This window comes from Aotus nancymaae, unplaced genomic scaffold (assembly GCF_030222135.1).
Source record: "Aotus nancymaae isolate 86718 unplaced genomic scaffold, 86718_ANA_hifiasm-v0.15.2.pri h1tg000032l_0, whole genome shotgun sequence".
NCBI lineage: Eukaryota > Metazoa > Chordata > Mammalia > Primates > Aotidae > Aotus > Aotus nancymaae.
Window position 1 is genome coordinate 11,974,210 of NW_026988445.1, and position 569,072 is coordinate 12,543,281.

The 569,072-nt window shown below is 42.5% G+C and overlaps 6 protein-coding genes and 4 pseudogenes across 17 annotated transcripts; 6 read left to right on the top strand and 4 right to left on the bottom strand.

The window, feature by feature from the left end:
• Window positions 1-10,009: 10,009 nt before the first annotated feature.
• Window positions 10,010-39,386, top strand: CNIH4 (cornichon family member 4). 3 transcript variants are annotated; one of them, XM_012459759.2, is made up of 5 exons: window positions 10,010-10,125; window positions 15,987-16,055; window positions 22,342-22,454; window positions 30,666-30,806; window positions 39,187-39,386. In XM_012459759.2, exons 1-5 carry the CDS (start codon window positions 10,057-10,059, stop codon window positions 39,212-39,214), a joined length of 420 nt encoding a protein of 139 aa, XP_012315182.1. In that variant the 5' UTR covers window positions 10,010-10,056; the 3' UTR covers window positions 39,215-39,386. The 3 variants fall into 3 exon arrangements, with proteins under 3 accessions (XP_012315182.1, XP_012315184.1, XP_021533002.1); XM_012459761.2 differs by lacking the exon at window positions 39,187-39,386 and having other exon boundaries at window positions 10,011-10,125; window positions 30,713-30,806; XM_021677327.2 differs by lacking the exons at window positions 10,010-10,125; window positions 15,987-16,055 and adding an exon at window positions 17,654-17,773.
• On the bottom strand, window positions 25,332-25,711 carry LOC105722308 (high mobility group protein HMG-I/HMG-Y-like; annotated as a pseudogene).
• Window positions 39,387-48,278: 8,892 nt separating the features above from the next.
• WDR26 (WD repeat domain 26) lies at window positions 48,279-95,597 on the bottom strand. Of its 2 annotated transcripts, none has more exons than XM_012459764.3 (14): window positions 95,161-95,597; window positions 93,152-93,251; window positions 92,995-93,051; window positions 86,725-86,861; window positions 81,664-81,761; window positions 80,417-80,573; window positions 73,791-73,929; window positions 67,102-67,242; window positions 63,666-63,785; window positions 61,574-61,719; window positions 61,194-61,272; window positions 60,780-60,909; window positions 56,708-56,893; window positions 48,279-53,041 (listed from the first exon to the last, which is right to left on the bottom strand). In XM_012459764.3, exons 1-14 carry the CDS (start codon window positions 95,580-95,582, stop codon window positions 53,016-53,018), a joined length of 1,938 nt encoding a protein of 645 aa, XP_012315187.1. In that variant the 5' UTR covers window positions 95,583-95,597; the 3' UTR covers window positions 48,279-53,015. The 2 variants fall into 2 exon arrangements, with proteins under 2 accessions (XP_012315187.1, XP_012315186.1); XM_012459763.3 differs by having other exon boundaries at window positions 92,947-93,051.
• CNIH3 (cornichon family AMPA receptor auxiliary protein 3) lies at window positions 95,099-391,750 on the top strand. Of its 9 annotated transcripts, XM_021677321.2 has the most exons (11): window positions 114,989-115,961; window positions 118,248-118,316; window positions 151,636-151,751; window positions 180,032-180,100; window positions 181,705-181,820; window positions 242,194-242,296; window positions 332,825-332,893; window positions 336,669-336,716; window positions 381,755-381,867; window positions 385,841-385,984; window positions 390,656-391,750. In XM_021677321.2, the coding sequence occupies exons 3-11, from the start codon at window positions 151,719-151,721 to the stop codon at window positions 390,681-390,683; spliced, it is 723 nt and encodes a 240-aa protein (XP_021532996.1). In that variant the 5' UTR covers window positions 114,989-115,961; window positions 118,248-118,316; window positions 151,636-151,718; the 3' UTR covers window positions 390,684-391,750. The 9 variants fall into 9 exon arrangements, with proteins under 9 accessions (XP_021533001.1, XP_012315189.1, XP_021532999.1 ...); XM_064383549.1 differs by lacking the exons at window positions 114,989-115,961; window positions 118,248-118,316; window positions 151,636-151,751 and adding an exon at window positions 96,639-96,653; XM_012459766.3 differs by lacking the exons at window positions 114,989-115,961; window positions 118,248-118,316; window positions 151,636-151,751; window positions 180,032-180,100; window positions 181,705-181,820 and adding exons at window positions 96,236-96,325; window positions 239,224-239,283.
• Window positions 182,891-183,326, bottom strand: LOC105722311 (small ribosomal subunit protein uS8-like). The gene has a single exon (XM_064383465.1). It carries the CDS (start codon window positions 183,324-183,326, stop codon window positions 182,934-182,936), a length of 393 nt encoding a protein of 130 aa, XP_064239535.1. The 3' UTR covers window positions 182,891-182,933.
• On the top strand, window positions 203,289-203,830 carry LOC135277428 (peptidyl-prolyl cis-trans isomerase NIMA-interacting 4-like; annotated as a pseudogene).
• On the top strand, window positions 233,866-234,383 carry LOC105721959 (aldo-keto reductase family 1 member B1-like; annotated as a pseudogene).
• LOC105721901 (dnaJ homolog subfamily B member 6-like) lies at window positions 314,968-315,702 on the bottom strand (annotated as a pseudogene).
• An 88,725-nt stretch (window positions 391,751-480,475) lies between the features above and the next one.
• LOC105722312 (L-lactate dehydrogenase A chain-like) lies at window positions 480,476-481,540 on the top strand. The gene has a single exon (XM_064383466.1). It carries the CDS (start codon window positions 480,516-480,518, stop codon window positions 481,512-481,514), a length of 999 nt encoding a protein of 332 aa, XP_064239536.1. The 5' UTR covers window positions 480,476-480,515; the 3' UTR covers window positions 481,515-481,540.
• Window positions 481,541-504,453: 22,913 nt separating this feature from the next.
• On the top strand, window positions 504,454-505,123 carry LOC105722313 (large ribosomal subunit protein eL8-like). The gene is made up of 2 exons (XM_064383467.1): window positions 504,454-504,471; window positions 504,647-505,123. Exons 1-2 carry the CDS (start codon window positions 504,454-504,456, stop codon window positions 505,061-505,063), a joined length of 435 nt encoding a protein of 144 aa, XP_064239537.1. The 3' UTR covers window positions 505,064-505,123.
• Window positions 505,124-569,072: the final 63,949 nt, after the last annotated feature.

Consider the following 569,072-nt stretch of genomic DNA (forward strand, 5'->3'; position numbering starts at 1 on the left):
TCTTCCATTCATGTTACTGGTTATGTCCTTTGATGCACAGAAAGTTTTAAGTCTGATGTAGTCCCATTTGTCTATTTTTTTGTTGTCGTTGCTTATGTTTTTGGTGTTTTATGTAAGAAATTATTGTGAAATCCAATGTCATAAAGCTTTTCCCCTATGTTTTTCACCTAGGAGTTTTAGTTTTAGGTCTTGTGTTTTCCTTTCACTTTTAATTTTATTTTTTGAGATGGAGTTTCACTCTTGTTGCCCAGGCTGGAGTGCAATGGTGCGATCTTGGCTTACTGTAACCTCTGCCTCCTGGGTTCAAGCGATTCTCCTGCCTCAGCCTCCCGAGTAGCTGGGATTACTCCCACTACCACACCCAACTAATTTTTTGTATTTTTAGTAGAGACAGGGTTTCACCATGTTGGCCAGTCTGGTCTCAACCTCCTGACCTCAGGTGATCCACTTGCCTTGGCCTCCCAAAGTGCTGGGATTACAGGCATGAGACATAGCAACCAGCCCTGCTTTCATTTTTTAAGAATCATTTTGCTGGACATAAAATTCTTGGTTTAGAGATTTTTTTTTTTCCTTCTTTCTACACTTTATGTTATTCTAGTGCCACCTGGCCTCCATGTTTCTGATGAGAAATCAGCTGCTAATCTTATTGAGCATCAGTGGTATATGATTAATTGCTTCTCTTTTGCTACCTTCTGAATTCCTTCTTCAGCTTTTCATAGTTTATGTCCTGGCGTGATGGCTTATGCTTGTAATCCCAGCCCTTTGAGAGGCCAAGGCCGGAGGATTGCTTGAACCTGGGATTTTGAGGTTACAGTGAGCTATGTTCATGCCACCACACTCCAGTGTGGGTGACAGAATGAGACCTTGTCTCAAAAAAAAGTTTGATTATGATTTGTCTCAGTAGGAATCTCTTTGACCTTATCCTACTTGGGATTTGTTGAGGTTCTTGGTTGTGTAGAAACTTTCTTGTTTCTTTGCATACCTATTTTTCTGTTGTTGAAAACTGGACATTTTGGAGTTTCATTTTGTTTTTGAGATGGAATCTTGCTCTGTCATGCAGGCTGAAGTGCAATGGTGTGATCACAGCTCACTGCAGTCTCGACCTGACAGACTCAGGTAATTCTACCTCAGCCTTCCAAGTAGCTGGGACTACAGATGTGCACTACCATGCCTGGCTAGTTTTAATTTTTCTTTCTTTCTTTCTTTTTTTTTTTTTGAGATGGGGTTTCGCCTTGCCCAGGCTGATTTTGAACGCCTGGGTCAAGTGATCTGCCCACTTCAGGCTCCCAAGGTGCTGGGATTATGGGCTTGAGCCACTGCCTTGGTCTGTTTTTTGGGGGAATTGGGGGATGGTGCAGTGCACAATCTCGACTCTCTGAAACCTCTGCCTCCCAGGTTCAAGAGATTCTCCTGCCTCAGATTCCCAAGTAGCTGGATTACAGGTGCCTGCCACCCACGTCCAGCTAATTTTTGTATTTTTAGTTGAAACAAGGTTTCACCATGTTGGCCAGGCTGCTCTCAAACTGCTGACCTCAACTGATCTGCCCATCTTGGCCTCCCAAAGTGCTAGAATTATGGCAGGATCCTAAGCCCCCAGTCTATTTTTAACTTCTGTTGCTCAATATATTATCTTTGAGATATCCATGTTTTGTGTGTATCAATAGTTCATTCTTTTTATTACTGGGTATTATTCTATTTTATGGTTATGCCACAGTTTGTTTATCTATTTGCCTGTTCATAATTGTTGAGTAATTTCCAGGTTTTTTCCCCTATATTTTCTTTTTTTTTTAAGAGTTGGAGGTCTCACTATGTTGCCCAGGTTAGAGTATAGTGGCTATTAACAGACACAATTATAGTGTACTACAGCCTCAAATTCCTGGGCTCAAGTGATTCTCCTGTCTCAATTTCCCAAGTAGCTGGGACTACAGGTACGCACCACTGCACCCAACTCTCTAGTATTTTTCAGTGCATATTTATTCATATTACATTATTACCTTAGATATCTGAATCATTTTTCTTTATGCACAATTGGCAATTTGCAATCAGTGATGTTTCTGTTGTTCAAGAATGTTTTTGTTGTTAATTTTATACTTTAGACACCAATCCCATGTGTGTAGTGTAAATGTGAATTCAAATCACATATGTAACCATGGTCCTGAACTGGAACTCTGATTTCTTTTGAGAAATTTCTTTTTTTTTTTGTTTTGTTTTGTTTTGGAGATGGAATCTTGATCTTGTTGCCCAGGCTGGAGTGCAGTGGCATGATCTTGACTCACTGCAACTTCTACCTCCCAGGTTCAAGCGATTCTCCTGTCTCAACCTCCCAAGTAGGTGGGATTACAGGCACCCACCACACTGGCTAATTTTTCTTTTTATGTATTTTTAGCAGAGAGGGGCTTTCAGCCTGTTGACCAGGCTGGTATCGAACTCCTGATCTCAGATGATCCACCTGCTTCAGCCTCCCAAAGTGCTGGGATTACAGGGGTGAGCCATTGCGCCTGGCCTCTTTTAGGGAATTGCTTTTTGTACCCAAAGTGAAGCTTTTCCAAGATGTCCATTTGCTTTTTATCTCTCTCTCTCTCTTTTTTTGAGATGGTGTCTCGCTCTTGTTGCCCAGGCTGGAGTGCAATGCTGCGATCTTGGCTCACCACAACCTCTGCCTCCCAGGTTCAAGTGATTCTCCTGCCTCAGCCTCCTGAGTAGCTGGGATTACAGGTGTGCGCGCCACATTCGGCCAATTTTTGTATTTTTAGTAGAGATGGGGTTTCTCCATGTTGGTCAGGTTGGTCTCAAACTCTTGATCTCAGGTGATCTGCCTGCCTCGGCCTACCAAAGTACTAGGATTACAGGCGTGAGCCACCACGCCCGGCCTATATCTTTTTATTAGTTATAAACCCTGTTTATAAATGGGACTGATCCATAGGATTTCCGTAGTCAATGCCATATTTTCCTTGCTTATGAGGTTTCGGTCTTTGACTCTGTTCCCTACTTGGACAATAAGGTCCCAGTGGGCAACTGTTCAATCCATAAGTATCACAATTCCCTCAAGGGTTTTTCAACTCTGCTTCACTGATTGCTCTGATTTGGGTTTATGAAACTAGGGTAATCCCACCTTTTAATGAATAAGTTTAGTATTCATTTTAAAAATTATTTTTATTTTTGTTTTTGAGTTGGGATCTTGCTCATGTCACTCAGGCTGGTGTAGCTTGGTGGGATCACAGCTCACTGTAACCTCAAACTGCTGGGCTCAAGTGATCCTCCTGACTCAGCCTCCCAAGGCTCTGGGAATACAGTCATGTACCATCACACTCAGCTAAGTTTTTTTAAAATTTTATTTTCATAGAGAGAACTCTTGGCCTCAAGTGAGTTCAAGATCTTCCTGCCTTGGCCTCTCAAAGTACTGGGATAACATGTGTGAGCCACCATGCCTAGCTTAATGTTTGTTTTTTAATATTGCATTTTATGTGGCATTTATTTGTGTTTGGCACTGGATGGAGGGAAGATAAATTCTGTGTCCATTAGGTTTATTGACACAGATATTCAATCAACATTGACTGAATTTCTATGTAAGAAGATTGAAGATATTGCTTTCCTGCTTTACTGCATATAGGGTTGCCAAGATTGTGCCACAATCACAATTTTTTTCCTTTATACTGTGATTTTATTTTTTATTCTGTGAATAAGGTGAGAGATATGAGCCAAAGTTTTTGTTCTTGTGTTGTATATGACTGTTTAGTAGTTCCAGAACAGTTTGTTCTGGAAAATAATCTATTCTCCATGAAATTGTCTTTGCACGTTTATCAAAAAAATTAATTGACCATATATTTGTGGGTCTATTTCTACATTCTTAATTTTGTTTCATTTATCTATGCATTTATCTCTCCTTTCATGAATATCACAGTTTTTTGATTATAGTAGCTTTTAGTTTCATCTTGAAGTCAGGTAGTGTGAACCCTTCAACTTTGCTCTTTTTCAAAATTGTCTTGGCTATTAGAATTCCTTTGTCTTTCCACATAAATTTTAGAATATGATTAAGATTTCTACAAAAAATGCTAATATTGTTTTAATTGGATTGTATTGAACCTATAGATCTGTTTTGGAATAATCGACATTTTAACAATATTGAGCCTTTTTTTTTTTTTTTTTTTGAGACGGAGTTTCACTCTTGTTACCCAGGCTGGAGTATATTGAGCCTTTTAATTCATGAACATCGTTTATCTCTCTGTTTATTTAGGTTTTCTCTTTTCTTTTCATTTTCTTTTCTCTTCTTTTCTTTTCTTGCTTTCTCTCTTTTATTCTTTTGAGACTGGATCTTGCTCTGTCACCCAGGCTGGAGTGCAGCGATGTGATCATTGCTCACTGTAGCTCAACCTGTCAGGCTCAAGTAATCTACCCAACTCAGCCTCCCAAGTAGCTGAGACTACAGACATACCAGACGGCTGGCTAATTTTTGCATTTTTTATAGAGATAGGGTTTCAACATGTTGCCCAGGCTGGTCTCAAACCTCTGGGCTCAAGTAATCTACCCACCTTGGCCTCCCAAAATGCTGAGATTACAGGTGTGAGCCACCGCACCTGACCTATGTAGGTTTTCTTTTATTTCATCAGTGTCTTGTATTTATCACATACAGATCCTAGAGATATCTTATTAGATTTATAACTAAGTATCTCATGATTTTTATGATATTATAAGTGGTACTGTTTTGATTTTTTTTTTTTTTTTTTGAGATAGGGCCTCACTCTGTCACCAGTGGCACAGTCTGGAGTCCAGTGGCACAATCTGGTCTCACTGCAACCTTCATCTCCCAGGTTCAAGCGATTCTTTTGCCTCAGCTTCCCTAGTAGCTGGAATGACAGGCACCCCACACTGTGCCTGACTAGTTTCTGTATTTTTAGTAGAGATGGGATTTCACTATGTTGGCCAGGCTGGTCTCGAACTCCTGACCTCATGATCTGCCCACCTTGGCCTCACCAAAGTGCTGGGATTATATGCATGAGCCACTGCACCCGGCTCAAAAATTAGCTTTGTCTTTACATATAAAATTTGGAATATGATTAAGATTTCTATAAAAAATGCTACCATTGTTGTGTGGTGGCACATGCCTGTAGTCCCAGCCACTCTGGAGGCTGAGGCATGAGAATCACTTGAATTCAGGAGGTGGAGGTTGCAGTGACCCGAGATGACACTACTGCACTCCAGCCTGGGCAACAGAGTGGGACTCTGTCTAAAAAAAAAAGCGAAATAGCCTATGTTTCCTATTCCATCTCAGGGGGGGAATGTGTGTGAGATGAGGTTTATGTTTTTAGTAAAATCTGGACTAATTTAAATAAAATCTGTCATGATACTATCGATCATTCATTCAGCAACCATTTATTAACCACCAGCTATTTATAGAATAGAAAGTATCGGGATATAAAAATTAATAAAATCTGTTACTTTTATCATAATCTAAAGCAGGAGTGTCCAATCTTTTGGTTTCCCTGGGCCACATTGGAAGAAGAATTGTCATGGGCCACACATAAAACACACTAATACTAATGATAACTGATGAGCTGAAAATTTTAAAAATGCAAAAAAATCTCATAATGTTTTAAGAAAGTTTATGAATTTGTGTTAGACTGCACTCAATGCCATCCTGGACCGCATGTGGCCTATGGGCCATGGGTTGGACAAGCTTGATCTAAGGTGTGACTGGCTAAGCACATAAGGAAGACAGTTGAGTATTTTTTTTCCACCTCAAGATAATTGAGTATATAACAAATATTCTGATAGAGATATGTACAAGGTACAATGGGAGTTTGCTAATAGCTGGTTTAATTGTTATTATTTTAGAGATGGATCTCGCTATGTTGCCTAGGCTGGAGTGCAGTGGCTATTCACAGGCACTATCCCACTATTGATCAGCACAGGAGTGTGGAGGTTGATGCACAGAAAGTTTAAGTCTGCTCCGTTTCCAACCTCAGCCTGTTCACCCTTCCTTAGGCAACCTGGTGGTTCCCTGCTCCCAGGAGGTCACCATATTGATGCAGAACTTAGTGCAGACACCTGATCAGCATAGTGCACTATAGCCCAGAACTCCTGGACTCAAGCAATCCTCCAGCCTCAGCCTTCTGAGTAACTCGGACTACAGGTATGCGCCGCTGTGCCCGGCGGTTTAATTATCTCTAATTACATAATCTGTTAATCGTATATCTAGCTTTAACCTATGAACCCTTTATGAATCTATGAACCTATACTGCATCAGGCAAATCCAGTTGGTTTTGCCTTCATGCTAATTCTCCTGTTTTAGTCTCCATGTGATCTCTCTGCTGACAAACTTGTTTCCCTTTCATACGTTCAATGCACTAAGTAGCCAGAATGAGATTTAAAAAATGTAAATCAGATTAAGGTACTTTCTTGCTTAGAACTCTCCAGTGGTTTCTGATCATATTAGGGTAAAAATCTTTGCCCAGTTCTACAAGGCTCATATGACCTTACCCTGCCTCCTTCTCTTCTCTCAGCGCTCTCTCACGCTCATCCCGTGTGCGTTAGCCACAAGAGCACAGTAGATAGTCTTTTTTCTATTCTTTAAACACAGCAAGCCTCTGTGTACAACTAGGCCTTTGCAATTATTGTTCCTGCTTTCTGAAACATTCTGCCTGCAGACCTTCACATAGCTATTCAAATTTCTACTTAAGTGGCAATTCCTCAGCTTGGCTTTGTTTGATGACTCAGTCTCCAATTGTTTCCCCATACCCTTCCAAGTACTTATGACTGCCTGTCATTAGTATATTTATTTTGTCATCTGTCTTCCTCACTATAATGTAAACCATAGGCCTGTGGGGACTTTTCCCTTCTTGTTCACTTTGTATCTCCAAGGTTTGGAACAGTACCTCACATATTCTGGCTGCTCCGAACATATTGGTTGAATGAATAAATAATTTGACACAACTGCTTATAGAGCTTATCACTGCTCGAAGTTATGATTTTCCTGTACTTTGTTATACTTTATTGCCTGTTCCTCCCACTCGCCCTACTAGAGCAGCAACTTGTTTGCCTTGTTTATTTCTGTATCTCTGGAGTCTAGAGCAGTTCTTGGCCTATACCAGGGGTGCTGTCAGTAAATACAGCAGCCTCAATCACAGTTTTGCTTTCACTGGTTTCATTTATTTGAGGTCAATCACAGTCCTAAAATGTTAAATAAAAAATTTCAGAAATAAACAATTCATAAGTTTTAATAGTGCCACTCTTGGTAGTGTAATGAAATCTCCTGCTGTCCACTTCATCCTGCCTGAGGCATGAATTACCTATCCCCTTGCCAGCGGCATATCCACTCTGTCTATGCCACCTGCCTGTTAGTCACTTAGTAGCTATCTTATCAGTTATCAGATTGACTGTAGCAGTATTGCAGGGCTTGTGTTCAGGTACCCATTATTTTACTTAATAATGGCCCCAAAGTTCAAGAGCAGTGATGCTGGCAATTCCAATATGCCAAAGAGAAGCCATAAAGTGCTTCCTTTAAGTGAAATGGTCAAAGTTCTTGACTTAAGGAAAGAAAAGAAACCATGTGAGACTGCTAAGATCTATGGTAAAAACCAGTATTTTATCCGTGAAATTGTGAAACAGGAAAAAGGAATTTGGCCGGGTGCAGTGGCTCACGCCTGTAATCCTAGCACTTTGGGAGGCCGAGGTGGGTGGATCACCTGAGGTCAGGAATTCAAGACCAGCTTGGCCATCATGGTGAAACCCCATCTTAAAAAAAAAAGGAAAAAGGAATTTGTGCTAGTTTTGCTGTTGCAACTCAGACTACAAAAGTTATGGCCAAAGTGCCTGATAAGTGCTTAATTAAGAGGAAAAATGTGGCAGGGCACAGTGGCTCACACCTGTAATCCCAGCACTTCGGGAGGCCAAGGTGGACAGATCACTTGAGGCCAGGAGTTTGAGACTAGCCTGGCTAACATGGCGAAAACCCGTCTCTACTAAAAATACAAAAAATTAGCTGGGCATGGTGGCGTGCACCTGTAATCTCAGCTATTCGGGAGGCTGATGCAGGAGAATCACTTGAATTTGGGAGGTGGAGGTTGCAGTGAGCTGAGATGGCGCCACTGCACTCCAGCTTGGGTAACAGAGTGAAACTCCGTCTCAGAAAAACAAAAACAAAAACAAACAACAACCACAAAAAAGATGGAAAAGCATTACATTTATGGGTGGAAGACATTAACAGAAAAGGTGTCCCAACTGATGGTAACATGTTGAGCCAGAAAGTATTGAGCCTATACGAAGACTATGGCGAGGGATTCCCTAAAACGAGTGATAGGAAGCCACTTCCTGCAAGTAATGGATACTTACACAAATGCAAGAATAGATTTGGACTGAAAAATATAAAAATCACTGGAGAGGCTGTATCTGTCTCTTCATCTCATCGTGTAGGCATTTTATCATTATGCATCGTCTCAAGAAGAAGGGTGAATACAGTACAATAAGATATTTTGAGGCCGGGCGCGGTGGCTCACGCCTGTAACCCCAGCACTTTAGGAGGCCGAGGCGGGAAAATCACGAGGTCAGGAGTTCAAGACCAGCCTGGCCAACATGGTGAAACCCCGTTTCTACTAAAAATACAAAACTGAACCAGGCATGGTGGCGGGCATCTGTAATCCCAGATACTCAGGAGCCTGAGGCAGAAACTGCTTGAACCTGGGAGGCGGAGGTTGGAGTGAGCCAAGATCACGTCACTGCACTCCAGCCTGGGCAACAGAGCAAGACTGTCTCAAAAAAAAAAAAAGATGTTTTGAGACAGAAAGACCACATTTACATAACTTTTATTACAGTATAATTGTTCTATTTTATTACTTGTTAATCTCCTACTATGCCTGATTTATAAATTAAGCTTTATCACAGGTATGTATGTATAGGAGAAAACATAGTACATGTAGAGTTTGGTACTATCTACCGTGTCAGGCATCAACTTGGGGGTCTTGGAAAGTAGCCCCTGCAAATAAGGTATACTACTGTATTTGTTAAATGAAGGAATCGATGAGTAAGACATCATATTCACTTTTTAAAGATCTTAAAATCTAGAGAGGAGAGAAACATTGCTGTAGGAGAGGATAAACAAAGGACTGTGAAATCTCTGGAGAAAGTGACATCAGGAAGGGAAGGGCAAATCGCAGCTGTCAAGCAGGAGCATTAGATTAGATTTGTGCTTTGAGATGAAAACTCCTTCCAAATCCCAAGTCAGGGAATGCAGTGGTTCTAGAGCCGACGCTAAAGAAAATTATACACATGGCAAATACATTCTACTGGATATCCAGATTAAAAGCGTTCAGTAGAGCCTGGTACAGTGGCTCAGGCTTGTAATCCCAGCACTGTGGAAGGCTGAGGCGGGCAGATCGCTTGAGCCTAGGAGTTTGAGACCAGCCTGGGCAACATGGCAAAAACCCCATCTCTATTAAAAATACAAAAAATTAGCCAGACCTGGTGGTGTGCGCCTATAATCCCAGGTACTCAGGAGGCTGAGGTGGGAGGATCACCTGAGCCCAGAAGGTAAAGGCTGCAGTGAGCTGTGACCATGCCACTGCACTCCAGCCTGAGCGACAGAGTGAGACCCTGTCTCAAAAAATAAAATAAGAAATAATAAAATAAAATAAAATTAGCTGGGCATGTCGGGAAGCAGAGGTGGGAGGATTGCTTAAGCCCAGGAATTTGATGTTCCCACGTGAACTCTATATCACACCACTGTACTCCAGCCTGGGCGACAAAGCAGGACCCCAGTTCTTTAAAAGAAAAGTGTGAGTAAATACTTGTTGACAAATTGCTTGTCACCATTTCTGGAAATAATCGTATTTATGGCAGAGGCCCTGCCCACCTCTTTGATACGTACTTGTACTAATGAACTACAATTTCCAGCATGCGTCAGAATTAGGGCCTTGGAGTTTTTAAACATGGACTACAACTCCCAGCATGCCGCTCCGGGTTCGAGGACCACACGCTCTCGCCAGCCGGGTAAGGGCCTATCAGGGGCGGGTCGGGGCATCCGAGCGGGTTTGACGGAAGGAGCGGCTGCGACGGAGGAGGAGGATGGAGGCGGTGGTGTTTGTCTTTTCTCTCCTTGATTGTTGCGCGCTCATCTTCCTCTCGGTCTACTTCGTATCCTTGCCTGAGGCGGGCAGGGGCCTTGTCGGGAGACAGGGCTGAGGGTGGTCCAGTTGGGAACCCGGGCAGGTGTGTGGGACGAGGAGGCGCCCGGCGGCGGGCGTGCGCTCCTTGGGAGCTGGCTCGGCCAGGGCAGTGGCGCGGGGAGGAGAGGCCGGCTGCCCTACCCGGTGGGCCCTGCTGCCCTGCTCCCGCCTGCCCTGCCTGGGTCGCCGGCCGCCCCTCACCCGGGTCCGAGTGGGCCTTTCTGGGCGCGCCCCGGCTCGGCCTGCTCGCCTGCGCTCCGCCGGTCCCCGCGGCGTGTGGACCAGCCCTGCCGGAGGCACGACCGCCCTCGGGGGAGAAGGGTCGCCGTTTTCCTGGGACAGTCCCCGCGCCGTGCTCTTCGTCGGATACTGGGGGTCCCCAGGGCGGTCGTGTGCGACACTCGGGTGCCGGGACGAGTGCGGGCGATTTGCCTCCTCTTGTTCCTCGGGCAACGCCCCCGGCACCCGCCCTTTTGTTCTGGCGGGTGTTGGTACTTGCAGGGACCTTTCTCATCTAGGAGTTGACTCATTCGCCAGAGGAGCAAAGTTGCTTCCTTTACTGTGTCATTTCGTAGTGAGTGTTGGAAAGGAGTTATTTTAACAACTATCTACAAAGTGATTATTTTGGTTGTCCCCAGCGATTGCAGATCTGTAAATTCAATAACTACACGTGCTGTAATTCCCAGTTCTCATCTTTAACATTTTTTCTATCAATCCATGTTAAGACTTAAGTATTTTCTGTAGCTGTACACGTTACATTATTCAAGCTGTATTTTCCAGAGCAATAAATGGTTGTTGAATGTAGCACTGCAGTAGCCATGTGGGCTACAACTCTTCCCAGCTCTTGACGAAGCATCTAGTCTTAGTTGTTACCCAATGTTGTATTGCACAATCCAGTTTTAAGTAATTAAATATAAGATAGAAAAAAACTTATGAGGAGCTCAGCATTTCATCTTCGTTTCTTGGAAATCACATGTACCTGTTTCTGATCGGATTAAACCATTTGTTTGCTAGAGCATTCGGGCTTTGGGATAGTTGTACGGAGTGTATGTTCAGTGCAGCTTCATACTTTATTGTGGACTGACAACCTGTTGTAGTGGAAAGGGACAACATTTGGAATCAGGTTTCCCTGCTCAGCTAGTTCTTTGCTATGCACATTATTTCCCTTAGCCTCAATTTTCTGATCTTTAAAATGGGAAATGTTTATTTCCTAGATATGTATAATGAGAATGTTGCTGAGCGCCCTAGCACAATGCCTGCCCCATAGCTAATGTTCAGTAAATATTGCTCTGCCTGCCGGGCGCGGTGGCTCACGCCTGTAATCCCAGCACTTTGGGAGGCCGAGGCGGGCAGATCACGATGTCAGGAGTTCGAGACCAGCATGACCAACATGGTGAAACCCTTTCTCTACTAAAAATACAAAAATTAGCTGGGTGTGGTGGCACGTGCCTGTAATCCCAGCTACTCAGGAGACTGAGACAGGAGAATCGCTTGAACCCAGTAGGTGGAGGTTACAGTGAGCCAAGATCTTGCCACTGTACTCCAGCCTGGGCATCAGAGCAGACTCTGTCTCAAAAAAAAAAAAAAAAAAAATTGCTCTGCCTTCGTGTTCCCCTCCCCAATTGAGCAGCAGTTTGTACTTTGATGATTTCTAACAACAAGATTTCTGAGTTTTATTAGGTTTAGGGAGCTGATTGAAAGGGCAGCATCACTTGCTTAAGTTTTGATGACCTATGCCCCTCTTGTGATCTAAGGAACTAGAGCAAGTTTGTTTAACCCATGGCCCCCGGGCCGCATGTGGCCCAGGACAGCTTTGAATGTGGCCCAACACAAATTTGTAAACTTTCCTACAACATTATGATGTTTTTTGGTGATTTTTTTTTTTTTTAAAGCTCATCAGCTGTCATTAGTGTTAGTGTGTTTTATGCATGGCCCAAGACAATTCTTCTAGTGTGACCCAGGGAACCCAAAAGATTGGACACCCCTGAACTAGAGCTTACACTCAGAAATGAAACTGGGTTTTTGTTTTTTTTTGCAGTTTGGAAAGCCAGGCTTGATAATTTGAAATAGCCCTGGTTTACACCAATTTATGCATATAGAGAAATGGTAGGTGGAATGTTTGACTTAGACCTTACATTAAAGTATATTCGGGGGTATTTTGATGAAATTCAGCATATTCTGTATTTTAGGATAGTTGCACTAACTTAGTATTAGGGATAGGAAGTAGAAAATGATCAGGGTAGATTTCATATAGGGTATAAGAGTTTTCTTGGACTTTGAACTGTGGACAAAATCTACAGAAAGGGAAAGAGGTGAATATTCAAAATCAGACACTGGCAAGAGCAAAGGTGCAGAGACAGGTATGTTTGTGCGTTTCTGCGTGACAGTTAATAAAAAGACCATCTGGAGCACATGGTTGATTTTGGTGGCAGTAAAAGGCTAGGTTGGAAAGACAGAATTACATCAGATTTTGAAGGGCTTGAATGTTAAGGGTTAGAGGGAAGTCTTTCACTTTTATCCAGCAGGCAATAGAGAGCCATTGAAAAATTTTATTTTCAGTAGTTTATTAGGAAGATGAATCAGCAGAGTGGGTTGGAAACAAGAAAGATTGGAAGATAAAACAACAGGAGATAGGGTCATCTGGATTTCAGCTAGAGTGCTAGTTGTGGGCAGGTGAAAGGAGGGAATATGTGAGTAGTATTCAGAAGAAATGATTGCTAGGACCTACTAACGATTGATTATGATGTGTGAAACAGAAGGCAGAGATAGCTTTCCATATTTTGATCCTGGGCAAATGATACTTGTGTCAGTAACAGAAGTGAAAAAAAATTGGAGGAAGATCAATTTGTGGAGAAAGTGATGAGTTTGACTTTATTTTATTTATTTATATTTTTTGAGACAGAGTCTTGCTGTGTCGCCCAGGCTAGAGTAAAGTAGCACAATCTTGGTTCACTGCAACTTTGGCCTCCCAGGTTTAAGCGATTCTCCGGCCTCAGCCTCCCAAGCAGCTGGGACTACAGGCTTGCACCACCACACCCGGCCAATTTTTGTATTTTTAGTAGAGACAGGGTTTCCCTATGTTGGCCAGGCTGGTCTTGAACTCCTGACCTCGTAATCCACCCACCTTGGCCTCCCAAAATGCTGGGATTGCAGGTGTGAGCCACCACACCAGGCCTATTTTTTTATTTTTTATTTTTATTTTTGGAGACAAATTCTCGCTCATCGCCCAGGCTGAAGTACAGTGGTGTGATTTTTGCTCACTGCAACCTCTGCCTCCTGTTCAAGGGATCCTCCTGTCTCAGCCTCCCAAGTAGCTGGGATTACAGGTGCCTCTCACCACGTCTGGCTAATTTTTATATTTGTAGTAGAGATGGGGTTTTGCCATGTTGGCCAGGCTGGCTTTTTTTTTTGAAATGGAGTCTTGCTCTGTCACCCAGGCTGGAGTGCAGTGGTGTGATCTCAGCTCACTGCCACCTCCATCTCCCAAGCTCAAGCAATTTTCCTGCCTCAGCCTCCCGAGATGCTGGGATTACAGGCTTGCACCACCATGCCTGTACTAATATTAATTTTTTGTATTTTTAGTAGAGACGGGGTTTCTCCAAGTTGATCAGGCTGGTCTCAAACTCCCAACCTCAGGTGATCCTCCTGCCTCACCCTCCCAAAGTGCTGGGATTACAGGCAATAGCCACTGCCCCTGGCCTATTCACATCTTCTTAAGTTTTCAGAGACGTTTTATGGATATATCATGAACATCATTTTTCTCCTATTTGAAATTCATGGGGTTTTTTTCTTTTGAGATGGAGTTTTGCTCTGTCGCCCAGGCTGGAGTGCATGGAGCAATCTCGGCTCACTGCACCCTCCGCCTCCTGGATTCAAGTGTGATTCTCCTGCCTCAGCCTCCTGAGTAGCTGGGACTCAGGCACCCACCACCATGCCCAGCTAAATTTTGTATTTTAGAGGAGACAGTTTTGCCATGTTGGCCAGGCTGGTCTCGAACTCCTGAGTTCAGGTGATCCACCTGCTTCAGCCTCCCCAAAGTGTTGGGATTACAGGCGTGAGCCACAACACCTGGCAGAAATCCAGGTTTTAAGAATATTTTATTTATTTATTTGAGATAGGGTCTTGCTCTGTCATCTGGGCTGGAGTGCTGTGGTGTGGTCATAGCTCGCTTCAGCCTATTCCTCCTGGGTTCAAGTGATCTTCCCACCTGAGCCTTCCAAGTAGCTGGGACTACAGGCATGTGCCATCACACCCAGCTAATTTTTGTATTTTTCGTAAAGATGGGGTCTTGCCATGAAGCCCAGGTTGGATTTGAATTCTTGGGCTCAAGTGATGTGCCCTCTTTGGCCTCTCAACGTGCTGGGACTATAGTTGTGAGCCACTATCTCTGGCCTAAAATATTTTCATAGGTCTTTTTTTTTTTTTTTTTTTTTAATTTTAAGAGACAGGGTCAGGCCGGGCGCGGTGGCTCAAGCCTGTAATCCCAGCACTTTGGGAGGCCGAGGCGGGTGGATCATGAGGTCAAGAGATCGAGACCATCCTGGTCAACATGGTGAAACCCCGTCTCTACTAAAAATACAAAAAATTAGCTGGGCATGGTGGTGCGTGCCTGTAATCCCAGCTACTCAGGAGGCTGAGGCAGGAGAATTGCCTGAACCCAGGAGGCGGAGGTTGCGGTGAGCCGAGATCGCGCCATTGCACTTCAGCCTGGGTAACGAGCGAAACTCCGTCTCAAAAAAAAAAAAAAAAAAAAAAAAAAAAGAGACAGGGTCTCACTCTGCTGCTCAGACTGGAGCGTACTGGTATGATTATAGCTCAGTGTAATACGAATCCTGGGCTCTAGGCATCTTGCTGCTTAAGCCTAGCACTACTGCTACTAATAGCACTACAGGTACTCATGCTCAGCTAATTAAAAAAAAAAAAACTGGCCAGGTATGGTAGCTCACACCTGTAATCCCAGCACTTTGGGATACCAAGTTGGGTAGGTAACTGAGGTCGGGAGCTCGAGACCAGCCTGACCAACATGGAGAAACCCCGTCTCTACCAAAAATACAAAAAAAATTAGCTGGGCGTGGTGCTGCATGCCTGTTATCCCAGTTACTTGGGAGACTGAGGCAGGAGAATCGCTCGAACCTGAGAGGCAGAGGTTGCAGTGAGCCAAGATCACACCGTTGCACTCTAGCCTGGTCAACAAGAGCGAAACTCCGTCTCAAAAAAACAAAAAAATTGTAGAGATGGGGGTGAGGTGAGTGAATCACTTGAAGCCAGGAGTTTGAGACCAGCCTGGCTAACATAGTGAAACCCTGTCTCTATTACAAATACAAAAAATTAGCTGGGTGTGGTGGTGCATGCCTATAATTCCAGCTACTTGGAGGCTGAGGCACAAGAATTGCTTGAACCCAGGAGGAGGAGGTTGCAGTGCATTGAAATTGCACCACTGCACTCCAGCCTGGGCAACAGAGATGGAGGCTTGCTGTGTTGCCTAGGCTGATCTTGAACTCCTGGCTTCAGGTGACCCTCCTGCCTCAGCTTCCCAAAGTGCTGGGATATGTTCCATTTTTTTATAGCCATTGTTCTATGTTTGAGGAACTCAAACTAAATGTTCTGGTTGGGTCAGATTAGATTTGAGCAAAATAGGATTATCTTGTAAAAATAATTTGTTGAATGAACATAAATGGGAAAATTGAGTTGTCTAATGAGCAAACTTAAGAGAACTCATTTTTTTTCCAAGTCAAATCTAATTCTGCCTTGTAACTGGGATTGCTTTCTGAAACTTAAATACTTAGTTATTATAAAAGAAATGTAATAATTCCTTATCTTAATCATCAGATAATTACATTGTCTGATTTAGAATGTGATTACATTAACGCTAGATCATGTTGCTCGAAATTAAACAAGGTAAGACATTTCTTTGCTCATTTTCTGGCATTGACGCCAGTTCATTTTCCGTGTTTAAGATCATTATAGATAATATAAAGATTTTTTATTTTAGAGTACAGATTGTCTCTTATTCATTGGAAATCTGATAGAACTGCTGTGTTTTATAATATTTTAGATCATGAAATTCGACTAGAAGATCTGCATTGAAATTTCATTTCTTTACATGTTGCTTGGCCCTTGTTTACAGCGGACAGTATCTTTCCTCAGAGTAGGGAAAGGTTCATACGAGGGTAATTGTTTTTGTCATCTGTGTTGGAACTTCCTCCTCCCACTCTTGGAAAAAAGCTCAGTCTGGTGGCTCACGCCTGTAATCCCAGCACTTTGGGAGGCCGAGGCGGGTGGATCACGAGGTCAAGAGTTCGAGACCATCCTGGTCAACATGGTGAAACCCCGTCTCTACTAAAAATACAAAAAATTAGCTGGGCACGGTGGCACGTGCCTGTAATCCCAGCTACTCAGGAGGCTGAGGCAGGAGAATTGCCTGAACCCAGGAGGCAGAGGTTGCGGTGAGCCGAGATTGCGCCATTGCACTCCAACCTGGGTAACAAGAGCGAAATCTGTCTCAAAAAAAAAAAAAAAAAAAGCTCAGTCTGTTTTTGGTTGAAGGAAGGAAGACCTTTCTTGGGTGGTTTACTGAGAAATTGATTTTTTTTTTTGTAATGTGTGACTCAATTCATTTATTTTTTGAGAGAGAGGGTCTTCCAGTGATGCTCAGGCTATTCTTGAATTCCTAGGTTCAGGTGATCTGCCTCAGCCTTCTAAATAGCTGGGACTACAGGCACATACCACCATGCCTAATTAATGTTTTTTGTTTTTGTTTTTGTTTTGAGAGGGAGTCTCACTGTGTCACCAGACTGGAGTGTAATGGCACGATCTCGGCTCACTGCAACCTCTGCCTCCCAGGTTCAAGCGATTCTCCTGCCTCAGCCTCCCAAGTAGCTGGGATTACAGGCTCCTGGCACCACGCCCAGCTAATTTTTTTGTATTTTTAGTAGAGATGGGGTTTCACCGTGTTGGCCAGGCTGGTTTTCTTTCTTTCTTTTCTTTTCTTTTTTTTCTTTTTTTTTTCTTTTTTAATGCCCTGAATCAGCACAGGCTGGTTTTCAAACTCCTGACCTCAAGTGATCCACCCGCCTCAGCCTTCCGAAGTGCTAGGATTATAGGTGTGAGCCACCATGCCCGGCCACCTGGCTAATTTTTAAATTCTTTTGTAGAGACAGGATCTTGGTATGTGGCCTAGACTGGTTTCGAACTCCTGGCCTTGAGCAATCCTGCTGTCTTGGCCTCCGAAAGTGCTGGGATTACAGGTGTCAGCCACCATGCCTGACCTTAGCTCCGTATTTTAAAACTTTTCATAAATTTTCTTTGATTGTTTGAGGCAGAGTCTCACTCTGTTGCCGAGGCTGGAGTGCAGTGATGTGATCATGGCTCATTGCAGCCTTGACCTCCCAGGCTCAAACAATCCTTCCACCTCAGCCTCCCACATAGCTGGGACTACAGGTGTGTGCCACTATACCTGGTTAATTTTTAAAATTTTTTGTAGTGACCAGATCTGTGTGGCCCAGGCTGGTCTGAAATTCCTGGTCTCAAGCAATCTGCCCGCCTTGGCCTCCCAAGGTGTTAGGATTACAGGCATGAGCCACTGCGCCCAGCCTCATGGAGCTTCTTGAGATAAGGTAAATTGCAATTAAATTTACATCCCTTGGTGGTCTTCTGACTTCTAGTGTTGTTCAAGTTGGGAAGTGTCATGCCATTTTTATTTCTTATGTTTTTAATATGGTTTTCTCTCTCTTTCTTTTCCTGTCCTCTATGGGGAAGTTTTAGAATCTTTTCTTTATTCTTGGTATTTTGAAATTTTACAGTGCTATGTCTCTGCGTACTTTTTAAAAGGCCTTTCTCATTTGTTTTGGACATCTGATAGGCTCTTTCAATACAGGACACTTTCTTGTATTCTTTCTTTGATGTCTCTTCCCCATCTTTTTTCCCTCCTTCTCTTTCTACAACTTCCACTGACTAGACGATTGATCTGCTGGATTGATTGCCAGTTTTTCTTTTTTCTTAGTTTTATTCCTTTGATTTTTTTTTCTGCCGTTTTTATTATTTCCCTTGCTTTTTCTTCTGGATTTTCTTTTTCTTTCTCTCTCCTTTTTTTTTTTTGTTTCTGAGACGGAATTTTGCTCTTGTTGCCCAGGCTGGAGTGCAATGGCGCCATCTCAGCTCACTGCAACCTCTGCCTCCCAGATTCAGGTGATTCTCCTGTCTCATCCTCCTGAGTAGCTGGGATTACAGGCCCCTGCCACTATGCCTAGCTAATTTTCATTTTTAGTGGAGACAGGATTTCACCATACTATCGAGGCTGGTCTCAAACTCCTGACCTCAGGTGATCTGCCTGCCTCGGTCTCCCAAAGTGCTAGGATTACAGGTGTGAGCCACCATGCTCAGCCTTTTTCTTTTTCTTTTGTTTTTTTGAGACGGAGTCTCGCTCTTGTTACCCAGGCTGGAGTGCAATGGCGCGATCTCGGCTCACCGCAACCTCCACCTCCTGGGTTCAGGCAATTCTCCTGCCTCAGCCTCCTGAGTAGCTGGGATTACAGGCACGCACCACCATGCCCAGCTAATTTTTTGTATTTTTTTAGTAGAGACGGAGTTTCACCATGTTGACCAGGATGGTCTCGATCTCTTGACCTCGTGATCCACCCGCCTCAGCCTCCCAAAGTGCTGGGATTACAGGCGTGAGCCACCTCACCTGGCCCCTTTTTCTTTTTTTTTTGAGATGGAGTTTCGATCTTGTTGCCCAGACTGGAGTACAGTGGCACAATCTCAGCTCACTGCCACCTCTACCTCCCAGGTTTAAGTGATTCTCATACCTCAGCCTCCTGAGTAGCTGGAATTACATGTGCCTGCCACCATGCCTGGCTAATTTTTGTATTTTTAGTAGAAACGGGGTCTTGCCATGTTGGCCAGGCTGGTCTTGAACTCCTGACCTCAGGTGATCTGCCTGCCTCAGTCTCCCAAAGTGCTGGGATTACAGGCATGAGCCATCGTACCCAGTCTTCTGAATTTTCTTTTTTTTTTTTTTTTTTGAGACGGAGTTTTTCGCTCTTGTTACCCAGGCTGGAGTGCAATGGCCCGATCCCGGCTCACCGCAACCTCTGCCTCCTGGGTTCAGGCAATTAATTCTCCTGCCTCAGCCTCCTGAGTAGCTGGGACTACAGGCGTGCGCCACCATGCCCAGCTAATTTTTCGTATTAGTAGAGACGGGGTTTCACCATGTTGACCAGGATGGTCTCGATCTCTTGACCTCGTGATCCACCCGCCTCAGCCTCCCAAAGTGCTGGGATTACAGACTTGAGCCACCGCGCCCGGCCATCTTCTGAATTTTCTAATAAATGTAACATTTACGTTAAAATGTTAATTTTTAAGAGCTTTATATTTTCTTGGTTTATGTGTGACTCCTAGTTCTCTGAGAATACTGATTATAGTATTTTTCTATTTTTTATTAGAGATAGGGTCTTCTTCTCTCATCCAGGTTGAAGTATAATGGCATAATCATACCTAATTGCAGCCTTGAATTTCTAGACTTAAGTGATCCTCCCACCTTAGCCTCCCAAGTAGCTGGAACTGCAGGTGTGCGCCACCATGCCTGGCTGATTACAGTATTTTTGAAATTTTCTTTTGCTTCCTGTATTATATCTGTTTCCATCAAGTTCTTTTCCTTTTTTTTCCCCCTCTGTCTTTCATTTTGGAGGCTTTCTTCAAGTTTCTGATATATGACTGCCTATTCATATTTAAGGGGAAATCACTAAAATGCTCATTGAAAGCTCATTGGCTGGTCTAGATTTGTTGACTGGTAGATTTCCCTGTAGGGTGATTGGTATCTACCTGGACTTTTGTTGGGGTACCTGAATGGCGGTTTTTTGGTAGGTGTTATTTTTGAGTCATTTACTTTAGAGAAGAATTCTCCAAACTCCTACATGGAGGATATGAGTCTAGTGCCAATGTGCTGAGAACAAATTTGGCGAAGGGCATATCATTAAGGAGGAAAGAGACGAAAAACAGAGGACTTGGTTGAAAGTTAGTAAACCAAGCATAATAAGGTTAAGTCTCACTTCCTGAAACGTATTTCAGGCTGGGTATAGTGGCTGAAGCTTTAATCCCAGTACTGTGGGAGACCGAGGAGGGAGAATCACTTGAGCTCAGGAGTTCGAGACCAACCCTGGTAACATAGGGAGACTTCTTCTCTACAAAATTAAAACAAGAGAGAGAGAAAAAAAGGAAAGAAACATGTTTCAGGTCTGTGTCTGTGTGAAACAAAGATGATTGCAGCCTACAGCAAGAAATCCAAAGATTGAAGGCTACAGCTTTAGGAATATGATATGGCTTGGAGAATATTAGTAGTATTCAACAGCTGACATTTTATTGAGTGCCTGCTTTGCATTTGGCTTACATGTTATTTCATCTAATTCTTTACAACAACTTTGTGAGATAGATAGTATGTGTATTTTATAGATGAAAACATTGTGGCTTACAGAGGGTAACTTTTCCCAAGATTACACAGCTAATAAATAGGACATAGCATTCCAGGTTTGACTTTGTAGCTCATACTTGTAAGAAGTATGCAATCAACTAGAACTTTCCAATATGTAATATGCATTTTAAAAAGTATAACCAAGTTGATTGCAAATTAGGTTTATGGCCCAGAAAAATCTCTACTTCTTTATTTTACCAAAATAGTATCCAAAATCTACATGCAAGAGGTCTGAGGTCATTGTGCCTGGGTTTATATTGTGTGTGTGTGTGTGTGTGTTTGTGTGTTTGTGTGTTTGTGTGTGTGTTTTCTTTGAGACAGAGTCTCGCTCTGTAGCCCAGGCTGGAGTGCTGGTATGATCTCAGTTCACTGCAACCTCCGCCTTCCAGGTCCTAGTTCAAGCAATTCTCCTGCCTTGGCCTCCCGAGTAGCTGCGATTACAGGCACGTGCCACCATGCCCAGCACATTTTTTTGTATTTTTAGTAGAGATGGGGTTTCACCATGTTGGCCAGGTTGGTCTTGACTTCCTGACCTCGTGATCCACCTGTGTCAGCCTTCCAAGGTACTGGGATTGCAGGCGTGAGCCACCGCGCCCAGCTGGCTTACACTATAGTGTTCTGCTACTATTTAGCTGTGTAGCCTTGGGCAATTTACCTAACCACTCTGAGTTTTGTTTTCCTCATTTCTGAAAGTGAGGCATGCCAGTTTCTTTCATTAAATGTTAACTTCCACTAAAAGAAGTTAACTTTAATTAAAAATCTGTACTCACAGGAAAGGAAAGCTGTTGGTGAATTGAGAACCCTGCCACAAAAGCTGCTGATGCATGGAACTAGAATATTACACAGTCAACAGAGAGCATAGGGAAGGGCATGGAGCTCTGTAAAGCCAATGGCCAGGATTCTGGCGTTCTGATTCATTATCATATTTGGTCAACTTTGAGCTATTATTGTAAGCTTTTACATTTTTTTTTCTCTGAATACGAAATGGTTTCCTAAGGATTCTGGAGATTGGAAAATGTTTAAGGTTGCTATTCTGACTTGAAAGGCAACATGTGTACGGCTATCAACCATCCCAAATTAGAGCTAGAGGCTTTGGCATAGATACCAGAATAGGAAGTAAACAATACTCTATTTTTTTTCTCTAGATGAACCTAAGCCTTTGCTTAAGATAAAAAGTAATTAAAATTTAAGTGCTTTATTTATTTTTTTTTTTTTTTTTTTTTTTGAGACGAAGTTTCGCTCTTGTTACCCAGGCTGGAGTGCAATGGCGCGATCTTGGCTCACCGCAACCTCCGCCTCCTGGGTTCAGGCAATTCTCCTGCCTCAGCCTCCTGAGTAGCTGGGATTACAGGCACGCACCACCATGCCCAGCTAATTTTTTTTTGTATTGGTAGAGACAGGGTTTCACCATGTTGACCAGGATGGTCTTGATCTCTTGACCTCGTGATCCACCCGCCTCGGCCTCCCAAAGTGCTGGGATTACAGGCTTGAGCCACCGCGCCCGGCCTAAGTGCTTTATTTTTAAGCTTTGCCCTGATGTATTTGCATGGGATACAAAGTTATAGCAGTATGCAAATCTGGGACATATGAGTCTAAAAAGAATCCTGAAACAGTAGCTTGTAAATTCTCTGTACATTCATTGATTTAGTTTCAAATAACATGTACAGTCAGGAAGGACATAGCAGTGAGATGTAATACTGTGTTCTTCCATTGCAGTGGGTAATTCCAGAATTGATTGGCCATACCATTGTCACTGTATTAATGCTCATTTCATTGCACTGGTTCATCTTCCTTCTCAACTTACCTGTTGCCACTTGGAATATATATCGGTGAGTATAGTTTGTTTCATTTGGTATCAAGGGAGTTTAAAAAATTTTTTAAATAGTGGTTTTTGCAAGACAGGATCTCGCTCTAGCACCCAGGCTGGAGTGTAGTGGTGCGATCTATCTTGGCACACTGCAATTTCTACTGCAGTTCAAGTGATTCTCCCATCTCGGCCTCCTGAGTAGCTGGGATTACAGGTGTGCACCACCATGACTGGCTAATTCTTGTGTTTTTAGTAGAGACAGGGTTTAACCATGTTGGCCAGGCTGGTCTTGAACTCCTGACCTCAAGTTATCCGTCTGCCTTAGCCTCCCCAAGTGCTGAGATTATTTACAGGTGCGAGCCACTGTGCGTGGCCAAAAAAAGGTTTTTAATAGATTTTTTTTTTAGAGACGGAATCTCACCCTGTCACCCAGGCCAGAGTGCAGTTGCTCAATCTTGGCTCGGTGCAAACTCCGCCTCCCAGGTTCAAGCCATTCTCCTGCCTCAGCCTCTCTAGTAGTTAGGATTCAGGTGGCTGCCACAATGCCTGGCTAATTTTTGTATTTTTAGTAGACGGGGTTTCACCATTTTGGCCAGGCTGGTCTCAAACTTCTGACGTCAAGCAATCTGCCCACCTCAGCCTCCCAAACTGCTGGGATTATAGGCGTGAGCCACATCATCAGGCTAGAATTACTTGTAAAAGCTGCAAATTACGTAATTTATTAAAATTTTTGACTTAATAAATTTAGGAAGTTTGTTCAAAGTGAACTCAATGGAAACCATGACTGTATATAATTTTATAGTTGGGCTATTATACATAGCATACTTTCTTGTGAAGACCTCTGGAATAATCTTGACAAACCTGCAATTGTTATATTAATGGATTGCTGCTCTACTATAGCTCCACCCACATTGGCCTTCCAAAGTGCTGGGATTACAGGCGTGAGCCACTGTGCCTGGCCTTTTTTTTTCTTGAGATGGAATTTTGCTCTTGTTGCCCAGGCTGGAGTGCAATGGTGCGATCTTGGCTCACCAAAACCTCTGCCTCCTGGGTTCAAGCGATTCTTCTGCCTCAACCTCCCAAATAAATGAGATTACAGGCATGCGCCACCATGCCCAGCTAATTTTGTGTTTTTAGTACAGATGGGGTTTTCCATGTTGATCTTGAACTCCAGACCTCAGGTGATCCACCTGCCGTGGCCTCCCAAAATGCTGGGATTACAGGCGTGAGTCACCACACCCAGTTGATTTTTTTTTTTTTAAGATGGAGACTCGTTCTGTCACCAAGGCTGGAATACGGTGGTGTGATCTCAGCTTACTGCAACCTCCGCTTCCTGAGTTCAAGCGGTTCTCCTGCCTCAGCCTTCCGAGTAGCTGGGATTGCAAGCGCATGCCAGCATGCACAGCTAATTTTTGTATTTTTAGTAGAGACGGGGTTTTTATCATATTGGCCAGGCTGGTCTCGAACTCCTGACCTTGTGATCCTCCTGCCTTGGCCTCCCAAAGTGCTGGGATTACAGGCTTGAGCCACTGAAACTGGCCTTTTTTTTTTTTTTTTTTTTTTTTTTTTTTTTCAGAAAAGGTTATTTTTTATTCAAGTAACTGCAAATAGGAAACCAGAGGGGGACATGGCTACCCCTCCCTGACAGAACCGGGGGAGGAGGTGGCCCCTACACCCTTTGTGGTCGATTCGGGTCCCCTTGCTCACTCTGCTGCAGCATCCAAGGGGCAGGGCCCCACCTTCCCTGGGACTAGGGTAGTCAGTCACCCAGCCTGCCATGCCCCAGCCCCTCTTCCCCATGAAGAGTACCATCTTGGGGTAGGATATCGTGGGCAGAATAGGAGACATTGAGGATGAACATTTGGTGTTGATAGCAGCAGCAATGATGGATGTCAAAGAATGAAACATTGAACAAAAAACAACACAACTGTCCAGAGGTAGTTTGTGAACAGAAGAAAAATGGAACCAGAACCTTAGGGCACAGGGAGGAGCAGGAGGGTTGGGAGTGGGCAGGGTGAGCTCCTTGTTATTGGTGCCCCATCTGAGGAGTGGGAAATGGCCGAGTGACAGAAGCAAAGTAGGGTGGGGGGAACTGTTCCAGCCCATCTCAGGTGGTAGCCACAGGGCTCACCGGCCTCACCTAGACAATAAGTGACTGCATCTCCATCACCACAATATATACTCAGATTCCAAGCGGAGGGCCAGGGGGCTGGGACCACAGTGAAGAGGGTATAGGGGTCTCATACCCCTCCTGCCTTCCTGTAGCCAAAGGGGGCTGTCCAACCTAGTGGAGGGACATGGGAAGGTGGAGAAGGATGAAAGGTGTGAGCCCTATGTGGTGACAAAGACAGTTTGGCTGGGGGAATTCTGGGGGCCAGCACCCCGCTCCATTGGCCACACCTGCTGCTGCCAGGGCAGTGGAGTAGGGCGTGCCAGGATGAGATGGGGCTTGGGCCCCTTTTAAGGCCAGGGGAACCCTCCCAGGCCCCACTATGGGAAACCAGAGGGAACAGTAGAGGAGCAGAGAGGGTGCCCCCAAACCAAAAGCCCAGAGAGCAATGTCCCCATCACCAAGGGAGTGGGGACACAGCAGGTGCAGGGTGCGGCTATGTGGGATGTTAGCCTTGTCCAGGAGGGCATATGTGTATGCATGGGTGGGCGGGAGAGCTGGGAACTGAGGCCAGGGGAAAACTGCTCACCACTCAGCCCATGGGGGCCCTGCAGCGGCTGGTGTGCTGTGTAGTGTGGTGGTGAGGGCTCAGGTGGAAGATGGGGGTGGCGGCCGGAGTCAGTGGTGATGGTGGGCCTGGGGAAGGGGCGGGGGCGGTGGGAGCGGAGCAAAGCTGTCCAGTCCCAGAAGGAAGCTGCTCCTCCAGTGAGAAGCAGGTGGCACACACGGTCACTGCTTCTCCTCCGAGGACTCCTGCGAGATGCCCTCCTCTTCCTCCTTCTCCAGTTTTTTGGTCTGCCCCTTGGTTTCCTTCCTGGAGTTGTGGTGGTTTTCCAGGTCTTGGCAGCACCCTTGTTTTTGCTTCCCTTTGGTCATCTCCGAGGTCTCTTAGGTGTTGGCACTTCGCTGGGCTCCTTCTGACTCCCTACCAGCGCTGTCCCGGGACTCACCGGAGGCTGCTTGCTTGCCCCGCTTCTCAGTGCCGTCTTTTTCCTGCTTGGAGGCCAAGGGCTGGCTGGACTTTGAGCTCGATTCGCTCATCTTCCCTTCTCTAAGGAGCAGGTGGAAGAGTGATGGCTGGGATGGCCTTCTTGGAGCCGCACCAGTGGCAGAAATAGCCCCGGCTCGGAGTCCCAATTAGAGGGCTTTTTTTTTTTTTAAGAGATGAAGTCTGTCTGTATTGCTCAGGCTGGAATGCAATGGCTATTCACAGGCATGATGTAGCGTACTACAGCCTTGAACTCCTGGGCTCGAGTGATCCTCCCACCTTAGCCTCCTGAGTAGTTGGGACTATAGGTGCACACCGCTGCGCCTGGCATCTTTCAAGTTTCTTAGTATTCTCCCATGATTAGTTGCATAGACCAACACCCTAACGTGAGCTCTGAGCTGGGAACACAGATTACTTGCACTTCTGCTGAGGACTAGTCCCAGGTCGACTTTTAGCACAGCTAGGTCTCCCTCTAGTTTCACTGAGTGAAACACAACTTTGGGAGTAAGAATGGGGACTTGAACCTTTGAGACTGTGGATCTTAATGTTATACCAGACTGTACTGTCAGTCATCTCTACTAGAAATGAAAACATGCTAGAAGAGCCAGCTTTGGCATGGCTTCTTTGCACATAGTGGTAGAAGGCTCTATGAAGTCAAGTCCAAAGATTCTGTTTTTAGGCTGGGCATGGTGGCCCACACCTGTAATCTCAGCACTTTGGAAAGCTGAGGTGAGTGGATCACCTGAGGTCAGGAGCTCGAGACCAGCCTGGCCAACATGGCAAAACCCCATCTCTACTTAAAATACAAAAATTAGCCAGGTGTGGTGGCATGTACTTGTAGTTCCAGCTACTTGGGAGGCTGATGGAGGAGAATCACTTGAACCTGGGAGGCGGAAGTTGCAGTGAGCTGAGATTGCACCACTGCACTCCAGCCTGGGCAACAGAATGAGACTCAGTCTCAAAAACAAAACAAAATTAAAAAAACCCAGGGCCGGGCATGGTGGCTCACGCCTGTAATCCCAGCAGTTTGGGAGGCCGAGGCGGGTGGATCACGAGGTCAAGAGATTGAAACCATCCTGGTCAATACGGTGAAACCCCGTCTCTACTAAAAATACAAAAAATTAGCTGGGCATGGTGGCGCGTGCCCGTAATCCCAGCTACTCAGGAGGCTGAGGCAGGAGAATCGCCTGAACCCAGGAGGCGGAGGTTGCAGTGAGCCGAGATCGCGCCATTGCACTCCAGCCTGGGTAACAAGAGCGAAACTCCATCTCAAAAAAAAAAAAAAAAAAAAAAGATTCTTTTTTTATTTAATTATAAAGACAAAGGTTATGTGTATTTATTGTCCTGGTAACTGCAGAGGCAGGTTGGCTGTCTGCTGCTTACAAGTTTACCTCCTGTTTAAAAAGGTTTAAAAAATCAACAGATAATTTTCTATTTTCAGACTACTGTACTTTATGCTGTTAAGTATCCTTTAATATGTTTATTAGTCATTCATATATCTTCTTTGCTGTTAGACATAAATTACAGTAGTCTACAGGACAAAGAGGCAAATACCTAGGAGTGGAATCACTTAGTCATATGGTGACTCTATATTTAACCTTTTGAGGAACTGCCTGAATGTTTTTGGAAGCAGCTGCACTATTTTTTTTTTTTTTGAGACAGGGTCTCCCTCTCTTGCCCAGGCTGCAGTGCAGTGGCATGATCTTGGCTTATTATAGCCTCGACCTCCTGGGCTCAAGCAGTCCTCCCACGTCAGCCACCCAAAGTGCTGGGATTACAGGTGTGAACCATTGTGCCCAGCCACATCTGCACAATTTGACATTCCCACCAACTGTTTATTGGGGGTTCCAGTTTCTCTGCATCCTTGCCAACACTTTTGATTGTGTGTGTCTTTTATTCTTTTTTTTTTTTTGATGAAGTCTTGCTCTCTGTCACCAAGGCTGGAATATAATGGCGCAATCCCGGCTCACTGCAACCTCCCCCTCCCAGGTTCAAGTGATTCTCCTTCAGGATTACAGGCACCTGCCACCACACCCGACTGATTTTGGTATCTTTAGTAGAGATGGGGTTTCACCATGTTGACCAGGCTGGTCTCGAACTCCTGACCTCAGGTGATCTGCCCACCTTGGCCTCCCAGAATTACAGGTGGGAGCCACTGCACTCAGTCTATGTGTGTATTTTTAAATTTTAGCCTTACTATTGGGTGTGAAGTGTTACCTCATTGTGGTTTCCATTTACATTTCCTTAATGACTAATGATATTAAGTATCCTTTAATGTGTTTATTAGTCACTCATATATCTTCTTTGCTTTATATGTTTTTGAGCAGCTAAGTTGAGGTGAAATAAATTATGCTTTGGGAAGATTTTCCTGGAAGCAATTTGTAGTATTGATTGGATGGAGAAGTAGGTAGGGAACCCAGTTTAGAGACTGTGGTGAGATAATATATGCTGGAACAGGGTTATGACACCAGGAATGAGAAAGAGACAGCTGAGAATGAGATCCTGTCACGTGTAACAGTAAGGATGGAACTGGAGATCATTACATTAAGTGAAATTAGCCAGGCACAGCTCATTTGTGGGAGCTGAATTTTAAAACAGTTGAACTCTTGGAGATAGAGAGTAGAAGAAAGGTTTACCAGAGAGGTTGGGAAGGGTAGCAGGGGTTGAGCGGGGAAGTGCGGAGGGTTAATGGGCACAAAAAAATAGAAAGAATGAATAAGACCTAGTATTTGCTAGCACAACAGGGTGACTATAGCAAAAATAATTTAATTGTACATTTTTAAATAACTGAAAGAAGGCTGGGCACAGTGGCTCACGCCTGTAATCCCAGCACTTTGGGAGGCTGAGGTGGCGGATCACCTGAGGTCAGGAGTTGAGGACCACCCTGACCAACATGGCGAAACCGTCTCTACTAGAAATACAAAAGTTATACCAGATATGGTGGCAGGTGCCTGTAATCCCAGCTACGGGAGGCTGAGGCAGGAGAATTGCTTAAACCCAGGAGGAAGAGGTTGTGGTGAGCTGAGATTGTGCCACTGCACTCCAGCCTGGGTGACAGAGATTCCGTCTGAAAAAAAAAATTGAAGGAAAAAAAACCTGAAAGAGTACAATTGGATTGTTCGTAACACAAAGGATAAATGCTTGGCCGGGCGTGGTGGCTCAAGCCTATAATCCCAGCACTTTGGGAGGCCGAGGTGGGCGGATCATGAGGTCAAGAGATCGAGACCATCCTGGCCAACATGGTAAAACCCCCGTCTCTACTAAAAATACAAAAATTAGCTGGGTGTGGTGGCATGTGCCTGTAGTCCCAGCTACTCGGGAGGCTGAGGCAGGAGAATTGCTTGAACCCGGGAGGCAGAGATTGCAGTGAGCCGAGATTGTGCCACTGCACTCCAGCTTGGCGCCTGGTGACAGAGTGAGACTCTGTCTCAAAAAAAAAAGGATGAATGCTTGTGGTGATGGATACCCCATTTACCCTGATGTGATTATTACACATTGCATGCCTATATCAAAATATCTCATGTAACCCATACCCATAACTATATATCTACTATGTGTCCACAAAGATAAAAAATCTAAAAAGAAAAAAAATGGAGACAGCTAAATAACTGGTGGTAGGAAGAAAGACTGGACAAGGGTTTGATGGACTGACTATGAAAAATGAGGAAGAGAGAAGTCCGAGTTTGGTAAGAAGAAGTTTTTAAGGATCACTAAGAAAATGGTGACACTTACTAGATAACCTAGAAGTTAGACAAAGATGAGATGTTATCTGGATCTTCCAATGAAACTACCCTCTATTCAGCTATAGTTGGGTTTCTGGAATTTTAAGGAGGATTTCAGATTTGTGGAACTCAGAGAGTCCTTTGCATTTCAAAGAAATGATAATTGAGAAGCTCTGTGACAAGTGAGAAATCTAAGGTTGTACTGGAAGAAGCTTAGATGTGAGAGCAGGAAGAATTCATGGACATTCTAGGTTAGGACATATATGTTGCACAAATGACACAGTCTAGATTTTGAGACCCAGACACTTAAACTCATTGATCCTTTCAACCCAGCGTCCTTAATTTCCCTGTTACCATAATGAAGTTTCTAAGAACTTAATAAATTTGGTTTGGGTTTGGAGCCTCCTTTAACCTTTGTCTAATAAAAAAGGGCTGTAGAAATGACTGGTATGGTAGTTTTCTACAGGTAAGTAAAAGGATTTTAGTGCATAAAATACCCCTTTCTGAAATGTTACTGTATTCATTTCAGAGGGCAGAAAATTAATAGTATTGTAACTTGCCAAGCATGGTGGCTCACGCCTGTAATCCCAGCACTTTGGGAGGCCGAGGCAGGTGGATCACGAGGTCAAGAGATCGAGACCATCCTGGTCAACATAGTGAAACCCTGTCTCTACTAAAAATACAAAAAATTAGCTGGGCACCGTGGCATGTGCCTATAATCCCAGCTACTCAGGAGGCTGAGGCAGGAGAATTGCCTGAACCCAGGAGGTGGAGGTTGCGGTGAGCCAAGATTGCGCCATTGAACTCCAGCCTGGGTAACGAGCGAAACTCCGTCTCAAAAAAAAAAAATAGTATTGTAACTTTAAAAAGGAAACTAAGTGGCAGCCTGTGACATTATCATACTACTCTGTCCATATGTGGAATGAATTTTAAGGCTGGTATGATTGGTTCACTTTTTTTTTTTTTTTAGATGGAGTCTTGCTCTGTCACCGAGGCTGGGGCTCAATGGCACAGTCTTGGCTCACTGCAACCTCTGCCTCCTGGGTTCAGGTGATTCTCTTGCCTCAGCCTCCCGAGTAGCTGGGATTTCGGGTGCCTGCCACCATGCCTGACTAATTTTTGTATTTTTGGTAGAGATGGAGTTTCACCATGTTGGCCAGGCTGGTCTTGAACTCTGACTTCAAGTGATCTGCCTGCCTCGGCCTCCCAAAGTGCTGGGATTACAGGCGTGAGCCACTGCACCTGGCCTGATTGGTCCACTTTTAAAAGTTGGTATTATTGGCTACTTATATTTGAATACATATGCCTATGATTTGATTTTGCTTCTAATGTGTGTATCCTTTTATTTGTCAGATACATTATGGTGCCAAGTGGTAACATGGGAGTGTTTGATCCAACAGAAATACACAATCGAGGGCAGCTGAAGTCACACATGAAAGAAGCCATGATCAAGCTTGGTTTCCACTTGCTCTGTTTCTTCATGTATCTTTATAGGTGAGTTTAGAGTCCTGGTATTTTCTTAGATGCCATATTTGTTTTTGAAGGGTGAGATTGTTGGAGTTACTACTTGTGAGAGTCTGTCCTGCAGACATTGACTAAACGATGGATAAATAAAGTACACTGACACAGAGACATTATGCTTTGCTAGTTTGGCTGAACGTGACTGGTCAGCTTACAAGTGCTTTGGAGAGCGTTGTAAACAGTTCAGCTGCCAGCCTTTTTACCTAGTGAGACTTGCATTTATTTAGTAAAGTTTACTTGACAAAGGTTTGAGTTAAGACTACTAGAGTGAAGATTAAAGCACAGGTTTTGATGCTTAAAGCAAATACTATTAGTGGATAATATTTTTGGTTAACTTTTTTTTGAGAGGGCTATTTGGCTTAAAGGTTAGTTTTAAGACTACATGAGTAGACAGTTAGGTAAACTCTTCTACATACTTTAGTTACTTGTTTTACTTATTAACTAAATGCAAGGGGGATTTAGACTGCTTTTAGCTGAAACTTTTTTTTTTTTTTTTTTATTAAAGGTGGGGTTTCACCATGTTGGTCAGGCTGGTCTTGAACTCCCGACCTCAGGTGATACGCCCACCTTGGCCTCCAAAGTGCTTGGATTACAGGTGTGAGCCACCGCGCCTGGCCTTAGCTGAAACTTTTACTGAAACTATGAAAAAACATTTAGGCCTTTTGAAAGGGTTTGAAACTGTATTTCATAACTTTCTCTACTATTTGTCTTTTAATATTTTTGCTACTACCTTGAGTGAATTCTTACATCTCCCCCTGTTTTGTTTTTAATATTAGGTTTTGTTGACTGAAGAGATGTTGCAGCAACTGGTCTGTTAGGCAAGGTGGTTATTGCTTTTATTCTGGTTTTGCATTTTAGAATTAACAAATAACATAGAACAGTTATGAGTACAGTCAGCAACATTTTTATTAGTTAAAGAGTGATTTCTAGGAGGGGGCTTTAACTAGGAGAGATGATTTTGCACACTTTTCTATATGGCTCTTTGTTGGGTGTGTAGATTTATAGTGTGAAGGGATTTAAAAATTTTAGTTTTAAGTTGCTTTACATTTGCTGTTAAATTGTTATGAAAGGTTTTTTAGAGGTGTTTCACTTTATCTTAACTATGTATTGATTGATTTTATGGTAGAGAAGTGACACATATGTTTATGTTCTTAGTTGCAGCTTAATTGCTGTTGGAATGCTAGTGCATCTTGTATCTTCTCCACATATTCTATAGCAGCCTTGAGGACTTGAAGACGTGCAGGAATTTTTTGATTTATACTTTGCTGTAAAAGAAGTTAATTAGACACATTTTTGTCTAGATTATTTATAAAAGCAGCTATTTTTATTGACTAAGTAATAGATGCTACTGCAAGTCTGGCAGTTGCTAGGACAACTATGGCTGAGACTATAAGGGCCATGAGTGTAACTAAGAATCTTTTGTGTTTGACTTGGGACAGGGCATGTTTTAAGGTGGAAAGGGCAGAGGAACTTTGCTAATTGCCTATTAAATTGACTGGTAGGAATGCCTCAGATTTTTTTAATACTATGACACTAGTAATTTTTAAATTAGATATGTTGTGATTAGTGATACCTGAAGCAAACTAAGCTTGTTTTTGCATTTGGGTTACAAACGTGGAGTTTTGGGGTATAATGGAAATGTTAGTTCTTGTAAGGAAAACATAGGATGGCTAATGCAAATTAGGCACTGATTAGTGTGATTATGAATAAAGGTTATAGTATAGTTGCGACTGGAATTATGATGTGTTTTATGCTAGGTGTTAAGGGAGGTGCTGAGGTGTCCTAGGTACCGTAAGGTGCTTTGGGGTGGCATGGATTTTACTTGGGTTATGTTAATTTTTTTGGCCAAGTAGTTACATTATTATAGGCTGGGAAGTGGGTGTCTAAGTAACAGGACAGAAAAAAGGCAGAAGATGGGCTTATAGAGTGTAGCAGATACAGGTTGCAGGCAGAGTGAGAGAATAAAAACAAAACAAATTATTTGGAGTGAATGATGCCTGTGTTTGGAGTAGGATTCGCTTAGCCTCTTCCATTCTTTTTTAGCATTATTCAGGTGACGTTTGGGGCATGTGTCTGTAGGATTTTTCTTAGGCTGGCTTGAGGTTTTTTTGTTGTTTTTTTTTAAATGAGGATGTAGTTTTTAGGCTGGTGCTGGTATACTGGCAATTTTAGAGGTTGTGCCTGTGCTAAGAGACATAACTTTTACAAGAGAGCAGGTTAGTGCTTTAAGAAAAACTTGTGCTTTATTTTAGTGTTTAGTTTACAGAAAATCTGGATACTTTTAAAATTTTAGCTAATAAGTTTACATAGAATTTTTTTCACAATTAACATTTTGAAACTTGCTAAGACTTTTAAAACAAAAATTATACATTTTCTGCATAAATTTTTTTTACCACTCCTCTGCCACTCCATAAATTTTTATAACATTTATGACTTTTACAATTTTTAACATGCCTTAATTTTGTCTTTTTCTCCTCCTCTTTTTGTTTTACTTCTCTTTGCTTCCTTGTCTCTTTCCCTCTCTCATTTTTACACTATTTTTTTTAGTTTTACTTTTTTTCTCTTTTCTTTAGTTTTACTTTTTGTGTTTATTTTTTATTTTTATTTTACTTTTTTCTTTTATTTCTCTTTCTAATCTCTCTGTTGCTGTCTTGAGAGGTTTTAGCAAAGTACTTTTTTACAGCTGATTGAAATTTGTTATTTAAATTTAGAAAATTAAGGGTAAATAAGGCTTGTGCTAGTAGTGTTGCCGTTTACTATAGAAAACAGGTTTTGCAACTTATTAGTTAGGAATTTTTTTTATTGGGGACAAAGCTATATGGCTGACTTTTAACTGCTCTTTAATTTATGGGCTAGCTGTAACTTCTCTTTTAGACGTAACTGTTTACTTAAATAGGATTTTAAAAGAACTATGTTAAGGGTAAGGAATAACAACAGTGGCTATTATTAGAACAAGGTCTTACAAATTCTTAAATTTTACTTAAATTTTAGCAGAGCTTGTAAACAAGGAACATATGAAGTTTTGCTGTGGGCTGCCTGCGGAGCTAGAGAGCAGCAGTGTGGGTTCCGGTCGGCGGCCACGTTCCACTTGCCCTGCTCCTTCCTCTTAGCCACTGGGCAGTTGCTGCTGGCTGGGAAGAACATCCTATGTGCGCCTCCTTAGCAGGCTAACTTTGGTGCGCTGAGCCTGGCTCTTCGTGGCTGTTACTACGTGCAGGCTGTTTTTGGGAGCATTTGCTGGCTTTGGGTTTTCGGGCTTTTTTACTGCTCGCTTGGCCACACAGCTTTGGTCTTTAATGTTTTTCTTTATCTTTTTATGTATTTGATTGCCTTGTTGATCTTGCATTACTAGGCAGGCTAAGAGCTCCTCTTCGAATGCTTTTTTTCTTATTTATTGGAGTAGGGGGCTTACACAAAACTTTGTGTGTGTGTGTTATTTTGGCTTGGTGATTAAGTTACTGGGACTTGTTGCCTTTGTGCATGATGCTGTTTAAGATTTTTCCTCACTTGTTCTTAGAGAAGTCTAGTGTTCTTTTTTTCTGGGAACTGCGGACTTTGGGAAACAAGTTTGCATTAGGTCTTTTAAATGAGCCTGTGAAACTGTTGTTTTACTGGCTTTAAGCAACTATTTTAATATTTTTATATACTGTTTTTGTTGAACTGATGAAACTTTAGCCTGAACAATCTTTTCTTGAACTTGGTAGTCTTTTGTGGGTACTAATGACTTACTGACTTACTCTTTTACTGACTCGACTTTGTGGTCTTCTGCACTTTTGTTTTTGGTGGGGTTGTTGCGTTCTTTTCACAGCAATGATTATGTCAGGGTTCTCTTAACAGTTTTCCTCACTTGGCTGCACTACTGTTGGGGTTGCTCCATGTTGGGTGCTTCTATTGGGGTTACCACTTGCGGGGGTCTGTCCTGCAGACTTTGACTTAACAACGGATGAATAAAGTACACTGACACACAGATATTATGCTTTGCCAGTTTGGCTGAGTGTGACTGGGTGGCTTACAGGCACTTTGGAGAGCGCTGTAAACAGTTGCAACTGCCAGCCGCCTTTAGCTAGTGAGACTCGCATTTATCTAGTAAAGTTTAATTGACAAAGGCTTGAGTTAACACTACTAGAGTGAAAATTAAAGCACAGGTTTTGATGCTTAAAGCAAACACTATTAGTGGATAGTATTTTTGATTAACTTTTTTTTGAGAGGATTATTTGGCTTAAATGTTAGTTTTAAGACTATATGAGTAAACAAGTTAGGTAAACTCCTCTGCATACTTTAGCTGTTTGTTTTACTTATTAACTAAATGTAAAGAGGATTTAGGCTGCTTTTAGCTGAAACTTTCACTGAAACTATGAAAAAACTTTTAGGCCTTTTAAAAGGGTTTGAGACTATATTTTATAACTTTACTGTTTTTCTTTTAGTATTTTTGCTACTACCTTGAGTGAATTCTTACATGAGATATTACTATACTATAGGATTTTTGCATTGATATTGTGGAACTTTCGGGGATTATGTAAGTTCCTTGTGGCTGTGTAAATTATTTATGTATGTCATTGAATCAGCTTTCTGTCTCACCTACAGTAGATCTACCCTGTGGCATCTTAGTTATGCCTTAGCTGTTCAGGCTATCGTCATGCTTAAAACTGTCTTTGCTGTTTTTTTTCCTGCCCTAATAGTATACAACTTGGAGTTCCACTGCCTGTTATAAGCATTAATATATGTGCCTCAGTGACCATCCCACTCATGGTCTCTGGGGGATCATACCACTGGCAGCAGCTCTCAGCAACTTTTATCCAAATTGTGCTGGTCTTTCTTGGCAATAAGTAATTTAGGTGTGATGCTGATTCTCTAGCATGCTAAATGGTCTGTTGTGGTAAAGTTGTATCAGTCCTCCAGTTATAACACACTGGAAATAAGAATTAATATGAAAGATTGGCTATCAGACACTGGAAACCTATATAGTCCTGTTTTGAACTATTCCTGTGTGTTTTAGAGGGGGACATTCCACCTTTCCCTTTATCCATCATAGATGGATAGAAGAGAGCCAAGGAGAAGAAAAATTCCTGTGTATATGATTTAAGTAAACCTTTGAGAAGTTAGAATCAGGTTTAACCTTTGTATCAAAGCTTTAATTGGATCATTTTTATTTTTTCCCTTAGGTAGAGTTTAATTTTTCACATAGACGTAAGAACCATTAGGAAAAACTTATACTGAAGTAAACTTCTGCCACTCAGAAAATTTTTGATTAGAAACTATATAGATACAGCAGTTTTTTTACAATTGCTGTTTTGTCTGAAATAGTTTAGAAGTCAGAACCATTTTAGCCTCTGCCTGACAAAGAAAGTTTCATAAAATCCTTTCACTGTGCTAAATCCACCCATTAGTGGATTAAATTAAAATTAGAGTTTAGATTGTGGCTGGGCGTGGTGGCTCACACCTGTAATCCCAGCACTTTCAGAGGCTAAGGCAGGCAGATCATGAGGTCAAGAGATCGAGACCATCCTGGCCAACATGGAGAAACCCTGTCTCTACTAAAAATACAAAAAGTAGCTGGGCGTGGTAGCACGGGCCTGTATTCCCAGCTACTCGGGAGGCTGAGGCAAGAGAATTGCTTGAACCAGGCAGGCAGAAGTTGCAGTGAGCTGAGATTGTGCCACTACACTCAAGTCTGGCAACAGTGTGGCAAGATTGTGCCACTATACTCAAGCCTATATTTTAAAAACTAGGACAGAAAAAGCACACTGGTCTCAGTTTCTGGTTCTCATACCCTACGTTATTACTAATGTGCTTAGTTTTTAATCCAAGTATCAAAGATAATGAATAAAGAGCAAAAAAAGGTTAATGATGAGAACATAATGATGCACCTGTTCTTGTTTCTATTATTTTTGTATCTTTATCATCATATATGTTCCCTTATATTTGTTTCTGAAGAGACAAAAAACAAGCTAGAATTGGCTTGGCCAAGGTTATCCTTTCTTCATCCCCCAACCCTTTCATGCTGTTGGAAAGTAAACTAGAGCAGGCATCCCCTGGGGGCGGTGCTGTAGGTACAGCCCATGTAGTCATACTTTGGGGAGTAAATGTAGGCTTGGAGAGCAGTATCTTGCTTAGTAGACCCAAAGTCTTAGGATTTAAAAATGTACATGAGTTTCTGAACTCTTAGTTGTTGAATTTAAAGTAGTGAGGAGTTGGACTGGAGGAAGGAGTTGGACTGGAGGAATTAAGATTTAATTTTGGGGCAAGTTTAAAGTATTGTTCTTTAAAACTAAATATAAGGCCAGTTAGGTAACTGGTTTGCCTGGGCAGCTGTGTCCTTCAGTGGCTGTACTGTTGTCTCTCTTCCCTTCCTTTCCCCTTCCCTATTAGTCTGTCATTTTCAGCCACATTGCTGTTACCTTACCCTTTGGTGTTACATATAGTTCAAGGGGTCGGAAGATGTCCTTGCAGCACTTTTCTCTTTTGGTTGCTGTTTTTAAACAGTGGATTTGCTATTAATACCAAGTCATTAGCTTTTTTGATTGCAGAGATTTTATGCTACTTGTCTTTGTATCTAACACCTGCCACACCTTGCCCGGTACCTTGCACCTCGTTGACATTTCAGGGCTTGTTGAATGGAATTCAAGTTTTGAAAAAATGCTCATCTTCTTTTTTTTGTGTTTTGAGATGGAGTCTCGCTCTGTCATCCAGGCTGGAGTGCAGTGGCACGATCTCGGCTCACTGCAACCTCTATCTCCTAGGCTCAAGCGATTCTCCTACCTCAGCCTTCCAAGTAGCTGGGATTACAGGCATGCATCACCACACCTGGCTAATTTTTTGTATTTTTAGTAGAGACAGGGTTTCTCCATGTTGGTCAGGCTGGTCTCAAACTCCCGACCTCAGGTGATCCTCCCGCCTCGGCCTTCCAAAGTGCTGGGATTATAGACCACTGTGCCCGGCCCTCATCTTCTTTAGAGGATGGGGAGAATTCATGGTTTTGGTTTTTGGATTGGGTGCTAGCCTAGTGGAATGTGGGCTCTACCACTTACATTGAGGTCTGGGGCAAGTTTCTTTTCCTTCTTTCTTTTTTTTTTCTTTTGAGACAGAGTCTCGCTCTGTTACCCAGGCCGGGGTGCAGTGGTATGATCTCGGCTCACCCACCTCAGCCTCCCAAAGTGCTGGGATTACAGGCATGAGTCACCACACCCGACCTGGGGCAAGTTTCTTAACCTCTCTGAGCCTCAGTTTCTCATCTGAAAAGGGAATATTAATGATATTAATAGTACTTACCACATTTTAATGTGGACTAAGTGAGATAATACATGTAAGACACTTAGGTTTATGCTGACCCATAGTAAAAATCAAAAATCTTAAAAAAATATTAGCAACTATCATTAATTTTTACTGTGCTCAAATTGAGTACATTTAGTATGGTTAAATTTGGACAATTATTTATACCACTAGTGATGTAAGGATATTTCTGTGTATTTTAGCATTTGATTTCAGCAGAGCAAGGCTGATCCCAGTATTTCAAAGGAAAGAATGGTTTTGTTATTGTTAACTGTGGCTGTTTTAGTGGCATAGTGTTTATTGAGTGACTGCCATGTGTCAGACATTCTGTAGAGCATTGCAAGTGACACAAAGGAGCAGCACAGAATCCCTACAGTAAAAGCTTGGAGCTTGGTAATTGCAGGCTGGGGTGCTAGTAGAACATGAAAGTGGTGATGCTTGGGCCCTGCTTTCATCTCAGAGTTGCTCATAGTCCAGTGGTAGAGACAACAGGTAAGCCACAGCAGCAGGAAGAAGAGCTGAGGAAGGAGGCTGTGCAACTGCCTTGGGCTGAGGCCAGCTTCCCGAAGAAGGTGCCCTAGAGCCAATCACAATACCTGAGTAGGAAGTTACTGCTTTGATGGGGTGTTGGGATGAGAAGAAGAGGTTCCAGGCATAGAACAGTATCTGGCTAGAGAATTTAGAGGTTTTTTTCTGGACATAGGTGTTTTTTTTTTGTTTTGCTTTGTTTTTGTTTTTTTAACTGACCGAGCTCATTTTTGTGTATTTGTTTTTGTTTTGTTTTTTAACTATAGCCTAACATAGGTTTTTTGTTTTTTTTTTTAATATTTTACCAATTTCTGTGAAGGAAAACGTAGGTTTTAAGTTATACTTTCCCTACCTCCCCACCCCCAATAACTCTTTTTTAGTGAAAAAGTTTGGACACGAAAGACCCTAATATATTCTTGCCTTTGGGCATGAATGATTGTCTTTTACTCAAATGATTGTTCCTTCATAAACCTTAGGGACGCAAGTCTGGACAGACCAGTCTCTGTAGGAACATTCCTGAGAAAACATTAGTAACGTTGATTTCTTCTTTCCACAGTATGATCTTAGCTTTGATAAATGACTGAAGCTGGAGAAGCCATGGTTGAAGTCAGCGTACACTACAGTGCACAGATGAGGAGCCAGAGACTTCTTAAATCATCCTTAGAACCGTGACCATAGCAGTATATATTTTTCCTCTTTGAACAATAAACTATTTTTGCTGTATTTTTACCATATAAAGTATTTTAAAAACATGAATTGAGTTTCTGTAGATTTCTAGTTCTCAACTTTAGCCTGAACGCCAACACTTGAAGGTGTTTTTCATCATCTGTCTGCTGAAGGTGGTTATTTGTATGTAGGAACAGGACTGCCATCCCAGCTTTGCATGCCAAAGAAATAAAGAACACACTTTAAAGGGCAAACTGAAGAGATAGCAAAGGTGCCCTTCAGGTCACTGAAAAGTTAAGAGTACAAAACAACACTGTTGATCTGGACAACAGAAGAAAAATTTAATGACCCTTTTTGCCTATGTTGCGGCAACTTCATTTAGTATGGTTTAAAATTTATGAGACTGTCAGCTAAAAGTCTTTTCACAAGAATGTCAACAGAAAATGGCATTTCAGAATATATTTATATATTTCTTTGCACAATTTGTGAAACCTTGTAAGCCATTTTTCCCAGGTACAATGTAGTTCCTGCTGATGGAAAGGAAACATTTAAAAACCAATATAATATTTTGTCAAGAGCTTTCATTTAAAAGCCACTACCTCCACAATCGCCCCCAAAACCAGACAATCCCCAGTGGCTCTTGCCAGTCGGGTTTTCATATTGCAATTATTCCAGTTGTATTTGATCTCCCTGATAAATATTTTAATGGGTTTGGAGAAGTGATTTGGTAGAAGATGCTAATCAGATTAGAAGCAGGAATAGTCATTCACCGTCAGTGAAATTGAGCCTTTTGGTGCTCTGCGTGGTGCCAGATTAACGCTTCTAACCTTCTGCACTGACCATGTTGTGAATTGGGAGACCCAGTACAAGCCATTTCATGGACATAGCAATATACAACCAAACTCTGTTCCTTGGAGCTGTATTTGTAAACTCTTGCAGTTGGTGAGAGCAGTTCACTTCCTCAGCTCTGTTTGCCAGCTCTTACAGGGTAAAATAAACCTGGCAATTGATCCTCAGTCCTAGTTTGTGTTTTAATGTTGCTATCTTAAGCACTGGCATTGGGCAAAACATGACTGTGTCCTATGGCAGAGTCCAAAGGGATTATTCACTCTAGTTGAGATAGAATTGGGTAGCTAAACAGGGTGTTTGGTTCTCAAAAGATTAAATGTTGCATGTCCTTTTGGTCCTGGACTAGGTCTAGCCTTGGCAGAAGCAAGGGAGCCACTAAGCCAAACTCCCTGTACAGACAGACCATGTTTGAAGGATGGAAGTAGTGCCCTGGCAGCACACAAAAGGAACGGTGAAATGGTAGGCAGAATGAACTTGACTCTGTTGGCCTCTTTGGGGTCACAGAAATTGCACCTTGTGGTAATGTTATATTTCTGTCAGGCACAGGGCCAAGAAGCTGTGTAACACAGACATTACTTTGCTTGCCTCTCTTTTTCATACCTTTTCCGTCGGAGGCACCTTTTGCTTAAAACACAATCCCTTCACTCTGCCTTTCCTCCTAACTTCCCCTGCCTCTTCATGTTCTGCTCAAGATTTTTAAAGCAGTGAAGCTGTTGGAGAACTTAAATCCTTGCAACTGAGAGACAAGCTACTTAAACTCAAAGGTGGTAAGGCTTTTTTTTTTTTTTTTTTTTGAGATGGGTTCTCACTCTGTCACCCAGGCTGGGGTGTAGTGGTGTGATCTCGGCCCACTGCAACCTCTGTTTCCTGGATTCAAGTGATTCTCCTGCCTCAGCCTTCCGAGTAGCTGGGATTACAGCTAGCTACAACCGGCTAATTTTTGTATTTTTAGTAGAGACAGGGTTTTACCATGTTGGCCAGGCTGATCTTGAGCTCCTGACCTCAAATGATCTGCCTGCCTGAGCCTCCAAAGTGTTGGGATTACAGGCACGAACCACTGTGCCCAGCCATGTAGAGAACTTTTGACCAAAATGTTTTAACTTCTCATTCAGATATTCTTAGTAACTAAAATAGTGACCCATGCAATTGAGAGAGCCTTTGGGCTGTCAGTTTACAGTACGTCAGGCATAAGTTGCTGAGGCTGAGCAAATCAGAAAGGTGCCATGTTTATAACAAAGGACAAGAGCTCCTTACTTCTGAAACATTAACTGTGGTTAAAAACAGAAACTCTTCCTTCTTATATTAGTCGTCCATCAAAGTCAGGAAACTGGAGGATCACTGTAGTTAGTTAAGAAAATTTTTAAAAAAATTAAAGACAGGGTATTGCCCTCTTGCCCAGGCGGGGGTGCACTGGCACAATCACGGCTCATTGCAGCCTCGAACTCCTGGACTCAAGCAATACTCTTGCCTCAGCCTCTCAAATAGCTGGGACTAGGTGCATACCAACATGCCCAGCTAATTTTAAAAATGTTTTTGTAGAGACAGGTTTTGCTGTGTTGCCTAGGCTGGTATCAAATTCCTGGCCTCAAGTGATCCTCCTGCCTCAGCCTCCCAAAGTGTTGAGATTACAGGTGTGAGCCACCATGCCCAGCTAAAAAAAAATTTTCGGGGCGCTTCCGCAAATAATGAAAAGGGAGGCAAAAGCACTGACTTTAAAAAGCTGTGGTTAAAATGCTATCAATTTTCTCTGCTTTCCATTGATTGGAGAGTTGTAGAGGAACTTAGAGATCCTTTTGCCTAACTCCCTTATCCCAAAGATAGAGACTGAGGCCTAGAGATTGCTCAAGGTGTCGTAACTCTGAGCATCTGGAATCCTAATGTTCAGTCCAGTGTTCTTTCTCCCTTACCACTCCTCTTCCCTGTCCCTCTACAATGGCAGTATTCGGGGCACAGTCAATAGACTATTATGGAGTGCTCCTATGTGCATATTTTTAGTACATATCATTTTCCCTTGCCTTTTTCCTTCTATCCTTTCAGTGGTAGCAGCTGCCCTTTGTTAATCCCTGTAACCTCAGCTGAGAGAGCAGAGGAAGCAAGATCCAAGATGCAGCTCAGTTCATCAAAGCCTAGCAGGTCCCCTCAGCTGCCTTTTCATGCCTGACACACAGACGACAGTAGAACAAAACCTGACCTGGTCTTTTGAAGAGCTAAGAAAGCTTCCCATAGTACTTTATCTCCCGTAGCTTACCACATTATATCTGGTATTATAGTTATTTGTATGCAATTAAGCACTCTTAGATTGTATGTTCCTGGAGGGCAGAGTACGCTCAGTCATATTTGTATCTTCTTCCTTCTGCTCTTGGCACCTAACACAGTGCCATGCACACAGAAACAATAAATGATTGTTGAGTGAATAAGTAAATCTGATTGTGGTGTTCTATTGCTTTTTCAGCAAGAAGTCAAACTGATGACCTTTAAGTCAGAGAAGCGGCAATGGAGCAGCATAATCAAAGTTCACCATCTTTGTTTTCAAGGTAGTCACATTTTGAAATACTCTGACATGCTAGGCTAGGAAATGGCTATAATTGGTCTCCATTTGAGACTGGAGAAATCAGCTTTGCTCACAGGTAATACTTTGCCAAGTACTTGTGAAAAATATACTAGGTGTAATTAGTTGTCCTCAAAATCTAAATACACTTGTTGTAAAATATGGAAATAGGCAACAAGATAGAGAAGGTAAGTTTGAAATTCTACACATATCTGGATCTTTGTCATCTGAGTTTATGTACTTTAAACCAAATACACTATTTTACTATGTAATATAGCAAAAATTGAAATTTCTTGGTTTAATGAAGCCTTTTGGATCTAATCCATATTTTTCATGAATGTTTGAAAAGGTAGAAACCTTTTTTTTTTGCTTCAGTTAAATACAGTCTAATGACTGAAGGTTATCCAAAGCTTTCAGGTTATTCTACACTACGGTAATCACAATCATCAGTCTGGACACGTTAAAGGGACTGTTCACTGAGCTAACTTGTTTCTGAGCTCTGGTTGCTCTTTAATAAGAAGTTCTTGGGTAAAGGCTGCTTTTATTTTCAGTTGCTTCCCTCTGAAGCTGGGTGGAGAAGAGTGGGTGGGTGGGTGGGTAGGTGGTGGAATCAGCAGGCTGAGAGAATTCAGTGGTTTGCCTGTGGCTTCCTCTGCTGTATATTTGGTTTGCTACATCCGTTATGGAGCAATCTTGGTTTCTATATCAGTTCCCATTACACATTAGCACCTAGTCAGAATGGGAGTCAGTTGAACATACACTTTAATTCCTGTTTTCTAGATCCTGTTTCACAGGTTGGATGCAACCAGGGTGAGAGTTGAACCTCTCGTGTTGCTCAATTAAAAGTAACACATTTGACTGGCACTGTTATCTATCAGAAAGAGACCTGTGGGAATGTGAATCCTCTGGGGTAGCTTAATATAAATTTGCCAACTTTCTGGGAGAGAGTAATAGGACTTACCCAGGTTGGTAATTTTCTATTTTACCAGCTGCAATAATCAACTTATGATCATACTTGCTGATTCAAACAGCAGAGAAGAAAAATAAACTTGCAGTAATTCTTTATCCATTACCTACCACCTTCCTTGACCTTCACCACCCTCCATTTTGAAGCAAATCCTAGACCTCATTACATCTGTAATATTTTAGTATGTTTCTCTGTAAGATAAAGGTTCTTAAAATACACATGATGGCCGGGCATGGTGGCTCACACCTGTAATCTCAGCACTCTGGGAGGCTGAGGTGAGTGGATCACAAAGTCAGGAGATTAAGACCATCCTGGCTAACATGGTGAAACCCTATCTCTACTAAAAATACAAAAAATTAGCCAGGCGTGATGGCACGCACCTGTTGTCCCAGCTACTTGGGAGGCTGAGGCAGGAGAATTACTTGAACCTGGGAGGCGGAGGTTGCAGTGAGCCGAGATCGCGCCACTGCACTCTAGCCTGGGTGACAGAGCAAGACTGTCTCAAAAACAGAAAACACCAAGAAACCCACAGGTGACTACAGTACCAGTGTCACACAAACTGGCAATTTCTTTAAAAAAATTTTTTTTTTCTTATGGACTGTGATTACAGAATAAACTGGCAATTTCTTAATATTAAGTATCTAGGCCAAGCACAGTGGCTCATGCCTGTAATCCCAGCACTTTGGAAAGCCAAGGTAGAAGTATCACTTGAGGCCAGGAGTTTGAGAAACCCTGGGACACACCATGAGACTCCATCTCTTAAAAAAAAAAATTAGCCAATATAGGCATCTATACAGTCCTAGCTACTTGGGAAGCTGAGGTGGAGGTTAACTTGAGCCCAGGAGTTCAAGGTTACAGTGAAATATGATCACATCTCTGCACTGTGGCCTGGGCAATAGAGCAAGACTCTGTCTCTTAAAAAAAGATAAAAATTTGTTGTGGAGGTTTCCCTCTATAAAACTTGAGTCTGTTTTACAATTTAAGTTATCAGGCTGGGTATGGTGGCTCATGCCTGTAATCCTGGCACTTTGGGAGGCCCAGGTGGGCAGATCACTTGAGGGCAGGTGTTCAAGACCAGCCTGGCCAACAGGGTGAAACTTCATCCCTACTAAAAATACAAAAATTAGCTGGGCCTGGTGGTGCATGTCTAGTCCCAGCTACTTGGAGGCTGAGACAAGATAAATGCATCAACCTGGGAGGCAGCGGTTGCAGTGAGCTGAGATCCACCACTGCACTCCAGCCTGGGTGACAGAGTAAGACTGTTTAAAAACAAAACAAAACAAAACAAAACAAAAACAGGCGGATCATGAGGTTAAGAGATCGAGGGCCAACATGGTGAAACCCCGTCTCTATTAAAAACACATACACAAAAAATTAGCCTGCTGTGGTGATGCGTGCCTGTAGTCCCAGCTACTTGGGAGGCTAAGGCAGGAGAATTGCTTGACACCAGAAAACGGAAGTTGCAGTGAGCCAGGATCGCACCACTGCACTCCAGCCTGGCGATAGAGACTCCATCTCAAAAACCAAAACCAAACCAAAACAAAAACAAAAAACAAAACCACCCCAGAAGCAATCGATACGAAGGAGTCTCCAGAATTTCAAGTGTCATTTCCTTCTATGAATTAAGCAGTTCACTAGAATCATAGTGAGGCCTTAAACTTTTCATCTATCTTTGACAACTTTTAACAGTCAGTTTTTCCAAGGTAAGTGGCCATCTATAGACACTAAAAAAATATTTTATGGTGTAGTGACTAAAAACATGAGCTCAAAGGCACATGAGTTTGAGTACCAGCTCCTTCATACATTACCTTTGAAAGCCTATTTCCCTTATTTGTAAAATGAGAATTAGCATAACTGCCCCACAAAGCTACCTTGATATTTAAATGAGAATGCGTATAAATGGCTCACACTCCTAGTGACTGGCCTACGGTAAGTACCCAAATGAATACTACTTATTCAATAACCAAATAGGTGTAGTATGTGTATAATTAATGTTGTGGTTAGTTCCTCTGAATGCCCTCCTTGCTCCTGCTTTTCATTCTTTTCACTCATGTAACATAGCATGGTCTTTCTTGTGGTTTTCAAACACCAAGTGGATTGGTGCCAGGCTGACAGCATAAAATTACCTTGTCTTGAGCAGTGGCTCACACCTATAATCCCAGCACTTTGGGAGGCCAAGGTGGGAGGACTGCTTAAGGCCAGGAGATTGAGACCAGCCTGGGCAACAAAGTGAGACCCCTGTCTCTACATTAAAAAAATTAAAAAATAAAATTACCTGGAGTGTTCACACACACACACACACACACACACACACACACACATTCCAGATCTCCCTTTGACTCGAGATCTGAAAGTTGGCTCAGAAATATCAAACTCAGAAAAGCCTCCAATTGAGTCTCACATGCATTTGGAAAAATTTGGCTTTGGAATCAAATAGGTTATATCTTTAAGCTTGAGTTTATCACCTGGAAAATAGTGGGCAGTAATTAATACTTGTTTACAGTAGACAGTTAAATAATATATATGAAATGCTTAGCTTAGTGCCTGGCATCTAATAGGCACTCCGACTGTATTTTTACTAAGAGGAAGTACAGAAAGAAACAGGAAAACCAAGTCAGTTGTTTAGTTTTTTTGTATGTAAGTTAACCAAAACTTACTGACTGAAAAGGTCCCTTCATGCAAATCCATTAATGGAGCAAAAAAGCCCACTTAAACATACGTACCTGGGAAAGGTTCAGGTATATTTATCTAAAGTTTATTTTCCTTTTCAAAACATAGCATATAGATCCAAAATATATTTTGTTTTCTATTAGAAGTGTGTCTCTCTGTTCTTTAAAAAGGATTTTTAGAAAGTTTTGTTGATGTTAATACAATCAGGGGTCCCTTTCCTGAATGCTTAGGACACAAATTGGTATTTTTCAGCTATGGGGGATGAGGGAAGATTATTCAACATTTGGAAACTATTTGGAATACAATTTCCAATCCAATGTGTCGCTCTATTTCTTAATTATATTCAAAACAGTAGGGAGAAAAGCCACACAGCCTTTTTTCTAAATAAATATGCTAATCGAACATTTAGCATATTCATTCATTTTATTCTATTTTAAAAAATAAGTTAAACTTGCAGTGAATCATTTTTACTCTAGATATGTTCTATCACTGTGGCCAATTGTCTTAAATGTCATAGAAGGGACTAATGTACATAAAGTTGCGCCAACTTTAATATTGTGACCAAGGAAGCTCCTACTCCTCACATCAAAAAACTTGTCTCATCTGAGGATAAAAAACGAAACACAACAAAATAAACTTGACAGAAAATTTGCTATTTGTCCATTTGTTTCCCACATTAGCTATAACAACATGCTGATATAACTTTACATGACTAGAATGTTTCATATATAGCAAGCTCATTTAAGTGGGCTAATCAAGTTTGAAGGAGAAGAGCCCACTGCCACAAAACCAACAACCAAGATTCTTCAAAGATGTGATAGGATGAGGGGAATACTTCTGTTTGTTGAATCTTCCTTAAGACTTTTTGGAAAAGAAGTCATTAAATGATGTAATAAAATACCAGTTTTTCTTTTGCTTAAGTGGAAGAGAATTAGATTGTATTTTATTATTTTTTCAGAGGGAGTCTTGCACTGTTGTTCAGGCTGGAGTGCAATGGCACGATCTTGGCTCACTGCAACCTCTGCCTCCCAGGTTCAAGCGATTCTCCTGTCTCAGCCTCCTGAGTAGCTGAGACTCCAGGCATGTGCCACCACACCTGGCTAATTTTTGTATTTTTAGTGGAGATGGGGTTTTGCCACATTGGCCAGGCTGGTCTTGAACTCCTGACCTTAGGTGATCTGCCTGCCTCAGCCTCCCAAAGTGTTGGGATTACAAGCGTAAGCCAATGTACCTGGCCAGATTGTATTTTAAAATGAAAATCTGTACTCTTAGATTTGTTAAGGCTGAGAAAATTTCTATACCTGTTCCTGGGAACTGGCATGAAACTAAATGTAGATGAATAATCTGACAACTTGGCTAAATCTGGTGTTAAAATATAGCTGTATTTAAAGAAGACAAGTAGAAAATTTTCTCCTTTCTCTTTCCTGTTAATCAGGGAAAGCTGCAAACCATGATTTTCTAAGCAGTGAGCAGTATTATGGAAGCATTACCTCTCACAGCTACACTCATTAGTTGGCTGCCAAATACTTATTTTTCACATTTGAACTTTATTTTTGAACAAAATAGGGCATACAATTACTTTAAAATGCAAATGCTCCTACAATTTTTCTACATTTATCCATGATTGCACAATGGCCCTTAAAAAGATGATCCCAACAGCCTAAACACTGCTTCTTCAGCTATCACTCACAAACTCTAGGTACATATATCAAAGACAAATTCAGCAAATCAGAGCCAGCCATGGTGGTCTGCGTCTGTTATCTCAGCACTTTGAGAGGCTGAGGCAGGAGGATAGCTTGAGCCCAGGAGTTCAAGTCCAGTCTGAGCAACACAGTGAGACTCTCTCTCTAAAATACATAAAAGTTCAGCAAATCAATTGTTGTTAGGCAAAAAAGTAGTATTTAAACATTCAGATTAGTGGATATTAGGAGATGTAACACACCAAGGATTATTTAGGTATTCATTCTGTTTATTGGATTGAAAGAAAGGGAATACAAATGACTGGTTAAGTGCTGCGCACTGACATGGAAAAGGTGTATTTAAAAAAATCCCAGTAAAGCAAATCAAAGTTAATGTAGTTTCAGTTGAACAAAAATTTAAACACGTTTAATATACTACACATTTATAAAATAAAAGTCAAAGAGTGTTTTGTAAATAATTAGTAAACAAGTGAAAATAAATATCAGAGACCTGAAGTTTTTATACTTTAATGAATAAAGAAATTTAAACTAACTAAATATAATCTGAGAGGCAGTTAAGAAAACAAAAATCAAAACCCACCAAAATTTAAGAACACAATCTTTTGAAACATTTAATCAGTCCATAGCAAATAGTTATTACATACCAAAAGCTCTAAGTGTTAACTAGTTCCACCACAATGCCATGTAAATCTTGACAATTTAGAAATCTTGAGATCAACACTGTTAAGTTCTTTTCTTGATCTCTACAGCTTGGTTTGTACATACATACATGCTTTTGTGGATCCATTCCCCTCGCCACACACACACATTTTCAAGGCGCCAATAACATTTTTTCCATCTGTGCCTAAAAATGTTACAGTTCAGTTCTAGCACATTGACCCTGATAATGCAAATGTTTAAGTTAAAGATGGGGACACAATTTCAATCTTATAAAAATATACCAGTATTAACCAAACCTTAAACTCAGAGGGCACTTTACATGTGCACGAGACTTTTAGTAAAAATGACAAGATCCTAGAACAGCTGTTTCCAGGACTTTTTATGAATCAAGTACTCTCTCTCTTACATACACACAGAACACACACACACACACACACACACACACACACACACACACATTTTTATACTATTAGTTTTGTTAAATCCAGGCTATCTGCATTAAGTAGATAGGGGATGGGTTTTTATAGTCTTTATTTTTGTAACTATAGGGCAGCTACTATAACAATAGCTTAACAACACTGAAAAATTTCAATTAAGTTCACCCTGTTTTTAGAAAGTGTCTAAGTGTAAATGCAAATTCACCTCTTCTTTTTAAGTTAGCAGTTTATATGAAATCAGATATGGTTTCTGAAATCGAAGTAATGTGTTGGAGAGCAACCCAAAAGGAGAGTTGCTAAATTGTGAATGAGAAATTAAAAGTAAAAATAAATCAAAATATTTATACATTTTAGAGATGGGACAAAAAGGATATTAAGAAAAATGTCTTCTTTCCTCCCCATTCAAAAGCAGCCATTCTTCTGCTGTGAAAGAAACTGACATGGATATTTTCCCTTTCAAGAGATGTACGATATATTTACCCACTGTGAGGCAGAGGTGATAGGGTCAGTTCTTGTTTGCAGGAACCAACATCCTAAAAAAGAAAATTTCAAGATGGGGAAGGGTGGGAAAGAAGGATTTTCTATTAATGTCATGGAATGCCACTCTAGAGGCAGAACACTCCTAATAATAAAATTCACCATATTATTATTTCTGTTTTTTTCAGGCTAAGAAAAGAAAATATTGACAAAAAATTGGATTTTTTTTTCTCCTTTCAACTGCAGGATATTCTAATTATTTAAGTTAGGGAATTCCCCCCTGTTTTTTTTCCCACCCAATAAAATGGGCCAATTTGTAGGGATCTATGCAAATAAACTATTCTCTGTTTAAAATACTTACCTGGTTTAATAGAACACATTTATCTGGCCAATAAGAGCAACAGAAATATAGCTGTCATGAAGACTAATAAAATACAAAAACCAAAGCTAAAGCTTTGTCATCCCCCCCAACTAACTCCCACTCCAATTCTATTACCACCCACACACTAATCTCAGTAATCCCCAAGTCCAACATTTTACCATTAATAACCAATTATCTGGAGGAAAAAGACATTTAATTTTATATTTGCTCTAGCCCTTAATCAATGAATAAAAACAACAAAAACATTTTTAAGCACATGGAAATGAGCCTACTAACCTGATTTTTGGAGCCCAAATTCTCCACTCTATTTTGATCTATGTGCAAAAAGTATTGGTACTTTTCAATTTATACATTTATTAGTATCTTGTGGCTGGCTTCATAGTATTCTCACTCTTAAGCCTACTATAGAGCCTATAGCACTATCAGAAGTTTTCAATTAATAACTATGGATTGGAAAATCCTGTGATCAGTTTCTTATACCATAAAATCCTAGGCTTCTTTACCATTTATTTCACCTTTCTAGCACAGTCACTGCATGGCAAATGTATGGAACAGACGTTTACAGCAAATTGGCACATCAAAGTACCAGTATATACAGGAAGCTGCCAGTTAAGACAGACCCGGAAAACAAACTCACCTAGCTGCTATAGAAACCTTTGCATAGTTGTTACTCCATTTTAATAGGAGTTATGTTCTTGTAAAATGTGCCTCACTTTTACTCCACTTTTTAAAAAGTGTTTTTTAACTGTACTTCAGAAGCACTCTGAAAACTCAGATCTAGGGGTGGTTAGGTGTAGAGAATAGAATCTGAGTGCCAAATTGCCACTGAATGGGCACAAATCTCAGTGTTACACATGTACCATAGCACACTATAACCAAATTTGTAAACAGCTGTGGAGTTTCTATGCCCACATTTAGTGATGTTACTGTAGAGACTGGGGTGTATTAATGGCTTCAGGGTACACATGAATCACTTAAAATATGAATGGTTTTTAACTATACTGAGGTAAAGAGAAGTTGCCACTTAATTACATACAGTTACCAATGAAGATTTTTATTCAAGCTTAAAGTAAAAAGTAATTTTAGTTAAGAAAAATGAAGTACCAGATAAACTGTAACATATATTTTAACTTAGAAGTATCAAAACAGGAATTCTTTGATTCTCTAAGTGGTGGTCTCTGCAAAATGGAGCTTGAAGAAATCTTTTACATACCAATTTGATAAGAGTCTGTTGACCACGATCTGTCATTTTCTCTTACTACGGGCTTCTGGGAGAACGCATGCTATTTTAAGGCCAAATGTGTTTTTCTTTCTTCTCCCCTTCCCTGACTTTCCCTTTCTCCCATCCCCAACCACCCACCCCACAATGGGAGAATTTTTGACATCCAAGCCCTCTCTCTTCTTTGTGTATCCTGGAGGAGTCTATTCATGATCATAATTATATTACAGACTTGGCTACGCCTAAAGGGGAACTTAGTACAAGACTTTTTCTTCACCAAAATCTTATTTTGGGGGTATCCCCCTTCTCTTCCCAACAGCTGGGGTCACCCTATTTATCCTCTACTGAAAAACGGAGGGAATTTCAAGGGAGACTATATTATGTTGTATTCAGCCGTTATGGAGTTTAAAAGCACAATGTGAACATCAGGCTTTTGGCTTATTTTAAACGTGAAATTCCCAAAATTAAAAGTGCTTTTCCACGAGGGAAACCTTTCCTTAAACTAAAAAAGGAGGGGCGAGGGAAAGACTATTCACAGCACCAGTTTAGAATGAGGTTCAGTATGGCAATATCTGAAAAAACTGAGAAGAAATATTCTTTAAATTTTTGTATCCCTATATGTCAAAATATTAAGGACAATTAAGAGAAATGACTATGAGGTTTTAATCCCGTTTAAGTATGTTTGTAACCTGCTGAATTCTTCTGACAATTTCAGTTATACTATAAACTTCCAAAGTGGTTATATCTGCTGATTTCTACTCTTTTGTTAGATCACACCAAAATTACTTCCCAAGTTGAGAAAAACTTGGAACAAGCTTTATTGAAAACCAACTGACTACTGATCTTTCATCTTGGTGTATTTAAAATTCTTTTTGAATCTTGAATTTCTTCAAGATCGGGTACTGATGTTCCTTCAGGAATAAAACAAAAGGGGGGAAACCTTCAAAACATTACTCTGAATTTCCTGTGCAATGTTCTTCCAAGCACTGTTTCTGACCATGTCTCATGTGGTATTCCAGAAGAGCATCAGTTATACTGTGTATTTAAGTCATTGAGGAAACTGTTTTTAAGCTGGTTTAGATTCCAAATGTATACAAATGAAGTCACTTTAATCCTATAAATACTTCTTAATTTATTTTTAAAAAATTGTGCTGTTAACCCTTTTACGGGGCAACAAGCTATGTGAAAAGTACAAAACTTTTTGTCAAATGTAATATTGAGAGTGCTTTTGACATAGTTCACTGGTTTATCATCTGGATCAGTATATACTGCGCAACGGGCAAGGCTAGAATCCATGAACCAAGCTGCAAAGATCTCAAGCTAAATAAGGCGGAAAGATTTGGAAAAACAAAAGGAGGAAATTCTTTCCTATCCAATGTATACTCTTCAGACTAATGCACTCTTTCTATCAAGCCTTCTAAACTGTTAAATAAAGTTTTCCAAACAAGCATTTAAACTTCATTACACAGAAGAGCAACAAGAATGGTATCCTGCCAGACAAAAGACAGGAAGGAAAAAAATATATATACTGAGTTCAATGGGTAAGCCTGAATGTAGCACAGTTCTTCACAACCGATGGGGGATAATTCAACATGGTGTCCAACAACGTTCTAACGACGTGCTTCATCTCAACTGGTTACTATGAAGCAAGGTGTAAATGTTTGGCCCCAATCGGGCTTCAGAAATGGTTCTTTTTTCATGACGAGCATGTCTGTCCAGCTATCAATCATGTTTGTTTGCACCAAATCCCAAGCCATTAAAATACGACTAATTTTAAGTTAAACAGAAGTCGTCTGCTCCAAATTTGCCATCAACTATCCATGCTACTGCATTCCTCTGAATGAAGACGAGATGAAATGTATGGGGGGGAAGAGGGGAGGAAAAAGAGGGGAGGGAGAAAAAAAAGTTACCAGTTAGAAAGTTTCAAAATTAACATTATGACATTACAAAATTATACTAACATTAAAAAATCAAAACAAATTCTTGATACTTTAATTAGTATACTCATTAAATATACTCATTAAAACGATGTGTCTCTATCATGTCTTAGACCATATATACAATCTAAAATCATGATTATTTTGAAGACTGAAGAAACCCAAGTGAACAATCATGTTAGAATCTCATGCTTTTATTTTTTTGAGACAGGGTCCCACTCTGACTCAGGCTGGTGATGCAATCTGGGCTCACTGCAACCTCTGCCTCCTGGGCTCAAGCGATCCTTTCACCTCTGCCTCCTGAGTAGCCGGGATTACAGGCGCATGCCAGCACGCCTGGCTACTTTTTGTATTTTTTTGTAGAGACAGGGTTTCGCCATGTTGCTGGGCTGGTCTTGAACTCCTGAGCTCAAACAATCTGCCTGCCTTGGCCTCCCAAAGTGTTAGGATTAGAGGGACAAGCTGCTGTGCCTGGCCTCAAAATCTCTTACTTTTAAAATTAACCTTGAAACAGCAGAATAGAAAAATCTTTGTTACAATAGTAAAGAGGAGAAAAGAAAAATCTGGCAGTCTAAGGTAGAATAACATTATAACTATGTAGTTGTTAATTCTCCTTTCAGTTGCTCAGTCTGAAATTCTACAGTATCGCCCTACTCCTTTTTTTTTTTTTGTATGTGTGTGTGTGTATAACAGCTTTAAGATATAATTCATATATTATACAATGCAACCATTTAAAGTGTATACTTTGAACCCAGGAGGTGGAGGTTGCAGTGAGCTGAGATCATGCGACTGTGCTTCAGTCTGGGCGACAGAGTGAGACTCTGTCTCAAAACAGAAACAAAAAACAACAAACAAAAAAATAAAGTATGCAATTCAGTGTATCCACAGAATTATACAATCATTAACAATCAATTTTAGAACATTTTCAACATTCATTAGCAAACACCTCCCCAAGCCCCTAAGTAACCATTATATCTATATTGTCTACAGATTTGTCTATTTTGGACCATTCCATTTAAACAGAATCACAATATGTGGTCTCGTGTGTCCTGCTTCTTTTACTTAGCATATTGTTTTCAAGGTCCATTCACACTGTAGCACGCATCAGTACTTTGTCCTATTCCATTTTATGCATCCTTCAAAAAAATACGTAATTCTACTGTTAAAATAAAACTTTATTTACAGTCCATAATGCTACTGTTAAAATTTCTCTCTTTTGAAATGGAGCTGTTGAGTGAAATATTTTTATTTCACTGTAAATGACTTAAGAGTATTTTACTGTGTTATATTTTTCCTTTTTTGTTTTTCCTTCAGAGACAGGGTCTCATTCTGTCACCTAGGCTGGAGTGCAATGGCATGATCCTAGTTCACTGAAGCCTCAAACTCCTGGACTCAAGAAATCCTCCTCCTTCAGCCTCCCGAGTAGCTAGGATTACAGGCACAAGCCACCATGCTTGGTTGTATTTTGATTTCTGAATAGTGATTTCTTTAGCCTCATCTATATTTTTCAGAAATTCTATTCTTAATAGTTATTACTTTAATTAGAAAAAGTATTTTAGGGGTAGAGGGGGAATACTCCAGAAAATAACTTGTGAAAAGGACATATAGCCAAATGTCTGGTTATACAGGTACTTTTATTATTTCAGGTGAAAATGAAAATCATTTTAGGGCTACATCCATGTTGCCAAAGCACAATGGAGAGTTGCTGAACTGGACCCAGATCCTACAAATAAGCCAAAATTTGGCTCTCTCACCAAAGTGAGGATCTACATTAGTCAGTCACCAAATAGCAGCACACTTTTATTCCCTCACTGTGGAGGCACAAAGCATATCCTTTTCTGAGGTAAATCTGTTACTACATACCTAATATTTTCCTACCTCTTTAAACCAAGTATGTTTATTTGAAGAAATAACTTCCAAATAACTAATGAGAAAATCACAGATTGAATTACAGTTGCAGATCTATAAAGACTTTGGGTTTGTAAGCCTTTGACTGAAACCCAAACAGGACAACACAAGAAGATAAGGATTTCTGGTCTTAGTTATTTCCTAGAGGAATGTTAGAATGTCAGGTAGTGATCTACAAATATAAAAAGGCCCTTCAAGGTTCTGGGCAAATGAACAGTAGTTCTCAAACTTTTTGACCCATGTGCTCTTCATGCTTTGTATTCTCATCTCTGATTACATATCCTTACCAGCCAGTAAGGTGTGGCCAAGCTTTCTACAATCTGTATCACAAAGACAAAAATGTAGGGAATATACTTTTCTTTTCTTTTTTTTTTTTTGAGACGGAGTTTCGCTCTTGTTACCCAGGCTGGAGTGCAATGGCACGATCTCGGCTCACCGCAACCTCCACCTCCTGGGTTCAGGCAATTCTCCTACCTCAGCCTCCCGAGTAGCTGGGATTACAGGCACGCACCACTATGCCCAGCTAATTTTTTGTATTTTTAGTAGAGACGGGGTTTCACCATGTTGACCAGGACGGTCTCGATCTCTTGACCTCATGATCCACCCGCCTCGGCCTCCCAAAGTGCTGGGATTACAGGCTTGAGCCACTGCGCCCAGCCCCGGGAATATACTTTTCAAACCATGCATACTACTCTGATAACCCTCCTCCACAGAGAATCACTTAACTGAGAGAAATTAGTCATCCATCTTTCTCACTAAAAAAAAATTTAGGTGGGACATGCTTAACAAAAAATCTGTTTATAGATAAACTGTTTTCTTCTAAGCAAACTAAACATTTTAGGTGCTCTATTTAAGAGAGTCATTTACAAGAAGTTTCTCAATACCTCTTTGCTGTAGTACTGATAGGTTCAATTAAGCTTTTGCCCTTAACTGTTAGCCTTATACTCTGGCCTTTCTTCATCCCCAATTATCTCAAAGTGGTGAAAAAAACCTTTCAGACTTAGACTTGAAGACCTGATGGCACTTAACAAGTGAATTAATTTTGCCATGCTGCAGTTTCCTTACCTCTAAAAATAATGATAAAAATACTTCCCTTATAGGACTATGAAGACTTCATGCAAGATAGTATATGTAAAGGGATTAGTATGCTGCTTGGCACACAGGTACATGATCAATTTTAATTCTTTCTTCTCTTTATCCATTAAACACAACTCATGTTAGTATGATGCATGGTGTAAACAGACTTTTTTTTTAACAGTAAACTCCATAATAAAGATATTTAATATCTAAAGTTATTCACATTTTGTATGGTTAGTTTCACGTGTATGCTTCCTACAATATTACATTTAGGTAGCATGATGAAGCAAGATTTTCAGTAAAACTTTTAAAGTGAAACTACTAAATAGCTAACTGGATTCAATGATGTATCATATTCCAGCTTATTCTCTTCACTGTCCCCTGCCAAGCAACCACTACACTATTGGCTCTTAGATTACTTAAACTCATTCTGTGACCTGAGATAGCACACAATGTATAAAAGAGAAAAATCATATACCACGCTTCAAATAAGCTGCTGCTAAAAACTGCTTTAACTTCATATTAAGCCGAGCAACATTTCATTTGGACAAAACATAGGAACACTGTAAAATGGTATTACCTTCAATATTCTGGTGGTCTATAAAAGGTGCTGGTCCCCATATTCTAACAGTGCCATCATCTGAGGCGCTGGCCATCATGGATGGAATCTGTGGGTTCCAGCTCACACAGTTTACTGTACGTGTGTGCCCTGTCAGCTCCGCAATTGGCAGTTCACTACGTTTGTGCCAGATGTAAACCTTGTGATCTGAACATATAGTAATTCAGAGAAAAGTTTTACATTAACAAAACCAACTAACTGATCTTAAATTTATCATTCAGTACACACAGAACAGGACTCTTTACTACAACTTAAAGGGAAAATATACCATGAATAGCTTAACATATTACCTTATGAAAAAATATTTAAATAAATTCTTTTTTTTCTGTTAAAGATGATTAGCTCTCACATCAAGTCACACACAAAAACTATCTGCAATATTCTGTCAATACATGAGTAATGAAGAATTACAAATCAAGACCTTTGAACATAAACAAATCCATGATAGAGACAATGATAAATTCTACGGAAATGGGAAGTGACAGAAAAGCAATGTATCCAAATTGAATAATGAGGCAAAAATGAAGATGACAGCTAAACCTTTAGTGGGTGCTTAGGAAGTACTAGGTATCAAGTACTTAATGCATATTATTTAATCTTCATCACTACCCCATAAGGTGGGTATTCTGCTTATCCTTTTTCTTTTTTTTTTTCACTCTGTCACCCAGGATGGAGTGCAGTGGTGTTATCTGGGCTGACTGCAACCTCTGCCTCCTAGGTTCAAGCGATTCTCCTGCCTCAGCCTCCCGAGTAGCTGGGATTACAGGTGCTTGTCACCACGCCTGGCTAATTTTTTGTATTTGTAGTAGAGACAGGGTTTCACTGTGTTAGCCAGGATGGTCTCGATCTCCTGACCTGATCCATAAGAGGATTGCCTGGCCGGCTTATCCTCTTATGAATGGTGATTGAAACATGGGTTACGGTTAAATGGTCTGCTCTTGGTTAACAGCTAGTAAATGGTAAAGATGGGATTCAAATCCAGGCAGCCCTGCTCAAGAGCTTACTAGTGAGTCTAGACAATGGTCCCTTACCTGCATCATATGGCTTTGTAGAGTATAATCTCATGAAGTGACCACAACAATCAAAATCCCCAACAGCTTTCTTTCTTTGTAATTAACTAATCGTAAAAAAACTGGCCACAGTATAAAGAGTATCAGTTGAGAGTATGGGCTCTGGAATCAGACTACCCAAGATCATGTCCTTCCTCCAACAGACTAGCTGTGCAACTTCAGGCAATACAACCCTTCACCTGTAAATGGGGATACTTACCTCATATCATGTTGTTATGAGGATTAAATATATTTGTATGTGGAAAGGTGTTTGGAATAAACACCATTTATTAATGTGAAGAGATTAAGTACAGGTGATGGTTCTTGAACAGAGGGGAGAATCCCAGAGCAAATTAGAAAGGTGTTTAACCTGATGATATGTTAAGTATGTGGCCAATGTGCAAACTGTCAGTGGCTGTACTGCCATTGAGGAAACCTTAGAAAATGTACCTTAGCTTCAAAATTTCTGACATGAAGATAAAAAGCTGGAACTGTAACTGAACCTTTTGTGTGTGTATGTGTGAAGCAAAAGCTAAAAGGCACTAATTAAAAGACTGAATTTATCTTTTTAGAAGTATCTGCTGCTCAAAAATTTTTGAAAATAATTTTTTTCTTACATGAAAAGAAATTGGAAAAAAAAAAAAAAGGAAAGAAAAAGAGAAAAGACAGATTAGCTGTATGTCCTTCCTAAACTGAAGAGGTCCACAAGGAGAAGGATCACAGGGTCAAAGTTTAAATGCAATTGAAATATTTCTCTATTTGGAGGAAAATGTTTTTGTGAACATATATGCAAAGAGCATATTTACTGAAAGGTAGGAAAAACAGGATTTGAAGTAATTAGGGTCAAAATGAGGCTTATCATCAAGCTCTGCTTGCTGTATCAATCTGGGAAATCTACTGTTCATGGAAAGGTAAAAAGTAAGTCCAGTTTTTCTACATATTGCCAGCACAATGAAAAGACTTGAGTAGTGGTATAATTTTTTGGGAAAAGGTTTCTTAATTATTAATTATATATTCACTATATCTGATTGATGTTCAAAACATTTTCAAAACCATTCTAAATCACTTGAGTCATGAGAAGACTAATCTCTGTACCTGACAGTCATCTAATTTTTAGCCCTAAATCAGAAGATAATGTGGTTTAATTATAGTATCCATCAGGGTTGGTTCTAAGTTAAGTTTGGGCTTAAAAAAAGGTTTGGCTTTATTAGGGATAATGGCAGCCAAATATAATTTTAAGTACCTCTATGGCACATATTTTTAGAAAGAGCTGTAAGGGATTCTGAGGCATAATCAGGAGAAAGAAAATCTACCAGAAGCAGGATTGAATACAGCATGAAAGAAGACATCTTTTGAGGGAAATTAAAAAGCAAGAAGGCTTAACATATTTAGACCACAGGAAAATTTAATTAGAAACTAATGGATGTCTATTATCTCCTTCTATATATTAAAAACAAAAAGACAAAACAAAACAAAAAAACAATGGATAATCTAGTAGTAGTAGAAAAAAGTAAATTTCCTGACTGGAAAAAAGTAAATTCCCAATTGCTACCTAACAAACTACTCTTCTTTCCTCCCAATCCCATCTGACACTGAGTTTTGGTGGAAAGAAAGAAGTGATGAATTCAGGCTGGGCATGGTGGTCACGTCTGTAATCCCAGCACTTTGGGAGGCCAAGGTAGGTGGATGGCTTGAGCTCATGAGTTTGAGATCTGCCTGGGCAACACAGTGAAACCCCATCTCTACAAAATTTACAAAAATTAGTTGGGGCTACTTGAGGGGCTGAGGAAGGAGGGACTGCCTGAGCCCATGAGGCAGAGGTTGCAGAGTCAAGATCGCGCCATTGCTGGGATTATAGGCGTGAGCCACTGTACCTGGCAGCCTTATTCCTAAAGGAAAAACTCATGTTTCACTTTATGATCCTATTATCTATTGAGATCAGTTTTTTTGTCAAGATAGGGATAGTAAACATCTTATACAAAAATGGAACATAACATAATCTAATTCCTTGGCCTATCTTATAAAACCAGATTCAGTATATATGTTTTACTTTTTGTAGTGACAATGTCTAGCCACGTTGCCCAGGTTGGTCTGGATCTCCTGGCCTCAAGCAATCCTCCCACCTAGGCCTTCCAAAGTGTTGGGATTACAGGTGTAAGCCAACATGCCTGGCCAAAAAAAGTGACTTAAATAATTTGCTTTTATAGTACCTAAAAATGTATAGTGGGTATTCAAGAAAATATGTTGAATGAAGATTTGCAATAATTTGCTACTAGTTAAGTTCCTATCACCTTAAAAAATATACTAAATTTCATTACTGCCTCACTTATTTGTGCTTGCATCTTCTAAACAATTCACATTTTAAATCAGAGTGACTTTAGGCATATTCCTGGTCTGGAATACTGATACTTTTAGAGAACAAGTTTATTCAAAAGGGCAGTAGTAGGAAGAATTTGGTTAATTTCAGCTTTCCTAAAATCTTAAGAATTATCAAACTCAATTATACTCTGGTGACCACTGAAGAAATACTGAAGATCTAAGTAATCAAATCTGTCCAAGTTCAGGTAAAGTATTATAATTAACCTTGATTTTTCAACTACTACCAACCCTTAGAAACCATCGTTATCATGAAAAAACAAGTCAACATATGAAAGTATAATAATTTAACTAAATCTTGATACGATACATGCACCAAACACACTGCTATGTGGTCAGAATAAGTACTGCTGATTATGATTGCGTATTATGACAATAGAAAGGGCTTAGGTCATTACAGAAAAGGAGAAAGTAATACATGGAGGAAGGGGCAATGTGTGACAATATGGGGTCTTAGGTCATTACAGAGGGAAATTAACAGTGTATTGGATAAATAAAAGAATTTTAACTTACTACCTTGAATTTTCTTGGAGATATGACTGCCTTCACAAATTGAGAATTACAGACTTTAATATTAATATATGTAAACTGATAGGGACACAATTTACCTTCACTGCCACTAGCGATGAAGTCTTCATTATGGCCTCCAAAACATGAATGAATTGTATAAAACCCTTGTGTAACACCTTGATACTTTCTTACTAAAACTCTGTCTTGCAAGTCCCATAAATGAACTCCCTGCAGGCAAAGGAGAATACAGATATTTACTCTACCTCAACTCAAACAAATTTTAAAAAGTATCTGTAAATATACCTTTGCCTGATGAAATATCTTCATTTTCTATCATGCAAAACACCAATATCCTGACAACTTTATAGTTGATTATATACATTTAAGTATCAAACACATGCAATAAAATTTAAGGGTAAGCAGACAATTTTGTTAATACAAATGCACTGAAAATAACAGAATAAAAACTGTGCTAAGCCAAAATTTTCAGAAAATTATATTAATAAACATACCTGAGTTGCTACATTTAACAAAGCTAATCGGCCATTTTTTGAAATAGTAAAAGACATAATAGGATGATCTTCTTGTACTCTGTAACCAGAAAATAATTTGTCAAAAGCAATATATTAAGAGTCAAGACATTCAAATTATCAATATAGAAGACGTGCTGGCTTAAGTATGACAATTTTGCCTGTAATGTCTATTACATACTATGTTTCAATTGAAAAGAATCTGAGTTAATGAATACTAAGTACCATGTGACCACCAATCCAAATTGCCAAGCAAACCAAAACAAAAAACATAATAAAAACTGTTCTTCCAATAAAGCAAGTTCTACTACACATTTTAATATAAATCAGATAATTGTTTAATGGAAACAAAAAATAGTTACATGTTCCTATCTGTAAGGTCCTCGAAGTTATAGCCCCGAATTCGCTGGTGTGTATCTGATGCCAGAACAGTCTTCCCGTCACTCAAGCACCAAAGGCATTGCACTCTCACCCCTTCCCAGGAGTCAAGGAGATTACCATCTAAATCCTGAGTAAGAAAAAACTACTATTATCTTAATTACTCAATAGCACTCAGAAAGCAAATAAAAGAACCAAAAAACTCCCTTCACAATATCTTTTAGTAATAGGTTTATTTTTCCTGAGACTGATCTCAACCTAATTGTTCTAGAAGTATTTTTAACATGAAAATTTGAATATAGGTCAAGTTTAATTACAACAATACTTAAGGGAAAGTGGAAAGACACTCTGTAGCTCTATCTTCCCTTCAATAACTCACCATGCATACATAATAGAAAGAAAGGAACAGTCCCTAAGTTCCAAGTAAGGACTTACTTTTCTTAGAAAATAATTTAAATGTTCCTTTAAAATTCACTATACTGGAATTTGTCCTATAATATTTAGGAGGTGTGAAATGGAAAAAGATTTCTAAAACATTTTACAGCTTCAAACAGACTGGAGAAATCTATTAACCACATTTTTCAAAAATTTACCAAATTTGTAATGTGCTCTTACAGATGAAAGCTCTTACAGTAATCATTTTATTGAATAACCAAAGTTCTGAGAAGAATCACCCTTCCCATTTTATAAGTTAGATAATCTTGTATTTTGATGGTTTAAACACTGTATAGGACAGCAAACTCAGCAGAAACATACATGATCATCTTGCACCCGGAGAATTAAGAACTATTTATAACCATATTGAGATAATACAACACCAAAATCCATGTGTTCCAAACCAGCTTAATAAAAGAACCTGATAACCTGTTTTAGCTAAATTATTTATCTTGTTTAATTTAAATTTAAAAAATTGATCTGGGGAAGGGGATGGTAGCTCATGCCTGTAATCCCAGCACGCTGGGAGGCCAAGGCGGGAGGATCATTTGAGCCCAGAAGTTTGAGCTGCAGTGAGCCATCATCATACCAATGTACTTGAGCATGGGTGACAGAGAGCACGACCTTGTCTCTTAAAAAAAAAAAAAAAAAGGAAAAAGGAAAAGAAAAAAAATCATGCCTATTGGAACTATATGAGTCTGTAATGAGACATAGAACCTATGTAGACACCACATTGCAAGTAAACTATGATTTATGATATAAATAATACTTATGATATAAAGTTTACCTTGCCATAAAACTTTTTATCTGTTACTTATCTTTATCATTCCAACAATCCAAAATAATTAGGGCAGCTACTTATTAGAAGATAACTCAAAGACTGAAAAGTTCTATGGTAGCACTTGTCACCACTTTTATTATTCAACTATTAAAGGGAGTCTACTTATGGAATTCAGAATTTTTTTTTTTTTTGGTTACAAAAATTCAAAGGGTTAAAAATCTCAAAAGACATTTAAAAAATCTTTTCAATTCTTATAAATTAGAAACTTGCTTTCGAGAACAAAAATGTTTAGCAAAACACATTTTTTGTTCTACTAAACCCGAAGTCTATACTTTGTACAAACATTTGAAGTGTTTAAAAGAAAGGAAAAAATAACCCAGAAAATTCTATTGGAGAGTGCTTGTCTAGGATGATGGCAAAGTAGGTCTTCATAGAGTATATTTTAATTAATTAATTAATTAATTATATATTTTTGAGACAGAGTTCTGCTCTTGTTGCCCAGGCTGGAGTGCAGTGGTGCGACCTCAGCTCACCGTAACCTCTGCCTCCTGGGTTCAAGTGATATTCCTGCCTCAGCCTCTGAGCAGCTAGGATTACAGGCGCCCACCACCATGCCCAGCTAATTTTTGTATTTTTAGTAAAGACAGGGTTTCACGATGTAGGCCAGACTGGTGTTGAACTCCTGATCTCAGGTGATCCACCCGCCTTGGCCTCCGTAAGTGCTGGAATTACAGGCGTGAGTCACCGTGTCTGGCCCATAGAGTATACTTTATAAGATTCTGAGTCAAGGAAATTGTTTAAACAAAACTAAATTTGCTTTTAAATCAAGAGACATTGGGAAGGGGGCACTGAATACTTACACACTGATAGAATTGCCCACGTTGACCTCCAGTCACAAAGCGTTTCCCATCTGGATTCCAAGCCACACTCGTCAAACTGTCTTCATGAGACTGGCTCATTTTTGTCCTTAGTTCTCCTGTCTATAAGGAAATAAAACTGTAAATGAGACCTTCAAGACACCCCTCTAAAGGAAATATGTGAAAAAATATATATAGTAATGGATGTCTGGCTGGTTTCCCAGTTCACTAGAGAAATGAATTGTTTTAAGTGCCCCTACAAAAAAGAGACTACAGGACTCAGAAGAGAAATTAAGGACTTGCCAAAAAACCCAGGAGTTAAACAACGTCTAGCATAGGTAACCCAAAGAGCAGATGAGATAAACTTCAATAAATCTCTCATCTTAAATCAATTATATTCATAAACTAAAAATGTAATTTTTCTCAAGCAAGATAATGAAAAGCCTAAGACTAGACACCTATTCCTTCTGAGCTTCTACTTCTCAGTCCAAAGTTCTTTAGAAATTTTATTCTAAAACTGCAGTTAATGCAATTAGCAATTCCTCAAGAACATAATTAATGAGTAAAAAACTGTGCCCATATGTGGTGGTGCACACCTGTAACCCCAGCTACTCGAGAGGATGAGGCACGAGAATCACTTGAATCCAGGAGGTGGAGGTTACAGTGAGCTGAGACTGTGCCACTGCACTCCAGCCTGGGTGACAGAGTGAGGCTCTGTCTCACAAAAAAAAAAGAAAAAAAAACTATACCCATAAAGTAGGCCAAGGGCAGTCTAAATAATGTTACATTTCATATTCAAATATTCACAATATAGTAGGGAAGGCAGGAAGAGAGCAAAAAACATTTTTCTGACACACAACCTTACTTCAATGAAGAGTAATAGAGAAACCTTTGTACTGTTTAACACAGCCATTCCATGGCATTTCTAACTAAGAATATTTAGTGGTTACAACCCTCAGGTATCCTCTTGTTACATTTTCTGAGTTACTCAACTTAGAAGGTATACACCACATACCATTTAATCTAGTCTTGATTCCATTTTGTTCACGGATTAGAAACAGGATCTGAGAGATAATAGCTGCCCTTGGTATAATAAAAAGTACATGGGCATAGTTTTCCTGTGAGAAACGGGTAATCAAAAGTAGAAATAAAAGAGTGAAAACAAAGGGTATGATTAGGAAATGGGGCCAAGTACTAAAAGCAAAGAGGGCACAAAACCAGAAAACCAGGTCTCCTTTACACTGGGGAAAAAAGTGTTCAATGTAAATCCTTCCCCCAAACTGTTAACTACTCTCCTCTATTTACTCTTTTGGGTTGACTGATACAGTTAAAAGTTTAGAGCACAAATACACAGCAATAGCTAAATTCCTGGCATTTTCCATTGACAAATATATTAACACACTAAGTTCTGAAGGCAGAATGGTTTGTCTTCTCTCATTACGCTATGAATAGTGAGTACAGGAGGTTAGTAGATTAGTAAGAATTTTCCAATTTAGGAAATGATTAAAGAAATCTGAAAACTGATTAAAAGATCACCCTTTTAGAACAAGTTTAAGTATATAAAGTCCTACACAATGAAAATTACATTAGAACATAGTTTAATTGTTCAGAAATTCAAAATTGGTCAAAGGAAGACTACAAAGGCACTCTACATTAAATCTCTATTACAGGATTAAGACTACATACTTTCTCCTTTGGAAGGTGAAAAGAAAGCGTTAATGGAAAAAAGTTTTCTTTGATCTTTTAGGTCAGACTTACTTCAAGTTCTGTTTTACTGAGACAAAGCCATTTAAATATTCTACTCTATGTTTAGCCACCTCCCTGAACCCAATCACAAATACAACATTGATTAATATACTGATCTTGCAAAAATGGTATAAAACACATTTTGGGAACAACTGTAAATTTTGATCGTGAACACTAGATATTAGAGAATTATAGCTAATGTTCTTAGCTATCATGGTGTTTGAATATGTAGAATGTTATTTTTTAAAAGATACATGCTTAAGTATTTAGGGCAAAATATCTAATTTACTTTCAAATGTTTTAGATATGTATATAAATGTAAGTACAAATGCATGTTTCCTTTATTTATTTTGTTTTTCAGATGGAGTCTTACTCTGTTGCCCAGTCTAGAGTACAGTGGTGCAATCCTGGCTCACAGCAACCTCTCTCGCCTGGGTTTAAGAGATTCTCCTGCCTCAGCCTCCCAAGTAGCTGGGATTACAGGCACCTGCCACCATGCCTGGAAAATTTTTGTGGTTTTAGTAGAGACGGGTTTCACCATCTTGGCCAGGCTGGTCTTGAACTCCTAACCTCACGATGCACCTGCCTTGGCCTCCCAAAGTGTTGGGATTTACAGGCGTGAGCTACCATGCCCGGCCACAAATGCATGTTTCTACGTTATCTGTGCATGTATGTATAAACAAAATATCACAAAATGTTAACAGTTATTGAATCTATGGTGGTGGGCATACAGATCATTGTCCTCTTTCAACTTTTATTAATATTTGAAAATTTTCTTAATAAAAAGCTGGAGTTGAAAACAAGGAATATGTCTGACCAGTAAGGCAGTCTTACTATTGTAACTACAGAGTTTCTAAAACATAGAATGTAAATAACAAACTGAACCTAATGTTGATTTTTCCTAAAATGAGATCCTGCATAAAATTCAAATTTTCATATATAAACAGCAACGGGCCGGGAGCGGAGGCTCATGCCAGTAATCTCAACACATTGGGAGGTCAAGGCAGGTGGATCACTTGAGGCCAGGAGTTCGAGACTGGCCTGGCCAACATGGTGTAACCCTGTCTCTACTAAAAGTACAAAAATTAGCCATGCATGGTGGGCACCTGTAATCCCAGCTAGGAGAATCGCTTGAACCTAGGAGTTGGAGGCTGCAGTGAGCTGAGATCATGCCACTTCACTCTAGCCTGGGCAACAGAATGAGACTGTCTCAAAAAAAAAAAATCTAGCAATAAAGCCCTTAGTTGTAAGTACTGAAAACATCATTTAGCTTCACTAAACTAGGTTAGTAAATTAAATATAGGTAAGGAGATGGTGTAACTGCCATTAGAATGGAAAATTTGGTTTAATGTTCACCTTCTGCATTTCAAAGGTAGGTCTAATGTACAATTGTGAAACTATGAAACCACTATAAAATCTTTTCTGAGGAACCACAGTAAATAGTATAAATTCCCACAGAATAAAGCAAAACATCCTGAAAATATTTACTGATCATTCTTTCAAAACTATATTACTCAGCATAATATTTAAATTGATAAATCTGGAAACTTGGGCTCTGCTTGAATAACTAAGATAGATTATAGTAATTTAGGTTGAATGGTTCTGTTATATAAATCAATAAAGTTATAATGACTATGTATACATTATGGCTATGCTGTACTTAAACGCTAAACCAAAGTTGGAACTCGCTCACTTGTACATTCCAAAGCCAAAGCTCAGAGCAGTCATCTGGGCCACAAGCAACAAGATAGTTGTCATCTGGACTCCATGCAATATAAGAAACGCCATAAGCATGTCCTTCTAATGTTTTAAGCAGTTTTAGCAGGTGTGTATCCTAGGAGGGAAAACAGACAACTCAGTTAACTCCTGTCACTAAAGTCATTTTTTGGTGCAAGAACTTAAGTAACTACAAAGAAGTACTTTGATAATTTAACTGAGGAAATTTTCAGACCAATTTTCCCTTTAATAGCTTGCTTCATAAAGATTCATTCACATTGCAACATCTATTAATTATCTACTATACTATACTATTAAGCATTTACTATACAAGTCATTGTATTGCTACATGAAAACATAGAGATATATTTGTATTTTTAATATATGTAAAAAGATATACTGAATTTGCCCTTAGAAAGCTTTCAAGGCAACTGAAAACAGATGGGTATAATAAGAGCTATCTCTTACGTATTTTTAAACAACTTCATTGAGATATAACTTACCATAAAATTCATCCTTTTAAAGTATACAACTCAGTATATTTTAGCATATTCAGAGTTGTGCAACCATCTCACCATCTAATTTTAGAACACTCTCATAATTTTCCAAAGAAACCTCCTACCCATCAGCAGTCGTCACACCCCTCCCTGCAGCCCCTGGCAACCACTACTTTCTGTCTCTGTCTCTATTGCCTATTCTGGATGTTTCACATAAATAGACTTATACATGATACGGTCTTTTAATTGGCTTTTCACTTAGCATGTTTTCAAGGTTCATCCATGTTACAGAATGTATTAGTATTTCATTTCTTTTTATTGCTGAATAATAGTTAATAGTATAATTATTTTGTTTATTCATTCATGAATTGATGAACATTTGGGCTATTTCTCTACTTTTTGGCTATTATGAATAATGCTGCTATGAATATGTATGAGTTTTTGTGTAGACATATGTTTCCATTTCTCTTGGGTATATACATAGGAGTGGAATTTCTGGGTCGTATGCTAACTGTTTAACATTTTGAGAAACTGCCAAACTCTTTTCCAAGTGGTTATACCATTTTACAATGCTACCAGCAAAGCTACCACTTATTAATGATAACCAATATTAGCACCATTCACAAACAATACTTCATTTAATCTTCACAAATCTAGGATATTATTCCCTCTCTCACATTACAGGGAAAGAAATGAAGGTTTAGAAAGGTTAGAAACGTGCCTGTTAGTAGTGCAACGGGGATTTGAATCTGGGCTGCCTCACTTAAAAGCCCATATTGTAAGCTATGCGGGCTGAAATGTGAAGTGCAAATGTAGATGTGGCAAGTGACAAGGTAACAAGAGTTGACATGTTTGTTTTAGGCTAAGGGGTTATATTTTTCGTGTGTGTGAAAAGCCACTTACAATTTGTAAGCCAGTGAACATATAGTATGATATTTGGCTTTAGGAAGAGAACTAGGGTAACAATGTGGAAGATGAATCAGAAAGAAGAGACACAGGATAAGGAAACCATAATGGGACAATGGAACCATAATGAGCCATAGTTCACAGTTCCCAAAAAATGAGGCCCTAATGTAAGATGGTAAGGACTAAAAGATATTTTGGGCCAGGCACTATGGCTCATGCCTGTACTTTCAGAGGCAGAGACTGGAGGACTGCTTGAGTCCTGGAGTTCAAGACCAACCTCGACATAGTGAGACACGCTTATTGATTTAAAAAAAGATATTGTGGAGATAAAAATGACAGGACAGAATGTAACAATAAATGTTCAAAGACAACCTCCAGATTTCTGGTTTAGGGGACAGGGATGGATGTTACCAAGAAAGAGATGAAGTAAGAATTTGGCTAAAGGTGGGAAGAAACAATAAGTTTTAGACTTCAGTCTTAAGATTTGTTGAGTTTAGCTTTGAGCCTGGGTGGGGGAAAATTCCAATGAATGACCCACAAGCAGTTGAAAAAAGTTGGGAACTAGTCTGATAAAATTAGGTTGGAGATTCCTCCTCTCCTGAGAAATGTCACTGCAAAATGGATTATGTTTACGCTCTTGTTTCTTCACTGAGCTCTACGTTTCTCATTCGTACAGTTATCTAGTCCAAATCATCATTGTTCTGACAAAATTAAATAGTTAACAATGTGACTACTTTTGATTCTTCTTTTGGAAGGGGGTAAGAGGCATGAGGTATTTGTATTAGATCAGTAGTATCATTAGGTCAAAGTGGTTTAAATAATTTGCTAAGCAAGTTAAGTCTTCTTGACTAGCTCAAGATCTTCCAGGAACAAATTTTCATTCACAGTACTGCTCCAGATAAACACAAAGATTTGCTTTCAACTGAAGACAAACTCCTTTAGAAATATTTAACTTAGCCAGGCATGGTGGCTCATCCCTGTAACCCCAGCACTTTGGGAGGACGAGGTTGGTGAATTTCTTGAGGCCAAGAGTTTTGACCAGCCTGGCCAATATGGTGAAACCCTGTCTCTACTAAAAATACGAAAATTAGCCCGACATGGTGGCGTGTGCCTGTAATTCCAGCTACACAGGAGGCTGAAGCAGAAGAGTCGCTTGAACTCGGGAGGTGGAGGTTGCAGTGAGCTGAGATCCCACCACTGCACTCCAGCCTGGGCGACAGAGCAAGACCCTGTCTCAATTAAAAAAGAAAAAGAAATATTTAACTCAAAAACTGTTTTATGTACTTGAATGAAAAGAAAATAATCCTATAAGAGATAAAGTTGAAAAGAAAAACATTAATACTGTATCTTCACAAGTATAAAGTACCTTTATACTAATATATTCAAAGTGGAAATAACATGTTTGTGAAGCCTACATGACTTTGCTTGGATTTTGGGGGGAATGGGTAAAATTCATTTTTTTTTTAAGGCAAAGAAAAACTGTTAAAGCAAAGTAGGCACTGGAATCACATCAACTCAATTTTTCAGGCTCTCTTATTCTTTTTCTCCTCTCCATTAAAAAAGTGCAGACACACACACATTCAAAAGGGCATATATATGCATTTTGTTTGAGATGAAGTCTTGCTCTGTCGCCCAGGCTGGAGTGCAGTGGCGTGATCTGAGCTCACTGCAACCTCTGCCTCCTGGGTTCAAGCAATTCTCCAGCCTCAGCCTCCCACGTAGCTGGGACTACAGGCATGCACCACTACGCCAGACTAATTTTTTTGTATTTTTAGTAGAGATGGGGGTTTCACCCCTGTTGACCACGCTGGTCTTGAACTCCTGACCTCAGGTAGACTCACCCACTTCGGCCTCCCAAAGTGCTGGGCTTACAGGTGTGACCCACCGCACCCAGCCAAAAGAACGTATATTTTCTTATAATTTCTTCAGACAGTATTTGACGTAACAAAAATATCATCATACCAAAAGAATTAAACAGTCCCAGAAGACTCACTGTAATACAGCTATTTAAAAAGTATGGTCTCTAAAAGCCTCTATGTTTCATTTTGGAAGGTAAGCATTAACTCTGCATTTCCCAAGCTAATCTGGCAACAGAGGCCCTTTACATGTAACACTTATTTCATTCTGTATATCCATTATTTTGACAAAAACATGCTGGGAAACACTGGCATAAGAGTCTAAACTTTTCAACAAAGAATACAAAAGCTCCTCCTTGATCTGGATGCTACTTAACCTCAACTCCTACTCTACCCAAAACTCTTCCCCCAAACCACCCAAGTGCCATGCTATGTTTTCTTTTGCCCAAGGGCCTATCCTAACTAGTTTTGCCTAAATAGTTCTTTACCTCTTCTTCATCTAACATTTACTTTTCTTACTTTCCCTAGCTTTCCAGTTCCAGGAGGCTTTCTTTTATGAGCACCCACTATAGAACAAATACAGTGTTGTTACCATGTGCTTAGTCTGTCTATAGCAGAAGACCTGGCACACGGCAGGTGTTTAATAAATGCTGGCTAAATGAAAGGGGACTCTTACACACTGCTACTAGGAAAAACTTAATAAAGCACAGCTTTGGTATTACTGCCTTCTTTTTCAGGTATCATGCAAATAAATGACCACTGAATGAAAACAGAACTTAGAGTAGTATGCAAAGGCTATGATTTGATCCCAAACTCTTTTTCTAGTCTAATTTCCCACTCTGCCATTACTCATCCCATTTTCTTTCTTTTTTTTTTTTGGAGAAGGAGAGGAGGGCAAGAGGTTTTCCTCTCTTCCTAGAATGCCCCTTTCCTGTTGCCTACTGTGTGATGCACAGTAAAGCTCCCTTGTGGTTTCATAATACTTTATGTATTATCTATTATGTATCATCCTTATTTTAATGAGTTTTATTTTCATTTAAACTGTACATTCATAGGCCAGGCGTGGTGGCTTACGCCTGTAATCCAAGCACTTTGGAGGCCAAGGCGGGCGGATCACCTGAGGTCGGGAGTTCAAGACCAGCCTGACCAACATGGTGAAACCCGATCTTTAAAATAAAAAATAATAATAAATAAATAAATAAATAATAAACTGTACATTCTTTTCACAGAGATTTTTAACTTGAGATCTACAAGAATGGAATAGAATCAGGGTTCTATGAATTTAAATGGGAAAAAAACACATCTCTATTTTCATTAAACACAGTGTGAAATTTGGTATTTCCTTCATTCTTATATGCAGGCAATTAACAAGGTAGTATTAGCAGTATTGGGTATATCAGTAATTATATTAGGTAATATATTAGGTAGTGGTAGGTAGTCTACCAGGTAGTATAGTCAATTAGGTGGTATTAGGTAACTCCATTAACAACAGAAATCTTAAATCTTTTCATATCATACTATAGTTGTTGCAGATATCTTATTTATGCTTATTAATTCAAAATTCTGATACTTATATCTGCTGCTAGACTTTATTCTGTAATACACTAATAAAGCATTCAAAAATGTTTTTTGTATTATGTTAATAACTATATATCAATATATTTGGCTTTCCTTAGTAATGAATACACAACATATATTTGGCCTTGCTATGTGCTTTGGTTTATGCATTTAAACACATTCTGAGAAAGAGATCATAAGGTCTGCCAAACTGCCAAAGACACAAGTGGTACCAAAAAAAGGTAAAGAATCACTGCTTTATGGTAAAGAATGTATCTTATTTACCTTTCTTCATTGCTTGTAGGATATAGGTATGCAAGAATTGCTGTGTGCCCTCAACTTCAATTCTCTTCTAAAAAGAATTGTTAGGCTGGGAATGGTGACTCACACCTGTAATCCCAGCACTTTGGAAGGCCAAGGTGGGCGATCAGCAGAGGTCAGGAGTATGAGACTAGTCTGGCTAACACGGTGAAACCCCGTCTCTACTTTAAAAATACAAAAATTAGCCAGGCACGGTAGTGCACGCCTATAGTCCCAGCTACTTGGGAGGCTGAGCCATGAGAATCTCTTGAACCTAGGAGGTGGAGGTTGCAGTGAGCTCAGATCGTACCACTGCACTCCAGCCTGGGCAACAGAGTGAGACACTGTCTAAGAAAAAAAAAAATTACTTCCATCTATGGTTTCCTTTTTCTATTTTTCTCAACAGGGAAGCCCAAAACTTTTATCTTGGGCTAGTATCATATTTTAATTCTAAACTTGAAAATAAGTTTATTTTATGTGAATGACTCCTAAACCAAATATAGCTCCTTAACCTATCTGGAGTCATGTGCTTCTTTGATCACTTGATAAATGTTCAACTAGTTGAAATAAATGAAAATACTTATTACCCACAAGAATACCATAGGTCATTTGGTTATAAACACACATTTATCTGATTTTAGAGGGAACTCAGAATTTTAAATCTAAAATAAAATACTTTATATATCAATGGGAAAACAAGGTGAGGAGGGCATACACAACAAGGTCCACCAATTACACAAGATAATAATGGGCTTTAGAAAGCAAAAGAGTAATGAGTCTTTTTCTAACTTGTGCTTGGGACAGAATGGACATTGTATTACTCTTTCTTTCTTTTCTTTTTTTTTTCTGAGACAGTGTCTCACTCTGTTGCCCAGACTCCAGTGTGCAATGTCAAAATCATAACTTACTGTAGTCTCTACCTCCTGGGCTCAAGTGATCCTCCCACTTCATTCTCTCAAGTAGCTGGGACTATAGGTGTATACAACCATGCCTAATTTTTTGTTTTGACAGACTCGCCCTATATTGCCCAGGCTGGTCTTGAACTCCTGAGCTCAAGTGATCCTCCTGCCTCAGTCTCTCAAAGTGCTGGGATTACAGGTATGAGCCACTGTGCCTGGTCTAATCGTTCAACCAAATATTAAAGATATAAACTGGCAGAGATGTTAACAGCAGTGGATTTGGAGTTAAGATATTCCTGGATTTGAGTCAAACTTTACCATTTACTAGCTGTGAGAGTCAAAGTATTTAATTTCTACCTCAGTTTCCTCATATGAATACAGGAGATGTTAGCACCTCAGAGTTTTTCCAGAATATTAAATTAGATAATGCATACACAGATTTAGGATTATCACTGGTACATGAATAATGCTGATAATATTAACATATATATTATCTATACAACACATGAAGATGTAAGAAATAAAGATGACAAAAAAATGCTGTTGGAAAATACTACTACTGATATATGTATACTTAAAAGTATGAAATCAATGAATTAGATTCAAAATTACCCCCTTTTGCAATATAAACACTCATATAGGGGTACATACCGGATCAACTTGCCATATGATAACTGTCGTATCTTTTGATCCTGTTGCTAGTTTAGTGCCATCATTAGAGAATTTACAGAACCACACTTCATTACAATGCTCCGTAAGTATCTGCTGCGTATAACATGGGAACTGCCTCCTAAAACAAAGAGGTCTACAAATTATTATTCTTTCAAAACAGATTAGAGTAATAATAATACAAAAGATTAAATAACTGATAAAACCTCTTTGAAGATCACATCACTATTTAAAAATGAGAAAGAAATGCATTTGTAAATTTTTTATTATTTTTACTTTTTCTGAGACAGAGTCTCTCTCTGTTACCCAGGCTGGAGTGCAGTAGCACAATCACAGCTCACTGTAGCCTTGACTGCCTGCTCAAGAGATCCTCCCACCTCAGCCTCCTGAGTAGCTAGGACCACAGGACTGTGACAACACACCCAGCTAAATATTTTTGACCTGCTACTGGGGAGGCTGAGATGGGAGTATTGCTTGAGCCTGGGAGTTAAGAGGCTGCAGTGAGGTGTGATTGCACCACTGCACTCCAGCCTGAGTGACGGAGTGAGACCGTTTCAAAAAACAAACAAACCAAAACCAAAATTAGAATAGGCATTACAGCTCCAGATAATGAGTTTAAATCCCTTCTCACTTATAAGCTTTAATGTCTTTGGCAAGTTATTTAGCTACTCTCAGCTTGAGTTCCCACATCTACAAAAGGAGATAGTATCTACCTAACGAGGTTCTTAGAATTCTTCTAAGAATTAGAAATGCATTTAAAATTTTTGTAATGTAATACTCAAATGTGATTAATAATATTTTTGGGGAAGCACAGGAGAAATGCAATATATGGCAAGGAGTGCAATAGTTAAGAGCAAAGCCTTAAGAATGGGAGTAGTAGAGTCTCGCAGACTTAGATTCAAATTTTGGCTCAGCCACTTAGCTATGATTCTGAGAGATTAAATTAACCTCAATTTTTCCAACCATCAAAGATTAAGGTATCTGCCTTATAGAATTCCTTATACAAGGATGAAATAAGAGGAAGAGAAAATGACTATAAACCATTTAGACTGAATCTGACACTTAGCTAGTATCTCTTAAATGGCAACCAATATTATATATCAAAGGCAAATAATTTTGTGATTTATGATCCAGTTTACCAATTTAAATGACTATTTTCATTAAGTACTCATTTAAAAAAATCATTCTTTTCCAACCTCTACATCAGCACTGTCCAACAGAACTTTCTGTGACAATGGAAATGCTATATACTCGTGGTAGCCCTCACTACAATGGGTATTGAACTAATATGGTAGCCGTCACTACAAATGGCTATTGAACACTTGAAATGTGGCCAGTAAGCTGGAGGAACTTGAATTTAAATGGACACAGGTAGTTAGTGGCTACTGTTTAGACATTCTCTGTACTATAAATTATATAATATTATAAATTCTCTGTATTATAAAAAATGTTATTTAAGTAGGCTGGCATGGTGGCTCACGCCTGTAATCCCAGCACTTTGGGAGGCTGAGGCGGGCAGATCACCTGAGGTCAGGAGTTCAAGATTAGGCAGGCCAACATGGCGAAACCTCATCTCTACTAACAATACAAAAATTAGCTGGGCATGGTGGCGCATGCCTGCAGTCCCAGCTACTCGGAAGTCTGAGGCAGGAGAACCGCTTGAACCTGGAAGGTGAAGGTTGCAGTGAGCTGACTGCACCACTCCACTCCAGCCTGGGTGACAGAGCGAGACTCAGTTTCAAACAACAGCAGCAACACCCCCCACCCCCACCTCCCCGTCCCCTGCCAAAAATACCCCAATGTTATTTAAACATTAAGGATACACTTTTAAGTCTATCCTGAAACACGTTCTTCCTTCTTTTCCCCATCAATAATTAAAAATTTTATTTTGTCAATTCATCAGCCTGAAACATAATATATATTTAAAAATAAATTAAGGTTCTTTATTTGGTACACATGGCAATCTACCTTAGCAGATGGCTATTTGGAGGCTATTTTAAGCTTTCAGATTTTTAAATTAAATTGCTTTAATATTATTACTCTATATGTGTGATTTTGAGATAAAATAATCAATACTAGATGATTTATTAAGTACTTAGTAGGCGCCAAATGCTGCTTTACACACTTTACAAATAATATTGCTTATATAAGTACTATTAATCGCCATTTTCATGGGGCTCAAAGAGGACAAATAGCTTACTAGATGTCATAAAACTATAAGTAATTATACTAGGATTTGGACGTATGGTTGACTCCAAGGCCAGTTTTCTTTTCAAATTCCATTTTTAAATCATATTTTTCAAGGCGCTGTTGGATAAATTCCAATGAAATAAACAATTTCAGTATCAGAAATAGTTTTTTTCCTCCTCTAATGTTTATCTTTGTTTGGTTTTTTTTTGAGACTGAGTCTCATTCTGTTGCACAGGATGGAGTGCAGTGGCACGATCTTGGCTTATTGAAACCTCCGCCTGCTGCTGGGTTCAAGTGGTTCTCCCGCCTCAGCCTCCCCAGTAGCTGGGATTACAGGTAAGAGCCACCATGCCTGGCTAATTTTTTTGTATTTTTGATAGAGACGGAGTTTCATCATGTCGGCCAGGCTGGTCTAGAACTCCTGACTTCAGGTGATCCACCCACCTTGGTCTCCCAAAGGGTTGGGATTACAGGTGTGAGCCAATGTACCTGGACTGTTTTTTTTTTTTTTTTTTTGAGATGGAGTTTTGCTCTTGTTGCCCAGGCTGGAGTGCAGTGGCGCAATCTCAGCTCACTGCAACCTCCACCTCCTAGGTTCAAGCAATTCAATTCTCCTACCTCAGCCTCCTGAGCAGCTGGGATTAAAGGTGCCCACGACCACACCTGGCTAATTTTTACATTTTTACTAGAGACAGGGTCTCACCTTGTTGCCCAGGCTGGTCTCAAACTCCTGGGCTCAAGTGAGCTCCCTTCCCTGGCCTTCCAAAGTGCTGGGATCACAGGCGTGAGCCACCGTGCCCTGCCTAGAAATTGTATACAATCTAATAAATCTTTTCAGTGTACATCAGGATTTTTAAAAAGTCATAATTCATTTATTCATAATTCTTTATTCTCCAGAAAAAAAGTTGGTATTTAATTTCAAAGCTAAGATTTAATTTCTGAAAATAGTTTTCTAGTTTCAATACTGAAATCTAGTCTCTAAAAGTAAAGCAGGTAACAAAAATTAGCGACTTTTCTTTTGAAGACTTTTAGATAAATAATAGAAATTAAATTCAGCTTCAGATCCAGTGTGGTGGCTCATGCCTGTAATCCTAGCACTTTGGAAGGACAAGCTGAGAGGATCACCTGAGGCCAGGAGTTTGAGATTGGCCTGGGTAACACAGTAAGCAACCCCATCACCAAAAAAAAAAAAGACACAAAACAACAACAACAAAAACACACCCAAAAAGAATTTTTTTTTTTTTTTTTTTTGAGATAGAGTCTCGCTCTGTCATCATGCTGGAGTACAGTGGCACGATCTCAGCTCACTGCAATCTCTGCTTCCTGGGTTCAAGCGATTCTTCTGCCTCAGCCTCCCGAGAAGCTGGGACTACAGGTGCGCGCCACCACACCTAGCTAATTTTTTTATTTTTAGTAGAGATGGGGTTTCACCATGTTGGTCAGGATGGTCTCAATCTCTTAACCTTGTGATCCACCCGCCTTGGCCTCCCAAAGTTCTGGGATTACAGGCGTGAGCCACCACGCCTGGCCAAAAAAAATTTTTTTTAAATTAGCAGTGTGTGGTGGTCCATGCCTGAAGGCCCAGCTACTCAGGAGGCTGAGATGGGAGTTCAAGGCTACCGTGAACTGTAATTGCACCACTGCACTCCAACTTGGGCTACAGAGCAAAAACTTGTGTTCAATAAAATTTTTTTTTTAATTAAAAAATAAATAAATTCTGGTTCTATTTTTCCAGCTTAGCAATAAAGGGCAGAACTCACTCTCAAGACTGTGTATGTAACGTAATGTCTGACATTATTCTCTTAGTGTCTTTAAAATCTCTAGAGTGAAAAGCTAAGGCTGACTCCTAGTTTTCTGGGTTGGGAAAACTGGGTAGATGGTTGCTTTTCACTGACGTAGGGTATTTAAGAAAAAGCAGATTTTGCAAAAATAGGTGAGAGGAAAAGGAATTTGTATTTTGGACATGCTGTGTTTAATGTACTTGAGCAACCCAAATTGTGGTATTAAGGTCTAAGGCTCAGGAGATAAATTTGGTGAAGATATAGGCTAGAAAATATCCACTGAATGTAACAGAGGTGTTCTCACCAACATCAACAATTCTGGTGTTGTGTTAGCTACACAAGCCTTAATACTAAAGAAATCTGTGAAGAGTGAAGGAAAAGTAAGGCCACAAACATTGTGAATGTTTAGTAGGTAATGATTTTAAGAAGTTAGTTCTAAAGTGGAGGGGGAGAGAGAAAGAGGTAACTAGGAGCATAGTGTGAAAGTTTTTTGTTTAAGACTACAGAGAAGACCTTCTAATAACCATTGATTAATGGTTATTTCAGAAGAACAAGGATGATTTCATTCCTATGTAAAACTCTGGACTGCTTTTCTACAGAGGCTTATGAGACCTGGTCCCTGATCTGAGGGTTGGAAAATGTTAGATTAAATATTTTTCATCTTTTAGTTTCATAGGTATTGATGTAGATGTTAAAACACTTTGGTCATGTTCCCATAGATGTCAGTTTCCAAACAGGAAGACAAGCTCTTAACCTAGATGCCTCTTGAACCATTATGTCTAGCCATCACCTTTCAAAATATTTAAATTTATGAAGCAAAAAAAAATTTGGGTTCAAAAGTGTCTTAATTTTAACACTGTTCTCAAATCCGTTCATGGAGCTATGAAACATGAAACTATATAGCCTTTTAATCTATTAGCTCTTCCTACCTCTATTCAATGTATACAAAAAGATTTTAAAATCCTCAGAAACAAGTCATAGAACAGTATTAAAGAGTTTAAAAAGGATAAGGGAAAAAATTTCTAATCACCTCCTGTAGAACACTTAAGATGTGCACCAAGTAATAATCTAATACTTTAAGATAACATGACCATTTTAAGTAACTTAAGGCCAATATCTCAAACAATTATTATTTTTTACTTCAAGTGGGGTGAGGTAAAAACTCAATACATATAAAAGTAGTTTATACACATCTAAAACATTATTTTAAATCACAGTAGAGATATACATATATAGATAATTTTTATGGTTATTCAGAAGTTCCTCATTATTCCAAAGCCCTCACACTTAATATGTGTTTGTCCTTATTTATGTTACTTTCATTACTTATTTGATGATCACTGGTAAAAGCAACTGAGCACATGCATTACAGCTATTCTTCTTTGTGTGTGGTTCACCAGACCCAAATCATTTCTTTTTTGAAGTCTGAAATATTTCACAATTTGTTTTTCGATATCTTAAAATTAAAGCTATGCTATAGGTCTAGCACGGAGGCACATGCCTATAATCCCAATGCTTTGGGAGGCCAAGGCAGAAGTATCAATTGCCTGAGGCCAGAAGTTTGAGACCAGCTGGGGTGAGAAACCCTATCTCTACATAAAAATTTAAGAATTAGCCGGGCGTGGTGGCTCATGCCTGTAATCCCAGCACTTTGGGAGGCCAAGGTGGGTGGATCACGAGGTCAAGAGATCGAGACCATCCTGGTCAACATGGTGAAACCCTGTCTCTACTAAAAATACAAAAAATTAGCTGGGCATGGTGGCGCATGCCTGTAATCCCAGCTACTCAGGAGGCTGAGGAAGGAGAATTGCCTGAACCCAGGAGGCAGAGGTTGCGGTGAGCCAAGATTGTGCCATTGCACTCCAGCCTGGGTAATGAGCGAAACTCTGTCTCCAAAAAAAAAAAAAAAAAAAAAAAACCACAAAAAAAATTTAAGAATTAGCCAGGCATGGTAGTGCATGCCTATATAGTCTTAGTTACTCAGAAGGCTGAGGTGAGTGGTCTGCTTGAGCCTAAGAATGCAAGGCTATAGTGGCCTATGATGGTGCCAATCCTAACCGGGGCAACAGAGACAGACTGTGTCTAAAAAAGAAATAAAAAACCAAGAACAAAATAAAGCTATGCTTTAATTTTAGAGACTATTAAAATAGCAGGTATATTTTTACTCAAAGCACTCCTAATGTCAAAAGAGAAGCCTGAACTCTTACAAGTTAAATTATGTACATGGGTAGACACAGTTAAAAAAATCCAGTATCTGTTGTTCTAACCATTTTTAGAGTCCATCTTCTACTAAAATGCAGAACTTTCATTAAGAAAAAAGTATTACCATGATCTTTATTGGCAATAAATAATTTGGGACATAGCTAAATTGTCAGACACAGAAAACGACTAACCAAGCCTATGGATAAGGAAAAACTGGCTTCCCAGCTTCAGTTCTCAAGATATGGTTACTATGTAAACATAGAAATTTCTCATAATTTTCAAGTTTAGTTGTTCTACTTTTACTTGTGAACAAATGCTAAATCAGACAAGAATTGTTATACAGGATAAAACTCTAAAAAAAAAAAACCAAAATAAATGCATCACTGAGTTTGTAAATGTTAGCCTATTTCAGAATATGAAAAGTTTTCCTCTTACCTACTACAAACATGATCTATAAGCAGAGACACAGAATCTAGATTATTATCAAGTTTGGTATTATGATATAGGCACCGATCCCTTTGTAGTTCCACCGCCTGCCGCAGGAGAGTCTGTAAACGCCGTGGGGGAAGCATCACTGATGGTGGTAAATAGGCTTTAATAGAAGATATTTCAAAAAAGAGAAATAATAAGCTGTAAACTTTTATTTAAGACATTTGTTCATCTTCTGCTGTATTTGTTCCTACCCCAATAGTATCTATTCCTTAAGCAGAGAAGTTCTGGGTGATGTGGTATGTGAGCTTTATCAATGTCTGTCAGCAGTAATAACTATGTTGCTCCTAGAATTGGATATACTTGGGCGGGAGGGGTTTACTTCGTATGTGGATTTTCTAGAGGCAGGAATGATAAGTGGGGAATAACAACAACAAAATGAAGAAAAAGAAGACAACAATGAAAAGAATATCAGATAATGATTGTGTACCAGAAGGAGACCAGGTATAAGTAAAGTCTCCACTTAACAAAGAGCAGAATTTTGGCAAATGCTGCAGCAGGTCAAGTTTTAGTTCCCATTAAACTGCTCTAAAAATCACTTCTTGGCCTTTTGGCTAGAATCAAGTGCAAACTGCTCCAAATGTCAAAGATACTGTGTGAATTCAGGGAGTAACTGATGTTTTGATATTAACATCAACCTATTGCAATCCCTGAATGCCTTTATACCTCCCCAGCTGCATGGCTTTGTGATTCTTAGGATCTTCACTGTCATCTCAACATCAAAACTATAGAATCATAATTTTCAGAGAGAACATCTTTTACATAAAAATATGGCAAAAATGAAACCCGTATTACAATCTAGAAGTAACATAACACGGTTGGGGAAGAAAAAAACAATTTACCTAAAGAAACTTGGGCCTTACTATTGAAATCAACAAATATTTAAAGCACTTGTGACTTAAAACTGTGGTTTACGTATTTTTTTCTCTAAATATGGCACTTTTCCCGCAAACAAAATAAGGGAGAGCATCACTACATAATACAAATGAAAAAAGGGGTGCTCCGGAACCAGTGCCCTTTCACTGACTCCTGAGGTTACTTTCCTAGACTCCATGACAGAGTCTGCAAAAATGGATTCTCCCTCTTCTAACCACTCAATAAAAGTATGTCTAGATATGTCTTTCTAATTGATCCATTGTATCCATTTATAATCTAAGGGAAAACACAGAAACATAAAAAATTAAGACTCTTACTCTGAAGTTTGTCCAAGAGTTTAGATCGGGAAGCTGTCCCTTTGCCTTCCCATTCTGCTTTTGCACGTAGGTCTTCTGCATGGCTACACATCAGATACCTAAAAATACAACAGAGAAAGCAACCAATATCAAGCCCATTTCTTTGAAATATATAGAATTGAAAAGTATTGACGATCTAGCTATCTGCTTCTTACTAATACATATCAAGAAATTCCTACAGTGGACTCAATTAATTAATCTGGTACCTGCATAAAATGACTGAAATGTAAAGCAACAATAGCTAAATATATATTATCTATAAACAGAACATATTTTAACGTTATTGTTATATAAATATGGCTCTTACTGTGCAGGTTCTGTTATAGCAATCAACATATATCACTTCCTTTAATATTTATAACAACCCTGTAAGCACTATTATTATTCTGTTTTTATAAATGAAAAAACCAAGGCACAGAAAGCTTAAGTAACTGGTCTAGTGTTAAGAGGCAAAGGAGGAATATAAACTTAGCTATTCTAGCTGTAGAACTTGCTCTTAACCACTAGGCTAACTTAACTACTTCTGATAGTAGAATAAAACTCAAAAGAACATACTTTTAAAACTTTATAATAAACATCATTCTAGAAATAGTATAACTGGATAATCATCTTTGTGTCATCTTGTGAAAGATATTGAGATCCCAAAGCACAAAAATGGGTAACTGTTTTATTGCTCACTATATGTACAGAAAGTGGAATAAATGCTAAAGTTCACAGATTTTGGAGAAAAAACAAGGGTCCCCTGCTGGGAGTGTGACCCTGACCTGGTTTTGGCTCTACTCAGGAGAATGGGCTTTGAAAGTTAAAGAAGTGAAGGTATTATTCAAACATGGAGATTAGATGTGGCAAGTAACTCTCCTGCTGTTTTGTCTCATACTCTGCCAGACAAATCTGTTTTCACTTGTAAAAAGAATGTTAAATAGGGTAATGAGAATTCTTGATGATGAAGCATATTAAGTACTTAGTCTACTACCTGCTATACAGGTAGAGCTCAATATCAGAAATCTCTCAGTTAACATGAGTATCACTCTCTCCCTTTCTTAACTGCATAAAGCATATTTCATTTAGAATCTAAATGATTTAATAGTCTCTTCCTAAACAGAACTACTTGTTCTCTTGTTGTTTAGTACATAGTGCTTTAGCCAAAAAAACAAAACAAAACAAAAACTACTTTAAAAAAATAATGTAAGTAATTATACTCAAAATACTCTATAGGAAGCTGGATATTGTGAATATTTTGTTTCTAAAATAATTTTTTGGGGGAAAGTTTATTATCAATAATTATATGAAAGAAATGTTCACTTTTAAAATTTTACAAAAATGACTTATGATTGCTTCTATGTCCTTGTGAAAATACACATTAAATCTTAAAGTTTCAAATGAATTTCTGTTTTACAGAAAGTCACATAGTATAACTAAACGGAAACTGGACTGAGAAGAAGAAACCCTGGGTTCTGATCCCAGTTCCACATCTTGCCACCTTTGGGCCATTTCCTTAGGCAAAAAACTCAGGGTTTGCTTCAGAATAAAACCCATATGATTAAATTATATGTTGTGACACAAGAGCAGGAAAAACGATCATCCTGTAAATGATATTCAGATGACAAAGAAATCAGATACTGCATTAAAAAGGTAATCAGCATGCCTGTAATCCCAACACTTTGGGAGGCCGAAGTGGGTGGATCACCTGAGGAGTTTGAGATCAGCCTGGTCAACGTGGCAAAACTCCATCTTTGCTAAAAATAAAAAAAATAAAAAAAAAAATAGCTGGGTGTGGTAGCATGCGCTTGTAATCCCAGCTACTTGGGAGGCTGAGGCAGGAGAATTGCTTGAACCCAGGAGGTGGAGGTTGCAGTGAGCCGAGACTATGCCACTGCATTTCAGCTTGGGTGATGGAGACTCTGTCTCCAAAAAAAAAAAAAAAAAAGGTAAACAGAACAAGATGATTTTTCAGCTACCATATTAAAACATCTAGCAGGCCAGTATGGTAGCTCATGCCTGTAAACCTAGCATTTTGGGAAGCCAAGGTGGGAGGACTGCTTGAGCACAAGAGTTCAAGACCAGTCTAGGCAACACAGTGAGACTTCATCTCAAAAAACTTGAAGAATTTACTGTTTCAAGATGTGGTAGTGGGTAAAACCAATGACTTTGGAATCAGTCAAACCAAGTTTTGAGTCTTGGCTTTCTGATTTATTAGCTTTAAACTGTGCTGGTTACTTAATTTCTTTGAGGCTCAGTTTCCTTATATGCCAGGAATGCCCCCTTATCTTGGGTCTATTCTTTTGTCCATCATTTTGTATTTACAAACTCGTTATGTGTCACATATTTGTTCTCGATGCTGGAGCCATATCATATAGTGAAAAATGCTATAAAGAAAAAAAATTAAAAACAGAGTGATGTAACAGAGAATACCTATGGGTAATCTTGGGAGAAGATCATGCTCGGGCTAGGAATTGAGCAAGGAGTACCCAGCTATGCAAAGACTAGGGGGACATGCATTTCAGATGGAGGGGACAAGCAGTGCAAATGCCTTAAGGGGTGGCAAGTTAACGAACAGAAAGATCATGAGTGTCACTATAGAGTAACGAATAAAGAAAAAGATGGCAGAAAAAGATCAGGGATTTTGTGGCCTTGCATTAACATTTTGGGCTTTACTTTAAGACTGCTGGAAAGCCAGTGGCAATGGAGTGAAAAGACTTCATTTACGGTTTTTGCTTATTTATTTGTCTGGCTGCTGTGTGAAACATGCATTGTTAAGAAATTAAGAGTGAAGTTGGGTGCAGTGGCTCATGTGTATAATCCCCACACTTTAGAAGGCTGAGGCAGGTGGATCACCTAAGATCAGGAGTTTGAGACCAGTCTGGCCAATGTGGTAGGACCCTGTCTCTACTAAAAATACAAAATTAGCCAGGTGTGGTGGCACATGCCTGTAATCCTAGCTACTCAGGAGGCAAGGCTGAACAAACGCTTGAACCTGGGAGTAGGAGGTTGCAGTGAGCTAAGATTGCACCATTGCACTCTAGCCTGGGTGACAATAGTGAAACTCTATGTCTCAAAAAAAAAAAAAAAGAAATTAAGAGTGAAGACGAGGTGGGAAGCTACTATAATATTCTAAGAGAGATGTGCATGGCTTAACGAGGCTAGAAACTATGGAGATTCAGAGAAATAAAAATTTGAGATGTTTTAGAATTAGGCCATACATGTCAAAGTTAAAAGATAAAGAAAAAGCAGTATGAGGCTTGTCTCCTGGGTTCAAGTGATTCTCCTGCCTCAGCCTCCTGAGTAGCTGGGATTACAGGCGTGTGCCACCACACTCGGCTAATTTTTTGTATTTTTAGTAGAGACGGGGTTTCACTATGTTGGCCAGACTGGTCTCAAACTCCTGACCTTGTGATCTGCCCGCCTTGGCCTCCCAAAGTGTTGGGATTACAGGTGAGAGCCACCACTCCTGGCATTTATTCTTTTTTATGCTAGTATAAATGAAACTGTTTTCTTAACTCCATTTTTTAAAATTATTCATTGAGAAATACCGTTATTGTGTATTGATCTTGTAAACTACAACCTTGCTGAACTTGCCTATTAGTTCTAAGAGTTTTTTAGTGGATTCTTTAAATTTTCTTTATATAAAATCATGACATCGTTGAACAGAGATAGTTTTACTTTTTCCTTTTCAACCTGTATGCCTTTTATTCCTTTTTCTTGCTCAATTTCCTTGGCCAGAACCTCCAGTACAATGTTGAATGGAAGTAGCAAGAGTAGACATCACTGTCCTATTCTTGATCACAGGAAGAGAGCTTTCAGTCTTTCACTGCCAGCCCCATGAGTTTGCATTAATACCTTTATTCGGGCAAGGAAGTTCCTTTCTATTCCTAGTTTGTTGAGTTATTTATCATGAAGAGGTAAATCAAGAATTTTGTTTTGAGGCTGGGTGCAGTGGTTCATGCCTATAATCCCACCTTGGGAGGCTGAGGTGGGTGGATTGCTTAAGGCTAGGAGGAGTTCAAGATCAGCCTGGGCAACATAGCTAGACCTGTCTCTACAAAAAAATGAAAAAATTAGCCACACATGGTGGTACACGCCTGAAGTCCTACCTACTTAGGTGGGTAAGGCAGGAGGATAACTTGAGCCCAGAAACTGGAGGCTGCAGTGAACTATGATCATGCCACTGCACTCCAGCCCCATATAACTGAGACATCTATGAAACATCCAAGTGGAGAATGTCAAGTATGCCACTAGAAATACACATTGATAGTTCAGATGAAAGCGTAAATTTAAGAGCCACTGGTATACAGATAGTATGTGAGTGCATGGTATAGAATGACATTGCCTAAGAAGAGTATGTAGACAAGTATAGAATGACATTGCCTAAGAAGAGTATGTAGACAGAGAATAGAAAGGAGGCCCAGGACCAAACCTTTGGGTACTCTAACATTTTAATGATTAATGTGGCCAGGTACAGTGACTCATGCCCGTAATCCCAGCACTGTGGGAAGATCACTTGAGGCCAGGAGTTTGAGACCACACTGGACAACATAGTGAGACCCTGTCTCTACCCCTTCTCCCCTGAACAAGGACTGATGTTGATGTGAGGCTGAAATGAGGCTATTTACATGAAAAGCTCAGCAAGGGCCTGGTACATGACAAGTATTCACTTAAAAAGTTAGTATGCATCAATACTGGAAACATCATTGCTTACTGTGATCCATATCATATGATTTTTGTTTTGTTTTTAACTACAAAAGCTGTCCTTGGAATGTAAAAGGGTTTTTATAGAAGATTTCAAAATAGCATTTCACAGGCAATACATATTTTCTTCTCCCTTTCACCCACTTAAATATATCTCTATCCTAATATGAATAGTTTCCTAGGATGACAAAAATAGTTCATACATATAGGAGTGAGTTTACCTAGACAAACATCTAAGAATTAAGCAATAATCAAGTATTTATATTTTGGAAAAATGTTAAAGAAATATAACTTTGGCTCTCCATTAACCTAAGTTCAAGAACTCAGTTTCCTTACCCACTAAGAACATGAATGCGCTCTGTATTGTATTTCAGCGGCGTCAATTCACAGCGTAGAACTTGAAGTGCCTCCAGGACCTTGCCATCCTCCAGGTATTCTAGGTACTTCTGCTGCAGCAGCAAAAACTTCATCCTCTGACATGACAGAAAGCAGCAGTCAGGGGAAAAAAGTTGATGGAAGTTTCAGAAAATGTTTGTGCCTAAACAGAACAGTAGAAACCATTCTACTATGTCCTTTGAAATAACTTTTTATAAAGCTTCAAGATGACTCTAAATAGTTTAGTTGAGCCACAGCAGATTAAATGTGACTTTGCTCAATTCCACATCTTAATAAAACTCTGCTTTGAACAAATAATCTCAAATCAGATTAGATCATTAGTGACCAACAGATCAGCCTTGGAAAAAATAAATCCTCCTCTCAAAGCAATCTCCTAGAATTTTATTTCTTGTATAAAAATTTAGAACTATCCCAAGTATTCAAAATTTGCTTTTTAAGAAGTATGACTTTATAACTGGGGCACTGGGGGCTTCTGCGCAATAAGTTTTGAAAAGATTAGAGAAAAAAACAGTTAGCAAATAACTATTTAGGTCTCAATGTAAAAGAGGGACTAAGTAGACCTTTCAGAAAGCAGAACTAGACACACTCAGGAGAAGTTGAAAAGTGTTGTATTTTGGCTTATCAAAAGTTAAGAGCTGTCCAACAAATGGACTGCAAGTTGGCGTGCAAAGTATTGAGTTTCCCATGACTGAAGTGGACAAGCGTAAGTTTGACGGACTCACTCTTTTCTAGGCGGCTATTAAGGGACGCCTACATTAGATGATTGAATTTAAAGGTTTCTTAAAAAAATTCAGTATTTGTACTTGAATATACAGTGGTAAAACTCTCACGTCCACTTAAAATTAAAACTTAAAGTACAATTTTTCTTCTTCATAAGATGCTTCCCTTTTTTTTTTTTTTTTTGAGACAGAGTCTCACTCTGTGGCCCAGGCTGGAGTGCAGTGGCATGATCTTGGCTTACTGCAACCTCCGCCTCGAGTTCATGCGATTCTCCTGCCTCAGCTTCCCAAGAAGCTGGGATTACAGGTGCGCTCCACCACACCCAGCTAATGTTTGTATTTTTAGTAGAGATGGGGTTTCACCATGTTGGCCAGGCTGATCTCAAACTCCTGACTTCAAGTCATCTGCCCGCCTTGGCCTCCCAAAATGCTGGGATTACAGGCATGAGCCACCATGCCCAGACCAAGACGCTTACTTTAAAACCATAAAAAAATACACTGCTGTCATGAAATGTCGTGGAGAAATTACCATTTATTTGCAGAATTAACAGTATAATAAACTTCTCTACAAGATTTTCTATCAAGGAGTATTTAGAAGAGAGATGTGAACTTCAAGCTTACAAAAATGGTTTCTAGAGAAACTAAGCAATAATAAACCCTCTTATATAAGTTAGGCAAGTATTAAATACATCCTTTATAAGATACATTGGTTATGCTTGATACAAATCTCATCTTAAATATATGGCTAAGGAACAGAAAAAAATTCAAACTGAGACACTCCTGTAACTCTAGGAAAATTACACTTACCAAATTTTACACATAAATTTAGAATAACTAATGAATGTTTCAGAAATATGTTAAGTGCCAAGACGCCCTGAAAAGTACATTGCTGTACATGTAGCCTACGGTTAACCTTCCTATGTTAAATGAAAAAAACTTTTGACATTGATCAGATCACAGAAACCAAAACCTAAACAAGGAAAAAAAAATCTAAAAATGAAAGCGTTCTATATTTGAAGTTATTCTGGATATCTGCACCATTTTAGCTTCTGAAAAAAAAATGCAACTATGAAATGAAGACCTCATATATTTTCATTTTTCAAAATACTATTAAAAGCTTAATTCTATTTTGTGGTATTTTTAAAATTCAAATTTGAAAATCATACACAGTTGCAGAACTTTTTCATTTAAATGCCACATGGAACTGGCCAGAGCATGTGATGTAATTTCTTCACTAAATTCTCTTAGTAATTGGGAATTGAGGGACTTAAAAAAAAAAATTTCAGGGCAAGTTTTCTTATTTACTTAATATTTATGTATTTTTTAGTATCAATTATTGGGCCCTATGTCCACCCCTATCCGATTCCACTGTGTGTAGGGACAGTGCCCATAGTGCTATTTCCCCCTTATTTTCCCACCAAGATCTTGATAGAACATGTTACTCTCTTTCTATGGGGCAGAGGTGGGGCAGGAGAGCAGAGAAAGGCAGACTAAAATTTTGAGAGAAGCCAATATAAACACATATTTCTGTATATACAGGGAGTGCTATAAAAGTAGCAAAAGAGCATTTCTCTATGAGTCATTTTATCCAGATTAAGACCAAGAATATCCTCCAACAGATATCAAATCCTGATACTGTGCATGACAATTAACATGCTGCTGGCCAAGCACAACTAGAGATTCGGTTGAGAAAATGTTTATTCTCCAAAATAATCAGTTGATGTATTTGACACATATGATAAGGGTGGGAGAAATATTGCATTTTACCACCCAAAATTTAAAGCACAAAAATGTAAATATAACCTCCAGAAAGCAAAGACCTTTAAATTAGTTAACAAATAATGTTAAATATTTACTGAAAACATTGTAAAAATCAGACAAAAATTAAAGCTTGCTGAGATGGGGACAGGGCTCTACTAATGTTTATGTTTTAAAAAAAAATCTTGAAGAAATAAAGAAAAAAAAGGTTAGGAAAATAAACTCTCCTTTATGTCTTTCTCCAACTCCCAACTAGATCTCTTAAGATTATTTTGGGTTTCTAATGATTTTTCCGCCATCTCTGGGCCCAGCAGGATTTCCTTCTCCATTTTAATACTTAATAAAAATTTGAAATTGTTAAGTGACTAGGATAGCTTGAATGATAGTTTCACATTGTAAATTCACTGTTGCTCCCCTAGTCCACCCAATACTAAATTGCTTTATCCCTTCCTTTGCTCCCATATTATTAAATTGAACTCAACATGAAAGAAAAACCCAGAAATTATGATACTCAGAAAGTCTGGTTCTCAAGGGCAGCCTTCTAGATAATTCAGTAGTGGTTCTAACTCTGGAGTAAGGTTATAACCAAATCTTACCAATTAAATCATGATTCAGAGAAAAGGGGAAATAAATTATATCTAAATTTGGCTCTTAAAATTCCTCATTTGACTTTAAAATATACTAGTTAATTATAGATGCCAATTTTTGTTAAGCATATTTCGATTACATTAAAAAATAAAGAACCAAATATTTCTAGACATATAAAAGTTTTCTATTACTGGTCTCGTATACTCATCCAAATCGCCCAGAAATGGCTAAGTATATTTGAACCCAAACTAAAAAATGCTGATTTGGCCAGGCGTGGTGGCTCATACCTGTAATCCCAGCACTCTGGAAGGCCAAGGTAGGTGGATCACCTGAGGTCAGGAGTTTGAGACCAGCCTGGCCAACATGGTGAAACCCATCTCTACAAAAAAAAAAAAAAAATTAGCCGGGCATGGTGGTGGACACCTATAATTCCAGCTACTCGGTGGGCTGAGGCAGGAGAATCTCTTGAACCCAAGGTGGAGGTTGTAGTGACCAAGATAGCACCATTGCACTCCAGCCTGGACAACAACAATAAAACTCTGTCTTAAAAAAAAATGCTGATTCATGAGAGCAACTTCTGCTATTCCTAGTACCATTTGACTGGAAACCATTTAAAAATGAAAGTAGGTTGGCCAGGGGTGGTGGCTCATGCCTGTAATCCCAGCACTCAGGGAGTCTGAGGCGGGTGGATCACGAGGTCAGGAGATCGAGACCAGTCTGGCCAATACGGTGAAACCCCATCTCTACTAAAAATACAAAAATTAGCTGCGCATGGTGGCATGCGCCTGTAGTCCCAACTACTCGGGAGGCTGAGGCAGAAGAATTGCTTGAACCCAGGAGGCGGAGGTTGCAGTGAGCCAAGATCGTGCTACTGAACTCCAGCCTGGGTGACAGAGTAAGACTGTGTCTCAAAAAAGAAAACAAAAATAAAAACAGGAGTAGACTGTAGGGGGAGTGGACTGGGTCAATGAAAACATTCAGGCTTAAAAAATAAAGTACAATTTTAGTCTAGACTAAGCCATCAAATATGTTCGGGTGTACAATTAAAATAATTATGTTTAAAGAAACCCTAATAGTTATCTTCTAAGATATTATTACAAATTTAAGCTTATATTAGATTCTCTTCTTCTGGAGATGGAATGGACAAGAAGAGTAAACTTAAACACAATTTGAGAAGTGAAGAGCAACTTCAAAAAATGCTGAAATGGATCTTTAAAAGCAATTGATTCATCAGTGCTTCAAAGTGAGATAAAAGTTGGAACCCCTTTCTTTTTATAAATACCTAAACAGTTTGATGGTGTGAGGCTCAGCCAGAGATTTAATCTTCATCTTTTATTAGATACTAGAATGTTCTATAGACTGAACAGGCTGTAAAAAGAAAGGATTCCTTATTATCTATAACTACCTTTCTTCAGTTTATATGTTGCTTCTAATGAAGGTTTCTAATGAGAAAGTCATAATCAAAATCCAATACAGAACCCTAAAATTACTATAAACAAATAAGAAAAAAATAGGAAGTGTATTAAATTTTTTACTACTAAATTACAGATATAATTTGGGTGAAGTTTATAAAAGAAAAACAACCTCCAAGAAATCACACACATTTTAAAACAGTCCATAGGCAAGTTTTTTATTGTCAACACACAAGTAGTGCTAACTTGCCCAATGGGAAAGCAACCATAAATCTTATTTTGGCCATCTAACTGTTTTTATTTTAGCTCATTCAATCAGAAGTAAAAATTTATTAAGGAACTGCTCAATAAAATATACTTGGGTGTTTTTTTTTAAATCCCGAAGACACTGATTGAGGAAACTTTAGTTAATGCAAAATTTCCAATCCCTTTGAGTATAGATGTTTAACTATTTTAACTTCTGTTTTTATTTTTAAATGTTACTATAGAATTGATTATTTTATAAGTTAATTTATCATCAATCTCCTTATTCAACAGTTTAAAATTTTTAATATTTTAAGTATTTAACGAATAAAAATAATATACCGCATCACCAATTTAAACGAATCTGGGTTTGTTCTTGCTTGTTTGCACCTTTAATTCACCAGAAGCCCATTTCTCTAGAAATATATTATTGTGTAGAATTATATTTTTTGAAAATTCTTTTGTAGTAAGATTTCAAGAGAAATAAACATAAGACACTATTAAGTTTATAGAAAGAGGCAGAAAAGATTAATGTTTGACCCAATTAAAAAAAAATCAAAACTAATATTGAACAAACAGCTGGTTTCTCTACTTCACTTCCTTTTTGCCTTCTTTCTCTCCCCACCCCCAGACAGGAAACTGCTTTTGACAACAAATGAATCAGCTAGAAGTTAAATAGCCAGCAGTTAGCAGCTGATTCTTCATGGTTTCCAAACTCCAGCCCCTAGAAAAAACTTATTTCCTCTCTCCCTCACCAACATCTACCGAAGAATTAAAGCCCATAAGTCTAAAAGATTCATCAACATTTATAAAAGAGGCTAACAGGTTAAACTACTAAATTGATCTTGTCAGGGAAATAAGGCCAGTAAGCAGGGCCCAATGGTCAAATCTGCATACAAACCCTCCACCAGAGTGATATGTATTATACAAACTTTGACACTGTCAATTCACACAACTGGAATGCAAGAATGGAAAATGGCCAGCACACCAACGGAGTTGGTTTGAATTAACTATAATTCCCAAAGATTAAAAAAAAATGATAATTAATGTATCACCTTCTTAAGGCTGTATGGATATCCACACACCCAAACACATTTTTTCCTTCAACCAGCACGTTCAGTATTACGAGTAACAAAAGTATAATTTATCTTTAACTCTATAAATATAAAACTCCTATTAGCAGCACTGAAAGCACAAAGATCTTTCAATATATTTTTTTTTGTAGAGCTCAATTTATAAAGTCGGTTCAAGTGACACATTTACTAAGTATGATTTTAAAAATTTAAAACTCATACTTTAAAACATTATATTCATCCTAGTTTACAAATTATATGAAATTTACTTTTAGGCCTCATTTTTTAAATAAGAGGCAGAAGCCTAGAGTTATCAATAACCTATTAAAATAAGCATAAATGTGAAACTAAGAACAAAAGTGTATTTACCACAATTATTCCCAACAACGTTTGAGAGATTTCAAGTGCGCCTCTTACCACAATAGCATGAGGAGAATGCACTAAAGGCTTTAGTTCATTCAGGTCATTTTCTGCCTGTAAAAATTGGTATAAAAGAAAAACAGAAATGTCACAAAATGTACATCAAATATGTAATTTTAGCAGCAGTCACACAGCTCTATATGCCCTACTTTACCTTATCCCAGTCTCCTTCCATGACATGATTTCGGAATTTGGTAGCAGAAGGATGTTCTAAACGACATCCTGACTCTTGCATGAGGAGATCAACAGTCTGGCTGCAGGAGAGATACAGTGTAAAACAGACCTGACCAACTTTAAGATTTTAATCTTCCAAATAAACTCATGTCCATGAAAACAGTTGCAAAGTTTTTAAGCTAGCCTCATGATGAAGAAAAAAATAGCTTTCATGTGCTTGGTTAAACAAACTTGATTTAAAACTGACACTTACATTTTTTCCTAGTCAAGTTAAAAAACTTTCTTGAAATCAGAATCAATGTAAGTTCTTCCTAGTTTGCCATTTAATGCCTCAATTTAATGTATAAAGTATAAAATTTCTAAAAATGTGCTGTAACCAACTAGTCAAATAAATGACAAACAAGGATCTACATACTACTTATGTTACATTTTGAAATATAAAAATTATTAGCTCCACACAGGGTGACAGAGACTACCCATGTTGGGTAAGAGCTTACATCCAGATACTATATTTGCATAGAAATTCTACTAGGTCAATCTTTAAAATTAAAATAAATCCAGCATCAAAAATCATTTCCTTTCTCTCTATACTAAAAATAGCAAATTTACTATGGTGTAGGTTCCAAACAGTCACGAGTTATTTCCTCCTGCTGCTGTCAGCTTGCTACTTGTCTCAGTAATATGTTCTGTTAGCATTTATAAAATCTGTTTTCATATTAATCCTTTTCCCTAGGGAATAAAGTGAATTCTTCCTACCACATATTTGTCTTTGAGAGCTTAAAAGATTCATCGACTGTATTTTCTTCCCTCATGTATTCTGGTATCTAAGAACCTTCATTTATCAGTCTTATATTTTTTGTGCTTATGTTTCAATGCTTTCTTATTCAGCTCTACTTAATTGTTAGCTAAACAGTGCAATTATCTATCTGAAAACCAAAATACTTATGTCACTTTTAAAAAGTTCTGTTCTCCTCCCCACTTCCCCAGAAATCCATAAATGCAAAAGTACTCATCGGCTAGCCTGAGAGAGCTTATTTCAATCTACACTTTGAATGCAGGAAACTGACTACTGCTGCATCTTCCCCTCTTCATTTCATTCTGATTGTGCCTCTTGCACCTCCTTCGTCAGGCACTCCCACCAATCCTACATTCCACCCACTTAGTTTTTCTTTGTGTATACAAAGCGGTGGTTTTTGTCCAAGGTCGCTGTCTACCTTCACCCTGTGTTAGGTATACAAGGCCACCTAAATTGTATTTGAAAACAAATGATTCACCAGATCAGATGTCCCCTTTCAGAGGCGATCATATTCTTGGTATTAAACTGAGATTTCAGACTAGTTAGGGTTAGGCCTCTTGTACACACACAAGGGCCTTTAAACGACATCAACACTGTATCTTCATTATTCCCATCAGATTTATTCAACAACCTCTTTCCAAATCATCCCAGCCCCTCCGTTCCCATAAACACTTGTAGGTGATTGTCTTTCCTGATTGGTAGTTTGCTTGGGTTGTTGTCTGCCACGGTTGGGGGTGGGGAGGTGTCCCACAAAGATGCCTCTAAGATACACTTGAAAAACAAATCCTCCAAGGTTCATTATTTCCACCAGCTCTAATCCACCCCTCCCCCAACACATACAGAGACACACTCCCGCATCTGTCTTTATTGACAGACAATTAAGCTCTGAAGGTGCGCGGGGAGGAGTCATTCTTTGGGTTTCCCCTAACCCTTCCCATCCCCTCAACCGCCTGTCTCGTCTCACAATTTGTCAGACTGATTGATTTTTCCCCTATTTCCTTTCAGGTCCGCTCCTCCTCCCCGGTCGGCCTGTCTGAGCCGCGTCCTCCTGTGTACAGGGCCCTGCGTGCCCAGCAGTCATTCTCTTTGACCGAGCTCTTTCCAGCCCCCTCCCCCCTCCGCCCCTTCCCCTTTCCCCCGGAGCCTCCGTCCCTCAGTCTGTCCATCACCAGCTGCCGGTAAGGGATACTTACTTGAGCCCTAAGCCATTCAAGTGTTGTCCTATTAGCCTAATGACATCCTCATCGGACTGGGAGAGCCGCTTCTTCTTCTTGAGGCTGCTGCCCAGTTCTGGGGTGGCCAAGGAAGAGGAGGCGGCGGTGGTGGCGGAGGCAGCTGCGACGGTGGCTGAGGCTGCGGCGGCCGCCCCGCCGGGAACCCCGTTATTGACATTCAGGCTGTTGCTATTGTTGCTGGCGGCGGAGGGGGCGGAAGGCAGCAGCCCATTGGCGTGGGCCAGGTCCCCCGCGGACGACGACGACGAGGGGGACGACTCCCCGTTCTGGGCCGACAAGCAGCCGAGTTCCTGGGTCTGTCCCTGGCCCCCGCCGCCCCCTCCTCCTCCACCGCCGCCGCCGCCACCTCCTCCTCCTCCTCCTGCCCCGTTGGCCTGCATGATGCTGCCGCTGACCAGGCTGTGGCCGCTACTTCGGTGGGGGACAGCAGCGGTGGCGGGAGGGGCAGCAGCCGGGGGGAGTCCCACCACTACCACCACGGAGGAGGAGGAGGAGGAGGAGGACGAGGACGACGAGGACGGAGGGGAGAGGCCTGCTCTGCCTGCTGAAGCCCCGGGCTCTCCTGCTCCCTCCGCCGCCGAGGCTCGGGGTTTCTTCCGCGGGGGCGGGGAGGCTCCGCCGGTGTCCGAGTCGGAGGAGGAGGAAGCGGAGGCCAGAGTTTCCTCGCCGAGAGAGGCCGTGGTGGGAAGCCGGTGGGGCGAGGCGGGGGAGGGGAGGCGGGGGCCGGGGAGAGGGTCGGGGTGAGGGGGGCCGGGGAGGCGGGGAGGGGGTCAGGGTAGGAGGGTGGGGGTGAGAGGAGGGGGAGGAGGAGGAGGGGGAGAAGGAGGATCCGGGCCCTTTTCCCCCCCCCCTCCCGGAGGCAGCTCGAGGTGCGCGGCCCGGGGGTCGCGCCGGGGGGCGCCGCGGGGCGGCTGCGGGGGCGCCGGGCCCGCCGCTGGGCTGAGCCCCGGCAGTGGCGGCGGCGGCGGGCGGCAGCGGAGGCAGCTGCCGCCTCTGTCCTCGGGTCCGCTCCGCTCTGCTCCCTGGTGTGTTGATTCTTCCCCCAGCTGCTGCCTAATGGAGTCCAGGCGCTCGCGTCACAGGAAATGCCTATACTGCCCTCCTCACTCACTTCCGGTGGCAGGTATGGAACCTATAGGGGGCCTGTCACCCAGCACGTGCGCCGAGGCTGGCCCGGGGGTCAGGGGAGGGAGGCCGGCGGGCAGGCGAGGTTCGTCCCGACCCCGACCCCGACCCCGACTCCTATCTGATCCGATCCTATCCCCGGCCCAGCTCGGGCCTCTCCCCTTGCGCCCTGGCTCGGCTGGCTCAGCGAGCAGTAAGTTCTAGCCGCCCTCCGAGGCCGGGCGTGCACGGGATGGTAGAGTTGGCGTGCGTGCGTGTGTCCATCAGTGTGGCCTGGGCAAGTAAGGTGTGCGGAGAGACTGCACCTTCTCCATTAGGTGCTGAAGGTGAGGGTGGAGCAGGGAGCAAGGTTTAGTGGCAAGAACTTCCAGGCACAGGGCTGTGGTAGTCTCCTCGTTTAATGGTAACCGGGACCGAAATCGGGTTTCACAACCTCCTGTTTTAGGGTAGAAAAACTTGAATTTCCACAGCCATGTGCCACACAGTTGCTGTACCCGGGGCCATCCCGGGAGCTTTGAGATAATGAGCCGGTGAGACTCTGCTCCACCCTGGGAAGGTGAGCTAGTCTATCGGAGAATATCTGATGGGGACAAGAAGTCACAAAAAGGCTGTGTGGTGTGTAGAGGAGGGAGGGGAGGGACACTTGCCCAACACCTCCTTCTCTCTTCCAGCTGCCTCTTGAGTCACTGCCCAGTTTAGGGAGCAGTAACATAAACCAAACAGTTGCCTCCAAAATATGCATTCTGAGGAGGATTCAGGCACCGATTCAGATCCAGGCTTGAAATTTTTTTGTGGCATGTGAGGCTTCCGTGTCATCATGACTTACCAATTTATGTGAATGCAGAAATGTGACGACCAGGAACTGGGCTGAATCTTAATCTTTGGCAAATGGTCTGCATTATCCCCAAACAATTATTTTCCATGTATGTGGTTGATAGCGTATATACTCGATATGTACAAACATTTTCTCAGAAATTTAAAGTCTTTCTCTGAAGTAGTTTTCCTGTGGGGAGGGGAAAAAAACACCATAGGTTCTAATGAATAAATCATACATATCTGATATACTAATTCAGTTAAACTAATAACAAAGTAATTTTGAGGCCTTTGGAGACAGTCCTTTTTAAATTTGGAAATACTATAAGAAATGATGCTGATGAGAAATTAGTAAAGAATCCTGAGCTTTATGGATCCTCAGACAGGAAGAAGGAAGAAGGACATGCAGGATCTTACAAGGCTTTGGTTTTGTAGTTCTTACTGCTTAAATATGCTTCCAGGTGGCAGCTGTAATTGCAAGGTGACTCACATACAGCGTTTATATTCACCTGAGGCAGACCTGAGTTCTAGTTGAGGTTCGTAGGGCTCAGTCATTGTATCCAGCAGAGCCTGAATTACTAGATAGTTAACACCTTCAGAGAGCCCAGTTCGTATGTTAACTTTAGACAACCTTATTATTAAAAGTGTTGTTTAGGCAAAATTTAATTTTTGCAAAATGGTTTATAATAATTTATTAGGCCCATGGCATCATTGAAGAGTTGCTTCTGAATAGAGTCTGTAGGTTTTATAAAGGAAATCAGTCACATAGTGGCAGCTACAGACAAAGCTTACACTTTATTAACAAAAGTAAAATGATGAAAAAGAAATTGGACTCCATTGTTATCTAAACTCAATATGTATATACCAGTTTTTCTACTTTTTTAAGTAACCAAGACTGCTCATGTTAGAATTCTGAATTTATGATGTCCATTACAGAACATTTTTCTCTGTACTAAAACACAGCTCGAGAACTGCTATCTGAACTCTTGGTTTTTAGGTCTTTCTAGAACCAAGTTTCAGGTCTATGTGCAGATGAATAATTCTGAAATACCACTCTACACACTGAGGAACCTTCAGTAACACCACATTACCTATGGAATAAAATCCAAATTTTGTCTTTCTCACCACAGGTTGGTTTCAGTCTTTCTTTTTGGCTTCATTTATTATTGCTCCTCTTCAGGGACCCATCTGCTATCCCCCAAATATTCTGGCTCATTTCTTCTTCAGAGTCTTTGACTACACTCTCCCATCTTTTATTCACCTGTCTGATTCCAGTCAGTCTTTCAAGACTCAGCTCATTTCAAACCTCTTCAGGGGAGCCTTTCCTGACTTCCACCCTTCCAGCCATCATCGTGAGTGTCATTTATTAGGCTCCTCAATTACAAAGGCTGCTTGTGATGTAACTTGCTAAGACCCCTTCTTCAGGTCATCAGAGAGAAGCCTTTCTAGACCTCTATCCCTCTGATTTACCTTCCCCTTTTCACCCTCCTCCTAAAAAAGACTAAGATGGGTTTAGGAAAAAGAAATCAAGTGTATATTTTGATACTTGATTCATTTGTATTTGTTTCTGTACTGTTTTAACAGGTCTCTATTTGACCAATCCTCTGCTAGGTTCCAAATAAGAGGTAACTTCTTGTCTTGAAATAGCAAGCAAGACTTTTTCACATGTCTCACCTTTTGTCAGGGATGCTGTAGCATCAAGTATAGAGTAGGTAGTTGAATAATTGACCTCTAGGCCTTTTCAACTATAAGAGGTCCATGAATTGTATGAGATTCCCAACTAATGTATAAATTCCTTGAGGCATGATCTGTGTATTGTACATCTAAGCCAGCATTTTTCAGCTTTTGGGTTGTGACCCATTTGTAAGTCATGAAATCCATTTAGTGGGCCATAATTTGTATTTAAAAAAATAAGGTGGCAAAGTATAAAAGCATAGAAGATATCCAAGTGAATCACTCAAAAGAGGAGTGATTCTTTTGTGAAATTTTTGTTTTAATGACAGACATATATCTATGCTTTACAAAGTAAAATATATTTCTTCTGTAGGCCATTATCAAAAAAGTTTGAAAAACATTCATGTAAGCCAGTCCAGACTAGACTAGAAGGCAACTCAAGAAATAGGTGTTGGGTGTATAAATGATAAATTTAGTACTGCCCATGGCAGCGGTTTTTTATTTTTATTTTTATTTTTTAATACAGATGCAGTCTCTCTGTTGCCTAGGCTGGTCTCAAACTCCTGAGCTCAAGCGATCCTCCAGCCTTGGCCTCCCAAAGGGTTAGGATTACAGGTGTGAGCCACCACACCTGACCCCAAAACAACATCTTAATGTAAAAATTAAACTCCACCATATTTTAAAAAGCTGAGATAGTATAAATGTTTATAATAAAACATAAAAGCAACATTTCTCACAAGTCTTTGTAACTAGTAGAGATTTTAGTTCTGTCAAGATTCAAGTTTGGTATATCAATTTTGTGCTTAGCAACGTTGGTATTTGATTTGTTAAATTTTTGTTAGGAAGAGGTAGTTTTCAGATCTCAGGTGTCTTTGGGAAGGAATATTTTTATATTTATGTCTCCAGCTTCATTCCTAGCTTTTCTTTGGGATGCTAAAGTTGTACAGCTGGACTTGTTGGGCCTGTGTGGGATTGGAGAATTCAGGAGAGCACTGTTCTTCAGTCAGAACAGTTGGTCAGCTGATTGACTTGAGGCAAGTCATTTAACTTTCTTCTTCTTTTTTTTAATTTTATAAAGACGGGGTTTCACCATGTTGGTCAGGCTGGTCTTGAACTCCCAACCTCAGGTGGTCCACCCGCCTTGGCCTCCAAAGTGCTTGAATTACAGGTGTGAGCCACCGTGCCTGGCCAAGTCATTTAACTTTCACAGACCCTCAGGTATGTCACGTTTAAGTGAGGATAATGACATTGGCCTGCCTCCCTGCTTGAGTTGATGTGTGGGTCATGCGATAACGAATATAACAAATATTTGGAAAAGTACTGTGTTGAAATATTTTAAAATAAAATTTAAATCCCTCATCATTTAGAAAGGATTTGAGGCAGCTAAATGCAGAAGTATAAGATATTTTTTTGGTTATTATTATTTCTGAACTGTGACTCTGTAGTCACTTTCTTACTCAGCCCTGCCACTTAGCTGCATTCCTCTGTAGCTCTGGGCAGACGACTCTGAAAACTGCTTCATATTGGTCTTCCGTGAGCAGGTGAAGGGCACAGTCATCTGGCAGTTTTACCTGCTGTTCTATGCATGTCTCTCCAGAGCTTGCTTATTTTCCCCTTCTGCAAACATTCCGTTCATGCCATGAGCATTCAGTACACTCCTGTAAGCAAGGGTAGGGGTGGCACACCAGGTGGATTTAAGTGCAAAGACAGGACTATTGCTTTGCCACAGGTGCCTTTACAGCCAGCAGTGAACAGTTAGACATAGTCACCTTCCTCTCAGCGGAAAACAGTCCTCTTCTCAGTAGCCATCTTATGTTCTTGAGACCCTTTTGGTATAAATAACAATGTCGCAGGAAATTTCCTGAAGCAACTGAAATGAACCATAGAAATGAGATTGTTCTTTCCGTATCACACAGCTGGGATAGACTGCTTAGAGTAGTTTGTACTTGCAGCACTGACTTTGCAGTAGGATCGTATTTAAAAAAAAATTTAACACTCAGCTATGGGTACAAAGATAGTCACTGGAGCATTATTTTATTTTATTTTATTTATTTGAGATGAAGTCTTGCTTTGTTGCCAGGCTGGAGTGCAGTGGCACGATCTCAGCTCACTGCAACCTCTGCCTTCTGGGTTTAAGTGATTCTCCTGCCTCAGCCTCCTGAGTAGCTGAAACTACAGGCGCATGCCACCACACCCAGCTAATTTTTGCACTTTTATAAGAGACAGGGTTTCATCATGTTGGCCAGGATGGTTTCCATCTCTTGACCTCATGATCCACCTGCCTTGGCCTCCCAAAGTGTTGGGATTACAGGCGTGAGCTTCTGCACCTGGCTGCATTATTATTATTATTATTTTATTTTGAGTCAGGGTCTTGCTCCATTGTCCAGGCTGGAGTACAGTGATGCAGTCATGGCTCACTGCAGCCTCAACCTCCAAAGTTCAAGTGATCCTTCCACCCCAGCCTCCAGAGTAGCTGGAACTGCAGGTGCACACCACTAACCTGGCTAATTTTTTATTTTTTGTAGAGACAGGATCACCCTATGTTGCCAAGGCTGATCTTGAACTTCTGGGTCCAAGCAGTCCTCCTACCTTTGCCTCCCAAAGTGCTGGAATTAAAGACATGAGCAGCCGCTTCTGGCCTGAAGCATTAAGAGCAAAAAGAAAGTGGTAATCATCATTTGCTGATATGGACGTAGTACCAAGATATCAAGTGAATAATGCATGTTACAAAATAGTGTGCATAATATGATTCATTTTGGTAAATAAATGTATGTATATATGCACATATTGTTTTCTCTGGTAGAAAAGAAAAGCATAAACAGTGATTTCTCTTTGGTGGATGGAGTGGGGTAGTGAGAGAAGTTCTTATTTTTTCCATTTAATACTACTCCTTAGTGTTTGAATTTTACAGCTGTATACAGCATTAAGTATTTCTAAAAAGTGCCAAGGGGTTATTTGGGTTGTGAGATTGTATATAATTTTTCTTTCTTTCTTTTTATATTAATTTTATGCTTCTAAAGCACTCATGTTTTTAAAAGAACAGTCAAAAAACATCAAAATGCTCATAATAAAAACATGCCAGGTAAACATGCCATAATAAAAACATGCCAGATAAAGCAATGCTATTAAGTATATTTGACAGTAAGTATTTGTTTTTCTAAAATCTCCTTCTCATTACCCATACCTCTTATATTCTCAGACTGCCATCTTTGCACACACACACCCCATTTCTCATTTGGTTAAATTCATCTGGGGAATAAAGGGCAAAAAGACATTCCTATTTATTAACTTTGAAAAGTAGATAAATAATTAATAGCCCAGGAGTCCCTGCATAGACTCTAAACAACAGGCCCTTTGGGCAGTCTTCCTTCTTCTCGGTTTCAAATGTGTTGTTCATCCCTCTGGCCTTATGATAATCATAATAATCAATGGTAAAACACAATTATGACTGTTAACAAATTCTAATTATCATAAGAAAATGTTTCTGAATATGTATGTGCATCCTTTATAGAGATAATGGACCAATAACTAGGCATTTAAAACTGAAAAATTTTAGACTGTAGATTATTCATAAAATTTAAAAAATTATTGAAGGGATCTTGAGACTTCTAAAGTTTATTATTATTTTTAAAAGTTGTGCTCTTTACTAAATAATACTAAATGTATAGGCAAACATGAAATATTATAATAGCCTAAATTAAAAAAAATTTGTGGAATGAAAGACCATGAATGCCAGTCATTAACAACAAAAGAACAAAACAGTAACTCTTAGCTTCTTTTTTTTTTTTTTGAGACAGAGTTTTGCTCTTGTTACCCAGGCTGGAGTGCAATGGCGCGATCTCGGCTCACCACAACCTCCGCCTCCTGGGTTCAAGCAATTCTCCTGCCTCAGCCTCCCGAGTAGCTGGGATTACAGGCATGCGCCACCATGCCCAGCTAATTTTTGTATTTTTAGTAGAGACGGGGTTTCACCATGTTGACCAGGATGGTCTCGATCTCTTGACCTCGTGATCCACCCACCTTGGCCTCCCAAAGTGCTGGGATTAAAGGCGTGAGCCACCGCGCCCGGCCTAACTCTTAGCTTCTTGTGGCTAGTGGAGGGGTGCTGGCAAACTTAGGACTAACAGTTTGAGAGATCAGTTGATTCCCTTAATTTTTTTTTTTTTTTTTTTTTTGTGAGACAGGGTCTTCCTTTGTCACTCAGGCTGGAGGGTGGTGGCATGATCATGGCTCACTGCACCCTCGATTGTCTGAGCTCAAGCAGTCCTCCCACCTCAACCTTCTGAGTAGCTGGGACCAGAGGCATACAGTACCACACCTGGCTAAGTTTTTATAAAGACAGTGTCTCCCCATGTTTCCCAGGCTGGTCTTGAACTCCTGGGCTCAAATGATTCTCCCGCTTCAGCCTCCCAAAGTGCTGGGATTACAGGCAAGAGCCCGGCCTCTTTTATTGGGGTTTGTATCATCACACATAAGAGTAGCCTGTCTCCGTACATTCCTGAAAAATGAGGATGTACATTTTCTGCTACACTTCCGACCCCTTATTTCAGAATGTCTTTTTCTCTGTTCCCCAGATTATTGACAAATACTATGGCATAGAAGTAGATGTGTTTAAGGCTTAAGCAGAGTGTCAGCAACACTGTTCTTTTCATTTCATTTCCTAGTGCCCACTTGTTCCATTCTTATCCTTTTTTTTTCCTGTGATGGTGCATGTCCACAGCAGGGCTTCTGTAATAATGAAATAATGGAGCTAACATTGTGGGAAAACAATGGTTCTAAGTGCTTTACATATATTGTACTATCGTAATCTGCCCATCAACCTTATGCAGCCTGTGTTTTCATTAGCCCATTTTACAGGTGATAAACTGAAGCATGGAAAACTTGAGGTCATATAGCTGGTGTGTGGCTCCAGAGCCATATTCTCAACCCCTTCATTACATGACTTTTCAGAGATGGCTTGTGTTAGTCCACAAAGTAGCCATTTTTGAACTTTTCCCTTTTTGGATCTATGAAACCTTGGCTCCTCATTTTTGAAGCCTGTATCATATCATTAACCAAATTAGTAGTAGGTAAGTGAGCCCATTAGGGACACTAAAAGATTTTCTTTCCTCTAGAAGCTATCACGGGGGTACCTGAATGCTTTGTACCAAAGATATAGTTCATTTCTCCAAGAAGTCCTTGTTGAAACAGACATTATGTCCAGTAAGGACAGCACACTAAGCTAGGCATTAACTTGGAGATTTATCAATTTAGGACACTTCACCTTGAAGTAGTAAAGGAAGGCGAGAAGGAAGAAATGAATTTTCTTTGCAATTCTGTATGGCAATAAAAAATTTAAAAATTAAAACATGTATTTTCTTTCCATGTGAACTGAGAAGCTCTTCCAAACCTGGAGGGCTTCCTGGGAGACACATTAAGTCAGAAGGTCCTAGCCAGGTTTATATTTTCAACCACTTGCATCTATCTAATGAGGGTTTCTAAACTGTGTAGGCCTGTAGTAGTCTTGAATCCTGGAATAAGAGCCAGACTTGATTTATACAGGAATTCATACTTGATTACTCCATTAGCAGCTCCAGCTAGATCAGCTGGCAAAGGAAGCCACAGATACCTAACTGAGATGAGGCTCGATAGCATAAGCTTAATATTGAGGGACAAGACAGGAAAGGTCAGCTCAGGGAGAATACAGGAGCTTCTTTTAAGAGTCTTCTGTTTTAGACAGAGCAGCCAGGCTACTTAGAGACCATATCTTGGCATAGACCCCAAAGAATATAGGTAAATGATTGCTCTGCCCTATCTAGGTTCTTAATAATATATGTATATTTAGGCTGATTCTCTGAGAGTAGACACACTGTCGCCTGTGCTGGTCAGTGTGCAGATGTGGTTTGGGATGTCCTCCGTTTCAGAACTGCTTGATAGTGAGGGGGTGGCCAAGATGATTTCTTGAGGTCCTTATAGCCTAGGGATTCAGTGTTTGTGGAATGTGCATTGCTACTATATAATCTTATTTGATTAGGCCAGGTAGAGGCAGAAGAGAAGAGTCATAAATAGGCAAACAGTATAAAACCTTGGATTTGCTCTAGATTTAAAAAAATTTTTATTATGCTGTATTTTAAACATACATAAAGGTAAAGAGATGGTATAGCAATTCCCATGTCCCCACCCATCCAGCTATGATAGCTATCAACTCCTCTATTCTTGTTTTATCTATCCTCTCTCCTGATTATTTTGAAGTAAAAATCCAGGATATTATTTATTTATAATATATTTACTTATACTTTGATATATAGCTCTAAAAAATAAAATCTTCTTTTGAAAATATTACCATAATACCATCATCACACCTAAAAAATTAATATAGTCATCAGATATGCCATTAATCTTCAAATTTTTCCAACTGTCTCTCAATTTCTTTTAACAGTTGGCTTGTATGAAGCAGGAGTCAAAAAAGGTCCACAAGTTGCATTGGGTTTTTTTTTTTTTTTTTCTGAGATGGAGTCTTGCTTTGTCGCTCAGGCTGGAGTGCAGTGGCACAATCTTGGCTCACTGCAACCTCCGCCTCCCAGGTTCAGGTAATTCTCCTGCCTCAGCCTTTTGAGTAGCTGGGATTACAGGCGCACGCCACCATGGCTAATTTTTGTATTTTTAGTAGAGACGAGGTTTCACCATATTGGTCAGGCTCGTCTCAAACTCTTGATCTTGTGATCTGCCTGTCTCAGCCTCCCAAAGTACTGGGATTACAGAGGTGAGCCACCACACCTGGCCCTGGTTTTTTTTAGTAAACATTTTTATTAAAGTATAGTATGTAGAGAAAAGTATATAAATCCTTAATTGTACAACTCAGTTTTTTCAAGTGAACATACCTGTGAAACCATCACCTAGGTCATGAAATAGACCATTACCAGAACTCCTATAGTATCTTATTGTAGTTTTGATTTGCATTTCTTTGATGACTAATGGTGTGTGTGTATATAAATACATAAGTGTATGTATAAACATACACATTTGTATGTCTATATATGTATCTTTTTTGCTAATTGGATGTTTTGTGAAGTGCCTTTTCAAGTCTTTTGCTGGTTCCTCCTCTTTTAAGATTGTGTTGCCTTTTGGCTGGGCATGGTGGCTCACACCTGTAATCCCAGCACTTTGGGAGGCCAAGGTGGGCGGGTCACCTGAGTCAGGAGTTTGAGATCAGCCTGGCCTGTATGATGAAACCTTGTCTCAACTAGAAATATGAAGATTAGCTGGGCATGGTGGTGCATGCCTGTAATCTCAGCTACCTGGGAGTCTGAGGCAGGAGAATCGCTTGAACTTGGGAGGTGGAGGTTGCAGTGAGCCGAGATCGTGCCATTGCACTCCAGCCTGAGCTACAGAGTGAGACTCTGTGTCAAAAAAAACAAAAACAAAAAGATTGTGATGTCTTCTTCTTATTGATTTGTGGAATTCTGTGTACATTCTGGATATGAGTCCTTTGTTGGATGTATGTACTGCAAATTTCTTTTCCCTCTGTGTGGTTTGTTTTCGTTCTCTTAATGTTGTCTTGATGAACAGAAGTTCTTAATGAAATCCAGTTCATCAGTTGTTCTCTTTATGGTTTGTGCTTTTCATGTTTCACTTTAGAAGTCATTTCTTGTCTGCAAGGGCATGAAGATACTCTCCTGTGTTATATCCTCTGGAAGTTTCAGTGTTTTGCCTGTCATGTTTATGTCTACAACCATTCTGGAATTTAGTTTTCTGAGTGGTGTGAGGTAGGGGCCACGGTTCATTGTTTTTCCATGTGGATGTTCAGTTGACCCACACCACAGGGTAAACAAAATCCTTTCCCCTCTGTCTTGCAGTGATGTCATTATAAATTAGAGCACTGTGCATGTGTGGGTGTGTTTCTAAACTCTCTGCTCAATTGCTTTATTCACATATCTTTATGCTTTAACTGGCAAAAGTTTGGGCTAATACCATACTGACTTAATTGGTGCTGTAATTTTATAAGTTTGCCATCTGGTAGTATAATTATTTCAACTTTTTTTTTTTTGTCAGTATTGTCTTAGCTATTCTTGGCCCTTTGCATTTTATATAAAATGTAGACTTGTCTTGTCAATTTCCACAAAAAATTTTGTGAAGTTTTGATGGGAGCTGCATTCAATCTTTGAGTCAATTTGGGGAGAACAGACATCTTTATAATATCAAATCGTTGTGTCTAGGAATATAGCATATTTCTCTACTTATCTAGTTTTTAAGTCTTTAATTTTTCTTAGTAATGTTTCATGGTTTTCTGTGTAGAAGTCTTGCACATCTTTTATTAGATCTATTCCTAGGTATTGGATGTTTTTTGATGCTAATGTAAATGATATGTTTAAAATTTCATTTTTCTCTTCCTGTCCTAATGTTAATTAAGACTATCAACAGGGACTTCATCATCAAAGATGAATGCCCACATCAGTAGTATTCTTTAGTCTTGAATTAAGGAGCTTCATTTAAGAGTCTACTGTTAAAAGACTCAAATTAAGTCTAAATTCCACATAGAAATAATTTAATGATACAGCTGGTGTTTCATTATTTTTAAAAGATCAGATTTAAATTCCCCCTTTGGAAGCACTGGGAAGGGGGGGACTCAAAGAAGTCTATCTAGGTAAGGAAGGAGTCTCCTGGGCAGAATTCATCCTAAGGGAGCTGGAGCCAGACTGGACCCAGCTGAGCCTGTAACAGAGCCCTTTTGCGGGGGCAGCAGGGGGTAAGTAGTGTTGGTCATTCACTTGCCTTCTAGCTTGGGTGCCCATGGACTTACAGCTCATCTCAGTCCCTTGGAGGATAATGTAAGAAGGACAGGATGCAAGTAAAAATGTAAAGAACTTTTAAGAATTGTGTTAGTCAGGGTTCTCTCAAGAGACAGAACCAAAAGGATAGATTTAGATCTCTAGATGTATGAGAGGGAGCTTATTAGGAATTGGTTCACTTGATTCTGGAGGCTAAGTCCCTCAATAGGGCATCTGCAAGTGGGAGCCCCTGGAATGCTGGTAGTGTGGCTCAGTCCAAGTCTGAAAGCCTCAGAACCAGGGAAGCTGATGGTGTACTTCTCAATCTGAGGTGGAAAGCCCAAGAACATAGAGGGCTGCTGGTTAAGTCCTGGAGTCTCAAGGCCAGAGAGCCTGGAGTTCTAATGTCTGAGGGCAGGAGGAGGAGAGTGTCCCAGCTCCAGGAGAGAAGAAATCCTTTTCTCTCCTTTTTTTGTTCGATCTGGGCCCCCAGCCAGTTGGATGGTGCCTGCCCACATTGAGGGTGGGTCTTCCCCACTCAGTCCACTGACTCACACACCAGTCTCCTTTGGAAACCCTGGCAGACACACCCAGAAACAGGGCTTCACTATTTTTCTATTCTTTAATGCAGTCAAGTTGGCACCTAAATTTAACCATCACAGTGGTAATTTCAGGAAACACTGGACATAAGCTGTATCTGCCTTTGATGTCATATTACAAAGAGAGGGCATTCTCCCTTACCTTATAATGAACCCCTGTGGCTTTGGCAACCTATGGCAGGACCACCAGAGGCATCCCCATGGCCAGTAAGAGTGGTGGTAGTAAAAATAATAGCTGGCATTTATTCAGTGCCTGCTATGCTTTAGGCACTATTCTAAGCACTTTATAAATATTAACCCATTTAATCATCACAAGCACCTCCCATGAGGTAGGCTAGAGATTAATGATGGTAATAATATTATTATTGTTCCACTTAGGGTGGAAACTAAGGCACAGATGGGCTAAATAATTTGCCCAGGGTCACACAGCTCATCAAGGGCAAAGCCAGGATTCCAACCCAAGCTGGCGGTCACTAGAGCCCATGCTCTTAACATCATATAGTATTTCAAGTGGCAGCAGCAGATGGGGGCTGGAGGAGGAGAAAATGAATAAACTCAGTCAGGGATGGTGGCAATGCCTGTAGTCCCAGCTACTTGGGAGACTGAGGTGGGAGGATTACTTGAGCCTAGGAGGTTGAGGCCACAATGAGCTATGATTGTGCCACTGTACTCCAGCCTGGATGATAGATTAAGATCTTGTCTCTCAAAAAATACAAAAACACACAAAAAACCCATCAGAAATAAACTGGAGATCCCCACAGAGTGTCTTGCTAGATAGCTGATTGTACTTGCTTTTGAGCACCTGTGAGATGTCCTTTGAGGACTGTCAGAATTATCTTGGAATGGAAATGGGATTACCTTAGAAGAGGCTGGGGTTAAATTAGCAATTAAAGTCAAGAAAAATGAAACATAGGGGAGGTAATTATAATTTGATCTTTAGATCAGATTCAGACTTAAGAAACATTACATTCATTGATTTTTTTTCAAGTTTGTCACCTTAAAGTTTCCTTGGAGTAAGTGGAATCATGACTTCTGGTCTGTTCTTTCTCTGAGGTGACAGGCACATCTATATTTAGACCAATAGTCATGCGTCCTGGTGATGGATCAGTGTGTGCCTCCCAAAATGGCCGTGCAGTACAATCCCATGTGTATCGTTATAAACAGATAAATCAACAGCACTGTAGATTTGATGTACGCACACCAGAGGGACTTTTATACGCACTTACTTATTCAGCATTTAAACTCACATATATGCTAGGACCATAGATATCCCCTTGGGCAAGTGTCCGTGAGCTCATGCAAGCAAGTGGACTCAGATTCAGCCACCTCACAGGCAGAGTGAATTTAGAGCTCCAGAGGCCTCACGCCTGCCTGAGAGCCATTCATTTCCATGAAGAACGTCACAATTTCTCCCACTGACATGAATCAGAAAGTGGGATTCTCTTTAACCCCATCCTTTCACGTCCCGCATCTCCTGTGTCACTAAGCTCTATTGATCCTACCCTTTTAATAGCTTTTAATCTGTCTCCTCTCTTCCATCTCCATTGCCACTAATAGTTTGGGTTTACATTTTTTTATTCCACCTGGATTAGGCAATAACCTCCTGAATGTTTTACTCTTTTCTCTAATTTGTTGCTGTCACTGGTACCAAAATTATCTTTTTTTTTTTTTGATATGGAGTTTCGCTCTTATTGCCTAGGCTGGAGTGCAATGGTGTGATCTTGGCTCACCACAACTTCTGCCTCCTGGGTTCAAGCAACACTCCTGCCTCAGCCTCCCAAGTAGCTGGGATCACAGGCATGCACCACCATGCCTGGCAAATTTTTCATTTTTAGTAGAGATGGGGTTTCTCCATGTTGGTCAGGCTGGTCTTGAACTCCCGACCTCAGGTGATCTGCCCTTCTCGGCTTCCCAAAGTGCTGGGATTATAGGCATGGGCTACCATGCCTGGCCTTTTATTTTATTTTTTTTCAAGAGAGGGGGTCTTGCCTTGTCACCCAGGCTGGAGTGCAGTGCAGCGATCATAGCTCACTGCTGACTTGAATTCCCAGGCTCAAGTGATCCTCCCATCTCAGCCTCCTGAGCTAGGACTACAGGCACGCACCACCACCCCCAGCTACAAAATTATCTTATAAGGCATGAAACCATTATGTCACTTCCCCACTTAAAACTTTGTAAAACGATTTCAGTGCCCCTTACTGCTTAGATGATAAAATCTAATGCCCAGGTACTGGTCTGCATGGCTCCCTAAGAACTGGCCCATGCCTGTCTTTCAAGGCCTGGTCTTCCTCAAGTTCCTCACCTGTGGCTCCAGTCACACCAGACCTCTTAGGGTTCCTGGAACCCATGGCCTGCTTTCAGACTTGTTGCGATGCTTCTCAGATGCCTTACCTGCTACCCCCTTCTCAATCTTGTCCTTTTGACCAGCTGGTAACTTTCCTTGGCAATTACCCTCATACCCATACCAAGACAGTATGTGGGTAATCTCTAAGGAAAGTTAAGAGCTTGAAATGCTTCTTCAAGCATTTCTCCCACCACATGGTATTCTATAATGTCTGGCTTCCCTGGTAAGGACCTGGTAGGGTCCATGAAGGAAGATCTTACTCTTCATTGTATTTCTAGTATACCACAGGCACTTTGTGGATATTTGCTGAATGGATTCTTCCATCCATCCAACCGTCCATTCATTCTTTCAACACATACACACATATATGTGTACACACACACACACACACACACACACACATACACACACAGATATTATTGGGAAGCCCCATGAGCCAGAATAGCTTCAGAGACTGCCACAGTAAATACTTCTTGAGCACTTGCTATATGCAAGACACTTTGATGTGCTAGAAATATGCAGTGAACAAGACACAAAATCTTTATTTCCATGGAGCTTATATTCTTTTAAGCTTACGGAAACTTGTATTCTAATCTTATATTGTATCTTCTAGGGAAGACCACCAAAAAGAAAGAAAGAAACAGGAAGTGTATCAAAAAGAAAGAAATAAACTGGAAATGTATCAGGTGGTGTGAAGTGCTAGGCAGAGAATTAAATTAGGGTCACATGACACAGTGCTTGGGATGACCCTGTCTGCTGAATGGCCAGGGAGGGCCTCTCTCAGGGGTACCCTTGAGGCTGAGATCTGAATGAACTACTCTTGTGAAGATCAGGGTAAAGAGCATTCCAGGCAGAGGGAACAGATAATACAAAGGCCTTAGGGTAAGAATGAACTGACTTTTAGAATAAACACCCTGGTTAACTAAAGCCAGGGCATTGAAAGGACACAGTGACGAAAATGCCTCTAAGGGAGATAGAACTGAAGAAAGCTCATAGCTGGTTCTAGAGCCAAAAGTAAATTATTCTTTAAGACATACTAGATACTTATTGGCAGCTGCTAATAGCAAAATAAAAAAGGTCCTGTTGTTCACAACTGATGCACAAAAGCACTTAGGAATGTAGGGGCAGACACCCCCTCTGCATTTCACTTGGTGCCAAGTGATCTGTGTCAGGATGGCCTGTGTGAAGAAGCCACCAGTTACAGTTCACGTGGGTTTCCATTATTTGGGCTTTCACTTTGCCCAAGGCACACAGTGGATATAACCACAAGAATGTGAACATTTTTGTTCTGCAATGTGTTTATTTTAATCTTTACAGTGGGAAAGACCCTTAATTTATCTATCCTCATTATTTTCCAATCTCATGTTTTCTGTTTCCTTCCTGTGCTCCCTGAAAAACAAGATGCCATATCTAAAATCCTGTGTGCTTTTGTGCAGGGCAAAGCCATGTCCTCGTGCACAGTCGTGGGCATGGCTGAGGGTTATGTAACAAGAGCTGTTCCTAGTACAGTTGGCTCCTGCAGGAGACCATGATGTGGCAACTACAAAGCTCATCGCAGGTAGGCTGAGCGTGAACTTGCCAAGCAAGAGCTGTGGCTCGGGGCAGCCTGTTGGTCAGCTTTGTTCTGACTCAGAATTATTCCCTTGAAACCCTGGGTTTGGGTTCAGAAGACCCAAGAGTTCTATTTCATAGAAGGGTGCTTCTGCCAGAGTCATGATGTACTTGAGATCTATACTTTTTTTTTTTGTCCCCATGGGTGGGTAGATATTGGAAAGGAGATCTGCTCTGATAAACGTGTTCCCATTCTTGTGGTTATATTAATCGAATAGCTTGGTCACACCAAGGCCATGTCTAAACAATGTAATAGTGCCTGCTATGGCACATTGATCTAGTTTTGTTTTTCATTTAATTATGTCCCTGGTTATTCTTGTGAGCACTGACTGTCTAGAAAATGTATTCATCCATGCGCTGTACTTTAGGATTGAAAGGAATTTTGGAGCCGTGCATGGTGGCTCACGCCTGTAATCCCAGCACTTTGGGAGCCCAAGGTGGGTGGATCACAAGGTCAGGAGATTGAGACCATCCTGGCCAACATGGTGAAACCCTTTCTCTACTAAAAATATGAAAATTAGCTGAGTGTGGTGGCGCCTGCCGGTAAGCCCATCTACTTGGGAGGCTAAGGCAGGAGGATCGCTTGTATCCAGGAGGCAGAGGGTGCAGTGAGCTGGAATCGTGCCATTGCATTCCAGCCTGGTGACAGAACAAGACTCCATCTCAAACAAACAAAAAAAAGAATAAGAAAGGAATTTTGGACTTCTAAACTTTTCAGACGCGGCAACTGAGGTCCTGGATGATTAGGTCTTTGGCCCAGGGGAAGAAAGTGGGTTGGTGTCAGAGCTGGGTTTAACAGTCTTGGCTCCCTGACTTCTAGAACAGTTCTCTTCCCAGTCAGATTGCCTCTAGTTAGTAAAGGGAGGTAACAAAGTGGTAACCACATGACTTTTCCTTTTTCTTTTAAGCTAATAGTCCATATTTAAAAATAGAGAGATTACACATAGGAATCTGGACTTCTGGTTTCTCTTCAAAGACTTGGATCCACACTTTTGCAAAACAGATGGTTGGCATTAACAATGGCTTCTGCTTTTATGCAGGTTATGTGCTTTTGAATTTACCAGAGTCGCCACTATTCCCTATTGCCTCCCAGCTATTGAGGTTGACTATCAACTGCCACTTGCAGTACTGTTGTATTTATTGTGACTTTTGAAATTCATCCTTGTTGCACTATTGTATTTCTGATAGTAGAATTAAGAGGAAGGTGAACTATTTCTTACAACCATGTCTCTCTCTTTTTTTTAGACAGAGTCTCACTCTATTGCCCAGGCTGGTGTGCAGTGGCACGATCTCGACTCACTGCAACCTCTGCCTTCTGTGTTCAAGTGATTCTGCTGCCTCAGCCTCCTGAGTAGCTGGGATTACAGGCGCAGGCCACCACAGCTGACTAATTTTTGTGTGTGTGTGTGTTTTTTTCCGCCTAACCAGTGTACTATTTTTTTATTTTCTTTTCTTTTTCTTTTTAATTTTTGTATTTTTACTAGAGACAGGGTTTCACCATGTTGGCTAGGCTGGTCTTGAACTGACCTCAAGTGATCCACCTGCCTTGGCCTCCCAAAGTGCTGGGATTACAGGCCTAAGCCATTGCACCTGGCCCCATGTCTCTTAAAAGTGGGCTGGGCTGTGCTGGCCGTGATGGCTCACACCTGTAATTCCAGCACTTTGGAAGGCTGAGGTAGGTGGGTCACTTTAGCTCACAAGTTTGAGACCAGCCTGGGTAACAAACTGAGACCCTATCTCTACAAAAAATACAAAAATTAGTTGGTGTGTTAGTGTGCACCTGTTGTCCTAGCTACTCAGGAGGCTGAGGTGGGAGGATGGCTTGAGCCTGGAAGGTGGAATTTGGAGTGAGCCCAGATTGCACCACTGCACTCCAGCCTGGGCAATAGAGCCAGACCTTGTCTAAAAAGTAAAAATAAAAGTGGGCTCTGTTTCTTTTTCTTTTTCTTTTGAGACAGAGTTTTGCTCTTGTCACCTAGGCTGGAGTGCAATAGTGTGATCTCAGTTCACTGTGACCTCTGCCTCCTGGGTTCAATCGATTCTCCTGCCTCAGCCTCCCGAGTAGCTGGGATTATAGGCGCCTGCCACCATGCCCAGCTAATTTTTGTATTTTTAGTAGAGATGGGGTTTCACTATGTTTGGCAGGCTGGTCTTGAGCTCCTGACCTCAAGTGATCCACTTGCCTCCGCCTTACAAAGTGCTGGGATTACAGGTGTGAACCACCGCACCTGGCAAAGGGGGCTGTATTTCAAGAAGAAATGGATTTTTAAAAAAATTAAAGTATTTCAGGTATTATATATTATATATAATATAATATATATTATATAATATATATAAATTACATGTATATATAATATACACAATCTTGAGCAAAAAATTAGCTCAAGATTATATATATTATATATACATATACACACACACATATACATATAAATGTGTGTGTATATATATATTTTTAATTTAGAGAGACATGGTCTGTCTGTCACCCAGGCTGGAGTGCAGTGGTGTGATCATGGCTTACTGCAGCTTTGACTTCCTGGGCTCAACCCATCTTCCAACCCTTCCACTTTAGCCCTTCTGAGTAGCTGTGTCCACAGACATGAGCCACCATACCTGGCTTTTTTTTTTTTTTTTTTTTTTGTAGAAACAGGTTCTCACAATGTTGCCCAAGCTTGTCTTGAACTCCTAGGCTCAAGGGATCCTCCTGCTTTGGCCTCCCAAAGTGTTGGGGTTATAGGCGTGAGCCACTCTACCTGGCCTGAAGATATTATGAAACAAATCTATTTGGCATCTGTAGTCACTGGAGGTTGCAACTGTTACGCTAAGTTCTAACACTATAATCAGAAGAACTTTGGATATTTCACTGTGAGGTTGTTGTATACCTTTGACAAGGCTTTAAAAAAATTATTTTAATTTTTAGAGGTGGGTTCTTGCTATGTTGCCCAGACTGGAGTGTAGGGTACAGGCTATTCACAGGCATGATCAAAGTGTACCACAGCCTCAAAATTGTGGGGTCAAGCCATCCTTCTGCCTCAGCTGCCTTAGTGGCTGGGACTCCAGGTGCCTGCCACTGTGCCCTGCTACCTTTGACAAGTTTTGAAAGGAGATTTTCATAGCATTGAGGGGAGAAGAAAAGTGAAACGAAGAGAAGAAATGGGGCCCTTCTTTATCCTCCCTCCCCTCAACAGAACTATTAAAACCCAAGATCAGCTTGTTTAGATACTGAGTCACATTGTCCAAAAGACTGTATATGAAGAATCTCTGTCTTAACTTTAGGCAGAATTATCTCGAACTGTTCTAGTATGATGGTAATCATGGCAGCACAGTAACTGGGGAAATTAGAACTGAGGGTTTCTCTTCCATTTGCTGAAATAATAGCAAGATTGCTTGAAGAAAATACACTATATTATTCTAAGAAATAAATTACAAATAAGCAACACCCAAAATGTCCCTCACTCATGGTTCCTTGAGTAAAAGGTGCTATGCTTTATCTACCCAATATTGTGGTGGTATCATTTATGGGCTCATTTCTACTTGTGAGTTTTGTTTTTCAGATCTCTGCTTCTAGCTATCCTTCCACTCTATCAACTAATATTTCTTTTGCAAAGCTAGGAAGCTTGGTAAGGTTAAAGATAATTCAGCTATATTATGTCGAACATAATTGAAATGTCATAAACCAGCCAGAGAGCAGGAGAACCAGTTCTCTCTTGTTTCTTTGGTGTAGTCTGTTTACTTTTCTGGTCCCGTCACTGAAGCCTGGACTGAGAGACCTGGTGAGGAATGTTTCCTCAGGAGTTTCGACAGGCACAGCTATTTGTCACTGCCTCAGAAGCTGCGTGGCTGTAGGTGAGGAAGGCTGCCCTTGTGGAAGGGATAATTATAGTCAGTGACCTGTCTGAGCTTTTAGCTTGGCCTCACTCTGCACCCAAGCTCGTGACTGGCTCAGGAAGTCTTCAGCTTCTGTGTTCACATCAATGATTTCCTTCCTTGCTTTCTAGAAGGGAATTGGCCTCTGGTACTGGTGAAGAGATGGGAGATTCTCAGTCAGGCATTTTACCTGACTGAGTGCGGGGCTTGGAGGTGGAGTCACTTGTGGAAGGATTAACTAGAGGGAGCAGTCACTGTCATTAGAATACCATACACATGGCAAAACCAAATATAACCACCCACCTCCTCTGACTCACCTACTTAAAGCATGAATAACCTGGAGGAGGTGGTGGCAAGCAGGTACAGAGATGCTCCTTGACTTTCAGTGGGGTTGTATCTCAATAAACCCATCGTAAGTAGAAAATATTGTAAGTCGAAAATGCGTCTAATCCACCTAACCCACAGAACTTCATAGCTTAGCCTAGCCTACCTTAAACGCGCTCAGAACACTACAGTAGCCTACAGTTGGGCAAAATCATCTAACATAAAGCCTATTATATAATAATGATGAATAGCATGTAGTTTATTGAATAATGTACAGAAAGTGAAAAACAGCATGGTTGTATGGGTACTCGAAGTATGGTTTTTACTGAATATGTATTGCTTTCACACCATCGTAAAGTTGAAAAATTATAAGCTGAACCATTGTAGGTCAGAGACCATCTGTATTTGCATCAGTGAGGTGGGGGCCTGAATCCACCCTCCTTTCACCCTCACCACCCCATCCTCAAGGTACACATTGACCAGTGAAGTCTGTCTTGGCCTTGTGAAACCCTTATCGTTTGAATGGCACAATGAAGTAGAACTTGTGACTGATAGGAAGACTTTGCAGAAGTTTGGAATGTTCTTTGGCTTACCAGGAATCTAGTAGACCTAGGATCATCCAAATGTCACCAAAGAGTGAGTTTGGTGCCCAGAGAGGAGGCCCATTATTAACCCTTCCTTGAGGTAGACACATCCAGGGCAGATGAGGGTGATGCTGGACGGTCTTTGCCCATGGCTCAGTCTGACCCTACTCAGGAAGAGGATATAATAGGAATAGCATTATGAGAGATTCTTTCTGTTCTGTACCCCTTATAAGTTATAGGATAATGGAGAAAAATTTCAATTGCCATACCTGTGTTGGCCACATTAAAGCAACAGTTATTATATCAGTCACGGTAAATGAATGGACATCCAGATATAAACATTATTTTACCCTTTTTATTTTTATATGAAGCATTTGGCTTGAACCTTCTGTTTGAAACATCAAACATACTGTATTGTCATATTGAATATGAATACTACCAGTGTTTTAATAATAGCTGGCATTTTATTATATGCATGGCACCACAGGTGCATAATTTTAAATTTTATGTATATAGCATTTAAAATGTTTGGTGACTAAAATAATTACTTGCTTCATGTGGTCGATAAGGGATGTGCCAGTTTAGCAGATGTGGTTATTGAACTCGCATAAAAAGGTCACCTTAATCTGTCAGAAATGACGGAAGTCACATCTCAAGTAGGATTGAAACCTATAACATGGTCCATGGAGAGTGGAACTCTTTTCTTCCCCCTCCCCTCTCTTCACACCATCTCCTGCCCCTTTCCACAAGCTCTGCATCGTTCTGCATAGCAAAGTTCCATCCACAGAAAGTTCCGGTGTGTAGGGGGTCTGAATCCTATCTGATCCCTTCCCTAGCCTCATAGCTCAGATATGAGATGTGGTCCAAGGAGCAGCCTAGACAAGTGTCAATGGGACATGTAAAGAGTCCCCTTTTATTTATTTATTTATTTATTTTTTGTTTTGGAGACAGGGCCTCTCTTTATTGCCTTGGCTGGAGTGCGGTGGTGCAGTCATGGCTTACAGTAGCCTGGACCTCCTGGGCTTAAGCCATCCTTCCACCTCAGCTTCTCAAGCATTTGGGACTACAAGTGCATGCCACCACGCCCAGCTAATTTTTGTATTTTTGTAGAGAGAGGATTGCGCCATGTTGCTCAGGCTGGTTCTGAACCCCTGGCCTCAAGAGATCCTCCCACCTCAACCTCCGAAAGTGCTGGGATTACAGGCATGAGCCACTGTGCCCGGCCAGATTACCCTTTCTTTTTGACACTCTTCGGCTGTGCCCTCCCAGGGAAGACATTAGCTCACTCTGGACTTGTGCTATTCTGTGCCCTCTTTACACAAGGCCTTGTGACTGCTTCCCTATTCTGGTCTGCCAGTACAGATATCAGTGATCCAAGAAGATACAGGAAGAGGCTTGCTGTGGGAGTCGCCTGGAGCCGTCCATGGTATGTTGGCTGCACAAGAGCTGGGTGTGTGGTGCCAGGTAGTAGGAGCAGCAAGGCCACCTCGCTCAGGCCTCTGCCCTGGAGGAAGGGTGGTGTAACCACCCCTGGATGACAGCCTGGATATGCTGAGGGGAGACTGTTCACACCCTGCTCTCAAGCATGAAGGTGGAATATTTCTAGATGAGCAGCTCAGGACAGCAGGCGGGTCAGGCCTGCTAGAGGAAGTGCATGCAAGGAGTCAATGGGAAATGAGTAAGAGATGGTGGCGGTAAACTAGGAGGTGCTCCTACAAACACAATTGGATTTTCCCTTTTAAAACAAGGATAGCCATAGCCGAGTCCTCGCCTGCGCATGCGTGTGTGTGTGTGTGTGTGTGTGTGTGTGTGTGTGTGTGTGTGTATGTGTCCTTTTCTGTTCTCCACCCCTACTGAGGTAAGGAGATAGCTCTGACTTCCAAAAGTAGCCTTGCAGCTGTAGGAGGACCGACTCTGCCTAGTCTTTACATTTCCCCTGTAAAATTTAACAGTGCCTTCACAGAGCCTCTCTAAAGATCAAAAGGTACCCAACTGAAAGGAATCTGTGGTCTGAGGATTTTTTTTTTCTGTAGCTTCTCTTCCTCCCTCCCTGCAACCTTAAGTAGATGAAATATTGGGCCAAAGGGCCAAGGAATCCTGTTGAGGGGGGAATCTCGCCGTCTCATTCCCAGCCAGGCGCTTTTCTGTTCTTGTAACTTTCCAGTCGTAATTTGGGGATTACTATTGATAACTCTGACACCTGGTGGTCATTTCAAAAACTGCACTCTGGAAGAATTAAACATTCACTTTTACCACTTTTAGTTGTTTTTCCACCTCCAATGTCAGTGTCAATATGCATTTTATAAATTAGTGATTACTGTTAATTGAATTATCTATAAGTAAAATTCTTGCACATGCATTCAACAGAATACACTTGGATAGAGAACTTCTGAAAGGTATACCAGAAGCTATACATGGTGGTCCCTAGGGAGTGCAGCTAGGTGTGGGGAGAAAGGAGACTTATTTTACTTTATACCAGTTAGTGCCCTCTGAAATGATCTTAAACAGAAATAATGCATTACTGTAATAATTATAGTTAAGTACTGCACTTGGGTAGGATATTCCCTTCCAGGGCTCCTACCCTCTCCTGATTTTGTGTTCAGGAACCTCCTCTGTGCTTTTGAATGTATTTAGGAGTGGTGTACAGCTGGATTAACTCTGATCTCATTTACTGACAGTGGTGGGAGAACGCAGGGCTGAACAGAAACTGGTTCTGGGGCATCGTGTGGCCAGAGCATCAAAACTGAGAAAGGAGCCGTACACTCCGTGTGGTCAGCAGCAAAGGCAGCAGTGCTCTGTCAGTATTGATTCTTCAAGGGTGGGCTGCCCACTTCCTGAAGTTATGCTTAGCAGAGGGGCTCTGGCTCACTCCCAGTCCCTCAGCCTACCAAGTATGAGGCTGCCAGGAGCTGATCGCATAAGGCTTGGCAAGACAGATGCTCCCCAGCTCCTGATGTCAGAGAGAAGGTCTGGGATGGTGGCCTGCGGTTGGTGGGCAGGAGAGCCTGGTCTGATGACAGCAACCGCCCTTTAACTACCTTCTCTGTGCCTCTTACTGTCTGATTCCAACCTTTCCTTCCACTGTTGAACAGACCTCCCACCACTTTCCCACTAATGATAACATACTGAACTCACTTTTATGAATTTGTTGAGAACTTACCACTTTTCAAGTGTGTGTTCAGGAACAGCAAACATTTGTCTTGCTCAGATCCACCCATGCACCCAACTCACCACAGGTATCCCAGACACACTGGGTAGCTGAGTGCTCAGGGGAAGATGCAGGGTATTCAGGGGCAGTGTCAATGGGGTCTCCCAGTGCCTGTTTGGTCCACAGTCAGGAGAGTCCCTGCTTGCACTTGTAATACAGTCTCTGAAGGATGGGACCAGAACTTAGGAGGGGAGCTCTTTGCAGCAGTTTTTCAAGAAAAGGAAAATGTTAGCACCATACTCAATTGTGTGGCCCTTATACCCAGAGGTCCTGTTTCAGCTCCAGCGATCAGCTCTCTTAGGGCACACCCTCCAAGTTACCTGAGTGCTATTCCAGGATTGGTTCCAGTGTCTATTATCTCTTTTGCCTCCAAATGGCCAGACACCTGACTTTCTCTCTGGTAGTCTGGCTTTTATCTTCTGGGACAATCAGATCCTCTCTCTTTGCCTTCCCTGCTTCCTTCCTCCTACTGCTTAGATCAGGTCTTCAGCAGACATCATGTGACCTTGAGGATGGATGTCACATGCTGGAGGAAACAGAAGGCCGAAACCCTGATGACTTCACAGAGCTGCCAAAACAGTTCCTGACTGTTTACTCCTGGTCTTTAATAAATGAAAATGAATCCTTACATGAAAACAAGTTTTCTATTCTACAGTGCCAAACCTAATTATAACAGATAACGTGACCCTCAGCGATATCCGAGTATTTTCCTGTTCTCATCTATACTATGGCAAAGGGGCAAATACCTATCAGTAAAGAAGAGAAATAACAACTTCTATCTTGGGTGAGGCATTTCTTCTGGTAGAGCTCTGTACGCAGAATAAAATAGATCTGCTTATGCTTATCTTTCTCCTTAGAATTATTGAATTTGAAGTCTTTCCCAGGGTGGGATTGGAGGGAAGCTGGAGTTTCATAAGCACATAGTAGTATCTCTTAGCTTCAGTTTAAATATGGGGGTAGAGATGTGGAGGGGCCATAAAGATCAGAGAGGAGAGACAGGCTGCTCTGATTGCCTTTGTAAAATGCACATTTGAGTTTGTGCAAAGCTCTGGGCTTGAGCTCAGAAAAAGCAAGGACAGGAGTGAGGCCCTTGGTTCAGTTCCCCTGCACACCCTGGGAAGAGGGGTTGTTAGAGCCCTCTAACCTCTATCTTTTTTTTTGGTCAGGGTCTCACTTGGTCACCAGGCTGGAGTGCTAGAGTGCAGAGGTATGAACACAGCTCACTGCAGCCTCAACTTCTAGGCTAAAACGATCTTCCTGCCTCAGCCCACAGAGTAGCTGGGACTACAGGCCCATGCCACTACACCCGGCTAACTTTTATACTTTTTATAGAGATGGGGTTTTGCCATATTGTCCAGGCTGGTCTTGAACTCCTGAGCTTGAGTTTAAGACCAGGTTGCTCAAGTTATCCACCCACTTGGTCTCCCAGGGTGCTAGGATTACAGGCATGAACCACTGCTCCTGGCTTATCTTTCTTAAGCTTGGAGTCATCTTTTTAAAACGGCCACAGTGAGGTATAATTGATTTGCAATACACTGCTTATATTTAAAGTGGATAATTTAAGTTTTGCCATCTGTTTATATCTGTGAAACTGTCACCACAAGCAACAGGGGGATCATACCCATCACCCACAAAAGTTTTCTCAGGCTTCTTGTAATCCACCACCCTTCCTCTGGCAGCCATTGAACTTCTTTCTGTCCTTAGGTTTGTTTGCATTTTCTTAAGTTTTCTATAAATGGAATCATAGAGTATGTGCTCTCCTTTTGTCTGTTTTCTTTCACTCAGCATAATTATTTTTTAGATTCATCTGTCTTGTTGCATGTGTCAATTCTTTCCTTTTTGTTGCTGAATAACATTCCATTGTATGGATGTACCACATCTGTACAATTTGTTTCCATTTACCTGTTGATGGACATTTAGATCACTTCTAATTTTTGGCTATAAAATAAAGCTACTATGAACAATTGTGTATGGGCCTTCATATTATTCTTGGGTAAAGATCCAGGAGTAGAATGCTGGATCGTGTGGTAGGTTTTTTTTTTAGATGCATGGTCTTGTTCCGTCGCCCAGGCTGGGGTGCAGTTGTATGACTTTGGCTCACTATGGCCTTAAACTTCTGGGCACAAGCAATTCTCCTACCTCAGCCTCCCGAGTAGCTGGGATTACAGGTGACAGTCACTGTGTCCAGCTAGTTATTTTTATTATGACTTTACCCTTGATTCATTGAATATTTTATTTTATTTTGTTTTATGTTTGTTTTTTGAGCTAGAGTCTCTCCCTGTTGCCCAGACTGGAGTGCAGTGGGGTGATCTCAGCTCACTGCAACCTTTGCCTCCGGGTTCAAGTGATTCTTGTGCCTCAACCTCCAGAGTAGCTGGAACTACAGGTATGTACCACCATGCCTTGTTAATTTTTCTATTTTTAGTAGAGATGGGTTTTTGCCATGTTGACCAGGCTGGTCTCAAACACTAACCTCAAGTGATCTGCTCTCCTTGGCCTCCCAAAGTGCTTGAATTACAGACATGAGCCATTGTATCTGGCCTCCATTGTATATTTTAAACAAAAGATGTTTAATACAGACTTATTTTGATTCATTATATATTTTAAACAATATGATTTTATAGCTAGTATGACTTTTACTCTTCTTTCTTTAAGGGAAGATAATCACACCAGTATTCTATAGAATAGTATCGGCACACAAGGTACACTTGCTTCCCTTTTCTTACCTCTGATTTAAGATCATAACTAAAAGGCATTTATTGAATCTATGGACATACGTATTTACTTCTGAATATATACCTCTTCCTTACATGCGTATACCTTACATAAATGATTTCTGTTTTCAGTTACCATAGTGATTTTAAAAATTTTAAAACATTTCTTTATTAAGATTTTATCATACTATAAAATTCACCCATTTAAAGTGTACACAATTCATTGGTTTTTAGTATATATTTTTATTTATTTGTTTTTTTTTGAGACGGAGTTTCGCTCTTGTTACCCAGGATGGAGTGCAATGGCACGATCTCGGCTCACCACAACCTCCACCTCCTGAGTTCAGGCAATTCTCCTGCCTCAGCCTCCTGAGTAGCTGGGATTACAGGCACGCGCCACCGTGCCCAGCTAATTTTTTTGTATTTTTAGTAGAGACGGGGTTTCACCATGTTGACCAGGATGGTCTCGATCTCTTGACCTCATGATCCACCCACCTCGGCCTCCCAAAGTGCTGGGATTACAGGGGTGAGCCACCACACCCGGACGGTTTTTAGTATATTGACAAAGTTGTGCAACCACCACCACAATCTAAGTTTAGAGGATTTCATCCCAAAAGAAACCCCATGTCAATTAGCAGTTGTTTCCCATTCTCTCCTCCATATGCTTCAGTTGTAGGCCACTAATCATGCACTTTCTTTTTCTATATATTTACTTATTCTGGACATATATAAATGGAGTCATACAATATATGTTTTTTTGTGACTGGCTTCTTTCACTTAGCACAGTGTTTTCAATGTTCATCCATGTTGTAGCATTTACCAGTACTTCTTTTAAAATAATAGACTTTATTTTTTAGAACTGTTGTAGGTTCACAGCAAAATTGAGTTGAAAGTAGAGTGTTCTCATATACACCCTGCCCCCCTCCATGTAAGACCTCCCCCATTGTCACCATCCCGCACCATTGGTGCATTTGTTACCGTCAGTGGACCTACATTGACACATCACTCAGTCCATAGTTTACAGTAGGGTTCACTCTAATGTAATCCTTCTGCCTCAGCCTCCCAAGTAGCTGGGATTACAGGCATACACCAACATGCCCAGCTAATTTTGTATTTTTGGTAGAGATGGGGTTTTTCCATGTTGGTCAGGCGGATCTCGAACCTTAGGTGATCCGCCCGCCTCAGCCTCCCAAAGTGCTGAGATTACAGGCGTGAGCCACCGCACCACAATGTGGTGGATTGTGTGTAATTGCCACCATAATCAAGATACAGACCCATTTCATCACCATAAGCCTCCCTGATGCCATTATAGTCAGATCTACCTTCTTTCTCTCCAATCCCTAACCCCAGCAGCCACTAATCTGTTCTCCATCTTTTAATATTGTTATTCAAGCATACTACATAAATGGAATCACTTATGTTGTGTCATACATACAGTGTGTAGCTTTTTAAAAAAATCGATAAGGATGATTCCCTTGAGGCCCAGCCAAGGCCTATTTTTTTTTTTTTTTTTGAGATGGAGTGTTGCCCTGTTGCCCAGGCTGGAATGAAATGCCATGATCTTGGCTCACTGCAACCTCTGCCTCCCGGGTTCAAACTATTCTCCTGCCTCAGCCTCCTGAGTAGCTGGAATTACAGGTGCCTGCCACCATGCCCAGCTAATTTTTGTATTTTTAGTAGAGATGGCATTTCACTGTGTTGGCCAGGCTGATCTCAAACTCCTGACCTCGTGATCTGCCTGCCTCAGCCTCCCAAAGTGCTGGGATTACAGACTTGAGCCACCATGCCTGGCCGGGCTAATTCTATCAATAGTTTTTTCCTTTATGTTTCAGAGTAGTATCTGCAGTATGGATGTACTACAGTTCAACCATTTACACATGGAAGGATGTTTGGGTGGTATCTAGTTCTTGGTTATGACAAATAGAGTTGTTATCAACATTCACGTATAGATTTCAGAGTGCAAATAGGTTTTCATTTGCCTGGGATAAATGCCCAAGGGTCCAATTGCTGAGTTGTATGGTAAGTGCACTTTTAGTTCTGAAAGACAATGCCAAAATATTTTCCAGAGTGGCTATCCCATTTTACAGTCCTGTTAGCCATGTATGAGTGATCCAGTTTTACCCATATTCTTGCCAGAATTTGGCGTTTTTTATTTATCACTCTGATAGGCATGTAGTGATACTGCATTATGGTTTTAATTTAGATTTCCTTAATCATCGAGATTTAACATCTTTTCATTAACTTGTCACCTGTATCTACTCTTCAGTGAAATGTTTTTAGTACACTTTCTAATTGTATTGTTTGCTTTTCTACTGTTGAGTTTTGAGAATTCTTTATATTCTAGATACTAAATCCTTTGTTGGATATTTGGCCTGCAAATATTTTCTCCTAGTCTGTAATTTATCTTGTCATTCTGTTGAGACAGGGTCTCACTCTGTTACCAATGCTGGAGTGCAGTGATGTGATTATGGCTTATTGCAGCCTTGACCTCCTGGGCTCAAGTGATCCTTCCGCCTCAACCTCTCAAGTGGCTGGGACTACAAGCATGTGCCACCATACCCAGCTAATTTTTTGTAGATACAGATGGACCAGCAGTTCAAGACCAGCCTGGGCAACATTTATTGAACCACTGGAAATGTTGCCTAGGCTGATCCTGAACTGCTAGACTCAAGCCATCTACCCACCTCCACCTCCCAAAGTGCTGTGATTATAGGCGTGAGCCACTATGTCTGGCCCTTTTCATTCTCTTAAGTTTTTTTTTTTTTTTTCCTCTTGTTGCCCAGGCTGGAGTGCAATGGCATGATCTGGGCTCACTGCAACTTCTGCCTCCTGGGTTCAAGGAATTATCCGGGCTCAGCCTCCCAAGTAGCTGGGATTACAGGCACCTGCCACCATACCCAGCTAATTTTTGTATTTTTAGTAGGGACAGGGTTTCACCATACTGGCCAGGCTGGTCTCGAACTCCTGACCTCAACTGATCCACCTGCCTCAGCCTCCCATATTGCTGGGATTACAGGCATGAGCCACTGTGCCCAGTTGGGATCGTAGTTTGGACATCAAGTTGAAGTACTGTTCTCCCAGCTGTAGGTCATGAAGATTTACCCCTGTTTTGTTTTTTTTCCCCCAAAAGTTTCATAGTTTTACATGTATATTTAAATCAATAATTCATTTTAAGTTAATTTTTGTATAAAGTATGAGCCTTAGGTTGAGGGTTTTCTTTGTTTTTCTTGGCCTACAGACATCGCCTCCCTTTTTTTTCCCCCAACAAGTTTTGAAAAGGCTGTCCTTACTCCATTTAATTGCATTTGTAAATTTTTATGAAAAAAAACAACCAAACAGTTTTTGGCCAGTCGCGGTGGCTCACACCTGTAATCCCAGCACTTTGGGAGGCTGAAGTGGGTGGATCCCCTGAGATCAGGAGTTTGAGAACAAACAGCCTGGGCAACATGGTGAAACCCTGTCCCTACTGAAAATACAAAAATCAGCAGGGCATGGTGGCAGGTGCTTGTAATCCCACCTACTCGGGAGGCTGAGGCAGGAGAATTGCTTGAACCCGGGAAGTGGAGGTTGTAGTGAGCTGAGATCACGCCACTGTACTCCAGCCTGGGCGACAAGAGCAAGACACCATCTCAAAAAAAAAAAATTAGTTGTACATATTTTTGTGGTTCTATTCTGCTTTCTCTATTCTGTTTTGTTGATCTACATATTTATTATTCCACTAGTACCCTATTGTCTTGATTACTGAAGTTATTTTGTAAGGCTTAACATTGGGTAGAATGATTCTTCTTACCGTATTCTTCTTTTTCAAAATCGTTTTAACTATTTTGGGTCCTTTACCCTTCCATATATATTTTAGAATTAAGTTATTTATATCTACAGAAAGCCATGCTGGGATTTGGATAGGAATTATGCAAATCAATTTGGGAAGAATTGATGTTTTTAGTGTTGAGTTTTCTAAGTCATAAATAGTATTTCTCGGCCGGGCGTGGTGGCTCACACCTGTAATCCTAGCACTTTGGGAGGCCAAGGTGGGTGGATCATGAGGTCAAGAGATCGAGACCATCCTGGCCAACATGGTGAAACCCCGTCTCTACTAAAAATACAAAAAAATTAGCTGGGTGTGATGGCACGCACCTGTGGTCCCAGCTACTCAGGAGGCTGAGGCAGAAGAATCGCTTGAACCCAGGAGGCGGAGGTTACAGTGAGCCGAGATTGTGCCACTGCACTCCAGCCTGGTGACAGAGCAAGACTCCGTCTCAAAAAAAAAAAAAAAAAAAAAAGTTATTTCTCTCTATTTGATTAGGTCTTCTGTGATTTCTTTCATTAGCATTTTGTAATTTTCAGCATACAGATCTTATACATGTTTTGTTAGATTTATACCTGAATATTTCATTTGCTTTGTAGCAATTGTAAATAGTACTACGTTTTCAGTTTTGTTTTCTACGTCTGTTTTGTGTGTTGATTTTGTGTCCAGTGACCTTCCTTATTAATTTTTAAAATCACAGTTAAAATAGATTTATTAGGATTTTCTGTCAGGATACTTGTCACCTGCAAATAGGGACAATTTTATTTCTTTCTTTCCAATCTGTCTGCATTTATTGTTTTTCTTGCTTTATTGCATAGGCTATTGCACAGTACTTTTAGTACTGAATAAGAATGATGAGAATTCATCTGTGGGAGGAGAAGGTGGGAGCATCACTTGAGCCCAAGAGTTAGAGGCTGCAGTGAACTATGATCGTGTCACTGCCACTGTACTCTAGCTTGGGTGACAGAGTAAGACTCTGTCTCAAAAAAAACCAAAAAAAAACAAAAAAAAACGTGATGCCATGTTCCTGACATTAGGGGAAAAGCATTCAGTCTTTCAGTCTTTCACCACTAATTATGCTGTTAGCTGTGGTTTTTAGTAAATACTCTTTATCAAGTTGAGTCAGTTTCTCTCTAATCTTAGTTTGTGAAACTTTTTTGTGTGTGTGTGTGTGAATGAGGATTGGATTTTGTAAAATGCTTTTTAAAATATATGAATTAATATGATCATATGACTTTTCTTCTTTTTTATTTCTTAGACAGGGTCTTGCTCTGTCGTCCAGGCTGGAGTGCAGTGGTGCAATCATAGCTCACTGCATCTTTTACTTTCTGGGCTTCTTGAGAAGCTGGAGCTTCAGGTGCATGCCACCAGGCCCAGCTAATTAAAAATTTATTTTTTATAGAGACAGGGTTTTGCTATGTTGCCCAGGCTGGTCTTGAACTCCTGGACTCAAATGATCCTTCCACCTTGGCCTCCCAAACTGCTGGGATTATAAGTATAAGCCACTCTGCCCAGCCTGATTTTTCTTCTTTAGCCTGTTGATATGATGGGTTATATTGATTGATTTTCAAATATTGAACTGGTTTTGCATACCTGTGGTAAGTCCAACTTGGTTATGATGCATAATTTTTAAGAATTTTTAAAATTTTTAAGAATTTTAAAAAATTATTTATTTATTTTATAGCAACAGAGTCTTGTTCTGTCACTCAGGCTGGAGTGCAGTGGTGCAAATCATAGCTAATTGTAACCTCAAACTTTGGGCTCAATTGATCCCTCTGCCTCAGCCTCCTAAGTAGCTGGGACCACAGGCATGTACCATCATGCCTGGCTAATTCTTTTTTTATATTGCTGAATTTAATTTATTAATATTTTGTTGAGGACCAATTATCTCTTAAAGAAACATAAGTAATAGAAAAAACATCTTCTGTATTTTACCTGTGTGGTAATCATTTCTGACACTCTTCATTCCTTTGGTTAGATCAATATTTCTATGTGGTATCATTTTTCTTCTGCTTTCAGGTCTTCCTTTAATATTTCTTAAAGTCTGGTAGTGATGAATTCTGCCAGACTTTTAAAAAATCTGAAAACATCTTTATTTTCATTTTTGAAATATGGTTTTTAAAAAACTGGGTGTATAATTTAAACTTGGCAGTTCTTTCTTTCAGTTCTTCTTCTTTTTTTTTTTTCTAAGAGGTAGTGTCTCACTCTGTCACAAAGGGCGGAGTGCAGTGGCACAATCATAGCTCACTGCAGCCTTTTTGGACTCAAGCGATTCTCCTGCCTCAGCCTCTCAAGTACCTAGGACTACAAGTATGTGCCACCAGGCCCAGATAATTTTGTAAAAATTTTTTTTGTAGAGACAGGGTCTCCTTGTCTGGCCCAGGGCGGTCTTCAACTCCTGGCCTCAAGTGATCCTTCTGCCTTGGCTTTTCAAAATGTTGGGGTAACAGGTGTGAGCCCACACCCAGCCCTCTTTCAGTTGTTGTTGTTGTTTTCTGTTTGTTTGTAAAAACAGGATCTGCCTGTGTTGCTCAGGCTGCTGTTGAATTCATAGGCTCAAGCGATGCTTCCACTTCAGTCTCCAAAAGTCCTGGGATTACAGGCACAAACCACCATGCCTGGCCATCTCTTTCAGTTTCTTTAAAGGTCTGTATATCTGTGGGGTACATGAGCTATTTTGATACAGGCATACAATGTGTAATAACCACATCAGGACAAATGAGATATCCATAACCTCAAGCATTTATCCTTTGTGTTAAAAACAATCCAGTTGTATTCTTTTAGTTATTAAAAAATATACAATTAAATTATTTTTTACTATAGTCACCTTGTTGTGCTAGCAAATACTAGGTCTTGTGTTTTTTGTTTGTTTGTTTTTTCTTTTGAGATGGAGTTTCATTCTGTTTCCCAGGCTAGAGTGCAGTGGCACAATAATCTCTGCTCACTACAACCTCCACCTCCTGGGTTCAAGTGATTCTCCTGCCTCAGCCTCCTAGTAGCTGGGACTACAGGCATGCGCCACCATGCCCAGCTCATTTTTTGTATTTTTGGTAGAGACAGTGTTTTACCATGTTGGCCAGGCTGGTCTCAAACTCCTGACCTCAAGTGATCTGCCTGTCTTGTCCTCCCAAGGTACTGGGATTCCAGGTGTGAGACACTGTGCCTGGTGGAAATACTAGGTCTTATTCATTCATTCTATTTTTTGTACCCATTAACCATCTTGTCTTCCTCTCCACTCCCCCACTACCCTTCCCAGCATCTTGTAACCATCATTCTACGCTCTGTCTCCATGAGTTCAGTTGCTTAGTTTTTAGCTCCTACAAATGAGTGAGAATATGCAAAGTTTGTCTTTCTGTGCCTAGTTTATTTCCTTACATGATGACCTCCAGTTCCATTCATGTTGTTGCAAATGACAGAATCTCATTCTTTTTTATGGTTGGATAGTACTCCATTGTGTATATGCACCACATTTTCTTTATCCATTCATTTGCTTATAGAACTTAGGTTGCTTCCAAATCTTGGCTATTGTGAATAGCGCTGCAGTAAACATGGGAGTGTAGATACCTCTTCGATACACTGATTTCCTTTTTGGGGGGTATTTCCCTAGCAATGGGATGTCTGGATTATATGATAGCTCTATTTTTTTTTTTTTTTGAGGAACCTCCAAATTGTTCTTCGTAGTGGTTGTACTAATTTATATTCCCACTAGCAGTGTACAAGGGTTCCCTTTTCTCCACGTCCTCACCGTCATTTGTTATTGCCTATCTTTTGCAGAAAAACCATTTTAAATGGAGTGTTATCACATTTTCTATATGACGATAGAAGTCATTATATGAAAAAGGTCCTTGCATATGCATGTTTATAGCAGCACAATTTGCAATTGCAAAAATACGGAACCAGTCCAAATGCCCATCAATCAATGAGTGGATAAAGAAAATGTGGCATATATACCATGGAATACTACTCAGCCATAAAATGGAGTGAAATAATGGCATCCACAGCAACCTGGATGGAATTGGAGATTACTATTCTAAGTGAAGTAACTCAGGAATGGAAAACCAAACATCGTATGTTCTTACCAATATGTGGGAGCTAAGCTATGAGGACAAAATGTATAAGAATGATATGTTGGACTTTGGGGACTTGGGGAAAAGGATCGAGAGTGGTGAGGCATAAAAGACTACACATTGGTCACAGTATACACTGCTAGGGTGATGAGTGCACCAAAATCTCAGAAATCACCACCTAAAGAACTTATTCATGTAACCAGACACCAAAAATCTATTGAAATAAAAAAATTAAAAATAAAAAACCACAAAATTCAGAATTACAGGAGCTTTCCTCTCCCACAACCACCTAAGATTCTGGACACCTATATTTGTAATGGCTATCTCAGATGATTCTCATGAATAAATCATCCTGATAAATTTTAGGGCCAATTTTTCATGATAATTCAAGGTAACTATCTTTGCTGGGCTATGTGAAATTGCCCAGAGCTGTTAATCTCTCATTGGCAGGAGGGTTCGGCTTCAGTTATAGGTGTCTTATTTCCTTTTACTCTTGATGATAGAGATGCCTAAAGAATTTTTCAAATAAAAAAAAATGGGCTTGCAAGGTATTATTTAATATATTATTTGCAAGCCTCATGGTAACCTCAAATTTAAAAACATACAATGGATACACAAAAAATAAAAAGCAAGAAGTTAAAACATACCACAAGAAAATCATCACTTTCACTAAAAGGAAGACAGGAAGGAAGGAAATAAGGAAGAGAAGACCACAAAACAACCAGGAAACAACAAAATGGCAGAAATAAGTTCTTATCAATAATAATAAATAATTGGTAATGGACTAAACACAACAATCAGAAGACATAGAGTGGCTAAATGAATTAAAAAAAAAAAAAACAAGACCCAATTATCTGATGCTACAAGAAACACCCTTCACCACTTCACCTATAAAGGCACACATAGACTGAAAATAAAGGGATGAGAAAAGGTATTCTATGCAAATGGGAACCTAAAAAGAACAAGAGTAGCTGTACTTATGTGACACAAAATAGGTTTCAATACAAAAACTATAAAAAGAGACAAAGAAGGTCATTATATAATGATAAAGGAGTCAGTTCAGCAAGAGGATGTAACAATTATAAATATATATGTACCCAACATGAGAGCACACAGGTATATAAAGGAAATATTAATTAGTGCTAAGGAGAGAGATAGACAATAATAGCTGGAGACTTTAACACACCACTTTTAGCATTGGACACATCTCCTAGACAGAAAATCAGTAGTGAAACATTGGATTTGATCTGCACTATAGACCAAATGGACTGAATAGATATTTACAGAACATTTCATCCAATAGTTGCAGAACACACATTTTTTCCCTTAATACATGGATTGTTCTCAAGGAGAGACCATATGTTGGGGCACAAAACAAGTCTTAAAACATTCAAAAAATTAAAATAGTATCAAGTATCTTCTCTGACCACAATAAAATAAAACTAAAAACCAGTAACAGGAGGAATTCTGGAAATTACAAAAACACAGGGAAATTATACAATATGCTCCTGAATGACCAGTGGGTCAAGGAAGAGATTTGAAAAATTGCAAGTTTCCTTGAAACAAATGACAGTGGAAACACAACATATCAAAACCTATGGCATACATCAAAAGCAGTATTACAGGGAAGTTTGTGGGTATCAGTGCCTACATTAAAAAAGAAGAAAAACTTCAAATAAACAATATAATGATGTAGTATCTTAAATAACTAGAAAAGCAAGAGCAAACCAAACCCAAAATAAGTAGAAGAAAAGAAATAATAAAGATCAGAGCAGAAATAAATTAGATTGAAATGAAGAAAACAATACAAAGGATCAATGAAACAAAAAGTTGGTTTTCTGAAAAGATAAAATTGACAAACTTTTATACAGACTAAGAGAAAAAGAAAGAATGCCCAAATAATGAAAATTAGAGATGACAAGGGAGACATTACAGCTGATACTGCAGAAATTGAAAGGATCATTAGTGGCTATATGCTAATAAATTAGAAAGTCTAGAAGAAACAAATAAATTCCTAGATATATACAGCCTACCAAGATTGAACCATGAAAAAATCCAAAACCTGAACAGGCAAATAACAAGTGATAAGATTGAAGTCATAATAAAAATTTTGTCAGCAAAGAAAAGCCTGGAACCTGATGGGTTTGCTGCTGAATTTTAGCAAAAAATTTAAAACTGATAACACCAATCTTACCCAAGTGATTAAAAAAAAATAGAGGAGGAGGGAGTATTTGTAAACCTAAAACTTGTACACTATGCACTATGAGGCCAATATTACCAATAAACCAGACAAAACCTCATCAGTAAAAGAAAACTACAGGACAATGTCCCTCATGAACATTGATGTAAAAATCCTCAACAAAATACTAGAAACCCAAGTTCAACAATACCTTAAAAAAATTATTCATCATTACCAAGTGGGATTTATCCCAGGGATGCAAGGATATTTCAACATGTGCAAATCAATCAGTGTGATACATCATATCAACAGAATGAAGGACAAAAACTATTTGATAATTTAAGATGATGCTGAAAGAGCATTTGATAAAATTCAACATCCTTCATGATAAAAATCCTCCAAAAAACTGGGTATTAAAAGAACACACCTCAACACAATAAAAGCCACATAGGACAGATCCACAGCTAATATCATACTGAAGGGAGAAAATGGAAAGCCTTTTCTCAAATATCTGGAACAAGACAAGGATGCCGTCTTTCACCACTGTTATTCAACATAGTACTACAAGTCCTAACTGGAGCAAACAGACAAGAGAAGGAAATAAAGTACATCAGAATTGAACAAAGAAGTCAAATTATCCTTGTTTGCAGATGATATGGTCTTACATTCAGAAAAACCTAAAGACTCCACTAAGAAAACTGTCAGAACTGGCGAGGTGCAGTGGCTCACGCCTGTTATCCTAGCACTTTGGGAGGCTGAGGCTGGTGGATCACGAGGTCAGGCATTCAAGACCAGCCTGGCCAACATGGTGAAACCCCATCTCTACTAAAAATACAAAAATTAGCTGGGCATAGTGGTGGGTGCCTGTAATCCCAGCTACTCAGGAGGCTGAGGTAGAGTAATTGCTTGAAACCAGAAAGTGGAGGTTGAAGTGACCTGAGATTGTGCCACTGCATTCCAGCCTGGGCAACAAGAGCAAAGCTCCGTCTCAAAAAAAAAAAAAAAAAAGAAAACTATCAGAACTAGTAAACAAATTCCGTAAAGTTTCAGGATACAAAATCATCATACAAAAATCAGTAGCATTTCTATATGTCAACAGTGAACAGTCTGAAAAAGAAATCAAGAAAGTAGTACCATTTACAATAGCTACAAAAAAATTTAATCCATTTCCCATTTTCCCTGAGAAATGAGCACTGACAGCAAGCTGAATTTTTTTTGTTTAAATAGGAAATGGGTTAAAATACCTAGGATTTAACCAAAGTAGTGAAAGATTTATAGATTTATGAAAACTATAAAACACTGATGCAAGAAACTGAAGAAGACACCAAAAACTGGTAAGATAGTCCATGTTCATGGATTGGAAGAATCAATATTATTAAAATGTCCATACCACCCAAAGCAATCTACAGAGTCAATGCAATCCCTATCAAAATACCAATGATATACTTCATAGAAATAGAAAAAAAAGTCCTAAAATTTATATGAAACCACAAAAGACCCAGAGTAGCCAAAGCTATCCTAAGCAAAAAGAAGAAAACAACTTTTGCTGTATCCCAGAGGTTTTGATAGGTTGTGTCACTATTGTTGTTCAGTTCAAAGAATTTTAAAATTTCCATCTTGATTTTATTGTTGACCCAACAGTCATTCAGGAGCAGGTTATTTAATTTCCATGTATTTGCTTGGTTCTGATGGTTCCTTTTGGAATTGATTTCCAATTTTATTTCACTGTGTTCTAAGAGAGTACTTGATATAATTTCAGTTTTCTTAAATTTACTGAGACTTGTTTTGTGACCACCATATGGTCTATCTTGGAAAATGTTCCATGTGCTGATGAATGGAATGTATATTCTGCATTTGTTGGGTAGAATGTTCTGTAAATATCTGTTACATCCATTTATTGTAGGGCATAGTTTTAAGTCCATTGTTTCTTCATTGACTTTCTGTCTTGATGACCTGTTTAGTGCTGTCAGTGGAGTATTAAAGTCCCCCACTACTATTGTGTTGCTGTCTATCTAATTTCTTAGGTCTAGTAGTAATTGTTTTGTAAATTGAGGAGCTCCAGTGTTAGGTTCATATATATTTATAATTGTAACATTTTCCTATTGGAATAGTTCTTTTATCATTACATAATCATTATATAATGTACCTCTTTGTCTCTTTTAACTGCTGTTGCTTCAAAGTTTGTTTTGTCTAATATAAGAATAGCTACTCCTGCTTGCTTTTGCTGTTCCCTTGCATGGAATATCTTTTTCCACCCCTTTACCTTAAGTTTATGCGAGTCCTTATCTGTTAGGTGAGTCTCCTGAAGATGGCAAAACTCTCCTGAAGATGGCAAAACTTGGTTGATGAATTCTTATCCATTCTGCCATTCTGTGTCTTTTAAGTGGAGCATTTAGGATATTTATATTCAATGTTGATATTGAGATGTGAGGTACTATTCTATTCATCAAGCTATTTGTTACCTGAATACCTTGTTTTTTTTTTTTTCATTGTGTTATTTTTATATAGGTCCTGTGAGCTTTATTCTTTAAGGAGGTTCTATTTTGGTGTATTTCAAGGATTTGTTTTGAAATTTAGAGTTCCTTTTAGCAGTTCTGGTAGTGCTGGCTTGGTAGTGGGGAATTCTCTCGGCAGTTATTTGTCTGGAAAAGACTGTATCTTCCCTTCATTTATGAAGTTTAATTTCACTGGATACAAAATTCTTGGTTGATAATTATTTTGTTTAGGGAGACTAAAAATAGGACCCCAGTCCCTTCTAGCTTGTAGGGTTTCTGCTGAGAAATCTGCTATTAATCTGACAGATTTTGCTTTATAGGTACCCGAGGCTCAAGGGCTGTTCAGTCAGCTTGTGTTGAATGCTGTCAGGTGTGGGATTCACCCTTCAGGGCAGTGGGCTCCCCTCTGGCCCAGGGTAGGACTAGAGATGCTGTTCAAGAACTGAAGCTTGGAATCAGGGACCCCAAGAAGCCTGGTTGGTGCTCTTCCCCACCTTGGCCAAGCTGGTACCTAAGCTCCAGACAAAGTCCTCTTTATTCTATCCTCTGCATTTCTCAAGCAGAAAGGGTCTCTCCTTGTAGCCAGCACAGCTGTGAATGTGCTGGATCACAACTGAAGCCAGCATGTCTGAGTCTAGCCCAAGGCCCACAGTATATACTATCTGATTACCACTGCTGATTATTTAGAGCTCAAGGGTTCTTTAGTCAGCAGGTGATGAATCCTATCAGGACTGCGTTCTTTCCTTAAGGTAGCAGGTTCCCTTCTGGCCTACGGTGTGTCTAGAAGTGTTGTTTAGAAGCTAGGCCCTAGAATGGGGACCTCATGATTCTCCCCAGTGCCCTATCTTTCTGTAGCTGTGCTTATATCCAGGTTGCAAAACAAAGCCTTCTTTACTCTTTCCTCTCCTTAAGCAGAAGGAAGGGGTCAATTCTGGAGCTGTGATCTGTACTGCCTGGTGTTGGGGGAGGGATGATGCAAGCACTCCCTTAGCCACTTCAGCTGGTGTCTCAGTAGGTCATGTGCTCCTCAAGTCCATTGGCTCCGAGCCCAGCACAGCACTAGAACTCACCTAGGAGTTGCACTCTGTGGCCTAGATGGTCTTTCAAGTTTTTAGGGCTCAGAGTACATTAGCCTGTGTTGGTGAGTTTGTCAAAATTCATGTTCTGACCTATAGAGTGGGCAATTCCCTTTTGGCTAGGGTTGGTCTAAATCATCCCTCCTTGGGCTCCAGCTGAGTTCTGCTCAGTGTTGGCAGCACTGTATTCCAATGCAAAATCTCATAGTCAACGGACTCTCCCTTCATTAAGCACACAGATTCTCTCTCTGTGCCACACAGCTGGCCACTGGCAGGGGGATGGAGAAGGGTGGTGTTGGCAATTCAAAACTGTCTTTCCTACCCTCTCCAGTGCCTCTTTGAGTGATATGAAGTTAAAACCAGGTACTGTGAAATTATCCGGGCATAATGGGTGCGTGCCTGTAATCCTAGCTACTCAGGAGGTTGAGGCATAAGAATCACTTGAACTTGGGAGGCAGAGGTTGCAGTGAGTGGAGATCATACCACTGCACTCCAGCCTGGGTGACAGAACGAGACTCTGACTGAAAAAAACAAAACAACAACAACAACAACAACAAAAAACCAGGTACTGTGATCACTCATCTCATTTTTGGTTCTTTTTTTTTCTTTTCTTTTCTTTTTGAGATGGAGTCTTGCTCCGTTGCCCAGGCTAGAATACAGTGGCTTGATCTTGGCTCAATGCAACCTCTGCCTCCCTGGTTGAAGTGATTCTCATGCCTCAGCCTCCCGAGTAGCTGGAATTATAGGCACATGACACCATACCCGGCTAATTTTTGTGTTTTTTTTTCAGTAGAGATGAGGTCTCACTATGTTGGCCAGGCTGGTCTCAAACTCTTGACCTCAAGTGATCTGCCTGCCTTGACCTCCCAAAGTTCTGGATTACAGGCATGAGCCAGCACACCTGGCCGATTTTTTATTCTTCTGAAGGTGCGTTTTTGTATAAATAGTTGTTAAATTTGGTGTTCCTGTGGGGATGACAATCAGTAAAGGCTTCTATTTGGCAATCTTGCTCTGCCTCCTTCCCTGCTCGCATTGTTTCCGATGAGAAATTTGCATGTATCTAGTTTTTTCTAGCTACTTTTAAGATTTTTCTCTTCACTGGGTGTGGTGGCTCACACCTGTAATCCCAGAACTTTAAGGGGCCAAGACAGGCAGATCACCTGAGGTCAGGGGTTTGAGACCAGCCTGACCAACATGGTGAAACCCCATCTCTACTAAAAATACAAAAATTAGCCGGGAGTGGTGGTGCGTGCCTGTAATTCCAGCTACTCTGGAGGCCGAGGCAGGATGATTGCTTGAACCTGGGAGGTGGAGGTTGCAGTGAGATGAGATTGCACCACTGCACTCCAGCCTGGTCAACAAGAGCAAAACGTCGTCTCAGAAAAAAAATTAAAAAAAATAAATAAATAAAAAGATAGATTTTTCTCTTTATCACTAGTTTTGAGCACATTGACTATGATGTGTGTTGGTGTCATTTTCTTCATGTTGGGATTTGTGAAGCTTGTATCTGTGACTTTGTAGTTTTATCAAATTGTAAATTTTATAAAATTTACACAAATTTAAGCCATTATTTCTTCAAATATTTTTATGTCCCTGTTTCTCCACCTTTTGGGGACTCCAGTTGCTTGTATATTAGGCTGTTTACAATTCATGAATGCTCTTCTCTGTGTTTCATTTTGGATAGCTTCTGTTGATAGGTCTTCAAGTTCACTAATCTTTTCTTCTGTAGTATCTACTTTGCCGTTAATCCCAGCCATGTTTTTTATATCTCAGATTTTATAGTTTTAGTCTCTAGAAGTTTGATGAGTCTTCAAAAAACATACTTCATGTATTTACTTAACTTTTGAACATATATAATATAGTTGTAATGATTATTTTTTATGTCATTGACTTCATGAATTCTAACAGATGGATCAGTTCTGGGTCAGTTTATCTTAACTGATCCTTCTTCTCACAAAGGGTCAGTTTTCTTGTTTCTTTGTATCTATCTTTGATTGGATGCCGGACATTGACAATTTCAGCATATTGAGTGCTGGACATTTTTATATTCCTACTGATATTTTTAAGCTTCATTCTGGGATGTAGTTGAGTTTATTGGAAACAATCCTCTGTTACATACCTGCCCTTATAGTCACTCTCTGCTTCTCTATATTGGGCCACTGGGTGCACTTCCAAGATGGTAGCTTTTCTTGGTTATTCAGAATCCCTTACAGGTAAGAACTGAGGTTTTAACAGGAAGATCTTTCCTTTTCTTCACTGAGCTTTCTCCTCCTAAAACGCTATAACTACTGACTAATAGGAGAAGAGAAGCTCCTTTGTAGGTCATTTATTCTTTCAGAATTTCTCTTTGTTTCTAGGCATCAGCCTTCTTCTATCCCAGGTAGACTGCTATGTTTCTTTCTCTTTTCCCCGACCTTCTTTCCTTCCCCTCGCCCCCTCCCCACCCTTTGTTTTAGAGACAGGGTCTCACTCTGTCACCCAGGCTGGAGTGCAGTGGCGTGATCATGATTCACTGCAGCCTTGAACTCCTGGGCTCAAGCGTTGCCTCAGCCTCCTGAGTAGCTGGGACCACAGACGGTGCCACAATGCCTGGCTACTTTAAAACAAATTTTGTAGAGATAGAGTCTCACTATGTTGTGCAGGCTTGTCCTGTCTCCAGCTCCCAAAGTGCTCCGGGATTACAGGCATGAGCCACGACGCCCAGCCCTGTTCTTTCTTTTAAAACTTTATGGAAAATTTTAAGCATGCAAAGAAAGATAGACTGGTATAATGAATTCCCATGTACCCATCCACAATCACCAACATGTGAAACTGCAGTTTTTTAATGCTTCTGATTTGGGAACATTGGGAACTTGTTTTCAAGTTACATTAGAAATCATGCAGTAGGGAATGCATGGCTCTTTTTATCTTGTCAGGTGTGTGTAAGGGACTCTTTCCCTTTGAGGTGGTTTATTATCTAGGTGAGGATGTACACAATATGAAAACTATCTGTCTCCAGTGATTTCCATGGGTTACCACAGGCATCTCAAATATTCTCTTACTTTGTATTTTTTGTTTGTTTTTTTTTGAGACAGTCTGGCTCTGTTGCTCAGGCTGGAATACAGTGGTATGATCATGGCTCACTATAGCCTCTAACTCCTTGGCTCAAGCGATCCTCCCACCTCAGCCTCCCCAGAAGCTGGGACTACAGGCACATGCCACCATGCCTGGCTAATTTTTGTGTTTTATGTAGAGATGGGGCCTTGCCATGTTGCCCAGGCTGGTCTCAAACTCCTGGGCTTAAGCTATCCTGCCTCTGCTTCCCAAAGTGCTGGGATTACAGGCATGAGCCTGTAACACATTGTGTTTTATGTGTAGTCCTTAAGTGCAGCCTGTAGCTTTCACTGTGTTTTGTTTACACTCTCTAGATGATTTGGGCCATATTTCATCTTTCGTGTAGGTCTGTACTTCTTGAATGTAATCACCTAAGTTTCTTTTCTTTCTGTACACACACATACACTCACATGCATATATATGTGTGTATGTGTGTGTATACATATACATACCTAGAATGCTCTTTCTGTATTGACTATGCCAAGTGAATAAAAGCAAACTAGCATCATGTGGTTAAGAGGCACCTGATAAAATTCTGGCATCACCACTCACTAGTCGGTGTGGCTTTTTAAAGGTTGCTAAAACTCTCTGAGATTCAGTATTGTCATCTGCAAATTGAATAACACCTACCTTCAAGATGATTGTTAGGATTAAAAATAATGCAAGTAGAGTGCTTATCATATTGCCTGATGCACAGCACTAACGCAATAAATGATAGCTATGATGATTATGACAGATGCAGCACTGCTGTGAAAAAGATGGCAAAGAGTATTATCCCCAGGTCGGCTGACTAAACAGGCTCCGGAGAGACTAAAGCACTGACGAGAGTCACATAAACAGCCAGTGACAGATCTGTAACCAAACTCATAAATGCCACTTCCTAGACTCAGAGTCTCCTGTAAACATACCAAAATCTAATTTCTGCTTATATCTTTATGGGTAAATTCTATTTTCTAACAGAAATAGGACATTCTCAGCAGCTAATTTAGAGGGGATTTACTAAATTTGTGATTCCAGGCATATAGTTTCAGGCTTTGTGCCTGAAACCATATCCTTACATTTATAATCATACTTGAGGTGAGCCTATCAGACCAGTAGAACCAAAACATCAGTTGTGGTATATTTACTGAGTTTCTTTGTAGACAGGTTGGTTCTCAGGATCATAGACAATTAGTGGACAGTTTGTAAACAGATTCAGGGAAGTGCTTCAGTAATTCACACAGAGAAAGGAATGTTAGGAGCCCTTCCTTCCTCCTTCTGTCTTTCTGTCCCTCTCCCTTCTCACTCTCACACATATTCCTTCTTTTTTTTTTTTTTTGAGGCAGAGTCTTTCTCTGTTGCCCAGGCTGGAATGCAATGGCGTGATCTCGGCTCACTGCAACCTCAACTTCCTGGGAGCTGGGATTACAGGCGCCCACCACTATGCCCAGCTAATTTTGCATTTTTAGCAGAGACAGGGTTTCATCATGTTGATCAGACTGGTCTCAAATTCCTGACCTTATGATCCACCTACCTCAGCCTCCCAAAGTGCTGAGATTACAGGTATGAGTCACCACACCTGGCCTCCTCTTGATGTTATACCCTGTAGATTCTGGAGAGCTATATACACCTCTGTATTTTCTCCCCAAAGTGGAGAAATGGTCTTTCTCAGCTGTTTTCCCCCATATTTTACTGACTGATAAAAATATGTCATAGTGGCCGGGCACGGTGGCTCATGCCTATAATCCCAGCACTTTGGGAGGCTGAGGCGGGCGGATCACGAGGTTAAGAGATCAAGACCATCCTGGCCAACATGGTGAAACCCCGTCTCTACTAAAAATACAAAAGTTAACTGGGCATGGTGGCGTATGCCTGTAGTCCCAGCTACTGGGGAGACTGAGGCAGGAGAATTGCTTGAACCCGGGAGGTGGAGGTTGCACTGAGCCAAGATCGCACCACTGTACTCCAGCCTGGCGACAGAGCAAGACTGTCTCAAAAAAAAAAAAAAAAAAAAAAAAAAAACTCATAGTTACAGCTATCATCTGCAGCTATTTAAAGAATATAAGTTCTGCCTAAAAGGTAAAGGCAACTTCAAACAAAAACAGTGAAAACTGTATAGAAGAAGCTTCCCTTGCTGTTCTAATCAGTTAGGTGACAAGAGCACTATTTGAAGGGGTTCTGGAAGGATGTACCTGTAACCATGGCCAGCTGATAGGGCATCCCTTCTCACTGTGGATCACAATGTTACATTCTCCTTTTAGCAGATATCACCATAAGAAAGTTAGAGCAAATGATGATGAATTACCTAGGAAAGAGTAAAAAGCAGAGGCCACTGGAAACCCTTTCCTTCTTTAAAAAGAAACAATAAAAGCTTCTCTCTCTTACCCATTTTCAAAACCCTATTCCTTCATTAAGCACAGGGCATGTTTGTGTCTCTACACTATTCCTGGTGCTTTACACACAGCAGGCACTCAATAAATAATTATTTTTGATGCTGAATGTATAAATTGATATTAGTTGAGAATCCAGTATGTGGCCTAACTTTGTTAGGTGTGATGTGGGCTGCTGAAGAGGTGTAAGTCAAAAATCCTGGCTTTTATCAAGCTTGTACTCTAAATGGGGCCATAGCAATTTTGAGATGTGTTTGGCTATTACTTCCTTGAATGTTTTGGCTAACCTATTCTATTTCACTCCTTTTGGTATGCTGATTGTACTTATGTTAAATCTTTTGATAATGGTCCACAGGTTCCTGAAGCTCTGTCAATTTTTTTCCATTTTTTTCTCTCTGATCTTTGAATTAGATAATTTATCTGTCTTTTAATCAATCTTCAAGTTCATTGACACTTTCTTCTGTATCTTCATTCTGCTATTAAGCCATTAGGTAATTTTTTTTGGGAGAGGGCCAGAGTCTTGCTTTGTTGTGCAGGCTGGAGTGCAGTGGCACAATCATAGCTCATTATAGCCTCAAGCTCCTGGGCTTAAGCAATTCTACTGCCTCAGCCTCCTGAGTAGGACTGCAAGAACTACAGGTGCCACTATGCCTGGCTAATTTTTCAAAATTTGTTGTGGAGGCTAGGTCTCACTATGTCACCCAGACTGGTCTCAAACTCCTGGCCTCAAGCGATCCTCCTGCCCCAGCCTCTTAAAATGGCAGGATTATAGGCATGAGCTATCATGCCTGGCCCCCTATCTAGTAATTTTAAAATTTTAGACATGTGTTTTTCAGTTCTATAATTTCTATTTAGTTCTTTTTTATGTTTTCTATTTACCTGCTGACAATTCCTATTTTTCCATTTATTAATGAGCATATTTTCCAAGCATATTTTCCTTTATGTCCTGGAGCTTAGTGGTAATAATTGCTTTATAACCCTGTCTACTAATTCCAATGTATGAATCATTTCAGGGTTGATTTTTATTGATTTTATTTTTTTTCTTGATATGAGTAGTCTTCTTGTTTCTTTGAATATTGAGTAATTTTTGAATTGTATCTTGAACACTGTGAATATGTTGTAGAGATTCTGAGTTCTGCTATGTTTCTCTGAAGAGTATTTTTCTTTTTTTTTTTTTAATGGTAGGCAGTTGACTTGGCTGAATTCGAAAGCTAAACTTTGTCTTCCCTGCAGTGAATGACAGCTCACATTTCTGCTCAGATCTTTTAGTCTTGGCTGGGCTGCTTCAAGTCTGACTCACACACATGTGGTTCCAACATTAGCCGGACATTTGGTCAGAATTTATACACACAATTTGGGGCTCCTCCTTTCTAGCTCTCTCCCTTTCAGGATTTCCTCCTCCCACTGCTTTCCAGCAGCTATATTTCCCTCAAACTCCATCCTTTGGTTGAAGCTAGTAAGACTTTGGTTTTCTTTCTGACTTTTAGCTACCCTGCATAGTGCCATTTGGGGGCTTTCCCTCAGGATAAAATCCACAAAAAATGGGATGCTCCCTTAGTGCCTTTCCCCTCTTTCAAATTTCCACTCCCCTCCAGCATCTGCCTGCTTTTGGTTGCTCTTTTGTGGCTTTAGAAAGATGGTTTTTATTTTCTGTCCAGAGCTCACTGTTGTGATCTGTGAGAAGATTGGTCTGATAGAAGCTGTTAATACATGGCCATGACTGGGAGCAGAACCTAGACAGTCGTCTTAGTCCTTGGGCTGCTGTACCAAAACACCATAGACTAGGTGGCTTGTAAATAACAAACATTGATTTTTTTCAGTTCTGGAGGTTGGGAAGTCTAACGTCAACAGACCCTTATTAGTATATTTACTGAGCTGAGGAACAAAAGCCATCCAGTTTGCCTCTATGAGGTTTGGTTTGTGTGAGACTCCCCAAATTAGTCATTTTCCTAACCTGCTAGGAAATTCTTTATTATCTGTAAAGCTGATATTCCATAAGCCGTAGAATAGGTTCCAGGACAGTTTTCTGGGAATGGTATACTGGAACTGGTGCATACTGGCTTGCAAGAACTGATTGTTAAATTTGTAGGAATTTTGTAAGCTACTTGTTAAACATGGCCATTATTAGAAACTAAACATTATGATTTACAGTTAAATAAATTATGTTTAAAACAATGGCAATAAATACTCAAAACTTATCTCTTACTAATTGCATGACATTTTCTTTTTATTGATGCTCTTGAGTTTTTCTGCATCTATTAAATAAATTCATTTATTTGCTTTATTTTTTTGAGACAGAGTCTTGCTCTGTCACCCAGGCTGGAGTGCAGTGGCATGATCTTGGCTCACTACAACCTCTGCCTCCCAGGTTCAAGCAATTCTCCTGCCTCAGCCTCCCAACTAGCTGGGGAGTGCAGGTGTCCGCCACCCTGCCCAGCTAATTTTTGTATTTTTTGGTGGAGACAGAGTTTCACCATGTTGCCCAGGCTGGTGTTGAACTCCTGACCTCAAGTGATCTACCCACTTCGACCTCCTAGAGTGCTGGGATTACAGGCACTAATCCCTGCACCTGGCCCATTTATTTACTTCATTTTTATTTTTGTAGAGACAAGATCTCACTATATTGCCTAGAGACTGGTCTTGAACTCCTGGCCTCAAACAATCCTCCCATCTTGGCCTCTCAGAGTGCTGGGACTAGGGGTGTGAGCCACTGTGCTTGGCCTATCTGCCTATCTGCATCTATTGCATCTGTTCATTTATTTATTTTATGATTCTTCATCATTCAACTTGAATATTGCATCTTTATGGAGGAAATACTTTATAATGGTGTGCTATTTCATATGTCTTCTCAACTCCACATTCAATGATGTCATGTTAAATCTGGCCATGACAGGAATATTTATACCACATAAATTGGCAAATGCTATAACTCAGTGCTTGTTTTTCCTTTGCAGAGCTGGTTGTTCAACACTTACCAACACATTACTGTGTGTAGTCATTTCCCACTGCCGAACTGTAAAGCATAGTCCTTGTTCCTCAAAAATGGCTTATCATGTCTAATTGAGATTTGGGTCTTGGTTATTGTTGAAAATTTGATTTATTCAGTTTAATCTTACAGGAAAGAGGATGGATTTTTACTGAGCCTAAGCAAATAACTACATGATCATAAAGGTAAAGGAACTGAATAAAAGCACTTTGAATAATACTTAACCATTGTTGCCATGGTTTTGGGTAGTTTACAGATAAAATCTATTAATATATTTTACAGAATCATTATTTTTTTGAAGTGTTTTCTTTGAATTTTCTAGTTTAACATATATACATATATACTTAAAGAATGTTTCATTTCTGTTTGTACATGTATGTCCTGTTAAATAGATGGTTAGAGATAAAGAAGAAAGAAAAGCGTTTTCCTCAAATACTTACTAAAAATAGAAAACTAACTGCAATTAAATCAGTTTATTTAATCCCAGGAAATTAACTTTTATTTTGCTGATCTTGGGGTAGGCAGTCTGCTTTCTTGAAGTCATCTCTTTCTGTGCTAGGCATCCTGAAAGTCCTGAGTCGCCAGTACAGAGTCACAGGTGTCTGTGATAATGACATCAGTTCCTTCTCAAAAGCCTGTGCTCTGAGTCTTTTTGCTGTAATATCCATAGCTGAGTACCTGCTACAGTTTTTATTGTCTTTTTTTGACATTGCTTCAAAAAGTTCCCGTTTTATTTCTGAGTTTGTAACAGAGGCCTTTAGGCAAGTTTGAGAGAAAAGCAGGCACCATCTGTTGATGGTAAGACTAAATGAATGACTTTGGCTGTTTTATTATAATCACCAACAATATCAGAATGAAAGACAGTGAGCCATCTAATTCATTTATAAGGATTTAGTCAACATTTCCCTGGAGAATGAGGGCATTGACCCCAGGGCCTTTAATCATCCCTTGAAATCTTGTTTTGTCACCAGTTGACAAAGGTATTTTAAGCCTGGAAACAAAATTTTCCTTCTTTTTATTTTATTTTATTTTAAAGAAATCTAGTTGTTGGAAGTTATTTGGCTAGTCTTTGTATATAAACTTAATATGGTGGGTAATGAAGAGATTGTAGGATTTGTGTAATAGACATGTAGAAATTTTTTTTTTAAATAAAGAAAGAGAAAGGGGGAGAGAGAACAGGAGTCTTGCTCTATTGCCCAGGCTGGAATGCAATCTAAAAATAGGTATTAAAAACCTCTTTTATGCCGATAATTGTGCTTAACAGCAGAGACAAGAAGGAATAAGGGAAGAAAATAACAAACAAACAGCCAACCAATATTTCATTTAAGTCTGTGAAATGCTATGCAAATGCTGAAGAGTGATTTACTTCCAATTATGTGGTCACTTTCAAAATAGGTGTAATGTGATACTGAGAAAAATGTATGTTCTGTGGACCTGGGGTGAAGAATTCTATAAATATTCACTGAGTTTACTTGTTCCAGGTCTGAGTTCAAATCATAGATGTCCCTGTTAATTTTCTATCTCGTTGATCCGTTGAATATTAACAATGTGGTGTCAGAGTCTCCTGCTATTATTGTGCAGGAGTCCAAGTCTCTTTATAAGTCATTAAGAACTTGTCTTATGTATCTGGGTGTTCCTATATTGGGTGCATATATATTTATGATCATTGACTCCTGTTGTTGCATTGATCCTTTTACCATTAGGTAATGTCCTTCTTTGTTTCTTTTAGTCTTTGTTACTATTAAAGTCTATTTTGTCAGAGACGAAAGTTACAACTCCTGTTTTTTTTTTGCTCTCCATTTAATTGGTAAGTCTTCCACCAACCCTTTGTTTTGAGTCTTTGTGTATCCTTGCTTATGAGATGAATCTGGATACAGCGTACCAATGGATTTTGACTTTTTATTCAATTTGCCTGTCCGTGTCTTTGATTGGGGCATTTAATCCATTTAAATTTAGGATTAATATTGATATTTGTGAGTTTAATATTGTCATTTAATGCTAGCTGGCTATTTTGCCCATTAGTTGATATAAATTCTTCATTATGGAGATACTCTTTACCTTTTGGTAAAGTTTTTGGGATGACTGATATTGGTTGTTCCTTTCTGTGTATAGTGCTTCTTTCAGAAGCTCTTGTAAAGCAGACCTGGTGGTGATGAAATCTCTGAGTGCTTGCTTGTTCATGAAAAATTTTATTTTTCCTTCATTTATGAAGCTTAGTTTGGCTGGATATGAAATTCTGGGTTGAACATTCTTTTCTTTGAGGATATTGAATATTGACCCCCACTCTCTTCTAGTTTGTAGGGTTTCTGCTGAGAGATCTGCTGTGAGTCTGATAGGCTTCCCTTTGTGGGTAACCTGACCTTTCTCTCCAGCTGCCCTTAGAATTTTCTCCTTTATTTCAACCCTGGTGAATCTAAGGATTATGTGTCTTGGGGTTGCTCTACTTGAAGAATATCTTTGTGGTGTTCTCTGTATTACCTGGAGTTGAGTATTGTCCTGCCTTGCTAGGTTAGGAAAGTTTTCCTGAATAATATCCTGAAGAATATTTTCCAGCTTGGATTCATTCTCTTCATGACATTCAGGTACACCTATCAAATGTAAATTAGGTTTCACATAGTCCCATATTTCTTGGAGACTTTGCTCATTCCTTTTTACTCTTTCTTCTCTAAACTTGTCTTCTCATTTCATTTCATTAAGTTGGTCTTCGACCTCTGATATCCTTTCTTCTGCTTGATCAATTCGACTGTTAAAACCTGTGCATACTTCACGGAGTTCTCGTATTGTATTCTTCAGTTTCATTAATTCACTTATATTCCTCTCTAAATTGTCTATGCTCGTTAGGATTTCGTCAAACCTTTTTTCTAGGTTCTTAGTTTCTTTACATTGGGCTAGAACATGTTCTTTTAACTCACAGAAGTTTCTTATTATCCACCTTCTGAAGCCTAATTCTGTTAATGGAACACACTCATTCTCCATGAGGCCTTGTTCCCTTGTTGATGAGGAACTGTGATTCCCCTGTAGAGGGAGAGGCACTCTGATCTTGAGTATTCTCAGCTCTCCTACACTGGTTTCTTCCCATCATTGTAAATCCATCCACCTGTTGTCTTTGTAATTACCGACCTTCAAATTAGGTCTCTGAGTGGACTCCAACTTGTTGATTCCCAGCGCCGGAATCTGAGCAACCACTGCGCCGGCTAAAACAGCAGCGTTAAGATTGATGGTGCTTTTCTGCCTGGGAATCTCCGGTCTGGCTTCCTTCTTGAGTCCCTTTTTCAATCAGCTGAATAGGCGACTCTGCCTTCCCAGAGCTCCAAATGTCGTCCAAAAGGGGACCCAGTCCCGTTTACTCTGCACCAAGAACTGCTGCGCCGGCCACAAGAGTTGTGCTGGTGACCCGTGGGGCTCCTCCACTGGGAATCTCCTGGTCCGTGAGCAACAAATATTCATCTGAAAGTGTGGCGTCCTCTCATTCTCTGCGCTTTCACTGGGAGCCACAATCCTGAGCTGCTAGTAATCGGCCATCTTGGATCTCTCTCCAGAAATTTTTAATTTGCAGAACATAAAGGAAGTTTGCAAGTCATTTTCTGGCTTTTAAAGTTGTCAGGGAAACCTACCTGGTGCTCTGAACATGTGTGTGTGTGTGCTTATGTGTTTATATGTGTGTTTATGTACATATTCTAGGAGTGGGATAGGGAGAACTAGTGTGCTTCTTTAAATGTAGTTTCAGTCTAACCCGAGGGCTCAAGGAAGGTGGGTGATTGCTATTAGCAAAAATAATGAAAAGTAAACACCTGGGAGTGGCAGAGAGGGGAACAGATGGTTTCCAGTACAGAACAAAGCACAAAGTTGAGACATCCCAATGCATTGCAAGGTTTATCAAAGTTTCAGTTATAGTAAAAAATATTGGAATTTGGGGATGCTTTGCTTTTACCATATCTTGTAGATAATTCAGGTCACGCTTGTTCATTGGTACTCCAGTGTGCTTTTAGGAGCCCAGAACAAAGGCAGGAATCAAGCTGTTCGTGTAGGTTGGAGGTAAGGAGAATGGCAGGGGGAGAGTGCAATTCCCGTCTCCTCTCGTGCACCTGGAGGAGACTCAATAATTTCCTCTTGAGTCTGGGAAGGACAGACCAGAGTCCCTTCATTAACACCACTTTGTGCTTATCACTGCCACAGAACCAATTGAGTATGTAAATTTGCTGCAGTACTGCAGCATTTTAACAGACAGTAAACTTGAAGGTATTGATCTGATGAGAAAGGACAATGTAAGATCAGATGTGATTCTTCAAATTAACTGCAAAATCAGTAATAATGTCTTTCAGTCTTTTAGCCTTAAAAGCCACACAGGGTCGATTTTTAAATAAGTCTTATCACAGATGTCAGGTCAAAAGCTGTAATATAATTTCTGAATATTTTATCAGCAGTGTTGATATTTCACATTCTTTATTGATAAATTTGACTTAAGGGACCTTGAAACATTATATCTCATATCATTTTCCTATAGGATTTCAGAAATCACAGAGCCTTTCAATGTGCTATCTAGTCCAAGGGAATAGAATTAACTAATTCTGCTCTCATCTTTCTCAGCATGCCAGGTCCTCTCGTTTTATCCCTGTGTCCTTCTAATGCTCTCAAGCTAGTATGCCCAGAGAATGTATGTCAGGCCACATACTTGGATTCCCCTTCAGCCTACATCTTGGAAGCAGGAAGAGGAAGATGATAGAGGAGACCGGAAGTAGTAACTGACTTATCAAGGCTGCTGCCCAACAGTCCTGATTTTTGAATTCACATTCCTGCCAAACCTTTGCTTGTGGCTAAAGCCCTGTGATAACTAGCTTGATGGTACTAAATACTGGTTTCTGTAGTTGAACTCCTTTAGTTCTTTTGGGATTTTTTTTTTTAGCTTAAAGCCACTTTATCAGCCACTTTATCTTAAAGACCACTTCAGGATTCTGCCCTAATCAAAACTGAATTCCAGCTTCCACAACTCCAGTAACAGGTGGCCCAGGTCAGGTCCTGGTAAAGAGAGTATTTTTGAGCCCTGAGGTGCCCACCAGATTGATTCTGAACTGGACTCATGCCCAATAGCCTCTGTATCTTTGCCTCACAAAATCAGATTATTACACTAAACTCAGATTTGGAGGGATGTTTTGAAAGTGGCTTGATTTCTTCTGCCCTCTCTGACTACCTCCACTTTTCCCTAGTCAGGCGCTGCACCTGAGCCCCCCAAACTGCTCCTTACCTGCATCTGGAGTACAGGACAAACACACACACATGTACACACACACACATGCACACCTGCACACACAAACACCCTCTACCAGTTCATGCCTTAGAGGCCTGTTAGACCTGCCCCATGGTGACAGTAGTTCCTGTGGTGGGCAAGGGAGACCTTCCTGAAATCTCTACCTGAGACTCATCAATTTTTTAGCTGATCAAGGAGTCTCCTCAAGTAAGGACTTGAGACTACCTCACACAATGAGCCCAGTCCTCATCCCAACCCCCTTCTCTCCCATGCCAAGGTATTGTCCTTCCTATGGCAGAAGGAGAGGGTCCCAGGACATGCCTTGTACATGCCTTGAGTTTTGTCACTCCATTCTGATTTTTACGATGAAGATCAATGTGAAGGTCCTGTGTCCTTAACTACTTAAAAATTGGACATGTTTCCTTCTCCTTGAGAAGAAAAGGAATTCATTTGTTCATCACATATTCATTGCCCTGCTAGGTGTCAGGCTAGGTGCTGGGGATACAAAGCTGAGCCAAAATAGTCTCTACCTTAATGGAGTGTTAGTGTAGCTGGTGTCAATAAGAATGAAGTAATCACTCTATAGATGCAGTCTTACAGCAGTGGTATCACAAAGACGCTGATGCAGCTGTGAGGCCTTGAAGGAGAGGCTTTTACTGCTCCAAGTGGTCCTCACTGAGATCCCAGGAGGAATGTGCATTCGCCAGGGGAAGAGCATTTGCTATTGGTGAGGAGTGGCTCGAGGAGGGGATCAGGGGAGCAGTAGTCCATGTGCAAACTCTCTGGGCAAGAGGAGCAGGCTGGGTGTGGGCACCGTGGCTCACTCCTGTAATCTAATCCCATTATTTTGGGAGACCGAGGCAGGAGGAAACCTTGAGGCCAGGAGTTTGAGACCAGCCTGGGCAATACAGTGAGACCCCATCTCTACAAAACAGCAACAATGAAAAAGACATCTATGAGAAATCCATGGGCAGAGAGAACGTAATAAGCAGTAAGATGTGTTCTTTTCATGTGGAGTGGAACATAATCTGGGAAGTGAAAAATTATTCAGGATCTCATGTAGTGGCAGAGACTCAGCCCCTTGTCCTCCCAGCTGCACAAGTTTGTTGTCTCTGAGCCTCTCTGCCAGCCCAGCAGTTACTGAACAATACCTATCCTTCTCAATACCCCAGAACTCCTGCTTCCTCAGGGCTGCTGCTTACTGCCTCCTTTCTTGTGTCTATTGGCTTCTACCAACCACCCTCCACTTGAGAAGGAGGGTCTGATTGATCCATTCCTGACTAAGGAGACTGTGGGGAGAACTTCCATGCCTGAGCACTTTCTCCACTGCTGGTTGTTCTGTGGGAAGATGCTCAACCCCAGTCATTCAGCTCTGGCCCAGCTGCCTAGTGTTGCTGATGATACCCCTCCTGCTACCACCATCACTGCTGCTGCTACTGGGGCCTCCATGTTAGCCTAATACTAGGAGAGCAAGAAACCGAAGCCGTCATCCTGATTTTCTCTTCCAGATGGTGTAGCAGTATAAGCACAGGCCAAGCAAGGCTGGCCTTGAGATGAGGCCACATGGGGCCTGAATCAGGGTGGTTTCAGCATGCCCAGGAAGGTGCTGCTGCTTCACAGACAGGTAATGACTTATACTTAAGAAATTGTTTACAGTGAACATGATGGGTCCCTTCCCTCAAAGAGCGCTCCATGCAGTTGTGGAAACAGACTCAGTGTGACAGGTGCAGTAGTACAGGTGGTATAGGATATAGTGGTGGGAATACAGCAAATCCTTATTGAAAACAGACATATTATAAATACCTTGTAATAAATGCAATACCATAGCCGATACCCATTTCTTTTAGACTTTCCTGTGTGTCAGATATATAAAAAAACTCTAGGAGTTAATTGAAAACAAGATGGCTGATCACTAGCAGCTCGGGCACGTAGCTCCCAGTGAAAGCGCAGAGAACGAGAGGACGCCACACTTTCAGACGAATATTTGTAGCTCATGGACCAGGAGATTCCCAGCGGAGGAGCTCCACGGGTTGCCAGAGCGACTCTTGTGGCCAGCGCGGCGGTTTTGCTGGCGCCTTAAAGCGGCAGTTCTTGGTGCAGAGTCCAGAGATTCCTGGGCAGAAAGGCACCATCAACCTTAACACTGCTGTCTTGGCCGGCGCAGTGGATTGCTCAGATTTCGGTGCTGGGAATCAAAAAGTTGGACGTCCTCTCAGAGACCTAGTTAGAAAGTCGGTAATTACAAAGACGACAGATGGATAAATATATAATCAAGAGAGGAAAGCAGCCTAAAAAGGCAGAGAATACTCAAAATCAGAATGCCTCTCCCTCTACAGGGGATCGCAATTCCTCATCAGTAACGGAACAAGGCTTAATGGAGAACGAGTGTGTTCCAATAACAGAAGCAGGTTTCAAAATGTGGGTGATGAGAAACTTCTGTGAATTAAAAGAACTTGTTCTAACCCAATGCAAAGAAACTAAGAACCTTAAAAAAAGGTTTGACGAAAATGCTAACGAGAATGGACAATTTAGAGAGGAATATAAGTGAATTGATGGAGCTGAAAAGCACAACACAAGAACTTCGCGAAGCATGCACAAGCTTAAACAGTCGAATTGATCAAGCAGAAGAAAGGATATCAGAAGTCAAGGATCAGCTCAGTGAAATGAAACAAGAAAACAAGATTGGAGACAAAAGGATAAAAAGGAATGAGCAAAGTCTCCAGGATATAAAGACCTAATCTACGTTTGATAGGTGTACCTGAATGTGATGAAGAGAATGAATCCAAGTTGGAAAATACTCTTCAGGATATCATTCAGGAAAACTTTCCCAACCCAGCAAGGCAAGGTAATATTCAACTCCAGGTAATACAGAGAACACCACAAAGATATTCTTCAAGAAGACCAACCCCAAGGCACATAATTGCCAGATTTATTAGGGTTGAAATGAAGGAGAAAATACTAAGGGCAGCCAGAGAGAAAGGTCAGGTTACCCACAAAGGGAAATCTATCAGACTCACAGCAGATCTCTCAGCAGAAACCCTACAAGCCAGAAGAGAGTGGGGACCAATATTTAACATTCTTAAAGAAAAGAACTTTCAACCCAGAATTTCCTATCCAGCCAAACTAAGCTTTATGAGCGAAGGAAAAATTAAATCTTTTGCGAACAAACAAGTACTTAGAGACTTCACCACCACCAGGCCTGCTTTACAAGAGCTACTGAAAGAAGCACTATACATATAAAGGAACAACCAATATCAGCCTTTCCAAAAATATATCAAAAAGCAAAGAACATTAATACAATGAAAAATTTACATCAACTAATGGGCAAAACAGCCAGCTAGCATCAAACGCCAGTATTAAACTTATATATATTTCAATTGGATAAAAAGCCAAAACCCATCGGTATGCTGCATCCAGACCCATCTTACATGCAACAATACACAAAGACTCAAAGAGAAGGAGGAAGATTTACCAACCAGAGAGTAAAAATAAACAAATAAACAAAAAGCAGGAGATGCAATTCTCGCCTCTGATAAAGTAGACTTCAAAGCAACAAAGATCAAAAGAGGCAAAGAAGGACATTACATAATGGTAAAAGGATCAATGTAACAAGAATAGCTAAAGATTCTATAGATCAACGAGATAGAAAATTAACAAGGATATTCAGGACTTGAACTCAGACCCGGAACAAGTAAACTTAATAAACATTTATAGAACTCTCCACTTCAAATACACAAAACATACATTACCACCTCACACCTATTCCAAAAGTGACTATATAATTGGAAGTAAATCACTCCTCAGTAATCGCATAGCATTTCATAGGTTTAAATGAAATATTGGTTGGCTGTTTGTTTGTTATCTTCTTCCCTTATTCCTTCCTGACTACATCATTAAGTATAATTATCAGTATACAAGAGGTTTTCAATACCCATTACTAAATTGCATTCTAGCCTGGGCAAGAAAGTAATACTCCCATTCTCTCTCCCTCTTTTTTTTCCTTTTTCCTCCTCCCCATTCTCTCTCTCTCTTTCTCTTCCTTTTTCCTCCTCCCCATTCTCTCTCTCTCTTTCTCTTTAAAAAAAAAAAAAGAAAAGAAAAGAAAACATATGTCCACACAAAAACTTGTACAGTAATATCCATAGCAATGTTATTCACAATAGCTGAGAGGTGAAAGCAACTTAAGTGTTCTTTGATGGATGAATGGATAAAGAAAACATGGTATATTCATACAATGGAATATTATTCAGCCATAAAAAGGAATGAAGCACTATTATATGCTACAACATGGATGACTCTTGAAAACATTCAGTGAAAGAAGCCAGTCACAAAAAAAACCTACATTTTGTGATTCCATTACTATGAAATGTTCAAATAGGCAAATCTACAGAGACAGAAAGTAGATTAGTGGTTGTTGGGGGTGGGGCATAGGGAGGAATTGGGAGTGACGCTAACAGGTACAAGATTTCTTTCTGGGGTGATGAAAATGTTCTAGAATTAGATAGTGGTGATGTTTGCACAACATAGTGAATATACTAAAAACCACTGAACTGTATACTTTAACAAATGATAGATTTTATGTTTACTTTAAAAAATGATACATTTTATGTTATGTGAATGATATGTTGATTTTTAAAGTCTTGGAATTAGTTGTACTGTGATGGAATATGATATTTTAAGTCAGAAGTTTACTTGTGGTATCATCTTCACTGTTCATCTCTAGAATCAGGAGAAGTGATGTTTCCTAGGTTGCTATGAAGATTAGATAAGATAATGCATATGCACACTTAGCTGCAAGAAGACATGGTTGGGAACCCTTTGTTGTTATATATGCATTTCTAAAGCAACTTTTTAAATGTGTTGCTGTTTGTTGGAGCCCTCCAAGAGGATCTTGGCACTGGGAGAAATCCCTAAACTAGAGTCATGGCTGAGGAACGCTGAACACTTCCCACACTGCTGGCTGTCCTGTGATCAGGTGCCCCTGACCATGACTGTGCTGTAAAGCCTGGATCTGGGCAAAACTGAGAAATAGTTGACACTTGTGTCTCTTTCCTGCCTCTCTTTTCTGGCCTGGTAGTCTTTTGGGTTATAATTTCAGCATTTCTTCCATCTGCTTCCTTCAAGTGGTTAGTATTTTCCAAAGTGAGCTCATCACATTAATCATATGAGTGTATGAGCAGCCCTTTTAAGCTGTATTTGTATCTAACAGGAAGACCAGAAAAGTTCAAAGGGAGGAAGAATCTTCAGGCACTGTGCAAAGGGAGGGTGGGGAGAGGGGGAAGTTATTCTGCGGCAGCAGTGCCTTCCTGGGCATCCTGAAACCACCCTGATTCAGGGCCCATCTGGCCTCCTCATCTCAAGGCCAGTCTTGCTTGGCCTGTGCTCACTGCTGCCACTGCAAGCCATCTAGAAGAGAAAATCAGGACAATGGCTTCAGTTTCTTGCTCTCTTAGGATTAGGCTAACATGGAGGCCTCAGCAGTCCCAGCAGAAGCAGAGTGATGGTGGTGGCAACAGGGGTGTCATTAGCAACACTAATGAATCACTGCTGGGCCGGGTTCTCTTCTCTGACTCAGCTTGAAACTTCTTTCGGTTAACAGGAAGCCAGTAACCAGTGAAGTCAAAAGCTTATATGCAACTCTCTGGATTGGAAACCACTGGGTGTTTTTTAAGCTTCTGTTTCTAAAATAAGAAGGGAGCCCAATGGACAGAAGCTTCCCTGTCTTCTTTGATGCAGATAAACTATGTTGGTGGAAGGTGACTGTGAGCTGGGGCCCTCGTTTCTTATAAAACCAAAAAACTGTACAGGAGTTAACAAAAACAGGAAGCTGGCAGTGAAAGCTATTGGAATTATGTAAATGAAACAGTCAGTTTGGAATGCAGGTGGGAGTGTGCCCGTGGGAAAGACGGGCATCAGAACTGGGGGCAGCCAGGTTACCATGCATTGCTTCAGCACCTGGGAATATGTGAGGGCCAAGAAACCTTCACTGCCCTGGCATCATCAGCCCAGTGCTGGAACAGTGCAGCAGCAAGGGCAGCAGAGAAAGGCCACAGGAGAAGGAATCGAGACACTTACATTGCTCCAGGAGAGATCTGCATTTTCTCGTGGATCTGAGGATGGGAGCTCTGGGAGCTCTGGAGCCTCTTCCTGTCCACAGGCACTGCAAGGCTTTAGCACACCAGTAGCTCCCCAGGGGGCTGGGAACCCATGCCAGGACTGGCTCCCCCTCCAGGAAGGGGTGCTGGGAGCTCCATGATTTAGATCAGTGATTTACAAACTTTGGTTACAGCTTATTGTTTTGGGGTTGTATCCTACTCCCCATCTTTTAAAAATGTTAGTTAAAAATTTAAATTAAAATGGCCTTTGTTTTAAAATTTAAAATTTCCTGTTGTTTGAAGCTTCTAAGACAACTGGGTAGCTTCTGTGGTATTGTAATACAGTATTAGATTTGGACTCTGCTGTATACACTAAGCTCTTAAGGGCAAAGGAAAGGCCCTTGGTACTGATAAGAAGATCGGTTGCCATGGGTCTCTCTGCTTGCTTACTCTTCCTACTCCAGGCCATGTGGACATCTGGAGATAGTTGATAAAATGTTCTTTTACCAGCCCAGACTCATGACTAATCAATCGGTGGTGGTGTTGTTTTGCTTCTAATCCCTCTCCCTTCCAGTCTATCATTCATCCTGCCTTCAGAGTTAATTTCCTAAAACAGATTTTATCATGCCACCTCCCTCCTCAACAGTTTTCAGTGGGATTTCCCACTGCCTACGTAAAGTCTAATGACTTAGAATGGGGCAAGGAAAGCCTTTCATGATTTAACCCTCTAATACCTTTCTAGTTTGAATATTTTTTACAACTCTCTATTTTGGGTCATTTTTTGAACATCAGGAAACTGAAAAGCATAACTCAAACTGGCTTATACAATACAAGGCCTTATTTGCTTCTGGAACAAAATAAGTCTAGAGTCCGTTGACTGGGCACTGTGGCTCATGCCTGTAATCCCAACATTTTGAGAGGCTGAGGCAGAAGGATTGCTTGAGGCCAGGAGTTCAAGACTAGTCTGGGCAGCATAGCAACATCCTATCTCTACAGAAAAAAAAAAAAAAAAAAAAAAAAGAAGAAGAAGAAATAAATCTAGTGTCAGAGTGGGCTTCTGGTAAGGCTCAACAATTCCCCAAGGATCTAATTACTTTATTTTTTTTTCTTTTTGAGACAGGGTCTTACCGTGTCTCCTAGGCTGGAGTGGAGTGGCACAATCATGGCTCACTGTGACCTTGACCTCCTGGGCTCAAGTGATTTTCCTACCTCACCCTCCCTAGTAGCTGGGACTACAGGCATGCACCATCACACCTGGCTAATTAAATTTTTTTCTTTCTTTTTGTAGAGATGGTGTCTTCCTATATTGCCCAGACTGGTCTTGAACTCCTGGGCTTAAGTGATCCTCCCACCTCAGCCTCCCAAAGTGCTGCGATTACAAACTGAGCCACTGCACCTGGCCACAATTTCTTTCTGATTCTAATGGTCCCAAAATGGTTGCCAGCAGCCCTTCATCTCACATCTGTAAAGAAAGAATGACTTAGCTGGGCATGGTGGCTCATGCCTGTAATCCCAGCACTTTGGGAGACCAAGGCAGGCGGATCACTTGAGCTCAGGAGTTGGAGACCAGCCTGGCCAACATGGTGAGACACCATCTTTACCAAAAATACAAAATCTTAGCCAGGATTGGTGGCATGCATCCATGGTCCCAGCCGCTTGGGAGGCCGAGGAGGGAGGATCACGTGAGCTCAGGGGGCAGAGGTTGCAGTGAGCCAAGATTGTGCCAGTGCACTCCAGCCTCCTGGGTGACAGAGTGAGACCCCATCTCAAAAAAGAAAAAAAAAAGAATGACTTTTCCCCAGCATTCCTGACTGATCTTTAATCTGAGTATACTGGTTTGGACATACATCTGCCCATGCACCAACCCCAGTTGCCAGTGGGCTGGGATGAGCTGAGTGGCTACCTGCTGCAAGGTTTCCCTTGACCTCAAGACTTTCCCCACAATGGGGTGGATGCCTAAGTGGACGGTGGGGCTGCTGGGATGGAAGAAGGAGGGCTGGAACCCTAGGAAGCAGCCGGCACTGTTCATTCCACACACCCCGCACTGTCACATCTCCATGCCTCACCTCCTGCCACTTCTTGCCATCTGCTTCCACTGATCGGAGCCTTGCTTATACTTCGAAGCCTTGCTCATGGGCCATCTCTACTGCTGTGCCTCTTCTGTTCTGGAAAGATTAATCTTTTTTTCATCTCTCTACTCTCTAAAGCATATCATGTTTCTATCTCATGTGCATTTACTAATTCTGCTTTGCTTTATGTCCACTTGTTTATGTATTTGACTCCTCTATTGAACAGAAAGACCCTTGAGGTAGGCGGGTTCATACTTTGTTCTTCGTAGGGATTGAAGAGTGTTGAATAAATGGTCACGAGCAATAACGATATCATTATTGAGAGCTGACTGGGTGAAGGGCACTTTGTTAAGAACTCTTCTCATAATTTTATTTAATCTCATTTAATCTTGACAACAGCACTATGAGGCAGATGGTATTATTATTGTATCTGGTTTACAGATGAGGGTCCTCGTGTTTAGAGTAATATAAGGAAATTGTTTAAGGTCACATGATCAGCAGACAGCAGCATAGACTTGAACCTATATATATATATGTATTTTTTTTAAACCCCAAAGTTCATGTTCTTAATCATGATGTTTTATATAGAAATTTGTTTGTAACCAGCTACTTTCCTGGAAGAGGGAAGTGATTCTCTGGAGAGGAGGTTGGAGGAAGGTAGGGTGGAGGGGCAGAGGACCTGGAGGCTTCATGAGTAACTGGAGGGATGTGCTGAAGAACCTGGGGAGGACAGGTGAGCAGAGGAGCCTGCCAAAAGGGGTCTTCCCTGAGGATACCACTTGTGAGCAGAACCCAGGAGTACTGCAGATATGGCACCCAGAGAGTGAAGCCCTTGTTTTCTTGGGGTCTTCAGAAATAGAGGGAATCAAGCTATTTATTGGCCCGAGGGAATGGAAATTAGAGGCCGAAACAAACATCTGCTGGGATAAAATAAGTGGTGTGAGATTGCAGCCAGAAATGATCTCTGCGAACGTAGCTGGTCAGCGGCAAGTATCTTGTGGTAGAGACTCCAAGTGGACAGCAAGGAGGAAAGAGGAGAAGGGCAGCCTTTGGAGCGGAAAGCCCAGCTCTCCTGAAAGGCACAGCCGTGGAGCAAGAGCTGAAAGCCTTTCATTTGGAGGCTGTCCTGTTTCTTCATCGCTAAACCCACTTCGCCTGCTTCCAGAGCCTCCTGGCTTGCATGAGCAGAAGGAACAGCCTTCCTCCTGGTCTAGGCACCCTTGCACCAGCCTAACCTGCAGCGTGTGGGGAGGGGGACTGCTATTCCACCTCTAGAATTAGGGAGGGCGGGGCGTGAGCCAGGGGAATGGAGTCCAGCAATTACTGAGCAACCCCCCTGCTTACATTCCCTGCATAAACAATCAGCTGAAAAGACTGTCCCCTTTTCATAGTTTTCACCACTGGGTGTTTTCAGAAGCAATTTAAACACTGGCAAACATAAAGGAAAGCTTTTATCCCTTCTCTAACCACTGAAAGGAAGCCGTGGATTTAAATACCATATGAATGGTGGGGAACAGAGCCCCGAGACATAAAAGGTGGAGGGAAGGGTGAGATGTTGAAAGCCTATGAGTTGACAGGGGGTAGAACACAGGCTAAGGTGATGGGATTGGAGCTTTGGAGGGTGAGGGAGGAGGAGGAGGGAAGAAACAGCTGGGTGCCAACCCCAGAAGGGCAGGAGAAAGGCAAACAGCTTCCCCCGGGAGGGAGGGAGAGAGGGAGAGAGGGAGAGAGGTGGGGGCAGGGGCAGAGGAAACCTGGGGGACTTCTGCAAGGATGAAGTCACCACCCTTTTGGGAGGAGGATGTGAAAGAAGGTGGCCTTTATTTTGTATTCAAATCCAAGACACTATTTAGAACACAATGTACTAAATGTATAAAATTTAATTTTGCGTAATTAAAATTCGTATCAGTTAAGGAGAGCCTGAGGCATGGGTGCCGCACGGGCTTGAAAGCCAGGACCGCAGACTGTTCCACCTCTCCTTCCCACATTGGTCTTTTGGCCCTAATTCCTCTCTGTCGTTTCCTCCCTTGCTTCTTTCTTCGTTCCCCTTGTCTATGTCGCCCTCCTCCCTCTTATTTCCTTCTTCCTCCTTCTTTGACCCCACAGGCAGCGCGGACTCCCACGCTGAAACAGCCAGGTGGCTCCCCGGCAGCAGGAGGTCTGTCGCTGCTGCTGCAACCCCACTGGGTCTCCCAGAGCCGAGGTGACAGCCTGGGCCTCTGGGAAGCCCGTGTCGCTCGGGCGGTTGTCCAGCTGCTCAGGCCTGCGCAGGGGCGGGTCCCCCTCCTAATCTTATCCTCACACAACCCTGGCAACCGCACAGGGCTGCCTGGTGTTTAGCAAGGGGAGCTGGAGTGCGGGCCTCCCCCAGGAGAGGCGGCAGGCGACTTCCCTATTGAAAACACAGCTGTGGCAGGGGAGATAGACAGGAAACCCGACCCAGCCCTCTGGCAGGGACTGCTGTGGGAGTGCCAACTACTGTGGAATAACAGGCCCAGCCCTGCAGGCTCGGGCACGCTGTGCTGTGGGCCACAGCAACCACAGGCTCTGAGGCCTCTGGCCGCTCCAGGAGGGCGGGGTGCAGGGAGCCTGGAGACGCCCTCAGGCCTGGAAAGGCAAACTTGGAGGTGGGGGGAGAGGACTTAAGGACTGGGTGACACAAAACCTGGTTTAGTTGTTAGTGGAGTAAAGTTACTCATTTCCTTGCTCTTTTTAAGGCTCAGTTTCTTCATCTGAAAAATGGAAACAATACTTGCCCTGCTTACTTAAATAGGTTGTTTTGAAGACTGTATGGATGAGTGATGCCTTCCCTAGTCAGATCCGGGTTCAAACCTGAAACCCCACTGTTTCCACCTGTTAGCTGACCTTGGCCTCTGTTTTCTCACCTGGGAGGGACAAGACTACACCCTACTTCATAGGACCCTGTTAAGGCTGGAATGAGCTGGTGTAGTGCCTGGTTTATTATAATTCTCAATAAATGTTACCCAGTCATCATCAAATGGGACAGTTTTGTGTAAGCGTTTTTTAAACTATGATGTATTCTTTAAAAATGCAGGACGCTATTCTTACGCATTTGGTAAAGGGATTCCTCTTCCAATTTCCTCTCCCTCAAGAAATTTCCCCTTTCCTCCTGGGGTGCTCTGGAGGCATGACTGCCTCCCCTCCCCTCCCCTTCCCTCCCCTCCCCTCCCCTCCCCTTTCCTCCCCTCCCTCTCCTCCTTTCCTCTCCCCTCTGCCTTCCATGTTTCCTGTAGAGCCCAGCTCGATTCCTCCAGGGAGTCCTGTGTTGCTAGTCCAACCCCACCTTAATCTTTCTCTGGGTTCTCCTGTGACTTAGTTGTAACTGGTCCTTGCATGCCACTGTTTATAGATTCAGACTGCTTGAGTTCAAAGCCCACATATTAGCCCTGTGACCTTGGGGTAAGTAATTTAACCTTGCTAGGCCTCAGTTTCCTCATCTGGGAAATAGGAAATTGTAGTAACTATCTCATCAGGCTGTTTAGAGGATCAGATGAGACTCTATTCCTGAGGTGGTCAGCAGGATGCCTGGCACATTGTGAGTGCTCAATGAAGGGCAAGTGTGGCTTTAATGCCACCGAGTGTTTAATGTGAACATTTTTATTCCCTGACTTGAGTGTAAGCTCTTATTTTCTTTCTTCTCTCCCTCCCTCCCTCCCTCCCTTCCTTCCTTCTCTTTTTTTTTTCTTTCTTTCTGAGAGAGAGGTCAAGTGTAAGCTTTTGAAAAGTGGATTATAGGCCAGGTACGATGGTTCATGCCTGTAAACCCAGCACTTTTGGAGGCTGAGGCGGGTGGATCACGAGGTCAGGAGTTCAAGACCAGCCTGGCCAATATGGTGAAACCCCGTCTCTACTAAAAAATACAAAAATTAGCTGGGTGTGGTTGCACCCGCCTTGAGTCCCAGCTACTTGGGAGGCCAAGGCAGAAGAATTGCTTAAACATAGGATGCAGAGGTTGCAGTGAGCTGAGTTCACGCTGTTCCACTCCAGCCTGGGCAACAGAGCAAGACTCCATCTCAAAAAAAGAAAAAAAAAAGTGAATTATAAGCCTAGGCAACATGGCCAAACTCTGTCTCTACAAAAAAATACAAATATTAGCCAGGTGTGGTAGTGTGCACCTGTAGTCCAGGAGGCTGATGTAGGAGGATTGTTTGAGCTGGGGAAGTCGAGGCTTCAGTGAGCTGTGTTCATGCCACAGCACTGCAGTCTGGGTGACAAAGCAAGACCCTGTCACAAAAAGAAAAACAAAAGTAGGTTTTGTCTTCTCTTTTTCGCCACGTCATGAATTGTGGTATACGTGTAGTGGGTACTCAGTAGCTACCCTGAATACATTTTCCCTCCCATTTTGGTTGAGTTGTCTGTAAATTTGCAGAGTGACGTTACTTCATAATGATGACATATTGTTTTTTAAAAATTTTACAGGGAAGAGAACGAATAATTATTAACACTTATTTTTGCATTGTGCTGGGAACTTTTACATATTATCTCCTTTAACTTTCACAGGAAAATCAAACCCCTAGGGTAAGTGTAATTATCCCCATTTTACCCACAAGAAAACTAGGGCTCAAAGAGATTGAGTAACTTGACCAGGATTACATAGCTGCCAGAAATGGAATTCAAACTCAGGTCTGTTTGACTCTAAGATCTTGTTTTTCTAAGATTTTATTTATATTGTTTGTGCCTTTCAGTAACACTGTCTTTGTAGAACAGATTCTAAACTTTAATTTTATTTACTGTTCATTCCAACTCCATATGAACCCATGGTGTTCAGTGAAATTGGTAAACTGCCAGCTGATTACCAAAAAAATCTGGAGGTGCAAAGTCCTTTGAACAAGCCAAAGCTCTAACCGAAAGTAGTGCTTTGATCCCTGTGACCTATTGCACTAAAAGTTCGGTTATTTCTCTTGAAATGATTGGCTTAAAGGCTTCATTTTGTTTGCCACTTTGGAAGTATACTCCCTCCCCTGCTCCCATCTGGAAAGATTGCTCCCAAGATCCAAGCCTTCTTATTTTAAGGAAACTTGGTTTATAGAATATTGAACAAGAATGATCTTTTGAGAATGAGTCTTTTGAAAACAGTGGATCTCTTAGGAATGAAATTCCTTTGTAACAAAGGCAACTACGTATCAAATAAACCAAAAAATCAGCAGCGAAGTGCTGTTGGTGTGTCACCAAGCCTGGGAGCAATTCCCATTCCTTGCACGCATATGCATGCGTGCGTGCATACACACACACACACAGAGTCACTCCTCTTAGTCCCAGAACCATAGGATGTAAAAGACTTGAGGCACAGGGATGAAGCTAGCACATTCTGTTTTTACCATCTTCCCTCCTTCTTCCTTAAACCTTGGCTTCTGCTTTGCCAGGCCCCAGGGCCCTGCTTAGTGTCACCCTCCTGGCCCAGTGGCAGAGGATCTGCTGGCAGTCCCCACTGCTTAGTGGAGTTTTCGTCTGCGTGTTACTCTGTAGGGCATGTGCAAGTAGGGAAGATGAGTGAGAACTGAGATTGCATCGTCCCTGTTCCAAGGACTTCCCTGAAGTTAGACCTGATGTAGCCCTTTTAGGGTAATAATGTGAGATCAGAAGGGGAGCCAGCAAGCCACATGTCTAGCAGCCACCCTTGGGAAATGGATTTGCTCACTTTTCCGTTACACCCTTCTCCATATTAGAATTTCACATAGTAAGCAATTAGACCATGCCCAGAATTGGACTAGAGAGAAAGTGATCACATTTTAATTATCAACAAGCTCAGTATCTACATGTTGATGAGAAGTATTCATACTCATGAAAAAAGGGAAGCATCAATTCGTTTTTTTCTTTTTTTGTGACAGGGCCTCACTCTGTCTCCCAGGTTGGATTGTAGTGGTGTGATCATGGCTCATTGCAACCTTAGCGTCTCGGGGCTCAGGTGAGCCTCCTATCTCAGCCTTCTGAGTAGCTGGGGCCACAGGTGTGAGCCACCACACTTGGCTAATTTTTGTATTTTTTTGTAGAGACGGGTTTCACCATGTTGCCCAGGCTGGTCTCAAATTCCTGGGCTTGAGCCATCTGCTGGCCTCAGCCTCCTGCAGTATGGGATTACAGGCATGAGCCACTGTGCCCAGCCACCAATTTTTATAAACATATCAACATGTATATATCCCTCCAGACCCAATAAACCAAATAGAGAATTGTAGCCACCCAGAAAAGAGCTGTGCATGAGGCCAGGTGTTGTTAAGACACAGACTTGGAGCCAGGCAGTTCGGGTTCCAGTCTTGACTCTGCCACTTAATAGCAATGTGACCCTGGGCAGTTAACTGTCCTGTGCCTCAGTTTTCTCATTTGTCAATGAGGATAATAATAGTGCCTATGTTCTGGGGTTTGTTCTGAGAATTACATTAATATTTTTGTAATATTTTGGGTTAATATTTTTAAGGTGATTAAAATAGTGCCTAGCACATCATATATTCTATTTAATGTGTGCCAAATATGTATGCGTATGTGATCTTTCTCTGGTGTATATGTATATCCCATGATGTTAGATGCTACAGCCTGAGGGCCCATAGTTGAAACCAAAATACTTTTGAATATAACACAGTCTAAGCCCCAAAACTCACCCTCATCTTGACTCTGTTTTCAAGCGTGTCTGCAAGCAAGGGGCACCTGGTGTCTTGGGTAGTTGGATACTTGCTGAACTGCAGAAACCCCGTAGACTTACCAGTACGGGAGACCAATTTATCTTTATACCTCAAGAGTTGAGACTTCTTATTAAACTGGTTAGATGTATGCTCACATTTAGAGATATTTACCATGCGTGATGCACTGTGGTGATATGAAGATGAATAAGCCTTAGTTCCTGCTCAGGAATGCTGTTTGTATTACATATACAGGTGTGATGCCTGCGGGCAAGGGGATAAGCATTTCTGCATACACTGGACAACTCCTCATTGTTTTATAGCCTTTTCTTTCTGAAAGCAAAGTCCATTTCCCTGAATATCAGAAGGCCATCTGCTATGCCAGAGTAGTGAATGAGAGGTATTTCCATTTTGGACTGCTATTTTCTGGTATATGAATGTTTTGTGAGAATCCAGTCCTGAAATGTATTTGGCAATAGATAAATTTATAAAATAGAAGCTAGATGGCTTCAGATAAAGCATGTCCTTCTCCTCTTTTCCCCCCAAACACAAAAGTTTTCCTTTCTCTCCAATTCTTCTGATATGTTTCTTTTTAGACAGTGATCATTAAAGCCAGATGTGGGCCTTTTCAAACTCACAACATGGCACAGGCTCAGACCTGGGAGAGTTGGAAATGCTTCTGGCATTTGAAGGGGCAAGCTTTCCTAGTAAAGACAGAAATATTCGAACTAGCACATTTGGATTTTATACTGTATTTGTCTGTGTCTTAATTGGAATTCCTAAGATGTGATTTTTTAACTTAATGGTCAATGACCTAGGTTGCAGACTGTAGAATGGGGCCATGGACCATTCCTAATACTCTGTGCAGGAACTCTTTATGATAAAATATTGCTATAACTTTCTGTTAATCTTACTTCCATTTCCTTCCTACTTTATTCCATTAAACTTATCTTGGCCAGTTTAGTTTCCTAAGCATAGCTCTAGTCAAATTACTCTTCTTCTCATGAAACTTCAATGATACCCCATTACTTAGAGTATCAAATATATCTTTAATTCAACTTTCTTCAAAATATTGTACAACTCTAACTTCCAGCTTATCCCACTAATCATATATAGTTTGTCATAATCATATAGATATAAATGTATGTATATATGTATTCCTGTATTCTAGCCAATGAGACCTTGTTTATTAAACACCTGTTATATATGAGGAACAGTATTAGACCCTGGGGGTTCACAGATAACGATTTTTATTGTAAAGTAGCTTAAAGTTTAGTAGTGGAACTAGGCATTTGAATAAAAGCTAGAGGTAGATTGTGTTATTAGATACTAAAACAGAGAAGTTGCCTATACTGTCTACTCATGGGCAAACCTCATGGTAAAGAAAAGCGCCAGCTGGGCGCGGTGGCTCACTCCTGCAATCCCAGCACTTTGGGAGGCCTAGGTAGGTGGATCATGAGGTCAGGAGTTCAAGACCAGCCTGGCCAACATGGTGAAACCTGTCTATACTAAAAATACAAAAATTAGCCAAGTGTGGTAGTGCATGTCTGTAGTCTCAGCTACTCTGGAGGCTGAGGCACAAGAATTCTTGAACCTGGGAGGCGGAAGTTTGCAGTGAGCCGAGATCATGCCACTGCATTCCAGCCTGGGTAACACAGTGAAACCCTGTCAAAAGAAAGAAAGAGAGAGAGAGAGAAAGAGAAAGAGAGAGAAAGAGAGAGAGAAAGGGAGGGAGGAGGGAGGGAGTGAGGAAGGAAAGAAGGAAGGAGGGAGGAGAGAGGGAGGGAAGGAGGGAGGAAGGAAGGAGGGAAGGAAGGAAGGAGAAACGAAGGAAGGAAGGAGGGAAGGAGGGAAGGAGGGAAGGAAGGAAGGAAGGAAGGAAGGAAGGAAGGAAGCAAGCCAGCCAGCCAGGAAGCCCAGATTGTGATTTGTTTATTGGCTATGAGTCTTCCTTTCAGCTTCTGTCTGTTCTGGCTCCATGCTTTCCCCAGTGCAGATATCGTCTACCCTCACCAGAGACCTAGTGCCCAATCCATGCAGCCCCCTCTCCCTGGCCCACCCTCCTTGCCACAGGTCAGGCTCTTGCTGTCCTGTCCTCTAGACTCTTGTCATCATCTCCCAAATACCCTCCCTGGCCCAAACAGTGCCAGAGTGTTTTTTCTGCAAAGTCTGATGGTGTCTCTCCCCAGGTGAGATCCTCTATAGCTCCCTCTTGGCTACAAGATTAATCCAAACAAACAGAAGTGTGAGGTGTCAGGCCTGTGACAATGAGGCCCATGCTCAGTCTCTGGCACTTCCATGCCTCCCTCACCCGAAATCCAAGTGTATGAGTCATTGAGGTGCCTCAGCCTGGCCTGCTGGGGTGGTGTCCAGGCCTGAGGAGCAGTCCTGCAACCTCCTTCCCTCCTCAAGAGCTTCAGGGGACAGTCTCAGTGTCTCCCAGGGGCGAGCCCCAGCCACACCTCCTGGGAAAGGGGATTGAGAAAGTGGGGCTGTCTCCTTCTCAATGCTTTCTAGCCCTTGATGCAGGAATCATAGAGGAAGCTCCTTTGGCTGCTGGTTTCTGGGCGTCAGGCCTTTCTTTTTTTAGTCCGCTTCCTGTGGGCTCCTAGCAGCTTGGAACTCATGGCTCTGCCGCTGGCCTGCACGTCTCATCCTGCCTTTTTAAATTTTATTTTATTTTATTTTATTTTATTTTTTCTCTTTTCTTTTATTGCGTTTTAGGTTTTGGGGTACATGTGAAGAACATGCAAGGTTGTTGCATAGGTACACACATGGCAGCGTGATTTGCTGCCTTCCTCCCCTTCACCTATATCTGGCATTTCTCCCCATGCTGTCTCTCCCCAACTCCCCACCCTCCACTGTTCCTCCCCTATTTCCCCGCAGCAGACCCCATTGTGTGATGCTCCCCTCCCTGTGTCCATGTGTTCTCATTGTTCAACACCTGCCTATGAGTGAGAACATGTGGTGTTTGATTTTCCGTTTTTGTGTCAGTTTGCTGAGAATGATGGTTTCCAGGTTCATCCATGTCCCTACAAAGGACACGAACTCATCGTTTTTGATGGCTGCATAATATTCCATAGTGTATATGTGCCACATTTTCCCTGTCCAGTCTATCATCGATGGGCATTTGGGTTGGTTCCAGGTCTTTGCTATTGTAAACAGTGCTGCAGTGAACATTCATGTGCATGTGTCCTTATAGTAGAACGATTTATAATCCTTTGGATATATACCCAGTAATGGGATTGCTGGGTCAAATGGAATTTCTATTTCTAGGTCCTTGAGGAATCGCCACACTGTCTTCCACAATGGTTGAACTAATTTACACTCCCACCAACAGTGTAAAAGTGTTCCTATTTCTCCACATCCTCTCCAGCATCTATTGTCTCCAGATTTTTTTAATGATCGCCATTCTAACTGGCGTGAGATGGTACCTCAATGTAGTTTTGATTTGCATTTCTCTTGATGAGCATTTTTTCATACGTTTGTTGGCCTCATGTATGTCTTCTTTTGTAAAGTGTCTGTTCATATCCTTGGCCCACTTTTGAATGGGTTTGTTTGTTTTTTTCTTGTAAATCTGTTTTAGTTCTTTGTCTGGATATCAGCCCTTTGTCAGATGGGTAGACTGCAAAAATTTTTTCCCATTCTGTTGGTTGCCGATTCACTCTAATGATGGTTTCTTTTGCTGTGCAGAAGCTGTGGAGTTTGATTAGGTCCTGTATGTCTATTTTGGCTTTTGTTGCCAATGCTTTTGGTGTTTTGGTCATGAAGTCCTTGCCTACACCTATGTCCTGAATGGTTTTGCCTAGATTTTCTTCTAGGGTTTCTGTGGTGTTAGGTCTTATGTTTAAGTCTTTAATCCATCTGGAGTTAATTTTAGTGTAAGGTGTCAGGAAGGGGTCTAGTTTCTGCTTTCTGGACATGGCTAGCCAGTTTTCCCAACAGCATTTATTAAACAGGGAATCCTTTCCCCACTGCTTGTTTTTATCAGGTTTGTCAAAGATCAGATGGTTGTAGATATGTTGTGTTGCCTCCGAGGCCTCTGTTCTGCTCCATTGGTCTATATCTCTGTTTTGGTACCAGTACCATGCTGTTTTGATTACTGTAGCCTTGTAGTATAGTTTGAAGTCCGGTAGTATGATGCCTCCCGCTTTGTTCTTTTTGCTTAGAATTGACTTGGCTATGTGGGCTCTCTTTTGGTTCCATATGAAGTTTAAGGTGTTTTTTTCCAGTTCTGTGAAGGAGGTCATTGGTAGTTTGATGGGGATAGCATTGAATCTGTAGATTACTTTGGGCAGTATGGCCATTTTCACAATATTGATTCTTCCTAACCATGAACATGGAATGTTTCTCCATCTGTTTGTGTCCTCTCTTATTTTGTTGAGTAGTGGCTTGTAGTTCTCCTTGAAGAGATCCTTTACGTTCCTTGTTAGTTGTATTCCTAGGTATTTTATTCTCTTTGTAGCAATTGTGAATGGCAGTTCGTTCTTGATTTGGCTCTCTTTAAGTCTGTTATTGGTGCATAGGAATGCTTGTGATCTTTGCACATTGATTTTGTATCCTGAGACTTTGCTGAAGTTGCTTATCAGTTTCAGGAGATTTTGGGCTGAGATGATGGGGTCTTCTAGGTATACAATCATGTCATCTGCAAATAGAGACAATTTGACTTCCTCCTTTCCTATTTGAATACTCTTTATTTCTTTTTCTTGCCTGATTGCTCTGGCTCATCCTGCCTTTTTTAAACTTGGTAACTGAACTCTGGACTCCTCCCTCTTGACTCACTGAGGGAAGTCTATGGATGTTCCCCTTGGAACTTCTGCCGTGAGAGGCTGTGTTTCTGGGAAGGGGGAGCAGAGGTAGAAGAGGCTGGAGGGGTCCGTGGGAGCCAGTTTGCCTCATTCCCCATGCAAAGGAGCTTAAACTTCATCCTCAGCTGATGGGCAGGCATAGAGTGTAAGTAGGGACATCACAAGGTCAGATTTGTGTTTAGAACAATCACTGTCAGCGGTCGGGAGCCACGGAGGCCAGTTGGGAGACTAAGAATTGAGGTGGGCAATAGCAAGAACCAGAAACAAGACTGGACACATGGCTTATGCCTTAGTCCCAGCACTTTCGGAAACTGAGGCAGGAGGCTCTTTTGACGCCAGGACACATGGCTAATGCCTTAGTCCCAGCACTTTCGGAAACTGAGGCAGGAGGCTCATTTGAGGCCAGGCTGCGGTGAGCCATGATCCTGCCACCATACTCTAGCCTGGGCAGCAGAGCAAGACCCTGTCTCAAAAAAAAAAAGAACTAGAACCATATTAGTGTCCTGGCCAGTCACTGACCTTGATGCCGTGGGGCTCAGGCAGGCAGGTAAAAGGAACCATACCGGAGCCGGGTTCCAGGATGGCACAACCAGAGTTTACTGACTGATACTCCAAAGGGGGTTCTGGAGCACATGCTCTCTGTCCTGGCTCAGCACACACAGGCCTCCCCTGGCACTGAGGTCTGAAGATTGCCCTCTTTCTCCCTGGCTTTGTCCTCTGGGAGAAGGGGCAAGGGGAGAAGGAGGAGAGTTGCTTTATTCCACCACAGGCTGGCACTGAGCACAGCCTGGCTGGAGATGCAGAATGAAAGCCAGAGGATGTGGTTTGGGTTGTCCCTGAAAAAGATCTCTGTTTATGTGTGGTAGGATATTTTCAGATGAGGCTTAATGTGAGGAAAGGGAGGCTGACCTCGCTGAAAGGCCTGCTTCTTAAAGGCACAGTGCATTACAATATATCATGAAAAGAGTGGGAGCGGCAGATGCTGTAGGTTCCTTCTTTATCAGTGATGCCGGCACAGTTGTGGTTAGGCCAGAGGACTGCTTGTTGTTTCCAAGGCCCTATTCCCAATTCAGTCTGTAACTCATGGTGTGATGTTAGATAAGACACTTCATTTTCCCCAGACCCTATTTAATGATCTGTAAAATACTCCTCCATCTTTTAGGAGGTGACAAGAAGTGGAATTAATTTGTGTTTGTGAAGTGCTTTGAGGTCCCCAGACAAAAACCACTGTGTAAATAGCTGAGTATTCTCCACTCGAATTGAACCTGTGCTTTCATAGTCAGATTGTCATGTGATTATAAAGTGGATAGACTGGTTTTCGTGATTTTTTTTTCTTTTTTGTTTTTCGAGACAGAATTTCACTCTTGTTGCCCAGGCTGGAGTGCAGTGGTGCAATTTCGGCTCACCGCAACCTCCACCTCCCAGGTTCAAGTGTTCTCCTGCCTCAGCCTCCCAAGTAGCTGGAATTACAGGCATGTGCCACCACACCCAGCTAATTTTGTATTTTTAGTAGATACAGGGTTTCTCCATGTTGGTCAGGCTGGTTTTGAACTCCTGACCTCAGGCGATCTGCCCTTCTTGGCCTCCCAAAGTGCTGGGATTACAGGCGTGAGCCACCATGCCTGGCTGGTTTTCATGATTTCGTATTCAGATCCTTGGAGGATATTTATTTCTTTCCTTCTTTCCTCCTAAATAAAAATATTATTTAGTAGTCCATGCATGGTGGCTCATGCCTGTAATCCTAGGATGTTGGGAGGCTGAGGTGGGAAGATCATTTGAGGCTGGGAGTTTGTGACCAGACTGGGCAACATAGCGAGACTCCTTGTCCACAAAAAATTAAGAAATTATCTGGGTGTGGTGGCATGCCCTTGTAGTCCCAGTTATTTGGGAGGCTGAAGGAGGAGGATCCTTTGAGTTCAGGAGGGGAAGGCTACAGTAAGCCATGATCACACCATTGTACTCCAACCTGGGTGACAGAACAAGACCCTGTCTTGAAGAAACAAGCAAAACAAATTTAAGAAATTTTTTTTTTTTTTTGGAGACGGAGTTTCACTCTTGTTACCCAGGTTGGAGTGCAATGGCGCGATCTCAGCTCACCACAACCTCCACCTCCTGGGTTCAGGCAATTCTCCTGCCTCAGCCTCCTGAGTAGCTGGGATTACAGGCACGCACCACCATGCCCAGTTAATTTTTTGTATTTTTAGTAGAGACAGCGTTTCATCATGTTGACCAGGATGGTCTCGATCTCTTGACCTCGTGATCCACCTGCCTCTGCCTCCCAAAGTGCTGGGATTACAGGCGTGAGCCACCGTGCCTGGCCCAAGAAAAATTTTAAAAGTTTGGAGCTAAGGATGGGCATGGTGGCTCATGCCTGTAATCCTTGCACTTTGAGAGGCCAAGGTGGGAGGATCACTTGAGGTCAGGAATTTGAGACTAGTTAGGCACCACAGTGAGATCCCAACTCTACAAAAAATTAAAAAATTGGTGAGGCGTGGAGGTGCACACCTGTAGTTGCAGCTACTTGGGAGGGTGAGGCGGGAAATAGCTTGAGCCCAGGTATTTGAGGTTACAGTGAACTGTGATGGCACCACTGCACTTCAGCTGAGGCAACAGAGTGAGACCTTGTTTCAAAAAGAAAAAAAGAAAAAATGGAGCTATACAGAGAATAAAATAATGAATAGCCACATATCCATAAACCAAAATGAACAAATGTTGACTTTTTACATTTAACAATTTTTATTTACATTTGAAAGTATTTTTGTCTAACAGCATACCATGAGGTATATGTGGGCTTTAAACCTTGTTTATTTTTAAAATAAAAGAAATAATACATTTATATTTCCTTCATCCCACACATCCTTCCACCCTTCCAGCCCATTTACCTCCCACTAGCCCCTGAGGTGGCTACTGTCATGGGTACATGCCCTCCCTGTTCGTGTGTGTGCCCATGTATGGGTGGGTGTAGTTTATCTTCCCACGTGTATAGGGGGACCAAGCTATAAATGATGCGAGTAAACAGAGAATGGAGTTCAGAGTCAAGCTGACCAGGGTTGGAGACCTGCCTCTCCCGGTTTTGGCCTGTGTCCTTTGGCCTCATTGAACCTGTTTACCCAAATGCAACATGGCAATGATTAGCTTACAGCATTGTTGTTAGCGTTGGAGATAATGGTAAAGTGGCTAGCTTCATAAATGGTAACTGACATTACTAACCATTTCTGTTTTTAGCTCTTTTTCTAGATGGAAAGCCCTTTGAGAGCAGAGACCCTGCCCACAGCCTGTATTCCATTGTATAATTTACAATGTGTCCCAGCTTTTTCTTTCTTTTAAATACTGGATCTTGCTCTGTCACCCAGGCTGGAGTGCAGTGGTGTGATCGCAGCTCACTGCAGCCTAAACCTTGCAGGCTCAAGCAATCCTACCACCTCAGCCTGCTGAGTAGCTGGGACTATGGCACGTGCCACTACACCTGGCTATTTTTTTTAATTTTAATTTTTGTAGAGTTGGAGTGGGTCTCTCTAGGTTGCCCAGGCTTGTCTTGAACTCCTGGACTCAAGTGATCCTCCCACCTCAGCTTCCCAAAGTACTGGGATTACAGGTGTGAGCCACTGTGCCTGGCCAGCTTGTTTCTTGAGGAAATGATTGCAAACCCCGAGCCCTACTTCCCAGACTCAGTTCTGGTACATGTAAGGGCTGGTGCAAAAGCTAATTGTGTTCTCAGTGCACCGGAAGAACACTGGGAACCATCTGGCTGAGGACGGAAGCAGTGATGAGAAGAGGCCTTTTGAGTTTTCCCCTGGGTTCTGCTGTCATCTGTTCAAGTCACATATTAATTCAGTGTAGTGGCCTGGAGGAGACACAGAGCTACTACATGGGATCTGTTTCTTAACAATTGTGCATTAAGCATTGTTGTTGTTTCAGGTGCATTTTTGCCAGACTGCGCCCTCACACCACCATTGAGAGGCTCATTTTGCCATGGGCTCCCTGGCCCTCTCTGGTTGGGTGTCAGTCTCTGTCAGGAAAAGGGCCAGCAGGGGGCACCAAACCCGCATATTTCTGCCGGGAGAGGGCGTCTGGGTGAGTGGCAGGGCCTGAGACTCACGTGCACTTCCCTCTGTTTGCTGGTATTTGGACATTGGACATTTCTTTTTACAGTAGTTTTAGACTCCCACATTGGCAAAGCAGAGAGCTTTCTTTATTAAAGCAACAAACGAACACCCCTCTCCTTCAGACCTCATCTGCAACAGCAGCAGGCGCCGTCACCACAAAAAGCCACTTCATCTTTTGATTTGCATTTGTTTATCTTAAATCAGGGGCCAGAGACCAAGAGGGATAAAATGATCTACCTGAACTGAACTGGAACATACTTGTCTAAGTCCCTTAAGGGCCTTATGATATTTTAGTTTATATGCGTACAGGTTAAGAATAATCAGAGTTTCACACCTGGGTACTCGATAAATATCATCTAGCCAGGGTTTCTGAGTCCAAGTTAAACTCCAGCCCCCAGTTTTTGACATCTAAATCTGCACACTAGCTATGTTATTTGCTTCGTATTTTCATATCTACTTTTGTTAAACTTATATAAGTTGACTTTAAAAAGACTACCATCATAAATGGAAAATTACTATTTTTCTTTTTTTTTTTTTGAGATGGAGTCTCACTCTGTTGCCCAGGCTGGAGTGTAGTGGCGTGATATTGGCTCACTGCAATCTCTGCCTCCTGGGCTCAAATGATTCTCCTGCTTCAGCCTTCTGAATACCTGGGATTACAGGTGCGTGCCACCACGCTCAGCTAATTTTTGTATTTTTGGTAGAGACATGTTGGTCATGCTGGTCTCGAACTCCTGACTTCATGATCTGCCTGCCACGGCCTCCCAAAGTGTTGGGATCACAGGCCTGAGCCGAGCCTGGCTAAAAATTACTATTTTTCAAATACATATAAAACATTTAAATAAGCTGGGCATAATGGCTCATGCCTGTAATTCCAGCACTGAGGTGGGTGGGTCACTTGAGCCCAGGAGTTCAAGAACAGTCTGGGTAATATGACAAAATCCGTGTCTACAAAAAATACGAAAATTAACTGGGTGTGGTAGTGTGAGCCTGTAGTCCTAGCCACTTGGGAGGCTGTGGTGGGAGGATCACCTGAGCCCAGGGAGGTTGAGGTTGCAGTGAGCCGTGATCATGTCACTGCATTCCAGTGAGACCCTGTCTCAAAAACATTAAAAAAAAAAAAACCATTAAAATAGAAGCCCCTTCCCCACCTCCCACACTGTCTCACACAACGCCTTTATTTTGCATATGTGGAGGCTAGGCCAGAGAACTGACTTGAATTGCCCTCCATCTTGGTGAGTTGCAGAGCTGAGATTTAGCTGGTACATGTTCCTCTCTGGCACTTGGCCATGGCTAGGAAGAAAGAGTTTGGTTAAATCAGCAGGTCTTACTCTTTGGAATGATCTTTGACAAGGTTTTAGTAGACAGTGCCCACTTTTAACGTTTTTAGTGTTTTCCCTACTGCTCCTGGAAGGTGAAAGCCAATATTGGGAAGAACAGGAGGGTCTGGGCTATTTACAGTTGCATCGATTTGATTACCACTGTTTAAAGTGAAAAGTGTTGAATGTGCACTCCCAGCAGATGTATGCTCATTTATTTGTAGTTTCATACGTGTATTACTGTACCAATATATTATGCTCATTGTAAAGTGTACACAAATATTAATTCAAAAAACATGGTAAAGAAAATGAAAATGAAAGCAGTATTTTAAAACGTCTTGTTAACTGCAATGGTTTCATCAGTGTTGTCAGCTAATATCTGAGCACAATGACACTTAGGGTTAGATTCCTCATTAGCAACAGCATGTGCCATGCCATATTTCAAATAGTCTTTTGGTAATTTGAAAACTTTTTGGCTAGCTTTTGAGATCTGATTATATTGTCTTGTTTGCCCTTGAAATGTGACTAACAACTTGTCAGATCCACCTCTTTCTTACTGTTCATCTTGTTTTGCATTATTCAATCCACCGTTTCTTTTTAGAAAAATATTTCAGCCTCTCGCCCACTTTGGGGATAGTTAAACGTTGGATCCTCTCTGTAGTTCCACTTACCCAGGCTTGTCTATAATAGCGCATATTGTGCTGAACGAGAACCAAGAAGTAGAATCACCACTGTCAACGCTTCCACGTTGTAGGATGCCCACTCTTTCCCCAGGATCACTCAAGTCTCTTGTGACTTGTGGTCACTGATGAGTGGACCAAGTAAAGGTATGAAGGTCATTCCTTATCATGAATATTAATAAAGCTTATCTTATTATGTGTTTAATTGTATAAAAATAAAAATATAAACATTTTAGTATTTTCTTCTTGTACCCTCTTGATCATGTTTTATGACTCACAAATGTAGAGAAAAGAAATCCATGCACTTTGGCTTGGTACATAAAGCCCTTCACAGCCTCAACTTACCTTTCTGACTTCATATTCAACTTTAGGTGCCACCATTTGGCTACATTTATGGGCTTCCCACAAGACTGTGACCCTTAGAGGGCAGCCATGACATCTTATTCATCCTTGTGTTTTCAAAGCCTAGCTCAATGCTAGAGATGAAAAGTTCCTAGATCTCAAAGCAAAAGGGCTGCCATGAAGAGTCATGGGCTTTCTGCCTTTGGGGTTGGGCCTCTGCAAACCCTCTGTATGTACTAGACAGTGGTGCTGGCCCTCCAAGTCTCTGCAGGCTTCCCCAGGAAGCCTGGCCCCTGCATGGGTCTGCACGGCAAGAACCAGTGAGCCATTTCGCGCCTGCCATGGACAGAACAGCACTGAACAGATGGGGCAGATTGTAAACTTTGCAGCACATTTTCCTACCCTCTGCCATCATCGCATCATCCCCGCCAGAAAATCTGTCTCTAGGCTTGCTACAGTGACACACTCTTTCCCTGGTCCCCCTCTGTTTTTTTTTTTAGGAGATATAGGTATAAAGCCAGATGGCTCCACCCACTTCTCCAACTCTGCTTCTGTTTCAGTGATGGGGAAATTAAGAGCTATTTTTAGGGGGTAGGGGAGAGTTTCACCTGGATCCTGGAGATGAGGCATCTTGCATATTGTGATGGCCAGGTATGACTGTTCTGGGATATGTGGTGTTTTTTTTCGTGTGTGTGTGTGTGTGTGTGTGTGTGTGTGTGTGTATGTGTGTGTGTGTTTATCTCAGTCTCTTGCATTTTCCCCTATCTCTCCGCTCTCTTGACCTGATGGAGGTTGGCGGCAGTGGTGAGATGATCCCCTTGCCCCTATGGGGCAGCGCTGAGCACACTTTGGGGCTGTTCTGCACACCCCACAGTGTGTACAGAAATGCCAGCTAGGAGCCTATTTACTGGAGCCATTTCATAAACCAAGATGCTGAAACTCAGATTACGCACAGCATTTTTGTAGGCTGCAGTTGGGCTGATCTCAACCCCAGAGAGTTTACTCACCCCCGTGGAGTGGTGTTTGATGCCTCACCTTCCAGGACGTTTCTCTCTGAGGGGAAATATATTCCTTTTTTTTTTTTGTAGTTTATTATTATGACTATTTCAGTAGTTTTTGGGGAACAGGTGGTGTTTGTTACATGGATAAGTTCTTTAGTGGTGATTTCTGAGATTTTTGGTGCACCCATCACCTAAACAGTGTACACAGGACCAATGTGTAGTCTTTTATCCCTCACTCCCTCCACCCTTCTCCCTAAGTCCCCGCAGTCTATGTGATCATTCTTATGCCTTTATGTTCTTATAGCTTAACTCCCACTTATGAGTGAGAACATACGATGTTTGGTTTTCCATTCCTGAGATACTTCACTTAGAAGAACGGTCTTGAACCAGGTTGCTGCATTTGCCATTAGGGAAATACATTCTTGTCTTTTTTATTTCTGAGCCAGTTTTTGCTGAGGAGAAATACTAGGATGTTACTACTGACAACACAGCAGAGGTGTTAATGCTGTGTGCTGGGCCTGGGGAATGATGGGGGCACCTTGAGGAGGGTAAGGAATGCAGAATAGATGCTTTCATCATAAAGCTTGATAAACTGAGCCATCCTTTATAAAGCGGCAGGTCAGCATGCTTATGGTTCACTACTGAAATTTGTAGACTGGATAATGGAGTGGTGTTCATTTCTAGTGCTTGGAGGTCTGAGGTTTATGCACCTTAGCGATGAATTCTCGAGATAGCTTGGTGAGACTGCAGCAGCAGAGCCAGCCCTCACCCAAGGTGGCCACAGACTGCAGTGATTCATGAACCTTATACTTTATGATATGATGCTCTGTAGCTTTCAAAGTACTTTCAGATGCATTATTACTTCAGTAAACATTGAGTGCAAAATACTGGGGATGCCAGGCAGACGTGGTACCTCCCCTCAGACCTTTTCTTATGTTTTATTTTTATTTATTTCATTTTTTAGAGACAAGGTCTCTTTCACCCAGTCTGGAGTGCAGTGGTGTAATCATAGCTCACTGTAGCCTCAGACTCCTGGATTCAAGGGATCCTCCTGCTTCAGCCTTCCTGGGACTACAGGCGTGCACCAACACACCTGGCTAATTTTTAAAACATTTTTTTTCACAGAGATAGGGTCTTGCTATGCCGCCCAGGCTGGTCTTGAACTCTTGGCCTCAAGCGATCCTCCCACCTCAGCCTCCCAAATCACTGGGATTACTGGTGTGAGCCATGGCATCCAGGCTTTTTTGTTTGCTTTTCAGCCCCTTGAGGTCTCATCTAGACCCCCTCTTATTCATTCATTCACTGTGACAACCTTGTGACGTAGGCAGGGCAGAGGACTAGCCTCATTTTATGCTGAGAAAACTGAGATTCAGAGATACGCAACAACCCGCAGAGCTTCAGAGGACAAGAAGAAGAAAGAGAATTAGAAGCCAGCCTTTGGATTCCAAGTTTAGTTTTCCTTTTGCTTCATATGGAGGAACAGTGGTTAGGAACAGGTTTCTCAAGATCCAGCTTTGGCGCAATGGGTTGAATCTCTTAGTGGCACCAATTACAACACATGTGATCTTGGTAAGTTACTTTACCTTTTTAGTCTCAGTTTCATCATCTATAAAAGGAAGTAATAATAATACCTACCCGATTGGGTTGTTCTGAAGATGAAATAAGATAAAGTTTGTAGCACTGTTAGCATAGCACTTGGCATTTAGAAAGCACTTAATAAATGGCAGTTACTACTATGGTTCTCATGCTGCTAATAAACACATACCTGAGACTGGGCAATTTATAAAGGAAAGAGATTTAATTGACTCATAGTGCCACATGGCTGGGGAGGCCTCATAGTTGTGGCAGAAGGTGAATGAGGAGCAAATGCGTGTCCTACATGGTGGTAGGCAAGAGAGAGGCTGTGCAGGGGAACTCCCCTTTATGAAACCATCAAATCTTGTGAGACTTATTCACTACCATGAAAACAGCACAGGAAAGACCTGCCCCCATGATTCAATTACCTCCCATGACACGTGGGAATTTTGGGAGCTACAATTCAAGATGAGATTTGGGTGGGGACACAGCCAAACCATATCTGTTATGATTGTAAGACCTACCTGACTCCAGATTTGGAGGTGCCAGTGAGAAGCCCAGGAGACTGTGTCTACAATGTGTATCATTTACAATTAAACATTCTGCTGTTCATTAAACAACATCCCATTTCACTGAAACTCTTCAAAACTTGGAGGAGGTACCCCTTTGCCAAAACTGATTACTTGCTTTGTTGGCTGTGGCTTATGTGAAGAAAACAAAAAAAACCTTGCTATTAATATTAGTATTGCTATGATTATTTTTTATGATGAAAACTTCTATTGCTACTACTACTAATTATTATTATTATTACTATTTAACTTTACCTAGATATTACCTATATGTCTCAGGGTAGGAGAATCCTGCTGATATATTTCTTGCAAGTAAGAAGGGCCTGGTGAGGTTTATGTGATTTGTTTTTGGAGACAGGGTCTTGCTCTGTCACCCAGGCTGGAATGCAGTGGTGTGATTTCAGCTTACTGCAACCTTTGCCTCCTGGGTTCAAGTGATTCTCCAACCTGAGCTTTCTGAGTAGCTGGGACTACAAGCATGCACCACCATGCCTGGCTAATTTTTTGTATTTTTAGTAGAGACGGGATTTTGCTATGTTGGCCAGGGTGGTCTCAAACTCCCTGGCCTCAAATGATCTGCCTACCTTGGGCTCCCAAAGTGCTGGGACTACAGGCATGAACCACCATGCCCTGCCTATGTGATGTTTTTATTCAGGGCCTATGATTTTGATTTTATGTTACCAATGAGGCATCTTTATTCTCTGGTAGGGAATGGGCCTCTCTTTACCCCTGTCCTGCAAAGAGAACACCATGAAGCAGACCACAAACCCCAGGAAGGTAAGATTTACAATAACAAGAAATTGAGACAACCTAGTGCAGGAATTTAAGATGGGAAAACAGGTGCTTAATAACCAAGGATTCTCACTTAGAAGCAAACGTATCAGGTAAGACCCCAGTGACAAGTGTTCTTCACTGTGTATACTCAGTTTGAGGCAGGTACAGCAGAAAGATCAGGGTGTGAAATACTAACATCTTTATAGAGGCTGGTCAAGTGAGTAACCACTGCTCTGCCTGGGGAAAGAGAGCTCCTCACCAGGGGGTGCAGGAAGGAATTGGCTCTTTTTTGTGCAGCCCTACACAATTCTTCCTAAGATAACTGTCTCACCCTTTTTTTTTTTTGGCACATCAGCTATGGGCCCTCACTGCAGGAACAGTGATTTCAAACAGCCTAATCCTCAGGGCTAATCCTGGCTGGCAAATTCTATTTTTGTAAAGGTACATAATATAAAATAGAAAGATGAACATGCTGGGTTGCATGCAAATCCCCCCTCCCTCCTGCCCTTCCTCCCTTCCTTCCTTCCTTTCTCCCTCCTTCTGTCGCTCTCTACCTCCCTCCCTTCCTTCCTTTTTCTCCCTCCCTTCCCTTCTTCCCCTCTGTCCCCCTTTTCCTCCCTTCTCTCTTCCTTCCTTCATCCCTTCCTCCCTTCCTTCGGAGTCTTATTCTGTCACCCAGGCTGGAATGCAATGGTGCAATCTCAGCTCACTGCAACCTCTGCCTCCCGGGTTCAAGTGATTCTCCTGCCTCGCCCTCCCAAATAGCTGGGATTATAGGTGTGTACCACCACCACACCCAGCTAATATTTGTATTTTCAGTAGAGACGGGTTTTAACCATGTTGGCCAGGCTGGTCTCAAACTTCTGGCCTCAAATGATCCACAAACTCCAGGCCTCAAGTGATCTGCCCATCTCAGCCTTCCAAAGTACTGGGATTACAGGCATGAGCCACCACACCCGGCCCCTCCCTCCCTCCCACCGTCCCCTCTTTCCTTTTCTCCCCTTCCTTCCTTCCTTCCTTCCTTCCTTCTTTCTCTCTTTCTTTCTTTCTTTCTTTCTTTCTTTCTCTTTCTTTCTCTCTCTTTCTTTCTTTCTTTCTTCTTTTCTTTCTTCCTCTCTCTCTCTCTCTCTCTCTCCCCCTAGTATATTTAATGTTGTTCTCTTCATTCCTTCCTGACTTTCCCTTCTTTCAAATGCTAGGTGTTTTGTTTGGTTGCTTTTGAGTCTAATTTCTCTCACTGAGGAACAAGAGACATGCCCTCCTCTGGTTTGAGCTCTCCCTGGAGTGTGTTTGGATAAGTCGGGGCTTCTGTTTATTTCCCTGGTTTTGTGCTGTCCTGATTTAAGGCTTAGATTAGGGTTAAGTTTAAAGCACATTTAATCAGTGATACATTTCTCCAAATGAAAGAATTCACATTTTTCTGGAGCCATTTAATTTCTGCCGTATTTTTTCTCCACTTAAATTATCCCTTGCTGATTTGTTCTGTGCATTGGTCTTGCTAATGTGTCTTCTGCTGTACTCGTTTACTGCAGTGAATATGAACTACGGTTTTCTTTGTTTTGTTTTAATTCTGTATTGGTGCCATGCTAACCTGAGAATGTCAACAGTCAGGGAGGTGCCACTTGCATGTCACCTTTGCTGGAAGAATAGTGGATTGCAACCCTGGCTGCACGTTAGAGTCACCTGGGAGCCTTCAGCAACTGCCCGCACCCCACCTTCAAAGGTAAAGGGCCTCACTTTCAAAAGTTCTCATTTAATCGGTCTGGAAAGGTCTCAGGCTTTAGCCAATTCCCAGGGGATTCTGAGGTGCGGTGAAAGTTGAGAACCATGGCAAACCAGCCACTTTTAGATCATTCTACAAGACTCAGCTCAGGTTGGTTTTCCCTGAGAAGCTTTCTCTGATCGTCCTCCCACCCCACAGCCCTGGCTCAGGGCCTTTTCTCTATGCTCATAGAGGGACCCAGGCTCTATCTTCTTTCTAGTGCTTATTTGTCTGTATTGTAATTTATTCTATCTTCTTTTTAAATTTTAACATTTTTTTATTTCAACAGCTTTTGGAGTACACATGGTTTTTGGTTACACGGGTGAATTGTATAGTGGCAAAGTCTGAGATTTTAGTGCCTCCATCACCTGAGTATTCTGTCTTCTTTAAAAGCTTCTTGAGGTCAGGTGCCATATATTTTTAAATCTTTGCTCCCTCTGCACTTAGTACAGTTCTGGCCACATATGCACCAAGTGAGTGAGTGAATCCATGAAACGATGCACAAATTGACCAATAAGTCACTGCAGTCAATTTACAAGTCAGGTTGTCCCACCCTTGTACCTTTTCACCTACACTGATCATATCTTTTGTAGGACTCTTTTCTCAGGATAAGCCTGCTGGCTTAGGTGTGTCAGAGAGTTGTCTAGTCCTGGAGTGTTTGGAGCAGTGTTCAAAAGTATGAGCTTGTTTAATACTCTAGAGAGAGCAGAGGCCAATGCTGGTGGCCTGAACTGCTTCTACTGCAGAGCCTTTGAGAGGTTCGTCCACCTCCCCGGATGTTCTGGTGACTGGCACCTGAGGAGTCAAGCAGTTGCTAGGTCCTTACTGGGGACTTGTGTTAAGGCAGTCGTCATCTTTTCAGCCATGATACATGCAGCATAACACATCTCGAGATATCCCTGAAACTCCAGAATAGAAGCCTGGTCAGATACCCCAGGACTGATTCTGGCGTTGAAAAGGCTGCAAATGAGTAGGGCATATGCCAAATTCCTTAGGATACCAAGCTCTCTTCTAAAGAAGGCCAATTTTTTTTTTCCATGAGGCATTTTATTTGTAAATATATGTATTACATCCCTAGAAAAAGAATCCCAGGATTTTCCCTCCTGTGTGTTTTCGTCTAGCTTCTTCATGGTCCATGATGCCAGCTGAGGTTGTCAATACAATGAAACCAAACTGGCGGGACGGAAGCAGATTATTCTGCCATTTTTCTAGATCTTTGAGTTGCATATCGAATCTGGGGCTGATCACACCACACTTGTTCAGCCTGCCCGTGAGGTTCACAACAATTTTCCCAGCTCTGTGATCGTCAATGATTTCAAATTCGCCAATGTAACCATGCTTCATCATCACAGTGAGAAACCGGACGATGACTTTGGAGCACGGCCTAATAAGCACCTGGCGTTTGCCTCTCTTTTCGGCATTGTTGATGCTCCTGAGAGCAGCAGCCAGGACATTCATGCGCACCATTGTGGCGGCACGGAAAGATGGCGGAAAGAGGCAAGAAGGCCAATTTTTAATAGGAGGTTACCATGATGCCTTGTTTGAGAATCCATGTTGACTTTGCAGGATCATTCCAGGCATTACTTTCAAAGAGCCTTCTTATGAGCTGCTTGAAATAAACTCCATGCATACAGGAACTTTGTTTTGCTCATCTCTGTATCTCTAGGGCATGCAACAGTGCTTGACACACAGGAGACAGTCAGTATATTAAATTAATAGGTGGATGGCTGAATATAAAGTTCTCTTAGCTCCCTCTTAGAACTCTGCTGCAATAAGCAGAGCTCTGTGCTGGAGAAGAGGACCACACATATTCATAGACACTGCCATGTCTGGCAGTGGACATGCTTTTACCCTAATAGGGGTTGAGAAATTTGTGGACAACTTTTGAATTTGAACCGTCACCACCATTCCTTATTACCCTTAAACAAATACCTGAACTGAAGAGATGGTGTTAGTACCTAATTTTCTTTAAAGTCTGTCTTTGGGGAGCCTCTAACTCTTGCTGATTTTCAGTCCTCATAAATTACTCTCTGATCAGCTGTGGGTATCAGTCCTGTTGGGTGACCAGGGCAGCAGTGTCACACATGCCTTGGCTTTCTCCATCCAGATTAAGCTAAGGGTTTAGGTTGGTATAGCTTTCTCTGCACTTGGCTATTCAGGTCATATTTACTGTAAGAGTTAGCTTATACCAGAAATGATGGAGCAAGACCAAGGTCAGTTTCTGCAAGTGAAATGAGGTCATGAGAACAGTCATTAAAAGCCTAGAACTGCACTGTCCAGAATGGTTGCTGTTATGGTTGATTTTATGTGTCAACTTGTCTGGATCAGGGATGCCCCTCTGTTTGGCTAACTTGTTTCTGGGTATGCCTGTGATGGTATTTCCAGATGAGAGTGGCATTTAAATTGGTGGACTCAGTAAAGCAGATTGCCCTTCTGAATGTGAATACGCACCATCCAGTCTGTCAAAGGCCTGAGCAGAACAAAAGGCAGAAGAAGGGAGAACTTGCCTCTTTTTCTGCCTGACTGCTTGAGCTGAGGCATCGATCTATTCCTGCTCTTGGACTGAGACTTACACTATTGGCTCCCTGGTTCTCAGGCCTTCAGACTAGGATGGAGCTATACCACCAGCCTTCCTGGGTCTCCAGTTTGCAGACGGCAGATCATGGGACCTCTTAGCCTCTATGATTGTGTGAACCAGTTCTCAAAATTTATCTTTCTCTGTATGCATGTATGTGTATGCTTGTGTGTGTGAAATATACATATCACATATTATATATATTTTTGTGTACATATATACATGTTATATATGTAATTATATTATATTAAATAATATATAATATATATGTCACACATTATATATTTTATGTATGTGTACTCTCTTCATGCAGAAGTGGCAGACAATATGTATATATATATACTATATATGTACACGCACATAAAATACGTAATATGTGATATGTCTAGTTTAGATACATTATTTAATATGTATCTCCTGTTGGTTCTGTGTCTAGGGAGAACTTTGACTAACACAGTAGCTACTAGCCACATATGGCTATTGAAATTGAAATGAATTGAAGTTAAATATAATTAAAATAGATTTTTGCAGTCACAGTAGGCCACCTTTGAAGTGCCTACTAGCCAGTGTGGATAGTGACTACTCTGTTGGACAGTGCAGAATAGAATATCTCCATCCTTGTACAAAGTTCTATTGAATAGTGCTAGTTTAGAGCACCCAGAGGCCAAGGCTGTGTACCCAGTTGATAAACAGCAAGCCTTCCTCTCAGGGTGACTCAACAACAGCTGCACCTTTGCCACATCTCTCCTAGCACGATTTATATTATTATTTTGTTCCGTGTTGTTCAAGGATTCACCATGGCTTGGAAATGAAGGAAATAATTTCTCTGCTTCTACACTTGTAAAAGTAAATAAAATTTAGGACACTCTAAATTTATTATGCAGCACAACACCTCTCAAGACTTACTTAGCAAGGCTTGAGCACAACACATTAAGCCTTATATAGAAAGATGTTGAATTCTATTTAGCTTCCCTAAGCTTTGTCGATGTAAGCGATCCCACACCTCTACACTTTGGAACACCAACTTCCATTCTTTAGAATTTGTGCGTCCCAAGCAGGCTCATCCTCAACCTTTGCTCTTGAATAAACTCTGTTTAAAATAGATTCTGATCTTTTTATTATTTTAGGTGGACAACTAGTTCAAATAGAGATATGTAAGCATTAGATTGAACCACATGGAACTGCCTTTTTTGTAGGTCAGAAAAGGCATTGATTGAATATTGTCAGTTTCATAAGGTTCAGGCTACTACTAGTAAAGTGAGAAGAGTGCTAGAGATTCTGGGACAGGAAGAGCATGTGTAGCTCGTGCTCCTTTTTCAGTCCCGGATTTGTGTCCTATGAGATAGGGATAATCCAGGTGGTTTCACCTTAAGGAAGGATGGTTTACTGAATGCCTGCTTATTCCTTGCCTGCCACGGCTGCATGAAGAGAGGCTCCTGTGTGTTTATGGAGAATCGTTATGGGAGAGGTAGAATATATACAGCTGTAAGAAACACAAAACCTGAAAACCAATGGCTTTATACATACTGCATTCTGAACAAGCAGCCTGGTCGTGGTATTTCTGGAGCTGGGTCAGTAATTCCATGTCGTCAGGGCACTAACTTGGCATCTCTGCTGTTCTCTCAGCCTTCCCCCTACAGTCCACAAGATGGCTGCTGTGGCTCCAGGCTTCACATCCACATACAACTACGTCCAGAGGCAGGAACTGGGAATAGGCTTGTAGGTGGCTAGGACAGCAAGTCGGCTTTCTGCGTAAACCTAGAGGAAGGAAAATCACCTCCCAAGTCAATTTTCCCTCCATCTAATTCATCAGAGAGTATTATAAATCCACCCATTAAATAATCTGGACAGGGGGAGTGTGCTTATTATTCTTGGTTTAGACTGGTTATGATTTATGCCCTGAAACTGGGCATATTGCCCAGCAAGCAAAATTGAGAGTCCATCAGCCAGGAAGAGGGGTAAGGAAGATGGATATTAGGTAGGCAAGTGATAGGGCTCATCACAAGTTTTTAAGACATTTTCAATTAGTAAATAACTGTCAAGAATACGTTTTGTTTTCACCTGCCCAGTCTCCATTGTGCCTCTTTCAGAAATGCACACTGAGCTCTCTTTGGGTGTGAAGGGGACTCTGTGTCCATCATTCCAGTGTGAGTACATGATCTGAGCCAGGTCACTAAGGCTTAATTTCAGGTCTTCTGTGTGAACTCTTGGGAAAGACAAGTTCTCCCTGTCCTGGGGTGTTTGAAAGCCTGGAACTGCTGGGGGCTATTTCACCTGCCTACCTACCTGAATGAATGAATGGGTGGATGAATTAAGCTGATACAAAGGGATGGTAGAGGGATAAGTAGAATAGAACACAGGGATAATGAGAAACTTGGTCCGAATGAAATTGCTTGAGACCTGGATGCAGCTGCGACAGATGATTCAGTTCCATGACATAATAAATGTTTCCCTCATCCCACACCTTATTATTATTTTATTTTATGTAAGTTTGCTTGAGTTGCAAAAGATTACTGATAGGAGTCGGTAGCTAGCAGTGGAATGTTAAAAGTAATAGACCCTAAAATGTGGATTGGCAAATTGAAGGTAGAATGGAAGGCAATAGAGGTTGTCTATCCCTGGCTAAGAAGTTGGCAGTCTTTGTTATGCTCCAATAAAGCATATTGAATTATTACCGGTTCTCCCTTAGGACTCACAGCATGTACCATTAGAGATGGGATCATTAAAGCACTTGATAGAACTTTTCAGGCTGTGGAGTGTGTAGGCCACTTCCTGAAGTTCTTAGTGAGTTCCTATGAGAAAAAGACAAGCGTCTGTCATCTGAAAGTTAAAAAAGAAGAAAAATGTGTCTTTGATAAAAGAAGTCCTTTTTCTTTTGGTAGCTGAGTGCCAGACAACACCATACTTTGCAAGGTTGGAAAAGGTGAGTTCTCTGTTACATGATGAAGTTCATTCCAGCAAAGACAGAGACACTGGAAACAGAACAGAAGAACCACTAAAATTGGGAAGGAGCTGGAGCCCGATTTTGACTTGTCCAAGACAGAATTGCTCCTATCTGGATTATACAAACAACTCTAGCAAATAAATCAGTAAATAAGGAAAGGACAGTCAGTCCAATAGAACAATGAGAGGAAGAGACTGACAGAGCATTTCACAAAAGAGGAGATCCAGATGACAATCAACAGGAAAAGTGCTCAGTGTCACTTGTCATCAGGGACATGCCTGGAAACAATGGGGATATCCCACTACGCATTCTAGGAGAACAGCTAAAATCTAAAACAACAACTGACCGTATCAGTGTTAATGAATATGTGGACCTACTGGAACCCTCATACTCTGCTGGTGGGAGTATAAAGAGGCCCACATACTTTGGAAAACAATGTGGTGTTATCTATTAAAGGCGAATGTATGCATATCTTACTACCAAGCCATTCCACTCCTAGGTCTATGTGTGCATATATGTATGAAAAAACACAAAAAACGTGCTGGCTGGGCACGATGGCTCAAACCCTTAATCCCAGTGTTTTGGGGAACCTGAGGCAGGAGTATTGTTTGAGGCCAGGAGTTCGAGACCAGCCTGGGCAACATAGGAAGACCCCATCTCTACAAAAAATAAAATAAAATAAAAATTAGCTGAGCATGGTAATGTGTACTTGTAGTCCTAGTTACTTGGGAGGCTGAGGCAGGAGGATCACTTGAGTGCAGGAGTTCAAGGTTATAGTGGTCTATGATTGGGCCACTGCACTCCAGCCTGGGTGACAGAGAGGGACCCTGTCTCAAAAAAAAAAAAATGTTCTTAGCAAACTTGTTTGTGATAGTCCCAAATTGAAAAAACCTAAATACCCATTAACAGCAGAGTGGGTAAATACATTGTGGTATAGTTTTGCAATGAAAACTATATGTAAATACACAGAACAAACTACTGCTACATGCAACAACATGAAAGAATCTTGCAGAGAATAGTTTCGAGTGAAGAAGCTTGATATGATGGAATACTTACCATAGAGTCTCGTTTATGTAAGCTTCAAGACCAGGCAAAATGAATATATGGTGTTAGAAGTCAAGTGAATGGAGACCTTTGAGGACAGGAGAAAGGGATAGTGATAGGAAAAGGAAAAGGGGCCTTCTGAGGTCCATGTTTTGTTCTATTTCTTGACCTGGTGGTGGTTACACAGAGGTGCTTACTTTGTGATAATTTGGGCTGTAAGATGTGTGATTTCTGCACTTCTCTGTATGTGTGTTATATGTCAATAAAAATGTTAAAAAGTCTTCTAATCATAGACTATGGAGGAAGAGATGGCTGTGAGAGTACAGATCAATGATTCATTAAAATAATAATTATCCCTGAGCTGGAGGGCAAGAGGCAGATGAGCAGGGCCTCCCCATTCCAGGCTGTAGTTTGAATTTCACTGATGCAGAGAATAAAGTGGAGGCCATTAAGCTGAGAAGTAGGGTAGAGCCCTGAGGCTGCTGCTAAGAAACAGAATTCCCAGGCTAGAGTCTAGATGAGTATGCTGTCTCTTGCTTTGCTTAATATCCCATGAAATGACCAGATGCAAATGGACTGAGAGAATACTAAGTTCTAAACTTCTTGAGGAATTGCTTTACCAGAAAAATCCCAGCATGGCTAAAAAGGGCCTCTGACTGGTCAGCCCCAAGGTAAACCCCTGCTCCCAAACCTGCAACATCTAGAAATGGGTCACTAAAGAATCCTCTCAGGGTCCCACCTCAGATGTGGAAATGGAGGATGACTGGCAAAGGGGACCCTCTCGGAGAGCGGAACCAGGGTTGTCGGATCGGCTGGTAAAGGACCTCAGTCCCCTGCTAGTGCAAGTCTTTGCTGTTCTTGTCCAGTAGACCATGCTATACGTAAAGGACTGGTGATCACAATAGGTTGTTTCCCCTTCTCATTTCCAAGTGGAAGATTCTATTATCATATTTTCTGTCTTATATACTGAGTGTGTTGGAGTTGTTTACATTGATCATTTAGCCTACAGGGTGTCAAACTGTGAATTGCTACATCCAGATGACATTGAAAGAAATTTATATGACCTTGAGATCTTGGTCTTCTAGCTGGGTGCAAAATGGGGCACAATTTTGGGTTGTCTATGACTGGGGAGGGAATGACTTAATTTTTGGAAGTATGTAGTATAGTTGCATTATGTTAGGTAGAGATATTACTGAAATTGAACAAATGGAAAGAAGGATGTGTATAGAAAATGAGAAGCGAAGGGGTGGGTTGTTGGGAATATTCGTTATTTTTGCCTTCAAGTAATAATTTCTTCTTCTGATAATAGCTCCCTGATTTTCTTTTGGAGAAACAGTGTTTTCCCAGTTTTCAGATTGTGTGGTTTATCTCTTTCCCTTGATCACAGTGGTTGATTCAGAGATAGGAAAGTGACTAAGGCCAGGAGCCCAAGCAGTGAGATTTGATTCCAGAACGTTTGAGAATCTCCTGGGAGAGAAGAGTTCCCTTTGCACTGGTGCTGTTAGATTGTAGGATATAAATCTGGAGCCATTGGGAGTTCTTTTGCCATTATATAGCAAGTACCTGCCTAAATGTAGCCATTTAAAATGAAAACAAGGCAAGATAAAAAGAGAGACCAAGTTTGATGTTCTAATCTAAGCTCTTAATGTAATGGCAATTACACTCCTGTATGTTTTAGTTGCATGGACCCCACGAATCTCATGTTTTGCTTGAGATCACGTAAGTTGGGTTTCTGAAACCTTCAACTGGGAATCTTGTAATTGCAATCAGCTATGGGAAATGCATAAACTCTTCCATGTGTTTTGCATATATTTGGTGTCATGCAACTTTTAACTAAATGAAAGGAGAGTGGCTTTTACTGAAATGCCTAAGTTGCATGCATTAACCCAGTACGGGAGGATCTAGTTGAGTGTATTCTTTTGTTTCCTTGCTTTGGCATCGAAGGCTTGGGAGCACTCATATCAGGAATTCATTGCTTAGGTCCACATAGCCCATTTTCCCCTCCTCCCAAGTGAAGAGCATCAGACCTTCCACAGTCAGGGTGTGTCCTTGTGAATTTCCAACTGAGCCAGCTCACTGATGCATACATGCCACAATGATGGCAGTCTGCTCTACACACACATGTGACAGCAGCATGTTCTACCCAGGAAATGGGGTGTGGAGGCAGTAGCTTTGTGGGCCAGCACCCTTGGACCTAGGATGGCATGGAATATAGCAAGACCTGTGGTGTTCAAGGGTCAAGAATGTGTATTAGATTCAGTCTGAGTCACAAGGCGGTGAAACAGTGAGATTAGGGAAAGTTGGAATCCTGTGAATATGAATGGAAGGAGCCCAAAGCTGAGGAGATGGGGATATCAGAATAGGATCCAGAAAATACAGAATAAGAATTAGAAACTGGCCAGGCAGAGGAGCCAGGAGATGCTCTAAGGAGGTGCTGGGCAGATCCGCCATACCCTGGAGAATGGAGTTTGTGCTGCTTGAGGCTATGTTGAAGGGTTTGCCTGAGCTATGTGCCACCACTAAGATATCACCATGCCTGGAGAGCTCTGCAGGCTTCTCTCTCATTCTCTGCTTCAGCTGGGCACTGTGTCACATGGTGCTCTAGGTCAGAGACCAGACTGGGAGCACAGCAGATTCACTTAACCACAGTTACATTTGCTGTTTCTTTCTATTACAAATGTATGTATTTTATCCTCCTACAAAACTTCAAGTAAAAACTCCTCCTCAGCATCTGGCTAAGTAGGCCAAAAGTAGGTGCTTTCTAGGGTCTGAATGTTGGTGTCCCCCCAAATTCATATTTGAAACTGAATCCCCAATGTGATCGTATTAAGAAGTAGGGCCATTTGGGAAGTGATTAAGCCATGAGGGCAGACTAGTGCTCCATGAATGGGATTAGTGCCCTCGTAAAAAACTGAAGGGAGCCTTTTCCCCCCTTGTGCCATGTAAGGACATAGCAACAAATTCCCATCTGTGAAGCAGATCGCTCCCACCAGACACCAGAGCTGCTCGTGTCTCATCTTGGACTTCATGCCTCCAGGACGGTGAGAAATAGATTTCTTTTCTTGGGGTGAGAGAGCAGGTTCACTTTATTTATTTATTTTTTTGTTGCAATGCAGCATTTATTTGGAGGACTTTAGATCTCAGTGTTACAAATTATCTCCATTGAGAAATAAATTTCTGTTGTTTACAGGCTACCTAGTCTAAGGCATTTTGTTATAGCAGCCTGTATTCAGTAGTTCTTGCATTGCTACAAAGAAACACCTGAGACTGGGTAATTTATAAGAGGTTTAACTGGCCCATGGTTCTGCAAGCTGTACTGGAAGCATAGCGATGGCTTCTGCTTCTGGAAGCTTCCAATCATGGTGGAAGGCAAAGTGTGAGCCTACACATGACATGGTGAAAGCAGGAGCAAGAGAGAGGTGGGGAGGGGCCACACACTCCTAAACAACCAGGTCTCATGAGAACTCACTCACTATCATGAGGAAGCACTAAGCCATTCATGAGGGATCCAGCCCCATGACCCAGTCACTTCCCACCAGGCCCCACCTCCAACACTGGGGATTACATTATGAGGGATCTAGCCCCATGACCCAGTCACTTCCCACCAGGCCTCACCTCCAACATTGGGGATTACGTTATGAGGGATCCAGCCCCATGACCCAGTCACTTCCCACTAGGCCCCACCTCCAACATTGGGGATTACGTTATGAGGGATCCAGACCCATGACCCAATCACTTCCCACCAGGCCTCACCTCCAACATTGGGGATTACATTTCAAAGTGAAATTTGGGCAGGTACAAATATCTGACAATATCACAGCTTGAATAGACTAAGACAGGGCTCACAAAAGCTTGATGAGCGTGAGTGCTCACTATGTGTAAATGCAGAGTGTGTGGGGGACATGTGCTTGGGGGGACATGAAGATGAACCCTGCACAGGTCTTGTCCACCAGGGGCCTGTACTGCTGAGGGAGGCATCACAGAGGCTCTAGCCTGCTGTCAATCCTGTGCCCTACTGACGTTGTAAATAACCAAATTTATCACCCGTCTGTTCAAGGAATTGTGTGAGCCACTAAGATAATTTTTTAATTCCAGAAAGAAAGAAAGTACTATTTCTTACTGCAGGAGACTTTATTTTCTTCACTTCACAAAAGCACCAGTGAAATGGCTGTTGAATAAAATTGTGAACTTTGCCTGATGGGTGTCACTAAGGCAGCAGATCCTAAAATGGGGGCTGGTGTGTGCTCATATCAGGCTGTTTGATGAACACTTTGTTACTAGTTACTCCACTCTGTATTTATAGCACGACATGATTTTACTAAAACCTATGATGGAATCTTATGCAGAGTTTTTTGCAAAGTGGTTTCTAAAAAGACTTTTAAAATCATGGAAAATTGGCCTGGATACAATGTTAGGCAATAAAAACAGGACACAATATATAGAGTTTGTAAAAAAGAAAAAATAAGTGTTTGTGATGATGGATATGCTAATTACCCTGATCTGATCACTATATACATTAAATATATCAAAACAGTACTATGTACCCAATAAATATAAAATTATGTGTCAATTATAAATATAAAGGTATCAAAATTATATATGTATATACATACACATATATCTACATAATAATAATTCTTGTAAAGTATATCTGAATAGCTTGATCTATATCTATATATATACACACACATAAGACTTAAAGGAAAATCTTGAGCTGGGCACGCTGGCTCATGCCTGTAATTCCAGCACTTTGGGAGGCTGAGGTAAGAGGATTGCTTGAGGCCAGGAGTTCAATACCAGACTGGGCAACATGGCAGGACCCCCATCTCTATTAAAAATACAAAAAAATCAGCCAGGTCTGGTGGCACACACCTATAGTTTCACCTACTTGGGAAGCTGAGCTGTGAAGATTGATTGAGCCTTGGAGGTCAAGGCTGCAGTGTGCTATGATCATGTCACTGCACTCCAGCATGGGTGACAGTGCAAAACTCTGTCTTTAAAACAATAAAATAGAATAAATAAAATGCCTATTTTTTGAAATTGTATTTACTTCTTTATTTATTTATATATTTTTAAGAGACAGGGTCTTATTCTGTTGCCCAGGCTGGAATGCAGTGGTGTGATCATGGCTCACTGTACCCTCAACCACCTGGGCTTAAATGATCCTCCTGCTTTAGCCATCTGAGTAGCTGGTACCATGGTGGGCATCACCACACCTGGCTAATTAAAAAAAAATTTTTTTTTAGAGAATTGGGGTTCTTGCTTTGTTGCCCATGCTGGTCTTGTACTCCTGGCTTCAAGTGATCCTCCCACCTCAGCCTCCTGAAGTGCTGGGATTAAAGGCATGAACCACGGCACCTCAATGCCTGGTGCTACTTGTAGTTACGTTTAGGTCGTAGAGTTACAGGCAATTTGGGTTTTCTTCCTCTGTATTTTCAAATCTTCTATAATGATTATGTGTTGTTTTTCTACATGATTATATTTTATGGTCAGAATATAAAGACAAATTCATTTTTTAAAAGAATTACCTGAAACCTATGAGCAATAATAATGTATTTGACAATGTCCCATGTGGAGCATATCACAAATATCCTACATTTTAGAGGCTACCCAACTTGTTCTTGGCCATTTAGGAAGCTAATGGTGGAATTAAGAATTGAACTTGGAGAATGTTGAAATTCTTTGCTGTCTTCCTGAGAGCCCTTGCCCATGTGTCTGTGGTAGGCAGACTGCTGGTGTCACTTATTTCATGGTTTGTGTGCCATTTGGGGGAAGAGGAGATGGAAACTGCAGGGGCAAGTTGGCCAGGGAAGCCTCCTCCAGGCATCTCTCCCTGCTCCTACTCGAAATGGGGAAAGCAGAGTGAGTCATAGGTCAGATGGACTCCTGAATCTTGGTTTCCAGCTTGTTTAAGTTTGTAAGTTCAGAGCAACTCTTCAGCTTTTCTTACTTTGTTTGTGTTACACTGGGATCCAGTCATCCATTGGCATAGAGAAACAGTGTTTCCACTTCGATACAATCTGTGTCAGCCTGGCAGTCTATTTATTTATCAGCATCTAAATTTTTTTTTTTGCATAAAATCCAGCCCCTGCAGGATATTTATCAGCATCTTTGCAAGAGAGGATGAATTCAAAAGAAAATATAGGAGAAGAAACATTCAGGTATAAGCAGTGGAGGGAGGCATAATTATATTATTCCATCTTACCAGGCTGGGGGTTTTGATATGAGGCAAGGATGCTATCAAAGTAGTCAATATTAGCAAAAAGAGAGGGCTGTTTTGGAGATGTGCTGCTCCAAATGCCCAGAAGTACTTACAGCCTTCTCTAGATTCACGCAGAACCCTAGTGAACGTATGCTGCCCCTTCCAGGTGAAACTCAAATGCTAATTGGGGCAATTGATAGGCTAGGACAGACAAGGTGGGGAGATCTAGAGGGAAGGTTATTCCAGTGCTCATCTGGGTGGGAACTGATAAGGGACTCCATGGGGAAAATGAAGAAATGCTTTCATATTCCTCTGAACTCTGTAGTTAGGTTTAACCTGCTAAAAGTCTGACTTTCTTTCTGATAACGGGCTGTGCCTTCATGCCCTTGTAGGTGTAATGGATATAATAAGGGGTTAGAGACTTAGTCCTGAATTTTTACATGCTGGTGTAGGCATGGGAACCAAGACTGTTTTTGCCAACATGGACTGGAAGATCCATGGAGGGGAGCCAGCTTGGTATTGCTGAGCGCCTGCTATGTACTGGCATTGCTGAGGGCCTGCTGTTTGCTGGCCTTACATAGTGCTGTGGAGGCATGGAAAACAGTCTGCCTTCTGGGTCAGCAGAGGGCTGCACTTCTGGAAAGTCTGGAACCTGGGCAAAGCTTCACCAAATGCATCCTCTGCAGTTCCCTGGATTTCAGGGTAAAGTTGTTTCCAGGAGAGATGCTGGAGGGGTCTAGAGAATATGCTGTAAAATCTTGTTTCTATAAATCATTACGTAGTATTATATTTTGTTTATGCAGTTTCCATGTGCCTCCATTCAGGAGTTATTTCTCAATTATTTATTATGTATAGAGTAAATTAAATCCCATTAGTTAAGTCTCAGATTGCATTTGGCTGTTCCTTTGTAATCACTCCTACGTTATCATTATCAATATTAACTAACGTTTGTGTATTATAGGCTTTAGAGCTTATGAACCATTATCATGCACAGTATTACATTTAATACAGCAAGCCTGTGAAGTGGAGATTAGTATCCACACTTGCAGATGAAAGGAGTGAGGCTGAGACACATCCAAAACTACACAGCTCTCAAGATGCTGAGCTGAAATTGTAAACCCTGCATTTCTTCCTGTAAACCCAGAATTCTTTCCATTCTATCATTCCATGATGCTGAATCTGGCAGACTCTGTCTGAGTGACGGATCACAGAAGTACGCAGACACAGATGTTTTGCCTGTGTGAGTGCGGCCAGGGGACTCCCTGGCTCACAGATCCCGAAGAGGGAGTCCAGACATGAAGTCCCCATATACTAGAGAGGCTCGTATTTATTTCAGTACAGATTTAATGACAAAAGTCTTGAGTCAACACCGTTAGTGGCTAATTAACATTGCTGACCCTCCCAGTAGAGAACAGTTCTGTGTGGATGATCAAAGGTTGTCTTAGGACAACATGAGTAAACAAGCTATTTAGATAAACTCCTCTACATTCCGTTGTTATCTGCTCTTTACTATTAACTCAAAGTAAGAGGATTAGGCTGCCTTCAGCTACAACCCTTTACTGAAACTTTTGCAAAACCTACCGGCCTTCCAGGAAGGTTTGCATCTTTCTTATAATTTTTCCCACCACCCTGACCAATTTCCTACACTATGACTCTCCTCTTTTGCCCCCTGGGATAAAATAAACTTTTCCTGGGCTAGCTGAATAGGGCAGACTTCCTAGGCATTGAATTAGGGGTTCAGATCTTAGGACCTCTTTTCATCTTCCAATTCCCTCTTCCTACCATGTTGATTTGGAGACATCAAGGAGAAAGATGGGGAATGTGGGAGTGGAGAATGAGAGAATAGTGTACTCCAGTTGTAGTCACATCAGTTTCTTCATTTATTTAATAAGCATTTACTAAATACCTGCTCTGTGCCAAGCACTGATGTAGGAACTGGGGGTACAGTGGGGAAGATGACAGGCATGAACCCTGCCCTCATGAAGCCTGTAACTCCATGGGGAAAACAGGGACTCAGTGAGTCATTAGTCACTCTACTGAATGTTATGAAGAGGTGCACTGTGTACCTTTATACAACATGGGAGTCTAAGACAGGAAGACCCCATCTAGGGTGTCTAGAAAGGCTTTCTAGAGAGAGCAGTGTTAAAACTGAGTGTGGAATTAGCAAAGTGAAGCTCTAGGTCATATGGAATGTGGTACTTTTGAAGAATTAAAGGCCAGGCCAACTGAAATGAATCAAAGGAGGATTGTAGATCAATAGAGATGTGTTGGAACCAGGTTATTCAGATAATGAAAGAATTTTAGTCTTTATCCTAAGAGTAATGGGAAGCAATAGAAGGATTTTTAGCAGGGGTTTGACATGATTGGATTTGAATTTCAAAGTATGAATTTAACTGCCCTGTGAAGAATATGTGTGTGAGTTCTGGACCCAACTGTGAGACATCCAAGTGACTGAGGTGGGCAACTGGAGCTCAGGAGAGAGTCTGTAGCATAGAGGCAGATGAGAGGCAATTGGCATAAGTGAAACAAACAAAGTGGAGGAAGTCTATTTAGGGAGATGGTAGAAAGGGGAGGGAAGGCATTCATTCATTCTATAAACATTTATTGCTTCTGATTGCTGGTGTTCTAGGTACTTGGGCTGAAGAATAAAAAAGACAAAGATTCCTCCATTGTGGAGCCTGTATTCTAGTAACGAAAGGTAGAAGGTGGGGTGGGAGGGGAAGTCAGAAAATAAATAACAAATCTATAGTAATAAAGATATACTTATAAGGTATGGTGCAGAAAGACAAAGTAGAGGAGGGTAAGGGGATTGGGAACTCAGGGGAGGATTGCAGTTTTAAATAGAGCGATTAGGGTAGGTTTCCTGAAGAAGGTGAAGGAGTGAGCTGCAAACAAGAGCATTTCCCATGCAGAGGCTCTAGGGAGTGTGAGGAACAGCACAGGGACCAAGTGTCTGGAGTCAGGAGATGAGGTTAGATAGAAAACAGGAGGTCTGAGCACAGAGGGCTTTGTGGGCTTTGGGTTTTACTCTGAGATGGGGGAGCCTGTGGAAGGTCTGAAGAAGAAGGGTGGCATGATGTGACAAGTAAGAGAACCACTCTCATAACTGTGTTAGGAACAGATCTTGTTGAGGTCAAGGTGGGCAGCACCAGAAGAGGCTCTTGCAGTCATCCAGATGAGAGATGATGGTGGCTCCCATCTGGGTGGTGGTAAGGGAAATGGGCAGAAGTGATTGGATTCTGGGCCTGAGATCTAGCTTAGAGCCCATAGGACAACCAACAGCTATTAAAATTTGCTAAATTGAGTGGAATAGAATCTGTCTAACATAGTCACAATGTCAGATAATAGAAATATTTTTGTTTTTAAGACCTTTTAAATGATACGGTAGATAAAACTAAAACACCTGAGTCAATAATAACAAGAGCAGGAATAACACCATCACCAAATTGTATCTACTAAATGCTATAATAAAGACTTTAGATATATCAGGTTGACCGTTTCGCAGCTTTATGTGGTTCAACTTAATATTATCTAAGTTAACCATTGCAACTACCTTGTGAGTTTAGATTATTCTTATTGTACAGATGAGGACATTGAGGTTCAGAAAAATTCAGTAGAGAAGTGATGGCAAACACAATAAAACAAGGGGTATAAGGAAGGACTAAATGATACCATTTATATAAGAAATATAATGTTAGTCTATTCAGGAGAAATATATGTGGGCTGGCATCATTCTGGAAGCTTCAAGGAACAGAGACACCTGAGTTAGGCTGTGAGAAAAGGTTAGACTTTGTTGATTTCCAGAGGTAGAGAGGAGAATTTCAAATAGAGGAAAATGCTCTGGCAAAGTCATAGAGTTGGGATACAGATTAAAGTATCAGAGACACCAGCCTAGGCAACACAGCAAGACCCTGTCTCTACAAAAAAAATACAATTAGCTGAGAGTGGTGATGCATGCCTTTATTCCTAGCTATTTGGGAGGCTGATGTGGGAGGATTGCTTGAGCCTAGGAGTTGATTATAGTGAGACCCTGTCTCAAAAACGAACAAACAAACAAAAAATAGTCTGGCTGAACCTAGTGTCTATTTACTGTATCAGTTTTCTAGGACTTTTGTAACAAATTACTACAAATTGGGTGGCTTAAAACAGCAGAAAAGTATTCTCTCACAGTTCTGGGGCTGGAAGTCAGCCATCAAGATGTCAGCAGGGCCATACTCTCTCTGAAGCCTCGAGGGGACAATCTGTTGCGTGCCCTTCTCTTAGCTTCAGGTGCTGCTAGCAATCTGTGGCCTTTCTTGCCTCATCCAGTTTCTGCCTTGTTAACACGTGGTGTTCTCCCTGCCTATCTGTCCCTGTGTTCCTCTCCTCTTCTTAAAATGACACCCGTAATATTGCATCTGGGTTGCCCCAATTCAGTCTAACCACATCTCAACTTGATTACGTTGGCAAGTTCCTATTTCCAAATAAGGTCACTTTCATAGGTACTGAGGGTTAAAACTTGAACATAGGCTGGGAGCGATGGCTCACGCCTATAATCCCAGCACTTTGGGAGGCTGAGGCAGGTGGCTTACTTGAGCCCAGGAGTTTGAGACTAGCCTGGACAGTGTGGTGAAACCCTGACTTTACATAAACTACAAAAATTAAGTGGCCATGGTGGCACATACCTGTGGTCCCAGCTACTCCAGAGGCTGAGGTGGGATGATTGCTTAAGGCTGAGAGGTTGAGGCTTCAGTGAACCATGATCATTTCACCATACCCCAGCCTGGGTGACAGAGCGAGACCCTGTCTCAAATAAAACAAAACAACAAAAAATCCTTGAACATATCTTCTTGGGGAACATAATTCAACCATAATATCTGCTAAGCAAATTACTATTTGTCGAACGAATCCATGAAATGGATGACTTGCGATTGGATATGAAGAGTGTACACGGTTGAGACGACTGAGAGTCTTAAATATCTGGTGGAGTTTGGAAAATACTTTACCCAGAGTGGTAAAACTTGTTCATGAAAATGCTAGGAGTTGATTTTATAGGGTGAGGCACTGGAGGATTATAGATTGTAATTTGGGATTTGAGACTTCTAGATCTTCAATCTGTCTATAGATGTCCCCAGATTTTTATCTCTTGATTCTATAAAAAATGACTGTTAAAAATACCGGTTGCCAGCTTGGAACACCCAAGCAGCAAGTCTGTGGTCTCAGAACAGAGATTATTTTTCTTGAGTTAAAGTTTTTGGAAGCAGCAGTAATGGACTCAGCAGAGAAAACATGGAAAAAATCAGTGGTGAGACCAGCGTGAACATGGAGTCTTTTTCTATAACAGGAGAGTCTAAATATAGCTGCTATGATCACATATCACCACAGACAGTATCTTCCACCTGCACCCGCTCAAGGTTTTTACAAATTTGACACATTGCTTTCCTCACCTTTTCACAGCCACATTACAGGGGCTGAGCTGCAATGAACAAGTCCTGGAGGTTGGTCTCTTTTTCCTAAGTACCCCTTGCCAGTCCCCCAGTGGCAGTGCAGGTGCCACCCCGGCAGGTACTCATCAGCTCTAGGCAGCGTGCCTTGCAGATTCAGCCTCTTCAGAAACATGAGGCACTCATAGACGCCTACCAGCCTGTACTTCTATACCTGTCTGTTCTGAGCTGAATTGTTTTCTTCCCCTAAAAAAGCTATGTTGAAGTCCTAACCCCCAGGAACTCAGAATGGGATGTTATTTGGAAATAGGGACTTTGCAGATGAAGTCAAGTTGAGATGAAGTCATTAGGGCAGGCCGTAATCTGAAAGGACCGTGTCCTCATAAGAAGAGGAGAATCTGGATGTAGACGCAGTGAGGAGAGCAGAGAAAACAAAGGTATGCAAGGAGAATGCCAACCCATGACAGAGGAGGGCTTTTTCTAGGGCATTCTTTCTAAGCCAAGGATGCCAGCAAACACCAGGAGCTAGAAGAAGCAAGGAGCGCCTCCCTTACAAGTTTTAGAGGAAGCATGACCCTGCTGTCACCTTGACTTCAGACTTCAGACTGCAAGAGAATAAGCTTGTGTTGTTTCCAGCCACCTAATATATAGTACTTTGTTACAGCATCCCTGGGAAACAAATGCACTGTCTCTTTCATCAAGGTTTACCTGTCTGAAGTTTCATTTTCTTATGTTACTGTACTCTACTGAATTGACTTAGCAAATTAATTATTGTGAAGGCATTTACAGATGCTGATGGCATAACAGGGGCATGGGGGACTGCATGCTCCATAGCAGGGACCTTATCTGGCAGGTCACCCTCGAATGTAGTAACTGAGGAGAGTGGAATGAAGGGACACTACAAAGATGTGGACAGGGTAAGGGAAGCACCAAGGAGGCAAGGGAGGGCTGCTGCCACCGGGGCTGGTAACAGGGGGTGCTGTTATCATTTCTAGGCGTGAAGGAAGGGCCCATTCCCAGAGCTGGGGACAGCGGCAGTGTGGCTGCAGGAGATGGCTGCCTAGTGGGATCTGTGGCGTTCTGTAGAGGCATGGGACCACTGTCACCTGCAGCAAGGCAGGGAGGGAGCTAGAGGACATGCTCTTTCTCTCCTCTCACCCTTTGGCTGTTTTGTTAACATCCCTTAAGCAGAAGCTGGAGGGTAAAGGAACCTGTGGATGCAGTTGTGAGAGTTGGGCTCCCTGGGGTACAAAGAAGAATGGACAAAAGTAGGGTCCCTGGCAGTGGTGGGGATGAGAAATATGTCCTGACAGTGCCAGATGGGGCAAGGATCCATCTGTCCGCAACCTACCCCTCCCCACCTTGATTTGACTTTCCAAGGCTGTGCCTTGCAGAAAAAGTCTCCCTTTCAAGCCTATTTGCATTTTGGTGGCACCCATTTTTTTTTTTATTGTGGGAACTAGTTGTCATAGTTATTTTAATTGTGGGAAAGGCTAAGTCACAATGTAGATCCCTTTAATGCTCCAAGGTGGCGGGGCAGAGATGGGACAGATGAAACAAAATGGGATAGACAATAGTGGTCTTGTTAGCTCAGAGGTAATGATTGTCAGAAGAAAGACTGACTAGGGACAAAGTTAGAAAGAAAGAATTGTATTAAGGGAAAAGAGGTGAGACGGATTCCAGTTAGTAGAAAGAAAGTGCTAGGGAAAGACATGGAAAGGTGACTGGACTCAACCCTGAGGGAAGAGATTAGTGTAAGGAATTTCTGAATGTGAGATGTGGAGCGAGCAAAACAGCATCTTCCTTACAGGACTGTGGTGAGGAACAAATGAATCAATGCATGGGCAAAGGATTTTCACATCTGTGAAAAGAAATTCAATCTTGGGACTCCAAAATCCTACGCCAAAGAGAAAAGTCAAGCTGGGAACTGCAGTCAGGCAAACCTGCCTCCGATTTTATTGCTGAATAAGATAGCTACAAAGACAAAAACAAATAAACAAACAAGCAAACTACATACCTCCATCACAATTTGCCCACAAGGAAATTCCTTGTGGGCCTAAGATCTTTACCCTAAGACGGTTCTGCTGAATTTCACCTTGGTGATGTAAGTTGATAGCTGATCACAGCTACGAGGCAAAGGACAGAACTCAAAGCCGTCCCTCTGCTCACCTGAGACAAATGTGTATCTAATTGCTTTCTCTGCCTTGTTGTTTATGCAAAACTGCAGATTCACTAAGGCTAAGTGACTATTTCTCTACCCACCTCTCACATGTAAATTGCATATTCAGTGAAAGGCTGATCAAAGACTGTAAAGAATGCAACCGTTTGTCTCTTATCTACCTATGACCTGGAAGCCCCCCAACCCCAACCCCGCTTTGAGTTGTCCTGCCTTTCCAGACCAAACCAATGTACCTCGGATACATATCGATTGATGTCTCATGTGTCCCTAGATGCATAAAATCAAGGTGTGCCCCAACCACCAGGGCACATGTTGTCAGGACCTCCTGAGGCTATGTCACGGGTGTGTCCTTAACCTTGGCAAAATAAACTTTCTAAATTGATCGAGACCTGTCTCAGATATTTTTGGTTCATACCTATAAAGGACTGTATGCATATATAATGTATAACAGCAGCGACAGCAGCAGCAGCAGCATTTACAAGAACAATAACAGCTGTCTAGTTTGGGGTACAGGGAGATGCTGGATTAATTTCAGCTTAACTGATAGATAGTGCATGACTATTCATTGTCAGTACCATCCATAACAAACAAAAGGAACTTGATTTCCTCAGCTAAAGGAAGAGGACACAGGATCGAAGTGGAGTAGAGTAGAAATCAGACACATTAATTTTTTTTTTGAGACAAAGTCTTTCTCTGTCACCCAGGCTGGAGTGCAGTGGCATGATCTCAGCTCACTGCAACCTCTGCCTCCCAGGTTCAAGCAATTCTTCTGCCTTAGCCTCCCCAGTATTTGGGATTACAGGTGCTCACCACCATGCCTGGCTAATTTTTATGTATTTTTAATAGAGATGAGGTTTCACCATGTTGCCCAGGCTGGTTTTGAATGCCTGACCTCAAGTAATCCATCCGCCTCAGCCTCCCAAAGTGCTAGGATTACAGGCGTGAGCCACCATGCCTGACCCAGACACATTAATTAAAGGGGGAAGTTTGTAACTTCAGCCTTACCAAGCTTCTAGATTTATTCTCTGCTTAATTCATCCCATAACAGTCTCAGGGAGAGTTCAACAGCAAGTTTCCAAGATGCCGCCCAAAGGAAAAAGTGATTCTGGAAAAACAGGGAAATGGGGAGCAGTCTCTGGGAGTGACAGTCTGACAAGAAGGCTCAAGGTCCCAAAGGTGGTGGCAATGCAGTAAAGGTCAGACACATTCCATGTGAAAAACAGCAAAATCATGGAAGCCATGGAAAAGTTAAAGTCTGGAATGAGATTCAATGAAGTGGCTGCACAATATAGTCAAGATTAAGCCAGGCAAGGGAGCAACTTGGGTTGGATGACCACAGGGTCCATGGTGGGATCATTTCAAAAAGTCTGTAAGTGGGATGGATAGCCTGTGTTTATAGATCCACCAGTTAAGACAAAATTTGGATATTATATTATTATGGTTGAAGGAAGAAAATAAAGTCATATGAAAGACTGAAAAAAAAAGAGCCTCAGGAATGTGGTAGTTTTCTTCACCATAACTGACTGACCAAGATGAGATGCTTCTGAGTCTCTTATGAGTATGGAGGAGAGCTTAGGGACAGAATTCTGTTCCTAAGGAGAGAGACCGTGTTTAAGTCTTTTGAGATAGCCATAGCACTGAATTGCTACAGGTAGCAAATCTTGAAGAGCTTTTAATTGGAGGAGTTTTCAAACTCCATGCCTCTCTGTACCCCATCCTTTAGCTGTGAGGAAGAACAACTGTCTCTTTACTACATCTTGGACAATTTCTCTATGATTCTTCCTTCTCTCTCTCTTTCTCTGTTTTTTTTTTTTTTTTTTAAGAGACAGGGTCTTGCTGTGTTGCCCAGACTGGAGTGTATTGGTGCAATCAGAGCTCACTGTAACCTCTAACTCCTGGGCTTATGTGATCCTCCCACCTCAGCCTCCTGAGTAGCTGGGACTACAGGCATGGCCACCTAGACCAGCTAATCAAATTTTTTTTTTTTTTTTTTTTTGTAGAGATGGCGTTTCATGCTGGTTCGAGACCCCAGGCTGGTCTTGAACTCCTGGTCTCAAGTTATCCTCCTGCTTCAGCCTTCCAAAGTGCTGGGATTACAGGTGTAAGCCCACCACGCCCAGCCTCTACTTACTGTTTAAATGTACCTTTCTTCAAAGTTTTGTCTTCCCATCTTTTCCTGCTCATATTCTCTTTCTGAGGGGGCTCCCCTGTATTCACCTCTAAATTTCTGTGGGTAACACAGATTTCCAGTGGTCTCATAGATATCTTCACATGCATTTCTCTTCAGTAACTAAAACTCAGCACATTTAATTTAACATTCCATCCTGCATATTGTTCCTCTTGCTGTATTTACTTATCATGGCTATTGGGACTTCTACCCTTGCTTTCACTTGGGCCAGAAGCCTCAGTCATCTTCCATTGCTTGTTCTCCATTCTCTCTAAACTCCAGGGTCTCTTGACATCCAAATCATCAGTTGCCAAGTTCTGCCCTTTCTTCCTTTGGCCATTCTTCCCAGTCCAATACCTTGATTCTGCTATAATTTAAGTGCTTTTTGACTCTTCTGGATTATTTCAATAGCTTCATGACATATCAAATTTCCAACTTCAACATTTTCTTCATTGTTGCATGAGTTATGTTTCTATTTGATATAGGTCAGATAGTTTTATCCCCTCAGAATCATCAGTGGCTCCTTGTTGCCCAAGATACCTGGTTCAGTTCCTGGCTGGGACCTTACAACCCTCTAGGATTTAGTCTCAACCTACCTTATGCCTTCCTTATATACCATGCTAGTCACTGCTCCATGCTGGCCACACTGCACTACTCGCCCTTCACTGAATATGCCATTCATACCGCCATGTTTTTGCTTATGCTATCCATGGATTCACTTCCATTAGCACTCACCTGTCTACTTTTCCCTGTGCCACCTAGTTAGAACTAATCATTCCCTACTTTGTCTTCTGTATTTTGAACTTTGTCTTTCTGTATTTTCTGTATTCTACATTTCTATATTTTGCTTACTTTTCTGTTCTAGTATACTTCTTCTCAGAAGTACTACATGCTTTATATTACAGTTAATTGCCTTCCCTCCAGATTGTAAGCTCCTTGAGGGTGCACTGAATTTTATTCCTTTCTGTGTTCCTGTAACATTGACCACACAGAGTTTTACACATGTAAGCTTCCAATAAATGTCAATGAGTGAATGGATACTATTCACATCACACAATGTGGGTAATCGGGAAGCTGTCTCATAGCTTTTTGAAGTATATCTCATAGCTTCAAAATTTCTGATCTTTCTTCACCATAGCTAAAAGTTCAAAAGAAAATCACCTAGTTACTGGGGAAGTATCCTACAGGCCATCTTTGATGGAAATGCAGCTGCATTCTTGTTCCATTTTGCTCCTGTGGTTTTGTCTCATGGCTCTGACTTGAAATTTCAGTTGGAAACTTGAAACGAAACTAAAATAGTTTCTTCTGTGTCACCCAATAATAAGGCTTTCTAAACCCTTCATTTTCGCTCAAACAGTACTCTTGAGAATCAACTCTGCTACAAAGTGGGGCTAATTCAACTGCCACCCATGCAGATGTAGTTGTGAGGATGAATTTAAATGAGACATTTTAGACTCTCCAATATGTCAACAAGTTAAGAGTTTCATTCATTTAAAAAATGTAGATAAACGCAGCTGCATCTGGCTATAGGGACAATAAAAGTGAGATCGTGGTGCTAAACAAAGTGAGAAGATGCTCCAAACTGAGGGAGATACCCAGCTTTGAAGATAATTTAAGAAGCATTAATAAATATATTTAGAAAACTCATGCAGCCAAACCCCTACCTCCAGCTCATCTTTTTTTACTCTGTAAGCTGGCAGAATTCATAATGACAGATTAAGAACAACAAATGAAGAACTGGCTGCTTGCCAAAAACAAATAAGTGGTGAGAAAAGGAAGTCACATGCATTAAACTTGCATGTTGGAATTCTCCATTATTGTACTTAAAATAATTATACAATTTCATACTGAAAATGATTATACAATTTCATACTTAAAATAATTATACAATTTCATATTTCTCATTAGAATAGTTTTGTTGAATTAAACAGTCTTCAACTTTCCAAAACTAGGTTTCCAGAAATCAGCTTGCAAGTTTGTTTGCTTGAAGATAGAATGCATTTTCTCATAAAAATGGTATTATAAATGCAGGTGGGTACCCAGGCTAGTCCACTAAAGTTATTCATACTCATTTATATTGATGCCATATCAGGTATTTACAAGAAAAAAATTTAGCAAAAATTTCCATTGCCATTATTAGCATTTATGTAAGTAATTTAATCTCCCATCTCTGAAATTTATTAAGGTTTTCATTTTTACTAAATGGTGAATGAAAAGCACAGTGGAAAGCAGATTTAATTAAGGGCTGAAAATGAGTACCGTGGTGGAGATTCCAAAGGGAAATTTGGGCCATTTCCAGGACCTTCTAATTTGATGCTACTGGCTCTTTATGACATTAAATCTCACTTTCAAATTTATGGCTTTCCTTTTTCCTCATATGGATGTATCACTGGCACTACTTTAGGCTGATCATTCATGATTAGGGTCATTTTTCTTTGGCTTACAAATGGAAGAAAAAGGGGACAAAACAGTACATTTTCTTCTGAGATAATTGAGCAAAAGTTAGATAAAAGGTAAGAGGGAGAAAAGGCCCTTAAAAAGGATGTACGTGCATATGAAAAATGAATTTCCCATAGTGGTTACTCTGAACTGAGTCAGCAAAAATGCATGATTTCCTTAAAGAAGAAAAAAGCTATTCATTAGATTTGAGAACCCTTTGCTGTTCCAGGCCATGCTATTGCTTCTCAATGGGTAGAGGCTACCAGAGGAACAAGCACAGAAAGAGCTCTATATGCAACTGGCTACTCTTTTTCAGAAGAGAATCACAAATTGGGTGTTTATAAGCTTTGCAATTCATGGTACTTTCTCATTAACTAATTTTATGAGCACAATTATGATTTATTTCTCTTTTATTTTCCATACACAGCAAATGACTATCTTATCTTATTTTAAAAAAAATCTTAATGTCTCTCTCTTTGTACCATCACCTCCAATGTACTTAAAAACTCGTGACCCCTCCAATTCAACTTGCTACTGCTGTTTAGATAAAACCTTTCAGAATCTTCCCCAGCCAAGACAAGTTCAGTGGTTTCCAATTTTCTTCACACTTGAAACTTTTCTGCCAGATGTTCAGGGCCTCCATAGAATGGCTTCACACTTCCCAGTCAAGCCCACACCTCCTCCACTTCCTGTCAGATGCCTCTGCTCTGGTTTGGCCAGAATCTTTCCTATTGTTTGAAAATGCCTCAACCATTCCAGCTTCTATGCATCATCAACTCATGTTTTCCTTCTTAAAATTCACTCTTTTTCCATCTATTTGTAGGAAGCAACGTTTGGGGTGTCTGTTCTTCTGAACAATAATTTTGGGCACATGAAGCCCTAGCAACCATTTTGTGCTACGTGACCCTGCTTTCTTAGCCATACTTGATTGGACTAACAGAATACCTATGACCTAAAATGGAGTGATCAAATTCTCTTCCCTAAGAATTTGGAAATGGAACTGAAAACCCACGTGGGTGTCTGGAGATGAACATGTGACTTAGGAACTGTCGGTCAGCCACATTCTATTTTGTGGAAGAGAAACTATGGCAGCCTAATGGTAGAAGGGGAAAGAGAGAGTATGTAACAGTTAGGGTTTTGGGTAGAAAACAGCAGAAACCACTTCTAGTTAACTTAGTAGAAAATATTTACTCTAAGGATGTTATGTAGCTCATAGGATCAATGAGAAAGCTAGGGAACCAGATTTGGAAAATGGACCGAGAGAGACTAGGCAGTGCAAAGACAGCCAAGGTGTCTTCCTAGGAACAGTCCAGTTAGAATGCCACTGCAAGCACTACTCTTGCCTCTTCTTGTCCACTCCTCCATATAGTAGCTCCGGTGATCTTTCTAAGATTTAACTCAGATTATGATACTCTCCTGCTATTATATAATAATTTGTCTGGTCTTTGTCCTAGTTCCTGGCATGGAGCCTCTAATATCATTGGAATTTCCCAAGTGATAAGAGTGTCTTTGTTATCTGTGCTGGGTCGTGATCATTTATGCTAATGAGGTGACTCATGCTAGGCCCCTAGACAGCTTCTGCGAATGGGATGATTCAGGATGGCGGTAGACTGAGCCAGAAAGACCAACCATGAGATTAGAGTGTTGGAGCTTTGAGCCATGTGATATCAGCCTGATCTCCAGAGAAGGGAGGGAGGCTGGAGATTGAGTTTAATCATGTGGGCCAATGATTCATTCAAACATGCCTGGGTAATGAAATCCTAATAGAAACTCGACACGAAGTTTACTGGGGCTTCCTGGTTGGTGCTGGGAGGATGATATGCCCTGATTCTATGGAGAAAGAGGGCACAGCTCTATGTGTGGGACCCTTCCAGATCTCTTTGTTTAATTGGTTCTGAATTTGTATCCTTTATCATAAAACTGTAATTACGAGTCCTCTCCTGTGTACTTTAGTTCATGGGAGTTCTGTGAGTCATTCGAACAATAACAAACCTGAGAGAGCCATGAAAATCTTAGAAGTTGTAGCTAGTTGATCAGAAGTGTGGGTGGTCTGAAGACCCTCAGACTTGCAGCTGGTGTCTAAACAGGGACAGTGTTGTTGGAGACTGTGCCCTTTGGCTTGTGGAGTCAGTGCTGACTCTGGGTGGTTAGTGTCAGAATTATATTGCATTACACCACCTGCTTAGCACTTCCAAGTAGTTTTTATTAGACCAGAATAAAACAACTGTTCACAATAGCCTGCAGTGACCTTGCTAGACCAGCTTCCTGCCTGTCTCCCTGGCCTTGTCTCCCTCTACTGTCCTCCATATTCACTGCCTTCCAGGATGACCTTTCTTCTGTCCCTCGTACACACCAAGCTGACTCCATTTCAGTGCCTTGCACTTGCTCTTCCCTCTGCTTGGAATACCTTTCTTCCAGATGTTGGTGTGGACTTCTTTGCCGGTAGCAGCACTGTTGGCCTTGTTTACCTTTATAACCAAGACCTACAGCAGTAACTTGATTGGTTGATTGATTATACACTCATAGGTCACATAAGAGATCTGGTGAGTCTGTTATTATAATTCTTCAACTTACAGGATCAAATTATAGGTCTGTCTTTTTAGCTAAATTGGCTCTTCGGCGTTTAAGAGATAAGAGGCTCTTTTGGTGCTATCAGAGCTTTTTGGTTCTTGGACCGTGGCATTAGCCGGGATATTTAAGCCCCAAGGTTGTAGTTTTCTTTCTGTGAACTCACCAGTGCATTCAGAAACAGCCAGTTCATTCAGAGTCTTTATATTTATTGCTCCCTCCAAAATAGTCAGTTGCAGCCACCACTTGGTCTCCATAGGGAGAAGGAAGCCTTGCCTTCCGTATGCACTTCATCTCAGGCAGCCAGCAGTGTTCATTTAACTAACCATTTGCTACAGCATCCCATGGACTACCAGTATCTTATTTTCCACTTGCACTGAGGTCATCATCTCATGCAAGCCAACTCAGATAACCAATCCCAGATCCTAACTTCGAGTCAGTTTCCTGGAGCTATTTTTGGAATATTTTGTTTATTCAGGGAAGCAAAACTACTCTATGTTTTTAAAATAGGGAGTTCAATTCAGGAAATTGGTAACAGAGGTCTTGGAAAGGTGGGAGAACAAAGAGGGAGGCAAAATGACTCAAAGGTTGGTAATCCTAAAATTACCTAGAGCTCAACTCTAGGGCTGAGTGCACAGTAGTGAACACAGTGTTACCCAGAGCCCATGACTGCTGTGCTGCTGAGGCTGCTGCTGGAACTTGACTGCTCAAGCAGGAACTCAAGAGCTCTCAGTTCCTCTCGGCACTTCTGCCACCACCACCGTTATTGCTTTTGTCAGTGCTATCACCGCTGCTGCTACTATTGCTGCTGTCACTGCTAGAATCAAGAAAAAACATGGCTTTTCCCTGCCTCCTACTTTCCAGTATCCTGCCAATGCCTCCCATGAGCATAATCAGCTGGCAGGGGAGTCTGGAAAATGTAGTCTTTAGGCTTCTGGCCCTGTTGGTGGGGAGGAAGTAGAGTGGGGCGAGTGTTAGCTGAGAGACCATGGATTCCATGTGACACAGACTCAGAGGCCCTCCTCAGGCAAGCCTTCTTTGCCACCCAGACCAGAGCAGATCACACTGAGCTCACTCTCAAAGTTACTGGCACTTTCTCCTCATAGAACTTCCTACAGTTTGTGATCGCATATTGCAATGTGTATGTACAAGTGTATGTGTGCATCTCCTGTGTGTGCAGAAGCTCCCTGAAGGCAGTGACTGTGTAGGTTTTGTTCTCCACCATATCTGTAGCCCCTGCACATGGTGGGCACTCAAATGTGTGTGGAACCAATGAACAGCTTCAAACAGCTCTGCCTTTCTGCCCATCCTTCACTCTTGTCTCTTCTCTCATCTTAATTCAGTCCCTTTCTATTATAACATTCAGATTCTACAATGAACTGTGACACTTAGAGTGAGAAACAAGCTTTTAGATGAGTTCTCATTACCTTTAAAAAATACATATTTCACAACAGTATCAATTAGGCTACCCAAATTCCAGAGCATTCTAGTCCTTTCAGACTTCCTGCCCTTCAGGGTGAATGTGCAAGTCTGTGTGTCCGTCCTCTTTCCAGGTCACATTAAGCTTAGGTGTCAGGTTGGAAAACCAGGTGGCGTAGGAAGGATATGAATGCAGTGGCTGTAAGAACAAACATCATGAAGATCCTGGCCGGGGAGGAAGGGGCACGGAGGAGGGGATTTAGGTGAATAAAGAGGCTGGGTCAGGGCCTTGAGGCTTTGGACAAAGTGTGATGCAGAGGGTGATTTCCCCTGAATCAGCTGGAACATCAGGCCTCTAGTCACTATTTGGCTTTTGCAACATTAAAAATGACTACACTGGGGTTGCTGTAACAAAATACCACAGACTGGGTATAGTGTCCCAGGGTGTAGACACAGGGTGTACACCCCCTGTGAAATTAGGAGAAGTATCTCCCTTGGATACTAGGAATAATGCCAGGGCATACACATAGAGTGTATGTGTATATTAGGAGTAGTATCTCCCCTGGACGCTACAAATAATGTCCCAGAGTGAATACACAGGGTGTACACCCACTGTGATATTAGGTGCACTATCTCCCTTAGATACCGTGAATAATGTACCATGGTGTACACAAAGGGTATAAACAAAGAATGTATACCCATTGTGTATTAGTTGTAGTATCTCCCTTGAGTACCACGAATAATGTTCCAGGGTACACACACAGGGGGTACACAAATCATGCTATTAGGAGTAATATATTTCCCTTAGATGTATCTATAATATCCAGGTTGTTTTCTGCCATCCTTGCTTGGTGATGCTACTTAGCTTGAAAGATGCAGATGGGGTTTCTTCCCAGGCAAGAATTCCTCAATGCTTACTCTCACAACCCAACCTCACTGGGAGACTGCTGGTGCAATGTTGCCATATTGTGAGTTTAGTTCAAGGTTCAGGGACCCCGCTGGTTCACAAAATTTCATTCCCTTTAGATCGTGGGCGTTCCTTCAGGCTGTTAGTGCCCTCTGCTTCCTATTGTGCTCCTGCTATAGCCTGCTGTGGAAAATCTGCTCTGCTCCCCAGTAAGAATTAACACTGCAAACAGTTTGTCATGCACTCTTCCAGTCTTCTGTGAGTTTACACATGTGGTATAAACAAAAATGGAATTTGGGTGTTTCTTTTTTTTATACAAGTGAGTTTATACTACAAATTCTTTGGCTTTATTTTTCCCTCTCCCCTCCCCTCCCCTCCCCTCCCCTCCCCTCCCTCCCTCCCTCCCTCTCTCCTTCCCTCCCTCCCTCCCTCTCTCCTTCCCTCCTTCCCTCCCTCTCTCCTTCCCTCCCTCTGTCACCCCCTACTCTCAGCCAAACAGATGTTTATAGACAGTTATCTTGATCCTCTATGGATCTATAAAACAGCAAATTTGCATTCAAATACTTTGTACCTCTGTAGAACAAATCCATTTGCTGCAGATCAACCACTCAGTTTGTTGAAGATCCATTCTTCATTCACTACATAGCTTTGTACAAATTCTCTTTTCATCACCATAGGCATAAATAATCGGCCACCGGGGTGCTGGAAAATGATTTTTAGCACCAACATGGAGTAAGGGGCACCATTCTAAACATATGCCTGTGCCCTAGATTTCTATTAATAGCTCAACTCCTCAACTCAAGTCCTGTCTGGCCCCTGACCCTGAACTCCTGCTTGGCTTCTGCCAAGCATGCCCTGACCTTGTGCAGGAGGAAACCTGAAGAAGCATCTCTACTTTTGCACACACTTACCTTGGAAAGACATAAAAATGATTAAACAGTAAGGCTGTGGGGTGATATTCTCTTGGCAGATCCAAGTTTCTGTGAACAACTAACATTTATTCAACATTTACTGTGTGCCAGAAACAGTTATAAGTGCTTTACATGTACAGTCACCCCTCTGTATCCATGGATTTCATATCTACGGATTCAACCCACTGAGGACTGAAGATAAATGTATTTTTAAATGGATGGTTGCATCTGTACTGAACATATACAGACATTTTTTTCTTGTCATTATTCCCTAAACAATACAGTATAATAACAACTATTTTTATTGTTTTGAGTCAGGGTCTCGTTCTGTCACCCAGACTGAAGTGCAGTGGCATGAGCATGACTTAGTGAAGCCTTGACTTCCAGGTTTAAGTAATCCTCCCAGCTCAGCCTCCTGAGTAGGTGGAGCTACAGTTGCATGCCGCCATGCCCAGATGATTAATTAATTTTTTTTTTTTTTAGAGATGGGGTCTCACTATGTTGCCCAAGCAGGTCTTGAACTCCTGGACCTCCCAAAGTGCTGGGATTACTGGCATGAGTCACTGTGCTTGGTCCAATGTAACAACTATTTACATAGCATGTACATTGTATTAGGGATTATAAATAATCTAGAGATGATTTAAAGTATACGGGAGGATGTGAATAGGGTATACGTAAATATATAGCACAATTTTATTTGTATCAGGGACTTGAGCATCCATGGGTTTTGGTATTTGCAGGGGATGATAGGGGAGGTGGTAGTGTCCTGGAATCAATCCCCCATGGATACTGTGGGGTGATTGTATTAGCTCAGTTAGTTCTCCCAACCTTTTGAAGTGGGTTCATTAATCTCCATCCTTCACACATAAGGAAAATGAGGCTCAAAAAGGTCGAGCCACTTGTGCCAGGACACACAGCTAAGTATGGAGTGAGGATTTGAACTGGGGCAGTCAGACTTCAGCTCCTGTGCTGTCACAGAAAGTGTTGCCTGTAAATGCAATGAAGATTCAGTGAGGACCATCCACATCTCAGGCATTGTGTGAAAAACTTGGATTCACTGATGGCTGTTATGGCCCTTCTTCCCTTGTTCAGGATGACACTGTTTAAAGATTATAGGAACTCATCCATTTAGAGGCCCCCACCCTGCACAATTTAAAGAAAATGCTGTTATTAAATGTAGCTTTTTCTTCTATAAGTATTTTGGAAGACTTTTCACAATAATGATTTTGCCTTTGAAATGATCAGGCTGTGAACAACTTCTTTAATTTTCAATTCCTGCGGTTTCTCACTCACACTTGGAATTCTCGTGAAGTTAGGAAGCCTAACCTACAGATTGTTTTCAAATGTAATGAAATACTTATGAATATTAATTTAACAAATGAGGTTGACATAATGTTACTTTTGGTAGAGATTTAATTAAAAGTTATTGATTATGAATTAGCAATGTTTCTTTCAGAGTTTTGAGCTAATCCTTTTTTTTCTCAGTCTCAAACCTTTCCCTTGCCCTTGACTGACTTGTACGTCCTGCACTGTGGCTGTGGGACCTAATGAGTGAGATGGCCGTGCTTCTGGCCATCCTCCATCGTTCCTTGTTTCCTACAGCTGACCCTAAGTAGGCAGAATATTGACTTCCCACCAGGTAGAGGGTTGTAAGGACCTTCCTGCCCAGCCGACTTTACTCACTGCCTGCTGGGGTCTTTTATAGGGGGAGCTGAGTGAAGACTTATGAGGAAGGGTCGTACATTACAGCCGGCATGGTGTATTGATGTCCAAAAGTGCTCTCATTTAGTTGTTTCAATTCATTGTCTGCAGGCATGGGACATCCGATTTGCTTCCTGGGATAACAGAGAACCTGTCTTTTTTTATTATTATTATTATCAGCTGGTCTTGCTTAGTGATGGTGTCTGTCTATTTCACATATGGTCTACCAGGTAATCTGGAATAACATAGTTAAGAATAGGCTCAGATTCTCATCCTGTCTGTGGTACTTACTGTATGACCTTAGGCAAACCACTTAACCTCTCTAAGGCTCCATTTCTAGTTTGTAAAATAATTATAATAATAGTATCCGCTTCATAGATTCTATTCCAAACTGGCTGGCTTTGTGTTCTTTGGAGCTGGCAGCTGTTTAAACCTTACTTTCTTTCATAGATTCCCTCAAACACTTTTGCTGGACCCTCTAGGCCAGCAGTTCCCAACCTTTTTTGTACCAGGGACTAGTTTCATGGAAGACAATGCTTCCACATATGGGGCAGGGTGTATGGTTTCAGAATGAAACTGTTCCACCTCAGTTCATCAGGCATTAGATTCTCATAAGGAATGTACAACCCAGATCCCTCGCATGTACAGTTCACGAAAGGGTTCATGCTTCTGTGAGAATCTAATGCTGCCACTGATCTGACAGGAGGCGGAGCTCAAGCGGTAGTGCTTGCTCACTCACTGCTCACCCCCTGCTGTGTGGCCTGGTTCCTAACAGACCACGGAGAGGTACCAGTTGGTGGCCCGTGGGTTGGGGACCCTTGCTCTGGGCAGCAGCTCCCTGATATGGAATTGCTCTCTAGATCTTGTGTCCCAAAGACAGCCCTCCCCTCTGCTGTTTCACTTTCTCAGGTTTGAGCCTGAGGAACCCCTGGACTACAAGGGGCACATCCCAGGCTATCTGAGCAGCCTTGGTGCAGGCTTGAAGAGAGAGGAAAGCACTCTCCAGTCTCCCCTCTTTTTTATTTTTGAGACAGGGTCTCACTCTGTCACCCAGCCTGGAGTGTAGTGGTGCAGTCACAGCTCACTGCAGCCTTCTACTCTCAGGCTCAAGCGACTCTCCCACCTTAGCCTTTTGAGTAGCCAGGACCACAGGCATGCATCACCATGCCTGGTTAATTATTTTTATGTATTTATTTATTTTCTTAGAGACAGGGTGTTGCTATGTTGCTCACGCTGGTCTCAAACTCCTGGGATCAAGCAGTCCTCCCACCTCAGCCTCCCAAAGTGCTGGGAATACAGATGTGAGCCACTGCACCCAGCCCACTCTCCCCTCTTTGAAGGAGTCTCACAACAGTGCTTTCTTCAAAGAAAACCCCCTCACAAAATCCTCTCTCTGTCTTTATTCTCTTGAGGTGGAATTGAGAGGTTCAAGAGTTCTCAGCCAGTTCTTAACTGTCTACTTTGAGGATTCCTTCAGTGGGATATGGTCATACTCACTTTGGTATCTGGTACCTTTCACATCTTAACGCTTCCACCCTGGCACATACACTCGATCCTATTCAGTCCTTACCACAGTCATCTGTAGAAAGTGCTATATCATTATCCCCATTTTACAGATAAAGAAAAAAATTTAGAAAAGTTAAGTGACTTGTTCATGTTCTCACTGCTCAGAGGAAGAGTTAGGATGAGAACCCAATTTAGTGACTTCAAACAACCATTCGAACTGCTCAGAAATATATGGGTCCACCATTTGGTCTGGGCTCAGCTGGTCATTTCTTCTGCCAGTCTTGCCTGGAGTCACTCATGTGGCTGTAGTCATCTGATGGCTAGATTGGGGTCAATGATATAAGATGGCCCCACTCACATGCCTGATAACTGGTGCTGGCTATCAGCTGGACCCCTTTCTTCACATGTTCTTCTATCTTCAAGGAAGCCAGGCTCAGCTTCCCCACATGGTGGTCTTAGGGTTCCAAGAGGACTAGACCAACATTTGCAAATGTCTTGAGGTCTAGGCTTAGAAGTACTAAAGTGTTATTTTCACAATGTTCTATTGGTCAAAGCAAGTCCCAGGCCTACTCAGATTCAAAGGGTGGTGAACAATGGCATACCAAGCAGGGAAATGACTGGTAGTGGGAGAACAACTCCTAGGTACCATTAGTTTAGGGTGCATTTTTCTATAGAGAATTGTAAAGCAATAAGAAAACTAACTAAAAGCTGGTTGCTTCTTATTTTAATATCACCTTGTGCTAGCAATTCTAAGCCATGCAATAAAATTCTCTTCCCCACTGGAGCAAACTGCTCCCACCACTCCTCCTCCTTAGTCAGTCCTTAGTGGGGAAAAAGACACCACCCCTTGATGGGAGTGGTGACAAAGTCACATTGCAAAGGGGCACATGCACTGGATTGGGAAGAATTACTGCAGCCTACTTTGTAAGCACTCACAACGGGGAGATGTGGGGAGAGGGACTGTGAAATGAGGACACCATTTCCTACTTCACATTTTCATTTAGATCCAATGCTGCAATGTCTGAAAGACGCCAGTATCATTTTCAGCTTTTTAAAGTTAGTCAATTATATTGCTGTGAACTAGTAAAATAATTAATAAATGTTAACATTTGCATGTCGTTTTAATTAAGAAATAAATGCATTTGAGTGAAAAAGTGCTTGCCAGCTTACCCATTAATTATCAGAGTACTTAAAAGCACCCTTTGCAAGCTGGAACCTAAAGTACGTTGATAAAATTAGTCCTCAATCATCTTTTGCCAACATGAGTCACAGTGTTTCATCTTTCCTTGCAATTCAAACTGCCAGCCAGGTGAAGGTAAGGGAACCTGTACCTGCTAGGAAGAGGCAGAGTCATTTCTACTCTTTCTATACAGTTTGGGTTCTAGGCAGACAGTTTTACTTCAGAGGATGTTTCTATTAATAATACCTTCTGTTTGCCACTTATGTTGTTTTAAAAAATTATGAATATGCTTTATCGTGATGAAATTAACTTATTTATGATTGATGTTCTGTGTTTTGCTGGGGTTGTCACTTATTCTCTGTTAGACCAAGCTTTTAGGTCTTACTCTGTCACCCAGGCTGGAGTGCAGTGGTCCAATCATAGCTCATTATAACCTCGTACTCATGAGTTCAAGGGATTCTCCTGCCTTAGCCTTCCAAGTAGTTAGAACTACAGGCACGTGCCACCATGGCTGGCTAGTTTTTTTTATTTTAAAAAATTTTGTAGAGATGGGGTCACACTATGTTGTCCAGGCTGATCTCAAACTCCTGACCTCAAGCAATACTCCCACCTTGGTCTCCCAATGTGCTAGGATTATAGGGGTGAGCCACAGCATCTGTAATTTTTTTTTTTTGAAGAATTCCTTTTACAGAACATTGAGAAACATAACACAATCAAGATAAATGTATAAAATATGTTAGTAAGGTATTTTGAATTATTATAAAGCAAACACTCGGGTCAAAAATAGTCTATTGCCAGGATTCCAGTAGACCCTGCATACCCCTTCCGAATTATACAATTTCCCTCTCCCTTAAAGGTAACCACTATCCTGGCCTTCATGGTTATCATGTCCTTGCATTCTTTCCAATAGTTTTGCCACCTTAAGTATGAATCCCTAAATATGATATTTTAGTTTCACCTATTTTTGAACTTTATATATTTATAACCTTATATAATCATAAAGTATGTGTCACTCAGCATTGTATTTGTGAAATTTATCTACATTGTTCGGTGTAGTTTTGATGCATTAATTTTCACTATGGTATGCCATAAAATGAATATGACCACAGTTTTACTGTTGGACATTTGCTTCATATTAATAATAGTGAGTAATGCGGCTATGAACATTCTTGGGCATGGCTTTTCATGTGTTTATCCTATATTATGTAAAACCACTTCTAGGCACTTCAAAACCTAGGAGTGGAATTTCTGGGTCACAGGGTGAGCAATATCATAGTAGATTTTGCAAACAGTTTTCCAAAGTGGTGGAATCGTTTTACATACTCTTCAGTAGCACATAGGAACTTCTGTTGCTCCTCATTCTTTTCAGCACTTTGTGTTATCTTTTAATCAGGACTCTCCAACCCCTGGTACCAGTCTGTGGCCTGTTAGGAACCGGGCCCCACAGCAGGAGGCAAGCAAGCTTCATCTACATTTAGAGCTGCTCCCCATTGCTTGCATTAAGGCCTGAGCTCCGCCTCCTTGCACATCAGCGGTGGCATTAGATTCTTATAGGAGCATGAACCCTATTGTGAACTGTGTATGTGAGGGATCTAGGTTACATGCTCCTTTTAAGAATCTAAGCCAGCAACAGTGGCTCACACCTGTAATCCCAGCATTTTTGGAGGCCCAGGCGGGCAGATCACCTGAGGTCGGGAGTTAAAGACCAGCCTGACCAACACGGAGAAACCCCATCTCTACTAAAAATACAGAATTAGCTGGGCATGGTGGTGCATGCCTGTAATCTCAGCTACTCAGGAGGCTGAGGCAGGAGAATCGCTTGAACTTAGGAGGTAGAGGTTGCAGTGAGCTGAGATCATGCCATTGCACTCCAGCCTGGGCAACAGGAATGAAACTCTATCTCAAGAACAAAAAGAAAAAAAGAATCTAATGCCTGATGATCTGTCACTGTGTCCCATCACCCCCATATGGGACCATCTAGTTGCAGGGAAACAAGGTCAGGGCTCCCACAGATCTACATTATGGTGAGTCGTATCATTCTTTCATCATATATTACAATGTAATAATAATAGAAATAAAGTGCACAATACATGTGATGCACTTGTCATCCTGAAGCCATTCCCTCGAATGCCTGATCCTGGGTTTGTGGAAAAACTGTGTTTCATGGAACCGGTCCCTGGTGCCAAAAAGTTTGGAGACTGTTGTTTTCGATGTTAACGATTCAGGTATGTGTTGAGTGTATCTCATTGTGGTTTCAATTTGCATTTCCCTTGTGATAAATGATATCCAGCACCTATGTGTGTTTACTGGCCATTTGCATGGCCTCTTGTAGAACACCAGTTTGAATTTCTTACCCTTTGTTCTACTGGATTCTCTGTTATTTCATTTTTGATTAACTTTTAGCAGTTTTTACGAGAGTCTTGTTATGAGCCTCTTCTTGGTTATATATATTAAAACGACACTCTCCCACTCTTGTTTGTCTTTTCACTCTTCTGCTTATCAAAACAGAAGCTCTTAATTTTGGCAAATAAAAATTCTTAACTTTAATGCGTTCTAGTGCATCTCTCTTTTCCTTTATGGTTTACAGGCTTCCTTTCTCAGTCATGAATTCTCCTATATGTAATTTTCTAAAAGCTTTATTGTTTCATACTTCAATCTACAATCTACCTGGAGCTGATTTTTGTGAGTGGTGTGAGAGGGAGTCAAGTCTCAGTTTTTGCCTTTATCTATCCATTTCACTTAGTACTTGAGAAGCTATCTTTTTCTCATTACTCTGATCTTTATGCTGGGGCCACTTTCCCTGAGCTGCCCCTGTCCCTCAATGACATGTTGAAGGTACTGAAGCTGGGCCAATTCTGCTTGATGTGGGCTATTCTAATGGGAACCTGTGCTTGGATGCTACCCATCAGCCAAACCAGACTTTCTTGGAACTACAGACTGGTCTGAGGCTCTTCCTACTGGTCTTCTTTCCCTCCTGTCATGGTGTCAGACAGGTGTGGTCTGAAGCCTCCCCCTGCCTAAGCATGCTCTCTCCCGCTCCATCCTCCCCAAGTATCTCCCCCAACAAATATCTTGCATGTCTTGCTCATCTTGACATCTGCTAATTGGAGGACCTGAATTGACATAGAGTGAGTAGATCCTAGAATAAGAGAGTCATGCTTCAGTGTCAACTGGACAAAGGCCTGAACTAAGTTCAGGGCAAAAGAGAATGGGTATGGAGAATGGATTGAAGGACTTTCTCAAAGAAGAGTGCATGGAAACTTGTGCCCAACAATGTAGAAGGCAAGGGAGGGGGTGGAGTTGAAGACAATTCCAACATTGAGACTCAATCACCATGTCACTGAAAATCAACTCATTTCAGGGAACTATTATGATACTATTTCTATACTAATTAAGGGATTTTTGTGGAAACAATTTAAAAACAATGTTGTTACTTTTGTATTGGGCTTCAACAGTTTACTAGATGAATTTATACATCATCTCATTTACTCTTTAACAGGACTTTGGAATACAAGGGAAAAGGGAAGCACTTAAAGGAGGTCCTGTTTGACTCTCCCTTCCTGGGGTCTTCACTGCTGAGCCTTCCACCCCAAGCTCTTTTTCACTTCTGTTTCCAAGGGATGAAATCACTAAATCACTCAGATTAGGCCATCTGCACTCAAAATAAAAGGTCAGGGTGATGTTAGCATGTGGTGAGATGGTGTGTGGTGAAAGAGATGTTAGGCTGTGTGAAGGCTGAAAAATGGGGGTTTAGGGGAGAAAATGTAAATCAATGGGATATACATTGATTTGGCTGGGGAGAGCTTATTTTATAATACTTAGGGATGGTGACTGATACAGTTTGGATATTTGTTCCTCCAAATCTCATGTTGAAATTTGATCCCCAGTGTTGGAGATGGGGCCTAATGGGAGGTGTTTGGGTCATGGGGGCAGATCCCTCGAGAATGGCTTGGTGCCCTCTCCATCATAACGAGTGAGTGCTCACTCTATTAGTTCACATGAGAGTGGTTGTTGAAAAGAGGATGACATTCCTTTCCTCCCCTCACTGTCTGTCTCTTGTGCCCTCCCTCACCATGTGACACACTGCTCTGGTTTCTCTTCCACTGCAACTGAAAGCTTCTTGAGGTCCTCACCAGGAGCAGATGCTGGCACCATGCTTCTTGTATGGACTGTAGAACCAAGAGCCAAATAAACCTCTTCTGTTTATAAATTACCCAGTCTCAGGTATTCCTTTATAGCAACACAATATGAACTAATATAGTCACCCCACAGGGGGGTGAAGTGTTGATTTTTGGGGGGTCATGCATAAATTATATCACTGTCAGAGAAGGACAATAGAAAGCAGAACCATGTAGAGAAGGAATGATGATTATGGGTGGATTGGCAGAAGAAGGACAATACTAAATTTGAAATATTTTAGATGGAGTGTGTATGTGTGTGTGTGTGTGTGTGTGTGTGTGTGTATTCTAGCCTCAGGGAGAGTAAGAAAAGAGAATTTGGTGGTGGGAAGACAAGAGTGAAAGAGATGTTGGAATCAGAAAGATTCTAAAGAACTTTAGGGTACTTAAGGCTGGTAGCCATTAACGTAGGCTCCATCAGCTAGCCAGTATTAAGCATCTCCTGTGGCTGCTGTTCACTACCGATGGGACAGATGTTGTGTCTTAGGGAAGGGAGCCAGACTTGGAAACTCCTTCTATTTTAGGATTGGACAGACAGGTATTTATTTAAAAGAACCAGATGGTTCAAAGGAGTTTCTAATTTTATACTGTCGGGCATCAGGTTTCAAACTAAATTTGGGCTCTGCCTTCCAGCTTTCCTGTTGGCCCTGGATTGAGAATAGCCTCCTGTTTTACCAGCCATCTGGTCTCTCCAGATCTCTGCTGCTGAGTGACATCTCCAAATGTCTCCCCACAGAGAGGACAGAATCTTAAACAAAACCTATAGGGCAAATACACATTTTTCTAATAGGGTGAGATCCTGGAGAGGAATAGGTCCCCAAGTTGAAAGGACCCATGTGATGTGTGTCTGATTTGATAAGTGGCTTCTTGAGCAGTCACATGTTGAGGTGTGCTCTATACTGGATAGTCCATGCCTGTGCTTCTAGAACTTTGATTTTCTAGGATTTCCTTTTCTAAATAAGCAGGCTCTTGTGCTAATAATTCATCACTTAGTATCAATAACTGTTCATAAATGCCCCCTGTGTGCTAGATATTGCTGGCACATATACCTCTGGTCTTCTAAAATGACAAAAAATAGAGAATGATTTAACTTTAACCATGACATTAATCTTTTGAGGACAATAATCCATTATTATTTTCAGCAGGACCGTCTCTGGACAGAAAAGGCTAAGGCCATCCCTAGGGCTTGCTTTGCCTGCAGTGCAAGACAAGTCACACTATGAAGTCTCTTTGCTTCCTATTCTCAACCCCTCCCATTGGCAACCCAGCATTTTTATCAGGTCAAAGTGAATGACAAGGGCTAACTTGAAGAGGATGAGAAGTCACACCATGCATCCATGTGACCAGGAGGGCTGACTAGACTTGGATGGAGGTGTTACCACTTGGTTTGGTGAAGTCTGGGGTTTACAGACTTTGGGCACATGTATGAGTCTCAGGCCCTTCCTTCGAAGCAGCAGATGGCAGAGCCACCTCAATGCACTCTGCCAGCTGCCCGGTCCATGTGCCTGGGTGGGATTATCCTGCTCTGCCTTCCACAAGGATGGTTTTGTTTGCCAGAAAGAATAATCATAACTGAAACAAATGTGTAATGATACCTGGATAGATACAGCTCAATTGGCTCCTGACAGGTCTCTGGCTAGGAGGGCCTGAGCAGCTACAGTGGGAAGGTGGATGCTGTAGGACCAGACAGATGGTGGGCAGCTGTCATCCACTGCATCCTGGTCCCCTTCAGTCTCACGTTAAAAATGACCCTGGCCGGGCGCGGTGGCTCAAGCCTGTAATCCCAGCACTTTGGGAGGCCGAGGCGGGTGGATCACGAGGTCAAGAGATCGAGACCATCCTGGTCAACATGGTGAAACCCCGTCTCTACTAATACAAAAAATTAGCTGGGCACGGTGGCGCGTGCCTGTAATCCCAGCTACTCAGGAGGCTGAGGCAGGAGAATTGCCTGAACCCAGGAGGCGGAGATTGCGGTGAGCCGAGATCGCGCCATTGAGCTCCAGCCTGGGTATCAAGAGCGAAACTCCATCTAAAAAAAAAAAAAAAAAAAAAAAAAAAAAATGACCCTAAGGCTATGTGTGAGCAGATTTGAAAATTTAAAAAGTTCAGTTGATTACATTTATCACAGGTTTTCTCAATAACAGGCAGGCAATAAAACTGGTCACCGTTCCCCCAAATATATTTTGCAATGCTTGGGGTCTGCTCTTAATATATAATGGAGGAGTTGCTAGGAGTAGCAGATCTGAGCATATGTCTCTGTCTAATAGGTTTTTTCTTGCAAAAAGTCTTATAGTTATGGTTTAAGTTCTCATTGCCCAACTGTATACTCTGAGTCATTGTCCTGTCAGAGCCATATTTCTGGCTGGCATTGTATCTGCAACCAAGAGTGTGATTGCAAGAACACAAGGCACTGTGGAAAAGATAGATGAGATTTGTGAGTCAGGAGTTCTGCTCGTAAGGTCTGAGGCTGTTCATTTCCTGGGTTTGCCCAGTGGGCCTTAAGCCATGGAAAGCATAATACTTAGGGATGGTGAACCTGGCACCACCCTGCTTGCATTCTTTGCTCCAGGCCTTCTGATCTAGTTGTCCTTCTCTGTACCCCATGCTTGCTCCCTGAGCCCCGACACCTACTGTTCTCTAGATTGGGGCTTTCTCTTGCTTCATCCTCCCCTCCCTCAGCCCACTATGCACTCGGTCAGGCCAACTGGTCTTACTCTGCAGTGGAGTCTGAGGTTTGCTGTTGCTTCCTGTGGGGAGGCTTTTCTGAGCCCCCAAGCCTGGTGCTGTGTGCTCCTGTGGCAGCCCCTGCTTCTTCTGTACATCATGTATTGCCAATTGCTTCTGACTTTTCCCTACAAGCTACATTCTCCATGAGGTAGGGAATTATGTGTTTATTTTTCCCAGCACAGAGCCTGGTGCGCAGTGGGTGCTCAGTGGTTGAGTGGATGAATGGACCTTCTCAGTGACCCTTTGCTTCCCTCACACTGAGAAGGTCTGGTCAGCTCGTTTCCCTTTCTTCTCTCCCTTGTTTCTTGCTGACTCTTCTGGAGCACCAGTGAAAACATAATCCTTGCCTGGCCTTCTGTTTTTTTTTTCCCCTCCCCATTGCTTTAATTAACTTAGAAATTCACTGGACACTTAGACAAAAGATAGAATTTGATTGTCTATCGTATACCTGGGTGCCACTTCTCTGAAGTCTGTTGGAATGAAGTAAGAAAACCTTGTAGGTTTTGTTTGTTTTCCAGCTGCCTCCTGATTATAAAGCTAAGCAAAACTAGAGAGAAGACCAGTGCCAGAGCCTTTGTTACTAAAATGTCAGCATTACTTGCAACTCTCTTTGGTTTGGGGCTCCTTTGTGTCACAGATGTTTTCAAATTGATCTGGAGATTTACAGCATTTTGACCAGAAGATACCCCAGGAGCAGGCAGTGAGCAGATCACTGTCTTTACTCCTGGTCTGCCTTTTGTATTAGGTTGGTGCAAAAGCAGCTGCATTTTTGCCATTAAAATTATTTTTGCACCAACCTAAATATAACATCTGATGATGCAGAGCACCCAAACGAGAGAGTGTGTCACTGTGCAGGCATCCACTGTGCCTCGATGTTTATTTCTTCCAGCTTAGGGGTGTGGCTTCTCTCGTCATAGTTTCACAAACGGATTATTTCCTAGTCAAAAAGAGAATCACACAGGTAGAAATCAAGGTGAGGGAAAGGATGAAACAACTGTAGATGTACAAATGACCCCAGTGAGATGTTGTAAGATTGAGAACCAGGAGTACGGGAGCCTTGTTAGTCTCTGACTTACAGACCTTGAATCTGACCCTGAGGCATTCTTCCATCTAAGAGCAATTATTGGAGTTGAAAGAAAACCACTTAGTTTTACTCAAATTTGTTTAAAAACATTTATAATGAGGGTGGGCGCGGTGGCTGATGCCTGTAATCCCAGCACTTTGGGAGGCTGAGGAGGGCAGATCACGAGGTCAGGAGATTGAGACCATCCTGGCCAACGTGGTGAAACCCTATCTTTACTAAAAATACAAAAATTAGCTGGGCATGGTGGTATGTGCCTGTAAGCCCAGCTACTTGGGAGGCTGAGGCAGGAGAATCACTTCAACCTGGGAGGCAGAGGTTGCAGTGAGACAAGATCATGCCACTGCACTCCAGCCTGGCAACAGAGCAAGACTTTGTCTAAAAAAACTATCTATCTATCTATCTATCTATCTATCTATCTATCTATCTATACACACACACACACACACACACACACACACATATATATTCATAATGAAACAAGAATTAGAAGAAGAATGAGCACCTAATACATGCCAGCTACTGAGTCATCCCCTACTGAGGAGGACATTTACTTGGTCATCATCTCATTTAATTGTTTTGATTAGATATTGAGAATATTCATAAAATATATATGATGTGTAAAGAATCACAATATTGGCTAGGCATGGTGGTTTATGCCTGTAATCCTAGAACTTCTGAAGGCCAAGGCAGGAGGATTGCTTGTGGCCAGAAGTTCAATACCAGCCTGTGCAACATAGTGAAACCCCATCTCTACAAAAAATAAATAAATTAGCCAGGTGTGGTGCATGCCTGCAGTCCCAGCTACTCGGGAGACTGAAGTGGGAGGATTGCTTGAAACCAGGGGCTTGAGGCTGCAGTGAACTGTTATCATATCACTGCATTCCAGCCTGGGTGACAGAGCAAGACCCTATCTCTAAAAAAATAAAAAGAAATACAAAAGAGTGAACACCTGTGTCCAGCATTACCTTTGGGTGCCCTGTACAATCTGTCTTCTTCCCTTCTCGGATGTAGCCATTCTCCTGAATTTTGTGTTTATTGTTCACTTTCTTTCTAAAATACTTTTTTACTTTTTGCTCTATTCCAAAATGACATGTTGTTTAGTTTTGAATGTTGCTGGACTTTATACAAATGGAATCATACTGTATGAATTTTCTGCAACTTGTGTTTTTCACTCAGATATTTGATGTTGAGTATCATTCGTGTAGTTGTGTGTCACTGTAATTAATTCCTATTATAGGAATTATATAGTGCTAGAGTGTATAAATATACCACGGCGTGGTTTATTCATTCAGATGTGGATGAATGTTTGGATTGTTTCCATTTTTAAAACACGATATAGACAAGACTTGATCATTCTTGTATGAGTCCCTTTGTGCACATGTACAGGAGCTCTAGGGTATAATCCTGCATGTGGACCTGCTGGGTCACAGGGCACATGCATCTTCATTCCTGCTAGATCATTTCTAATTATTTATCAAGTGGTTGTACCAGTTTACACTTTCACCAGCAGTGTAATTGTTCTGGTTTTTCCATCATAGCCAACACCTGATTCTGTCAGACTTTTAAACTTTTGCCAGTCTGGTAGTTATGAAATAGCATTTTATGGTGGTTTGTTCTTTTTTTTTTTTTTTTTGAGATAGAGTCTTGCTCTGTCACCAGGTGCCAGGCTGGAGTGCAGTGGTGTGATCTCGGCTCACTGCAACCTCTGCCTCCCTGGTTCAAGTGATTCTCTTGCCTCAGCTTCCTGAGTAGCTGCAATTACAGGTGCCCACCACCATGTCCAGCAAATTTTTGTAGTTTTAGTAGAGATGGGGTTTCACCATGTTGGCTAGCCTGGTCTCAAACTCCCAACCTCAGGTGATCTGCCTACCTCATTCTCCCAAAGTGTTAGGATTACAGGCGTGAGCTACTGTGCCTGGCCAAGCATATTTTCATATGGATATGAATACTTATGTTTCTTCTACTCTAAAGAGATAGTTCAAGCCTTGCCAATCTTAATGATTTTTTAAATAATTTCAATTTCTATTTTAGATTCAAGGGGTACATGTGCAGGTTTATTACATGGTTATATTATATGGTGCTGCGGTTTTGGGTACATTCGTTCCTGTCACCGACGTAGTGAGCATAGTACCCAATAGTTTTTCAATCCTTCCCTCCCCGTCCCACCTCCAATAGTCCCCAGCGTCTACTGTTGCCACCTTTGTGTCCACGTGTACCCAATGTTTAGCTCCCACTTAAAGAGGGGACATGTGGCATTTGGTTTTCTGTTCCTGCATTAATTTGCTTAGGATAATGGCCTCCAGCTGTATCCATGTTGCCACGAAGGACATGATTTGGTTCTTTGTTATGGCCGCATCTATCTTTTTCTATTAAGATGTCTTTTTCTTATAGATTTATATGACTTCTTTACATAGTTTAGATACTCAGCTGTATGTTGCAACAAATAACTTCTCTATTTTTAATTGTTCTTTAAAATTCTCTAGTAGTTTCTTTTGTTGAACGTGTGTTGTAATTTTAGCTTAGCCAAAGTTATCAAACATTTCCTTCATATAAATTATTTATACAACAACTTTGTATGCAATCTTTCTTTTTTTTTTTGATTTTTATTTTCTCCTTTATTTTGCTATTTTATTTTTACTATATTTATTTATTTATTTATTTATTTTTATTTTTTCCTTTTTTTTTTTATTGCATTTTAGGTTTTGGGGTACATGTGAAAAACATGCAAAGTTGTTGCATAGGTGCATTCATGGCAGTGTGATTTGCTGCCTCCCTCCCCCTCACCCATATCTGGCATTTCTCCCCATGCTATCCCTCCCCAACTCCCCCCCCCGCTGTCCCCCGCACTCCCCCACAACAGACCCCCGTGTATAGCGCTCCCCTCCCTGTGTCCATGTGTTCTCCTTGTTCAACACCCTCCCATGAGTGAGAACATGTGGTGTTTGGTTTTGTGTTCTTGTGTCAGTTTGCTGAGAATGATGGTTTCCAGGTTCATCCATGTCCCTACAAAGGACGCGAACTCCTCATTTTTAATGGCTGCATAATATTCCATGGTGTATATGTGCCACATTTTTCCTGTCAAGTCTATCATCGATGGGCATTTGGGTTGGTTCCAGGTCTTTGCTATTGTAAACTGTGCTGCAATGAACATTCGTGTGCATGTGTCCTTATAGTTGAACGATTCATAATCCTTTGTATATATGCCCAGTAATGGGATTGCTGGGTCAAATGGAATTTCTATTTCTAGGTCCTTGAGGAATCGCCACACTGTTTTCCACAGTGGTTGAACTAATTTACACTCCCACCAACAGTGTAAAAGTGTTCCTATTTCTCCACATCCTCTCCAGCATCTATTTTCTCCAGATTTTTTAATGATCGCCATTCTAACTGGCGTGAGATGGTATCTCAATGTAGTTTTGATTTGCATTTCTCTAATGACCAGTGATGATGAGCATTTTTTCATATGTTTGTTGGCCTCTTGTATGTCTTCTTTTGTAAAGTATCTGTTCATATCCTTCGCCCATTTTTGAATGGGCTTGTTTGTTTTTTCTTGTAAATCTTTTTTAGCTCGTTGTAAATTCTGGATATCAGCCCTTTGTCTGTATGCAATCTTTCTTACTGAATGTTAAAATCACATTCCCTATATTATCTTCTACAAGTTTTATCATTTTACCTTTCACATTTAGGCCTACAGTCTATGTGGAATTGATGTTTGTGTTCAGTGGGATAGGTCCAATAGAAATAGGATCATATTTCTTTTTTTTTTTCCTGTGTGAACACTCAGTACTCTCAGCACCATGAATTTCCACATCGTGAGCAATGGCAGCTTTGTCATAAATGTACATATACATACGGGTCTGTTTCTGGAGCCTATTCTATTTCATTGTTCAGTATACCTCTGTGCCTCCACTATCTTAATTACTAGAGCTTTTTAATAATTCTCGATACTTGATAGGGCAAGGCCTCTTGTCTTACTCTCCTTTGAGGTGTCTTGGCTATTCTTGGTCCCTTGCAATTCTCTATAAACTTTGGGTTAACCCATCAAATTCCCCAAAAACCCCTTGTTGTGTTTTCTTCTCATTGGGTTTTGAGGTCTCTCTTTTGAGAGTGGCCCTAATGCAAGGTTGTCACTCTCTAGGAGAGCCCTGTACAGAGGAGAGCTAGGATCAGGTGTGTCAGCCAGGTGAGACACGGAGGAGGTGGCACAGCAAAACACATGAAATAACAGAAGCAGTTTTTTTAATCACTTAAAGATTGCAGAAAGAAGGAGACATCATAAAACTAGTGGGGGCCAGGCACAGTGGATCACGCCTGTAATCCCAGCACTTTGGGACGCTGAGGTGGACAGATCACCTGAGGTCAGGAGTTCAAGACCAGCTTGGCCAACATGGTGAAACCCCATCTCTACTAAAAATACAAAAAAATTAGCCAGACATGGTGGTGGGTGCCTGTAATCCCGGCTGCTCAGGAGGCTGAGGCATGAGAATCGCTTGAATGCAGGAGGTGGAGGTTGCAGTGAGGCAAGATGGCACCACTGCACTCCAGTCTGGGCGACAGAGCGAAACTCTATCTCAAAAACAAACAAACAAAAAAACCCTAGCAGGTCCAGCAGGAAGAGGGGAGCTGAATGGGGCCTGTAGGGGCAACCAGAGGGTGGAAAGCAAAAGAGAGAGAGAGTGAGGAAGGGACCTGGGGGCCAAAGCCTTTTTTTGTGTCCAGGGCATTGCCCAAGCAGGTTTTCCACAGGGAGTTCTAACTGGTAGGTTTAAAGTAAGCAGGCACGAGTTCCAGGGGGTCATGCTGTGACTGAGAGGTAGTCACTGCAGCATATCTGCACAGTCAATGCAAGATGTGGGGGGCATTGGGGAAAGTCAAGTAGGTTGCATCTGGTTGTCTTATAGGGAGTTGCTCACCAGGAGGTGGTTGTATAAGGCAGACCTGGATCAACCACACTGCAGAACTAGGAGTCAGGTGGAGAACTGGAAATTGTGTTAAAGGCAACTAAACTCTACTTCTGGTATGAGGAAGTCCAACTTATATTAAAATGTATGCCAAGGCAACATGAAGTTATAAGAATTCACAGCCTAGCGTGGTGGCTTATGCCTGTATTCTGAGAATTTTGGGAGGCTGAGGCTGGCAGATCACCTGAAATCAGGAGTTTGAGACCAGCCTAGTCAGTGTGGTGAAACTCTGTCTCTGCTAAAAATGCAAAAATTAACTGGGCAAGGTGGCACATGCCTGTAGTCCCAGCTACTTGAGAGGTGGAGGGATGAGAATCACTTAAACCTGGGAGGCAGAGGTTGCAGTGAGCTGAGATCATGCTGCTGCACTTCAGCCTGGGGTAACAAGAGCGAAACTCCGTCTCAAAAAAAAAAAAAAAAAAAAAAAAAAAGGAATTCACTACACCCCTGATCTAATGGAATCTTTATAGCAATCCTATTAGAGGATTATTGGAGATTGATCCCTTGATGAATTTTAGGATAGGTTTTTGTTTTGTTTTGTTTTAATATTTCTGCCCCCAAAAATGCTGTTGGAATTTTAATAACGATTGTATTGAAGCTATAGATTACTTTGGGTAGTCTTGTCATCTTAACAATGTTAAGTCTGCCAATCTACGAACAAAGGATGCCTTTTCATTTATTTGTATCTTCCACACTGTTTTATAGTTTTCAGTGTACAAGTCTTTTGCTTCCTTGTTTAAATTTATTTCTAAGTTGGTTTTGTTGTTGTTGTTGTTGTTGTTGTTGAGACAGGGTCTTACTCTGTTGTCTAGACTGGAGTGCAGTGGTGCAATTATAGCTTACTGCAGCCTCGACCTCCCTGGCTCAAGTAATATTCCCACCTCGGCCTCCCAGGTGTGCACCACCATGCCTGACTAATCTTTTAAAATATATTTTTAAATAGAGGCGAGGTTTTCCCATGTTGCCCAGGCTGGCCTTGAACTCCTGGGCTCAAGCAATTTGCCTGCCTTGGCCTCTCAAAGTGGTGGGATTACAGGCATGAGCCACTGCACCTAGCTGTTTATTTTTTTTTTAATGTGCCTTCCTGATGCCTTTGTAAATACATTGTTTTCTTAATTTCGTTTTTGGACTGTGCATTGTATGTGTATAGAATTGCAACTTATTTTTGTGTTTGATGTTGTATCCTAGAACTTTGTTGAATTCATTCATTCTCTTCCTCTCTGTCTGTGTATGTATGTATATAAACTTTAGGGTTTTTTTACAAATGAGATCAGGTCCTCTGTGTTTACAGGAATAATTTTACTTCTTCTTTTCCAGTTTGAATGCCTTTTATTTCTTTTTCTTGTCTGATTGTTCTGGCTAGAACTTCTAATACTATGTTGAATAGAAGTGACAAAAGTGGTCTTTAGTCTCCCTTGATTTGGAGGGAAAAGCTTTCAGGTTTTCATTTCTGAGAATGATGTTAACTGTGGTTTTTTTCATATTTGAGATATAGCATATTGAGGAAGTTCCCTTATATTCCTATTTTATTGAATATTTTTATCATGATAGGGTGTTTAGTTTTGTCAAATACTTTTTCTGCATCAACTGAGATGATCATGTATTTTTTTTTCTCCTTCATTCCACTAATGTGTTGTAGTACATTGATTGATTTTTCTATGCAGAACCCTACTTGCATTCTGGGAATAAATACCACTTCATCAAAGTATATAATACTTTTAATATGCTTCTGAATTTGGTTTGCTAGTATTTTTAAAAGATTTTTGTATCACTATTCATAAGAGATATTTGTTGTTTACTTTTCTTGTGGGGTCTTTGGCTTTGGTGTCTGGACAATGGTAACCTCATAGAATGAGTTAGGAAATGTCCCTTCTTTGATACTGTTTGCAGAGTTTGAGAAGAATTTGTGTTAATTCTTTTTAAATATTTGGTACAATTCACTGTGGCTTCTCTTTGTTAGAGGATTTTTGATTATCGATTCAATCTACTCACTAGTTATAGGTCTAGTAAGATTTACCATTTCTTTTTAAGTCAGTTTTGGTAGATTATGTGTTTCTAGTAATTGTCCATTTCATCTAGGTTGTTCAATGTGTTGACATACAATTGTTCATAATACTGTCTCGTAATCTTCTTTATTTCTGTAATATCAGTAGTAATGTCCTCAGCATTGTTTCATATTTTCATAATTTGAGTCTTCTCTCTTGATTTTTTTAGTCAATCTCATCCAAGATTTCTTAATTTTGTTGATATTTTCGAAGAACCGACTTTTGGTTTTGTTGATTTTCTTTATTATTTTTCTATTCTCTATTTTCGTTATTTTCACTCAGTCTTCCTTTTCTCTTAGTTACTACTTCTTCAGGAAGAGAGTATGTAGGCAATGGGGGCTTAAAACACAAGCTGCAAGGTACAACCTTTTTTTGGAGATGGCTGAAAATGGGTCTGACGGGACATAGAGGAAAAGCCAAGATCAGCCCCTGCCTTTGCTGTGGAATTCTAAGCTGGAATTTAGGCAATGTGCTACTGGGAGATCTTTGTAAGGCTGGAAGTTGACACTTAGCTTATCAATAAGAAAGAGTCCAAGAAAAGTCCTTTTCTGAGGCAGAATAAGGAAAACTAGAATGAGATTAAGTGGAACTAGGTAATAATAGGTCAGCAAATTAACCCAAAGTCAGGAATTCAGCAGGGCTTTTTATGTGAAAATATAACACCCCATATCAGAACTCAAGTATGAGAAACTAATTCTTGGGGGGCTGTTTGCCTTTTTTCCCATGTTTCCTTCGTGCAGGTAGTAGTCTCCCTACCCTTTCCCAGTGTGTGATAAAAAGGTAGGAAATGTGTGATAAAAAGGTAGAGGTAGCTGCAAGTGAGGTCTTATTAACCACGAAGGTAATTCACTTGTATGTAGATACTTTGTGATTCCTTACATTTTTTATTTTGTAAATGATATTTCCCTTTTTCATATGTTCTTTTTTTAAAAAAAGTATTAAAAATTTGTAGAGACAGGGTCTCACAGTGTTGCCCAGGCTGGTCTTGAACTTCTGGGCTTAAGGATCCTCTCACCTTGGCCTCCCGAACTGTTGAGATTACACATATGAGTCCATTTTTTGTATATTCTATTTAGAAAATAGTTTAGTTTTGACATTTTAATAGTATGTTTATATATAAAATATATGTAGACTAGACTATATGCTATTTCAGTCTCTTTACCTATCCATAGTTGGGAAAAACCAGATAGGTCCCTGTGGCCATAATAAAAGGATCCACTACTTCGAGTCAGGTACCTACTAGAAAACAAGCAACATCCCACCTACTGGCTTTGCAAATCCAAATCTATTAAGTGGTTCCACTGTCACAGTAAGTATTTCATTGTTGATTAGATCAGGCATTCTTAAAGAGATAGCTATTTTAACATTATTAAGTTACTTAAAGAATCACTGAGGCGCACAGTTCTGGGCAGGGGTCTGGAGAGCACAGCAACCATGCCAGCCACCTTGTGCTCAACAATGGCCCCAACATGCCCATCCTGGGGGGGCACCTGGAAGTCCCCTCTGGGCCAGGTAACTGAGGCTGTGAAGGTGGCCACTGATGTCAGGTACTGCCACATCAACTGTGCCCATGTGTACCAGAATGAGAATGGCCATTCAGGAGAAGCTCATGGAGCAGTTGGTGAAGTGTGACCTCTTCATTGTCAGCAAGCTGTGGTGAATATATCATGAGAAGGGCCTGGTGAAAGGAACCTGCCAGAAGACTCTCAGTGACCTGAAGCTGGACTACCTGGACCTTTACCTTATTCACTGGTTGACCAGCTTCAATCGTAGGAAGGAATTTTTCATTGGATGAGTCGGGCAACGTAGTTCCCAGTAACACTAACATTTTGACACATAGGCGGCCATGGAAGAGCTGGTGAATGAAGGGCTGGTGAAAGCTATTGGCATCTCCAACTTCAACCATCTCCATGTTGAGAAGATCTTAAACAAACCTGACTTAAAGTATAAGTCAGCGGTTAACCAGATTGAGTGCTACACGTACCTCACTCAGGAGAAGTTAATCCAGTACTGCCAGTCTAACAGCATAATGGTGACCGCCTACAGCCCCCTCAGCTCTCCCAACAGGCCCTGGGCCAAGCCTGAGGAACTTCCCTCCTGGAGGATCCCAGGATCAAGGCAATCACAGCCAAGCATGATAAAACTACAGCCTAGGTTCTGATCCGGTTCCCCATGCAGAGGAACTTGGTGGTGATCCTCAAGTCTGTGACATCAGAATGCATTGCTGAGAACTTTAAGGTCTTTGAGTTTGAACTGAGCAGCTAGGATATGACCATCTTACTTAGCTACAACAGAAACTGGAGGGTCTGTGCCTTGGTGAGCTGTGCCTCCCACAAGGATTACCCCTTCCATGAAGAGTTTTGAAAGCTGTTGATGCCTGCTCATCCCCAAGTGACCTATACCGTGTTTCCTCCCTAATTTTTTTTCTTGCAAAGGTAGTATGGCCTGTGCCACTCAGCAGTGGGATAGCAACCTGTAGGGTGGCCAATGAGGGTGTGTCTAGCTTGATGTTGGATCTGAAGAGCCCTGTCAGTTGAGTAGAAGTCTCTTCCAGGTTACTTTACCCTTCTTTTTGCCCCACGGAGGAAAGTACAACCTGAATACGCTTCTTTGGTCTTTCTGACCAAAAAGAAGCAAAATCTACTGGGTCAAAATAGTGCCACTAACAGCTGAGTTTTGACTGCTTAGAAATGTAATCCTTTCAGCAAGACTTCTCTTTGCCTCAAATAAAAAGTGCTTTTGTGAAAAAAAAAGTCACTGAGGAAAAATTATGAAAATCTATAAATGTAGCAAAGTAGAATAGCCTTTGTACTAGTTTCAAATCATGTCTCTATCACCAACTGGGCAACTTTGAGTAGCGTATATATCTTCACTGTTTTCCTCAGGGCATGTTTAGGTGCAACAATTAGATACCTATTCAAGCTAGTACATATAAAAGGGAACTTTATTAAAAAATATGTATCTTACAGCATCCAAAGAGCATATTAACAACTATATCCATTCTTGGAAACATTTATGGGAAACTGGGGCTTAGGTAGGTTGAGAGAGGAAATCCATACATGTTGTGAGCACTGCTTAGGAAGAAATCGATTATGTGTTTTGTACCTACATGAATCTACTATTTTTCTAACGTATGTAAATGCTACTCTAAGTAAGGAAGTTCAAATATATTTTAAAGTGTGGTTTTCATCATATTCTTTCTCAGCCAAGAGACAGTCAGTATACATAGGGGTATCCATAAACTTTCTTTTTACTTTAAAAATAGTTTCTTTAAAAAACAAAGTCATATATGTACATAGTTTAAAAAGTCAAATCGTAAAAGTGAAGAGCTTGATGTGCGTTCCCCTTCCATTCCCAACTTTGCCCTCCATTTCCTGCTCTTCAGAAGTACTTGTAATTTTTTTTGGAATTTACCTCCATATCTCTAAATAATATGCTTGTCTCACTCTTTCTTGACTTTTTTGGTAGTAGGAATAATCTACGCATTTCCCACTAAGGAGGAGAGGGATTTAGTTTTCTTTACACACTCCCCTTTCACATGTGGTTAGTTAACATTCAGTGTTTGCATTCTTATGACCTATGTAAATGCTGTTCACCACTGAGCCATGTAGAATACTATGATTACTATTTCTTTCTTGTAAAACCTTTTGTTTTTTCTGAAGGTAAGATTTGCCTTTTCTAGAGCCCACATAGTGAAAGCAAGGGTAAGTAAGCAAGCAAGCAAACAAACAAGCAAACCCCACAAAATCCAAAAACAAATCTAGAAGGATCACATTACCCAACTTCAAACTATACTACAAAGCTATTGTTACTGACACAACATGGTACTGGTATAAAAATGGGCATGTAGACCAATGGAACAGAATAGAGAACCCAGAAATAAAGGCAAATACTTACAGCCAACTGATCTTCAACAAAGCAAACAAAAACATAAAATGGGACAAAGGACACCCTATTCAACAAATGGTGCTGGGATAATTGGTAAGCCACATGTAGAAGAATGAAACTGGGTCCTCATCTCTTACCTTATACAAAAATCAACTCAAAGTGGATAAAGACTTAAACCTAATACAAATCAGCAAGAAAAAACAAAAACAAATAATCCCATCAAACAATGGGCAAAGGACATGAATAAACAATTCTCAAAAAAAAAAAAAAAAACAACCCACAATGCAACACCACCTTACTCCTGGAAGAATTGCCATGATTAAAAAAAAAAATTAACAGATATTGGCATGGATGTAGTGAAAAGGGAACACTTTTACACTGCTGGTGGGAGTGTAAACAAGTACAACCACTTTGGAAAACGGTATGGAGATTTTTTAAAGAACTGAAAGTATTAGAGAACTATTGTTTGGTCCAGATCCTACTATTGGATATCTACCCAGAGGAAAATAAGTCATTATGTGAAAAAGACACTTGCACATGCAGGTTTTCTTCTTCTTCTTCTTCTTTTTTTTTTTTTTTAAGACAGAGTCTCACTCTGTTGCCCAGGCTGGAGTGCAGTGGTGCAATCTTGGCTCACTGCAACCTCCACCTCCTGAGTTCAAGCAATTTTCCCACCTCAGCCTCCCAAGTAGCTGAGACTACAGGTGCATACCCCGACACCTGGCTATTTTTTTTGTATTTTAGAAGAGACGGGGTTTCATTGTGTTTCCCAGGCTGGTCATGAACTCCTGAGCTCAGGCAGTCCACCTGCCTTGGCCTTCCAAAGTGCTGGGATTACAAGCGTGAGCCACTGCTCCAGGTGCACATGCAGGGTTATAGCAGCATAATTCTCAATTGTAAAAATATGGAACCAGACTAAATGCCCATTAACCAACAAATGGATAAAGAAAATGTGGTGTATACGTATACCATGAAATACTACTTGGCAATAAAAAGGAACGAAATAATGGCATTCAAAGCAACCTGGGTGGAGCTGGAGACCATTGTTCTAAGTGAAGTAACTCAGAAATGGAAAAACAACCAACCTGTGTTCTCACTTACAAGCAGGAGCTTGCAGAAAAGGGTAGGAGGGAGGTGAAGGATAAAAGACTTCATATTGGGTACAATGTACACTGCTCAGATGATGGGTGCACCAAAATTTCAGAAATCACCACTAAAGAATTTTTCCATGCAACCAAACACCACCTCTTCCCCCAAAACTGTTGAAATACAAATTTAAAATAAAAACAATGACAACAAAAAGCTATTCCAATTGGTAAAATAAAAAATTTGCCTTTTCTGTTTGGTGTTTAGCTTTCTTTGTACTTACTACTAATTCATTCCCCTAACTTGCTTCCGATATATGAATCTGCTCTCAGTACTTTAACACATTAGATATTTCCAACAATTTCATCTTCTTAGTGATTGCAGAACCTCCTGACTTGCTCCAGGCTGGACTAGTTATGCGCTATGCTTACTGCATAGCTGCCATCTTAAGGATTTCCTTTACTATTATCCTAGAAATTCCCTTTGCCTCCCTTGTTTTTGATCCCCTGTGTCCCGTATCCAGTGTCTTTTTCTTTCCTGGTTGAGTCTCTCATTTTGGTGACCAGTACTATTATTTGGTGGAGATACTAGTACCTATTATCTCCCTGATAAAGGTTGCATGAGAAGCGTTTTGAGATGTTGCATATCTAAAAATGTCTTTATTCTGCCTACACACTTACAGTTTGACTGTATAAAATTTTGGATTAGAAAACACTTTCTCTGCCTCATTATCTTCTAGTTTCCAGTGTTGCTGCTAAGAAATTTAATGTCTTTCTGATTCTTTATACTTTTGTTGAAAATCCCTTCTTCCTCTTCCTTCTCTTTCTGAAAGCTTGTAGGATTTTCTCTTTAGTTGTCTAAAGTTTCACAGAGTATTTTTGTATTTTCATCTGTTGTGCTGAGAGTTCAGAGAGCCCTTTCAATCTGGAAGCTCATGTCTTCCATCCCAGGATATTTCAATTATTTCTTTGTCAATTTCTTCTTTTTCATGTAGAGTGTAGAGAACAACTCTATTGAAATTTTTTGTTCAGATGTTGGACCTCCTGAACTGTTGCTGCTTTTGTTTTCTTTTATTTATTTATTTATTTATTTATTTATTTTGAGACGGAGTTTCACTCTTGTTACCCAGGCTGGAGTGCAATGGCGCGATCTCGGCTCACTACAACCTCCGCCTCCTGGGTTCAGGCAATTCTCCTGCCTCAGCCTCCTGAGTAGCTGGGATTACAGGCACACGCCACTATGCCCAGCTAATTTTTTGTATTTTTAGTAGAGACGGGGTTTCACCATGTTGACCAGGATGGTCTTGATCTCTTGACCTTGTGATCCACCCGCTTCGGCCTCCCAAAGTGCTGGGATTACAGGCTTGAGTCACAGTGCCCGGCCTTGTTTTCTTATTTTTTTTCCTCTATTTTCCATCTCTGCCTTTGGCTGTATTTCTGAGTGTTTTCTTCCATTTTAACTTCTGGCACTTGGGATATTAATCTTGTTATCTTTTTTAATTTTTAAGAATGCTATTTTTGAGGTTCCTTTTCTTTCTTTACATAAGCTCTGTTGCCTCCTAGTTGCTGTTTTCTGCTTATTTATTTTGGCCTCTGTCTTTCATTGTAAAGGTTTTCCTCAAATGCCCCAATGAGTCTAAGCCCTTTGTATTTGAGTGGTGTCTCCAGAGAGCCCATTGAAAATTCTGAGCAGGTTGGGTGGGACTTGTCAAATATGGGCTTTACTAGGCTGGTCTGGGTGAAGAACTTTGGCAATCTCTTTATGTCAGTATCTCTAGGTCATTTGTATTGGGATCTGATTCTGCAGGGAAGTGTCCTCCAGAGTTCCATATAGTGGGTAAAAGTCTGGCTGACAATGTCTAGGAGCTGAGTGTACTATGGTTTGGATATTTGACCCCTACAAACCTCATGCTGAAATGTGATCCCCAGTGCTGGAGGTGGAGTCTACTGGAAGATGTTTGGGTCTGAGGGTGGATCCCTCATGAATGGATTGGTGTTGTCCTCGTGGTCATGAGTGAGTTCTTGCTCTGTTAGTTCCTGAGAGAGCTGGTTGTTAAAAAGAGCCTGGCACCTTTCTCCCCTCTGTCTTCCATCCTCTCTGGTTCTGTGCAGACCAGTTCCTGTTTGCCATTTGCCATGATTGGAAGCAGCCTGAGGCTCTCAACAGATGCCCAATCCTCCAGTCAGCAGAATTGCGAGTCAAATAAACCTTTTTTTTTCTTTTTACCCAGCCTCAGGTATTCCTTTCTAGCAACACAAATGGACTGAGACAGAGTGAACATAAGCCTGGGGTAAGTGTGGGGGAGTAGTGCCTCAAAATCAGTCTGTAAATCTTCAACAGAATCCTTGCTAATGTTTTTAATATGCTGTCCCTACCCTCAGCTGTCCCTAGAATCCTGACTTTTTACCTCAGTAAGAGAGTAAACATCTAGTCTTCAGCCAAGTGCTGAGGGAGTGAGGGGTTAGGGGGTTTCTAACTGTATCTCATATAGACTTTCAGTCAGACCCCTTGTATTTGGCCCCCACTTTCACCCCTACTCCCAAAGGTACCTGGGCTGGTTTAGGATTCAGCTTTCTAAGTCAGTGATCCAGCTACTCATCCATCTGCTTTCCAGTTTCCATTACCGTTGTAAACCAGAAAGTTTCTGACACAAGTGTCCATCAATGTAGAGGTTTATTTTGCCAACGTTGAAGACGTGCCTGGGAAAAAGATACGTAAGCCACAGTAGGATCTGTAGCTTGTACTTTTTCTGAAGAGGATTTCGAGGGCTTCAATATTTAAAGAGGAAAAGTGGGCAAAAGGGGAAAGGGCAAAAAAAAAAAAAAAGGAGGTCACATTCTTATGAATCCACATGTTACACGTGAAAATGAGGGGTAGAGGGAACAGTTAATTATGTATTCATCTTGCACTTAATGAATCTGCACTTTACATAAGATAAGCACTGAGCAGAGAAAGCAGTCAAATATGCATTCATCTTGGGGTAGATGGGGACAATTTCTAGTCTCCTCCTGTCCCATACCGTGAGGATAAGTTGGTAATTTACACTGTCAGGGTGAGGGAGGCCCCTGGTGGAGACATGAGGCCTTCTATCTGTGGCTGTCAGTTTAGGAACAAAAGAAAAGGCAGGCGTTTTGTTTGTTTGTTTTTTGTGACTTGGCTACTAAGCTTAATTTTTCCCTATCGGCATAGTGAATTTGGGGTCCTGAAATTTCATTTCCCTTTCACACCATGTTGCTTTTGTCTTTGTCCTTTTCTCTTTGTTCTGGGGGTTTAGGCTTTACCCAAGTCTCTTTGTGGTTTTGTGGGTTTTTTGGAGAGATTGGAGGCTGAGTGTGTTTAGTCTTCCATCTTTAACCAGAACCCTAACATTTCTTGAAGTAAAAAAGGCATCATTACAGGGAAAAGACTGGAAATTATTGCTTAGTGATTCCTGATCAGTTTTCTTACTTCCTTCTACTCTTCTGAAAACCTTTTCCTGTCCTGTTCCTCATTCACAGGTTTCTACTATCTCCTGATTAATCTGATTGTATATATTGACTAATTGAGTCATGCAAATAATAATCAGACACATAACAAATTGGTCCTTGCTCTTGAGAATACAATATCAAGAGCCCAAAGTGTGTTGGATACCTCCTCATGGGCTCCCTTTAAGAGAAGTAAATTGTGCTTCCTTTGAAAACAGTGCTATTGCATATAGTTTGCATCATGGAGGAAAAAAAAGAATTGTCATTCTTGTCAGCTCATTATTTTATTATTGACTGGCTGGCTTTTTAAAGGTGATGGGCATCATTTTTCTTTTCTCGGAAGATGATTTGTTAATGTCATATTTAGCTCATCTGCTTTGCTAAGGATCTTTGGGGATAACACTTAAATCACTTATAAACTTTGAGAGACAGACTCTTAATATCTAAATTACAGTGGCATAAGGAGGACTCTGGGAAGCCTGGAGAGGAGGTAACTGCAGCTGCACATCCTCGATGCCTTTTTACATCTCTGGAATCAGACTGGGTGTGTGTGAGGTTGTAACATTAAACATTTATCTGTATAGGTGATGGGGGTGGACATACACAAAATAGGAAAGAATCATGATAACAAAAATTGGACAGAGGGTGTGTGGGGAGGGCTGGAGAAGCTGGTTCTTCTTCCTGACAACCTTTGCGTTTCCTTCATAATGTTTACATACAGTTCAGCTGCTCGGCTTTGATACGCAGAGGGCCTGAGGTTCCCTTCATCCTTTCTTTGTGCCTCCTCCAGCTGTTCCTGGGTTTATTTATTTCTTTTAACTGCTATTTATAATCTGTAGGTAGCCACAGATGGCCAGGCCTTAAAGTGTGTTGGTGTATGAAAAGAGTTTTAGAGGTAAACATCTTCTTCTTATGTGCAGAGACAGATGTGGCTGGGCTTTTCTTTTGTAGGTTTCGTCAGTGACAAGCATGTTACATAAAGATAGAAAAGAACAGAACATTTTTTTTTCCTTCCTGATGTGGCTACCAGCTAATTTTTAATCTAAAATAATGGTGATGGATTTTTAAGTGCCTGGGGTGATAGCCTGTGTGCAATAAGTCTAGATCAGTCACCGCAGAATTTCCTTCTTATGTGTACATGTAATGAAGTGGAAGACACTTTATTCATCCAAATTCCTCTTGGAGAGAGGGAGCATGAGTTTGGAAGAAATATTTTGAGAAGCCTGTTGAAATCAGGATGGGGAACTCCAAGTGGCATATTCAGGAATCAGAAAGTGTTCCAAATGCCTTCTAAAGAGACTGAGACCTGCCATCTGGAGGACTTTGTTTTTCTGAATACTGAGATGGTCAAATCTATAAGTTTGGAGGTTTGGAGCTGCCATGTATCTAAGTTGCTATTAATAACAGAGGGGAAAAAGAATTTCACTTTGTTGATTCACTTATCTATTCATTATTTCAGACATCTTTGTTGAGTCCTTTCCAAGGTACTCGGTCATATTACATGAGTAGATGTGTCGCTGGGGCACACAGCATGTGCCGGGGGTTTACAGAAGCTTCAGAATATACACGGACCATCTTCCTGGGGCATTAGTGGACTCCATAAATGGATTATGGAGACTCAAAATTCATCTCTGTTTTTAAAAACATTACATTTTGAAGAAGTTACTCGGGGTCCACTTGAGTCTGTGCTCTTAGATATTTCCTCCTCCTTCATGTTATGTACTTACTTTCCCTAGGCACATGCCAAGTGCTGTAAGAATTCAGAGGATGGCGAGAACATCTGTGGCAGTGAGCAGAGTCATGAGTGGCCACGAAGGCTTTCCGGAGGCAGGACTTGAGGTGAGTCTCAAAGGATTGGGAGTGAGTATTAGGGAGCAATTGGTCAATGTGTATTTGGGAGGGGGCCATGCCGGGTGAGGGAATGTCGTGAGTCCCAGCTCAATGATGGAAAGGTCAACCAGAGTGGACCAGTTTGGCCAAGCTACGTGAGAGTGAGTAATAAAATCTGAATTACATATGGGGATCGGTGGGTGAGAGACACCTATCAACTCTCCTGTTCATTATTAGAAATTTCTGATGATTTTGGATATCATCAAATAGATAGTTTAGGGAAGATAACAAGAGGATGGTAAACTATGATGGAGGGTGAGTTTAGATACCAGGTTGTTTGGTTTAGTGATTCCTAATCAGAGATGCACTTCAGAATTACCTGCAGAATATTTTAAACTAACCATGCCGGGGACCCTACCACTGGAGACTCCAATTCAGTAGGTCTGTTATAAAGCCTATGGAGTCTGTATGTGGAAGAGCTCTTCAGCTAATTTTGTTATATTCCCTGGCTAAAAATCCATGAAACAGGAGGTGATTGCAATGGCCTACTTTTAATGTAATGGAACTTGGATTTCAGGTGGTGGCAATGGAAATGGAAAAGAAGGGTTGAATTTGAAAGACTTTGTAATACGAGAATAAGCAAGACATAAATTGATATTAGGCCACTCCCTGCTCCAATGTATGTGATGTTCTGGACCATACCCCACTTCCTGTGTATCTTCCAGATTAACATAGTTAAGTTCTGCAACTCACTCACAACTGCATTAGCCTCACTCATAGCCCTTTCTTTGGAAATAGTTCCATTGACAGCATAGTTCTTGGAGAACTTTGTGGACAACTTTTAAAAAGGATATTTTTGCACATTATTATTGCTGACACTATTATTATTCATGTTTTAAAAGCTATTTTATTATAATTCTCAGCTTGATTTTTGTTCAATTCTGCCCTTTAAAAGAAAGTTACAATGCACAGAACAAAGGCCTTAGAAAAAAGAAATTCTCAAGTTTCTATTGCATAGAGAAGTACACAGTCCCCATCAACATTTCAGCTCTAATTTGTCCTTGAACATCCCTAGAATAATGGGAGACTCAGAGACAGTATTATGCCTGGCAGTATCTAAGATAGCAAGGCACTTCTTGATTTTGAACAAACTGGATTTAAGTTTTGTTTGGGGACTAGAAAAATAAATAAACAGTTGTATCACAAACCCTTTATGCCAGAGCAGACAATATTTCATTAAAAGACAGAGAAAAAGTGCTGATAGAAATCCTTCCTTTTTGGGAAGCCTATTCTTTTTGTCATGGAACAAAGACTGGTAAAAATACTCACATTTGCAGTCATCAGGATGGCAAGACTTGAATTTGATGCAGAAATGCATTTATCATTTGATATATTTTTTCTGGCTACATGATTCAGCATTTTGATTTGCATTGATCATTTTGGAAAAATGAAGCATTTCTTGATTGTGAAATAATTTGTTTCTTTGGAATATTCCAGTTTGTGGCCTAGTTGACTATGTATTGTTTTCCCAAGACTTAGTGTAAGATAAGAAAATGAGAATCTCAGAAATGCCATAGTGGCTTGGCCCAGCATTAAGTCTGTGTGGCTAGGATCAAGGGACATATATAGGAATGGGAACAACACAGCTACATCTGCTAACATCAGCTTCTAAAGAATCCCTCAGACTGCTGACTTCCCCAATAATCTGTTAAGAGACCAATAAAGCATGAATTCATGTGGAAAACTCTTAGAGATTATTCTGTTTTCAGCCTGCATCACCTCTCTCCATTTCCCTCCCATTGAAACCCCAGCTCTGCCCACATAACTCAAGTCTTTAAGGGTTTACTGCAACTTACTTTTCCTTCCCATTCCTGAGTCATTCATATTCTTGCCTCCATGCCTTTGCACTTTTGCCCTTTGCTCATAATGCCTTCTTTGCCTGTTTCCCTAGATCAGAATCCTATTAACTTATTTTTCAAGCCCTGTCTTAATGTCACCTCTACTGCAAAGCCCTCCAGATTCCCCAATCACTCAACACACATAATGAGCATCTGCTGTATGCCAGGCACTGTGCTGATGTTGTGACTAAAGATGCATAGGGCATAGTCCCTTCAAGGGACCGTGTGCGTGCTTCCATAGCCACATCCTGCACATGCCCGGTGATATACTGGTGACATTAAACCAAAGCACAGTCCTTTTATTATTATTATTATTTTTTTACAACAGTGCTCTGCTCCGTTGCCCAGGCTGGATTGTAATGGTGCAATCATGGGTCACTGCAGTCTTGAAATTGTGGACTCAAGTGGTCCACCTGCCTCAACCTCCCAGATAGCTAGGACTACAGGCACATCACCACACATGGATAATTTAAAAACATTTTTTTTTGTGTGTAGGGACGGGGGTCTCACTATGTTGCCCAGGCTAATTTTGAACTCCTGGACTCAAATGATCCTCCCACTTTGGCCTTTCAAAGTGCTGAGATTAAAGGAATGAGCCACTGCACCCAGCCCATTCAGTCTCCAGTTCCTGCACACACACATGAATCAATGGCTTAAAGGAAGATGTAGATAGCACAGGGATCATAGTTTAGCTTTTAATTCCAAACTAGATTAGATTTTAAAAAAATCATGACCAGCATTAGTCTTGAAAGCCAGACTTCATTGAAAGAGAAAAGGGCTTTCTAGAGACACACATTTTCCCCTACAAGACAAGAGCCATGAGTGAAGAGAGAACTCAGGACATCATGGAGGAAAAATGAAAGACTTTCTTCTCCCAGTACTACAGAAACAAATGGGGCAGAGAGGGAAGTTTTCATGTGAATGGTCTGGTTCTCCCCATGGGATCTGAACCTTGAAAAGGGATCTGTTAACAACCAGATGACCTGGGGACTTTGGGCACTTTAGGGCGATGTATTAGCCTGTTTTCATGCTGCTGATAAAGACATACTCGAGACTGGGCAATTTACAAAAGAAAGAGTTTTAATGGACTTATAGTTCCATGTGGCTGGGGAGGCCTCACAGTCATGGCGGAAGGTGGAAGGCATGTCTCACATGGTGGCAGACAAGAGAAGAAAGCTTGTCAAGGGAAGCTCCCGTTTTTAAAAGATCAGATCATATGAGACTTATTCATTATAGTGAGAACAGCATGGGAAAGACCCACCCCCATGATTAAATTACCTCTCACTGGGTCCCTCCTACAACATGTGGGAATTCAAGATGAGATTTGGGTGACAATACAGCCAAACCATATCAGGCCAGTACTCTGCTTCCCTGGGAGACTTCAAGCCTCTTAGAGAAAGTCTGGATTTGACAGGACCATTGTCTCAGCATGGTGTGTATAATGGGTTGAACAGCATCTCCAAGTCTGTGTTCATCCAGAACCCCAAATGTAACCTTATTTGGAGATAGGGTCTTTGCAGATGTAATTAGTTAAGAATCTTGAGATAAAATTGTCCTGGATTCAGGGTAGGCCCTAAATCCAGTGACTGGTGTCCTTAAAAGAAGAGAAGAGGACACCCAGAGACACAGAAAAGAAGGCCATGGGCAGATGGAGGCAGAGATTGGAGTGAGGCTTCCACAAGCTGAGGAATCCAGAGAGCTGCTAGACATTGGAAGAGGCAAGGAAAGATTCTCTTCTAGAGACTGGCAGGGGAGCATGGTCCTGCTGACCCCTTGATTTTAGACTTCCATCCCCAGAACGATGAGAGGGAGAATAAAGGTCTGTGGTTTGGAGCTACCTAGTTAGTGGTAGTTTTCTGCAACAGTCCTAGCAAGTTAAGTACCCTGTGGGAGCAGCAGGGCGGTGTTGGAGCTCTGAGTCATGCGCCTGGTTGCCTATACTCACGCATGCTGCCTATGGGATTCAGAATTTACACAGGCCTGAGTGAGGATGCAGGTGTGCTAAAGGAGCAGGTAACAGAGAAGAGTCAGGGTTCAGGAAGGGGACCACAGACCCTGAACTTCAGAACGGCAGCTCTTGGGGTCAACACAGCATCCCAGAACATCAAGACACCAAGACAGATCAGCTAGGTCCCTGCAGTATCATATCAGTGTCCAGATGAGACCAGAAGCAATCCAGCAGAAGCCAGGGGACAGTGTGTGGACCACAGAATTCATGCATGATGCCATCAGGGTAGGAAGTTGCTGCCTGCACCCAGGTACCCTCTTGGGAAGGAAGTGGGTGTCTGGCCAGAGCTCCTTTGGGAAGGAAAAGCACACCTGATAGAGAATTTGACCTCGGCAAATAAGTGCATGTTTACCTGAAAGAAGTATTTCTAACCTAGAAAAGCCTGAACTATTTTTTATTGAAAATTTAAGATTTTTGTGGTGTATGTATATGTGTGCGTTGTCATTAAGAATTGATCACAGGCTGGGCGTGGTGGCTTACACCTGTAATCCCAGCACTTTGGAAGGCCAAAGTAGGAGGATCCCTTGAGCCCAGGAGTTTAAGATCAGTCTGAGTAACATAGGGAGATCCCATCTCTACAAAAAAAAATTTAAAAATTAACGGGGCCTGGTGATGTGTGCCTGTAGTCCCAGTTACTCAGGAGGCCAAGATGTGAGGATTGGATGAACTAAGAGGTCAAGGCCATAGTAAGCTGTGATCACAACACAGTACTCCAGCCTGGGTGACAGAATAAGACCCTGTTTTAATTAAAAAAAAAAAAAAAGAGAGACCTAAAAACAAAGAATTAGTTACAAGTTGAAACCAGTTACGGAAATAGGTTTCTAGTTTTTGCCTATTTGAGTTACAGTATCTCAATGTCAGCTCCCATCTCCCCCATTCCTAGACATTTGCCACATTCTGTTGTGTTTCCCACTGCCCCCATGTTTGTTCTTTCCCTTGAACTGTCAGCCTCTTGTGGGTAGAGATGACACAAACATCTTATCTTTGGATATCTATCTGTGCCTGCAAGACCTAACAGGACAATCCTAACACATGGTGTCATCTCACTGAATATTTGTTGAATGAATGAAAAAGGTCAGAATGTATACATAATTTTAAAAAATTGTTTCTCAATATCTTTTACATTTTAAAGGCTGTGTGGATTTTCTTAGGGCCTTTGCTTCAGACATGCATGAAGCAGGAGTGTGAGGTCTGTGGAGGGTGCAAGGAGGATGGTAGAGGCTCTGATGATGATGTCTGGGGAAGAATTCCCATTTCGGATCTTTCCTTACAAGAGTCATGGCCTTATGGCAGAGTGTCCTATGCACGTGAATAAATCAAGGACAAAGAGGAAGTTTTTGGAAACAGCTTAGTTTCTGGTAGGATCTTTGCCGCTACTTTAAAAAAAAAAAAACAACAACAAGTATTTAAACTCCCACAGTGTAAATTAATTCAGATGTAAATAACCATTCAGACAACCAGGAATCTGACAAGCAGAGGTGTCTGCCAACATGTCCTGAGTAATTAGCTAGATTTTTGCACTTTTTTCATTTTGCTGGCAGCACTAGGCAACACTTACTTATTTCTTAGCTTCGACTTGATGGTGCTAATTCTAGGAGTTAAAAAAAGACTTTGGATAATAAGGGGGCAGCTTCTCAGGCTTTGGAACCTGCTGTGGGAGTAAAGGCCGGCCTTCGAAGTTTCTGTTCTTAAGTCTGGAGGTGATTAGCATTAAGCCGTGGGCCAAGCCACTATCTTCTTCCTGACCCTTTTTTTTGTTTTGGAGCCATTTTCCTGAGAATCATGACATCTATCAATTTCCCAGATCTCTGCAAGAATGGATTGAGGAGTCTAAGCTCTGGAAATCAAAGTGGCTACGCAAGCACCATTATTGCTGTTAAGAAAACCTGCAAGGCATGAGTAGAAACTTTCTAAGTTTGTATCTACTTTTGCCTGACCTCTGCCTGGACGGTAGGGCAGCTGAGTGATTCACAGGCACAGAAATGCACCACGTTGCTATTCCCAGACCCTGCCACAAAGGACTGTTGAATTCCCAACATCTCCATGCTCACTTCCTGTCCTCACCATGAATGTGAGACGCTTCGAGGACATAACACATTATAGAAACACACAGCATCGTTTTTATAATAAGTCTACATTTCAAATCAAAATAATGGTTTAGTCTTCTCAGATGAGAGGGAGTATCTGGGCTAAATGAAGGTATTTGCAGGCAAAACTGATTTTGTTCTGGGTGAGCTGCAGCCTGCAGCCTCTTTTCAAAGTTGACTCCTAGGGGGTTCGGCCAGGGCTGCTTTTTGCATGAATTGTTGACATTTGGACACCTTTATCTCTGATAGCTGCTCTACAGCTTAATGTGATATTTCTGCCCAAACTCAAGTGTTGATGAGAAGAAAAGATTTTTAATTCAAAATATGCACACAACTGCCCAGGCCCAGGGAAAGGACTTCTTTGACCTAGAGAGCTCCCACCCCTGAAGTTACATATACAGAAACACCATGTGGGAGGCAGTTGGAAAAGGTAGATCTAAGTTTCTCTTGAACTTGTTTTTATTTAATCCAGGTTAGTATTCAAGGCTACCTGATCTCCCTTTCTAATTATATTTCCTGTTTCACTTATTCACTCTAGCTAAGTAGGTCTGTTCAGTGACCAATGAAAATAACATATACATTGACACCCTGCACCGCTTCACACGTCTAAATTCTACCTGTTCTAGCTGTGGTTGAATGGTTAATTCCTCTGTAAAGTTTCTCCTTTATTCCAGCCCCTGATCTCTCAGTACTGGGAAGTCATTTGTATTCTGCACTGGCTCCTTTGTGAAGTGCCAAGTTTGAGAACCAGCTCTTCAGTGGGACTCCCTGGGTTTGAATCCTAACCCCACTGTTTCCTAGCTGTGTGTCCTTGGCAAAGTTACTCAACTTCTCTGTGTACCTCTGGGCCTTACAATGGGTAGCTGAGAAGAGCTTGGTCTCACTGAAGAGATGAGTTTCTTGGAGGCCCATTTACATGATAAGGAGAGACCACAGACTGATCAAGCCCAGCTATCTTGGCAATGGCTCCTTTCCTGAACACCAAGACACAAAAGTTGGAGAATGGTTCCAACTGGAGAACTTGTGGTTTTATAGGTTTCAGATACTATATTGTAAAACAGCCCAGTTTTATTGTCAGAGGCTTAAGCTGTCAGGTTCCTTTTCCCTCTCTTCAGGAATCTAGCATCCTTAGGCCTTCACCTCTGAGGTACAGGGGGTAAGGTTTAGAACTCAGGCTTTAGAGTCAGATAGATTTGGGCATGACTGCTAGCTGACCCTGCCATTTACTATGTGACATTGGTGCCTAATCTGTCTGAGTTATCGTTTTCTCATTGGTAAAAGGGGGGTGATAGTACCCATGTTGCAGAGGGTGAGAATTAAAAAAGAGTGCAAGGCAAGTACTTGCCCAAGATCTGATACCAGGAAGCAATCAACATAGATTATTAATAGCCACTATTTATAAACTGCTTTTACGGAACACATAAAGAGTGCCTGTTGTTGTGGTAAGGTCATGATGACATCCGATGCTCATTCAGATGACACATCCAGGACTTTTTTTTTGTCCCAATGTGAAAGCTTCTTCATTCTGTGTGTGTGTGTGTGTGTGTGTATGTGTATGTGTGTATGTGTGTGTATGTATATGTGTGTATGTATGTGTCATACATAAATGTGCACAGACAGATCTTTATAACTGTTTCAGGCATCCTTTACATGAACTGAGAAAAATGGAATAATTAAGCACCTCACAGCTTTTAAAAGCTGAGATTCTGGTCGGGTTTAGAGGAGTGAAAGACAAGAGAGCAGAACTCAGTGAGCAGACAGGGCACTTCCATGACGTGCTGAAGTCAGTGCCTAAGAGGGGTAGAAAAAGGAAAGGAAATCACGGCAGTAATATTCAGGCTATAAAATTAGATTCGACATCAATCTTGTGAGTTATAGACTCGTTAGCTGTAGGGTTAAACTTAGTGGCCTCAGATATTCTGCAGGATGCCTGAAACAGTAATGAAAAATGGCATACCCGTTCATGGCTGATGGAAGAGCAGGAATGTATTTCACATCTGACAAGAAAGCTCAGGACTTCAACTTTCCTATTGGAATTAGCAAATCAGGAAAAAAAAATTGGCATCACAGAATTATCATGCCCAACCCTGTCTATCGACTACTTAGGCTTTAGAAGGGCAGAGGGCTGAACTGGGGATCTAGCTTTGACAGCTGAAGTTGGGAGGATGTGGGCATTCAGCATGTACCAGGAAGCTCCCCTGCTCAAGTCCCACAGATTCTGAGTGGGATGATTCCCCTGACAAACATCTGCTTCTTAAGCAGTACTGTGAAAATAGATGATACATCTCCAGGTGTGGAAGGAGCCAGGCCCAGAACTAAATGAGGAGTTTCTAACAAAGGCTCATTGTGATTTGTTTACAGTGCCTGTTTAGTAGGAAATGCAAGCAGGAAGCTGTATCCCATTACTCTGTCTCCCTGGGCCAAGGACTCTCTGAAATGGTCAGTTCTGTGGCTAGAGGTTCTCCGCAATTCCCATCTCCAGCTCTGCTATGTTACTACTACTACTTCTTTTTTTAAAAAACTTTTTTTTTTTTTTTCTGAGACAGGGTCTCCCTCTGTTGCCCGGGCTGGAGTGCAGTGGCATGATTTCAGCTCATTGCAACCTCCACCTCCCAGGCTTAAGGTATCCTCCTGCAGCCTCCCAAGTAGCTGGGACTACAGGCATTGCCGCCATGTCCAGCTATCCACTCTGTTACTTCTTAGGCAAAAACATGGCTTGCTGATTTGCTGCATCCAGTCCACACAGGCCAAGCTGGCTTATACCTGGTTTTCAGGTCATAACTGCTACACATCTGCAGGACAAAGAGAAATTAAGTGGCTTGCCTAAAGTCACACAGCTTGAAAGTGGGAAGCTCAAAACTTCCCAACTAGCTTGTCATATGATTCAGTTCAATTAAAAATACCTCTGTTGATATTGAATGTTCCTAACACAAAGAAATGATAAATATTTGAGATGATGTTTATACTAATTACCTAATCTGATCACTATACATTATATGTATCAAAACATATGTACCCTACAGATAGGTACAATTATTGTCAATTTTTAAAAATTTTTAAATAAAAATAAAACAATGTCATTACAAGAAGTGAACAAATTTAGAAAAAAAGTCCCTCTATTGAACACACACTCTGTCCAGAGCCTTGTGCTGAGTGCATCCATAGACATTTGCTGCCCTCTGTCGCTGTTCTTATCAAGGTCATAGACAGCTTCTGTGCATCTCTGTTCAATTTTGAGCTCCTTATAGGCAGGGATTGTGCTCTGTTTATTGTGCCTGCCAAGTAGTAAGTGCTCTAAAGTAAATAAATGAAAGGTTGGCACTATTCCTGTCTACATATTGCTTATCATCTGGGGAAGGCTTGTTTAAAGTCATCTGCAAAACCAATTAGACCATGATAATTGCATTCACTCATTCGTGGAATAGTTACTGGACACCTATCTTATGCCAGACACTAGGAGGGGTATTGGGAATTCCAAAGAAGAAAAAAAAGTCTCCAATGTCAAGAACTTCCCAGCTTAGAGAGGGAGATAGACAGGTAGAGTTGAATTATATTATAGAGTCCTATTCCTATAATGGTATCCTACCCATTGTAGTCAAATTCATAGAGACAGAAAGTGAAAGGTTATTAACAGCTGGGAGAAGTGGGGAATGAAGAATTATTGTTTAATGGGTACAGAGCTTTACTTTGAGGAGTTGAAAAACTTCTGGTGATGGAGGGTGGTGATGGCTGCACAGCAGTGTGAGTGTAATTAATGCCACAGAACTGAACACTTAAAATGGTAAATTTTATGTTATATTTATTTTGCCACAATAAAACAAAACAGAAAAGTGCTCTGCAGCCTGAGGACAAGTGACTCTAGAGCCCAAGCCTGGCCCAGGTGGCCTGGACACTGCACCTTGACCCAGTCTCCACAGCCTTTGCACCCCGGCTTGTCTAGAAGGGACTAAAGCAGGTATGGGAATTGGAGCAAATGGAGGTTTAGGATCTGGAACAGATCTTCTCTAAGCTATGAGAGCTTCATTATACACCTCACCTTTCCAGAAGTCACTAGTTCTGTCTATAGTGGGTACTGTTCTATGTTATTTCATGTGATGATTGGTCAGGTGCAGCCACACGAGGCAGGCTTGGGAAAAGGAAGTTTATTACATGCACAGGTCCTAGAAGCAGGAGGTGTGGCACACAGGGCCACAAGGGAACGCACCAGTGTAGGTCAGGAGGCTGACAGGGCCAGAGTGAGGGAAGATCTAGGCCATAGCCTTTATTGGGGTTTCTGTGGGCAAGCTAAAGTGGGGCAGTGTAAACAGTTTTGGATTGGCCAATTTGCATTATAAATGGCAGCCTTTGGGCTCTACAGGGATGGTCTCTAGTTGCCTGGTACCTGGCTCTGGGATGACTAAGGCAGAGGAATATTGCTTCTTATAGTGGACAGGTCCCATAGAGGAGATGTGACTAATAGGCCAGCCCCTGCAGGGGCAGTCTCTCCCCATTCAGAAAGAGTTTTAAGATAAACATTAAAATATACAGAAAATAAAAATGTAAGCACACATTGTTTTACTGCAGTTTGCTTTATTGTGTCTCGCAGATATTGTATTTTTTTTACAAATTGAAGATTTGTGACAGCCTCAAGTTGAGCAAATCTGCCAGCGCTGTTTCTCCAGCAGCATGTGCTTGCCTCACATCTCTGTGTCACATTTCGGTAATTCTCACAATATTTCAAACTTTTTCATTATTATTATATCTGTTATGGTGATCTGTGATCAGTGATTTTTTTTTTTTTAAGACAGAATCTGGCCCTGTCGTCAGGCTGGAGTGCAGGGGTGTGATCACAGCTCACTGCAGCCTTGAACTCTTGGGCTCAAGTGATCCTCCCACCTCAACCTTGGAATTAGCCGGGACTACAGGTGTGCTACACCTGGATAATTTTAAATTAGCCACACCTGGTTAATTAAAAAATTTTTTTTGTGGAGATGGGGTCTCACTATATCACCCAGGCTGGTCTCAAACTCATGGGTTCAAGTGATCCTCCCACCTCGGCCTCCCATGGTTGTGTGCGTTCTCACTGCCCCATCAACTGGCTATTCCCCTATCTCTCTCCTTCTCCTTGGGCCTTTCTTTTTCCTGAACTGTTTTCTATTGCCTAAACAATAATATTCAGTTTAGGCAAATTAATAACCCTACAATAGCCTCTAAGTGTTCAAGTGAAAGGAAGAATCGCATGTCCCTCATTTTAAATCAAAAGCTGGAAATGACTTAGCTTAGTGAGGAAGGCACATCGAAAGCCGAGATGGGTCAAAAGCTAGGCCTTTTGTCAGCCAAGTTGTGAATGCAAAGGCAAAGTTCTTGAAGGAAAATAAAAGTGCTACTCCAGTGAACACACAAATGACAAGAAAGCGAAACAACCTTATTGCTGATGTGGAGAACATTAAATGGAAGATCAAACCAGCCACCATATACCCTTAAGCCAAAGCCTCACCCAGAGCAAGGCCATAACTCTCTTCAATTCTATGAGGGCTGAGAGAGGTAGGAAGCTGCAAAAGAAGAGTTCGAAGTTAGCTGCGGCTGGTTTACAAGGTTTAAGGAAAGCAGCCGTCTCCTTAACATCCACGTGCAAGGTAAAGCAGCAAGTGCTGATGGAGAAGCTGCAGCAAGTTATCCAGAGGGTCTAGCTAAGATAACTGATGAAGGTGGCTACACCAAACAACAGATTTTTCAATGTAGATGAAATATCTTCTCTTGGAAGATGCCATCTCGGCATCTTTCATAGCTAGAGAGGAAAAGTCAATGACTGGCTTCAAAGTTCCAAGCTCACTCTCTTATTAGGGGCTAATGCAGTTGTTGACTTTAAGTTGAAGACAATGCTCATTTACCATTCCAAAAAATCATAGAGCCCTTTAATATACTCTGCCTGTGCTCTCTAAGTGGAACAACAAAGCCTGTGTGACAGACATTTGTTTAAGCATGGTTTACTGAGTATGTTAAGCCCGCTGTTGAGACTTAGTGCTCAGGAAAAAAGATTCTTTTCAAAATATTACTGCTCATTGACAATGTACCTAGTTATCCAAGAGTTCTGATGGAGATGTACAAGGATATGAATATTGTTGTCATGCCTGCTTGCACTACTCCATTCTGTAGTCCATGGATTGAGGAGTATTCTCACCTTTACAGTCTTATTATTTAAGAAATACATTTTATAAGGTAATGGCTGACACAGTGATTCCTGTGATGGATCTGGGCAAAGTAAATTGAAAACTGTTTTGTGTATGTTTTTGTCTGTGGTTCTTAGCTCATAACTTCCAGAACCCTTGTTATTTCCCAAATGACTAAAACAAGAAGAATATCTTTTATTAAAGTATTTGGGCTTTTGTCCATGGGTCCCAAAGCAGCTTTGGAACAGCTCAGAGTGAGAGAGGTGAGAGACAGTCTTTTGCTATAATGTTGGGGCACTTTAGGCTACAGAAACAGGCATCAGAAAATAGAATCTTGGCTGGGTGCAGTGGCTCATGCCTGTAATCCCAGCACTTTGGGAGACCGAGGTGGGTGGATCACCTGAGGTCAGGAGGTTGAGACCAGCCTGGCCAACATGGTGAAACCCCATTTCTACTAAAAGTACAAAATTAGCTGGGCGTGGTGGTGTGTGCCTGTAATCCCAGCTATTTGAGAGGCTAAGGTGGGAGAATTGCTTGAACCTAGGAGGGGTGAAGAATGCAGTGAGCTGAGATCACACCATTGCACTCCAGCCTCGGCAAAAAGAGCAAAGCTCCATCTCAAAACAAAAACAAAAACAAAACAGAATCTCTATCTGACCTTCTCCTGCTCTCCTTTCACCTGCTCCTTTTTTTTCTCCAAAGCAGGGATCTCTCCCGATCTTTCTGTCTTGGAGCTGGCCATAAAGAAATTCTCTGACCTACCTTGTCTGATTAAAGGAAGGAATGTTGCACAGAGACACCAAGAAGAATCTGAACAGACAGGCCTTGCTAGGTTTCCTTGCTCAGTTTATTAATATAAAATCATACTCCTTTGGTCCAATCACATTTCTACACAGTTGTCCATGCTTCAGTCATGTCTACCCAATGAAGTATCATATAAAGGGCTCAAGAGGATGGGGGTGGAGGGTACAGAAAGCTTCCAGACAGGCCGGGCGCGGTGGCTCACGCCTGTAATCCCAGCACTTTGGGAGGCCGAGGCGGGTGGATCACGAGGTCAAGAGATCGAGACCATCCTGGTCAACATGGTGAAACCCCGTCTCTACTAAAAATACAAAAAATTAGCTGGGCGTGGTAGCGCATGCCTGTAATCCCAGCTACTCAGGAGGCTGAGGCAGGAGAATTGCCTGAACCCAGGAGGTGGAGGTTGCAGTGAGCCAAGATCACACCATTGCACTCCAGCCTGGGTAACAAGAGCGAAACTCCGTCTCAAAAAAAAAAAAAAAAAAAAGAAAAAGAAAAAGAAAGTTTTCCAGACAGCTCAACTTGTGGAGGGTCCAGGAGGGTGATGTACCTATGGAGGGCATGGAAGCTCCCCATCCCTTCGCCCATACCTTTCTCTGTGCATCTTTTTATCTGTATCCTTTGTCATATTCTTTATAATAAACTGGTAAACATAAATGTTTCCCTGAGTTCTGTGAGCTGCTCTAGCAAATTAATCTACCCAAAGGAAAGGAGTCATAGGAGCTCTGATTTTTAGCTGGTCGGTCAGAAACACAGCTAAAACGACCTGGGGCTTGTGATTGGCATCAGAAGTGGGTGGTGGGGACTTGAGTCCTCAACCTGTGGGATCTGATGCTATCTCTAGGTAGATAGTGTCAGAATTGAATTGAAGGACGCCAGACCAGAGTCCACTGCAGAACTGATTGCTTGCTTGTTGTGTGGGGAATCCCCCCGACATTGTGATGTGAGAGCAGAAGGAAAAATAGTTTGTTCTTGCCACGCAGAAACCTCCTGGAAAGGATTCACCATTCTAAGATGCCATTAAGAACATGTGTAATTCATGTGAGGAGGCCGAAATATCCACATTAACAGGAGTTTGGAAGAAACTGATTGCAACCCTCATGGATGACTTTGAGGGGTTCAAGACTTCAGTGGAGGAAGTGACTGCAGATGTGGTGGAAATAGCATGAGAACTAGAATCAGAAGTGGAGCCTGAAGGTGGGAGAGAATTGCTGCAATCTCAAGATTAAATTTGAATGTTTGAGGAGTTGCTTCTCATGGATGAGCAAAGAAAGTGATTTCTTGAGATGAAATCTACTCTTGGTGAAGATGCTATGAACATTGTTGAACTGACAACGAAAGATTTAGAATATTACATAAATTTAGTTAATAGAGTAGTGGCAGGGTATCAAAGAATTGACTTCAATTTTGAAAGAAGTTCTGCTATGGGCAAAATGGTATCAAACAGCATTGCATGCTACAGAGAGACCTTTCATGAAAGGAAGAGTCAATTGAAGTGGCAGACTTTATTGTTATTTTAGGAAATTGACAGAGCCACCCCAACCTTCAGCAACCACCACGTTGATCAGTCAGCAGCCATCAACGTGCAGGCAAGACCCTCCACCAGCAAAAAGATTAAGACTTGCTGGAGGCTTAGATGACTGTTAGCATTTTTTAGCAATAAAGTATTTTCAAATTAAGGTTTGTACATTATTGTTTTAGACCAAATGCTATTGCACATTGAATGGACCACAGTATAGTATAAACATAACTTATATGCCCTGGGAAACCAAAAAATTCATGTGACTCTGCTTTATTGTGGTGGTCTGAAACCGATCCCACAGTATCTCCTAGTTGTACAGGTATAAACAATACAGGTATAAGATAAAAGGTCACTTGGTGAATAAATAACTTTGGCAGTTACATATTGCTGCAATAGGTAATTACATAATTGCTGCATAATAATATCTATTATTAACAAGTGGGACCATAAATCTAGAATGTAATGTGTGTGTATATAGATATTATTATTATTATTACTTTAATGGCTACCATGCAGCAATAGATAACTGCACAAGTTATTTTAGTTACTCCAATTTTAGTTGTTTAAAACAACAGCCACCCTTTATTTGCTCATAACTCTGCACTATGAAATGGGCTCAGCAGGGCACTTGTCTCTGTTCCAAGTGGTGTTGGCGGCACTTACCTATGGGTTTGTAATCAGTTGGCAGGCTTACTGAGCCAAGATGGCCCTCCTCAAATGTATGGCATCTTGGAAGCAAGACTGGGACAGCTAGCGGCTGGATGGGCCTCTTGTTTCTTATGGAATATCATATTTAATGAATTAGTTTTTATTAATTTTTGATTACCTTCAATCCATGGAGGTTTGCAAACAGCTTTTGGCAGAGTTGAAGTGTTTAATAAATAGAAACAACTTAAAAACTCATTATGCCTTTTACATAATTTATTAGACAATTTAATAATTTGCCATTTAAATTATCATAATTATATTTATATTACATAGATTTATATAAATAAGTTCATGATTTATTTGTTCATTTAATCATTTTACATAACTTATTAGATATTCTCATAACTTTCTTAGAATTTATAATTTGCTTTGTTTCATGTGGCATATTACATTTCTTTGCTTCTATAGTTTTAAAATTTATCCTTATGTGCTGAATAACTTTTATTGATTGTTGAATTAAATTATTGATGTAACAGAAACGTTTCTTCTAAAGACATGAGGAAGTATAGATTTCAATATTGGAATATTGTTTATTAAGGCTAATTCTCTAAATTATGTTTTAATTTTCCAAATGTTTACTCCTATTTCAGACGTTATGTTAAAATGTTAAAATGAATATAAAATTTCTAACTCTCTTTGCATTACAGCATTACAGGTTTTCTAATGAGGCTTCATAGAAAATTAATGAATGACATTTTACTGTGTTGATTCATAACTTCTCAAATAAGTTACTTTCTCATTTCAGTATGTTTTCCAACAAGTGAGTCCATAAATCTAGAATGCAATGTAAGCTTATATAGATATTATTTCTTAATGCCTATTGAATATTTCATGTTTGAAAATGCTATTCTCTCAGCTTTTAATTTCAATTCCAAGATCATCAGATATATTACCTAATTCTCTGTTTTTTTTCATCTATGGTATTTTTTTTAAAGGAGATGCTCTGTCATCCAGGCTGGAGTGCAGTCGAATGGCTAGTTAACAGGTACAATCAGAGTGTACTGCAGCCTGGAACTCCTGGCCTCAAGCGATCCTTCCACCTCAGCTTCCTGAGTAGCCGGGGACTATAGGCACCTGCCCCTCTGTGCCCAGCCCCATCTGTGGTAGTTTTCATGGACTGCATTGTGTTCTCCCAAAATTCATATGTTGAATACTCAACCACCAATGTAACTGTATTTGGAGAAAGTCCCTATAACGAGGTAATAAAGGTTAAATAGGGCCATAAGGGTGCAGTCTTAATCTGTTAGAACTCTTGTCCTTATAAGAAAAGATACCAGAGATCTCTCTTTCTCCCCATGTGTGCACAGAAGCAAGGTTATGTGAGGACACAGAGGGAAGGTGGCTGTCCACATGCTAGAGTTATAGGCAGCGAGTCCAAATGGGTCTGCAGCAACCTCAATTCTTGCCTCCTCAGAATAGAGAATTTGACTGAGAGGCATAAAGCAGAGTGAGAGACGGAGGCAAGTTTTAGAGCAGGAGTGAAAGTTTATTAAGAAAGTTTTAGGACGGGAATGAAAGTAAAGTACACTTGGAAGAGGGCCAAGCGGATGACTTGAGAGATTCAAATGCGCAGTTTGACCTGTGACTTGGGGTTTTGTTTGCTGGCATGCTTCCGGGGGTTGCATCTTTTCTCCCCTGAGGCTTCCCCTGGGTTGGGCTGTCCGCATGCTCAGTGGCCTGACAGCACTTGGAAGGAGCTGCATGCGGAGTGTGTTCACTGCAGTTGTACACATGCTCACTTGAGGTGTTTTTCCCTTACTGCTCCAGTGTTCCTAGATGAAGGAGCACTGTCTACCAGTTAACTCCGCCGTTAGGCCTCTTAGTGCGCATGCTTGAGCCCATTCGCCCAACTCCTGAGATCTTACCGGGAAGCTGCAGATTCCATCAGTTTCAGGTCTTTTCCGTCCATTGGGAGACTGCCTTTCTCTGGTGCTGGCTGCGACCAATTGTTATTTTAGGCAGTGTGACAACTGCCTGGCCATCACCTGATGGTCGCCTGACATTCCTGGTATGGGGGGGTCTCTCTTGCACTGCTCATGTCTGCCTGACTACCTACTGTAGCACTAGGATGACAGTCCACATGAGAGACTTAATTTTACAGTACCTAGATCGTGGATTTCCAGCCTCTAGAACCATGAGAAAATAAATTTCTGTTGTTTAAGCCCCAGTCTGTTGAGTTTTGTTATAGCAGAGTGAGCAAAATAATATAGTAATAAATATAATGCTTATGAAGAAAAAATTAATTTATTGAATTAATATCTTTAATTGTATCATCCAGTGGTGATTGAATACAGTGACTTAGTGCCAAATTAAAAATATGCAGAAATGTTTCTAAAACTTTGGCTGAAATGCCAAACTTTCTCTGTAGCATACAAACACTAGCACTCTCTGAACCATATGCTTCCATGAAAATATTTCTTACTGGTACCGTTTTTCTCCAATATTGACAATATAGTTTGTATATTATTTTGAATATTATTCCTTCCAACTCCACAAGATCAACAAAGTTTTAAATGTCTCACTTAAAATACATTATTAAAGCTTTTATGTGAAACCGTTGCATAGAAAATGAATGACATTGACATTTTACTGGCTTGATTTATAAAATCTCAAGTAAGTTGCTTTATCATTTCAATAATGTTTCCCAACAAGTGGGACCATAAATCTAAAATGCAATATATGCTTACATGGATATTATTTTTTAATGGCTATTGAATATTTCATGTTTGAAAATGCTTATGTTTAAATACATGCTGTATACCAACATTTCAAAGGTTACTTCTGTAATATTTTAAATTGTTTTATCAACATTTTGTCAAATTTACAACACTTTTCTTTCAAATGCATTGTTTTCTGAAATTGATCTTTTGATTGTTTTTCTCATAGATATTTATGGTTTAAAAAATTAAACTGGGTGTTGGGAAAAACAGCAAAGGAGAAAGGACTTACAGAGGGCCTACATAAATTGGTTATGAGTAACATACAAACGAGGAACAACAAACTGCGGAAGGCCGCAGGAGGCCTCTGAGGAGGAAGGCCTCTTCATGCCTCATGTTCTGGTGCAGGGTAACCTAGGCTCTGTTACCGTAAACACTTGCTCAAGGACGTAAAACCCCTTCGTAGCACTATGATGTAGCCAGACTTGTAGGCTCCTTGTGAGGCCTGTGTTTCCATCAGTACATAGATAATAAGCTAAAGATAACCACATGTACATAGATAATAAGCTAAAGATAACCACATGTTCTTGTTTTGTGAAACTCCCAAACGGCCACTGTTACCAATCCTTAGGATGATACACCAGTTCCGGCTCACTGATTCACTTTCGGCTCACTGATTCATCCCACCATCACTCTACCCCTAGCCTATAGATCAAAGTCATTGTGATCTATAAATAGTGTGGATGATCAGAGCTTGGGGCCTTCACTGTCGCCTCCAGAGTAATAGAGTGATGGCCCCCAGTCCCACCTTTTCTCTTCATCTGTCTTTCTCTCATTCCTTTGTTGCCACTGAACTCGGGGTACCCATGGGTGATGTGGGGCTCATGGATTACCTACAACTGTGAGCTTTGATAAAACATGATTGCCATTCTGAAGAATATGTAAGTTGTCTGGGAAGAATAATAATTTTTCTTTCAACCCTCATAAGTTCTTACTTGGAAGGGACCCCTGTAAAAAAAGACAGATTTATAAGAGAAAACCAAACAGAAACTTATTGACATGTATATTTCATATGTACACGGGAGACACTGAGGGAATGAGTAGTTCTCAAATAGGTGGCTTTGAATTCCAGCTTATATAGAGTGTTCAATAAAAAACTGTTCAACAGATCCAAGATGGCTGATCACTAGCAGCTCGGGCACGTAGCTCCCAGTGAAAGCGCAGAGAACGAGAGGACGCCACACTTTCAGACGAATATTTGTAGCTCACGGACCAGGAGATTCCCAGCGGAGGAGCCCCACGGGTCGCCAGTGCGACTCTTGTGGCCGGCGCGGCGGTTTTGCTGGCGCCTTAAAGCGGCAGTTCTTGGTGCAGAGTCCGGAGTTTCCTGGGCAGAAAGGCACCATCAATCTTAACACCGCTGTCTTGGCCGGCGCAGTGGATTGCTCAGTTTTCGGCGCTGGGAATCAAAAAGTTGGACGTCCGCTCAGAGACCTAGTTAGAAAGTCGGTAATTACAAAGACGACAGATGGATAAATATATAATCAAGGGAAGAAAGCAGCCTAAAAAGGCAGAGAATACTCAAAATCAGAATGCCTCTCCCTCTACAGGGGATCGCAATTCCTCATCAGTAACGGAACAAGGCTTAATGGAGAACTAGTGTGTTCCAGTAACAGAAGCAGGTTTCAAAACGTGGGTGATGAGAAACTTCTGTGAATTAAAAGAACTTGTTCTAACGCAATGCAAAGAAACTAAGAACCTTAAAAAAAGGTTTGACGAAATGCTAACGAGAATGGACAATTTAGAGAGGAATATAAGTGAATTGATGGAGCTGAAAAGCACCACACGAGAACTTCGCGAAGCATGCACAAGCTTAAACAGTCGAATTGATCAAGCAGAAGAAAGGATATCAGAAGTCGAGGACCAGCTCAGTGAAATGAAACGAGAAGACAAGATTGGAGAAAAAAGGATAAAAAGGAATGAGCAAAGTCTCCAGGAAATATGGGACTATGTGAAAAGACCTAATTTACGTTTGATAGGTGTACCTGAATGTGATGAAGAGAATGAATCCAAGTTGGAAAATACTCTTCAGGATATCATTCAGGAAAACTTTCCCAACCTAGCAAGGCAAGGTAATATTCAACTCCAGGTAATACAGAGAACACCACAAAGATATTCTTCAAGAAGACCAACCCCAAGGCACATAATTGCCAGATTTATTAGGGTTGAAATGAAGGAGAAAATACTAAGGGCAGCCAGAGAGAAAGGTCAGGTTACCCATAAAGGGAAATCTATCAGACTTACAGCAGATCTCTCAGTAGAAACCCTACAAGCCAGAAAAGAGTGGGGACCGATATTTAGCATCCTTAAAGAAAAGAACTTTCAACCCAGAATTTCCTATCCAGCCAAACTAAGCTTTATGAGCGAAGGAAAAATTAAATCCTTTGCGAACAAACAAGCACTTAGAGAGTTCACCACCACCAGGCCTGCTTTACAAGAGCTTCTGAAAGAAGCACTATACATATAAAGGAACAACCAATATCAGCCTTTCCAAAAATATATCAAAAAGCAAAGAACATTAATACAGTGAAAAATTTACATCAACTAATGGGCAAAACAGCCAGCTAGCATCAAACGTCAGTATTAAAGTTATATATATTTTAATTGAATAAAAAGCCAAAACCCATCGGTATGCTGCATCCAGACCCATCTTACATGCAGCGATACACAAAGACTCAAAGAGAAGGAGGAAGATTTACCAACCAGAGAGTAAAAATGAACAAATAAACAAAAAACAGGAGATGCAATTCTCGCCTCTGATAAAGTAGACTTTAAAGCAACAAAGATCAAAAGAGGCAAAGAAGGACATTGCATAATGGTAAAAGGATCAATGTAACAAGAATAGCTAAAGATTCTATAGATCAACGAGATAGAAAATTAACAAGGATATTCAGGATTTGAACTCAGACCCGGAACAAGTAAACTTAATAAACATTTATAGAACTCTCCACTTCAAATACACAAAACATACATTACCACCTCACACCTATTCCAAAAGTGACTATATAATTGGAAGTAAATCAGTCCTCAGTAATCGCATAGCATTTCATAGGTTTAAATGAAATATTGGTTGGCTGTTTGTTTGTTATCTTCTTCCCTTATTCCTTCCTGACTACATCATTAAGTATAATTATCAGTATAAAAGAGATTTTCAATACCCATTACTAAATTGCATTCCAGCCTGGGCAAGAAAGCAATACTCCCATTCTCTCTCCCTCTTTCTTTTCCTTTTTCCTCCTCCCCATTCGCTCTCTTTCTTTCTCTTCCTTTTTCCTCCTCCCCATTCTCTCTCTCTAAAAAAAAAAAAAAAAAAAAAAAAAACTGTTCAACAAAAAATAATAAATTTTTAGAGAAGTAACAAGAAAAAGGAAAAGGACTTTGAATCTCTAGAGGTGACAACTTCGGGAAAGGCAAATTAATGGCAGATAAAGGTTGGTTAGTAAAGCTCATTAATGTAGCTTCCTTGGATACCATCTTGGGCCAGTAGGGGTCTGCAAACCAAAAAGTATCTGAGACAGGTCTCAGTCAATTTAAAGTTTATTTAGCCAAGGTTAAGGACATGCCTGGGGGGGAAAAAGGCAACACAAAACCACAGAAACCATCTGTGATCCTTGCTTTTTTCCAAAGACGATTTTGAGGGCTTCAGTATTTAAAGGGGAAAAGCAGGCTGGAGGGGAAAAGGGAGGGTGTGGTCACATTACTGAATCCACATGTTGTGAGAGGAAAGAAGGAGACAGGCAGAGGAATAGTCCATTATGTATTTGTCTTGGACTCAGTAAATCGACACTTTACATGAGATGAACATAGAGTAGCTCCTATGGAGCTATCTGGCCTTTTATCTGCAGCTATTTGCTTAGGAACAAGGAAAGGCAGTTTCTTGCATGACTCAGTCAGCTTCTGCTTAATTTTTCCCTTTGGCATAGTGAATTGGGGTCCCAAGATTTCATTTTTCTTTCACAGGTTCAGTGCTGTCTTCAGTGATTAATCTTTGTTCTTCCTGGTAGAGGATGGGCCAAGATACCTTTTGTCTTTGTAGACCTGTGTCCTGCTTTTAGACAAATAGAGGAAGGGCAGAGAACTTTTACTGCAGCTGCTGCTTCTTGATCACCTTCAGCTCGGCGATCCATATTTTGGGGTAGCATATGTTGGTCTCCCACAAAGTCTTTTAACAATGAACTTTGAGTGCCATTTGCATCTAATATTTACGTCAGTAGCACTGGTGAGATACACGTTTTTTCATGGTTTTTGTCAGTATGCAAGAGACACTTGTATTTTTGTTAAAATAATACAATTTTTTATATTGAAGAAATAAAAAGCATTGTGCTATTTTGTACTGATGCTTGCACAGTGTAAAGGATGTCTGAGGTGGTTTGGATGATATTCCAGGCTGTGGTTCCTTACTACTATCACTACTTGTACTCTGCACAATCAGAGGATTGAGGTGTATGATCTTTAATGGAAAATTAATAAAGGTATCCACATTTGGTTGTCTCTTTATTCTGAGAGTTCATTTTTAATCTTTTATTTGTAAATTCTTAAATGTATAAATATTGAAATGCTGCATTTACAACTTACACAAGAATTACAATGCACAGATAACTAAAGTAACAACTGTGTAGAACTAGTGGCATCCACATGATTTCCATAGACTGATAAAAATGTGATGAACATACACAATGCTTTGTGATTAATAAACACATGGGAGGCCCATTTATCAGTGGTCCTTGTGACACCCTATGACAATTAGCCTGAATGAATGAGTTTAATTTTGAATTTAAGTATTAATACATTCTACTGCTTACTGCAAGAGCCATTATACTATTTGCCAATCAGAACAGAAATCTTTCAATAGTATAAGAATTGTTGCAGTTATATTTATGAATGTTGGCTGAACAAATTATAAGGTGGAAAGCAGAGCTTTGAAGATAAAGATTCTTTCTGGTTTGGCAAAGCGTTTAGCTTTTTGAAGAGATTCTGTCCCTGATGGGGAGGGGTGGGAGAGGAGAGAGAATGCCTTTGCCAACAGTCAGAGGGAAGCGAGAGGCAGCTTCCTGTGGACTGGACGGAGGCTGAGGTGGAGGCTCTGGAGAAGAGGGGACCCCTATGCTGCTTTGTGCCAGTGACTCGTGGAAGAGGCAAGTCCTCAGAGATGTGGCTGTGCGGTGCCAGGAAGGCTGAAGCAAGGGATAGGGGCTCCCAGACTGTCTAGGTATAGGACAGCAGAAGTCCAGAGGTGAAAGGAACAAGGAGCAGTTCAGCTGGTGAAACTGATGTAGGAATTTTCTTCTTGGTCACATATGGATGTGTGCCAAGCAAGTTAAGTAAACATAGTCCTAAGTGCCAACTTAGATATACAGAGCAACAGACATTGGCTGGCAGTGAATGAAGTCCCTGTGCTTCCACACAGCTGGACTGGTCCTTGATCCTTTCCAATGGTAGACACTGTAAATCAATGGTGGGAGGCAAGGACACACCCAGGAAAAAGGGACACATAACCGCTGGAAATGCAAGTGGTTGCATTCCTTTGAGTCTTTTGATTAGCTTTATGGAATCCACATTTTTCATTTGAAAGGAGCAGTGGAGAAATAGTCAATTATGCATTCCTCTGGTGCTCAGTGGGAATCTGCATTTTAATATAAGATAAAATTAACGAAGAGTATAGGAAGCAATCAGATATGCATTTGCCTCAGGTGAGTGAAGGGGTGACTTTTAGGTCTGTTCATGCTCCCTTACCTGTAAAAGTAAGCTGTTAATTTGCATTGTCAGGGTGAAATTCAACAGAACTGCTTTAGGGGAGAGGTCTTGGGGCCCACAAGAAATTTCCGCATGAGCAAAAGCTGAGGGAGGTATGTAGGAATAAAATGGGAGGTGGGTGTGTGTGACCCAGTTCCCAGCTTGCCCTTTAGCCCTAGTGTGACCCAGTTCCCACTTAGCCCTTTAGCTTAGTGAGTTTCTGGTCCTGAGATTTTATTTTCCTTTCACAGCACTCAAAATTAAAAAAAAAGTTATTGCTCTATAAATTACATGCAAGAAAAGGGTTAACATATCCTCGTGTTAGCACTTAGGGAATGTATCCAAGTCACCCCAGCACCAAAGTATAGGTCTGCAGCAACCTCAATTCTTGCCTCTTCAGAAGACAGAATTCAACCAAGGGGCATAAGGCAGAAGGAGATACTGAGGCAGGTTTCAGAGCAGGAGTGAACATCTATTAAAAAGCTTTAGAGGTGAAACAAAAAGAAGTAAAGTACAATTGAAAGAGGGCCAAGCTGATGACTTGAGAGATTCAAGGGCATAGTTTGACCTTTGACTTGGGGTTTTATATGCTGGCATGCTTCTTGGGGGTTGCATCCCTTCTTCCCTGATGCTTCCCTTGGGATGGGCTATCCATATGCACGGTGGCCTGCCAGCACTTGGGAGGGGCTACATGCACAGTGAGTTTACTGAAGTTGTACGCATGCTCACTTGAGGAATTCTTCCTTTCCCAGGCGAGTGTTCATATACCATTTAAACTCCACCATTTTGCCTCTTAGTGTGCATATTTGAGTCCACTCACCCAACTCCTGAGATCTTAATGGGAAGCTGCTGATTACCAGTTTCAGGTGTTTCTATCTATTGGGAGCCTGCCTGTCTCTGGCGCCAGCTGCAACCAATTATTATTTTAGAGAGACAGTTAACAACCGTCTGACCATCACCTGATGGTTGCCTGGCATGCCTGTTTTTGCGGGGAGGCCCTCTCCTGCCCTGCTCATCTCTGCCTGCCTACCTACTGTAACACTGGGGGGGTGAGAAAATCTTTAGATCCTTGTTTGAACAAACCAGCTGTAAAATACAATGTAGAAACAACCCAAAGCACCAAAATGCTAACAATTGCTGAATCCAGATAGGTAGATGAATGTTCACTGAACTCTATCCTTCTACATCTTTTAAAATATTATAATAAACACTCAAAGAACCCCAATTCTCAGGACATTCCAAACATCCAAACTTCACCAAGAGAGAAACAGTATTAGGGAGGCTGCTTAGCCAGAGCAGCGTATCTTTGTGGTGGGGACTGGAGGGAGTGTTTGGATATAGGGGTTGAGAGGTGGGAGTGAGAATTTGGTGAGCTGGATTTCAGCTGGAGGATGGAGAAACCTTTCTGGAATTTTGACAGGGTTTGGCTGGGAAGCAACAGAGTAACTGGATATATCATACCAGTTAGTTATATATGGCACTGAAAAGTTTACAGAGTTCATTTATGGGGGAAAATACTGGTTAGGAGATACTCTCAAATTTTGTGCTAAATGAGGCATCTGGTCAGATTTTCCTGTGGGCAGAATGGTGTTAGTGATGGGGCAGGAGAAGGCTCACAGACCACTTAACTGAGCTTCCCACGAATCCAAAGGCATGCCCCTTTATGCTTTCACCATTTCTCTGACGGATGCTTGAGGGTGGGGTGAAGACAGGAATGCAAGGGGTGGGCAGATAGGAGATAGGGTTGGAAAAAGCTTCATTATAAACCAAGTCTTTAGTTGTGTGCGTATACTTTACAGATAGTCCCCAACTTACGACTGTTTGACTTAAGATTTTTCAACTTCACAACTGTGCCAAAGCAATATACCTTCAATAGATATATTTCAAGTACCCATACAACCATTCTATTTTTCACTTTTGGTACTGCATTTAATAAATGACATGAGATAGTCAATACTTTATTATAAAATAGGCTTTATGTTAGATGATTTTGCCCAACTGTAGGCTGTGTTCCGAGCACATTTAAGGTGGGTTAGGCTAAGCTATAATGTGTGATAGGTTAGATGTATTAATGCATTTTGATGTACAATATTTTCAATTTCCAAAGGGTTTCATTGGGATGTAGCCCTATCATAAGGAGCATCTGTGATATGGTCTGGCTCCACGTCCCCACCCAGATCTCACCTTGAATTGTATGTAATCTCCACATGTTGAGGGAGGAACCTGGCGGGAGACGACTGAATCATGGGGTGGTTCTCCCCATGCTATTCTCCTGATAGTGAGTTCCCACAAGATCTGATTGTTTAAAAGTGTTGACAATTCCCCCTCACTCTTTCTTTCGCCTGCTGCCATGTAAGATGTGTCTTGCTTCCTCTTTGCTTTCTGCCATGATTGTAAGTTTCTTGAGGCCTCCCCAGCCATGCAGAACTGTGAGTCATGAAACTTCTTTCCTTTATAAATTACCCAGACTCAGGTAGTATCAGTGTGAAAACAGACCATTACAAACTGTATTTGCCTTCACCTTCAATAAACAGAGGTACTGCTATATATTAGGAAAAGACAGAAAATCAAAACTAATTTATAACTCAGGAGGAGCAGGAATAGGTTAAGAATAGGTCAGGAAAACATGGAACATTCAGACTTACTTACAAGCAGAGAGAGACAGTGTGATGTAATTTGCCTTAGGTTGCCACTTCGTCTGCGAACTTTCCCTGATCACACTAACCCCAAAGCACTGTCTCTCTTATACACCAAGTTGTCAGCACAACTTGGGGCACCTGGAAATTGTGTTAGCTGCTGGTAACAGAAAACCTGACTATAGCAGTATAGCAAAAATGTGAACTGGCTGTTCAAAAGCTGCTCAAAATTCTCCTTCCTTTTCTTTTCTATTTAATAAAGACTGAAATGAGAAAACACTCACCTTCTCAGATTCACTTGCAACTAGGCAGTGGTGACCAAATGTCAGAGTTCTGGCCAATGAGATGTAGGAGATCTCTGGAGAGGGTTTCCTTTACTCTTCCCCAAAAGTTATGCCTTCAGACTGGGAGAATAAAATCCACATACTGAAGCCAGCAAGTCAGATGGCAAAAGAGCTTGGGACATTAATAGCGTCTTGGAGCTGCTACGCTAGCCATAAACTGATTATCCCAATTTCCTGTCATACCAGGACCCCTACTCCCATTAAACTGTGGTATCAGTTAAGAGTTGTGTTCACTCGTAAATAACAGAATGCCTTACTTCTATGGGTTAAAAAAGTGAGGAATTTTATTGTCTCATTCAACAGAAGTCAGGGAATTGGAAGTTAAGGCCTGGTAGAGTGGCTTTATTATGTTGTCAGTGGTCCTTGCTCTCTGTATCTTCTTAGCTTTTCCCTTCTTAATGCGTTGGTTTCCTCCTTATGGTCACGAGATGACTGCTGTACCTCTAGGCATCAGGTCTGCATTTCAGGCAAAGAGAAATATTATCTCAAGGGTTCACACTGTGTCATATGGCCTCTCCTGGCTGCATGGTGGGTGGGGAAGAAATCGAGTAATTGGTTTTTCAATGTCTACAGTAGAGAAAAAAATGTAGGCTGGTGACTCTACTCAACATCCATTCCCAATCACCTTCTCCCTTGCTTTCCTCTACTGTGTCTTTTGTTTTTTAACACTGCCTCGTGAAGTAATTACTGCCTCACCAATTAGACTAGAAACCACGTGGATCCCTGACAGTGCCCGGAACTATGGACACTAAAATATTTTGAAATAATGAGCAGTAACTGGCTGGGGTTCTTATTTTCTGAAGTTTTGCAGTCACCTTTGCTAAGATATCATTCTGTAACTGATAAAGCAAAGCAGGACCAGGTAAATGGCAAGAAAAACAGTGCCTGGATGGAGACTTGAAAGTCACAGTAGTAGGATAATGGATTCCATTTTTTAATTTGAAATTTTATTGTGATGAACAGACTCTTGGTTCTGGTGATGCTGTGCTAGATAATTCAGACCAGTTCTCCCACTGAACACAACTTATAAAGCTGAATGAAATATAAAAACATCTTCTTGAAAGCATCAGAGACCTAATAAGAGAGTAAGGAATTACTGAGGCCAAAATCTGAGAGTGATTTAGAATTTAGAGGGGTTGGTTTAGCTCCTGGGGCCAATTTTTTTTCTAGGGGCATTTGTTAATCTTGAGGAGGTGGCTGAGAGACTGAGCTATGCTTTTAGTACTTTGTGGGGCTAGGGGCAAAAGTCAGAGTCCGAAGACCATGAAGGGTTGGGACTTGATAAGCCCTCTGTTTTGACTTGGGATCCAGAAGGACTGCTCCATGCGAGTAAGGCTGAGCCAGAAATAAACCAGCCCTTGCAGAAACCACAGTTATCCTGGTAATCCTGGAAAATCTCAAACGCTGAATTTGGATTAAGGTACTCCTGGAGCTTTAGGTTCCCCTAGACACCTGGCAAAAGAAGCTGAAAATCCTCCCTGGAGAAAGATAATATCATTTTAGGCCTCAAATGCCTGTAAGAAAACTTTTCAAAACAATGTTGGCACAGTAAAAATCTATTAGATGGATGAGAAGCTAGGACTCCGCAAGCAAGAATCAGCAGAAACAAAAGATCAGATTGGTTCCAAAGGGACTCAAAATTCTTGAATTCTTGAATTTTCCTTTGATATGATCTCATTGTTTTGGTGTCATGAAATTTTATACAGAATATTACAACAATGAAAAAAAAAAGATCTAGATAAAATAAAAAGCAAAAAAACAGAAAGAAATATACCAGGATTGTGTTAGTTGTATCTGAGAGCAGCCAACTATGGTGTTTATCTTTTTCACTTTTATATTTTCCAAATTATTTTATATTTTTGAGACAGAATCTTGCTTTGTCACCCAAGCTGGGGTGCAGTGGCATGATCACAGCTTACTGTTCCTCAACCTCTTGGGCTCAAGCAATCCTCCTGCTTCAGCCTCTTGAGTAGCTGAGACTGCAGGTGCACACCACCATGCCTGGCTAATTTTAATTTTGGTAGAGACAGGGTCTTGATATGTTGCCCAGGCTGGTCGTGAACTCCTGACCTCAAGTGATCCACCCGCCTCAGCCTCCCAAACTGCTGAGATTACAGATTTGAGCCATTGCGCCTGGCCTCCAAATTTTCTTTAATGACAATTTATACTGGAAGAAATACTTATGTAAAAGAGAAAGTAACATAGGGTATAACCCAGAGCAGGGCGGAATTCGTAGGCATGCAACTTCTACAGTTGCCAAGGGTCTTGTGCTCAGAAGGGCCTCTTGTTTGGCTTAATGCTCTGCTCTTGCTGTCTTGAAATTATTAGTTTTTAAACAAGAAGCTTGATATAGTTTAAATATTTGTCCCTGGCCAAATCTCATGTTGAAATATAATCCCCAGTGTTGGAGGTGGGGCCTGGTGGGAGGTGTTTGGGTCATGGGGGTGGATCTTCATGGCTTGGTGCTGTCCTCACAATAAAGAGTGTTCTTGCAGGATCTGGTTGTTTAGATGGCACTTCCCCGCCTTGTTCTTGCTTTACCATGTGACATGCCTGCTCCTGCTTCACCTTCTACTATGAATAAAAGCACCCCTGAGGCCTCCCCAGAAGCTGAGCAGATGCTGGTGTCATGCTTGTACAACTCGCAGAACTGTGAACCAATTCAACCTCTTTTCTTTATAAATTACCCAGCCTCAGGGTTTTTTTTTTTTTTTTTTTGAGACAGGGTCTGGCTCTGTTGCCCAGGCTGGAGTGGCATGAACACAGTTCACTGTGCCCTTGACCTCCTAGGGTCAAGCAATCTTCTCACCTCAGCCCTGCAAGAAGCTGGGACTACAGGTACATGCCACTCCACCCGGCTAATTTTTGTATTTTTTGTAGAGATGGGGTTTCTGCCATGTTGTCCACACTGGTCTCAAACACCTAAGTTCGAGTGAACTGCCCACCTTGGCCTCCCTGCTGAGATTACAAGTGTGAGCCATGATGCCTGGCCAGATATTTATAGCAATGCAAGAATGGCCTAATACAAAGTTCCACATTTTCATTTTGCACTTGGCCCTCCAAAGTATGTAGCCAGTCCTGACCCAAAGGCAAGCCTCTAGGCTTGATCTAGTTTCTCCACTTCCCACTGAAAGGCATCTAGTTTCTAAACCGGAGATGTGAAGCCAGGCACTGTGGTGCACACCTATAATTCCAGTGCTTTGGGAGACCAAAGCTGGAGGACTGCTTGAGGCTAGGAGTTTGAGACCAGCCTGGCCACATATTGAGACTTGAGTCTGCAAACAGAACAAAAATTATCTAGGTGTGGTGGTGCATGCCTGTAATCCTAGCTAAGAGTTTGAGGCTGCAGTGAGCTATGACAGCACCACTGCACTCCAGCCTGGGCAACAGAGCAAAACTCTATCTTAAAATAAACAAACAAACAAACAAACAAACAAATAAATAAATTGAAGAGCTGGGTATGGTGGCTCATGCCTGTAATCCCAGCACCTTGGGAAGCCGAGGCAGGTGGATCACGAGGTCAAGAGATGGAGACTATCCTGGCCAACATGGTGAAACCCCGTCTCTACTAAAAATACAAAAATTAGCTGGGCATGGTAGTGCACACCTGTAGTCCCAGCTACTCGGGAGGCTGAGGCAGGAGAATCGCTTGAACCTAAGAGGTGGAGGTTGCAGTGAGCCGAGATCGTGCCACTGCACTCCAGCCTGGTGACAGAGTAAGACTCCACCTCAAATAAATAAATAAATAAATAAATAAATAAATAAATAAAATTTAAAAATAAATTGAAGATGTGGCCAAACAGCTGCAGGAATGTTTAGGCATAGTAAAGAGCCCAGGATTAGCAGTCTGAAGACAGGATTCCAGTTCTGTCACTAGAAAGCTGTATTTCTAGCTTGCTGGAATTCCTTCCTTCCAGCTCTCAAGCCATCGGAATCACATCTGTGAACAGGAACGCTAGCATGCCAGAATCAGAACCAAACAATAGTTATTTATCTAGTTCCCAACCTGTGCAAGTTACCGGGTACTCTAAGATTCACTCCAATCCATGAGGTGGGTCTATTCTTTCACCCAGATTTGCCAGTCATCTTTCAGGGTATTTCTCCTTGCTTTCTGGACTTAACCTGAAACCAAAGTTCTATCTGGAATGACTGGACCTCTTTCACTGCAGTGTCCGAATCTCTTGCAAAAGCAAGCACGGTGAACTTCCAAGATGCTGGGCCACTGGGACAGAGTGTGCAGTTAATAATCCCTGTACTTACAGGTGCCAGGTTGTGTGCTAGGTCTTTTACTTATTCTACTCTTGTTTTTTTTCTGATAAGGAAACTAAGGTTTAAAGAGGTTAGGTAACTTGCAGCTAGAAAACGGTCTACCTCCAAAGCATCTTCTTGACAATTCCACTAGACTAACACCAATACCACTGAGCCCCTGTAACTGCTTCTTCAGCCCAGCATAGTCCACCACCAAGTCCATGTTTCCCTAATCCCAAGGTCGGATGCCTGGGGAGGGTGGAGGATGCGACGGAAGGATGCTAATGGAGAATTTTGCAGGGTCTGGGAGCAGAGCAGTAAACGCAGCCGTAAGCACTGAGTATGCTACAGTTTGGTAAAATCCACCTAAGCAGCTTAGGGATCCAAGGCTTGTACTGTATCCCCAACCAACACTAGGCAACGCCCCAAGTCCCCACACTTCCCACTCCGATAGGCGAAACTGCAAGAACCGGGAGGGGCAGCTGCCGCGTTTAGGTGCGAGGCACACACCATACCCTTCCGCAGCTTCCCACCTCCTCCAGACGCACGTGTTTAAAGAGTCCCTGCTCCAACCGGTCCCGCCCCACCTCCGCTCGGCCTCCAGCCCTGCCAGTACTGCTGGCTTCAAGTTTTCTCGGAGAGGCGGGCGCGCACAGCTGCAGTGGCAGCGACAGCGGCCACCAAGCGCCCAGCGGCGCTTCGCCACCCACCTTTCTCCGGCACACGGCCCTGCAGTCTCCGCCCGCCAGGGAGGGCGCTCTCAGCGGAGCAGGAGTTGAGGGCGGGGCGCCGAGAGGAGGGAATCCCGGGTCGCGCCGATACAGTTCTCGCAGTGGCAGAGGCGGCGGCGGTATCATCATCATCAGCAGCAGCAGCAGGTGGAGCGAGCTCCAGCGCCTGGCCTGAAACCCGCCGCTGCAGGCATCCGGGCGGGAGCGGGCCGGCTAGGTGGAGCCGGTGCTCGCCCCCTTCTGACCCCCAGTTTCCGGGACACTTGGGTTGCCGAAGCCGGCTGGCTGGGGTCGCGGTTGAGGCCGGGCGCGCGTCGGAGCGCACTGCTGCGCTGGAAGCCGCGTCTGGGGCGCAGGACCAACTGGACCTACCTCCTCCTGGCTACCTAAAGACCCTTTCTCTCGGAAAAGAGCGCTGCCGGCTCTGGGGTTTGGGAGGAAGTCGGAGCCCGCCCGGGCACCTCGCTGGACACTATACGTTTGCGCCCCGGTGGCGCGGGAGGGTCCGGAGCGGAGCGCTCGTCTCTCCTCTGCGGTTTAGTGGCGGAAAGCAGAGAGCTCTTCCCGGGGCGGACGGGACCTCCTCCTTCGGTCCTCCGTGGAGCCCTTGCATCGCTCGCCGTGTTGGTCTCGAGGGGCTCACGGCTTGGCACTAACTTGCAGGTGTTCTCTGCTGATTTGGTTTCTTCTTCGATTCGGGGACAGTTCCCGCCAACGACACTCGACACACGTTTCCCTGCCTTCGCAGGAGAGTCGGGTCCACGGAATCGCCCGAGCCCGCGGAAATCCAGCGCCTGTTCGCAGACCCTCGAGTCGTTCCGCTAGCCGTGCGCCCTCCTGGGCACTAGCCTCGGGAGGAGCGTGCAGACGAGGCTCCTTTGAGGGAGTGCGGTCCTCGAGGGAGGCATTGGGCTCCTAGGGGCTTCTTGGCGTGTGTGGTGGGACTGGGGTCTGCCGGCCATGGCCTTCACTTTCGCTGCGTTCTGCTACATGCTGTCTCTGGTGCTGTGCGCTGCGCTCATCTTCTTCGCCATCTGGCACGTGAGTAACCCGTTTTGGTCTTTTCTTTCGTCCTAATGTCTCCACATTTCCCCGATTTCACTCCACTTTCTCCACCTTGCGGGCGTGCGCGGACCAGGAGGTTGGACCTTGTGCAGCACCTTTGTCCCGGAGCAGGAGGCAGTTCGCTGCATCCCGAGGCCGCGTGCCGCCGGGCGCGCCTTCGGTATCCTGGCTAGAGGCGGGGGATCGCTGGTGCCCGGGTAGGACACCCTCTTCAGGGCCCGCCCGGGAGTCCCGGGCCCCGGGGAGTGGCGGCTGCAATCACATCTAACCCTTCCTCTTCCGCCCCCTCCTTTCCTGCCGGCGGGAGGCGAAGGAGAAGCGCCGCCGTCGGTCCCGGCGATTAGTCAAGTAGCTATAACAACTAAACATTTAAAATGTCAGCATCTGTGGTGGGTTGCATTTAGACATAATTGGAGACAAAGTGGAAACAGAACGGGAGCTCCTTATAAAAAGTAGGGACAGGCCGAGCCCGTGGAGAGGAGGGAGACCAGGTGATGCGAGTTGGAGTGGAAGGCGGCGGGGGAAAGGCGAGGAAGCCTGGGGAAGGGCAGGCTTAGTGAAGGCCGTGGAGGAAAGTCACGAAAAGAGACCGTGGAGGCGACGACGGTGTCCTCTGCCCCCGTGGCGTCCGAACGTCGACTCCTAAAGACTCCCTGCGGGTGGCGAACCTCCGCTAGGCCTCCAGCGTCCCCAGCCCTCGCAAACTTCCTATCAACCTTCCTGGGACTACGCCAAATGGAGGACAGCCGTGGATCCCAGCTCTTTAGGTGTGAGTGAGAATAGAGGAGCGAAAACTTCTGAATAGGGGAAGAGAAGTACAGAGAGAGCGAGCGCAGGACTGAGTACCCTGGTCCTCTCAAAGACTGTGCAACATTTAGCGAGTGCACGCAACTCTCAAGGCTTCCTTCTTAAGCGCCCTATCCTCACCCTCAGAGGGCTGGTGGGAAGAATGGCCAAAGCCAAATATTTTAGAAGGAGCACCCCAGTGCATAATTTTCCACCTTTATCAGCCTTGCCCTGCCCAGCGTCTAGGTGACAGGGAAGGACCCGGAGACGAATTCCTGGAGGCATGGTTCTGGGGAGCATTAGAGACTCTCTTACAGTGGGGATGACCCAAAATGAAGACTTGAAGAAAATTGCAGGGTGGGTGAGATGCCGGTGTTTCGTTTAAGTGGTTTGCAGAGTGAAAGTTTGTCTTAAAATAGAACTAAGCAGCTAGAGCAGCTCCTGCTATAGGCTCTGACAGGGAGGAGAGGGGAAGTTCTGGGAGGGAGGCAGCTTTCGACCATGTAGCCTTAGAAAGACCCTTGTTCCTTCCACACCTCTAAAGTGAGAACATTGACCTGGATGATCGCTAAGCTTTCCCCCATTTCTCAGATCGTGTAAATCCGTCAATCAGTAGACTTAGGAATCCGGGGCTGACAGGGAATTCAAACATATATATTTGGGGGATGGTAAAACAAATCCTGCTGTTTAGAAGTAATGGGATTTTAAACCCTCCCTTCTCTGCTCTGCGAGGCTGGGTCTAATCCATGGTAGCAAACTGAGACTTGAAGTTGTTGATAGTTCTTAAGGGAAAAGGAAACTTACTAATTTAGAATAGAAAGGAATACAGATCAGATCATGCCTGAGCAGTGCGGCAAACCTCTGCTAATGTGTTTTAAAGGCACTTTCTCAGCTTCTTTGGATTTGAGGAGTTACTTACATTCTAGAAGGCTAACTGCTCTCTTTTTTTTCTGCAATACTTCATTTGCTGTTTTTCTGTTTTTGCCTTGGCCAGCGGGTGTCAGGTACTGGACAGCTCCCTCAAACTCCATCAGGCCTGGAGTTCTCTGAACTGGTCCCTGAAGCAGAGCAAGTAACCACAAAGAATAATTTTCTCTCTTTCAGGGGAAGATAATTAATAATTCAAGAACAGCTTAATTGAGTGGTTTGTGCAGCTGGTTGACATTTGAATGAAAATCAGGTGTTTCCTGATCCAACATTGGCCTCTGCCCTCCAGTTTCTCAATGCTCACCCCCTTATCTAGGGGTAGCTGCAATGCATTCAAATCCCAACTCAGGTTCTATCCAGTTTCCTCGTAGAAGTGGCAAGATTCTCATTTCTAATAATGAAAAGAATTTGTGCATTTTGAATTTAAATTACAGTAACAATTTCATAGTCTCAGCCCCTCCTTTCCTAGTCTTTTCCTTCTCTGTCCCTTTCCCTCCAAATCAAACAACCCAAACCCAATCACACTGATTTGGTTCCTGAACACTGAACCGGGAAACCAGAGACACACTGATTTCAGGGCACAGTTTGTATGTCTGATTGTTAGTTGCATGGTAGTAATTATTTTGACCAAAATTGGGGAGACTTGGATTTATGTTAGACTGTTTGCCTTCTTTTCAGCTTCTTATACTTCTTATGTACTTCTTGATTAGACAAGGGATATCGATGGTGTGGTATATATATCAATACCCCAAATAATGAATTGGGCATTTAACATATAGCAGTTAAAATGCCTGCCATGCTGCCATGCCTAGGCTGTAAGATATGAAGATGGGGCCGGGCGCGGTGGCTCAAGCCTGTAATCCCAGCACTTTGGGAGGCTGAGGCGTGTGGATCACGAGGTCAAGAGATCGAGACCATCCTGGTCAACATGGTGAAACCCCGTCTCTACTAACACAAAAAATTAGCTGGGCATGGTGGCACGTGCCTGTAATCCCAGCTACTCAGGAGGCTGAGGCAGGAGAATTGCCTGAACCCAGGAGGCGGAGGTTTTGGTGAGCCGAGAATGCGCCATTGCACTCCAGCCTGGGTAACGAGCGAAACTCCGTCTCAAAAAAAAAAAAAAAAAAAAGACATATGAAGATGGCATGCTTTTCTTATGGAATTGTATGTACCTACTTGGGGTAATGATAGTAGCTACTCTGTATTGGGGGTCTGCTGTAGGATAAGTTTTAAGTACTTTACAGAGAATCTCTCAGTCCAGTCGTTTTCCTTCCCCTCTTCCCACTGGATGTCTGGGAGCAAGGATGGATGTGCCCAGCCTTTCTTTCAAATCTTGTTTTTCACTTTGAAAATCTATCTGCATTTGTTTTCAGATGAAAATATTTCAAGTTACCAATTTATTTTATATCAGCTACTGTCTCTGAGTACATTTATTGGAGGAAGCAAAGAAAACTGAGTTTTTTTTCCTGTGGCTTTGCATACCCTCAGCACGTGGCCTCTTACTGCCCAAGCAGCCCTTTAGTCCTCACAACTGACAATTTCCCAGATTAAAAAACTGGATCAGAGAGGTTATAAGGTTGCCTGAGTTTGCACAGCTTGTATGTGTTGGAGCTGGTATGCATGGACTTGAGCTAGGTTTGTGAGACTCTTAAGCCTAAGCCTTTTCTCTAAATGTAGTCACTATTTTTGGATTCATAACTTAGATAATTTCTATCCAAAGGATTACCTTTCTCTATATAAATGAAATTTTAGAGTTGGAATTTCTGATTGGAGTTATAACAGCAACAGCAACCAGACTCAAGACATACTATATATCATTTTTTAAAAGAAGAAAATTCTATTTTTAAAAATTAGACTTTTATAAACTGATAGTTTCCTTGTCCGAAATTATGAAAATACAATAATTTGTAATTAAATAAAATCGTCACTAATCTTGTCCATAAAAGATTATTTCTTGTGTATTTTTAAAAACTGCATATGGCTGGGCTCAGTGGCTAATGCCTGTAATCCCAACACTTTGGGAGGTCGAGGCAGGAGGATCACTTGAGCCCAAGAGTTTGAGAACAGCCTGGGCAACACAGTGAGACCCCATTTCTAAGAAAAAAATTGCATATGAATGTTTAGAAGGAAAAAAGTGTTCTAAAGGGTTTTTGATGTGAAGTGATGTATATTCCCAGCCAGTGTAAAATGAACGGTGTTTATTCACAAGAACTTTCTCAGCTCTGGCTTGGTTAAGCCTGTTTGCAGCGTGTCTCATTTATATAAACACAGATGAAGCCATTCTTTGGAAAGATCAAAGATTCATTACTGGATTTCAGGTTTTTAGCTTTTGAAGTGTTTATATTTGGAGTCACTGTGAGTTTTGACAATTTACATATAAAATTAATTCCCAATAAAATTCCCTAGAAAGCACTGATGCACCATCACACCTTGAAATTTCTTTGGATTCACAGCAGCATTTGCTGTTTGAGGGTTTAAATGGCCCCAGACGGGGATGACATACATAATGTAGTGAGAGGCAGTTTTGCTAGGGAAGATGTCTTCATGGTAGAGCCTTTTAGCCAGTTCTACCCTGTCACAGACTCAGCCTCTGGAAATATCTGTTTCTCAGAGTACCCATCCCGAAACAAAAAATGGGTTTATGTGTAATGGTAGGATGCTTGGGATTGACAATAAATAGCCTGCTTTTTTATGACCCTACTTTGGCCTACTCAGATGAGGGCACTTCACTCGTTGCCAGGTCTTACCTGGTCTCCACTTTTTGTTCTGCTTGTGATGCCCCTGTCCATTGTGGCATCTCATTTTCAGACGGGATGTCGCAGCTCCAGCCTGCCCCATCCCCCTCTTGTCTCCTCCCTCTATCACTGTCCATTGCCCCACAGCTGGAGTGGAAGGGAGCTCCATGAGAGCAGGGACGTTTTCTACTTTACCATTGTTTCTCCAGAGCCCAGAACAGTGCCTGGCATGTTCAGTGTAAATACTCCTAGGGCAAATTCTCGTTTTCTTCTGGCTTAATGCATTTCCAGTTGACATAGTGATATGGTTTGGCTGAGTCCACACCCAAATCTCGTCTTGAATTGTAGCTCCTATAATCTCCATGTGTTGTGGGGAGGATCTGGTGGGAGGTAATTGAATCATAGGGGGTGGGTTTTTTTCTGTGCTGTTCTCATGATAGTGAATAAGTCTCATGAGATCTGATGGTTTTATAAAGGGCAGTTCTCCTGCACACACTCTCTTGCCTGCCACCATGTAAGATGTGCCTTTGTTCCTCCTTCGCCTTCTTCCATAATTGTGAGGCCTCCTCACAGCCATGCTAAACTGTGAGCCCATTAGATCTCTTTTCTTTGTAAATTACCCAGCCTCGGATGTGTCTTTATTAGCAGAGTGAGAACAGACTAATATACATGGTAACTCATTTCTGATTTGGCTTCTGGCTGCTTCTTAAGAACTGCTGCTTAGGCAGTTTGGACAATGTGCACTTTCCCACATGCCCTGGCACTTTGAAACTTTGGAAACTAATTATTGCAAAGAAAACTGGCCATCGCCATGGAGTATGGGGCCCTTATTGATGATAGTGGAGGTAGTTTTTTTGCAGAGGAGCAGATTGGGGAGAAGCACTGGCTATTCCTGGAGAGAACACCTTCTGGAAGGTGTGATGTCTGTGTTGATGCATGCCACCGGGCAATGTAGGCTGGCCATTATCTATAACTGCCCCTGAAAAAGAAAGCCTACATTGTCATTGTATTTCCACTACAGTCACGTTAGAGAGGAGAGGAGAGAAGTATGCACAGTTCACAGGTCACTTAAAACAATCAGGCGCCAGCCCCAATCCCAATTGTTTGATGAGGTTTCAAGGCCTCACCAGGGTTGGATGTTAGAGACACTAAAGTAACTTGCCTTTGACTTCAGAGTTCCAGAACAAACGTTAAAGGCAGTGAGTGTTATGAGGCCCTTGCCAGGCAATTGGAGCTCCCCCCTATACTGACTCAGAAGCCGTGCCGGGCCCTTGCCTCACTCTTGCCCTTTTGGCTACCTGGTGCCTTTCCCTTATGTATATCCACATGGCTCTGCTCTTTGCTCTCTGGACTTGTTTTCTGCTGTGGGTCTCTCTTCCAGTAAGTCTGCAAACAGGTTCCTCTGGGGCCTCATTCTTCTGTAGATGTGCTATCTGGATGATGTCCTTGCCACCCTTCCTTGTCACCATCATCTGACTCACTCCCACGGGCCCCTCCTCTGGGCACCACCGAGGACTTGGCTCAGTGTCCTGTCCTTGCTGTCCTGCAAGGCGCTGGGTGCTGTTGGTTATCTGACCTCCCCTCTAGTGACCACTTCCATCTTTGTGGTCCCTGGGCATCCTGACTTGCCTTGGACCTGCCTCTGCAGTGTGAGCTCCCTGTTCTTTATCCCCGCACTCTGCTGCCCCAGGAACTCTTGGCCCCCCTTTGGCTGTGGCTTTTCCTTCTCTCAACGCACTGCCCCTCTGGGATATAATTCCTCCTCTGTGTCATCACCACTCATCATCCACCGCTCAGCTCCTGCTGCCGCTCTCCACTGCTGCGTCCCCTGTTTCTTGCCACTCCTGTAGTGGATGCCTCAGTCTCCCAGGAATCCACTCTCTTCCCTCTCTTCTCTCACCCCAGACACCTGGGAGCTGCTGGGGCCCAGGCAGATGCACGGTTTGATTTCAGCTGGTCTCGTATTGCCTCCTAACTCATCAGCAGGATGTGAGTCCATTCCTTCAGCTTCCACAACACTGTTCTAGATTGTGGTCATTTTCTCAGAGCCCCCTGAAGCTCCCCAAACTGCCCCAACCCGACTGTCTCTGAGCAGATGACTTTAATTCCAGCTCCCAGAGAAGAGAGAGATGATCAGACAGGGATGCCTCAGGATCCTTTCCCTCCCCAGACTTCTGATTGATGATTTCTCTTTCCTTTCCAGACTCAGACGCAGAGTCTCTCCCTCAACTTCCTCCATACCTAGTTCTCTGAGGACATTACTCTATCACTTTTCCCCATGTGTCTGTGTCTTCAGCCACTGCCCTTCAAAGATCCACCCACCCTCACCCCCTGGCAGATTCAAAGGGCGTGGTGCCTCTGAGTTGCAGACAAGCCTTTGGTCCCCAGGCCCTCTAGATGCTGCTCAGCCTCTCTTCCCTTGCAGACTGGTTTTCTCTCACCACATCCTGTCTGCCGTTGCCTCTTTGGATTCTTACATCAGACACTGAGAAACCACGGAGACTAATGAAACAAAGCCCTCTGCATCCACCACTCAGAACTAGTGTCAGCATTTTGCTGTTTGTATATCTTTCGTCTTTTCCAAAGACAATAGTTTCTTTTCCAGCCACCTGGCTTCTGCTTCCATACCTTCTCGGCCCAGCACTTGATGAGGACACCCCTGGTCTCCTGTGTCAATCTCTGGGCACCATTTAGTGCTCATCTTGGCCTCTCTGTGGCTTTGAGACTGCTGTCTGCATCTTCCTTAGAGCTGTTTCAAATGTTGTTTTTCTGGGATCCTGTTTCTCCTCCATCTCCCCTGTGGGTTCTTCTTTCTACACCTTCCTTTCCATGTTGGTAGTTTTCTGGCCTCCCAGACCTGTCCCTTGACACTGACCCATGCATCTGGTGGCCCCACACCCTGCAGTTGGGTCCCAGATGAACTTATCTTCATGCCCTTCTCACTCCTCACAGCCCTGGCGGGTTCAGCCTCCACCCCAAGGACCCTCTCTACCCCGTCTGCTCCTTCCGTAGTCACCAGTCACATAGGTCCCCTCCCCTCCATGCCTCCCATCCCAGCGTTGGTTCAGGCCTTCGTTGGCTGTTTCTGAGAGCACTGTGGTTATGAACGCTCCTTGGTTATCATCCTCCCCACACATGGTTACCAAGAGTGATCTAATACCTGAAAGGAGCCTTCCAGGTTATTCCTAGACTAAAGCTTTTTCTGGTTTCTCTCACTGTCAAAGTTTAGAGCACTGGCAGGACCAGGTCCCAGTTAACTGTTTCAACACACTTTACGTTTTCTGTGTTCCAGATATCCTCGCCTTCTTGCGATTTCCAAATGGGCTGTTCTGTCTCCCTGGAATGCTGTTCCCCACTTCATTCTTCACCTGACTGGCTCTGCTCCAGCCTCTGTCCTCTAGGAAGCCCCATTCTCCCTGGCGATCTGAGCCCACTTGTCCTTTGCCCCGTCCCCAGGTCTGAGTCCCATTGCTGTATTTGTCTCTGTGCTTTGACTGTAAGCTTCTGGAGGGCAGAAACGGTTGCCCTCACTTGTGGCCTCAGTGTCCAGCATGGGGCAGCGTGGTGGGAACTCAGTGATGGCTGATAAATAAATTCAGTATCTGGATAATTTATTATAGCCAACTTAAGCTTGACAGACTCCTCCTCAATGAATACTTTCCCAGACTTTCCTGGTTATGACAATCATCTGGATGCTTATTAAAGATGCACATTTTTGGCTCTGCTGGAGGCCCATGGAATCCTAGGCTAGGTGGTGCTCTCTGTGTGAGGGAGGCTAACTGAGCTTCAGTCCAGAATTAGGTGCAGGGGAGATGCTAGATGGGATAGATCAGGGTGGTTGAAGGTGTGGAGGACACTGCTGGGGACAGGCTGTGAACGACAGACACCAAAGAAGAAGGGCTGTGACAGGAAAGGGCTGTCAGATGGTGACTGCAGCCCACAGTCCATGTGTAATGCCCCAAAGCAGAGGATGATGTCCAGGCTGATGCAGGGGGCTGCATGCTTGTCTTTCCAACATACAGTCCATGTGTAATGCCCCAAAGCAGAGGATGGTGTTGAGGCTGATGCAGGGGGCTGCATGCTTGTCTTTCCAACATACAGTCCATGTGTAATGCCCCAAAGCAGAGGATGATGTCCAGGCTGATGCAGGGGGCTGCATGCTTGTCTCTCCAACATCGCATATGCTGATTTTATGCTTCAAGATAGCGGTCCCACTGGTATTGCATGGCACCCATTTTTTAAATCATAGATTGTGAAATACACGTTTCTTCCATCCTTTGACAACTAGGTGTAGATAGTCCCCTTGTGGGTTAGATAAAGCAGGTATTAAATTCCAGGCTGAAATCCTTGCCATTCACATTGCTTCTGAGTTGCTTCCCTTCTAGAACCTGGAGCGTCTTTAGAAAAATAAGCTAAATTGTTTTAATCTAGAGAAGAAGCATTAAATTGGTCCTGCCACAAATAGTGAGGTCACGTGCATGAGTGACCAACTCAGATCTACAGGGTTGGAAGTGCTTGCTGTTGGGCCTCATTCACAGCCAGGGTGTCTGTGTCTTAACAGGGTAGCTGAGGCTTGCCTGCATGTCTTAGTGGTGCTTGGAATCTGCTTAACTCCCAGAAAGGTCACTGAAAACTCTAACTGCATAACTAGATCCTCAATTGTTTCTGAATACAAATCCAGGGCTTAATAATCACACTCACAAATATTTTTAATTTGGCAAACACGAGACAGTCTTACATATGTTAAAATAAAGCCCAAATAAAAAAACTAAAAAAATAGAGCTAAAGATTAGGCTGATAGACTGTAATGGGGCCACCACTGTTTCTGTGTACACAGTGTGTCCTAGGCATTAAAAGACTTGAGAATCTTGGTTAAGATAATCCCTGCCAATCCCAGTGCTTTGGGAAGCTGAGGCGGGTAGATCATGAGGTCAGGAGTTCGAGACCAGTATGGCCAACATAGTGAAACCCTGTCTCTACTAAAAATACAAAAAATTAGCTGGGTTTGGTGGCAGACACCTATAATCCCAGATACTTTGGAGACTGAGGCAGGAGAATCGCTTGAACCTTGGAGGTGGAGGTTGCAGTGAGCCGAGATTGCGCCACTGCACTCCAGCCTGGCGAGGGAGCAAGACTCCATCAAAACAAAACAAAACAAAACAAAACAAAAACCATGGTCCCTGCTCTAGGGCATGGGGATTGAAGAGTAATCTTGGAATCTGATGAGATCAGTGTAAACTGCCTGGAGGATAACATCCAAACCCCTCTATTTGGGGTTGGAAGCTTGTTACAACATAGCATTTACCTACCTGCCTCTCCAGGCAGTCTCCCTCAACTCCCCATCTCACATCCCCAACCCACAGGTAGACTTTATTGCACCCCAGATATGTCTGTTTATTCATCTTTCTACAAGCAGAGGCTTCTTCCCTCTTGGATCTAAGTTTTCCATGTGCTGTCACTGACAAGACTGGGTCTCATTATCAGCAACCCCGCTCACTCCAACCTACCACAGGCTCCTGCAACCTGACAAACTTGTGCGTCTCGTTTGTTCTTCTCCAGGTACAAACCTGTGTTCTTACACACTTCTGTGTACCTGTGCTGGGCTTTCTAAGTGAAGCAGGGGCGGATGGAGAGCAGGGCCTTTAGTGTGCAATTTATGTGTTCACGGGACTTAGGAGGACATGGCGGATGTGTGTTGAGCACATGACTGATGGTGGCTCTCAGACTGTCCATGGAAGCAGAAAAAAGTCACCCCTTTGGTAGCCTCATTCTGGCTTATGAACCCAGAAACTTATGAGTCTTGTTCTTTTGAAGAAAAGAGGGAGCCTGTGACTTTGAAGACAGTGGTGGCTGGCTGCAGGAGCCATCTCTGGCTAGGATGGTCTGTCTGGCAGTGTGCAGTGGGTCCTGTGTGCACTGCTGACCTGTGGGGACTGAGGACTGCTCCTGCAATCTGCCCTGCGACTCTGGAAGGGGAGTCAATGCAGTGCTGTCTCTGACACCCATGAGTCAGTCTGTTAATGAGGCTCAGAGGCCTGGGGGCCATTGTTGGAGGGAATGGCTTCTCTCTCCAGGGACTGCCCGCTTTCTGCCATTGCCACCATGGGCCTTGGCACTTGTGCCTGGGACAAGGGCTCTGAGAACAGAACCTTTTGTTACCATGTGAGTCTCGGAGGCCATTGTCTTGAAAGAACAATTGGATGACTCCAGCCGAAGGATTGATAGGGCCCTGTTGCTGGTCAGCAAATGGAGGGCAGCGGCTGTCTCTTTTACCTCTGCCTCTGGAACCTGTATAGACACTAACTGTATATTGAATCAAACTGGGTATTTCTGCCCAGACTCTATCGTTTAATAGTCTAGCCCAGGTCTAGACTCGGCCCATCTTGTCAAGTTATCCATTTTCTCTAGTTCTATCCTGCTTCTACGCTTTGCTCAGCTGTCTCTGTATTCCCCTGGGTACCTGAGAGCAAAAGGGACCTCACCCTACCCTGCAGTTTCTACTCGGGGCTCAATCTGGCTTCCTTAACTTAAAAAAATTTTTTTAATTGTAAAATATATATGACATTTGCTTTTTTCAAACTGTGTTTAAGTGTACAGCTTAATGGCATTAAGTACATTCATGTCATTGTATAACCATCACCACCATCCATCTCCAGAAATTTTTCCCTTCCCAAACAGAAACTCTGTGCCCATTAAATAATAACTCCCCATTTTCTCCTCCCCAAGCCCTTGACCACCACCATTCTACTTTGTCTTTTTAAATTGATCTACTCTAGATACTCCATATAGTGGAATTATACAGTATTTGTCCTCCTGTGACTGGCTTATTTCACTCAGCATAATGTCTTCCAGCTTCATCATATTGTAGCATGTGTCAGAATTTCTCTCCTTTTTAAGGTTAAACCAAAAATAAAACTCGAAGTCCTCCACCCCAAGCATCTGAATGGGCTCCCTCCTTGGCCAGGGCACTTGAAAGTTAACCTGAAAGACTGGTTTAGGTCATGACGGGAAGGGAGGGTTGGTCATGTGTCATGCCCTCTTCCCTTTTGGAATTCAGGGAACACCAACTAGCATTTACCATCAACACAGACCTTATATCTGACAAGCAATATTTACCATCTCTTCTCTCTGAAGCCTGCTACCTGGAGGCTTCATCTGCATGATCAGATTTTGGTCCCTACAACCGCTTATCCTAACCCAGACATTCCTTTCTATTCATAATAACTTTTTGCATCAATTGACAACCAGAAATAAATTAAATCTACCAACCTGGAACATCCCCCAACCACCTGTCACCCCCACTTTGAATTGTCCCACCTTTCTGGACTGAAGCAATGTATATCTTTTTTTTTTTTCTCCCTGAGACAGTCTTGCCTTGTCGCCCAGGCTGGAGTGCAGTGACCCAGTCTCGGCTCACTGCAACCTCCACCTCCTGGATTCAAGAGGTTCTCCCGCCTCAGCTTCCTGAGTAGCTGGGATTATAGGCATGTGCCACCATGCCCGACCATTTCTTTTTTCTTAGATGGAGTCTTGCTCTGTCACCAGGCTGGAGTGCAGGACTGTGATCTTGGCTCACTGCAGTCTCTGCCTCCTGGGTTCAGGCAGTTCTCCTGCCTCAGTCTCCTGAGTAGCTGGGACTACAGGCATGCGCCACCATGCCCAGCTAATTTTTGTATTTTTAGTAGAGATGGGGTTTTACCATGTTGGCCAGGATGGTCTTGATCTCTTGACCTCATGGTCCGTCTGCCTCAGCCTTTCAAAGTGCTGACACCTGGCTAATTTTTTTTTTTTTTTTGTATTTTTAGTAGAAACAAGGTCTCACCATGTTGACCAGGCTGGTCTTGAACTCTGACTTTGTGATCTGCCCACATTGGCCTCCCAAAGTGCTGGGATTATATGCGTGAGCCACCGCCCCTGGCTGCAATGTATATCTTAAATATATTTGATTGATATCTCATGTCTCCCTAAAATGTATAAAACCAAATTGCACCCTGACCCACCTTGGGCTCGTGTTCTCAGGATCTCCTGCGGGCTGTGTCATGGGCCATGGTCACTCATATTTGCCTCAGAATAAATCTCTTCAAATATTTTACTGAGTTTGACTCTCTCTGTTGACAGTTCCGTTGTATGGATAGACCACATTTTGTTCACCCCTTTGTGGATGAACACTGGGTTGCTTCCACCTTTCGGCTATAGTGGATAATGCTGCTATGAATGTGGGTGTACGAATATCAGGGGGCTTGAATTCCTGCCTCTAGTTCTCTTGTGTATATATTCAGATGTGGAGTTGCTGCATCAAATATTTAGTGTTTAATTTTTTGTGGCTCCTGTGATGTTACAGGCAGAAGCTCTTGGTCTCAGTCTTTGCTGCACAGACTCTCTGCTCTTCCTTGACCCTCTGGCCCCTGATGGTTGCTGTCTCTCTTCTGTCCTCTCTAGGCTGGAGCAACAGCAGGACCCAGGTTCATGCATTTGCTTAAATATCTGGTCTGTTTTACTACATTTCTTGGAAACTTTATGTCTTATAAGTGAAGAAAATAGTTATAAAATCTTTATTCAAGTCTTTGCGTTAAGCTCTAGTTGTGAGAAGTTATAAATGGTCCTTAAACAGAGATTTTATTGACGACAACTCTTGGGCTTTGCCAGGGAGTTTGCCTCTTGATCACAGTTGTTTCTTCCAGAGGATTTCACCAGGAAGAGAGGAGCAGTGTTTCCCGTGATTTTCGGGGTACAAATGTTTTTGGGTGTGTGAGAACTGAGAGATGCACCTGCCATTAAGCACAAAGGGCATCTTGCCAATTATTTTGTTGTTGTTCATTAAAACCTCATTTGCATTTCTGCTCTCAAATCAATGCAAAGGGTTAGCAGTTCCTTGGTTGAGGAGGAGAGAGTGTGGACCAGGTGGGCTTACTGAACGGAAGTCTTACACTTCCATTTTTGCCCCTAAGCTGGGGGCTGTTGGGGACAAGGAAATGAAGTAGGTTGTCAGTGACTGGGAAACAATTTGAGGGATATTTTTATTTTTTAATGTCTTTAGGCTGCCTTGAGTCACAAAAGTGATTTAAAAAACAACCAGTTTTGTAAAAAGGTAGTTTCTCTCACACATGTACAAAATTACTACCACAACAAAAAATTCCATAGCCATGCACATCCCACACTTACCTGCCATATATTTTGTGGGGATAGAATTTTCCTTTCTTCTTCCTCCTGGGGTAAGGGTGGGAGGTGGAGAATGCTTATGTGCCCATTTGCAGTTAGCACTCTTTGGGCTGAATGCCTTAGTGGGAACAATTAATCACACACATTTATTCAACCATCGTTTGCTTCTCACCATCCAGAGGCTTCTGGCCAAAGGCTCCCAACTCTGTTTTTGTGGTTGTTTGTGAGTGTAATTAATGCCTGAAACTGCCTTCAGGTGAGTGAGGTGAGTGGCATCTGCCCTTGGGTATGCTGTCTGGCCAGAACGGAGCTGTAATTTCTGATCCTTTGCAATGTCTGTAAAAACCGAAGGTTCATGCTCAGGACATGGGATGACAGAATGACCCAATGATTCCCTTTTCACTGGACTCCTTTCATTCTAGCAAGGGAGGAATGGCAGGCCGTGCCACTGTGAATCCACCTGCGCGTTCCTCTCCATTCATCAGCTTTCCCATTCACGTTCTTTCAAGGTTTTGGTTTCCCATTTGAACTCAGCTCCCACCACTGCTCAGCAGCTTCTCTGGGCTGTCTGGCTGGTTCAGAAGTCTGTGGTGGTTGGTGAGTCTCTGGCATTAGGGGTTTCCCAGGCCTTGGGTATTCTTTCTTTTGTTTCTTTTTCTCTCTTCTTCCCCTTCCCTTCTTTCTCTCTCTTTCTCTTTTGCCCTCCTTTTATTCCTTCTGTGCACATATCTTGGATCTATGGAGGCTACACAATATTACGTAGCCTAGCTGGTGGGCCCTAGGGCTGGGAAGTAAGCTGACACCACCTCCTACCTCCACAGCGTCTAGAACCGTGGGCTGACGCTTCCAGAGCATCTGTCTTAGGTATCTTTTCTGTTTTGTGTTCGCATGGTCCATTTTGACTTGGGGATAAGCTCTTCTGCTGGGGAGAAATGCAGGGGAGGAAAGCAGAGTCTTGGCACTAACTACTTCTTTTTTTTTCTTATTGGCAACTGATTCATGAACTCCAAAAAAAGAGTTGATAGCAACACAGCCAGCTTAGCTGTAGCAGCCCAGATGGTCCCCTATATAATAGAGACATTTGTATCTTGGATTAAAAAAAATTTTCACTGTGTTCTGTGAACCTTTTTAAGAAAAAAGAATTAGTAACTGCATTCCAGAGTTGTGGCTGTGGAAATAGTCAAATGATTAGGTAGTTCCCTGGCATGCAAAGAGTAGGAAATAGGACTTGGGAGGTCCAGGGCCAGGAAACAAGGGCTGCCTTGTCCATAAGTCTGAGATAACCCACTCTTGAGTGGGGCACAGGCAGAGAGGTCCTGTTTGAACACATGTGCATGTGGATGAGGAGCTACATAGCCGAGCTTCTGTGTCTCCCCATGGCCACTGCAAACCGGGAACCTTTAGAGCAGGTGTAGGCAGACCGGGTGGAAGAGAACACGTGGTGTCAATAGTTTCTAAATTCTGTACTGAACAGATACATAGATTATCCTGCTTCCTTTCACTGTGGTCATTGGGAAATGATACAGGCCATATTCTGCTACAGTGACCCCTTGGGCCTGCCTGAAATCTAGCAGAATCTCATTGTTACTGTCTTATGTCATCAGCAGGCCTTTGGGTGGAGCTCAGAAATCCTTGTCTGATGGGGTTCTAATTGCAGTGGTCGTTTCACAAGAGGATGGGGTAGGTCTGGGAAGAGATTTGCAAGAGCCACTGGGATGCAGTGTATGAGGGCAGGATGGGGTGGTGAGGAGAGGTGGTCTCCCAGATCATGTGGAATCATCTGGAGCTGGGAATTGGCCCAGATGCTGTGGGACTTCAAGCCGCTCAGTCATTACGAGACCATAACTTACCCTGGGATAGTTTTTCTTGCAGGTTCTGGAGAGTGATAGGGAATTGAGCCGAGGCCAGCCAAGCATATGTGCTGACTGGAGGAAAATGTGTTCAGTTTTGACATCCTTTTCTCTCATTGGTTGGCAGTTTTAGTACCAAAAGTCGTGCCCTAGAAAGGGGCTGGCAGCAAATGGGGCTAGTGGTGCTGCTGAGGGCGCTCCTTAGCAAACCTGTCTGTCTTAGCAAAGCTCCCTGCATCCCCTGGACCTTTTGTTTCTTTGCATGTTAAATGAAGGAGATGGATGAAGTGATCTCTAAGATCCGACCCAGTCCCCAAATGCTGTGTTTCTCCGCTGCTTGCTCCCTGCCCCTTATTTTTTATCTTTCTCCCGCCGTGGTTTGTCTCTTGATGGGCTTCCTGGGTATGAGGTGTCAGGTTTCTCAGTAAAGAATGTATCAGTTAAGATTTTTTTGTGCATGTGTGTGACAGGGTCTTTCTCTGTTGCCCAGTCTGGAATGCAGTGGTGCGATCTCTGTTCACTGCAACTTCTGCCTCCCGGGTTCAAGTGATTCTCCCATCTCAGCCTGCCAAGTAGCTGGGACCACAGGCGCCCACCAACATACCCAGCTAATTTTTGTATTTTTTGTAGAGATGGGGATTTGCCATGTTGCCCATACTGATCTTGACCTCCTGGGCTCAAGTTATCCATCCGCCTCAACTTCCCAAAGTGCTGGGCTTACAGGCGTGAGCCACCAGGCCTGTCAGTTAAGATTCTTAGAAATCAGTTCTGGTCATCGTAACCAAAAAAGGGATTTATGGGAGGGGAACTGGAGTACTTATAAAATGGATGGAAAGTCCAGAAAACAAGGCTTGAAACAACAGAATAGCCAGATTTAGATCCTTGTCCTTGAATCACTCTGAACTTCTAAGGCTGAGCTGGGGTGAGTGCTCTCTGTTGGTCGTACCCAGTGGGAACCAGAAGTATGGCAGGGTCTCCAGGCATGCTTTTAATCTCTCCAGTGGATGGGCAGGCCCCTGGATTATGCCCCCACCAGGACTGCACTCAAAGTGGGCGAATTCTCCAGAGGAAATCAGACTGGCGTAGAAGTGTGGCATGAATGTAGGTGACCAAAAAAAAAAAAAAAGCCAGATAATCACTGCTTGGGCTCTTTGGTTTAATTTTTTAGCTTGTCATCTCACCTGTATTCAGGGAAAGCAAGATTTTCTCTAAAGTCAAGATTATCTTCTTGGTGCCACAGACTCTTTGATGTGTTATCCATGTGAGCCGTGGAAAAACATCTTATTTCTCTTCCTTCTCAGCTTGATGAGGAGCAGCTGTGGTCTGGCCGGGAGGATGGATTTACGAGACCTGTGGCCCTGAACACGTTTCCCTGCAAGGGGATGAGTGCCCACCGCCCCTTAGTAAAATCTGCACTTCTCATGCCAACATCCCATGGCTGTGGAGGCAGTGCAACATGCTTCCACGGCACGTGTTTGTCCTGAGCCTGCAGCTTTCACAGAGTCCACTTGGATAAGGGCTTTGCAGGACTTTAGCAGAGCACGTGCTCACTTGGAAGGAACAGCAGTTGTGTGAATTAAGAATAAGGAGAAAGGTTTTTTGCCAGTTTGGTGTCCCCCAGTCAGTGCAGACCCAAATTCCAGAGGATAAATGGTAAAGCGAAACCTAGCTCTTCCCTCCCTTTTCTTCTTACTGTCCCCCATGGAGCATAAGTCCCTGCCTCCCAACTCCCTCCTCTTCCTGAGAGTTCCCCCTCCCCCGCCCAGTTACCCTGCATCTAGCCTGTGCTGAGCTGAGGTGCTCAATTTCACGTCCCTGCTTCACACTGAGCCAGGGGTGGAGGCCCCTCCTCAGCCCTACCTGCACCACTTAATATGCCCTGCTGCATCCCCGCCAGGAGTTGCTCGCTCATAATTAGCAAAGTTGGCAGCTCCCAGCACTGTTCAGAGTAAGTTGTTTTGCTCCGTAAATGGGAGGCAGCATCCGTTGTCTCACAAGGGATGTGTTAGTCCTTTTTCACACTGCTATGAAGAACTACATGAGACTGGGCAATTTATAAAGAACAGGTTTAATTGACTCACAGGTCTGCATGGCTGTAGAGGCCTCTGGAAACTTAGAATCATGGCAGAAGATGAAAGGGAAGCAAGGCACATCTTACATGGTGGTAGGACAGAAAGATAATGAGAGGGGAACTGCTCTAAACACTTTGAAACCGTCAGCTCTTGTGAGAACTCACTCACTGTCATGAGAACAGCATGAGGGAATCTGCGCCAATGATCCAGTCACTCCCATGAGGCCCCTCCCACAACACGTGGGGATTGCTATTCAAGATGAGATTTGGATGAGGACATAGAGCCAAGCCCTAACTAGGGGAGAGGTGATATTACGGCTCAGAGCTATGCTGTGTGCTGGCACCTCTGTTAAAACGAGTTCTTTAAAGGAGCTAAATAAAGTTTGGTGTGGCAAGATTATTAAAATCAACAGAGAAATGACTGTAGGAACAGCAAGCATTTTCAAGAAGTGAGTTCTGCTGAGCAACAGGGAGGAAAATAAAGTGCCAGAGGCTGGGCTGGGACAGGGATGCTGACTCAGACCTCATAGCATAGTCGAGCTGGCCTTGGCCTTGGACACGAGCAGTCAGCCTGCTGCGTGCAAAGTTTGGTTGTTGAACTCCACTTACTCCACTTGGTATTTTAATATAAAAAAGAGGGTTCACATCCATAATCCCAGTGCTTTGGGAGGCCAAGGAAGGAGGGTCACTTGAAGCCAGGAATTCAAGACCAGCCTGGGCAACAGAGTGAGACCCCCCATCTCCAGAAAGAAAAAAAAATGAGCCAGGTGTGGTGGCACACACCTGTAACCCCAGCTACTCTGGAGGCTGAGGCAGGAGGAATGCTTGAGCCCAGTTGAGCCCAGGAGTTCAGGGTGACAGTGAACTATGATTGCACCACTGCTCTCCAGTCCAGGCAACAAAGCGAGACCCTGTCTCTAAACAAAGGAAAGAAGAAAGGACAAATTGAAGAAACATATGGACTAAGCTAAGAAGTAGGTCTCAAAAACAACCACCTGACAGGTGGATTCTCTTGTGGTTCATTCTTCCCCATGCCGCGTCAGCCCTGAGCTTCTGAATTTGGGCTCTAGAACTCTGCTCTGGTTTGCTTTTCCCTTCTTTACCAGCAGTGCCCTAACATTCTGGGTCTCAGTTTCCTGCTCTGTAAAAGGAGGGGTGGCAGGGTTAGTGGTTCCCAAAGCTGGCACATCCCTAGATATTATCTCTTAGAAAGTCTAACATGGGTTCAGGACTCTGAATTTTTAGCTTCCAAGTGATTAGGACATACAGGTTGCATTAGGAAGCTTCAGGAAACAGTGGCCAGGGAATCTCTCCAGCATTCCATTCTGTGATACTCTGTCTTATCCTCTCATAATATCGCTCTAGGACCTCGCATTAAATAAAGTTCATCACTGTATTCGATACCTTATACTTGGTCTCTCATCTGTACTTCTAACATGCCATTATTTTATTTGCAGTTCTGCTTTCTACCAATCTGTATTTCCAATTTCCTTTTCTCCTCCAGGAAGTTTCTCATGATTTGCTTCTTACCTGCCTGTTTCCCCTGATTTTTTTTTTTTTTTTGAGACAGAGTCTTGCTCTGTCGCCCAAGCTGGAGTGCAGTGGCACTATCTTGGCTCACTACAGCCTCCGCCTCCCAGGTTCAAGTGATTCTTCTGCCTCAGCCTCTTGAGTAGCTGGGACTACAGGTGTATGCTACCATACCCAACTAATTTTTGTATTTTTAGTAGAGATGGGGTTTCACCATATTGGCCAGGCTGGTCTCAAACTCCTGACCTTGTGATCTGCCTGCGTAGGCCTCCCAAAGTGCAGGAATTACAGGTGTGAGCCACCGTGCCTGGCCCAGTTTCCCTTTTGACTGGGGTCTCCTGTACATCCTCAAGGTGATATGTATCTCTCACTATGGAAAGCTAGACATACTGTTTTGCTCAGGAAATGTATCCTTTTTGTGTGTGTGTGGTTGCCGTAAGTTATTTATTTAGATAGAGAAGGAGAAAAAGGAGAAGAAGAGGAAGAAACAGCTAGCTAGCTCTCACACTGAGTGAGAGAAAGAAAAGCTGCTCTCACAGTGAGTGAGAAGGGTTCCCAGAGCGGGGAAACCAGAGAAGGAAAGCTCCTCTCTCACTGAGTAAGAGAATCCAGAAAGATGGAATCCAGGAGAGCAAAGCCAGCTTCCACACTGAGTGGAAGGGACTAGAGAGAGATAGAGAGAGATGGAGTTTAGGAGATGAAAAGCAGCTTCCACACTGGGTGGAAGGGGACCCCAGAGGGGGAAAATCGAGGAGAGGAAAGAGAGCTCCCACTGTGTGGGAGGGGATTCCAGAGAGCTGGAAATCCCAGGACATATGGTTGTTTGGTCTGCAGATTCTCTTTCCCCAATAGGAAGGTAAATTCCTGAGTAGCCTTATCCACTCCCAGCAAGGAGCCCAGGGTCATGGGAGGCTCAGTGCATCCTATTGATCTTTGAGCCCTCTCTTCTCTTCCATGGGAAATTGACAGACACTGCTTAGCATTCTCTTCAAGTGGATTTTCAAATACAAGAAGCCTTATTAACTGATGATGATGTGATTTGTAAGGTTTGAATGAAGCAACTGAGGTTTAAATGAGGCAACTGAGGCCAGTTATTGGAATAAAGAAATTTAATCAGCTCCTGGGCGAGGTTCTACACTCCGACAGGAGGGGCAGGAGAAGTCGCGCTTCTCTTCTTGGGACGTGGGGTTTTATAGGGAGTGGAGGTAGCTGATTGACTGCAGGGAAACAAAGAGGAGTTAATTTCATTGGATATGAAGAGACCAGGCACAGACGAGGGGCTGTTGGAGGACGTACGGGGCAGGCTTGCCATAGGGCAGGTCTTTGGCGGGCTTTTTCAAAATTTCGGCGGGTGCAGGGCTGAGATTGGAATGCAGAAACGGGTATGGGGAGCCCGCATGGAGAGGGCAAATGCTGAGTAATGCGCTCAGAATGGTGACGTAGTTTTCAGGCGTGGAGAGAGAAGGGCGTGTCCATTCAGCTCCCAGGGAGGCAACCAGCCTTACATGATTCATACCTGGATGGGGTCTTCATCGCATCCTCCTCCTTTATGCCCTGAAGAATATATGGCTGAAAAGGAGCAAGACCTGGTATCTGTCTTGTGAGCCCTCTTAGGGGCCTGCTGGTCCCACTCCCCAAACGTGGAAATAATGGAAAATCTTGAGTTCCTTCAAGGAAAATTCCAAGTACCTACCTAGCCTTGAAAAGTAAAGGAACAGCCTGATCAGCAAGAAGATGATAATAGCTTAAAACAATAGCCAAGGAAATCAGTAGGGGTTTGGTTCCCTATAGAAACTAAAGATAGCATCTCAGCATATGTCCCTCAGTTTTTCAGAAACCTGGACCCCTACTAGATAGAAGATGCCATCCGCTGGCAGGTAGACCTCAGATAAGGGGAAACGGAGAACTGAACTCTGTCATTCTTTGTTCTAAATTTCTTCCGGAGGGCCTGGAGGAAGTCATGCCCACAGACCAGAGCTTAACACTGCTTTCTGCTGACCCTAAGATTATAGACAAAGCCTTACTTCCTTAACCCAGTTGTACATTAGAGAATTTTTAAATCTACTTGTGACCCATAAGACTCCACTTCAAGATATCCTGCCTTTTTAGGCCAAAATGATGATTAACCTCCATGTATTGATTTATGATTTTGCCTGTAATTCCTGTTTTCCTGACATGTACCCCTGCCTTTAAAAACCCTTGCCTGTAAACTATAGAGGAGGCCAGGTCTTAAGCAGGAGCTGCCGTTTTCCTTGCTTGCGGATGCTTGGTGCCTTGCAAATAAATGCCCTCCTTTCTCCCACTGCAAAACCTTGGCATGGATGCATGGTTTTACTGTGCTGGGCAAGTGGACCCCAGTTAAGTTTGGTAACAGCTTTCCGTTTCCTCTCGCCATTATGTGTGTGTGTGTTTGTGTGTGTGTGCGTGCGTGCATGCATACGAATGTGCTAGCACACCCTCCGCTCTGTGACGGTGAAAGTGTGCTCCTTCACCAGCCTCGCCCACCTCTCTGAGCGACACTTTTCTCATCTGGGTGGCTGGGCAGCAGCCCCTTTCAGCTCTTGTGCTTTAGAGATGCCCTGACTCCCTCGTCATTCCTCACCGCTCCCAGCCCTTCAACAACAGTTGCCCCTAGAGGCCATTTGAAGCATGCTGCTTAGAAAAGCCCTTTCTTTGCAAAGGATGTTGGTGTCAAGTTTGGAGAAGGCACATGCGATCTTGGGTGATTCAGAGCTTAGCAGACTCTCAGAGCCCTTTGTGTTTCTCCTGTTTCTGTGATCTTCTGAATAATTTATTTACTCCTCAGCATCCCCACTTCCTCTTCTAGCTATTCTCTGCTCATTAGTGTCTGTGCCTATAGCGAGTAGGGGCCGGAGGAGCAAGTGAAGTGAAAAGCCTTTCACTGGCTCCCTGGCTGCTGTGTTGTGAATTGGTGGGGGGTCATGGCAGAGCCAAACCCAGAGATAAGATGTTTGGGAGATAACAGGGGATCTCTGCCACCATCTGCCAAGATTCCCTTTGTGTGTGTCACCTTCGAGACGTGGTTGAATGGTCATTAAGGGGCAGGGGCTGTTTGGGGCAGGCTGTAAGCCAGCTGCTTGTTGTGTTCTAAGCAGCAGATCTAAAGGCGAGGGAAGAAGGAGCACTTGATTGTGAGCAAGCGTGGAAATGATATGTTTCCAGGAAAGAGTTGACGTTCAGCAAAGATTACACCATATTCTTTTACTTTGCATGTGCTATATTTGCTTCCCTGATCAGGCAAGTGCAATTCCTCAGAGGCTCTGAGGTTCTTTTTCAGTGTAATTGGGATATGAAGATGCTGTGATTGGAGTCTTTGGCATGGTAGTAGAGGGACCCAGGGGAGATGCCTGGGCTAAGCCTCCCCAGCATACATCAGCACCACCCTGCTGCTGCCCTGAGCAAGAGATTTAGCCCCACCTGCAGGGGAGGGGAAGAGAAGTTTCCCTTCTGAGGGAATGCTTCTCCTTGCCCACAGTCAATTCCCAGGGAGCAGTGCCCAAGCTTGACATGTATAACTGGGCTGGGAATCGTCCCCTCCATCCTTCCCCACCTGGCCTCTTTGGATTCTCCACTTTTTTTCACTGATGCTCTCCTCATCCCAGACACCCAGGTGCAATGCTCTGGGATCATCTCCAGAGAACTCTTCTGAGAGAGGATCAGGGTCTGGTCTGTACTTTCTGGCCATTGCTTCCCATTCCAGTCACCAGCCCAGCCCAGGCCCTGAAGGAAGCCAGGAACTGCCAGCCCCGGGACAAATCAACATCCTGATGTCTGAGTGGAAGATGTTGCTAAGATCACAGATGCTGCAGGTGTGGCCTCTGCTTAGGCAGCTCTAGCTGGATTCCAGGGTCTATTCTGGGCACTGGTGCACTTCTCAAAGGAAGATTGACCAACACTCACAGGATGTGGCCGCTACCCACAACACACTTCCTTTTTTCTTTGTCATGTTCTAATTCCTTAGCGTGTGTCATAGAATCTAGGATTGGGATAATGGTTTGTGACCATGTGTAAAGTTTTCCTGATGCTCCCAGGCCCCCCACCTTGGAAACTTGAGTTGTATTTGTAAAACTAGCGAAAACCACTGATTTGTTCTTCCTGCATTCAGGGTATTCCTTGACCAGAAGTTTGCACACTACAGCGTGCATATGAATTGCTAAAAGACATCTCCAGAATGCAGATTGGTGTTCCTGCCCTTGGGATTCTGGTTTGGGAGGGCCGGTTATGCTCGGGTTGGACATAACAAGATTTGTTACATGGCATTTTACCTATATTGCTATTTTGTTCAAGGATGTGAAGGATAGGCACCACCATAGTAATAGCTGATATTGATTGAATATTTGCTGTATCAGGTACTGTTCTAACTGTAACAACTCATTTAATTTTCCCAGTGTTCTATTATGCAGATACTATTTTTTTTCCCCCTTGAGATAGGGTATTGCTCTGGCTCCCAGGCTGGAGTGCAGTGGTGTGTGATTATGGCTCACTGCAGTCTCAAAGCCCTGGACTCAAGTGATTCTTCTGCCTCAGCCTCCTAAATAGCTGGGACTACAGGCATATGTCACCATATCCGGCCAATTTTTTGGTTTTTCTAAAGACAAGATCTCCCTATGATATCCAGGCTATTCTTGAGCTCCTGGGCTCAAACACTCCACCTGCTTTGGCCTCTCAAAGTGCTGGAATTATAGGCATGAGCCACTCTACCCGGCTGTAGCTACTGTGATGGTGTCTGTTTTTCGGATTAGAAAGTGGAGGCACAGGTAGTAAATGGCTGAGTCTGGACTGAGTCCAGGCAGTCTGACCCCAGAGCATGGCTCCTTACCACCGTGCTCTTCCACCTTGCTGTTGTATCTTCTGCATGACTCTTTCAAACTCTCTGTGCAGTGTAGGTAGAGATCAGATTTTATTTTATAGAATGCTTTGTGTTTCTTAGTTCTCATTGGCTTAGAACTGCACATATATCAGAGAGGCTGTTATGAAAGAAAACCCAAAGATATCTGAGTCTTGCATTTCTGCATAGAAAGCCTGGCCTTGTGAAGTCAGGTGCCAGAGAGCTGGGCAGGGGAATACTTGGGACATTGTGAACTGTTGGTGCTCTGAGCTGTCAACTCTCTGGACTAAGGGAAAGTAGATTGTATCTGAACATACAGGTCAAGGTATGGCTCTCCTCTGAGTTTCCTAGAGGGTGCTCCATTTCTGCCTGTGTCAGCCAGCTAAGATCTGACAGTGTGGACATGTCTGCAGCCCTTCTATGGCCTTGTTGATGGTTGAGGCGTGTGTTTAGAGTGTACACACTTTGGCATTCACTTTGTCTTCCTGTCCTCAGATGTACCTGCTTATTTCACAGCTATCAAATACCTGCCAAGGATCCTGGGCCCTGGGAATAGAGGGAGAAACAAAACAAGGCCGGCCCTGAGAAAGATGGAAGTCGACTAGAGAAAACAAATGTAATATGAGAAATTACACTCTATGGTGGTTTCTGTGTCTACAGTGAATTTCATTTGCAGCATCTTTTGGACATCTGTTCCAGTCACATCTACACGAGGCTCATCTAGATTTAAGGAAACTGGGGGAAATGCAGCGAGGTGTTCAGTGTAACCACACTGGCCCTGCTTTGGGCCCTGCAGGCCAGTTGGCTTGGCTGGAGAGAACTGGGAGCGCAGCGAGTCAGTCGTGAAGGCAAGGCCTGATGATGGGTCTGGTGTGTGAGGGGACAGCCTGCCTTCAAGGGGGCTGGGCAGCCTCCCTCCCATTGCGGGACTTTTCCTTAGTTCAGCTAAAGATGGGGTCCTTGTCACACGGCCATGAAAGATTACACTCACAGACAATTTGAAGGGTAAGAATAATGGGATTTATTGGGCAAAAAGAAAAAAAATGGGGGATGAGGACTCAGCAGAGTCCTTCTAGGACAGGCTTTCTGCCTCACAGATTAAATCCCATGTTCTACCCTAGAAGAGCAGGGACCGGCTCCTTCCTGCTGCAGATGGAGGGAACTTCCCAGGCTCTACCCCGGTTGCATTCCTCTCAGTGTGCAGGTCAGCTAGGGTTTCTCTGGGGACCCCTTCCCGTCTGGCTGTCTCACTGCTGTGGCTCAGACCAGTGGAGGCCATCCTGGTGTCTCTGAAACTGGAAGTTGGGGGTTGGCAGCAACCCTGGTGGATCTAGTGGGGTATTAGAATTGTAGTAGAGGCTGAGTGGCCTTGGGGACCTCTTAGGCTGAAAGCTTCATGAAGGCGGGGCATGAGTGGGGCCTGCTCGTAGCCATTGCTCCAGCACCTCAGCAGGGCCTGCACCTTCAGTGCATGCTTGGGGACCGAATGTGTGGAAGGGGCTGTAAAGCTCTCTAATGGATGATTCCCATGCAAGGTGGCAGCTATGGAGCTAGACTACAGGATATTGGGGAGTGTGGGGTTGGCCTAGGTGGTGTCCAGCTCTAACATTCTGCCTGGCATACAGCAAGATGTATTTGTTGAATTAAAATTCTACAATTCAAGGGAGGAAAAAAAGCATCCCTATGACCCTGATACTTTTAGCTTTGTTTTCATCCATTCTTAGTTAAATTTCTCCTGGCTGCCACAAGCAGATGACTGTCCTTTATCCTGCAGATAACTACCTGACTCTTGTATTCCAAACTATTTTTTTTCTTTCACCAAACTGTAATGCTCAACCATCGCCACTAGAGGGCTGAGGTTTTGCACAGTGATGGCGCTGAGGACTCCTCCAAGTTCAAGGGTCTTTTGAGATACCCAGAAAGGCCCATGCAAATGGCAGTGCCGGAAACTTGCTAAAGTAGAGTGTAAGCAGCCAAGTGCATGCACCTCCGAGCTTGGGGCGCTGGAGAAGGACAGTGGCTTCTGAACTGCCAACAGACCCCGTGCAGGTAGTGGCTGAGATCCCTGTGTGGCCAACTAGGGAGGGTGGAAACATTTCAGACCCGGGGCGAGGATTATGGAAGGTCATAGAGGCTGCCTCACCACCTGGAGTGGTGAACAATGTGAAACTCTTTGCTTTCTGTTCGAATGCTGGGCAACTTTTATTTCAGTTTTAAGGATGCAGAAATACACAGGAAGTAGTGAGGTCTCTACCAAGGAAAAACTGCAGCTTACTTTCTGCCTCCCCTCATCATGCTTGATCTGTTCTCTCTCTCTCTCCTCCCACCACCTCCCCACTGCCCTGCCCCACCCCTTCTCTCCTATGTTACTTTCTTGGGTCTTGCCCTGTTTGGTATCTGGGTTTGATGCTGCAGCGGAGACTCAGCCCCCAAGAGGCAGTACACTCAGCTCTTGAAGGGCAATCTTCAAAGAAGTGGCAGAGAGATCTGGCTTGGCCTCCTTTCCCCTGCGCCTCTGTTCAGCGCTGTGCTAGACTGCTCGCCGTGGAAGATGCTGAGCCAGGGGTGCCGAGTGTTTCCAGCACTCTGAAGGCAGGGCTGTGCAGCTCCCCATGACATGGTGACACGTCCTCTGTGCTCCTGATGTGCTTATTTCCAAAATATGGTGAGCGGTGAGGTTTAGGATAACATGTGAAGCAGGCTCAGCCTGGGAGGCTGTGCTATGGCAGCAGGTGCAGCACCCATCGTGGCCAGATGTTCACATCTGCTGGAGCCTAGAAACCTAAAGAAAAGCACTTCCAAGCTCCAGCCGTTTCCACCACCCCTCACTGCCACTCCCCGCCCCACAACACACGGGAATTTTTGTTTAGTACATTCTCTTTCTCTGGCCATCTTTCTCTGAGGGAATTAATAAGGAGCAAAATGGCCAAAGGGCAGGAAGCAGTGGGCAGATGCAGTAGAGAAGGTGGGCCCTGTTTAATTTACACATCAGATAATCTCTTCTCCTTGGCAATATGCAGGCTATTTTGGGCCTTGTGCTGGGTAGCCCTTTAGGGAATCCAGATGTGTTTAATTATGTTCATATTTACTGAGCACCTATTTGTCAGCCACAGTGAGCACATAATTGTATGGGATGTAAAGAGTTAGATAAAGGCCAGTCCTCAGGGATCTTATGGTCTAAGACAGTAACTCTAACATAAGAAAGCAGAGGTTTGTGGTGGCAGTTCAATTCGGGGACACGTTTGATTGGGGGCATCCCAGAGATCAGCACTTATATGGGCCTAAGAACATTTTGACAGACGGAAAGAAAGAGAGATTAGTGCTGTCAATCTAAAGAAAGTACTGAGGCCATGTTAATACAGACAGTTTATCTGAGCCAAGATTGAGGACAGCTGCCCGGGACACACTTCCAGGTTACGCTGGGGAGTGCTCCCTTCAGCCTTTGTTACAAGCGTATTGTTTGTCTGTTTTTGTTTTTTTTTGAGACACTGTCTCACTCTGTTTTCCAGGCTGCAGTGCAGTGGCACAGTCCTGGCTCACTGCAGCCTGGACCTCATGGACTTTAGCAGTCCTTCTACCTTAACCTCCTGAGTAGCTGGGACTACAGGCGTGTACCTCCACGCCAGCTATTTTTCGTATTTTTTGTAGAGACAGGGTCTTGCTGTGTTACTCAGGGTGGACTCCAGCAGCCCTCCTGCCTCGGCCTCCTAAGACATGAGCCACCGTGTCCAGCCTATTATAAGCAGGTTAAAGGCAAATGGGACAAGGACTGGGCCAATACAAAGTTGTTTGACAGGAGTTCTCACCGGTTTACAGAAATAACATTTGTTAGTGATTGGCTCTACACTGGTGCACTATAGAGTATGAGTGATGGTGTCCACTGTGTGACATTCCACGACGATCTGGTGTCAGCCTAGAGCCCACATAGCAAGTGGCCACAAGAGGAAATGATTTAGCTCAAGGGGGGAATGAGACATGACTACTGTCAAACATGGCATGGTCACAGTTTTTTTTTTTTTTAACAGAGTATTGCTCTGTCGTGTAGGCCAAGATGCAGTGGTGTGATCTTGGCTCACTGCAACCTCCGCCTCCTGGGTTCAAGTGATTCTCCTGCCTCAGCCTCCTGAGTGGCTGGGATTACAGGCACACATCACCACACCCAGCTAATTTTTGTACTTTTAATAGAGACAGGGTTTCACCACGTTGGCCAGGCTGGTCTTGAACTCCTGGCCTCAAGTGATCTGCTTGCCTCAACTTCCCAAAGTGCTGGGATTATAGGCATGAGCCACTGTGCCCATCCTATGGTCACATTTCAATGTCTCTTTGGGCTACATAATTAAAGGGGGCTTGAATTCTTCAGATAAAAAATTTCTTCCTCAGACCAAATAGTGAGGGTGTCTTGTGGAAAACCCTTAAGTAGTCTGGCTTGCTTGTCCATGGAGGTGAAACAGGAGTATCTGATCACTCTCCTGCCTGGGCCTGGGTATTAGGGTGGCGACCAGGAATGGACAGCAGCTGGGATGGCAGTTACCACCAGGGACTGGGCTCTGTGTGGCCAAGGCTGTGGCAGGAAATTCTTACCCGGGACCAGATGTTCATGATGAGAAGCAAAGCAGTGAACTGGGTTAGAACCCTGTGGAGAAAGTGAAGCCTGGAAACTTGGGAGAATGGGTGTTAACCCCATTTCTGGAGAGGACAGAGGCTGGGACAGAGCCGAGGATGTGTGGCTGGGTGGCATGGAGGAGAAGAGAAAGTGGGCTGGGAGCAAGCAGGGCAGAGGGGCAGGAAGTACAGCAGCTGTGGCTCCCAGGTCGGCGTAAGGAGCCTGCAGGCACAGGGGCTGGGTGGGCCAGGCAGCTGGACAGATAGTGGCAGGTTGGTGAGAACAGAGGAAAAGTCAGCCAGGCTTTGGAACTGTTCTACCTTACAGTACTTGTTACAGGAATGGGCAGTAATTTTTGGAGGGGTGTACTGATGAATTCTATTTGGGGCATGTTGAGGTTCTGGAGGAACCTGGGATGGAAATTGGATCTGGAGCTGGGGAGAGAGTGAAGAACCAGCCACGTCCATGCAAGAGTGAAACAGGCTAGAAATGGTAGTGGGCGGCTGGGCACGGCGGCTCACACCTGTCATCCCAGCACTTTGGGATTCTTACCAAGACCCCGAGGAAGGTGGCTCACCTGAGGTCAGGAGTTTGAGACCAGCCTGGCCAACATGGTGAAACCCTGTCTGTACTAAAGTACAAAAATTAGCTGGGCGTGGTGGTGGGTGGCTGTAATTCCAGCTACTCAGGAGGCTGAGACAGGAGAATCACTTGAACCCGGGAGGTGGAGGTTGCAGTGAGCCGAGATCATACCACTGCACTCCAGCCTGGACGACAGAGCCAGACTCCTTCTCAAAAAAAAAAAAAAAAAGAAAAGAAAAAAAGAAAAATTGGTAGTGGGACCCGTGGGAAGAGATGAGTACGCCAAAGAAAAGAGCACAAAGGGAGAATATTTTCCGCTCATTTACTTGTACATTAAATGTCTATTTCATACCAGGTACTGTCATAGGCAGCCTTCATTCTTCAGAGTCATTCAGGAGCAAAGCGCAGTGTTTGGGTCTGGGGAGTCTGCATATTGAGGCGACGTTAGAGAAGGATGTGGGAATACCAATTTTGCCTTGGCCGAATAACTTAACCCCACGATGCTTCTGAAGATGGTGAAGCATAAGCTCTTGCTACCATGACAAAATCCCCCTTCGCAAAGAGGGAAATAGAAGACCCAGAAGTTATGATTTATCCTGAGTTGTGAAGAATCCACCAGGCTTTGGTCCTAAAATTTCTTCCTTTCTGAATCCCTGGCTTCTGCAGCCAGCCCATCTGTGGTGGATCTTTCTTTATGTATGGAGCTCACCAGTTGTACTAGGCAGACCGAGGGGCCCCCAAAGATGTTCGTGTCCTAATCCCTGGAACCTGTGACTGTTACTTTATGTGGCAGAAAGGACTTTGCAGATGTGATTAAGTCAAGGGTCTCGAGACGGGGAAATTGTCCTAGATTATCTGGGTGTGGCCAGTGTACTCACAAAGGTCTTCATAGGTGACAGAGAGAGGCAGGAGAGACAGAAGAGGAGATGCGACATCAGAAGCAGAGGTCAGGAAATGCCAGTGCTTTCCGAGAGCTGGAAAATGCAAGGAAATGGCTTCTCCCCTAGGGCCTCCAGAAGGAACGAAGCCCTGCTGAAATCTTGATTTTAGCCCTGCAAGACCCATTTTGGACTTCTGACCTCTAGAACTATAGGATAATAAAATTGTGTTGCTTTAAATTACTAAATTTGTGGTAATTTATTATAGCAGCAGTAGGGACTAATACTATAATGTATACCTAATTTCCAGCACAGAGCCTGTTATGCAATACCTGCTCAATTGAATTTATTGGATGAATTATGAATCCCATATTTAACTCCCAAGTAGGGCTCTCTACGGTGGTTTTTGAAATCTACTTGGCTTCATTTGGGTAGCTAGAAACTTGGGGGAAACTTTGCCCAAGCAAAGAAATCCCAGTGGTTGCCCTTCTGTAAATTGCAGAATGATCCGTCCTCCAGCCCAGCCCACCAAATGCGATGTCTGCCTGGGCAGCATTTACACCTGTGAGGACTGACTTCGTTGCTTTGCATCTAGCTTGCCCTTCATTGGTTGAAATAGTCTCTCTATTGTAAATCCAAACGGAGCAGAATGCGTGCAAGCTTAAGCAGCCAGGCGGAAAGACAACTGCTCTTAATTGTTGTCCTTAACAGAATCTTAGAGGTCTTTGAAAGAGCAGAAATCTTAGAGGTCTTTGAACTAGCAGGAACGTTGAAGTAGCAGGCTGTGGTTTCTGCTTTCAAGGGTGGCAGGTGTTATGCACGATTATCTACGAAAGTGCTCTTCCTCAGGCACAAAATGTGTGTCAAGTGTAAGAGCTGCATTGTAGGTGGGTTCTGCGTTGTACCCAACCGAAGAGTCCTAAAAGTGAATAATTCTCCAACAGCAGCCCTGTGGCCACACTGGCCACACCCTTAACTAGCTTTTGAGGCTGAGGAGCATCTTCGGGGTGACTTGGGAGACTGGATGAGCTATTCCAGGCTAAGGATGGAACCTCCACTGTGAACACTCACGAGGATGGGGCCAGGGCGCCCTCTGCCTAAGTAGCATTTTTCCACGGGATAGAAGTTTCTCTGGACTCAACCAAGCAGGGAGGTTGAGTATATACTTTCTGGAGGTTGCATAAACTAACCAATTTGATTTTAAATATTAATACTTGGAGTAAGGCTTCTGGAGGCCAACATGCAAATTTATGTAAAAGAATGTGCAAATGAACACCAAAGCCAAGTGCCTGGCTCTGTTCCTTCACACAGAATGGCAGCCCCTGACCCGGCTGACAGTGCGTAGTTTTGTTTTTGGCTCTGGGACTTAGGGGATGTTGTGCTGGCAAAGCTTGGTGGGGGCAGAAGGGTGGGCAGTGGAGGGAAGGACCGCTCCAGTTTAAACACCTGCAACAACAATGTTTTAGCAAATTGGCATGCTGTTCATAAACGGCTTTCTGTGCACATGAGGATTCAGAGACGTTATAAGCACTCTTTTTGGGAGTAAAAGTCAGTAAAAGTCAGGAAAGATTCATCAGAACCCATCTCCTGAGGGGATGACCGGGGAGAAGACTCCTCGGCTGTCTGGTGGAGCCCCGTTGTTGCTGCTGGAATTCAGGCAAAGCTCCTCACAAGCCTGGCTAAGATCTGGACTCCTTGGGCAAGGGAAAATGAGGTGAGTACAGAGACCAGGTGCTCAGTATAGACACTGGATTGTGGGGTCTTCTGGAGCAAGTCCTCAGTTTTCTGTGTGGTTGTTCTGATGGGGAGGCTCAGTCCTCAGTTTTCTGTGTGGTTGTTCTGATGGGGAGGCTCAATTTTCCAGCAGATGGTGGGCTGGAGTGAAAGTGAGAGATAGAAAGAGGGACACGGACACACACACACACACACACACACCCCACCTCCAGTGAACATCGAGCCCAGTGCAGTGGGCAGCTGCTTATATGATGTGCTTAATTTAGTGGGAAGTAGTGTGTGTCTGTAGTGACCATACAGTTAGAAAAGCAGGGAAATGAAAATAATGGTCAAATTGTGTGGGGGTATTTTCCTGATTATAGGAAAAAAAATCACACTTGTGAAAATGCAAACAATGCAGGAATGAGGAGTAAGGAAAGTACCCAGTGGTAACCTCTGTCAGGCGTTCTGGTGACTGTACTTTCACGTGTCTTTTTACAGCACACATGCATAAGTTTACATAAATGATACGGGATTACATCACACATTCTGGTTGTCTTCACCATCACTTTTAAAAAACTGTAGTTTTTGTTGCTGCCATTGCTGAACTCTTCCCTCCAGCCACTGTCCCCTCCATCCTCAGGGTCGCTGGTGCTAGCAGCCTGGTGTATCTCCTTCGTTTCTTTCTTCATGTTCATGGAATCTTACATAAACACTAATGCTTTTTAGGATGTGTCTTGGTTTTGGTTTTACATCTCTGCATCTTGCTTTTCTCCCTGAATAATGGCTCAGGGAGTCCCTCTGAGTTAATTGGTGAAGGTCTAACTCAGAGCTATGTAATATTCCAGGTTTAGATGTGTCCCTGTTTATTCAATCACGCTTTTATTGATTGGACTTTATGTGTTTCTAGTTTTTTACAATCTCAGACAGTAGCTGGGCGTATATTCTTACCTAGTGGCATCTATTTCAATGAGATAAATCCTCAGGGGATGGCTGAGTGAAGGATATATGTATTTTTATTAATAATAGATATTATTAGATTGCTTTCCAAAGGCTTTATCAGTTCACATTTTCACCAGCAGTGGGTGGGGGCTCCTTTTTCCCTGCTTCTCAACAGTAACTTATCACAAATTTATTTTTAATCTGTTAGATGTAAAATGATATTTCCTTGTCCCCCTCGTCATACTCCCTAGCCAACCAGCGAGGATGAGAAACTTTCATAGTATTATTGACCTGTTGGATATTCTTGCAAAGCAGGAATATTGGCCTGGGATTTCAACCTGGGATTTGTGGATTTTGAGGGATGGCAGGTAATGGGCCTTGTGACCTCACTCAGACCCTTTCCTATGTACTGTCTTTGGCCAGAGGCATGACCAGATGGGAGCAGATCTATCTGGGGGTTGGGGTAACTTTAGCATTCCTGGCTGAGGCAGGAAAATCACTTGAATCCAGGGAGTGGAGGTTGCTGATTGCGCCACTGCATTCCAGCCTGGGTAACAGAGGAAGACTCCATCTTAATAAGAACAAAAAAGATTTTAAGTTGCTTTTGAATAGCGCAGTTACATGCCTCCTTGCTGTAGAGTTGGGTTTTGTTTGTTTAATAAAGAAGATATTCTGCATGCCGATATACAACTTTTTCTTCCTTTCTTTGGTCATAAACTAGGTATGACCTCAGTGGACACTGATTTTAGCCACTGTTGATGCCTAGTTCTAAAAACCGAATCAGCAAATGCCTTGCAGAATTTAACTGGTTACACACAATAACTCCATACAGCAGGTCACTTCCTTTAGTTACTTAGGGAAACACTTTGTAAATAATTCATTCTGGAGAATTCATTAAGAAGCTGTATTGCTCAAAGCCAGATATTCTACAGGAGCATTACTGAGATTTTTAATAAAAATTCTCTTTGTTGAATAGTAACAAGTAGTACCTGCTTTGGAACTTTTCTAGGCCAAAGTAATTCCAATCCCTATGGTATAGAATGTTGAGAACTTTGACCATCCCTTTACATGCTGGAATATATTCAGAGTATTTAGGAAATGCAACTTGACCTAACCTTCAGGTCTCCTGTTGGCTCATGTATCTGTTAGGGTCTCATTAGAAAACAGATCGCACATGCAAAGTGGGTAATTGAGGAAAGTTTAATGAAGGGACTATTTACAGAGGAGGTACAGGGTTAAGAAACCAACAGGGATGAAGTGGCACCAGGATCTAGCAACCCAGTGAAGCTGTTACCACCCTTAGGTGTGAAGGGGTGAGGGAAGGAGGCTGTTACTAGAACTTCATGGGAGCTATAGTGGGTGGGGTTGTCTCCTGAAGGAGCTAGAGCTTCATGTGGAGGGGTAGAGACACTGTGAAGCCACAGTCCAGCAGGAAGGGAACTGGGGAATAAGTGCCCTGATAAGATCCTTGTGTCTTCAGCTGATGCCTCCTGTTGGCCTAATGTAATGGGAAGCACGAGGGCAAGAGGGCAAGAAAGGCCAGGTGATGCATTCTTCAGAACCTACCAGGGTTGTGGGCAGGGTGGAGAAGGGAGGAGAGGGATCTGGAAGGGTAAATGGAGGCTTTTCAGCATAGTTAACCTTTGGGCTGTAGGAAAATGGACATGTAAACAGGGAGAATCCTAGGGAGCCACTCCTAATGAGCAACACAGAACACTGCACAATAGTCTTTTTCTGGAGAAACTCACCTCCATTTGTTTGTTCTCCAACTTTCTAGACATGAGTGTCTGGGAATACCCAGAGTTTGGTCTAGGTCCTGTTGCTCCCTGCATGGAAAGCCAATCGCTGAGACAACAAATATTGCCAGGGAAGAAGCCTTTTTATTAGGGTGATATCAACCAGAAAGATGAGAGATCAGTCCCAAACCCATCTCTCTCAACCGACTAAAATTGGAGGTTTATATAGTGGGGAAGGAGTGTAGCTGTGCGTGGGGAAGCAGGAATTAGGGAGGGGTAGTATGCAAGCAAACATGAAGGAAGTAGGGACTGGCATCTCACTGGACATAGCGATCTTGTGAGTTTCAGCTTCTTGTCTGATGGTCAGTTTTCTGAGGAAGGAACTCAAATGAGACAAATGTAAAATTCACATTTTAAGACTGGGAGTGCCAATTTCCATGTTTAGTCAAAAAACCAGAAGCATCATTTCAAGCAGAACCGCACCTGTTCTGCTTGATATTGGGCCAGAAATCCTCATGAACACATCAGTACTCCAGTGAGCATCCTAGAAGTGTTCTCTCTAATCCAGTGGCACAATCTCCAAAGTTATCAAAACAGTTGGGGCAGTTTCAGTCCTTTCCCTTTCTATTGATCAGTTCCTCAATCTTGAGGAATCTGACCATCAATCCTGGCTGCTTTATGCCGAGGAAGATCGTTGTGGGATGATGAGAAGGAATGAAAGCATTGCACTTATAATGGGAAATGCTCAAATTACCTGGTTGGCATCTGGCACATTGGAAAGCCATGATCTATGTACTTTTATTTTGCTTTTTGAACAACATTTAGGCCACATTGAACTAGAGTGATTAATAACACAGGTAAACCAAATTTTAAATACCAGAGAATATGGAGTGGATCCACTGGGGAATCTAAGAGAACAATCCGAAGCCTATCAAAATGTCTTCCTGATTCGTTACATCCCACATGCGAAAAGCTAGGGTCTGGGGAAGAACAATGACCTGAAAAGTGCATGTTCCCTTTATGATTTCTTATCTAGGATCTTTGGCTGGGTGTAAGGGTCGGGGGGTGGGGAGTGTTCACAAGAGCATGACTATTTACTCCAGAGGGATCCCAGAGGGACTGGTTTTACTAAACCTACACTGGCTAACTTGACAGATGAGTGGATGGTCAGCAGCATTTCAAAAGGGCTGACTTGTTGTGGTTGTTGCTGGTCTTCAACCTGGTGGGTTTTCCAGGTCTTCAACCAGACTTGATCCTCCAGTTTCAACAAGTGAAGAGGCACATCTGTAGGGAACTGGAGCCTGTTGGAAGCAAGCTCAGAGAGAGTAGTTATATATTTCTTAATTATTTTATGTATGATCTAGAGTCTGGGAGTTGGAGAAATGGTCTTCCATACATTTTGAAGAGGCTAAGAGCCTCCTCACTTCTGGGAGCTACTTGTATCTTCAGCAGGGCAAGAGGCAAGACCTTTTCCTAGATAAGATTTGTCTCTTGGTGACTGGGATTCCCTTGGCTACAAGTGGGTCCATTCAGTTGATGGGGGGCTTAGGACTTTGTTTTCACTTTGGTCCCTTTTGGTCTCGATATGCCAGAGGCAACATTGATGGCCAGACTTTTATTTTGTCCCATGTCATTGCCAGGGTGGTATGGCTACCTGCCCTGAGTTCATCCTGTCCTTCAGTAGGACACCCATGTCCAAGGCCATTTAGATGTTCTAGGCCAGACAGGAATGGAGGTGAGCACACACTCCTTAACCCTTAAATCAACATAAGGGTCAAAATCCAAAAGTTAAAAACCAAGGTTAATATACCTGTCATCATAAAGCCAGCTCCCTATGGTTTGCATACAAAGCATATATTAAGCCATAAATTAAGAACACCACAAATAGTTTTCAAATTCTAGAGATATTGGGGAGAGAGAGAAATATGCTTCAAATTTTATTGACAAGAGTTTATTTTATTCAATTGTTAAAGGCTATAAAAAGCTCAAAAGAAAAAGTGTTCTTGACTCTGAAAAGCAAAACAAAAACAATCAGCAGTATTTCAACTAAAAGACAACAAAAAATTATTTCAGTCCTCTACTAGTTCAGTCCATGCAGTTAGTCCTGTTCTGCTTGATACTGGGTCAGCAATCCTCATGAACACATTGGCTCTCCAGTGAGCGTCCTGGAAGTTTTCTCTCTAATCCAGTGGCACAATCTCCAAAGTTATCAGAAATTTGTGTTGAGGAGTCCTTTTCATAAACCCCACTAAAGATGCAAGTTTTCTATTGTAGCTGATTATAAACTGCTTTTTGAGAAGAATCAAAGTAAAACAATTGTGGATGACAAAAGTCTTAAGACAGTCATGGTTGAAGACACAATTGACAAGGAAGATTGGTTATTTCTGTGGCATACAACAGTTTAACATCATAATTATTACTGATAACATATACTAATATCAGAAATTTAGGAATCTCACATGATTTTGGAATATACATTAGTAACAATTTATATAAATATAACCCAAAGAAAGTTAAACATTTAATATTTGACAATACTTTCTATATAATTTTAGCATACCAAGTAAGCCTAATATGTCTCTCTTGGACTTCAAGGGACACTGATATCTAAAAAATTAGATTGAGGTCAAAATGACTGAATTTATTTATGTATTTATGTTTGAGATCAGGTCTTGCCCTATTGCCCAGGTTGGAGTGCAGCGGTGCAATCATGGCTCCTCAACCTCCCTGGCTCAAGCAATCCTCTAACCGTAGCCTCTCAAGTAGCTGGGACTACAGGTGTGTGTCACCATGCTCAGCTAATTTTTGTATTTTTTTTTCTTGTAGAGGTGAGGTTTTGCCATGTTGACCAGCTGGTCTTGAACTTGGCTTAAGTGATCAGCCTCCCTCTGCCTCCCAAAGTGCTAGAATTACAGGCATGAGCTCCTGTGCCTGGCCAAAGAGACTGAATTTAAAACTTGAAATTTTGCTTTTGGAAAATTTGTCATATATCAAAGATTTAAAACACCTGATTTCACAAAATAGGGTCATAGTCACTATAGAATAGTCATTCATTTAGCCAGAAGGATAATTCAAATATTTCAAAAAAGAGAAAAACCTTGACCTTTACTTTTCGATAGGAAATCCACTTTCCCAAATAATAAGACAATAAAGACAGCATGGGGCCAACTAAACCTGTTTCTCTCTCTACTCTTTTTTTTCCTGCAGTTAACTGAAAAGGTAAATAGAAATCTTCTATTATTAATGTTACACATTTTGTTCAAAAGAGAAAATCGAATTTTACCTCTGTATAGTGCATTGTTAATGTTAAAACTAAGTTCAATAAAACCTTATAAACAATTTCATCTAATTTTAACCAATTTGACATTTACATAAACCTTTTATAACCTTTTATAATTTTCTTTTAGAGCAGACCAGTGCTTCAAGAAAACCCTGTTATTCTGACACAGAGGCCCAGATGCTGGCCTTGCATCAGTGTGCTTTTGATATTAATGTTTAGTTTCTAGAAAGACTGAACTAATTTTACTCCTCAAAATTGGCCTTGCAATCCCATGTGCCCACCTCTTCTGCTATAGTCCCTGGGCCTAGAGGGATTGAATAGTTTTAATTTTTGGCCCTGTGTCTCGTGAAAGCAGTTTGTTTTGTCAGCTTCTCCTGGGTCTGTAGATGAGGCTTTGACTGGTGCCAATGTTTAGGATGTAGCAGGAGTCGGTGCCTTTTTCAGTACCAGGAGTCGATGCCTTGTGACTTAATAGCACAAGGACTTTAAAAGGAATACAGAAAGCTACAAGGACGTAAAAACTTTAAATTTCAGTTTCCCTAATTAATCAAAAACTTAATGGGATAGAAATAATCTTGCTAAAATGTAAAATCTGCTTCTTAGGCCAGTTACCAAAGGACAAAGAAAGACCTTCTGCAGGGTGATTGCTTCTCCTCTTGGGAAGCTCACTGAGATAACCTGAAATTCACACCTGATGAGAAAAGAGTACTTAAATTAATCAGACACAGGAAGAGTGTGTCCAGGGTCATGGGTGAACCTTATAGAGGAAACAAGAAACCGGGAAACTAGTACCCTGAGCAGGGGAACAGCATGATAAATTTTCCAATTACATGGAACAATTTAGACATAATCAAGAAAAGCCGAGACTACAGAATCGAGTTATACTGGAAGAAAACATCGCTTTTCTAGACCTTACAGATAAACATTTCAGCATCAGGCCACTGTAGTAGTTAGAACTGGAGGAAAAAAAGTTAAAGGAGGTAGGAAAAAGTTGAAGGAGAGAGCATCTCAGGAGAGAGTTAGCATCTCAGGCCTTTTCATGGGGAGAAAAAAGCTAAAAGCAGCAAGACGCATTCTGAGACATGAATGTGAGAAGTTTTCAAAAAGAAATGGTATAGAATCAAAATCAAAACCTGTTGTGATTTGATTAAGAGCAAATTGGTATTTTATGGAAAATTTTTTCTAATATAGGTGATCAATCTGAACTTTTTCACGTCTCTCTCCCCTACCTATTGATTCCTTTCTACCTTGTTTCATAAATAACCTTTCCAAGTCTATAATTTAAATTAAACTTTGGATAATATATTAGTCCATTTTTATGCTGCTGATAAAGACGTACCTGAGAGTGGGCAATTTACAAAAGAAAGAGGTTTAATTGGCCTTACAGTTCCACATGGCTGGGGAAGCCTCACAATCATGGCTGAAGGCTAGGAGGAGCCAGTCACGTCTTACATGGATGACAGCAGGCAAAGAGAGAATGAGGAAGATGCAAAAGTGGAAACTCCTGATCAGATCTTGTGACACTTATTCACTACCATGAGAACAGTATGGTGGAAACTACCCCCATAATTCAACAATCTCCCACTGTCTGTCTCCCACAACACATGGGAATTATGGGAGTACAATCAAGATGAGGTTTGGGTGGGGACACAGCCAAATCATATCAGATAACTTCTGAATTAAACAAAATTATTCTTTTTCTCAATAAGAGCACATCTTCTTTGGAATATCTTATATACAATTTTTTTTTCAGGAAAGAATGCACTGAACACATTTGCATTTCTTTTTTTAAAAGCAAGTGACAGAGACCCAGCTTACCATCTTTACTTTTTTAAACCCAAGCTTAACATTGCATGTTTAAACAATTGTCAAGACCTACTAAATTGCCAGCATTTATGCACAAGCAGAAAACATCCTTAATTTACATTAAACCAGAAATGCATTACTGTTAATGCATCGATATCTTTCACTACTAAATAGTGAAAAAAAATGAAATTATTTCTATAGAAGTCTTGTCCTGGCAATGTTAACATCATAGCAGGCTGACACTGCTGGCTCACATTTCAGACGTGATGGAAAAGCAGATCCGTGCTGGTTTTAGTGTACAATCTTGTCAGTGTACCACTGAAGAGTCAAGGCTCACCTTGGAGTATGTTTAATAAAAAAGCAAAGTGCGTACAGAGATTTAAAACAAAAAGAGTCCCGTTTTGTGGTCCCAACAATAAACTCACAAGTCTATGACAAATAGGAGCTCTGAAGAGCTGTTGATAAATCCTTTAGGTACAATCATACTGAAAGTCAAGTTCATTGGATATCTTCAAAAAACTGTTTTTGTTAATCCTCAAATGGTGCTTGTTATAGTTTGACATTTATGTTAAACGCATGCATTGAATTACTTGTTAACCAAGCGCAGCTGCTGCTCCTCACTATGTATCATTAAGGACTTTAACTGACCCTCTTCTTCAACTTCTGCTTGTTCTTGACCATTCGTGACAACCCTTTTTTTTCCTTTAGTAATTTTTCTGCCATTAACCATTTCAGTAGAAGTTGATACACATTTGAAGTTGCCAATCCTACTTCTACCAAATGATGTGGAAGAGAATGAAATGAGTCCCCCATGACCTAGTGACCAAAATGAAGTAAATCCTATATCAAAGAAGAAAATTCAATTCCAAAATATGGAAATCTACTGAATGCTGAGAAAAAAAAAAAAACATCCGTCAGCTTCTACTCCCTTGGGGACCCCTTTGATTTCCTAAAAAGTCCTCAAATGGGTCTTCAAAGTAGTTGAATGAAAACGGATCCCTTCCATCAAAAAATTCCCTGAAGACATCATCTAGGTTACAAAATGTGATGCCAAACTCAAACGGACTGTCAAAATGACTTCCACCGCCTCCTCCACCATTTCATCCTCCTTCGCCCTATTTGTCATAGCTGTCTTATTTTCTGGCATCTGGCACCACCTCATATGTCTTGGCTACTTGTTTGAATTTTCTTTCTGTTGCTGCTTTATTCTCAGGATTTTTATCTTGATGCAACTTCAGTGCCAGTTTCTGATATGTCATTTAATAACTTCTGGTGAGGCATGTTTCTGCACACCTAGAACTTCATAGTAATCCACCACATTTTACCAGATTGTTGGAACAGGTCGGAGGATGTGGGCAGCTGGCGAGGAGCAGGGGAGGTGGGGTGGCAGCATGACTGTGTTGGTGGCTGTGGCCCAAAATTATATATTAGCTAGAATTCCTATTCTTAGTTACCTTAAATTTGGGTGAAAATCTAGGAAGCAAGAAATTCTGAACTGTCTATCAGTTGTTAGCATTTTGTAGGTAGGAAAATCCCATAATTTTTTATAAAAACATGTTTCCCCTCTATTATAACCCTTTCTTAATTGGAAATGACCCAGACATCTAGTGAGCATTTAAAATAATTTCAAGATTTTAAATTACATAAAAATTTCAGCTATAGCATTTATCTCATTTACATTTCACTCATTTTTGCAGTTTAGATTACTTATGAGAACTGAGATATTAGAGCTAGTCATTATTTCCTTGTTAATTATTTTTATAACCTGTGCATATTAAGTGCTCACCCAAGAAACTTAAATACATGGGTATTTTTACAGTAATTAAGAAGATTCAGCTTTCTATTAAATTAATGATATTAGTCTTACTTATCAAAAAAATCACACAAAGATCATTTTGTTTTGTCTGGGTTTATAGTTTTATAACCTTCTGTGCCAAACCCTGACACTTTAAAATATCTAGCAGAGACAAATATAACCACCCAAAAAAATATGTTGTCAATGCTGAAGACATTTCTATTTTAATCTTACCAATAATTTTAAAGCCAGCTTGTTTATTTAGGATTTATTTAAGTCACATGAACTTGAGAAAGCCTTGGACATATTTACTTAATTTATGAGTTCCCTTTTATTTATAAGCCCATTTGGTACCATGTAAAGACAACATATAATATCCAGACACATATAAACAAAGATCCAATAGCTTTTACCTTGGAATTCTAGCCATGAGATAGCAATGCAAACCCACCAGTTTATGAACGTGTTCATGTGGTTAAATTTTGCCTTGGTGGGTAATCTAGTGAAGGCTGTGAACCAAAATTTTGGGTTAAGCAGTTTCTCTGGCAGTTTGATTTTAAAGGCCAAACCTCCCCAGACTCCAAAGAACACTGGAACCAAACAGCACCACAGAAGAATCATGTATGAGGTTGGCGCAAAAGTAATTGCAGTTTTTGCCATTTGAAAGCAATGGCAAAACCCGCAATTACTTTTGCACCAACTTAATACTAATCAGTCCTGACCCTTTTTAGATGAGCAGCATACAACCCTGGATACAAGGAACTCCGACCCAGTTTCCCATTTTACAGTAAAAGGAATCCAATTGTAAGAGAGCCCTACAATTCAAAGACCTTCCAAGATGAGATGAGGTCAGGCACGTTCAGGGTGGTATGGCCATAGACTTTCCCTTGCTCCCTTGGCCCCCACCTATGTTCATACCAACCTGAAGAATGCACCCAAGCAGGCTGCACTCTGCGATTGAACCTTGACCCCCCACAGCTGTGTCAACGCACACGCAATCACCAAAGCACAATCCAACTGCAGCAGCAGCAGCAGCCACCATGCCCCAAGAGTGTCCAAACTGACATAGTTGGGGTCCTTTCCTCCTTAGTTGGGCTTGTTCAACCTGCAGATGGAAGTTCCTTCAGAATTTCCAAAATTGAGAGGAGCAGTTGCCACTGTTAAGACCCATGAAAGATACCTGTCCAACACAATTACTAACAAGTCCCAAGACTGTCCAAACAAATAGTTGGAGTGCTTGTCTCTCTGTTGGTTGCACTTGTTCAAGCTGCAAATGGAAATTTCTTTGGAATTCCTAAAATTGAGCCATTCCCCTTGTCTGGTGCCCACAAAAGACTCACTTTTCCAGATGCAGGTGTCAAATTTCAAAGACTGTTCTTCCTAGGCAATCGGAAATGCAGTTGGGGCCACAATGACAGAGTCAGAGAGAGACTGAAACCCATCTCCAGCCAGAGAAAGGGCCAAGTAGCTACTTAGGAGGGCTTCTGAGACTCTCCTGGCCCACAGTTGCAGAGCCATGAACAAGCTTCTGGTCAAGGAACCAAAATCTGTTACTGAAAGGCTAAGGGGTTTGGTCTAGTCCTGTTGCTTGCTGCACAGAAAGCCAATTACTGAGACAATGAGTGTTGCCAGGGAAAAAAGCTTTATTTGGGTGATGTCAGCCAGAGTGATGGGAGATTGTCTCAAATCCATTCCTCTCAGCCAACTAAAATTGGGGGTTTATATAGTAGGGAAGGAATGCAACCACGTCCAGGAAAATGGGAATTAGGGAGGGGTATGGAAGCAATCATGATGGATGAGGGATCTGATATCTTACTGGATGTGGTGATCTAGTGAGTTTCAGTTCCTTGCTTGAGGGTTGGTTTTCTGAGGAAGGAATTCAGATAAGACAAATGTAAGTTTCAAATTTTAAGACCAGGGAAGGTCAATTTCCACATGTATTCAAAAAACCATAAGTATCAGTTCTGTGGGGCAGTTGGACTAGTTTCACTAGTTGTGAAGTCGATTGATGGAAGATGACTGAAGCACGTTCAAAATTTGGACCACGTTGCCTTGTCTTACCTCCTCCATCAAATATTTTTGCTGGGTTGCATTTTGTATTCAATTCTTAGTTATCATTGAGGGATGCTTCAACAAACAGTTTAATGCCCATTGGTGTGTGTGCTATGGGGGTGCAGTATTCTCCATTGTAGTTAAAATATATACAGAAAATAACTTTTAGATATGAGTTTTGGGAATAGTTTCTCCTGAGGACCTGGTACCCTTTTTGTTTATGGACATGGACAGCTACGTAACTGATTTCTCTTTCCACTTAAGCTTCTGGGAAACTTATTTTTAATTTTAATTTTGTTTTAGAGACAAGGTCTTGCTCTGTCGCCCAAGCTGGAGTGCAGTGGTGCAATAATAGATTACTGCAGACTTGAACTCCTGGGCTTAAGCGATTCTCCTGCCTCAGCCTCTTGAGTAGCTAGGACTACAGGTGTGCACCACCATGGCTCTTTGGGGGCCTTGCAGTCTTGGGGTGTGTGTGTGTGTGTGTGTGTGTGTGTCTGTCTGTCTGTCTCTCTTTCTCTCTCTCTCTTCCCCACCTCTGTTTTCTTTTCTGGGTCTAATTTTTATTTTATTTTATTTATTTATTTTGAGGTGGAGTTTTCACTCTTGTTGCCCAGGCTGGAGTGCAATGGCACGATCTCGGCTCACCGCAAGCTCTGCCTCCCGGATTCAAGCGATTCTCCTGCCTCAGCCTCCCGAGTAGCTGGGATTACAAGCATGCACCACCACGCCCAGCTAATTTTGTATTTTTAGTAGAGATGGGGTTTCTCCATGTTGGTCAGGCTGGTCTTGAACTCCCGACCTCAGGTGATCTGCCAACCTTGGTCTCCCAAAGTGTTGGAATTACAGGCGTGAGCCACTGCGCCTGGCCCTAATTTTTATTTTCAATTATTTTTCTCTATGTATTTCTGATAAGCCACTTGAAATAATTTTTTTATAAGGTAGAGTATTACACACTCTTGAATATGTGCGCATTCAGTTAGTTGATTAGTAGGTTGGGGACCGCATGGGCTGGATAGAAGTTCTGAATCCTGGGACCTGCTGTGTGATGGATAGACATGTGACTGGGCCTCAGAACTACCCTACTGTACACTGGATACTCCCAGGCTCCATCTTTAGTGAAGAGATAATTTCTCCTTACACACACTAGGAAGATAGTCTGGGATAGAGAAGGAGCTAACCTACTTTATCTAAATGAAGAACTGGGTGGGTTGCTGTGATCAACTAATGAAGGATTTATGAAAGCATTTTTAAAAGTTTAAAATGTTTTATATTTGCTCATTTAACATTTATTGCAAGCACTGGGCCATGGATATGAAGATAGGTAAACTCATTCATTCATTCTTTCAGTAGATACTTACTGAGTAACCACTGTGTGCCTCGCCCTGATCCAGGTGCTTGGAGTGCAGCCATGAACAGTGTCTCCTTACCTGGAGCAGTACCTCCTGCAATCCCCAAGGCACCCATAACACATAACCCCGAGGATTCTTTGTATGTGTTTTTTGCATTCTTTGCATCTACTCATATGTGGTAGGACTCACTTATGAGATCAAAGCTGTGTTTTAGATTCAGGGTTTATGGACCTAGGTTAGGACATGGAAGATGTTTGTATTTGCCAAGAGATTTACAGTTCCTCCCTCCCCAATCCTGTTTCCCCAGCACCCTGGAGTGATATCTACAGGTAAGAGTCAGTAGGTTTAGTGATAAGCCCAAGGATTCTGTCTGTAGGTTCTTAAGGAGCCTAGCTTGCTAGGCTTCTTTTGCCTGAGGGATGCTTCAGGTGATGTGCAAACAATCCCCAAGCCACGTGTAACCAGTCAGGTGGCTCTCGACCGGTCTGGCCAAGCCACCCTCTGGTTTTGATTTGGCAGGTACAGGGCAGGGTCTGTGCCCCCTTGTATTTTGGCAACTTTCCTAAGGAATTCTGAAATGTTTCCCAACCCTGTTCCATATTCAGAAATACTGATGCAATCCAATGTGCTAATTTTGCACATGAGGACACTAAGGCATAGCGGGTAAAGGGATTATTCAAAATCACACAGTCAAAAGCCAAGCCAGAACCCAAACTCAGGTTCCTGACTTCCACACCATGCCCCTTCCACGAGCCCAGGTGACAGACCTTTCTCTGAGCATGCAGACAGCTGGTACTGGGAGGTGTTGATGTGCTGTGAAATAATCCATCCTGCTTTCTGACTGGCCTTGGCCCAGGTCTGTTAAGGGTTCCAGCAGGATCATGTCCTCTATGCTCTGGTTGTATTCTGAGTTGATACTGTGGTTGCTATTTTTCCACTGATGTATTTTAATTAATAAATGTATAATGCCTGGCTTTTAAAATTTCCCAAAGTGGATGGTGCTATTTAGAAGAATCTTAAAAAAGTGCATAGGTGTCCTCCTGGTTGGGGTGAGTTTTTCTGCAGGCCATCATGAGAGTGGGCACTTGTCTTAGGAGCCCATGGAGGTTTTTACGAAGAGCCATGGCTCAGCCTTCAATCGCCAGTTCATGGATTTCTGCAGGTTTGGAGGAAACGGCTGCTGAAAAATGTCTTTACACAGAAGGAGTCCATCCATTGGGTACGCCATGGAGGCTGAGCCAGTGCATTTTAGAAGTTTTTTTGTTAGTAGTTGATTCTGCATTTGGTTTTGAGAACTTTAGACTCTATCATTCAAGTCCTAGTATAAGTTCTTCTAGACTAGGAGAGGAATTCTAGATCCCCCAGTGATAGTCTTCACTATTCTTGGGCTACCCCAAATGTCTGCATGATTGTCACGTTACTTGCGTATAGTTGACATGTGCCTGCTGAGATTGTGACGTCTTCCTCCTGGGCAGTTTGCAAATTGAAATTTCATTCCTTCTACTTAGGGTTGCCCTTTCTCATCTCTTGCCACATGGAGTTCTTAGTCCACTTCTGTCATCTTGTCCAGGGACTATGCCTTGTCTTCTGTCTGCAGCTCCCAGCACAGTGTCTTATACATAGTAAGTGCTCATTAAATATTCAGTGAATGAAGTAACTGTGACTCGTGAGTTGACCTGGCACAGTTCCAGATACTGGCATCAGACGACAGGAAAGACGAATTAGAATCCTCGAATTTCATAAATAAAATATAAAGTAATGTAAGAGTCTTTGTGTCTTAGGGACAAGGAAGAACTTCTTAAGCTTCAGAAAGTATAAAATATGAGGCAAAAAAGAGTGGAATTGATTTTCATTCAGTGAAGGACACAGTAGCCACGGAATTAATTAATCAACAGGTGACTGATGAGAGAAGGTATCAAAATGCCTAAAATTGAAAGAGATTCACATCTACAGCATACCAGCAATCAGGACAAATCAAAAAGAGAAAAAGGCAGCGATCTTATTGAAAAATGGGCAAAGCATTTAAGCAGACAACGAACAGAAAAAGAAACTCCAAAGGCTAGCCCTTTATACAAAGAATTGCTCCAGATCGTCTCTGGAGAGGTGCACATTAAAACAACAGAGAGATTGCACTTTACCTATTAGACTGCAAATGCTGGAAAGCTGGATTCTGCCCCATGTCTGAGGGGATGTGGGACAGAGAAGCCACAGCTCTGCTGGGGGAATGTAACCACTTTGAAGGGAAGTCAAGGAGGACAGTCAGTCCAGTTAAACCCCATGACCCAACAGTTCCACTCCTAGGTATAAATCCCAAAGAAATTGGCATACCAATCCCTAAGGTGACATAAATTAGGATTTTGTGACATTATTTGAGGTAACATGGTCAAGTCTGTTTCTCGCTGGTAGCGTGGTTAGACAAAGTATAGTGGCCACTCCCATGGAGCCCTGGAGCTACACTCCTGAGGGCAAAAGATAAGAAAGCATGGGATATGAGTTAGGTAAATTTAAAATCTATGCACACATAGAGAATACACATTTTGTAAGAACACAAGGAACAGAAAGATACACATGAAACATAAAACAATAATTGCCAAGGATGGAGCAAAAGGGCTAATGGGCTAGAAGGAAATGAATGAATGAATGAATGAACAAATATATAAGTAAGAGAGGGCCTTGCTTGGATCAATGATGTTGTCTCAAACTACAAGCAACCGGTCACCAACAACTTTTAAAAACTTAAGTTCTGGCCTGGAGCTGGCATTAACTGTGCTCCTTTATACATGTTCTATCTTCAGTTTGATTAAAAGAGTCCATATTCAGGTGAGCAATTGATGCCCTGTCAATCGGCTACCATGCCCAGAAGCCATTGTGTTTTCAGAGTCAACACAGAATGGGTGGAGGCTGGTAGAGGCCAGCTCCTGTCTGCCTTGCTTTTTGTTGTATCTCTAGCTCCTAAGACAGTGCCTGGCAGATGGTAGATGCTTAGTTAAGTATTTTTAGGAATGAGTAATGATGGCTCTTCATGGAAGATTCTTTGGGGAACCTTTCTGGTGCACATCTACACTCACTCTTGGGTGCATGCTCCCCCAGAGCTGAGCAGGGCTGGGCTGGCCATGGGCCCTTGAGGCCTAGGTGTCGAAGAAGCACCCAAGGAGTAAAGGACATTGGACCAGAAGGAGGGAGGCTGAAAGCAGGGACTCCAAAAGGGTGTCTGGAAGATCACCAAACATTTGAGCCAGAAATTGGTCCTGCATTCTTTTGTTTGAGAACCAAGGATGCCAGAGCACGCATACATTTGGTGAGAGGAGGGGGAACCTGGGGCTGGGGGCAGTTACCCGGTGGTAGGCTCTGTGGTCCCAATGTACTTCGTGTGCAGGCCCAGGTGTAGTGCTGGTGGGCTGGCTGAGTTAGGGGGCTGGTGGAGCAGGGGATTCTGGCCTGACTGCCCGGGGGAGGTCCCAGCACATTGCAGGCTGCCGCTACTTCTTGCCAACCCCTCACTCACTGCTTGAGCTGTTCAGAGTGACTGCCTGGCCTATGCCTATGACAGGTCAGCAGGAAAGGGCCTTCTCATTCTCTTCTCTCTGGATTTCACCCTGACCCAGATGGCTGCTGGCTGGAGTTGAGGACCGCTGTGCTGTCAGCTGAAGCAAGTCAGCTGGGGCTAGGTCTGCCTGGTCTCCTGCTCACTTGGCTTTAGTCCCAGAATTGCATGGCTCTGGGGTGTCTTTGTTTCCTGTTAACTAGACGGGGACCAGGGAAGCTGTGTCAGAACCAGCTGTGTCTGCAGATTCTGGCACATGATGGCAAATAAACCAGCGTATCCTGTGTTTCCCAATTTGTACTCATGATTCAGGTCTAGGGACTCTTCTGGGGCAGCCGATGCCTCCGTTCTCAGCTCATCTGCTGATCTCCAGCCTCTGTCCTGGCAACTCTGAGCTCAGGTTTCCACCTGTAACAGGATGGGCCATGCTGGCTTTATCACCCACCTGTGTCATCAGAGTGGCTCTGCCATGGCTCTTACCTACTCCCCTACCCTGGCTTTCCCCTACAGTGCCTGGATTCTCCTGATTCCGATGGTGTGTTGCTTATGATCATGTTCAAGGCCAGAAAGGGGAGGAGAGCCCTGAGACCAGAGGGTTGGGCCCAAACATCTGCATGGTAATAATTACAGAAATGTAAGTAATGATATTAATGTTTTAACTTTATGTGCTAGGCATTGCGCCCAGTGCTTGTTGTACATTATTTCATTTAATCGTCAAAGTAACGATATGAAGTAGGAACCAAGAAACCACTACTATCTCCTCTTTATACTTGAGGACACTGAGGCTTGGAGGGCTTAAACACTTTGCCCAGAGTCACACGAATAAATGAGGTAGAATTTGGATTTGAACCGAGACATGCTGACTCGCATGGCATGTGTAACAATGACACTGTTGTGCCTTTTACACAATGGCATTCCCCCCACCCCCACATCCAGCAGTCTTTATTTCTGTCTATATGGTGCCATAGTCTGTATCACCCCATTTTGCACTCATAGCAACCAGTTGAGGTAGGGATTATTCTCATTTTATGGATAAGGAAGCCACGACCTGGAGGAGTGAAATGACAAGTTCCAGGTCACACAGCTGGGAACTGGCAGGGTCAGGATGCAAGTGAGACCTCCTTCAGATCCAGGACTCTTCACTCTAAAGAGGCAGCACCTGTTCGGGAGAGAGGGGCGTGGAGTCAGTGGCACTTCATGTACTTGTGGTGTGAGAAGGGAGTGTGGCTGTGCGAGGACTTAGAAGGCAGTGGCACGGGCAGATCTGGGCACTCGGGGCTGCTGCTCAGGCATGGAGGGTGTGGCAGCAGAAGGGCTGGGTCTCATTTTCCTGAGCAGCGGCCCTCCTCCTACGGAGTCCAAGGTGCTCGTGGTCCTTAAGGCTCGGCTTTGGAATTGGCCCAGCCCCATCCTTTTGTAGAGCCTGTTCTGGGTACCCCACAGCACAGACGGTCCCCACTCATGATGAGAGTGGACACTGCTCCTGAGACAATGATAAGCGACCCTGTGCAGGCTCTGAGGGTGAGAGTGCCAGGACAGGTCCCTTTCTTCTGTGGTCCTGAGGCTCCTCATCCCTAAGTGGAGGAGGCTGGGTCACACACTTTTCCCACCTTGCTGTAAGGCAGCTTCCTTCCTAAGATGAGCATGTGCCAAGATGCTGGATGCCGTGATTTCTGATGTTTTCTCACATGTGAAAAGGACCCACTGGTCATCACTCTGCCATCTTCCAACCAAGCCCCCCTGGCCAGGGCCCAGCACACTGCCTGGAGCCTGTGACAGTCCCTAGTATTGGGGGCTTGTGATGGTTAACTTTGCGTGTCAATTTGACTTGGCTGTGGTGTCTAGCTATGTGGCCAAACATTATTCTGGATGTTTCTGTGAGGGTGTTTTTGGATGAGATTAATATTTAAATTGGTAAAGCAGATTGCCCTTCCTAACGTAGGTAGACCTTGTCACACCGTCTACTTTGGGGAGCTGCAGTTGGATGAACCCTGCACAAGTGGGATCCTGGCCAGCCCTGAGCCTTGACCTCCCCTCTCCCTGCTGTCCGTCTCACTCTCTGGCTTCCCCTGTGCAGGCCTTTCCGTGCCTCACACCTGCCAAGTTTATTTCCTGCTTCTGGCATCTGCAGCATGATTTCCATCTCTGGAAATTTCTTCCCAGACCTTTCCTCGTCTGGCTCCTGGTCATTCAGGTCTCTCCGCTTAAAAGATACCTCCTCAGAGAGCCTTTCTTGACCATCTCCCTCTCTACTCCCAATTCTATTTCTTCTTCTTAGCTGTTTTATTTTCTTCACACAGTCTGCCATTTTCTGATGCTTTTATTATCTATTTGTTAATTATCTCTTCCACTCTTACCCTTGATTATAATTTCTATGAAGGCAGGGACCTTTTCTTCTTTCTCACTACTGTTCTAGAGAGCCAGAAATGGTGCCAGGTGCATCGTGGGTCTCCAGTCAACATTTTCTGGGCCTCTTCGGTAGCCCAACACTTTCCGTTTACCGGTTCAAGTCAAGAGGGGCAGCACAGTGTGCTGGATGGAGCACTAACTGGTCAAAGACTCAGAGACCTGGGTCCAGTGTGGGTTGTCCCTCACTCATCACGTAAGGTGGAGTACGTCATTCAAACACTCTGGGTCTTGGTCTCCAGAACTTGTGTCCTAGGGGGACATCCCTATTCAGTTCACAGAGTACTTGCGCAGGTCAAGTTATGTCAATAAGATAATGCAATACACATGCAAGGTAGTGAGGTCTCAACCATTTAAGAGCTTGCAGAAGTAAGAGGAGCAAATGCAGGGAAGAGAAAGTCCCAGAGAAAACCAGCCTCTTCTAATGCTCAGCTCTGATGGGGCAGCCCTGGGGACTCATTAGCTAATGCACATTGACATTTTGATCATTTCTTCATCTTGCAGGAAGGTTTTTTATTTTTATTTTTTGCCATAGTATAACATGGTTATTTTTAGCAAAATAATGATTTCAAACAAATGAGATAACTTTTAAAAAATCTCCTGATTATAAATTCTGTGAACCCAAAGAAGGAAGCATGAGATGCTTTATAGTTTCCCAACTTTTGAGGCTGGATGGAATCCGGACGATCTAGGCTTAGGGCAGACCTGAGCAGCGACTGACCTTGCGGTAGTCCTTGGTGAGGCTCTGCACAGTGAGCTTTCGTGGATCGTTGCTTCATGGTCCTGTGATTGGGGGAAGAGGGAGAGGCCATAGGCTGGAGGGTTGGGGCAGGGCCTTTTGGGCTGAACTTGCCTAAGCCCAGTGATGGTAGGAACAGGGTTCAATGTTCATAGAAACAGCTTCACATCTAGAGTGTTCTCTGTCTGTAGCTGCCCTCCTTTCTGGACTTCTTAGTGGCTTCCCCTGGCTCTGCTTCTCAAGCCTCCAGCCTGGTACTCCACTAAGTCCTGCTGTCTGCCCATATATATTGCATTATGTTACTGATATAACTTGATCCTTCTCTCTCCCTCTGGTGCTGCGTCTCCTCAGGACCTCCAGTTTTCTACCCCAGAGCCTCGTCCTTGCCCCACTTTTTCAGGCAGGGCCCAGCCCCAGGCAGCACAGAGGCAACCTGGCTTTCAAGGACTTCAGTTATTCGACTTGGGGAAGAACGATCGCTCTTGCTTTGTTTCCACTGCTTTGCTGCCAACTTGTCTTACATTTTCTGTAATCACTGAAGCCTCCATCTCAAAAGTCTGGTGAGAAAAAAAGCAGGGGAGACGTTCAATGAGGGAGGGCGAAATATAAAAATAGGCATGGCTCCCAATATAAATCTGCAAATTTGACAACTTTGATGAAATGGGCCAATTCCTTGAAATCACAAACTATCAAAGCTCATGTCATAGGAAATAGATAACTGAAATAGTCCTAAATCTATTAAATAAATTGAATTTGTAGTTTAAGCTTTCCCACAGAGAAAACTCTTAAGCTTTAGAAAAAAAAATTAGTGAAAACCTTTGTGATCTTAGAAGTTCTTAGATCCAAAAGAGTTCATAGATTGAATACCAAAATATGATCCATAAAAGAAAAATGAGTAAATTGGATAAACTAGTGTTAAAGTGAAAAACTTTTGCTCTGAGAAGCATACTGTCAAAAATGAAATGACAAGCCACAGCATAGAAAACAGTAGTTGCAAATTACATATTTGACAAGACACTTGTATCCAAAATATATAAAGAACTCTCAAAGATTATCAGTAACAAAACAATCAGCTAATTTTGTTTTAAAAGATAAAATTATTTGGGCACCATTTCATCAAAAAAGATGTACAGATGGCAACTAAGCCCATGAAAAGATACTCAGCATCCTTAGTCAGTGGAGGAATGCAAATTACAACTATAGCGATACCTCAACACACCTACTGAAATGACTAAAAAAAACCAGACAAAACAACCAAAAATCAAACTCACAGTGCTTAGTTTTGTCTAGGATGTGGAGTAATTGGAAGGCTCATGTTGCTTGTGGGAATGCAAAATAGTGCAGCCACTTTGGAAAACAGTTTGTCAGTTTCTTATAAATTAAACCCACACTTACCACATGGACCCTCCTATTTGTCCAAGGAAATTGAAAACTTGTGTTTAGATAAAAGCCCTTGTGTAGATGTTTATAGCAGCTTTATTCATAATTGTCAAAACCTGGAAACAACCCAAATGTCCTTTAACAGGCAGATAAATAAACCATAGTTCATCTGTACGATGGAGTACTACTCGGCAATAAAAAGGAACCAATCGTTGATACAGGCAACAGTGTGGGTTAAACTTAAACCCATAGTGTATTTACTTATGCTTACAAAAGAAAGCAGGCTCAGAAGCCTGCATATTCCATGATTCCATTTATGTGACTTTCTGGAGGAGACAAAACTGGAGGGATGGAGAACAGATTAGTGGTTGCTGGGCAGGGGCAGGGGTGAGACATGGTGGTGGTGGGGGCATTGCAGAAGGGGATTTTGGGGGTGATAGAACTGTTGTGTGTCTTGATTGTGGTGGTGATCGCATGACTGCATTTGTCAAAATTCACAGAACTTTTCATCAAAAAGTGTGAATTTTACTGCATTAAATGTAAAAATGTTTTAAAGACAGGAGTGAGAAATGAAGTGATCTTGTTGTTGGTTTAGCAGTTAAAGTTCAGGTAAAGTTCAGCAGTTAAACCTGTATTGTCAGTGGCTGGGCCTCAGGGTGCAATGGAACCTTGTAGGACACACACACAGGCCGGTCTGTGCATTCAGCTGAATTAAACTGTGCAGGCTGCTCATCTGCCCATCCTTACATCATTGTGCTTATCACACTCAGTCCATTGCTGATGCTAAGGCTTGGTGCTAGATAGAAGTCTGCCACACTCAAAAGATGAGACTACACTGTGGGGCCCTTGGCTTCTACCCTCAGACAGGTCAGGAGGCTGGGACTGGGAATCTATTTATGAATTAGTGCTAGGCGGCGGGGGGCCAAAACCCTGGCTCCTCAGGGAAGCTTTGCTTTGGTTCCATGGGGACGGCTGTTCATTCTTCTGTATGTCTTCTGACTCCTTATTTACTTTTCTCTGTATGTACTTGGAGGCAGAAGAATGTAATGGTATTGCTCAGGTTTTAAGTGTTAGGCAGGCCTTGGTTTGGATCTTGGCACCAAAGAGTGATCTTGGGCAAGTAACTTAACTACTTTGGGCCTCAGTTTCTTCATCTCTGAAATGGGACCAATAATAGTGAGATAGGTACTATTATTGGTCCCATTTAATCCTTTGGGTGGTCAAAGGATTAAATGATAAAAAGCATGTGCAGCATGTAGCCCAGCACGTGACATGGTGAGCAGGCAGTACCTGATAGCTGTTATTACAATCGTCTTGGTAGCCCTCATCACACTGTAGCACAGTGGCCTGTCTACATGGCGGTCTCCCCCTCTAGACTAGGAACTTGGTGAGCACAGGCACCAGTCTTGTTGATTTTTGTGTCTGCAGTGGTTAGCCCAGTGCCTGTGTATAAAGGATGCTGGCTGAATGTTAGGTGATTGGATAGATACATTGGTGAGTAGATACTGGGGACAGGGAGGCTAAAAGCCTCCGTCCTCATGGATGCACTGCCATCACCTCATCAGAAAACACTCATGAAGGACCTCTTATCTCATGGAGCTCAAAGGCATAAGCCACTCTTCAGGCCTCCTTCGTCTGCGCCAGGCGAGGCGCTGAGGTGGGCCGAGGCAGGGTTACTGGCTCTCAGCCTGGCTGAACAGCTCCAGCTCCCCATTGGCTCTTCTCTCCTACTTCAAGCTCCAGCTACCTTTGTTCTGTTCAGTCCAGACCCACCTCCCTGCACTCAGACAGGGACACGGGCCCTGGGGCAGGACTGGGGATGAGGGCTGTCCACCGTTGGGGGGCTTGGCTCCCTTTCCTCCATGGGCACCCGGCTTCTCTGCTGGGGTCCTGTATGTGGTGCGCTAACACTTGTGGATTTCTGCAGCTATTCAGATACTTGCTATCAGTGACTGGATCAAAATGTAGTGAACTGTCTTTATAACTGGATAGATAATAGGTGCCAGGAAAATCAATGTCAGCCTCACAGGAGCTAGGAATGGTGAGCTCAGAGCTCTGCCCTTGGTCCTGCTTGGTTTACATTTATATCAGAGTGAATGTGGATGTGGGTATTGAGGATATTTTGTTTATTAGGATTTGCATAATAGTTGGGAGATAGGTCAATGTCTCAAAAGATGTGACCAATAGACCAGATTGAATAGGGAGGAATTAATCAGGATAGAGATTAGTTCCTGCTCTTAGGCCTCCAAACCCAACAATGCTTGTGCAGAACGAGGTGGTCTGAGTTTAACTGAAGCACATGAAAAAAGACCTAGGGTTTTTAGGGAATGCAAATTCAGAATAAAGCCAGGAATGTGATATGGCCACAAAAAAGCTAATGCAATCAGGCTGGATTAAAAGAAGCATAGACTATAGAACAGCGGAGGTGAGTGACATTCTTACTGTCTGTGCCAGCCACCCTCACCTTGAATCTAGTGTTTAATACTGACAGTCACATTTGAGAATGGACATTTACAACCTGAAACATCAGTGGTGGACAATCAGGATGAGGAGGCAGCTTAGTGCCAGTTTGTGTAAACAATGGTTGGAGAGATTTAACTTGAAGAAGAAAGATTTGCTGAGGTCACTGTAGCTGACAGTACTTACAGGGATTCTTTGTGGAAGAGTGATTTGACCCATCCTATGTGCTTCTAAAGCAGTGCTGTCTGGTAGAACTTTCTGTGGTAATGGGGATGTTTTATACCTGTGCTGTGTAATAGCTGCTAGATAGATAGGGTTGTTGAACAACTAAAATGTGCCTATGAACTGAATTTTTAATTTAATTAATTAAAAGTTTAAGCTTTAATAGCTACATGTGGCTAGTGGCTATCATATTGGAGAGGATAGCTCTAGAGGGCAAATGAAAGAATAGGCTGGGGTCAGCAGATTTTTTCTACAAAAGGCAAAATAGTAAACATTTTGGGTTTTGTGAGCCTTACAGCCTGTAAGGCTCAACCCTGCCATTGTGCAAAAGCAGTGTAGATAAGAGAATGAATGCTACTATATTCCAGTAAACCTTTATCTATGGATACTGAAACTTGAATTTTAATATAATTTTCACATGCCACAAAATATTCTCCTTTTGGTTTATTTCAATTATTTTTAAAAAATGTTAAAAACATGAAACCCCATCTGTACTAAAAATACAAAAATTAGCCAGGCGTGGTGACACACACCTGTAATCCCAGCTACTTGGGAGGCTGAGGCAGGAGAATTGTTTGAGCCCAGGAGACAGAGGTTGCAGTGAGCCAATATCGTGCCACTGCATTCTAGCCTGGCCGACAGAGTGAGACTCTGTCTCCAAAACACCACCAACAAAATAATTCTTAGCTCACAGGTTGAACAAAAATGGGTAGCAGGCTGGATTTGGCCTTCACGCTGTAGTTTGCTGACCCTGGCTTAGGCTGTGGGTGGAAGCTTCAGGGAGTCATATATTAGTTTAATAAGGAAAGCAATGATTAATTAGAGGTAGCCAGAAATGGAATGAGCATCCTCAGTAAGTGGTGAGTTTCTTGTTACTAAAGAGTTGTACAGGCTGGATAATTAACTATCTGGCAAGGGACGATATAAAAATGTGTTGGTTTAATACAAGTTATACTGAAATTTTCTTCAAATTCTGTAGGAGGATTGAAATCAGGATGACATATGACTGCTCTAAAATTCTACTTGCTTTGTAGAGGGAAGTTGTTTTCTCTCGCTTGGTGCTTACTCTCAGCCCCATGTTGCTGGATTGGGGACATTGCGGGGTGGGAAGCTTGCTTCCTTGCTTCAGCAATTCTGCCAAGTGTTCAGGGACCCCTGGGATGTGCCTTCCTGGGGAGTTGGTTATGTCTGTTTATTTTCTTTGTTTCTGTTTTTTTTCTCTCTCTCTCTTTCTTTTTCCTTCCCTTCCCCTTCCACTTCCCCTTTCCCTTCCTTCCTTCCCTCCCACCCTCCCCTCCTCTCCCTTTCTTTCTCTTTCTTTCTCTTCTTTCTTTCCTCTGTCTGTCTGTCTTCTCAGAGTCTCACTCTGTCACCAGGCTGGAGTGCAGTGGCTCGATCTCAGTTCACTGCAACCTCCACCTCCTGGGTTCAGGCGATTTTCCTACCTCAGCTTCCTGAGTAGCAGGGATTACAGGTATATGCCACTAAACCTAGCTAATTTTTGTGTTTTTAGTAGAGACGGGGTTTCACCATGTTGGGCAGGCTGGTCTCAAATTCCTGACTTCAGGTGAGCCACTCGCCTCGGCCTCTGAAAGTGCTGGGATTACAGGCGTGAGCCACCGCGCCTGGCCATGTCTGTTTATTTTCAATAGGAGAGACTTCACTGAGAGCACCCAAGGCTTCCACACCCTAAGAAAGGACACTCCGCTGGCCAAATCCCACCTTGTTCTAGTATTTATTCTTCCTGCAGTAGACCAGGTAGCTGCGGTTAGAATGTGGGCTTGTGAACCTTCACTGTCAGTTAGGTCTTTCTGTGGATGGGCCGTGCCTCATTCTGTGACCGGAGTAGTCCTCTCCAACATTCTTTCCTCCAGGCTTATGGGGAAACTTGCTCTCTGGGGAGTTCTGAGTCTTCGTCCAAAATGAACTTAGGACCGAAGTTCAAAGGACTGTGCTGTGAAGCGCTGACTGCTCAGAGAGCCGCCTGTCCAGGCTTGTGGACATCTAGAGATTGGTTATTTCTGTAACTGTCAACTCTACTGCCCTGTTTTTCTTTTCCCTCTCACCTGATTTCTGTCTGTTTTACTTCCAGTCACCCTTTCTGCCCACATACACACAAATAAAAAATAAATAGCCCTTCCTGGAAGGAAAGGAACTGAAAGTAGTGGTTTGAAGTTTTAAATTTTTTGTGCTTTTATCTAAATCCTAACATGCCCTCAGCACAGTAGACTTTCTGTACATCGTTGTAAAGCACAGAATACTTAAAAAACCTTACTGAGGACAATTTTAAGCATACACAGTAGACAGAAGAATATAATCAACCCCGTGTGCTTATTGCCAGCTTCGACAGTCACCGGCTGCTGGCCAATCTCGTGCCATCTACAGCCTCTTCCTTTTTCTTGTATTATTTGGAAGCAAATCCACAGAGGCTTTGGACATGGCGTATTGACTCATATGTGCACTAACACCTCAAATCTCTGTTTTCTGTTTCAGATAATTGCCTTTGATGAGTTAAGGACGGATTTTAAGAGCCCCATAGACCAATGCAACCCTGTTCATGCGGTAAGTAGTGGGTACTCGTGACGGGAAGGTGCTGTCACCCCAAGCTACCCAGGGCCTGGGAAAGAGGGTGAGAATGTGAATGATTTGAGTACATAAAGAACACTCTTGCTCCACTGTGCCTCCCCACCTGGCTCAAGGTTGTCAAGGAGCCTTCTCACACCTGAAGTGTGCTGAGGTCTCTTGCACATCAGGTATGACTGTCCCAGTAACCCAGGGAAATTGTCTACTGTGCTGTGGCACTTGAGTCCTTAAAGCCTGGTGCTCATGTGTTTTGATTAATCATCCTTAAACAAGGAAAGAGGCTCTGTGTTGGCCAGCGTGCTTGCAGGCACATGAGCACCATGAATGGATGTCCCATGCTGCACTCTCCACTTGGGCACCAGGTTTCTCAGATGGAGATGTGGAGGGTGGGTTGATGCACAAAGCCCCTGGCCCCATATCTGTCGCCCAGCAAGCATTCATCTCAGGTGGTTCTGTGTGTCTGAGGTCAGCTCACCTCTGCCTGGAGAATTTGGTGCAGTCTGATTGCTCTGGTCTGGGTTCAGGATGTGAAAGGCCACCTGCCCCAGCATGTGTGGCTCCTGGCGTCTTCCTGCTTGTCTAGCTTGGCAGGCCCTACGTGCCACCCTTCCCCTGTGCCCTGGCTGTGCCTCTGACTGGTAGCTTCTGAATGGATGCTGGGTGGGGGTGGGTGTTTTGGGTGTTTGTTTCTCTGGTCAGTGCAGTCCACGTCCCAGAGCCAGGGACCAACCCTGTATGTGGACAGAGCCTTTTCCAAACTTACTCCAGACCAGCACTTCTGAGTTCAAAGGGTGGTGCACACACAGTTCATTCAAGTGTGTTTCTCAATCTAAATCCACTGGTTCTGTGTGTAGCTGAAGTTCCTTCCAGGCCATGGTTTCCAGCGCGAAGCCAATTTTTTGCCTCTTTGAGTAGCTTTGTTGACCTTTTCAGCCAGAAGTTGTAGAGAGAACAACAGGCTCTGCTATCATGGTACCATCTTAGCCCGGAATGTTTATGGCGCCGTTCTTGAGTAGCTGGGACAAAGAGGTCTGTTCTCCTTCGCTGCAGGCCCCGTGAAGAAGGATATGCTTTTAGGGAGGACCAAAGGCCCTATGGAAGAACCAGGCTTCAGGGTCCCCTTCTAGAAAGTCGAGGTCTGTTACTGGAGTTGTAATTTTTTTGAGTTTTTACTATGTGCTAGGAACTTCATATACATAATCTGTAATCCTCACAATAATGCTGTGAGACAGGCATCATTAACCCAATTTATAAGCCACAAAATGAACTCTTTTGAGCAGAGATTCAGAGCTCATGAGTGGTGAAGCCAGGACTTGAACCCAGGTTTGCCAGTCTCCAAAGCCTGCCATCCTACCCCCTCCCCTATGTTGTCTCTTTAAGAGACCTGATATAATATCTGAGGTCAGCTTTGGTATATTTTTTGATTCCATGAAATAGAGCCAGACTGTTTCAAAGCAAGTTTTGATGCAAGTTTAAAGAACCTGCAAGATCTACTTGAAAACTTTCTGTATTTCATGAACTTATAAATATTAAAATCTATTTTGCTTCCACCTACCAGCCTCACTTGCACCTGGGATAATTTGGATCTGTCAGGGCTGAAAGGTTTCACTCTGGGTCTCATGTCTTTCTGGATGTTTTTGTGTTTGGCACCAACAGTACACACCTGGTCTGTCAATATCTACCAGGTGCAGTGAGCGGCTCTAGTCTGAGACAGAGATACTTTCATGTAGAAATGCCAGGGAAGACAAGAGCTTACCTTCCTTCCTTCTAATTGTTTGGGCTCAAATTAATAGGCAGCTCACTTAGACACCCAAAGCTTTCCTGTATGATTCCAGGGCAAATGCGAGGGAAGGAATTTGTCCTGCCACTAAATTGTATCATGCAGATTCCATGCTGGGTTGCATGTGATTGGTGAAACCATGAAATATTTTTTATGGAACCTTTTCCAGCTCACCTTGGTGAAGAATAAGGAAAATTAGACAGAATTAAGAAAATCAGGACTAGTATATACTCTCTAGGGAGCTTCTGTGAAAGGCCAGTGCAGGAATAGCGTTTGCACATAGTAGGTGCCCCATAGATACTTGTTGATTAAACATTGGATGAATATTGAAGTGGTGGCATAGAAATTAAATCTCAGTTCTCTTTTTTTACTCCTATCGTTAAAGGCACAGTTCTAATTAGTTAACGATTAATTAAGGAGCCTGGGCCCTATGAAGCTCATGTACAGAATAAAGACTCTAGGTGCCCCTGGGGAAAAGACTCTTGTCTCGTATTTAAAACAAAAACAAAAGTAAGAACCCTAAATGGAAAAGTGCTAGACACGTTTTCCCAGTTTTTATGATGTTACTCCCTGGCAGGAAGTTAAATGCTTCGAATGCCTCATTTAACTCTTCTGCAAGCTCTTAGACCTCTGTAGAGCCCCCAGAGCAGCATTTCAGACTCAGGTGGCTTAAGAAAGCTACTTCACTGATTGGTGACTCCAGCCCTGGAAGGACTTGTGTGTCACAAATAATTGCTGATCCGTATGATGCGTCTCTCAATGAGGGCATGAGGCCCATTTGGATTTAAGATGCCCTGAAGCTTCTAATATTGTTGGACCCTTTGGGATGGAGAGGAGGAGGAATGCTCTGTTTTTCTCATTTCTCATGTTTTCCCTTCCTTTTACCAGCTGGGCATTCAGTATTACTTTAAATTAATGGTAGATGTTGTCCTTCAGGGGCTCTGGCCTCCTGGAGAAGGAGCTAGTATGTGTCTTGCAGCATCTCCTTTCAGGCGTGTGTGCACATAAGTGTGTGTGCTTGTGTATGCACACATGTGTGAGGAGTATGCAATGTGTCTTGCTAGCCATGTGGACACTAATATATCCTGATGTGGGCTCCTTCCTCTGGGGTTACAGGAGGCACAGGAATCACTATATTTATGATTTAATTAGGGAAATGAAGTGTCCAAGCCACCTGTCCTTTCTGGATTCCCAAGGAATCTCATTACCATTCCATCTACAGCAACCAAATTGCCTCAGTAATGAAGCACCGGGTGATGCCACAGCTGTGTTCAGTGTGGCTTTGCAAATCGTTGAAGTCATTGAAGGAAAAGGGAGGCAATGGCATTTAGTGCATGTTGTGGGCATCATCACCTGCCCAGCCACGGGCCATCGTCCTACCTTCCCTTGGCAGTGAGCCAGGCCTTGATGGACTTGAACTTCTTGAAAAGCCTGAGCCTGGGTGCGTCACTGGTGTCTAATTTAGTGGGAGATTGCTTCTTCCAAATAGACTCACTTTAGAAAAACAAAACCAGCAGGCAGAGAACTTGTCTACGTTAGATACTAATGAGGGCACATATGCTCTTTGAGACCCAAATGGGAAGTCCTCCTGGGAGGGCCGGCTGCAGGCTTTAGGATATTCCATGAACATGAGGTACCATTCTGCAGTTTGACCACCTTATGTGTACATGGAAGCTGAGAGAGACTTGACTGTAGATAAAAGAATAGAAATCTATGCTGGACTGAGAGGGAAGATGGGGCCATACTGTTTGCTGGGAGAGTTCTGTTAAGAGCAAATGACCATGACAAGGTAGAGGGAAGAAAATCAGAATCTCTGTTAGAAAAAGTCATTGGGTGGGAGCATGCTGGCCATGTGCGTAGCAGGGGTCTCTGGTGGATTCTGTCCACTATTAGGGCTCATTGCAGGGCCTTCTCATGCTGTTTTAGCAGAACCCCTAACCTGCCCTCTCGTTTCTTTCTTGTGCATCCTGATAGAGGGAGCGGCTGAGGAACATCGAGCGCATCTGCTTCCTTCTGCGAAAGGTCAGTGTGGTAGCTTCATGCCGGAGGATGGAGAGTCACGTGGTGGTGGGTGGGCACACGGTGAAAGAGTCTGGTGAGGCTCAGTGTCTGCTCCAGTCCTGTCCACCCAGGAAGGCAAATGGTGGCAGGGAAAGGGGAGGTGGGAGCTAGCGATCAGTTCTTTGGAAACCTCCAGAGACAGGAGGAGCTAATTAAAGGAGGTGGCCATCTATCAAAGTGTCAGCACAGCCCTGGATATTTGCAAGTGCCCTCTGGTTGGATTTAGAGACTCTTTATCTTTGCATGATGATGGATGGCATTTCCAGCTGCTGTTGCCACAGGGCCTTTGTTCCTGTCTGGTGCTGGGCTCAGGAACACTCCCTGCTGACCTTGGGAAGTTTTTAACTAGATGCTGGGTTCCCTTTGAGGTTTCAGCCTGTCACTCAGCTTTGCAATTTGATTGTCAGCATCATTGAGAGTGCTGGATGGGTGGGATAAGGAGGTGTTATTAAAGGCAGAGTCATGTCATTCAGAGAGTTGCTCTGAATGGATGGGTACTATGTTACAATTTCCCTAGACTCATTCAGGAAGCGCATGTAGGCACACACAATTCAAGCTTGGTATTTAGCACAGCTCTGTGCCATAGCTGGGGGCCCCTGTGTCTCTTTCCAGTCAAGAAAGTATGTGCTTTTTGCAGCAAAATATGGAGAATGGCAACTTGCTGGTAAATAACCAAAGGACATCCCTAAGCTCTGGACAGAGTGGATGAACACAGGCCATAAGAAAGCCACCTGTCAGCCCAAAAGTAGTTTTTGAGCCTTATATGAATAGGACAGAAATAAAATGTCATACCAACATTGATGGAGGGGAAACTATTTTGTAAGCTTTTAAAGTTTTTTCTGGTATTTCAGTAATGATACCTTTCATTGAGAAGAGAGCTTAATCAAGAAGCCAGTTATTTTTCTGGCTAATTACTTGTTTTTAATATCTTCTAAGAAAGACAGTGTGTTAGAATCCCATATCTTGTATGATACAGCAGGGAAATATGCTCAGATAAAACCTATATATGAAAATGTTTATAATCCAAAGAATAAAGACTTATTAGGAAAATAACATAATATGAATTCATAAATTTATACATTATTTTTCCAGATAATATCTTAGATACTCATAACCTGCTCCAGCTGGTGCTTTTATAGTCTCTGGTTTGTTCTTTAAGACTTGACAGCTAAGTGGCACAGAATGGATCAAAACAAAATCAAAGTTTTGCCTTTCAGACTCTAAGTTGCCCCTTTTTCTCCCATCCTGAATATACCATCCCGTGTTCTCAGGCAGAACAATGTTCCATATCCATCACCTTTTAGCCCTGCTGATCCTTTTATACTTCTTGACCACTGACTCTGGTCAGGTAGCAGGCAATGGCCAAGGTCCTGTGGTCCTGTGGTCCTGTGGTCCACAGCCTTGCAGCCCTGGACCTTTTAAAGATCAGAGCCAAGGGTATGAAAGTAAGCACACTATGCAAGGATTGGCGGTACTTTTTGCAAATTTGCATATCATTTGCATAAGTTTCTTTAAACAATAAACTGAGACATTTTGCTCCAAGAAACATTGTACTCTAAGTACATTTTCCTGCCTTTTGACCTTTTCATTTGTACATGCTCCTTTCTCCCATGCCACTGCCTCTACTACAGCTTCTGGGAAGTCAAATGTAGTTGCTGCTCTTGGTTATGGAAAATGCCAGGGAGAAAAGATAGACATCAGAGGACATGAAACAGTGACTTCAAGAAGGTGTTGTGATTGCATGATCACATCTTCTGCAGCCTGACAGTTTTCTGGCTCCCATGGGGAGTGGCACTGGAGTAGCCAGCACCTCTTCACTAATTCAAGGCAGAAATGAGCCATGTACCTACAACTTTATTTATTTGAGACAGGGTCTTGCTCTGCCACCTAGGCTGGAGTGCAGGGGTGCAATCATAACTCACTGCAGCCTTGAGTTCCTGGGCTCAAGCAATTTTCCTGCCTCAGCCTCCTGAGTAGCTAGAACTACAGGCATGCAGCACCATGCCTGGCTGACTTTTATTTTTTGTAGAGATAGGTTCTTGCTTTGTTGTCCACGCTGGTCTCAAACTCCTGGCTTCAAGTGATCCTCCCACCTTGGCCTCTCAAAATGCTGGAATTACAGGCATGAGCCACTATGCTCAGCCCAGCTTTCTTTCTTTCTTTGTGGAATCTTTTTCCTTCTCCAGTCCTCTTGCCCTACACACATCTACTTTTAACAATTGATTGTTAGTTCTTCTGTGTGCCCTGGATACCTGGATTGTTTTCAGTGATATAATCATTGTTACAGGACCATCAGCTTCATACCAGGACCACCAGTTTTGCACCCTTGCATGGTAACATACCAATACACTGAGACAGCAGGAGTTGCAGCAGAGAAAGAGCTTAGTAATTGTATGGCAGCCAAACAAGGAGGCACCAGGGAATCTCAAATCTGCCTCCTTGAGAAGTTTTGGGCTGGGACTTTAAAGGGAATTTTGGTTGGTGGTGGGCTGAAGAACTGGGGTTTGCTGATTGGTTAGGGCATGGGAGATAAAATCATAAGGATATAGAAACTGCATTCTTGTACTGAGTCAGTTCCTTGGAGGGAGTTCGCAGACTGGCTGGTGTCAGTGGGCCTGGTGGAATCAGGATCTAGAAAATATCTCAAATGGGAAAGTTGGTTTTTTTTTTTTTAATGTTAAAGGTGTTATCTATAGAAGTTAGGACCTTGTGACAGAGACAATGAGACTTTTAAGCAGTAAGCGGCTATAAGGAGGTCGGCTGTATAGGGGAAGCTGGTTAATGCTTAGTTATACTTCTGTTTAAAGCTTATGCTTTTATTAAAAACTGAGCAATTTTGTTTTATGAGGATGATTTCAACATCGTTTATTTCTTAATATAATTTCAAATTATAGATGCTTTTGTCTAGCCCTTGAGGTCTTGTAGCTCATGTGTTATGTAGTTAAGTTGGTAACACTATTCTCGCCGGTCTGTCTCCTCTCGCTAGAATGCCAGTTCTGGAAGGTCAGCAGCTGTGTTTCATGCACCATCATGGCATATGACATAGAATGTAGAGCAACGCATAGCCCATTGAAGGTGCTGAGTATTTACTAAGTGAATGAGTGCCAACTTTCTGGCACTTCTGTCATCTAAATCCTCCTCCTTGGGATCACTAGCTTAGTCAATAATCTTTCCATTTCTTCATTTCAGTAGTGTCCATGACATAGTACAAAATTTACATATTTTATTACATTTACTCCTTATGTAAGATTTGTATTTAAAAATTGTTTAACTTAATATTTGTATTCATTATTGACACAGAAGATCTCTAACCTACAGTTTCTTCTGTCCGATTTTATTCTGTAATGCTTATACCCTCTACCCCCTTGTAGTCTATATTTCAGTGGTCCTGATATCTGCTCTCAGCCAATTCTGGGATCTTTATATTTGTAACCTTCCAAATATAAAAGTGAGTATGCAAACTTCTACTTCCAAATCCTGCCTCTGCCCTTATTATTTATGTAACCCACAGTGTGTGCCTCAGTGTGACTAAACTGGGGTAAAATTAACAGTACTGTGCTCACAGAGGTGTGTGAGAATTAAGTGAGATAATATATATCTGGCTCATAAGTGTGCAATGCATATTAAATATTATTATCATCCTAACCCTTAGCTCCTACCTAAAACCCTTTATAACATCCCTATGCACACCCTTGGTGCTGAGGCTGGTCAAGATAATCCTTGGCTGGCTGCACCCCCTCTTAGCATCCCCTCTCATTTTCTTAGGTAAATGCTATTTAATGTTTGAGCAGCATCACAAGGTGGACTGGCCTGGGCCTCCTCCCTCCTGTCTCTCTCATTTTGCATGGGCTTCTGAGTTCTGATTCCCAAGCTGTGAGCACGTGTTGGGGATGGTGGGGCAGGTTAATGGGTCTAGTTAGCAGCACCACCTTCTGGGAACTGCACCTTCTAAGAATTTCTTGGAACTAGCCTCCTAAACACCCTAGAATGTGATGCATCTCAGCAGCTGATTGTTGTTAAACCACCTCCTCAGCTTTCTTGGGAGAAAGGAAGGGATTTTCAAAGTGGATCCAATTTTAGCTCTGTAATTATCAGAAAATGTATTCTTTGGGTAATTGTCTGAACTGCAGGATTCTTGTGTCAACTTGTGCTCATGATTCATTTTTTTATGACAAGAGCCACTTGCCTCTTGAGCAGCTCTTCCCACTAGAGCATATCATGAGCTCTGTGGGGCCCCTACAAAGTGCAGGTTTGGGAGCAGGACGCATCCTGGAAGGCAGAGGTCGGTGTGACTGCTGCTTGCAGGCACATAAAGGGTTCTCATGGGGAGGAGGCTGACTCCGGTTGCATCTGCAAGTTTAGCGAATAGTTTGAGGAAAGTGAGCCCAAACGATCGGTGTGAGACTAAGGAGAAACGTGCGTCATCAGTGGTGGTCATCAAACTTTGGGACTAGTTGTGAAATGTTCACATTTCTCAGACAAAGTTAGGATTTTTTATTTTTATTTTTTGAGACAGAGTCTCTCTTTGTTGTCCAAGCTAGAGTGCAGTGGCACGATCTTGGCTCACTGCAACCTCTGCCTCCCAGGTCCAAATCCTCCCAGTGATCTTGCCTCAGCCTCCTGAGTACCTACGACTACAGGCATGTGCTACCATGCACAGCTAATTTTTGTATTTTTAGTAGAGATGAGGTTTCGCCATGTTGGCCAGGCTGGTCTTGAACTCCTGACCTCAGGTCATCCACCTGCCTCAGCATCCCAAAGTGCTGGGGTTACAGGCGTGAGCCACCATGCCCGGCCCCTTAGATGAAGTTAGACAAGTTCATGTCTGAGATGATTTTGAGTTAGACTGAGCCTGCCCAATGTTGGGTGCATTTAGTTGCATAGTTTGGGATGTCCTTTCTGGCTTGACAGTTCTATGATTCTCCAGTTCATGTCCTAATTTTCCCAAGAATTTGTTCAGTCCCACTGCAGGTTTTTCCTGACATTTGTGGATGTAAACAGCTGTAGTAGATGGATTATTTTCATTCTCTCATTGGGCCTTCCCATCACAACATGGAGAAGGAGGATGTGTGGGTAGGGTTTGGGGGTGAGTGGGCTGTTGAGTTCACTGGGGAGCCTGGTGGGAAGGAGCAGATGCTCCAGGTTTAGTGCCGGAAATGCAGTGGTGATAGGACCACAGGTGTTCCCACTAATGGATACTTGTGTCTCTTCCTCATTCAAGCTTCCCAGAGCCACAGCTCTGTCTTACAGAGGAGTTACGATGTGAAGTGAGGCTGCCAGTAGCAGCCTGAATCCACTGCAGAGATTCCATGATGTGGTTCTGAAAGCAGGGGTTGGAGGAGATGGGGAGTGGATATGACACTTTCACAGTGAAAAGTCAGTTTTGTTAAATGAGATTGCATTATTATTAATGCTTCCTTACCCTCCCCTCTTTCCAGGACCGTCTACATAATTGGCAGGGCCTCGTGAAAAATGGCAATATGAGGCTCCATGTCAGAAGATGATGCCAAACATTTAAACAGAGGTGGGGCCCTTCCCAGCATAGGGCCTTGTGCAGCTGCACAGATCACATGCCCCTGAAGCAGCTTAGCCTGGTCCCTATGACCTTTGCTATATGATTTTGCAGTTCCTCCTCTTATAAGCAGAGTATATTTCCTCTCCCCACTGATACTTGGCTCTGCCAGGTGACAGGATTTGTCCACTGCAAAGTGGGCAGGCGTGGGAGTATGTGTCGAGTTTGTAAGAGTCATTGGCTATTTCTGTTCTCCCTTCTGAAATTCTGTCATTGGCAAGTCCAATCCACTGGTTCAAGGAGCATGAGAGGTGTGGGGAACGTGCCTGAGCCCACCTGTAGCTCAGAGCCAAGCCTGCTAGAGCCAGTGACTGCCAACCATGCTTTAGATGTGTGAGCAAGTATAAATGGCTATTGTTTAAGGCACTGGATTTTGGAATTATTTGTTATGTAACATTCTTATGGCAACAGCTAACTGATACCATAAGCATGTGTCTCTTGTATAAGGGGAAAACTTTTTTCTCAAAGTGATGTTATTCTTTGCCCAGAGTTCAGCCATTTGTTGACTCTACAATTTACAAATAGATGGTTTCAAGCTTTGTCTAAATTTCTTTGACCTAAATGTGAGCTACTAAGTACATTTATAAACCAGAACCGAGAGAAAGATCCATGTTGCTTTGGTCCACAGCATTTGTCAGGTACTAACAACGGGGAAGGGCTGGGTGTAGTGGCTTGTGCCTGTAATCCCAGCACTTTGGCAGGAAGGAGGATTGCTTGAGCCCAGGAGTTTGAGATCAGCGTGGGTAACATAGTGAGATCCCCATCTCTACAAAAAAATAAATAAAAATAAAATAAAATTAGCCAGGCACAGTGGTGCACACCTGTAGTCCCAGCTACTGGGAGGGAGACTGAGGTGGGAGGACCACTTGAGTCCAGGAGGTTCAGGCTGCGGTGGGCCAAGGTTATGCCACTGCACTCCAGCCTGGGGCAGCGTGAGACCCAGTCTCTAGAAACACCACCACAACTGGGAGGAATGGTGAAGATGGTGCCTTTTTTTTTGTTTTCTAATTACTGGCACTCCTTGCCACAGGGATTGACTTGATTTCAACTCTCTTTAGCTGTTAATACGGTTCTTTCTACAGGGCTCTGGAGGGAATGGCATATTTTAATTGAAGAACATGACACAGCAAAAAGGGACATATAAATTCAGAGGCAGTTGTGTGGAGTGCCTTAGAGAGACCATCCTTGATGCAGAAGTTTTCCAGATCAGAATCTTCTGTTTCTTGGGGGGATTTCTAAAGCGCAGAAATAGTAATGCTGACTACTCTATGCCTTTAAAAGTATTAAATCCTTTAATCTCACAACAACCCTATGAAGTAGTCACTATTAAAAGCCACATTTAACAGATGAGGAAATGGAGGCTTAGAGAGGTTAAGTATATATCCTAGAGTCTCCTATTTCTTAAGTGGTAGAGCTGGGATTTGAAGGCAAGCCTATGTGACCAGAGTCCACATTTCTGATCACCACATTATAGGGGAGATTGTTGGTTCTTTTAAAAACATGCTCCTTAAGGACCACTGCTACAGTAACGTGGCTCAGCTATTTTAAAGGGAAGATACAGATACTGAAACCACATAGGGCCTCAGGGACCCTATAAGATGCTTGGCTCACTGTTGATGGGTCCGAGTGGATTCTTTTTAGGCTCTTTTCTAATTCCATTTAACTTCTTGGTAGGGTAGTTCACCCCTGGAGGGAATATTTGAAGAAAAGTAAAAATATCCTGGAATAAAACTTGTAACTAGTTCAGAAACCGTGTCTCATGTATAATTTATTTTCAGACACTTTCCGTGGCAAACTCCTTGTTAGTCAGAGGGAAAGATAGAACGTTTTCCTTGATGCGTAAACAGTGGTGCTGTCATGGGGTTGCTGAACCAGAAGTTGGAGGGGACGTGTCCTCACCTCACTCCTACCCTTGGGCCGCAGCAGGCGAACTGAAGGACTTTACAAACAAATCCCTAACAAATGGGCACTGGCTTTTCACTGGGGATCTGAGTAGCTGGTTGGTCCTATCCTTATTAGTTCTCTATTGCCCTGATAATAAGGTATCAAAGCAGCTTACAACAACCACCATTTATTTCTCACGAGTCCATGGGTCACATGGTCAGTTCTGTTGCTCTTGGCTGGGCTTAGGCAGGGGGATGTTCTTCTGGTCTTGTCTGGAGCTCATTCATGTATCTGCTGGGCAGCAGGCCATTAGCTCATCTCATTCAGCCTCAGCCACATCTCATTCTTCATCAGCTATCTGAGGCTTGTTCTCAGGGTGTCATAGAGAAGCAAGAGAAGTGGAAATGCACAACTTTTTCGAGCTTTGGTCAGCGTGCGGGGGGACTACAGAGTTAAGGGCAAAGGGCATGGATATTCTCAGTGAGACCTTGCTGCCTTGATTGTGAAAATTCCTGTGCTAGCATCATATCTGGAAGTAGCACGTGTTAGAGTCTGCTGGTCTCCAGTATTTGTCATTAGTGGAACTGGTAGTTTCTAATTTTGGGGCATATCAAGATCATCCCTGGATACGTTTCAACATATATCTGCTTAAGAATCACTTCCAGAAGTTCTGCTCTGGGAGTTCTTGGGAGGGTCCAGTTATCTGTATTTTGAAAATGCCCCATGGGTGGCCAGGGTAGAGAAACACTCTGGGAAATATTTGGCGACTTGAGCGTTTGGTGGATGTTCTGGTGACTCCTAAGCAGTTCCAGCCTGGCTCCCCAGGGTCTGGAGGACTGGATCTGTGGAGGGGGAGAGGAGAGTTGGGAGAGCTTCCACCCAGAGAAGCTGACAGCAGACAGATGCTGCCAGCTCCTTTGCAGACAGCCCAGGATGAGTTGAGCCCTGGCTTGAGGAGCATTTCCACAGCTTTTGCTATGTCCTGGCTGTGTGTGGAGAGAACCTTCCTGGCCTGAGCCACAATAGAAGGTTGGTTTTGAGAAGAATGTGTGGCTGTCACAACCAGTTCCTAAAAGTAAAGAAGTCCAGCAGCCCTCATAGCAGCAGGAGGAGAAACCCTAAAATGATCAGTGACCTTAGGATGTGTCATTGAAAGGGTCCCTAAACCTGGCTGTGCCTCACATTGAATCTGGATAGATGATTAAACATACAGACTCTGAAAGGTAGATTCCTATCCACCCAGGATGTTAATTTTATCTGTCAACTTGGCTAGGTCACGGTGCCCAGATATGTGATCAAACATTGTTCTGGTTGTTTCCATGAGGGTGTATTTTTTGGATGAGATTAATGTTTAAATCGGACTTTCATTATATGAAAAAGACATATGCACACACGTTTATGGCAGCATAATTTGTAATTGCAAAATTATGGAACCAACCTAAATGCCCATCAGCCAACAAGTGGAAAGAGAATGTGGTATATACACACCATGGAATACTGCTCACCCATAAAACAGAATGAAATAATGAAAAATGGCCTTTGTGGCAACTTGGATGGAACTGGAGGCCATTATTCTAAGTGAAGAAACTCAGGAATGGAAAACCAAGTATCATATATTCCCACTTATAAGTGGGAGCTAAGCTTTGAGGATGCAAAGGCATAAAAATGATATAATGGACTTTGGGGATTTGGGGGAGGAAGGGTAGGAGGGGGTGAGGAATAAAAGACTACGCATTCAGTTCAGTGTACACTGTTCAGGTGATGGAGGCACCAAAATCTCAGAAATCACCACTGAAGAACTTAGCCATGTAACCAAACACCACCTGTACCCTAAAAAATATTGAAATAAAATTAGAAAATAAATTGGATGTTGAGTAAAGCACATTACCCTCCCTTCTGTGGGTGGGTCTCACTCAATCAGTTGAAGGCCTTACTAGAACAGAAAGACTGAGCTCTCCTGAGCAAGAGGGGATTTGGCCAGCAGTCAGTCTTCTGACTTCAACCCCATTGACTCTTCCCTGGGTCTCTGGCCTGCCAGCCCACTCTATGGATTTTGGACTTACCAAATCTCTACAGTTGCATGAGCCTATTCCTTAAAATCTCTCTCTCTCTCTTTCTACACACACACACACACACACACACACACACACACACACACACACACACACCCCCCTGTTGGTTCTGTTTTCCTGGAGAGCCCTAACTATTGAAATTCCCTCAATTCTGGAAAGTTCAGGTTGAGTAGGTTTACAGAGAGGCCTGGAACTGCTGTGAACTGAACCTTTTTAGCAACCCTGTGAGTTGGTAGCAACCTTGTGAGTTGGGTGAAATTATCTGCTCACCAGATGGTCAGTACCTTGTTCGAGGTCACCTAGCTCATAGGTCTGGTCCCAGAGTCCATGTTCACAGTCCTCATACCTTGCTGCTTACAATTCCTTACATTCATAGGAGTCAGTTATTTTCCATAACTTTACAGATTCTTACCACTACCCTAGGGGCCAATCTCTGCAGGGCCAGTGAAAGGAAGGACAATTTGCTCAGCCTCCCCTACGGTCTCCACAGACCACGTGGATCAGATGAAAGGAGGCTGGTCCTCTTACTGCATTCATGGGCAGAGGCAGAGCAGATTTTCACAGCCTGACCTTCTCAGCAATAAAGATTTATGGACTCTTGGCAATTTTGCTATGAGAAGTCACCAAATCATTGACTGTTGTGACAGAAACAATTTGGGTTTTTGTAATATCTTTCTCCTCTCACTAATGTAACAAGGAACTCTGGGATTGTAGAATGTGTGGGAGGCAGGAAAGCATATTGGGATATGGGTTTGTGGCTGTGAGTAACAGAGACCCAATATAACTGTGACTGAAACACGATGGGGCTCACTCTGCCTTGGGAGGCCTGTCCAGTCTGGCACAGGATGAGTGGGACTTAGCCTCACAAAGCTGTCTAGAGACCCAGGCTCCTCCCATCTTTGGAGCTCTGTCATTTTTAGGGCATTTCCTTGTACATGTGGACCGTGAGGATGTCACATCATGGCCTCCTTTCAAGTAGCGGGTTGGAGGGGGCAAGAGGAAAAGGGCCATTTCCTTGAAGGGAGTGACCCAGAAGCCACACACATCACTTGCAAATGGCAGAATCTAGTTTTTATTCTGTGAGGCTGTGTGCTCAGCTAAACATCAGGGATTTTATTCCAGAGAAATGGGAGTGAGGACATCGGAGGACAGCTGCAGATCTGTCTCACAGGGGAGGCTGGTCAGCAGAGCAGCCTGTGCAGGACACACAGCCCCTTGTGTGCCCCTCTCTAAAGGTAAAACCGTGCCAGCCTGTACCTAGGCGGGAACAAGAGAGAATTCCTCTGAGCTCCTGGCTTGTGCTGAATTAATTCGCATGCTCCAGACATATCTTCTCCCCATGGAAAAGCTGCATTGCCGAGTTATCATGCTGGCTCCATTTGTGACTTCTATGGAAAACTAAGGGCAGGAATGTGGGTGAGAGAGGAGCAAGATGAGGTGTCACAGGCTGGATGATATTAAACGGGACCTGGAGGAGGCTGAGCACGGTGTGGATTGTGGGGAGCTGAGAAGTGCTGAGTGCTGACTTTGAGGGAATCCAATAGGTACCAATCTGAATGTATTCATTCATTGAGCTGAAATTCATTCAGCATCTACCATGTACATAGTCGGTTGTTATATGCTGAAGGGGATAAGTGTGTGTGTGTGTGTGTGTGTGTGTGTTGTGAAGACATGCTCAGCATAGCTAAAAGAAATCTCGCTTTTTCTCTGCATTCCTGCCTGAGAGTCCCTCAAAGCCCCGATCACCTCAAACCTTATATGATAGTTGCCTGTACACATGTCTTACAGTTGTATTGTTGAAGACAAGGATCCTGTCCTTCTGGTTTCTGCACCTGCTACCTTGCCTAGCATGGTGTCAGATTCATGTTAGCTAGCTACGAGGATTAGCCAACATGAGGCTGGCAACCACAGAATGCCATGGGCTATGATTTTCTTAATGCATGAGCTGGAATTCTCACTGCTGAGCATGGAGTAACAGTATGTGGAGAAGACCAGAGGAAATCTATGACAGGTGTGACGAGCTTGTCACCTCAGAGTACCCTCAGTGCCCAGTGGGTGAGCATTGCAGTGGACATGGAGCGCTGGTTTCCAGCCTTGGCTGTGCACTGGAATTGCTTGTGGAGGTTAAAAAATACTGTTGCCTGGGCCGCACCTCCCAGGACTTCTGAAGTGCAGCTTGGGCATTTATTTTTTTTAACAGCTCTGCAGATGATTCTAATGTGTAGCCAAGCTGAGGATGACTGAGTGGGAGAATCGTGCAGGTGAGGAGGCGTTTTCACTTTCTCTGTTCTCTAGGGTATGATTTAGAGAGCCGCAATTTTCAAAATGGTAGCAGAGTAAAAGCAATCATTTGTCAACAGGTGCCCAAGTGGACTGAAGGAATTACTTCCCAAATTCCAGGGAGATGGTCAGCCCAGCGGGGTGACTCATTGCAAGTAATCCATGAGCCACGTGTTTTTCATGGTGGGAACTCTGCTTCCAGATGCTTCCTTTTCCAGAATGTGATGAGAAGTAAAGATTCTGTTTTTCAGCCCCCAGAATGCTCACCCTTCCAGGCACTCATTCTTGCCCTTTTCCAAGTTGCCAAAGAAGAAAGGAACATGTCTGGGTCCTGTTTCTAGGCCACAAAATCAGCCAATCTTCCGAAATCCTGATAGCCACTTACTCTTGGTGACGTCATCCAGTCTCTGCCTCTCACTCTCTCCAGCTCCTACTGCCCCTCTCTAAAGGTGAAACCATGCCAGCCTGTACCCACGCGGGAACAACAAGAGAGAATTCCTCTGAGCTCCCAGCTTGTGCTGAATTAATTCGCATGCTCCAGACATATCTTCTCCCCACGGAAAACCTGCATTACCGAGTTATCATGCTGGCTCCATTTGTAACTTCTATGGGACTTGTTATTCCTTAAGCAATTTGGGGCATTGGTCCTCCTCCAGAAGTGAGTTTCACTGGCTCTGATTTCTGAGCCGTCTCTGTGGCACAGACAATTACACAAGACATGGAGTTTTGTTTCATTAGGATAAGACCCAGCAGTAGACGAGAAAATGCACTGAATAAGTTAAATGTGCTATACAAATGCAAAGTGCCATTATTATAAAGGGACAGAAAAGCCATCCTGTTTCCTTTCTGTATCAGCCAAATGGTCAAAGCAATGATGAGATTCTGGAGGACAATGATCACCTGTTATAGCACAAGGAGGTAGGCGGGGAGCATGCAGCAAGAACAGCACTGCTATTGTGGCCTTTTAGTGGTGACATCACTGCTGTTACCACTCAGTGCACCAGCATAAGGTAGCACCAGTGCCACTCGTGTCCTGGTGGGAACCAAATAAAGGAGTCACTTAGACAGGATGTCCTGATAAACGGCAAACTATATGTCTTCTGAGAGGAATTGTAGAATTCTCTGCATAAGCTAGACTTTAATACATGCCATTCGGTACTTCACATGTTTTTTGATAGTGGTGATGCCAATTGCCAATATTGGGTTGTTCTGAGTTACTGATAATGTATTTTAAGCACACAAATTCTGGGTTTTAAAAGGAAGGCAGGTGTAGGTGGGATTCAGAAGGTGTAATAATTTGTAAAAAGCATGCTTTCCGGCCGGGCACGGTGGCTCACACCTATAATCCCAGCACTTTGGGAGGCCGAGGCGGGTGGATCGCAAGGTCAAGAGATCAAGACCATCCTGGTCAACATGGTGAAACCCCGTCTCTACTAAAAATACAAAAAATTAGCTGGGCATGGTGGCATGCGCCTGTAGTCCCAGCTACTCGGGAGGCTGAGGCAGGAGAATTGCTTGAACCCAGGAGGCAGAGGTTGCGGTGAGCCGAGATCACGCCATTGCACTCCAGCTTGGTTAACAAAAGTGAAACTCCGTCTCAAGAAAAAAAAAAGCATGCTTTCCTTAGCAGACTAGAAGATGAGTAAGGGCATTAACTGTATATCTTGTTCACTGTGCAGGGCTCTGCCTACAGCCAGCTCAGCACATAGCCAGTAATGCTTTGCTGATAGAACGAATGAATGAATGAGTAGAGCAAACTCCATGGTTACTGCTACCTGTTTTACATGTGCTCCGTGCTTTACGAGTGTTTCACTTGTTCTTACCACACCACTGTGTTGCGGAGATGGGGAGCTGAGACTCGGAGGGCTATGAGGTCACTTAGTAACTGCAGGGTCTGTATTCAAATCTACCTCTCATCCCCAAATCCCTGCCTTTTCTAGGAGTCCTTATGTTTCCATGCTCTAGGGATTAAAGACATGGTTCCCTACTTTCTCCAGAATACTTCTACATCTTTGAGTTTTTCAGACCAAGCTTGGCACCATCCCCTGACATTCCCGGGCATAGCCATTCCCATGATGCACTGTTAGCCTCATGAGTACCGGCCCTCTTCTCTTCTCTAGTCTGACTACCATCTCTTCTCCACTGATTCCCATCCTCCAAGTCAAAAATGGGCTAAGAGGTTTTGACCAAAGGCATTGTTTCAACTTCAAAAGACTGTTGAAACTGCTGTCTTGGAAGAAAGAATCTTCAGAGGACACTGTACCCCCTTCTCCTGGCCCTTTGGCAGCTGAATGTCAGCCAGGGCTGCCATATCGTGGCACCTGGGTGGCTTTAGCCACAGGCGTTCATCATCTCACAGGCCTGGAGGCTGGAAGTGCTGGAGCAAGGTGTCGGCAGGGTTGGGTCCTTCTGAGGGTTCTCTGCTTGGCTTGTGGATGGCCACCTTCTCACTGTGTCTCCACGGGATTATTCCTCTGTGTGTCAGTGTCCTACTTTCCTCTTCTTTAAGGACACTAGTCATACCACATTAGGGTCTTAGGGCAGATTATTGACAGCAGTAATTTAAGCATACCTTTAGAATAGCCCTACATGGCAGATGCATCTGAATGTGTGTTCTAAGCTGGGGAATCTGCGTGTGGCCAACCCAGAGGTTCATACCTTATCTATGATACAAATCTGAGCCCCTCACCCCCAACCTGGCCTGTCCCATGGAACATGTACTGCAGAGGATTGAGGCCCCGAGCTTTGGGTTGAATGAAGGTTGCCATGTGGGGGTCATTAGGGGAGAGTGTTAAGTGAAAATGTCATGTAAGCTGCACGATGTTTGCAGGAGCTTGTGGTTTTCTTGCCCACCCTGCTGCCCCTGGGCCCTGTGGTTATCTTGTCTGGCCCACCACCTGCTGGACCGTAGGAAGGTGGATGTGTTGCCCAGCCCACTGCTGCTGCACTGTAGGAAGGCAGATATCTTGTCCAGCCTGTCACCTCTGGACCATTTCTGTATATGAGGCAGTTCTCCAGTCCAGCCTGCTGTTACTGAACTCTCTCCCCTGTATGTAGGCCCCTAATAAAACCCCATGTCTCATTTACTAGCTCTCATCTTTTCTTCAGCTTCTTGAATCTGGCACCCTTCCTATTGAGGTTATTAGGGTTTTGGCATAATAGGGCTGACCCTAATGACCACATTTAACCTAATTGCCTCTTTTAAAGACACTGTCTCCAAATACTTACTGTTCCATTCTGAGGTACTGGGGGTTAGGGATTCAACATATGAATTTTGGAAGGATGTTTTTCAGTCTGCAACAGTATCCCTGCACCAGAGAAAAGTTTTCATGGAAACAACATCCCCTTGGTTAGGAGATATGATTTATTTGCCCTTGAATTCTGTTCTTTGGTGAATGGCAAATAGAGTGAATAGTGTGTTTCTGGGTTTTGATTTTCCTAGCACTTTCTCATTATCCTAGATGTGCTTCAGAGAAAGAAAGGGCAAGACTTGGATCCTCTTTCAGTTGGGTTTTATTGTGTGCATCAAGATCAAAAGCAACGTGATCCTCAGTAAAGCCCGTGAAGACTTTCCCCCATCATTCTCCTGGAGAGAGGGCCCAAACAGAAGGGACTGGGTCCCGCCTCTCCATGATACCACACCCTTGCAGGGAGCGGCATGCAGAGTGGGTCCCCTGGACCTAGTCAGTTGGCTCAGCACATGTTGGACAGGGCATGGGTCATTCATCATTCTAATTAGCTCCAGTGCCTGTCTCCCCAGCAGGCACAGAGTCAGGACAAATCCACATCTGCCACGTGAGCTTCTGCAGAGGTGCCAATTGCTGAGTAGGGCTGAAGTCATGTAATTATTGTAACTATTTTTGTTTGTAGAACATCCCTTCCCAGGAGATCCCAGGCACTTCATTGCCCAGAAGTTGTTACTTGAGAGCAGGACAGCATTGACCCATGCTGGGGCTGAAGGAAGTAATGAAGAGCACTGACCACTCATCGTGCTGTGCTGGCTACTCAAAAGAAATGGCATGCACAAGCTTTAGGAGAGGCCACTGGGGGCGTGTCACACTGCTATGCAAAGAGTGGAAGGGGGGCTTAGGTTCTTTTTCTTGGCTGGAGGAGGCGAGGTTAGCTAGATGTGGAAGATTGGTTTTCAGTGGCTGTTTTTGTGCTGCTGTAACAAAATACCATAGACTCAATGGCTTAAACAACACAAATGTATTTCCCACAGCTCTGGAGGCTGGGAAGTCCAAGATTAATGTGCCAGATAATTCAGCATCTGTAGAGGGCCACTTCCTGGTTCATAGACAGCTGTCCTCTTGCTGCAGCCTCACAAGGAAGGACAAGCTCTCTCTGCACCCTTTATCAGGACACAAATCCCATTCACGCGGGCTCCACCCTCATGTTGTCATCTAATCCTAGTCACCTCCCAGAGACCCCACTTCCTAACACCATCACATTAGGGGGTAGGGTTTCAACGTGTGAATTCTGGGGGGACATGAACATTCAGCTCATAACAGAGGCTTAAGTAAAGTCTTTTTCCCTATAACGAGAACAGTTATTAAGGTATTATGTGTGGTGTAATATGCCAGACATTGTGCAAAGTGCTTGGCTGGATGATCTCACTCACAACAGCCCTGGGATGTGAACATAATTCTGGTCCCCTTTTCACTGAGGCAGGAATTGAGGGACAGAGAAGTTAAGTAACGTAAGCTAGAACCTGAAAAGCCGGGGTTTGAATCCAGGCAGTCTTTCCTTGGAGCGTGCTCTTTGGTTTTTCTTTATTATTTTAGTTATAAAAGTAATATATTCATATTTTAACTAGTAAAATGCAAAGCTGATGTGAAGAAAATATTAGTAAGCTGCCCACCCTTCTCTTCCTGACATCAAAGCTAGGTCTGTATCCTTTTCTTATGCTGTATCTCCATGCACATTTAGATAGACAAATACATGTATGCACAGATGTACACTTCAGCTCATTTTTTGTTGCTGTTGTTTCTTTTTCCTAATAATGTAAAAAGAAACATTACATTATTTCCTATAACTAGTTTTCCTATAACTAGTTTTTTCTCCTAATGCTGTAACATCATTACATCACAGATAACCCTGTAGGTCAATAGCTATAGATTTCTCTTAAAGGTAATTACACAAGCTTTCATAATATTCCACGGTACACCTGATTCAGTCATTTTCATATTTATAGACCTTATGTATGTTTTCAGTTCCGTTTGGCCCCTAACCCTGCAATAAACACCTTTGTGGGCTTATATCCCAGGAGTGAGATTGTCAGGCAAAGGGGTATATGAATTTGTTCTTTTCTAAAAATTTCCAGATGACTTTCTCACAAAGGTCAAAGCAAGTGTATTCCCACCAGTAGTATAAGAAGGTGTCTGTTTCCCCACACCAGCATCACCAGCCGGAGTGACCCACGCTGGCCTGCTGCAGAGGCGGCCTTCTGTCCTCAGCCCCAGGCGCAGCCCCAGGTAGATGCAGAATCGAACAGTCAGGAACTTCTCAGAGACCAGCTTTCTCAGTCTCAGCACCACATTTCAGTCCACTAGGGGACATTTAAAACCCAAGAATCCAGATGCAGGACCCCACCCTCAGGTCTCACCTAATTGGTCAAGAGGGCACAGACGGTGGTGTTTTCAAAAGCTCTCAGAGGCTTCTGATGGGCTGCCAAGGTGGAGACTTCTGCTAGAGGCCTTGCAGACACCAAGATCCTAACTTCCCTTTCCCCTTTCTTCCCTTCCCCCTCATTCCTTCCCCATTCCTTGAGCCCTCTCCTTGCTGGTCAGGGGAGACTTCGCTGAGATACATCCTCTCCCTCTACTGTCCTGGGCCTGCAAAAACACATTGGTTGTAAGGGCTAGCTTTTAATTTCCATGTCTGAACCTCATCATTGAATTGGAAACTCAGGAGGTGAGGTCAGGGCCTCAGCATTTTATGAATGCTGCCAAGATAGCTCCAGTGTGCAGGCAGAGGCAGACCATTGCCCTGTTTCTTTTCAGAGCAGGAAATGCTTCTGACCTCTTAAGGTCCATCTGTCCTGGCTGGTCAAAGCCGTTTTTTCTACCTGTTGGAGAGGCCAGGAGATTTTGAGGAGCCAGTGGCCTAGTGTCTGTGCATCCCACATGGGCTTGCACTCAGGAGGGGAGAGGGCCAGCCAAGGTAGATGTGACCACCAGACCAGCTGAGCTTAAATGTGTTAAGGAACATGAAGTCTGCTTAGCAGAAGTGCTCAAACTTTGCTGCACATTATAATTACCTAGGGGAAATTAAAACAATCCAGATGCCCAGAATCCATCCCAAACCAATTAAGTCATAATCTCTGGGGATGAGACACAGCATCAGTATTTTACAAAACTCCCCAAGTGACTCCAGTGTGCAGCTAAGTTTGAAAAAACAGTGCATTAGAGAGCATTTTGCAATGTTAATTACATTGGTTAGGGCACTGAGTTTCGCCGGCCTGGCTCTGCTGATGGGCAGCTACTGCTTTCCTATTAGCGTCGCTGCCTTTACCTGCCTGGTTGCCTCTTTCAAGCCTCCCTTCCTGGTTCTTGAGCTAAGAATAGAGTTTCCAAAGCAATTTGTTTCCTAAAAGATAGAAGTTCATCTTTTTTTCATAAGGCAAAAATATTCCTAGTATTTTTATGCATGTGAACATTTCCTGGTTCTGCAGGATTCTGTTGACTCTCTTAGCCCCGTCACCGACTGCCAGCCCGTCCAGCACGCAGCGGGTATTTAGGCAGAACAAGGTGAACACCTGCATATTCTCACTGCAGCACACCTGAGTCGCTGCTGCTCTGCAGGCCTCCCACCTTAGCCCGCGGTGCATTCCAACTCAAAGTGAGCAAGGTGTGCCAATCATGCCATGAACGAGTCCAGAGTTTCGGTGGATTGCACCCTGCATGTGGTTCGTACACCTCTTAGAAGTACGCCTTTGGTGGCGTGAGAACCTGAACTGCTGTTGAGGAGGTAGGTGCGTGGGTCACACCAGTGCACACTGCAGGTAGTAAGGTGCAGGGTGGCAGGTGGAAGAACAGCGTGTGTCCTGCCTGCTGTGAGCAGGACCTCATCTACAGAGCAGGACCTCCATGAGTCTCTGGTCATCAAAGAGGCGTGAAGACAGCCCCTTCTCTCCTGGAAGCAGCGGCATGGGGACCGTGGGAAGGCGTTATCGAGAGCAGTGTGGCTCTGCAGGGTCCTGCAAGCCAGCAGGGGCTTTCTGCAAAAGCTAAAGTCAGCAGCAGATAATACGATGCAGGATTATGCACATTCAAATCCCCTGGGGAGCTTTTAAAACCCAGGGATCCAGATGCAGGGCGCCATCTCTCAAGTCTCATTTAACATTTTATTTTGAAAAACATCAAATGTAAGGGAATGTTGGAAGAGCAGCATAATGAACACCTATGTAGCCTCTACCAAGATTCGCCACTTGTTCACAGTTTGCCGCATTTGCCGTCTCGGCTCTTCCCCATTTCCCGTGTAGGTACAGCACATACTTTTTTTTTTTTTTTTTTGGCTAGACCCTTTAGTTTCATCCCCAAATACATCCTCTGACATAATCACAATACCATTGTCACACTAAAGAGCATGGTTGTAATATTGTCACCTACTCATAGTTTATAGTCACATTTCTTCTATTTTCCCCCATAATCTTCTTTATAGTTGTTGTTTTTTTAAATCCAGGGTGCAGTTAAAAATCACACATTGTGCCAGGTGCAGTGGCTCATGCCTGTAGTTCCAGCACTTTGGGAGACTGAGGCGGATGGATCACCTGAGGTCAGGAGTTCGAGAGCAGTCTGACCAATATGATGAAACCCCATCTCTACTAAAAATACAAAAATTAGCTGGGCATGGTGGTGGACTATAATAGCCTATAGCTACTTGGGAGGCCAAGACAGGAGAATTGCTTGAACTCAGGAGGCGGAGGTTACAGTGAGCCAGGATCGTGCCACTACACTCCAGCCTGGGTGACAGAGTGAGACTCCGTCTCTCACACACACACACACACACACACACAAATCACACATTGCATCTAGTTGTTGTGTTTCCAATAGTTTCCTTTAATCTAGAACAGTTTTTCCACTTTTGTAATGACTGACATCTGAAGAGTCCCCGAATGCAGGTGGTTTTTAAAAGTTCCCCATGTATTTCTAATGAGAAGCAGGATTAAGAAGCACAGCAATAAAAGTCTGCATGTTTGGTTTTCCCATATAGATATGTGGGGAAATGAACAAGGAAGCAGGACACTGGCCTGAGGTCGCCCTCAATTCTTGGGAAGAGCTGCGTGTGCCTTCCACGCACAGTCCTGGTTCCTTTTCACAGTGGTGTTTATTTTTAGTTATACAGAGTCACAAGCCACGCTGATCAATACCTTTTCTGGTGGCTCAGCATCTTTGCCTCTTCTTTCCCCTCCCTCCTGGGATCTCCTGCTCCCATTCTGTGTTTTTTGGGCTGGATATTCAAGGTATTGAGCTGTCATAGGAATCGCCTGAGCAACCTCACAGAGGAGGGCGAAGGGAGGGGGCGTAGTGGTGTCTGCTCTCTGTGGTGGCAGCAGTGAGGGGTTGTTGCGAATGTTCTGCCGAGAGGGATGTCTCTCCTAGGCTGCCACGGTACCCTGTTCCAGCCACACTGAATTAAGTTCCATTCACTTGCCCTTCATCTTCCTCTTCCTCCACTTTTTTTTTTCTTGAGCTGGACCTACCCATTCTTTAAGACTCAGCTCACATCATCACTTCTGGGAAGCCTTTTGCTGCCTTCCTCAGTTGGAGTCTGTGTGCTTCTGGGGGCTCCCATAGCATCCCAGGCTGATAACTGCCCTAGCACTTACTAGGCAGCTCTCTCCCCCTCCCCTCCCCTCCCCTCCCCTTCCCTCCTCTCTTTTTTTTTTTTTTTGAGAGACAGAATCTCACTCCGTCGCCCAGTCTAAAGTGCAGTGGCGTGATCTTGGCTCACTGCAATCTCCACCTTGTGAGTTCAAGCAATCTTCCCACCTTAGCCTCCTGAGTAGCTGGAACCACAGGTGTGTGCCACCACACCTGGCTAATTTTTGTATTTTTAGTAGAGATGGGGTTTCACCATATTGTCCAGGCTGGTCTCAAACTCCTGACCTCAAGTGATCCGCACACTTCAGCCTTCCAAAGTGCTGGGATTACAGGTGTGAGCCACCAGCTGTCTCCTTTCTGACCACAGGAAAGAAAAGTCCATTTTAATCAAAGTTTAAGCACAATGTAATCAGGAGAGCAAATCTATTGGATAAAAAGCAAGAAGCTCAAAACACGCTTCAACCACCCTACTTCAAATAAGGAATTCTGTGCTGCTTTGAAACATCATGGAGAGACCGCCCCCCATTGGTGTGGATGATTGAGTTAACCACAAAGTTCACAGAATCTTCTCTTGCTACCTGTTGTAGGTGTGGCCAGTGAGCAATGTGAGTCCTGGGAGGGCCTGAGAATATTGCTATTCAAGTGGCCCATGAACCAGCAGCTTTGGCATCACCTGGGAGCTTGTTATAAATGCAGAATCTCAAGCCCCACCCAGACCTGTGGGATCATAATCCGCATTTTAACAAGATCCTTGTATGCACATTATTTTGAGTGGCATGGCCGAGAACTCCAGCTGTCAAATTCAGAGCTGGCAGGCTGTACCTGCTCTTTAGCACCTACTGGATATGCACCATGTGTGGCCTTTTTGGACAGCACCAAAGAAATGAATGTCCTGCCCTCATTGTTACCTTGTCCTTATTGACATACCTTTCCCACCTCATCAGTTTCACTCCTTTGGGTGAACCCCTGGTGGGCTGCTGGGACCCTCTCTGTCCACTAGAATTCCTACCGTCTCACTGTTGCAGGGTGCTCCTGCCATGCAGCTAGCCTCTGACTCCCCTGTCCTGCTCCCTGTCTCTGGTCACGCTGCCTCCATGGGCAGCTCCTGGCTCTCTCTACCTTCCTTAAGTTCCCCAGAGGTCCTGCCATCCCTTAACCCCTTCTCTCTCAGCCATGCAGGCTCTTGAGTAAGTGGGGGCTCTTGATGCTGAGTTCCCTATTTCCCCTTCCACTTTCCGTCTTCACCTCTCCAATCCTCCTCTCCCATCTCAGGGCCCTTCTCACCTCAGGGCCCTGTTTTAATGCTGCCTCATGATTCAGCCCCACTCTGACTCACTCCGGAGCACCTCCAGACCAGCTCCCTCTTTCGAGTACCTTCTCTCTCTCGTTGTTATCCAACTCCCTTTTCCCCCATCTTCAAACACATTTCGTCTTCCTTGTTCTAAAAAATTGCATTGGCCTTGGTGACCCTTCACGCTACCAACCCACACATTTCTTTTTTCATATGTTGCCCAATTCTGGAAAGAGTCATTTGCACTCCCTGCCTGCGCTTCCTGACTCCTACGCATCTCAGAATCTCTTGCAGTCCGGCAGATGTGCCTCCCCTTCTATTGAAACTGGTGATTGAAGGTCACCAATGACGTCCCAATTGCCAAATCCAATAGACTGACTTCTTTGTTCTGTTCCCCTTTGAGCTCTCTGTAGTATGACGTGACTGGTCTCCTCCTCCTTTTTGACTTCCTGGCAGGAGACCATCTCCTCCTCTCTGGGCACACTCATCTCTCTCCTTTTTCTCCCCTGCCCCTTTCTCACACCCCAAATACAGGTGTTCATGCACCTTCTGCCCTTGTTTTCCTCTTACTCTGTACTAAGAGTTGCTATTGGCAGCCTGTGGATCAGAGATGTCCTGCAAATTTATTTCATTTGACCCATTTAATATCTTAGGAACCTGAAAATTCCACACAAAAATCTGGGTTTCAAGCTGCTTTTGAAAAAACAAAATGAAACAGAACATAGCACCTGGCAATAGTGGATTCGTATTCTTCAGGACAACAATCAGCTGGAGTGGGTAACAGGTGACCCCTTTAGATGGGGTGTCTGCCCTCAGGTCACTTCCATGGCCACCATGCTCGTCTGTCTAGCACCACATGCCTTTGAGTGTGAGCCAGTTATGCTCACACTGAATTAGTGGGGGCCCTCTCCAGGGCTCATCTTCTCCAGGGCCGAAGCATCTATCCTTGTTCATCTTCTAGCAGCCCCAAATCTATGCCTCTTCTCCTGCTTTCTCTCTCTCTTGAATTCCAGGAATGTGCTTCTAACCATCTATTGGGCATCTTTACCTGGTTTTACTCGTTGTACCTCAAACTCAGTCTTGGGATTAGGAGTGCTTATGAATCAGACTCTTCCACCTCTCTGAGTTTTGAACCAATTGAGAACAGACGCAAGAGTCCAGATGAGGGCTCAAGAACCATGTGGTACTCAGCCAGCCGCATGTAGGGCATGGCAGGACTCTAGCATCTTCAAGTGTAGGAGAGAGAACGAGTGAGTGTTGAAGAGGGATGGGCTCCAGGCCTGTGTTGCCAAGGAGGCTGTCTCTGGACCTGACCACATAAACCTCCCACCTGCTTGCAGGAGTAGAGAAAGAGGAGGCCTGCAGTTTAAGGGCAGGGAGACCCCAGAGCAAGAGAGCCAGGCTACAGGCTTCCTCCTAATACTTCCCCAGGATAGGGAAAAGTTGGTGGAAATTCCTGTTTTGTGGGTTGCAGCAGGAATGCAGAAAGAGGAAGAGAAGAGTTCAGGGTTCTCTCTTCCTTCAACCTGTCATATACTCATGACAGTAGTACCCGCTCTTCCACAGGGGATGTATTTTGAGATCCCTGGTGGGGATTCCTGAAACTGCAGACAGTACCAAACCCTCTATAGCCTGTGTTTTTCCCTGCACGTACATATCTATGAAAGTTTTACTTACAAATTAGGCATAGTAAGAGATTAATTTATTATTAATTACCTTTATTAACTAATAAAATAGAACAATTATAGCAATATACTGTGATAAAAGTTATATGAATATGGTCTCTCTCTCAAGATATCTTATTGTACTCTATTGACCTATTTTCACATGTGGTCGATCGCAGGTAATTTAAATAGTAGAAGGTGAAAGGGGGACTGCTGAATTGCTTTACAGTCATGCTCGTTCATGCATTTTAATTGAGACACTGTCTTCCATGTTACTCAGGGTTTACACTGCATCTCTTTCTTTCTGTGGATTCTGTTTCTCGAGTGCTTCATGAATTATAGCCCTCCTCCCCCAGGCCACTGCTCAAAGAGCTCAGATTCTCATTTCTTTGCATGGACTATTAGACAGGCTGCCTAGTTTGTTTGCTTTTTGTTTTTCTTGTCTTCAGTCGAGTCCCTAGGCCTCCTCCCCCATTCACCCTTCACATTGTTGAAATGGTCTAAGCAAACCTTGATCGTATATAATTTCCATACACAGAAATCTCCGGATCCCAGTTTTGGAGAAAAAGTGGCCACTGGAGGACCCAGCATGGCTCCTAAGTTACTCTGTGATTTCCCCTAATACATCTTTTAACCTTATTGCAGTCTGCTTTCTTTCAAACACCCATTTTCTCAGCCAGCATCGATCAAGTATTTGCTATGTGCCAAGGAGGGTGCCAAGTGCTGGGAGGAGAGATGCATAGGGCACAGTCTCTGCTCTGTATCTGAGATCCTCATGCCGTTACTGACACCATTTCATCACCTGGAATGTTCTTCTCTGTTAGCTAAAATGTTATCTTTACATTTCAACTCAAATGTCGTCTCTTCTAAGAAGCCTTTTCTATTCCATTAAAGAAATAATCTCTGCCTTCTCTATTTTACTGAATGTTTTAAAGCATCTTCCTGCATAATGACATCTTATCTACATGTTTCATCTCCCTTACCTCACTGTAATCTTCCTGAGGGCCAAGGATATATCTTTTTCAACCTTGAGTTCCCCACGCAGCCTGTGCAGTTTTAGCACATTTGAGGCACTCCATAGATGAGTGTCTTTAAAATCGCATCTCCTTTGAAGCAGAAAATGAAACAAACCCAGAGAAAAATGTTTTAATACATGAATAAATTAAACATGATCCTAGGTATTACTAAATATAGCTGTACAGAGACAAATATATCATAATTAATTAATAACACATTTGAGTCATCTGTTTCTTTGGAAACAAAGCATTTAACATATTTAAATAATATTTCTTCATCTCTTCCTTTTCATTCCTACTGCAACCAATTTAGGTTTTTAATCTCTCTTGTTTTTTTGGCTCTGTGGCCCAGGCTGGAGAGTAGTCATGCAATTGTAGCTTACTGCAGTCTTGAGCTACTGGGCGCAAGTGATCCTCCCACTTCAACCTCCTGAGTAGTTGGGATTAAAGACATGAGCCACCATGCCTAGATCTAATCTTTCTACTTTTAAGAACCAGAGGATGGGCACAGTGGCTCACATCTGTAATCTCAACACTTTGGGAGGCTGAGGTGGGTGGATTTCTTGAATCCAGAAGTTTGAGACTAGCCTGGGTAACATGGCAAAATCCTGCCTCTACAAAAAATACAAAAATTAGCCAGGTGTGGTGGTACCCACCTGTAGTCCCACCTACTCAGGGGGGCTGAGGTGGGAGGATTGCTTGAGCATGGGAGATCAAGGCTGCAATGAGCCTTGGTCATGGCACCGTATTCCAGCTTGGGTGACAGAGCCAGAACCTGTCTCAAAAAAAAAAAAAAAGAACCAGAAATTTTCTTGTTGGCTTCTCTAAAGCCTGTTGCCAACTTTTGCCAATCTATTCATCACAACTCCACTAATTATTTCTGGTAACTCTGCTGTGCATGTCACTCTCATGCTTAGGGGCCTTCGATGGTTCCTCACCACGTATTGCATCAGGTCTCAGCTCCTTAGCCTGACCTTCATGGCCTTGCATGAAGCAAACCTTCATCATATATAATTTCCGTACACAGAAATCTCCAGATCCCAGTTTTGGAGAGTAAGTGGCCACTAGAGGACTCAGCATGACTCCTAAGTTACTCTGTGATTTCCCCTAATACATCCTTTAAACTTATTGCAGTCTGCTTTCTTTCAAACACTCATTTTCTCAGCCAGCATTGATCGAGTATTTGCTATGTGCCAAGGAGGGTGCCCTCAGAGGCCCTTTCACCAGGCTGTTGTCCTGGCTCTCCCCAGCTTCAAGTTCTTGCCAGCCAGGCAGCATCCCTTCCATTCAGGTGCCATATCTTCCCTAGATGATAAAGGCTTACCTAAAGCCCACTCACTTTCACAAAATTGTTAATGACCGATTTCGCTGGGAATAAGTTCTTCCTCTCACCTTTAGCAGTTGTTTCCAAACCTGGGTGCATATGCACAGCATTTAAAATACAGATTCCTGGGCCCTAGCCTCTGGAAATTCTGAAGTAGAACTTGGGAATCTGCATTTGTATTAATATCTACGAAGAGATTCTGATGTGCAACAGTTTTGGGAGCCAGCGACTCTTGGGATTCTATATGCTGAAGGTCCTGTTCTGCTATGTGTTGTGGGTGTTGACATATCTTTCTGATCTCTCCTTCTGGATTATACTCTTCCTAAAGGCAGAATTGCATTTGGATCACCTGGCAGGATATCTAGTTCACAGTAATAGGATAAATTACTCAACAAGCATTTGTTGAATGAATGAATGAAAGAATGAATAAGTGCATGGGAGACTCCTTTGAAGGACAGCAGAAGCTTGTAATGTAGCCAGGAGTTGAGAGGAGGAAATTCAAGCAGAAAGGAGAGCATCTAATACCAATGTTTTGTGCAAGATGCAGGTGATAATCAGACCTCTGGGGACTCATTTTAAAATCTATCTGTTTCCAGAGTTTAGAATATTCCTCGTAGATTAAATTATTTCCAATTTGGGGAGATGCTCATCCTTATAAGAATTTTCAATATCTGCCTTGTTATTTTGTTGTTTCATTTTGGCTCTCTGATGATCAACTGGGTGTTTTTAAAATAGAATGTTTTGGCTCTTCCAGGATCTGGTCCCTGAGGTTGCTCTGGAAACCACCTTGAAAACTCCGGAGAGCATTATCCTAAGTTGCCAAACTTCTCAATTTTCTGGCTGCCACACCAGTTTTCAGTAGTGCCCTGACAAAAAGGTTACCATTAAATAATCTCAATTAATTAGCTCAATCTCCTAAAATCCTTTCAAACCCCCAGCATGCATAGCATCCTTGTTGCACGTTCCTTTCTTGACCATACCATTATTGAGCTCTGGCTCTTCAGCAGCTGGTCAACCAGGTATCAAATACACAGTGCCCAGGAGACCTGCTGCACTCGGGTAGTTTATTGAAATCATAATCAATGGACCTGTAGCTTCCAGAAAGTGTCTTTGGTTTTATTGAAAAGCCAACCAGAGAAAAAAAACATTTATCTGCTGAGAAGCGTATGCAATTTTGATGATCATGGCTAAGTGTTTGCACAGTTCCAGGTTTTGTTATTGACACCTCAGCTCTCACCTTGCTTTGATTATTCAGTGCACATGCTGTGTGCAGGTTCAGGGGTTTATTTCTGTAAGTCCATATGTGCTGTTGGTACCAGAGGTCGGGGCTGCAGTACTGTTTGAGTCACTAAAAGGCAATATGAATTTATGAAAGTTACTTTGAGTTCTCTGAGCTTCGGTTTCCTACTCTGTAAAGTAGGGATTATAAAAGCACCTACTTCATAGGTTATTGCAAAGAATACATGTGATAAGGTAATAAAACACCACAGTGGTTGGGGCTGAATAAACATTAGCCGCTATTATTATCAAGCAGCTTTTATACACATAGCCCAGTTTGTTGGAAGAAAAGAGAAAAGCATAAGCTATTTTCTACCCGAAATCTGTCTATTTTAGTATTAATACTTTAGCCTAAGTTTTGCTCCTCTGGTTTCAATTAAATTAAAATTTTTATTTTTTGAGGGAAGGTCTCATTCTGCCACCTGGGCTGGAGTGCAGTGGCACAATCACAGCTCACCACAGCCTCAACCTTTTGGGCTCAAGCAATCCTCCCACTTCAGCCTGCTGAGTAGCTGGGACTACAGGCATATGCCACCACACCCGGCTCATTTTTGTATTTTTTGTAGCAATAGGGTTTCACCATGTTGTCCAAGCTAAACTTGAACTCCTGGGCTCAAGTGATCCACCCCACTTGGCTTCCCGAAATTCTGGGATTACAGGTGTGAGCCACTGTGCCTAGCCTCAATGCAACTTTTAATTGGTGCATAACATTGAGCATTAATGTTGTCTGTCTTCTAAGCCGCCTCTACAAGGCCCACACTCCCTGAAATTAAAGCAGCGTTCAGCTGGAAAGTCCCAGACAAGATGACACTGTTAGCTCCTATTTTTCAGAGTTTTGTATCAGAACAGTGTCACAAAAACATGTCTTTGTAAGACCCCACTCCCACTATTCCTTAAACTCATTGAGAATCAGCTTGTTGGGACCAACTTCTCAGGTGGCACCAAGGGAAAATATGAAAGATAATGGGGGGTCACCAGTGGTGGGAGCAGAGAGGAGATGTGCAGTGGCTGTTACCTTTGCTCTCTTCAAGGGGGCAAATACACATATGGAGCCTCACTTTTCATGGAGTGTGGGGAGCAGCTTCCTTTACACTTCCTGGTGTGTATAGAGGACACCTCCTGGTGTGTGCCTTGCACACATTCCCTGTGCTGTGGTTTGAGGTGATATAAATTCTACCAGGCCTAGGGCTCTGGTACCTGTTAGGCCCTGAATAATGTCTGTTGAGTGTGGATGGATAGAATGAACTGGCCATGATTGAAATTCCAGGAAGAAGTGATTAATTGGATCTCGGGGTCACTCCATTCATCCACCAGTTGATTAAGTTAATATTGAACACCTGCACGAGGACACATGACAGTCACATCCCAGAGAGCTGTGGGGGCTCCAGGACAAGCACAGACTGTCCCCAGCTTATAAGTGGTTGTTTGCATTCCAGAAATTTGCCCGTAGGTTGATCATTTCAAATGAAAACCTCATGTTCAGTCTTCAGACTAATCCAGACTTCACCTTATGTGAATGAATAGGATCAGTGTTTCTGCAGCCGTCCTATCTCCACATAAAGTTGTGCTCATGTAATATGGCTTCTTGAAAACAACCAACAACAGAAACCCTTGTTCCCGTGTGCCTCCCTAGTTCCTGCCCTCTCCCTGCCTGCTTTCCATGGCCACACTTTCCTAAACGGTGTGTGAAGTGTCAGTGACTCAGTGTCACCAAATCCAGGGGGCATTTTTCATTCTGCACGATATTTATCTTCCTCGGCAGTGTCTGGCAGCCACGTCTCCAGCCTTAAACGTTCAGTCCTCCTGGCTTCCTGACCCCACACCCTCTGGTTTTCCTCTGTCTTGTCTCTTTGCTGATCTCAGCCTCCTTTTTCTGTGCTGCTTTCTCTACTCATTCCTTGAAGGTTGGTGAGCCCAAGGACCGTATCCTCCATCTTGTCTCACTCTCCACTCTCCCACCAGCCCAGGGTTTCATTCACCATTGAAGTTTCCCGAACCTTTAAATTTCTCTTCCGAGAACCAGTCCTCAACATCCAGCTGCCTTGGATGTCCTACAGAAACTTTGTCTTAGTCTGTTTTGTGTTGCTATCAAGGAATACCTGAAGTTGGGTAATTTATAAAGAAAAAAGGTTTATTTGGCTTATGGTTCTGCTGGCTGAAAGGTTGGGCATCTGGTGAAAGCCTCAGGCTGCTTCCACTCGTGGCAGAAGGCAACTGGAAGCAGGTGTTTGTGGAGATCACACAGTGGGAGAGGAAATGAGAGGGTTGGGAGGTGCCAGGCTCTTTATAACAACCTGCTCTCATGGGAACTAATAAAGTGAGAATTCACTCATTACTGCAAGGACAGCATCAAGCCATTCATAAGGGATCCACTCCCATGACCCAAACACCTCCCATTCGGTCCCACTTCCCTGTACCACCACATTGAGGATCAAATTTCAACATGAGATGTGGAGAGGTCAAACCCCCACATGGTCCCCCATGCTGATTTCTTATCTTCCACCCCTAAAAATGTTTCTCTTCCCAATGCTGCTGCTCATTCCAGTAAATCATTCACACTGATGTTCAGGATTTCTGAGAGTAATGCTCATACTCACACTCCCATCCAATCGATTACTAAGTTCTGTAGATGGTACCTCCTAAGTATTTTTCAAATCCATCAATATGACTCCATCATATTCTGCCCCTAACTACCTGTCCTGACCACCACCATCTCTTGCCTGGAACACTACAAAGAAGGGTGGGGCGAAAGGATTACTCTTTTACTTCAGCTTTGATTATTCTTCTTCAGGGCAGTCTTCCTAGAATCCCAGACCCCAAACTCTGACCGTCTGTTTTTTCACGCATAACGTTAACGTTTTCCTTCATAACAACATGCGTTTTCTCCACTAGCAAATAAGCTTCATGCAGACAAGGATGGTATCTTACTTCTGTATACCCCACCACCACTGCCACATAGGACCCAGCATATAATAAATGTTGAATGAGTGAGTGAATAAACACATGTCTTGAATTTTGCTTGGGAATCACAGAAACCATCTGTCACCACTGTAGCCTTGGCTTCTCCAGGAACAAGTCTGTGTCACTTGCTCCAAGAATGGGGGTTGTGGGGGCTGAGGGAGTTGCATGGAGGACAAGATTCTTGGGATTAGCAGCAGGAATGGAGATTTCAGGAAGGAATAAGGTACAGTGTGGGGACCTTGGAGGTTTGGAAAGCAGGCTGATAACTTAGGGGATTTTGAGGCACCCAGGAGGGAACTGGGAGGCACTGTCATGGAGGAGAGGGCGCTGTGGGGTGAGGAGGAAAGTCCCCAGTAGTGTCTGCCTTCCCCTCCTCTCCTGCCCTTCTCTGCTGTTGCTGTGGTCCCCTGGGAATAATGAGAAATGGAAATAAGAAAGGAGGGGAAGTGCTGTCTTCTGGCAGCCATGCAGTAAAGCTCCTCATCAGGCCCCTTCAGAGCACCTGCTTCTGCCACTGGATAGAGGGGAGCCCTGCTAGGGTTCTGGGGGGGGGACGTCAGGAGATGACCTTTCCTTCCCTTCTCATAACACTGGCCAGCCTTTTCCTGTAGCTTCACCCCTGGCGCCCTGACAGTGGGGAGCAGTAGGAGGAAGCTCCGGTGAGGCCTTTGTGTGTGTGTGTGTGCGTGCGTGTGTGCGCGTGTGTGTGTGCGCGCGTGCACGCACTTAGGCTGCTGTAACAAAAAGACCATAGACTGGTGGCTTTAACAACAGAAATTTATTCTCACAGTTCAGGAGGCTTAAAGTCCCAGATCAGGGTGCCAGCATGACTGGGTCCTGGTGAGGGCCCTCTTTCTGATCTGCAGATGGCCATCTTCTCGCTGTATCCTCACACGGCAGAGAGAGGGAAACAAGCTCCTTAGTGTCTTTCCTTATGAGGGCACTCATCTCATTCATGAGGGCTCCACTCCAGTTACCTCCCAAAGGTGCCGCCTCCTAATACCTTCACAGTGGAGGTTAGGATTTCAATATATTAATTTAGGGAGGGCACAAACATTCAGTCCATAGCAGTGTGTGTCCCAGCAAGGGCCAGTGTTGGCCAATCTACCTCCTTCCTCCTTTGACATTACTATGCTTATACTTTATTTTGCTTCTCCCTGTGTTCATTCACCCTTGGGTTATATAGTCACTTAGATGTTCAGTTTCTCTCTCCTGATCTATTGTAAGGTTTTTGCTGGGCCTCCTGCCATATTTAACTCAGGGCATTGGGTGCTCAAAGCTTGGAGAGTTGAGCTGAGTTTGAATTTGCACGGATTCTTCTTTGTCCATGCCCTTTGTGACCAACTGTATTCACCTGTAAGGGACCAGCCCGAGCTAGAGCTTCATTCTGTGGATGTGCAAGAGACAGACACTAAACCGGGGCCAGACCTACTGAATCTGTGCCCTGCTAAATTAGTGTTGCGTGAACACCATTTCTTAGTTACTGGGATGGCTCTTATGGTTTTTCATGTTCAGAAATCAGCTCAGCGGTGGTGTAGCTATGCTTGTGTGGGGAATGACCAAAGGACCGGTTTGTTTTCTCTCTCAACAACAACAAAATTGCACGGTGTGCCAGCCACTGTTCTGGGACTCGCGGGTAAAATCATGAACAAGACAAGCTGCCTTATGGAATATTCAAGTGTGAGAAATAGACAGTAAGCAAGTAAACAGACACACAATGGGTACGTTTTCAGATAATGATGCTAAGAGCCATGGAAAAATTAAAGCAAATAAGGAGAGAGACGATACTGGATTGGCAGGGAGGGCTCATCTGAGGAGGTGACCTTGAGTAGACTCTTGAATGACGAAGGCACCGCCATGTGAATATCTCAGGAGGAGCTCTCCAGCCAGAGGCTGCAGCACGTGCTCAGGCTCTGAGGTGGGAACAAACATGCTGGGTTTGAGGAGCGGGTTGTGGGGCCTAAGGGCACAGATGCCGGATCATGTGGAGCCCTAGAGACCGTCGTAAGGAGTTTGGGTTTTGCTCTAGGAGAATGAGAAGATACTGGATCATTCTAGGAGAATGAGAAGATATTGGAGAGTTAAGCCAAAAAGTGGCATGATCTGGTTTATATTTCAAAAATATACTTTGTGGTGAAAAATAGCTTTGGGTAGGGTGAAAGTGAGGGGACCAGTTAGGAGAAGAGGGGTGACTCTGGTGGGAGGAGGCAGGGACAGGGGATGAGAGGAGGAGGAAGAGGTGACACTTCAGGAGAGAGGGGGCGGTTCCTTCCTCCTGTGTGAAGCCTGTTCTTTGATTTAGGGGCATAGGGGTTTCCTGGGACTCATGGCAGTTTGTCATAGTGATTCCCAAGACTCAGAGACGGCCCTAGGTGTTTCCACCGTTCTGCAGCGGGATCCCTTTCTCCATGTGTGCCTGCCAGCTCACGTGTCTGCCTCTGCTTTCCCCACTACTTGTAGTTTATAGGCTGTAGCTTTTCACCCCTTTGCCTACTCACCAGTGTGTGACTGCTGGCTACAGCATGGTCTGTCATTCAGCTGTCGGAATCTCCCATCAGCCTGGGGGTGCCTGGAACATTGTCACCAAGCTCATTGAATTCATCCTGGCACTTCCAGTGCCTGCCACATTATGCTCTCGATGCATATCTGTTAAGTGAATAAATGGAGAGTTTGCTGAGCACCTACTACGTGCCGGTCCCTGTGCTGATGGAACAATTGTATGAAGAGAGACCCACAAAGACACACACAGACACTTACACACAGTACTAACTCGAGAAGTGAGAAAAATCCTTCAGGAGCATGGAGAGCTTTTATTACTTAGGAGTGGTAATTGCTGATACACAAAATAGTCAGATTCCCCAGAACACATAGTGTTTCTGGGGATAAAAATTATTGGAGGAAGAGGATTTAAAAAATGCACTAACACTGGAGAATAAAAGGGAAGATCTATTGGTTTAGTTTTCAAGGGAGTTTAGTTGCTGCTTTTTAAAAAATATATGGAGTATTTGAGCTGAAAAGGACTGTAGCGATTGTACAGGTCAAATGCCTCCTCTTACAAATAATAGTTACTATTTATAAAGTGTTACTCTGTGCCAGAAACTATTTTAAGAGCTTCACGTATATTAACTCATTTAATACTCATAACAGTCCTATGATTTAGATACTATTTAGAAGTGCTAGCAGTGAAGGGCTCTGAGCCACATCCACAGTTCCTGGTGTACATAAAATTAGCAGGTGTCATATTAATTTTATGGTGACTTTTAGAATTATTCTAGGACCAGTCACGGTGGCTCACGCCTATAATCCCCACACTTTGGGAGGCTGAGGTGGGAGGATTGCTTGAGCCCAGGAGTTGAAGACTAGCCTGGGAAACATAGTGAGACCCCATCTCTTAAAAAAAAAATTTTTTAATAAGATTATAATTCTAGACTAGCTGATTCTGTGCTAAGTTGCTTATGTAGCAGAGCCTTTGTTTTATGGCTTAAAAATATTTAATAAACTTTGATGCAAATTCCAGGAGGTCAAAACGTTTGATATGCCAGCACTGACGCATAGGGAACTCAAGTCACCCCAACCCCAGGTCCCAGCTGGCGGAGCGTTCCTACTGTATTGTGCCATTTGATACTATTATTATTTTCATTTTGTAGATGAACAAACTGAGCCTATTGAGATTAAATGGTTTATCCAAGTTTCTGTCAGTTCTTAATAGCCAGGGCTGCAGCCCAAGTTTCTTGTCCTTGCTGGAAGCAAGTTACAATATTATTTTGTCTTTTCTTCAAAATATTAATTTGCTAAATCAGACTTGTGGTAAAGCTTGGCACAGTCCAGCTAATAGGAATTATTGCCAAACTTTGGGCAAACACATAGCATGTGCTCAAATTCAGACAACCCCCTCTGCCTGGGCCTCGGGGAGAAAGGGGCTGTGTCCATTCGTCTTGTCCTTGCGCTTAGGGCCCTGGGTCAGGATGTTCAGCAAATTGCCCATTTCCCTGTAACTGCACGCAATAAATATTAATTGATGATGCTGATGACAGCTTGTGTTTCTTTTGCAAATACCAATACTCGCCATTCTCATTCAATTCACCCTCTTTTGTCTGTTAGAGCAAAATTTTTCCAACCTGCTGAGTGTAACAGGTAATTGACCACTTAATAGCTGTTAAATAGGATAATCATCTGTTTTTTTTCCTGGAAAAGGTTATTTAGAAGTTAATGGTGCTGCTGAAGATGCAGGCTCTTAGTAGGATCGCTCTATTAAGGAGCATAGCGGTGCATGAGATCAACTCTCTTCTCTGGAAACATCAGGTTCTGGTTACAGAAGAGACCTGGCAGCACAGCCTCACATGGGACACCGGGCCTTAGCGGGGCAGGGAAGTAGGGAGGCGTGGCCCTGGGGATTTGGAACCCTCTTCTCCAAGCAGAGTTGGGCTTCCTTCCCTTCGCTCAGGACTGGGCTGGCACCCTGGTTGGGACAGGTTGGAGAGGAGGGCGGGGCTCTCAGCTGTGCTAAATTCCCGGGTGAGCTCTAGGCAGGTGGGGTTGGTGTCAAGGCTCATTGTTACCTGCCCCGTGCTGAGTAACTACAGGCAGAAGATGACTTCTTTCTGCCCTTGTTCCCCTTCCTGTCACCATGCTCTTCCCTGTCAGGTGAAATCATCGTGGCTATTCCCTGGAAGTCTCCCAGGTTTACAAAGAGACCGGCAGAAAGGATTTCCAGTCGCCATGGCGTTTCCCTGGAAGATTTATAAGGGGTGGTCCACGTGAAGGAATGGAGATTTTCCTCCTAAGACATAAAAGAAAAAGTGACTGTCTCAAACCCCTGAATGAAAGGATGGCTCTGAGTGTCCCTTGGGAGAAACTTTGGCCTCCACATTCTGCCTTCCATAGTCTAACTCATCTTATCCTTTAAATCTCCACTTGAGAGGCCGTCACCTCCAAGGGGCCCCCTCCTTCATTTCCTCCCTCAGAACACCGGTTTCTTCTCTGCTTTGTCCTGCATCAAGTGCTCGTGTGCTGCCTCGGTTTGTCCTCTGGCTGGCGTGTTTGTTGTTCATAGAGCCTGTGGTGCACCTGCTCATTTACGTTGAATCTCCCCAGCTAGATGGCTTTGCATCTTACCTAGTAAGTGCTTCTAATCAATATTTGCTGAATGAGTGTGAAAGTGGGGCTCTCCAGCACCGGAACAAGGCTTGTTAGACCCTTAACCCCACTGCTGTCCTCATTCTGGAACATTCCTTTTGGTGAGTGTCTCTTTTCAAACAATCTGAGTCTCTGCCTGATCACATCTGGGCATGATTTCTACTCCCGTCATCTCTGGCTCAAAGTAAAGAAGAAAAGGAGTGGGAAGCTACAAGTGTTAAGAAGCTCTGAATTGCCAATAAGTTGTAGGAGAATTTTGTCTCTTAAAAAATGTGGTATTATTGGAGGGAGCACTTTTATTCTCATCTCCTCCCTGAGTGAGATCTTAGGTAATTCAGTAATTTAGCAAGTGTGTGAGGAAACTGGCAGAGGCTTTTGAAATTCAAGTGTGTCTTGATGCCATATGAAAACAATTATAAAAGGAAGGCTGGGAGGAGTGGGCAGAGCAAGGCTAGAATCCAAAGGTTTGGTCCTAAAAGAAAGCTGACCCCTTCTAGATCTATAAAGTGTCTATTGAGACACGAGGAGGGCCAGAGAAAGGTGGAAGGAGCTTGTGAGGCTGAAGGAAGAGGTGACCTGTGGAGGGTGGAAAGCATCCGGCCAGAACTGGACGGGATTCAGGAGGTGGAAGGTTGCTGAGAGCTCATCTCCATCCCAGGAAGATGCCAAAGCCAACCCTCCAAGACTAGAGACCACCGGCCGTGGGGCTGCAAGGCTCAGGGAACCTCAGGGGTGCTCTCCCACAGGTGGTGTGTGGGAGAGCCAGGAGCCAGATACAACTGCTCTTGACTGCAAATGCCGATTGCCCAGACTTGAGCCCCTGAATTGATAGTTAGTGAGCAGGAGGCTCTGTGTGCACAGGACCCTCATGATGTGGGAGGAGACCCACAACCTCTAGGAGGGTTGGGTGGGAGGAGGCCGGGCACTAGGGACTTTAAAAGGAAGTATCTGCCTCGTGTGCTCTTCAGATGGGATTGGGCACATTCCAGGTGTTATGGCCTGGTGACCCTTGTGTGCTCTTCATACCTTTGGTCTATGAACCTCAGCTCAAGTGTTTAACAAAATCACTTTGGAATGCTCTGAAAAATGCAGATTCTTGACCCAGAGAGTCTATCTCAGGAGTCTAGAGTAGAACCTGGAAATCCGCAATTGTAACAAGTGCCCCAGGCAATTGGGATGCTGGTGGCTGGGGGACTCTGTTTTGGGAATCAGTGCTGAGCAGCCACTTCTCAAACTTTAATGTGCATGTAAATCACCAGGGATTTTGTTACACTGCAGGCTCTCCTTCAGTAGGCCTGGGATGGGGCCAAAATTCTGCATTTCTAACAAGCTCCCAGGAGAAAGTGGATGCTGGCACAGGGAGTACACTTTGAGGAGCAGGGTTCTCAGTGGCTTACATGGGACCTGGTTAGAAATGGGGACTCTTAGGCCCTACTCAGGCCTACTGCATCTGAAACTTGCAGGGAGTGGCATCAGCAATCTGGGTTTTAGCAAAAGCTCCAGGGGATTCTAAAGTACTGTGAAGCTTGAGAACTACTGCTAAAAGGTGGGGAAGCTTCAAGAAATGGGTGGGAGGCAGGGTGGGAGCGGCCAGGCTGTAGAGCAGGGCACTCGGCCCAGTCAGTCACCTCCTTCCTTGGTTTCCTTCTCCTCCAGAGACAAAGCTGAGACCTGTGAATTCCAGTGAAAGAAGCCCTTCTTCCTCGTGGTGTTGTGCATACGTGCTTTTCCTCTTGGATCAAAGCAGGAGAATTTCCCCAGTTGACTGGCTGGGATCTGTAATTTATGCAGAATGGTTGGCCTGTGTCCCCTGCCCAGGGTACAGCTGGTGAGGGCCCCAAGGGAAATGACAGTGGGGCTAGAGGTGCCTGAGCCAGTTAGTGTCAGTCAGGCTGGAAACTGGTCCCCAACAAGCAGTGAGGACAGGAAAGGTCAGGCAGCTCCCAGGGTGCTGGACAGGGCAAGAATGGAGCCCAGAGCAGTCCACGAGGGCAGTCCACGAGTGTGGAGCGTGTGTGGCCGGGTGCAGATGTGTCAGGCACAGCTAAATCCCAACAGGGGCCTCTGGGCCATTCACACCCTGGGTACTCAGGAGCAGTGGGCAGCAGGGGTCCTGGTTTTGACCCCCCTTCTCTCTCTCTGCTTTTTCCTTCCTGTGCTGCCTTCTCCCAATGCAGAGGTGGAAATGAGTCCAACTGGGTGCCAAGAAGCAGCAGGAACACACACAGTGTGGATTAAATGTGCTCAGGGAGGGTAAACGAAGAAAACGTAGGGAGAAACTAGAGGCCCCACAGGGTGAAAAAGTGGGAGGCCTGGAGAGAAAGCCCTCTGGGACTGGAAGCAGCCCACCACTCCTCTGCCCTGCATCCCCTCACTGACTATTGGGCCTCCCCAGGCCAGGAGGAAAATTCTTCTGTCTTCAGGTCCTGGGTCACTCAGGCAGGCAACTATTTCTTGCTTTCTCTGACTTATTTTCCTTCATGTTTTGATGCAGGCCCATGGGGAAAATGATCTGCTACTGGTTTCCCTTGAACTGTGGCCCAGTCCCCGGGGGTCAGCCAAGAGGGTCCAATTCTGGCCGTGGATGGCCAAGATCAAAGCAATACTTGGTTCAGGCATTTAGGAGAGCTGCTAGCAGTGAAGGGCGCTGAGCCACATCCACAGTTCCTGGTGTATGTAAAATCAGCAGGTGCCATATTAATTTTATGATGCCTTTTAAAATTATTCTGGGACCAGTCACGGTGGCTTACACCTGTAATCCCCACACTTTGGGAGGCTGAGGTGGGAGGGCTGCTTGAGCCCAGGAGTTGAAGACTAGCCTGGGAAACATAGTGAGACCCCATCTCTTAAAAAATTTTTAGACCGGATGTGGTGGCTCAAGCCTGTAATCCCAGCACTTTGGGAGGCTGAGGCGGGTGGATCACGAGGTCAAGAGATTGAGACCATCCTGGTCAACATGGCGAAACCCCGTCTCTACTAATACAAAAAATTAGCTGAGCATGGTGGCGCATGCCTATAATCCCAGCTACTCAGGAGGCTGAGGCAGGAGAATTGTCTGAACCCAGGAGGCAGAGGTTGCGGTGAGCCGAGATCGCGCCATTGCACTCCAACCTGGGTAACAAGAGTGAAACTCTGTCTCAAAAAAAAAAATAAATTTTTTTAAAAATAAGATTATAATTCTAGACTAGCTGATTCTGTGCTAAGTTGCTTATGGAGCAGGGCCTTTGTTTTATGGCTTAAAAATATTTAATAAACTTTGATGCAAATTCCAGGAGGTCAAAACATTTGATATGCCAGCACTGATGCATAGGGAACTCAAGTCGCCCCAACCCCAGGTCCCAGCTGGCGGAGCATCCTACTGTATTGTGCCATTTGAGGCTGGGTGCTAGTCCCTGACATGGCAGGGCCTATGGGGCTGGGCAGCCCTCCTGGATGCCCAGACTGATGCAGGCTGTCCCAAGATGACCTTCATCCAGAGTGATTAAACAGCATGTGGCTTCCTGAGAGCAAAGGGGCCCCGAATGTGGTTTTCCGAGAGTGCTTGGAGGTGCTTTTCTCCTAGTCTTGTGGTTTAGCAAAATCCTAGTTTTCCAAGCATGCCGTCCATGTCCCCTCCTTCCTGCTGTCCCCTCACCCAGATGTAAATTGAACAGGGACTGACTGCACGCTCATGTGCATGATTATTCATTTGGGAATAAATGGAGAATGGATATCTCCATGCTGGGAAAATTGACTTCATCCTGTGCGTCCCAGAGAGATCCTCTGTTTTAGGGCCAGTTTAGTATGGGCTGAGGAATCAAATAGAAGAGATAGTATCCTTTTCTCTTTCTCTACACTATTGGCTCCTGGGGCAAATAAACCTTAGGGCAGACACACAGAGCAGGATTATTGCTGTTGAAAATAGGCAAGGACTGAGGTTTTTTATGATTTGAGAGGCAGGCTGTTGAAACAGCCCTTGGTTTCTTTTCCCAATGAGGAAGCTGGAGCTTGATTCGATCAGAGGAGTCAGGAGACTGAATCGAAAATCAGGAAACCAACTTTGGTTCTGGGTCATTTCATTGACCTTTATGGTAAGAGCAACAAGTTATCTACCTGGGAATGATCATCAGCTAGTGTATGAATATTAAAAATAATAATGATCAGCTGGGCGTGGTGGCTCATGCCTGTAATCCCAGTACTTTGGGAGGCCAAGGTGGGCAGATAATGAGATCAGGAGTTCAAGACCAGTCTGGCCAATATAGTGAAGCTCTGTCTCTACTAAAAATACAAAAATTACCTGGGCATGGTGGTACATGCCTGTAGTCCCAGCTATTCAGGAGGCTGAAGCAGGAGAATCACTTGAACCTGAGAGGTGGAGAGTGCAATGAGCTGAGATCGTGCCCTTACACTCCAGCCTGGGTGACAGTGCAAGACTCCATCTTGGGAAAAAATAATAATAATCATGATCACAACACAATAGTGGCGTCTTCTTTCGTGGGAGGCTTCTTCACTTTTGAGAGCACTGTCATTCATAGTACATCCTGTGTCCCTGGCTGGTAGGTGTGGCATTTTACAGATGGGGAAAATAAGACTCAGCATGGGAAGCTGCTTTTCTAAATATCAGACAGTTGATTATTATATAACTGTAGGAATTTATATAATGCTTTGAGACACTGGGCTAACATATTGAGACTTACGGGATTACAGCTGTAAAGCTTGTTGTCTGAGTTGACGGGGATTCAGAGATGGGTGGAGACTCTGAGTCTCACAGCTCCCACTCTCTTCAAGATAAACTCAGCCCCTGGAGCTTCCCCGTGGCTTCCGTGGCTGTGAGTTTTAATGTGTTTGGTCCCAGGCATGCCGACGCCAGCCCCTCAGAAATCCTGTGCCCTCAGGATGCATGGTGAGAGCCAGGAGCAGGCAGATCTCCAACACCAGGGGCGCTTGCTGCCTCTCCATCTCCCTTATCTTCTCCCTTCCCCTGGTCTTAGGGAATTCCTTTTTTCCACCAGGGAGCATTATTCCCTTGCTTCAACTCCAAGCATCCCCTTTCTACTTATTTTCCTTCAGGTATAAGAAGAATCTCTCCCACAACCCCTAATGCCCCTGTCTACCACAGCAGTAAAAATAAGACAGGACTTCTCACATGATTCCATCATTCTCAGAATCTATAAAGGGTACCAATTAGCTGCAGGTCATTGATGGGGTAAAGCAGCAAACAAATGGATACATGAATGAATGAAAGGATGCATAACTAAACATAAAATATTTAGAATGCAGACAAGTAGGTAAAATTCCTAGAAAAACAAGATTGTGGATGACGGCTTAATGCTGAGCTGAGCTGAGCATGGCATATACTGCTCTGTTGGATGGAAGGCACACGTGAACAGGGATGGAAACCTGCTAGAAGGTTCTTGCACCAGCCTGGGGAGGAGGTCCAGGGCCCAGACCAATAGGGGCAGAATAAATAAAAAGGGAGGAACAAATGCAAGTGGCAGTGAAAAAGCAGGATTTGGCAACAGACTCATAGAGATTGATGAGGAGTCAGAGATGGTATGGTTAGTAGAAGTCAGAAATTTAGGAGATAAAGTTTGCAGGTACTGGGAAGAATGTGAATTTCAGCACAAAGTGGTTGTGGAATATCCAGATGGAAATGTTTGCTAGCAAATGAAAATTGACTATTAGCACCTGGGTAGGAAGTCAGGACAGGTGGAGTAAAGGTAGCATTTACGCAGTCCTTGCCTGATATTATTAATGTCCTTGAATAGGGGCCCTTTGAGGTGGCCTTGTTAAGGAGCCACCCCAGGCCAGTGACTTCCATCTCTCTCTGCTTTTGCTTTCACTGTTCCACTTCTAGAATGCCAACCTCCACTTCCCACACGTGGTTAGGTTTTACTCACCCTTTCCAACTTCCCTTTGATCATAAACCTTCTATGATCCCCCTGGTTGGAATAAATTGCAGTCTTTCAGTAATCCCACAATACTCATATTGAGATTCAGGATTTATAACTCTAGAAAGCAGGGTATAATAATACATGGCAATTCAATAGGCTGTGGCTTGCATGAAACAGTTTCTCCCTTTGTTAGTCAAAGAATGAGATTGGCACCATTCAACAGCTTCTCTATTAAAAAAACAGTGTTTTCCAAAGCTAAGACATGACTCAGGGTCATGGGGCTGTGATGAGTGCTTGCATCAGCATTTCTGTATTTTGCCTGGAAACTTCAGGGGTGGTCTTTATGTAACAGATATTCTGCGAATTTGGGAGAGAACACTTAGTCTGGCTGCCCACACACATGAATAAGCATTATGCTTGCCTGGTGGTTATTCAGCCCTGCCTGAGCATGTCCAGTGACAGGGAGCCGTGTCCTGCCAGCCTCAATGTCTTGTTAAGGAAGGGCTGGGTGGACAGCTGCAAGAGGATAAAGAGTGAAGAACAAAACTTTGCTTTTTCCATTGATTACTCATTCTGGGGTTTGCTGACTGTATCATATGAGATGGTTTAAATCATGCCATGGTAAAAAAAAACAACATTCAACCTTGGCAGCTTAAAACAACACAAGTTTCTTTATTGCTCACACTCTAGTCCATCATGAATTGCCTGGGGGCCTCCTTCCTTGCTTGTGGCTTACCCACCATCCTAAATGCTTTTTGCTTCATCAGAGGAAAATGAAAAGAGACTGGAGCATTTTGTATCAGCCGTTAAATGGTCCGGCCTTCTCTCCACATCACTTCTGCCCACAGCCCATCGGCACCCCCAAGCCCTGAGAGCTGGAAAATGAGACCTTACCACCTTCCAGAAGGCTGGGTGCTGGGTGTGAGCGGAGGGCAGCTGTAATGGCTATGGCACAGGCCTCATGCAAATGACCTGGCTGATTTCCATTTGGGTTAGAAGGAAGAGGTTCCCTGTCTCTTCCACATCATTGTGACAAGGAGCAGCTGGGGAAGGAGGCAAGGACCACTGTGTGCATCAAAAAGTCACTATTACTCCCAAAAGTCCCTGGATTAATAATTGGAGGAGCCTCTTCTATTTGTAAGGATCCTGTTCAGTGCGGTAGATAGTAAGAGGTCATTTTGCCAAGCCACCTGAAATGGCAGAATAAATTCTTCAGCTTTTTTCCCACTCTCCAAAAGGCTGGAGATCTCCGGGACTACCTGGCCTCCACGAAGCAGTTTTCCTTTATATGGAGACCGTGATGAATCCTCCCTGCTTGAAAGGTTGCAGCCTCCACAATAAATCAAACCCCAAAGAGAGAAGCAGCAGTGGTGATTAAGAGTGGGACCTGAAATCCAAACTGTAATCAGAGATTTATCATTGGAATTGGAATTGGAATTGGAGATGGAGATGGAGCAATAATGGATGATTCAGGCCCACCCCAGGGTGGGCCTGAATCATCTCTAAACATGTTAATTACCTCAGCTTAAGTGGCTGAAACTGATGATTAGAAAATGTAGAGATGTGCACAGTGGAACTCACAGCCACTGCCTCCCGGGGCTGGTGCACCCAGCCCTGAGAAAGTGGGCTTTTTTTTTTGGATGGGAGGGGGTAGGGTGGTGCCTTGGCTGGGGGCAGATGGGGTTGGTAAGCACAGCTCTGAGGTCCTATAAGGAGATACAATAGGGACATGCGTGCCCCCTCCTGCCAGGTGGTTGAGATTCACAGGGGTTGGCTGTGCCTGGTTCACCCACCCAGGGTCACCACCTCTGGAATGATGGCTCCTGTGCTCTGATTCCTCAGGTGACTGCCTGAGAAATCTATGGTGTGGGTTAATGCAATTCATCTGCACTGGACTTTGAGAATAAAGAAGGTGCCCCATAGTTACAAAATGTCTTACACGTGTGCTGTGCATGTCTTTATTTTTAATGTGTGCGTATGTGTTTCTCCCTCTGTGTCTGCCATCTGGGATAGTTAGCTCAGCTAACTAAATTGAGAGGCCAAAGTCATGGTCCATACCCAAATAGGATGGTTTGAGGGAGTCTGCTCTCCACCCAAAGAAATCTTAGTTTGTAACCACAGGCTGGATATCTAATGCCAGCCAGCCATGTTACCAACATATGCATTTGGTCAGGTCAATGCACTTTACCAAGTATTTGTTAAGTCTCTCCTAACTGCCATGCATTGTACAAGGGCTCTTTGCAAATGGAAATGAGAAAAGAATAGACATTGGCTAAGATGGCTTGCAGAATGCTGGGCAGAGGAGTCTATCTGCACTGGGAGGTGGGAAGAAGATGATGACTCCACAATGGATAGATTATGGAAAGTACTCCTGGGAGAGAGTCAGAAAACATGCTGTGGAGCCCAGAGGTACAGGGGAAGGCGAAGGAACAAGGGAGCAAGGGAGGGTGGGGAGAGCTCCCATTAGAAAGTGGCATTTGAGGCTGGGTGCGGTGGCTCATGCCTGTAATCCCAGCACTTTGGGAGGCCGAGGTGGGTGGATCACCTGAGGTCAGGAGTTCAAGACCAACCTGGCCAACATGGTAAAACCCTGTTTCTACTAAAAAATACAAAAATTAGCCGGGCATGGTGATGGATGCCTGTAATCCCAGTTACTGGGGAGGCTGAGACAGGAGAATTGCCTGAACCTGGGAGGCAGAGGTTAGAATGAGTTAAGATCACGCCACTGCACTCCAGCCTGGGAGACAGAGTGAGACTCTGTCACACACAAAAAAAAAAAGAAAAAAAAAGTGGCATTTGAGATGGGCCCCCAAGGATGTTTGAAAAGATTTTGAGGGGAAGACCAAAGCATCCATGGTAGCCTAAGCAATACAAAGTACATTTATATGTTACATGAATAAATATATTTAGTAATATATGTCTATATCTTCCTCTATAAGTGGGTAAAATGATGCATTTATATCTACAGCCTTCCCTACTGCTGGCCTAGGGGCCAAATTTCTTCCTTACAGTTACCCTTTAGCTTACAACTTTGATTTTTGATAAAATGGAAGTACCCTTGGGAGGGGCTTTTCAATGATTTTTAAGCTTCTTTTACCTGTTTATACCTGTGCGGCTGGATTGGAGGCGGGAGAGCTTAGTCTTCCTGCTGCTCACTTCCTAGCATCAGGCCTTTTTTGGTCAGGGTCAGTTTCTTCCCTCTTCCTCCAGAGGCTACAGTGTCCTTCTTTGTCATTGCTAATTGTTCTTTCTCTTATGTTCCTCTTTCTCCATCCACCGTCAGGCAAAATGCCTACCTCCTGGGGCAGGCCATTTTTTCTTCCCCCTCCTATGTTTGTGATAATTGTACATACTCACTTTGGGTTTGTGATACACAGGAGCCAGAAAAACAAGAGTGGGGCAGTTATGGATTCATTAGAAACTCTAGCAGTATTTCTCCTAGTGGTCCTGCCTTGGGTCAGATGGCACATGGGCTGGACCAGCTCTTCCAGTCTTCTTAGTGGCCATGTATGGGTGACCCCTAGGAGCAAGTGCGGTATTCTGTTAATAGTAAGTAGTGCACTGAGGGCTTGTGTCATTTGGGTTTGGGTATAATAAAAAGAAGAGTGCCGTAAAAAGAGTGCTATAAAAAGAAGAGCGCCGTGAAAAGAAGACTATATCAGAAACGGATCTGTCCTGGGTCGGTGACTCTATGTTGCTGCAGGGAGGGCCTTCATGTCACCAGCCTGTGAGAGGCAGCGTCCAGGCAGAAGTCAGCTGCCATAGAAGCAGGAGTGGCTTTTCCCTCCTCTAACCCAGGGCTATGTCTCTGCTCCCTCTTCAGCTGGTGCTGCCAGAATACTCCATCCATAGCCTATTCTGCATCATGTTCCTGTGTGCGCAAGAGTGGCTCACGCTGGGGCTGAATGTCCCTCTGCTTTTCTATCACTTCTGGAGGTAAGTCGGACTGGGACTGGCCTATCCTTTCTCTTTTCTGCCAGGGCAGCCTGCTGTCCAGTGATGATGCCCCCCAAATAGACAGCTTCTAGTGCCTTCCAATCATCCCTTCCTTTTTGGGTCTCTTTCTTTAAAGCTCCTTCCTAAGCTGCTCTTAGGCAGCAGGTCCAGTAAGGGAAGGCCCTTCTTGCTGGTTTCACTAGCCACAACCCCATGCCTTGTGGGTCAGTGTTAAAAGCAGCTACAGTAGCATTCACAGCAGCCAAAGAGTGGAACCAACCCAAATACCCATCAACTGGTAAATGGAGAAACAAAATGTGGTATATCCATACAATGGAATATTATTTGTCAATAAAAAGAAATGTGGCACTGATACATACTACAACATGGAACCCTGAAGAAAATATCAGTGAATGAAGCCAGGCACAAAAGGCCACATATTTTATGATTCTATTTATATGAAACATCCAGGATAGGCAAATCTATAGAGACAGAAGTAAATTCATGGCTGCCGGGGGCTGGTAGGAAATGAGAATAGGGAATGGCTGCTAATGGGTCTAAGGTTTTCTTTTTAGAGTGATGAAAATGTTCTGAAATTAGATAGTGATGATGGTTGCACAGCTCTATGAATATGCTAAAAACCACTGAACTACACAGTTGTACACTTTAAAAGGGTGACTTTCATGGTATGTAAATTATATCTTAATAAAATAAAAAGCACCTACCAGATGGGCTGGATTTTCTGGGACAGTTATAATTTCATATATTCTATTCCCTGCTAAGACCATGCGTCAGATCATGTGATTCTTGGATTTTTGTAAAATAGAGTCACCATATGGACACAGGAGGCAGAGGTGGAGGAATACCAAAGTCGTAGAGAAGGTATTTGTGCAGATAAGCTGCCTGCCCTTGACCCTTTGCTGCCAGAGCATTGGACCCCAAAGTGTTTTATCGTTATTATTGTACCATAAAATCCAGCTTGATTTAGCCACACCTAAAACATGTACTCCTTCATTTAGAAAACATATGGAATACATACTACATGCTGGGCATTGTGAGGGATTTCAAGTTAAGTGCAAAGCAAAACCTTTACCCTTAAGGAATGTACATCCTAGTGGCGGAGGGAAATACATTCTTAACAGACATATGAAGAATACTGGTAGGAGCATAGAGAAAGAAACACTTGAATTAGACTCAAGAGTGACATTGGAAAAGCATGTTCCAGGGCAAGGGACCAGAATTCAGAGAGCACTTGGTGTGTCTGAGAAATGGCAGTTGTTCAGTGAGGTTGGATGTAGGGTTCTCGGAGGGAAATAAGGAGAGGATTGGCAGGTAGCCGTGAGTATGGTGTGGAGGACCTGAAATGACTTGATAGGGAAGGTGGAATTAATTTATTCTGTAGGTAATGGAAAACTTTCAGAAGCTTTGGAAGAAGACAATGGCATTACCTGATCTGACTTTTAGGAAGGTGGTCTGAGAAGCAGTGTAAAAGATGGGTTAGATGGTGAAATATTGAGGATCAAATGGGAGGTTATGGTGAGAACTCCAGGTAGAGAGATGAGACAGCTTTGACCCAGGTAGTGGGAGTCAGAATGGTGAGAGAACAAGAGGTGAACTGGACGGGCCTTGGCCCATAATTGGGTGCAGGTGAGGGAGGGGAAGCCTCTAGGCTGGGAGGTCGATGGTGCCATTGACCAGGGCCAGCAGGGTAGAAGAAATCTCAGGTTTAGGGAGGAAGGGAAAATATTTGTTTACATAGAGAAGCCTCACTTTAAGTAAAGGCAATCTGCTATCATCTGAATTAGAGAGACGTCAAATAGAAGTTATGGCGTGGAAATGTATCGAGTCCCCACTCGGGATCCAGGATTCACAACAACCAGGTGGGCTGGATTTCATTTTCTGTGTTTGACACATGGGGATTGACACATGGGGACACAGAGACTCACAGAGTTATGTTAGCTGTCCAGTGTTGCTCATCTCGGACGTGGCTGGGCTGAGGTTCCGCCCCACCTCTGTATGAATCCCAGTCCAAGTCCCTGCTGTCTGACACACTGCCCCAGGGGCTGGCTCTTCTCCCCAGGAAAGAAGTTTGTCCCAACGTCCTTCAAGTAGGGGGCTGTCAAGCCAGGGCATCAGAAATGTGGTTAATTGGCCACACATGGATCAGGGTACTGCTTCGTAGGGCTAGCGCTTGTCCAAGAGGGAGGAGAAGGAAAGGCACCCAGTGCCCTTAGACTTTGAAAGTTTATCTCTGTGGGAAAAGGGAGGGGCTGTAGTCTCCTTGCCAATAGGGACTTTGTCTCACCTTTTTTTGAATCCCTGACAGGATCTAGTCTAGTTCCTGCCAGTTAGTAAGTTCTCAGAACATGAAAGAAAAAAAGAATGAGGATGGGAGGAGTCCTTTAAAAATCAGAGCCCTTGTATACCCCTTTTCCCCCTTTCCACTCCCCGTCCCTTTCAACAGGTCCAGTCCAGTGACATGTCTCGTACAAACAAAGTCCCCTCCTGCTCTGGCTCTTAGTTTGCTTAAAGGAAATAGAACTTCCTGCTGTTGACTCAGTACCTGTTCTTCCCGGGTTGTTTCCCTTCACCACTTCACATAATGGTCACAATAGCCCTTTGAGGTGAGCAATTCCATCCCCATTTCACAGAAGAGAAAGTTGAGGCTCAGACAGGCTCAGACCCAAGGAAGATCAGTGTGGTGACCGGTGACTGGCAGGGCCTTTGCTCTTCCCATGGAGCCACTTGGCCACCCTGCCCCTCTGCCTCCACTTAATGAGGTCACCTGGGAACAAAACCACAGTGACAGCAAATAGCTTTTGAGACAGGCTCCTAGGAAGAGGAGAGGTGAGTGGCCTGGAGGGCTGTGAGCTGGCAGTTGTCATCGAATCTGGCTTGTGATTTCTTTTCAGCACAGTGTCAGTGACAGATAACGTCAGTGCAATTCTCTGAAGGGGAAGGAGGAAGGAACTGCGATGCCGGATCTGCGAGTTGCTACATTGCAGGGATGTTCTTCAAAGCCAGTGGGATTCATCTCCCGGTTGGAGCCCTCTCCCTGGGCCCATGCTCACCATTGAGAACCACTGCCTGTCCCAGAGTCCAGGAAGCCATTTATTTGCACTCCTGGCCTCTGGTGCCTTTACCAGAATGACTGAAAAAGGAATTTGCTGAGAGATTCCAGCTGCACTTTGTTCTTGGGCTGGGCAGGAGGCTGTGGCCAGGGTCCTGGGGGCAGTGTCCTGAGGGCAGCAACCACTTCCCAAGGGGCTCAGGAGGCTCAGACTCCTGCCCCAGGTCTCACCAAGCCTGAGGGCTCCCCTCCTCAGGGGCTGTGGCCAGGTGAGCCTTGGAAACTTGGTATTTTGAAGTAGACACAGTTCATGTTATCCGCTCGCCTCCTCTCCCCGACCCACGTTCTTCCGCTCACCCAGCTGCCATCTGAGGCCACTCTCTCCCCACAGACGGCTGATGTTCTTTCTGAGTTCTAGGTCCCACTATCAAGAAGGAAAGCACCTGTAAACTGCTCTGCACTCAAGAGGGAATAGGATGTCCTGAAGTATTCAGGATTTTCAATGAGGGTCTGTGTAAAGTAGTTTGTAGGGTAAAATGGAGGCATGGTGGTGTCCCAGCAGTGGCGGTATAGCCCCGAACCTCTGCCTACACCTGTCCTGAGAGGAGGCTCTTCCTCAGACTTCCAGGCAATGCCAGGTAAAACATTTTCCATTCTGTTGGAGCAGCTTTGTATATTGGTGAAATTGCCCTGATGCCAGTGATCGGAGTATTTGGGGACTTACTAACTGCTGGAAGATAGTGGCTGAGCCACTTTTCAGCGGCACTGGAACTGTGACTTGGGCAGAAGGCAGGCAATTGCTTGGCAGAGATTGCTCGGCAGAAGTCCTGCTTCAGAAGGGCGTGCCCAGGTGATGCCACAGTACCAGGACCTCAGAGATAATGCTGTCCTTTCTCCCTGCAGGTATTTCCACTGTCCGGCAGATAGCTCAGAACTAGCCTACGACCCACCAGTGGTCATGAATGCTGACACTTTGAGTTACTGTCAGAAGGAGGCCTGGTGTAAGCTGGCCTTCTATCTCCTCTCCTTCTTCTACTACCTTTACTGGTGAGTGTCTGCCCCTCCTGGTGGTTTTGACTCCTGCAGCACATGGAAGGGAATTTCAGGCTGGCCTCGGGGAGGTGGCCTTTGGGAGAGGGCCTGTGAGGATGGGAGTCATGGCCAGTCGGGTGTGGTCCCAGCTGTCCGACTGGCTCAGGAGCAAAGGCTCCTTACTTAAACAAGTAAGGGGGCCGGAGATCCTGCAGGAGGCCTTGCCTGCTGCTGGCACATCCTCAGGGCCACACAGTGAAAACTCTCTCAACATCCCTTGGAAATAACTGGTGAAGTGCGGTTGGCTGCTGCTTCTTACCTATAGGGCTTCTGCCTCTCACAACTCTTCAGCTCAGCCCACCAGGCTGCCTGTGGCCCCGGGGACTCATCCTTACTGCCCCTTTCCCCCTTGCCTGTTTGCAAGGATTCTTGGGAGCCATACAGAGGCCCCAAACTCCCTCTCCCAGCCCCACAGTGGCTGTCACGCTTCATAAAGTGGCATTTTGGGTCGCTAAATGCTTCATTTACAATTTTCCCAGTATTACATAACACCATTCCAATTAAGAGAAACCTGCTGACTTTGCAGTCCTGTTCAGGAATCTCCTCTCTTTTCACCTCTCCGCTCAGAACGTCCTGACTAAGCAGATAGCTATAAACAGACTGTCTTGTGGTTTGATACACCAGAGAACGCCTTTTTCGAAAATGCCTCCTTCTCCTTCCTGCTCCTCTTTGGCTCATCTCTGGGGACTCGCACCTGTCACCTGTGATTCCATTGTTACCTGTGGCAGGGCCATGGTGACCTCCAAACCTTCCAATGATGTCTCCAAAAGGGCATGATTGACAGCAGCCAGGGGAAGAAGAGGAGGGGTTGGGATGTTGGACTCCACCCCACCCCTGTGTTTGGATTGGGCTGTGGCCGGTCAGAATTTGGCTGCATTTCTCTGGCATTTTTAATTTTTAATTTTTAAAAATTTTTTATTTAAAGATGGGGTCTCACTGTTTGGCCCAGGCTGGAGTGCCGTGGTGCAATCACTGCTCACTGCAGCCTTGAACTCCTGGACTCAAGCGATTCTCCCACCTTAGCCTTCTGAGTAGCTGAGACTACAAGTGTGTATCACCATGCTTGGCTAATTTTTTTTTTTATTATTATTTTAAAATTTTTTGTAGAGACGAGATTTCACTATGTTGCCCAGGCTGGTTTCGAACTCTTGGGCTCAAGTGACCCTTCTGCCTCAGCCTCCCAAAGTTCTAACATTTAAAAACGAGCCAGACTTTGCACTCAGAGCTTTACATGTATTGCTCAATTTATAAGATACATATTATCCTTATTCGCATATGAAAAGTGAACTGAATCTGAGAAGTTAGATAATTTTCCTGAAGTCACAGCCAATAGTGTCTGTAAGTAGTCCATCCTGAGTCCCGATTTCAAAGACTGAACTCCTTTTTCCTTTTTTTTTTTTTTTTTTTTGAGGGTATCACTCTGTCTCCCAGGCTGGAGTAAAGTGGCAGGATCATAGCTCGCTGCAGCCTCAAACTCCAGGCTCAAGGGATCCTCCTGCCTTAGCCTCCTGAATAGCTGGAATGATAGGCATGTGCTACCATGGTCGGCTAATTTTTGTATTTTTCTGAAGAGACAGGGTTTTGCCATGTTGCCCAGGCTCATCTTGAACTCTTGGGCTCAAGTGATCCACCCATCTTGGCCTCCCAAAGTGCTACGATTACAGGCGTGAGCCACTGTGTCCAGTAGCTGTTAACTGCTCGCTGTTTTAGAAAACCTCTAGAAAAGTCTTTATCAAAGTGAGTGGTAAGGAAGAGAGGAAGGTGTGCTTTTTAAAAATGCAGATTCCTAGGCTTATAGCTACCTATTCAGACTTCCTAGGTCTGGGCCTCTACATTTTAAACAAGCTCTCTGGACAATCCTGATGCTCACCTTGGTGGCTCTGGAGCATTCTGCTTGGTTCTGCCTTCCCTCCCCTTTACATCCCTAGTGTCTGCAGACTCTGTGGGGTGCTCCGGGATGTTACTGCTCCAGCTTGCAGGGAGCCTGATTGTCTTTGAAGCCTCGGGAGATTTCCCCGGTGCCCAGTGGGTTCACCTAAGTCTTTCTGACTCCAAGTCTGAACTATTTAACATCCAAAGCCTCGTCAGATGGGTTCCTGTCTTGGGAAACTACTGAGCGTGGACAAAGCTGTCATGGGCTTAGCGACTTGACACCTCGGAGGTTAGGTGTCTTGCCTGCAGTGGGCTCAACCCTGCTTTCTTTGTGGAGCCACAGACTTCCCCTTCTGCAGCGTCATGGGCTGAGTGGCCTGTCCCCAGAGACAGCACTGTCTCCCCTCTAAGCCGGCAGAACGACACCAGTGTTTTCATTAGCTCCTGCCCTTTAGCCTGGGATCCACCTCAGTGTGGATGAAGACGGAGGCAAGACATTTCCCTTATTTCAGTTTTGTGCAGAAACTGCTGGAGCCGAGGCGTCACCGGGAAGAAGGCCTATGAATTCACAGGGAGGGAAGTGACTGGGTGCTCAGCTGTGGGGGTGGGAGGGGGCGGGGTGGGGTGGGTTTGGCAGCTTCTCTCGGTTAGATGGGCACGATCGTTGTGAACCGAGTATGTTCCAGACATTCTGTTTGACTGTCCTCTAGTTCATTACTTCAGTTTGGCCCTGCCTTCGTGTTACATGCGCTAATTACTTTGTTTCTAAAACAAAATTGGAAACAGTCAGTTCCTGCAGCCTCACGGGGACTCCAGGTAGTGGCCACCGACACCTACATTCTTTGTTAAATCTGGCGCACCTTGGTGCTCTTCAGGGCTCCTTAAAAGACTCTGTTTCTCCCACTTCAGGAGCTGCCAGCCCCTCAGATCCAGAGCTGGTGGAGAGCACAGGAGCATCAGCACAGGCCACCGTGGCAGGGAGGGAAGGGGACCCTGTGGGTGCAGAGCCATGTCTGAACTGAGCCCAGGGCTAGAGACCCACATAACAGCAGTGGGAAAGATGGGCTTGATGGTTATGGTTTGAGCCTCTTGGGGAGCTCCTGAGGACCTTGGAGAGGTTAAGAAATGTGTCTCAAATCCCAGCTAATAATTGGCGCCATCTGGCTTCAGAGCCTGTGCTCTTTCTTCTAGCCTGCTTGAACCACATGGCACCCATCAGCCCACTTCTCAGTTTGCCTTGTGGACCAGGTGATATTTTCAGGTTTGTTAGAAGAGGGCGAGCTGACGCAGATACTAGCTAGCCAGCCCAGAGTGCACAGTGTCTGCTCTGTAGAAAGATTTTTCAAACCTACAGTAGTAGGACTACCCTCCTGCACAGTTATTGTGGATCATGCCTGTCCCCCCTCCTCAGGTTTATTTTTCTCCGTGTACAATTATGTTATTTATGGTTTACTTGTTCCTTGATGCCAGAGACCATGTTGTTTTCATTCACCTCTGCATCTGCAGTGTCCTGGCCAGTGCCTGGCGCTCACTGAACCCTCGTGGTTTGCTGCCACAGCTTAGCTGTATGCTTCCTCAAGGCAGGAATTGGGGCTGCACACTCAGCATTTTTCCCAGCACGGAGAATAGTGTCTGGCATGCAGCAGGTGCTCAATAAACATTAAACGAAAGAATGAATGAAAGTGAGTAAACAAAAGTATCCACATGAGGCTTAGTACTATCATGCAAAAAGCACTGGCTTTGGAGTTAGGATGTGGCTTCTCCCCCTGCTGTGACTAGCTGTGTGACCTTGAGCAAGCCACTCCTCATCTGGCCCTCAACTTCTCCAAGTACAGCAAGTCCCTCCTGCTCCAGTTCTGACCACTGGTTCTCTGTGCACATGAGGTGTGTCAGGTTCCCGAAGCTGGAACTTCAGCTACTCAGAAGAGCTCACTGGGCCTCTGCAGCTCCACAGGGTTAGAAGTAAAACCTTTTCATTTCTTTCCTTTGGTTTTACTTCTTAGATGAGTCTTTTTTTCTCACTATAATGTGAAAAGGTGGTTGGGCTTTTTTTCTGCCAGATAGACAGAGGTATATTTTGGTGCAGATCATTCCTCAGCTTTGCAAAATTAACCTGAAGTTCTTACCAAGAGCACAGGGATACATGTCCTCTTCATCACCACTCTTACTAGTATTGGGGCAATACTTAAGGTCACATGCTTTTAAGGTATGTTTAATTCCTGGAGTCCATTGAAAATAGGAGAGCCAGGGAATTACCCAATCAAGAATTCATTTAGTTCTCGTGCCCAGAGGGCTTATGTTCCCACACTGGCCTTTGCAATAGTGCTGATGATCTTTTCCCCAGCACTAACATATTATCCAGCATCATCTGGGAGGCCCTGGACACAGCCGTCATACAAGCGTGTGGTGGCTAATGGCATAAAGCATCCGCTGCACCCTCACCCCCAGGCCTGCCCTGCAATTGCACGAAAAGAAAAATAACCCTAATCATCATCCCGATGAGAATAATAATAGGCACTTAGAGCAATCACATCTTTTATCCAAGGGACACAATATGCTCTCCCAAAAAATGTTTATTCCAGCGTTGTGGGAAGTAGAAGGGGCACAGTAGTGGAGCGGGCGAGATGCTGTAGTGACAGGAATGAGGGAGAAGCCAAGGGGTCTGGCCTCTGGAAGGTCCCTCTCCTGAGGGGCAGCCTGAGTCCTCTGTGGGCTTCCACTAATCCCTTCTTTTCCTTTTATTTTTGCATTCAGCATGATCTACACTTTAGTGAGCTCTTAACACAAAGGCCATGCACGTCATCAGAGACTGAGATGGGAGAGGCCTGAGACCGAGAGGTGCATTTCTGCTGGTGACTGGAGGAGGGACCAGAATGGGAAAATGTGAGAAAGAGACCCGGCAGGCAGCCTGACTGAATGAGAGCTGGGATCACGCAGCAGCTGGGAGCCGAGTTAACCCTGAGTGTCTGTTGTCGCCCTGTGTGTCAATCTTTGGTGTTCGAATCCCACACACGGGGTCACAGCGCCCTTCTGAGCATCATTGGTGTGGGGGAGTACGTGACTAAACACTAGACCTCTCTTGAGAGAGAATTGCTGCTTCCTGAATCCACTTCATTGAACAGCACTTTGCAAGTTCACACTGGGTTCCTGGGCCATGGGAGCGGAGGATGGAAGGCTGGAAGGCTGGAAGGTGCTTGCTAAGGAACAGGATGACCCAGAGTCAAGGCCAAGTCTGCAGGGACCTGTTGAAAGCTGAGGACGGGTGAATATTGGAAAGATGGATTTTTGACATGTTTGCAACATGTTCAAAGTGTTAGTTCTCCACCACACAAGTTGTATTCTTCTTTTGCCACCTCAAACCATCACAGAGTCATTTAATGCAAATCAGTTGGTCAACGCTAGTCAAAGCTATGTTCTTATAAAAACCCCAGACAGCTCAGAGCTCAGAAAATCCTGTGGAGTGGCTGCTCTGTACCGTGGGCATCCGGCAGCCAGGAAGGGCGACAATATAATTATAACTTCGTTTTATGATGCTGCATCATTTGTGCTGTTTAGGTCGACGTGAGGACATCATCTTATTTAGAATTTTCCATTTGGCTTTCTCTTTCGGGTGGGAGTTGTGCTGGGGGTTGTAAATAATGACAAGGCTGAGATTTTTATGATGTTTAAATTGGGCATAATGATTTTGACCTTACTCCCCAAACTTCTTTTTTTTCTGCTGTTTAACATACACAGGCTATTTCTACACGTCCCCAGCTCCCATCTGAAACCTGTGACTCAGGTTTATGAATGGTGTTTGTGTAGCAACACATTGTGTGCTATGTTTATTAAAATGCAGCGACAACTTGAGTGTCTCACTTAACTGGCTCTCTCATTTCAACCTATTTACAGGCTGGATTTGTCTGCATATGGTCGGGAAACTGATAGGAAGAAATGGCAAATTTTCAAAAAGGCGTCATGCTGCTAAAAATTCTGTGGAAATCAAAAGGCAGACTTTTACTCTGAGGTTTCTGGTATAAAACCGAGAATTTGAGGTGATGATTTTTGGAAGAAGGCTTCCCCTTGGCCAATACCTTTTTTACTGACCAGGTAACTGTTGTTAGGGATAGAGTTACCTTTGGGGCTGCTTGGGCCTGGCTTTGGCTTAATTCCGGAGAAGACTAAGGGCCCTCATCCGGAGAGGCAAGCCTTGGATTGCAGGCTGCCGATGCTAATCTAACTGCACGGCCGTCCTGCAGATGCAGCTGGATTTAGAAGGTGAATGGTCCGTGTTACTTCTCACCATGGAGCTGTTTTGCTTTTATACTCTGCCTCCTTTCAAAACGATTTGAAGTGGTTCAAAACAGGAGACACAAGTACACAAAGACCATTAAAATGAAACTAGAAAATTTTTTTTTTCTTTGAGACAGGGTCTCACTCTGTCACCCAGGCTGGAGTGCAAGTGGTGCAATCATGGCTCACTGTAGCCTGGACCTTTCCAGGCTCAGGTGATCTCTCACTGCAGCCTTGACCTTTCTGGGCTCAGGTGATCCTCCCACCTCAGCCTCCCAAGTAGACTGCAGGTGCGCACCACCACACCCGGCTTATTTTTGTATTTTTTGTAGAGTTGGGGTTTTGCCATGTTGCCTAGGCTGGTCTCAAACTCTTGGGCTCAAGCGATCTGCTCACCTTCCCCTCCCAAAGTGCTGGGATTATAGGCATGAACCACTGCCCCTGGCCTGACAGCTCTTAGGCTTATGAAAGAGAAACATCCAGATATTTCCCTCCCACAAGTTGTGATTGGGAAATAATTCTAGTGATCTGTTGGGTGTTTCGGTGACTTTTCAGTTCCTGGGAGAAGCTAATCAGGATGATAAAGATAAGAGTAATGAGCGCAGTTGATGGGGCCTGTGCCGTGTGCCAGGCACTGTGTAAAGTACTCACATGGTGACCTCACCCGCTCCTGACAGGGATCCTGCACAGCAGGTTAGATGTTCTCATCCCCACTTCACCCATGAGGGAACTCAGGAGCCTCAGGGAAGGTGAGTCCTCCCTAGATGACGTAGCCCAGAACAAGAGCTTGATGCCGTGAATACGTGGCCAAGCAACAATAGTTATAAACCAAGACATCTGGCAGTGATCTAGATGCTTCATATACTTTTCCCTGATCCTCATGACAATACCACGAGGCAGATACGATCTCTGCCATAGATGAAGAAACTGAGAGGGGGAGTCACTTGCAGAGATCCACAGCTACCAACAGGTATGTCTAGCTATAGCTGGGGTTTAAAGCCAAGTCTGCCTCTTCTCACATAATTTTGTTCTTATTGTCCAGTCTCTTATTATTTATCCCACAGAAGTGACCAAAGGGAAGAAGATGGAAAAAGCAGGAGAAACTTCTCTGTTTTTCAAAGCACAAAGTGAATATTTTCCTTGAGAGACAAAGAGCTCACCTTTCCAAGCGTGGGTCAAGGAGAGAGCTTCCCAGGGGCAGAGTCATCTCCTGAAGGTGGTGTTGGTGAACTGGTTCCCATTCCCTGAGAGAGGTAGAGCTATAGGCCTGGCATGGCTGTGCCCAAAGAAAGGGTCAGAGGGTAACCTGGAAGAGTGGCTTAAAGCTTACTTTTCACTTTGCTAAGGTGGAAGAATAATGGCACCTACCACACTGGCTTTCTTAAAGATTAGATGAGTTCATACCTGCAAATAACTTAGAACAGCACCTTGCATGTGGTCAGCACACCTAACTGTAGAGGGCGAGTTTTCCCCGCCATCTGGGCCAGCCCACTGTTGTGTTGCTATAAAGGGATACCCAAGCCTGGGTAATTTATGAAGAAAAGAGGTCTAATTGGCTCACAGTTCTGCAGGCTGTATGAGCATGGCTCCTGCCTCTGGTGACGTCCTCAGGAAGCTTCTAATCATGGGGGAGGACAAAGGGAGTGCAGGTGTGTCACATGGCAAAGAGCAAGAGAGAGAAGGGAGAGGTTTCAGACTCTTAAACAACCAGATCTCATGTGAACTGAGTGAGAAGTCACTCATCCCCAAGGGAATGGCATTAAGCCATTCATGAAAGATCCGCCCCCACGATCCAGTCCCCTCCCACCAGGCCCCACCTCCAACATGGGGAATCACATTTCACCTATGAGATTTGGAGGGGGCAGACATTCAAACTGTATCACCATCCTTACCCTGCCCTGTGCCTATTCCAGGGCGAGGTCCCTCCCTTTGGGAGGACCATGAAGTCAACTGGCCGTGTGGGACAGGAGTGAAGATTACCGGATGCTGCTGCCCTCCCGAGGCCCCGTTCCTGTCTATAGTATCCTGAATGGAGGTCAGGCTGGGACCTACCCCTCTTTTCAGTACCATGTTCTCTGCCAATAATGATGACCACTGCTATCACGTATTTGCTATGTGCTGGATGCTCTGCAAAGCACTTGACATATGTGGTCTCATTTAATCCCCACAACAATGCTGTGGAGTGGGAATGATTGTTGTCTTTGATGTATCTGAAAATACTAAAGCTTATAGAGGTCTAGCAATTGAGCCAAGTTCACAATTGCTAATAAGTCATGGAGACTAGACTTCAACCCAAGGCTTTTTGACTCCAAGTCTTTGACCATTTTCTCATTCTTGAAAGGGTGACAGAGTCCAGGGAGGACAATGGGATGTGAGATGGAAAAGGGGATGACGATGGGACAGCAGTGCGGCTCTGCTGAGCTCACCTGTTTCACAGCAAGCAACTCTGTGTGAATGACTGTATAATCAGAAGGATTTTGGCTACAGGATCTTCTTAACCTTTGGTTACAGGCAAACTTCTTAACCTTTAGAGAATCAATTAAGAAGTTTGGCTACAGGCAAACTTCTTAACCTTTAGAGAATCAATTTTCTTATCTGTATAATGGGGCTAATAATACCTCCCTTGGAGTACTGTCATGATAATTGAAGGAAATTATGTACAGAATGCTTGTTGACCCTGTCTCACAATTGGTGCTCAACAAATCTTGGTCCTCAGTGCTCTTCACCCCACTGCCCCTCCCTCCAAAGAGTGGAAGGAAGGGTTATGTAGATAAAAACTGGTAAAATGCTCCTCCTAGTAGCACATGATGACAGTCAATGAATCTTAGCTTTCTCCTTTCCTCTCTCCATCTTGGGGGCGGACTGTCCCAGGCGTACAACATGGGTAGCAGAGCTCAGTCCTCTCAAGAAAATCTCCCCTTTGTGTCCTATTTTTAGGCTTAGTAATTGCACCAATGTTGAATAAAGTTGTCATCGTTATGATAGTTTTATTCTCCTACAGAAGAGATGAATGCAGCCGGCGAAATGCTTTGACAACAATTAATTGCATTCACGCTGTGTCTTTACACAGATCCATTTCCATAACCTTTCTCTTCCTGGACTTGGGCTGTTTTCAACTGTGCTCTGGCAAATGACTGGTCAGAGCCTTCTGCAGGCCTTGGAGCTGCTGGTCCAAGCTGGACATCTTTCGGCTGCCTCTGAGGCTCAGACAGAAGGCACTACTCACTGTGGGTGTTTGAGGGGCATCCTGGGACCTGTCCTGTGACTTGGCTCAGGGCATGAAGAGCTGACCAAGGGAGTGAGCCTTCAGGATACAACCACATAGTCTAGAAAAAGGTGGGGGCAACTTTTAGCTTTTTTTTTTTTTTTTTTTTTTTTGAGACCGAGTCTCACTCTGTTGCCCAGGTTGGAGCACAGTGGCATAATCTCAGCTCACTGCAACCTCCGCCTCCTGGGTTCAAGCAATTCTCCTCCTCAGCCTCCTGAGTAACTGAGATTACAGGTGCCCACCACCATGCCCAGCTAATTTTTGTATTTTTAGTAGAGATGTGGTTTTACCACGTTGGCCAGGCTGGTCTTGAACTCCTGACTTCAGGTCATCCACCCACCTCAGCCTCCCAAAATGCTGGGATTACAGGCATGAGCCACTATGCCCGACCAAGTTTTAGCTCTGTCCAGTTTACCAGGGAGCAGGCTTTCCTTGTGGGGAGCAGCACGTGATGGAAGTGTTTCACGCAGCCGCATTTGCAGAGGGAGACCTCAGTGGCCACACATCAGATTGGGTTTCAGTTGCTGCCCATGATCCAGAAATAGAAACAGGCTCAAAACAGATACAACAAAATAGCATTTTCCAGGCTTTGCTCCCACCCACCCACTCTCTGGTCATTCCTGCCCCCGTTAAATTCTGCGCAGATAGTTTTGGATACCCCAGGAGTGCTGTGAACTTGAACTTAGGTGCCACGTGATGCCCACGTTTCTTCCCAGCCAGTGGTGTACCAAAGCTCACTCGTACAGGTTTATGAGAGCCAACTGTTTAGCTTTTTAGGGATTTTACTAAATAGTTGCTAAACAGAGCCATTATTAAAACTGAAGTTACATGAACTTACAATTAAATAAATAATTTCAAAAACAAAGGTAACACAGTCAAACTTGTCCCTTCCCAATTATTTTACTGCATTTCTTACTTGAGGCTAGGTCTATTGTATCTGTGCAGAAATGCATGTGACGGTATGCTACTGCACATCTCTTCCCATCTTTGCATTCAGCAATGTCCCATTGATCACTGGAAACTGGCCATAGCTGTAAGACTAGCCGGTCTTAAAGCAATTCCTCTACATGCACAGTCTCCTCTAGGCAGGCCAGTCTCCTCGCTGGGCCCCAGAGGACCTCAAGGGGCAGACACATACCTTTTGGCTTAGAGAAACAACAGTCTGAAAAGGTGGTTTTATGGCCTGGAGTTTGACTGCCTGACAGCCAGCAGAGAGAGACTTAAATGCCACCACAGTGTTTCCGTTCAAGCATCAAACAGGAGTCTTAGCAGTAAACCTTATCCTTTTCAAAAATGCTTGACACATCAGAAAAACAGTATCACCTTTCTGGCAGTTTTATATTTCTGATCTTCTAGAGCAGAAGAGGTAGGGAAAATGAGAGCCCAGCTAAATATCAGTCCCCACATCGAATTATAATGAAACCCATCCATCAGGCCCCCATGCCTGGGGCAGTCTGTTTTGATTGCTGCAATGAAAACAGCAGGGCGGCACTCGAGGCTTTGGTGGAAATTTTGTGAGTGGTTTCCTAGGACAGATCTTGCGATGCTGTTCTTATTTTTCCAGAGCTAAGTTGAAAATAACTGTGATGCCAAGGTCACTTTCTGGACTCTACAAGGTAGAAAGAGCCCTCTCAGTGAAATGGAGATGCCCAGCAGATGAGCCAGATCCTCAAAGGATGGTTAGGAGCCCTGCACCCTAGCGAACCAGTCTTTAAAATCGGCAGTTCTATGTTCTTCAGTAATATTTTATGCTTGCATTAAAACACCTGTTCCCTGAGATCTAATGCATACCTAATTCTGTTATAGGTACAGCAGAAAAATTAATCATAAGGACCCAACAGCAGCTGTAGCATGACCAATTCTAGGTGAAAATAAGAAAACGAGGCCAGATCCTATTTTTCATTTGAGACACACACCTACCCAGGTCTGTGTTACTGGGAAACCCCAACATAGGTTTCACCCTCACAGTTTGAGGAAGCCCAGCCCACGCCCTGTGCAGATGTTCAGCCCCAGTTGGATAATGATACTTTCTAGGAACTAACTAGTGGTAACCCAAGAGTGCTGGTTCATGGGAGGTGGAAGGCTGTCCTGAATGAGCACCATGGAGCCTTGCACTTGACCCTGTCCTTTTCACTGCTTATTATTAGTGACTTTCAGATGAAGGCAATTGATCAATTCTGGGATAACACAAAACTGAAAAGGATTAAGTCAGGACAGGAAGAGATTTTTTAAAAAATATCATAAGCTCAGACTCACTAGAGGAAATACAATAGGCATACATGAAAGGTCTTAAGATTGGGCTCGAAAAGTCAGCAGCACAATATAGAAGGGTTGAGGGCAACCATGTGCTTTAGGAGGGACATGGAGAAGTCTGACCCTGCTGGGCATCCAGAGTCGATTTCATAGGACTGGGTAGAGAAGTCTAGAAGACCGTCTTCAAAGACATGAAGGCTCCAAGAGGGCGGATAATAGGACTTGGGTGAAAGCAGCCCCCGCTCCACCATCCCACCCCTTGCTCTTCAGACGATGTTGGTTGAAGCAGTTGCTTCCCAGTGAGGGTTCTGGAGAGGTGTTAGGGGAAAGGACCATTCTGTGGTCAAATGTGTGTGGAACTGCTGGGCTAAACACAAGCAGCCCTTTTCAAATCCGTCTCAGTGGGAACCTTTAGTCAGAAGCACCAAGAGGGCACTGTTTGCAACGTACTTTTCTGTGAAAGACAGCAGTGGAGACTCAGCAGAGAGAGGCACGGGGCAGAGCTTTCTGGGGCTGATGGAAGACTGAGCGATGAGTATGTACCATGTGATGGAAGAGTTCCAAATATGGAACCAACTGTCAGAAGTGCTGTGAAGAAATAGGACTTGCCCCAAATTGAGCAACAGCACAAATGACAAACCACATAATTCAAATGCAGAAAAAATAGAAAGGGATGAATTCAGGATACCATCCATTATAAGCCCTGTGAGGACAGGTATTTATTTAGATAGTTCCAGAGCTGGCTTTGTCCTTATTAGGCCCACAGTAATTATACGTTGAATTAAATGGAATTTTCGATGATTAGAACCAGCAGAAGGCAGAGATAACCTCGTAGTAAATAGGAATCAGTATCCCAGAGAGGAATGTAAAGGCAACATGGCAGCCCCAAGCAGGCTGTGTCCTGGCAACCTCCTGTCGCGTTCAGTAGCAGTAAAACAGGCAAGGGCACGCACAGGGCATCAGCAGAGTGTCCTTCACCGCTGCAGAAACTGCTCCAGACTGAAGTGGAGTGGTTTCTTCCTCTGAATTCTTCTCTTTCTTCTCCGAATCACTAAAACATAGGACTCCTAGGCCTAAAAGAACAAAGACAACTGGCTCTCCAGAGTCGCAAAGTGACTTGTTGAACTCCATCACTTTTGTACTTCTAACAATTTAGAAAACATTGGCCAAAAAAAACTCCAAACAAAAAGGCCAGGCCTTTGCATGTTGTTTACTGGCTTGAGAGAGTCTGGCTCATGGCCAGGGGAGCAGCTGTTGGGGAGTAACATACAGGAAACCCGCCCACGGGGCCCCAGGTGTCTGAGAGGTGGTCCGAAGTCCTTCACTGGCTCAGCTCTTGTCTGATGTTTCTGGCAGAAATGGTTCAGTGGCTCCTACTCTGCCCAAAAACCCTTGGAAGTTCTCCAAGCCAGGGCTGTGAAAGCAGAGGGAGGCGGTGAGAGCAAAGCAAGTGGATAGCAAGAATGACTTTAAGCCAATCACCTCTACAACGTTTCCCTTTTCTCATATTCAACATATTTGAGGATCAGTCGCCCTGGTCCCAAGGGAAGCAGGGGAGAAGGCAGGCTTGCGCTGGGTGGGTGGTGTCATCTAACCCGGTCAAGGTATAACATGCTCCCCTCGACCTGCACCTGGAAGAAGCCAGAGGCCTGGGAATGGGAGTGGTGGGGCCAAATGATGGGTGATCTGAGGGGTATAGAGTTGACTCCAGGGTCCAAGGCTATTCAGGAACAATTGGGAATTCAGGGGTTCATAATCTGCCTTCCTGACACTGGATTTCCACCTGGGGCTGTAATGTTAATCAGGTGATCAGTGAACTCTTACCTCATCGAATGAGCTCTGGTCTTTGAACGAGAAGGACCTAAATTGGAATTCTGACTATACTTCTTGTCAGTTGGGTGATGTTGGTCAAATTTCTCAACCTTTCTGAGTCTCCGTTTACTCAACTACAATATGGGAGCACTAACGCATAATGTTGTGAGGATGGTGTGATCACTAAATAAGCTTATTTACATGAAATCAATTTACAGTATAGAAAATGCAATATAGATACGAGAGGTTGTTACTATTATAGTCACAGAAGGAGTTGACTTTTCTTCTGCTCTAAGAGTATGCTTAAAATACGGTGGTATCTGAGAATATTGGATGAAAGTGCCTTAGGAATCGGCCTTAGGACAAGAGGGAAAGACATTGCTGCCTAGCTCTTGTTTTTTTTTGAGGCCGTCTTTGGCTTGTTAGAGGGTCCCAGGCCTCTGAAAAGGTTGTCGTCCAGTGAGAGTACAAGACATCTTTGACACTACAGTTTTGAACCCCCCAGGTCAATTTTTAACTCTGTGTCTAAAAGTACAAATTTTAAAATGAGAACCTTAACAATCTTTATAGCTTTTCACTGAGAAAGATATTTCTAGAGTGAACTTTATTAGGCCAGTTTAATTCCTTGGATAATTTTTCATATAGAATCAATAAACTATTTCCAAATGTTTCCATTTTCATTTTTCCAAAATTATTTTCCCTGAGGTCAATTATTTTCTGTGTAAACTTTATGACAAAGATTAAATTTATTAGTTAATTTTTAAAAGTTATAGCTTCTGCCATTGTGAATTTTCTGTGAAACCACCAATTTACCAAGTTCAAATCCCCCAAGTCAAATTTTGCAACACTAAATTCTTTTATCAATGTCTAGTCATTAACACATTTTATTATGGGATGTTTTGGCCACTGGAACTCTTATTTGAACATTTTACTAATTCCATTCTCTCCCCCATATCAAATTGTGCAGTTTCCATTGTTATGAATCAGGAGTAGTTCTTCAGTAAATTCATCTGTCACACATTTTATCATGGGCTACTTTCAACATTGTCAAATTTATTTTATTTTGATTATTTCTACCAGAAATATTAATGGATTTAGGAATGCTATTTTATTTGTATCTCTTAACTAATGTGTGTTACTATTATTAGCAGTTGTCTTTGGACACTTCTTGATGACTCTTTTGGCTGGGATTGGCTGTGTCTTTGGCCAATAATCCAGTTCTGTTGTGCCCTTTCCAGTAGAGAAAGGGAAGAGGTCAGAGTCAATGTAAGGGAGGGTTGGAATGTCTAAATTTGATTGGAGCTTTAAAATAAGATGAGAAACATGCTCAGATTTGGGTTTAGAAAGTCCATCCTGGCTTTCGAGTGGAGACTGAATTGGAGAAAACAAAAATGATTGGGAGATGGTTGGAAACTATTGTAGAAACCCAGGTGAGAGACACATTGCAAACATTTATGTAGCACTTACTGTGTGACAAGCATTGGTTTAAGTATTTTGTAACTTTCAACTCATTCTATCTGATGACAACTCTGAGGAGGTATGATAACTATTCCCATTTTACAAAGGAAGAAGCTGAAGTACAGAAAGATTCAATACATGTCCAAGATTACAAACTAGCAAGGGGTTAGGTGTGAATCTAGAATTTGCACCTGAGTAAAGGACTTCAGGGACTGAGCCCATGACCCTTCCAGTGGTTTCCTCATCCGAGAAAGAGAAGGGTGGCAGGAAGGAGGTTTTTGAGAAGTGCTATGAGAAAATGGAAATTATGGGGCTTGGTGAAAAGAGTATGTTTCTGGCTTTATGTGTGGTAGGTGGTAGGGCTATTCTTTAAGAAGGAGAAGCTATTTAGGGAAAGATAATGTATTCAGTTTTGAAGTTGAATAAGATCTAGCTATGGTGTATTAAAGAGTCTTACTTGTTTTTGATGTTTGACTACTGACACCTCCCAAGCTCCATAACTCCCCCTCTCCCTTCTGTCCCCCATGTGAGCAAACCAGTAAGAAAATTTGCATGCCCCCTCCCTTGACACCAGCTGGAAGTTCAAAACCTGGCCTGCATTGGGAACCCTCACCTTGGACCGAACCCCTAGCAACACCAAAGGCCAGAGCCAGCCACTCCTCCTTGCTCTCTCAAGCCATTTTTGGACATGCTTGGGAGCCTGCTCTGCTCTCCCTGAAAGCCTCGTTATGTGAGTGGTAAGTCTGTTCATACCCTTTTGGTGCAAGTGTGGCATCATCTGTTCTCAATGTCCAAACCAAATGTTGGGTCAGAAGTTGGTACAACCCTCATCCCACACAGCAGATTGGGAAATGTAGTCTAGGTAGGTTTTGGTGAGCATGTAGTTATCCCAAAATATGTTGAGTTCAAATGTCAGTTTGCCATTGAGAAAAGATGTTTAGAAGATAGTAGAATAGAAAGAGGAGAGAGTTTTCAGCTGGAGCTGTACATTTATAAATCACCTTCTAGGTGATAAAAGGAAAAAAGGAAAGAAAAGGAAAAAGAATAATTCTGTTCCTAACGTCCTTTTTGTTTAATTTTCATGTTCAGATATTACTTTCCAGAACTTCACTAGCAGTAGCTGGTGCTGGGGGGTGGGCAGTGGGGATTGAGTAGGAAGATGTTGAAACCATTTCAGAATGAGCAGCATTTACACACACACACACACACACGCACACACATACACGCACGCACACACACATACACATATGCACACGCGCGTGCGCTCTCTCTCTCTCTCTCTCTCTCATGCACACATTTAAAAAAATGATTTGGCCCTTCCAGTTTCCTGCTTTTTTAAGCCTCCAGTGAGAAGAAAAAGGAAGTAGCAGGCTAATTGGAGAGAACCGTGAGGGAAAGACAGAGTTGGTAAAGGAGAAAGGAAATCAATTTGCTATTTTAAGGATATGAAAGTCTTCCCATAAGCCATTATGGTCTCCTTGCCAGTTAATTTCATTTTGAATGAAGTTGAAAGGTAATCTGCAAATAATTCATAAATTCAGATGAACTCAGAACTCTGGCATAGAATGTAGGAGGATTTTAAAGTCTGACAAGGTGATAATTACCAGGACTGCACTGGAACTGACCGCTGGTATTGGAATGATCTCCTTTTTATTGAAATTCTCTGTGTGATTATGAAGAAAGACAGTTAAATTCAGTTAATCTGAAGTAGCCAGCAGACCTGAATTGCTCCAGTGCAAAGCTGCGTGTGGAGACGGCAGAGTCTTTGTGGCTGATTTAGAACTTCATACACGGAAGATTCTCACATTTCACTAATGACAAGAGCGGTTCCAATACGCAGAGAAGAATGGCATGTTCAGTTCCAGAATCCTGGAGCAGCCTTAGGGAATTGGAATACATAAATGTATTCCAAACGAGCTCATTTGTAGTAGCTCCTGCTTTGCTGACATATTGATGCATTAGTTGGTTACATTCATTCTGCAATCTCTTCCCTCTCCATCGCTCACCTACTGATAGCAGAAAATGGAGACAACATAAATATTTGTCTGATGGACCAGAGGAAAGATGGGCTTTTGTAAGCAATAAAGCATTGCTTTATGGTAAGGATACTTAGGCAGATAGAATATCTTCTACAACCTGAAATATGTGTAACCTGGTGAAAAAAATATAGTTTATATCAGTTTAAGTTTCAAGATGACCATACAGGTATTGGACAGAGGGCATATATTAGATAATTAGTACCTGCAAGTTATTCATCTGTTTATTCATTCATATATTATTTATCTACTCGTTCATTAATTTAATCCAAAAAAGTTTATAAAACCTCTGTCATGTACAACATAAAATGCATGAAGATGAATAAGTTGAGGCTTCTGTTCTCAGTCATCTAGGAGTTCACACCTGTCCATTTCTCTACCTCTGTCTCCATCCATCCATTCATCCATCCAGTATGCCCACTGGGACCTCAGTGGCCTTTAGAGGTTTAACCAAACATCAAATGCTCACTATCATATCTCCGTGAAACTCCAAAGTCCTCCTTATGGTTTCTCTGCGGCCCTGAGGTTTACTCCTTTTCCTGCTCCCTGCCTCTGTGCTTTAGGGCTTTCTGGGTGGTCTTTATTCCAATACACCAGTATGGACACAAAGGCTTTCCCCTTCACTGGTTTTCACCTCTCCAATTGTTGTGTCTCAACTATTTTGTGAGTTTCATAATTTTACTCAAGATGATAGGAAAGGGCCAAGGGAAGAGTTGTATCATTGAGCCTTTGGTTTTCGCCCTTTTCTTCTCCGTTTCTCTCATTCTTGTATTTCTCTTCCAGATGCACAAATAAATGTGACTTCCAAACCCCCTCCCTCCATATATCCTACAGTCTTATACAAAAGTAAATCATCCTCTGGAGGCTCAACTTTTACCCCAAGTCAGTTGGTCAAAAAACCATTTTCTGAAAAACTTTCCCCCAAAGGGAATTCTAGAAAAGAAAATTTCTTGTCCCTAGTACTGTATGTTATTTATCCATGTACTTCTATCTTAAAACCTTAGTCTTAAGCCATGGCATGGATACATGATGAGTGTGAAGGAAAATAGGTGACTGACAGGTGAATAAGCAGTAAACTTTGAAACTAGAGTCAGCTTCTGTATATCTCAGAAAAAGAAAATGAAAAACTTTAACAATTATAGTTCTGTTTGCATTTCTTATTAAACTAATGTTTTTAAAGTATCTTGGCCTGAGATCATAGACAGCAAGGTACAGAAATGCATTCAATTCTGTTTAAACAAAGGAGCATGTATTAGTTATCTATTTCTATATAATAAATTACTGCAAAACCTTATTGCATAAAACAACAAGCATTCATTATCTTAGAGTTTCTGAGGACCAGAAAACTGGGAGATGCTTTGATGGTGGTTCTGGCTCAGGGGCCCTCTTCAGATTGGAGTCTAGCTGTTGGCCGGGACTGCAGCCATCCGAAGGCTTGATCAGGGTGGAGGATTTGCTTCTGAAGTGGCTCCCTCATAGGGCTGTTAGCAGGAGGCCTCAGTTCCTCATAATGTTGGTCCTTTTTCACAACATGGTACGTGGCTTCTACCAGAATGATTAGAGCGAGAGGGAGAAGTCAGTGTGTTTTATGACCTAGCGTGGGAGGATACTGCACATGGACGTGATGGCTGGGAGGTGAGGCTCATCAAGGGCCATCTTGGAGGCTGGCTACCACAGGACATTTACTTGCGGGCATCAGAGTCAATTCTATGAACATCTGAGAGCACAAAACCAGTTGCGTAGGTGGACTGGGAAGATAAGAACCTGTGGTCTTACCTTCCCATCCCTGCTCCTTTTTAGTTCCTTTTCTTCTCCTAGTGCTCATAGCTTAATATGACCACTTCAGGATCCAACTTCATATTCTTTCAGTTCAGCATTAACAACAACCATAATAACAATGTATTTTGCTATAATTTTTTTTTGAGACAAGGTCTCGCCCTGTCACTCAGTGCAGTGTTGCAATCTTGACTCACTGTAGCCTCAACCTCCTGGGCTCAAGTTATCCTCCCACCTCAGTCATGGTGGCAAATGTCTGTAGTCCCAGCTATTCAGGAGGTACGAACCTTTGTTCCCGGCCTCGCTAATATATTTTACAATTTTTATTTTTGCAATGGCTAACATTTCTTGAGCAGTTGTTTGTCTATGCAGTATGTTTACATTGCCAAAGTGATTACATTTAATTCCAAATGCATATGCCTATTTTACAAATGAGGAAACAGAATAAATGATGAGTCAGAGGTTATAATGCTAGAGTTTTTGTGCCATTCATTTCAAGTTTCTTTACGTAGAATCTCACTGGTCATTGCCAATCAAGTTACCATATGTGGCCAAAAAGATGCATGTCATAGCAGAGAGGCTTCCCAATTCTGGGGCTGTGGGCACAACATACTAAGCAAGATGAAAAAAATTAAGCATGTCAGGAAGGCTGATTAGTATGTCTGCTATAGTAAAAAAATCACTTTGTTAAGCCTAAGACTTTGCCTTAATTGCCACCAATAGAAAATAGAAATCTACTTGTGGAGTGTGTAGATAGCTGAAAGCATTAAAAGTATTCTGAAAGATTTTCTCTCATAATATCAGCAGTTTAAATGTATGCTACTGTTTTTTATGTTAATTTTTTGCCATCCTGTGGCTTGCATTACAGCTACTGAAAAGGCAGGGGGCTTTTGAAATGAGACACAAGCAAAAATTCTACAGGATGGGCCTATGATAGATATGTTTTTCAAATATACCTCTGGCTTTCCCACAAATAGAGCAGATAAGAAGCCAGGATATCCCCATAGAAAGTAAAGAAACAACTTAAATACCAAGCACTTCATCCAACTCTGTTATATTTTTGTCTCATTTCATCTTAAAAAGATATTTTTATTTTGTTTTTCAGAAAACCAGGGTGGCGAATATGAGGCATGTGAATAAGTAGGAGACTGGAGTGTTCATTCATTCACTCAACAAACACGTGTTGAGTTTTAGTGTGCAAGGTGTCCTGCTGGGGGATGGTGTATTCAGAATTCATTCACCATCTTCTGATAGTATTTATTGAGTAATTTTTAGCTCCCTGACACCCTGATAGGTGCTTTGAAGGTTTAGAGGAAAAAAAGTGAGTAAGTTAAGTGAGACAGCTTTCTTGTTCCAAAAATATCTTGAAATATCATTGGGAAAAGAGAATTAACATGAACCAATCGAGAATGAAACAAAATAGTCATTAAGTGCAAATTTTTGTGGTACAATCTCTGGGAGCACCAGGAATTTTTAGAGGAGGCTGATGAGGAAGGTAGAGGAGCTGGGGAGACTTCTTGGTGGAGGCGTCACTGGAGTGGGGCTCTGATAATATGCAAACCATGCTGCTGTTCTCATAGTGGGCTGCTTCAAAGAGCCAGGAGAGAGAGGTGGGGTCGTAAGTAAGAAAAGGGACACTCTGGAGAAAGTCCCACTACTCTAACTTGGTTTCACCCTGAGTCAGACATTTTCCTATGTACATCTTCCCTTCCCATTCCCCTCCAGAAGTCCATCACTAAACTGGGTGCTTGTGATGAACACTCAAGTTCAGACTAGGCCACATTAGAACCTTGTGGGCCCTGACCTTGTAACCCACACTCCTCACTGGACTCCAAAGATAAGAATTCCACCCAGAGGAGGAGACAAACCCCTGGAGCCTTTGGTCCTTCTCTGGTTCTAACTGAAGGGCCAGGGGCTATGATGGGGTGGGGTCAGAAGAGCGTGACCAGGGATTATGGCATGACAGCACAGCTGGAAGGGACTGATATTATTCAATCCAGAGAACACAGGAAGACGAAATAGAAATGATTCTTAAGTACATCAACGCTCTTATACAGTAAGAGGCTGGTGAATCATGTTGTTTTCTCTGAAGGCATTTGAATAAATCAAAAGGGCCACTGCAAAACAGTCATTAAGTTTGGGGTTAGCACTGTAGGGCTTCCCTCCTACCTTGGACGTGACATGACACCTTGGCACAAACCACCTATGAGGGGAACTTCAGGATTTTCCTAGGGTGGCCAACCATCCCAGTTTGCCCAGGACTTTCAGTGTGAAAACTGGGATGGTCCTGGGCAAACCAGGGACCAGGAACACCTCTCTTGTACTTACTAGCTTGGTTCTGCTGCTCCTCCTGGCCCTGGCTCAGCCTCTAGCACTGCCCAAATGAAGGAATTGTGACCCCATCCAGATGGAAGAGGGTAGTCCCAGGAATAAATTGAGCTGTGAGGGAGTTTGCCCAAGAGCATATGACCTGATGGATCAGGACAGATTCCTGGCCATAGCTGGAACCCACTGTGCCTTGCATCAGACCTGGGGGACATCAAGGGAATAAAATTGGAATAGTGAGCAAGGTCTGACACCAGAGGTGTTGGGCCCAAAGAAGATGACCCTGCAGAAAATGAATCTATTCCTCTGCCCAGTTACCCCAGAGCAGGAAAACCGCCCCTGACAGAACAGGCAGATCCGCAGACTCCATCTTTCTCATTGTCACACGAGTGAACTTAGTCACAAATCTCGTGGCCTCTGCAAGACTTGTCAGGCACAGCTTCTGACAACAAGACTGACTTTCTGCTGACTGAGCTTACTTTTCAAGGGACCAAATTTCTTTGGAATAGTTTTAATTTTATCTTAAACAGAAATGATTTTTTTAATTTAAATTTTATTTTATTTATTTACTTATTTATTTTTACATAGAGTCTCACTCTGTTGCCCAGGCTGGAGTGCAGTGGTACGATCTCAGCTTACCACAACCTCCACCTCCTGGGGTTCAAACAATTCTCCTGCCTCATCCTCTGGGGTAGCTGAGATTATAGGCATCTGCCACCACATCCAGCTAATTTTCATATTTTGTTGATATGGTGTTCACCATGTTGGCCAGGCTGGTCTCAAACTCCTGACCTCAAGTGATCCACCCGCCTTGGCCTCCCAAAGTGCTGGGATTACAGGCATGAGCCACTGTACCCGGCCTGATTTTTTTAAAATTAATTTTAATTACACTTAAGTATTTCTAAATGCTTGACAATATGCTAAGTACCTCATTTGGATTATTTTACTAAGCCCTCACAATAATACTATAGGTAAAGTACCAACATAGTCCGTGTATTTGCAGGTGAGGAAACTGAGTTCAGGGAAGAGATCACAAGGCTGGTAAGCCAGGGATCCGCCAGTCAGTCTGGCTCCAGAGCCCATGTTTTGAACTGTGCAGTGGGCCTGGGTTAACCTGTTGTCTGAAATGAGTTTTAAAGATTCTTTATTTTACTTTTCTGTCCAGGAGATACCCTCTGTTTCTGGTTGGCTTCGGTAATCAAGTTAATAACTAATAACAATTGTATTTAGCTAATTTTATTAGAAACTATCAACAATCCTAAAAATAGTCTCTGTTGGTGATCGTGTTGATTCTCTTTTTTTTCCCCCGAGGCAGAGTCTCACTCTGTTGCCCAGGCTGGAGTACAATGGCGCGATCTCAGGTCACTGCAACCTCTGCCTCCTGGGTTCAAGCAATTCTCCTGCTTTAGCCTTATAAGTAGCTAGGATTACAGGTGTGTGCCACCATGCCTGGTTAATTTTTTGTATTTTTTTTTTTAGTAGAGATGAGGTTGCACCATGTTGGCCAGGCTGGTCTTGGACTCCTGACCTCAAGTGGTCCACCTGCCTTGGCCTCCGAAGTGCTGGGATTACAGGTGTGAGCCACCATGCCCAGCCGTTGATTCTCATTTTTAAAGGCAAGGACATGGTGGCAAAGAGAGGCAAAGCTATGATTCTATTTAAAGGATCATTACTGTGATTTTGAATAATTTAAGACTACACTGCGGATGAGAGTTTACTAGTTTAAATGCTATTTTTCATGCATATAATTGAAAGGAACCATCCTTAGGCTGTCAGAGGAGATGAGAGAGTGATTTGGGACCTGAGTGCTCACTACAGGAAACTCACAGCCACATCCTCCACACTTAGACTTCAAGTTCTCAGACAGGATGCAGGAGAAGGAATTTGGCCTGTGCAGGCCTTTAGTTTGAAAAATTTTAAGTGGTTTGAGCCAAACCAGGCCACTCCACGTTACATCCTAGTGAAAAGATTAACTGGATTGTCTAAAACAGTCTAGTCTCTGGGAAAGCCTAAGGTTTTAAAATTTGGAATGACTATATGGCAGGTCCTACACAAGGGACAAGGATATAAAACCAAATGAGACATAGTCCCTGCTTCCAAGAACCATACAAGAACCTCTCTCCTCTGCAGGGAGCATACACATAAATAAATGAAACAATGCAGCTCTGACCAAGATTTGGCCTGGGCCTAGGGGAACACATGGGAGGGCCTCCTAAATCAGCTCAGGGGTGAGAAGGCTTGGGATTAGGGAGAGTATTTTGGAGGAAGGGGTGCCTGAGCTGAAATATGCACTTGGCCCATCTTGGAGCATCTGTAGTTACCCAGAGTTAAGAATAGTGAAGAGCTTGGGCCCTGAAGTTAGCTGGAACTGAGGCTGAATCTTGGCTCTGCCAGTCATTAGCTATGTGACTTAGGTGAGCTACTTGTCCTCTCCAAGTCTCAGCTTTCTGATCTATAACATAGGAAGATGATAATATCAACTTTCATGGGGGTATTGTGATGATTAAAATAATGTATGGGAAGCTCTTAGCTTCACAGTTCAACTGATGTCATTGCTATAATAGTCCCATTGTTATAGGACCAACAGGTTCATGTGCTCCCTGTGCACTAATAGACCACCAGTACACTGAGACAGCAGGGTTTGCAGCAGAGAAAGAATTCAACCAATTTCAAGGCAGCAAAGAAAGGAGATGGGATTAGACTATCAAATTCATCTTCTGGAGGAGTTTTGGACTGGGGTTTATAAGGGAATTGTGAAAGGCAAGGGGCTGGAAAACTGGGGTTGTGGATTGGTTGGGGGTAAGGAGGATGAAATTATCAGGATGTGGAAACTGCATTCTTTGCAAAATCAGTTTCTCATGGGGTCCTTCAGACCAGCTGATGTCAGTAGTGTCACTGGTGTGCAGGACCTGAAAGAATATCTCAAATAGAAAAATTAACATTTCATAATGTTCAAGTTGTTATCTATAGAGCAGTTAGGGGGAACTCTAATCTAGGGTCCATGTGATTCTGAGGCAATAGGCATCAAACAGCTCTGAGAAGTGGATTAGAGAGCAGGCTGGCCTCACAATGAATGCTGAGTGTGTTGCAAGCTGGCTTTATTTTCATTTCTCTCCCCCTCTTCTTCTCTGATTAATTTTATAAAGTTTATAGGGATGGTTTCACCATGTGATGGCTGCTGGGCAGGAGCTCAGTCTCCTGTGTGGGCAGCCAGGGCTGTGATTTCAGAAGAGTCAGGGTCACCAGATTCCTCTGGAGCCCCTGAACCCCTTCTTTATCCTCTCTTGATACTAGAATTCTATTGACATAAGACAAAGCCTTCCATTTTGTGATCCCATGAGCATTAACCATGAAGCCATCCAGAAGTCAGTTCCAGAGGATAAATCTGCTCCAGGCTCTTTTTCCTCAAAGTAGTTTCTGTACAAACAGGTAGTGTTACTACCACATGGGTCATGGTAGAAGGTGGAAAGACAGATAAAGAATGAGGAGAAAGAAAGTTGGGGACACAGAATCAAAATTCTCGTGGATTTGTCCAGGCATATGGTTGGTGGTGGTGTACTTGGGAGGAAAACAGATGGGGAAACTGGTAGGGTCACTCCTTGGATGACTTGGGTGCACTTGTGCTTCTGGTTACCAGTCAGGTCTCATCCCCTTGGGATATTTCCTTGCTTATCTTGCTCCATCCCTTGGCTGGGCCCATTTCCTAGTTTTTCCAAAGTTGGATTCCAGCAATATGGGGACAGACTGGTCAGACAGTGGCTCCTTCAGCCAAAGATTCTGTTGCCCACAGAAGCCTGAAAGATATGATACGAAAGGGCTGGGCAGCGGTATGGATTTTCCCTGGTGGCAGCCTTGGGTGTTGATTTATCTAATTTCTTTGACATTTTCTTCCGGCATTTCCCCCTCTTGGGATAAAACATTTCCCTGAATCACTGGCATTACTTTCCTGCAATGGACTCTAGGGTGTTGGCCAATGACTCAAGAGTTGCAAGTGAGCCAAGAAGACCTCATTTCTGGGGTGGCACTGTCCCAGTGAAGATCCTGGTCCTAACCATGTCACCATTTCTGTTAGTTCGCAGCCATGACCTTCTGGTCTTTCATTCTCCCACAGCCTTAAGTTGTGCCGTAACACCTCTCTCCACTTGGAGTAGATTGCTTTTCTGTCCTTTAAGGCCAAGTGTAGTTATATAAAGCACCCATTGCAGGTAAGCAGGAACAATATTTTACCGGGAGGGTTGACCTGTATCCAAATAGCCATGTCTAAAATGCAAAAGTGGTGGATAAAAATAAGCCATGCTCATTAGATGGCTCCCTGCCCTATATAGCTGCCCAAAAAACCTACATCTTGTTCTGCCCAAGTGTAAATAGTCTCCCTATTTAGAAATGGCACAGTGGGAGGTAAATGAATTGTCTAGGAGAAACCAGTCATAACTCATCATATTGAGAAGCTTAAAAACTTTTTATGTGACAAAATACTAATGCTATGAGTTGCTGAAAACCAGGCTGTGTGTTGGGAGCTTTACATACATTATTTTATTTAATCCTCCCACCAACTCTGCAAGGTTCTTCTTAATCTATTTTACAGATGAGGAACGTAGGCTCAGCAAAATTAAGTTAAGGTTGCTCAGGGTCATGCAGATAGTGATAGTGAAATTGGCAATCAAACATTGGTCACTCTTTTTGGGACAAAGCCCAAAGTTCTTCTCACTGGACCTCACTGCTAGGGACTGGCCAGGATGAGGTTATCAGGTACATTTAGAGACCTGGTCTCTTATTATTGTCAAATGACTGATCCTTGGCTGAAAGCTGTTCTGCTTATATGAAGAATAAAGCTTGAAATTAAATTCCCCCTTACCATGGTCACTTCCATCCCTGGCTTCCCTGGGTCTCAGCCCCTTGGCAGGGCTCCTGTACCCTAAATGATGAACCACGTGGTAGTGACACTGTTGTACTCTGCCTGCCTCTATGCACTGGCCTTTCCTGGATTTCCTAATGAGAATGTCCATTGGGATTTTGAAGAAGTCTGATAAATGGTGCCTGTATTCCCTGTCCAGATTCTGAATCAGAAATAAGGCAAAGAGTAAGGAAGCTGTGGGCCAAGTCTCATCTTAGTTTTAAATAAAGGCTAGATTGGAGAATGTTGTTTACTGCAGGAACAAATTGAATTTCTGTTGCAGGGGATTGGGAAACAAAATCCAAGATCAAAATTGGCTTGCAGAAGTTTATTAGGAGTTCTTTTGGGATCTACGTCCACGGGAAGGAAGAAATGGAAGTAGGATTGGCAGAGGGAAAATTCAGCAGTGCTGGTCTTATCAAAGGTCTCAACCGACTCCATGGAGCATGTTGGGTCTTTGCACTTTTTTTTTGTTTTAATCTAATCTTCATTTTTACTGAAGTTATCCGTGATGATAAACTTCCAATTGTTATCCTGGGTTACTACAGACAACACGTCCTGGCTATGACCACTGTAACAATTGCCAGCTACTATGAGGCAATGACTTATACCCCTTCTGGCTTTAAAAAAATTATTAACTGAAAAAATGCTAATACTTGTATCTATGAATATTTTAGTTTGAAATAGCGTCTGTTCGTGTTTTACGTTGGAAGATGAGTCTCTGACACCCTCCTAAATTAGTTATGTCCTCTTCTTTATTTGCAGCACTCACGGTTTTATGTATTACTTTTTTCATGGACAAATAAAAATTTTATATATTTCTTATATACAACATATTTTGAAATATGTACTTTGTGGAATGGCTAAATCAAGCTATTTAACATATGAATTACCTCACGTACTTACCATTTTTTTTAATGGTAAGAACACTTAAAATCTTCTCTCTCAGCAATTTTCAAGACTCCAGTAGATTGTTATTAATGATAGTCACCATGTCCTACAATAGTTCTCTTGAATTTTTATACCTCTATATGGGCTGGTCATGGGGTTCAGGCTGCTTCTGAAAAGGGGGTGTGACCTGGGGAGGCAGCGATCTTTGGTCAAAGGGAATTCTCAGAGAGGGCTATTTGCTGAGGGCTGTCAGCCAGCAGCACACTCCATACAAGGAGAAAAGAGCTTCAGTCCCCAGGATGGATCCTGGAGGCTCATGAGAGCATTCACACTGCATGGACCTGTATTTCATACATTTCTGGAAGCAGCATCTCCAGCATTCTCACAGCCTTGGTCCCTGGCAGGGGATTATAAAATAAAGGTCAGTGAGACAAACTACAGCTTCCACTGATATTCATCGTCTCTCTCATCCTCAGAAAACACCTCTGCTGGTTGAGTCACACCTCTTGCCAGTTGCTGTGACTTAGACCCTCATCTCTAATGACTCCAGTCCCTAGACACTAGGCCTTCCTCAGGCTGTTTGGTGAACTTGTCCACTGATCATTAAAATTGGTCAGAGGAAGTGTCATGATGTGTACAGTGGATCACCTCGGTGCCAGATTTCTTCGTGTCCCTACCGAGCACAGCAGCTCTCTCTCCTCTTTCTGGTCAGGGTCAATCTCCTCTGCCAAGGTGGTGACTCCACTTCTTGTGAGATTCCTTGGCACAGGCCCCAAGTGTCCTGGCAGCATGTGTTCCATCCTTTGGTGGGAATGTTCCCCCAATAGAACCTGGACCTCTAAACCTGAAAAGCCCAGAAGAGAAGGAATGGCAAGAATAAAGTCCCCAGTGGGTTACAAGCAGTGACAGTAAATGGGGTCGTGTCACTCTAGTTTGCTACTCCTGAACCCTGGAAGTAGGTTCGATAACTCATCCAATCACAACCAGTGGGTCTGGGAAAGGAGAAACAGGGTGGATCAGAGTTGCATCAGCTTCCTCCTCCTCCCTTACCCCTTACCCCTGACCCTATTCCCATAGAAGGGTAGGGTTGGCTCCTGGAGGTTGTGTATTCTTTGGGGACAGTTCTGTTTTTTTGTTTTTTTTTTGAGACAGAGTTTTGCTCTTGTTGCCCAGGCTGGAGTGAAGTGGCATGATCTTGGCTCACTGCAACCTCTGCCTCCAGGGTTCAAGCAATTCTCCTGCCTCAGCCTCCCGAGTAGCTGGGATTACAGGCATGCGCCACCACGCCTGGCTAATTTTGTATTTTTAGTAGGGACAGGGTTTCTCCATGTTGGTCAGGCTGGTCTTAAACTCCCGATCTCAGGTGATTCGCCTGCCTCAACCTCCCAAAGTGCTGGGATTATAGGTGTGAGCCACACCTGGCTCACAGTTCTATTCTTAAGAGGAAAAGTGAGCAACTGAGCCAAGCATGTCCAATTTGCTCTTCCCAAGTTAATGGATGAGGTATCACGCCGCTTTCCCTGTGGCAGAGTGAGTGCAGTGGTGGAGAGATGCTGACAGTGTGGTGCTAACGGGGCTCCCTCCACTTGGAAGGAAACAGCAAGGATTGTGAAGAATTTTCCTTCTTCAAAAACTTCAAAAGTGCTGTTTATTGAGCACTTACTCTTTGCCAGCCTCCCTGCTCAGTACTTTTCTTCAGTTATCTTCACAACAATCCTTTGAGGTAGAGACTATTTTTGCCTCCAGTTTATTGATGATAAAGTAAAGTACAGGAAAGTACAGAAATTGGCTGAGAGTTGAACCCAGTCACGCCCTACGGCCCAGGTTCCAAATCACTAATTTAGTAGCTCTTTGGCCGGTTTGCTTACAGCTCACCTGGGGTAGTATGTGACAGCTCAGATCCTGGACCCACCCTCAAAGATTCTGATGGGCTTGAGGCAAGGCCCAGGAATCTGAATTTTTTAAAAAATTTAATGTTAAGTTCTGGGATATATATGCAGGATGTGAAGATTTGTTACATAGGTAAACATGTGCCATAGTGGTTTGCTGCACCTGTCAACCCACCACCTAGGTATTAAGTCCCGCATGCATTAGCTATTTATCCTGATGCTCTCCCTCTCCCTGCACTCCCCACGACAGGCCCCGGTGTGTGATGTTCCCCTTCCTGTGTCCATGTGTTCTCATTGTTCAGCTCCCACTAATGAGTGAGAACATGTGGTGTTTCGTTTTCTGTTCCTGTGTTGGTTTGCTGAGGATAATGGCTTCCAGCTCCATTCATGTCCCTGCATAGGACATCTTGTTCCTTTTTATGGCTGCATAGTATTCCATGGTGTATATGTACCACATTTTCATTATCCAGTCTGTCATTGATGGGCATTTGGGTTGATTCCATGTCTTTGCTATCATGAACAGTGCTGTGGTGAACATATGAATGCATGCATCTTTGTAATAGAATGATTTATTTTCATTTGGGTATATGCCCAGTAATGGGATTGCTGGATCAAATGGTATTTCTGGTTCTAGGTCTTTGAGGAATCACCCCTCTGTCTTCCACAATGGTTGAACTAATTTACATTCCTACCAATGGTGTAAAAGCATTTCTATGTCTTCAGGAATCTGAATTTTTAACAGGTTCTTATTCACTCGCCTGCCAAAATATGATTTAAGTGGCTTGACTCCCAACCTTTGAGAAATACTTCATGTTGCTATACTTTCTTCTCATGTGTAAGCCCAGGGCATGAAAATGAATAAATGCTACCTAATAATTGGGCATCTTTTCTGTTCCCACTGCTGGAGGGAGGGGCAGATGGGTTGGAGGAGCACAGTGTGAGGATAGGCAGGCTCACCGTGCTTTTATGGAGCACAGATCACCAAAGATAATGCAGCACACCGCCAGTGAAGGGGCTAAACCATGCGGCTCAGACTGGAAACACACTAAGAATTTAGAAATGGAGCCGCCACTTTAGTGGGACCTGAGTGGTCAGGGAAGGGGTTAGTAGACAAGCTGGGCTGGTGAAGGGGATACAGCACGTGGGAGTAGGACAGGGAGGAGCTACCTGGAGAAAACGTCAAAGGGGAGGAGGTTAGACGTGGGGAGCTGTAAGAACAGACATGATATGGGAAGAAGCAGAAGCAGAAACACACGAGATTATGCCAGCAGTAAGCAGGTACACAGTAGCACGGGGGTGTTGGCCTCCTCATTGTGGAAAGCACGAACCTCAGCCCCAGAAGAACATGAAACATCTACAGAGAGCCTGAGAAATCGTGAAGACCAAACAAGGGACAAGGGAGCAGCAACATCAAGTGGACGTTCGGGAAGCATGTGACGCGCGTCAGGCATCCAGCCAGCACTTTAGAGGCAGAGAGGACTAAAACTCTGTTCCCACTCTTTGTACGATGCTACCAAAGTGTAGAGTTAGGGAAGATAGTTTCAGTGTGTTCATTTCTTTCATATATTTAACGACATTTTTTTTTCTTTTATTTTCTAAGCACATAAGGCAGACTTTGTTAGCTTTGAGGGGAATCTGCGCTGGCTAGGGAGGTGGTAAGAAAAGGATGAAAAGAGAAACAGTTTTTTCTCCAAGCGAGTTAATGCTTGAATTGGGGAATAACAGGATGTAGAAGCTAAGACTGGATTCCAGTCTTCTGGGATTCCAGGTTCTTCTGCATGAGCTTAATGACATGAGATTGCTTGTGACTTCACTCCTCTCAAGGTTTTGGCTGTGTTAGGTCAACGCATGGGGAAGGTATCAGCTTCCCCACTGTGCAGCCGATGTTGGGCAAAACCAGAGGCAGGGCCTGAGGGCAGGACAAGGTGGGTGGGGGGTAGGGGGACTCCTGCTTGATTCTCTCACCTGCCCCTCTTTGGGAGCAGGTTATGTCCCTGGCCTTTCAGACCTAAGCAGAGAGGGGATTTCAAGTCAAGTGGCACCCGTACAGTCTACGGAATAGGTGCTGTCCTGAAGCTAATGAGGTCTGGAGTTGATGTTGCCTGCCTCCCCTTTCTCTGATCACTTTCATGTCATTCACCCATCCCAGATGCCACGGGGCTTCCTGCCCCACTCCACCTTTTCCTTCCTGTTTCTCAAGAAAATGGACTTATTTTCCTGGGCCCACCATCTTCACTTTGTAAGGGGCATCCTGAGCATGGAGGCTAATCAAGATATTCTCAGTGTCCAGAGGAAGCCTAACGTGCCACCTCTTCCAAGGGCAGTGCATTTTAACTCAGATCCAATGCCCCAACCAAATGAAAGATCTCTAATGTAGAATTTTCAACATTGGGGCTGGTGGGTCAGGGTGCACCAGATCTCAGGGGTGTTTTCCAGAAGCGTTTCAAGTACCCCAAAAGGCTGAGTGGTCCACCAAGAGCCTGCGTGTGTGCAGTCAGGAAGCTTGAGCCTGGTTTCTGCCTGGAGCAAGTCACTACAATTCTCAGAGCCTCATTTCTGCTATTTGTAAAGTGGAGAAGACACCTCCTATGATGTCAAGTCACTGAATTGTTCCCAGGTAAAAATGAGATGGAAAGCTTCCTTGTTAACCAAAATGCATGCTTTTCTTACTGTGTGGGGATGCTGGCTGGCAACGGCTGCGAAGTGCAAGGCCGGGGGAGGCAAGAGGGTGCCAGTAGGAGGAGAGCTGAGGAAGCAGAGTAATCTGCAGAGCTAAAGCAGGCTGTGCAAAGAAGGGGCAGGTGGCATTTCCAGAAATTTGTATACGGCTGTCTAATTGCACACAGCACGGGATTTAATGCAGCCTGCATGACAGTTCCCTGCCTCCAGCCCCTCCTTCCATCACCCCCTGCAGCTGATTGAGAAGTTGAGTTTAGGCATTAAAAGGGTGGTTTTTGCAGGAGCAGAAGTTATTTCTGCTTCCATGTCTCTTATCATTGAAAAAAGAACAGAGAAACTTCCAGAAACGTTACTTTGAGGAGAGGGACTTGATTTACCTGCTGACAATGAGGCAGTGAGAGGAAGACACTAGAGAAGTCAGCTCTACTTGGAGGGATCCGGGTGGGCGCCATAGCCCCCAGGGACCCCACAAGACTGCCCACTTGGGCTGACCTTAGCAAAGACTGGACCAGCTTGGTAATTATTCAGAGACTATTAAGTGCATGTTGCTTGTGGATTAATTAGTTTAGAAGAAGGAAGGAATTAAGTGGCATCTTAACATGATGAGAGGCTTTAAGATATTATGAACCACACTTAATCCAGCCTCTCTGGTAAATTTGTAAGCACACTTAGCAAATAATTGCATCCAATTATAATTGCAATTATGGCTGGAGGTAGCCGCAAGTGGTTTTAACACAAGCAAGTCACAGTCTCAAGGATGTATGATTCACATCAAGTATACAGGGCATTTCAGATGCAGGGGGTTGGGAGAAGGAGGAGGGGAGGAGCAGGAGAAATTGAACAAGGGCGCAAGAGAAAAAAATGAAGAAACAGGGCTTAACAGCATCCTTTCCTCTGCTGATTGAAATTCAGTAGAGAAGCAAAGAAACCGTGAAAACAGATTGAAATTCAGAGCAGACAATAAAGATTTAATCCCCAAATGAAATTAGTGAGTGGATCTTCCATCACAATGAATACAATGAACCTGTATTGACTTCTGAATTCATTTTCATCTCAGTTGAAAAAGCACTTGGTCTTTACCAGCTATCTGGAGATGATGCACACAGTTGCCTTCATTTGGGTTGTGTTGATCCCAGGTTTCTGGAACGCTTGTCCTTACTCACTTCAAAGGATTATAGTTTCCACTCTGACACTCGAAGAATAATCCGTTCAGCAGGGCGAAGAGAAAGCCTCACTGACTACAATCAGATAATGTTGTTAAAAGTCCTTCCAATAAGCCGTCTCATTTAAGGCTACATGGAACCTGAAGTAAAGGGCTGATAAAATTGGAACATACGGTCTTTCCACTGTTTCCAGCATGGGTAAGAATGATGACCTAGTAGTACCTTAAATTCTAAAGGGATTTCTCCTTAGGAAGATGTTTAGAGCTAGCGTTTTCCACCATTAGAATCATCCAAGGAGTTAAAAAAAAATGCCAAATGCTCCCACAGCTCCATCCTCAAAGGTTTTGATTTAATTGATGTAGAGGGGGTTGTAAACATGGGAATTTGTTGATTTGCCCATGTGTTTTTTATTATACAGCTCAAGTAGGGAAATGCTGATTTATAGAGTTTATGTGACTGCAGTTCCTTATTGCAGAGGCTGGGCCCACCCTAAGATACTGATATTCAGCAGGTTTGGGGCAGGCCTGAGAATTTGCATTTCAAACAAGTTCCCAGGTTGTGGTGATGCTGCTGGACTTAAGAACCTCTCTTTGAGAACCACTGTCCTATAGGACTGTGTATGGGCCCTGGCCCTTCAGCTTTCTGATGGTTAAAAGTGACCGTGCCCAGTGGCCTGCAAAGGTGAACTGCGGCTATGGTTCCAGCACCGTTTTGGATCCTCCTTGAGTTGCTTCAAATTGGCTTCTCTTCTCCTCTGGGTTCTGTCTGGATCCTGGCTCATGGCTTCCTTTCCTGCTGATCAACAGCATTTGGCTTTTGGCCCTGGCTTCCCTGGCTCAGACTCCCTCGGCACTTCTTCGGGTCTCGGCTTGGTCTTCCCCCTCTGACTCTGCTCCTGGATCACTAAGAATGGATTCCTGTCCCAGGCTGCTGTCCCTGGAGCCAGCCTCCAGCACTGGCTCACTTGCCATGCCTCCTTTGCCCCTACAAAAGCTAAAAGGAAGATGGATAGTGACAATGCAAACAGTGAAAATACTGATGTGTTTCTCAACATTGTTCTCATGCTTCTGACAGTAATCTTACATTCTCAATAACAATCATAATAATACTGATAGCTAAAGCTCTTCAAATCCACACCATGTACCGGCATATGCTATGCTAAATACTTACATGGATAATTTCCCATTTCCTTTTCTTGTTTGTCCAACTTTACTGTAAGTCATCTGAGGCCGAGGGTTATGTAATACACAGGTTGCCACTGTAATATAATGGAGCTGATGGTCTTGTGTGGCATTTAGTTAGCCCCTTCACTTTATAATACGTAGTACTTCTCTGATTGACTTGAGAAGTTAAGAGAGACGAAAATATGAAGCTAAGTAACAGGGCAATCATTTGCCACTGGACATTGCTGTGAATGTCCATTCTACTCCCACCAGCTGGGAGCATGCTGTTGACTTCCTGTCTTCTTGTGTAGTGGATACACCACTGAGGCTGCTGTGTGGAACACAGGGTTAGTTGCAAGGTAGACTGGAATACTTCCCTTCACACTGTGTTAGGGATCCAATACTCTGCAATAAATACAGCATGCATAGAAGTGACATCTGTAACTACATCAGTCTTCATCTTGGGACATCTGAAACACAAAGAAAGCCTGATACTGATAGCAGTTGTGTGGTTTAGCTGGTAGGCAAAGATTCCAGAATCGCTTCTGTCAACTCTCAGGGCAGCAAATACTTGTTCTAAGACACAGAGTGAATGTCCAGTTTTCACTCTAAGGTTGTGTTTACATATTTGACATGCGACTCACTCTTGTAATGGATTTGGGCTGTTTCTGAGAGTGATAGCTGAAGGGCTTTCAAGTAGAGATAGTGTATAAAATTGGCTAAGGTGACATTAAGGAGAATAACTGTATGTAAGTTTCAAATTAGTAGGTTTTAATTAAAATTTTAAAAACTGTGTTGGGGGGGCAACATTTGATTCCTCTGTTAGACTAAAGTAGAAGTGACTTTCTTCTGGCTAGGGAGTACCAGTGTTAACATGTGTGGAAGCAATTGTAGCTGATTTCATTTTCATTTTTATTCTAGTACGTCAGAGGGTATATGTAGGGGAATCCAGGGATGGAATTCCCTACAATGGGTCTCCTAATTAATCCAGAGTCCTAGAAAAAAACCTCAGACCTTTTCTTCAGCTCATTCATTCAGTCTAACCAGCATGACAGGCCACCTGTGCACTGGGCCAACCCTCTGGTTAATAGGGCCAGACATCTGGACAGCAAGCTAATTTGAAACCCCAGTAGTGTGAGCACCTCAGGAGTTAGATTCTAAGGTAGGACTGGCAATAGGTTAGAAAGGAGTACCGTGTCAACATTTTTGTATTCAATTCAGGCTAGAGTAAGTGGATTAATAGACGGAAAGGATTCTGGAGAATGGCGACTAATAACATACGTTTTTAAAAATCTGTGAGACTTCTTCACCTGTTACCTTTTGTTTGTTATGCTTAGTCAATTTAAGGCTCAATACACTTTAAAAAAATGTTTTAAGGCATGGAATTTCTCAAGCTTTTAAGGAACAAGTGACTTCCATGCTAATTTAAATTTATAGAAGATGCAGAGTCCCCAATCTGTTCTACAAAACAAAACAAAAGATAACACAGAAAGCAAACGATCAGCTTCACTTCTGAATATAGACGAAGACATTCTAAATAAGACATTAGCAAGTAGAATGCAGTCTTATTTCCTGTAATGCGGTGGGGTGGATGCTGGAATGACAGGAGTATTCAAATTCAGCAAATAAATTCATAGAGCTTACAAGAACGAACTTAGTAGTGTTGAGGGGTGTCGGGACTACAAAGTGGGAGCCCTACCAAGGTCTTGAGCACAGTGAGGCGATGTGATACATAGTTTAGGGGGACCACTTTGGCCGCTGTGTGAAGAAGTGATTTAAGGAGGCAAAAAGCTGGGAGTAAGTTAGGAGGTGTGGGGAGCAGAGTGACAGCCCACGAAGATGTCCATATCCGAATCCTCGGAAGCTGTGAAGATGCTATTTTACATGGCAAGGGGAATTAAAGTTGCAGATGGAACTATGGTTGCTAATCAGCTGACTGTAAGGTACGAAGATGATCTTTGATTATCCAGGTGCATAATGAAATCACAAGGGTCCTCATAAGCGAGAGGAAGGCAGGAGAGAGGCAAGCAGGGTGATGCAGTGTGAGAAAGACTCGCTCAGGCATTGTCGGCGTTCAGATGGAAGGGGCCATGAGCCATGCAATGCGAGTCATCTGTCGAAGCTCAACAAGGCAAGAAAGTGACTTCTGCCTGGAGCCTCCGGATGGAAAGCAGCCCTGCTGACACCTTGATTGCAGCCCAATGAGATCCACTTCAGACTTCTGATCTCCAGAACTGTGAGATCGTAAATTTGTGTTGCTTTAAGCCACTCAGTTTGAGGAGCTTGTTGCAGTGGCAATAGGCTACTAACAGGTTGGCTACTGCAATAACCCAAGTGGGAGTTGACAGCAGCTTGGACTGGAGTGGTGGCAGTGAAAGTGCCAGGAAGTGGTTGGATTCTGGACATGATCTGAAGTGAAGTCAGTGAGATTTACCAACTAACAAGGTATTCGATTGGGTTCGAGAGGACGAGAAGTCAGTGTGAGTCTCAGGGGAGAGGAAACTTAGAATTTCTGTAAAGAGGCAGTAGAATTTGAAAACGTGCCACTAAGAGACCATTTTCTTCTTCCCCATTCCAGGCCCACCCCTTGTTATACCCAAAGACCAGTGATCTGGACTCAAACCATGCCAAACAGGTTTTGTGGGCCATTTTTCTAGACCAACCCTAAAGGTTGAACTTTAAGATATTGTCACCTTGAAACATTATTGAATTATGAGATTTACGGTATCTTTCCCATCCTCCTGACTGTGAAAGAAAGAGAATCCTTGAACCTACCTCTTCCCTTTTTTTCCAAGGGAATTTTGAGTTTGTTAGCTCAATGCCTGGTCTGGAACATCTGCTGGTAGAGGCCAGAACATTTCCATCAGAGAGGAGGCAAATATCTAGTGTGAGAAAAAAGTAGTTCCAAGAGTAGAGGCTGTGGGGACCAAAGGAGTTGAGAGCCACCTGGATGGGTTACTGGAGAAATGTTGGCAACGAGCTGGAAATGAAATGGAGAGAGACTCTTTGATCCACAAGGTCTATGAGCAAGATTGAAAGGAAAGAAAGGGAAAGAGGGTTTTAAAACATGTTGTCATGGATTGGAACTGTATCTTCTGTGACATTCTTTGAGAACATCAGTAAACACTGGAATTGCTTTTAAGTATATAGATGAAAAACATCTCATGCCCTAGAACTCATTTGTTAATCCTCCTATGCTACCTTTCTCTTTTCCAAATTGTAAGTCCTCAAATTTTCAGTCTGTTCTGTTTTCCTAGGTGCTAAAAAATGAAATTACATTGCTTAGTGTTGAAACTGTGCAACCTTTCAACTGCTGATGAAAGCCACCGCAGCAAGATGAAAACTTCCCCATTTTCTTGAAACTATTCTGAATCATAAAATTCACTGTGGGTGGTACCTCTAAAAATGAAAGGCTTGTAAAAAAATTTTTTGCAATTCTTTTTTTTTCTTTTGAGATGGAGTCTCGCTCTGTCACCCAGGCTAGAGTGCAGTGGCGGAATTCCAGCTCACAGCAACCACTGCCTCCCGGGTTCAAGTGATTCTCCTGCTTCAGCCTCCTGAGTAGCTGGGATTATAGGCATGTGCCACCATGCCTGACTAATTTTTGTATTTTTAACAGAGATGGGCTTTCACCCTGTTAGCCAACATGGCCTCAATCTCTTGACCTTGTGATCCACCTGCCTCGGCCTCCCAAAGTGCTGGGATTACAGGCATGAGCTACCGCGCCCGGCCTGCAATTATTAACGGTTGTCTTACTTAATAATTAGTTGTCCTGGGAATGAAAAAATGTTCAGTTTAAGTCGATATCTCTGTTTTCTGAAATGTGTCAGTGTTGTAAATTTTCACTGATACTTTCTTCTTCCACATGAATGGACGTAAAGATAAGATTTTGTTAGGTTTCTCATTTTGAACAAAATGTTTGAGTATCTGGGTTTATCCTTTGTTAGCAGACACTTGTGTTTGCTGAACCATGTTTCCTGGAATATGCTGAGCAGAGACTGGCCTATGTGATCAACTGATGGACTCACAGAAAGAACAATTTTCATAACCTGGGAAAGAATGGGACTGAGCTGACCTCTCCATATGTCCTGGGGAGGTAAAGAAGTCATCCTGAGCAGGAGATTTCCACCACCATTCCCACCCTAAGCTGCATAGGAAAGAAGGGTTGGAGGGATCCCAAAGCCACCTGAAGAAGGGCCAGTTGTCAAGAGAATGCCTGTCCCATCCAGCCCTGTTTACCTGCTCCCACTAGAGGCTCTTCCTCCAGCCGTAGCCCCTCAGCTCTGTCCCTGAAGCCATTTTTGGTTTTGACCCATTTCAGGGAAGAGTAAAATCAGGGTAGCAAAAGCCTCACTTCTCTTGAGGTTCGTCAACTTTTCTTTCTATATGCTTTTCTTCTACTGACTCAAGGACTTCTTAATAGCCTGGACTGTTGCTGCCCCAGTTAAGAGATAGCAATGGAATGTCAGGAAATTTTCCCCGGTATTTTCATGAAACTCTTTCTCTGACCCTTTTCATGGCTTGCAGTATCACTCTTTCTCATTGAAAGCTCTATGTATTAATCATGCATTTTAGTCTTCTGTATTTTCTGATGTTTTGACATTGGTGGCTTTGCTGATCCCAAGGAGACATTTACTCCCAGGGCTAACTAGTTCCTAGAGATAGAAAAGGATGTGTCTGCAGCTATACTCCTCATCTGGCCACTGACCAACCCCAATCCCCTATTCCCCAACCACTGCCTTTATCAGATGCTCACAGGGCTCTCACACTCTGGGCAAGTATTTACCTCTTCTAACCATCCCAGGACCAGATCCTAGGCAACTCCAGACAGCTCCTAAACCCCACAGCCTGCCAGACTTATTCACACTAACCAACCCTAAGTCCACTTATCCTGCCTTCCTGTTCCTTTAAACAGACACCACAGTAAAGGCCCTTCCACACTTCCTCCCTCTGTCTGCCTGCTGACCGACCCTGGTTCTTCCCCATGTGGCCCTGTGTGATGTGGTATGCATCCTCCTCTGGGGAACTGTGGGTAACATACTATCTTTCCAGTGGCAGTCAATTCCTGATCCCAAATCATAATAAACTCACCATGCTCAAATAATAAAGCTTGCATTTTGAAACACCTTAGCACAGTGCTGGATACATAAGTGTTGCTCAATACATGTTCATTGAGTCAATGGCCAATGAAATGAGCAACTCAGCAAATCAAGGCTCCTGGATATAGCTGTTAGAAGACTGAAAGTGATCAGGAAATTATTTCAAATAAGCTCTACTCCAAGTTAACTAAATACCAGACACAAAAGTTATGGCCAAGGTTTATTTCACATCTCAAATTATGTTTGGCCATGTCCTTCAACCAAGTTTACCAGACCGAACTATATGGACACCCACAGCGTGCCAGGAGTAAGACATGTCCAAAATCTTCTACTCAACAGCACTGAAATATTCCTACCATTATCAAATCAATTCATTATTCTCTTAGAGAAATAGAGATCCCCCCCGCCCCCAAATTATAGAACATTTTTCCCTGTGGAGGCTTGGAGCTTTTCTTCTACTTGAGCCTTGGGCATCTCCTACTTGAATTCACAGGGCTGTTTCTCCACTTCCTAGGTGGGCTGACTCCAGGCCAAGCCTATTCTGAGACTCCAGGGTGCTACCATGGTACTCAAGAATTTTGCCACATTATTTAGAAAGAAAATCACCAAATATCTCTACTAAATGTGACTGATGCACTGGCTAATAATCTGAAGAAATAATTATCTTACATAAGAGATCATTAAGAAAATACATCAAAATGGATTGCAAAAATGATAACATTGAACATCTGTTACAAATAAAACCTCTTCTAAAATTAAGAATAGATGGATATTTTCTTCAACTAATTAAAAAGTGTAACATTTAATCATCAGCCAGCATCATATGAAACAGAGAAATAATGAAGAACTAGGTACAAAGTAAGGATGTTCATAATCACTGTTTTTTTTTTTTTTTTTGGCGTTCTTGCCAATTTGATAAAAATAGAATAAAAAAGAAAGAAGACTAAATATTATTAAGGAGGAGAAAAGGGCTATTATTAATTGAAGGTAGAAATGCATCTACTGAAAATCCAAAGGAGTAGAACTGAAAAAAAATATGAGAATTAATGAGCTCAGTAAAGTGGCTGAATGCATAATAAATACATAAAATCAATAACTTGCTTCTACAGTATTAAAATCAAGTTACAAAACGTAATAACTGGAATCCTGATTATAATAGCAGAAAAAGATACAAAATGCCTACAAGCAACCTTAATGATAAAATCGAAGTATTTAGAGAAAACTGTAAAATTACAAAATGTTATCAAGAATTATAAAAGAAAACTTGGGTAGAATTTTGGAATATGTTAAATATGTCAATTCTTTGCAATTTAATTGCTGTATTTAATACATATTTAATTCAGTAGTACAATGTGGTATTTTCATAAGTTGAAAAAAATCATTCCTACAGTCACCTGACAGAAAAAGCAGGCAAGAATAGCAATGAGTTAGGAAGGGAATATTAAATTATTGGATATTAAAATTCAGAAAACTTCAGAAACTACAAGTGTGATATCTGTGCAAGAATAAATCAGGTACTCTTAATGTGAGCCACCATGGCATTCTCCATATATTTTCTTCAAAGCTATCAGAAATACTATTAAATTTCAGGCCAATATCCCTGATGAACATCGATGTGAAAATCCTCAATAAAATGCTGGCAAACCGAATCCAGCAGCATATCAAAAAGTTTATCCCACAATCAAGTTGGCTTCATCCCTGGGATGCAGGGCTGGTTCAACATATGCAAATCTATAAACGTAATCCATCACATAAACAGAACCAATGGCAAAAACCACAATTATCTTAATAGATGCAGAGAAGGCCTTCAACAAAATTCAGCAGCCCTTTATGCTAAAAACTCTCAATAAATTAGGTATTGACAGACTGTATCTCAAATTAATAAGAGCTGTTTATGACAAACCCACAGCCAATATCATACTGAATGGGCAAAAACTGGAAGCATTCCCTTGGAAAACCAGCACAAGACAAGGATACCCTCTCTCACCATTCCTATTCAACATAGTATTGGAAGTTGGCCAGGCAAGAGAAAGAAAGAAAGGATATTCAACTAGGAAGAGAGGAAGTCAAATTGTCTCTGTTTGCAGATGACATGATTATATATTTAGAAAACCCCATTGTCTCAGCCTCAAATCTCCTTAAGCTGATATGCAACTGCAGCAAAGTCTCAGGATAAAAATCACTGTGCAAAAATCACAAACATTCCTATACACCAATAACAGACAAACAGCCAAATAATGAGTGAACTCCCATTCACAATCGCTACAAAGAGAATAAAATACCTAGGAATACAACTTACAAGGGATGTGAAGGACCTCTTCAAGGAGAACTACAAACCACTGCTCAAGGAAATAAGAGAGGACACAAACAAATGGAAAAATATCCCATGCTCATGGATAGGAAGAATCAATATGGAAATGGCCATACTGCCCAAAGTAATTTATAGATTCAGTGCTATCCCCATCAAGCTACCATTGACTTTCTTCACAGAATTGGAAGAAATTACTTTAAATTTTATATGGAACCAAAAAAAGAGCCCATATAGCCAAGATAATCCTAAGCAAAAAGAACAAAGCTGGAGGCATCATACTACCTGACTTCAAAATATACTACAAGGCTACAGTAGCCAAAACAGCATGGTACTGGTACCAAAACAGAGATATAGACCAATGGAACAGAACAGAGGCCTCAGAAATAACACCATACCTCTACAATCATCTGATCTTCGACAAACCTGACAACAACAAGCAATGGGGAAAGGATGCCCTATTTAATAAATGGTGTTGGGGAAACTGGCTAGCCATATGCAGAAAGCTGAAACTGGATCCCTTCCTCACACTTTATACGAAAATTAACTCAAGATTGATTAAAGACTTATATGTAAGACCTAAAACCATAAAAACCCCAGAAGGAAACCTAGGCAATACCATTCAGGACAAGTACATGGACAAAGACTTAATGACTAAAACACCAAAAGCAATGGCAACAAAAGCCAAAATAGACAAATGAGATCTAATTAAACTAAAGAGCTTCTGCATAGCAAAGGAAACTATCATCAGAGTGAACAGAAAACCTACAGAAGGGGAGAAAATTTTTGTGATATATCCATCTGACAAAGGTCTAATATCCAGAATCTACAAAGAACTTAAACAAATTTACAAGAAAAAACAACACTATCAAAAAGTGGGTGAAAGATATGAACAGACACTTCTCAAAAGAAGATATTTATGCAGCCAACACATGAAAAAATGCTCATCATCACTGGTCATTAGAGAAATGCAAATCAAAACCACATTGTGATACCATCTCATGCTAGTTAGAATGGCGATCATTAAAAGGTCAGGAAATAACAGATGCTAGAAAGGATGTGGAGAAATAGGAATGCTTTTACACTGTTGGTGGGAGTGTAAATTAGTTCAACCATCGTGGAAGACAGTGTGGCGATTCCTCAAGAATCTAGAACTAGAACTACTGTATGACCCAGAAATCCCATTACAGAAATCCCATTTGGGTATATACCCAAAGGATTATAAATTATTCTACTATAAAGACACATGCACGTGTATGTTTATTGTGGCACTGTTCACAATAACAAAGACTTGGAACCAACCCAAATGCCCATCAATGATAGACTGGATAAAGAGAATGTGGCATATATATACCATGAAATACTATGCAGCCATGAAAAATGATAAGTTCATGTTCTTTGCAGGGACATGGATGAAGGTGGAAACCATCATTCTCGGCAAACTAACACAAGAACAGAAAACCAAACACCACATGTTCTCACTCATTAGTGGAAGTTGAACAATGAGAACATATGGACACAGGCAGGGGAACATCATACACTGGAGCTTCTCTGGGGCTGAGGGGTTAGGGGAGGGATAGCATTAGGAGAAATACCTAATGTAGATGATGGGTTGATGGGTACAGCAAACCATCATGGCACGTGTATACCTATGTAACAAACCTGCATGTTCTGCACATTTACTCCAGAACTTGAAGTATAATAAAAAAGAAAGAAATATTATAATTAAATATTGATTTAATTATTTGCTTACTAAGTCTGCCATCATCCTCCACTGTATCCAGACACTTAAACCAGTATCTGGCATGTGTAGGCACTGAATAAATATTTGCTAACTGAGTGAGTAGATAAATAGAAGAAAGCAAAGGAATGTATTCTACTACATATAAGAATCTAATATTTGTCAATGAGAAAGAGAATATCTGTAATAAATGGATTTAGGTTCTGTGGTTAGGAACTTGAGAGAGAAATTAGTTTATTTGCATTCCACATACTAAATTCTATACCTTCCACATGGTAGACCGGATTCCTGATGGAATAAAAGTTGAGTATTAACAAATTCAAATAGAAAAAAGTAGTGGATATTCACCAACCCTCCAAGCTTAAAATAGAGGGAAAAGACTGACATTGGACAACATAAACTAAAAACTTTTCTAGGTCCAACAATTGTGCACACAAACATAAACAAATGCCCCAAATTAAAAATCTCCAAATTGAGGAAAAGATGGCAAAAATACTAGAACACAATGTACATCAAAATCCTTAAGCAGGATCTTTGAATTTGGGAGGCGGAGGTTGCAGTGAGCCGAGATCATGCCATTGCACTCCAGCCTGGGTAATAGGGCAAGACTATGTCTAAAAAAAAAAAAAAAAATTACATCCTCTGATACAGTAAAGTACCAGTATTGTCTGGACCAAAGAGAAGGAATCTTGGAATAATAAGGATCTGGGTTTAATTATTGCTTAGCTTTGCATCTTGAAGCAAATTAATGTCTGAGTCTCCTTATGTACAAGATGGGGATATTATAATTTACCTTGAAAGGCTGTTAATAGGGTTAATGCAAGTAAAATTCCTATAGTAAATGCTGAAAAAGTGATCATTATCATTAGCTATATTACTATTTTGTTCTAAAACTCTATTTTAGAACAAAGTTAACTATAAAATTAGCTTTATGCAAAAAGCGTTGACATGAATTATTTATAGTAGGAAATATCCTAAATGTTCTCCTAAGGGGAACAGCTACAGAGATTAAGATTCATCTTCTCACTAGAATATCATCCAGCCATAAAAATGAATGTTTATGAAGGTTATTTAATATCATGGGAAAAAGCTTATGGCAGTGTTTATTGGGAAAAAGCTGAGTAAGAAACTGCATTTGTAGCATGTTTACAATGTTGTAAGATATATATATATACACACACACATAAATAAAAGCCTGGAAGGAAACGTAACAAAATGTTAACAATGACTGTGTTTGTGAAGACCATGGATGGTTTATTTCTAATAGCATTTTCTGCATTTCCAGTTTAAAAACTGAGTATAGCTTATTTTTGAAATAAAAATATATATATTTAGAGAAGGAAAAACAAAGACACTGAAAAAATTGCTTTTGTAATCTGGATATTATTTTAAAAGTCAGTCTTGAGCAGTATGACTGAGGCTCAATATGACACCTCTCACCATCTGAGATGTTCTGAAAAGGGAGAAAAAAACCTCTTAAGTTCTAAAACTGAAGGCTTTAAGTGATTTCAAGGACCTAGAACTAGAAATACCATTTGACCCAGAAATCCCATTACTGGGTATATACCCAAAGTATTATAAATCGTTCTGTTATAAAGACACATGCATATGTATGTTCATTGTGGCACTGTTTACAATAGCAAAGACCTGGAACCAACCCAAATGCCTATCAAGGATAGACTAGATAAAGCAAATGTGGCACATATACACCATGGAATACTGTGCAGCCATAAAAAAGGATGAGTTCATGTCCTTTGCAGGGACATGGATGAATCTGTAAACCATGATTCTCAGCAAACTAACACAAGAACAGAAAACCAAACACTGCATATTCTCACTCATAAGTGGGTGTTGAACAATGAGAACACATGGACACAGGGAGGGGAACATCACACACTGGGGTCTGTTGGGAGGTCGGGGGCTAGGGGAGCGGTAGCAGGGGGTGGGGACACTGGGGAGGGATAACATTAGGAGAAATACCTAATGTAGGTGACAGGGGGATGGATGTAGCAAACCACCACGGCATGTGTATACCTGTGTAACAATCCTGCAAGATTTGCACATGTACCCCAGAACTTAAATATAATAATTTTTAAAAAATGTTTAAATCTACCAATAACCTGAAAGCCCCCGTCCTTGAGTCATGTTGCCCTTCCAGATGGAACCAATATAAATCTTTCATGTATTGGTTGATGTCTCACTCCTCCCTAAAATGTATAAAAGCAATTTGTACCCCAACCACCTTGGGCACGTCATCAGGACCTCCTGAGGCTGTGTCATGGGTGTGTCCTTAACCTTGGCAAAATAAACTCCCTAAATTGATTGAGACCTGTCTCAGATACTTGTGGATTCACAGTCTAAATAGAGGCTCCTTTAATAGTTAAGTGACTCCCTCCCTGAAGAGATTTTGTGAATTGTTAAATTCTCCATTCCAGGTTTTAGAGGATGGACAGAAACACACGATTGTCTGGAGTTAGCCCCATTGCAGGCCGCTGAGAAAGACAGCTGCAGACTATCTTGAGCTAAAATCACAACATTAGCTCCTCCAAGGTAAGGACTGCGTCTGCCTAACTTACGGCTTTATGCACAGCAACCAGTACGTCTACCTACACACATAGGGGTCGCTTAACAATATGGGAATTGACTTCGATTGAGTGAATAAAGTAGTAGATATTTGTTTAAGAAAGAAAAAACAGAAAAAAAGGGTGGTGTATTAATATCCCATTACTTTTTTGGAATGGGAGCCAATTCTCTATGAATCTCTCACATTTCTTCACATCTAGGCATTAACTGCCACTTTCCTCAGATTTATTTACTTTCCAGAATGGGGAAGATAAGAATATCTCCCTCCCTGGAGTTGGTCTAGGATAGTAAAGATAAAGACCTTTCTCCTCTTCTTGAGAAAGATTTGTTTGCATTGCAGGGCAGTAAGGGTAACATCTTTCCCTGGAGGGGAGGATGGGCAGTTTTCCAGAAGCCCCATTGTAACACAGTGGGGGGCCTAAGCTCAGGGTTCCTCGGCTGTGTTGCACCCACTCTGTGCATAGTATTCACCTGTGCCAACCTTTGCATCACCCTTGTGAGATCTGGGGGGTAAAGAGAATGATAGAAACAGGAAGCTTCTACCATTGCTGTGCTGTGAGTAATAAAGTAGCTAAATCCATCCACGTTGGCCCATTATGTCCTTACTGGCAGAGTCTATGTGGCTGTGATCAGGCAACCTATCAGTTCTCACTGCTCAGTGCCTCCCCGACCATTGGACAGACCTAACATGTTTTTGCTTGGCATCATGATCCAAGTGAGCCATGGAAGTAGCTTTTGTATGGGCCTCATATTTAGACGGACTACTATGTGATGTTGGGGAAATGACTTAACATTTCATAGCCTCAGTTTCTATACCTGTAAAATGACTTTCTTATGAGTTTGTTGTAAAGATTATGAGTTTGTTGTAAAGTGCCCAGCACAATGGCAGGCAAACATTAGTACAGCACCCAACGAAAGCTAATTTACTCTCTTCCCTATAAGCCCAGAAATCATAGATTACAATTTACTTAATTTGCTACTGTAGAATACTCTTTGGTAACTTTTAATCCATAATTTCCATTTAAAATAAAATAATTTTATTACATTTTTTCTTAAAATTTTTATTAAAAGTAATTACAGTTTTTTTGCAGCAATATTAAAAATACTTTCATAAAGGACTTGTAAATATGTAAAAGTATACAGAAATATACAAACTAGCTTATTGTACAAATAGGAATCTTGTTTATCTTATTTTCCCAGAGGGAAGAAGAAGGGGAATATTTATTAAGCAGCAATTTTCCAGCCATTTTACATGCATTATATTACTTAAAACTTTCAGCAATATACTTTGTTATTATTTTGCAAATGAAGACACAGAGGCTCAGATATATCAAGTAAAACTTATACAAGATCACATAGAAGTAAAACCAAAACTTGAACCCTGAGTCTATCTGACTTTCAAACATGAACTCTCTCCTTTACAAGTACTTGGAACCCAACTGCAGAAAGTGTGTACTCTGAGTTCCTTGTCTTCTGCCCCTAGTTCCCTGCTCCCTTCCTTACCTCTTGCTGCAATCATTAATGAATTAGCACTGAGTTCCCTGTGTCCTCAGTGGGGGCAGGGTTTCCTGGTATAACCACAACTGGAACTTTGAGCCCTTTAGTATGGTGAGTTCTACCTCCCTTCAAGTAGTAAATTGCACAACTTCATATGCAAAAAGAAGCTTAATATTTATTTGTTTGCTTGTTTTTGCTAAAAGAGAAGAGAGGATCCAGCACAAGACCTAGGGGGAAGAGTGATGATGGATGGGCCACAGGGCATCCTGGTGGACATTTGCCATTGTTTTTTTTAGACCACCCAACTCCTGAATCTTCTTTGTATATCTGGGACTTCCACAATTGCTCTCCCAGCCCTCCTGCAGCCTGGGTGTGGCAAGTGGCCACGGCCTGGGCAATCAGGCAACCCCTGGAAAAGTTCTGAATTGGGAAGAAGTGAGCAGGAGGAGGTTAGGGCCAGCACTGAAAGGTAAGTGTTGCTGACAGACTTTATCAGTGTCTGGGAACCATCTGCATCAATCTGAGGCTAAGAAACATAGTATCACCCACAGCTGGAGAGGGGGCTGTCCCTCTACTCTGCTCCCAGAGCCCGCTTGGCTATGGCGTGGTACCTCTGGTACCCTGAGGACTCTGGGTTCAGCAGGGAAAGAGGCCTGAGTTTTGGAGGGAGGGTGTTTTCATATTCTCCTGGAGGCCACCAGCAGTGGAGGGGCCAGGAGCTTTGATGAGCTAACTGGAGGAGGGGACATGCGCAGACTTGTTTCTGATCCATGCAAGGCACTCTCCCAGGAAGACCCAGAGAGAACCAAGGGAGACATCAATGGGATTGTTTCTGTGTAGGCAGGTGGGCTAAGGGCCACGGTGCACTAGGACAGATGAGGTCTGGGATGTTCAGGTGACCTATAGATGAATAGTCTCTTCTAGCAATCCCATCAGAGTGTGGGCTTGAAGATGTAAATACTGATTTTACAGCCCACCTCCAACACAAATAAGGTGTGTTGGTGACATCACAGGTGAACTCACAGTGTCTGCATCTGTGAAATGGACACAATAATGAATGTTTATCCAGTTGTTATTGAATGCCCAGGGTTAGTCTAAGTCCTGTCACTTGCTGCATGGAAAGCTAATCACTGAGACAATGATTATTGCCAGGGAGGCTTTATTCCGGTGATGTCAACTGAAGAGACGGGAGACACGCCTCAAGTCTCTCTCTCCCCATCTAAAATTATAGGTTGATATAGCTGGGAAGGAAAACAGAAGGCAAGGAAGAGGAGTTGGTTAACAGGCAGCAGGTGGTCAAATGAGGGTTCTGTTGTCTCATTGTAATCACATGTGGGAAAACAGGAATTAGGGAGGGGTGAGGAAGAAGTGCTCAGCAGGCAACAGGTGCGTTTCATGGTACAAAAGTAAGTTTCTCAAGCTTCAGTTCTATGGCTGTCTGGCTGGTTGGAAAATTGGGCTGGTTTCACAGTTCTCAGAGCAATCATAAATAAATGAGTGTCTATAAGTTAAAGAGCAAGACTTCGGTGAGGAGGGGGCCAGGTACCAGTTATATCTGTACCTTAGAAAACATTTACTGCCTTAGCCAGTACTAGGAAAGTGAGAGGCATCACATGGTAAACGTTTAATCTCCTTACATTTGCCTCTAAACATGTTAGAGCATTTAAACCAGTAATCCTGTCCTTTTTCACTGAGAAGCCTTTGATTGGAAACACAGTAGAGTGGACATCTCTTTTTGGTTTTTGTTTGTTCTTCATTGTTGTTATTTCTTTTTGAGGAGGCACAGCATCCTTTATTTAGGGAAACTGCCTCCCCAAATCCATGTGGTTCTGATGAGGCTGTCAATGTCAGTGTTCCAGGGTCCTGACTGCAACAATCGGCATATAGCCTAAGCAGAGAATGTCACTTTCTCTGAATCCAATCTGGAACAGGGACACACAGGGCTAAAGGCCATTGGTGCCACATACAATGGCAATACCTCAGAGAGACAGAGACCACAAACTCCTGACCACTGCTGTCTGTGCTGTTGCCATCGTTTCTGCGTTTCTGAAACCATTTGTTAGCTTTTCCTTTTTATATAATACTTTGGATAACTCCCCCTTCCTGTTTGTTAGAGTTTACTTGTGCTGCTCAAACCCAAAAATATCTTAACAGATAGATTGATTTTTAATTTACGTCATGGAGAAAGAAATGCTATTTAAAACTAAAACTATAAAGCAGTTTTTGAGTTTAAAGGGGAGGTTGGTTTCAAGATGATGGTAACATATTTCTAAGCTGTCCCATTCCTCTTGCAGAGGCTGGTGGGAGGGTGAGAAAGGGAAGATGGTGCGTCTCAGAGCAGAGCTGTGCAAAGGGAGGTGTGGAGATGGGTTGAGATAAGGGCTCAACTGCTCTGCCTAACAAAGTGGGAAAAGTTGCTGGAAGACAGTAGGCCAAGCCATATGGCAGGAGACGAGAACTTAAGGAGAAAGTGGCCAAAGGAATTTGGAGAAGGAGGATAGCATATTTAAGGTTAAGTAGTTTGAATTGTTCAGTGTCAATCCAACATCCATTTCCTTCTGGGGAATGTCTGTTGCACACAACTTTGTGTATGATAAACTCTGTGTGTGTGTGCATGTATCACGTGTGTTTCGCGTGCGTGCGTTGAGGAAAAGGGGGCTAAGTTCTATATCTGGCATGCTGTGGTGTGGAATAGGGATGGAAAACAGAGGAAGGCAAGATGATGCATAAACTAAACCACGTTGCAGAATGGGTGACTTCATTCCCCCTGGAGAGACTGAGAAGCACACAGGCTTGCTTCTACATGTGGTTTCATTTTAACCTCAGGGGGCACAGTACTTTGGCTAACATCTGGCTCTTCTCCGTATCAGCAAAGTGTACATGTATTGTGTACATGTATTCACAATCAATACATGTACACTTTGATGATATGGAGAAGAACTTGGAAAATAAGTAGGAAATAATCTTATTCCTCTAGAGAAGGGATTGGCAAACTATGGCAGTTGATGTAAATAAAGCTTTTCTGCAAGATAGCCTGCTCATTCCTTTGCATTGATTTGCCACAGAGACCTTATGGACTACAACATCTAAAATATTTACTCCTCACCCCTTTAAGGAAACGTTTGCCTGCTTCTGCTTTAGAGGTCAAATGAGGTCTTAAGGGAGGAATAGGTTAGCCTTGTTCTACAAGTTGGACTACTTAAACAATGTATCCCTGGCTCAAGGTTTAAAGGTCCTACACATTTGGCCTATAAACCTGAGGTGAGATTCCACTGTTTATTTCAAAAGCAATCAGATAAAATCTAGACCGAGTACAGAAATGCTTTTTACAAATTTTATTTTAACTTTTGTCTATGTATTTCTTAACTCTCTTCTTCCCTTTTCTGCTGTTACAAGCAGCACGGTAGAGAGTCAAGGTCATGGGTTTGGGATTAAACAGTTACACGTATGCGGCCTGGCTTCTCCATGTATTGCTTGTGTGACCTTGAGCAACTTTCCTGTTTGAGAGATATATACCTGTTTTCTCATCTGTAAAATGGGCAGCATAATGCTCATTTCATAGGGCAGTTTTAAAGATTGAAAAAACAATCTTCATCTGGGGTCTAGCATGTTGAAGATTCTCAACTTACATTACTCACACCCCTTCACACCCTACTCCTGTTCTTTGTTGTACTTTTTGTCTGCAATGGAGGGCTTCATACTCAGCCGGTGTCCTGATGGTCATCTTTTTGCTACTAAACACTCATACTGTCAGCCGTTTGGATCCATGCCAGCAAGAAAATTGGGAAAGGCTGAGGAAATAACGTTTCCGTCCATTTGGGATCTTCATGTTGTTCTAAGGAAGAATGAGAAGTCAGGCCTGCCTGGCTCTCTAGGAGTTCTTTAACTTACTAAGCCTGAACTTCCAACTCGTGGTCTCAATGTGAACCTGGAGAGGAGGAGGTCACGGTCAAGAAGGGTTTGGGGCCAAGTCTTTAGAAGCACTAGTGTCCTTGGATCCGAAAAGCCCAGACACAGCATTTAAGATGGTTTGGGATAAATGACCTCCCTCTCAATTTGTGGACCCGGTTTAAGATCCCAGAGACCTAAAATAAATATAAGATTTCTGCTTGAGCAAGGCCATACCCCAAATTGTCCCCTACAGAGAAATTGCCAGCCTAATGGTTGGAAAGCACTCCACAGATGAAAGTGAGCAAATACCTTAGATACTAATGTGGCTAAAAAGTCTGGCCTCTTGGACTTGACTGTGTCATGGAACTTCTGTACCCTCCACCCTGTCTCTGTGAGATAGGAAAGGCCTCTGCCACCTCAGGGCTCTTTTTGCCAAGCCAGCTCCCAGTAGTGCTGAAGTTAAAGGAAATGCAGTATCTTGTGCGAAATCCAAGTGTCTTCATTCTTGAAGACAAATTAAGACCTCTTTGGCCTTACAAGCATCATTGTCATGATTATAATATTGATAACTACCATTGGCTGAGCTCATGGTAGGTATGCAGCAGGAATTTTACACGGCTATTATTTTCAGACTTCACTCAGCCTGAAAGTTTGCATTTGTTACCCCCATTTTAGAGAGGAAGAAATGGAGGTTCATGACATTAAATTACTCAGCTGAGTCAACAGTCAGATCTGTTTAACCCTAAAGCCACTCTCCCAAGTTTCCTTGCCTAAGCTGTTTTAGCTTTGCTCACAGATGTCAACTGCTGTGACCTTTGTGGCAGGCACAACTTTCCACGTTCCTCCATGGGAGATTCTGATTCAGGGAATTTGGGGTGTAATAGGTGGTTCTTGTCATCAGGGAGTTTGAAAAACACTGGTAGTCACCACTCCCCTCCTCCTGCAGCTCCAAACTGTGACTCATCCTGAGACCAAAGTGTAGACCTGTGTTTGAGACATGAAGCAAACAGGCTTCTCAAGACACCATCTGATGTGGTTTGGCTATCCCCATCCAAATCTCATCTTGAATTGTAATCCCCATAATCCCCACTTGTCAAGGGAGGAACCTGGTAAGAGGTGATTAGATCATGGGGGTGGTTTCTCCCATGCTGGTCTCATGATAATGAGTGAGTTCTCTCAAGATCTGATGGTTTTATAAGTTTTTGACAGTTCCTCCTTCACACACTCACACTTTCTCTCTCGCCTGCCACCATGTAAGATGTGTCTGCTTCCCCTTCCGCCCTAATTGTAAGTTTCATGAGGCCTCCTCAGCCATGCGCAACTGTGAGTCAATTAAACCTCTTTTCCTTATAAATTACCGAGTCTTGGGTAGCTCTTTATAGCAGTGTGAGAACAGACTGACACACCATTCCTATAAATTTTGAACATAAGGAGATAAAGAAGCCTAAGTTTGGTAACAGTTTCCTTTCCTATGGGCCTGCCTTGATTTCTTGGGGATTTAAGATGTAAGACATGGACTAATAACACAGGTGGGATAACTGTGCTAAATTAGCTGTTGTGGACTGGCTTTAGCAGATGCCAGCTGTGAAAACCAACCAAAATAAACTGAGCAAAGCCTTTGCATGACTAAGACAAGCAGACTTCTCAGTTGTATGAACATCGTGCACTCTGTGACTGGTTGTAGACTGCTGAGATGATGAAGGTGTGGGGAAGTTGACATTCCACAGGATGTTATTCCATCAATGGAGAGGACTGAGAGAAAAGATTAAGAAAAACCTTTAAATCCAAACTTATGAGAAGTCTTTCATGTGGAGGCAATTACAAGGATTAAAACAAAATCACAATGTTTATCTCCAGGCAGATACAGTCCTTTCAAAAATAAAATAGAGAAAAAAGGGATGTGGAACCAAGGGGAAATTTTATCTAATGTTCTGAAGGGGTATGCAAAAACACAGATTTTTTTTCCCCAATGATACAGAATGAAAATGTTTGGTCCTACAACCATCCAGTTAGTCTTCTCTATTGGTGTTTGATGGCTGTCACAATTCTGAGTTAGGAGATGTATCTGTTAGGATTAGATTCAAATATGTATGATAAAAATAAATAGATAAGCAAAACTGGCTTAAAGAAGATAGTTTAGTTTTCTCTCTCGTAAAAGAAGTCTGGAGGAATAGTCCAGGGCTACTGTGGCCATTCATGGCCTCAAAAACTCAGGCTCCCAGGCTTCTTCTATTCAACTATTCTTCCATTAGAATGTGGTTTCTACCCTAAGAAGGCTGCCTAAGATCCAGCCATCATGTTCACATTCTAGTCCACAATATTGAGAGAGAGAAAGTGGCAAAGGGCATGTGTTAGCTGTATTTATTTTTATTTTATTTTATTGAGACAGGGTCTTGCTCTGTTACCTAGTGTTATTCCTAGGCTTTGTGTCCTCACCTAAATCTCATCTTGCATTATAATCACCATAATTCCTGTTTTCCCCACAGGTCGGGGAGAGACCAGGTGGAGGTAATTGAATCATGGGGGAAGATCTCCCATGCTTTTCTTGTGATAGTGAGTGAGTTCTCAAGAGATCTGATGGTTTTTTAAAGGGCTCTTTCCCCTTCCCTCAGTACTTCTCCTTCCGCCTGTCTCGTGAGGAAGGTGTCTTGCTTTCCCTTTGCCTTCTGCCATGATTGTAAGTTTCCTGAGGCCTCCCCAGCCATGCTGAACTGTGAGTCAATTAATTCTCTTTCCTTTATAAATTATCCAGTCTCGGGCGGTTCTTTATAGCAGTATGAAAACAGACTAATACACCCAGGCCAGAGTGCAGTGGTGAGTGGTGTGATTATGGCTTACTGCAAATTCGACCTGTTTGGCTCAAGAGATCCTCCTATCTCAGATTCCCAAGTAGCTGGGACTGCAGTCCTGGCTAATCTTAAAAAAATCTTTTTTTTTTTTTGTAGACATGGTGAAGGGGAGAGGTCTTGCTTTGTTGCCAGGCTGATCTGGAACTTCTGGTCTCAAGTGATCCCTGCACCTCAGCCTGCCAGAGTGCTGAGAGTGAACCACTGCCCCCAGCTGTAAATAATTTTCCTGCAACTTGCCACCCAGCACTTTTGATTCCCTCTAATTGGCCAGCAATGAGCCACAAGGCAAGGGAAAATGGGCAATTGGTCTTTGGGCACTCGTGCATAGCTGAAAATTAGGGATGCTACCACTAAGGCGGTAGGGATAATGGATAGTAGAGTAGGCAAATTGTAGTTTTTGCAACAAAATGTAATGTCCAAGCTTCAAGGAAACAGCTTTGAGATGATCATGTTTGAGGTGATCATGTTACAGTGAGACTATGGGAGGTATGGGCCAGGCAACTACAGGGACTTGAGTATAAGCCTAGTGCTACCTCTTGGTTTCACCTGTGTCATATGAGCAAATTACTGATTCAGAAAGTAAAGTCTTACCTGTGCACTGCCAGGTGCATTCAGACAGCAGGTGCTACTCTGGTGCACTGACCAGCAACCCTGTTGGTAATTATACCACTGGGTTCTTCTCACAGAGACACTTGCTGCCAACCCAGCTGGCCTGAGATCTGGAATTCACACTGCCTCTGTGGCAGACATTGGCCCACCTGTTTTCTCTAGCCCAGAGTGCAAGGATTCATCACTTAGCTGCCCTCAATGGGACTAAGAAGGTAATACGAAGCGGTTGGAGGAAGAGGGTTGCATAGCTCAAAGGGTTGAGTTTGCAGGTTCGTAAAAATATCCAATGAGCCTTTACTCTCTATGCCAAGCACCACTCAGCATTTTCTATTTCTCATAAAAATCTTGGAGAGAAGATGGACTCAGCACATCCATTTTACAGATGAAGAAACAAAGGCTTAGCAAAGCTACTTGCTCAAAGTGAATAAGAGATATTGTCAGATTTTAGGCCTCAGGTGCTTCTGACTCCAAAGAGAGCCCTTCATCCCTACATTATGCCCTCCAGCCTCTTAAGGGGCATCTCAGAAACTCAGGCAGGCAGCAAACTTCCTGATGCTGTTCACAATTGGATGCAGCCAGGGTGGAAGAACTGCATGGCTGTGAGTGCTGTGGTAGTGGCAGGCTTCGTTCTGCATTGCCATATAGGGGTCCAGTGGGTAGGGGGATTTTTGAGCAAAACTGATGCTGGTTAATAACTCTAAATAAGAATCTGCCCAATGTAAGCTTGAAAGTGGCAACTTTTCTTTCCCACTTCAGATTTCCACCTCTCTTATTCTGCTTCTTTTGAGCAGTTGTCAGTGATACTAACAAACTAGCAGGGGATGTCAAGAAAGGGATAATTTATTCCCCTTCTGCAGCAGTTGAGGACATCATCTGCCTGATGACAGGCGCTCTCTTTCTACAGGGAGAAAGAGCAAAATCTGGCGTTCTAATGAGTGGCCAGCCAGGGTTTCCTGACAAATACTCATTGTGTTGAGAGAGGAAGGTTTTATTTCCAGATACATTTCCATGCTGTCTGAAAGATACTGGCTCCTGGGACTACCAGGAGCACAGACCCAACTGCCCAGCCAGACGGCCGAAGAGGTCTCTAGCCCAGCCAGCCCTGAATTCTTCTCTGAAACCATCAAAAAGGGATTGGCTTGGAAAACAAGAGCGTTTTTGTTTGCTTGCTTTTTTAAATTTGATAATAGAATTTGTCTGTTTGGTTTATGTAGACATTTTCCTCATTGCCTATAGCCAGTTCAGTCAAATTTGTGGTGACTCTATCAGATTCAAACCAATGGGTAGACTTCATGAGCGTAAGAACTTTTTGATAAAAATTCTCCTGTCCAGATCGATTCCTCTACGTGGTTCCTAGTGTTCATAAGGGGGAAAAAAAGTGCATTAGTTTGTTGGGAGTGGTGGCTCACATCTGTAATACCAGCACTTTGGGAGGCCGAGGCAGGCAGATCACTTGAGGTCAGGTGTTTGAGAACAGCCTGGCAAACACAGTGAAACCCCGTCTCTACTAAAAACACAAAAATTAGCCAGGCATGGTGGCATGTGCCTGCAATCCCAGCTACTTAGGCTGAGGCAGGAGAATTGCTTGAACCCAGGAGGCAGAGGTTGCAGTGAGCCAAGATCATGCCTCTGCACTCCAGCCTGTGTGACGGAGTGAGACTCCATCTCAAAAAAAAAGAAAAGAAAAGAAAAGAAAAAAGCGATGGCTGGGCACAGTGGCTCACATCTGTAATCCCAGCACTTTGGAAGACCAAGGCAGGTGAATCAGGAGTTCAAGACTAGCCTGACCAACATGGTAAAACCCCCGTCTCTACTAAAAATAAAAAAAAAATTAGCCAGGGGTGATGATGTGTGCCTATAATCCCAGCTACTCAAGAGACTGAGGCAGAAGAATCGCTTGAGCTCAGGAGGTAGAGGTTGCAGTGAATCGAGATCATGCCACTGCATTCCAGCCTGGGTGATAGAATGAGAATCCATCTCTTAAAAAAAAAAAAAGTGCATTAGCTGCTCAAGAGATAACCTCACTCTTTCTAGATCTGAGACTTTAAAGAAATGTATTCTATGGTCCTTTACAAAGTGGCCTTTGTAGTACAGTGAACAAGATATCTAGTGATACAGTATTTTCACGATTAGGTTTGCCAGATTTAGCAAATAAAGATACAGGACAACAGTTAAATTTGAATTTCAGATAGGCAATAAATGACATTTTATTATAAGTATATCTGATGTAATACTTAAGACATAATTGATACTAAAAAATTATTTGATATTATCTGAAATTCAATTTTAACTGGGATTTCTGTATTTTATCTAGCAACCTGACTTACGATTTAAAAAAAAAAAACACTGAGACTCATGAGGCTGCTTTTAATTTTGTTTGTTTAGCATTTTATTATTATCCATGTTATATATATATATATGCCAAGTTCAGGAAGCCATATAGTTCCATATGGCTTTCTGTAAAACCCTGCTTCTTCCATTATTCCCTTCCTTCATTCCCCACAGTCCAAAAACAACCTTTTCAGCTCCTCTAATTTTTTTTTTTTTTCTGGCAAGGGAGGTTTAGCTCCATTTCTCTAAATGCCATGCTTGTATTGCAACATCTTGATTTCACAGTTTCAGACATTATCCACTCACTTCCTTCTAGGGGGGATAAGAGTTTAAACTTCTGCCACCCCCTCCTCAAGCTAACTTCCCTTTGCCACAACGTCCCAATATAGTTAGATGGTAATTTTGATCTGCTCAATATGCAAGGTTTATATTATCGTGACCACGTATATCCTATTCATAGCTGAGCCATTTACATTTCCTTTATGGCATAACTTTTTGGATTTTTTTTAGAGTCAATGATTACCTTGCTTTGCTTAGTTTTGAAGGTACTTATCACTAACTTGACCCTAAACTCTCTCCTAGTTGTATAAATCTCTTAATGTATTCAAAGCACATTAGGTATCCTATCAATTTTATCTTCTTGAAGAAGTCCCACCCCCTTCTTACCTCCTCCAATTTGCATTGGTTGATTTCTTGTCCAGCTGCGCAGCCTCATCCTAGAATTCTTCATTACCAGTTGGGATATTTCCTTTGCCTCTTGTACTGGATCCACCTGTCTTCTGGAGGCAATCAATGTCTCCTATTTCTTGGGTCATTCCCCTATCTTGATATGGCACATCTTCTAATAAATCCTCAATAACTACTTGAAGAAAGACTGCATGAGTTAATGAAAACCATCAATGTGTGATGAGGACCGAAGTCCCTTAAGGGTTGCTAAAGGGTCCTTCATCTTGCTTTGAACATGTTGTAGTTTCTAAGCCATGCTCTAGATCCTATCTTTCTGCTCTCATCACCAGCCCCCTCATTCTTCTTGTCTCCCCAGAAGTAAATGTCAAGTTAGGATGTCTTCATTTTCCATATGAAATGTCAGAGCAAATAGTACTAATGAGTTAATTGATAAGAGGACTCTAAGCTGCAGACAGGGTACCAGAGTGCTGTGCTGGATTGGGCACTGCCGAGGGATGCCCAGCCTCTCAGTTCTTCCTGAGCCTGAGTAGAATCTCACCTCATTCCTGCCCAAATCTTGATGCCTCCCACAGTTTCAAACAAAACAGTCTTGAGTGAAGTCATTAAAATGTTATTAGAACCAGTGGGCACTAGGTGTTGAAATTGATGAAATTACACTGAGAGTGATGAGTAATGGAGGTAAGAGGACACTTTCTGGTTTTTTTTTTTTTTTTTTTTTCTTCACTAGTAATTAATTAAATAAAGGCCTAGCAATTTAATGGTTTGTCTCTCTCCTGAGTGTGGACTGTTGTAAAGGGAATAGATTAGCTTATCTTCAAATTGTAGCGCGACAATGTTTGTTTTCTGATTGAAATTCTCAATTTTCTTTCACTTTTCCTCCCCCAATAGAATAAACATGGTACAGAATGAGAATCTGAATACTTCCCTCTTTCAGTATCCCAGAGATGTGACCCCAGCATCACCTGGTCTAACCAGCACTGTTGGCTGCAGTTGTCTAGCTAATACAAATAATATGGCTTGGTTCCATGACTGTGGTGAAGATGTTTTATGGTCCATGCAATCCACATAGATCAAAATTGGTTCTCTTTTTTTTCTTTAAGAGTAGAAGGGACTTTTTATGTGCGTGTGTATATATATAATTTTATTGCACTTTAGGTTCTGGGGTACATGTGAAGAACATGCAGGATTGTTACATAGGTACATGGCAGTCTGGTTTGCTGCCTCCATTCCCATCACCTGTATCTGGCATTTCTCCCCATGTTATCCCTCCCCAGCTCCCTACCCTGCATTGTTCCTCCCCTAGTTCCCCCAACAGACCTCAGTGTGTGATACTCCCCTCCCTGTGTCCATGTGTTCTCATTGTTCAACACCTGCCTATGAGTGAGAAAACATGGTGGTTGATTTTCTGTTCTTGTGTCAGTTTGCTGAGAATGATGGTTTCCAGGTTCATCCATGTCCCTACAAAGGACATGAACTCATTGTATATCGCTGCATAGTATTCCATGGTGTATATGTGCCACATTTTCCCTGTCCAGTCTATCATTGACAGGCATTTGGGTTGGTTCCAAGTCTTTGCTATTGTAAACTGTGCTGCTATGAACATACATGTGTATGTCGCTTTATAATAGAATGACTTATAATCCTTTGGATGTATACCCAGTAATGGGATTGCTGGATAATCCTTTGGATGTATACCCAGTAATGGGATTGCTGGGTCAAATGAATTTCTATTTCTAGGTCCCTTAGGACTGTCTTCCACAATGGTTGAACTAATTTACACTCCACCAACAGTGTAAAAGTGTTCCTATTTCTCCACATCCTCTCCAGCATCTGTTGTCTCCAGATTTTTTAATGATTGCCATTCTAACTGGCGTGAGATGGTATCTCAATGTGGTTTTGATTTGCATTTCTCTAATGACCAGTGATGATGAGCATTTTTTCATATGTTTCTTGGCCTCATCTATGTCTTCTTTTGAAAAGTGTTCATATCCTTTGCTCACTTTTGTATGGGGTTTTTTTTTTCTTGTAATTCTGTTTTAGTTCTTTGTAAATTCTGGATATAAGTCCTTTGTCAGATGGGTAGATTGCAAAATTTTTTTCCCATTCTGTTGGTTGCTGGTTCACTCTAATGATAGTTTCTTTTGCTGTGCAGAAGCTCTGGAGTTTAATTAGGTCCCATTTGTCTATTTTGGCTTTTGTTGCCAATGCTTTTGGTGTTTTAGTCATGAAGTCCTTGCCTATGCCTATGTCCTGAATGGTTTTGCCTAGGTTTTCTTCTAGGGTTTTTATGGTGTTAGGTTTTATGTTTATGTCTTTAATCCATCTGGAGTTAATTTTAGTATAAGGTGTCAGGAAGGGGTCCAGTTTCTGCTTTCTGAACATGGCTAGCCAGTTTTCCCAACAGCATTTATTAAACAGGGAATCATTTCCCCATTGCTTGTTTTTGTTGGGTTTGTCAAAGATCAGTTGGTTGTAGATGTGTGGCGTTACCTCTGAGGCCTCTGTTTTGTTCCATTGGTCTATATCTTGTTTTGGTACCAGTACCATGCTGTTTTGATTACTGTAGCCTTGTAGTATAGTTGGAAGTCTGGTAGCATGATGCCTCCAGCTTTGTTCTTTTTGCTTAGAACTGACTTGGCTATGCAGACTCTCTTTTGGTTCTATATGAAGTTTAAGGTGGTTTTTTCCAGTTATGTGAAGAGGGTCATGAGTAGCTTGATGGGGATAGCATTGAATCTATAAATTACTTTGGGCATTATGGCCATTTTCACATTATTGATTCTTCCTAACCATGAGCATGGAATGTTTCTCCATCTGTTTGTGTCCTCTCTTATTTCCTTGAGCAGTGGTTTGTAGTTCTTCTTGAAGAGGTCCTTTACATCCTTTGTTAGTTGTATTCCTAGGTATTTTATTCTCTTTGTAGCAATTGTGAATGGCAGTTTGTTCTTGATTTGGCTCTCTTTAAGTCTGTTATTGGTGTATAGGAATGCTTGTGATTTTTGCACATTGATTTTTGTATCCTGAGACTTTGCTGAAGTTGCTTATCAGTTTCAGGAGATTTTGGGCTGAGACGATGGGGTCTTCTAAATATACAATCATGTCGTTCGCAAATAGAGAAAATTTGACTTCCTCCTTTCCTAATTGAATACCCTTTATTTCTTTTTCTTGCCTGATTGCTCTGGCTAGAACTTCCAATACTATATTGAATAGGAGTGGTGAGAGAGGGCATCCTTGTCTAGTGCCAGATTTCAAAGGGAATGCTTCCAGTTTTTGCCCATTCAGTATGATATTGGCTGTAGGTTTGTCGTAAATAGCTTTTATTATTTTGAGATATGTTCTGTCGATACCTAATTTATTGAGAGTTTTTAGCATAAAGGACTGTTGAATTTTGTCAAAGACCTTCTCTGCATCTATTGAGATAATCATGTGGTTTTTGTCTTTGGTTCTGTTTATGTGGTGAATTATGTTTATAGACTTGTGTATGTTGAACCAGCCTTGCATCCCTGGGATGAAGCCTACTTGATCATGATGAATAAGCTTTTTGATGTGCTGTTGCAATTGGTTTGCCAGTATTTTATTGAAGATTTTTGCATCTATGTTCATCATGGATATTGGCCTGAAGTTTTCTTTTTTGGTTGAGTCTCTGCCGGGTTTTGGTATCAGAATGGTGTTGGTCTCATAAAATGATTTGGGAAGGATTTCCTCTTTTTGGATTGTTTGGAATAGTTTCAGAAGGAGTGATACCAGCTCCTCTTTGTATGTCTGGTAGAATTCGGCTATGAACCCATCTGGACCTGTGCTTTTTTTGGTTGGTAGGCTATTAATTGCTGCCTCAACTTCAGCCCTGTTATTGGTCTATTCAGGGTTTCGACTTCTTCCTGGTTTAGGCTTGGGAGGATGCAAGTGTCCAGGAATTTGTCCATTTCTTCCAGGTTTACTAGTTTATGGGCATAGAGTTGTTTGTAATAATCTCTGATGATGGTTTGTATTTCTGTGGAATCTGTGGTGATATCCCCTTTATTGTTTTTTATTGCATCTATTTGATTCTTCTCTCTTTTCTTTTTTATTAATCTGGCTAGTGGTCTATTTTGTTGATCTTTTCAAATAACCAGCTCCTGGATTTATTGATTTTTTTTTTTTTTTTGAAGAGTTTTTTGGTGTCTCTATCTCCTTCAGTTCTGCTCTGATCTTAGTTATTTCTTGTCTTCTGCTAGCTTTTGAGTGTTTTTAATCTTGCTTCTCTAGCTCTTTCAATTTTGATGATAAGGTGTCAATTTTAGATCTTTCCTTGCTTCTTATATGGGCATTTATTGCTATAAATTTCCATCAAAACACTGCTTTAAATGTGTCCCAGAGATTCTTGTATGTTGTGTCTTCATTCTTGTTCATTTCGAAGAACATCTTTATTTCTGCCTTAATTTCATTATTTATCCAGTCAACATGCAAGAGCCAGTTGTTCAGTTTCCATGAAGTTGTACAGTTCTGAGTGAGTTTCTTAATCCTGAGTTCTAATTTGATTGCACTGTGGTCTGAGAGACTGTTTGTTATGAATTCCATTCTTTTGCATTTGCTGAGGAGTGATTTACTTCCAATTATGTGGTCAATTTTAGAGTAGGTATGATGTCGTGCTGAGAAGAATGTATGTTCTGTGGATTTGAGGTGGAGAGTTCTGTAAATGTCTATTAGGTTTGCTTGGTTGATATCTGAGTTCAAGTCCTGGATATCCTCGTTAGTTTTCTGTGTGGTTGATCTGTCTAATATTGACAGTGGAGTGTTAAAGTCTCCCACTATTATTGTGTGGGGGTCTGTTTCTTTATAGGTCATTAAGAACTTTCTTTATGTATTGGGTGCTCCCGTATTGGATGTGTATATATTTAGGATTGTTAGCTCTTCCTGTGGCATTGATCCTTTTACCATTATGTAATGTCCTTCTTTGTCTCTTTTGATCTTTGTTGGTTTAAAGTCTATTTTATCAGAGACTAGGATTGAAACTCCTGCTGTTTTTTTGCTCTCCATTTGCTTGGTAAATATTCCTCCATCCCTTTATTTTGAGCCTATGTGCATCCTTGCATGTGAGATGGGTTTCCTGGATACAGCACACCAATGGGTTTTGACTCTTATCCAATTTGCCAGTCTGTGTCTTTTGATTGGGGCATTTAGCCCATTTACATTTGGGGTTAATATTGTTATGTGTGAATTTGATCCTGCCATTTTGATGCTAGCTGGTTGTTTTGCCCATTAGTTGATGCAGTTTCTTCATTGTGTCAATGCTCTTTACCATTTGGTACGTTTTTGGAGTTGCTGGTACTGATTGTTCCTTTCTATGTTTAGTGCTTCTTTAAGGAGCTCTTATAAGGCAGGCCTGGTGGTGATGAAATCTCTGAGAAATTGCTTGTTCGTAAACGATTTTATTTCTCCTTCACTTATGAAGCTTAGTTTGGCTGGATATGAAATTCTAGGTTGAAAGTTCTTTTCTTTAAGGAGATTGAATATTGGCCCTCACTCTTCTTCTGGCTTGTAGGGTTTCTGCTGAGAGATCTGCTGTGAGTCTGATGGGCTTCCCTTTGTGGGTAACCCTACCTTTCTCTCTAGCTGCCCTTAGCATTTTTTCCTTCATTTCAACCCTGGTGAATCTGATGATTATGTGCCTTGGGGTGGCTCTTCTTGAGGAATATCTTTGTGATGTTCTCTGTATTTCCTGGACTTGAATATTGTTTTGCTAGGTTGGGGAAGTTCTATCCTGAAGAGTGTTTTCCAGCTTGGATTCATTCTCTTCGTCACATTCAGGTACATCTATCAAATGTAGATTAGGTCTTTTCACATAATCCCATATTTCTTGCAGGCTTTGTTCATTTCTTTTTACTCTTTTTTCTCTAATCTTGCCTTTTCATTTTATTTCATTGAGTTGATCTTCAGTCTCTGATATCCTTTCTTCTGCTTGGTCAATTTGGCTATTGAAACTTGTGTATGCTTCTCAAAGTTCTTGTGTTGTGTTTTTCAGCTCTATCAATTCATTTATATTCCTCTCTACACTGTTTATTCTTGTTAGCATTCATCAAACCTTTTTTCAAGGTTCTTAGTTTCTTTGCATTCAGTTAGAACATGTTCTTTTAGCTCAGAGAAGTTTGTTATTACCCACCTTCTGAAGCCTGTTTCTGTCAATTCATCACACTCATTCTCCATCCAGCTTTGTTCCCTTACTGGTGAGGAGTTGTGATCCCTTGGAGGAAGAGAGGCGTTCTGGTTTAGGGTGTTTTCATCCTTTTTGTGCTGGTTTCTTCCCATCTTTGTGGATTTATCTACCTGTGGCCATTGTAGTTGGTGACTTTCAGATGGGGTCTCTGAGGGGACGTCCATTTTGTTGATGGTGAAATTATTTCTGTTTCTTAGTTTTCTTTCTAACAGTAAGGCCCCTCTGCTATAGGACTGCTGGAGGTCCACTCAAGACCCTGCTTGCCTGGGGATCACCTACAGCAGCTGCAGAGCAGCAAGGGTTGCTGCCAGTTTTTTCTTCTGTTATTTTTGTCCAAGAAAGATACCCTCCAGATGTCAGCCTGAACTCTCCTTTATGAGGTGTCTCTTTGGATATATGGGGGCCAAGGAGCTGCTTGAGGAGACGGTCTGTCCCTTATAGGAGCTCAACTGCTGAGCTGTGCACTCCGTTGTTCTGTTCAGAACTGCTGGACAGGTACGTTTAAGTCTGCTGCAGCAGAACTCATAAATGCCTTTTTTTCCCACATGCTCTGTCCCAGGAAGGTGGGGCTTTATTTATAAGTTCCTGATGAGCGGCTGCCTTTTTTCAGGGATGCCCTGCCCAGCAAGGAGGCAGCCTAGTCACAGTCTGCCAGCAGAGGCGTTGCTGAGCTGCCATGGGGTCTGCCCAGCTGTTACGTGAACCTCTTTGCAGTTTTGTTTATAGAGGTATAGTTAGAACTGCCTCAGTAGTGGCGGTCTGCCTCAGTAGTGGTGGTCTGCCTCGGTAATGTCGGACGCCCTTCCCCCCACAGAGCTGGACCATCCCAGGTCCAGCTGTGCCATCCTGGGTCCAGCTGTGCTTGCTGTGAAACTCTCAGTCCAGAGCATTTTAGATTTCTGGTCTTTGTAGGGGTGGGACCAGCTGAGCCAGATCACCTGGCTCCCTGTTTCAGCCCCCTTTTTTTCAGTTGAATGGGCAACTGTCTCCCAGGTGTTCCAGGCGACAGTTGAAATGGTGCCCAGATTTGTGTAAGTTTTTGTGTGGAGACTCGTTGCGCCAGCTGAAACAGCCATGCTGGAGACTTGTGGCGCTTTTCTGCCTGGGAATCTCCTGGTCTGTGGGCAGTAAAAATTTGTTTGGAAATGTGGTGATCACTCACCCTCTGAATTTTTGCTGGGAACTGCAATCCAGAGTTATTCCTATTTGGCCATCTTGGATCTTCCTCTGACTTTTTTTTTAACCTGGAATTGACACATTGGTCATAAAAGACAATAGGAATCCAAACAAATTTTTATTCTGGACTCTCATAGTGGAGCAAGGGCTAGGCCAGCCAGTTTTGTGGATTGAACAGATGGAGGCAGATAATTCACATCTGCATTGAGAAGAAGCATAGAGAATTTCCTCTGGAACAACATAGTTAGAATGAAACATGGAGCCCTGATGATGTCTGAGATTGTGCAACTCAGAAACCATGTTCAATGAACTTAGGCTGAGCCGTCATGATGAACATTGTGAATTTCCATCTATTTAGAAGAAAATAATCAATATACCTGCTTGTGTGGAATATTGTTTTTACAATATTGGAGGAAAGTATCTGCATGAAATTAATTTCTTTTATTAAAAAAGCACACTCAGGAAAGTTCTAGTTGCCTTTGGTTGTTAATAATAAAGTCCCAAACGCAAAGACAATAGTTTTTGGAGAAAGGACTTTTTAGTTCTGTAGCCAGTTAGAAATGCTAAGTCTTTCCCTAAGGCCAACTAGACAAAATGTCATAGATACTATCTGAGGAAAGAGGAAGGCAAGTTTTTAAAAGCAAAAGAAGGAAAAAGATAAACATGGATGACAGCAAATATTGGATATTTAGCCACAGTATTATTTAAGATGATAACAAAACCCCTAAAGACCAGGAAATTGAGACTGATGGATATAAGTAGAGATAGATAAGCCATCAAACGTCCGACAAGTCTGAGTCTAATCTGTGTGGATGGGCTTTTCCACTCTCTCTGTCTTTGCTCCCATTGTGTCTTTGGTCAGGTGCCCCTTTCTTGCCTTGCTCCAGCTGGCAGGATGACACTCATTCTTAGAGGCCTATTTCACTCAACTCTAGAATTTCTGCTTGATTCTTTGTACATCAATTTCTTTATTAAATTTATCTGATAGGATTCTGAATTCCCTCTCTGTGTTATCTTAATTTTCTTTGAGTTTCCTCAACACAATGATTTTGAATTTTCTGTCTGAAAAGTCACATATCTCTGCCTCTCTGGGAAGAGTCCCTGCTACCTCATTTAGTTTGTTTGGTAAAGTCTTGTTTTCCTGGATGGTCTTGATGTTTGTGGATGTTTGTTGGTGTCTGGGCATTGAAGACTTAGGTATTTATTATAGTCTGCAAAGACGATAATAGAATGTCAGTGCATTTAGTATGCACTTTGCAGACTATAATAAGTGGGGTTTGTTTGTACCTGTCCTTCTTGGGAAGACTTTTCAAGTATTCAGACGGACTTGGGTGTTGTGGTCTAAATTTTTGGTCACTGCAGCCATATGCGCATTAAGGGGAACTCCAAGCCCCGTTACACTGTGGTTCTTGCAGACTCACAGAGGCACTGCCTTTGGTGGTCTTGGATAAGATCAGGAAGAATTCTCTGGATTATCAGGCAGAGAATTGTTTTCTTCTCTTAAATTTTCCCAAATAAATGGAATCTCTCTCTCTTTATGTGCTGAGCTTCCTGGAGTTAGGAGAGAAGAGTGACACAGCATCCCTGTGGCCGACTGCACTGGATGACTTGACATCAGCAAAGCGCTGGGTCTTGCCTAAGGCCTGCTGTAACTACTGTCTGGCTACTGCCTATGTTTGCTGAAGGCCCTTGGACTCTTTAATCAGCAGGTGGTGAAGCCAGCCAAGTTTGTGTCCTTCTCTTAAGAGCTGAAAGTTCCTCCAGGCCCTGGGCAGGTCCAGAGATGCTGCCTTGGAGCCAGGGCCTGGCATTGGAAAACTTAGGAATCTACCTGGTCCTCTATTCCACTGTAGCTGAGCTGGCACCAAACCCACAAGACAAGTTCTTCCCACTCTTCTCTTCCCTTTCCTTAGAGGGGTCTCTCCCCATGTCCACCACCACCACAGGCTCATGGGGAATACTGCAAGGGTACCATCCATGTTCACTTAAGGCCCAAGGGCTCTTTGTCAGCTTATGGTAAATGCTGCCAGCCCTGGGACTCATTCTTCATGGCAGTGGACTCCCCTCTGGTCCATGTTAGGTCCAGAGATGCCATTGGCTAAGGGCTGGAATCAGAGACCCCAAGAACCTGCTTGGTGCTCTTCCCCATTGTGGCCAAGTTGGTACCTAAGCTGCACGATGAAGTCCCCTTTACTCTTCCCTCTGCTTTTCTCAAGCAGAAGGAGTTTCTCCTCATAGCTACCACAGCTATGAATACGCTGGGTCACACCTGAAGCCAGCGTGTCTCACCCAAGGCCCATGGCGTCTACTACCTGGGTACCACTGCTGATTATTCAGGGCCAAGTGCTATTTAATCAAGAGGTAATAAATTCTGTCAGAATAGCATCCTTCCTTTCAAGGCAGTAGATTCCCTTCTGGCCCAGCTTGTGTCAAGAAATGATGTCCGGGAGCTAGGGCCTGGAATGGGGGCATCATGACTCTGCTTGGCGCCCTGTCCTACTGTGGCTGAGTTGGTGTCTAAGTTGCAAGACAAAGTCCTCTTTACTCTTCCCTCTCCTCTCCTCGAGTGAAAGGAGGAGTCTCCTTCAGAGCTGCAATCTGCACTGCCTGGGGTTAGGGGAAGTTGGTACAAGCATTCCCTTAGCCACTCCAGCTGGTGTCTCACTAGGGTGTACGCCCCCATGTCTACTGCTTCAAGCCCAGTACAGTACTAGAATTTCCCTGAGTCGCAGTCCTTGTCACCTAGACTGCCTTTCAAGTTTGTTTAGAACCTCAGAGCACTTTAGCTTGTGGTAGTGATGCTTGCCAAAACTCGAATTCTGATTGCCGGGATGGGTGACTCCCCTCTGGCTAAGGCGGATTCTAAATGCTCCCTCCATAGGCATCAGCTGAGCTCTGTCCGGTGTCGGTGGCACTGAGTTCCAATGCAAAGTCCCACAATTGCCATGCTCTCCCTTCCCCAACTGCACAAATTCTCTCTCCATGTCACATGGCCACTGCCTGGCGGGTAGGGGAGGAGTGGTGCTAGCAATTCCAGACTGTCTTTCCTACCCTCTTCACTGCGTCTTTCAGTGATGGGAAGTTAAAACCAGGAACTGTGATCACTCACCTGATTTTGGGATCATGGAGGTACTATTTTTGTGTAGACAGTCATCACATTTGGTGTTTCTGTGGAAAGGACGATTGATGGAGTGTTCTATTACCTCTTGCCCCACCTCCTCTCAAATGCTCTCTCTTCTGGAGAATCTGCGTAAGGTGACTTGGGAGCTGCTGCAATACCTACACCCACCTCTCATCTCACTGTGCTGTAACTGTTCATGTGTCTGCTTTCTGCTAGAAGTCTGCTACCTCTAAGACCATCTTACTCATTTTTATAGCCCTAGCAAGTGCTATAATACTTGAAAAACAGCACCTACTTAGTAAATAATTATTGAATGATTTAATACATGATTGTTTACTTGTTTAATAATAATAGCTTGCTTTTTCATTGCACTTTATAGGTTTCAAAGTACATTCATACGCACTATCTCATTTGCTTTTTGGAGCCTACTATGAAGTATGCAAGGCAAGTGTTAGTATTGAATAGGGCTTAGAAAGCAAAGTCAATCACTCCCTCTTAAGTTTTTAGAGAAGAAATGTGATATAACCCAACTTACATTGGTTATTGTACAATGAGAAAAAACTGGGAACACTAAATGCTTGATCAGAATCCCTTTTGTGGGATTTTTGAAAAAAATTCTAGGTCACATCTATATTCCTTCTAATTATCTTTAATGATGAGCATATGGCCCTGCTTCCTGAGTCACGATCTGTAAAGCCTCGACACACACATATAGTGACGATAAAACCGGTAGTAATGGTCCAAGATAGAAAGAACAATCTGTGTTCTTATCCAGGGTGCGAGCTATGGAGAACACTAGGTTGTACTCCCGTTTCTTCATTCGTCCCTCTGGGTACACTAGAGTTGTGGAGACCACATGTTATGTCCTACTTGACTCCGAAGAAAGCTACTATTGCAGTGGAGGATACTTGGAAGAGGTGCTGAGCTTTGTTTTATTTATTTTTTGAGATGGAGTCTCACTGTGTCGCCCAGGCAGGCTGGAGTGCAATGATGCAATCGACTCACTGAAACCTCTGCCTCCCAGATTCAAGCAATCCTCCTGCCTCAGCCTCCTGAGTAGCTAGAATTACAGGCGTGTGCCACCATGTCCGGCTAATTTTTGTATTTTTAGTAGAGACAGGGTTTCACCATGTTGGCCAGGCTGGTCTTAAACTCCTGACCTCAAATTACCTGCCCTCCTTGGCCTCCCAAAGTGCTGGGATTACAGGTGTGAGCCACCACACTCAGACCGGTGCTGAACTTTAATATAGCTGTCTTTGCTCTGCAGTGTGAGAAGACGCTATAAAATCAAGATTCCAGAGAGAGAATTAAGAAAGAAAATGGCAATTAAATAAGGTAACGGACCTTTGTGCTTTTCTTGTGCCTATTTTTCATTCCTCCTTCTGACAATAACTTTGATTTTTCTTTAAAGAAACACTGTTCACTCCATATGGTTTTTGTGGGGCAGATACCATGGTAAGCAGGTAGTCAGGGTGGACTAGGTCCAACCACGTGACCTCAGCCTGGCCAATAAGCATCTTCCACCTCCCTAGCCACATTGATTGGCTCAGGGCTATGCACATGGTTCAAGTTTCTCTACTGAGATTCAGTTTTGAGGCTTTGTTGGAACTATTAGAACAGAGAGGCTCTCCTTTTACTGGAAATGTTAACTAAAAGGAGATTATAAAGCCAGAGCTAGCTAGGGGGTCACTCTGGATAGGTCCTAAGATGAAGCCAACTGAGAGAGGAATATGGGTATGGTCTGAATGACTATTTTGAGTCCCTAGATGCAGTTATACCTAACTTTGAACTTTTCCGTTATATAAGCTAATACTTTATAACTGATTTTTTTTTTTTTTTTTTGATGGAGTCTTGCTCTGTCGCCAGGCTGGAATGCAGTGGCCAACCTTGACTCACTGCAACCTCCGCCTCCCAGGTTCAAGAGATTCTCCTGCCTCAGCCTCCCGTGTAGCTGGGACTACAGGCGCAGCCCACCACGCCCAGCTAAGTTTTGTATTTTTAGTAGAGACGGGGTTTCACCATATTGGCCAGGATGGTCTCAATCTCCTGACCTTGTGATCCGCCTGCCTCGGCCTCCCAAAGTGCTGAGATTACAGGCGTGAGTCACCACACCTGGCCTACTTTATAGCTGATTTTTATATTTGTTTTGTTTGTGCATTTTCCTATTCAGAATCCTGACCAAAGCATGCAACTTGTGGTGTGGTGAGAGAGTCACATGAAACAGGAAGTTGGCTAGGAAGTTGTTCATCCGGGTTTCCTATCTCACAGCACCTAGGTAGAAAATAGAAAAGGGAGGGGAATTAGACTTCTTACGCATCTTAAGAAGATAATGTGGGTGTGTATAAATGCAGAGGCAGTAGCGAGTGATACAGCGAAATAATCACATGGCAGTGTTATTGGCTGGCGCTGCAGGTGGGCACAGTGCTAAAGGAGGGTATGGGAATGGTTTGTAAAGACACGTGGTTGCCATCGTCAATTAGAAATTAGAGGCAATATATAATTGCTGTTGCTGTGTCTGTATCCAAGGAGCCTTCTTTTTTATCGGGTTGTAAGAAGTACCTCTGCAATTTGAATGTTTGATTTGTGCAAATCATGACTCACTTTCCTGCATCTTTCACATATGGGAGAGGTAAAGAGGAGGTGCATTATAATAATAAAACTCTCTTGAGCAGGGATTCTTCATCTGGGGTTCATGGCTTATGTTTATGCTTTAGAGGAGTGTTGTGCTGTTTCTACTAACCCCTTAAAAGTAGGTGTGAAAATTACACATGTGCATTTTTCTGAGAGGGCCCAATTCTCTAAAAGGTAGAACAAAAGACAGTTGATTGGACCTGGGGTGAACACCTGACCACATTGGCCAATTAGCCGCCTCTTCTTGTGTGTGAAGACTTGAGAGTGACCAACTTCCTGCCAGTCTCTGAGAGAGGGTGGGACTGAGGGGAGTAGACGCGGGCTGTGAGCTGCTGTGATGGAGGAAAGCAGACACGACACTGCTCATCTGGGGAGGCGAAAGGCAGAACGGATGTCACAGAGAGTGAAGACATAAGGACACGTGGCCCCAGAGACAGATGGTAAGAGCTGCTCTGAGTTGAGACAGCTTGCCAGCTCTTGGTTCAGGCGCCACATGCTGCCCTGGAGTCTGATTCTGCCCCAGTCTTGCCATCTGTGAGTTGCTCCTGTGTCTTTCCAGTACCATTTGATTCTTTTTTTGAGGGGATGGGGGTGGATTTGGTTATGCTGTTTGCAAGTAAGAGTCCCCAATAAAACAAGGAGTTACAGTAAAAAGCTATGACAAGATTCTTTGCTGGAAGAGAAAGGGGAGCAAATGGGGGCTTTCATGCACCCTTTCTCATTAAATCTTCACCAAATTCCTGTCATTTTACAAGTGAGAAAATGGAGTCTTAGAATGATTAAAAACCTTCTCAAGTTACATAGTTAAGAAGGAGAACCTTATAGTGATGTTATGGTAAAATTTGATGAATATCATTTTTATTATAATAACTTTCCAGTGACTCAGATATTCATATTGCCTTCTTTTGGGTGATGTGAGTGCAAATTGACAAGTGGCAACTTCATGGATCTTTTTCCTGGCATCCCTGGCTCCTCCCAAGAACTTTTCAACTCTTTTCTGTCCAAAATCATCTATCTTCTTTCTTTATTTTAAAATTAATGTTGTCTTTTATCTACTAACTTTAATAACTACTTATTTTGTATGAAAATATACATTTGTCACACACAATTTTGTTCCTATTTTGAGAAGAAGAAACTGGTGCTTACAGAAACTAAATGACTTGCTCAAGTCCATGTGTATTGAGAGAGAGCTGGGACTAGACCCAGCCTGCTCACTGGGAGTGTTGTGCTGTTTCCACAGGACCACTCACTGCTTCTCTCTGTCCCATCCTCTACTACAGCCATAGGAGGAGCTGCTGAATGCTTAGTGCTCCTCAGGTGGATCACAAATACAAAATGAGTGTAGTTTCAGATGTAAGGGCACCATAGAGCCTCGGACACTTGATGGAGTTTGGATTTTTCTCCTCTCCAAATCTCGTGTTGAAACGTGATCCCCAGTGTTGGAGGTAGGTCCTCGTGGGATGTGTTTGAGTCATGGGGTCAGACCCTCATGAATGCCTTGGTGCCCTTCCTGTGATAATATGTTCATGCAAGATCTCGTTAAAGAGCCTGGGGACTTCCCCTGCTACTTGCTCCCTCCCTTGCCACGTGACATACCTGCTGTCCCTTCACCTTCCACCATGAGTAAAAGGTCCTGACCAGAAGCCGATAAGCAGGTGCTGGTCTTGTATCTTCAGTCTCCTGTCTTAGTGGCTCCCTGCTAAAAAGCTTGAGGGCAACACAGTGAGTATGTCATCATGGTTCTGGCCCTAAAGAGATTAAGTATATTATCTGTCCTTTTTCTTGTGCCATTTGCTGTCCTCTTATTATTAAGCGTTATCAAAAATTAAGTGATCTCCAGCCTATCTTGGTGGTTGCCATGGAGCTTGACTGTGCAGCTCTTTAGGCTGGTAAAACCGACTGAGACGGTAGTTGGGTGAGGGGGAGCTGCCTATGATTGCCAGCGTGGGAAAGAGCTCTTCAGCAAGCCGACTGAATGACGCTTTCCAGTGGGAGGGAGGATGGGCATAGCCACACTGCCTGAGCCTGGCAGCATATTCTAAATCAGAATCAGGGCCAAACATGTTCAAGGAAGTTTCCAAAGAATCTTGAAATAATTTGGGAAATTTATTTTTTTAAGGAGATGGTATAGAAAATAGAAGAACAGATTGGGATTTGAACAAACCAGTGGCTTTCATATGTTTTCTGACATGACTCACAGTAAGAAATATATTGAGACTCTGTACACGTGTGTGCATCTGTAAATGAAACAAATGTTTCAGCAAATACTTTTATTACATGCTATGTACTCTGATCATTCCATTCCAAACCAATACATTAAGATTAGTTATGACCCACTAAATACATTTTATCACCCATTAATCCAACCAATGGGAGTGACCCACAAATCAAAACTTACTGAGATAAACCTTAGTTCAAGTTCTGCTCATCTATAACTTTTCTATCCGTAAAAGGGAGAAGATAGTCTCCTCTGGGTGGTTGTGTTAATGAAATGCCACCTCTGCGTTGCATTAATGTAATAGCTGAGCTCTGAGCTTTGTTTTCTTCACAGTAGTATCCCCAGCTCCGAGTATAGAGCTGAGTAAACAGTATGTGCTCAATACGTGGTAGCTATTTTCATTGTAGTCTGGGCTGTTGGAAGCATGCAGGCCACATTAGGGTGTCTCCAGCGGGATACAGGGCAGGAGACTTGAGACTTATCATTCTGTGGGCCTTTATGAGAAGGAATATTACAGAGGTTGTTGCAATCAACTAGTTAGCTAAATCTGTGTCAAGTGTAAGACCTTGGAGTAGGACCAGGCAGGACTCAAAAGAAACCTTATTTTCTGTAGTTCCACTTACTGGGAGTTGACCTGGTTGAAGAAGCAGCACATAAACCATTAGGAGATGGGTAATGGCACCAGACAAGCTAATCGGTACTGCACACATAGGACACAGAGATAAAGACTGGAGGGCTGAGAGTGCCAGCATTCTTGAGTTGATGCAATTTTAGTACACAGTTGACTGAGAATATAAGAAAGCTCCAAGGATTGTATTATTGATGTTTAGATACATCTCTATGTTAATCTACATAGAATGTGTATATATTTCTTACTCAGTCCACAGACAATGGATTTGAAGACTCCTAACAATGCCAGGGAGACATTGTGGTCTTACTGCGAAGAGAAAGGGCTTTGGAATCATTCAGATGTGGGTTTGTCCCAGTTCTGACACAGTCTAGGTCTGTGGCCTTTGGTAGGTGACAACCTCTGAGTCTCCCAACCTGCTAAATGGGGCTGGTAACTATATCTCCCAACAGTGTCTTTGGGACGATGAAATAGATGAAGGTGTATGAAGCTCTTAGTAGGCCTTCTGGCAGACTGAATTTTCAAGGAAGTTAGCAGGTGTTCTTGTTGGTGCCCTTTAGGGGCCAAGGCCCTTAGCAGTCGGACATGAGAGAAGGGGAACACACAGTCAGGTGGCTGGCTTCCTCTGGCCCCGAAAGCATGTGGTTCTTTCAGAAGTCCTGCAGCTCTGCACAGACATCAGTCATCCTGTAGCAGAGAAGGTAGGAGGCAAAAGAGATCGTTTTCAAGATGGAAGGAATCTGTCAGAAAGAGGTTGCACTGAAGTTTCACCTCTTAAAGGAAGTGGAAAAATTGAGCCCCACTGAAAAGAGAACAAAACAATGGGTTCAAGCTCTGATCCCTCCACTTTGTGAGCTCTGTGATCCTTTGCAAGTCGTGGAAACCTCTTTGAGGTCCAATTGCCTCATCAATAAAGGGAGGGTAACAACCCCTTCCGGGAACTCTTGGAGGGTGGCAGAGGTAAGGGAGATGCAAAGAGAGTACAGAGAACAATTTTATTTTTGGTGACACGAAGTGAGTGTAGTCAGCCTGAACTTTCTCCCAGGATGATGCTCTATGTGTAATGCCGCTCTGGATATATTGCTTTCAACATCCGCATGTCCTCCTGCCCTGCCCTACTCTGCTTGCCTCACTCTCTCTCCTAATGAACCAAACTCCCACCTCTACGCTGGTACCTGTCCCATCCTTGGAGTTGCTTCTTCCTGCCTCAGGTGCTTCTCCAGCCCTGCGTTTGAACCTGGAAAACTAACTTCATCCTTGCCTTTCTTAATTAAATCCCACCCAACCCCACACACGTAGGAGCTCTACATATTTAAAGCTCTTTTCCAAGGGATGAACTTACTGAGGGGCCCAAAGGGGCTCTACTCTGTTTTGTGGAAGGACACGTGTGAAGAAGCGGGACCTGCAGAAGGAGAACCACACACACCCCAAACAAACTGCTGCCATTCATGGTAGGCGAGGTGGGGCTAAGGAGCCTGGTCTCAGGTGGCAGCACTGAGGTGCTGGTCTGGAGGCACTCATGGGATTCTTCACCTCCAGCTACTCACTGCTAGGAAGATGGTTTAGGTGGTTTTTGGAGGTGAGAGGCCTGCCCTGGGGAGACAGCTGCTAACCACCATCAGGAGTGAGCTCTCTGAATGACAGGGGGTTCTAATGTATGACTTCTACTTCATTAGCACCTCTAGTGACAACCTACAAAGCTAATTAGATTAAATATGGCCACACATTCTTGGCAACAATTCCCATCTAAAGTGGAAGTCTGTTTCTCTATTCCTTTGATTCTGGTCTAACCTTGTAACTTGTTTTGACCAATAGAGTGTGTCAGATGTGGCACAGTATAACATACAAGCCTTGGCCTTGAGAGGCTTTGCACTTTCTGCTCTTATTCACTTGTAATGTTGACACCCTGAAATTGTCAAACTGTGAAGAGGACTGGGAATAAAGACCACATGGTCCAGACACCCAACTCAGCCCAGCCCCACACCATCACGTTGGCTATATGCAGCAACCTGAGTGAGTCCAGGCAAGACTGGCAGAAGAACTGCCCAGTCAATTCACAGAATCGTGAAAAATGATAAGTCACTTAAGCCACTAAATCTGCAGCTAGTTTGCTATGTAGCAATAGCTAACTGATATGGGCATGCCTGTAAATTAGCAGAGAAACGTGACATGTGGGCCTAGCTGGCAGCTAGTCCAAGAGATTTAGGGGTAGGACAGGCTCAGAACCAAGATTTAGTGGCTTGAGTGGCTAATCTTATATCACTGTAGTAAAGCATAGGTCATGCCCCAGGCCCCAGGGCAGAGATCTCAGCAGCTGAGATGGTTTTCCCTGAGATGGTTTTCCATCCTCATTTAGGGATCTAGTTATCAGCTGGGTTCTAGTCTTGTGCTCCAGCATGCATTTCTTCTTCTCCAGCATGCATTTCTTCTGCTCAGCATGCATTTCTTCTGCTCAGCATGCATTTCTTCTGCATGGGCTTGGGTCAACATCTATGGGTCTGCTGTTTTCACTGTTAAATTAGGATGATGACAGTGATCTTTCAGTTCTGTTATGATCTTGGGCAAAGGACTTTCCTTTGACCTGCTTCCCTATTAAAATGAGAAGTTGGACAAATTGTTTAACTGCATCCCTTTCAGCAATGCGTTTGTTTCTTTGATTTCTTGACAGACACATTTTATGGTTTTTTTTATTAACAAACTTAAAAATATATAAAATGGTAAGTGTTGGGGAGGAACTATATTACATCTCAGCTTCAAAACCATTTTATGTGGTGTTGTCAGTTGAAAAGTTACATCTCATCCATTTGAATTGTAATACTTTAAAAAGATGTATTTTTTTGGTAATGTGAGCAACTAACATCTGTGTTATATTTTTTAACTTTATTTTGATATAATTTCAGGCTTAAAAAAACACAGCACAAAGAATCCCATATACCCTTCACTCAGATTTCTCCCAAATTAACATTTTACCACAATTGCTCAACCATTTGTTCTCTGTCCAGAGAAGTACACACACACACGCGCATGCACACACACACACACAAAATTATTTTTCTGGGATGTTTGAGAGTACTCATTGACCTCTATATTCTTGAGTGTATAGAGGTCAGTACTTTCCTAAAAACATGGACATTTTCTTATCTAACCGCAGTGCAATTATCAAAATCACAGAATTAACATTGTCACAGTTCTAATGGAAGACCATTGAAGGTTTGCCAATTGTCCTACTAACATCCTTTCCTTGATCCCTGATCAAATGCTGCATTGGCTTGGCTTGGCTTCTTAGTCTTTTTTAATATAGGAGAGTTCCTTGGTCTTTGTCCTTCCTGACCTTGAAACTTTGAAATAGTACTGACCAGTAATTATCTACAGCATAGCCCTCAATTTGGATTTGTCTGATGTTTTTTTAGGCTTAGATTCCAGTTACGCATTTTTGGCAAGAATACCAAAGAAGGGATGCTTTGTTCTTCTCAGTGCATGTCAGGAGTCATAGCCTGTCAATTACTTTTATTACAGGTGATGCTGACTTTGATCATGTGATTAAGGTGCTGTTGGCCAGATTTCTAAATTATAAAGTTAATGTTTTTCCCTTTCTAATTAATAAGTAGTTTGTTGGTAAATACTCTGAAACTATTGACAATCCTGTTTCTCTTGCTTTCTCCCACTACACTTATTTATGAATGAGTCTAGCCTTAAACAATTATTACTGTGGTGGCTTCCACTGGTGATTTTCTAATTCTGTAATTTCTGCTACATGTATTAGAAGAGCTCTTCCTTGTCTCCATCCATTTACACATTTATATCAATACAGATTCATGAATTCTTTTGTTTTATTGGATATAATCCATTGTTGGTGGTGGTGGTGGTGGTGGTCGTGGTGGTGGTCAAATTGCCCCATATTTGGCCAGTGGGAGCCCCTTCAAGCTGTCTCCTTGACAAGCCCTCATCCTGTTTTAAACTTTCCTTACCTTCTGACATCACAAGATGTTCCAGGCTTATCTTGTATGTTCAATGCCCCACTCCTGGAATTAGCAATTTCTCAAAAGAGCTCTGGTTCTTATAATTGGAAAATGGTCTTAAGAAATCAGGTTCTAGGCCAGGCACAGTGACTCATGCCTGTAATCCCAGCACTTTGGAAGGCTGAGGCAGGCAGATCACTTGAGGCCAAGAGTCTGAGACCAGCCTGGCCAACACAGCGAAACACTGTTTCTACTAAAAATGCAAAAATTAGTTGGGCACTGTGGCACACACCTGTAATCTCACTACTTGGGAGGCTGAGGCATGAGAATTGCTTGAACCCAGGAGGCAGAGGCTGCAGTGAGCTAAGATTACACCACCAACAGAGCAAGATTCTGTCTCAAAAAAAGAAAAATCAAGTTCTAAGCACTAGGTATGCGAATTGGTTTTCCCTTTCCTTGGTATCACTGTTTCTAGGTCCCCTCAGCAATCAGAGCTAGAAAAATATTTCTTATGTGTATATGTATTTATCAGTCTACACACATATTCATTTCTACATTTGTGCATGTGTGCCTGTGTGTGGGGTGAGAGAATGAGCACTATGAGTCTAAGTTCACACTAATATCTCCCTAAGTCCCCCTCCAAAACCATAGTGTTCATTCTAGCTTCCTCACTTTATTTTTGCCAACAGTGAGAAAGCTGGTTCTCTCATTATCTGCACTATACTTAATTATTTGCTCAGTCTTCTACGCTTAGGGAAATTTTGGAATTGGTAACCTATACCACTCTGAGAACAAATCTACTAACTCGAGTGCATTGCAATGCTTCGAAATGTGTTCTGCAACCCCAGATCCTCCTTCCAAGTGTAGTTATTTGACTTATTTGGATTATAGTTAGGTTCATTTGTTTCTGTTTGTATTCCATTCTGAATTCCCCTCACCTTGCCCCAGTCCTTGATGATTTTGCTTATTTTTTTGAGTGTGTTAAACATTCTAAAAGTCAGAACTAGGCCAGGTGTGGTGGCTCACACCTGTGAGGCCAAGGCAGTTGGTCAGGCACTTGAGATCAGGAGTTTGAGACCAGCCTGGCCAACATGGCAAAACCTCATCTCTACTAAAAATATAAAAATTAGCCCGGTGTGGTGGCATGTTCCTGTCATCCCAGCTACTCAGGAGGTTGAGGCATGAGAATCGCTTGAACCCTGGGAGGCAGAGGTTGCAGTGAGCTGAGATCATGCCACTGCACTCCAGCCTGAACAACAGAGCAAAACCCTGTCTCCAAAATAAATAAATAAATAAATTAGTCAAATTAAAGTCAGAACTATACAAAATACTGAGAGAAGTGTCTGCCCCTACCCGCTCCCCACTCTACCCCATTCCCATCCTCCGACCCTTTCCCCTCTGTTCCTACTCACCCTTGCAGGTAACCAACCTCGTTTTTTTTTTCTGGTTATCCTCCTCGTGATTCTCTTTTGCCAAATTAGCAGATACACGTATAGTTTCCAGTCCCTTCTTTCTTAAACAAAAGACAGCATGCTATGGATACTCTTTTGTGCTTTGCTTTTCTCTCTTAGCACTATGTCCTGGGAAGCGCCCCACTTCAGTTTGTACAGCTGCAGGCTACTCCATTGCACTTCTGCTCAGTCAACAATTCTCCAACATATGGGCATTTAGGTGGTGGCTGCTCTGCCACCCAGAACCTGCTGCTCGCTGCCAGAGCTCCTGGCCTGCCTGCTGTCTACCCTTGAGTGTCACCTTCCCTGGATTCCTCACTGTCTGGTTCAGTTCTCCAAGGCCTCAGTAAAGGCCACGAGTGAGGCCTGGCTCCACCAGAGCTGCCTATGGGCACCATTTGACTTTGAGTCCAGGAGTGGCAGCGGCAGGGTTCACTGGCCTGACAAAGCACCTGGCCAAGAGTGTGAAGTGCAAATCATAAACAGGACTTAAAGGAGGAGGGTTAAGAGTTGGGAGAGGTGGAAAAGCAGGTGGCCAAACTGGAAGGTGAAAAGGATCAGAAACCAGAGAAACAAGTACTAGTTGAAATGAGTTGGGGAGAAATGAGCCTGGGTGTTGAAGTTTTATTCAAGAACTATATTATGAGATTCTCTGGACTGGAAGCATCTGAACTATACCAGATACTCACAGCTGTGCTCAGTGTAACTGTAGGGACCCTGCAGTCCACTGGCTCCTGGTAACTGTGACTTGCTGTGTCGTGTGTCTGTGCACACCAGCTTGGCCAGGCTGAGCCCCTTCTGGAACAACAAGTGCCCTGCTGGCTTCCGTCCCACCCCAGAGAGCTGGCCCATTTCTACTTGCTGTCTCCCAGATCAGGCCGGAAGCACTAGGCTCTGCTTGGCTGAATTCTGAGCAGTGCAGTTCCCTTCCATGATCAGTACCACTCCCTGTGGAACAGGCAAGCCAACTTTGAGATAAGGAGATGGGAACTGGTAAAGGTCATCTGACTTGCTCAAGGTCACCCAGCTACTTTGTGATACAGGCTCAACTTCTCCATTAGGTATGATAGGCCTGGTGACTGAGACCCATGACACTTTCAGAGGTCTGCAAAAACATTTTTATTTTCATTTCTTTTAAAATCAAAAGAAAGCAAAGGCTATCATTCTAATCATAATGAATATGTAATGAATTCAGCCTGGATTATATTCATCTCTATACCAACACAGTTGTAAAATATAATCATCAATATTTTTGAATGGAGGAAGAGAATTACAAAGGCACAGAAGTGCCTAGGGCCCCTGAAAGTCATAGCGTGGCCCTGTAGTGGTGGAGTGGGGACTAGAAAGTTCCCCATTCTGTTTGCAGTGTTTTTTGACCTTAACCAATGAGGACCACTACCTCTTGGGTCTTTAAAAGCAGGAATCTGAGGGCAGTGTCCATCAGAGCCACACAGGGACCAGGAGAGGAAACTTCCCCTCCCTGATGGAGCTCTTCATTCCCATCCCCCACGGTATTGCCAGGAGTCTCAGGCCCCAGGTCAAGAGTGCATGTGGGAGGGGAGGATGGGTTACTCCAGTGGCAATGTGGCCCCAGCATGTGTTTTGAGTATATATTGACCATATATTGAAATGTACATCCAGTTATTCTTGCTATTAGCCTTTGGAAAATTAATCTGTAAAACAGAGATAATAATAATATGGTTTGGCTATGTCCTCACCCAAATCTCATTTTGAACTGTAGCTCCTGCAGTTCCCAAGTGTCATAGGAGGGACCCAGTGGGAAGTAATTGAATCATGGGAGTGGATCTTTCCTGTGCTGTTCTCGTGATAAGGAGTTAAGTCTCATGAGATCTGATGGTTTTATAAAGAGGAGTTTCCCTGCACAAGTTCTCTCTTTTTGCCTGCTGCCATCTGTGTAAGACACAACTTGTCCTCCTTGCCTTCTGCCATGATTGTGAGACCTCCCCAGCCACGTGGAACTATGTGTTTTTAAACCTCTTTTTCTTTATAAATTACCCAGTCTCGGGTATGTCTTTATCAGCAGTGTGGAAATGGACTAATACAATTCCCTCACATAATAGTTCAGAAGATGAAATGAAGTAAAGTGGGTCAAGTCCTGAGCAGTCTTCTACGCAGCAGGTGAAGCTTAGCTCTTTTCCTCCCTCCTGTGTGCTTGCCACAGCCTGGGCATGGGGATTCATCTCTCTCTCCCTTTCTCTCCCCATTCTTCCCTCTCCCCACCCCATCTCTTTGGCTGCCTGAAGCTCTCTGTGCTGAAGTTCTTAGTTCCTTCTGTTGTACCTGTCATAAGTGGAATTTAAGAACACTCCACCGGATTCATTTTAGATTATAAATAGAAGAATTATTGAATTTTTTTCAAGTCACTTGCATTTACCCCAGCAGTTTGTTACTGAAACATGCAGTCCTGAACACAACAGGACTCAATAATAGAAAATGTAGCTTGAAGAATATGTAATTATTTGCCTTAAAGAACCAAAATAACCACATCAGGTGGATACCGAGGGACGTTTGTCAGGTTTCAATCAGTGCTGCTGGACGGTGGAGAGGGAGAGGTAGTTATAAATGTGACTTCACGTGGCTTGATGCCATCGCCCTCCATGTCCTTAGGTTGACTGCTGCCTCTTTGATTTCAGTGTGTTTGTGTAACAAAGTGAACCTGAAATGAGACACAAGCCTGGAGGGGGCCCATCCACTTGCCCTCACACCCTCATGCCTGAGGGTAGCTGGCTTGTCTGGCCTACACAGGGACTCTGGCAATCCATCTTGTGGGTTCTTCCTGGGTCAACCTGAATGAGAGGATGGTGAGGTTTCAGACTCATGGTAGGCAGAAGAAAAACTTTCTGTAACTTCACATGGAGGTAAGAGGGAGCAGCCATTGCCACACGTGCTCCTTGAAAGAAGTGTGATGTCTTCCTGGTCAGGAGCTACAAAACCCAACCTTGCATGAAGCAGGCAGGCCAGTTCTGATGCCTCACTTGGCTCCTCTCACCCAGGGAAACTCAGCCTTGATGAAAGAGGAACAGAAAGCAGGCAGGGGAGCCCCAGGCTGGGTCCTTGGCTCCTTTGCACTGCAGTAGTTGGCTCATCTTCCACCCTGGGCTGTTCGTCCCAGGAGAGTGCTAGGAACACATCAGGAGGATTTGAATGTCTCTGTTCTCTCAAAATTTAGCTTCTAAATTATGAAGTGGCCTGACTTTCTACCTGTAAAATGGGGGTTTATTCAGGTTAACTGAGAAACAGAAAATAAGCCAGTGAGGCGCAGTGGCTCATTCCTGTAATCCCAGCACTTTGGGAGGCTGAGACAGGCGGATCACTTGAGGTCAGGTGTTCAAGACCAGCCTGACCAACATGGTGAAACCTTGTCTCTACTAAAAAATACAAAAATTAGCTGGGCATAGTGGTGTATGCCCATAATCGCAGCTACTCAGGAGGCCGAGGCAGGAGAATCGCTTGAACTTGGGTGGTGGAGGTTGCAGTGAGCCAATATCAGGTCACTGCACTCCAGCCTGGGTGACAGAGCAAGACTATCTCCAAAAAAAGAAAGGAAGAAAGAAAGAAAAACAAAATAATCCACAGGTTGCAGCAGCATCCCTGTCCCCCAGTCCCAACTCTGATCTGGCATTCTGTTCCAGGCCAGTTTTGCCCTTCATCAAAACAGATGTAAACCTGGCTCTTTTACTTAAAAAAAAGAAAAAGAAAAAAAAAAGCCATTCATTTCAAGCACTGGGTGAGTGCATTTTCTTTCATAAAGAATCCAGGCCCCAGGATGAGGTGCCCCAGAGCGCACACACCCTTCCTTCACGGCCTCCCATGGAGGAGGGAAGATCTAGACTTCATCCTGTAGGGTAGATTCCCCATCTTCTCAGCATCTGGGCATCACCACCATCAATGTTGTTCAGGGCCCCTGCTGCTGCTCAGAGCTTGTTTGTCAATATTTTCCTTCCTAAGTACGTGAGGCTCTTTCTTTTTACAGATATCAACTACTTTGAGCTTTATTGTAGCTCCTCTGTTTGGCGTTATTCAATGTGAGGGCCCATTTTACTTCGATGTCAAATCAAATATCATATGGCAGAAACAAAACCTAATTGAGGGAGCTATTCACTATGCATTTCAAGTTCAAATACAGAGGGTTTGTAGCAGTCCTGTGTCAAGATGGTTCACTGATTTTTATTACGATGAGTTGAGAAGAAACTAGAAATCATTTATTTCTATGTTTCTTTGTTTTTTTCAGTTTGTGGCTTACAAAGGCGACTAGTGGGTCAAGGACAGCATTTTAAAAATGAAATAGGTCAGGGGTGGTGGCTCATGCCTGTAATCCCAGCACTTTGGGAGGCCAAAGCAGGTGGATCATGAGGTCAGGAGTTCAAGACCAGCCTGGCCAACATGGTGAAACTCCATCTCTACTAAAAATACAAAAATAGCTGGGTGTGGTGGCATGTGCCTGTAATCCCAGCTACTCGGGAGGCTGAGGCGGGAGAATCACTTGAACCCAGGAGGCAGAGGTTGCAGTGATCCGAGACTGTGTCATTGCACTCCAGCCTGGGCTACAGAATGAGACTCCGTCTCAAAAACAAAAAAAAAGGGAAATAAAATGGAATAAAAACAATACAAAAACAACACTGTGCTCTGAATAACACTGTACTCTGTGTTCTGAATGTTTGTTCCCTGGCCACCCCCAAATTCATATGTCAAAATCTAATCATTGATGTGATGATATTAGGAGGTGGGACCTTAGGGGAGATGATTAGGTCATTGTGGTAGAGCCCTCAGAAATGGGGTCTGTGCCCTTGTAAAAGAGGCCTGAGGGAGCTTGTTTTTCCCTCCTCCATGTGAGGACACAGCAAATGAGAAAGCTGCCCTTTCCCCAGATACCGTATCTACTGGCACCTTGATCTTGGGCTTCCTGGCCTCCAGAACTGTAAGAAATAGGTTTCTGTTATTTAAAAGCTACTCAGTTTATGCAGTTTTGTTATATCATCCCAAAGAGACTAAGACACACTGAAAACTATAAAACATTGCTAGAAGAAATCAAAGATGATACAACTAAATGGAAAGATGTGCCATGCTAATGGATTGGAAGACTTAAAGTTAAAATGTCCATACTACGCAAAAGCAATCTACAAATTCAATGCAACCCCTATAAAATTCTAATGGCATTACAAAATTATTTTGTTGACCAGGTGTGTTGGTTCACACCTGTAAGCCCAGCACTTTGGGAGGCCAAGGTGGGCAGATCATGAGGTCAGGAGTTTGAGACCAGCCTGGGCAACATGACGAAATCCTGTCTCTATTAAAAATGCAAAAAATTAGCCGGGCGTGGTGGCGGATGCCTGTAATCCCAGCTACTCGGGAGGCTGAGGGCAGGAGAGTCGCTTGAACCTGGAAGGCGGAGGTTGAAGTGAGCTGAGATCAAGTCATTGCACTCCAGCCTGAGCCACAAGAGCAAGACTCTGTCTCAAAAAAAAAATTATTTTGTTTTAAGTTCTGGTATACGTGTGCAGGATGGGCAGGTTTGTTATATAGGTAAACGTGTGCCATGGTGGTTTGCTGCATCTATCAACCTGTCACCTAAGTATTAAGCCCTGTATACATTAGCTATTTATCCTGATACTCTCCCTCCGCCAGCTCCCACAGACATGTCCCAGTGTGCGTTTTCCCCCTCCCTGTGTCCATGTGTTCTTGTTATTCAGCTCCCACTTATAAGCGAGAACATGCAGTGTTTGGTTTTCTTTTCCTGAGTTAGTTTGCTGAGAATATGGCTTCCACCTTCATCTATGTCCCTGCAAAGGACATAATCTCATTCCTTTTTATGGCTGCATAGTATTCCATGGTGTACATATGTTGCATTTTTGTTATCCAGTCTATCATTCATAGGCATTTTGGTTGATTTCATGTCTTTGCTATTGTGAATAGCGCTGCAGCGAACATACATGTACATGTATCTTTATAATAGAATGATTTACATTTCTTTGGGTATAAACCCAGTAATGGGATTGCTGGGTCAAATGGTACATCTGGTTCTAGGTCTTTGAGAAATCACCACATAGTCTTCCACAATGGTTGAACTAATTTACATTCCCACCAATAGTGTAAAAGCAATCCTGTTTTTCCACAGCCTCACCAGCATCTGATGTTTGACTTTTTAATAATTGCTCTAATGACATTTTTATTACAGAATAAAAAAAAATCCCCAAATTTGTATGGAACCTCAAGGGACCCTGAATAGTCAAAACAATTTTGAAAAAGATCAAAGTTTGAGGCTTCACATTCCCTGGCTTTAAAACACACTACAAAGCAAAAATAATTGAGATGATGTGGTAGTGGCATTAGGATAGGTATAGACCAATGAAACAGAAGAGAGAATCCAGAAATAAACCCTTGCATATATGGTCAAATGATTTTTGACAAGAGTAGCAAAACTACACAATTGGAAAAAGACAGTCTCTTCAACAAATGGTACTAGGAAAACTGAATATCCACATACAAAAGAATGAAGTTGGATCCTTACCTTATACATACAACTTACCTCAAAATGGATTAATGACCTAAATCTAAGGCCCCAAACTATTAAACTCCTAGGAGAAGACATAAGAGAAGTTTTCAGGGCATAAGATTTGTCAGTTTCTTGGATATGACACCAAAAGCACAACAAAATAAAAAATACACAAATAGGGCTATACCTATGGGATGGGAGAAAATAACTGCACATCATATATCCAATGAGGGGCTAATATCCAGAATATACAGGGAATTTCAATTCAGCAAAAATCTCACAAGCTGATTAAGAAATGGGCAAAGGATTTGAATAGACAGTTCTTTAAAGAAAGTGTCTGAATGGCCAATAAATACATGCAAAAATGCTCAGCATCATGAATTATTATCAGGAAAATGCAAATGAAAACCACAATGAGATACTACTTATTACTTAAGAGAATGGCCGCTATCAAAAGAACAGAAAATAACAAGTGTTGAAAGGACATAGGGAAATTAGAGCCCTTATGCACTCCTGGGAACGTGAAATGGTGCAGCCACTTTAGAAAACAATATGAGGTTTTCCAGAAAACTACAACTAGAACTACCAACTGATAGCAATTGCACTTCTGGGCATATATCTGAAGGAACTCAAAGGAGGATACCAAGAGATTTTTGCATGGCTATGTTCATCATGGCATTATTTACAGTAACCAACAGGCAGAGCAGCCCAAATGCCCATCAGCAGATGAATGGATAAACAAAATGTGGTACATAAATACATACAATGAAATATCATGCAGCCTTAAAAAGGAAGAAAACCCTGTCACATGTCACAACATGGATGAACCTTGAGGACATTATGCTAAATGAAATAAGCCAGTCTTGATTTCACTCATGGATTATCTAAAGTAGTCAAAGTCACAGAAACAAAGTAGAATGGTGGTGCCTTAGTCAATTCAGGCTGCTATAACAGAATACCATAGACTGGTGGTTTAAACAGAAATTTATTACTCACAGTTCTGGAGGCTGGGAAGTCTAAGATCAAGACACTGGCAGGTTTGGTGTTTTGTGAGGGCCGTTCCCTGCTTCCAAGATGGTGCCTTGCTGCTGTCTCCTCCAGAGGCAAAGGATGCTGTGTTTTCACATGGTGGAAGGCAGAAAGGCAAGATGCCTGAATGCTGCAAGAAGCTCCTTTATAGGGGCCTTAATCTCACTCATGAGAGAGGAGCCCTTATGGTCTAATCACCTTTTAAAGGCCCCACCTCTTAATACTATCACATTGGCCATTAAGTTTCAGTATCTGAATTTTGGAGGGAACACATTCAAACAAGAGCAGGTGGTTTCCAAGGGCTGCGGGGAGAGGAGAAGTTAATGTTTAACGGGTATAGAGGTTCTGTTTTGCAAGATGAAAATGTTCTGGAGATCTGTTACACAACAATTTGGATATATTAACACTACTGAACTATACACTTAAAATGATTAGAACGGCATGTTTAATATTATGTGATTTTTACCATAATAAAGTACAAAATGAATGTGTCACACAAGACGAGCTTTATATCTTGCCTTTAATATATCTGTTTTGATTGTGTATGTGTGAATATCCTTGTATATTGGATCATTGGATCATGATATAAAATTGGTTTCTTGTTGAGATCATCCTGAGAAAAGTTTGAAAATCATTGATTCTATTTCATTATTTCTCAAACTGTTCTCTGGATTATTTACTTCAAAATTGCATTAAGGAAAGCTTGTTAAAAATGCAGATTCTAGGGCCTGCCTGCTTGGAATCTGTGAGGTGAGCCTGGGAATATGCACATTTAATAAGTTTCCCCTAGTTGAGTTTTATGTTTATGCATTTAAAATCTACTGGGCTCCTTACTCTGCAGCAGGAACAGTTCTCTCTGCTTCATGTGTATTACCAAGTTGTTAATATGAATGAGGAAGGCAAGATGCGGAAGGCTAAGTAGTGGGCTGGTATATAGGTCAGCCTGGTGCTCAGTGCCACGTTCCCATGTTTCACTGCCTCTGCATGGTGATAACAGCACTCAAATTTGGGATCCTCTCATTTAAAAAATCATGGAGCAGAAATCCAGAGAACCCCATGTAGCAATTGCCCAGAGTCATGTAATAGTTAATAGAAGAGCCAAGACCAGGACTCAGGCTCCAACTACAGGCCCACCCCTCTGCTCCGGAGGGGCTGTCTTTCCCCCACGACTCTCTGGCTCCCTGCCTGGGAGACTGTCATCCTTGACATCTCAAGGGATGTCAGGATGGACTTCCTGAGTAGCCTCTCCCCAGTGGCATTTCCCCTTCCCTGTCATTCCAATCTCAGCTGCTCTCTTGGATGACACATTCAATTTTCTACTAGAGAAAAGCACTTCCCCAAGATCCTCCTACAGAATGGTCTCATTACCAGAGTCACCTCAGTAGCCATTTGTAGTTCCTGGAAAGTGGAAGGTGTCTGAACTCAAAGCAGGACAAAACGTATTTCCTTCCAGGCCCTGAAACTGGGGTTAGGAATGGTCACCTTCGTTTTCATATCCATGATTTTTATTTAGATATGACTCCCTGGAAGGATGGACTGAGTCATGGTAATTTATTCAAAAATCGAAACCAAATGCTCTTCCACTCAGTACTTGTGATTTGCATTGCTTTGAAGCAGTATGAATATGCAGAACCAACAATGTGTCTTTAAATTTCCCCCATTATTGAATCCCTACATTGCATGTAAATTTCGTCCTTGAATTACATTAGCCCAGGGCCCTCATCCAAGTCCCTTCCCTTGCACTCTCCTGCCCATCAGACACTATATACAGGTGCTATCAGGTAAGTCTTCATCAGCTGAACCTCTTGGGGTGATGGGTAACTTGGGCTTCTTAAGAAGAGAGATGTGATGATTATGTGTCAATTTGGCTGGGCCAAATAAAACACTATTTTGATCAAACATTTTTTAAGTTTCTGTGAGGGTGTTTTTAGATGAGATTAACATTAAAATCAGCAGACTTTGAGTAAAGCGGATTGCATTCCCTTATGTGGGTGGGCCTCGTTAATCAGTTGAAGGCTTAAATAGAACTAAGTATTGACTTCCCTCAAGCAAAAGGAAACTCTCTAGCAGACAGCCTTCAGGTTTCATCTGTGACATGAGCTCTTCCTGGTTCTACAACAGACTGCCTTTGGACTCAAACTGCAACTCCTTCCTGAGTGTCCAGTCTACCAGACTCCATCAGACTTTGGACTTGCCAACCTCCACAATTGTGTGAGCCAATTCCTTATAATAAGTCTCTTTCTCTCTTTCTATATATATGCACACACATCCTATTGGTTCTGTTTCTCTGGTGAACTCTGCCTAAAACAAAGGACAAGTGTGTTTCCACTGCTGTAGTCTTATCCCTCATTAGGGGACCTGGGAGGGCCCTTGTGTTTTCTGTCTTTCGTACATGTAGTCAGAAAAACATTGTTAAGCTCTTAGCTGTTCCCTAAGTAGCCCAATTTTCCCCAGACCTCACCCCCCATGAAGGAAATGAACAGGAATAACATTCCCCTGATTTGGGTCCCAAGCAGCACAAGGAAGGGTCCTAAGCTCTAACTTAAAATCTTGCCAGTGATTCTTGGAGATGTCTAAGGGGTTCTCTTATGAGAACTCTCAAAAGTCATGTCATGCCCCCCTTCTTAGCCCATGAGGCTCACAGCTACCACTCCAGGGAGGACCCACCCACAGGGAGGACACACTTCCCATGAGGAGGGGCATCTCTGCTTCCCTGCAGTCTTCCCTGGGCTGAAGTTACCCAAGTCCCAGTCAGAAGAGAGGACGTGCCCTTTCCATGTTCTGGTCAGTGTGTGTTCTCCTGTATCACACAGAGCCTGCTTGAAACTGAGCCCTCAGCTTCTTCAGGCAGCAGCTCTCCATGACTGTGGAGTCCATGAGACCCAGCATCTTTCCATCCCTTTCTCTTCCCCAAGCCCTCTGCACAATCATGGGCTATGCAGGCTTCTTCCTGCCTTGCTAGATCACTCAGGCAAATAGATGCCTACAGATTCCCCCACTCTATACTCCACAGATATGTCCAGAAAGGTCTGGATGCCAGGTGCAGCCACAGCACAGACTAGGTCAGGATTCTCATTTAGCTGGGCATTGTATACATGTCCCAGTTGTCCCTCTGAGGAGTTTACAAGCTCAGTGAGGCACCTACCTGTCCTAAGCACTAAACAGAGTCCTAGCGCAGGCCCTCAGTTGTCTACCATTGAGTGCGGGAAGCTCTACCTGTGCCTAGAGAGACAGAAAGTCACTGGCATGAGAACTAGGCAGTAAAGGGCAGCACCATCTCAACATTTCTGTGTGAGCTCCGCTTCAGAAGACATGGAACATAACCTCTCAAAACACAAATGCCTAACCAGTTATATTATTTGGCCTATTGTATCTTGTGGAAGGGGTTGGATATAGCCAGAAGGAAGGCAATGGCATATAATCAGTTTCCTCCTAGCAGCCTAGTTTACCATTGTGGGAGTGGAAGCGGGTGGAGACGGGTGGTTCCATGGGAGGGGAAGTAGGAAGATGATTTTTCAGCACACTTGAATGTGTGTGCTGCCCTCAAAGACCAAAATGAGCTTCTCAAAAGTACCATTCTAATTGTGTCCTTTCAGTGCCTGAAACTCTCCGTCACTTTCTGGGGCCTTGAGATAAAGATTCGAATCTTTAATGTTACTTACCAGACCCTATGTATCTGGGCCCTGCCTCTTTCTCCCTGGACCTCTCATCCTGGGTCCCCTCTCCCCCAGACTTTCCTTCAGCCCCTTGAGTGCACTCTGGCCCCTCTCCCCACAAGCCTTTATCCTCTTAGCCCAGCACTCCCTCCTGGGGAAGCTTTCCTTGATTCCCAAACCATCTCCCTGGTATATGCCCTCACAGTACCATGTGCCTCTTTTTGTTCTTATCGCAGCATTAATTAATGTAAAATTCAGGTAATATCTGCCTGCCCGGTTAGCTGGCAAGTTCCATGAGACTGAGGACATGCTTGCTTAGCCTCATAGTTTCCAGTTCCTAACCCAAGGTGGAGCACAAGGAGGCCTTCCATGAGTCTGCTACATGAACAATCCTGGAGAAGTTATTTAATGTCTTGCTACCTCAAATATGTTATCTTACTTGTAAGACAGAGATGCTAATATTATCTACCACATACGAGCATTGTGAGGATTCAGGTTGTTAATGTATAGAAAGTGCTCAGAGCAGAGTCTGCCTCCTTAGGAAGCATGCAACAAACGGCAGCCAATATACTTCTATTTACTTGGGGGTAGAAGCAGTGGTAGCATTGGAGATAGCATTATGATATAGCCCTGCAATATTTTACATCAAACACCTTTCAAGAGAGTTGGCGTTCTGGTTATCTGCTTAACAAACCACCACAGAACAGTGGTTTAAAATAATAATTAGTATTTATTTTTGCTCATGTATCTGAGGTTTGACTGGGCTCAGCTATGCAGATTTTGCAGGCAGATGGTGGTGTCTGCATTCATGTGTCTGGGGCTCCTCAGGATCTCTGTCTCTGTGGTCTCCCCATGTGGTAGCTTCAGGATAGTTGAACCTTCTCACATGCCAATTGGACTGAAGCTTCCCAGAGCAGATGTCTCAGAAGATCAGCAGAAGCTGCAGGGCCTTTCCTGAGCTAGCACTGGAAGTGACAGCGTCACTCTACTGCATTCTATTTGTCAAGGCAGTCACAGGTTCTGCCAGACTCAAGGGAAGGGGACATAGACTCCACAGCTTCATGACAAGATGGCCAAAGAACTTGCAGTCACATCTGGAAGTCTCTCTGAATGTGGCAGGTGTGTAATGGTCAGATAATGGGACCACAGGCTCTTGGCATTCCAATGATGTTTCTAGATTAAACCCCCAAACATGAATTTACAATTTCAACAGTCTTATATAGGAGTCAGAAATGAATCTTACCAGTCAATATTCACAATCTTCATTAGACTTAAAATTGGCAAGACTTCCACTGTCAAAACTTGGGCCTCAGTGGAACCGTTTCCTCAGATACAAGAAACAACCTGCCTTTTAGCATATTGCATGTCTGTGAAGTGGGTTATTTTCCATCACGTGAAATTATCTTTTGTTGTTTTTTTCCTTAAGTGAAGAATATCCCAAAGCATTCAAAACTACTGCACAAATAAGTGAGCTGGTAAACGCAGGGCTGGAGAGAGCTTTGGAAACACCCATTAGGTGCACGGTCGTAATGTTAGGCTGAGAGCTGAGGATGAAGGCGCCAGCAGGTGGTCTGAGGCTAGTTATCTCCTGGTGGCCTGATTTTAAGGGACTTGGCTCAGCCTGCTTTAGGACCGTGTTGTTCATCTGGCTTCTCAGAATCCAGGCCTGAGGTTCTATACAAGACACTCAATAATGCTTAAAAGCGATGCAGATGGAGGTGGTTTATTACTTTCCCTCTGTAGCTTCTGATTCCAAAAGAAAGTCAAGCAAGGACTTCTTTAGTCTACTACTCAAGCCAGAAATAATAGGCCCTAATTCATTCCACATCAATCTCTGGCCACAGGTAGGATTCCTGGAACAGAAATGAGCACAAGTAGACACTCCATCGCTAAAAATGCCAAGGAGCAGAGCTTTAGATGGAAACCTGGAAAGAGGTTGAAGTCTTGGTCAGAAGGGAAGTCCCACGAAAGGTCTTCCATTTAAAACAGAGCTCCCTGATACAGATGAATCAAGTGTGTGGTTGCATGTGGCAAGGTCAGTGAGTGAGCTGTTTTAGTTTTGACCCTGATACACAGTTGCTAACTGAGTAATAATTTGAGCTATTATTGTATTTCTAAAATCCTGTCTTCCTATCTAACATACTTTTTTTTTTTTTTGAGACAGAGTCTTGCTCTGTCACCCAGGCTGGAGTGCAGTGGTGTGATCTCTGCTCACTGCAGCCTCTGCCTTCCGGGTTCAAGTGATTCTTGTGCCTCAGCCTCCTGAATAGCTGGAATTACAGGCGTGTACCACCATGACTGGCTAATTTTTATATTTTTAGTAGAGACGGGGTTTTGCCATGTTGGCCAGGCTGGTATAGATTTCCTGGCTGGCCTCAAGTGATCTGCCAACCTCAGCCTCCCAATGTGCTGGGATTACTAGTGTGAGCCACTGTGCCCGGCCCCCATCTAGCATACTTTGAATGACATTGACAAAATATGATATTGTTGAAATAGTTATTTCTCCTTCAGCACCACAGAGCTTTCCTTTAGGGGGCAAATCACTTCTTAAGGATGCTTTCTCCGTGTGCCTTTATTACATGTTCTTTACCCAAGGCTTTCGACTTAGCCTTCCTGATTGATTTCAGGATTTTCTTGCCTCCTAGGATAATAAATGAGTAGTTTTTCTAAAAGAATTTTTCCTTATTAGATTATGATTGCAATGAGTTGCAGGACTTAAGAGAAATGGCTAAATTGAACACTCTACTTTTCTGTTTTCTTCTAAACTCTCTCCAGGTAAGACATGTAAGTTTAGAAAGAGATAAGTTCAAAACTATTCATCTGTATTCTGAGGTACAATAATGAGTTTAAAGAAATTCATATCTTGGGATAGAAGAGAGTATTCCTAGGGAATCTAACAACTCTCTTGAGAATGCATAGAAGTGCTAATTAAATTCAATTAAACAAATGCTGTCTATTGTCAAAATCTATAGTATATTATGCTAGGTCCTGTGAGGGCAACAAAAAAATTAAATGGCCCTGTCTATTGGGTGCTTATACTTTCTCCAGGGAGATCACCAAGGGAACACACAGCATTAAATGATGATCCAAGGCACCTTGAATGAGTCATTCAATCCACCTGACAGAAGCAGGTACCTAGTGGTGCTCTAGGCAGTAATTAAGCAAGGGTGCATAGCGACATCACTCGCCAATGGAGCCTTTTGATAATACGCATGCTCCATCTTAAAGATTTTTAGAACTTTATTTTGACTTAATTTCAGACTTACAAAAAGATTGGAAACATAACATATAGAGTTTCTGTATATTGTTCACCCAGCTTTCCCCAGATAAGTTCCCATTCCACACTTTTTAAAAAAATTTCAATAGGTTTTGGGGTACAAGTGGTTTTCGGTTACATGGATAAGTTATTTAGTGGTGAATTCTGAGATTTTGGAGCACTTTTTTATCAGAGCAGTGTAACTGTACCCAATATGTTGTCTTTTTTCCCTTGTCTCTCTCCCAGCCTCCCCTAACCAAGTCCCTACAGTCCATGACATCACTCTGCATGTTTTTCCATTCTCATAGCTTAGATCCCACTTATACATGAGAACATATGGTATTTGGTTTTTCATTCCTGAGTAACTTACTTAGAATAATGGCCACCAGTTCCATCCAAGTTGCTGCAAAAGACATTATTTCATCATTTTTATGGCTGAGTAGTATTCCATATTGTGTATATACATTTTCTTTATCCACTCATTTGGGTCAATGAGCACTTAGAGTGATTCCATATCCTTGCAATTGTGAAGTGTGCTGCTATAAACATGCATGTGCGTGTGTCTTTTTCACATAATGACTCTTTTCCTTTGGGTAGATACCCAGTAGTGGGATTGCTGAATCGAATGTTAGATCTACTTTTAGTTCTTTAAGGAATCTCCACACTATTTTCCATACTGGTTGTACTAATTTACACTCCCAACAGCAGTGTGAAAATGTTCCCCTTTTACTATACCCACAACAACATCTATTGTTTTCTCACTTTTTAATTATAGCCATTCTTGCAGGAGTAGTGTTTTATTGTGGTTTTAATTTGCATTTCCCTGATGGTCAGTGATGTTGAGCATTTTTTCATGTGTTTGTTGGCTGTTTGTGTATCTTATTTTGAGAAATGTCTATTTATATCCTTTGCCCACTTTTTGAAGGGATTATTTGTTTTTTCTTTCTGACTTGTTTGAGTTCCTTATAGATTATGGATACTAGTCCTTTCTTGGATACATAGTTTGTGAATATTTTCTTCCAATCTCTGAGTTGTCTGTTTACTCTACTGATTGCTTCTTTTGCTGTGAAGAAGCTTTTTAGTTTAATTAGGCCTCATTTATTTATTTTTGTTTTTGCTGCATTTGCTTTTGGGGTCTTAGTCATGGATTCTTTGCCTAAGCCAATGTTCAGAAGTTTTTCTCATGTTATCTTATAAAATTTTTATGATAGTGCTGGAGTAGCTGCCGCCAAGTCCGGATCCCACTGCTGTGTGCCCCCAACGCCCGCCCGACGTGCATTCCTGGTTCCTTTTGGTTCCAAGTCCAAAATGGCAACTCTCAAGGATCAGCTGATTCATAATCTTCTAAAGGAAGAACAGACCCCCCAGAATAAGATTATAGTTGTTAGGGTTGGTGCTGTTGGTATGGCCTGTGCCATCAGTATCTTAATGAAGGACTTGGCAGATGAACTTGCTCTTGTTGATGTCATTGAAGACAAATTGAAGGGAGAGATGATGGATCTCCAACGTGGCAGCCTTTTCCTTAGAACACCAAAGATTGTCTCTGGCAAAGACTATAATGTATCTGCAAACTCCAAGCTGGTCATTATTACGGCTGGGGCACATCAGCAAGAGGGAGAAAGCCGTCTTAATTTGGTCCAGCGTAACGTGAACATCTTTAAATTCATCATTCCTAATGTTGTAAAATACAGCCCAAACTGCAAGTTGCTTATTGTTTCAAATCCAGTGGATATCTTGACCTATGTGGCTTGGAAGATAAGTGGCTTTCCCAAAAACCGTGTTATTGGAAGTGGTTGCAATCTGGATTCAGCCCAATTCCGTTACCTGATGGGAGAAAGGCTGGGAGTTCACCCATTAAGCTGTCATGGGTGGGTCCTTGGGGAACATGGAGATTCCAGTGTGCCTGTATGGAGTGGAGTGAATGTTGCTGGTGTCTCCCTGAAGACTCTGCACCCAGATTTAGGGACTGATACTGATAAGGAACAGTGGAAAGAGGTTCACAAGCAGGTGGTTGAGAGTGCTTATGAGGTGATCAAACTCAAAGGCTACACATCCTGGGCCATTGGACTCTCTGTGGCAGATTTGGCAGAGACTATAATGAAGAATCTTAGGCAGGTGCACCTAATTTCCACCATGATTAAGGGTCTCTATGGAATAAAGGATGATGTCTTCCTTAGTGTTCCTTGCATTTTGGGACAGAATGGAATCTCAGATGTTGTGAAGGTGACTCTGACTCCTGAGGAAGAGGCCCGTTTGAAGAAGAGTGAGGATACACTTTGGGGGATCCAAAAAGAGCTGCAATTTTAAAGTCTTCTGATGTCATACCATTTCACTGTCTAGGCTACAACAGGATTTTAGCTGGAGGTTGTGCATGTTGTCCTTTTTATCTGATCTGTGATTAAAGCAGTAATATTTTAAGATGGATTGGGGAAAACATCAATTCCAGAAGTTAGAAATAGGAATGGTTTGTAAAGTCCTACAGCTATATTCTGATGCTGGATGGTGGTAACCTTGTGTAGTCCTAAACTGGTTAGTGTGAAATAGTTCTGCTACCTCAGAGCACCACTGCCAATGCTGCACATGCTGCAGTTGCCCCTTGAGCCAGAGAGATGTTCATTTGTTATATAACTTCCTGGCTCCTTCACTGAACATACCTAGTCCAACATTTTTTCCCAGTCAGTCACATCCTGGCATTCAGTGTATAGATCCAATATCGCATGTCTTGTTCCAAAGGATCTTGTTTTGTGAACTATATATATCAGTAGTGTACATTACCATACAATGTAAAAAGATCTACATATAAACAATGCAACCAACTATCCAAGTGTTAGACCAACTAAAACCCCCAATAAACCTTGAACAGTGAAAAAAAAATTTTTTTTATGATTACAGGTCCCAGATTTAAGTCTTTGATCTATCTTGAGTTGATTTTTGTGTAAGGTGAGAGATGGGGATCCAGTTCCATTCTTCTACATGTGTCTTACCAGTTTACCAGCACTATTTATTGAATAGATGGTCCTTTCCCCAATTTATGTTTTTGTATGCTTTGTTGAAGATCAGTTGGCAGTAAGTATTTGACTTTATTTCTGGGTTTTCTATTCTGTTCCATTGGTCTAAGTGCCTATTTTGATACCAGTACCATGCTGTTTTGGTAACTATAGCCATGTAATATAGTTTAAAATCAGGTATGAGATGCCTCCAGACTTGTTCCTTTTGCTTAGTATTGCTTTGGCTATACAGGTTCTTTTTTGGTCTGTATGAAATTTCAGATTGTTTTTTCTAGTACTGTGAAAAAATGATAATGGTACTTTTATGGGAATTGTATTATATCTGTAGATTGCTTTGGGCAGTATGGTCAGTTTCACAATATTTATTCTGCCTATCCGTGAGCATGATATGTTTTTCCATTTGTTTGTGTCGTCTATGATTACTTTCAGCAGGGGTTTGTAGTTTTTCTTTTAGATAACTTTCACCTCCTTGGTTAGTATATTCCTAGGTATTTTATGTATTTATTATTTTGCAGCTGTTATAAAAGGGATTGGGTTATTGATTTGATTCTCAGCTTGGTCATTGATGTATAGCTATGTGACTGATTTGTATACATTGATTTTGTAACATATTTTACTGAATTCACTTATCACATCTGGGACATTTTTGGATGAGTCTTTAGGGTTTTCTAGGTATATGATCATATCATTGGCAAACAGCAGCAGTTTGACTTTCTCTTTTCCAATTTGGATGCCCTTTATTTCTTTCTCTTGCTTGATTGCTCTGGCTAGGACTTTTGGTACTATGTTGAATAGAAGTGGTGAAAGTGGGTATCCTTGTCTTGTTCCAGTTTCTGGGGAGAATGCTTTTAACTTTTCCGCATTCAGAATTATGTTGGCTGTGGGTTTGTCATATATGGTTGTTATTACTTTAAGATAAGTTCCTTCTATGCCTATTTTGTTGAGGGTTTTTAGCATAAAGCGATGCTGGATTTTATCAAATGCTTTTTCTGCATGTATCGAGATGATCATATGGTTTTTGTTTTTAATTCTGTTTATTACACATTTATTGAAACCAGGAGATTAACATCGACACAACACTATTAACATATAGACTTTCAACTTTTGGAAATTAGCCCACAGATGTTCCTTTTTTTGGTCTAAGAGCTTATAATGCATTAAGTTATAATGTCTACTTACTTTCCTCTAATCTGTGTTGATATGGCTTGGCTCTGTGTCCCCACTCAAATCTCAACTTGAATTGTAATAATCCCCATGTGTCAAGGAAGGGTGGGACCACATAGAGATAATTGAATCATGGGGGCAGTTTCCCCCACACTGTTCTCATGATAGTGAGTGAGTTCTCACAAGATCTGATGGTTTTATAAGGGGTGTTCTTCTTAGCTTGGCATTCATTCTCTCTCCTGCTGCCGTGTGAAGAGGTGTCTTCCACTATGATTGTAAGTTTCCTGATGTCTTCCTAGTCCTGTGGAACTGTGAGTCAATTAAACCTCTTTTCTTGATAAATTATCCAGTCTTAGGTATTTCTTCATAGCAGCTGAGAATGGACTAATACATGTATCCTAAGACTTTTTTACTTAATAGGTGTGGGATGAATCCTAGGAAGGTCTATTTTTCAAAAGTTTCACAAATGCATGCTCCCCAGTAGAAAATCTCTGCTCTGGCATATGAAGATAAATAATACTAATATTAATACTACTAAAATTGCTACTTCTAATAGTAGTTAATATGTATTAAGTGATTTTTTAAGTGCCAGACACTGTTTAATTGTGGTGTATTTTCCACCCACTTAAATCTCACAACAACCCTTAAGTTAGGCACTATTATACAAATCTTTCAGAAGAGGAAACAGAAAACTTTAACTTGTCCCATGTTACATAGTTGCTTAGTATTGGAGCTGGGACTTGAACACAACCAATCTGGCCCAGAATTGTTCCCAGAACAGACAACTGAGCTCATGGTCTTCAGATGAGGTGTTGCCTCATAAGGGAATAAGGGTAATGGGAGAAGGACCTCCCAGGAGGAAAGAACAATACAAAAGGGGGGAGGGGAGGGAAAGCAACCATGTGCCCCACAAGGTTGGCCACAAATAGGGCCCAGGGGTGGTGGGAGAGAAACAGGGGATGAGGCCAGAAAGACAGGTGTGAGTGTTGGATAGATATGAAGGGTCCTTGAATGCCATGTGAGGAGCTTGGGCTGAACCCTGCAGAGGAGAGATCTCAAGCAGGGGAGTTTTGTAAAGATCTCCTTGTCCACAGAATGGAAGACAGATCTGAGGGGTGGGTCTAAGAAATTCTACTTGCCTGGATTACATGCCTAAATGTGAGTGATAGATACATCATAGTACCAGAGGAGGCCAGAAATGGAAACCACTCAGTCTGAAATGGAAACTCATTATGGTTGTTGCCAGGGAGGAGAAGAGAGAGGGAACCAACTTTATATTAAGCCATATGGCTTTGCTCTGTGTCCCCACTCAAATCTCAACTTGAATTGTAATAATCCCCATGTGTCAAGGAAGGGTGGGACCAGGTAGAGATAACCGAATCATGGGGGCAGTTTCCCCCACACTGTTCTCATGATAGTGAGTGAGTTCTCACAAGATCCGATGGTTTTATAAGGGGTGTTCTTCTTAGCTTGGCACTCATTCTCTCTCCTGCTGCCCTGTGAAGAGGTGTCATATTCAGAGACATCTCTGAATATGACACCCTCACAGAAACCTCATGGGAAGTGCATTACCTTTCTCATAAGGTAGCTGTTAGCTCTGTTACCGGGTGTCCTAGTTTGGCTTCCCTCAGAAGTAAATCCAGGGACAAGGACTCCAAGGCAAGTGGTTTATTTAAGAAGGGCAAAAGACACCAGGAGGAAAGAGTGGGTGATGGCACAGGGAAGAGAAGACAGCCCATAGATAGTTCACTATCAAGCCAGCGACCTTTTGAGTGCCTGGAACTTAACCCCGAGGGAACGTTAGATAATTATATAAGACATATTCCTCAGATTTATCCCACTTAAGGGGTGAGGGACTTGGGGCGTGCATATACCAGCCCCTGTTGGTTGTTGGTTGTTGGTTGAGAGCTGCTCTGGGGGAATGGTCTGATGGACTGCTCCTGTCCAAGGTCCCATAGGCTACAGAGAAAGCCCTCAGGCAGAGAGGTGCATGTATCTGCCCTTGGAAGTTGGCAGGAGTTCACCAAATGGTAGATACCCAAAGAAATGTTCAGGATCTGCTAACCACAGGATGGCTAATCTAGCAAATGTGCTGTGTTGAGTGAAATAAGATTTATGAATATGAATCTAACAAATATTTAGAAATTGCATATTAAAATGACCTATTTTAATAATTCTGTTTGTAAAAGTTTAACTCGTTAGTCACAGAAGGTGTAAAGGACTGGCTTGCAGGGTAATCCCTGCAAAAACTTTTATAAGTTTTTGTATAAGACTTGAACAAAGGAGAAGACAGGCTCTGAGAGATGTAATGAGGTAAGAATCACCAGAATGGGGCAAACTGGTATATCCAGAGAGAACTTTTGGATGAGAGGATCTGAGAAGGTCTCATGAAGGACATGGAGTTTGGCCTACGATCTAGGACAGTTAGGATTCTAAGAGGCAAGGGTGGAATCCAGATCACAACACAGCTCAAGTGATGGGAGTGAGGCCAAGTGGGGAGGGAGTCTTCGGTTTGTTAGAGGAAAGGGTCTGGTGTAGGAAAACTGGGACACGAAGCTAGAAAGGTCAGGGTGAGACTAGGGAAGGCTCTCAAATGCCAGATTAAGGCATTGGGACTTGTGTGACAGGCAATCAGGAATTGCCTAAAGCTGAGAAAGAGGGGTACTCACGTGGAACAGTACTGTTGGAACACTAAGCCAGTGGCTTTTTATCAGATAAATTTGAGGACGGAGATGAAGGCCAGAACCTTATTAGGTTATTACAAACGCTCAGGTCATAAGAAAGTGGAGTATGAAAGTAGCAGTCGGGGAAATGCAATGAAAAAAAATAGATGCGGGCAGGGGCTGGGGGGCGGTGGTACTATCAGTGGGGAAAACAGACGGCATCATTAGCAGAAGAGACAAGTCAGAAGAAGGTACAGATTTGGAGGGGAAACAGATGAGTTTGGAGTGATAAACGTTGAATTGGAGCCTCATGTGTCAAATGCTGGCTAGATGCTTTGGCAATTTCAAAGCTGAAACATAGACATATATTCTATCAGGAAGAAACTCCTAGTCTAATAAGAAAATTAATACCTGTTCTTAAATTACTATAATACAAGGTAGAAAAGGTAATTGTGAGTAACTAGAGAGGTATAAATGATAAAGAGTCCACAGGAGGGAGGAAGGGATCCCTTTCGGCTGCAGAGATTTGGGAAGGCTGCCTGGAAGCATTTTATAGGTAGGATTTGGACAGGTCAAGAGAATAGTACTCTAGGCTGAGGGAACATCAGGAACCAAGGTGTAATGTTTTTTTTTAAGTGGACTCTGTTATGAGAGCTCAGTGGTTCATTTTGGAGGAGAGAGTGCATGAAAAGAAACAACAGGAGATGAAGTTGGAACACAGTCTGGGGCCAGATATCAAGGGCCTCTACCACTGGATGAATGAATGTAAGTTTTAATTTATAGCCACTGAAAGCTCTTGAACTGGGGACCATCCCTGTCAGGGCATGGACTGGAGAGGGGAGAAAGAAAGCCCAGTCAGGCAATTGCATGGAGGCATGAGATAATGAGGCCTCTAGCAGGATGGAGACAGTAGAAATTGGGAACAGGATCTATTTCAGGAAGATTAATGAGCAGGAGTGTTCAATAAGATGAGTTAGCAAGCCAGAATATATCTGCATGAGATAAACAGCCCGCTTCCAATTTCATGGTGTGCCTTTGAAGCACAGAGCAGAGTTTAGCTTTACTTTTGAGGCAAATTCACTGGTGGCCAATCTTGAATATGTCTTGTAGGTTAATTAGTTTAGGTTTCCTTGCTTTCCAAAGTGTTCATTTTTACAAACATGGCTAGGGATCATGCTGAATCACTGCCTCATTCTCGGTAGGAAGCTGTAGACAGATCCCAGAGTGCCGTTGGTTGAAGTGCACTGACGTGTGTTCTTCCGGTAATTCTGCAAGTAGTTTTATCAAGTGTTTACTGTGATGTAATAAAAGTTTGCTGCAAATGACCTTGAAGAGAATTGGAGCACTGCCCATGTCAACCATGAACAGATGGAAATTTGTGTGCAGACAGCAAGAGAAAAATTTGTTTTGAAAGCTCTTGAAAAATCATGTCACCTACCAGCATCAGAACAAGCATCAATGTAAGATCATGCTCTGTGCTGGCATAAAAAATAAGAATCTTATTTTATTCCTGACAAACTGTTTTTTTAAGAAAGCACATATAGCCAGGCATGATGGCTCATGCCTGTAATCCCAGCACTTTGGGAGGCTGAGGCAGGCGAATCAGCTGAGGTCAGGAGTTCAAGACCAGCCTGGCCAACATGGAGAAGCCCCGTCTCTATTAAAACTACAAAATTAGTTGGGTGTGGTGGCGCATGCCTGAAATCCCAGCTACTTGGGAGGCTGAGGCAGGAGAATCGCTTGAACCCGGGAGGTGGAGTTTGCAGTGAGCCGAGATTGCACTGTTGCACTCCAGCCTGAGCAACAAGAGCAAAACTCTGTCTCAAAAAAAAAAAAAGAATATAAATCTGTGTTGGTTTTCCTACAAATTATAGATAATTTTTGTTTTAATTTTGAACATTTAAGTCAAAGGGCAGAACATTTGAAGTTTGCAATTTGAGATTGACCTAAGTACCCTTATGATAATTAAAAGTGTAAAGAAATAAAATATCTTGATCAGGAGAGCCTACAACATCACCATCACAAGAATCCCTATGGCTAACTATATTTTCCCTAAATGGCACAGCAATATTTCTGCTTCCACATGTGCTTCCTAGAAATTGCCACTCCCCCATGAAGAGATGAAATCTATTTTTCCTCTCCTTGAAACTGGGGCTAGGGGAACATTATAATTGCTTTGATCAGTAGAATGTAGTGGAAGTGACACTGGGACTTCTAAACCTAGGTCATAAAAGGTGGTATGACTTCCATTTGGCTCTCTCTCTCATGACACTCACCTTTGAGACCCAGCCACCATGTCGTGAAGAAGTCCAGGCTGCATGGGGAAGCCACGGGTAGCTGTTTTAGCCAACAGCATTAGACAAGTTGACAGCCAGTCTCTACCAGCAGACACATGAGTAAGTTAGCCTGCAGCTGATTCCAGTTCCCAGCCTCAAATCATCCCAGCTGAAGCCAAGTGGAACAGAGGCAAGTCTTCTCCACCCAGCCCTGCCAAAATTGCAGATTCACGAGCAAAATAAATGTTGAGTATTTTAAGAAGCGGAGTTTTGGGGTAATTTGTTATATAGAAATAGGAACTGGAAAAGTCTTTTAATGCCTAAGAGGAAGAGCATGCTAAAAGGGTGCCAGTAAGTGCTATGTGTTGGGCTGAAATTCTTGATCATAAAGAGGCCAGGCAGCAGGTGAGAAATTTAGAATAGTTTCAGAGAAGATACGTAGCAGTCCAGGCCACAAGAAACCTATAGTCTGGCAAGAAAGGGATATTTGTGGGCTTCAGGTGAAACCTCCTAGCGGAAGCATAAGCATGAGGACAAGAGAATGCAGGAGAGCAAGGCTCACAAACGCCTGAGTAGAGGCACCTAGTGACAAACATCCATTTTCCAAGAGACCCTAGTCATAGATCCTGAAAAGAACATTGCCTAGAGGCTCCAGGAGGATAAACAAAGTAGGAAAAGCAAAAGAAGTTTTTTTCTGTTCTCTTTCTAAATTGCAAAGGATAGAGGCTTGGTGGGAAAGATTAATCAGTAATCAATGAAAAAATGACATCCAAAAAGGCCCCTCTGGTGTGAAATCTGAATGTAATAGACAACAAATGGTGGCACAAGACCATCACTTCATGTTCACCTCCATTTCACCGCCAGGACAGCTCGGGCAAGCTGTTTAGATAGTTCACCCATCAGTAAAAAGATTTCAAACACATACCACCAATATATGTATTTTATTTGTAAAATATATTCATATACAACTATACTGGTATGGTATGTACATTTAAAAATATACATGAAATAAAAACACAAATATTAATAGCATTGTTTTAGTTAATTGAGTTATCTTATATCCCACTTTGGAGACTAATGGCTTAAGAGTTTAGATTTTAGACTTAGTAATAATCATGATCAGGACACCACATTTCTATATGGTCTTGGGTATGTTACTTAACCATTCTAGGTTACATCTCATTGTAATAAGATAAGCACTGTACAAATAGACCTCATTACATAATGACTGAAATACTGTAGAAGCTTATATTGTGCTCAGTTAACACAGCTGTTTGGTTAGGCTGGAGACTTTCTTCCATGCAGTGACTCAGGGAACTGGTTTCTTTTCTCTTGGGTCTCTACTCTCCCTAAGGGTCTTTACATTACATGCATCTAGTCAGTGGAGGAAGAGACAGAGGGCTGAGGATGCACCCTCACTCTCTTAAAAGCTCTGCCTGCCCAGGAAGTGGCATCCATCACCTCTGTTCTGCAGAAGAAAATTTAGTTATATGCCTAGCTGCAAAAGATGCTGGAAAATGTAGTCTAGCTTTCTATGCCTGGCCACAGTTCTATAGTTATGGAAGGAGGGAAGGATAGATTTGATCTCTTCCTTATAAATTCTTATCTCCTTATACATTACTTGTAATTTTACAAGGCGGTAAGTAAATTGAATGTGATCTCCTCACACTGAATGTGAGGAGATTATAAAATTATAAGTAATAATACCTTACCCATGAGATATATTTGGAGGATTGAAAGCAGAATATTTGTGTAGATACTTGACCCAGTCCTGGGACGTTCAAGCTGCTAAATAAGCCTCAGCCTCCTGGGGAGAGGGGAAAAGCAGGAATGCTGGGAAGGAGGAATTGTCTCTGAGGCGGGAGGTCTAGATCTTTGCTGTGACTATGTCACCAGCCTGGGACCTTGGACAGGTCACTTACTCTCCCTTTGGGCCTCAGTTTTCTCACCTATGAAATGAGAATATTGAGCTTGTGATTTATGGGTTTCCATATCTTTCCACTTTCACCTTTCCATTATCTGCTATGTTTTGGGGCCATCACTAGACTGACTCCCATAAGGACAGAGATTGGATCTTTTATCCCTAGAACCCAGTGGTGAGCTGGTTTTCTGAAAGCCTGGCACCCTTTCTGATCTTTCTGTTTGCCCCATCCCCGTCTCGATCCTCAGGCCTGTTATGCTATCCAAGGCCATCCACCATGTGGGAAAAATCATGTGATGTCTACCTACCTATCTTACCTGCATGTTACAAGTCCTCATCCCATTGGGTTCCATTTGATCAAAAAGGCCTGAGGTTGGAACTTTGGGTACTTAATGACTGCAGGATCTTTTAGAGCTGGTGGCAGGGGGTGGGTGGTGGTCTTTTTTCAAATTCTACTGCAGTGGTCTTCCCCGCTGAGACAGCATGGAAGGTGTGCCCCACAGAGGATCGTAGCCTGCTATGAGAAAGGACATTAACTTCACTTTTCTTTCTCTTCCAATTTATCTTTATAGTCAAACACTGTTTATTGATAATTTGGAAGCTCAGGCCTCCCACTTTCCTCCTCCTGTGCCCCTGGCCAACACGCCCACATACACACACTAGTTATAGAGCAAGAAAACCATGACCATGGCGGGGACAAACCCAACACTGCTTATAGTGTCCAGATGGCTCACCTGGCCCTTCCACATGGCTTTCAAATCCACAGGAAGAATAGAAAAATTAACAGAAGGATAGAGTGCAAACATTTCTATTATTAGCTGGCCCATGATTTCTGTCAGACTCATTTTCACAAGGGAAATGTCTTGTCTCAAGTTTCTCTCAGCAGGAAGCAGGGCTATAACAAGCGATAATAATTGCAACATTCTACCATTTACAGAGAGCACGTTCACACTGGTTATCTTATTTGAGACTCATCAGTGAAGACATGAAGGCCCAGAGAGGTTATGATTTGCCCAGGGTTGCATAGCTCATATATGGCAAAGATAGGACTGGCACCATGTCTTTGGGCTCTTAATCTAGTGTTCTTTCCTGGGCTCAAAGCTACTTTAAAATACAAAACTATTCAAATCAAACATTTTCCTTTCCAAAGGAAGAACCAATCGATGTAGAAAAATTGTTTAGGCTTGTTGGCAGAACTTTCCTTCCAAATTCTCATCCTAAACACAGTATTTATAGAGAGTCAATTGCCAGGCTGACAGTATTTCCTCCAAGCCAGAAATGTTTCTACCTGCTTCCTAAGTGCACCTGTGAAATCTACAAGACACCACTGTCATGATTCAGCTACTGACTGATGTAATGCCCACTCCTGTCTGGGCTTTTCTCTCCTTGTTTCCCCACCTCTCCTCTCTCCTTCGTTTCATGTAGGAAACAGGAAATATTCTTATTGGGTAAAGCCATGAGATAGGAATGCAACATTTGCTACTACATCTTTCATTAGACTCCAAAGTTAAAATAATTCATGCAGATGGCAAGGTCATCAGGGCTCTGCCAGTGTATTTTAGAAGAGTCATTTTCCTCAATTTAGATGACAGACTAAATGTCAACTCTAATAAGGTAGAAAATTCTTACAGTGGAAAACTCTGTGCATGTTTCTGACTACAAACTCTGAAGGCCCACTGTGCATTGCCTTATTTAGAGATCATTTTTATTTTGTTCTTGCATAATGAAGAGGCTCGATTCCAATCTCAAAGGCAAATGCATATGGAGATATAAAGAATAAAAGGGGTGAGAGGGAGAAGCAATTTAAAACCCAACAGTATCTCTCAGCAAAATGAATAATTAAATTTCAGATTTGTCTTCTAACAAAACTGGTAATATGGGCAGACACTGAGGGAAGTGTGATCATGGCATGTGAATGATGTATTAAATGAAACATTATAATCTATTATTGTGTGAAGCTAGGTGTGAGAGAAGATGACCAGCTTATGGAAGCAGAGTGTCCCAGGAGATTGAGGTGCACTATAGTTTTGTGATCTTACCTTGCCCTTGAATTCCATTTGGCCTAAGGCAAAATTTTATTCAGTTTTATTATTATTGTTCCTTTCTCTCTCACTCTCTCCATAGCCCTTCACAGTCCTCTGTGTTTAAGATTAAATGGGCTGAATTCAGGCCTGGTTAAAAACTTTGATCTATTCCTTGATGCCAAATAAATTAATAGTCTAAGAAAATAGGAAACTTAGAACACTAGTTTTCATATTAACAGCTAACTGGATGTGTCATAGCAGCACTATTCACGGTAACTCCAAACTAGAAATGATCCAAATGCTCATCAAGAGAAGGAATAGATAAATTCTGGCATATTCATCCAGTGGAATTCTATGTTCCAGTGAGAACAAATGATCTACAACTTCTTGCTACAATGTGGGTGAATGTCACATACACAACGTTGAACTGAAGGAGCTGGGCCCCAAAGAGACTCCACCATGGGAGTCTGTTGACAGACATGGAAAACAAAAACAGGTGAACTGAATCTCTCCTGTTAGAAGCAAGGGTTTTGCTTATCCTTGCAGGTCAGTAGTGACCAAATGAGCACAATGAAGGCTTGCTAGGTGCAGATAATATTTTATTTCTGGATTTGGGTGCTGGTTAGTCAGGCATATTCAGTTTGTGAAGATTCATTGAACTGTTCACGTCGGTGTCCTTTTCTGTATCTATATTCCAATTAAAAACCAAAAGACTTCACTGGGTAGATCTTTAAACCATGTCTTTCACAAAGAGACTTAGCAAATTGTAACCTATGTTCATCTGGGACCCAGGATAGACTGATCTTGGTACAAAGGCAGTCCCACCAAGAAGTAAAGATAAACAACTAAAAATAATTAGATTGCAACTCTGGTCTTTCCTCTCCTGTCCTCTCCTTTTCCCTCTCTCACTGCTCTGCTCCAGAGCCTCCTGTTCACTTAAGCCCAATCTCCTCTTCCCTCCCTGGCCCATCCTTGAGTTCCAAGCCCCATGGCCCTCATGGCTGCTCTTCTGCTTCTCTCCTGCTTTTCCAGTCCTGTCTGTTTCAATCCATTTTCTCTCTTATTTGATATTCTTAACATTACTCTATGCTTCTTCATTATTAAAATAAGGTATGGTAAACCATTACAATAAACCTCCGGAGTAGAGCATTCTGAAGGTCGAAGGGACAAGTTAGTGAGGAAGGACATTTTAAAGGTCTCATCCGGGGAGGTAACCATGGGGGATTAAAAGGCTTTACTGTGCAGAGTTGGTTTGCATCTTGTTTGAAATAAAGTAGAGAAGAGAAGAGTTTGCTTATGAACTTTGGGTGAAGGAAGATAACTAACTACTAATATAATAAGTATGATGCTTAAGTTTAGGTGTCAACTGGACTGGATTAAGAAACACCTAGAGGCTGGGCACGGTGGCTCACGCCTGTAATCCCAGCACTTAGGGAGGCCAAGGCGGGCAGATCATGAGGTCAGGAGATTCAGACCATCCTGGCCAACATGGTGAAACCCTGTCTCTATAAAAGAAAAAAAAAAAACACCTAGAGCGCTGGTAAAACATTCCTTCTTGGTGTGTCTGTCAGAGTTTCCAGGGGAGATTGGCATGAGAAACAGTGGACTGAGTGGGAAAGTCCTCCCTCAGTGTGAGCAAGCACCATCCAATCAGCTGGGCATCCCGATAGAACAAAAAAGGCAGAGAAAAGGCAGCTACCCCTACCCACAACTCTCTCCTGGAGCTTCAACATCAGAACTCTAGGCTCTCTGAGCTTTGGATTCTAGGACTTCTTTATACCAGTGGTGCCCTGGATTGAGTTCTCAGGCCTCTGGCTTTGGACTAAGAATTACATCATGGATTTCCTCGTTCTCAGGCTTTCAGACTTAGGCTGAGCCATGACACCAATGTCCCAAATTCTTGCAGACAGCCTGTTGTAGAACTCCACTTCTATAATCATGTGAGCCAATTCCCCTAATAAATCCTCACTCATATTCTCTCTCTATATGCTGTTGGTTCTGTCTCTGGAGAACCCTGACTAATAGAGTAAGCATTTGCAAATTAACCAGGGGAAGAATGGGATGAATACTAATAGGATGAAGCCAGAAAAAAAAAAAAAAAAGGAAACACAACATTGCAAGTATGCGATGAGATGAAATAAAAAGATATTGCCTCAATGAGAGCAATTTCCTTCTAATTGCTCTCCCTGCCACAAGTTTAACCTGTCACATACTCATCCTTCACACAAGATCATGACCCGACTCCCACTGCGCCCCCACCCTGTATGCTGAGTCATCCACTGGGCAAAGCCCAAGTCTGCCACACAAGCCTCTCTACCTTGCAGACTTGTCTTCCGCCACTCTCTTCCATCTTGGAATCTATTGCCAGTACCTCCTTTCTTCTGGGAACTGCTATTCCCACACATCCACATGGTTACCATTTGAGCCATGGTGACTATTTAACATTTGGCCACAGTTGATTGGTTCTGGGTTGAGCACTTGCCCAAATAGGGACCAATTACAGTCCCTTCTCCATATCATACCTCCCCTGCTGCAGTTGGTTGGTCTAGAAGTCAGAACTCAGCCAAAGTGAGGGAATTACAGTGCTTCTCCAGGACGTTTTGGAACTAGAATGGAGAAGGAGAAATAAGTTTTTCAGAAGATAAAGGTATTGTGTTAAAATTTTAAGAACCTTGGCAGCCATGTGTCCTGACATCTGGAACAGAGACATCATTAGGAGAAAGAGAGGGTAGGAAGGAAAGAGAAAAGTGAGAGAGAAAGATATCAGAAGAAAGCCAAGCTGAAAGTCAAAAGGGCCTGACGGTGTTCAAGTTCTTGGTTATATCCCTTTCTGAAGGCCTGTGGCTGTCTTGGAGTCCACAAGAAAGCCCAGTATCTTGAGACCAACCTTCTATTACTTCTAACCAAGTGTCTTGTTACCTCTAAAATTAAGAAGTTACTTTGGTTCCTTGCTTATGATGTGCTGGCAAATGAGCTCTTCGAAAAACGAAAACAAAGAGCCAAAACTAGCTGCTACTGCACTGCGCCAAGGTTTCTGGCTTGGCTCATCGGGTTCTCTCTTCTCCTAACACCCTTCTCATCAGCTTTCTTCCTTGGCTTGGATACCTTTTCAAGGTATATTTCCTCTACCAGCTCTTCTGGGAGGCCTTTGCTAACTCCCTCCCTGTTCCGTTAGCTCCCTTTGTTTGCCACTATCATTGTACTCATTACATTAAACTGAATTTATATAAAGACTTACGTGCTCCTCCAGGCTACCAAGGCTATGTCAGTCATCTCTGTAGCCCCCATGCCAGCCCACAAACTTGCTGCCCAGGACTGACTTAGACTTGGAATAGCTCTAGGTGCTCTTTGACAGAAGATCCCTGGCTGAGACACTGCAGGAGGAGCCAGAGCGGCCCTTAGGGGACAGCCTCCAGGAGTACAGGCTCAACTGGCCTGAGCCCTGTATGAAGCTTAGTTCAAGACAACCCTGCTGAAATTGCTGGGGGGAACTAATGAATCCAGTAAATCAATTATTGTCAGATGGAGCTTAGCTGTTCTCCTTGGAAACTGGCACGGTCACAATACAAGTAGTACCAGATGTGTCAGGGTGTCAGACTCTAAGTATCAGAAAATCAGTCTTTGTGGATAAATATCATAAACCAAAAATAAATCCTAAGCTCCTCCAACCACCTGAACAGACCCTCGCCCTCCTGGCCAAGGAGACCCCAGAGAAATCTGAAACACTAAATTCCGGGTCATTGACGGAAGGGAAGTTGGACACGCCTCTCCCTTTTGGAGTTTAGGCACAACTGACCAGCATTAACATTAAAATAGATACATAAGACTGACAAAACAGGCTCTCTGTGGCAATAAGATACCAAATTCCAACCTGACTCTGAGGATCTCTGAGGGCTGCCAGCTAAGAGACTTCATCTACATAACAAGGGCCTTGGCTTCCACCACTCCCTTATCTTAGCTCAAACCTTCCCTGTTACTGACTTCTTAAGTCTTTAGACAAAGCTTAACTCTCAAACAATTGCCAGTCAGAAAATCTTTGAATCCACCAATGACCTACTTCCTCCCCTCAACCTCCTGCCTACCCACCACCTTCGAGATATCCTGCCTTTCTGGTAAACCAGTGTATCTCTTACATGTATTGATTTATGTCTTTGCCTGTAACTTTTGTCTCCATAAAATGTATAAAACCAAACTGTAACCTGACTGTCTCAGGCACATTTTCTCAGGACCTCTTGAGACTAACACAGGCTGTAGTCACTCATATTGGCTCACAATAAGCCTCTTTAAATATCTTGCAGAGTGTGACTTTTCTGTTAATAATACATTGGCTAAAAGACGTGCTGCTGTTGAGTTCCCAAGCCTGTGCGCCTTGAAAGGCTGTGAAGCCAAGCCAGACTAGTCTGATTTATAGAGGCTCTGTTACCTAACATCTTAGGACGTTTCATCTATAGCATTCAGTTGCTAATTAATCATTGATTATTAGTATTTGGATAACTACATACATAATTTTACAAACAGAATTTGTTATTACAAAACTTAATTTTTTATGTGACGCCCATTGAGGGACAGTGTTAAAGAAACTTCTCTTCCTGGGTCTGCTAGGGGAGGGGTTTCAAATGCAGGAATTTCCCGGCTCCACACCTCCATTGGAGACCAGAAATGTTTCAAATATAAAGTGTTTGTCTGGTTTTTTCCGTGCATGGGCCAGGTAGGGAAAGCCAGGTGGCGTTCTTTTGTCCCAAATTCCCGCTGAGGGGGCTCTGTAACTCAGGGTTGTAGACCTAGTAGCCAGTCCGGTATCAGAGTCAAACATCGATCACATCAATCACTCCAGAGGAAGTTTGAAAGAACTCCTTTCATTGGATGAGAACATGAATGGGGAGGGAATAACTCAAGGGTTAAAACTTCAGCTTTTCCTACCTTCCCTCCCACAACAGTGTGGGAGCTGTGTTCTCGTTCTCTCTGTGTCTGTGTCTGTGTCTGTGTCTGTGTCTGTGTCTGTGTCTGTGTCTGTGTCTGTGTCTCTCTCTCTCTCTCTCTCTCTCTGACGCACACACCCACCACCCTCCTCCAACCCCCCCTCCTTCTGCGAAACCCTTTGGGTCCATGAACAGTACCTTCGGGACCCCTTTCCCTATTCTTCAGTGTTAGAGCAGCCAAGAGCCTATGTCGTCTAGTGGTTAGGATTCAGCACTCTCACTGCCGTGGCCTGGGTTCATCTCCCGATGTGGGAACCAGGAAATCTGGTTGAAGTTTTACTGCCCCAGTTACACCATGATGGTGACAAATTTTTAAAGATCATGTGATTGTGGTTGCGTGTTTCTCTGTATAGTATTCCTCAGTGTCTTTCAGCACACATCGTAATCAGTTTTCTCCTTGAGTGCTCACCTGGGATGATGTTGATGGGCCTCCTCTTTGCTCAGGGTGGACAGCTGGGGGTCTGCGGGCCAAGATACTGGAGGAAGCATTCATCCTCATTCATACTTCAGTGTGGCTAAAGTTTTCAAAATATGAGTTGGTCATTTCTTTATATCTGAATTGAGTGTTACATGAGACCCCTAAACTGTGCCCAATGACTGGTTAGAAGGAATAATTAATTTTACATGGGGTGGAATTTCCTTTAGGCTTCACACAGATGTCATATTATGATAATGTTTCTTAATGCCATGGTTCTAGTTCTTAAGATGGTTTCAGAGGGAAAACTATCAAAACCAGAGACTTTTACCTTAGGTGAGACTTTTGCACATGTAAGCTTTTGTCAGAATCTGCTTAATTGCCTTGCGAATGGGGTTTTAAAAAGAAGAGAGTGTGTACATTAGTACAGCTGTTATGGAAAACGGTATGGAGTTTCCCCCAAAAGCTAAAAATAGAAGTACCCTATGATCCAGCAATCCTGATGCTGGGTATGTATATTCAAAGAGAATGAAGTCAGTATGTCAAAGAGACATTTGTGTGCTCATGTTTATTTATTTTTATTTATTTTATTTTATTTCATTTTTTTTTGAGACGGAGTTTCGCTCTTGTTACCCAGGCTGGAGTGCAATGGCGCGATCTCGGCTCACCGCAACCTCCGCCTCCTGGGTTCAGGCAATTCTGACTCAGCCTCCTGAGTAGCTGGGATTACAGGCACGTGCCACTATGCCCAGCTAATTTTTTGTACTTTATGTAGAGACGGGGTTTCACCATGTTGACCAGGATGGTCTCGATCTCTTGACCTCGTGATTCACCCGCCTCGGCCTCCCAAACTGCTGGGATTACAGGCTTGAGCCACCGCGCCCTGCCCGCACTCATGTTTATTGCAGCACTATTCACGATAGCCAAGATATGGGATCTACCTAAGTGTCCATCAACAGATGAATGGATAAAGAAAATTCAGTCATAAAAAAGGAAATCTTGTCATTTGTGACAACACAGATGAACCTGAAGGACATCATGCTAAGTAAAATAAACCAGGCACAGAAAAACAAATACCACATCGTCTCACTTTTATGTGGAATCTAAAAAAGTTGAACTCATAGAAGAAAGGGTAGAATGTTGATTACTAGGGGATGGGGCAGGAATTGGCTGGGATGGATAAAAGAGAGATAACAGATCAAAAGGCACAAAGTTTCAGTGAGGAGGAATAAATTCAAAAGATCAATCATACATCATGGTGACGATAGTTAATACATTGGGTCAGATGTGGTGGCTCATGCCTGTAATCCCAGCACTTTGGGAGGCTGAGGCAAGGAGGATTGCCTGAGCCTAGGAGAAGTCCATGAAGAAGGCTTTCTGGAGTGTCCTGGTTGCCCAGCATGGTACAGACAGAGGGCCTAGTGAACAGTAGCACACCTTGGTCTCCATCGGATCTGGGTTTGAATCCCTGTGCATTCACTTGCCGACTCTGCCTGGTAACATTTCTGAGCCTCCATTTTCTCATCTAAAAATAGAAATGATGGTAATACCTTTTCTGAGGACTACATGAATTTAGCTATGTAATGTGTTACCTAAAATGATGCTTAACACATAGTAGGGGCTCAAAACTGGTTGCCATGGCTGGTGATATGGGTATTCCTAGGAATGTTGTAGAGATGTGGGAAAGTCGAATGAATCCAAAAATTTTAATTTCAGCCTACTGTTACCTACAGTTACCTGCAATACACCATAGATACCATGAAATGGAATAGAACAATTTCAAAATAACATTACTATTTTAGTTTTTACCCTTTGATAAATCGCTTCACATCTTTGGGACTTGATTTCTGCATGAGAAAAATGATGTAGTATATGATTCAATAATCACATGCTACATATTGTAATCATGCTAGGATCCTGCACGTGAGATCATATAATACAAACCTAATCTAGGCAGCCCCAGCTTCTTGCAAAGTTGCATTTCACCTACTCAATTATTCAGTTCCGGATGTATATGTATATGTATATGACGTATATGTATATGTATATAGCATATATGTATGTGTATGTATATGTATATGATATATATGTATATGTATATGACATATGTGTATGTATATGACATATGTGTATGTATATGACATGTATGTGTATGTGTATTTATATGTGTATGCATATGACGTATATGTATATGTATATGTATATGTATATGTATATGTATATGTATATGTATATGTAACTGCCTGCTGCCTTACTTGACTGGTTTAGAAACCAAACTTCAGCCTATGTTTCCTAATTTCTCTTGGGCAACTGAATCAGCATTTCATCTTAAGGTCCCCATCTAGTGGTAGTAAAAGAAAATTGCAAGGCAATTTCTTGGTCCTCAGGAAAAGTGGGACAGGTATGAATGAATGAATGAATGCTGAGGATGGGATGAATCAGGTAAAACCAACTCAAGATGTGAGTTCTGAGTCGGATCTTGAAATAAAACAATGAACATAGATTGCCAAAGAAGCACTGGATGAACGTTCCTGGTTGGAGGTAAAAACACTAAAGCTCTGTGCTGAGAAGAAGAAGCCGAATTTGGCATTCTTGGCCAAGAAAGCAATTGTTTGAGTGGCAGTGGAGGGCCCATGTTGGTCAGTTGGGAATGGCGAGAATGGTGTAACCGGGTGGAAGAGTTTAGACTTTATGTGACAGTTTTCTAAGATGCCACATTGGTCTGTTACAGAATCAGCAACATATCAGTGGGATTCCAAATCACACTCTCAAAAGCAGCGGGGACCCATGCCTTTCTCTATGGGTCTAAAGCTCTCTTATTAATGGCTTTTATAGAGTTGTTATCCTCCCTCTCAGCTTCAGTTAAAGTGTGTGGGTTTTGGACTCAAAGTCACCTTGTGTTCTTGAGAAAAGAATTAACTTCATTTTTCTCGTCTGTAAAACGGCAGGAGGATGCAGGTTGAGGTGAGGATTAAATGATGTGGTCTGAGCAGAGAACCTAGTGTACAGCCTGGCACAAAGTAACAGCCCAAAAGCAGTGTTATTAATGCCTTTCTTTCCCCTCATGGATCACTTCATTCTCCCCTTCCTTTTGAGTTGCTTATATAAAAAGTCTCTTTTGTGTCATTTTTGTGTGACAGGATGTTAAACACAACTTTTTCTATCCTCTTAATGCTTTAGCAAAAGCACTGGGGGCCAAGAACAACAGGTGCTGCACTATAATTGCAATAATTATGAAACCAGCTTTGACCCCTATCCCATCCGCCACCTGGCAGATATGTAAAAAAAGGCAAAGATTTCATCAAGGGTTCAAGAGGCCAGGAGGCAGCTGCCAATGTGCAGTGTACCACCCCCTGCTCCACCCCAGGGGGCTGAGGAGAGAGGGCCTCTTCCTTCTCTGTAAGCCCGAGAGAAAGAAACCACAAAGAGACAACTCACCTGGAGACACTGACATGGGTTCTCTGGCGTTTGAGGGATCAACCTGAAAAGAACTCTGCCCCAAAAGCCTTTCTGCCCTGGTTGGGTGCCTATAACAGAGAGAAGCTGGGGACACCGTTGGAAGCAGTGGCTGGGTTGGGGTGGGGGTTGAGAAGCTTGTACACAGTCAACTGGAGGACCAACTACACCAGGGGAGGGGGTCCCCAGGAAGAGGGTTCTCCGAAACTCATCAAAGCTCTTGGCCACACCCAGAAGGCTTTTTCTGTCCCTTGCCTCCCCTTCAAACCCCCAACTACCCTGGAAAGGCCCCGGGGAGGTAGAGAGTGAGAAAAAGAGGAGTTTAACCCCGAGGGAGGTCCACAATGGGGGAGGAGGGAAACTTCAGATTTGAATGTGAGTCTGGGGTTTTGATAATAGCTGGAAATCTAACTTTGTTAGATTAAGTTTTATTAACTGAAAATAGTCAGAGGACCTGTTATTACTAGAGAGCAATTGGAAAAGCTATGATACAAATCCAAGGCTGTATCCAAGGGTGGAGTGGTAGGGATAACAAATTCTTCAGGAGGGGTGGGATTAAAGGGTAATTGTACCCTAAGAGTTCAGTTTATTTAACAGACTGGTAACAGGTGTATTTATCCCATCATTGTTAGCTTTGCTGTAAGTTTAGGAACTGGCTTTTATCCTGGGAGGACTATGTTGACACGACTCTATTATAATAACATAAATCTTCATTTCTCAGGAATTGTTATGCATAATCCTGCCTGGAAACACAAAGATGAAGTAGACTTGATTATTCATTAATATTTATGAACCTCCACTGTTAGCAGACAATTAATACGACAGAAGAAGGGCTTTGGGGCACATAGAGCTCAGCTCAAATCCAGCTCCATTACTTCCTATCTGTGGACTTAGGTGCCCTCAGTTTCATCACCTGCACGATGGGTATTGTCCATGGGTCACGTAGAGCTGCAAGGATTTGATGGAATAATGCATGTCAGAGACCTCGAATGATGGCCAACATGAGTGCCTAACCTAGTCAGTGAATAGGTGTGGCTGCTGTTACTGTATAAGGCAGAGGGTTAAGCCCTGTGGGTTACAGAATAATGCACAGTCTCTCTGTTCAAAGAGTTTACATTCTGGGGAGGGGTAGATGAAATGTGTGCATGTATAACTCATGCTGTCAGTTTTTGATGCAGGCTATTTATCTACCAAGGCTTTACTGATTGCAGACAAAATGGATAATTAGGGTTGGGTGTCAATTTTCTCAGGCAAATTTGTAGCTGAATAAAAGACTAAATCCCAATAATCTTTAATTAATGGGTGAGACACAAGAGACAGAATTGAGCAAAAATGATCCTGGGAACTTCCCCTAAGTTGTCTGAACAGCAAGCCAGCTGGCATTTGGGGGATCCCTTTCTCCAGTAAGGTGTCCCCATGGTATCCTCCCTGGAGCAGCTGGGACTGCAGCATCCCATGGGCCTTAGGGTCTCCAGGCACTGGCATCTTGCTCTCCCTGGGAAACTCCTGAGAAGAGCTGGCACCCAAATCTAGACTGCCCAGTGCCCAATAAGTTTGTTCTTAGACTTGCTGTGAAAGAAGAGAAAGCAGCTGGGGGCTAGGTCCCTCCCTTGGAACAACCTCCATGGTGAAGTCAGCTGTAATGCCCTGGCCCCGCCTACCTCCCATGAGGACAGTGAGAGAGAGAGAGCCCCACCTTCCCTTTTCTTTTTGACTCTCATTTGGTAAGTTTCCTTCATTTTCAAATAAAGTCCATTTCTTCCCCAGTCTGTATTATGTTGCTAGATTCAACCAAGCCTTAGTACACAACTGTGAAGGAGCCTGCCTCAGATGACAATGGATTCATTTTAACTAGAGAGGTAGTTTCTTACAGTCTACCAAGGGCTTTGTCTATCACAATGCTCTGTTAAGTGATTTGGCTTGGATACAGATTTGGAAGGCAAACTGCTCAGATCTGTAGGGGATATGAAGCTAGGACAGTGTGAATAGAGAAAACCCTTGAGGACTGAGTCAAAATTCTAAAAGAGCTCAATAAAATCTTTTTAAAATGCCCATACATCAAAGAGAAAATGCCACAAGATCAAATGTAAATTAATTTGGGTTACAAACATTATTAAGCAAAAAATGCGTGATACGGTTTTGTCGGGAACGGCACGTCTGCCGGGGACGCTTGGCCAGCAAGAGGATCCCAACCTGGATGGGGGGGTGCGCAGAAGAGAAGAAAAGAAAGACAGACGCGGTCTGGAGGGCTGGATAGGCAAAGCCTGAGCAGCTGCTTTATTGTGCACAGGGTTCTAGTTATATACATGATGACTTACGTCAGCCAAAATGTTGTTTCAGGAGATGAAAGGGGAACAAAGAATCTTAAAGTAAAATAACAAGCTGACTTACATCAGATATGGATAATGGAAAAGTTAGATACACAATTAGGTACATTTTAGATGGGTCAGGTGTCTTTTCATTATCTTGGTAAGGGGACAGATGTCTATCTAAGTTAACGATTTACAGGAGTCACAAGCTAGGCAGTAAACACATTTATCTACCCTTACAATGAGTTTCTACCATAAGTAAAAAACAAAGTCATAAAATATGTTTGTTTCAGGAACAAACAGTGAAACACAATGTCTTCCATGACCACAAATCATCCTATAATCGTCTAGTAAAGTTTTCTTTTAAGTCAATCCTTCTTTTAATTCCTGCTTTCCCATAGCTGGACTTCCTCCAATGAGGCCTGTGTCCGGGCTCAAGCTCACCATATGGCAAGACCCAGCTTACAAGGGGTCTCACATGGGAACAATCCCCACATGATTTGGCTCTGTATGCCCACCCAAATCTCACCTTGAATTGTAAAAATCCCAACGTGTCAGGAGCGGGACCAGGGGGAGATAATCGAATCATGGGGGCAATTCCCCCGTGCTGTTCTCATGATAGTGAGTTCTCACAAGATCTGATGGTTTTTAAGGGGCTTCCCCCCTCACTTGGCTCTCACGTCTCTTGTCTGATACCATGAGGGATGTGCCTGTTTTGTCTTCTGCCATGACTGTAAGTTTCTTGAGGCCTCCCTAGCCAAGCACAACTGTGAGTCAGTTAAACCTTTTTTTTTTTTTTTAATAAATTGCCCAGCCTCAGTTATGTCTTCAAAGCAGCATGAAAATGGACTAATATGGTCCGAGATGCCGAAAGGAAAGAAGGCCCAGAGGAAGAAGGTGGCTCCGGCCTCTGCTGTCATCAAGAAGCAGGAGGCCAAGAAAGTGGTGAATCCCGTGTTGGAGAAAAGGCTGAAGAATTTTGGCATTGGACAGGACATCCAACTGAAAAGAGACCTCACCAGGTTGGTGAAATGGCCCCGCTGTATCAGGTTGCAGAGGCAGAGAGCCATCCTTTATAAGAGGCTGAAAGTGCCTCCTGCCATTAACCAGTTCACCCAGGCCCTGGACTGCCAAACAGCTATTGAGCTGCTAAAGCTGGCCCAGAAGTATCGGCCTGAAACGCAACAAGAGAAGCAGTGGAGGCTGTTGGCCGGGGCCGAGAAGAAAGCTGCTGACAAAGGGGACGTCCCCACTAAGAGACCACCTGTCCTTCGAGCAGGAGTTAACACCGTCACTGCCTTGGTGGAGAAAAAGAAGGCTCAGCTGGTGGTGATTGCCCATGACACGGATCCCATTGAGCTGGTTGTCTTCTTGCCTGCCCTGTGTCGGAAAATGGGAGTCCCTTACTGTATTATCAAGGGGAAGACAAGACTGGGACGTCTAGTCCACAGGAAGACCTGCACCACTGTCGCATTCACCCAGGTTAATGTGGAAGACAAAGGCGCTTTGGCTAAGCTGGTGGAAGCTATCAGGACAAATTACAGTGAGAGATATGATGAGATCCGCCGCCAATGGGGTGGCAACGTCCTGGGTCCCAAGTCTGTGGCTCGCATCGCCAAGCCTCGAAAAAACAAAGGCTAAAGAACTTGAAACTGAATGGGGTAAAATGTACACTGTAGAGTTTTCTGGAAATAAAAATAATTTAAACGATACAAAAAAAAATGGACTAATATAAGAACTTACCTTAATAGCAATTCTTATGAACAATATCTGAAAGTTTAGTAGACCCAAGTTCCATATGAACCAATAATATTATGTGGTCAACAAAGAAGCTAACCCAGCCTCCTGTGAGGAAAAGAAGGAAACAGGGTTAGTTCTCCCAAGTTCTCCACTGGCTGGAGATCTGGAACCAGTGACAACCTGATGGACATTCAGGGGAGTGCAGGAAGAATGTTGTAGGGTTTTATGGAGAAAGATTTAAAGAGCTGGAGAAATTTAGCTTGAAAAAGGCAAGACTTCGCTATCACCAAACAGCTTTCTTAAAGTATTTGAAGGGCTGTTATTCAATTGCTCAATAAAAAAAAATTCACTGCCACACTGAAGGAAAAATATTGATTTTTTTTCAGTATGATTTCATGGAACAGAACAAGTACCAGTTGGTAAAAGCCATATGAAAACAATCAGCAGAGCCCAAAACAAAAGCTTTTAGACATTTATTGCTCCAAAAATGTGACAAGCAGATTTGCAGAGAAGTGCCCTCCTCAGCGCTGAGCTTGGGGTATGGCCATCGCAAGAGAGAGTCTGGAGAGGTCTCTGAGCTGTACCAAAAGGGAGGCTGTAAGTCACTGACCCAATGTACATTCTGCCCTTCTTCAATACCGAATCCTCATTTTATATGGGGCATCAATGTGCGTGGCCAAAAACCAGTGACTTATGGCTAGGTGTGGCCACATGTCTAGGTTCAGGACAAACAGTTATAATGGAAGGGTTTTGTGAGAGGGCTCATTAAAGAGGGATTAGCAGGGAAGTATACTTTTTGGAAGTATACTTTTTTGCTCTTCCTCTTTTATAACATGCTTAGATTATAGATGTAATAGCTGGAGCACCAGCAGCCATCTTGGACCATGTAACTGTGAGGATAGAAATCACGCTCAGGATAGTGGAGCAGAAAGATGAAAAGAAGCTGAGTATCTAATGATGACAGAGCTGCTCTTCTGTACATAGTTTGGGGTGTATTTGCTGTTTTCCAAGCAGTGTTGTAGGCACTTGGTGAACAAAACAGTGTCTGCTTTCACAGGTCTTACACTTGTGAGGAAGCCAGGGCTCTTGCTGCATTATTCTAACTCTGGGGATAGGGAGCATTATCCTAGAACGCAATGAGGGTCTCTGAGGTTATGCAAAGAGTGATCCTGAGGGGAGCTTTCCTCATAGCAGTACACTTATAATCTTGATTAGACAGATGAGAACATTGAGATTTACAGATATTATTTTCCCAGGTTACTCAAAGAGTAATCAGACTGAGATTCAAACCCAAGTGTGTTGGTTCCAATCCCACTTTTGTAATCGCTTGTCTCAACTTGTTCAAAAGCAAGAGATAGGAGAAAGACAGGAATACACTCAGAGAAATAGGAAGGAGGAGAACCAGGAGACTGCGCATTTTAAAAGAAAAGGAGGAGAAGAATTACAACAAAGAGAGGGGTAGGGCTGGGCATGGTGGCTCACACCTGTAATCCCAGCACTTTGGGAGGCCGAGGCGGGTGGATCACGAGCTCAAGAGATCGAGACCATCCTGGTCAACATGGTGAAATCCCGTTTCTACTAAAAATACAAAAAATTAGCTGGGCATGGTGGCGCGTGCCTGTAATCCCAGCTACTCAGGAGGCTGAGGCAGGAGAATTGCCTGAACCCAGGAGGCGGAGGTTGCGGTGAGCCGAGATTGCGCCATTGCACTCCAGCCTGGGTAACAAGAGTGAAACTCTGTCTCAAAAAAAGAAAAGAAAAGAAAAGAAAGAGAGGGGTAAAGAGACGTTAAGGAAGGTGAGGACCAATAACAGGTGACTGGATTTGGAGAGCGGACATTCGTGACCTTCAAGAAAACAATTTAAATAGAGGCTCTTCCTAGCTTACTTTAATTCTTTAAACCTGAGTCTTTCTCTCTCTGTAACAGGTTTACAAAATCTTTCATTTTTATCTGTCTATTATTGAGATTTTTGTTAAAAATAGATTTCAGCAACTGTTTGGTAGCATAATTATTCCTATGACATCAGTAGTACATCCAGTACCAATTTTTTTTTCCAAACTACCAAATGCCACCAAGAATTGCATATTGTACAGTGGCAGCAGCTGTTTTGCAGGCATTTAAGTATAAAACTGAGATGTTTTTCACAAAAAACTTCTTGCATTCACAACCATGGACCTGAAGGTTGTTTGCACACCATATGCTTCATTTTCAACTGTAGGATAATAAATAACATTGTCAAAATCACTGCTGAGAAGTATGCAGTCTCATTTCATTGGAGGTGGAGGGAAGTGGAGTTCATGTTTCTAAAACTATTTCCTCATTTGAATTTATCTTCATCACTCAAGAGAAAACTGCCCTTCTGATTGTGAAGGAACTGTGGTAGGTTATAAACATCCCTGGAAATTCCAGTTTTGAAAGATACTTCCTGTAATGTCTTGAGTTTGAAAGATGAAATTGAAGGAGAGGCAAGGTAAGCTGCTAACTACCCACAACTCTCTTCTTTTTTTTTTTTTTGAGACGGAGTTTCACTCTTGCTACCCAGGCTGGAATGCAATGGCGCGATCTCGGCTCACCGCAACCTCCGCCTCCTGGGTTCAGGCAATTCTCCTGCCTCAGCCTCCTGAGTAGCTGGGATTACAGGCACGCGCCACCATGCCCAGCTAATTTTTTGTATTTTTAGTAGAGACGGGGTTTCACCATGTTGACCGGGATGGTCTCGATCTCTTGACCTCGTGATCCACCCGCCTCGGCCTCCCAAGGTGTTGGGATTACAGGCGTGAGCCACCGCGCCTGGCCCCATAACTCTCTTCTAACACCATCGTCTCACCTCCTTTACCCTTGTCACTGACTTCCTCTCCGCTACATGCCCACCCTAACCAATTAAAACAGCAAGTTTGTTTTCATATTTGCCATTGAGAATGAAGGCTCTTTAGCATAGCACGTGTTAGTGCCACCAAATATTTCTTGGAAGACAAAGACCACACTTGTTCAGGATTTGATGAATAAGATGTAGAGCATGTTAATAACACGCCTTGTGCCCAGGCAATAGCACATGAGTAACTGTAGAAGGAGATACTTGCTTTCCTCCAAAGAGCTTGTGAAAGAGCTACGTAAATGTGCAGTGAGTGTGTGTAGTGGATGTGGGTGGTAAGATAAACTCTATCCTGATGAAGGGACCCATGCCAGTCTCCTGCTCAGGCTGTGGTCACCTGCCATGATGATCATTGATTTGGTGGAGTATGTGCAGTGACAAATTAGTTAAACCCAGAGTCGAAAGTACTATTGAGTTTAGGATGAGGAAGCATCCAGCATGGGAGGAAGATATCGGCCAGAAGACTTAAACCAATCTAGTCTTTCCACATTCTTTTGCCTGCTTTTATTCTGGCCATGCAGGTGATTAGATGGTGCCCGCCCAGCTTGAGGGTGGGTCTGACTCTCCCAGCCCACTGACTCAAATGTTAATCTCCTTTGGCAGCGCCCTCACAGACACACCCAAGATCAACACTTTGCATCCTTCAATCCAGTCAAGTTGACCCTCAGTATTAACCCTCACACTTATACTAGCAAAGAGGAATTACATTAGTAAAGTCCCTGTTGGTTAGCTGACTGACTGCTGCACTGGGGGTGGGGGGTGGTTCCCTTGCTGTGAGGACAGGTGCAGTGAGCAGAAGAGGGAGGAATAACTTTGTACCTTCTTTAAGCTGGACACTTGATACTTTGATGTATTACCTTATTTAATCCTCATGGCTTTTAGGTAGACATTATCTTCTCCATTTTTAGATTAATGAACTGGAATATTAAAAAGGTTAATAATGTTCTTATGGTCACGCTGTTAATAGATTTGAGCCAGAACTTAAATTTAGCTTTTTTTCTCCTTGCTTTTAAAGATATTATTCTGCTGGGCTACAACATCACCATGAAAGAAAAGAGTTTTAACAATGAGGAGGGTCTTCTAGGCAACACTCAGAGCAGAATATATTCAACATCTCACTTTGTGTGGCAGAAAACTTCAAACCCTTTTCTATCGCTGCAGTAGCTCAGAGGATATGAGAATTTAATTCACAACTCCTGCAGTGCCAGCATGGCACTTTTTCAATAGCAATTTGGGACAGAAATAAAAATAGCAAGGACAATGGCAGTGCAGTCGCTGAACGTTCAGTAGTTGAAGTAGAATATGTTTAAGGAGAGGACATGGAAAAGTCACAGACAAGTTAGCGCGGCGGATCAGCATGGGAGCCAAATGGAGATCCAGACAGAGGACCCTGATTGGAGAGCTGGGTTAACAAACTAGGAAACTCCACATGATGACAGAAACACCACTCCAGCCTCTTTTTTAAGGGCTTCATGAGTCCATTTGCCAAATATATTGTGCTAACTCTTAGAACTGCGGATGGCTCATTTCCAAAGAGTAATTTTGATTTCTTCACAATTCATACTTTTGTTGCCTTTGAGAACAATGTCTAGATATTCTTAGGAGATAAGTGAATTAGGTGGGCCCTAGTGACATTTATAACTACAATATTATCCCTTACAGAACAGTGCCTGAGCAGTTACTATCATTCCCATTTAAGCAAATCAACCCTTACTTGGACAGGACTTTTAATGTAATTTGACTTAAGGGTTAAGTGACTCATTAGGTACGTCTCAAACAGTTCCCTTTCATGTGTAATTCCATAATTAAGGGGTTTTTTTTTTTTTTTTCCTTTTAAAATCGGAGTCATCTTTTAAGATCCAGCTAATGAGTTACTCCTAGTTCCATTCATATAGATCTTATTTTCCTTGAGCTTACTATTCTTTCTGTACAATAAATGCTTAATCATGTAGTGCAGGAGACCTCAGCTATCAAAGCATATCTGCAGAAATGGCCCTTCAGCTTCCCTGGAAGGAAAAGCAGAGATACGCAGTGCAAGGATGCCTGTTGATTGGCTCTGCTTGTCCGTGCACGTGGATGTGGCTAGGTGGATGCTGAGTTTGGTTCAAGAACCAGAGGAGTCCAGAATTTCCTTCAGGGGAAATGCATTAACAATTTCTTCTTAACCAGTAATGTGACCCCCAGTTAAAAAAAAAAAAAAAAAAAAAGACATAGCTGGAAATAGACTTCTCTGACCTAGCAAGACTTTCCTTGCATGAGCTGCAGCACAAACAGCTAGACACCTGTTACGGACTTTGGGCACTGAGGAAGCGTTATCAAGACAGGTTTCCTTTGCGTCTGTTGTGTGGGACCTCTGCACATCAGCTGCATTGTTGTGTCCTTTTAAAAATACATTGAGAACTTGGTGTAATCTTTCTTTCCTTCCCTCTCTCCACTCCCTATCCATTTATAGGTCACTGAAATGTTGCAGTTACCAGCCAAATTAGCAACTTAATTTCTTTTTTCTTTCCTTTTTTTTTTTGAGACGGAGTTTTGCTGTTGTTACCCAGGCTGGAGTGCAATGACGCAATCTCGGCTCACCGCAACCTCCGCCTCCTGGATTCAAGCAATGCTCCTGCCTCAGCCTCCCAAGTAGCTGGGACTACAGGCGTGCACCACCATGCCCAGCTAATTTTTATATTTTTAGTAGAGACGGGGTTTCACCTTGTTGACCAGGATGGTCTCGATCTCTTGACCTCATGATCCACCCGCCTCGGCCTCCCAAAGTGCTGGGATTATAGGCGTGCGCCACCGCGCCCGGCCCGCAACTTAATTTCTTTACCCAACATTATGTTTTTGAGATCTATCCATGACATAGAATGACAGATATACATACATTTAATTCCTTTTTAACTGCTCTATAACAGATCGTTGAATGACTCTACCAGATTTTATTTATTCATTTCCCTATGATGGACATTTAAATTGTTTCTAGTTGTTTTTCTTTCTAATGCAAGCAACGTAGCAGTCCATATCTCCATACAAACTTCCTGAAAATGGTTGTTTGTATTCACAATTACTAATTTTCTCAGTCCTTGTCACTGAGCAATGGGTTTACTGTCCAATGCAGATAGAAGCTAATATGATGGTACCAGCTTTGGGGGCAAAAAGAAAGCTTTATTGCAAGGTTGACTGGCAAGGAGACAAGAGGCAATGTTCACATATGTCTCCCCAAGAAGGAGTCTTGTAGAAGGTTTTATAGGGAGGGAGTAACTATGAGGAAGAAAGGAAAATGCAAAAAGTCATGATTTGTTTGGGTTTTGCAGAGAGGTGGTACCTGGCCCTCGGCTCTTAAGCTCAGACTGCAGAAAAACAGTGCTCCCCTTGCTTCTTAATTTGGTCTGTGCTCTGGAGTCCAGGTACTTAGGTTCTCTATGCGGTTACCTTTTTTGTTCCAGCCACCTCCAGGGCCACTAATCAGTCATGCCTGATTCATGTGCACATGCTCAGGTTATGTGACTTGCAGCCTGGGAGTCAATTGCAACTGAAAAACAACTTACTCTGTTATTGACAAAGTTGAATCAGTTGCAACTGGTTCTGCAGTTACATCCTTGCTAAGCTTCCCAGTGGGTGGAATAACCTTCCCTTCTGCATTGACTTTGGGCTTGGCTGTATGACTTGTTTGGCCAATGGAGCTTATACCATGTCTAAGCTAAATATTTCCATGTATTTAGTTCAGTATTTAATATTAGTGTGGAATCTCTACTTCCGTTGAGGTTCTGTTCTCTGTTATAAGAACATCATGCCCCAAATACTGGCTGTGACTTTAGCCCCTGAGAGGCAGTATGAGAGGATAAATGGATCCATTTGTTTAAATTCTTCTTAACTAGTGATGTGAGTGCCCAAAAAGAACACAGCTCAAGATTGGACTTCTCTGATAGAGAAAGACCTTCCTTGCATGGACCACATCCCAAACAACTGCCAAAACAAGCCCAGCCTACCCCAGTCAAGCCCAGCTGAGCTGAGCCACGCCCAGGGGAACCACAACCGACCTGCAGCCCTTGTGCTACGTGAGAAAGAGAGAAATGTTTGTTGTAATCCATTGGAATTCGAGGAGTTGCTGCAGCAAAAGCTGACTGCTACAGAAGAGTAAGTTGACATCATAATAAAATCTAAAATATTTGGTCTCAGGACATTACTGATTTGGCAATCTATGTTACGCAGTTCATACAGTAAAACCGTAGAAAATGTACCTAATGAACTTCTGGCTTTGGGAGAGGAGATTTCAAGGTAGAAAGCTCAGAATTATGAGTTGGCTGTTATCAGCTATATTAGATAAAATAACCAGCCTATTTGTTTTTGGGTTTTTTTTTTTTTTGAGTTGGAGTCTCACTCTGTCATCCAGGCTGGAGTGCAGTGGCACAGTCTCGGTTCACTGCAACCTCCACCTCCCAGGTTCAAGTCATTCTCCTGCCTCAGCCTCCAGAGTAGCTGGGATTACAGGTGTGTACCACCATGCCCGGCTAATTTTTGGGACCTCAGGTGATCCACCTGCCTCAGCCACCCAGAGTGCTGGGACTATAGGCATGTGCACCCGACCTGGCCATTAGCCTATTTGTTTTAAGGTAGAATTTACTACAGTAAAAACCATCCTTTTTAGTGAACAGTCTCTATGAGTTTTGACAAATGCATACAGTCATGTGACTATCACCAAACTCAAGATATAGAACCATTCTATGATACTAAAAAATTCCTCCAATTCCTTTTGGAGTTAGCCCCCTGGTCCAGCCCCAGCCCCTAGAACTACTGATTTGTTTTCTCTATATAATTTTGAATTTTTCAGAATGTCCTATAAATGGAATTATATAGCATGTAGCAATTGAGCCTGGACTCTTTCATCTGAAGTGCATCCATGTTGTTGCATGTATCAAGAATTTGGTCCTTTTTATTTCTGAGTATTATCTTATTGTATAAGGTGTACCTTGATTTACCCACTTGTTGAAGGATATTCGAGTTCTTTCCGGTCTGAGGCTTTTAAAGGTTAAGCCACCATAAATATTTTCATACTAATTTTTTTGTGAACTTAAGTTTTGATTTCCCTTGATAAATATATGAATGAGATTGCTTGGTCATAAGTATATGTCTAACTTCATAAGAAATGGCCAAACTGTTTCCAAAGTGGTTGTACATTGTACATTACCACCAATAGTTACTCTACATTCTTGCTAGCACTTATTATTCGTCTTTTCAATTTTTGCCAATCCAGTTGCTAATCAGTATATCATTGTGATTTAAGTTTGCATTTCCCTAATGACCAGTGTTCAATTTATGTTGAACATCTTTTCATGTGCTTATTTATCAACCATTTATATTTTCGGTGAAGTATGTGTTCATATCTTTGCCTGTTGTCTTGGTTCATTTGTGCTATGATACTAAAGTGCCAGGGACTGGGTAATTTACAAACAATATAAATTTCTCACAGTTCTGAAAGCTGAAAGTCTAAGATCAAGCTGCTAGTCTGATCTAGTGAAAACCCAGTCTCTGCTTCCAGGATGATGCCTTGTTGCTGTGTCCTCCAGAAGTAATAAACACTGTGTCCTCACATGATAGCAGGGACAGAAACAGTGAACTCCACCTCCTCAGACCCTTTTATAAAGCACTAATCCCATCTATGAGGGCAGAGCCCTCATTGTTTAATCATCTCCTAAAGGATGATTAAACTTCTACTTAATATTGTTGCATAGGAGATTGAGACCAAGGGCATGGTCCCACAGAAACCTAAGTATTCATAATTAATTTAGAGAGAGAGAGCCTCAAAAAGAACTGTGGGTCTGCCTATTGCCACATGAAGTCAGTGGAAACCAAATAGATAGCAAAACAGGAAAGTTCCTGAGAGAATGTTTTGACAAAAATGCTACCAGCCTGCATTAATAGAGACAGTGATAGTTCAAGAAATAAAATCATTTTTTGGGTGCCTAATGTCTATAGATGAGGAGCAGGCCAAGTGTTGGGGGGAAACCCCATAAGTGCCCAGGCAGGAGCCAGAAGCCTCAGCCTATTTCCATATAAATAATGAAGAGAGTAACTAGAAATAAAACCGTAGTAGTTATTAGTTGTTATTCATAGGTGATCCTAATTATTTTACCAGTGCCTCTCAGGTCAGAAGTGTGAACCTGGGGTGACACTGTGAAAGGAACGACCCTGGGCCGGGCGCTGTGGCTCACGCCTGTAATCCCAGCACTTTGGGAGGCCGAGGCGGGTGGATCACGAGGTCAAGAGATCGAGACCATCCTGGTCAACATGGTGAAACCCCGTTTCTACTAAAAATACAAAAAATTAGCTGGGCATGGTGGCGCGTGCCTGTAATCCCAGCTACTCAGGAGGCTGAGGCAGGAGAATTGCCTGAACCCGGGAGGCGGAGGTTGCGGTGAGCCGAGATCGCGCCATTGCACTCCAGCCTGGGTAACAAGAGCGAAACTCCGTCTCAAAAAAAAAAAAAAAGAAAGGAACGACCCTAAGGCAAGAAGCTTTAAGCCCTCTGTCACGCCCCTGTAAGGGCTGCTGGAGGGCGCCTCGGCTATGCAGCAGCACCAGTCCTGGGAAAGCACCCGCCGTTTAGCCAGCTAGGGAAGGAGATGTCCAAGATGGCCAAGACGTCTCCTTCCTAGGGGGAGTTAGGAGAAAACTCCGCTCCTCCAAGCTTTTGTGGGAGACCTGACAGCTGTCAGGAAAGCCCACAGACATCTGGGAGCTTAACTGTCTCTATGTGACGCTGTGCTTCAGTGGTCACGTTCCATGTCCACTCTCATGTTCCGCTTCTGCACCTGGTTCCTTTTTTCTTAGATGAGATAATCAGCAAAAGTAATCTAAATCTTAATGTCTTTGTTATTTTCTAACAAGTATGGAAAAGTGCTGACGCATTATGCTCCTTACCTCATCTCGGCTACTAGAAAGTCTTGGGCCCCTTACCTAGGTGACACATAATGTACTTGACCCTATCACCGACCACCAATGCCACACCCTATCTACCTTGCCCCCAGCTTTGCACGACGCCCTACCTACCCTGCCCCCAGCTTGGTACTCAATAAAAGTCAGAGGGTCCAGGCACTCAGGGCCATTGCTGGACTCTGCACTTTGGTTGGCAGTGGACCTCTGGGCCCAAACTCTCTTTTCTCTATCTCTGTGTCTTGTGTCTTTTATTTCTACAGTTTCTCATCTCCACACCAGCAGAGAGGGGTTCAAAGGACCCTCTAGGGCTGGACCCTACAGCCAAGAAAGGTTCTCAGCTGCCAAACTGGGCATATTCTGCAATGGCTTCTTCAAACATAGCCAAAGAGGACAATGGAAAATAAAGGAGTTCTCAGAGGGCAGAGCCAACAGCTATGGAGAAAATGGTTAGATAACCACTTCCAGGAGTCAGAATCAGAATCAATCTAAGACCATGTTTTTATCCCATTTAAAGATTTTTTTGAAAGGTAAAATAATGCCTCTCACACAGATATAACATGAACATATGTTAAAAGATTTTTAAACTATTATTAATGAGAGAACCCAGTAGATGTTGCAAAGAAAATTCTCAGAGAAGAATCTAAAAAGCAGACACATTTATATATCAGGAAGAATCTAAAAAGCAGACACATTTGACACATTTGTATCAGGAACGTGCGAGTGGAGGCAAAATCAGCATCTTTCACAGTTGGAGTGGGAAGTCAGTTAAAATTCTATTGGACAGAATTTTTTGCATGTCTATAGATAAGAATTATTTTGCATTACTATTATTTATCTACAATGTACAGAGTTATAAAACAGTTTAAAGGGAACGAAAGACACAGAGCTCTCATAGCCTCAGAGTCAGAAGAAGAAGAGTATATGCTCAATAATAGATCATTTTCCAATGAGGTATACATTTTTCGCTATAACCCCCAAGATTTGTCCAGCAGGATTTCAGAATTGCTGTGGACTAGTGACTGGTCTACTGTGCCTCCTCTTGCTCTCCTTTTCAACTGGGAGTATTTATTGCAGTTATCTGGTTCTACCATTGTATGATGGACACATGTTAAATATCCCTTATCTGAAATGCTTAGGACCAGAAGTGTTCTGAATTTTCTATTTCTTCAGATTTTTAAATATTTGCATACACACAATGAGATATCTTGGAGATGGGACCCAAGTCTAAACATGTTTGGAAAAGTTATATCACAGCAGAAGGGGGCGGAAGAGTCTTCTTCCTTTGGAAATACTGACTAAACTGTGCATCGTGCACTTGTATTTTGACTGTGACCCATCACGTGAGAGGTCACCCGTGGAATTTTCCACTTGTGGCTTCATGTTGGCACTCAAAAAGTTTCAGATTTTGAAGCATCTCAGATGTTCACCCTCTACACAGGTCTTTTGTGGCTGGAGGGGAACTACCTGATGAAGGTCCTGAGGTCCTGGACTTGAAGCCTGATGTTGAATTGGATGAAGCTCCTGAGGTATCTTGGAAAGAAGATGAGTAAATTTTGTTTGTGGAGAGAAGTGAGTATTTGCATTTAAGAAGGTAGACTGAGTAGACTGTATCATTTTAGTAATTATTCGTTAGAACACACTGGGACAGATGCTTTAAAGGCATTTTCATGATTTGACGCTGCTGCCATTGATATTCTGTTCTCCATCATAAGAATGGCATGTCCCGGATAGTGACTAACACTCCAACCTAGGTCCCTGAATGGAAAGAGACATGAAAGCTGGCTAAATTCAGCAGATCTCAGTCAAGCCTAGGGGAGTCCAGCTGAGCCTAATAGAGCTTTAGATAACCTGCAGTCCTCAAGTAAATGAACAAAAAAGAAATATTTGGTGTTGCAAGCTACTTGTGGTAGTAAAAGCTAATATATTTCTTACTTGCATCCTTTTAAGATATTTTCAAGGCATTTATTACATTTTAAATTTTTATCAGATATTAAAGAATTACTCTATGAAGTACTTACAGAAATTTACATGCCCAGCAGTAGTATATGGATTTCCAGACTCATCAGCCCTTGGTATTTTCATGTATTTTTATTTTTGCTCATGTAATGGGTTGAATGTAACACTTTTATAATCTGAAACAAACAACATTGAAATATTTGCTTTAAAAATAAAGTGATGAGATTCAAATGAAGGGACGCCCACTCCGATGCCAGGTTGGTGACTGTATCTGAGCAGTGGGGGCAGGGATTAACTGGGAAGGGGCATGAGGGAACTTTCTGGGGTTGATGGTAATGTTCTGTATCTCAACAGAGGTTTGCGTTACAAAGGTACAAAAGTTTATGCATTGTTTCAAATGCAGTAAATGTACTCTTTCAATGTATATACATTTTATGTCTATAAAATTTACATAAAATACTATAAAAAAGCTTAATTTTATTATGTAATATATTAATAACATATGCACATTAAAGTATTTCAGAGGAAGTCTATGATGTCTTCACTTTACTCTGAAATGCATCAAGCAATAAGATGGAGTCATGCCTGAATAAAAGGATGGTTAGACATCTAATAAAGCAAAGTAAATATTAATAGTAGTATTTAAGTGGTGAGTATATGAACATTAATGTAGCATTCTTTTAATTTTGTTATTTGCTTATAACTTTTCATGATAAAATATTGAAAGAAATCAAGGTAGTTTTTGTGTTTGTGATTTTAAGAATTGCATTAGATGATGATAAAAAGACATGAGTATCATGAAATCTGATTAAGAATCACTATAGTCTTCAAAGGTCCGTTAAAATCCGTTATTAAAATTGACAGATGCTGATGAGAACGTGGAGAAAAGATAACTCTTACACACTGTCCATGGGAATGTAAATTAGTACAGCCATTATGGAAAACAGTATGGAGATTTCATAGAACTACCATATGATCTAGCAATCCCACTACTGGGTATTTATCAAAAGGAAGAGAAATCAACATTTTAAAGATGTATCTGTACTCCTATATTTATTGCAGCACTATTCACAATAGTAAGGATATGAATCAACCTAAGTGTTCATCAATTGACGGATGGAAAAAGAAAATGTGGCATATATACACAATGTAAACTATTCATCCACAAAAAAAGAATGAATAATCATGTTATTTGCGGCAACATGGATGGAACTGGAGGTTATAATGTTAAGTGAAATAAGCCAGACACAGTCAGACAAATACTGCATGTTCTCACTCATATGTGAGAGCTCAAAGGTTGATCTCATGGAGGTGGAGAGTAGAATGATATATACTGAAGTCTGAGAAAGAAGGCTGGATGGGATGGGGGAATAAAGAGAGATTGGCTACTGGGTACAAACAGGTGGTGAGATAGAAGGAATAAGTTCTAATGTTTGATAACAGAGAAGGGTGACTATAGTTAGCAACAAAGTATTGTATATGTGGAAATAGCTAGAAGAGAAGACTTCAAATGTTCCCAACACATAGGAATGATAAATATTCGAGGTGATGAATATCCCAAATAACCTGACTTTATCATTACTCATTCTTGCATGTAACAAAATATTACATGTACCTCATAAATATGTATAAAATTATGTATTGGTAAAAGAATCCCCCTTACAGAGGGAGAATTGTGTACCTCTACATCTCCCAACAGTGAGCACTTTATTTTTGATTTGCCAGGGAGCTAGTTTGATGGACAGAAAGGTGCAGTGTAGAAGACCTTCTCTAAGATGGTCCTCATCTCCTGGTATTCATGTACCGTGTCAGCAATCCCCTCCTCTGCAGTGTGTCTGGACTTACCAATTCACTTATAATGAACAAAACATGGCAAAAGTAATTGGATATTATCACCAAGCTTAGGTTATAAAAAGATCATAGTTCTCATTTTCGGCATTCTCTGACTTTCTGTCTTTCAGATCAGCAGTTTCCATGTTGTAGGGACATTCAGGCAGCTTAGGGAGAGGCCGGCTTCGCAGGAACAGAGGCCTGTTAATAACCATGTGAGTGAACTTAGAAGCAAATCTTCTGAGGCCCACAACAGCCATGTTAGGGAGCCTGGAAGGGACTCCTTCAGCCCTAACGGAGCCTTCACATGACTGCAGTCCCGCAGATAGCCTGACTGCAAACTCCCGAGCCACCTAGCTAAGCTGCTCCTGAATCCTGACCCACAGAAACCGCACATTAAATGTTGGTTGTTTTAAGTTGCTGAGTTTGAAGTACTTTACATGTATTATTTCATTTAATCCACATGTGGTAGATCCCATAATTATTTTCCTTTCATAGTTGAGAAAACTGAAGCACAGAGAGGTTAAGCAGCTTAGACAAAATTTCACAGCTGGTCAGTGCCAGAGTCAGGCTTGAACCCAGACAGTCTGAACTCACTCTTACAGTCTCACTGGAATATGTTACATTCAGTCAACTTTAGGAAGTCTATAGCTTTCTTACCTTTATTCACCATGTCTAAAGTAAAAATATCTATTTTAAATAATCTTACATTCAACTTACTCCTGCTTTTACCTCAAAATACTCATTATGCGTTATGGAGAAGGGATTTGTGAATGAAATATATAAGTATCTTTATTTCATGGTGTCATCCTGGGCATACTACTTGAACTTTCTGAACCTCAGTTTCTTTTTCTGTAAAATGGGGACAATACCCATGCCTACCTCATAAAGTAAGTACTAAATGAGATAAAGCATATAAAGCACTTAGAAAGTGCCTGGTGTATAATATGTGTTCAGGCAATTCATTTATTCATTCAATGTAGACTTTCTGGACATTTAGTAGTCAATAGTACATGGCTGATGCCATTCTAGGCCCTGGGGATCCTGTAGTGAGTGAAAAAAGTCCTTGCTCAGATCAAGCTTACAGGCTGGTAAGGGGAGACAGATATTCTGTTGCAGGTAGCAGTAAGGAAAAAAGTCCAGCAGGGGAAGGGGATGGAGTGTGTGAGTTTATATAGGATGGTCTGGTTTGGGTGGAGACCGAAGGAGTGAGGGAGTGAGCCTGTGCCTGCTTTGGGGAAAGGTGCTCTAGGCAGAGGCAACCACAATTGCTAAGGTCCTGAGGTGCGGTCTTGTTTAGTACATTTAGAATGGGAAGGAGTCGGGGCGGGGCCGGAGCAGAGAAAGATGAGGGCACAGAAGTCATGGGGGCCAGATTCTGTAGGGCCTTGAAGGCCATTGTTTAGAGTTTGCGTTTGACGCTGAGTGAGAGGAAGCTACTAGAAGGTTTAAGGTAGACAAGTGATAGCATCAGATTTATGTTTTAAAAGCATTACTTTGTCAGGAGCGGGTGGACAGAATACAGGTTGATTGTTGTTTTTTATTACTAGTATTCTTTTGTATCTTTCTTCTCAGAGAGAATCAAATGTTTTTCCTTCCCTCAGAACAGGCATAAAAATGTGAATAAATCCCCCAGAGATTCTGTCATATGGTAGAGAGCAGTATTATGGGGCTGTCTTATTTTCTTACAAAGCTAACTTCTCTTCAGAGCCTATTATAATTTTTTAGTCTTTGGTTGAGGTACTTGAGAACATATGTTTAGATTATTTTCTCAAAGAGCTATTGGTACAGATTTTAAACAACAATCAGTGTGTTCAGTAAAATCATTCATGACCTTATTAGTCATGCAGCACTTGTGAACTGGTCCAGAAAACAGAATTTAGAGGATAGGTGCATATATATATGTGCATGCTTGTTTATGTGCATAAGTGTGCATGTGTGTGCAGATGCACATGTGCATGCATGTGTATTGCAGTCCTGGTGTAGGTGTGTGTGTTTGTGTACGTGCATGGTACATGCATGTGTAGCATATGCATGTGTGCACATACATACGTGTGTACATATGGATGGCTGAGTGTTCTCTACATGTGTGTGCACATATGTGTGCTTTATGTGCATTATATGGCTGGGGTGTTGCATATTTATAAGTATGTGCAGTGTTCATAGGCCTCTGTTTGATGCAAAACTAAGAAGTGGCTCATCATCTCTGTCCTTGATGTATTTCAATCCAGTTGGGGAGATTCAGTATAGAAGCAGCTGTGAAATAGCACTGCCATCAATAGGTCATCTTTTATTGGAAGTTTTCTACAAAGTGTGTCATTATTCATGAGAGTATGCTGCAATAAAATATGGTCCTTGTTTTCTTTATCCATAAAGTTAAAAGGTGGAATTGAATAAGTATTAGGTTCCCTCCTGTCTAAAGTATGATTTAAACACTCATTTTCCGGTATTACAACCATCATTTAAAAGTCTTCGAGAAAAGCAGCAACTGTAAAAGATGTTGCAGTGTTGAGGACCGGGCCAGGGTTCTGCAGTTTGGAGCATTTTCTCCAGCCTCCAAAGGGCTGTGGGGCTACAGAACTGAGGCAGGGTGGCTCCACCTCCTTCTCCAGAGGAGTGGCTAGAGCACCTTGAAATGCTAGGGAAAGGCTAGAGGCTTTAGGGTCTCATCCAGCTATGGCTTCTGCCCAGATCCACTCATCACCAGGATTGTTGAGTGTGAATAACCCATCACCTTCACTTATTGACCTACTTGCATCACTCATTCCCTCATTCACCATTCATTCATTTATTCTCTTTCCTTTCTCTTCTCCTTCCCTGCCTCCTCTCCTATTCTCTCCCTTTCTATTTGCCAACTCTCCCCTCCTCTCCTTCACTGAGGAGGCAGCCAAGATCAGACACCCAGGTGTGGGCTGGGCATAAAGAAACATGCACCCGACCTTTTCTACATGACAACTGTAGAAGTCTGCTGCTAAATCTTTCATATGCTCTGCAATTCCTTTTTCCCACCTACGGATTACTCCACACTTCCTATCTCTTGTCATAAATCCACAGATGCCTCACTTCACAATAAGGAAAACTGAGCCAAGATGTGTTTTAGTGACTCCTTTAAAATCTCACTGCTGCTTATGGCATCTCTGATTATCATCCCCAAATAAAGTTTAAAAGCCACCACATCATGGGCTATTTTAAAAGATAAACTTAGGCACATTAAAATTTTAAAGAGTTTATTTGAGTAGACAGGAATTGACGAATCAATAACACTAGACCACCCGTGGTTCAGCACACCACTGTGGGGGCGTAGGGAGGTGGGGAGAGGAAAATTTTATAAGATGTTTGGGAAAGTAAGAGAAAAAAATATTTGATTGGTTAAAGTGGACAGTTCCTAGAGGTTAACTGGTGGTTTCTGACTGGTTAAGCTGAAGTTTCATTTTTCTGTTTATATTGCGCTTAGGTTTGCTTTTGCAGGAATCCGAGGCACAAGAATCATCTCAGCCTAATGGACTCCCAATTAATCTTTTTTTAACAGCTACAGTCCATTTACAGGTTAATCTTTAGGCAAACTCTGGAGCTGAGTTCAAAGTGTTCCTTGTAATCCTGGGAAATGAGAGGCCAGATCTGGTAATTTCTGAGCCATGGTCAGAGAGCAAAATATGAGGATCATGTTGACTGTAAACCTAATGCATTTTTATTTTAAAATCCTTTTTTTTTTCTAACTTCAAAGGGCTTTTTATTTCATGATTATAGAATTCCTGTTTGATTACATAGCATAAAGGCACTGTACAGTTTAACCTTCTTCATCTGCTAAGGGTGGGCAGAATCATGTATAAACGTCCAGACAGCATATCATGTCTAGGCCCTTTTCAAAGTCAAAAGAGCATACATTACAGCATCATCTTTGCATTCAATTCTTGCATCCTGTTGGCATACACACAAAGGGTTTAATCGGGCCTTTTATAGACCAATTTCTCTCTTTGTACATATTGACTAGCAAACCTTTTTAACTGAAACCTTTACCCAGAATGAGCTATCTTTTTTTTATGATTTTTTTTTAATTTTACTTTAATCATTTTTCTTAATGAATCCAGACCATTGAAATCTATCTGTAATGAGTTGGCAATTCTACTGGATTTCCTACATCGACTCTTAAATGTTGATTTGATAGTGCCTTTAAAAGTTATACTTGGGGCTTGGAGGATTTTAGACTTTTAATATAATCAGTAAAAATTGAAATATGAAGGAGATGTGATAATGAAATAGCTGGTGACAGCAGCTTCCACAGTGTTCAGTTCATTTTAGAAACAATATGAATAATTATTAAATGAATATGTTATTCTGGGTATATAAATTTATATATAAAATCCCATCAAGAATGGGCAAATGACATTTATATATAGTAAAATGTAACTATTAAATACAAATATTGAGTCAAATTAATAACTAGTAGTGTTTTTTATTTTTCTTTTGCAGTGATTTTTCTTTTGGCATGAATGTCTGAATGGTTTCTGCCCTACACTGAATAAATTGCAAGGCTTCCCCTCTGGCTGCCTGGCTGGGTGACCAGACTCCACACTTCAATGGTATCACCTGTGAAAAGCAGGTTATGAGCTATGTTAGTCTTACGGCATCTGTTCTAGAAAAAGCTGTATTAGTATTAAGGTACCTGTTCACTGTTGGGAGAGAAACAGCCTTTTGCTCAAAATGCTCAATTTATTGCAGGAGCAAGCCAGCTTTCTGAACAAGTCTGGCTGGCTTCTAGGGTGAGTTAGAAAAAGAATCTAAATGGATCTATTATAAGCATAGAGACTCAGGCATGTCAAGACAGTAGAAACCTAGCACATCAGCCATATAGAAAGGAAGGGTCTATGGGCATTCGTTCTAAGTCTATAAAAAGGGTAATTACTTTGGAAAGTAGTTCATTTTCTGCCCCATAAAGGCAGCGGTAGATGGGTTATAAATAAGTAATGACTCATAATTCATTAAAAAAAAAAGAGGATGGAAAAAGTTTTAAGGAAGAATGAGTTTTAAGGATAACCTTTAAAATTCAAGACAGTGCACTGGGACAGCACAAGTCCCTCCCCAGACATGCATCAGAATAACCAAAAGGAGACACTGACCTCCACGTGGGGCAGTTTGTTCCAGCTCCCATCTGCAGTGGGCACATTGCTGGGTGCCATCCGTCTTCCTTAGGCACCAGCAGAACACCAGACTTGGAATCAGGAATTCAAGTTACTCCCCGTAATTTTAGACAAATCACTTAATGTCCTTGAGCCTCAGTTCTTCAATTGCAAATGAGGTAACAGTAGCACCTGACTTACAATGGGGTTTAAAGCTGCTTGTTTTATTCATTCAATAAATACATGATTTATAATTGAAGTCCTATTTTGTTCCAGGTTCTGGGGAAGGTGCTGAGGATGAATTCAGTGCCCCAGAATTCAAAGTACCTCCCTCCAGGGCTCACCCTAGACCAGCAGAATCTGAATCTCTAGGAGTAGGGCCCAAGCATTTTTTGTTTTTTTTCTTTGTTATTTTTGTTTTTGAGACCGTCGTGCTCTGTCGCTCAGGCTGGAGTGCAGTGGTGTGTTTGTGGCTTACTGTAGCTTCAACTTCCTGGACTCATGCAATCCTCCTGCCTCAGCCTCTCAAGTTGCTGGGACAACAGGCATGCACCACCATGCTCAGCTAATTTTAAAATTTTTGTAGAGACAGATCTCACCATGTTGTTCAGGCTGGCACTAGTGTTTTTCGTTTGTTTGTTTGTTTTTAAGTCAAATCAGATGGTCAAACTGTTGAAGCAAACTGATAAGAAAAAGATGCTCACAATAGGCATGTAGACATGAGCTTAAAAGTTATATTGTCATTTTTAAAATTACTTTGGGACTTTTTTTTTTTAAAGGAAGAAAGAGAGAAAGAAAAAAGAAGAATGAAGGAGAGGAAGAAAAAGGAAGAGAAAGAGGGAGAGAGAACGGGAGTATTGCTTTATTGCCCAGGACAGAATGCAGTCTAGAAATGGGTATTGAAAACCTCTTTTATGTCAATAATTGTGCTTAACAATGGAGACAGGAAGGAATAAGGGAAGAAAATAACAAGCAAGCAGCCAACCAATATTTCATTTAAACCTATGAAATGCTATGCAATTACTGAGGAATGATTTACTTCCAATTATGTAGTCACTTTTGGAATAGGTGTGATACCGTACTGATAAGAATGTATGTTTTAGGCTGGGCGTGGTGGCTCACGCCTGTAATCCCAGCACTTTGGGAGGCCGAGGCGGGTGGATCACGAGGTCAAGAGATCGAGACCATCCTGGTCAACATGGTGAAACCCCATGTCTACTAAAAATACAAAAAATTAGCTGGGCATGGTGGCGTGTGCCTGTAATCCCAGCTACTCAGGAGGCTGAGGCAGGAGAATTGCCTGAACCCATGAAGCAGAGGTTGCGGTGAGCCGAGATCGTGCCATTGCACTCCAGCCTGGGTAACAAGAGCAAAACTCTGTCTCAAAAAAAAAAAAAGAAAAGAAAAGAAAAGAAAAGAATGTATGTTTTGTGTATTTGAAGTGGAGAGTTCTATAAATGTTTATTAAGTTTACTTGTTCCGGGTCTGAGTTCAAGTCCTGGATATCCTTGTTAATTTTCTGTCTCTTTGATCAGTCTAATATTGACAATGTGATGTTACAGTCTCCCACTATTACTGTGTGGGAGTCTAAGTCTCTTTATAATTCATTAAGAACTCGTCTTATGTATCTGGGTGCTGCTGTATTGGGTGTCTATATATTTAGGATCGTTGGCTCTTCTTGTTGCATTGATCCTTTTACCATTATGTAATGTCCTTCTTTGCCTCTTTTGATCTTTGTTGCTTTAAAGTCTATTTTATCAGAGGCGAGAATTGCAACTCCTGCTTTTTATTTATTTATTTATTTTTGCTCTCTGTTTGGTTGGTAAATCTTCCTCCATCCCTTCGTTTTGAGTCTTTGTGTATCGTTGCATGTGAGATGGGTCTAGATGCAGCATACCGATGGGTTTTGGCTTTTTTTTTTTTAACAAGATCCCCAGGTGAGCTCAGGGCTAAAGACTGCTGGTGTGGGCAATAGTGGTAAGTATCCCAGTGGAGGTAACACTAAGTAAATGGAAGTCAAGAGAACCTGCAGTGAGCTATACCCTGAAGGAGGAGTGAGAGTTTGCCAGCAGAGGGAAACCAATGAACAAAGGCAGGGTGCATTTGGTCTGGTAGTTCAGGGTGGTTGAAGCCTGGGATGCATTTACTTGGGCTTGGGAGATGAGTTTGAGGTATCAGTGAAGGCATAATGTTTGGGCAAAGGAAGTCCCTGCAGGTTTTAATATTGATATGCTAGGAAAGTGGGAAAAGGATGCCCCTATTCAATAAATGGTGCTGGGAAAACTGGCAAGCCACATATAGAAGAAGGAAACTATATCCTCATCTCTATTTATTGTAAAAAATAAGATGGATCAAAGACTTAAGTCTAAGACCTGAAACCATAAAAATTCCAGAAGAAAACACTGGAAAAACTCTTCTAGACATTGACTTAGGCAAAGAATTCATGACTAAGACCCCAAAAGCAAGTGTAACAAAACCAAAAATAAATGTGACCCAATTAAACTGAAAAGCTGCTGCACAGCAAAAGAAATAATCAGTAGAGTAAACAGACAACCCACAGAGTGGGAGAAAATCTTCACATCCAAACAAGGACAGATATCCAGATTCTACAAGGAACTCAAATCAAGAAACAAACAATACATCAGAAAAATCAATACCATCAGAAAGTGGGAAAAGAATAAGAATAGACAATTCTCAAAAGATGAACAAACAGGCAACAAACATGAAAAAATGCTCAACATCACTAATCAGGGAAATGCAAATTAAAACCACAATGAGATACCACCTTACTCCTGCAAGGATGGTCATAATTAAAAAATTATAGATGTTGGCGTAGACGTGGTGAAAGGGAACACTTTACCTACACTCCTGGTGGGAATGTAAACTAGTACAAGTACTATGGAAAACAGTATGGAAGCTTGGCATGGTGGCTCACGCCTGTAATCTCAGGACTTTGGGAGGCTGAGGTGAGTGGATCACCTGAGGTCAGGAGTTTGAGACCAGCCTGGCCAACGCGGCAAAAACCCATCTCCACTAAAAATACAAAACTTAGCCGGACATGGTGTCTTGTGCCTGTGGTCCCAGCTACTTGGGAGGCTGAGGCAGGAGAAAGGTCAGTTGAAACTGGGAGGCGGCGGTTGCAGTGAGCCAAGACTGCACCACAGCATTCTAGCCTGGACAACAGAGCAAGACTCCATTTCAAAAAAAAAAAAAAAAATGGAGTATGAAGATTCCTGAAAGAACTAACAGTAGAACTACTATTTGATCCAACAATCCAAACACTGGGTATCTCCCAAAGGAAAAGAAGTCATTTTATGAAAAAGACATATGGGTGCCGGGCGCTGTGGCTCACGCCTGTAATCCTAGCACTTTGGGAGGCCGAGGCGGGTGGATCACGAGGTCAAGAGATCGAGACCATCCTGGTCAACATGGTGAAGCCTGTCTCTACTAAAAATACAAAAAATTAGCTGGGCGTGGTGGCGCGTGCCTGTAATCCCAGCTACTCAGGAGGCTGAGGCAGGACAACTGCCTGAACCCAGGAGGCGGAGGTTGTGGTGAGCCGAGATCGCGCCATTGCACTCCAGCCTGGGTAACAAGAGCGAAACTCCGTCTCAAAAAAAAAAAAGAAAGAAAGAAAAAAGAAAAGAACACATGGATAAGCATGTTTACTGCACAATTTGCAATTGCAAAGATATGGAACCAAACTAAGTGACTAGCAACCAACGAGTCGATAAAAAAATGTGATATATATGCATACACACCCACACATCATGGAATACTACTTAGCCATGAAATGGAATGAAATAATGGCATTTGCAGCAACTTGGATGGAGTTTGAGGCCATTATTCTAAGTGAAGTAACTCAGATGGAAAACAAAGTATCGTGTGTTCTCACTTATAAGTGGGAGCTAAGCTACCAGGATGCAAAAGCATGATAATTATATAATGGACTTTGGGCACTCTGGGGGAAGGGTGGGAGGAGGGTGAGGGATAAAAGACTACATGCTGGGTACTGTATACACTGCTTGGGTGACGGGTGCACCAAAATCTCAGAAATCGCCACTGAAGAACTTATCCATGTAACCAAACACCACTTGTACCCCCAAAACTACTAAAATAAATTTTAAAAGTTTACATTAAAAATGCATATATTAAATACTAGGAAGATTGTTCTGACTCTAGAAAGGGAGCACAAACTGGAGGCAGAGAACCCTGTTACAGTGTTTCAGGTGATATGGCATATGAAAGAGATACACAGATGGGAGGAATTACGATCGCCAGTTTGCACTGCTCGTGCTCTTTCCTTGACAGGAGACACAAGCGGTAGAGAGAACTCTACACATTCTTCTTTTCAAAACCTGGAGCATCTCTAGGGGGCTGTTCCCCGACCCCCTGGCAGACTTCCTCTCAATGCAGCTTCTCTTCCAGACCTGTCCCTCTTCCTCCTTATTCTTAAGGAAATGATAACCTTGCTTTCAGAGCCCCTTTGTGTGAAGTAGGTTTGGAGATGTGGTCATGACCTAAAGCAATGACCCTGACAGCAGAAACTTTGAGTACCTTTGTTCATACTTTCCTGAGATCACAGTTTACTGTCAATTGTTTTGTTTTGTTTTGCCAAAGCATCCTGCTCCACTCCAACACCAGAACATGAATGACTCAACCACTATTCCTGTGACTCCGAGGGTTTTGTTACCCTGTATGCTCTAGCAGCTGGGTTCCCCAGTTTGAGGTTGAAGCAGGACCACATGGATGGGGGTGGACATCACTGTGCCTCCTGGTGGCCACACCTTTCTCAACCCTCGACACATATACAAACACTGGTCCAGCTCCCTGGAATGCTCTTCTTACTTTCTCTGCCTGGGCAGAGAAACTTTCTCATTAGAGAAGAAGCTTAGGGTTAAGGGCACACATTTGAGCTCCACTGCATGGATTCTGTTTCTGACTGGGTCGCATATTAGCTGTGTTAACCTTGGGCAAGTTCCTTAACTTCTCTGTGCTTCTGGTTTGTCACCTACAAATGTGATTTTGTAAAAAACCCAACGATTGGCCGGGCACAGTGGCTCACGCCTGTAATCCCAGAACCTTGAGAGGCTGAGGCGGGGGGATCACGAGGTCAGGAGTTCGAGCCTAGCCTGGCCAACATGGTGAACCCTCATCTCTACTAAAAATACAAAAATTAGACAGGCGTGGTGGCAGCTGCCTGTAGTCCCAGCTACTCAGGAGGCTGAGGCGGGAGAATCTCTTGAACCCAGGGGGCAGAGGTTACAATGAGCCGAGATTGCACCACTGCACTCCAGCCTGGGCAACAGACTGAGATTCCATCTCAAAAAAAAAAAAAAAAAAAAAAAAAAAAAGCCCAACAATTTATATCTCATGGCAGTGCAGTTAAGACAAAGTGAACTCCTAATCATAAAGCTCCTAGGGTAGAGCCCAATACACCCAATACAGAGCCGGCAATGTGTGTGTGTATTATTGTCATTTTCCAAATCCCAGCTCTAAAGCCCCTTCCTCTGTGAGGTTCGTCAGTGCTCTGGGATGAATGTCACCTCTTACCATCTGTATAGAAATTATTTGTCTATAGTAGTTCCTCTATCCACAGCTTTACTTTCTGCAGTTTCAGTTACCTTCAGTCAACCACAGTCTGAAAATATTAAGTGGAAGATTCCAGAAATGAACAATTCATAGGTTTTAAATTGCATATTTTGAACAGTATGATGAAATCTCACGCTGTCCTGCTCTATCCTGGGCATCTCACTCTGTCCTGCCTAGGACATGAATCATTCCTTTGTCCGGTGTATCCAGCTGTCTCTATACTCCACCGTTAATCACTTAGTAGCTGTCTCAGTTATCAGATTGACTGTCACAGTCTTGGGGTGTTTGTGGTCAAGTAACATTTTTAGCAATCAACAACTATCTTTCATTGTATTTTAAAGACTAAGATCTGATTCTTTCATCTGTTGACGAAGGGCTTAGAAAGGCAAAGGTATTTCAATACTTCATTTTTTTTTTCCATGAAAACTTTGGCCTTACTTGTGGCATTTTCTTGCTGCAAATCCTATAAAATAGTTTCCTAATCACCTTGAAATTGGATCCTCACAAAGAAACTTCCATCTAAAAATGTCAGGCGTAATTTATTAACTCCTGTTTTTTGAACATTGTGAAAGTCCAGCAAATTCAGCAGCTCTGATTGGGAATGAACTGCAAATACAATATAACTATTGAAATAGACCAATTGCTTTCAAGGTAGTGGTAGAGGAAGCGGTTTGGAATCACTTGCAACTTTAGTGAATGTGAAATCTGATGCACAGGGTAATTTCAGCTCTCCGGGGCTTTAGCTGTTCCCTTTCTCTGGTGTCCACCTGGCTAATGCCCTCATGTATTGCAGGTCTTTGCTCAAATTGAACATTGTTTCACCTACAACCTACTTCATCCTCCTCAGGCACTCCTGACCACCCTCCCAACCCCCCGCACCTTATGCTTTCTACTTTTTCTTTTTTCCAAACCATTTTATTACCTTCTATGGTCTATATACTTTATCTCCTTATGTTTATTATCTGTCTCACCCCACTAGAATGTAAGCTCACAAGGGCAAGGACTTTCTGTTAGTTTTGTTTCAGGATGTAGCCCAAGTGCCTAGAGCATTTCCTGGCATACAGTAGGTGCTTAATAAATATTGGCTGTGTCAAAAGAAAAATTTATAGCAAATTTAAAGATCAAATTGGCTTTTATTTACACTTCCAGAATTGGGCAACCCCTCATTCTGAGACAGCCAGGTTAAAAGGGCTCCCCGGAGAATCTCCAACCAGCTTGTACACTGGGAAGATGGGGTGGAGCTTCCAGAAATTTGCTCAGTTTGCAGGGGGAGAAGTTTGCCTCTGCTATTCCTGGGTGGTTACCCGGGCTTCAATCTGTGAGGCAGGAAGCCTGCTAGCAGGACTCTTGCAGTGCTGAGAGTCCTTGTTTCTTTTATTTTCCTTTTCACCCAAAAAAACCCTGCCCTCATTCTAGATAATAGAATGAATTCCAGGAGCTGAGCATATGAATTTGACTTTATAGACAGAAAAGGGCTGAAGAAAGCCGAAATAGTGAATAAAAAGCAGATTGGTTGTTTCAGAGTTACTTTCTTTTAAAACAGAGGGGATTTCTTGATCACACTGACTGGTTGACTGAAATCTCCTATAGTTTTGGAAAACTGGCCCCTTTCAAAGTTTAGTTAAATTATGTGACACTTAGCAAAAATGACTCCATTCTGGTTTGGTCCGGTCTGCTGAGGCCTCATGTAGGAGGCTATGACAAAACAGTGACTTCCCATAAAATTTGTTTAATAATTATTTCAATTGATAGCTCCCCAGCAATCATCAGTATTACCCACTAATAAGGCAAAGCTGAGTTCATTGCTCACTGAAGTGAGGAAGAACACCTTGACCCAGCTTGCACAGGCTCTTGAAAAGAGAAAGACAAATTTATTGAGAACTCGAAGTTTGCTTTAAGGCAAGTCTTTTTTTTTATTTTTTTTATTTTTAAAGATGGGGTTTCTCCATGATGGCAAAGCTGGCCTTGAACTCCTGACCTCAGGTGATCCACCCACCTCTGCCTCTCAAAGTGCTAGGATTACAGGCGTGTCTTTTCAATGGAGGGAGGAAGGCTGTCGATTTTTAATATCTTTATCTGTTTCTATTATCCTGCACGAAAATATGAAGATTCTGTTATAGGGAAAGAATAACTCCCATAGGGTCTGAGTTGGAATGGACCCCTGTTACAAAAGACAGATTAAATAAGAGGAAAACAAACAGAAGTGTTTTAAAACATGTATATTTCATGTATACATGGGAGACACCCAGAGAGTGAGTAGTTCTCATAGAGGTAGATTTGAATTCCAGTTCAAATAGTAAATTTTTAGGATGTGACCAGACAAAGGAAAAGGACTTTAAGTCTAGGGGCAGCAACTTGGAGGAAGGCAAATAAGAGGCAATAAAGTCCAGTAAGTAAAACTTGTTATGTAGATTCTTCTGGTACCATCTCTAGGCCAATAAAGGTCCAAAGTTGTCTTTGGTAGTTAACTTTTTTGTTCTTCCCAGTAGAAGGTGGGGCAAGATACTTTTTGTTTCTGTAAATCTATGTCCTGCTTTTAGGCAAATAGAGGGAGGGCAGAGAGCTTTCTTGCATCTGCTGCTTCTTAATTGCCTTCAGCTCAACAATCCTTCATATTTTCCTATGGTGTATTTCTGGTCTTCCACACTGGATCAAGGAAAATTATTATTACTTGTTATAGCAGTAACTCCCTCAGTTCCCCACACCTCAGTCCTTCCCTCTTCTGAGGTGATGCGATGAGGGCCAGATGGCTGGGCTCTGTGTACAAAGGGGTCTTCTTGTACTACAAGAGAGGAACCCTGAAATTATCCATCTGGCAGTTTACATAGGACAGCTTGCCCAGCAGCTTTTCTGAGAGAGACAGAAAAAAAAAAATCTCTCTGCTATAAAGAAAATCTCCTTGGAAAGAGAAGGCGAAGAGCCCTTTGGAATGTAAATAAATGTCTCTGGGGAAAGCTAATACAAGCTTGGCAGAGTTTACAACCTTGGAATGGCTCCATGTCTGGGTTTTATTCTCCTTTGAATCCAGTTCTTACTCTCCTTTGAAATGTAAACACATACCTCTAAGGAAGTACCTCCAGGGAGATAAATCTTTCAGGAGTTCTCTGGTGATCCAATTACCCTTTAACTTCCAAGATTTGTCCTTTAACCCAGATTCCAGTAAAATTTGCTCAGGAAGAAGCCCTAACAATGCAGAAACATGACAATATTTACTTCCTGACATGACCTTGATTAGGACTGGATAAGGATCATGATCTAACAGTTATAGAAATAAATGAAGGCCACTCAAGGGAGAAGAGGCAAAGGCTATTTATTTGTAGCTTACTATAGAAAGGAAATCAGCCACCATCACTTGCATTTGGCATTGACTCAAAGGAAGGCAGAGGAGTGGGAAGGCTTTATACTGGGAAAAAGGGCATTCATGCATGCCCTGATTGGAGGCTGTAGGCAATGGGAGGTTAAAGGCAGATTGATCGAAACTGGGACATTCTATTGATTGGTTAGGGGTGCATATTTGGCTTTCTCCAAATATGCACCTTTAGTTGGTCCTAAGTTAAAAGCAGTGACAAAAATTAGGCAAGTTGGCAGTAAGTCCTGGCTGTTTGGGGTCATTTGTGACAGGGTTATTTTTTGGCTGCTTCTTGGACTGTTTGTAGACATAGTGGTCTGATTTCTTACACGTATGTATTAGTCTGTTCTCATACTGCTAATAAAGGGATTCTTGGGACTGGGTAATTTATAAAGGAAAAGGGGTTTAATGGACTCACAATCATGGCAGAAGGCAAAAGAGAGCATGTGCAGGGAGCTGCCCTTTATAAAACCAACAGATCTCATGAGAATTATTTACTATCATGAGAACAGCATGGGAAAACCCGCCCCCATGATTCAATTACCTCCACCGGGTCCTTCCCATGACACATGGGATTTGGTCGGGGACACAGCCAAGCCATGTCAACGTCTAACTTGTTGGCTTTCGAGGGTGCTTACTGTCATTACTAAGTTCGTTTCCTCAGCTGGCTGCTGCAGATTGTGGATCAGAGTTCCATTTTCATGTATGTTCTGGTCATTGTCGATTTTCATATTCAGTCTCTCACGGTTTAGAGTTGGGGAAATAACAAGGCAAAGATTTTCAAGCAAGGAAGTTTTAGGACATAAGCTGTCTGTTGCTGTTCCCTATTGAAGAGTTGATGAGTCCTTTGCAAAGTTCCTATAATGAACAATAAGTTTGTTTGCTTGAGCGAGAGTATCCTGAAATGGTAAAGTTGTACCTGTGAGGATAATAAAATAGTAAAATTACTCCCATTCTCTCTCTCTCTTTCTCTTCCTTTTTCTTCCTCTTCTTCATTCTTTTTTTTCTTTCTTTCTTAAAAAAAAAAAAAAGTAAAATTATGTAAATTTAGACAGTATGGTAGGGAATAGAGGCAGAAAGATAGGCAGTTTTGGTTTTCAGTTGAATGAATTGAAAGCATGGGCACCAGCATCTGTCTAGTTTAGTAGCTATTCCTCAATGTTACTTCCTCTTCACTTCCACTCAACTGTGCATGATGCTGTAAGAAAGGTGGGAATGCCGGGCGAGGTGGCTCAAGCCTGTAATCCCAGCACTTTGGGAGGCCAAGGCGGGTGGATCACGAGGTCAAGAGATTGAGACCATCCCGGTCAACATGGTGAAACCCCGTCTCTACTAAAAATACAAAAAATTAGCTGGGCATGGTGGCGCGTGCCTGTAATCCCAGCTACTCAGGAAGCTGGGGCAGGAGAATTGCCTGAACCCAGGAGGCGGAGGTTGCGGTGAGCCGAGATCGCGCCATTGCACTCCAGCCTGGGTAACAAGAGCGAAACTCCGTCTCAAAAAAAAAAAAAGAAAGAAAGAAAGAAAGGTGGGAATATTCCTGTGTTACATAAATGAAGATTCAGAGCTTAAATAAGTTGTCCAACATCACACTTGAATTGTAGTAAAGTCAGAATTCAAGCCCAATTCTGCAGGACTCCAAAACCCCATGCTCTTTCCAGAATACCATCATGCTACCTTACATAAATTTAAATATTGACCAAATCACCTTTTCGTTACTGTGCATGTGTGTGAATGTGTATATTAATATGTATTTTTTTTGAGGGGGGAAGAAAAATAGTGAGCTGGACCTTGGTGTGCCACAAAATAAATACTTTTTGAATTTAGGTTTTTTTTCCTGAGTTTTTTTCAGTATGAGCTCAATATTTAAACTTGTGTCAACCCTTCATTTCAAATATTCTCTGTTCTAACAGAAGGCCCTTTTAGCTTCTGAACTATAACATGTATCTTCTTAATATATGCTTTCTACCTTTTTTTCATTAAGAGTAATTAGTAAAAGTAGCTAGATTTAACTTCAAATAATTAAAAGTATGTGATACTTGGGAATCAGATTTTCCAAGTACTATGCAAGTTTTCAACAACTGTAGAAATAAAACTTCAGCCCGTGCCTGGATTTACAGTCTTCACAGTTTGTAGTCTGTGCTGCTGGCATTTTTACTTAGCTGGCACACTCTGCACAGAACATCATTTTATCTTTTAAAAACAATTATAATTATAATTAGTATTGTTATTACTTTCTTAGCCACAGCAGGAGAATGCAATGATCCAGCCTCCAGTTCATCAACATGAAATGCTGGGAATGCAGCCATCTTAGGCTGCCAGAATGGACTCCATACTGCCTTCAGCTGAACTAAACTCTGAAATGATGGGTAGGAAAAACCTCAGAAAGAATATCACATTTGAGGACCTCAGAGACCACACTTGTAATTTTCTTTTCTTCTTCACTGAGAGGTTATCAACTTTATCGGTTGTACCCAAACCAGGCTGCACATTGGGATCACCTGGGAGCTTTGAAAATTTCTGATGCCCAGGCTATACCCTAGACCAATTAAATCAGAAGCTCTGTGGGTGGGGCAGGCATTCATAGCTTCAAAAGCTCCTGTTAAAGAAAATATTATTCAATAGTATTTGTTTAAGTATGATAAAGAAGACTTCATTCAGGACCATCATGATAGGTGTAAGGGCCACTGCAATGGAACTTTACAGTGTGGAAGAGATTGGGCTCAACTTTGAATACAGCATGGGCAAGTGGAAATTTAAAGCCAAGGAGCAGGGTGGGGCCCAGAGGATGCAAAGTTACTAAGAGGAAATATCAGGAATAAAGGAGAGTCCAGCTAAACCAACTTAACAGATTTCCTGCTGAAAACAGGCCTGGATGTCTTCAATCAGTGTGATGGTGGAGGATGAGGAACCCAACCCAATATTGAGGTTTATTCAGACATCAAGTGTGAAGGGATGACCTAGCAGGGATCTTTGCTAAAACTGAATTTTGTAAGAAAGCACACAGATAGGCCTAGGAAGGGGTTCAGGAGTCTGACTAAAGTTTGCTCAGGCAAAGAATCTTTGTCACCACCTAGAGAATTCCAACTTGCAGTCAAGTTTGAGAACCAGTGAATGATAGCACACTGCAGGTGGGTTTCAGAAACTCCCTGAGAATCTCTGAGGGTAGCTCCAGATAATGTCCTGGACAGAGGTGGATAATGGGGAGGCAAGCATAGTGGATCTGGGCTAGGAGCTGTCAGATGCTGGTATCAGTCCTAACTCTGCTGGCTCATGCTCTGGGATGTGGCTGCATGTGTGCATTGGACAAACTGACCACTACAGTTCTTGACAGACACTGAATCCAAGCCTGCAGGACCTTAGGACCGGGGAATTGGCCTTCTTTGGAATAATTTTTTCTGTAGTAGCTGGCAGAACTGCAGGTTACCGCTGTACAAGACTGAGCGCTATCTTGCATCTCCACAACCCACATGTCAGGTTGGAGAGACCTGACTTCCAAGTTGGCTTTGGGTACTACCATCCACATACGCAGCACTTCTGAGCAGCCCTAGCCAGCCTCTGCAGCCAGATGTCCCCAGCTTCTGTGACCATGTTCAGGGAAGGAACCAAACAGGCAGCTTACGGCTGAAGGTTTGCATTTGTCTGCTTAGGAGTAAGGACACATAGCTACATGGCGTGAAAGGCAGATTTTTAATAGAAGAAGTACACCTCCTCAGTAGACACACATCCTGATGGGGCCACACCATGCTGGTTCCACTAATGACTTAGATGCACTAGGCACCCCAGGCACATCAGGGAGAGAGATGTGGGATCATTGTCAGGGTAGCCTGGACTTTTAGATTTCCCCTCTTATTATGGTTGATGAGAAAGATCAAGTATTTACACACTGCAGACCAATGGAGCATGTTTGTTGTATCCAAATGGAATAGAACAATTGTTTTCAATCTTTACTATTACACAACATTAAGACTTTTTTCTGTTTTCTCAGAGTTTTGGCAGAAGTCTTACAAAAGAGGCCCCAGAGAGCTGCCTTGCCCTTTCCACAATGTGAAGATACAGCAAGAAGATGCTGTTTCTATGAACTAGGAAACAGGTTCTCACCAGACATTGAATCTGTGGTGCCTTGATCTTGCACTTCCCAGCCTCTAGAAATGTGAGAAATACATTTCTCTTGTTTATATGCTACCCACTTTATGGTCTTCTGTTACAGCAACCTGAACAGACTTAGACAACCCTCATGACCAAATTACTTCCAAAAGGCTCCGCTTCCTAATGCCATCACATTGGGGGATAGGATTTAAACATATGAATTTGGAGGGGACACAAACATTCGGTCCCTAACAGATGAGAATGACGTTAGAAAGTTAGAGGAGGCAGTTGATCACAAATTATTTGAAACCATTTCTAGTATTCCGTGATTAAGAAACAGAAGCCGGCCGGGCGCGGTGGCTCACGCCTGTAATCCCAGCACTTTGGGAGGCCGAGGCGGGTGGATCACGAGGTCAAGAGATTGAGACCATCCTGGTCAACATGGTGAAACCCCGTCTCTACTAAAAATACAGGAAATTAGCTGGGCATGGTGGCGCGTGCCTGTAATCCCAGCTGCTCAGAAGGCTGAGGCAGGAGAATTGCCTGAACCCAGGAGGCGGAGGTTGCGGTGAGCCGAGATCACGCCATTGCACTCCAGCCTGGGTAACAAGAGCGAAACTCCGACTCAAAAAAAAAAAAAAAGAAAAGAAAAAGAAACAGAAGCTATTTTAGAGATATAGTTTATGCCTCCACCATTCCCACGTTATAGCTAGAGAAACCTAGGTCTCCAGCAGCCACATGCCCAGAGGCATACAGTGATCAGCAGTGTGCTGGGACTACAATAATTATCACTTAGCTCCAAGCCTCATGCGCTTTTCATGCCACAGGACTGACTCATAGTAACCTGTCATAGGAATCCTGCTTCTTTCAATCAGATTCAGAAAATAGTTAAGCAGATTATAAATTGGGCTAAAACATTAAATCCAAACAGCCAGTGTGGAAATAAAAACCAACCACATGAGAACAGGGAGTGGATATGCATTCAGAGCTTACTATAGTGAGAGAGTCATCCCTTGCATTTTGGCAGAGATTCAAAGGCAGGCAGAGGAGTGGGAAAACTTTTTAGCAGAAAAAAGAATTCATGTGTACCCTGATTAGAAGCTGTTGGCAGACAGACTAACTATAAATGGGGCATCCTATGTAATGCTTAGGGGTACATATTTGACTTTTTCTGGTAGTTCCTAAGTTGGAAGAAGAGAGAAAATTAAAGAAGCTGTCAGTTATTGAAGCAAGTGCTGGCCATTTGAGGCCAATTGTTACACGGGTTATTGTTTGGCTTCCTGCACTGTTTCTTAGAGATAATAGTCAAATTTCTTGCAAGTCTGACTTGTAGATTATAGACTGGCTTTTTGGGCTGGTTATTGTAAATAATAGGCTTGTTCCCTGGCCTGATTGCTGCAAGTTGTGGATCAGAGTTCTATTTTTACATATGTTCTGGCCATTCTCCATTTGCCTATTCAGTCTCTCACTTGTCTCAATTCGTTTACCATCCCCATTCTCTCATAATTCAGAATTTTTGTCATGCACTACATCTTCTGATTTATGTACTTGTGGTTTGCAAAGTTGTGGTGGGTGGGAAATTGTTTGGATTTTGTTATTCACAATGCAATGAATGTTTTAATGGCAAGCAAAGATTGAATTATAAAAATCTAGCAGCTCTGAAAAGCTTCACTCTGAGAACTGCTGCTTGCTGTTCTCATGAGAACAGTTGCTAAGATAAAATACTCTTCTTTGGACTATTATTACTTTATTCATTATTTGGACTATTATTACTTCATTCATTCATTATGTCTTTGTAAAATACCTACATCACACAAAGAACTACTGCAATAGGGACTGTAGGGTTATAAATACGTGTGTCCTTCAGAGGGCATACATATGTGAAACACCTAGATAAAAATAATAATGGTGGATTGTCCTGATTTTTAAGTAAATTGGAAAGCATAAAAACCGTTTTATTGGACAAAAAAAAGCCTATTGGAAGAAACATCCAAAACAAATAAGAGATGGCTGATTATCCAGAAACAATTATTTCCTCTCAATTTTATCAGTCTAAAGATTATGCATTCCTTAGCCATCAGGGAAATGCAAATCAAAATCACAATGGCATACCACTTTACACCCACTAGGATGACTGTAATAAAAAGAGAGATATTAACAAGTGCTGAAGAAATTAGAACCTTCATATACTCCTGGTGGGAAAGTACAATGGTGCAGCTACTTTGGAAAAAGAGTTTGGCAACTCAAAAGATTAAACATAGAGTCAGTTACCATAAAACCCAGCAATTCTACTCCTAGGTATCTACCCAAGAGAAGTAAAAACATACATCCATACCATACCTTGTACATGAATGTTCATAACAGCATTATTTGCAGTATACTCAAAATAGAAACCACCGAAACATTTATCAACAGATGAATAAACAAAATGGTATATCCATATAATGTTATATAATTCATGCATAAAAAGAAATGAAATACTAATACACACTACAACATGGATAAATCTTGAATATATCATGCTAAGTTAAGAAGTCAGTCATAAAAGACCACATATTGTGTGATTCCATTGATATGAAACGTCCAGAATGGGCAAATCTACAGAAACAGAAAGTACAGGCTGGGCGTGGTGGCTCACGCCTATAATCCCAGCACTTTGGGAGGCTGAGGCGGGTGGATCACGAGGTCAAGAGATGGAGACCATCCTGGTCAACATGGTGAAACCCCGTCTCTACTAAAAATACAAAAAAAATTAGCTGGGCATGGTGGCGTGCGCCTGTAGTCCCAGCTACTCGGGAGGCTGAGACAGGAGAATTGCTTGAACCCAGGAGGCGGAGGTTGCGGTGAGCCGAGACCGCGCCATTGCACTCAAGCATGGGTAACAAGAGTGAAACTCCGACTCAAAAAAAAAAAAAAAAAAAACAAAACAGGCCGGGCGCGGTGGCTCAAGCCTGTAATCCCAGCACTTTGGGAGGCCGAGGCGGGTGGATCACGAGGTCAAGAGATCGAGACCATCCTGGTCAACATAGTGAAACCCCGTCTCTACTAATACAAAAAATTAGCTGGGCACGGTGGCGTGTGCCTGTAATCCCAGCTACTCAGGAGGCTGAGGCAGGAGAATTGCCTGAACCCAGGAGGCGGAGGTTGCGGTGAGCCGAGATCGCGCCATTGCACTCCAGCCTGGGTATCAAGAGCGAAACTCCGTCTCAAAAAAAAAAAAAACAAAAAAACAGAAAGTTCATTAGTAGTTCTTCATGGCTGAGGGCTGGGAAGAAATTGAGAATGACTGCTAAACGGTATGGGATTTATTTCAGGCATGATAAAAATATTTTAATATTGATTATGGTGATGATTATACAATTTGGTGACTATATGAGTACTAAAACAATTGACTTGCACATTTTAAATGAATAAATTATATGGGATATTAATTTATATCTCAATAAAACTTATTTTTTAAAAAGATGACATATTACAGCATCCTTTCTTATTTTATTTTTTTTGAGATGAAGTCTCACTCTGTTGCCCAGGCTAAAGTGCAATGGCACGATCTCAGCTCACTTCAACCTCCACCTCCCAGGTTCAAGTGATTCTCCTGCCTCAGCCTCCTGAGTAACTAGGACTACAGGCATGTGTCACCACACCTGGCTAATGTTTTGTATTTTTAGTAGAGACGGAGTTTCACCATGTTAGCCAGGATGGTCTCAATCTCCTGACCTCGTGATCTGCCTGCTTCGGCCTCCCAGAGTGCTGGGATTACAGGCGTGAGCCACCATGCCTGACAGCACCAACTTATGTAGTGAACGTAAGTTCACATGCAGTGAACAACACTTCTGCTAAGGGACATTACACAGAACTTTAGGATTTAAGAAGAACATGCATCTTATTTCATAATTATCATAGTCATATGCACAAAGGAGCACAGTACTAACAGATTTGGCAAAAACAAAGTATAGCAGGGAGATTTATGTGGAATAAGAGTTGGTTGAACTACATACATATTTCCTGTAAAGTTCTTGTGTGTGTATCCATCGTTTTATTTACTGAGAATTTTTGGATCATCAATTGTCTATGAGACACTATGTTTCATGCTGTGGAATAAGCAAATTGAAAAAATTATCAGTATAAATATATATACTTTTTATACTAAGTATAAAAATAATTGCCCAGAGTAATAATGTATAGATGGGAGGATCGCTTGAAGCCAGGAATTTAAGAACAGTTGGGCAGCAAAGTGAGACCCTGTCTCTCAATAAATAAAAAAGCTTAGCCAGGTGTGATGGCATGTGGTACTAGTTACTTGGGAGGCTAATGTGGCAGGATAGCTTGAGCCCAACAATTGGAGGCTGCAGTGAGCTATGATTGCAATACTGCACTCCACTCTGGGTGACAGAGATACCTTGCCTCATAAATAAATAAATAATGTGAGTCAATGGTATGGGACATGTGAAAGTAAAAGCTACTTGCTCTCAGAGCTTCCCATTTGAGAAACAAAAACACAGTCACATGACCCTACTGGTTGCGCACCTGCGCTAATTAGGATGATTTAGTAGCAGGTTGTGTAAATTGATTTGAGCAACCTTAAGGCAAAGCGTTTTTCTAAGGGCAGGAATGCAGCTGGGCCTCAGGAAGGAATGGAACTGAAAACCAGAAAACCTTCACCACCACCCATACCATTGCCCATAGTGTTTTCTTCCGGCCTCTTGTTTCTATATCTCTCTCCCTGCTGCTTCTCTTTCTCTACAGGCTTCTACTAATTTATCCACAAGAAAGAGTATGATCTCTCAGTTTATATATTGAACCACAGAGGCTATTTTCTTTTTTTCCTCTCAGCATCTTCAATTTTAAATTCCATCTGTAACCAAAAGCATACTAAGTGACATTCCTGTCACTAAAACTAACAGAAAACCCAGCAAAGAGTGGATTTAGTCTTTGCTACTCCAAGTCCATGGACCAGCATCATCAGCATCATCAGCATCATCCGTGGGCTTGCAAGAAAAGCAGAATCTCAGGCATTACTCCAGCACTATGAATCAGGCTCTCTGCTTTCACAAGACCGCTAAGGGATTTGAATGCACCTTAAAGTTTAAGAACTGGTTAATCAATTAAAAAGATTTATTATCTCATTTAATGGGAAGATCCAAGAATGGTGGTTGCAGGCTGGTTGATTCAGAGGCTCAACGGTCATCAGGACCAGTGATGACCAACAGCATCCTTCTACTCTGTTGTTTTCCTCTCAGCTCTTAAGGAGGTTGCAGCCTTTCCAGGCTTCCCATCCATGCATAACAACGTCCCATAGCTGGAGGAAAAGGTATTTATTCTTTGGATTCCTTCTTAAGTGGGAGAAAAATCTTCCCAGTGTCCCCTCAGCAGATTTTGCAACACATATCACTGACCATATTGTGTCACACACCTATTCCTCATGTAGCCACTAGTAAAGGAATGGAATTCTCATGATTGACAGACTGATCAAGATTCACCCCTGGATCTGGGGCTTAACTTCCCCAGAAGCACCTGGCCTCCCATTCTCTTAACAAAACTGGGCTCTATGAGCAAGGAATGAGGGGAGAATTGGAGTTGGGTAGGCACCCAACAGTGTCTGCCACACCGCTCCAGCAACAAGCACCCACGTGTGAAGCATAGTGTAGGAGGTATGAAGCAGAAAGCGCCTACATGTGAAGCATTCGTAGTAGAGTTGCTGTATCAGATGGGGACCACACAGAAGGGTTCTTTGATCATTTCACACAAATTCCTCAGCAACCCCCATGTTCATATACTTGCCCGGCAGCCTTTGCTTCCTCACTTGAAAGCAAAATTGCTTCAAAGACAACCAGATTGAAAGCTTATTGCAACTATATTTTGGAGATCTGGGAGGAGTGAGTGAAACTGACATGGATATTTTCTGACACGTAAGTTCCCACAATGGGAGGTGGAATGTTTTAGTTACTCCATAAGATCTCAGTAAGGTGAACGTTTGAATATTAGATTGATATACAAAATAATGGAAAATAAAATTTATGTAACATTCATTAGGCATTTGGCAGTATTCTATACATAAATTAGGTAATTTGATCCTCATAACAACCCTATAAAGTATATATTATTATCTCTAATTTATAGAGGAAATGCTGAGGTGGAGAAAAAATAACTTGCCCAGAGTAATACTGTGTAAGATGCAGAGGCAGGATATTGGAAAAATGAGAAGCTGTAGGCAGGCTAACTGGAAGCGGGGCATCCTATGTCATTGCTTAGGGGTGTGTATTTGGATTTCTCTGGCTGGTCCTAATTAGGGAAGCTGTCAACTATCAAGTACTGATAATTTTGCAGGGGTTGCAGGAGTTATTGTTTGGCTTCCTGGACTGTTTCTTAGAGATGATAGTCTGGATTTAAACCTAGAAGATCTAACACCAGGGCTTTTGCTCACAATCTTTGCAGCAAATGAGCATTCAGTGGTTTTTATGCATATCTCCTTCTGAAACTGGAAAAGTCACTGACTAAAAAAAATCTTGGGTACCATTATAAGAATCTGAGATTAACAGCGAGGAAGATGTCTTTCTCTTAAACAAATATTAAACCACACAAAAATTCATTGCAAAGTTATAAGCCCAAAGGAGCTTGCTGCCAATTTTATTTTACTTCATCTGCCTATCTAGTGGTATTATACTTTGTTGAATCAACTCAAGAGAACAAAATGTTCTTATTATCTAATAATGTTACCTACCAATTTGAACACTTGATAGCCTCTAAAAGCCTACATTTATATATCCCAGTTACTGGATAATAATGTGGGGGAAAATGTATTATAGGTAAAACAGCCAAGGGTTAGTATCCCCATTTTTCTTTCCCTTTTCCCAATCCTTGGCAACCCTGCAGACTTAGCCACAAGAAGTCTCCAAGTGTGCTCTGGGTCACCATGACCAATCTGTCAATTTTTCTCTCTCCTGGCTGCTGGTTTTTAGTAGCTATATTTGGATGTGATTTAATAAAATCTGAAGCTAATTTAATCTGTACTCTATATGATAACTGTGGTTCCGTTCTTCTTAGATTGTCTTTGTAAGAAAAAATTTAATAACCTTGTTTTTTTTCCATAAGGATGAAAAACCTTGCTATTTTGACTCAATAAACTTATTAGCTTTTTTTTTCACTCATAGTACTTAAAGTTACCTAAAGTAATAATATATAATTCTTGAGTCTCAGTTAGAAATTTTATTCTGTTAATCACATCCCTTGTCTTTGTGGTGAATTCAAATGGGCAAACATAAATTGAGTTATAAAATTTATGGATTTAAAAAAATACTAGAGGATCTATTGGTTCACACATAGGAAATTGTTGAGGTATTGGCTAATCAATTATTCATATGACTCATGAGGAGAAAATTTTATTGACCTCAAATTAAAAAAAAAAATGAAAAATGTGGAATTTTTGTACCTGAGTTATTTATTAGGTATGGTCTACCTAAGAAAGAATTTTTGGTAGAATTGCATATGTAAATGATGTCATTTAAATTATAATAACTAAATATTTGAGTACAGGTTTTTGTGCCTTTAGAGCATCTCTAGCATCAATTAATTTAGCAAAGTAAAAACTAGCCAAATAGTTTTTAATCACTTAGAGGTTCATTCAGCTTCCCAAAGAGTTCTGGTTTTATCTTTCACTATTATTATCTGGTTCATTAAGCACTCACTGGAACTTTCTTTTGCAGAAACTGTGGAAATTTGATACAATATAAGGAAAGGTCAGATGTGGGCAAGTGCTCATAATCCAAGAGATAAACTGAAAAAACACATATTAAAGTTAGCTTATGAATATAAAAGCAGAGTTTCTTTCCTAAGTACATTGTTTTACTTCATTTATTTTTAGAGATCAGCCTAGAGTAGTCTTGAACTCCTGACCTCAAGTGATCTTCCTGCTTCAGCCTCCCGAATAGCCAAGCTTACAGGTGAGAGCCACCAAGAGCCGCAGCACCTGGCCACATTTATTTTATTTAATTCAATCTTAATGGATTGATCAAAGAGAAAATAGCATATTAATTTTTTTCATGGAACCTGAAAGCTTAATGTGAGACATTGTTGAGAGTGAAACATCTTTACATGCTGGTTGGCCCCCCTGAGATGAGGTTGATATTATCATCTTGCATTATCAAACACTTTATTTTCAACCTCTTTTTCCATCACTCAGTTTACTCAGCGTATTTGCTTTACTTTTTGCAGAGCTTGGGCTCGGACACCAGACTTTGGGGTTCAGAAATAGTACACCTGTGGCTCCTATGTGGTCACCCTTTCCCTTTTCCCAATCCTTGGCAACACTGCAGACTTAGCCTAAGAATTCTCCAAGTGTGCTCTGGGTCGCCATGACCAATCTGTCAGTGTTAAAATAAAACTTGGCGTTGGTTGTTCTTACTGCCCTAGCCTCTCACAAGTTTCCCTGTCTGCTGAGTGTGGTCTCAACTAAGAATCTTCAATCTTGTCTACTTTTTCGTTCTCATTCTGGGTGGAAGAATAGCACAGAAAAAAATCATCTAAGTGCCAATGCACCCAAACCTGTGCTTGGAAATTCTCTCACTGGTTTCTGGTTTTTATTTTATAGTATTTCCTTTTTTCTTTTCTCTATTTTCCATCACAACATCCACAATTCCTCTCCACTGCATTTTTAATTGTTTCTCCTTCATGTATAATATTTTATTCTATGTTAACTTTTTGGTCTACCTATCTATTCTCAATGGTAAAGACTTTGAAGAAATGTAATTGGTCTCACTCCTCATTGTTTGTTTTACAGCCCCTAGCATAGGCAGTGTTCAATAAATATTTGACAACTGTATTGTTAAAAGTGAGGTCAGGATCAGTTAGGGAATATCAGAGTGTGAGGCTCTGTGCGTCATGCATGCATTCATTCACTATTCATTTATTCACTTAATAATCATGCCACAGGTGCTGCAGTGTGTGATGGCTCTTATGGAGTTTCATGAGTTAGAGAAGTTCCACAAATGGGAAGATGGAAGACTCCTAGAAACAAACTCTTCCACCATAGCACTTTGTCCAGACATTATGGAGTGTGGAGGGAATGATGGAAACTGAGTAGGCTCACAGATTTAATTGCAAGTGTATTATGGGATTAGAAAGTTTAATATATTCTTCAAAGTGTGATGAAGGGTTGTAAAATCTCATTTCTAACAATTTCATGAAATAGATAGCATGTGAGAAGAATTTTTTTGCACCTGCTCTCTAGATATACAGTTTCACTTTCACAAGATTTTTTTGGTTGGTTTAGTATCTGCTTTTCAATATTGTGTTGAAAATACAATATTGAACCCCATTCTAACCTTGCAGAATGAGTTGCAGGTGTTTTTCCTTAATTCTTTGCCCAAACATCAAGTTAAGAGAATCTCAGCTTTGTAATTATATACTAATACTACATGAGCTGCTGATTATCTGCATGTGATTCACTAATTATATTGTCTCTCCTCTTTCCTTACCTAAAGGTTACATTTACATAAAGGATATTCAAGGATAACACTTTATCATCAAAGTGGCTTCTGCCCTTAACATTTAAATTGCCAAGTATAATGAGAAGTACTAATCTGAGAGACATCTCAGTGATCCTGGATACAGGCTTTTTGACACTGTCATGAAATTATCTTCATTGAATGGTTATAAAATCCTAATGTCTCAATTACAAGCCTCCTTTCCCACACCTATCTTTCTACTCTGTCTTTTGTAATCTCCCACCCAATGAAGAGCACAAAGATGGAAGAATTACAAAAACTTTTGGGCAGTTCCTAAACTGAGCTGTGCATCAGGATCACCTGAGGGGTTTAAAACACACACACACACACACACACACTTTCCAGGCACATTTGCCTTCTGACTTTCTAGATAGGCTTGGTGTTGCCAAAGATTGAAGGGAAGGAGGGAGGAAATGTCAGAGCATTTATTCCCATTTTTCCCTTCTTTGAGGGCTGTCCCCAGCAGTTCCTCCATTTTCTCTGTGATTCCTGCTCCCAAGGACAGCCCCACTCTCCTGGTCTCAGCTCCTGCCAGGCAACCTCTGCCTGGAATCTAGCTCCTGTTGGAAAGCCCCACACTCTGGGCTCTGGAACACCATTCACTACCTTATTTTACAGTTCTGGAGATCAGAATGACAAAGTGACTCTCACTGGGCTGAAATTGAGAGGTTGGCAGGGCTACATTTATTTCTGGAAGCTTTAGGAGAGAATTTATTTTGTTGCCTTTTCTAGCTTCTGAAGTCTTTCCTCATTGCCCTTTCCATCTTCAAAGCGAGCAATGCCTGGTAAAGTCTTTATCACATGATACCTTTCTGATCTATTTTTCTGCTTCCCTCTTCTACATTTAAAGATCCTTTGATTTCACTGGTCCCACCAAAATAACCCAGAATTATCTCCATATTTTAAAGTCAGCTACTTAGAAACCTTAATTCCACTGACTACCTTAATTCCCCTTTGCCATATAATGTAACATAGTCATAGTTTCCAGGAATAGACATGAACATCTTCAGGAAGCCATTATTTGGCCTACCATACCACATTTCTCATATATCAGCATCTCTGTTTCTTCCACAAAACAATGCCTTCACATCCTGGAATTTTGCATAGTTATCTCCAAGGAAAAAGAAGAGGCAGCTGTGAGGAGCACAACACAACAGTATTAAGAGGGGGGCATTTAGGTTATCAGGGTATAGCCCTTATGAATGGGATTAGTGTCCTTGTAAAAGAAGCCCAAGGAAGCTTATTGGCCTCTTCCACCATTAAGGACACAGCAAGAAGGCACTGTCTTTGAAGCAGAAACACTATATCTGCTGGTGGCTTGATCTTGGATTTCCCAGCTTCCAGAACTGTAAGAAATAAATTTCTGTTATTTATAGATTACCAGTCTCAGGTATTTTGACTGTAGCAGCACAAATGGACTAATACAACTAGTGATTCATGTATTTTCTTTTAGCTTAAAAGGAAGATGAGTTCTCATTATATGTTTGTCAGATATTTAGTTCACATGAACATGATGTTATATATAAAACATCCTCCCAGTGTAACATGGAGTATATGAAGTTAGATCTGAAATGGATTTTACACTCAAGAAAACTTTAAATCTACCATAGACTTAAACATGTACACAATATTGAAAACTGAATGGAGGAAATGAGAAGAGGTGAGTGAAATTCTGTGTGTCACCACAGAATAGCTAAATCAGTCTCAAACTTCTAAATTCAAACCCTGGCAATTGTCAATAACCTTAGGAATGTCTTTTTTCTGAGACGGAGTTTTGCTCTTGTTACCCAGGCTGGAGTGCAATGGCGCGATCTTGGCTCATCGCAACCTCTGCCTCCTGGGTTCAAGCAATTCTCCTGCCTCAGCCTCCTGAGTAGCTGAGATTACAGGCATGCGCCACCATACCCAGCTAATTTTTTGTATTTTTAGTAGAGACAGGGTTTCACCATGTTGACCAGGATGGTCTTGATCTCTTGACCTCGTGATCCGCCCGCCTCGGCCTCCCAAAGTGCTGGGATTATAGGCATGAGCCACCGCGCCCGGCCCAGGAATGTCTTTTAAATATCCTGGGGAGTGGGTAAGGGAAATAAAGCTCCTGGGAGATTTGGTAACAGGAGGTGAAATATATTACTCTATCTGAATTTCAAATTAATTGTGGGTTTTATTTTCTAATCATTTGGAGTAAATAGGATGCACCCCTTTTCTATCTTTTTTTACTCCTTATGTATTCATCTAACAAATAGTTATTATCATGTGCCAGCCATATGGATTTCTCTGTATTATTTTTTCCTACTCTTTCAGATCGGTCTCCTGCTTCTCAGTAACTTTCCTTTTTCCATTCCCTGTTTTAAATCCTATTAACCACCCTCCTTTTCACCTTTTTGATAGCTATTTCTCCCTGATTTCTGAATGAAATATTCTACTTTTGAAAAAGAAAATAAATTTGTTATCTGAGGAATGAAAGCTCCCTTTAATTATTAGGCCTAAAGAGGCATTGAAATGCAACAGCAGGCATCTCACTTCTTTCCTTGAGCTAAATAACAGGTCACTTGCTATCTGGACATCCCAGCATTTTCATACATCCTCTGAAATTCAGGCGGAGGTTCCCAAAGCTCAACTCTTGTCTTCTTCTCATCTGCAAACCCAACACCATATGGAAGCCACCAAGGTATGGGCTTGAACCCTCTGAAGCAATGGCCTGAGCTCTACGTTGGCCCCTTTTAGCCACAGCTAGAGCTGAGCAGCCAGGATGCAGGGCACCATGTCCCTAGGATGCACAGGCAGTGGGGGCCTTGGGCCTGGCCCATGAAATCATTTTTCCCTCCTAGGCCTCCAGGCTGTGATGGAAGGGGCTGTTGGCAAGATCTCTGACATGCTCTGGAGTCATTTTCCTCATTTTCCTGGTGATTAACATCTGGCTCCTTGTTACTTATGCAAATTTCTGCAGCTAGCTTTAATTCCTCTACTTGGTCAGGCTGCAAATTTTCTAAACCTTTATGGTCTGCTCCCATTTTAATTGTAAGTTCTAATTTCAAATCGTGTCTCTCAAGTTCAAAGTTCTACAGATCTTTATGGCAGGAGTAAATTGCCAGCAGTCTGTTTGCTAAAGCACAGCAAGAATGACCTTTGCTCCAGTTCTTAATAAGTTCCTCATCTCCATCTGAGACCACTTCAGCCTGGACTTTATTGTCCATATCACTATCAGCATTTTGTTCAGAACTATTTAACAAATCTCTAGAAAGTTCCAAACTTTCCCACATCTTCCTGTCTTCAGAGACTTCAGAACTGTTCCAACTTCTGGCTGTTACTCAGTTCCAAAGTTGCTTACACATTTTTAGGTTATCTTTATAGCAATACCCCACTTCTAGTACCAATTTTTTATATTAGTTCATTCTCGCTCTGCTATAAAGATACAATCTGAGACTGGGTTTATAAAGAAAGGAGGTTTAATTGACTCAGAGTTCTGCGTAGCTGGGGAGGTCTCAGGAAACTTGTGATTATGGCAGAAGGTGAAGGGGAAGTCCGGCATGTCTTACACGGCAGCAGGAGGGCCGGGGAGACACTGCCGAACACTTTTAAACTATCATATCTCATGAGCACTCACTCACTATTATGAGAACAGCATGGGAAATCACCCTCATGATCCAATTACTTCCCACCAGGTCCCTCCCTCCACATGTGGGGATTACAAGTCAAGATGAGATTTGGGTGAGGACACAGCCAAATCATATCACTAACCAGTGTTATTCCTATTGTGACATGGTAAAAGCCCCATAAAATTGCATGCCTCAACCAGACCTCGGCTTTCTGTTGAAACTGCTCTCTATAACCCAAATGTGAATAAGTAATTAAGGACTGTAATTTCCACCCTACCCAGACAATGTGTAAACAAATGCTAATATTGACTTTTGTGAACCACTTAAGTAACAATCAGAATGTAGTCCCCTGGCCCCTCGGAGTGTCCTGAACCCCTCACCCTCATCTTCGCCCAGGAATCCACTGGAATGTCTGGAGCCCCTCACCCTCATCTCCGCCCACGAGGTGATTTACAGAATCCACCAGCCCTCAGAACGTCTGAAGCCCCTCACTCCCACCCCTGCCCCTCACCCTAGCTCCCAAGGTGGTTTTATGGGTATAAAAGGTCTTGACACCCTCCTTTCGGGGCCACGGGTTGGAGAGATGCGAGTCCTCTGTGGCTGCTGGCAATAAAGACCCTGCAATTTGGCATACTTTTGTCTTGGTGTTGACTATCTATGCTCGGGCCAGTACAACACTATAAATCACTGAGGATGTCTGACAAACAGACAACTTTGTATAGCACATTCCTTGTCCCCTTTGCCTTTAAAGTCCTATTTGTTGTAAAGGCCAAAGGGAGTGTGTCCCAGTCCCCAACCTTGGCTCACATAAACTCTCTATATTAATTTTGCCTCAGTTTCTTTCTTTAGGTTGACATATCTGTTGTAAGTTGGCAGGATTCAGTGATCCTTCCACTCATGATCACTCAGCATTTCCTCTCGTACTTGGTGCTTGGTATCAGCATGAACCCATTGTGTTCCTCTAATTCCAGAGGATCATTGGTTGGAATGGATGAGACCTCTTGAATCCGGAACCTCCCTTTCTTTTCAGGTGAGATCTAGACTTTATTGTTTCCAATCCTCCCTTTCTAGAATGAAGGTTCCATCTTTGTCTTGTGGACGAAAGATTATGGTTTCAGGGAAATTAAAATGGAAAACTGCCTTTTCCACCTCTGTGTTAGGGCCCAAGTCTGGATGAAGGTACTGAAAGTTTAGCATAGATTTTTTTTTCCTTTACATGGCATGCTTTTAAAATAAAAGCTGCTTCCTGTTGTTTAAAATAGGGGCTTGGATATTCACTTATGACAAATTCCTCTTAGTTTTAAACTGAAAGGTGAATAAAGGTGAGTTTTTTTGCCCTCAAGTTAAGGAATTTGAAAAAAAAAAATTTCGAGAGTTCTCCTTTAACTCCTCAGAAAAACCCTTAAAATTCCCAAACTGCCTGCAGGCTTTTCTCAGTCCCTTGGAGATGTAAACCTTACCATGTCATTGAAATGTTAACATCCAGAGAATTAGCTAAGCAGTGTTCCAGCTGAGATCAGATTTGAAACAGAGTTAAAGTTCTTAAAACCCATCATGAAATTCCTTTACCTAATGGATATCTTTAGTTCAGGAGAGAAACATGTATAAAAAATTAATTTACTTTTATGACTTGTATGTTTTAATTTACTTGTATGACTCTTGACCTTTTAAGGTACATGTTTGTAATCCTTTCTACTGAAGGAAACTAAAGTATTTCTTTCTAAAGTACTGACGATTGTTGAGCTGAAAAAGTTAAAATACTGGGAGACACTATTTCGTACCCAGCTTGTCTGATGGCAGGACAGCAATTGACAAAGAGAAAGGGTTTCCTGCCAGCTGATTCTCATATAAAGATGGGCCCCTTTTACAATGCTTGCTCATCAGCTAGGAGACAGCAGTGCCAGTGAATCTAGGAGCAGACTTAACTCTTCCCGCAAATGTACCGTTGAGGGACTGTGTTTCCACTTTCCCATTTCACACTCTGGCCAGCTAGGGCACTTCGTTTCCACTTTCCCCGCCTCTGGCAGGCCAGGTAGGGGCTTTGTTTCCATTTTCCCTCCACCCGCTCTGCCCTCTGGCTCTTAGAGGTGGGGGCTGTGTGACTCAGGGTTGTAAAACAGTAGCCAATCCAGTAAAGGATTCAAAGGTCAATTAATCCAGAGAAGTTTGAAAGAATCTCTCTCATTGGACGAGAACACGAATGGGGAGGGAATAACTCACCCTACCCACCCCAGCTGGGAGAGCACCCTCTTTCCAGATCCCCTTTCACCAGCCTGGAAGCTGTCCTTTCGCTTTGCCTAATAAACTGCACTATCACACACTCTTTGGGTTCACGAGTTCTATTTGAGCTGTAACACTCACTGTGCCACCGAGAAAGCTCCTTTCCCCATTCTTCAGGGTTAGGAAGGCCAAGAGCCTAAGTTCCAGCCATAACTACTCTGCTTCTGTGGTGGCCTAAAGGTTAGGACTCCTGGTTTTCACCCAGGAGACCCAGGTTTGACTCCCAGTATGGGAGCCAGTGAATCTGGCTGCAGTACACTGGTTACACCATATATTTCTTTGCCTTTTGGCACTACTCCATGGGCACCATTTTCACCCTCTACTTTACCAACTCTCTCTGTAAATATTCCATCTGGACTTTCTGTAGATGGTCATCTGAGAAGCTGAGACCCCAAAGAATATAGTCAGACAGATGTGAGTTATACCTCACTTGCATCTAGAGAAATTTTCTTTTCTTTGAGCTGTCTGTGCAGTGGTTCTGGATCTTTTGACGATTGTGTTGCACATCTTTGGAGATGCCTGGTGAGTCCTTAATTAAGTCATAACCTCAGTTAAAGCTTATTAGTTTTGAGATTCACTTGAAAATATATCTTCAGTTTAAAAAGGAGAAAAAAAGAAGCAGGAATAAAGCTGTTTGTCCTGGCTCAAATCTAATAAGATATTTGAATTTTTTTTTTTTTTTTTTAAAGAGTTCTATAGTCAAAAGATGATTTAGGCTGGGTGCAGTGGCTCATGCCTATAATCCCGGCACCTTGGGAGCTGATACTGAAGGATTGCTTGAGCCCAGGAATTTGAGACCAACCTGGCAACGTAGTGAGACCCCATCTATATAAAATTTTTTTTTAAATTAGGTGGTGCATCCCTGTAGTCCCAGATACTTGGGAGGCTGAAGTTAAGAGGATTACTTGAGCCTGGGAAGTTGAGGCTGAGCCATGATCAATCACATGACTGCACGCCAGCCTGGGTAATAGAGTAAGATCCTGACTCAAAAAAAAAGTTGACTTAATTAAAAGCTGGCATTTAGTAGGGGTGTGTGTGTGTGTGTGTGTGTGTGTGTAGCCCTGCAGTCCCAGCTAGTCTCTCTCTTGTCTCTATAGAAGTTTATCAGTCAACTGAATTCATTTCTTCTTAAACCCTTAATTATAGGTATTCCCTTGGTCTGCTGCTTTTTTGATGACATAATTTTTGACAAGGATAATGTAAAACTTTATTGACCTGTTGGAAAGCTTAAATTCTCCCTCTACTTTGAAATGTTACCCTGTTTTCTCTAAAAGTAAGAGCCTTGGACATAACTTGTTCCATTTACAGAGGTACAATTTAATCCAACTGTTCTTTTAAATTAGGGAGTTTTACTTGTCTTATGGCAGAAATTATAAAATCGGGAGAGAGATCCAAGATCGCTGATCACTAGCAGCTCGGGCTCATAGCTCCCAGTGAAAGCGCAGAGAATGAGAGGACGCCACACTTTCAGACGAATATTTGTTGCTCACGGACCAAGAGATTCCCAGCGGAGGAGCCCCACGGGTCACCAGGGTGACTCTTGCGGCTGGCGTGGCGGTTTTGCTGGCGCCTTAGCGTGGCAGTTCTTGGTGCAGAGTCCGGAGATTCCCGGGCAGAAAAGCACCATCAATCTTAACACTGCTGTTTTGGCCAGCGCAGTGGATTGCTCAGATTTCGGTGTTGGAATCAACAAGTTGGACGTCCGCTCAGAGACCTAGTTAGAAAGTCGGTAATTACAAAGACAACAGACGGATAAATATATAATGAAGGGAAGAAACCAGCCTAAAAAGGCAGAGAATACTCAAAATCAGAATGCCTCTCCCTCTACAGGGGATCGCAATTCCTCATCAGTAACGGAACAAGGCTTAATGGAGAATGAGTGTGTTCCAATAACAGAAGCAGGTTTCAAAAGGTAGGTGATAAGAAACTTCTGTGAATTAAAAGAACTTGTTCTAACCCAATGCAAAGAAACTAAGAACCTTGAAAAAAGGTTTGATGAAATGTTAATGAGAATGGACAATTTAGAGAGGAATATAAGTGAATTGATGGAGCTGAAAAACAACACAAGAACTTCGCGAAGTATGCACAAGTTTAAATAGTCGAATTGATCAAGCAGAAGAAAGGATATCAGAAGTCGAGGACCAGCTCAGTGAAATGAAATGAGAAGACAAGATTGGAGAAAAAAGGATAAAAAGGAATGAGCAAAGTCTCCAGGAAATATGGGACTATGTGAAAAGACCTAATTTACGTTTGATAGGTGTACCTGAATGTGACGAAGAGAATGAATCCAAGTTGGAAAATACTCTTCAGGATATCATTCAGGAAAACTTTCCCAACCCAGCAAGGCAGGGTAATATTCAACTCCAGGTAATACAGAGAACACCACAAAGATATTCTTCAAGAAGACCAACCCCAAGGCACATAATTGCCAGATTTATTAGGGTTGAAATGAAGGAGAAAATACTAAGGGCAGCCAGAGAGAAAGGTCAGGTTACCCATAAAGGGAAACCTATCAGACTTACAGCAGATCTCTCAGCAGAAACCCTACAAGCCAGAAAAGAGTGGGGACCAATATTTAACATCCTTAAAGAAAAGAACTTTCAACCCAGAATTTCATATCCAGCCAAACTAAGCTTTATGAGCGAAGGAAAAATTAAATCTTTTGCGAACAAACAAGTACTTAGAGACTTCACCACCACCAGGCCTGCTTTACAGGAGCTTCTGAAAGAAGCACTATACATATAAAGGAACAACCAATATCAGCCTTTCCAAAAATATATCAAAAAGCAAAGAGCATTAACACAATGAAAAATTTACACCAACTAATGGGCAAAACAGCCAGCTAGCATCAAATGCCAGTATTAAACTTATATATATTCTAATTGGATAAAAAGCCAAAAGCCATCGGTATGCTGCATCCAGACCTATCTCATATGCAACGATACACAAAGACTCAAAACAAAGAGAAGGAGGAAGATTTACCAACCAGAGAGTAAAAATAAACAAATAAACAAAAAGCAGGAGATGCAATTCTCGCCTCTGATAAAGTAGACTTTAAAGCAACAAAGATCAAAAGAGGCAAAGAAGGACATTACATAATGGCAAAAGGATCAATGTAACAAGAAGAGCTAACGATTTTATAGATCAACGAGACAGAAAATTAACAAGGACATCCAGGACTTGAACTCAGACCCGAAACAAGTAAACTTAATAAACATTTATAGAACTCTCCACTTCAAATACACAAAACATACATTACCACCTCACACCTATTCCAAAGTGACTATATGATTGGAAGTAAATCACTCCTCAGTCATCGCATAGCATTTCATAGGTTTAAATGAAATATTGGTTGGCTGCTTGTTTGTTATTTTCTTCCCTTATTCCTTCCTGTCTACATCATTAAGTATAATTACTGATATAAAAGAGGTTTTCAATACCCATTACTAAACTGCATTCTAGCCTGGGCAACAAAGCGATACTCCCATTCTCTCTCTCTCTTTCTCTTCCTTTTTCTTCCTCTTCTTCATTCTTTTTTTTCTTTCTTTTTTTTAAAAAAAAAGAAATTATAAAATCTATTCTATAAAACATTTATTTATATTTGTAGTTTTACTATACATATCTGCATGTCTGTGTTTGTATATTGCCTACCTGGTACTAAATTGACTTGTAAATAAATGAGTACTACTCATAAATTAAGTACATAAGTGCAAATACTTTTAAAGTTAACATGACTTTAGTAATCACTGATAAATAAAGCTAATTTAAAAATTGCTGATAAAATAAAATTTTATTGTAGAAAGAAACCAATTTAAGCTATCAAGTAGCATTTGGACTGTTTTCAGAACAGTCAGTATTAAATACAATTCAGACATTTTGCCTGGTCAGAAAGGTTTAGACTGTCTCTGACAGAAGTTTTCAGGTCATAAAATTGTTGTTTCTTGATATTTTTGATAGTTCTTTGATTTATCTATGATCTTATGTGTTTGGTTTTGAGCCTTCAGATTCTAAGGTCTAGACAAGTGCTCACAGTGAGGTCTGGTGGCTTAGGCTAACCCAGCTTCAGTGCAGAGCCAAGCCCAGGATGTCCTCATTGACTCAGTTGTGCCTTCTGGCCATGCTGGGAGGAATTAGATCCTTCAGGACTTGTCTTCACAGCCTTCTCTGTCCTGGGGTTTACACCTGGTACATAACAATTAAAATTGCTTACTTCCTAGGTTTTTCAGCAAGAATTAGGGTTACTAAGAGTTAACATTGTAATTAATGTATGTGATTAAAACTACTGGATGTAAGACAAACAATTCTGTATATAAAGGGTAAAAGAAAAATAGGATGTGTTTTGGAAAAGAAGGTTTTTTTTTTTTTGTTTTGTTTTTTTGAGACGGAGTTTTCGCTCTTGTTACCCAGGCTGGAGTGCAATGGCGCGATCTCGGCTCACCGCAACCTCCGCCTCCTGGGTTCAAGCAATTCTCCTGCCTCAGCCTCCTGAGTAGCTGGGATTACAGGCACGCACCACTATGCCCAGCTAATTTTTTGTATATTTAGTAGAGACGGGGTTTCATCATGTTGACCAGGATGGTCTCGATCTCTTGACCTCGTGATCCACCCGCCTCAGCCTCCCAAAGTGCTGGGATTACAGGCTTGAGCCACCGCGCCCGGCCCTCATGGAAAAGAAGGTTTTAAAAAAAGATGTTAAAATGTGGTTTCTGTTAAAAGAAAATTTGCCGGCTTAAAGGTGATTTAAAAGTTATTTTAATTTAAAAAAAGATAGATAAATTAAGTAGATATAGAAAATTGGGGAAAAAGAGCCGGGTGCAGTGGCTCACACCTATAATCCCAGCACTTTGGGAGGCCGAGGCGGGTGAATCACAAGGTCAAGAGATCAAGACCATCCTGGTCAACAAGGTGAAACCCTGTCTCTACTAAAAATATAAAAAAATTAGCTGGGCATGGTGGCGCGTGCCTGTAGTCCCAGCTACTCGGGAGGCTGAGGCAGGAGAATTGCTTGAACCCAGGAGGCGGAGGTTGTGGTGAGCCGAGATCGGGCCATTGCACTCCAGCCTGGGTAACAAGAGCGAAACTCAGTCTCAAAAAAAAAAAAGAAAGGAAAGAAAATTGGGAAAAAGAAAATGGGAAAAATTGTAAGAGGTTATAAAAGGCTTATGAAAATCTTGTGTTTTGTGATCAAGGCAGATTGAGATTGGATAGATCTGTTTATAAGGTTTTATTAACATTCTATTTAATATTAATAATACATTGATATGAGTTAAATTTGTTTTTTTTCTGAACAAGATTTTCATATAGTATTAATAAGATATAGTAAATTATTTTTGTTCACCTTTTCAGTAAATTGCAAAATTTTTTAAAATGAGAGGAGAATGGGAGAGATAATCTGATACAGCCTTTATTAGATCTTTTGATTGGAAAACTGAGTTACTGATCTATTAAAAAGTTTTTGCGGCCGGCAGCGGTGGCTCATGCCTATAATTCCAGCACTTTGGGAGGCCGAGGCGGGTGGATCACGAGGTCAAGAGATCGAGACCATCCTGGTCAACAAGGTAAAACCCCATCTCTACTAAAAATACAAAAATTAGCTGGGCATGGTGGTGTGCGCCTGTAGTCCCAGCTACTCGGGAGGCTGAGGCAGGAGAATTGCTTGAACCCAGGAGGCGGAGGTTGCGGTGAGCCGAGATACTGTGCCATTGCACTCCAGTCTGGGTAACAACAGCAAAACTCCATCTCAAAAAAAAAAAAAAGTTTTTGCTTTCTGAAATCTTTGAATTATCACTAGCTAAATAAATGACTATTATTTTAGAATGACCTGCGATTTATTTTAATATCAAGTATCTTAAACCTTTGATATTTGACATACCTCCCCAAAACAAATTTCAAATTCTAAAATTGAGTCTTTTTGACCTCAGACTAACTCTTGGACATTCAAAAAAATGAAGGACCCTTGAAAAATCCAAGAGGGACATATTAGGCTTATCGGGATGTTAAAGCAATGTTGACATTATATGGAAAGTATTATCAAATAAGAAATGGTGTTTGACTTTCTTTGAATTATCTTTCTGTGGATGTTATTTTATTATTATTATTTTTTTTTTTTTTTGAGACGGAGTTTCGCTTGTTACCCAGGCTGGAGTGCAATGGCACAATCTCGGCTCACCGCAACCTCCGCCTCCTGGGTTCAGGCAATTCTCCTGCCTCAGCCTCCTGAGTAGCTGGGATTACAGGCACGCGCCACCATGCCCAGCTAATTTTTTGTATTAGTAGAGACGGGGTTTCACCAATGTGGACCAGGATGATCTCGATCTCTTGACCTCGTGATCCACCCGCCTCGGCCTCCCAAAGTGCTGGGATTACAGGCTTGAGCCACCGCGCTCGGCCTTCTGTGGATGTTATTAATGTATGTTCCAAAACTGTATGAGGTTTTTTAAAAAACCTGATATGTCTTGATATATGCAGTAAATCATTTTTGATCCTAAAACGTTTTTGCAAATTCTAAAGCATTGTGTCTTCAAGGAAATTAATGGAAAGGACTATGACAGGTAGTGTTGAATACAGGTTTCTGATAACTTTAGAGGTTCTACCATTGGACTAGGTAAAAACATTCAGAACTCTAATAAAATACTGATGGGTTTATAAAAATTGCTAACCCAACTTTAAACAGAGCAAAAGTTAGTTACATAGGACTGAACTGATAGAGGACTGAAATAATTTGTTATGACTTCATTTTGTTTGAAATATTGCTGATTGTTTTTATATTTTGCTTTCTAGAGTCAATATACTTTTTATTTTAAGCTATTTATAGTTTACAGCAATTGAGTAAAGTATACTTTAGTGAGAAAAATTGAAACATTTACCTTTCTCTCCACCTGATTTCTCTAGAATTTGAAAACCGTATTCTCATTTTATTGCAATGTAGCTATTTGTATAAGTTCAATAAGAATCTCTTTTCCTTTTGTAACAGGACACACTGGAAACACTGGTTATTTTACCAAGGCTTTGACTGGAATGTCATATTTTCAACTTTGAGCAGACTGCTTTGAGGGATTAATTTTGACTTTATAAAACCAAGACTTGGAAAACATGGCCTGGTATTTTGTCTACTTGGTTCCCTTACAGGGTCACGACCTTGGGGTAAGTAATGTCACTTTCTGACAGGCACAGAAACCTCAAGATATTTGGGGACCTTCAGTAGACAGGATATTTTGGGACCTTTTGAAGACAGGAATTCAACCAATTCATGAGCTATCCTCAACCTTGGCCCAAATAAACTCTCTCTCTCTCTCTGTGTCAACATTGCCTCAGTTTTCTTCTTTTGGTCAACACTTTAAAGTCATCTTATCCTTAGAAATTCTTGCCCTTTTAGAGTAATTATTTTATATACTAAAAATTGATCTGTGTCACAAATATTACTTCTCCAAAGGTCTTTTTCATAGTATATGTCATGGCCAGACAGAGATGACCATGGACAGAACAGGAGAGGAGGAACTAGTTCCAAGAATTAGTTTAGAATGAAGGGGAACTATCAGGTATCAGATTGGACATTTGTGTATAAGCAGAAGAAACCAATTCAAGCTATCAAGTAGCATCTGGAATTCAGGAAAGGAACTGGAAAATAAGAACTGGAAAGACATCTGCTTCTGTGTGTCTTTTTTTATTCTTTATCTGCAGCTGCCTTTCTTGTCAATTCAGTCTACATTGTAGCATATAGCCCCACACAGAGATTGGCTGTCTCTCAATCCCAATTCCAAATTCTGCAAGAGGGTAGGGAAGAATCTGATTGGCCAGTTTGGGTCAAGCATCCAGCCAACTATGGTTAGGAAGCCAAGACCATGATGTATGAATTGGCCATTCCTTTTGTTACTTAGGTGTGAAAAGTTGGGGTTTTTCTTCTGATTTAGTTCTAGGAAGTCAGCATGAATGGGCCTTAGGTTCCTTGCCTCCACACCCTATTCTCCTCCCTCAAATTCACTGGACAATAGGATATCTCTACACAGGTATTCTCTCTCTCAATTCTCAAGGATAGTTAGATAGAGGATTTCTCTACACAGGGGCTTGAATTAGCCCCTACCTGTGTAGAGATATCCTATATCCTACTATCCTTGGGAAATATTCTCGACTTGGGCAAATGCTCTGACAGTGGCCTCTGTTACCAACATCAACAGCATGTTACCAGAGAGGAATCTGAGAAAACTATTTGGGTAACATTGATTTTTAACATGGCTCAAACCTGTTATTTCCATAGCTGGCACAGGGAAATCATTAAGTTTCTCTCCAGATGGATAATGATTTTTGTAACTTGATTTACTTTTAGGAATTTAACGTTCTTAATGAAGGTTGACAATTTGTGAATCCAAATTATTGCATAGTTCTACTGATGATAGTAGTCATCTTACATGCTTAGAAAATATTCCTTTGGATGGCTATGTTAATTGCTATAATTTTCTTCTGTCATTTTAAATCAATTTCTTCTTTGTGAAAACAAACTGTTACAAATCGCCATTTTGTATTAAGCTGTAAATTACAGTGTATTGAACAAAAATGTTTTAGTTGTAACATCGGATGGAGAAAATTATCAAAATTTACATCTATACTAAAATGCTCATCGTCTTTTGTAAACACTGGAATTAAAACAAATAGCCGGGTGCAGTGGCTCACACCTGTAATCCCAGCACTTTGTGGGGCTGAGGCGGGTGGATCACCTGAGGTCTGGAGTTCAAGACCAGCCTGACCAGCATGGAGAAATCCAGTCTCTACTAAAAATACAAAATTAGCTGGGTGTTTTGGTGCATGCCTGTAATCCCAACTACTTGGGAGGTTGAGGCAGGAGAATTGCTTGGACCTGGGAGGCAGAGATTGGAGTGAGCCAAGATCATGCCACTGTACTCCAGCCTTGGCAACAGAGTGAGACTCTGTCTCAAAAAACAAACAAACAAACAAAAATCCCAAACAAACAAATAGCAATTATAAATGATTTATATCTTTTTACAAACACAATTTTACTGATCTATACTTTTCTGCTCTTTATGGAACCCATTGTTCTTTTTGTGATAGTGGATAGATTTAGATTATTATCCTAACTTTTATCTTAAATTAAACATGCCTGATAAATATTTATACAGTGCCTGTAGTTGCTAGGTATTGCAGGGGGCACAAAGGAAACAGACATGCTTTTTTGTCCTTAAATATTGAGACTCACATAGAGACATAAAGATTCAGGTTCAGAGGCTATTGTCTAGAAATTTCCATACTTCATTTGTATCACCAGACAACCTTTCAAGGTGGATAAACTAGGTAAACATAAAGTATATTATAAGGTAGATAGAAAACAAAGGCCCAGGATTTGACTTGTTAATGTCGCACAGTAAGTGAAAAGACCCGGATCTGAAATACATTCTTTTCAGTGCTAGTCTTACACTTTCAGCAAAATTCAAAGCACAACAGGGTGAGTGATACAGTGCAAAGAAAGTACTATGGGAGTTTTGGGGAGGTCACACAGAAACTTCTAAGAATTTCCCCATAAGTGACAATAATTTCCCCAGTGGGCCTTACTTTCCTCTTAATAGCCTCTCGGCTGAGGATTTTGACCCTTATTCTAGTTATTTCTCTGAGAAGAGGTAACGGTGGTAGGTTTGCCTTCACTTCTTTGACCTGCATCTCTCTTATGGTCTCTCATTATTTTCACCTCTTTTTCCTCTGTATTCTGGGAGAGCTGTTGTGGTTAAACTCCCACATCACTTATTCGCTTTTCTGCAGTGATAATTTTCCTCTTTACTGCCTCTAGTACAGATTCAAATTCTTCCACAACATTTTTGGTTTCTCTTAAATTTTATTTTGCTAGCTTCTTTAAAAATTCTGCTTGGATCCAAGTCTATTCTCTTATGTCTCTGTTCCTACAGGAAGGCTGTATTTTCTTGGTTCCTTGGGAAAACCAAGCAGCTCTTTTCTAAAATTTTCTTCTACATCTTACAAAAATATTTGTTTAGAGGATGTTTTTCTTCTGAGTCTTTACATTAAATTTTTTTCCAAATAAAGACAAGGTTGTGTGAGTTACCTAAGCTCACCCACCTTCCTCATTAGAAAAATCATATTGGTAATGGTACTCACCTCACACGATTGGTATGGGAAGTAAATGAATTAATACGTGTACTTGTAGTCATCTGGGTCCAGTCAGGATATAGAAACCAGAGAGTAGGCTAAACTGGAGAAGGCTGATGTATAAATGTATTAACAAAAGAGTATAGAATATAAAGAAACTCTATATGCTACCCTATGGTTGAGGGAGGCAGGAAAAAACAAACTTGTAAGGGGCTCAGACCTTGTTGGAGAAGATATGGTTCAGCCCCCTGGATAGCAGAGAATTTTGTTGGCTTGGCCTGGCTGGAGCTGACCTCGGGCTGCTAGGCAAGCAACAGGCCACCCTCTGGACTACAGGCTTGCAACCAGCAGCCAGAGGTGTGGGCCTGCAGTGAGAGTCAGGGCATCTTCAGGGATAGGAGCCCTTCAGAGTACATGGGCTGTGTGGGTCTGTGATGTCTGTGTCCCGAGGGCTGCAGAAAGGCTATTGCCAGGCCAACGTTTCAAGGTCACAGAGAGACCAGTTCAAGGTCTGTACCTGGGGCAGGTTCTGCCAAAATGGCCTCACACCTATACTGCTAACTCCAGCTCATGCTGGAAAGGGCAGGCGATCCTCTTCCTTTGACAATTGTTCCTCTACCACCATCTACTGGAAAAAACATAACATTGTGTTCACCATAAAGAACTCGGGAATCGCATTCTTTATCACAGAGCTATAAACTGAAATGTGTATTCAGAGCTGAGCGATCCTACATTGATAACTGACACAGAACTTAAAATTGTGCCTGGCACACGGTAAAATCACCTTGCTAGAGATAACATTTTGCTGTTATTGTTGTGTTCTTTTCTTTGTTTAATAATCTTTGAATAAAGAGACATCTATCCAGCTTGGTGTGGGCCAAGATGCCAGGTATATACTGAGTGCTTTTAGCTCTTCTTGTTACTAATCTGAGATATAGTAGGTTCTCTCTGTTATATTTAGAATGAGCCTTAAGGTTGATGTAAGCAACCTTAGTCACCCTTGTAGGCATTGATCTGATGAGCTCTTCCCTACCCTTCTAGCTGATTTTCCTGATTATCAGAGGCTGATGCGGTTTTTAGTTTTTCTTTGTAGAAATGTAGGTCAAGGATACCACTCCTTCACATGCCCTGCTCCCAGGGCCTGTTTTTTGGCCCTGCCCACAATGGTCCCAAGATATAAGGCCTCATGAGATGTAATGCACCCTTTCCTCTGCCAGATCTTGTTGATTCTGTGGCATCACAGGAGTTACAGTCTCTGAGTGGGGACATACAGTATGTGGGGACAGCGAAAGACGTTATCAGTCTGCCTGAAGCATTAAATTATTCTGGTGTAGCAAAGACATAAGTGTACGATTTTCTAGTCAGGCCATTCTAAAGACCAAACATTTATCTACCTTCCTTGTGGCATTATATTTGCTCTTTTAGAAGGTGGGTAGCAGAGTTCAGGAACATATATCTCAGCCAACTGCCATACATTCCACTATTGGCAGACCATCCCAATAGACTCTGGTTCCCAGAGTTGCAACCAGTTTGCCATTGTATCATTTCAAATATTTTATTGAGAAGCTGAGAACAAGGATATTAGGGAACATTAGCATGACTTTTATTCTTTTCTTTTAGAGATGAGGTGTCACTATGTTGCTCAGGCTGGCCTTGAACTGGGCTCAAGCGATCCTCCTGTTGCAGCCTCCCATGCCATTTTGTCAGAGAGTTTGAACCAGAGCAACTCCAACTTGAATAGGGGTTGGGTAAAATAATGCTGAGACTTACTGGGCTGCATTCCCAGATGGTTAAGGCCTTCCAGGTCACAGGATGAGAAAGGAGGTCCGCACAAGGTACAGGTCATAAAGACCTTGCTGATAAAACAGCTTGCAGTAAAGAAGCCGGTTAAAACCTTCCAAAACCAAGATGGCAACATGAGTGACCTCTGGTCGTCCTCACTGCTACACTGACACCAGCTCCATAACTGTTTACAAATATCATGGAAATGTCAGGAAGTTACCCTATATGGTCTAAAAAAGGAGAGGTTTGAATAATCCATCCTTTGTTTAGCATATAATCAATAAATAACCGCAAAAATGGGCAACCAGCCTTTGGGGGCTGCTCTGTCTATGGAGTAACCATTCTTTCATTCCCTTATTTCCTTTTACTTTCTTTCTCTCTTTCTTTCTTTCTTTTTTTTGAGACAGAGTCTCACTATGTCTAGAGTGCAGTGGCACTATCTCGGCTCACTGCAACCTCCGCCTCCCAGGATGAAGCAATTCTCCTGCCTCAGCCTCCCGAGTAGCTGGGCCTACAGGCACATGCCACCACGCCCAGCTAATTTTTTGTGTTTTAGTAGAGACAGGGTGTCACCATGTTGCCCAGCTGGTGGTAAACTCCTGAGCTCAGGCAATTTGCCCACCTTGGCCTCCCAAAGTACTGGGATTACAGGCATGAGCCACTGCGCCTGGCCCTCATTCCCTTAGTTTCTTAATAGACTCGCTCTAGCTTTGCACTGTGAACTTGCCCTGAACTCTTTCTTCTGCGAGACCCAAGAACCATCTCTTGGAGTCTGAATTGGGACCGCTTTCTGGTAACATCTTCTGTTAAATCACAAATTCTTCAAAGTATAAATAATAATAATAGCTACCATTTAGTAAGTGCTTGCCATGTGGTAGCTGCCGCCTTTTCTCATTCACCTTTAACACGATACCACGCTGGAATTCAAATTCAGGTTGCTGTAACTACAAAGCCCAGCTCTGTGTTATACTGTACTGCTACAGTATTTTACATTGCTTTTCTTTTTTTTTGGAAGACAGAGTCTTGCTCAGTTGCCCAGGCTGGAGTGCAGTCACATGATCTTGACTCACTGCAACTTCTGCCTCCGGGGTTCAAGAGATTCTCCTGCCTCAGTCTCCCGAGTAGCTGGGATTACAGGCATGCACTACCACACCTGGTTAATTTTTGTGTTTTTAGTAAAGACAGGGTTTCAGCATGTTGGCTAGGCTGGTCCCAAACTCCTGACCTTAGGTGATCCTCCCACCTCAGCCTCCCAAAGTGCTGAGATTACAGGCATGAGCCATTGTCTGTCATCTATTACAGGCCTGATCTCTATTTTACATTTTCATTCCATACATTTTAATTTAATTTTTCTTAGGAAAAGTGTATAGGCTTTGTGATAGACTGAATAATCACCACCCCAAAAGATATACATAATCCCTGAAACATGTGACTGTTACTTTACATGGCAAAAAGAATAGGTGAGTGGGGGTTTTTGTAGGAGTTATTGAGCTAAGGCTCTTGAGTTGGGGGATTATCCTGGATTATCTGGATGAGCCCTAAATGTAATCACACTTCCTTAAAAGAGGGAAGCAGGAAGAGATCTGGCAGATAGGGGATGATAAGGTAATGTGACTATAGAAGCAGGGACTGGAGCGGAACAGCCACAAGCCAAAGAATGCCAGCAGCCACCAAAAGTTGGAAGAGCCAAGGAATAGATTCTCCCTTGGAGCCTCTGCAGATAGTGCATTCCTGCAGATGCCTGATTTCAGCTTAGTGGAACTAGTTTTAGACTTCTGGTCTCTAGAACTGTGAGCATAACATTATCTTGTTTTAAGAACAAATTTGTGGCCAGGTGCAATGGCTCACATCTGTAATCCCAGCACTTTGGGAGGCTGAGGCGGGTGGATCACTTGAGGTCAAGAGTTCGAAACCAGCGCGGCCAACAGGGTAAAACCCCATCTCTACTAAAAATACAAAAATTAGCTGGGTGTGGTGGCAGGTGTCTGTAATCTCAGCTACTCAAGAGGCTGAGGAAGAAGAATCACTTGAAGCTAAGAGGTGGAGGTTGCAGCGAGCCAAGATCACACCATTGCACTCCAGCCCAAGCAACAAGAGTGAAACTCCAACTAAAAAAAAAGAACAAATTTGTTACAACAGCCACAGAGAATACTAACTGGTTTCAAGAGTGTCAACTCCAAACTGTTGGTAGTTTCCAAAGTACACACACTAGCTCAGTGGTAGAGGAGGTGGTAGAGTATCTGCTATGGGTGTGGTTCATTAGCTCCACAGTATTCTATCTATTAATACTTGTCAGTTAGAAGGGATCTTATAACTCATTGATTCAAACTTCTCATCCAATGTATCAACTTCCCCTTCAACATTATCTTCAAATGATTGTCAGGCCTATGCTTAACAACTTAAACTTCCCTGACTCTGCTTCAAACAAGTCCTCCCACTGGCAGATATTTCACTACTTTTCAAGGTGTGGGATCCATACTTAGACAGCTTGAGTAATCAGACATTTTTCCCTGACATTTAACGTCAACTTGCCCTCTTATAGCTTTCATGCATGGGCTCTGGTTATATACCCTGAAGCATCAAAGAATCTGTCTATTCCCACTTCCTCAGGATAGCTGATTAACTTTACCTTCAGCCAAATCATACTGTGAACTCAAGAAATTCACAATCAACTAAAACACTGCAGATTTTGTTCATGATTACTATTGTTAAACCACATGTGCCTCCTTATGTTTTGGCAAAGTTAGCTTTTTGGACCTAACTATATTCTACACATACCTCTATGAAACTGGACCATGTTAGGCTTGGTGCATTGCTCCAGTTTATTCAGATTCTCTTTGATCCTGGCTCAGTCATTTTTGTATCCATCCCAGTTTCGTGTTGTATGCACCTAAACCAGCATACAATGATGTCAATATCTAACTCTTTAATAAAAACTTTGAATGGAATTAGGCCAAGTAGAGCCTAACAATATACCATAGAAACCTTTTCCCATGAATTACAAACCTCCTAAGCACAATATCACCGTCGTGTGTATCAGGATATCATGAGAATCTTTACCAAATTTCTTGCTAAAAATCCAAATAATAGCATATCAGTTATACTCTTCATCCATTTATGCAATTTATACTTGAAAGTGGTATTTGAATTTGCTCCTATATCAAGTTGCTTTATAAAATTTAAGTCATTTTATACTTATTCAAGGAATCCAGTGGCCTAATAAGCTTGTCAAAAAAAGAAAATGCATGAAAAATTCTCAGAAGTTCACTTTTTGTTACAGAATTAAAATATCTGGTAGTTTTCTTGAAGTAGAAAAAAGTAATATTTTTCAGTGATATTTATGACTGTAAAAGGGTTACATAAAGGTTCATAGAAAAAAGCCCCTATTAACACTGAAGCATTGGGTAGAAAATAAGCTAATGTCCTGAGCATAATGGTAAGTGTTTAAAAGTTTCAATAATTTCAGTCTTCACTGCAACACTGTCCCAGTTAGCCAAACTACAATGAAATATCATCTCACACCAGTAAGAATGGCGATTATTAAAAAGTCAAGAAACAACAGATGCTGGCGAGGCTGTGGAGAAATAGGAACACTTTTACATTACTGGTGAGAATGTGAATTAGTTCAACCATTGTGGAAGACAGTGTGGCGATTCCTCAAGGATCTAGAACCAGAAATACCATTTGACCCAGCAATACCATTACTGGGTATATACCCCCCAAAATATAAATCATTCTACTATAAAGACACATGCGCATGTATGTTTATCGCAGCACTATTTACAATGCCAAAGACATGGAACCAACTCAAATGCCCATTAATGATAGACTGGATAAAGAAAATGTAGTACATATACACTGTGGAATACTATGCAGCCATAAAAAGGAACGAGATCATGTCCTTTGTCCTTTGCAGGGACATGGATGAAGCTGGAAGCCATCATCATCTGCAAACTAACACAGGAACAGAAAGCTAAACACTGCATGCTCTCACTCATAAGTGAGAGTTGAACAATGAGAACACATGGACACGGAGGGGAACAACATACACCAGGGCCAGGCAGGGATTGGAGGGCAAGGGGAGGGAGAGCATTAGGACAAATAGCTAATGTATGCAGCACTTAAAACCTAGATGATGGGTTGATAGGTGCAGCAAACCACTATGGCATACATATATCTATGTTAGAAACCTACACGTTCTGCACTTCTATCCCAGAACTTAAAGTAAAATAGAAAAAAAAAGATTTAGTACGCTTTGGTCAATACAATTTTAAAGACAATATTTTTATGTTTTTCAATTTTTTTTTTGCCAAAACCATGACTGTGGATTTAGCTCATTTAATTTATGGAAAATGCTATATAATTAGCATTGTCAAATCATTTAGCCAAATTAGTTTTTTTATCATAAGATCTGACTTCATTTTTCCATTGAAATAATTTCATTAATAAACATTTCAAAAATGATTACAGAAAGCACTGGGAAAGAATTTATAAAAAGCATTTAAAAAAAATGGATTACTAAAACCAATCAAGATTAAATACAATAGATATATTCATTTTTATAGCAAGTTATACAAAAAAGAATGACCTATATAACACTTCTCACTACTTAAATTATAACAATGCAATGCAATATGTAGATAAAATATAAATTATTTATGAAGGCAGGGGTGTGATTAAAACACGGTATTTCTTTAGTAAATGTGTGTGTCAGGTGTGCACTGAATACTGGTCATTGGCCCTTGTTATAAAGTGAGAATCATAATGACTACCTCAGAAATACTCCGTGAATGTCATATGCATCATGATGAAAATATGCAGATGCACTTAATGAAAGAGAAAACTATATGAAGCCAAAAAAACCCTATTTGATACAGCATAGGAAATACATTTTGTTAACAGTAGATGG

Excerpts from the sequence above, each read along its gene's own strand:
- CNIH4 (XM_012459759.2), top strand. The coding sequence starts at position 10,057 with ATGGAGGCGGTGGTGTTTGTCTTTTCTCTCCTTGATTGTTGCGCGCTC. Across the intron at positions 16,056-22,341 it reads GTTGCTCGAAATTAAACAAG|TGGGTAATTCCAGAATTGAT; the intron begins GTAAGACATTTC and ends CTTCCATTGCAG. Across the intron at positions 30,807-39,186 it reads TTCTTCATGTATCTTTATAG|TATGATCTTAGCTTTGATAA; the intron begins GTGAGTTTAGAG and ends TTCTTTCCACAG.
- WDR26 (XM_012459763.3), bottom strand. The coding sequence starts at position 95,582 with ATGCAGGCCAACGGGGCAGGAGGAGGAGGAGGAGGTGGCGGCGGCGGC. Across the intron at positions 93,252-95,160 it reads TTGAATGGCTTAGGGCTCAA|CCAGACTGTTGATCTCCTCA; the intron begins GTAAGTATCCCT and ends TCTCTCCTGCAG. Across the intron at positions 53,042-56,707 it reads AGACCACCAGAATATTGAAG|AGGAATGCAGTAGCATGGAT; the intron begins GTAATACCATTT and ends GTCTTCATTCAG.
- CNIH3 (XM_021677321.2), top strand. The coding sequence starts at position 151,719 with ATGCCCAGGAAGGTGCTGCTGCTTCACAGACAG. Across the intron at positions 180,101-181,704 it reads AGACCACAAACCCCAGGAAG|TCAGGGAGGTGCCACTTGCA; the intron begins GTAAGATTTACA and ends GAATGTCAACAG. Across the intron at positions 242,297-332,824 it reads TTCCGGAGGCAGGACTTGAG|ATAATTGCCTTTGATGAGTT; the intron begins GTGAGTCTCAAA and ends TTTCTGTTTCAG.
- LOC105722311 (XM_064383465.1), bottom strand. The coding sequence starts at position 183,326 with ATGGTGCGCATGAATGTCCTGGCTGCTGCTCTCAGGAGCATCAACAAT.
- LOC105722312 (XM_064383466.1), top strand. The coding sequence starts at position 480,516 with ATGGCAACTCTCAAGGATCAGCTGATTCATAATCTTCTAAAGGAAGAA.